At 46.5% G+C, this 576716-nt stretch overlaps 1 protein-coding gene across 2 annotated transcripts; it reads left to right on the forward strand.

Moving 5' to 3' along the window:
- The first annotated feature begins 7953 nt into the window (after positions 1-7953).
- On the forward strand, positions 7954-375718 carry LOC144808646 (adenosine deaminase 2-like). 2 transcript variants are annotated; one of them, XM_078673651.1, is made up of 9 exons: positions 7954-8127; positions 36300-36525; positions 56210-56420; positions 69204-69331; positions 168063-168153; positions 267404-267512; positions 306938-307095; positions 351338-351540; positions 374830-375718. In XM_078673651.1, exons 3-9 carry the CDS (start codon positions 56223-56225, stop codon positions 374966-374968), a joined length of 1026 nt encoding a protein of 341 aa, XP_078529777.1. In that variant the 5' UTR covers positions 7954-8127; positions 36300-36525; positions 56210-56222; the 3' UTR covers positions 374969-375718. The 2 variants fall into 2 exon arrangements, with proteins under 2 accessions (XP_078529777.1, XP_078529778.1); XM_078673652.1 differs by lacking the exon at positions 36300-36525.
- Positions 375719-576716: the final 200998 nt, after the last annotated feature.

The following is a 576716-nucleotide window of genomic DNA, read 5'->3' on the forward strand; positions in this document are numbered from 1 at the left end:
ATAATTGCCGTTCCGCCATTCCGCCACCCTCCACACGACTACCTTCCTTTAGGTCTAACATATGTGCCCCGAGCTGAGACAATTCCTTAGACCTACGCCTACACTAGCTGACACAAAAACCTATATCAATCACCTTTAACGTGGGCTTCATGGCCTCACAAAGTGTCAAAGGAGAAGTATTCTGACATGGTACGATATAAAAGCACCCTGTAGGACAGGTTTCTCAAGTGCTAAGGTGACAGCCACAATCTAAAGGGAGGGGGCACCGCTGACCCATATGGAGCCATAAAGCTATTGGGAAATGATGAGAGAGCCCTCTAGGCAGAAGGTTGACCCCCAGGCACACGATGTATTAAGCTAGCAGGCACCAGCTTTCCTTTCGTTCGTCTCCGCGTCTTCATGTCGTCCCTTTTGCCGACAGCGTTGTCGGCAAAAGAGACGACACGAAGAAAACCTGATCCACATGTTTTAAGAGGAATTCTGACAACACAAAAGAAGAGAAACCTACTGATCCCAAAGAGGTCTCAAAAGTCAAAGAACAAGAATCCAGTTCCAGATAAACTGATGACATGTACCAAAGTCCTACACTGAATATCCCAGCCCTGAGGAAGACCTTCTGAAAATCCTCGCACGAAGGTCGAAACGCGTCGGCACCCACCACTCAGAGGTCAAGGGACTCTCCTTGTTGAAATGTTAAAGATATCAATATTGATCTTTCACAGGCTCTCCCTGACCTCTCCACTTTGGACCCAGAAATATGTTTGTATAGGGTCTTAGAAATTCAAGAGACCCTATACTTTACGATTACAGTAGGACTGTTCAATCGATCATGAATAATATGAATGAATTATATGTTTTACATGTTTTGTTCCCGCATAACTGAGTGGGATCGGTGCCAACATTTCCTTGCAGGCTTAGTGTGTTGCGAGCATCTGTCGCTCGAAGATGCATCAGAGTCATAGCGTGGCAGGGTGTGGGGTTTGACAGACACAGTCTCATCCGTCCACACAAAGTTCTCTTCCGCGGTGTCAAAAAATATGGTTTGAGATTTGAAAACCAATTGCATGCAAGCAGGGAAGAGTAGCAAATATGGTATAGTTAGGTCTTGCAGGCTTTTTTTGAGACGACGAACCACTTTAGTATAGTCCAGAAATATAATGATCTGGATTTCGAAAAGAAGATCGTCTTGACTCTGTGCAAATTTCAAGATAGCATCTTTATCAAGAAAATAAACAATTCTGGCAATAACTGATCGCAGCCGAGCACCTGGCGGGAGGCAGTTTTGCTAGTGTATTATGAGCATGTTCTATTATAAAACAGGAAGAAAGGGACTCCAGGGGTACAAGTACTTGGATCCATTGGGCAATAAATTTGTCCATTGACTCACCCTTCCAGCCCCTGGAAAATCCCAAAAACTGTAGATTGTTGTAGCCGGCTATTCCCTTCGCATCCTCGACCCGCACCGCCAACTCCTTGGTCATGGCTGTGAGAGTGGTGACCTTCTGCTGAAGAGATGTCATAGCATCTTCGACATTGGATACCCTGGTCTCAGCCTGTGTGAATCCTCTCAACAGATTTACATAGGTCCTGATGCAGCAGGTTCATATCCAAGCCAAACTGCGCCGGTATTTGCGGCTGATACGTCTCTCGATTAGGTAATGGCTGCCAGGAGCGCCGCATTATCAGGGCCGGCCCATGGAGCCCCTTGGTGTGGATCGTCAAAGCCACGGTAAATGTATCCACAGTACTCTGTTTAGCTGTGGAGCTTGGTAGCTTATCTTTCGTCATTGTGAATCCTATACAGCCGCCTCCGTGATCAGGCTTCCTTCCACCGGTATGGCCTCCTAAGAATGTGTGTGAGTCAATGTGATGTATGGGTTTCAGGCCAAACACCCGCATACAAATGTAGGTAAATACAGCCCTGCAGCAGCCCCAGCAGCAGCCAGCTCCCAAAGATAGGGCACCCCCAGGCCCAACAGTTGAAATCAAACAAGTCAATTCAGCATAGTTCATGGCATGGAGGATGTTGCTGAGTCATGCAGGTCGCTTCAGGATCTAAAGGGGCCAACTGCAAAATCCTCCGCTGCCTTGTCTGGGGTATTTATCTCTACAGGCCAATTAGTAGTGTCCTCCGTGAAGTATATGGCCTGTAATCGCCAGGGGCCCGGGTCCGCCGACGGAAGTGACCACCGCAAGCATCCGCAGCCAAGGACTAATCCGCAGCATGGTCAACAAAGCTGCAGCTCTGCAACCGGCGGGCAGAGGCGGGCACCAGATCGTCTCAGTAGACTGCCCTGAACACGGCCCGCATTACCACTCACCGCAAATCAATCGCTGCCCTCACAGTTTGCCCAGGGCCCAGGCTTTGTTAGCCACCAGCAGGTCAGAAGATCAAAAAGCATCACAATCACATCCTCATCTACCAATGCGGCCCTACAAGGCTGCTGAGTCCAATGCCACCACCAACCCCAGGGCAGGACTAGATAGCCCACGGCCGTAACTCTAGGCATAGGAACGCAGCTCTGAGGCCTGCCCTGCCATGCACAACACGCACAGGGCACCCCATATCATCTTTCTTGGCAGACATCTTGGGGCAGTTAGCAGTCCAGCTTTGGAGTGCTCATTGCTGGGTATCTATTTAATGTGTGTTGCTACGCCATTGCGCAGTGGTGTTAGGCACGGTACGAGTCATTACTGATACCTTGTTTTTATTGTATGTGCAGCTATTGGAGGCGCTCACTGCTGTGTGTTGCAGGTGAGCCTGGTCTCCTTTTAGGAAGGGGGGCTCGTTATTTTACTTTGTTCTGTGTTCTGTATGATTTTTAAAACTCACTATGTATTTTTAAAACAAACCCACTAACTTTATTAAGCGCTGCTGCTGCACTTGCACTTTCACTCCCGATCTCTGAGCAGAGCGCCATCTTTACTCCCTTCGGTTGGGCCATATCTTGGGAGACATCTTGGGGCAGTTTGCAGTCCAGCTTTGGAGTGTTCATTGCTGGGTATCTATTTAATGCGCACCGCTGCGCTTCGCAGTGGGCCGCCGTAGGTGCGCCAAAGGCAAGCCCGTATGCCCCCGTCCGGGCCTAGATCAAGCCCATTGCCAGTCATGCTGCCCGTTTGGGTCGCGAAGGGGGCACGGTCCTGGTCGCTTGATTTGCTCCCTATTCTAGGCAGTAATTCATGCATTGGATCCCATGGGGATCTATAAGAGAACTTTGATTCCTCCTACCACGTTAAGATCTGCAATTTTAAGCAGGGAATTCCAGAAGGGCTATGTAGCAGCTCAGGTAAACCTCCCATGATACTGAGATCATCGGGAGGAGGGGTAAGTGCTGGTCTGATTAACTGTAGATTGCTGCCTAGGCACTCTGATGATATTTGGCTCTTACTAACAGATCAAGGCTGGGATATAGTGTTCTTTACGGAAACTTGGTTGAAAGCGGACACTCTCCTGACACTAACACTGGCAATCCCCCCTGGCCTCAGGATAGTCTGCATCAATAGGCCAGGTGAGAAGCGAGGGGGTGGTGTGGCAATCATTTGTAAGGAGTCATGGGACATTACTTTCTCTGAATTGAACGGTCTTGGCTCCATTGAGGGCATGAATTTTTGCACTAAGCTCTCCCCTATCCTTTCCCTTGCAGGGCTATTAATATATAGACCTCTAGACTGCCCGAATTCTCATCTTTGGAAGTTGAGCAATCTGATTGTGCAGAAATCTTTACAATACACTAATTTCTTAGCCCTAGGGGATTTCAATTCCCACGTGGATGACAACTCTTGCCCCCTTGCCTCACAGCTAGTCCAATCCTTGAAGGGAGCGAATCTTACCCAGCACGTGTCCGCACCCACTCACAAAGCAGGTCATACGCTTGACCCTATTTTCTTTAATATCCACTCTATTAGAGTTGAGAACCACAGCGAATGACATGGTCAGACCACCATCTAATCCCTTTTTCATTCAGTATAGTTAAACCACAGCGGTTGAGCCATAAACAATCTACGGCAGGGAGGAAGTGGAAAAGAGTGAATGCGGACATTGTGGGCCCATTGATTCTTCACGGGGACCAACCTTGCTCAGGGGATCCTAATGCGGATGCTGCGCTGTTTAATGCTAGAATCTCGGCCTCACTTGATGAAGTTGCGCCACTAACAATTCCTAAATCCCAAAGAGAATCCCTCTCAGCCCCATGGATCTCGGATGATCTCAGGAGGGAAAAAAGTAGTTGCAAGCGATTGAAATGGCTATGTAGGAAAGATTAAGACTCTGAAGCGAAGCTGGAATATAAGGGAGCTTTAAAAAATCTACGTAAAATGATATGAATGGCCAGAAAAGAGTACTTTGCTAAACAGATTGAGGGTGCTGTGCACTCAAGCAAAAAAAATGTTTAAGATTGTTAGATCCTACACTAACTCTTCTGTGGCCGAAGGAAAAGGCATGCCCTCCGCAGCACTATGCTCCAGCTTATCTAACTTCTTTGAGAAGAAGATTCAGATCGTATACTTTGCTTTCACATCTGAAGAGCCATTAGTGACTCCTCAGGCTTCAATAATGTGTAAGACTGTGGGCACCTTCTCAGAGTTTGCCCATATAACAAGCTGAAATCATGAGTTCTCCCGCTGACCCTTGTCCCCCGAAGCACTTCAGATCACTTGCTCACTGGATTAATCCAGTACTAAATTACATCTGGAGTATGTCTCTGTCTACAGGCATTTTTCCTGAGATCTGGAAGCATGCTTTCCGATTACCTCTTCTGAAAAAATCCAATGCAGACCCCATGGAGCTTGGGAACTACCGTCCTATTTCTTTGCTACCAGCACCGGCAAAAATGCTAGAATAATTAGCACAACGCCAACTCTCCACGTATGTCTACTCTCATGACATCCTGCATGTTACTCAATCAGGCTTTCGAACTGGATACATCACTGAAACCGCTTTGGTGGAGGTGGGTGAATCTATTAGAATGTCAATGGATGCAGGAGTATCGACTATGTTGATCCTGCTGGATTTATCCGCGGCTTTCTACACGGTGGCTCACCCCATACTGTTTAACAGACTTGAACAGTTTGGTGTCCAGGGCACTGCCCTGGCGTGGATTTACGACCGCACTCAAAGTGTTTTTCTCCCTCCACATCAATCAGCAGCTAAGCCTGTGAGGTTCAGTGTTCCACAGGGTTCGGCACTAAGCCCCCTGCTTTTTAACATTTACTTGGTTCCACTTTTTAATGTGATTGACACCTGGGAGTTAGCGGATGTGTCGTATGCTGACGGTACCCAGCTGATATTCTCCTTTAAGGATCAGTCAATGGACCCATTTGCCGGATTAAGGAGTTGTCTGATAGACATCACTAGCTGGATGAACAATAACAAATTGAAATTAAATGCGGACAAGACGAAGATCATGTTTTTTGGTCAGCTCTCCCCCCCCCATCCGCAGGACTTTGGTGGCCTTCTGAGTTGGGTATCCCGCCTTGCCTGGTAAAGTCAGCTAGAAATCTGGGCGTCAAGGTGGATTCAAACCTATCTTTTGAAAACCACATACGCCATGTATCGTCCATTTGCAAATTCCTGCACCTCCTGCCAGAGGAGAGCAGGAGGACGGTCATTCATGCAGCGGTACAATCCTATCTGGATTATGCTAATGGTCTATTCCTTGGACTGCCTAAGGCAACACACAATAAAACCCCACCACCAATTCATATAAATAGTACATATTTTTAGCTTTAAAATGACACCAAAACAAAAAAGATCCAATGTAGAGAACAGAAGATATGAATTTCTAAAGGTTTAGCAGTATTTAGCACGTAGCTGTATTGCTCATATTGGGACATCTGGTCGCCATATACTGAAACAAAGTAAAAGTTTCAGGCCGACCGCGATGGAGCCCCGCACGGCTACCCCTCGTGGTAGGTCTGAGTCAAAGTTTTTACCTTCTGACTTAGAAACTTTTCTGGAACTTTTCTTCCTAGGGCTCCTCGATGCTCTTCACCACGCCGGATTCAGTGAGGGTTTGCTGGCTTGGGTTTCGGCCAACTCCGGGTCAAACTCTGGAAGTCGAACTTCACAGACTCCTGGTGGATACAATAGCCTAACAACAGCCTAGTAAGCCTTCTTAAACTGTTATTTCTGTTGGTTTCACTGTGTTGTGTTTCTCCTGCACTGCTGCGTGTTGCAGGGTGCAGGAGTCATTCATTTTAACGGGGCACTTCTTCTGGGGCATATTTTTAAAACAAAAGCAAATGAACATTATTTTAAAACGTATGCTGCGTTACCTGATCTGCTGGGCAGACTTGTGGTCAACAACTGTGCCTGGGTGTGCCTCACTTCCATTTGCACACGCACAGCCACCATCTTGGAAGGGTCAGCATTTTTACGCCACCCTACCTGATCTGCCGGGTGGACTTTGCATGTCCCCTAAACGACTGCATGCAATTTATACTATACCAGCCCCGTGATGTTTGAAATGTTCGCCCTCAAAGGCTGATTTCTTACATAAGATCTGGCACTGCTCTTTGGTGGCAGCGTAATTGGCCGAGGTTGTAGAGCAGTTTAAACATGCCACTGACAATTAATAAGTGTCTCTTAGCCCTATTGCCCAGAGATCCAAAACGAAAGCTCAGCAGACAATTAATGGTGTTGGGACTCACAGTAGCAAAAAGATACAAAGCGATTAATTGGATGAGCAGTAAACCCCCAACCAGAGAGAAGTGGGAAGGGGATTTGGGAGAATGGGCAAGTGCAGAGGAAAAACAGAGAAGGACGATGAAAGATAACAAATTGCCTGATGTGCTACTCACCTGGGGGGTAATGCTGCGTGACTTGATGGACCCTGCTCTGCACTCGCAGCTTGAGGGCGGCAAATCAAGAGGGGTGCCCAGGGCGGGAAGGTGGGCTGGAGGAGGTAAACGAATCACAAAGTACCCCAGTCTGATAACAACAATATTGATTGACCTATAGCCTCATTGTTGTAATATATAACATTCCTATATCGCATATGGACTAACCCTGGGCGTAGTTTGTGTAGTAGCGCTATGCATTTTTGCACTTTGCTACGTGCAATTCGAGTAGTGCGTAGTACCACAAACTACGCACGCTCCACAAGAGTAGCATAGTCCTATGCCCCGGGTTAATATGGAACAAAAATTTTTTACTACATGGAAGCGGTACGAGAAGGGTGTGGCTGAGTAAGGGGTGTTACAATATTGTTATATGGTTTGAAAGTTGTTAACATGCCCTATTTGTTATAGTATATGTCGATATGTTAAACTGAAAATATCCTGAATGTGAATGCTATAAAAAAACTCAATAAAAATATATACCTAAAAAAAAAGCATGCAATAGTTTACGATCAATGCATTTTGTGCCAAGAAACAAATCAGGAAAAACTCAAGGCAGCAGCACATGGACAGACTAAGATACCTACTGATATAATAGAACACTCAAAGTAATTGTCTTGTCTCCAGAGTCACTCTGTCAGCTTGTCATCATGTCTTGTTTCATCTGCCTTCTTGCTTGCATGTCTCTCTGTTATCCAGCTTGCATGCCTGGGTGCCTGCCGTACCAATGAGCAAGTTCATATTTGGTGAAACACCTTGACTGCCTAAATGCAGCCGCGTAGCTAGGGGGGCACTGTTTTGGGGGTGGCACTGGTGGCCCATTGCGGCCACGGCCCCGTGGCCACATGATTTGCGCGCGCGTCCCAGTTATGTACAGTGCTGCTGCCAAAATTGCCGCCGCGGCCGCGATGACATCCCGCATAACCGCATTAGTGTTTGGTTTCCTGCTGCCTTGACTGGTGGTGGTGGTCCGTCCCAGCCTCCAGGGCCGTCAATCTTGAAGCGCGCGAGCGCTACCAATGACGGCCCTGGGCAACATGATTTTGGCCAGCTCTCGCGACGCGAGAACGTAGCAGTGACGCATCACGCGCATCACCACTACGCGCTCGAGTTGTGAGGATTCAATTGGGGCCTGGGGCAGTAAGTGGCTGGGCGATTTGCTGGCTCTGGAGTTTGGCTGCAGTCAGAGCAGCAGAACTTGAAGTAATTAGGTGAATGAAGTTCGAACTTCAATTTCGAACCAACCACCCCTGCCTGCCACAGAGTCAGAGACCCTCAGCGAGTGAGGTAAGAGGGGAGCAACAGGAGCTCAGCTACCTAAACGTTTTCAGAGGGGTGGGCGGCTGAGTGGCTCATCATGTATAACTGCCAAGGTTTCAGATTATAATGAATGACATTTTAATAATTTTTTTCAGTGTAATTATGAGTGACATTTCTATGGCAATGAGTTGTAGAATTGCGAAGGGCCCTAGGCCCGCATGGTGGACAGCAGCAATAATGTGTACACGGACACCAGTTAGGGGTAGTGGGAATGGCCACGAGCACGTGCGCTCGGCCCCTTTTATTGGCAGCGTCATGTGACACCATGACGTCTGTGGTGGGTGGGTGTAAAGTATGATACAACACTCCTGAACACTAGAACGTGTCCATGCTAGGACACTACATCCCTCCCATTTTTTTATCGCAAAAACCCACGTACAGAAATCAACCTGTGGGAAAAACAAACTGTATCAGGATGCAGTAAAGTGTTCAACTTCCGCTGAGTCCTTTTATCCGCCGCTGCTTGGAATCACAGATGATGTTCAAATCTGCTGCGGGGAACATCAGTTCACAGTGGCACCGGTTTGGGGTGCTCGATGGAACCAGTCTATTGACGACTCTGCGACAAAATTGTCCTCACAGTCCTTCTTTTGCTAACTTCCATGGCGACGGGTGCAGTTAGAGTTCTTGTCGTTCGCCGGGGAATGATGCACGATTTCCGGTCTCGGCCTTAGCTTCACTTGTAGTCTGTGTCCTACTTGGCAAAAAGCAGATCCGTTGCAAGGCATCCCTCTCACCAGGATGGCCCCTCTCGTCGGTGTTCCCCTGCCACGGGATATCCTTGAAGTCCTCTTTTCTCGGATTTGCGCTGGGCTGGATGTGCCACATCAGTTGTTCCTACGCCGCCGTCAGTGGGGGTATGGAAGAGACGATGTGCCTCACCTCAGATTCCGCAGCCTCGTCCCAAGGTAGCTGTTGGTTTCTGTCTTTGCTTGCGATGTCTTCGCCCTCCCCGGACCTTTCGGATGGGCGTCGGAGGACCGTCTCTCGTCGCGGGGACTTGCGTCCCGGAGGCCTCTGCCCCTGAGTCACCACGGCTGGCATGTGTCCAGTGTCCGTGTGACCCCAAAGGTGGATGTCACAAACGGTCTCGCTTGCTCCTCTCCGCAGATCCTGGGTGTGCGGAAACATCGTCTATCAGCTGGTCTTCTTTGCCACTGGTGTTCTTCCGGCCTCGTGTTCCTCGCACCGTTGTCCTGGCACTTGTCGCCTTCCTTCTCTTCGGGAGTGTGAGTGGTCTTCCTGCACTCCTCTCTCTTTCCTTAGTTGGTTCCCTGTGGGGATGTTGCTTCGCACTGACTTCTCCTTCTACTCTTAACTGTGGCAACAGGCCACATGGATATACTTCCTTCCTTTTCACGGTGGCAGACGTGCCACTCAGATCTCTCCTTTTCTTCCTTCCTTTTCACAGTGGCAGACGTGCCACTCGGATCTCTCCTTTTCTTCCTTCCTTTTCGCGGTGGCAGACGTGCCACTCGGATCTCTCCTTTTCTTCCTTCCTTTTCGCAGTGGCAGATGTGCCACTCAGATCTCTCCTTTTCTTCCTCCTGCATCGCGACATCACTTGGACCGATCTTGTGTCTTCTCTCCTGACCTGGGTCCTCCATGCAGTGCGCGCACTCTGCATGTGTACCCCTGGTCTTGTCCCAGTCGGGGACACTTTCTCCTTCTTCCTCAGCAGACAGAGTTGGTGTCGCGAACCTTCTTTTCTTGATGCTTTCTTTTCTTGATGCTTGTTGGTGACGTTCGTGGGTCCACGTCCGTAGACCTTTTCATGGTTGAACGTCCTGGACCGTTTGGCGGTCCACTTCTGCCGATGCCTGGCAGGTTGCCTTCGGTCGGCCTGTCGGACTTTGCGCTACAACAGTTTTGGGGACCCGTTGTGGGTCAGCACTTGATGGGCGATCATTCTGCGGATCGGCTCCTGGGAGGCGCCATGTCGTGTGGTCGTGCACGATAATTGTCCTGCGCGATGGCGCTGCCTGCGCTCTTCTTTCTGCTTGCGGTGGCTGTGCGTCGCCACGTGGCGCGTTGTTTGCGCACTTACTGTTCAGGGTTCTGGGACGCCTGTTGTGTGACGTTGGGTACTTGCTGCTTTGGCTGTCGTCGGGTACTTGATGCTTTGGACCGTTGGCGGGAGTAGTTGATGCTGCGGTGAGCGCCTGTGGCCACAAGGCGTCGCTGCTCTCTCCGTCGTCTGATCGCGGCAGTCTTTTCCCTGGACGTTCTTCCAGTGCTTGGCAGTCGTTTCCTCCAGACGTTCTGTCAGTGCTTGGATGTTTAGTGAGGCATTGGTGCCTCTTCCCACGTCGCGCTGGAAGTGGCAGCTGCCGACTCCTTGCTGGTATGTGTGGGTGTCTTACTGGACTGGCACTACTTAGTGCGCTGCTGCGTACTTGCTTGCTGAGGGAGTTTAGATGCTTTCCCTGGGGGCGCTACTCAGTCTGTTGCCCCTTGCTGCTGCTGATTGAGCTTGTGTTGTGCAATGCTTGTTTTTTTTTTTTTGTCTTGTTGATGCATGTGCGCTTCTGCTTTTGGCCACTGGGTGGCAGTGTTGCTGGATCTGGTAGCAGCCTATCTTGTGGCTCTTGTCTTCCCCTGATGTGCACTCTACTGTCTCAGTGCACAGGGGGCTGGAGCTGCTGCTGTGAATCGGCCCCAGGGACTGGACGCCAGGGGCTGGAGCTGCTGTTGGTCACCTGGCCTCATGCTGCCTTCCAGGTGAGTCCCTTCCCAGTTATAGTTTACTTTTTGGGGTGGGAGGGCGCAGGCATGATGGCGAGGCGGTTCTGTGGGTATGTGCTGTGCAGGGGGTAACAGTCTGTGAAGTTTTGGTTCGCACAGCTTATCTTTGGCGGCGCTGGCCGCTTACAGGCACTTTATTCCACACATGGAGCCCACGAGATGGATGCACATTAGCTCCTGGCGGCGCTGGCTGCATGCCGGCGCTTCGTTACTCTTCTGCTTTCCCCTCCCGGCCCGCAGTAGCATCGGCAGTCCTCACGCGGGCGGGGGGGGGGGGCAGGGTGTTGATGCTTCAACTGTTGAGGCTTCCCTCAGGCGGGGGAGTGCGTCGCTCCTCCTTGGGTGGGGGCGCTTGAGGCAGGCCGCGGGTAGGCTCCGCCGGCTCTGCCTATTCAACCGCTGGTACTTCTCCGGCCCTGCAGACTCTGCTCTCCGGTCTCCCGCCGCAGCAGCTTCTACTTGCACACGCTGGAGACCTGCCACGGACGTCGCAGGCCGCGGGTAGGCTCCGTTGGCTCTGCAGTGTCTTTCCTCGCGGGGGTGCCGTCGGCAGGCCGCGGGTGGGCTCCGCTGGCACGGCTTGTTCTTTCTTTGTTGGGGAGCCACCGGCGGGCCGCGGGTGGGCTCCGCAGGCGCTGCTGAGTCTTCCTTTGGGGGGGCGCTACCGGCGGGCCGCGGGTGAGCTCCGCTGGCCCGGATCACGTTGCGAGGGGGGTCGGGAGGCGGTTAGCTACTCCGCTCCCTCCCCCTCGTTGTTGATGGTTGTTGCGGGTCCGGCCGCACTTCCCCACGCCATCTTTAGTCTCTGTGCCCCACCGCTTCTAGGCACACACGCGGCGGGGGCAGGGGACGACTCGGGCAGGCCGCGGGTGGGCTCCGCTGGTCCTGCTCATACATTGGCATTGTTCATGGCGGGCACTTCGCCCCTGGAGCTCACCTTCGGCCGGCCGGCCAGATACTCCGTCGCGGTCGTGGCGGGTGGGCTCCGCCCGGCCCATGCACCTCTCCGGTGGGGGTTTCAGCCTCGCGGCCGTCGCAGGTGGGCACTGGGCGGTCCGCTCGTTCTTGGTGGCACTCGTTGGTGGCGGTCGACGCGGGTGGGCTCCGGTCGGCTTGCTGTTGGGCTCCCGGTCGCTGCGGGGCTCCGACGTGCCCATCGGCTTTTCGGCGCGTTGCACCTCGCTGCAGGGGATGCCCTTCAGGCGGGCAGCTCTCTTCCCCTTTTTCTTCTTGTTGAGCTTGGGGTAGTGGCACGCGAGGGCTGCACTACCGGCCTCGTCGCCAGTGTAGAATTGGGAAGGGCCCTAGGCCCGCATGATGGACAGCAGCAATAATGTGTACACGGACACCAGTTAGGGGTGCGTGCGCTCGGCCCCTTTTATTGGCAGCGTCATGTGACACCATGACGTCTGTGGTGGGTGGGTGTAAAGTATGATACAACACTCCTGAACACTAGAACGTGTCCATGCTAGGACACTACATGAGTGACACTTTTTGGCGAGCAAAATCAAGGAACAAAGCTGAGGGAAACATAAATATCAGACATTGCACGTTTTGTTATTATACATACATATATTTATCAATATTAACAGACTGCAACAGATGCAGACAACTACAAAAAAAAGTGTTCCTGTTAACACCCCCACTCAAATGTACATATCGACATCACAAGCATGATGAAGTGGGCGACCCTCCCAGTGGCCTGCTGTTGGAACAGATTTTGAAGGCACGCGTAGTGAACTCCTTGGCTGCTTCTGTGTCAACATGTATGTATATTTTATTTATTTCACTGATTGAGTGGCAATGTATTTGCAAATATGCTTTTTGCATCTTAATTAAACACTGTTAAGCAGTTAGTATCTGGTGGCAGAGGGAGTGTGAGAGAAAACTGTGCTTCCCCATAAAGACCTGACCCTATTATGTAACTAACTGACTGACTGATCTTTGGCAGCTACCTTATGGGATAAGCTGGTTGGGTGAAGAAACACTGTGAGGGGGAGGGGTAAGCAACCAGTGCTGGTAGGTGAAGCAATACAGGGGGAAGAAGAAGCAAGGATCAGGGGGCAACACCGAGGGGAGGAAGTAACAGGATGAGTGGGTACGGAAAAAAGGAGGCCTACCGGAGAGAGAAAATAACGATGGGAGAAGAAACCAACAAAAGAGTGCACAACATGGGGGGGGAGACGCGCTAAGGCAAAAAAAGAACGGGATAAGCACACAGACAGTAAGCACTACTCGGGGGGAGGGAGACTAACACAAGGTAGACAGTAGAAAATGAGGAATATGGAGAAGGAGGGGGTAAGAGATCGCAGTATGAGTGCGGGTGGGCATTTCACAGAATCACACAGCAGCACTGAGAGGGAAAAGAGGCGACATGGACAGGATATGGGAGACGGCCTGAAAACACAAGCACTCAAATGGAGTTCTTGAACACAAAGAAAAAGCAGCTCTAAAAACCGGAGCAATGAATGGACACAAGTTCTTCATCCATGCTCCAAGGAAGGGCCTAACACAAGAAGAGGACTTGAATCCTCGATGCCTTGACAAATGGGGACGAAGGAAATGAGGGCTGGAGCTAACAAATGGTAAGCTAAAGGGGAGGGGGTGTAAGACCACTGACTGTAAACAAAGTGTTTCAGAGAGACAGTGCATGTGCCGTCAGCTGGGTCTGGTGGCTCAGTGGACTAATGTGACCACTTGAGGGGCATATGTTCAATCTCATAGTCACAGGTTCAAATCCTGGCAGGTCCATTCAGCCTTTTATCCATCTGAGGTCGATAAAATAGTACCATTGAGTTGGGTAACAATAAACATCTGTTATTCAGTGCCAAGATGCCTACGGGTGAACGTGTGCTTTACAAATACACGTCATGGTATGTATGTGATACCTAAAAAGTACTAAGAAATGACAGTGGGTTTAGAGCCCACCCATTGCTTTGCTATTTCCTTTCTTGCCACTCTAACATAACATGTGTATTCATAAAGCGTACGTTCACCAGGAGGCATCTTGGCGCTGAATAACAGATGTTTATTGTTACCCAACTCAATGATACTCATTTTATCGACCTCAGATGGATGAAAGGCTTAGTGGACCTGCTGGGATTTGAACCTGTGACCATGAGGTCAAACGCTGGCACCTGCAGTGGGCGCATTAGTCCACTGAGCCACCAGACCACTCACGGTCGCTTGCTTCTTACTCTATGGCTTTTCTTCTTCTTGTGTTTGGCCCTCCCAGGGGGCATATGTCTTTATCATCATTTTGATTGGCTCACTCGTATCCTTTCAATGTTCCCATTCAGGGAACTTTTTTCAAACTTTTCTTTTCAGGACTCCATTAGAATGCACATTTTTTAGCTCACTCCCATGTGTGCTGCTTCCCTCCTAAACACTGCTTCATTCACACCAACTCCTTGTTGCTCCATCCCATCACCCCCTCCCCAAACTTGCCCAATGCTTTCTGCACTCCTTCTGGCGAGCAAAATCAAGGAGCGAAGCTGAGGGAAACATATAAATATCAGACATTGCACCCATTTGTGCAACAAGACTGTCTGAATCACACTGTGTGTGCTACCCAATACCGTTCATTAAAGGGCCATCTAGTGAATGAAGTCACAATAGGTATCAATATCCAAGCAGACGTCGCAGTCATCAAATAAACAGCATTCTGGAATGCTTACTGGTGGTGCCCGTTAGTGGTGCAGGAGAGGCCTGTTGCTTTTTCTTCAGATGATGCCCCTTTAAGAGAGAGGCAGCAGCTCGAAGAAAGCGATTTATGATATGATAAAATTATTAAAAGATAATTTCACTGTGGGGGGAAGGCGGTTCCATCCTCACCTCATTTATCACTGGTAGTTGGGACATAGCTGGCATCATAGGTTGAAAACTTGAATGAAACACTGGTTTCCATCAAGCCTCTCCATTCTTCTCTCTCTCATCTTTTTCGTCCTCTTCCCCTTTTGTCCCTAATAATTTTTACATCTGGTCTTTTTAGGGGCACACGTCCTCTTTCTCTCTACTTTCTTTTTCTTGCCTCAGTTTGTTTCCTTTCACCACTTCCTTCTCTTTCCTTTCTCCCTCTTTTCTTCCCCCTCCTTCCTCTTGCCTTTCTCTCCTCTTTCCAAACCTTTCTTTCTGCCCACTCTTTACTATGCCAGTGTCTCCCTTCCTCCATCTCTCTGCAACTTATATAGCAGAATTATAAATTCAGCTGACACAATGCTTTAATGTGCCCGTGAAAAGAAAATGCTTTTAATTTTCAGAAATGCTCATCAGCAGGCACATTCCAAACCACTTGCCAGGCAGCTGACTCTATTCTAGTGGTTTTAAGGAGCACGAGACCGAACAGTTACCTGGGACCTTAATGGTGATCAGTCAGGTCATGGTATTGCAGAGTAACCCGCTACTCTTCGAAAACGAAGTGTTGAGTTTCCCAGCCAGCTGCCAGTTCCTCTCAGCAATTAATTGTTCACCAGCTCTCTGATGGATGTCACATGCGGTTTTTCTGAGTCGCCAGATAGATCATGCAGTCTGTGTGTTCTCGTTTGTACTGCCTGTCACTTGTGTATTCAACTGTGAAGCCTTGGACCGTGATCGAGGTAACCATTAGCGGCGATACTACATTTCTCTCGGACCTCTTTCAAGTGCTCGTCATCTTTTTCCCCCAGTACCCCTCCCCCCCCTTCCAGGGGCGGCAATCTGAGGGATAGCCCCGGGCGCCACAAGCTCTAGCTACGCCTCTGCCTAAATGTATGCTTGCTTTCGTTCAACAAGCATTGCCAAAGTCCTTAGAGCTAAATTAATTCCATTTCACTCGTAGAGCATGAAAACAGCATGGAAAGTGTGGTTATTTACAAAAAGGCCTATGACGTATTTACAACTGTATGATGCCACGTAGTGATGTGTGTGTGTACAGCCAATGAGATGGTACCTTTTCTTTTTGCAGTCAACCGAGACTTTTCTACGACCAAACAAATAAATAATACGGTCGTCGCGCCCCTCAGCTGAAACGTTGATGTCCGAAGAACATATTTATGATATGTTGTTATGTTATGTTAAAAAGAACTTGTTGGAGAGCTATATGTCACCAATTGGTAGGCTCTTAGTGTTGAACAAAAATTACGCTGATGGCCAAGCCAGATCATTGGTAGTTATTAAATTCATTAAGCCAGGAGCAGCAATGTTTTCAGGGCATTCCAGGACTTAAAATGTTAATTTTCTTTTAGCTCTATCGGGTGTCTTGGTGGCCAATCCTGTTGTGATAAAAGGTAACAACAATGTTGATGTACATGTATAGCTACATGTAAAGAACTTGCCCTTTTTGTCTTATCCTGGTCTCTCCCCGGACAGTCACATTTTACTTGCATGCCTGGCCTGGACCAGGTGGGAAGTTAATGCAGGATCCCTGGCCTCACAGGCCATGGTATGAAACGGTTAAGTATCCCAAGTGATAGCTAAAATATATAAATATCCATGTGTATGCACTTTATAGATATGATACTTAGTTCTTGTTTTTACTCACACTATCCCACTTCTCTCGGTAACATGCTGCTCGGACTTCAAAGGCTTCTAATCTGACCTGGCCTGGAAACGCTTCAACAGCTGTTCAGAACCAACTTAGAAGTTACTTTGCTTTTCCTGACTTCCATGTCATCAGGTTGTTCATTTCTGCTTACACTGTATGTCAGCATTATCATTGGCAGGAGCCGATCTTGCATTTCTCTGTTGCCCATGTTTGGCACCTTGTCCTTTTTCAGTTCTGCTGAAGTTGCATTAAAATTGCATGTATGGCCCAAAGAACAGTCAGACAGGGAAGAAGCAGACTGAGAACAACCATTGTGTGCACGGACTTCTTCCTTGCTGGCCAGCAAGCACGGGTACCAGCAAATACATTTAATGTTGTTCCTGAGCAACCTGCTGTGTCTGGTGTATTTCTTTCGTTGCTCCTGGGAGGGTGCATAAGTATTTCCATAACACCAAGCCTTGGAGATTGGCACAGGAGGAATCTTTTTGCACACACATTGCTCCTTTGCTATCTTGCCTAGGAACCAGAATTTGGTTTTCTTACTTACGCAGCCTTGCCCAAAGGCTGACGATGTGGAAATAAAGCTTGCATCCTGCTATCTTGTAAAGTGTTAAAGAGTAAATGTTGTAGCTGCACTGATCAGCTAAACCCTACCCAGTGCCACTGCACATTCTCCTCCTTGTCTCAAGGCTGGGAATGGTTGTAGTATCCTCAAACCCCCCATATTACCCAACTGTGAACGGAGGGAGTCATATCTACACTGCCATATGTAAGGGTGGGGGATAATTTGGTAAAAATAAAATACTGTCAGCCCCTTGGAGGCTAAGGTGTTTATGGGCGAGTTGCCAGACCGCAAGATTTCACGCATTTACCAGACACTAGTTCATCACTGTTCTACTGATTTGCAGTGCCTTAGAGCGGCGAAGGTGGGCGATGTCGGCGATCTTGAGGAGGAGGACTGGGCAGAGGCCCTGGAGAGTCCGCGCCGAGCTGCTATTTCCACACGCCTGCGTTTAGTACAATTGCAATCTGCACCGTGTGTACTTCACCAGAGTACGATTGTGGAGGGCGGGAATGATAGGCTCCCCAGAGTGTCTCCGATGTGGGACACACGAGGGCACGCTGCTACACACAGTCTGGGATTGTTCTGCACTGCGTAGATTTTGGAGAGGTGTGTTCTCCTGCTTGTTGGAGGTGTTGGCCTGGGAGCTTCCGTACACGCCGAGACTGGCATTGTTGCATGTGTTGGAGAGTGTTGGGGGCAATAGGTATAAGCGCCACCTGCTTCTGTTGGGCCTCATGTTGGCGAAGAGGGATACAGCCAGGGCTTGGAAGGCGGCGCAGGCTCCGCCGCTGGCTGCCTGGCGATCTGGGATGGACTTCTGCATGGGGCTTGAGTTGCCAATATTTCTAGCTAGGGGATGCCCCCGTAAACATTTCAACATTTGGAAACGATGGGCGGACTACAGGGGACTGGAGCTGGACCCGCCGCCGGACAAGGTATCCACTGTGCCTCTTTGATCAGGGATGATGATGGCAATCTGTGGGGTGCTTGACGGACTCAGTGTGATATTTTGCTCATGTAACTTCTCATGTGCGACGGCATATATGCAATCGGGGTGTGGTGGGGAGGGGGGTTGTTTGGTCATATAAAAGTTTACGTCAATACTGTAATTTCATTGCTGTGTGCTGCAGTCTCCGGGGTACAGAGCTATGCGAAATATGTGACCTGTGACAAATAAAATCTTATTAAAAAAAAATAATAATACTGTCTGGTTCCAATAGAATCTTTGTATAATACTCCCAAAAAATAATACCACAGACATCGTTCTGGATACATTACAAGAAGAATTTCTATACATCAATAAACTGTACTATACTTGAAACAAATGCCTCAAAAGGTATATGATGCAACTCATGATCAACAATTGGAAATAAAATAAAGAAATACAACAATATATATAAATGGGAAAGCATGTCAAATTCATGTGTTCAATAATTTTGCAGCATGTGGCATACTCCATAATTGTGGTACTTAAAACAGTGCCTACTTTTCAATACTGCATATGAACTCTTGGGAAAAATACACGCAACATTTCCTTAAATTACTTTATATTGTATCATCTATATTTCTGTGCCCTCCATGGTCTCCTTTTCCCGCTTGCAAAGGAATAAAATTATGTTGCAATTTTCCTTGGCTCCCATCAAGCTGTACAGACTTAGGGCCTTATTACAATGGCGGTCGTACGAGCGTCCAATCGATATCGCAGCGGCAGTGGGCCCACCTGATAAGTAGTTGAAGGTCCCACCCGCCAGATTAGTATGTTACTGCCATGTAGGCATTCGGAAGCATCACTTTTTCTATTGCCACTTGTGCTGCAGCCCAGAAAAGGGCCGCAGCACAAGCTGCAATAGAGTTAGGGATATTTTTAAACATTCATGCACCGTGTGCCAGGCACCATGTGTTGCCTGGCACATAGGGCACGGATGTTTTGGGGGGGACTGCATGTGCCTCCCCATGCCTCATAGTGGAGGCTGTGGGGGTAGGGGCCCCAAAAGTCACTGTCTGACAGCCTTTCCACGTCAGAAAAGCTGACATGGAAAGACTGTGGAAATGCCAAATGGTTGTGGCATACGAGGGCCCTGCTCAGGGGCCTCCAAAGTCAGATACTCGCAGCCTTTTCATGGCGGTCGAACCACCATGAAAAGGCTCTCAGAAACTGACATCCTAATCCCTACGGCGGTGCCTCCACAGACACAGCCTCATTGGAGGGAATAGGCTCCGACCAGAGCCGACAGGCTCCTTGAGCCTGTCCGAGGTGGTGGTTTTTCCCCTCGCCCGCTGTGCTCTGACTACTGGTATTGTAATTCAGCGTTCGGACCACTGCTCTAGATGTTGGGCGGACCGCCACCGATGGCCTGTCGGTGGAGGTTCGCCCGACATTATAATCGGGCCCTTAATGTTTCTTTCATAAGTCCTCGGGCAAGGTTCAATAATTTTGGTACATCTCAAGATAAAAGGAATTGGTTTGCCCTGCATTCGTTTTTTTTAATTGCAGACCTTCACATGTGAACTTGTGTGCTATCACCAGTATCTATGCTATATGTATGTTTCTCAGCAAGCAAACTGATCAAGTCTGCAAACTGTCAAACCTCAAGACATTATTGCAACTTCCCTGAATTTAACATCTGCTGAGGGCAGGGTTTTCATTTGTTCACTAGCCTGAGTATCCTTTTCCTTTGACTGAAATATTGTATCCCAGATCTGTAGGGTATTTTCTGTTGTTTTTACAAAGCATAAAACTAGCTTCTTGTGTCACCACGCCAGAAAATCTAAATACTATCTCAAGTTAAAGTAATGCATTTCTTTGATTGCAGGTGAATTCATTGTTTTGGTTTGTCCGCGTAATGAGAAAAGCGCAAGCGTTCTAGCATGGTGAAGATACATCTGCTTTTGAAGCCGTAGGCTCCTTAATGTTTGCTACATGCTCACTAAAAGCATTCATCCTGCCCTTTGCCCCTACTGATCAGTAGTCTGGCTGCTCTTAACCAGCTGTACAGCTGTTTGTGTCAAATTAAGAGGGGATCTGGGGTTTGTGTTTATGTGACTTAGAAGAATCCTATGCGAGTATTCAGTATTTATTTCAGCCTTCCTTCGCTATTGTACTCTGTTATGTTATTTTACTTAGTTAATGTATATCACAGTGTAAGCAAGCAGGGGAGCCCCCTGATGCAGCAAGAGTAGACTCTCGAGAGGATCCACAGGCCGAAGGCACAGGAATCGCAAGAGGACCACGAGCAGCTCACCTAAGAAGAAAATCCGCGGTGCAGAGGACACAGTGAGGACAAAGATCTTGGCATAAAGAGATGCTAGAGGCTGGAGCTTTTTGTAGACCGAAGATCTCTGGAGTGCAGAGACAACAAGGCGTGGCAACGGCAAGTCGAGAAGGGGCACAGGGTTTCAGTCCCCACTGTTCTGACGAGGGATACTGGCCACAAAATTTCAGAGGGAACAGGTCAGGCCTCAAGGGAGTTGCATAACCATCACCTGTGCTGCTGAGACTTTCGAAGTATGTTGGGTGTCAGGAGCAGCAGACCGGTCAGTTTTGTTGCAGTGCCTGCAGACACAGGGGAGTGACTCCTTCATTCCAAAGGAGATTACTTCGGGCGTCCTTAATGCCCACAGGTCTGTGACAAAGATGATGAGGACTTGCAGAACAGCAAGACCAGAAGCAGCAAGAGCCTTTCGTGATGCAGTGTCGGTTCCAGGCGAAGTCCAAGTGTCTAGACAGGTCAAGAGTGACGCGTTTTCAGGCTTGAGTCTTGTCCCACAATGAATCTGAGGCCCGGCCCACAGGTAAGCCTTTTTATACCCTAAGAAAGGTGTTAATATGACTCAGGGGTCCCTCCCAGAGGAGGGGCTGGACAAAGTGGAGGATACTCCCATGTTCTTTGTCCAGGTTCGCACCACAGAGAGAGCCAAGGGCACCCAGGATTGGTTCTAACTAGGGTATGCAAGCAAGGGAACCAAACGTGCCCTTCAAAGCAGTCTGGTGGTGCTGGCAAGCACCCTCCACCCCAGTCCAATACACTAAGTCCTGTCTGGTAGGTGGTCACACATCCCTGTGACAGGAAACCTAGTGTTCTGCCTTCCCCTGCTTGAGCTAAGCTTAGCAGCAGGAGGCAGAATTGTGTTTCCAGTCACTAGAAGTGCTAGCTTGCTATCAGACCCTGAAAGGCTGTTGCCAGGAGTACTAGGGGCTTCCCAGAGGAGCACCCCCTATCACAAATGCATGGAATCATACCCCAACAACGGTAATGGTGTTGGGGTAGAATTCCAACATGTTTGATACCAAACACGTCCGGGTTCAGCACAGCAAATATATAGTTAGCTATCGCGTAATGACGCAGGGCCAATATATGTATAAAAATGGCTGGTCGCACTTACATGACCTGGAGAATCGATTCCGGGGTTTTTAGGGGATGTCTTGCTCAGGCAGGGCACATTCACAATTGTAACCCAGTACCCTTCCTTCATGATTGAAAGGCCTGCCTTAGGGGTGACTTAAAGGTTTTAAGTGTTGAGACCTCAGATATAAAAAAACGTATATCTGTCATAAGTAGCGCTAGCACCAGCTTACACAGGCTGCAATGGCAGGCCTGTAGTCACAGTTTGAGTGGTCTCTCATGGGTGGCATAATACATACTGCAGCCCAAGGGATACCCGTGGTATACCTATGCCCTGTGTACCTTAGTACCGTCTACTAAGGACTTACAGGGTACACCAGAAGCTAATTGTGGAGGTACCAAAGTAAGTACCATATCAAATTCAGGGAGGAAGCTCAGGTGCTGTGCGGTGGGGGCGGTCTGCCTCAGGCTGCACTATTTTCGGGGTGGCGGCCACACGGCACTGATGGCCCATGATGGCGTCCTTTATCATTTATTTGGGAACACTGACACAGTGTCCCCAAATAAATTATAAAGGCCGCCATGGGCCATCAGTGCTGCACGGCCGCTGCGTATGTGGGTCCCAGAGCCATCATTGGTAGCGCGGGAAAACGCTACCAATGATGGCTCTGGGAATCATTTTTGTCCACCACGCGCTCTCGAGTCTGGAGAGTGCAGGGAGATGCCGACAGGCCTTTGATTTTTTCCGAACATCCTGAGAGCCCGGGCTGGACGGGCAGACAGGATGCCACTGGGTGATGGAAGGAGAGTACGTGCTGCGTCATGCACTCAAGAGACCGACCGTGGTGAGAGGTTTAGGGCTGATCATCACTGGTAGAGTCACGCTGCCTCTTTGACCAGGTCATATGCGTTTTTTAATGTGTACCAGGGATTAACTGCAGTTTTAAATGTAAATGATAACAACAATATAAGAGCGTGAAACTTCTTACAGTTTCTTCGTTTTTCAATTTGTGATTAGTCATTATGTGTAAGAAATCCCCAGAGGCATGGGAAAGCTGCTTGCTATCCAGGCTGCAAAGATATTTTACCAGTAAGAGCTATGAAGTCTGCATGTACTGTGCAAAATGCATTGTTGCTCATGAATCTAGTTAAAGGGGCAATATATATGGTGCGTAATATAACGTTCACTTGCTTGTGGCTAGGTGTGGGTGGGTTTAGGAAAGAGGAAAGTGTGACAAGACATAACTGGGTATTTTTAGTTAGGACAACAATAACTCCAGGTTCAGACCTGGATGTTAGGGCAACATGTCTGGGGGCATCAGACTGGTAAGAGACCCTTCAAAGTTCTGTGTGGTCGTTCTCCAGTTCTTTGTAGTATAAAAATGTGTTCCAATTCGCTTTTCATACTGCTGTCCTCATATGAAACTCGGATATGCTTTTTAATAAAAAACATCTAGTGCCCACTCATTCAGCAGCGTGCTGAAGAGAATAGTTTGTTTTGCTCTCTGGCTGAACTTGCACTGTGACCACGGCCACGGCAGTGCACCTGTTTGTAAGCGTTTAGTGCATCCGGAAACAGTGGGAACCCCATGGCTGCATGTTTTCTTCATGGCGTTAATTAGCGTTAACCTTCATTCCAACTACCGAGACAGCCCTGGTCAAAAATTCCTTGATAGTGGCAACTTACGGGAATATTTAGTGGCGTAGATGCTTTAACAGCAGTAGTTTACCTTGTACTCCTAGTTAGCAATCATTGGGCACCTACTCAAACCAGATAACAACCAGGGAGCTAAACAAGCCTGCAATGCAAAATATTATAAATTAAACCCATTTGAGTAACAAGAAACTATAAGAAGAACTTAAAACTGCTGGAAAGCATCAGAAATTGATGGGCACACACATAGGTAGGTGTCACAACTCAGGCTGGAAGGTACTGAATGTGGTAATGAGCAATAAGGTTAAAAATACATGGTAACGGGATGAAATAATGGAGTATGTCTAACGTTATGACGTAAAGCATGCCAAGAATGTCAGAACACAAAAGCAGTGTGCGATTTCTCTAAGTCACTAGGCCTTGTGTGAAATGAACTTCTATATATCAATAACAAGCTGGAGGTTTTTGGCGCGAAAGAGCCAAGCTACACGGTTGTCTTCATTGGGGGCTCCGTAGCAAATACGTCCTTTTTTCCGCAGTCCCCCCCTCTGCCTCCCGCTATCGGCCATGGGCGGCAATCTTGAGGGATAGCCCCGGGCGCCAGAAGCTCTAGCTACGCCCCTGGGGGCTGGGGTCCTGATTAGCAGGATCACAGCTAGACTAGTAAAACAAAAAACATACTGAGTCAAAAGGGGGATAACCATGCTAGAAGGAGCCTACCATCCTACAATCAACATGACATTTAGAATGCAATTACAATCTAAGGCATCCACCTGCAATGGGAAATGTTGCCGCCTTAGATGATGTTATCCATTAAAAATTAATAACACGACGAGGAATATACATTCTGAGGTTTGCCAAAGATATGACCCAAAACGTGGTTATTTACCCCATATATAAGGCTGTATGCAGGTCCATCAATGTTTTGTGGTCCAATATCTGTACATTTTCATCCATTGTTCAAGGAAAAAGTGAAAATATAAACTTTGATAAAGAATTACTGTAATGACAAATTTTAAAAGAATTGTGAAATACAGTTTCTGTTATGTAATCATGAAGGAAAAGCTAATAACCATGAATGCAATACATGCTTTTGATATTTTTCCAAATAACTGTGTCACATGAATTAACAAGCATTGACAAAGCCAATAGGTGGTTCTTTTTTTATCTGTTAACTTTTCTAACGTTTTTGCTGATGCTGTGACTCATCAGCAAAGATATGAACCAAAACGTGGTTATTTACCCCATATATAAGGCTGTATGCAGGTCCATCTATGTTTTGTGTTCCAATATCTGTACATTTTCATCCATTGTTGAAAGACAAAGTGCAAAAATAAACTATGATAAAGGAGTACTGTAATGACAGATTTTAAAAGAATTGTGAGATACAGTTTCTGTTATGTAATCATGAAGGAAAAGCTAATGACCATCAATGCAATGCATGCTTTTGATATTTTTTCAAATAACTGCGTCACATGAATTAACAAGCATTGACAAAGCCAATAGATGGTTCTTTTTTTATCTGTTGACTTTTCTAACGTTTTTGCTGATGCTGTGACTCATCAGCAAAATAAAAATGCTTTTTGCTGAAGCTCTGCAGCATCTATACAAAAAATATTAAAAAGAGCGCTATGAGATTTACGCATGCATATACATCATGATTCTATGATGCTATACCTTACAGACGAGCCCTAATCAGGGCAAAACCAGTCTTGGGTTGCTTGTGTTGTAGTTCAAGGAGGAACCAGTCTGGCAGTTTGGACTTGTCTATAGTCAAGACCGATTTGCATATTGCTAGGTCCAAACTGAAAGGCCATTCTGAGTAAAAGAAGGATGGGTTTGAATACTATCCAGAGCAAGTGTTTATATCTAGCTTAATGACATATGTGAATGTGTGATGACACATACATTTACAAGTACACAGCATGATGTGGCTGTCATTTTGTTATATTACCTGTTCCAAGATACGGAACACGACCTGGTGAAGTAAATAAAACAGTAATATTAAAACATAACCAAAAGTGCTTTTTGAAAACAGAGTTGACTGCCAGCAAATGGCAGCTGCTGGCCCACCAAACATTGAAACTGGGTATTTAAAGGGCCGGGAGGGGTTGGGTAGCAATAGAAGAGTGCATGGTGGGGAAGAAGTCAGTGTGGGAGTGGCAGCAACGTGGGCACTCAAAGCAGGAAAGGTAGTACAAAAACAAGCATTTGTAATGCAATCGGTCTCGCCTTTGGGACTTTATAAGTATTGAGCCATGCAGCACATTATGCTGGGAGCTGTAATATCTACTGCTGTTTAACATGGAGGCTTCAACACTAATAGGCACATTATCGCATTATACAACGTGTATGATAATATTTCCAAAATGGTTGCCACAGCTCTGTTAGAGTGGAAGCGACCTAGTTAAACACATCACCACTTAGGCCCTTCATTTAAAGTTTACGCTAGCAGCCGACATTTATATCAAGTTAGTTTCAAATGCCATAGTCCTTTGGTGATTTGTCTATGCATACAATAGTAAAACAATTAAACCAAATAGTGGGGCCTTTGTTTTTGGTTTATAGCCAACAAACAGGCTACCAGCCAAGACTAACATAACAGGATGGCTCAGACTTCATTTTTACAAAACTCGACTTTTCTAGGTAGTGTGCAAAATAATTATGAAGATGTTGCTGCACATGATTCCATTTCAAATCTTTTGATATGTAACAAATCTGAGCATACAAAGTCGAAACAAACACGGCACAATATAGGCCTGCTGGAAACAATCTAGACCAAAGCCTCTGGCGCCAGTGACCAGGCTGCGCTGCAGGCAGCCCTGCACAGAATGAAAGATGAAGCTGTGCAGTTTTGCATTCTGGGCGGAAAAGAAAACTGTTCATCTTCCTCTTTGTTCGCTAAATATAAGCAGCCTGGGGTCTCCAGTTGCACTGGTTCTATCTGCGGTGCAATCCCAGGAGGCTTTGATGCACTGTGGCATCCACAACTCAGATACACACTGCCCTCACAAGATGTAGACTCGGGGTCAGCATTTGTCTTTAGACAGGCAGCCCGGTACAGAGCTCTCTACACAGACAGTCTGTTGTATCGTAGAAAGGAGTCCCAGTAGACGTAGTAAGGTTAAAGATGAATGGTTTTATTGTTCTTAGATATAAAGGTATTCTTGAAATATGTTCAGAGGTATAGATGTAATTAACCCCACCATGGGCAGCCTCCCTGCAGCTTAGCCCAGGATCCAACTGACACTCCACCTCACAGCAAACGACACATTACATGACATCACCATCCACACCAACATTTTACCCAACACATTCTCACTGGCTGATCAGCAGAGGCTGAGAAACAGGGAAGATGCATGGTATAAAAACCCAAGATATTACACACCTTCGCCCTTTACAGAATGCACAAAACAAAGGTGAATATAAGTAGGAACACTACAGTAATACAAAAGAAACGTGCAAGAGAAAGAAGGGCAAATGCAAATAGTAAACAACAATACATAAGAACATAAAGCACTGAAAAGTAATTTTGCAAACGCATGCTAAGTTAGGCAAGGTGGAAATATAATACCAGAGAGAACCAATATAGAAAAAGAAAACATGTAGTAAAATGTTTACAGCATTGCAATATGAAAACACAAACGCACTAAATGGAGACTAAGCATAAACATACAGAAATGTGCAAGAGGAAATGAGCTACATAAGAAGCATTACTAAGTAAAACACGAAAATAGAAAGGTAGAATGCGTAAACCAGAAAAGACACACATCTCCATCCTTAGCAGAGCAAAAATGAAACAAGAAAAGAGTGCTCCAAATTACCACCACAACCACACCGGCAAGACAGGTGGGCGAAGAAAATAGGGAACAAAGACCACAGTAAAAGAAGAAAAAAAAAGGATACCATGTGAAACTGGAAAACAGGGAGAAGACACAACTAGAAAAAACAGGTACTCCCATAACAAAACACAGACAGAACTCCAACAGTAAAAACAAGAAAACAACGGAACCAGAAAATAAGCAACAGGTGAGAGTACACCCAACCAGAAAACAAGCAAAAGGGTGGCTTACACCCAACCAGAAAATAAGCAAACGTCATGGCGGTACTAGGTGGGACTAACAAGCCTATTATGGAATCACACACCAGCATTGACGATGGACAAAGACAGAAGCTAATGGAAAATACTACCACAGTCCAAACAAGCATAGCTACCAAGGTTTCAGATTGCTTATGTGTGACATTTTCTTAAAATCAGTGTAATTAAGAGTGACATTCAACAACTATGAGCGACACTTTAGCGCTAGCGAAAATAAGCAATGAAGATGAGGGAAACATATAAATATTAGAAATTACACCCATTTGAGCAAAAAGAAACTGTAAGAAGATCTTAAAACTGCTGCTTAGCACCTGAAATGGAAGAGCACTAACCGGAAACAGACTGCGTGACAGCAATTTGGCATAATAGAGGGCAGGCAGGCAGGCACCACCGTGTTGACAAAATGATCTCGTTGATCTGATCATTCATGACCACACGCTAGCCTATGAAGACGATTTTATAGCATAGCTGCCAAATTTTCAGATTGCTTGTTTGGGATTTCCATGGTTTTAGTGTACTTGTGAGTGGCAGTCTACTGCCCAATGTGTGGCAAACTGAGTGCCACTTTGTCACCAGTAGAAATGAGCAATGAAGTCCATATTGCGAGTTAAATATCACAAATTACCACATTTTGGGCAATGAGGAGCACTAACCAGACAAAATTGTCCTTTTTAACAACATTAACAGCCAATCAGAAGTTACCTGACCCACTCAGTGCATCCTAACTCCATTGCCAGGATCAGAAATAGCCAGTCCAGCCCAGTGTGTTGGAACCCTGCACACTTCCATCAAATCTACCCCAGCTCAATGCACTCTAACCCCCTTATCTCCAACAGAGCCATCCCAGCCAGCTGAATTTCATTATTGCTCCATTCGTATCCACCAGTACCAGTGTGACCCTGCCCAGTCCTTTGTAAACCATTTAACCCTCAACAGAACCATCGTGGCCCTGGCCCTGGCTGTTTTTAATCTGCCTGAGTAGTATTTTAATGTCTCAGCACACAAATCACCGAAAGCTGGCATTTTTCCCTCTTATCAGTGTACATGTAAAACAGCAAACATACGAGTAAAAGCACTTTAAAATGTGTGGAGGAGCTGCTTTGATGGTCTGAGACTGATAAAGTAATAAAAGGCAGAAAATCAGTGTTAAAAAGGAATACGGACTATTTGTATCGAGTCCTGTTTATCATATCTAGGCTTTTGGAGAATCTTCAAACATTAGTGCTGGTATCATTCCCTGGGAAAGATGGCAGCCGTACTGGCCTATCCCTCGCCGCCGTATCCCATCCACAGCACAACTCACCTGTGACAAGTGCACCTCTGTGCCTAGCTGCCAGGATGAGCGCGCCAGCCTATCCTCTTTGGGCCGGGCTGGGGGCGACCGGGCGGTGCACTTCTGTGCTGACTATTGCACCGAGAGTAAGTCCAGGCGTGGTGTGCCCTGCCTTGCTTTAGAGCCTACAGGCTAAAACAAGGCTGCCACCCACCACCTCAGGCCTCACACTGAGTGGGAGACCTGGGACCAATCACCACCCGCCTCCTGCCAGAATGTGACTGCTGGAATATAACAAAGGCAATGAGTGCATATTGTTATAGCCAGAAAATTCGTCAAGTACTTAGGCTTAGACTATTGTTATATCTTTTTTTGTTTTTTTTGTTTTTGTCCTCATTTGCCTGTACCTCTTGCCCGCAGACTATATGACCAACCACCTGTTCGTGCGACTCAGAGTGGAACGCACTCACTATCGCCACATCTTTGGGGACCGACCTGGCGGGAGACCAAATCTGGGTTTACTGAGGATTTAGTGACGAGTGACGACCAGCCAAACCCGACACAGACTCCATCGAGGTAGGGACTACCGCGAGGTCCTTTTCTTGTCTAACGGAACCGCCACAGTGGACTCTGAAGTTTGGAGGCATAATCATAGGACCGGGGGAAAAAAAAAAAAAACCCCGGCACACTAACACCAAGAAGATAGTAGATTCCAAAAAGAGAGGTTTTTACTGCTACAAGATCTAGCCAGATCTACCTTTGATGTTTCAATTAAAGATGATAGCCAGCTGGCATGTGTTGGCGCCTTGGAGTTAACCCAAAATTTACATATCTGACGCCTGGCAAGTAAAATTGCATAAAACAGTAGCGGCCTTGCTGTACCAGTCACATTATCAACCATTCCAGAGATTATCAGTGTTAATGAACAGGTTAAGGATACTTTAAGTATCGAGCCCAGTGTATCCAGGACTTCCGCCCAGAAAGTCTTGATTGGAGGGCAGTCCATAAACATATGAACGTCTGATGCGCCCTGAAGACTGCACTTATTACAACATTTGCCAGCTTGGAACTTTGCCAGCTTTTGTGGTGACCAATAGGCTCTGTGCAGTGTGAAGAGATGGTTTCACCTCAACCATGCCGGTTTGACAGTTTTATATAAAATAGTGAATGATCTTATCCACCAGTCTTCTCCTTGAGGGAGTGTATTTTCCGCCCATATTTCATCAGGAAGGTCGAAGTCTCCGTCCACCTCTTCCGATATTGCCCAGTACCAATGTGCCACTTCTTTGCTTCCCTGAGATTTCTCCACCAGCTGTTGTTCTAACATGCTACACCTCCCCACCGTGGCATTCTTTTTAAGGAGCTCTCTAGACCAGCTTACTAGTTGTAAATATTTGAACCTTGATAACCCAGGGCCTACCTTTTCGAACAGATTGTCCCATGATATTAATGCCCCACAAGTTAACAGGTCTCCCCATCTAGTAATCCCCCCTTCTCTTAGTGGCATCGAGAGGTTGTCACCCAGACACGGCGGGAGCCCCGGGGAATTCCAGATTGGGGCCAAATTTGAGTAGTAGGCCAGCCTTGTTGACCTCTTAATCCTTGTCCAGGCTCTGGCCAGCGACTGCAAGACCTTCAACCTCACCTTCTTGAAAAACTTCTGTTCTCCGAATTTAAATAAAAACCCGTCCATTGGCAGGCCCGTTCCAGTTAACATGGCCTTGAACATTCTCCCTACTGATGAATCTGTTGGTGTTTTCAGTAGCATTCTTGAGAATGACAACTGAAAGGCCCAAGCGTAGTATTGTATGTCTGGAAGGGAGAGCCCACCCTTTTCCCTCCTCCTCCTCAGTTTCTTCCATGCTATCCGAGTTGCCTTATAATTCCAAACAAACGAGTTAATGTCCTGTTGACATTTCATGATTTGTTTTGGGTCAAAGGCTAGTGGAATGCTATTAAATATAAATGTAAGCTTCGGTATAATTGACATTTTTATAAGGCTTACCCTCCCATAGATCGTCAGTGGGAGAAAGGTCCATGTCTTTAGAAGCACTCGACATTCTCGGGAAACCCGGTCCAAATTTACTTGCGATATATTCCTAACTTCCCGGGTGATCGTAATTCCCAGATAGCGCATTGAGGAAGTTATGTCCAGTTGTGTGTTATTAATATTCCACTCCATTATTTCGGTTTTCCCCGCATTTATCTCATACCCCGATATCTGACCAAATTCTTCTGCTCTCCTGACAACTGTTGGGTAGGCCTGAATGGGGTCTGACGTGTATATAAGAATGTCGTCTGCATACATACCCAGACGTTTCACCCATCCGCTGAACTCGAAGGGAATAATACTCTGTTCTTCTCTTATTATCTGCGCAAAAGGCTCTAGATAAAGATTAAACAGGAGCGGGGAACGGGGACAGCCCTGCCTAGTTCCTCGTGAAATCTTAAATGACTCAGTAAGTGTGTTGTTTACTAATAACTTAGCGGTAGGAGCTCTATATAGGAGCTGGATAGTTCGGCAAAACTTCTCGCCTAGTTGGAATTTCCTTAATACTGCCGTCAGATAGGACCAATTGACCCTATCAAAGGCCTTTGTGGCATCTAATGTTAGGGTGGCCAGAGGTAAGGAAAAAGTTGTGGCGATGTCTATTGCCGCAACCAAGTCCCTAGTTAGGTCCGCCATCTGACGTCCCCTGATAAAGCCCTTTTGATCTTCATGGATTATCGAGCCGATCTCGCTTGCCAAACGTGCTGATAGAACTGCTGCGAAGATCTTATAGTCTATGTTCAGCAGCGAGATCGGCCTGTAGGACCCGCAGTCAGTTGGATCTTTACCTGGTTTCGGTATAAGGACTGGTTGCTTCACTCCATGATTCAGGAGGCACTAACCCTTTTGTAAAGATGTTATTGAATAACTGAGTCAATGTTGTTACTAGCTCTGAACGCAAGACCCGGTATAATTCCCCTGGGAGGCCATCTGGCCCAGCCGCCTTCCCCTGCTTTAGTTTACCTATCACCTTACTCACTTCCTCCTCCGATATCTCCCTATCGAGGCGGTCGATCTGATCTCCTGAAAGGGTGGGTAGCTGAATCCTACCTAGCCATAGATTTCTTGCCTGGGGGTCATCTTCAATATCTTCGGTATATATGTTTTGAAAGAACTCCTGAAAAGCCCTACCAATCTCAATGTTGGTGCTCCTAACAGTAGTGTCTCCCTCCTTACAGATGCCCTTTATAAACTTTTTGGATTTGTCTGTTTTGGCTTTCCAAGCTAAAACCTTACCGGCTGCCTCTCCATATTCGAAATTCGAGATCTTACTTGCCTCCCACCTCCTCTCTACTCTTTCCTGTAGTAATTTATTCAATTCCCACTTCACTTTATTTCGCTCTTCCTGCTCCGCAGAGGTACCCCCAGAAGAACCACAGCTCCTATCTAGGCTAACCAGTTCCCGTTCTAGGTTCTTGATTTTTTCCCTATAGACTTTTCCTCTGAATGATGCACGGTTTGTAATATGCCCTCTTAAAAAAGCTTTGAGGGTTTCCCATACAATGCTTATTTCCACTGAGTCCAGATTTATTTCCAAGAAGTTTGACACTTCTTCTGCCAACAGGTCGGTCTCCACCTGATCCAGGAGTATCGTCCGATCGAAAGACCATGACGGAAATATTTTTTGTTGCGTGAGTGTCAGAGAAAAAATTATCGCTGAGTGGTCTGAGAGGTGGGGAGGTAAATACCATAAACCCTTCACCATCTCTTGGATGCTGTAACTAAAAAGAGCATAATCGATCCTTGAACTGTGTTTATATTATGGCTTAGACTATTGTTATATCTTGGTTGTAATTTTTAATGGCATAAACACTTTAAGAGTGTTTAGTAACTATTAGAACGGGGCAATGAGGGGAGTTGTGATAGCGATCCAATTAGTAAAATTAATATTTGAATAAAGTTATTATCACTGATGAGGCACACAGCATGGGTGAATTGCTCCATTGTTAATAATTGTTGTGTAGCACAGAGCAATTTGTTGAACATCAAATTAAGAAAAAACACATATAAAAATGAATCAAAACGTATGTGTCCAGTTCCAACATTATTTAAAATACACTGCTTATGCTAATTGGAAAAAAAATATATGAACGGAGAGTGTAGTGGAGTACGTTTTCCTGTTCAACTGTACATTTTGAAAAGTCTCTACTGCAGCATTAACCACTGGCAACTCAGGGCCTCATTTATGAGGTTTCGCCGTAGGGCAGCGCCTGCTGTGCGTCCCTACGGCAAAAGAAAAGGGCAGGAATGCTCCGTATCTATAAGATACAACGCATTCCTGTTCTTTTCCCCTGCACCGATGCACAATGGGCTGCCTGCGCCAACGCAGGCACCCTTGTGGCATGGTGCAAGGGTGCCGGCCTTGCGGGGAGGATTATTTTTGTATAGGAAGGGAAACCTCTCTTTACAAAAATAATCACAAGAGGAAAAACGAGGACAAATAAAGATATTTCTCCCCCTTGCGCCTCCCTTACGCCTCCCCTGTGGAGGCGTAAGCTTTTGGCACTGCCTTAGATTTACGATTTCTCGTAAATCTGGGGCAGTGTCAAAAGGCTATGGATGTTGCTGAGAACGCCCCCCAGCAACACCCATTGCACGTTCCTTTAACGCAGAACACTGCGTTAAAGGGACTATATTTATCAGGCTGCATTAAGCCAAAAAAGTGGCTTAGTGCAGCCTGATAAATATTCACACAGGCTTCAGCGCCACCGACCTTCACAAAAAGTGAATTTCCGATGGCGCAAGGGGCCTCATAAATGAGGACTCGAGTTTTTGTCAACTCTCTTCCCACAAATGATATGCCACCCAAAAGCATCCATAACTCAGCCTAACCTGGACGTGTGTGAGGGAGGGATGATGGAGCAGGGCGAAGGTCTCATCTGTTGTGAAGACCTGTAGTAGGTTGAGATCGCCGCATGCACGCAGCGGTTCAGACCGTGAAATAAAGATTTTTTTTTTAAATGTATATGATGCATGCTGGACAATTAATTGTGTGGAAAATCAGTGGCATTAGTAGAAGACGTGCCAGTGAGTGCGTTTAGGCCAGCTGCAGTGCAGTCAAATGTTATCAACTGATCAATTCTCAGCCCGAGTAAGACAGGTATCCTGACGTCTAAAGTGAAGTGTGTGGCTCCGACTCGAGGGCACATGTGCCATGTGCGCCTGTAAGGAGGAAAGCAAGACAAGCTGAGGCACGACATTTGGAGCTTTAATACCCGCTATTTTCACTGAATGCTTTTCATTAATGCCCCGACCCCAAAGGACTACTTGGGCATACTTGCTTACTTGTATTAAGATTAATTTGCAGAGACGGCCATCGGCAGCCAGAGAGAGCTGCATTTCCGGACAGGGCCGGCTGTGGGATTTACCGCAGCGCCCAAAGCTCATCATAGCAGTCTGGCATGGCCTGGCGCTGCAACACTGGTCACTTCTCTTGGGAAACTTGCACAGTATCGAGCTCAGCAGCAGGTGCCACTGCTGCACAGCGGTTCTGCATGTGCTGCAGTCCCGTGGGGTTGGGTCTGGTGGTCGCAGGTTCATGGCTGATTTTAATTTGCCACCATATGGCGGTGCCAACAGCGCTGCTATAATTTGCTATAGCCTAGGCCAGCTTCCCACAGACTTAACTGCAGCCCGAGCCGGCAGCAGTACGGACGTTGCGCGGGTCCGCCACTATGAAGTTGGTAAAAACGTAATGCCCCGCCCAGGGGAATTATAGTTTCTCCATTGATACATTGTACAAGCAGACCCCACAACCCCAGCGTGGACCCAGAAAGCAGCAGGATAAAGAAAACAAGCATTTGCAATGCTATAGGACTCGCATTTACGCGAGACCTATTGCATTGGAAACGAGAGTGCAGGCAGGCGAGAAGGCAAGAACAGGAGTGGTGGGGGGCGCGTGGCTGAGAAGTCAAAGAAACTGTGGGGGTGAGGCACAGGACGAAAATAGTGTTTGAAGTAAAGGGGCCAGTAGCCATGGACGGATACAAATGACGACATGGCCGTCATGAGGAGGGACTAACAAGCCTAAAACCAATCGGAAGGCAGCATTTTGGGCCTAAGCCAATGAAAATGATGGGCCGAGCTTCCAATGAGCTACCACGCCACACTGAACACTTCATGCCTCGCAAAGCAAGCAGCACATGCACGCTGCCGCTATAGGCTCAACCTAATGAATAAAAAGCTGAGCCAGAGAAGCAATGGTCGAGGAAAAAACAACATGGAGAGCACTTTATTTGCAGGGGAAGCATCACACTAGGCGGAGAGAAAGAAAACACATGCATTATCATGGCGTGCTGAAAGCAAAAGAAACAAGCATTTGCAAAGTCACTAGATCTAGTGTTGGCCACCAGACTTTGGGCTTTTTCGATGCTTCATTTTTTGGCTTTGTGGATGCTTGTTTTGTTTTATCATGGTTTTTGCAAAACATTATTGTTGAGGATGCTGTTGGTTCCTCATCAATCTTAAAAGTATTGCTAAAGGCAAAAAAAAAATGTTTTTGGTCCCAAAATCCACACATTGCCATAGTAGTCCGTAGCACTTAAATGTACTATTTTGTGAGTGGATGTGTTCCTGTGAAAGGGAAGTGTGCCAAAACTAACAGTGAAGTTAACCAAAGGCTAATGTGGGCGGGCCCGTTGTCCCCTACTCTATGCTTCAGTGGGCTCAAGAAAATTGTGAATGACCCAGTAACCGACCAATTAATGAAGAGGTCTGACTGAAAACCCCAATGAGTAGGCATATCATACATATACTTTTGGTAAAATCAAATAGTTTTGGCTAATGCTAGACCTTAAAAGTAGTTCCGTGAATGTGAGCAGTGGAAGGATACAAATCATCCAATCAAAAGAAAGGAAAAGAAGATATGGGTCAGGGGAGAGACAAACACAAGGCATAAAAGGAAAGCCATTGAATGAGAAGCCAGCAAATGAGACTGACATGAAAGCCAATCAATGGTAAGCACTGGGTTATCCCAAAACCCACTATAAATGTTGGGTTGTCCACAATATGTCTTTTCGACAACTGACAGCTAAAACCTAACTGCAGGCAGGACCTAAAAAGTATAAGAATTTAAATTGGAATTCAGGTATGGGTTATAAATAGGATAAAGCCTGGGGTTAAAATAAAAATAGGAATAGGGTTAGAGTAAGGCTAACTGTTCCGTTGAGCATAAGGAATAGCCTTTAGATAAAGGTTAAGGTAAGTGTAAGAGTAAACATTGTCTTCATTATGGATTGATCATTATTGAAAACCTAAAGTGAAATAAAACAAATTATCAATATCATTTCTTCTTTTTGTGTTCATTATTCTGTTTTGTCATTTTGTCATATGTCCCGTGTTACTATTCTATTACCATTGCAGTCCTTCATATTTCAGTCGCGGGGAGGGACGGACTGGAATGCTCATTCCTGACAAACATGCGCACAGCTTTGCTTAGCGTGAGGTTGGGGTAGTTTCAGAACCATGCAGACATACTCATTGAGAGCTCTTGTGCTTAGATTCCAACAGTCCAACAAAAGTCTGATCTCAAAAACCTACACACCTTTCAAGTGGATACTACAAATATTCTGTAAGGCTACGAAAATCCATACGGAGGGCTGGGAGAAAATGAGCCTTTTATCAGTTTCTGGTCAAAGCTACACTTGTATATCTCTAACAAAGATCCTCGTGCCACTGAAAAATACCTTTTTTTATGGATTAGCAAGGACTACCTATTGCATTTCTAACATGGATCAGGAGCAATTATTTTGTGTCATATGTTAAAATGTAATAAAGTTGAGTAATACAAATATTGTACCATTGCAGATTTAGGATTTACTTCTTGCGACCTCAGGTTTTGGGCTGTAGGCATCATCTCATTCCATATCTGCCTTTTTGTTTCACTTGCAGGAGCAGCTTTGCACTTGCATAGTTCTGCCATTCTGAATGTCGACTGGCTGGTGAAGGAGGCATCATACTTTCCCAATTGTTACATTTGCTTCAGAAATGAGGGTGTGGTCCAGTTCAAGTTTTCCAATCCTCACTCAGTGGGCCCACCACCGCCTAACTGTTCAGACTGGGTGTTGCTTGAGAGCTACCGGAATAAGCTGAGTGATGTTGAGGCGTTCGACAACAGGTGGGCAGTTAAGGGGACATTTCTCTGGAAATTGGTGTTGGCTTTGCAATTAAATTATCTCTGAGGAGTAACTGAGGCTTAGTAATCAGTCTGTAATGTGAGTTATGTTTATGGGACTCCTGGTATACTTCTCTACTTCTGGTTGTATCTGTGAGTCTTTTTCTGCTTCATTTGTCTCAGGAGTGGGGTTTAAAACTTCTGCAGGACACAGAATACCATAGCTAAATATATGATTTGCCTCATCTGTAGTTTTCATGAGACAGCATCTTTGTGCAACAGGACAATATGGGTAATAGCGTTGTAGCCTTGAGGGTTTTATAAAGCATACCAGACCTTTAGTGCTCAGTGTCTTATTCAAGACAATATTTATTTACTAAATGCTTAAAAGTGCTATAATATAACCCCTTACCTAAGAGCTCTTTCAGAGCCAGACCTTTTATAATTTGCATATTGGAGTCCTGAGTATTCAGCAGTCAGTGAGTATGCAGTAAATGGAGGTCCATAGTTTTTTGGGTCTCTCTTTGCTGATGACATCACAGTTGTGCATTTTGCTAATCTCTCTACACTGTGAATGAGAATACTATTTGTTGAAGGATGTTTAACTTCTGTGTCAGAGTAACATTTTCTCTCTCCTAGAAATTGGGTCATATCAAATAATTTCAATGGCCTGGACTCAGCCCGCACCCCAACCCCACCCCCATACTACAAGTGAACAGGGCAGCCTTTTTGAGAACAAGTGCTTGTCACTGCTATTTACAAGTTCCTCAGCTACATGATGGCTCTAATGAAGCTAAAACCAGAGATGTTTGGTATCAAACATCTGGTATTATTAAACCCCAAATGATATAAGTGATGGGTTTATTAATATATGTGTCCAGTGAGCACCTTAGAAGTTCCCTGAAAACCTATTGACCACTAGTAAACTGGCTGACTTGTGCAGACAGCTTGCCAGCACAGACAGGTTTCTGGCCCCCTGCTGTTGAGAGGCTGCACTTGCAGACTGCCTCTAAAAGTAAATTCTCACACTTGGTATGTGCAGAACCTATAAATCCTTAGGGGCATATTTATAAGTCCCTTGCGCGACTTTTGCATCACTTTCCCCATGTTAAAAGTGACGAAAAAGTGGTGCAAGGGGCTTGTAAATCTGCCCCTTAGTATATAATAGGGCTAGGGATTCAAACTACCTATAAGACCCTAATATGTAATAGGGTGTGGAGGTTTAGAAGTACAGCAGATTTCCTGCTCTTGCATGTGTGCAATGCTGACTGCTTACTGTCATTTTGAAGGCAGCCTGGCTTTGTAGACTGCCTTTAAATGTAAATTGTGTTCAAACTCGACGTTGGTAGTATGGGCACTTAAAAAGCTATAATCTACCTTGTTTTTACATATTAGGTACCCCACAGTCTCCCCTAGGTGTCCCGGGGTGGGTCATGTAACTATAAGCACAGGCCTTATACAAATCTTAACTTTACAACTTTCGGTGTTCACAAAAGGCATTTAGTAGTAGTAAAGTTAGGATCCCTAACTTTACTACAACTAAATGTCTTTTGTCAATACTGAACGTTGTAAAGTTAGTATTTTGTCTCAGTTTAGTAGTAGTAAAGTTAGGAGTCCTAACTTCACTACTACTAAATGCCTTCTGTGAATACCAAAAGTAGTAAGTTTAGGATTTTATCTCAGATTAGTTCAGTGAATTGGCCCCTTAGGGTTGAGCATGAGGCTAATTTACTGAGACCTTTACTGGACCCTATACCGTGTTAGTGGACTTATTACTAGTGGTAGGTGCATTCTTACCACTACCAATAAACCACTTTCTTACAGTTATGCCTACTTTCCACATGAAATGGTCCTATAGAGAGTGTAGACACCCTAAAGGTAGATAGCCCATTGGCTACTACCTGTCACTCCCCTTAAGGCACTTATATTGAGTATTTAGGAGGCTACCCTGATGCCAGGAACTCATATTTGATGGAACTAGAAGAAGAAGACAAAGAGGAGCTGGGAGACAACAAGGACTGAAGTCTGCTGTGGATTTTTGTCTCATAACCCTGCCTGCTTTCACCAGTCCCGAAAGTTGTGATGGAGTGACTCGTACTGCAGCTGAGCAACTATCAACAACCCCTGTAGACCCCCAGACCTATGCACATTTCCAACAATCTCACTTGGAGTAGAGGAGCTACTCTCTTCAAGTCCACAGGTACCGAAGTAGCAAAGTTCGGTTCACCGAGTTACCACTCCCCGGCCAACCCGATGCAGAAGCCTCCCCCCAGAAAGAAGCACCTGTGCTCCTGAAGGTCAAATCTGTCCCCACCCCCCATCAAGTGAAAAGGCACCAGGACCAACCGGAGCTGTACAGGACCAATACCCGGGGTACCAGACCATTTGCAGCAGCCAAGGCCTGTTTAAGTCCAGGTGGGACTCTAACAGCATCAATACTGCACAGCCTTTAAGGGATGTCAGCACTGTAAAGACCCACCTCCAGAGTGGCTCAGCAGTTCTGATTTTTGCACCTTCATCCAAAGAGACCAATGACTGTAAGGCCCTAGAATGCACAGAGCCCAGCTGACCTTTCCACTCTGCACCTTAGCGTCCCAGCCCAGTTATCGATGAACCGGCTGTACCCTCTTGTTTCCAGGTCAGTGTGGGACTTGACACCCCTGTTGGGGGCTCCTGGACCTGTCCCCAAGTTCCCCTCTTCAGCCTTTTTCTAGGTGCCCGCCCTTCTTTCCACCGGCGTAGCGATCACAGTTACCAACCCAACCAGCATCCTCTGCACCCCGATGCACCAGGGCAGGTAACGAGTAACTGTTGGTGGTACTTTCAACCTTGGCCACCTACGACCCTAAGTTCCAAAGGACTTCCCTAGAAACCAACCATAAATAACTGTATTCAGCATATGCCTTTTCTCTTAGAGGGAAGCATTGCTGCACAAAGTAAGCATTTTACTTACCTGTAAAAATCAATACTGAAAAAGGACTTACTTGATAACAAAGCTCTTGGTATCAAAATGTACATATTTACATTATTTTTCTAAATAGGTCTCCGGTTTATTTTTGTGTATGTGTCTCGTTTATTGCCTCTGTGAGTACAACAAATGCTTACAGTACTCTCTGATAAGCCTAAACTGCTCACCCACACAACCGCAAAAGAGAGCATTTAGTGTCATCATTTTTGCCTTTAAACTAATAAGGGATGCCTGGACTCTTTACATAGTGTACTTCCTACAGGCTGTAAAACTCATTGAATGCCCTCTTTTATGTTAAGGGTTACCCTCCCTAATTACAGATGAACAAGGTGGTTGAGGCAGATTCATTGGGTTTGGAAGATACAGCTAAAGTGCCAGTTGATACATCTAGTTCTTGGTAGCTTGCATTCCTGTTGTATTGTAGCAATATCTAAAACTTATAAGATACTACCATTTAGATCTATGAGGTTCAAAGAAAGCTATTGAAAATTCATGGTGTACTTATTTGTAGAAAAGCCTCTCTGACCGCACCCTCTTTCATTTGATTTTGCTAGTAGTTTGTTATTAGTCTTTCTAAAACACTACATGCCACTGAAAAGCAACTAGGACACCTCTTTATGTGTGCTTCAGCACAGAGAACAAGCAAGGTACACAAGATGCTATCAGCAACACGCAGGGAGGCCTGTCACAATTCTCCCTACTTGATGAGAATATGGTGGCAGATCTGCTGTTAAAAACCAAGTCCGGATCACCTATGGATCCATGCCCACCCCACGTACTTCATTTGGCTCCAATAGAGACCAGTGCATTACTACTGCCGGTTCTGAACCAGGCCCTGACTTCAGGAGTTTTTCCGTTAGTATGGAAAAAGGCATGCATCCGGCCACTGCTAAAAAAGATAAAGTTAGATCCCTCTGATGAAAAAAACTACTGCCCTATCTCCTGCCTCCCTTTGCCAGCCAAACTATTGGAGAAAGCCATAAATTTGGAGTTATCTTCTTATCTTGAGACAAACAACGTTCTCGATAACACCCAACATGGCTTCCGTACAAAACACTCTACGGAAACAGCCTTAATAATGGCTGCAGAGGAGATACGAAAAGGCATGGACGAGGCAAGTAGAGTCACCTTGGTCCTGTTGGACCTAACAGCGGCCTTTGACACTGTAAATCACAAGGTACTCATCCAAAGGCTCGGGGATTCTGGCGTTAAGGGCATAGCATTGGATCTTCTCACCTCTTTCCTGTCAGACAGAGAACAAGTGATCCTTTGGCTTGGCTATCAATCAAAAAAAATTCACCCTTCCTGGAGGAGTCCCTCAGGGATCTGCTCTGTCACCCACGCTGTTTAATATCTATGTCGCCCCCCTGGCAAAATTAATTAAAAATCAAGGACTTAAGCTAGTGTCATATGCTGATGACACTCAGCTGATAGTCTCAGTCTCACACTCAGTGGAAACCAAGGCAGCTGACTTTTCCCTCTGTATGTCAGAGGTTATGACCTGGATGAATCAGAACTTTCTAAAGTTGAATACTGAAAAGACAGAAGTCCTGGAATTTGGCCAAAAAGCTACTATTTGGAAGCAGCTCTGGTGGCCTATAGCAGCAGGGGCCTGCCCGGTCCCAGTGACTAAAGTTAGGAACCTCGGCATACTGTTTGATAAAGACATGTCCTGGAGGCCACAGATCAATCAAGTGACCTCAGCATGCTTTTTCATGTTAAAAGGGCTGAGAAAGATACTCCCGTTTATCCCTTTCGACCTTAGAAAAACAGTTATAATTGCCACCATCTTGTCAAGAATCGATTATGGCAATGCCCTCTATCTGGGAGCTGGCACTGCTCAACTGGCTAAGCTGCAATCAGTCCAAAATGCAGCAGCGAGAGTACTTTTTAACTTGCCTAAACACCATCCTACCTCCCGTTGTATCAGGCAACTACATTGGCTTCCAGTACAACGGCGGGTGGACTTTAACCGCAACGCTGCGGCGGCTTTTGCCGCTGTGTGCGGCAATTTACGATTTACCGCGTTACATGACGAGCTCAGCTCGTCATCCGCGTACGGCAGGTAGCGCTGATGACGAGCTGAGCTCATCATCAGCATGGAAGGGGTTAAAGCATTATGCTTGGTCCATAAGGCACTGTCTGGAGAGGGGGCTTTCGATCTGCAATACGTATTCTCCCGGTACCAGTCAACTCGCTCTCTGAGGTCCGCTGCGCAGGGCTTGGTCAATGTCCCTAAGATCAAAAGACTATGATGGGGAGGTAAGGGTTTCTCCCATCTGGCCTCAAGGCTATGGAACTCTATCCCGCTACACCTAAGACAGATCATTAACCGGAGGCTGTTCAGGAAGGAAATCAAGACATGGCTTTTCACCCAATAATGTATCGGTCAGCACTTGTTTAGTTACTTTACATAGCGCCAAGACGCCTTGGCAGTAGTGCGCTTTAGAAATACCGTCAGTCAGTCTTTGTTGATTTTAGGTTTAAAGCATTTTATTGATTCATCCACTGACAAAACAAAAATTACAATGGTCGCATCAAAGTCAAGACATAATATCGCCACCCCAGGGCGCGTGGCATGGAAAATCTTTGCAAAGAAAGCGATTAGTCAGCATTGGTGTCGGTGCTCATACCGCGACCTGAACACACTAATGAACAATCCCACACCAACTCCCCGAACCCTCCCACCTTCCCCATCCCTCCCCCCTCCCTCGTCCAGTGCCTGATTAAGTCACTTACTACTCCTCAACTCCTGCCCCACTCCCCGGCACCCCCACCCCCAATCCTTCAAGTAGATGAGCCCACAGGTGATGACAGCCTCAAGAGTCTAAGATACCTTGGGCATGTAAGTTCTCTGAATTCCTTAACCAACAGCGAGTGGAACGGTTGCCATAAGTCATCAAATTGGTCCACGTCACCCGCTACTGCGAGCGACAACTTCTCCATGCCCAAGACATGCCATAATCTATGTAGCCAACTTGTGAGCGAGGGGAGTGTAGTTCAAGTTCAAGTTCTGGTATTTGTATAGCGCACTGCTCACCCAGAGGGTCTCAAGGCGCTTGGGTAAGGGGCTTCATTATTTGTCGAATAGCCAGGTTTTAAGTTCTTTTCTGAAGGAGATGTGGTTTTGAGTAATGCAGAGGTAAGTGGGGAGTGAGTTCCAGGTCTTGGCAGCAAGGAAGGAGAAGGATCTGCCACCCATGGTGGATTTTCGGATGCGCGGGACAGCGGCGAGGGCTTGATTGGACGATCTTAGTTGGCGGGTGGGTTTGTAGAAGGACAGTCGAGTGTTGAGGCATTCGGGTCCTAGATTGTAGAGGGCCTTGTGTGCGTGGGTGAGAAGGCGGAATGTAATTCTTTTGTTGACGGGAAGCCAGTGGAGGTCTTTTAGGTGTCCGGTGATGTGATCTTGGTGAGGGATGTCTAATATGAGTCTCGCTGATGCGTTTTATATGCGTTGGAGTTTTTTCTGTAATTTTGCTGTGATTCCGGCGTATAGTGTGTTACCATAATCCAGTTGACTCGTGACCAGTGCGTGGGTGACAGTCTTTCTTGTCTCGAGGGGGATCCAACGGAAGATCTTTTTGAGAATGCGAAGTACGTTGAAGCAGGAGGATGAGACTGCGTTGACTTGTCTGGACATCGAGAGAGAGGAGTCTAGGATGAAGCCATGGTTACGTGCATGGTCTGTGGGTGTGGGTGCTGTGCCCAGAGCGGAAGGCCACCAAGAGTCGTCCCAGGCAGAGGGGGAAGATCCTAGGATGAGCACCTCCGTTTTGTCTGAGTTGAGTTTTAGGCGGCTATGTTTCATCCATTCGGCTACTTCTTTCATGCCTTCGTGAAGATTGGTTTTGGCGGTGTTAGGGTCTTTGGTGAGGGAAAGGATTAGCTGGGTGTCGTCGGCTTAAGAGATGATGTTAAGGTTGTGTTGACGCGCGATGGAGGCGAGTGGACTCATGTAAACGTTGAAGAGGGTGGGACTGAGTGACGATCCTTGTGGTACGCCACAGATGACTTCAGTGGCCTCAGAGTTGAATGGGGGAAGTCGGACTCTTTGAGTTCTTCCAGCGAGGAATGAGGTGATCCAGTCCAAGGCTTTTCCTTGTATTCCGATGTTGCTGAGGCGTTGTATAAGGGTGCTGTGGCAGACTGTGTCGAAAGCGGCGGAGAGGTCAAGTAGAATGAGGGCCACTGTTTCACCGTTGTCCAGTAGTGTTCGGATGTCGTCAGTCGCTGCAATGAGGGCGGTTTCGGTGCTGTGTTTGGCTCGGAACCCAGATTGAGATGGATCGAGGGAGTTGTTGGATTCAAGGAAGGCGGCGACCTGGTTGTTGACGGCTTTCTCGATGACTTTGGCCGGGAATGGGAGGAGGGATATGGGTCGGTAGTTTTTAAGTTCAGAGGGGTCTGCTGTGGGTTTCTTCAGAAGGGCGCTGAGTTCGGCGTGTTTCCAGCTTTCTGGAAAGGTGGCAGAGTTGAACGAGCAGTTGATGACATCACGGAGATGGGGTGCGATGATGGAGTCCGCTTTGTTGAAGATGTGGTGGGGGCAGGGGTCAGTAGGCGAGCCAGAGTGGATGGAGTTCATTAGGCGGATGGTGTCTTCAGTGGTGATTGGGTTCCAGGTGGTAAGGTTGTTAGTTGGCGGAGTAGGATTTGAGGGGGGTGGGGAGGGTTGAGCGCAGGGAGTATTCTCGAAGCTGTTGTGGATGTCGGCAATTTTGTTGTAGAAGAAGGAGGATAACGCATCGCAGAGGTCTTGGGAGGGAGTGATGTCGTTAGATGCTGCGGTGGGGTTGGTGAATTCTTTGACGATGTTGAAAAGTTCCTTGCTGTTGTGAGTGTTGTTGTCGAGACGATCCTTGAATGCTGATTTCTTGGCGGATCGAATCAGTTGGTGGTGTTTGCGGGTGGCTGCCTTGAGGGTGGACATGTTGTCGGTGGTTGGGTTTTTTCTCCATGTTTTCTCCAGGGTGTGGCATAGCTTCTTGGATTTTTTAAGGTCATCATTGAACCAGGGAGCCTTTTTGCTGGCTGATTTGATCTGGTGTTTTTTCAGGGGTGCTAATTCGTCAGCACTGTGGGTGATCCATTGCTTGAGATTGGTGGCCGCTTGGTTTGGGTCCAATGAGAGGGTGGGAGGGTTTTGGTTGAGTGATGTGAGGAGTTGGTTGGAGGTGATTTTGTTCCAGTTTCTCTGAGGAACAGGTTGTTGGCGGTTGTGGGTCAGGGTGGTTTTGTAGCTGAAGTGAACACAGCTGTGGTCCGTCCAGTGGAGAGCTGTGGTGCGATCGAAGGAGATGTGCTTGCAGGAGGTGAAGATAGGGTCGAGCGTGTGTCCGGCTACATGGGTGGGGGTGTCCACAAGTTGCTTGAGTCCGAGATTGGCCAGGTTGTCCAGAAGGGTGGTGGTGTTGCTGTCGTGTTTTTTTTCAAGGTGGTAGTTGAAGTCTCCTAAAAGAATGTAGTTATCGGAGGCGAGGGCATGTGGGCTGACGAAGTCGGTGATGTCATCGCTGAATTGACTGCGGGTACCTGGAGGCCTGTAGATGAGGGTGCCTCTAAGTGTGGTCCTAGGGTCGGTGTGGATCTGAAAGTGGAGATGTTCAGCGGTTGCAAGATTGTCATCAGAGCTGGTCGTGATTTTGATGGTGTTCTTATGGATGATGGCGATGCCTCCTCCTGTTTGATTGGTGCGGTCTTTACGGGTAATCTTGTAGGCGTCCGGTATGGCTATGGCGATGTCGGGTGCTGATGATGTGTTCATCCATGTTTCTGTAAGTAAGGCGATGTCCGGTGACGCAGTGTCGAGTAGGTCCCAGAGTTCCGTTGAGTGTCTGTGGACCGAGCGGGTGTTGAGCAGGATGCACTTCAGGCGGTTAGAGTCGGAGCTGTGTGTGGATGAAGTGGATTTGGTGGGGGTCCTGAAGCAGTTGAACTTGCAGGAGAGGCAGGCGAATGGGCCGTGGGTACGTCCTGGGGTGGCTTCGCAGCATTGCGGTGCGCGTCCGGCGTTGAGGGCGAGGAGAGTTGCGGCATCATATGTGACTCTAGTGGGCTGGGTACGGCGGCGGCCAGGGGGTCTAGCGCTGGGCGTGGTCCAGGCGCGGACGGGCGTAGACGGGCTTACCGTTGGCGCACCTTCGGCGCGACCGCTGCGCGTGGACGCTGCGCGTTGAGTCATCTGTCTCAAATGGGTATTGGAGGGGGGCGGAGCGTGGGAGGGTCAGCTGGGAGGCGGTAGCGGGGAGGCAGGCCAGGGGAAAGCACAACAACAAGATGGTGGGCGAAATAGAAAGCGAAACAGGGCACAGTACAGTACTTGTAATCACAGGGAATGCACAAAAATGAACAGCGTGCTATTTCAGAGTATCCGGGTGAGAGCGCAATCAAATAAATAATGCTGCGATCCCAGAGCGCGATTAAATAAATAATAATACGATCTCAAAGCGCTATTAATTAAATAATGCTATGATACCAGAAACTGCAAGGCGATTATGAGCAACAATGTGCTTCAGCTGTGGGCGCTATAGTGAGGATCACGAGCTGGATCCAGGGAGCGTGGGGGAGCGACCGTTAAGGAAGAGGTCCAGGCGGTCAGTGTAGTGGTGCGCCAGTGTATGAGAATGTTTTGCACGGCTGAGCCCAGTGCAATCGCAATTTGCCGGCCTCTTCGGGACTTCAGCGGGTACATTAACCGTTGGGGAAGCCCAGCAGCACATAGGCAGGGAAGCGCAGGAGTTCAATGTCAAAGTGTGCGTCTATTTCATCTAATACCTCCGTCCAGTTGGAGCACAGCAAAGGGCAATCCCATAACACGTGTAAGTGTACCCACCTGCCCACAAGCCCTCCAACACGTGTTCTCAATATTACGATTCATTTCGTGCAACCTTTCCGGAGTGTAGTACCAGTAAGTTGTCACCTTAGTGAATGTTTCTGTAAGGCCTGTGTGGTATGCAGAGTGCCGTGCCCGGTATGAGATCTGGTCCCACTCTTTATGATCCAGTGTCCTCCCCAGTTCCCGTTCCCACCGTTCCCTACCCGGGTTATGAATATGATAGGAGGGAGGTTGCAGTAATCGGTAAATATCCGAGATTAGCTTCGTGTCCGAGGTACGTGTCACTAGCCATTTCTCGTAGAATGTAAGCTGCCTATCTGCCGAGTCACGCACCTGTGGTTGCAGCGCCCAGTGTCGCACCTGCAAATATCGCAACCTCTCCGATTCAGGCATATGGTGTTCGCGCTTAAAATCCTCAAACGGGATAATGCCCTCTGGAGTATACATGTGGTACAGTGCTGTACACCTCTCCTCTCGTCAACGCCGAAAGGCACCAAGGTCCATCCCGGGGGTGAAATCCGGGTTCCAAACCAGTGGCGTAAACGGGAGGGGAAGGAGGTGAGACCATGAGCAACGCTAGTGGCGTCCCATGTTTGCAGCGGGAGTCGCGTGATAAAAGACGCGTACAAGTTGGGTGGGCGGTGAGGTCTGTGCAAGAAGGGTATCTCCTGTAATGGCCTGCCCGCTACTGCCTGGTCCTGAAAAAGCCAGTGTTTATCTGACTCCTGCCTGCTCCATTCAACTAGATAGCGCAATTGCGCCGCCTGGAAATACTTGTGTAAGTCCGGCATACCTAGACCTCCCGCTTCTGGGGCCAGTGTAATGAGTGCTCTCTTTATCTGGGGTTTGGGCCCCTGCCAGATGAATTGAGCAAGGTCCGCTTGCGTCTGGTGAAGCCACCCTTTAGGAGGGTGGAGCGGTAGGGCTCGGAATAGATACAGGACTTGTGGTAAGATTGTCATTTTAACTGCCGCTACTCTGCCCAGCCAGGACAGGGTGCCTTTGTCCCAGCGGCGCAGTTCTTCCTTAATTTTCTTACCCAATGCCGTGTAGTTAGCAGTAACCATGGCAGGCAGGGTGGGCGCCAAAAGAATGCCTAGGTAGGGCACCACATCTGAAGATCAGTGCATGGGGAAGAGCCTCTGGAGATCAGTTCTAGTGGCCGCGGTCAGTGAGACATCAAGGGCCGCGGACTTCCCCATGTTCATTTTTAACCCTGCTACGGACGAGAAGGCCTCCAATTCCGCTATACACGCCGGAAGTGCCCCTCTCGGGTTAGTTAACGCCAATATCACATCGTCCGCATAGAGCCTGATTGTGTGAACAAACCCCCCCATTTTCACCCCTGTCACGGCTGGGTTTAGGCATATCCTCTGAGCTAGAGGCTCCATATAGAGGGCAAAGAGCAGCGGTGACAGAGGGCACCCTTGCCTGGTGCCCCTCTCTATGGTGAACCTCTGGGAGCTGTCACCATTCACCCGTACCACCGCTGATGGGAGTTTATAGCAGTTGAACACCAATGTGCGGAACTTCTCCCCAATACCTATTTTTGCCAGGACACGTTCTAAATAAGGCCAGTGCACCCGGTCAAACGCCTTCTCCGCGTCGACGGCCAACAGCATTGTTTCACCGGAGGTCCGGGAGGCCTACTCAAGTAGGTGTACCACCCTCTTGGTGTTGTCCACCGTCTGTCTCCCGGGGACGAATCCAGCCTGGTCCGGGTCAATCAGCCCGGGTAGATGGAGTGCCAGTCTCGTCGCAAGGATCCCGGTGTACAGCTTGAGATCTATGTTCAGGAGGGAGATCGGTCTATACGAGCTGCAGTGAGTACGATGCTTACCCGGTTTGGGAATGACCGAAACGGTCGCTCGAAGCAGATCCGGGGGGATAGCTCCCGGAGTAAAGAATGAATTGAAGAGCCGGGTGAGAATAGGAGCCAGTATAGAGCAGAACGTCTTATAGAAAAGGGAAGTATAGCCATCCGGGCCAGGGGCCTTCCCGTGCTTAAGCTTAGAGATGGCTGTAATCACTTCTTCGACCCGAATGTCCCTTTCCAGGTATTCCGCCCGCTCCTGAGTCAAGGCAGGGAGGGCGACCGAGTCCAGGTAACTCGCCTCGGTCCACGGGGATGGGGGCTCACCCGCATAGAGCTCCGCATAGTATGTACGGAAGGTCTCGGCTATCTGAGCGTCGTCCGAGACCGTCTCCTCGCCGGAGGTCCGCAGCTCTTTCACGCGATGCTGTTGGTGCGCGACACGGAGTTTGTTCGCCAACAGCCGGCCACACTTGTCCCCGCCCGTGTAGTACGCATGCTTCAAGCGCAGCGCAGCATACTCTGCCCTATCCTTTTCTAGAGCAGATAAGAGTTTCCTCGCCGCCTTAAGTTGTCTCCACACCCTAGGGGCTCCGGTGCGTTGGTGCACCTGTTCTAGCTCCTTAAATGCACGCGTGAGCTCGTCTCGCTTGAGTTGTCGTTTCTTATTTTCCGCAGAAGAGATCGCTATGTACTCCCCTCTGAGCACCATTTTAAGGGCCGCCCATTGCGTCGCCAAGAAGGTATCCGTGTTATCATTGTGGGTCTGGTATTCGCGGATGGAGTCAGTGATGTGCTTCACCACCGGCTTTTTATGCAGTAGTGTGTCCCTGAGGCGCCAAACCCCTCGTGACGAAGACACCGGAGGGAGGCGAAAGGTGCCCGCGACGGGTGCATGATCAGACAGGGTGAGAACCCCCATCTCAGACGACGTGGCAAGGGCACAGACCACTCCCGTGACCAAGAGGTGGTCCAATCTCGCATACGTCTTATGCGCATGTGAGTAAAAGGAGTAGTCCCTATCGGTGGGGTGAAAGCGGCGCCAAAGATCGTGTAAGTCTAGGTCTTTCAAGTGGGATTTACCCCCTTGGGAAAGTTCTCCTGTTTGTGGGAATCTCTGCGTTGACCTATCCAAGGACGAGTCAAATACCATGTTCAGGTCTCCCCCTATGATGATGTGCCGGTCTGCGGTGGCTGTGACATCCACTACGGCGGAGTATAAAAACCGCTCCTGCTGCTCGTTGGGGCTATATATGGATCCTATAGTGAACACCAGCCCCCCCAATTTCACCCTGTACGCTAAAAGCCTCCTTTTGTGTTCAGCAAATTTATGTAAAACCTCCCCCTTAAATGTTCGGGAGAGCAAGATTGCCACCCCGGCTGTCTTGGTAGCGTTGGAGGAAAAGAATTGCGTGGGAAAATTGCGAGACCGCATCCTATGGCAATCCCGGGCTAGCAGGTGAGTCTCCTGTAGGAGACAAATGTCTGCTTGGGTGTTTTCAAGTAGGGAGAGTACCGCCCTCCTTTTGACTGGATTATTTAGCCCCTTCACATTAAGGGACACTACTTTAAGAGTGGCCATGATCATGGGTCAGTGGCATCGCAAGCAATGATTCAGAGCCTGGGCAGGGCAGCACCGTGGCAATCAGTGTACCGGAGCATCGTCTGGCTAGCGTGTGTGGCCTTAGGGCACTGGACGGCCTCTCCCCCTCTCCCTCAACATCCCCTGAACAGTCTCGAACCCAACACCCCAAACTACAGAAACAAAAAACCCCAACAACCCCCCCCCCCCCCCCCCACCCCCCACCCCCACCCTGCAATGAGCCCCTTGGTCCTTTAGTCCAAGTCCAGTCCATCCAGAACAAGATTGTGGTTGGTTACGATAATGGACGTCCAGCCACCGCATCCCCTCCCGCCCCTCACCCCCAAACCTGCATTAGTAAAGGCGATGTCCATCTCCCCCCGGGGTCATCTCACGCTGTTCGCGCGGCAGTGTTAGTGGTTGTGCTTCTGGCCGCCTCCTGTATTGCCCTATCCATTCCTGACCGGGCAGTGGGCGAGTCTGGGCGGCTGGAGGTGGCAGATGGTCGTCGATCTGGGATGCGCTGCCAGCCGTCCCTAGTGGCGCGTCTGCGATGCGGTGTGGATGGGCGCTCGTCCGACGCCGTGATTCCCAGTACTTCACACGTGTCCTGAAGGGAGCGGAGTTGGTGCAGGGTGCCGTTCCAGCGAAAGATAAGCCGGAAAGGGTGTCCCCAGGCGTACTGCGTTTCATGGCTTCTCAGAACGTCAGTTGCAATCTTAAGTGTCCTACGTTTTTAGAGCGTAATCGCTGATAAGTCTTGGAAAAGTGCGATTGCGTGACCACGGAAGTTTAGCGATTGTCGTCTCCTTGCTTCACGGAGGATCCGCTCTTTAAGTGAGTAATCCGGCAGGAAGGCCAGGATGTCCGGCGGCGGTGCTGAGGTCCGGCGTGTCAAGCCCACTCTGTGCGCCCTGTCTATCCTGATGGGGAAGTCTTCCGATTCTCCCAGTACGTCCCTGAACAGAGACTGCAGATAAGCGGCAACGTCCTCCCCTTCTTCTTTGGATGGCACCCCGCGGACTCTGATATTGTTGCGGCGGGACCGGTTCTCAAGGTCCTCGTTGTGTGCTTGCAAGTCCAGTTGTTGATCCCGGAGGCGGAGCACTTCCTGCTGCAAGTGTTCGATCTCCTCATCCCTAGAGTGACAAGCTTCCTCCACTGTGGCCACCCTCTCACCGAGGTTATCCACTTCCCTACGTACTTCCCTGACTTCTCCGGCCACCTCCTGCTTTAATATCTGGAAGTCGTCTCTCAGGGAGCTGAATAGGGATTCCAGAAAGGATCTGGTGACTGGCGGCTCCTTGTCTTCCGTATCCGGCGGGGTTCTCGAGGGGCCTGGTGAGTGCTGCCCCGTGTCAGGTTTCGAAGGCCCCTTGGTCAGCATCTCGGGCAGAGTCCGTTCACCCTTCTTGAGTCCTCTATTGCCAGCCATCGTCGTGGTCAATGGCGCGTAGTCAAGCCGCCGAATGTCCAGGCCGGTTCGAGGGGCTGCCGCGCGTCAGTGAAAGTCTGTCCGGGGTGGGTGCTATTTCAGGATCTGTGCTGTAGCCCCCGTGCCTCGGCTAAGGATGCAGAGCTCCTTCCAGTCCCCTCTCCTGCGCAGGGCGAGACCTCCGGTCAGTGCTGCGCGGTCCGCTCGGTTCTCGCTACGGCACATGATGTGGTCTTCCGCAGTGCCAAAGCCATCAGTCTCAGCACGTCGACGCCTCCATAGGCCTTACAGGATGCAGATAGGGACCCCCCAGGTGTGCCACGAGGCGTGTCCAGTGCAGAGCGTCAGGCCGGCTCCGTGTGTGAGGGCGCCGGTCAGGGCCTGAGTCCGTGTCTCGCGGTAATCGTCGCGGGCCCAAGCTCTCACGGGGCAAGTCCCCGGCTTCCCGCCTCCGTCGTCGGTTCGGTGCTCGCCATCCCCCGGCTTGAGGGGAGCCGGTCACGCTAGATGGGGTAGGGGGAGGGGGCGCCCGCCGCGACTTTAGAGGCCGCCTGCGATTCCCCCCAGGGGGGTCAAGTCCCGCTAGCTGCTTGGTGGTCAGGTGTCCGCAGGCCCTTCTTCAAGTTTAGGGTAGGGGGAACGTCCTCCCTATCCTCGGCAGTAGGCTGCGTCCCCGGCTTCACGTGTGAGCCTCGCCCAGGGTCGCGTCTCGGGCGGTTCTCCACAGGGGTCCCTGGGGCCCGGGGTCCGTAGCTCGCTGTATCCTGCTGTCCCCGGGTCCGGGACTGAGAGGCAGAGGCCCCGACGTCGTATAGTTCGCGCAGCGCTGGGCCCGGTCACTCTACCACGGGACTCCTGGCGCCGCTCTGGCTGCTGTTCGGGCCCGCTCTCTCCGGCGTTGTTGCAGCCGGGCTGTCCCCCGTGAGTCCTCTGGGGTCGGGTGTACTCCGTGTCTCACCCCCGGAGTTGGTGTTTGATGCGGTCTGTCCGTGCCCGTGTGGGTCACGACAGAGAGCCGGGGCGCTCCGTTAGTAGGCCGCGACCCCGGCCTCGCTTGAAGATTTCCGGTGATGTGGGTCTTCGAGGTGGTGCCGTCGTCCGCTGCCTCCGGACGCCACCCGATCACCAGGTCCGGCTGGGCGACCAACGGCGCCCGTCGCTGTGCGCCCGGCAGCGCACCGTCCTCCCTGCGGCCACCCGGCACTGAAGCCGTTGATCCTTGCTTCTCAGGCGCCTCGCCGTGCGGAGCCTCGCACAGGCCGCCATCTGTAGGCCGCCAATCTCGGGGCTCCCCGGTCGTAGGTTGCTGGTTGAGAGAACGTTTCTTGGCAGAGTGCGATGATGGTGCTTCGCCGCTACAGCTGTGACGCAGTCCGGGGGGAGGTCTGCGCTAATTCACGGTCATAGGGGCCCGAGGTCGGAGGAGCCGCGGAGAGTGCATCCGCTCAGCTCGCCATCTTGGCCACGCCCCTCTTTGTTGATTTTAAGGCATCTTTTGATTGTGTCTCTCGGAATAAATTATGGGTCAAACTTCAGCGATGGTGTATCCCGCCCAACATCTTACGAGAAATTAGGCTGGTATACTAGGACACATGGGCGAAGATCAAAATTGGAGATGGTTCATGTGTATCCAAGAAGGTGCACACAACAACCGGCGTGAAACAGGGCTTTTTTTAAATTAGGTGATTATGAAACTGTATCTATTAGAACTCCAGTAGCTGGAGGACGGATCCTCATGCTTTTAATGTTATAAATTGTCATTTTTAATAAACTAACCGTTTTTATATGCGCTATAACTTAATCTCAGTAAGCTTCTTTGGTTGGACCAGTCTTGTAGACTCAGAGTGGGTGTCTTTTGAAGTTGTATTATATCCCACAGATTGTGTACATGAGGGATTGTATGACTGTTGTTGGGTGTATGCAAGTAATATGCAGTGGTAAATAAGACCCTAGGGCAGTGGTTCCCAAACTTTTTTGACCTGTTGCTCCCCTGACCTAATCGGCAGTGGCCGTGGCTCCACACCATTTTTTTACCGGTGGGTGGGTGGGTGGTCTGTACCTCCTGTTATCTTCCTTAAAGTATTTGGGATGCAATGAAGGTATTATATTGGTTGGAATGCTTGAATTATTAATCTCATCCACTGGCAATCACTTTGGCTGCATCCCAATCCATCGTTTTTTTCCCCAACAGAGTGCCTGGTCCCAAACCCTTATTTATGCCAGCTGCTGCTTTCAGTACCTTTTGGTACTGAGACCCGCTCTGAGAAAAATGGAAGATTGAGTTTGGTCTGTCGTAATCAGTATCCCCAGCCTTATTTTTACACTAAAAAGGTCTGTCCTTCCATCTGTGTGCCCATCTATATCCAAACATATTCATCCTTCTGCACACCTATCCACCATATATCCTTCCGTCCATCATTTCATTCATCCATCCCTCCATCCACCCTTTCACTCATCCATCCATTATTCATCTACCCACCCTTTCACCCCATCCATCTGTACAATCATCCATGCATCCACTCTTCCACCCAGCCATCCATTCACTTACTCATCCATCCACCCATTCACTTACTCATCCATTCACCCAGTCATTTATCCTTCCATCCATTCACCCTTTCAGTCATTCATCCTCCCTTTCTCTCTCCATCCCCCTTTCACTTATCCATCCATCTACCCACCCATTTACTCATCCATTCATGAATCCATCCATTGATCCTATTACTCATCCATTATTTCACTCATCCAACCATCCGTTCACTCATCCAGTCATCCATTCTCTCATCCATCCACACTTTCACTTCACTCATCTATCCATCCTTTTGTCCATCTACCCCCTTTCACTAACTCATCAATCCTTACATCCACCCTTTCACTCATCCATCCATTCACTATTTCACTTATCAATGTATCCATCCACCCATTCACTTGCCCATCATCTACCCTTTCATTCATCCACCCATCCATCCTTTCACACACCCATCCACCAATTCACTCGCCCATCAGCTGCCCTTTCACTCATGCATCCATCCTTTCACACACCCATCCATCTACCCTTCCACCCATACATCTACCCTTCCACCCATACATCCATCTATTTATCTTTTCTCTCTTCCATACTTCCATTCATTCACTCATCCATCCATCCTTTCTTTTCATTATCTATCCATTCCCCCTTTCATTCATGCATTCATCCTTTCAGTAATCCATCCAGCCATTCAGACATTCCTTCACTTATTTATTCACCCACCTTTTCACATTATGAGCTGAGCCTTTGTTTGCAGAGTTGCAGGCAGAAGAGTCCCATCAAGAATGAACTACAGCAAGGGGTGGGCTGGTGAAGAGTTCACTATGCCCCTGCACATAGGCAGACTGAAAACGTAGAAGTCATGCATGATGCACAGTGCCAGGATGTGAGGTTACTGTAACATGGTGTTGTTTCCAGTGCTTTAAGCGGTGTAAAAAACTGGGGGGTCTCTTCAAAGGGGGTGTTTGACGTAATTAAGAGCGCAGCTTAAAACACCTTGGCTAAAAATCTGCGCTTAGCATAGTGTTCCGCCTCACTGGTATTATGTTGTTTCTGTCATTGCATCCAGATATATAATACAGCAAGTATCATTACACCTCAACAAGCCAGGACTATTGGCTTTGTCAATGGTTGCTAGTTCCTTAAAAAAAAAAAAAGGAGCAACCATGGCTTTGTTGAATACAATATTGAAAATATTTCAGTTCTGAAATGACAGGACAGTGAGAGAACGATAACCGTTCTTTTTAACTTGTTTTACAGGCTTCTTTGAATGAAGTGTTTTCTACCGTTGCAGCGTGGGCGTTTTACTTTTTATCGTACAGAATGCCCTTCTGTACACTGTCTGAGGCAGGAGGAGGCCGCCACATGGTGTCACACCCCCAGACTGCCCCATTGTCATTCAGTAAGTGGCAATCAGCGGCATACTGAATGACAATGGGCGGGAGGGGCTGCTCTTGTGCTCCTGGAGGAGTGCGAGGCGCCTACAGCAGCAGGGGTGAGGCCTCTCACAGGGGAGGAGCGCTGCTCCCTGTGATGGCAAAAAGACTGATAAAAGGCCCGTGGAAGTTACGGACGGTTGGTCACCCTAGTGTGCGCGGCGCCCCTGGCACCTCATTACGGCGCACCGGGCGCCGCGGCGCAGTTTGGGAACCACAGCCCTAGGGGAATATTGTGTTTACACTGTTATTTAGTGCTCGGTCCCCTAGGACAGTTGAGCCTCCTCTCTATTTTTTCTGCTAAAGTAAAGTTATGACAAATATTTTTGTTTTTCTTGTATGCATCTTTTTAACCTTGTTGAATTGTATGTTTGATTATGTTTATGGCTTTAATTGGTTAATAAACTATATATATAAAAAAATATAAAAAAATAAATATATATATATATATATATATATATATATATATATATATATATATATATATATATATATATATATATACACATGCTACTGAATAAGCCACTGCAGAATGCAACAGGGACAGGGACAAAGAAGTTATAACTATTTTAGGATTCGGATTCAGTGTGGCAAAGCCCGTTTTTGAGCCTTCTGGGTGTGCTAAGGGGATGATAACGTTTGGAAGAGTTGAAGCCATTGGCCATTCCATATCACCTGCTGTAGAAAACGTTAAGCTTGGTGTAAGGCGTATGACCGCAAGTAATGTAGACAGTCATGAACCTCCTCCTAGTGATAAATGAAACATACGTGGGTATGTCTTTACTTCTCTGAATCCTGTGCATCCCTCATTGATTGCCTCTCATGTCAGGGTAGTAATAATATGGATAACAATCACAACCACACGAATAGCACAGTAGTATGACAAAGGAAGGCTAAAGCTGGAGGCAAAGAAACGCGTGTGTACTTTAGAGTTGACTAAAATTTGGATAGAGCATAAAGCTGAAGCTTTCATCATCTGCATTCTATTTCAGTATTTCTGATGAAGTGCTTATAGAAATGTTTGTTGCTCTTTATACATGTACTGTCAATCTTCTCCTCCTGACTGCTCTCATCCTGTTGTTTTTCATCAGTTTGGTGAGTAACATGTCCCTGGTGACTGAGAATCCCGAGCAGGCCTATCCAACCCAGAGCTCGGTTTGGAGTAGGTTTGAGGGTTGCTTCAGTGCTATAAGCGGCCTCATATCCTACGCCCCGGTCTTCAAGAAGCACTTTTATGAAGGTTTAAAGGAGCTCTATGAGGACAATATCCAATACATCGAAATTCGGGCATCACTGCGCAAGGTAAAGTCAGTTTTCATGTTGGTATGTTTGTGGTCGGTTTCTGCGCATTTAGGAAATCTTGCAAATTGTTTTACCTTGTATCAGTGGATATTTAACATTTATGAGGGTTTAATTGGATTTTCTAAAGATTCAGATGCATCACTGTGGATAGTCACTTAGGGTCTGATTATGAATGTGCAGTTCTGTGGACCATCAAACCCAGCGGTGATGCAGCGGTTTTGGGGTGGTCCAACGTTCGTATTACAACTCTGGCGGTCGAACCGCCATGAGACCGCTGCAACCGTGGGGGATCAGCGATCACTAACTGTGACACAGCGATCTGAGGCAGCAATATGCTTGATGGTGCTGCTACAGTACCACCAAGCATACTACAAGTTTCCTCCGCTCTCACAGCAGTGCTCACAACATGAAAATGCTGGTGGTGAGGAAACTACGGTGGTCCTACAGGGCCCCTTGTTGCCTCTGGGCCTGGGGATACATGCAGGAGGGCATGTGGTGTTCCCCCCTGTGTGAATGCTCCCCCTATCCTGCACAGCATGGACTGCACATTGCATGCTATGCAGGAACAGGCTTTGGCGCTCCCATTGCAGTGCCTTTCTAATAGGTACCGCTGTGGGACCGCTAAAGTACCACCCGCCAGACCACGAGGAAAGTCGTAATCTGGCGGGAGGCGGGCGGTCAAGTTTGGAGGTGTTGGCCCACAACACCAAACTCGTAATCAGGCCCTTAGGTAAGGTAAGATCTAAAGGTCTGCAAAAATACTTTGCACCACCCTTAAACATTTTGCTGTTTCATATTGCCCATTTTTAAAATTACCCTGACGAAAGACCTTACCCATCACTCCTGGCAGACATGCAAGACTCGCACAATGACATATCATGTAAAAGGTATGCTGATTTACCATGTGTACAAAAGGGGGTGGTGATGGACGGAGCATCTGAACCAATCAAACACTCACACCCAGTCAAAAGATCTGGGTTTGATCCATCACCGTTCTTTAGCCCACTCTGCCACCCCAGTTCTGACATGGCTATATGCAAATCAGTCTGACCCTGTGCCTCATGGGAACAGTCCAGCCCGAACTGCCAAGCCATGCCTTCCCTGGATCGGAAACAAGCTTCCGAGGACCGGTAGCTGGCATTACAGCCGTCTTCAGCCCGTCTTGCTTGAATCCAGTGGCAAAGTGAGCAAGGGACTCACGTCTGACAATCCTTTGTTTCCTGTCTCCAAGCCAGACGATTCATATCGTCTAGTTTTGGACTACAGACACCTTAACTCATGTTGCAAGACATTTGCAGTACAAAACTCACACAGTGCAGCACTAATGAATAACATCGTGCGCAAAAAATACAAAACAACATTAGACATCTCTAATGGATTCTTTTGTCAAAACATAGCACCTGAAAGCAGGTATTTGACCGCTTTCTCAATAATGGGCTTGCAGAAAAAAATTCTGTCGACTCCCACAGGGGTTCAAGAACAGCCCAGGATTATTCTCAGCAAGAGTAACAGAGTTACTACAAATGTATGATGATGAGGCATTATCTTATGTCGATGACATCTATCTAACAGATGATGACTTGGATACTCACTTTAAAAGAGTGAACACCATAATACTTGGGTTCGCAGCAGAGGGTTACAAATTCAACTTTAAAAAGTCACGAATTGCCCATCTAACTGTCCTGTTTTTAGGATATGAATTATCAAGTGAAGGCAAAAGCCTGGCAGACAATTTCTTAGAGAAATGTGCTGTAATCCAAGCACCAAGAACGCTGAACAACTTACAATCAATTCTAGGTTTCCTGAATTTCGGAAGAACTTACATTCTAAATTATGCAGAGAGGGTTAAACCTCTCTATGAACTAATAAAACCAGATTTTAAAACAATCAGACATGTTAGCTAAAACAAAATTGCAAACACGCGATAACACACGCAACCTTGTGATCCAGGTCATCCCAGGAAGATGCGGATTCACATACCTAACCTCTAATGAGGGAGAAACGGTACCAATAGCATACAAATCACATTTGTACACAGAAGCTGAAAAAACATTCAGTATTAAGGAAAACATTGTACATGCGGTTCAAACAGCTGTAGCAAAAGAAAGAGACCAAGCCGAAGGCAGACTGATTACTGTTATAACAGCAGAATCAGCCTTTGAGGCATTAACAAGCCCATGTAATTTAACTACCGTGGCATTAAATCCAAAATGGAAACAATGGGAAAATTCTCTTGCTACTGACAAAGTGAAATACTATTTTGGCCCAAACCTGAAAAGATTAAAAAATCTAGAATCTGAAAGAGAATATCCTCTGCCAATCGACATTCTGCCCATACAACAGTACGCCTGTGTAATATATACAGACGGAAATGCACAACCCTCGGTTTGGGGAAAACAAGCCTATAACGCCACATGCGAGATTGTTAAATACGTGTGGCGCGGAGGTAAATTGAGACCTCTGGTAACAAAATCACACTCTGTAGAAAATAATTCAGAACAACAAACTGAAGTAATAGCGTTAAAAATGGCGCTAGATAATGCCGATCGCGAATTCCCGACACTAATAGTGTGCGATTCATATTACTGCGTCAAATCATACAATAACGACTTGCAGAAATGGGTTCAAAACGGTTACAAAGATAACACAAAGATAACACAGGTGCCACAATAAAGCAAAAATCGCTTTGGGAACAAGTAGTTCTTTTACAGAAAGAACTACCAAAGACTCACGTGATACATACACTGAGTCATGAACGTGATGGCGTTCACGTTTTAGGGAATTCATTGGCTGAGACAGCCACAGCGGAAGCAACTAAGCAGGCTTCCGTAGCTACAAAAAAGCATTCAGGAAAATACGTAGATGGGGAAACGATGCTGGCGGTAAAAACGTCATCAAAAGGCGACTTTGCAGCGCTACCCGTCAACTATCCACTCAATTATACATACATAATCGATGCAAACTCCGTTCCTTTTGCTCAAATCCCTGGAGTGGGGGATAGGGTAATTCCAAACACGAACAGGAGAAACTTATTAATAGCAGACGCACATATGGGTGAGGGTCTAAGACACCTTAAGATTAAGGAATCTCTGAAAGAATTACAATCAATATACTGGTGGCCGGGAATGAGCCTGCAAAACTACAAATTTGCATTTTACTGTCAAAACTGCAACAGAGATCGCAGTGGCGAACTGCCCGGAGTATTACCATTGCCTTTCTTTTAGATATCACAAGAATATTCATACGAAATACCCAGAAAAAATGCGTCCCTTTAATAATTATTTAAGACTAGTTTCACTTAAAATGTAGACCCCAGCTCTCGGCTGACGTCTGAACTGTTACAAAAGATTTGCGAGTCTATAGCGGCATAAACGCAATTGGCATGCTACACTCTGACCAGGGTCCTGCTTTTAGCTCACAAGCTTATAAGGAGGCCATGACCAGCATGGGCATTGCATTGCGGTAATCTTATCACTTCCTTCCTGAGGGAAACGGGATTGTGGAAAGAAATGAGCCCTACATCAGAGATGTTCTGGATCTTTCTTTTTCAACTGGCACAGTACCCAAAAAATGGAAACAAGCGATTGTGCTCCCACTCCAAAAAAAACCTAATCTAAGTTGGGAGCGGTTAGACAATCTCCGGCCCATCTCCCTTCTTCCATACTTGGCCAAGGTGGCAGAAAAGGTGGCCAATCGCCAACTTATGACTTTTGTGGAGGAAGCCAACCTTCTTCATCCCACCCAATTTGGTTTTCGGGCACGACACTCTACGGAGTCTGCGATGCTCCTAGCCACCGAAACCATTAGGCAAGGGGTAGATGAGGGGCATACTATGGCTCTTGTCCTACTCGACCTAAGTGCCGCATTCGACACTGTAGCACATTCCACCTTGCTACAGTGTCTCAACAGTGGTGGAGTGAAGGGGATGGCACTCAGTTGGATGCAGTCCTTTCTGACTGAGAGGGGTTTTCAGGTTAAACAGGGAGAACACTACTCTTGGGTGTTCAATCTCGATCAAGGGGTCCCTCAGGGCTCAGCCCTCAGCCCCACCCTGTTTAACCTTTACGCCTCCCCTGTAGCCACCATTGTTGAAAGATACGGCATCCAACTGGTATCTTACGCCGACGACACACAACTGGTCATCTCTCTATCACGGGCACCCGAAATTGCGGCACTCAACTTCAGTGCTTGCATGCAGGAGCTTGCCTCCTGGATGTCTAACAACTGCCTGAAGTTGAACGGCTCCAAAACGGAAGTGCTTGTGATGGGGGGGGGCCCTTCTGTGTGGACCTCGGCATGGTGGCCGGACTGCCTCGGACCTAATCCCGTACCAGGTCAACAGGCTAAATACCTGGGGGTTCTATTTGATTCTGACCTGTCTTTTACTCCTCAAGTAAACAGAGTGGTTGGAATCTGTTTCGGGATACTTAAAAGCCTACGCAAAGTGCTTGATATGCTTCCAGTGGATGCCAGACAAACGCTTGTGCATGCCTTGGTCACATCGAGACTTGATTATGCCAACCTACTTTAACTGGGTATCACAGCCAAAAATCTCAATCGTCTCCAGGTACTGCAAAATGCCACAGCCCGCCTGGTGCTGAGGCTTTCCAGGAGAGCACCCTCCAAAGCTGCGCTAAGGTCCCTTCACTGGCTTCCAATCCGTGAAAGGATTACTTTCAAAGCTCTATGCACGTGCCATCGCATCTTTGGAGGTAGGGCACCCAGTCCTCTGAACAGCCTTATCACCCCTTACAGACCAGAGCGGATGCTCAGATCCTCTGGCACGGGTCTGGCTGTTGTCCCCAAAATACACAAAGCTCGAATGGGGGGCAGATCATTCCGGCTTCTTGCAGCCAAGAATTGGAATATGCTACCCTCCGAACTACGGCTTGAACCCTCTGAGACCAAATTCCGTAGAGCCCTTAAGACCCATCTCTTCCGTCAAGCATTGATGTAAACTCTTGTCTTCTCTTCTCATCTGTATACTCTCAGCGCGGGGACACGCCGGTGCGCGTAACCATGCGCTTTATAAATCTCCTAAATAAATAAATAAAAAATAAATAAAAAACCGAGACATAAAGCAATCTATAACGGCAAAGGTATTAGGTTCGGGGGTTGGGTGGGTCAAACGTTTAATAAGTGTCCAACGTAGTCTTAACAATCTGCCAAGAAATTCTCTAAAAGGTTTCAGTCCGTACGAACTATTGTTCGGGACTAGAATGCATATCCAGGATCTCGATAGTCAGACTTCAGTGGTAGAAAGAAAATGCTTTGATATCAAAGATCGTTTGGCTATTTTGCAGGACTTAAATGAAACAAGAAAAGACCTGAGCAACATAAAGTTGAAACCACAGCCAACAGCCACTGAAGAGAAACCACCTGTCCCAGCAAGGCCTGTCTGGATTCCAAAGATTGGGGATCTGGTCAGAGAGAAAATCGCGGTGAAGAAGGAATTTGGGCCTTCTTACAGAAAAGCAGCACCTGTCTTAGCTGTCAACGGAACAATATCAGTTGTACTACCGCCCCTTGCTGGTAAAAAGGAGAACCGAGTTGTATCCATCGACCTGGTTAAACCACAATCATGTGGCCAATAATAAGTAGTAGGCCAAGTGGACTCCCAAGAAATAGCAGAACACTAAAGTTTGCTACAAATCAAGAGGTTCAAACTGAGAGACTAATCACATTTGATAAACCTACAGTGAATCAACAAGGACTATGCAACAAAGCCATGGAACTTATGCCTCTTGAAACCCAAATTGCAACAATTCGTCAAGAAACACCTGTCTACAACGATGTAGACACAGACTATGCTAATGAAACAAAGAAAAATCCAGAAGCAATTCCAATAATTGACAGAACTGCATCAGGCTACTTCATCAATTTCGATGACTTTTCTGAGGATCCGAGCGAACCTGAGGAACAGCCAACAACAACAAAAACTTTTAAAGACAAAACTAAAGAACTCTTTCATCAACTACAAGAAACCTATCTGATTTCCCCATGGATTGAATTTTGGGTGGTGCTAGGTGTACTTTTCCTCCTGCTTTGGCTCATCATGGTGCTATGCTTGGGACACTTCATTGAGGGAAAATATGTTACAATGGACACAGCAAGCCAGAATATCAACCTGGTCCTAAAGCCACACAAGTCTTCACACATCGAGAAAAAAGAACTTTCTTCAGTAAAATTCAAAGCCAATCCGATACCCGGTGGGGTAGCATGGGACAAAACAGATTACAATATATATGGCCCGGTCGAGCTCTTGAAGTATCCTCATCAATTTAAGGTTTCATTAAGTGACTTTGTAAAACAGAGTACATTCTCTGATGATTGGGACTTTGAAAGTATTAATGATATGATGTCAGACTTAGTTATGTCAGCAAAATTTACAGAACATGATTATTTACAAGGTTCATCGAATTATGATCAGCTGTACTGCTACAACCACTAAGCTAACCATTATTTGCATAAATCTGCTCAACCTAGAAATGTTTTAAATTATAATCAATGGGAACATTGTGCAACTCCACCAAAAGGTAGTTCAAAAACATTTTACGAGAAATTCCCATACTTCTCAGGGTTTAACACAAGTGAAGCAGAAACATTTTATTTCAAACTAATAAATAAGACAGGAATGAAAACCATGCTGACAAATACAAAATTAATCTATTCAGAAACATTTTTTGAAAAAATTAATACATTTGTTTTTGATTTTTGGAAAAATAACATTGAAAAAAAAACATCTGGGGTACTAAAGATTGGCAAGTGCAAGGTATAGATTCATTATTCAGAGCCTGCATGATCCCAGAACAAATTATATTTTTGAATGACAATTCAACAAACAACCTGTCTTGGCCTAGCCAAAATTAAAGACTTAAACAAACCGTCTATTCCAAAGCCAACACCTGACAGTAATAGCACTACAGATGTTGAGATAGACGTATCCCATATTTTAAACCAAATCAGAACACATCCTGATTGGAAAAAATGGTTGATCTGGCCCACAGACACAAATAACTGTCAAGATAGATTCCTGAACAAATTACAGGGGTTCAAATTGACCAGGCCAGACCCTAGATACTCCCAGAGACAACATCCAGGGATAGTAACAACATACAGTGTAGGAAAACTCTGCCTTGAATGGCTACAGACATCCACACTGGCAGAAATTAAGCAACACTTAACTTTACTTAAAGAAGGTGCTGACTTGCGTGATTTCATTATGGGACCACGCAAACAGCGTCAAAAACGTTTCATAGCGGCCTCTATATATGCAGCTTATAACGAAGCTTGGAAAGAAACTCAAATTGAAACAGCAGAGAAAATACGGGAAATTGACCGTATTAATTTGGAAAAATCACTTTCTGTTGTGGACAATGGGTTAATGACTCTGTCTTCCAGAATATATTCACTGGACAGTATTGTATCATCTGCAATTGATATAATAGAACAGGACTTATTAATGTTACAACATGGTCAGTCCCAATTACGTTCTATTGTACAGCTTGGCTGGACGTTACAAAATCTGCGTTCAGGCTAGGTGCCTTGGCGTTTAATCAACACAACGTCACTGTTCTCTATCTTTAACCTTACTGATATACAAATCAGCTTGGCACAAAAAGGAGCAGAGTATACAATTCTGAGCATTGAAAAACTTGAGAGATTACCATTGACAATGTCAGAACGACCTGTCATTGAATGGATAATACACGGAATAATAACTATTCCGATAACAACTTTCCAATTTCGATACTGCCAAAAGTATATACAGGCAGGCCAGTATGAAAGGTTGGGTAAAGGATACATTAAGTCATCATGGAAATTACCTTACACACACACATGTTATAGTGAAAAAGGACAGAATGTATTTCTTAGTGGTGATAATTGTGAAAAATCACTAAGTGGTATACTTCTGTGTCAGGGTATAAATCTACATGGGGCCTGTGAGGGGACTTCAAATAACCTTTCATGTCACCAGCTTGGCACACCTGCAACTCGAATTGAGCCATTCTTTAGACTGCTTTCGAACGGGAGCTACATTCTAATAGTGGACCACAGATGTTGTGGCTTGGTGCCAGGAAAAGCTTATCTAGTAAGCGTTTCTTCCATGGTCACTTGCTGTATGCAAGTATTGTATCCGAACAACACTCCAGACAGGGAGGGAAAAATTTTGCCCAGTTTGAAAATCTCTTCTATTCGAATTGATAATGAAGTCTGTTCTTCTACAGATGCCTGTGCCCTTGACGTCATCAAAAGAAACGTATGATCTCCAGGTTGCAAGGACGACAACGGAGATACATGCACTATTATGAACAAATTGCCCGTTACATTTCGCAGAAATGCTAAACCAAATCTTAAACATTTCAGATACGAATGGTATCGCGAGTGTATTTAAGACAATTTTTTCGGGACTGTTGACACCTTTCAAAGCAGTCCTGGGCATCTGTCCAAATTTTGTCCATTCGATCTTTGGCGGCCTTCCACTCCTGTTGGGACTCGTAGCAGGCATTTTATTTTTGATGCTGCTGCTTCGTTATGGCAAGCCATGTCACAGACAAGACTCCAGCAACAATGGAAGAAACGATCCTAGCTATATGCTATCGGGACCGCATAACTAAAGTCCTTGGATTAGCCCGGCTAAGAGATCTAAATATGACCTGGTTTCTTTCATTCAGACCCATCTGGCAGAATTGTATCTTACCTGTGCTAAGATGTATGCTGTGCGGAGAAGAATGCGTGTTAGACGTCTGTCTCACACTACAATCAGAAGTACCATTGGATACAGATACCAGTAACGGCTCATGCATCGTGTTGTCCCCAGCGGTTACCCATCCTGATGACGGCATTCGTGGAAACTTCACCACTGCGATTAAAGGGTAGTGAAGTGCAAGATGAGAGCAGCATCAACCAGGTACGACCTTCTGTGAGCATTGCTGATCCTGTCATCGATGATAGCAATCACTCTCACGACTGCACAGTTGCGGCATTTTCCAACTTGGTCGAACTTTCACCTGAAGCGGTGAACTGCTTTTTTGAAAGTCTGTCTGAAATGATGTTCTCCCCTGAAAAAAAAGAATAACTTTTAAGCAAACGAGCCCTCAGCGTTCCCTGAACTCTGAATTTGGCCTTCAGCTTTGAAAAACAAAATCTTCTGAAAATATTTGGAACTGTTTTGACTTCTTCCCTTGAAAAATGAAATAAATGTTTTCCCGGATTCCAAAATATTTACTTTTTTTTTGGCACTCATCCTCTGCTTAAAGTAGAACTATTCTTAGAGAACAGAGCTTCTATTTTTAGGAACTCTAGAAACAATATATTACCTGAGCCTCTAGCATATTTACAAATAACTGTATTTATATGTGATGAAATGGTCTTGCACTTTTCTTTTCTGTATTAAGAGCCATTTCATGTGTAATTTTCGCAAAATCATTCCGCTGATATATATGCATCCTTTTTAATGAATGATTACACTGCTTGAAATACTGTACCTATACTCATTTTTCGTGTATTTCGCATACGCCATTTCAGATGCAAAAAATGTATTTTGGGGTGGATCGGTATACATATGTTTACTATTGCTTAGTTTAGTAATTATGGACATGAATTCGTGGAGTGGGTGTAGTGTGTTTATCTAGGTACCTGAATTGATATTCCTATTCTTTGCCCTTGTCCGGTTATAAATCAATAATATCCCTACAACGGCATAGAAACCCTTTTCATAATTCAGTCATAGCGCATGCTGTCACATTAAGCAAGCCTATTCCTCCAGCCCCCTAGAAAGCACACCAAGTTCTTAAACAAATCCAAGCCTCCAGCAACCTGGGAAATCCCCGCTGCTTTGTTTTGATTTCGTCCGAGAACTCCTGTAAAGCACTGTAAGAACGACCAGTTCTTAGTGACATCTTTATTGACGTCTTATGTCCAGCCTTACGTCAAACCCGGCACCTTTCAGGTATAAATATACCAATGTTGCCTTAAGCAAACACACAGTGGTAATCCTGGAGCAGAGCAGCTATCTACTTCCGAAGAGCCCAGCTGATGCGAGAGCCCACGGACGCCGCCCCTCCCTTTTGACGCGCTGAGAAAGACGCTGTCTTTTATCTTGCCGAGAAATCCAGCCTCCGGCGTTTCCAGCTTACCCTTGCGGGTGACTGGGATACCGAGTCCTAAGAGAGAGGTACCAGACCTCCTGCCTTCTAATACCCAGGTACTGAACTGACTAAACCCTTACAGAGAATTCTTGAGTCAGATTCTTGGCAAAACAAACTTAACTTAAACTGCTACTTACTTACTCCCTCCCACGTATTAGGCTTAGGTCAGGTACACCGGGGTAGGCGTAGTTAGAAGCACCAGTGGAGTACGATTAGTCAATGTATATATGTATGTATCTATTTTATCCATTTTAAAGTATCATATGGCTAAGAAACCATATCAATGCTTTTACAGTATTATTTCATAATCCTGCTTTTACTGTATTCACTTTACTTAACTATAAGTATTGCAATTGTAGCAATTCATTTCTCTTGTATGAGGAAAGAGACTGCTCAATAAATAACACCTTTTATTGAAAACGCCCGTCTCTCTTTTTCTCTGCAAACTGGTGAAACTAAGTACGCATTGACTGAGTGAAATAGCTGTCTTTTGTTTTCACACAACTCTAGAGATATACTCTTAATCAGGGAGAGCAAAATTGTCATGTTTTATGGTTGTCAGAAACTAAATCCCTTCTTGTCTATCCAGGGAGGTTAAACTCCTCCTCGCTTATTCGAGAAAGTTTCTAGTGAACTCTGAGCTAGCTGGCAAACACTTAGGTCTAATATAGTCAGTAGAGACCTAGTTAACCTCAGTCCTACGTGTACACTACTGAAGATATTATTCCAATGCGCAGAGCCTATTGGGACTATAGGAACTTCACTACACTTTTGTACCGATTTACCATGTGTAGGCAGCAATGAAAGGGCACACAGTGCCCTGGATGAAACCAGGCTTTATTTTGTGTTTTTGCAGATTTATATAGCCCAAACTCAGCTTAAGGGCCTAGGAGCGTTTTACATGATCACCAGATTGCATTACACAAGGTCAGATTTTTTATTTTTTGGCATAGAGAGATAAAGTGATTTGCTCAAAATCAGAGGATGAGCTAAAGCTGGGTCGAGAACCTGGTTGCCTAGTTCCAAACTTGCCAGCTCTGGCCATTAGGCTAAATCTCATTTAACTGGTCTCGCCTTGTGGGGGGAAATGACAGATCTGGCCCTCATTCTAACACATCACAGGGGCCACAGAAAAAACAGGCATTAGCCCTGCAGGAGTGAGGTTGCTGTTATAGATTCTGTTTTTTGTTTGCTGTTGAAAGATGATGCCTAGATGTTTGCTAACGTTTTATGGGGCTTTTTTGACAGAGCTTTCCCAGTGAGTTATTCTTCTTTTCACAGAGAGCATTTTGCCCTTCAGTATTTTGTCACTTTTTTGGCTAGTTTAAGGTTTTTTTCGCAACTTTCAACAATTTTACTTCAAAGGGCTGTAAAAAAGAAACCCAGACAAGTAAAAGTCATAAAAAGGCACTGTGTCTTGATAATAAGAAGGAACTAAACAGCTGATTGCTGACAGCCAGACATGTGCCATCTCTGTTTACCTCTGGAGCAGGATTTGAGGAATCTTCTTTGTCTGTATCCAGGCATTTCTCATGAAAGTTTAAATTCTCTTGTGGTTGTGTCCTCCTCCAGTTCAAAGGCACTATAATTAAATTACCACCTTTTATGTGATAATCTACTCATGTTACCTACATATACCATTTCACACGTGCGTGCCCTTCATCATGTTACTTATGTGTTCCTTTCCCTAGTTTTCATGTGAAGACATTCAGTGATAAAATTCAAGGCCTGATTTAGAATTAAGGGTTAATGGAAAATCCTGTGATTGTTAGAGGAAGTGTTAAATCATCTGATGGAGGAGTCACAAACGGTGCGGAATCCCCAGCAGAATTTCCTCTTCCTTAAGGATAGTATAAAAAAAATAATTTAACCAGATGTGCAGCAGCATTTCTACCATTTTGGTACCTACTCGCTGGACTCTTGGTTATTTGCTCCTTCACCAGAAGACATACTGGGGCTCTGCACAATACAGAACAAATCATATAAACAAGGGGAATCCCAAGTCGCGGCTTGGATGGCTCGCGGGTGGGGGGGGGGGGGGGGGGGGGGCGGGTGGTCGTGCTGGTGGTTGCGCGGAGAGGCGGGTCGCACGGGGGGAGGTTTAATTTAAAATAAAAATGTTACTTTTGCCGGGTCCCTTGTTGTCCTCTGCAACAGGAAGCAGGCAGCCTCCCTCCCCTAAGCCAATCACAATGCTGCAATAGCAGCATTGTGATTGGTTGGGACGCCGACCTCACAGGCGTCAATGGAAAGGCCATTTTCTCCATGTAGCATGGAGAAAATGGAGAGTGCAAATGACTGGTTTGGTTGGCCCCAGAGAGCCGACCAAACAGTCAGTGCCCACAACAGTGGACAAGACGCTCCTCCCCTTTCCGTAGAGCAGGCCAGCCTGCCCGCCCCCAACCAAACCCTTCTGCTTATACCATTTTATGTTTCTGCTTCTCGCGGTGCGAGAAGCAGAAACATAAAATGGTATTATAATACCATTTTATGTTTCTGCTTCTCGCACTGCGAGAAAGCAGTGGGGCAACGCTCCTCCGCCCACCTGGAGGAGCCACCTCGGGAAATTCTTATTTACATTTTTTTTCTTGCAGGCGAAGTTTTTCCCAACTAATTTCTGTTAATATTGCAGATCTATGAACTGAACGGAACAGTGCATAGCAGTGCGTGGGCCCTTCAAGTATACAAAGATGTGGCTGAGCAGTTCGTCAGGGAGCACCCAGACTTCGTGGGAGTCAAAATTATTTACACTGTGTACAGGTAGGAAGCACAGTAGCAACACAAACAGCTTTTGTTTTGTGTTTGTAACCGAACATTCAAAATAGCTAAATGTATTTATGTGGTTGCTTCGTAAATGCAGTGCTTAATTTGAGCCGGTGGAGCCCACCCACCGTCATTTTTGGGGATCAGTGCTTATTTTTCCTCATCCGACATTTACTAAAAGCAAAAAGAGGATAAAACATACAATGGAGGAAAAGTTAGAGAAATACAGAAAAACAGTCAGAAAGGGAGAGGCAGGAACCTGCAAGAGTGAGATAATGGGACAGGGAGTGTCTCGAAGTGTATTACGGAGACATGAGGTTGTTTCAAGACTATGCAGCCTTCGTATTCAGCACCTTGACATTTAATAGTGCTGGATACGGGCTTCTGAGCAAAGATTTGGGTACTGGCACTCATTATTTTACAAATCAAGAACTAGGTACAGGTGTGTGAATCCTGCAAGTAAAAGATTGAACCCTTCAGGGCCCTCCGAGACTCGCCCACCTATCAAGGGTGTCAAAATGAGCTCCAATGTTCCTGACATTTTCATTCAACTACAAACTTTGTACCAGTTTACTAGCCAGGAAGGAGGCAGACAGGAAACATCTGGAATTATAGCGTTACAGAAGAAAAGAATCTATTCATGTGGTGAGGGCAGTAACAAGGAAGAGGGACATGGAGGTAACGTATTGCAAAACCTGAAGGCTGAGGATTGGTGCTTTTTAGCACAACATACGTTGTTGTGTAAGTCATACATTGGTGGGTCAGAAAAGTATTTGCCTCGCTGCAGGGTTTTGTGGATTTATGTCTCCAAAGTGGCAAGGACTTATGTGCAATGTATAGGGATGCTATTGTAGGTACTTGGAAGTCTGGTGGCAGAGCAACTTTGTCCTGGGTGCAAGACAAGGACTGGAGTGATGGATACGATTTAGGAGCCGAGTCTACAGCACAAGGTTCACTCTCAAAACAACATAATGGTCATTTTGTTTCAGACAAAGTACGCATTCAGAATAGCAAAAACGGGAAATTAGCATTGTAGTCAGTAGTAAATTAGTACACTGAAAATATTACCAATATAATACAAAAAAGTTTAAGACCTACGACTATGAATGGGTGACTCTTATGGTAGTGCCAATAAACCTATAACTCCAGTTTCTCTTTTCTTTTCTCACTTCTACATACCCTAAATGAATAAATCAGTTCTATTACAGATCAACAGGTGTCTTACTAGGGGTAAGTGGGCCGCCACTCCAAATACCGCCTGTTGTTCACTTTTTCTATCCCCGTACCAATACACACCATAACTTTCATAATTACTCTTTTTGAGTAAAAAGTTTTTGAGACTGGTCTCTTTCACGTGGCTGTATGTGTCTTCGAAAAATACAATGCATAGAATTCTGGCCCGAAAGTGACAACATGGCGGCTCCCGGTGCACTCTCCTGCTGCAGGGTTTCCTGACAGTACTGCTACGCGGCTTGATGGCGTTCTCTGCACATGCCTATGCTGTTCCAATATTAACGCAACTTCTGGCCCCCATGTAGCCTGGCACTTGCAGAACTGGCCTTGGCCACCGGCTTGTGCCCAGATCTGCATCCCTCCCACGCTGCAGCAAAATTGGCAGTAGTATCGGCTATTCGCCACACATACCTAATTTTAAGATGGATCTTCCCGCCGCGGCAGCGCCCTATCTGTTCGCTCAGACCACCCAGATAATACAGCTGGAACCGACATGTTGCAGCACTGACACCGCCTGACGGAATGCCGTGCACCAAGCAAGGCTCCAAGGGCCAGATGTATCAACATTATCTTTTGCGAGTCCATAATAGAGAATTTTACCAATTCGCTATTATGGATTCACAAAAGGCAATGTATTTAGTTTTCGCAAAATATATTGCGTTTCCTACCCATTCCTTATTTGCGAGTCGCAAATAGGGAATGGCTTCCCATTCATACATATGGGCCTAGAGGCCCATAGGAATAAATGGTAATTGCATGGGCAATTTGCGAGTACCCAATAGGTACTTGCAAATTGCGCATGCTATTTCAAGGGTGCCAAATGGACACCCTGTTGCACTCCTGAAATATGCATGTGTGCACATGTGGCGCACACACATGCCAATGTATGTATGCCACATGGCACCTAGAAAAATGCAAAAAAGTAACAAAATGGCTGTGTGGCCCAGCTTGCACCAGGCACCTTAAGTAGCCTTGCAGCTGGGGGGAAAGTCGCTGAGCATCAGGACTGGTGGGCAATCCATCCAAGTAAGAAGTGACCTGCCCAGAGGCATGTAATTACCGCACAACAATCAACACACAAGCACAGCAGCAGCCTTTGTCCAGTTGACCCTGTGGCCTGAATGCCAAACTGACGCCGTAGGTGACAGAACATTGGTGCACACCTCGCCCGCCCCCGGCGAGTTGCTGAGTGACTATGCGGATTAGCGTGCACACTCCATCTTATGAGGCCTTGCAGCTGAGGGAACAAAGCTATACGCAACGACTATGGCAGCAATCTCTGCAGCAAAATAAGGAAGCAAAATAACAAAGCAGCAATCTCTGTACAGTCTGCAACCAGCCATTAAAGCAAATGCCCGGCTCAGCGACATAGAGCACTGCAATCAGGAGAGTGCTTACTCTCGGACAGTTCTGGGTTTGGCCTACTTGTGCCTCAAAACACGCCATTTAGAACATGGGTGGGGGAATGCGTTTCCTACGCATTCCAGGGGTGGGGGGTTTTGTGGGCGGGTCTTGGTTTTGTTAATGTTGTTATAATGTTGCCAACATCTTTTGTCCTGGCTCTTCTGCTCCCCGCTGTCTCTTTCCTCTCTCCTTACCTTCTCATCTTCGTCCGACATGCTTACCCACGATCTTGGCTAAATGAGCAATGAGTTTGAGTTGGGATTTATAAAGCGCGTAGCTACCCTCGGGCATCCCAGCGCTGACAAGACCTTGTATCCAGGGGAGAAGAGAGAAAGTGAAATGGGATGAATTAAGGGAAGAGCCAGGTTTTCAATTGTTTCCGAAAGATGAGGAGGTTATGTTCTCTCCTCATGGCCAATGGGAGGGTGTTCCAGAGTCTTGGGGCATTGTAGGAAAACAAGCGGCCTCCGGATCTGGACTTTCTTATCCTTGGGATGCTGGCAAGGGCGAGGGAGTCAGATCTTAGTTGTCTGTAGGACTGATGGGGTTTCATCAGAGGTCTGAGAATTGGGGGACCTTTATCGTGCATTATCTTGTGGGAGATGCATAGGGTCTTGAAGGTAATTCGCTCCTTCACTGGGAGCCAGTGAAGGCTTTTGAGAGCTGGTTTCGCCGAGCATCTTGCTTTAGTTCCTGTTAGGATTCTGGCCGCCGCGTTCTGAGCCACCTGTAGTCTATGAACAACTGAAGCGGGGGCCCCCAGGTACAAGATGTTGCCATAGTCCAATCTGGAGTTGACCAACCCCTGCATCAGTAGCTTCCTCGACTGGAAGGGGATTAGGTGGAGAATCTTTCGGGACATGCGGAAAACAGGTGCCTGATGTTTTTCTGGCCTGGGTTTTAAAATTCAGGTCCTGGTCCTACCAAATGCCAAGACTTTTGACCTCGGTTTTGGGTGTTGGGGGAGTTCCCATACAAGATGGCCAGGAGAGGTTGGTGGGAAGCTTGTTAGGGTTACCCAGGAGAAGAATCTCCGATTTGTCTCCATTAGGTTTTAATCGAGATTCACACATCCATTGGAAGACCCTATCTAGGCACCTGGCAAAGTTGTCTAAGCTGTTACTCGACTGGTTGATGGAGACCACCAGCTGGGTGTCGTCGGCGTACATTACTGAATGCCTTCAATTAATGGATCCCCTGCCTTTACCTTTGATTATTATTCTTCCAGAATTTGTAAGGTGCACAGCTACCCCTGAGGGGTTTTCTGGCGCTGGGCGAGGGTAGAGCGAGAATGAGGGAAAACATGAAGAGCTTGATTAAAACAACCAGGTATTTCAACCCTTGCCGAAAGCGAGAAGAGAGGTCTCATCGCTCAAGGAGGATGGCAGGGAATTCCATTAAGTCGTCCCAAGATAGGAGAAAGACCGGCCTTTAATGCGGGCCAGTCTGTTTTTAGGAACCACAAACCAGATCTGTTGAGCTGAACGCAAGGGGCGGAATGGGTGATATAGCTGGACCAGATCCTTCAAGTATTTAGGATTTGCTTTGATTTTCATATAACACAGAGCTTTGAACCTAACCCGATTCAACACCGTAAACCAGTGTAAGTCTCGTAGAATCCCTGAGACAGAGGCAAACTTAGGTGTTGATTTAGAAGCCTTGCAGCTGCTTTCTGCACAATCCACAGTCTAGAAATTACAAGAGCCTGGATCACAGTTCTCTGTGCTGGGAAGGGAATCAGCCATAGAATCTTCTTTAACCATTTCAGGACAACAAAGCAGTTAGATGACACCTTGGCTTACTTATTGTTTCATAGACAGAGATTCATCCACAATGAATCCCAAATTCTTAAACGCTATGTACAGGGCAGGCAGAGCTTCCAGTTCGGGGTGCCAGTGGGTGGACCCCAAAGATCATATCTTTTGCCTAAGATCTTAAATTCAGTCTTATCTCCATTTAGTTTGAGCAGGTTGTTCTGCATCCAAAGGGCAACTTTGCTCAGTCCCAAGTTGAGGTCTCAAGGCTTGTGTCCTTGTGACGTAGAGAGGGAGAACACAATCTGTGCGTCGTCAGCATAAAAGAAGAGTGACAATGCCACAATTTCGTCCACCTCCGTTAGAGGGCGGACATATAGATTAAATCAGAGAGGACTCAGCACTGAGCCCTCTAGGACTACAAAGGGGAAGGCTTGGGAGTTGGAGCTAGCCATAGCATAAGAGACCTGGAAGGTCTGGTCGTTGAGAAAAGAGAGAAAAACTTTCCAAGGCCATTTCGTCCAGGCCTAGGATGGGTGCTGCAGTTTTGCCTTCATCTAAAACCACAAAACTCAGATTAGCAGAACTGGAGATATGCAGTTTTAAAGATTAAGTAAAGATAGTGCTTAAAAGCAGAAAGTGTCAGCAGTGGTAATCTAATCACACCAGGTTAGGTCAAAGTAACAAGTGCAGACCAACAGCATTAAAGCGTGGAGTGGATCCAGGGACCAGGTTAGCCCAGCTGAGAAATGTACCTACTTTAAATCCTGGTTGTGGAGCAATGCACCACTCAGCAGCGGTCCAGAGAAGTGATGTAAGGTCCACGTCGCAGATGCGTTGCGCAGCTGTGATTCCGAAGAGACCTCAGCTGGGCAGGCAGAGCTACATTTGCCCCACTTCCAAGGGTCCAAGACTGGAGGGGCTCGACTCTGGGAGGGGGGAGTTAGACTCACAGCAGGCTCAGGGTTCAAATGGTTGGAGCATTTTCAGTCCCTGAGACCAGCTAACTAACACTTAGAGTCTCTCTCAGGTGGTCCTTGGTTCCAGATGCAGGTCCAGTCCTTCACACCCAAGCAGAAGGGCAGCAGAGTAGCAGGGCAGTCCTTGCTGCAGCACAGCAGCCCTTCTTCTGTGTCTTCCACAGGTCCAGAAGTGTATTGAAGAGTTTGGTCTGAGAGTCCAATATTCATACCTGGTGTCCACTTTGAAGTGGGAGAAGCTTCTAGAGTCCTCCCCCCTACAGGGGTGTCTGGAATTTCCTGCCTCCCTACCCTGGCCCCAGCTCCTCTAAGGGCGCAAAAGACCGGTGTGAAAACTTTAGTGAGTATGTAGGACCCTGACCTCCTGTCTAGTGCAAACTCTCTCCTCAGCAGCTCCGCAGTGCTGTCGCCATAGTGGCAGTAGCGAGACCTCCTCCCTTGAGGGTTTGCACCTCGTACCAGTCTCCTGCCATGCGCTGTTCCAGCCTCAGCCAGCCAGCCAGATGGGACACGGTATTCCCTGCCCCGCTTGGTGACTCTGCTCCGATTACTTAATTATTTGTATTGTACCATGACTGCATTTTTGGTCTGCACTTCCCACCGCTGCTGCCCCTGCGCCCCCCAGACAGCCCCCGCTCCCGCCTCCCAGCACCTCGTCCCGACCCTCCCCCATTTTATGGCGGCCGGTTGCGCAGTGGACACGCACAGCTGGCGTGTCGCTGGCGCAGTGAAGGCGCGCCTAAGGCAAGCCCGTCTGTGCCCGACCGCGACCAGTGCCACGCACACTGCATCTTGGACTACCCAACGCTACAACACAGCCACCCTCCACACACTCAACCCCGGAAGACTCATAGACTGCCAACAGGCCATGCCAAACATGACCAACGGCCAGTTCTCCTGCCGCCAGTCCTTCACCACCAACTCTGCATCCAACACCACAGAAGCAAAGACCGGTGACGCCCTAAGATGCATCCTCCTCAACATGCGCTCCGTGCACAAACACGCCGCGTAGATCTGGAACCTATTTGACTTCATCTCGCCAGACATTGCCTTCTTCACGGAGACCTGGACCAACGCCTCCTCCAGCCGTCATCATCACCGCCATCCCAGAAGGATACAAGATCAGAGGAAGGACCGCCCCAACCACTCGGGAGGGGTCTCGCCATCACCCACAAGAGCAACCTCTGCCGAACACCTGCACTTCCAGATCCAGACCAACCCCAACTCCACGCTCCGTGGAACTCTCGTCTACAGACCCCCGGGCCTCTTTCGCCGCCACTATCACCCACCTCATCACACCCCACGCCATAGCCTCAATGAACTACATACTCATCGGAGACCTGAACTTCCACCTCGACAACCCGAGTGGCCCGACTCCACCGCCCTTTGTGACAACCTCGCCAACATCGGACTCCAACAACTCTGCACAACACCGACCCACAGAGCAGGTCACACCCTTGACCCCATCTTCTCAGTAGGAAACAGCATCCACTTCAGCCACACAACAGAATCAATCAATCAATCAATCAATCAATCAATCAGGACACTTGTAAAGCGCACTACATACCCTTGAGGGTCTCAAGGCCCTGGGGGGGAGGGGACGCTGCTACTGACCAAAGAGCCAGGTCTTGAGTAGTCTTCTGAAGGCCAGTAGGTCTTGGGTCTGCCGTAGGTTGGTGGGGAGGGGGTTCCAGGTCTTAGCGGCGAAGTGGGAGAAGGATCTGCCTCCGGCTGTCATTCTTCAGATGCGGGGGACAGCGGAGAGGGCGAGATCTGCAGAGCAGAGCTTGCGGGTGGGGTGTAGAAGCTGAGTCGTCTGTTGAGGTACGCTGGGCCGTTGTCGTGGAGGGCTTTGTGTGCGTGGATGAGGAGCTTGAAGGTTATCCTCTTGTTGACGGGGAGCCAGTGTAGGTCTCTCGGGTGGGGGGTGATGTGGATGCGGCGGGGGATGTCGAGGATCAGACGTGGGGAGGCGTTTTGGATGCATTGCAGCCGTCTTAGAAGGTTGGCCGATGCTCCTGCATAGAGGGAGTTACCATAGTCCAGCCTGTTGGTGAGGAGGGCCTGGGTAACTGTTCTTCTTGTTTCAGTGGGGATCCATTTGAAGATCCTGCGTAGCATTCAGAGAGTGTTGAAGCAGGAGGAGGAGATGGCGTTGACCTGCTTAGTCATGGTGAGGGTGGAGTCGAGGACGACCCCCAGGTTGCGTGCGTGGTCTGTGGGAGTCGGAGCGGTTCCCAGTGTGGTCGGCCACTAGGAGTGGTCCCAGGCCGAAGGGGTGGACCCAAGGATGAGGACCTCCATCTTGTCCGAGTTCAACTTCAGTTGACTGATCCTCATGCAGTCAGCGAGGGCCTTCATTCCTTCGTGGAGGTTGGTTTTGGCTGTGTGAGGGTCTTTGGTGAGGAAGATGATCAGCTGGGTGTTGTCGGCATAGGAGATGATGTTGAGGTCGTGTTGACGGGCGACGTGGGCGAGGGGTGCAATGTAGATGTTGAACAGCGTTGGACTGAGGGACGAGCCCAGGGGTACGCCGCAGGTGATCTTGGTGGCATTGGAGTGGAAGGGGGGGAGACGGACGCCCATTGACCGACCACCACTGCGTACACTTCACCGTTGACAAACCCAAAGCACCCAGACCAACCCCACGCCCACCACGAAGGAACTGGAGCAAGGTCACCGATGAGCAACTCATCTCTACCCTCACCCAGTACAACCACACCTCGGCAACTGACGCCAACGTCGCAGCCAGAGAACTCCACACTTGAATCTCCAACTGCGCTTGCCCCGCTACGCAACACTGACAAATAGCGCCCCAGGAAAGCGGCCTGGCTCACCACCGATCTCAAAGAAGCGTGACGCACCTGCTGGTGCCTGGAGAAAAACTGGAGATACACCAAGACACCTGAAAACTACACCACCTACAAAGAAACAACGACTGACTACCACAACCAAATCAGAACCATCAAAAGGACCTTCATCCACAACAAAATCCTCACCAACTCCAAGGAACTCTTCACGGTCACAAGAATTCACCAACATCCGCAGCGAAGCCGCACACATCACCCCGTCCAATGAACTCTGCGACAAGCTTGGAACCTACTTCCACCTCAAGATCAAAATCCTCTACGACAACTTCGTCGACCAGACGCCACAACCGGCCTGCCTCCCAGACACACCAGCCAGCCCCCCATCTACACCTGGACACCAATCACGGCCGAAGACACCGCCTAGACCATGAAAGGCATCCACTCAGTGGCCCCCACAGACCCCTGCCCCCACACATCTACTACAGAGCTGCCACCACCATCGCACCCGAACTACAACGCACCATCAACACCACCTTCAAAACTGGCACCTTCACAGATGACGGAAATGTGCAGAAGTCAGGCCCCTGCTCAAGACACCCACAGCTGACCCCACCGATGTCAAGAACTACCGGCCCATCTCGCTCCTCCCCTTCACGGCCAAAGCCACACGGGAAATAGTCAACAGGGAACTGACATGATTCATCGAAGACCACGCCATCCTCGACCCATCCCAATCTGGATTTCGAAGCACCCATAGCACTGAGACCGCCCTACTGGCCGCTACAGATGACATCCGCACCCTCCTAGACCAAGGCCACTCCAGAGCCCTCATCCTACTCGAACTATCAGCAGCCTTCAACACCGTCTCCCTCCGCACACTTGTCGCCAGACTACACAACTCTGGCATACAAGGAACAGACCTAGACTGGATCCGATCATACCTCACCTGAAGAAGCCAAAGAATCAGAATGCCACCCTTCCTATCTGAACCCACGGATATCACCTGTGAAGTCCCACAGGGGTCTTCACTGAGCCCGACCTTCTTCAACATCTACATGGCCTCCCTCGCCGCCATCGTGCAACAACACGGCCTCAACATCGTATCATACGCTGACAACATCCAACTCATCCTCTCCGTCACCAAAGACCCCACCACCGCCAGACTCAACTTCCAGAAAGGGATGCAGGATGTCACACTCTGGATGACCAACAGCTGCCTAAAACTCAAAGCAGTGAAAACAGAAGTCCTTGTCCTTCGAACCACACCCTCAGCAGGGGACGTCACCTGGTGGCCGACCGCCCTCAGAAGCCCATGACCCCTGCGGACCACGCCAAAAACCTCAGCATCGTACTCAACTCATCCCTCACCATGAACAGGCAGGTCAACGCCATCACCTCCAGCTGCTTCAACATCGTCTGCACCCTCCGAAAGACTTTCAAGTGAATCCCCCCTGAATCAAAGAAGACAGTCACCCATGCACTCATCACCAGCAGACTGGACTATGGAAACGTGCTCTATGCCGGCGTAAACAAGTTCCTACTCTGCAAACTCCAGATGATACAGAACACCGCGGCTAGACTCATCCTCGGCATTCCCCGGCACAAACCCATCAGCCAACACCTGTGAAGACTCTATTGGCACCCCGTGGAGAAAAGAATCACCTTCAAAATCTTCATCCATGCCTACAAATGCCTGTACAACAACCGGACCCGAATACCTCAACAACAGAATCAACTTCCACGTAGCCAAAAGGAACCTTAGATCAACCTCGCACTGGCTGAAACCCCTCGCATCCACAGAGCCAAAGCTGAGATTGATCTAAACAGTGTCCTGGCATTTCTGTAACTCCCAAAAGGGTGGATTAAGTAGAAAAACCAGCACTGAAACCTGACTACCTTCCCATATGACTGCCACCCCCACCAAGAAATGTCTGGGACAAACTAAAACATACATTTTGTCATCTGCTAGCTTTCTTGGCTTTAACCCTCTCATACTGTCATCATCTGCATACGAAGATCCCAAGCCCCGTGATGGTGCATGCTTTGAACCTACTCTCATTATACAGAAATCGACTCAACCATCCAGTCCAACGGAAAGTAGTTGCTGATTACTGAAACAAACTTGCAGGGTATGTTATCGTCCTACAAAAGACCCACTTAAAATCCATCCATGACGCAATATTTTACAGCCCTTAGATTTCAATGTTGGTATTTCTACAGCCCCACATAGAATGAATGGTGTAGTAGCTCTAGATTCGAAACAATCTGACACATCCATTATCTCACACACCCACGATCAAGCGGGCAGAAGGCTCATCTCCAAAATGAAAAAGCAGGATTTAGAATTCTATATATAAACGACAATGCCTAGGACTTCTGGAGGGACCTCGACAGACAACCTGCAGACCTCCCAGACAACTTTTCTAGGTGGGGACTTTGATTTACCCATGGATGGTAATCTAGATCAGCTCACAAGTTTTTTGCTGACAGAGCACACAAACAAATGGTATCCTGCAGTAAAAATAAGAATCTAGTGGACATCTGGAAACTTCATAACCCCACTGGGAGCTATTATACCTTTTACTCCTCACCTCATCACTCCTTTACGCGAATAGACTCCATCATGGTAAGTAGCTCATTACTTCACATCATGCACTCCCCGAAGATTGAGCCCATAGTAACCCTACACCACCTCCTCGCCATTGGCGCCTGAACAACAACCTTTTGGATAATCCTAACAATATAACACAGATAGAGACATCCATTGCCAACTTCCTCAAAGAAAACACTCCAAATTAGGCAACACCAACGGCTTGCTGTGACGCCCTCAAGGCCACACTTAGGGGGATACTGATACAGCTAATAAGAATAAGGTCATCTCAAACTGGCTCAAAAAGCTTGATCTGTCTATCCAAAACCTAAGAACTCAACTCAAACAATCCAAAAGGTAGGCCCTTCTTTCTAAACTGTGTGCAGAACAGTATGAATATAATGAAATCTTGAGTCAGAGAGCCCAGAAATGGATGGACGTATCAAAGCAGGTAGACTATGTAACAATAACAAAACAGGCAAATCCCTTTCTAACTATATAAAATACACCAAAATCTCTTATATCGCCCATGAGAAATTCAGACAGGGCGGTCACCACATCCAACTCAGACATACTTGAGGGCTTTAAAAAGTTCTATGTGGATTTTTACAATTCAAACAATCCCACCTCCTAGGCCAAAATAAATGAATATCTCAACTCGTACCATTCCCAAAATCTCAAAGCATGACTAATTGGCAATTACTAAGCCTAACACAAATAAAAAAAATCAACCTTGCGATACACTCCCTTAAAACAGGGTAGGCCCCTGACCTAGATGGCTACTCAGCAAATTTCTATCAAAGATTTGCTGATATGGATTCCGGTCAATTACACACAGTCTTTAAGGAATTTACACATGCTGCATCTCAGGTGCGCCTTTGTTGGACCCGGCCTCATGGCGTGGTCCTACCCCTCCCGCATGGCGGGCCCAGGACGATATCCGCCCTCCACCAGACCTCGGGCGGCCCCTTCGGCCCGATCCTGCACGCCCCAACCCCACAGGGCCGGCTACCATCCCGGTCCACCAGCGCAGGCCTGACCCCAGCGGAGGCCCATCACGGCCTCAGCACGAGGCCGTGCCCGACTCCATCTTGGACCCGCCACGTCACAACCACGTGGCCTCGGCCCCAGCCCCGGCCCCAGCGAAGCCCCGACATCGAGGCACCAAGATCCACCCAGGTGGTCGAGTAGCCACTCGACAGATCCCGGAGGAAGGGGAGTTTCGATGGGCCTCCAGCCGTCCCCGGACGCCTGGTATCGATCGCCCTCCGGCCTCCCTGGGCGCTGGCTCCACCCCCCTGCTGGGTGTCTGGACACCATCATCCCGGCCCCTCTGACCCCCAGGCGCGAGGGTCCGGACTTCAAAGACCTCCAGACCTATATCTGGGGCAACCCTGGATTAAGACTTCAGTTGTATCCTGGACTGGAAGCCCTGCTGACGCTGTCACGGCCGACACCAGACGAACTCATCCGTAACCCGACGACCTTCTGAGAGCCTGCTGGCACTGCCGCGGCCTACCTTGCTGAACCTTCCGAGAGCCTGCTGGCGCTGCCGCGGCCTATCTTGCTGAACCATCTGAGAGCCTGCTGGCGCTGCCGCGGCCTACCTTGCTGAACCTTCCGAGAGCCGGCTGGCGCTGCCGCGGCCTATCTTGCTGAACCATCTGAGAGCCTGCTGGCGCTGCCGCGGCCTACCTTGCTGAACCTTCCGAGAGCCTGCTGGCGCTGCCGCGGCCTATCTTGCTGAACCATCTGAGAGCCTGCTGGCGCTGCCGCGGCCTACCTTGCTGAACCTTCCGAGAGCCTGCTGGCGCTGCCGCGGCCTATCCTGTCGAACCATCTGAGAGCCTGCTGGCGCTGCCGCGGCTCGAGCATCTCGGAACCCCCCAGCTCGAGGATTGAGAGCTGTGCGTAGGGTATCCCTTCCTCCGCCCAGAGTAAGACTGTCCCGCTACCTTACCCCCCTTTAAGAGACTTTCCAGATCCCTCGATCTGCTTGTACATACTGCCAAGAACCAGCAACCGTTTATTCCCTATAAAAGCTTGAGAACGTAACTTCTTGTGTGGTGTCCATCTGTAGTGTTGTGATTACTCTGCTGTACGATCCTAGGAGAGGACCCTCATTCAGGAGGCCTCTCAGCAACCGCTCGGCTACTCCTCGACGGAGAGGTGGACCTAGGGGTGGTCAGTCAGACATCTTCTGCCTCGCCCGGGGACGCCTTTCTAACATTGGTGGCAAGCGCTGGGATCCGAGCCCACGCAGATCGTACAGAGAGTAATTCGCTCACTACCAAGAAAAAACCACTGCAACCATGAGCACAGAATTCCAGAAAGAGAAAATGGAAGACTACAGTCACAAGGAGCTAAAGCAATTCTGCAAGGACGTAGGCATCGCTACCACTGGCTTAAGTACTAAAGAAGACTTTAAATCGGCCCTGCAGGCCTGGGTGGACGCCGGCGAGGCGCCACCACCGAGGGAAGATAACCTGGGCCCAAACGGAGGCACGGAGGCTGCGACGAACCCAGCGGGAGGGAGACCCGCAAACCCAGACACGGGCCTCTCCCACGAAGATGCCAGAGAACGAGAGAAGAACCGGCTCCACGAATTGGAGCTCGTTCGACTCAGGCAAGAAGGAGAGATCCAACTGGCAGAAAGGAAGTTAGCCCTCGAGCAGCTACGGCTAGAAGGAGACCTAGAAGAAAGGCGAAGACAAAGAGACCTAGAGGAGAAGAAACTCCTGCTCGAGCACGAGCGCGTCCTCAAAGAAATGGAATTTAAAGCCAAGGCAAACGAGACTGATCGCTCCGGGGGGAAGACCTCACCTCCCCCGGGGGACACAAAGGTGCACATACCTAAGGATGTTGTCAAAGAGTACTATAAGAACGACGACATCCAACAGTGGTTCAAAGCCTACGAGGTCGCCATGACCGCCCATCGAGTACCCCTCAAGGACTGGGGCGCCGGCCTGTGGGGGAAGTTTATCAACGAAGGAAGAGACGCCCTGCTAGAGCTCCCCGACGCCGAGATGACCTCGTACGAGCACATGAAGACTGCCCTCCTCACTCGCTACGGACTCACCCCCGAGATGTACCGGCAGCGATTCCGAGACTGCAAAAAAATCCCCGGTACCACGTGGGTGGAGTACGTGAACTATTACAGCAGAGCCTTCGAGGGGTGGACTCGGGGCTGTCAGGTCACCACCTACCAGCAGTTGGTCGACCTCATTCTGTGGGAACATCTATCCAATAACTGCTTCATCGAACTCCGGCAACACCTCCTCGACAGCAAACTGACTGAGCCACGAAAACTCGCTGTCGAGGCGGATAGATGGGCGAGCACCCGAGTCGGCCGGGTTCCGACGGAAGACTCCGGCCGGGGATCTCCGGGAAACCACCGACCCCGAGGCGGCAGAGTAGGCCAGAGCCGGGGACGAGACGCCCCCCAGGGGTCTTCCCCTGCCTCCACGTCGCCACGCTGGGGCCAGAGAGGGGGCCCCCCAGCCAGACTAGGGCCCCGCCCGAATGTTACGTGCCACAGATGCCAGCGACAGGGTCATTACGCGAATGACCCCCTCTGCCCGATGAATCAGCGACCCGGCACCACCGGGCCCCCAGCCCGCCAGATAATGGCCGCGGCCCTGGGTGAAGAAGGTAGTGAGGAAGAGGACAACGGCCCCGAGCAGGCCGAGTGGGAGCCCGCCGCCATGACCTTAGCCTGCCTGGGGACTCATGACCTAATCCCCCGAGGCCCGATCCCCGACAACACCCAGAAGTACCGCCAGTGGGTCACCATCAATGGTCGCCGAACCGAAGCCCTCCGTGACACTGGAGCCAGCGTAACAGCAGTCAGCTGCCATTTGGTGACCGCCGAACAGATCCTTCCTAACGTCCTGTGCCCAGTCCGGTCCGCAGATAACTCAGAGACTTTGTGCCAGATGGCCCGCATCCACTTCAAGTGGGGGGGAGTGTCGGGCATGCTAAAAGTGACTGTCCGCGACGACGCCCCCGTGGACTGCCTCCTTGGGAACGACCTGGAAAGTTCCCCCTGGGCAGGCGTCGAAAGAAGAGAGCACCTAGGGATGCTAGGCCTTCCCGAGTGGGTCTGCGCGACCACCCGCTCCATGTCCGCCCGAGCCTCCACCCCAGCGGGGGAAGCTTCGACTGAAGAGCCGGAGTGGCCCGCACCGCCGCCACCCGTTATCCCCGAAGACCCTGGCCTGGAACACGGCTCCCAAGAGCCCGACCAAGAAAACCTCCCCGAGCTCCAACACCTCCCCGGACTCGCGCAATGGCGCCAAGAAGGGGGTCCCACTCGCGAACAGTTCCGGCAGGAGCAGAAAACCTGCCCCTCCCTTGAGGGGGTCCGACAGCAAGCCGCTACTCAAGCCGCGGGAGACCCCGCGGGGTCCCACTGGGTCTATTGGGACAACGACCTTCTCTACAGTGAACAGAAGATTGCCGAACTAGGGGCCAGCCGGGTGCTGGTCGTGCCCCTCCGATTCAGAGACTTCCTCCTAAACTTAGCACATGATGTGCCCCTCGCCGGGCACCTGGGGCAGGACAAAACTGACAGCCGCCTGGTGACCCATTTCTACTGGCCGAAAATGCGGAACGATGTGCATAACCACTGCAGGACCTGCCCGACCTGTCAAGCCAGCGGAAAGAGCGGGGGGAAGGTGAAGGCCCCGCTCCAACCTTTTCCCGTGGTCACCACCCCCTTCGAGCGAGTGGGGATCGACATCGTAGGGCCCCTGGATCCTCGCACCTCGCAGGGGCACCGCTTCATCCTCGTCCCGGTGGATCATGCTACCCGCTATCCCGATGCCATCCCCCTCCGAACCATCACGGCCCCCGTGGTGGGCCGAGCCCTCATGAGCATCTTCTCCCGAGTCGGCTTCCCTCGGGAAGTCGTGAGTGATCGGGGCTCCAACTTTATCTCGAAGCATATGCGGTCCCTCTGGCAGCAGTGCGGGGTCGCCTATAAGTTCACCACTCCGTATCATCCCCAAGGAAATGGGCTAGTCGAACGATTCAACAGGACACTGAAGGGGATGATCAAGGGCCTAGAGGAGCCCCTCCGGCGCAAATGGGATGTCCTACTGCCTTGCCTCCTGTTCGCCTACCGAGAGGAACCCCAGAAGTCCCTGGGGTTCAGCCCTTTCGAACTCTTGTACGGGCACCCGGTCCGAGGCCCCCTCAGCCTGGTCAAGGAAGGCTGGGAGACGGCAGTCCGAGATGCCCCACCTGATGTCTACCGGTACCTCCTGACCCTACGCAATCAGACTCGGAAGTTTCGGGAACTTGCCGAGGCCAACCTGGAGGCTAGTCAGGAGGAGACGAAACGCTGGTATGACCAGAACGCCTCGTCCATCGAATTCGAGCCGGGCCAGCAGGTCTGGGTCATGTCCCCGGTCGAACCTTGTGCCCTCCAGGACAAGTGGACGGGGCCCTTCAAGGTGGTGGAGCGCAAGAGCCCCGTCACCTACTTAGTGGACATGGAATCCCCCAGGAACCCCCTCCGGGTTCTCCACGCTAACCGACTCAAGCCGCACTTTGCACGCACTGAACTAAGTCTGCTGCTGACGACCGATGACGGAGCGGAAGACGACTCCGACCCACTACCAGACCTCCTCAGCACCTCCGAGAAAGACGGCTCCTTCGAAGGGGTCCGGCTCTCCTCTACCCTGACCCCAGAGCAGCAACAAGACTGCCGGAAGCTGCTGGGGCAGTTTGCGGATCTGTTTTCCCTCACTCCGGGGGTCACCCGGTGGTGTATCCACGATGTGGACACCGGAGACAGCCCGCCCGTGAAACACCGAGCTTTCCGAGTACCCGACCGGGTTCGGGCCTGCATCCAAACAGAAGTGGCCAAGATGTTAGCTCTGGGGGTAGTCGAACCCTCCAACAGTCCCTGGGCCAGTCCCGTTGTCCTGGTCCCTAAAGCCGCCGCCCCCGGGACAGCTCCGGAGCTCCGGTTTTGTGTTGATTACCGGGGGCTGAATGCAGTCACCAGAACCGACGCCCATCCTATCCCCAGGGCAGATGAACTAATCGATCGCTTAGGAGCTGCCAAATTCCTCAGCACCTTCGATCTCACGGCGGGGTATTGGCAGATCGGCCTCACCCCGGGGGCACAAGAACGATCAGCCTTCTCGACCCCGATGGCCACTATCACTTCAAGGTGATGCCCTTCGGCATGAAGAACGCACCAGCAACCTTCCAGAGACTCGTGAACCAGGTGCTGGCCGGACTAGAGGAGTACAGCGCTGCCTATCTCGATGACATTGCTGTGTACAGCCTTCACTGGGGTGAGCACCTGACCCACCTCTGGATGGTCCTGACGGCCCTTCGGCGGGCCGGACTCACCATCAAAGCCAGTAAGTGCCAGATAGGCCAAGGGACTGTGACCTATCTGGGACACCAAGTGGGGAGCGGCCACGTGGCGCCCCTCCAACCAAAGATCGACGCCATCCGGGACTGGGAACCCCCAGTCACCCAGACCGCCGTCCGAGCCTTCCTGGGGCTCACTGGATATTATCGGCGGTTTATAAAAGACTACGGGAGCATTGTGGTGCCCCTGACCGAACTGACCTCCAAGAAGCTACCAAAGAGGGTGCACTGGACCCCTGCATGCCAAACGGCCTTTGAGACTCTAAAGACTGCCATGTGCACCGCCCCTGTGCTCCAGGCCCCCGACTACAGCAGAGAGTTTGTGGTCCAGACCGACGCCTCGGAGCACGGCATCGGGGCGGTCCTGTCCCAAGTCAACCCCGAAGGAATCGACTAACCTGTGGCCTTCATCAGCCGACGCCTGCTGGCGAGAGAGCAACGCTGGAGCACCATCGAGAGGGAAGCCTTCGCCGTGGTGTGGGCCCTCAAGAAGCTCCGGCCCTACCTCTTCGGCACCCACTTCCGAGTCCAGACCGACCACCAGCCCCTGCGTTGGTTGATGCAGATGCGGGGAGAAAACCCGAAGCTGCTGCGCTGGTCCATCTCGCTGCAGGGAATGGATTTCACCGTGGAGCATCGGCCCGGCAACGACCACGCCAATGCTGACGGCCTGTCCAGATTCTTCCGCCTTGGCGAGGAGAATCCCCAAGAAGATGGGTGACTCTCCCCTGCCTTCAGCTGGGGGGGACGCGTGTTGGACCCGGCCTCATGGCGTGGTCCTACCCCTCCCGCATGGCGGGCCCAGGACGATATCCACCCTCCACCAGACCTCGGGCGGCCCCTTCGGCCCGATCCTGCACGCCCCAACCCCACAGGGCCGGCTACCATCCCGGTCCACCAGCGCAGGCCTGACCCCAGCGTAGGCCCATCACGGCCTCAGCACGAGGCCGTGCCCGACTCCATCTTGGACCCGCCACGTCACAACCACGTGGCCTCGGCCCCAGCCCCGGCCCAGCGAAGCCCCGACATCGAGGCACCAAGATCCACCCAGGTGGTCGAGTAGCCACTCGACAGATCCCGGAGGAAGGGGAGTTTCGATGGGCCTCCAGCCGTCCCCGGACGCCTGGTATCGATCGCCCTCCGGCCTCCCTGGGCGCTGGCTCCACCCCCCTGCTGGGTGTCTGGACACCATCATCCCGGCCCCTCTGACCCCCAGGCGCGAGGGTCCGGACTTCAAAGACCTCCAGACCTATATCTGGGGCAACCCTGGATTAAGACTTCAGTTGTATCCTGGACTGGAAGCCCTGCTGACGATGTCACGGCCGACACCAGACGAACTCATCCGTAACCCGACGACCTTCTGAGAGCCTGCTGGCGCTGCCGCGGCCTACCTTGCTGAACCTTCCGAGAGCCTGCTGGCGCTGCCGCGGCCTATCTTGCTGAACCATCTGAGAGCCTGCTGGCGCTGCCGCGGCCTACCTTGCTGAACCTTCCGAGAGCCTGCTGGCGCTGCCGCTGCCGCGGCCTATCTTGCTGAACCATCTGAGAGCCTGCTGGCGCTGCCGCGGCCTACCTTGCTGAACCTTCCGAGAGCCTGCTGGCGCTGCCGCGGCCTATCTTGCTGAACCATCTGAGAGCCTGCTGGCGCTGCCGCGGCCTACCTTGCTGAACCTTCCGAGAGCCTGCTGGCGCTGCCGCGGCCTATCTTGCTGAACCATCTGAGAGCCTGCTGGCGCTGCCGCGGCCTACCTTGCTGACCCTTCCGAGAGCCTGCTGGCGCTGCCGCGGCCTATCCTGTCGAACCATCTGAGAGCCTGCTGGCGCTGGCGCTGCCGCGGCTCGAGCATCTCGGAACCCCCCAGCTCGAGGATTGAGAGCTGTGCGTAGGGTATCCCTTCCTCCGCCCAGAGTAAGACTGTCCCGCTACCTTACCCCCCTTTAAGAGACTTTCCAGATCCCTCGATCTGCTTGTACATACTGCCAAGAACCAGCAACCGTTTATTCCCTATAAAAGCTTGAGAACGTAACTTCTTGTGTGGTGTCCATCTGTAGTGTTGTGATTACTCTGCTGTACGATCCTAGGAGAGGACCCTCATTCAGGAGGCCTCTCAGCAACCGCTCGGCTACTCCTCGACGGAGAGGTGGACCTAGGGGTGGTCAGTCAGACATCTTCTGCCTCGCCCGGGGACGCCTTTCTAACAGCCTTCAGAAGCTACCTTTGTTGTGATCCCTAAAGAAGGGGAGGACCATCTGAACGTCAGAAATTATAGACCGATCTCTCTTATAATTTTGACTGCAAGATCTACGAAAAAATTGCAGCCTGCCATCTTGAGTTTATTATCCAATGTCTGATCCCGAACTATCGAACTGGCTTTCTTAAAGGCAAACTATCTGCAGATATTATTAGGACTTTCTACCATGTCCTAGAAAGAGCTAAACTATCCTCCTCTCCAACAGAGACTTCAGCTTTTGACGCAGAAAATGCCTTTGATAAGGTCTCCTGGCCTCTTCTATAGGCCATCTTTCACAAATACCACCTAGGTGACGACTTTATACCCATGACCATGGCTGTTTATGCATACCTGATAGCTAAGGTGGGCATCAGTGCTCACCTATCCCATTCCATCACTCTCTCCCAATTTACCTGCCAAGGATGCCCCCCGTTACTCTTCCTATTGGTCATTGATACATTTATAGCTGCCTTTAGGGACAACCTAAGGATTCCAGGTATCAACTTCGCCTCTGGCAGACAAGTTTGGCTGCCTACGTGGGCAATGTACTACTGTTTACTGATGTTGCCCTCCTTAGCCATTGCAATCATCATGGAAGAAATAAATAGGTACTCACAAGTTGCAGGCTACTCCCTAAACAGGGACAAAATGGAGGTATTCTGCTAAACGTCCATTGCATAGCCGATGAACTTGGTAAATCTGACCTGAAGTGGCAACCGACAGCCATTAAATACTAAGAATATGGTTCTCTCTAGACCTAGGACTTGCAGGCATTTGTTCCTCAAATTGATTTCAAGCCAATATTGCTTTTCCAATTATCATAACCCTTAAGGGTGAATTGTTTGACAAATAAAGCAGCATATATCAATTTTGTCTGGCTAAGCATATACTTTTTCGACTGGGTTAGAACCAATTTAAAATAGTATGTTTGAAAGGTAAAAACTTGTGAAATATATACACTTGCTGGAATGCTTCTTTGAACTACCTTGTTGTGGGCTTAACCAATGTTCCCACTGTGTCTAGTTATGATTGGGACACTGTCCACTTGCCATATAAAGAAAATAATGTCCATAATGATTAGCCTAACTAAAATATAAATCTTCAGATTCAAACACAGTATAATATTGGCATTCATAAAGCATTGGATTTATAGTATCAACAGCCCAATTGTAGGAGGCTGGCTTAGTATATGGTGCTCACTTACATAAGTGTAGCACCCTGCACTAATCCAGACAACCCAGATAGTGATTTTAGTGGTTTTAGAAAACCTTAGAAATCTCTCTAAGTGGTAGCTGTGGAGAGTGGCCTTCAGGCAGGCTGAAGGAGTGTTAAGCAGCTTGCTTTACCAGTACTTAATCTTATGGTATGGGTTACGTGAATAAGAACCACACAGTGTACCTAATAAAATATGTATTTATTATAATCATTCACTAACAAATTGCAATATCTCCTGCCTGGAGATATGACCATAATAAACACAAATATATTTGGAAATAGAACACGTAAGTAGAAAAAAAAAACACAGTGGTCTCCAGGGGGAGACCAAACCATATACTCAAATTGTGGAATGGGAACCATGACCTAAGTGGAGAATGGACACAGAAGACATAGAAGAACCGGGGACCCAAGGAAACACCCAAGGTGAGTATCTAGGAACACCAGGGAGACCATGGGCAGAGAGGAAACATGACCACATTCTCAATGCAAGTCAATGAGTAAGTTGTGGTTTCAGTTTTAAAGAAAAATGACCCTTTCTAGCAGACCCTGAAGACCCCCGTGGAAGATGGAAGGTTGGAGAGTCACCCCACCCATGGATACCCCTGGAACCAGGATACCTACACCAGGGAAGCCGGGAGCATCGGTGAGAAGTGACGTCAGAAACCACCGTAGACCACAATGGAGGACTTTAACAAGGATGCAGCTAGCGAAAAAGGTGAAAGAGTCCAGTGTAACCCAAAGGTGGAGTCAAGATGAGAGGTACCTGCGAGTAGAGGGGACAGAGTCTATGCCACTCAGGAGTGACAAAGAGGCCTGGTTCCCGAATGCCCACCGATGTCGTGGATGCAGAAGAGTTGATGGTGCCATTGAAGTTGCAGCTGTGTGGACCAGGCAACGCTGTAGAAGACCAGGAGCTGTTCATGAGATATTCCATTTCAGATGTCAATAGCCAAGGGGTCAGGGTCCGGCAGGGGCACCAACAAGCCTTGGCAATGGCAACCAACCTAGTCATCAAAGAAGGTGCAGTGTCGGGACCAGCAAGGTCCAAGTGACTCACCACAATCAGGTAAGTCAAAGCATTCCCTGAGCAAACGGGAGCTCACTGAAGCCAAAGAAGACCCTCGAGAGCACCCACAGGGCGAAGGCACAGGAGTCACAAGAGGACCTCAAGCAGCTCACCAAGGGTTGTAGGTCAATGGTGCAAAGGATGCAGTGCAGGCAAAGATTTTGGCTGCAGGAGATGCTTGAGGATGGAGCTTCTTGGAGCCCGAAGTATCTAGAGAAGAGAATGAACAAGTCCTGTCAACATCAAGTTGATGTGGTGCACAGTACTGCTCCAGCGGTTCCGACAAAGGATACTGGTTTCAAACTTGCTGTGAAGACAGTGCAGGCCTTGAGGGAGTTGCAGAACCACCACCCATATTGCTGAACCTTACAGAGTTCTTAGGAGCTTAGGAACAGCAGACCAGGCAGCTTTGTTGCGGTGTGTGTGATGCAAGGGAATGACTCATTCACTCCAGGGGAGATACCTTCAGGTGCCTTTTATGTCCACAGGCCTTGTGAAGAACCTATATGGAGCACAGGCATAGACGCTGCAGAAGACTGGCAGGATGACGAGACCAGGAGCAGCAGGAGTCTTCCCAGTTGCAGTTTCTGTTCCCAAAGCGAAGTCCAAAGTCCCAAGACGGTTGAAGTTGAAGTGGTTTCGGATCTGAATCTTGTCCCACAACGAATCTAGGGACCCACCTACAGATAAGCCCTTAAGTTCTCTAAGCAGAGGGTTGGGACGATTCAGGGGTCCCTACCAGAGGAGTGGCTGGACAGTGGTTGTCCAGATTCATACCAGTGCAGCCTGAACTGGTTTCAACAGGAGTATGCATGGAGGGCACCAAATGTGACTTTCAAAGCAGTCTAGTGGCTCTAGCATGCACCCTTACCCTGTCCCAATACACTAAGTCCTGTTTAGGAGGTGGTCCCACCTCTCTGTGACAGGAAACCTATTGTCCTGCCTTCCCCTGCTCGAGCTTGGCTCAGCAGCAAAAGGGCATAATCGTGTTTTTTGTTGGCAGCGGCCATAATTTGCTGTCCGGGCCTAGAAGACTGGTCCTGGGAGTACTGAGGGCCCCCGGAGAAGCTTTGCAGTGCATGGAATAATATCTCCCACTGCTTACGGTGTGGGGGTATGAGGCCAACATGTTTTATACCAAAAAGTACAGGGTTCGTTACAGCCAGTTTAGAGAAAGCCATCGGGTAATGACGCATGGCCACTGTATATATCGTAATGGTTGATGCACTTACAACCCGGGAGAATGGACTACGAAGATTGTAGGGGTGTCCTGCTTGTGTAGAGGCCCTCCCACTTATAACCGAGCACCCTGCCATCAGGATTCTAGGCCTGCGTTAGGGGTGCAATGGCAGCCTGTAATCACAATTTGAGTGATCTATCATGGGTGGCATAAAACATGCTTTAGCCCATGGGGGACCCATGGTGTACCTATGCCCTGGCTACCTTAATAAGCATATACTAGGGACTTGCAAGGTTACATCAGTAGCTAATCTGGGGTGTACCTAAGTACTCACCATGCCCAATTTAGGGAAAAAGCACAGAGACTGGGGCCCTGATTAGCAGAATCTCAGTCCGAATATTCAGGAAAACATAGCAACACCATGCAAAAAGTCGGAGTTACCATGCCGAAGGATCTACCTTCCTACACCACTCATCCGATTGTAACACCGGTACAACTACATCACCCATAGAAACTTTGAACACATATGCAATCTGTAGGGTCTTTGTAGGACCATATATATTGAATAGAACTTTATTCCAAACTATTCCATCAGCTACTGTACTTGCTGAAATGCTGACAAGGGAAAAGGCTCATTTAATGTTATGTGAGGAGGAATGAGGAGCCATCACTCCACCGACCAATTCTGTAACAGAATGTTCTGGGAGGTAATGGTGGTTGATCAGGAGAAAAAAGACAGTAACAAATCCAATTTAAATGAATAAGAGAACCAAAGAAAAGATAATCCAAATGTACATTAAAGAAGGGACTAAATAAGTGTGTTTAAACCAAGAAATTAAAACACAAATCTGCGCCGGAGGTAGATGCAGAACCAAAGACACTAAAGAACTGTCAGATGAGAAATGATCTTGATCCATATAGTACCCGGAGGAACTCAAATGGAAAAGAGGTGGTTTCAATTCAGCAGCGGGATTAAAAAAATTGAACACAGAAGGAGTATCCAATGGCGCCTCAGTATAAACAACATCCATTGTAGAAGATGGAGAAGTAGAAACAGGTACCAGATCGCCAGAGGGTTCGACCTTCTCCCCACTCCACCCCACCCCGGCAGCTGGGGTGAAGCAGCAACAGTGGTGCTCACGGCCTACAAAGGAAAATCTTGTGAGGGGTTACTCCCGGGGCATACTATGGGGAATTGGCCATATGGTGTAACTTGACATGTTCAATGGAACCAAAGTTATTTTCTCTATTACCTAGAGCAATGGCAGAATCACAGTCTGTGTACCTTTTGTACCAGTTTATACCAGTTTGTACCAGTTTATACATTATCATCATAAAGACACGCGCATTCAGACATTGCTCACAGCGCGACCTGGATGCTGACTGCGCTCCTGTGTGGATTGATTTACTAATTGCACTAAGCGCGACCAAGCTACTTTTTAAAAACTGTATGTGAATTTATGCACTTTGCCTTTTAAAACCTTATTGCTCTTTTAAAAACCTATTGCACTCTACTAACCTCTCTGTGGCGATCCTTGCCGCCCCTGCTACCCCGGTCCACCGCAAGCGTTAGGCTTGTTTGTTGTGGAGGGTGCAGGGTGCTACCTATTTCCGGGTTCCTTCCCGGTGCCGGGCAGTGATTGGTTTAGAGTGTGGGGAGGCGGTGCTGATCGCTAGCACAGCCCCTACAAAGCCCCAGTGAATCAGGCGTTCTTTCTAAAGACACGCGCATTCAGACATTGCTCACAGCGCGACCTGGATGCTGACTGCGCTCCTGTGTGGATTGATTTACTAATTGCACTAAGCGCAACTAAGCTACTTTTTAAAAAACTGTATGCGAGTTTATGCACTTTGCCTTTTAAAACCTTATTGCTCTTTTAAAAACCTATTGCACTCTACTAACCTCTCTGTGGCGATCCTTGCCGCCCCTGCTACCCCGGTCCACCGCAAGCGTTAGGCTTGTTTGTTGTGGAGGGTGCAGGGCGCTACCTACTTCCGGGTTCCTTCCCGGTGCCGGGCAGTGATTGGTTTAGAGTGTGGGGAGGCGGTGCTGATCGCTAGCACAGCCCCTACAAAGCCCCAGTGAATCAGGCGTTCTTTCTAAAGACACGCGCTTTCAGACATTGCTCACAGCGCGACCTGGATGCTGACTGCGCTCCTGTGTGGATTGATTTACTAATTGAACTAAGCGCGACCAAGCTACTTTTTAAAAACTGTATGTGAATTTATGCACTTTGCCTTTTAAAACCTTATTGCTCTTTTAAAAACCTATTGCACTCTACTTACCTCTCTGTGGCGATCCTTGCCGCCCCTGCTACCCCGGTCCACCGCAAGCGTTAGACTTGTTTGTTGTGGAGGGTGCAGGGCGCTACCTACTTCCGGGTTCCTTCCCGGTGCCGGGCAGTGATTGGTTTAGAGTGTGGGGAGGCGGTGCTGATCGCTAGCACAGCCCCTACAAAATACTGACGATGCCTAACACGCGCAGCGGGGACGCGCAGCGCCCGCGCCGACCCCGTGCCGAAGACACGCCTAAGACTAGCCCGTCTGTCCCCGTCCGTGCCAGGACGGGGCACAGGGCAGATGGCCATTCCCCCCAAGCTAGGCCTATACAGGTAATATCACCTGACCAAATTAAAGCACTGCGCCCTATTCCAAATGACAACTGCACTTTACTCGAAATCCCACACACTGGAACAGCCACTTGCTCTAATTGCAGCTGTACTATTTCATCCTTCCAACCCTATCCCCCTCGTAGAACTAGACGTAGGAAGCAACTCAAGCAGCCCCTTCCTACCGACGAATTTTTTTTGTTCTATAGCATAAATTGTCGTTCCTTGCCCATGTACAGGCTTGATATTTTTGACCTGTTAATGGATGACAAACCTAGCGCATTATTCCTCACAGAAACCTGGCTACATGCAGGCTCTGGTCCGGACGTAGCTATGGCCCTTCCTCCCAATTACGCGATTGTCAGGATGGATAGAATCCGCAAAACCGGGGGTGGAATTGCTATTCTTTATAACAAAAAATTTACCTGCACACTCGACCCACTAGTAATCCCTGAGTGTGAAGCTGCATTTTTTTTAAATCTGTTTGAATCCTAACTTCACATTGTCTGGCATTCTTATGTACCGGCCTCCTGGAAACGGCACTAAATGGGCTGCTGAATTGGCCAATCATATCACCCCTTTTCTTTTAGCATCAAAAAACGTCTCTATTATTGGAGACCTAAATCTTCATCTAGAAGATAAATCAAATACGACATGTGCCAATTGTTAGAAGACCTTACAGCACTAAATATCCATCTCCTCAACTCAGGACCTACCCATAAGGCAGGACATTTACTTGACCCCGTATTTTCGAACCTCTCTCAACTCACCTGGAAGGACACTTTCCCAGTGTGTTGGTCTGACCATTTTTTAATTAAATTTAATCTCAAATCACTCATTACTTCCACTGTCCAAGCTATGTTACCGGCCTCACTAAGGAAAAACTGGAAATCCTTAGATATTTCTAAACTTAACATAGAACTCAGTATAAACCCGCCCAATAAGAACCAAACTATGGAAAGTATTGCTACTGCTACCCAGAAATGGCTTACCAATTCGGCTGAATCCTGTCTACCCACCCCTAATACCAAGGGTAATATACATCGTCCCCCCGCCCCATGGTTTAATGTCTCACTTAAAGAAGAAAAAAACAAATGTAAGACACTTGAAAGAGTATGGCGAAAAGATTTCGACCCTGACAAAAAAACTAGGTATCATACAGCGAGAAATCTTTACCATACCGCATGTAAAAAAGCACGTGCCGCGTATGTAGCCAATACCATCACGGGAGCTGTAAATAAAGCTAGGACACTGTTCAACACGGTCAAAGATCTTGCTGGGGCTCAAACTACAGCCCCATCGCGCCCATTAAATGAGAAGCAATGTCAGGACCTAGCCCAATTTTTCTCCGATAAAATCGACAAACTAATTACTGAGATAGACAAGAACAATCTTGACACTGCTTCTAAGGAAGAGTGGGAGTATACTCCGACCGTTAATCAAACCCTGCAGAAATGGCCACCCATTACAATCGACACTCTTATTTCCATCATGAAGACGATTAAATCTGGCTCTCCACAGGATCCCATTCCCATTAATATAATAAAATTATTGGACACGCCCGCCCTTGAAATTATTGTAGACACTTTAAACTCGTCTCTTGAGCTTGCCACAGTACCTACCCTATGGAAACATGCCATAGTGACCCCACTGTTGAAAAAACCCACAGCAGATCCGGAAAAATTAGCCAATTATAGGACCATCTCACTCCTCCCAGCCTTTTCCAAATGTTTAGAAAGACATGTGCACTCAGCCCTAACTCTTTTCTCAGAAGAAAACGCTCTTCTTCACCCTACCCAGTCAGGGTTCCGAGCGGGTTTCTCTACGGAAACTGCTTTATTGGGAGTCTCTGAAACCATTAGGAAACTCCTTGACGACGGTCATACGGTTGTGCTTATTTTACTTGACTTAAGCGCAGCCTTTGACACTGTGTCGCATAAAAGGCTACTCACCACGCTTGGAAAAAACGGAATCTGTGGAACTGCCCTGCAATGGATTAGATCCTTCTTGAGCCAACGGACATACCAAATAGCATCTGCTGTGGCATGCTCTGGGCATTTCAACTCCCCCCATGGAGTGCCACAGGGCTCCATCCTCAGCCCGCTTTTTTTCAATCTCTATCTCAGACCCCTAGCAGACCTAGTGGAAAAAACGGGACTCACCTTCATGACGTATGCAGACGATTCACAAATTGTCTTTTCATTATCTGATTCCCAATCGTCATCTTCGTCCCTTCTCAAAAATGGTCTCCTGAACATCTTCAACTGGATGACAACTAACCAGTTGAAATTAAATGCAGACAAGACGGAGATTCTCCTGCTGGGCAAGCAGCCAGATCTCTGGAGTACATCACACTGGCCTGCCCAGATGGGGAATCTTCCTACACCAGTGCCTCATGCAAGAAATTTGGGAATAATTCTGGACAATGCATTGTCCATGAAGCAACAGGCTAGCAAAGTAGTGGGTCTATGCTTTACTATCATAAAATGGCTCAAGAAGATCCTTTGGATGCTGCCTATCCCCATGCAAAAAACAGTAGTCAATGCCTTAATTACATCCCGGCTTGACTACGGGAACATCCTGTATTTGGGTGCGAACAAGGCAGTTACAAAGAGACTGCAGCTTGTACAAAATGCGGCTGCCCGACTCCTTTGCTATATACCTAAAAACACCGCGTGTCCCCCTATTTGCGTGAACTGCACTGGTTGAGGGTGGAAAATTGTATTAGATTTAAGGCCCTAAACTATATGTTTAAAATCAAAGCAGGTACCGCTCCCAAATACCTTCAGGCACTTGCCCATCCCTACATTCCAAAAAGAAACCTACGGTCTTAATCAGCTGAAAAATTCTGTGTACCCAGATTTAAGCTCTCCAGGATGGGAGGAAGATCTTTTACCCATCTGGGTCCTTCTATCTGGAACACACTACCACTCCATATACGAAAGGAGGGAAGTCATTCCAGGTTCCGTAAAGAGATAAAGACCTGGTTGTTCGATCAGTGATCTTGAACGACCTCTGTTGTACTATTTCATCCATTGTGCTGTGCTCTTAGGCGCCGGGAAACCCTTTTTGGGTAGCTGTTTGTGCCATATAAGTTTAAAAAATAAATAAATAAAATAAATAGTCATGAACCACGATAAAACGTAAACAAGTTGAATCCTCCCCGTTGCACTAACACACACCTACATTTTGGTTGCTACCACATCACCCATCCCAACAAATCAATTACCTCATCACAGATCTGATCCCTTACACCAGAGACCCGTATATCAACGTAGATACAGATGTATCCACCAGGGTCACCGGGTCCAAGTCTAGACCTTGTTGATCCGCCCACCTTTTCCAAATTTTAGGGTGCTTTTGCGGGCATCCCCTGGCCTTGAATATCGGGATCTCTAACCCCATGCTAAATTCCAGCCCATTTTTCCACGCTGAAAGAGAAGGCCTCTTGTATATGTTACCTCCTATACGCTCCATGATATGCAATTGCCAATCTTGGTGAGGAGGGGAGCTCCCATCCCAACACCCCCGCTAAGCAGGCCAATACCCCTCTCCAAAAGTTTGTGAGTGCTGTACAGTGCCAAATGGTATGAATTAGTAAAGTAAAGTAAAGTAAAGTCCACATTTGTAAAGCGCACAATCACCCGTAAGGGTCTCTAGGCGCTGGGGGCCGTCGGGAAGATTAAGCGAGCTATTGCCCAGAGTCACATGGTGCTGGGCTAACCTGCCGCCGGAGCCGGGGATCGAACCGTGGTCCCCAGATTCCAGTGTCAGTCGCCCTGGCCGCGGCACCACACCTCTTCCAGGGACCCCTCCACTCGACTACAATGTAGGCATATCGGGGATGTCACCAGGCCCGCCCTCCATAGCCTGAGCCTGGTATAATAAACCCAGTGAAGGTATTTAAATTAATAAGATGCAACCGCATTGGATTCAATGCTCCCCTAGGAGAGGACAGTGCGTCCATCCAATCGTCTTCATCTAAGTGGCAAATGTCCCCATTCCATGCCTCTCGGAGTTTATCTAGTGTAGTGGAGCTATAGGTAACCAGTGATTGATAGATCTTTAATATTTTATGGTCCTGCAGATCCCTCATGGCACTTTTGGCCTCAATCAGACTGAATTCAGGAAGAGCCTTTAACCCCGAGATACTAGGATACATAGCATGCCGAAATTGAAGGTATTTATAGAACTGGGTTCTTGGCATCTGGTACTCCAGTTGCAGGTCTTGAAATGATTTCAGCACTGAACCCTGAATCACATCTCCTAAAGTGGAAATTCCTATATTATCCCACCCTCGAAAGCCAGATAACGCAGCCAGCTGCGGCAGATGGCCATTATACTACAGTGGGGTTTCCCTGGTCAGCTTATTCCACCATCTCATCTTATGGTGGGACTGTTTCAACACCTGAAATACCACCCGAGTGGCCGGCAGTGGAGAGTTACATAGAGACGACGAGTACAAGATGGTATGTAGGGTGGACTCCCCCATGCGCCTTTGTTCCACTGCATAATATGGGTCATCTCGGTCCCCTTACCACAATTCATTCAGCACCAGGAGATGCAAAGGCGTGTAATACAATTGAACATCTGACGTGGCCAGCCCCCCACAATACGTTGGCTGAAAGCAAGCCGCAACGTCTCTCTGGAAGCCCCTCTGCCCACAGAAATTGTCCCAGTGTCGCATTGACCTGACGAAACCATGAAGGAGGCACCGGATATGGATGGTTCTGCAATTGATAGAGTAGACGTGGCAGAGATACAATTTTAAAAATTGCCGATCTGCCGTAGATAGAAAAAGGCAGGTGTGAACAAGTTTTCATTTCCTGCCTAACTTGTGTCCATATTGGTACAATATTTTTATCCCATGCTACTCTCGGCTGATCCTATAGGAATACACCCAGATATTTCACACCCTCTGTCGTCACCCGTACTGCTGAGGCCCAAGACCCCAGTCCCACAGTTCCCCCAGCACCCACAAGGTAGATTTACGTGGGTTCATAAAAAAACCAGATGATTCACCAAAAATTAGCATAATGCGAAGCAGCCTTGGCCCGTCCTATTCATGTCCATTAATAATAAGAACAGGACATCATCTGCATACAAAGCAATGTGGCCCAAGAGCCCATGGTCCCACTCAAATCCCAACACATGTGCATTCATCGCTAGAGTAAAGAGATATGGCAACAGGGGGCACCCCTGGCGAGTGCCTCTGCCAATTGAAAACATAAAGGATATGGATCCCACAACCCGTACCAATGCCGTGAGATCCGTATATAACAGTTTTAGAAATTACACGAATCGCGGTCCAATATTAAGGTGGTCTAAGAGTGCCAACAAGAACACTCAGCTGAAGGAGTCAAACGCCCAATCTATATCAGTCAGTAAAAGAGCTGCCAGCACTCCCCTTCCCTGGATTGTGGCTATGGCGTTGAGTGCAGGTCGAATATTGTGACGTGTAGCCCGCTGGGGCATTAAGCCCGCCTGGTCAGGATGAATCATGGTAGGTATGTGAGATTGAAGGCGATTAGCCAACACTTTGGCCATAATTTTGGCCTCCGCATTCAGCAATGAGATGGGGCGATATGAGGCATGTTGGTCCGGAGGCTGGCCTGGATTATGGATTAAAACCACTTCTGTGTGTCTCCAATCCCATGGCAGACAGCCCTGATAGCTAGCCTCATCGACCAATTGGAGATAGTGCGGCCCTAGCTTGGAAAAATATTTCTTAAAGAATTCCCATGAGAACCCATTCGGACCCGGCGTCTTTCCCGAGTTCGATTCTCAGCACGCAGTGCAAATCTCCTTGGTGAATGCGAGTTCAAGGTCAGCTTGTGCCTCATCCGAAAGGGCGCGAGGCGGTAAATCGGTGATGAAACTACGTATCACATCTTCCTGCAGGAATTCCCTAAGGGTGTATAGTTCTGCAAAGTAATGAGCGAATATCTCACTATAAGGGATGGGTCGGTCAAGACCCGTCCATCTGGACCCGGTATATTTGGGAGTACCTGGGGCTGCAAGGCCCCTTGGCACAGTCTATGCAGTAATTTACTGGACTTGTTGCCCCATTGGTAAATTCTGCTACGGGACGGTAGCCACGCAAGGCAGGCCTCATCCATTAGGGTATCTGCATGGGATTGTCGCTCTAACACCAGCTGTCGGCACATCAGACTCCCTGCCTCTCCCCTACTGCTCTGCTCTAGCAAACGGGCCTCGAACCGGAGAAGAGATTCCCGCCGGGTGCGATGTTCCGCCCTGCAGAATAAATGTACACCCCTCTCAAGGTGGGCTTCATGGCCTCCCACAAAGTTGCAGTCTCCGCTACCGTTCCCACATTCGTATCTAGGTATTGCTCGGGTGCCTGCCCTATGTGCTTCCGATATTTCTCGTCCTCCAGATGCCATGGGGAGAGAAGCCAATGAAAGAGCGGTTTCTCAGGACCCAGCTGTGCCATCAGAACCACTGGGGAGTGATCGGACAGACCCCTTGGGAGAATCTCCGCTGCCCTCACCCATCAGACAGCTCCCGGTGGTACAAAAATATAGTGAAGTACGTATATCCCAGTTCCGTTCCATGTCCATGAATCCACCCACCCCAGTCCCGTCGCCAAGGAGTTCAATTTAGTATTTTGGTGGACAGTGGAATATCCCCCTGCTCTCCATCTATCTATGACCAAGTCCATTACGTCATTCCAATCTCCCCTTATTATTGCCAACCCCTCCGGTATATCGGCCCACAGGGTCGTGAGACGCTCAACTAATGCCCATTGTAACGGCGGGGGGCATAAACACAGCCCAACACCACCCGTTCCTCATACATGATACCCTCAACAAGTATGTACCTCCCCTGAATACCTGTCCATGTTTTGATATCCTTGTAAGGGACCCTACGGTGAATCAAAATTGCTATTCCTCTGGACCCCCTGGTGAAGCCCGAATGAAACACTTGAATATAACCATAACGGAGGAGGCATAGAGCTTTAGTGCCCATTAAATGTGTCTCCTGAAGCATCAGGACATCGGCTCAGTATTGTTTGGCCTGGTGGAGTATGGTCCCTCTTTTGTCCTTGTCCAGTGCCCCTCTGACATTCCAGCTCACTATTTGAAGGTCTCCCGCCTGGAGACATGCCCTATCTGTGGGGAGTGCCATCGAAAGGTTTCTGGACCTAGGTGTGTGGGACAACTATTAGCCAGTGTGTGAATGGAGACCATGTGTGGCAAAGGTGCATTGCAAACATATAACGTGTGTACCCCAATTTCCCCCATCTCCCCCTATACCTCAAAACATCTGAAGTATCTGTTGCAGCGGAGGTGGCTTGCGGACCCCAATGGGGGTCCCCCACCATCCCCCAATGGATCCCCAATATTCCCGTGGACTATTGAGAGTCGAATGGAGGTACAAACCCCTGCTCATGTTTTGTCAGGCTGAACAAATGACATTATCAGTCCCCCACCTGGGAGCTTCTGGACACGGCTATGATGCCGAAGACCCTAACCAGGGCACCAACGTCTATCTGTAGTGATCATTGCAGGATTTAGAGCGGCAGATCTCGACCTCCTGGAACCTTTGATCTTGAGCATGAGTGGCCTGTGGACAACGTCACTGGGTGAGGAGTCGGACTCCAACCTGGGCGGCGTGCGGGGCTCAAGCTTCACCGTTTCATCAATCCAGTTGAAGACATTCTCTTGCGATTCAAAGAAGAGTGTACGGGATTGGTACACCACCCGCAGCAAGCAACAGTACAGCGACTCCGGAGGAAGCCAACTCACCAGCCACCTAGTTAGGAACTGTTCCATGTCTCCCCCTTCATATCCTTTGGGGAAACCAACGAAGCGTAGATTGTTTCTTCTGGCCCTGCCCTCTGCCTATTCCACCTACGAGGCCAGACCTCTGGTGACTGTCTCCAGCGACGCAACCTTTTTCTGCAATGTAGTGACAGAGTTTCTACCTCAGTAATGCGCTCCACAGCATTTCGAAGATCTTGTCGTAGGAGCATAACGTCTGAAGCTACCTCTCCAATCTTTGCTCCCAAGGCGGCCCTAGACTGTGTGATGGCTGCCAGAAGTGCAGCATTGTCTGGAATGCCTCCCTGTGCACCTCCCTGATCGGCGGTGGAGGCCCCCGCTCCAGCAAAGCGGTCCTGCGTGCTCTGCTTGGCAGTTCTTTCCGCTGTTTTATCTTTCGTCATAGTGCCGTTTGGGCGCCTATCCCTCAATGTAGCGGTTCAACTGCCCCCAATTCAGGCCTTCCGCACAAAGCCAAGTTTCACAGTCAGTAGCAGGTCAATCTTCACCCTCACAGTCGCGGCCGGCAATATCTTTCTCCGCTTCGAGCCTCTGGTATTGCAGGACACGGGTGGAAACCTCCTGCCCACAAGCCGCACCGGGCACTAACCCGGCCCCCTCCGCGGACAGTCATGTCTCCCCCCCTCTTGGGTGTCCCCTCGTCCTCTGAGGCGCAGCCTCCGGGCAACCAAGAAAGTATATCTGACCCACGCATAGGGCTCCACTGTGTATATGTGGCCTGGGCCCAGCTCCTCACAGAAGAAAAAACAGCAGCATTAGATAGGTCCAGTATTCTCTGGCCAGCCTCCACTCCACAGATCCACTGGTTGTCACCGACAAGTGAGCTGCCCACGGCTGTACAAAACTGCTTACCGCTACACAGGGCTCTCTGCTGTCCCTCAGACTTCCATCCGCCAAGGGCCCATGCTCGGCTCCGCCTCCCAGTAACTTCAATGTTGCACTACTCCTGCAATCAGAGACAATCCTGAACTGGGCTCAGGTCACACCGCTATAGAGCAACAGAGGAGACACAGAATCTTTTCACCATAAGATTACTCAAGGCTCATGCCACCCAGCGGTCTACTTCCAGTGTGAAAACCAGAGGCCCCAGCACTGCTGCAGCCCGGGAGACAGGGCCTCCTGCGCCGATACCCGGACCGCCAATCAGGCTTCAGCGCCGCTCCTATATTCCCGTAGCCAGACGACTGGGCTCTAGCAGGTATCACACTCGTCTCCAATTCCCGGTGGGCTCCCACGGCGCCTCCTCTACTCGGCCCGATCCGGCCACCATTGACCATGCAGGAGGTGGGGGGACGAGCTAGAACACTCAACGGGTCTCTTTGAGCCCCCAATCACACAGATACTGCCGCCCTCACAGCCCGCACTCCAGGCCGACCACCAGGGATCGACCTCGTCCGCAGCCAGCTCCTGCAATCCTCAGGTCAATCCGGCACTACCACGTGAGTTGTCCCTCGCTCTCGCCGCCGTCCGGAAAGCTCCGCCTCAGGTCCACCCACAAGGCCTCTCGATCCGCACCCCAGGACTCCTGCTACAATAGCTGCGGTCCTGACTCGTCTCCGGGTCGGAACACAACCACTCGAATCCCCACCACTCCGAGGCACTTTGAAGAAGAATTAGTCCGACGAAACAGGATATTAACGATGGGCTGAGCGGAGGTCGCCTAACTCGCGTCCACCATGCTGGATCACTAGGCCACGTCCCCTGTTATTAATATTATTTTAATTAACTTTTGCGTTTTTAGTTCAGTACAAGTTGTTGGATTATAGGGGAATAGGGTAGGAGGCAATTGAATTATAATTTAATGAATATTTTTTTGTATTAATATTTATTTAATTGAGAATGTAAAGTGTTAATTGTGTTTTACATTTTTGGGGGTGCATTTTATGTGTGTTGCGGAGTTTATAGGGGTAAAAGATGGGTAGTAATTTATCTTTTATTAATTATTCATTCCTTGTTAATTAATATTAATTAATAATTAATTGTGGTAATTGTGTAAAACAAAATAGGTGCGGGTTGTGGGGTTTATGTGGTAAAGGGTTGGAAGTTTTTTATTTTAAAGTAAGCAGCAATAATTGGTTGAGAATTAATAAGAAAACATTGATATATTTTTTTTATTATTTAATTATATTTTAGGTGGTGTGGGTTTTTGGTTTATGGGGTAAAAGGTGGGAAGGAATTTATTTAATTAATAATTAGTTAATATTAATTAATTGACAAATAAATATGGAAATTGTGTAATTAATTTTAGGTGCAGGTTGTGCGGTTTATAGGGGCAAAGGGTGGGAAGTAATTTATTTTTAATTAATTACTAATTAGTTGATAATTAATATTAATTCATTAATTGATCATTAATTAGGCTAACTGTCTAATTATTGTTTTTGTGTGTAGGTTTTCGGTTTATTGGGGTAAAGGTGGTAGAGTAAATTAATTTTACTTACTTTATAGTAGTAAATTTATTCGATCAAAGAAAAAGTTGATCATTTACAGAAATAAAAACCATCATAATACAATGTAAAAACAATTGAATAAAATTAGATAAGAACATTATATTCCAAGTAACAGCAATTACAATTAAAAGGTAATAACAGTTCATTTCAGTCAATACTGTTTTACATGTACTAAGGTTAAGTTGATAAAAACTTCGAACGTTTCCGCCATGCATACAAGAGATACCTAGTTAGTGCAAATACAAGCCACCTAGTATTATCAGACGTAAATATCCTAATGGCATCAGAGGTACGAATACAAGATAAAATGCGACACACAGGGATGATCCATTTTTTCTGGTGATCATTATATGCAGGACAGAAAAAAAGAAAGTGCTCTATAGTCTCTGATTGATCCAGACACACAGGGCATATAGATGAAACAAGTGCGTTGGCCCAGGAACTTCTTCTAGTGTGTAATGGTAAAATCCCACATCTGAACTTCAAATATAAAGCTCTTGCCTGAAGCGCTCAATGTCATCTAAAAACTGTTCAAAGGCAAGCTCGCATTTAAAATTAAGAAAATTTATTGTAAGCGAGCCGTTGGTATTTTTTATCAAAAATTCATGGTCCATAAAAGCCCAGAACTTTTTTTGAAAAATTGGGATAGTCGCCTTCTGGATACACCCTGGATCATCCCATAAGTAACTCATACTATGCTTGGTGAACCAGTCCCTCAGTTGTTTGAGCCATTTGATGCGCCCCGTTTCTTTCTGTAAATCAAAAAGTTTGCCCATAGCACACCTTAGTGGTACCTTAGTGCTGCTCACCCAAATTCCTAACCAAAAGGTAAGAGCCCTTAAGATAGCATAATGTCCTATACATCTTACCCCTAAATCAGATCTGAGGGGTATTAAAGGTGTGCACCCTGGGAGGTTAGCAATTGCCCTTGCAAACTTATTTTCAGCCCTGGTCAACTCTTTTACATTATCCAGACCCCACAACTCTGCCCCGTAGAGGGCCGCTCTTAAACCCTTTGCCTTATGAATTTCTAATATAGGAGCTAATGGTCTATAGGGGGAAGTTCTACTCTTACACAATAACGCTCTATCAACATGTTGAAGAGTCAAAATACTCTTTCTGATCTGATTTGACCAGGATACATCTTCACTTATCCTGATTCTCAAATAATCGAAGGCTTTAACCTTCTCTAAAGCCTGGGAATCCAGAAACAAAGACCCTGTGCTTTTCTTATAAGGGTTGAAAGCCATGTAATTAGTTTTACCACAGTTTATCATTAGTCCTCTGCTCTGGCAAGCCTTTTCAAATCTATTTAGCAAATTTTGAATGCCACTAGGAGTTTTTGCAATAAATAGCGTGTCGTCAGCGAATAATAAACAAGGGATATGTTGTCCAGCTAATTTTGGGGGGGTCCCCACCACAATTAAAAAGCTCCCCTATAATACTATTTATGAAGAGGGTAAAAAGAGTGGGTGCCAGGACGCACCCCTGTCGTACTCCTTTCTGTATAGATATTTTCCCAGAAAGGGCGGCCTCACTGCTCCATCTCACCTTTGCATAGGTTTCATAATGCATACGGATCAAGATGTTAACCAGATAAAGCGGCATCCCCATGTCCCTCAGAGTAGCCCACCGCTGTTCCCGATTTATAGAATCAAAAGCGGTCTTCAGGTCCACTTACTTTATAATTAGTTGGTAAATACTATTAGTTATTTAACTGAAAAAAAAGAGTAAAGGGAAGGAAGTTAATTAATTTTTATGTGTTTTAATTTGTTTTTTAAACAATAATATTTAATTGATAATTAATTATATTAACTAAGCAAATAACTTTAAAAAATTTTAAAAGTGGGTTGTGAGTTGTGTGGTGTTATAGGGTAGGAAGTAAATAAGCGAAATTTATGTTAATAATTTCTAAATAAAATACGTATTTGAATTTTTATTTTTATTTTATTGAAAATGTTTGTAAGTATTTCTGATATGTATTTAACATTACAATGTACATATATATATATATATACACACATATATATATATATATTCATTTTTAATATTAAATAGATTTTCATTGGAATTTTTAACATAATTATATATCTTTTTTCATTACTTAGTTTTTAAAATATTTTTATTTTGTTGATGATATTTTGTTCATTTTTAATTTTGAAGTGACTGGAGTGGGAATAGTAAATTTGACCCCTCTGCCAGCCAATACTGTCCCTATTGTTGCACTCACTGGAGTCGGAATATTAAACGTTATCCCTCTGCTATTCAACACTTTCTCTACTGTTGCACTCACTGTAGTGGGAATAGTAATTTTTACCCCTAAGCAGTACAGCAGTGTGTCCACTGTTGTATTGAGTGGAGTGGGAATCGTACATTTTATCTCTCCTCTATCCAACACTTTCCCTACTGTTGCACGCACTAGAGTGGGTGGGAATAGTAATTCTTACCCCTCCGCAATCCAACACTTTCCCCACTGCTAAACTGACTGGAGTGGGAATATTACATTTTACCCCTCTGCTCTTTAAGAGTTACCTTGGTGTTTTATTGGCTGTAATGGGTGCAGTAAACATTTTCTATGTGTAATTTGTCACTTTTATTACTGTTGCATTTATTGGAGGGAGATTTGTAAATGTTATTTTTATCCAGTCTTAATATTTTTGTGTTGTGCTAAATGGAAGTGGTAAATTGTTTATATATTTACTTTAATAGTTTGCGTAGTTTTGTTCACATTGTAGTGTCAGTCAGTCAAAGCATACTTTATTCGATTACTTAAAATCATAAAAGCATATTACATCACATATGTAAAAAGACAGTTCATATATTAAAAAAACAATTCTTACATTTTTAAAAAACAGTTTCATATATCTACATAGGCTGGAGCATTTCATCTTTAGAGGTAATACTATACAATTAAAAATACGTTTTAGGCTTTTGGCGTCAATTTTTTAGATTTAATACGCATAGCTGCGACCAAGAAGCTTGCGACACCATATATTACTCTAGTGCTCCCAGAAGTTGTAGGTAGCGGAGTGCGGGCCGGACTTGTATAAAGCCTGTATAAGACTGTTTCCTACAGTCTTCATAGTGGCCACAAACCATAATAAAGTGCAACAGTGTTTGATCTGAAAAATTATCACAGTTACAGGGGGTAGATGAATCTAATTTTCCCCAGACTGTATAGTTCCCCAGGGAATACTGGATGATGTTAAGTCTAAATCTCACAAGGAGGTTACGATGGAAGGGTCGTGTAACGATGTTCAAATAGGGTTCCATTTTTGGGGTAGTCTGCAAGATGTAATTAGCTCTGACTCTTGGCCCACAAAGTTTTCATTGTAGTGGAAATGGTATGTGTATTAAATGTTATAATTAATTTTGTATTGTAATAATTTATAGTATTATGTCTTGTTTATTTTAAATTTTATACTTTTAAAAATTATTAATATTTGTTTATTGAAAAAATATTTTTACTAAGTGTAAAGATTTTCCGACTGTTAGATTTTATGTTATTGGTATATATATATATATATATATATATATATATATATATACATATATATACCAATAACATAAAATGTAACAGCCGGAAAATTATATATATATATATATATATATATATATATATATATATATATATATATATATATATATATATATATATATATATATATATATGTATATATATATATATATATATATATATATATATTCAATCAATCACACTCAAGTCCGCTCAATCCTGGGACAGTATGAGGCACGAACACGGATTGCGTGTTTAAAGAATTTTAATCAGCCGAGATAGCAGAAAGCATCAACAAACTCGACGCGTTTCGGGGCTCCTCCCCCTTGGTCACGAGTAGTAAACAGGGTAATAGGAAACTGATACATATACTCCCAGTCACATGGTCCGTGTAAAAATAAACATAAACAAAATACTGTGCGCTTAAGTCAGCGCTGTGATGAAATAATATTATTGCATTTGCAAATATTTCGAAATCAGGGTTAAGGGTAAATTTGCACAGAGTCAAAAGATGAAGACCCAATCCATTATTGGACAATAGGAAAAAGGGGATGATTATTGCTGGTTTGACAATAAAATGCCTGAGAGGGCTTTACATTATGTACCTATATTTCATGTCGTTTCCCATTTTATAAAGCAAACTGAAGGTTGCATTCTGCCCCAGTGGGCTAATCAAATATAATGGAAAGCAAATCTAAAGAATACATGATTTGTCAAAGAAAATGCCCATGTGGCCACCAAACATTATTGTATGTCGAGTTCCCAGTTCCAATGTCGTCTCATTGTAAATTTCTCAAAGGGTCGATAAGTTGCTCAACACAGTTTAACTCAATCAAACCCTGAAAAAATAAAAATAAAAAAGTGATCAGTGATAAAGAAAAAAGGGACCAGTGAATCAAAACAAATAAAACTAGTAAGCTGCCACAGTGAATCCTACCAAACTAGATTACAAAACAAATAGAGGTTAAAAACAAACAAGGGCCTAAAATCTTGAACTATACGACATGTTTTCATACTGAATCTCCGATAGGAATACTACAGGTCAAAACTACAGAGCGCTCAATGAAGTCAGAATCATAATATAAAAAACAATTAACCCAAATGTACTTCGATGCCTGCATGCATTTTCTTTCCACAAGATCCGTGTCTTATCTTCATCACACTAGAATGCTCATCATGATGATGGAACTTTGTCTCAAGCAAAATTATTTTTTGTTTGACAACAAAATCTTTAGACAGACTCTTGGGACCTCAATGGGGACTTGCTTTGCTCCTAGCTTTGCGGGTCTCCATATGGGGTTTTGGGAGGAGAGTGTAGCATACAAGTCACCCATGTACCGCAGCCACGTCATTAAGTGGCTGCGGTACATAGATGATATACTGATTGTGTGGAAGGGGACCCAGGAGGAGGCTAATACTTTTGTGCACAAACTTAACCTAAACAACTTCAATCTCAAATTCACAAGTAATTGGTCTAAAGAAAGCCTTGAATTCCTGGATTTGAATGTTAAAGTTGAGAATGACAAATTGCAAACAGTTCTCTTTAGAAAAATGACAGCGGGTAACAGCATACTCCACGCACGCAGCTGTCACCCCAATTCATTGATCAGAAGTATCCCGGTAGGGGAACTGTTACGAGCTAAACGCAACTGCAGTACAGAAGAAGCATTTTTAGTGGAACAATGCAATATGGCTAAAAGATTTTCGGAACATGGTTATTCCACCAAAGCCATTACAGATGCAACAAAAGCTGTAGAAAAACGATCTAGAGAATCACTTTTACAGCCGAAACCTAGGGAACCTGTAGATAAAGAGGAGAACAACACACAGTTTATAACTACTTATAGCAGCCAAGCAGGGACACTTAGGAAAAGTCTGAATACATTTTGGCCAGTATTACTAAACGACTCAGATGTGGCCAAATTTGTCCACGAAGTTCCACAAATCTCGTTCAGGAAAGTGAGGTCCTTGAAGGACCAATTGTGTACAGCAGTGATTCCTAAGAAAACCACGATTACTGGAGTGAGAGGCTTTTTCACCTGCAGAAGTTGCAAGGCCTGCAAGAACAGTCGTAACTTGAAAAAAGTAAGACTGTCACCTGCATCCAAAATTCTGATTATCCAGGAACACACTTCATGCACCAGCGATCATGCAGTCTATGCCTTATTCTGTCCCTGTAACAAAACCTATATAGGGAGCACGATTAAACCTGCCAAATTGAGAGTGCTAGAGCACATGCGTGCAATCAACAACATGGATAAATCTTATCCAATAGCGCGCCACTTTTTCACTCATCATAACCAAAATGCCAATCTATTGAGTTTCTGTGTTTTATGTACAGTTAAATTTGATGAGAGAGGTGGGAACCGCGTACAGAAATTAAGGAGACTTGAATCACGCATGATTATTCAATACAAAACACTGGTTCCTAATGGCCATAACTGTGATGAAGAGATGGAAGTACATTTGGGTTAATTGTTTTTTATATTATGATTCTGACTTCATTGAGCGCTCTGTAGTTTTGACCTGTAGTATTCCTATCGGAGATTCAGTATGAAAACATGTCGTATAGTTCAAGATTTTAGGCCCTTGTTTGTTTTTAACCTCTTTTTGTTTTGTAATCTAGTTTGGTAGGATTCACTGTGGCAGCTTACTAGTTTTATTTGTTTTGATTCACTGGTCCCTTTTTTCTTTATCACTGATCACTTTTTTATTTTTATTTTTTCAGGGTTTGATTGAGTTAAACTGTGTTGAGCAACTTATCGACCCTTTGAGAAATTTACAATGAGACGACATTGGAACTGGGAACTCGACATACAATAATGTTTGGTGGCCACATGGGCATTTTCTTTGACAAATCATGTATTCTTTAGATTTGCTTTCCATTATATTTGATTAGCCCACTGGGGCAGAATGCAACCTTCAGTTTGCTTTATAAAATGGGAAACGACATGAAATATAGGTACATAATGTAAAGCCCTCTCAGGCATTTTATTGTCAAACCAGCAATAATCATCCCCTTTTTCCTATTGTCCAATAATGGATTGGGTCTTCATCTTTTGACTCTGTGCAAATTTACCCTTAACCCTGATTTCGAAATATTTGCAAATGCAATAATATTATTTCATCACAGCGCTGACTTAAGCGCACAGTATTTTGTTTATGTTTATTTTTACACGGACCATGTGACTGGGAGTATATGTATCAGTTTCCTATTACCCTGTTTACTACTCGTGACCAAGGGGGAGGAGCCCCGAAACGCGTCGAGTTTGTTGATGCTTTCTGCTATCTCGGCTGATTAAAATTCTTTAAACACGCAATCCGTGTTCGTGCCTCATACTGTCCCAGGATTGAGCGGACTTGAGTGTGATTGATTGAATTGTTGGGCTCGCTGCCCGGCACGAACCACTGTTGCTGCGGGAGGGTCCAAGCGGAGCACGGCGTCTTGCAGTGCAGTTTCTTGATATATATATATATATATATATATATATATATATATATATATATACATATATATATATATATCAAACAGGGTTACCCCCAAAGAAAAAGCCCGCACAAGTGGATAACCTTCCTTTATTGGAGAATGCAAATGTGGGTAACAGAGAACCGCCAGTCCATTTCATAGCCGACGCGTTTCGGGATAGACTCTTTTTGTCACAGGCATTTGCTTGAAGTAAAAGGCAGAACAGCGCACCTGGGTTGTTTCTTCAAGTACCTGCCCCAGTGGGCGTGGCCGTCCGCACGGCCTTCTGGTACTTGTGGTGCCGCCGGGTATTACTCAAGTGAGTTGTCTTTTAATTTTCAAGAATAATAAAGTTTTTAAGATCCCAAGTGGGTTGGAGGACCTCTCAGCTCGATTCACACTTGCCAAAGTGATTACTCCAATGATCGAAACCACTGTCCCAAACGGTGCACGCCGGGTGACGTCCCTCGGGTCCGCTGTGAGGCAGCGGGGCTCTTTCACGGCTGGGCCAGCCGTAAACAATCCAACAAACAGAGTTGCCCCCAAAGAAAGAGCCCGCACAAGTGGATAACCTTCTTCCTTTATTGGAGAATGCAAATGTGGGGAACAGAGAACCGCCAGTCCATTTCATAGCCGACGCGTTTCGGGATAGACTCCCTTTGTCACAGGCATTTGCTTGAAGTAAAAGGCAGAACAGCGCACCTGGGTTGTTTCTTCAAGTACCTGCCCCAGTGGGCGTGGCCGTCCGCACGGCCTTCTGGTACTTGTTGTGCCGCCAGGTATTACCCAAGTGAGTTGTCTTTTAATTTTCAAGAATAATAAAGTTTTTAAGATCCCAAGTGGGTTGGAGGACCTCTCAGCTCGATTCACACTTGCCAAAGTGATTACTCCAATGATCGAAACTACTGTCCCAAACGGTGCACGCCGGGTGGCGTCCCTCGGGTCCGCTGTGAGGCAGCGGGGCTCTTTCACGGCTGGGCCAGCCGTAAACAATCCAACAAACAGAGTTGCCCCCAAAGAAAGAGCCCGCACAAGTGGATAACCTTCTTCCTTTATCGGAGAATGCAAATGTGGGGAACAGAGAACCGCCAGTCCATTTCATAGCCGATGCGTTTCGGGATAGACTCCCTTAGTCACAGGCATTTGCTTGAAGTAAAAGGCAGAACAGCGCACCTGGGTTGTTTCTTCAAGTACCTGCCCCAGTGGGCGTGGTCGTCCGCACGGCCTTCTGGTACTTGTGGTGCCGCCGGGTATTACTCAAGTGAGTTGTCTTTTAATTTTCAAGAATAATAAAGTTTTTAAGATCCCAAGTGGGTTGGAGGACCTCTCAGCTCGATTCACACTTGCCAAAGTGATTACTCCAATGATCGAAACCACTGTCCCAAACGGTGCACGCCGGGTGGCGTCCCTCGGGTCCGCTGTGAGGCAGCGGGGCTCTTTCACGGCTGGGCCAGCCGTAAACAATCCAACAAACAGAGTTGCCCCCAAAGAAAGAGCCCGCACAAGTGGATAACCTTCTTCCTTTATTGGAGAATGCAAATGTGGGGAACAGAGAACCGCCAGTCCATTTCATAGCCGACGCGTTTCGGGATAGACTCCCTTTGTCACAGGCATTTGCTTGAAGTAAAAGGCAGAACAGCGCACCTGGGTTGTTTCTTCAAGTACCTGCCCCAGTGGGCGTGGCCGTCCGCACGGCCTTCTGGTACTTGTGGTGCCGCCGGGTATTACCCAAGTGAGTTGTCTTTTAATTTTCAAGAATAATAAAGTTTTTAAGATCCCAAGTGGGTTGGAGGACCTCTCAGCTCGATTCACACTTGCCAAAGTGATTACTCCAATGATCGAAACCACTGTCCCAAACGGTGCATGCCGGGTGGCGTCCCTCGGGTCCGCTGTGAGGCAGCGGGGCTCTTTCACGGCTGGGCCAGCCGTAAACAATCCAACAAACAAAGTTGCCCCCAAAGAAAGAGCCCGCACAAGTGGATAACCTTCTTCCTTTATTGGAGAATGCAAATGTGGAGAACAGAGAACCGCCAGTCCATTTCATAGCCGACGCGTTTCGGGATAGACTCCCTTTGTCACAGGCATTTGCTTGAAGTAAAAGGCAGAACAGCGCACCTGGGTTGTTTCTTCAAGTACCTGCCCCAGTGGGCGTGGTCGTCCGCACGGCCTTCTGGTACTTGTGGTGCCGCCGGGTATTACTCAAGTGAGTTGTCTTTTAATTTTCAAGAATAATAAAGTTTTTAAGATCCCAAGTGGGTTGGAGGACCTCTCAGCTCGATTCACACTTGCCAAAGTGATTACTCCAATGATCGAAACCACTGTCCCAAACGGTGCACGCCGGGTGGCGTCCCTCGGGTCCGCTGTGAGGCAGCGGGGCTCTTTCACGGCTGGGCCAGCCGTAAACAATCCAACAAACAGAGTTGCCCCCAAAGAAAGAGCCCGCACAAGTGGATAACCTTCTTCCTTTATTGGAGAATGCAAATGTGGGGAACAGAGAACCGCCAGTCCATTTCATAGCCGACGCGTTTCGGGATAGACTCCCTTTGTCACAGGCATTTGCTTGAAGTAAAAGGCAGAACAGCGCACCTGGGTTGTTTCTTCAAGTACCTGCCCCAGTGGGCGTGGCCGTCCGCACGGCCTTCTGGTACTTGTGGTGCCGCCAGGTATTACCCAAGTGAGTTGTCTTTTAATTTTCAAGAATAATAACGTTTTTAAGATCCCAAGTGGGTTGGAGGACCTCTCAGCTCGATTCACACTTGCCAAAGTGATTACTCCAATAATCGAAACTACTGTCCCAAACGGTGCACGCCGGGTGGCGTCCCTCGGGTCCGCTGTGAGGCAGCGGGGCTCTTTCACGGCTGGGCCAGCCGTAAACAATCCAACAAACAGAGTTGCCCCCAAAGAAAGAGCCCGCACAAGTGGATAACCTTCTTCCTTTATCGGAGAATGCAAATGTGGGGAACAGAGAACCGCCAGTCCATTTCATAGCCGATGCGTTTCGGGATAGACTCCCTTAGTCACAGGCATTTGCTTGAAGTAAAAGGCAGAACAGCGCACCTGGGTTGTTTCTTCAAGTACCTGCCCCAGTGGGCGTGGTCGTCCGCACGGCCTTCTGGTACTTGTGGTGCCGCCGGGTATTACTCAAGTGAGTTGTCTTTTAATTTTCAAGAATAATAAAGTTTTTAAGATCCCAAGTGGGTTGGAGGACCTCTCAGCTCGATTCACACTTGCCAAAGTGATTACTCCAATGATCGAAACCACTGTCCCAAACGGTGCACGCCGGGTGGCGTCCCTCGGGTCCGCTGTGAGGCAGCGGTGCTCTTTCACGGCTGGGCCAGCCGTAAACAATCCAACAAACAAAGTTGCCCCCAAAGAAAGAGCCCGCACAAGTGGATAACCTTCTTCCTTTATTGGAGAATGCAAATGTGGAGAACAGAGAACCGCCAGTCCATTTCATAGCCGACGCGTTTCGGGATAGACTCCCTTTGTCACAGGCATTTGCTTGAAGTAAAAGGCAGAACAGCGCACCTGGGTTGTTTCTTCAAGTACCTGCCCCAGTGGGCGTGGTCGTCCGCACGGCCTTCTGGTACTTGTGGTGCCGCCGGGTATTACTCAAGTGAGTTGTCTTTTAATTTTCAAGAATAATAAAGTTTTTAAGATCCCAAGTGGGTTGGAGGACCTCTCAGCTCGATTCACACTTGCCAAAGTGATTACTCCAATGATCGAAACCACTGTCCCAAACGGTGCACGCCGGGTGGCGTCCCTCGGGTCCGCTGTGAGGCAGCGGGGCTCTTTCACGGCTGGGCCAGCCGTAAACAATCCAACAAACAGAGTTGCCCCCAAAGAAAGAGCCCGCACAAGTGGATAACCTTCTTCCTTTATTGGAGAATGCAAATGTGGGGAACAGAGAACCGCCAGTCCATTTCATAGCCGACGCGTTTCGGGATAGACTCCCTTTGTCACAGGCATTTGCTTGAAGTAAAAGGCAGAACAGCGCACCTGGGTTGTTTCTTCAAGTACCTGCCCCAGTGGGCGTGGCCGTCCGCACGGCCTTCTGGTACTTGTGGTGCCGCCGGGTATTACTCAAGTGAGTTGTCTTTTAATTTTCAAGAATAATAAAGTTTTTAAGATCCCAAGTGGGTTGGAGGACCTCTCAGCTCGATTCACACTTGCCAAAGTGATTACTCCAATGATCGAAACCACTGTCCCAAACGGTGCACGCCGGGTGGCGTCCCTCGGGTCCGCTGTGAGGCAGCGGGGCTCTTTCACGGCTGGGCCAGCCGTAAACAATCCAACAAACAGAGTTGCCCCCAAAGAAAGAGCCCGCACAAGTGGATAACCTTCTTCCTTTATTGGAGAATGCAAATGTGAGGAACAGAGAACCGCCAGTCCATTTCATAGCCGACGCGTTTCGGGATAGACTCCCTTTGTCACAGGCATTTGCTTGAAGTAAAAGGCAGAACAGCGCACCTGGGTTGTTTCTTCAAGTACCTGCCCCAGTGGGCGTGGCCGTCCGCACGGCCTTCTGGTACTTGTGGTGCCGCCGGATATTACTCAAGTGAGTTGTCTTTTAATTTTCAAGAATAATAAAGTTTTTAAGATCCCAAGTGGGTTGGAGGACCTCTCAGCTCGATTCACACTTGCCAAAGTGATTACTCGAATGATCGAAACCACTGTCCCAAACGGTGCACGCCGGGTGGCGTCCCTCGGGTCCGCTGTGAGGCTGCGGGGCTCTTCCACGGCTGGGCCAGCCGTAAACAATCCAACAAACAGAGTTGCCCCCAAAGAAAGAGCCCGCACAAGTGGATAACCTTCTTCCTTTATTGGAGAATGCAAATGTGGGGAACAGAGAACCGCCAGTCCATTTCATAGCCGACGCGTTTCGGGATAGACTCCCTTTGTCACAGGCATTTGCTTGAAGTAAAAGGCAGAACAGCGCACCTGGGTTGTTTCTTCAAGTACCTGCCCCAGTGGGCGTGGCCGTCCGCACGGCCTTCTGGTACTTGTGGTGCCGCCGGGTATTACTCAAGTGAGTTGTCTTTTAATTTTCAAGAATAATAAAGTTTTTAAGATCCCAAGTGGGTTGGAGGACCTCTCAGCTCGATTCACACTTGCCAAAGTGATTACTTCAATGATCGAAACCACTGTCCCAAACGGTGCACGCCGGGTGGCGTCCCTCGGGTCCGCTGTGAGGCAGCGGGGCTCTTTCACGGCTGGGCCAGCCGTAAACAATCCAACAAACAGAGTTGCCCCCAAAGAAAGAGCCCGCACAAGTGGATAACCTTCTTCCTTTATTGGAGAATGCAAATGTGGGGAACAGAGAACCGCCAGTCCATTTCATAGCCGACGCGTTTCGGGATAGACTCCCTTTGTCACAGGCATTTGCTTGAAGTAAAAGGCAGAACAGCGCACCTGGGTTGTTTCTTCAAGTACCTGCCCCAGTGGGCGTGGCCGCCCGCACGGCCTTCTGGTACTTGTGGTGCCGCCGGGTATTACTCAAGTGAGTTGTCTTTTAATTTTCAAGAATAATAAAGTTTTTAAGATCCCAAGTGGGTTGGAGGACCTCTCAGCTCGATTCACACTTGCCAAATGTGAGCGGACCTGCGGCACCTGGAGGTTCAGTGGCTGCGTGGGCACGGAGGTCCAATGATGTGGGATTAATATTGCCAGTGAAATGGATGTCTCTCCCCTGAAGTAACCCACTTGGGTAAGACATTTCAATATGCCAAAATATAAAGACCGGACAGCACCCACTATGGCGAATACGAAAAGGAACTACTTTGACCATGATGCAATGCAGCACCACGCCCATGGGGGAGGGTCTAACAGTATATTAAGGTTTCTTATGGCTGCCGGGACTTTTGTGCATAGCCAGTGATCAAGGGCAGAGTGCTGCCCGAAACGCGTTTGGCGCTACATTTTCTACTGAAGGAGTGAGCACGCTTTTACTGCAGCCCACATCAATTAAAGGAGAAAAACATCTGTGTGTGTTGGCGTTCTTACTTGGGCAACCTTTGTTTGATGGATTTTGTGCGGCGCGCCTCGTCGCAAGAACGCCCCTCCGCATGTGAGCGGACCTGCGGCACCTGGAGGTTCAGTGGCTGCGTGGGCACGGAGGTCCAATGATATGGGATTAATATTGCCAGTGAAATGGATGTCTCTCCCCTGAAGTAACCCACTTGGGTAAGACATTTCAATATGCCAAAATATAAAGACCGGACAGCACCCACTATGGCAAATACGAAAAGGAACTACTTTGACCATGATGCAATGCAGCACCACGCCCACGGGGGCGGGTCTAACAGTATATTAAGGTTTCTTATGGCTGCCGGGACTTTTGTGCATAGCCAGTGATCAAGGGCAGAGTGCTGCCCGAAACGCGTTTGGCGCTACATTTTCTACTGAAGGAGTGAGCACACTTTTACTGCAGCCCACATCAATTAAAGGAGAAAAACATCTGTGTGTGTTGGCGTTCTTACTTGGGCAACCTTTGTTTGATGGATTTTGTGCGGCGCGCCTCGTCGCAAGAACGCCCCTCCGCATGTGAGCGGACCTGCGGCACCTGGAGCTTCAGTGGCTGCGTGGGCACGGAGGTCCAATGATGTGGGATTAATATTGCCAGTGAAATGGATGTCTCTCCCCTGAAGTAACCCACTTGGGTAAGACATTTCAATATGCCAAAATATAAAGACCGGACAGCACCCACTATGGCAAATACGAAAAGGAACTACTTTGACCATGATGCAATGCAGCACCACGCCCACGGGGGCGGGTCTAACAGTATATTAAGGTTTCTTATGGCTGCCGGGACTTTTGTGCATAGCCAGTGATCAAGGGCAGAGTGCTGCCCGAAACGCGTTTGGCGCTACATTTTCTACTGAAGGAGTGAGCACACTTTTACTGCAGCCCACATCAATTAAAGGAGAAAAACATCTGTGTGTGTTGGCGTTCTTACTTGGGCAACCTTTGTTTGATGGATTTTGTGCGGCGCGCCTCGTCGCAAGAACGCCCCTCCGCATGTAAGCGGACCTGCGGCACCTGGAGCTTCAGTGGCTGCGTGGGCACGGAGGTCCAATGATGTGGGATTAATATTGCCAGTGAAATGGATGTCTCCCCCCTGAAGTAACCCACTTGGGTAAGACATTTCAATATGCCAAAATATAAAGACCGGACAGCACCCACTATGGCGAATACGAAAAGGAACTACTTTGACCATGATGCAATGAGCACCACGCCCACGGGGGCGGGTCTAACAGTATATTAAGGTTTCTTATTGCTGCCGGGACTTTTGTGCATAGCCAGTGATCAAGGGCAGAGTGCTGCCCGAAACGCGTTTAGCGCTACATTTTCTACTGAAGGAGTGAGCACGCTTTTACTGCAGCCCACATCAATTAAAGGAGAAAAACATCTGTGTGTGTTGGCGTTCTTACTTGGGCAACCTTTGTTTGATGGATATATATATATATATATATATATATATATATATATACCCAGACGAAGGCATCTGGACGAAACGCGTAGGTCATTTTGTTTGTTCCTGATGCACTGGAATTCTTTGCTGAGGACGAGTGCTGCCTTGCCTGTGATCCTCTAGGATTGTATGGTAGTATGGACTGAGGAGTAAAACACAGCAAATCCCTTCCATATATATATATATATGTAGATCAAACAACACAAGTTTGCCTGCTGTAAGAGGACCAAACACCAGGTGAGTTTCAGTATGCCATCATTTATTCATGCGAGGACAGGCACAGCAGCAAACAGCATGGCACCAAAAATCGTCCCTTCATTGTCCTTTCCTGACGCGTTTCGTGCGTGGAACGCACTTCTTCAGAGGATGGCGGACATCACGGCAATGAAACCGGCATTTTCTGCATCACTATTTCACCGCTTTCTTCCCCGCCCCAGTGGGCGTGGCCATGACTCTGGCCTGCTGGGTGATGTAGTCCAATTATTACTCCAGTGAGTAGCCGAGTTTCAAACCGTGTTCAAAATAGTTGAAAACCCAAGTGGGGTGTGCACAGGTATGTCCATTACTGGCTTGCCTCTTCATCTCGCACAAACGACACTCCCTGTCTCATGGCCAGAGTGCCGGGTGGCACTTCAGCGAGACTGCAGAACGCAGCAGGGTCCTCTCGCGGCTCAGGCGAGGCCGCTATCAATCAAACAACACAAGTTTGCCTGCTGTAAGAGGACCAAACACCAGGTGAGTTTCAGTATGCCATCATTTATTCATGCGAGGACAGGCACAGCAGCAAACAGCATGGCACCAAAAATCGTCCCTTCATTGTCCTTTCCTGACGCGTTTCGTGCGTGGAACGCACTTCTTCAGAGGATGGCGGACATCACGGCAATGAAACCGGCATTTTCTGCATCACTATTTCACCGCTTTCTTCCCCGCCCCAGTGGGCGTGGCCATGACTCTGGCCTGCTGGGTGATGTAGTCCAATTATTACTCCAGTGAGTAGCCGAGTTTCAAACCGTGTTCAAAATAGTTGAAAACCCAAGTGGGGTGTGCACAGGTATGTCCATTACTGGCTTGCCTCTTCATCTCGCACAAACGACACTCCCTGTCTCATGGCCAGAGTGCCGGGTGGCACTTCAGCGAGACTGCAGAACGCAGCAGGGTCCTCTCGCGGCTCAGGCGAGGCCGCTATCAATCAAACAACACAAGTTTGCCTGCTGTAAGAGGACCAAACACCAGGTGAGTTTCAGTATGCCATCATTTATTCATGCGAGGACAGGCACAGCAGCAAACAGCATGGCACCAAAAATCGTCCCTTCATTGTCCTTTCCTGACGCGTTTCGTGCGTGGAACGCACTTCTTCAGAGGATGGCGGACATCACGGCAATGAAACCGGCATTTTCTGCATCACTATTTCACCGCTTTCAGCAGGCAAACTTGTGTTGTTTGATTGATAGCGGCCTCGCCTGAGCCGCGAGAGGACCCTGCTGCGTTCTGCAGTCTCGCTGAAGTGCCACCGGCACTCTGGCCATGAGACAGGGAGTGTCGTTTGTGCGAGATGAAGAGGCAAGCCAGTAATGGACATACCTGTGCACACCCCACTTGGGTTTTCAACTATTTTGAACACGGTTTGAAACTCGGCTACTCACTGGAGTAATAATTGGACTACATCACCCAGCAGGCCAGAGTCAGGGCCACGCCCACTGGGGCGGGGAAGAAAGCGGTGAAATAGTGATGCAGAAAATGCCGGTTTCATTGCCGTGATGTCCGCCATCCTCTGAAGAAGTGCGTTCCACGCACGAAACGCGTCAGGAAAGGACAATGAAGGGACGATTTTTGGTGCCATGCTGTTTGCTGCTGTGCCTGTCCTCGCATGAATAAATGATGGCATACTGAAACTCACCTGGTGTTTGGTCCTCTTACAGCAGGCAAACTTGTGTTGTTTGATATATATGTAGATATATAAATATATATATCCAGAAAAACATCCTCCGTTTTACTGGGGGCCACCGACTCTGCAGGGCGGGCTCTCAATTGCAGGAGCGGAGAATCCTGCATGCATAAGATTCCAAAGAAACAGAGCCCAACTCCGACTTCCGTACAAAACAAAAGACTTTATTCGTCTGAGGCAGCATTTAAATAACTCATAGTCCTGACCGGTTTCGGCGTCACCACGCCTTGCTCACAGGTGAGTTACATTTCCATCCATGTGGTCACGAGGCCTTGAAACTCAACTACAGGCCTCAGCATGCACCATGGTTGTTTCATTTTCAAGAGGCATGGCACAGTGTTAATTTTTTGCCCAAGTGGCGTTATATAAGCAATGTCCCGACAATCATCCAAGGCGTAGGGTGCACACTATAACATTTCACCACAAGTGCACAATAATGCTGCCCCCATCCATGATAAGCGTTTGTACTGCAGAGCTTACAAGAGGAGAAACGTCTCCCCTATTCCCTTTCTCTCGGTAGCGCTACCAATACCTGTGGCAGTCCTTCGTATGGTGCGCACCAGAGCGTGTCATGCCCCCTCCATCAAATTCAGAAAAACATCCTCCGTTTTACTGAGGGCCACCGACTCTGCATGGCGGGCTCTCAATTGCAGGAGCGGAGAATCCTGCATGCATAAAATTCCAAAGAAACAGAGCCCCCCTCCGACTTCCGTACAAAACAAAAGACTTTATTCGTCTGAGGCAGTATTTAAATAACTCATAGTCCTGACCGGTTTCGGCGTCACCACGCCTTGCTCACAGGTGAGTTACATTTCCATCCATGTGGTCACGAGGCCTTGAAACTCAACTACAGGCCCCAGCATGCACCATGGTTGTTTCATTTTCAAGAGGCATTGCACAGTGCATTTTTTGCCCAAGTGGCGTTATATCAGCAATGTCCCAACAATCATCCAAGGCGTAGGGTGCACACTATAACATTTCACCGCAAGTGCACAATAATGCTGCTCCCATCCATGATAAGCGTTTGTACTGCAGAGCTTACAAGAGGAGAAACGTCTCCCCTATTCCCTTTCTCTCGGTAGCGCTACCAATACCTGTGGCAGTCCTTCGTATGGTGCGCACCAGAGTGTGTCATGCCCCCTCCATCAAATTCAGAAATACATCCTCCGTTTTACTGGGGGCCACCGACTCTGCAGGGCGGGCTCTCAATTGCAGGAGCGGAGAATCCTGCATGCATAAGATTCCAAAGAAACAGAGCCCCACTCTGACTTCCGTACAAACCAAAAGACTTTATTCGTCTGAGGCAGCATTTAAATAACTCGTAGTCCTGACCGGTTTCGGCGTCACCACGCCTTGCTCACAGGTGAGTTACATTTCCATCCATGTGGTCACGAGGCCTTGAAACTCAACTACAGGCCCCAGCATGCACCATGGTTGTTTCATTTTGAAGAGGCATTGCACAGTGTTCATTTTTTGCCCAAGTGGCGTTATATAAGCAATGTCCCAACAATCATCCAAGGCGTAGGGTGCACACTATAACATTTCACCGCAAGAGCACAATAATGCTGCCCCCATCCATGATAAGTGTTTGTACTGCAGAGCTTACAAGAGGAGTAACGTATCCCCTATTCCCTTTCTCTCGGTAGCGCTACCAATACCTGTGGCAGTCCTTCGTATGGTGTGCACCAGAGTGTGTCATGCCCCCTCCATCAAATTCAGAAAAACATCCTCCGTTTTACTGGGGGCCACCGACTCTGTAGGGCGGGCTCTCAATTGCAGGAGCGGAGAATCCTGCATGCATAAGATTCCAAAGAAACAGAGCCCCACTCTGACTTCCGTACAAACCAAAAGACTTTATTCGTCTGAGGCAGCATTTAAATAACTCATAGTCCTGACCGGTTTCGGCGTCACCACGCCTTGCTCACAGGTGAGTTACATTTCCATCCATGTGGTCACGAGGCCTTGAAACTCAACTACAGGCCCCAGCATGCACCATGGTTGTTTCATTTTCAAGAGGCATTGCACAGTGTTCATTTTTTGCCCAAGTGGTGTTATATAAGCAATGTCCCAACAATCATCCAAGGCGTAGGGTGCACACTATAACATTTCACCGCTAGTGCACAATAATGCTGCCCCCATCCATGATAAGCGTTTGTACTGCAGAGCTTACAAGAGGAGCAACGTCTCCCCTATTCCCTTTCTCTCGGTAGCGCTACCAATACCTGTGGCAGTCCTTCGTATGGTGCGCACCAGAGTGTGTCATGCCCCCTCCATCAAATTCAGAAAAACATCCTCCGTTTTACTGGGGGCCACCGACTCTGCAGGGCGGGCTCTCAATTGCAGGAGCAGAGAATCCTGCATGCATAAGATTCCAAAGAAACAGAGCCCCACTCCGACTTCCGTACAAAACAAAAGACTTTATTCGTCTGAGGCAGCATTTAAATAACTCATAGTCCTGACCGGTTTCGGCGTCACCACGCCTTGCTCACAGGTGAGTTACATTTCCATCCATGTGGTCACGAGGCCTTGAAACTCAACTACAGGCCCCAGCATGCACCATGGTTGTTTCATTTTCAAGAGGCATTGCACAGTGTTCATTTTTTGTCCAAGTGGCGTTATATAAGCAATGTCCCAACAATCATCCAAGGCGTAGGGTGCACACTATAACATTTCACCGCAAGTGCACAATAATGCTGCCCCCATCCATGATAAGCGTTTGTACTGCAGAGCTTACAAGAGGAGAAACGTCTCCCCTATTCCCTTTCTCTCGGTAGCGCTACCAATACCTGTGGCAGTCCTTCGTATGGTGCGCACCAGAGCGTGTCATTTCCCCTCCATCAAATTCAGAAAAACATCCTCCGTTTTACTGGGGGCCACCGACTCTCCAGGGCGGGCTCTCATATATATTTGACAAAGGCTACACACCAAAACGCATGATCTTTGAATTGGTGCACAATACATTATTGTGCTGTCTCCTGGTTTGCCACCTCTTATCTTTTTGCTATTGGGGCAAAACTCAAGGACTCTTTTCTAAAATATATATATATATATATATATATATATATATATATATTCCAAGGATTATCCGATCTCTTCACAGAATCACGAAGGCTGCAGAAACGGATACGGACCCAGAGTAAGTGCAAAATAAAGTTTTATTGTTGGTGCTTCAGATCGCCATGACGCGTTTCGCGCTGCCCAGAGCGCTTGATCACATGACACAGTCAATACTCAGGTCATTGGTTTAAATAGTCACATTAGATAGTCACATGTTTCAGCCTACAATTCATATAGAAATAGTAGAGTTCTGCAGTTAAAAAACTACAAACAGTTACTTATGTGCAAATTACATTTAACACATTATTAACATTCCGGCCGAAGCATATAACAGGGACACCTACTTACTTATTTTTGAAGCGGAAGGCATCACTCACGCTGTAACCTATCAGCCCAGCAGCGCACCGGCCTCCCAGCCCACCTCTCGCTGCACCCGCTTCGCGGGTGCCGCTTCGCTGGTGGGTGCTGGTAGAGGCAGCATCTCCAAGGACCAACGCGAGGACGCCGGCAGCAAGGCGGTAAGGGGCGCGAGGAACCAGCGGGGCTGCGAGCGTGCGGGGACTTCATTTCCCAGAAGTCCCTGCAAGACCAAGGAAGAGCTTCCGGTCCGCTCTCCCTGCTGGCCCGCCCCCCGCCCGTCAAAGCCAGTTAAAAGCGCTCCTCCTCCTCTACCCTGTGGGACACCTACTTACTTATTTTTGAAGCGGAAGGCATCACTCACGCTGTAACCTATCAGCCCAGCAGCGCACCGGCCTCCCAGCCCACCTCTCGCCGCACCCGCTTCGCGGGTGCCGCTTCGCTGGTGGGTGCTGGTAGAGGCAGCATCTCCAAGGACCAACGCGAGGACGCCGGCAGCAAGGCGGTAAGGGGCGCGAGGAACCAGCGGGGCTGCGAGCGTGCGGGGACTTCATTTCCCAGAAGTCCCTGCAAGACCAAGGAAGAGCTTCCGGTCCGCTCTCCCTGCTGGCCCGCCCCCCGCCCTTTACGCTCCCTACTTAATAACATCTCACTCCCGCAGCGCGGGACGCAGCACGGGCGAAGACTGGGCAAAGACAGGGCCGTTTGAGGCCGTTCGAGGACGGCAGAGGACGGCCCCGGCCCTGTCACCCTGTACTTTACTTCGTTTCCGCAGGCCCCCACGACTTCTGAAGCACATCACCGAGAATCACGATGCGTCCCAAAACTAGAAGCACGTCTAAGAAAGCTACACTGGTGACACAAGTGACCGGTCCTATAGACCTTTTCATATCCAGGGTAAACGACACCATTGATAAGAGTATCATCCTACTGGAGAAAAGAGTCTCCTTGGACCTCATGCAGGCCAAACGATCTTCGCTCGGCTCACTTGCTACCGCAATTTCCCCAGCTCACCAGGTTGCTAATAATTGCTCTTTACCACTGCCACTAACCATCGTTCCTACGATGACTGTTCCAAATTCTGTAGACTTATCCGTAACCCAAACTGACTCTGATCAATCATATGTCGACTTTGAAGCAACCCCAGACTTAGAAGCCTGCCAATCACCGACTGAAAAATTAGACCAGAGTGCCATCAGTAATCCCGTACTACCTGATCCAGTAACGATCCTAGAACTAACAAAATCAAGGAAAAACACCTCCACCCTCCCTAAGGCTACGCCAATTATCAAGGAAAAACCTAAAACAAAAACAAAGAATCATAACCTGATCACGCCCACCCCAAACTCCTCGGCAGGTATCCCCTGTTGGGTGGAAAACATGGTTATGGACCTAAAATCAGACCTCGAAGCCAAAATTACAGCACAGATCAAACCCCTAATATCAAAGTTGGACAGACTTACGTCACTAATCAATACCAAATGCAGTTGTAAGCCAAGCGGGAATGGTCCCGCCCCAACGCAGGGGGCAAAGGAAACACTCCCAAAAAAACCATCTAGTCCCAAACAAATAACAGGTATAACAAACAAGCCTCACACTTCACCAACCGGAAAAGCGGCAGTAACACAACCCCTAGCTAAAAAAGGGACTAATCTAGATGCCTCCCAAGTTATTCCGGTGGCGGTAGATCTCCCCTCTGCCACACAAATAGGTCCAGCAGGCCAAATTAAAACAAGCACCCGACAAAAACAAGGAAATACCACCATTCCAGCATAGACCCCCTCCCAAGAAAAACCTCCGGAACTGAAGACCAAGCAGTCTCAGCCCAAAATAATCAATTTACCCCCGGAAGCTTCTCCCTTCGTGGTGGTGCTAACAGCTGTTCCCCCACTGAAGGAGGGCGTAAGAGAAACCTTCGTAGAGCTGAGGAACAAATGCGCACAGTGGCTCCAACTCCATAAACCCTTACCCGCTCACATCAGGGGTGACATCTTCTCTGCACGCAGAGGAGACTGGGTTGGTAGAAGCACGAAGGCAATAGCGGGGGATGTCATCAGCATCAAATTTAGGGAGATAGGGGCATCAAATTATATCTGCAACTCACCCAACAGAGGACCAGCCACCCAAATAAATCCCCTACCCTTGTCCTATTTCCTACCCCCATCCTCAAGGCAAAATTTCCCCTTTCCCGTACTCCCATTAAACACTGGGCCTATAAACTCCTCTGAATACAATATGTATCAACACCAGCAGCACCCACACATGCCACGATTCCCACAAAATTCACAACAATCAGTTTTCCAGTGGCAACCCCCCATCCAACTTCCTCAACCCATACACCTTGCTAATCATCCACCTGCGCATCCTCCTCAATACCCATATCATACCACCCAACAGTGGTGGCAACCCCAGCAATCCACGCAATACAATACTCACCCATGGCAGCAGCCGCGGCAAGGACGGTTTCCCCCGTTCAACCCACTAGGCCTTAACTATCAAGGCAGAGACAGGGACGAATGGAGTGGACAGGAACACTGGAGAAAGTACAGCGACCCCACACGCTGGGATAGCTGGAATGGCCTTCAATTAGCAAACAGGTATAGCGCTTTGGAGTGCGTCGATTGACTACCACAACCACAAGAACACTCCCAAGTCCACACAGACCTATTGGAACCCACGGTCTCCCTATCTGTCCCTCCAGACCTAGAGATTCCTCCAGTCCCAGAGATCCTTAATGAATCAAAAAGAGTAAAAAGCTCAAGGGACAGTCCAACAATCCTGAGTCTGATCTCGTGGAACATCGCCGGTTTAAGGACAAAAATAGAGGATGGGACAATTATGCACTACATGCATAATCACCAAGTAATATGCATACAGGAGACATGGTCATTACAAGAACATCACCTGCAGGGGTACAAAACGTACTCCTCTCTCGCGCAGTCGGGACACATAGGCAGACCAAAGGGAGGTCTGTGCATATACGTAGCCAACACTATCCAAAACGCTAAAATAAAGGTTATAGAACTGGCATCTAATTTGCAGATCCTTGGTCTTTTCCTTCAGAAAAAAGAGTCAATGGTTATCATTAATTTTTATAATAACCTGGATGAACTGGACTTTGAGGGAGTCCTGGCCCATCTTCACGAAAAATTAATTACTCTCAGAATGAAACAAGGAGAAAGAGGCCCGGCCGCAATAATATGGGCAGGCGACTTCAATCTTCACGCCTGTACCCAACCAAAAAGAAAATGTCCTGGCATGGTGACAGAAGATGGCCTCTCACTCACCCATTTCTTGCATAATAAAATGGGCAGACAAATGAATGATCTCCTATCCGACCTGGATCTCCAGATAGTAAACACCTGGGACTATGGGGATAATTCACTTGCACCCACTTATATAGGAAGAGGCTATAAAACCACGGTAGACTTCATAATTATATCAACATCCTTACAACTAAGAATAAAAAACTTTGAAGTCAAACCAAATCCTCAAAGTGACCATGCAATATTAACCTTGGAAGTCTCACTAAACTATCAACAATGTTCTCCAGTAACAATAGCCAATGCATTGACCCAGGAAAATATCAATATGGATAAAGTAAACGGGTACTCAATAAAATGGGGAGTGATAAACCCAGAGGAACTAACCAAAGAGTTAATAAGATCAGTCTATTCCCAAATTAAAATTTGTTTGGACATTGCAACTAATGACGCGGAGCTTCTAAATAACTTTGCCCAAATTATGGACAAATTAAAGGTTTTACTTACAAAAAAACAAAAACCTGGTCCATCTCGGGCCAAAGGCTGGTTTAACCAAGAGTGCACTAAGGCTCATACAAAATTGAAGCTAGCCTTAAACAAAAACGAAAGGGATTCCCGCACAATAGCCACCCTCAGAAGTGAATATCATAAAATAAGGAAAAAGAGGAAAGAGGAACTGAAGCAAGCGCTGTGGCATGAACTCCACACCAGTGCCCAAGAAAAAAACTCTCAAGCCTTCTGGAGAATTATAAGAACTCCTTTCTTGGCAGACGACATTTGCCCAAAAATCGAAGCTGCTATAGACGCTGCAACTTGGGTATCACACTTCACCAGCATCTTCCAAAAACCAACCTCTGACCAAGAGACGGAAGAAGAGGAAAAAATATTCCTACCATACCCTATAGATATAAATTTTGAAATTTCCGAGATTCTTGTGGCATTGAACTCAACCAAAAAAGGAAAAGCTCCAGGGCCGGACGGAGTCCCGGCAGACTTTTTTAAACATCAAACAGAACTTTGGGCACCGATTTTAACAAGGGTCTGCACTGCCACGGCAAAATTAGGAATTCTGGAGTCATGGACAAGGTCCATTATGGTGCCGATATTTAAAAAAGGTAACCGTATGGACCCTGCCTGCTATCGCCCAATTTCTTTGCTGGACTCACTGGGAAAAATAGCAGGAAGAGTGATTTTAGAAAGACTTCAGGACTGGGCAGAAGAGAGAGGCATCCTATCCGATCTTCAATTTGGATTTAGAAAAGGACTAGGTACTGTGGAACAAGCCCTAAATTTATCGATAATCTTTGGAAAATATGTGCATGCAAAGAAAGCAAAACTTTATATGACCTATGTAGATTTGTCCGCGGCCTTCGACTGCGTCTCCCATACAAAATTGTGGTCCCTTTTAGCACAGATGGGGGTAGATCCATCACTCCTGAACTTTTTAAGGGAACTCTATTCCAACCCATCCGCAAGAGTCCGCTACGGGACAAAGGGGGAACTGACGGCGTCTTTTAGAGTGGAGCGTGGGGTCAGACAAGGATGTGTCCTGGCACCCTTCCTTTTCTCCCTCTACACTAACAACTTGGAGGTCGAGCTCCTGAAGGGTGCCCGTGACCTTCCACTGGCTAAACATCGCCCGATCCCCGCCCTACTCTACGCGGACGACGCCGTCCTCCTTGCACAAACCCCCCGTGAACTCCAAAGGTCCCTTAATAGATATTCGCAGTTTATGAGAACCCTTGACCTTCACATAAACGTAAAAAAGACTTTCGTAATGAAGGCTGGGGTTGGGAGGAAACAGCAAAACTCCATCTACCTTGACAGCCAAAGAATAGATTCGACAAACGAATACTGCTATCTGGGAGTCATGATAGATAATAAACTCTCCTGGAAACCAGCAGTAGAAGCCAGAAAACATTGTTTTAAAAGAGCATTAGCCGCATTGGTGTCGTTTACACAAAAACTAGGAAAACGTCCGCCCAGGGAATTGATAACCATATATAAAGCCAAGTGTCAATCTACAGCTTTATATGGAGCAGGACTATGGATGTCACCTCTCTGCAAATTGCAGAAAACAAGTTTTTCAGATTCCTCATATCCGCCCCCAAAAGTTCCTCGACTTACGCCTGCCACTTAGAATTGGGGGCACCATACATCGAAGATCTTGCCAAAATTCAACCACTCCTCCTTTGGCGACGTATCTGGGCGTCAGATAAAAACGACATCACAAAAACAATACTGGCGGATGCAATGTCTCTGGACTACGTCTTAAAAATTAAATGGCTGGCCTATATCCGGACCTTTCTCTTTGATCTTGGAATAGAAAAATATTATTTAAACCCCGAAAAAATTGGAGAACTCTCAAAAAATAACTTAAAAAAACGAGCCTTGGACCATCTGGGCAATCTGAGACTACAAATAGAAGCTGGGAAACAGTCGGTGCAGCACGCAATAATGGTTCAATCTACCCTTTTAATGCAGCCCTATTTAAACCTTGACATTGGTACCTTCGAACGATTTCTCCTGATAAGATTCAGACTGAACATATTTCACAAACTGGTAGCTTTCCCAACGCCAAACGTTTGGGACCCAAATCCACTTCCATGTCCATGCGATGGGATATCAGGTCAAACCACCCTTCATACTGTTCTGTTCTGCAAATTTTATCAGGAACATCGCAAACTCTGGTTACTAACTCTTTTAAAATCTTGGGGTCTTAGACAATGTCGAGTAGCCATGTTGAGCTTGCAGCTTTTGGATACCGAAGCCACATGTTACCATGTCCTTAACTTTCTGAAATGTATATACGGACACAGGAAAAACCTTTAATTATAATAGTACCGTATACATTTCCAAAACTTTATTTCCCTGTTCTTAAGTAATCTGTAAATTTATATTTCATTGAAGATTTTTTACCTGTACTGCTTTTATGGATTTGTAAAATCCGAATAAAGTTTATTATTATTATTATAATATTTAAAACTACTTTTCGTATAAAACCAATGATCCTGAAAAAATAAGTATATAGTAGTGCAAAAAAAGCAAGTGTTTAAAATCAATTCTTTCATATTTTTCTGAAAAGCAGCTTCATAAGTTACAATGTTTCTGTTTATATGTTCTTTTGTTTTTTTTAATTTTTAAGACTTCTAGAAGCTTTTTTATCTTTTGTCATTTATTGGTGAACAAAAGCAAAACCAGTTGAGTAACATTGGAGCCCCAATGTTATTTTTGCCATCTTAATAGGAGTAAAGTGCATCGTGCTTTTACAAATGCAGATAGTCCGAAACGGTCTTATATCAGTGTAAATACCCACTGAATCAAAGTAGATGGATGTTGGGCTAGGGATGTCTGTAAGATCTGCAATTATATTTGTGAAATGAGCCCAATAGATCTTCTCTCATATATCTCATCATTCCATTTATCATAAATACACTGTAAATGATTCATAAATATGCCACAATATATATAAAAACCTTAAAATGGTTAAATATTGGCTAAAAATGAATTCATTATTATAACAAATTGACAAAGAAATATACATATGAGAAGTTCTGTGGTAAAATGTAGATTATAAATAAATATTTATTAATAAATATTTAAAACCCATAAAAAATTATTAAATTAGATGTGCCTACATATCCCTAAAATTCAAATTCCATCAGTGTATGACTCATAGGGTTGTACCCTTAAAGACATGTACATAGATCCTCTGTGATATTAAGACCCGAAGGATGTTTTGTATTTAACTCTAATATATAGCGGGTCTCGAGGCGGCGTAACTTTTCCTCTCTGTTGCCGCCTCGTCTGCTCGCAAGGACACAGTCTATTACAAAGTATTTTAGTTCACTGCTTTTGGAATCATGTTTGGCTTTAAAGTGTCTTGCCACTGGGTAAGTATTGTCTTGGTTGCAGATTGCTCTAATGTGTTGTAGGATCTTTTTATGAACGGGGAGCAGGACAAGACATAGACTGCATACTCCGTTGTACACGTGAGTAGCTTGTTAATCTTGTGCTCCTTCAAATCAAATGGTGAAAGGTAACTAGTTTTGTTCACCGCTTGTAAACAGGCTTTGCATACTTTACAATTGAAGAAGCCACCATGCGTCTGAAGCCAATTGTTAGATTCCAAGACTTCTGGACTGGTTTTAACAAGCTCATCCTTCATAGATTGGCCTCTACTATAAGTTATAGAGGGTCTTTTGGGGAGATCTTTCCCTATTACTGGGTCACTTAAAACTAAGGGCCAATTTCTATTGATAATGGTTTCAATCTGTTTGTGTTGGGAGCTGTATTGAACAATGATCTTGAACTCAGGTGTGGTTTCTAAAGTTTCCACCCCTATTGTTGTTACATTAGACCCTCCCGTTAGGAGTTCCAGCCTGCTTTTCTGCATTGATTTAGAGATGGCAGCATCAATTATTTTCTCTGAGTAGCCCCTCTCTATAAATCTTAGTTTGCTAGCATTCTGGGCTTGTATCAGATCATACTCCCTGCTGTGGATACGCTTTAATCTCAACATCTCCCCGTATGGGATGCTATTAATAAGATGTTTGACATGTGAGCTTTTAGCGTGTAGGGTGGAGTTCCCAGCAGTTAGTTTACGATGGAGTCTGGTCTCAATTTTGTTTTGTTCAATAAATACCTCTGTATCCAGAAAAGTAATTGATGTCTTACTGATGGTGGCAGTAAATTGCAGGTTAAGGTTGTTCCTATTGATATCTTGCACAAATCTTTCTGCTGACTCTAAATTCCCGTCCCATATTACGAACAAGTCGTCTATGAAACGTAGCCAGGTCCTTACATGAGATTTCATAGGCTCCCGGTGCTCAGTCATGAGGACCAGCTCCTCCCACCAGCCCATGTGAAGACATGCGTAGCTGGGAGAGAAGCTGGCCCCCATGGCAACACCCTGCAATTGTCTGTACATTGAGTTATTAAACATGAACACATTGTTATTTAGACAAAAGTCCACCATCTCCAACAACATATGTCTGTGTTTTTACATGTTACTCAAGGATTTCTGTAGATAAAAGTCAAGTGCATTCAAGCCATCAGAATGCACAATGCTCGTATATAATGAGCTTACGTCCAACACTATCAGTAGATATTTATCCTCCCTTTTGATATCTTTTATCTTGTAGAGGAAACTACTGGTGTCACTCACATACGATGGTAAGTTTTTTACGTGACTTTGTAAAAAGAAATCCACATATTGGGACATATGTTCAAGACATCCATTTCTGGCGGATATAATCGGTCGACCTGGGGGGTTCTTTGCATCTTTATGTAACTTCGGTACGATGTATATTGTTGGTACTACTGGGTACTATTTTTTTAGGAATTTGTGTTCTTGTCCCGTGAGTAGACCCTCTGATTTCCATTTGGATAATTTTTTGTAAAAATTGGCATACATTGTCTTCAATTCTGTTCCAGTGTATTTAGTGTAGCAACGTTTGTCACTCAGTTGTGCATGGGCTTCTTTGATGTACAAATCCCTGTGCATTAAAACAATATTTCCTCCTTTATCACTTTGTTGTTTTTCTGCAGTTTTGTTACCAGGGTATTGAAATTCGCTGTTTCTTTATTGTATTTGAGTTTGCCCCTGTACACCTTGATGTTTAAATCCTTTAGTTGCTTTGAAACTTGATCATGAAAAAGATCGATGGCATCTTTTAACATCACTGGGTTGAATGTGGACTTTGCTCGAAAACCAGTTAGCGGTTGCTTGGTCTGAGTTGTTGGGATATTGGTTGCTGCAGAAGTTAGTCTAAGCTGATTTTGTCACTTATCGACTCCGTCTCCCACATTTCATTTATTTCTTCCATCAGCATTTTCGTAGTTTGTGAAAGCTCATTATCCATTGTGTTGATGTTACTCTGTTTTGGCATTCGATCTTTTGTATGTTTATTCAAAATGTAGTATTTTCAATTTGTGCGTACTTTTGAAGATATCCAATCTTGTATTCACATAGTTAAAGTCCCTTCTGGGGCAGTACGTCAGACCCAAACTCAATATTTCTTTTTCCTTTTGATTCAGATTTATACCCGACAAGTTGACAGTGGTTTTATACAAATCTGCAGCAGTTATTATTTCCCTCTTCCCCAACCTCCTCTCTTTTTGCGTGTCATTCCGGCGTTTGTTTGCTTACCTTCGTTGTCGCCGCTTCCAGTTTTTGCTGTGGTGTAATTTGCTCGTTGCGTCCGAGGATGGAGAGTTTGTCTTCGGTACTTGCAAAAAAGGGCTAGTTCTTCGTCCAGAGTATGTTTTTGGACCGACTTCGCGAGCTTGCCCTTCTCTTTCTGAGTCACTATCAGGATTGGATATATACATATATATATATACATTTATTTGTTATAGTCATATGATTTTAAAATTATAAAATACATTAAAATTATTAGTTTTCAAGTAAATATATTCATATATATAATAATCCATACTAATATTATAAAGAGAGAGCCCAAACCTTTGAGGCGGGTAATCTCAGTAACCACAGCACCAATCACAACACCCAAGGGCAGTTGCAGCAGAAGGACATAGGCTATGCAGACGGCCACCATATTATTATTTTATTTTTTTTGCAGAGTTTTATATAGCGCGCACTTGTCCCGAACTGAATCAGGTATCAGAGCGCATTACATAGCACCAGTTACGTTACATTAGGACACACATTCATTTTTGTTAGCCACGGGGAGATTAAGTGATTTGCCCAGAATCACAGGATGTTTGGCGTCGTTACCAAGACTCGAACCCAGATCCCCAGGTCCGAGGTCGAGCGCCTTAGCCGTTAGGCCAACTCCTCTATACATTTAAAAGGTAAAAGAACCGTGCCAAAAAAGTAGTCCCTTGTGGGCGTGTCTGTGTTGTGCTTTGGGCTGGGGGCGTGACTAACGCTGGGGTCGTGTGGTACGGCCATCACATCGTGGGCTGTGGGCGTGTGCTGGGGGCGTGACAAACGCTGGGGGCGTGTGTCTGCCCTTCATGCCATGTGAGTCGTACATACAAGCGCCAATTACGTTGCTGCGCAGCATTAAGGGGCACGCTGGGCGCGTGACACACTGGGGGCATGAGAAACGCTGGGGCGTGTGTCGGGCCTTCATGCCATGTGAACGCAATTGCGCCGCATCAAGGGGCACGCTGGGGGCGTGTGCTACGTTCCGCCCTTCATGCCATGTGGGTCGTACATTAATCAGAAGATCGTCTGCTGTGGCCGTGTGCTGGGGGCGTGACAAACACGTTCACCTGGAGGCCTGGTAAGTAACGTTACTGCAGCCCCTCCTTCGCGCTGTTACTGAACTCTCTCATTCAACGAAATTACACGTGCCTGCTACCATCAACCAGGGCTCTAGCCGGGCTCAGGTGGCGGATCAGTACACTAATTACACGCGCCTGAAAACATCAACCAGGGCTGCAGCTGGGCCTCAAGCGGGGGAACACGCACCTGCTAACATCAAACAGGCCTGCATCTGGGCCTCAAGCGGGGGACCACGCAAATGAGCGTGTCTGCGGGGACAATTACTGCAGCCTCTCCTACTCGCTGTCACTCAACTCTCTCATTAAATGGATTTACCCGCGGCTGATAACTCTCTCATTCAACGACATTACACGCGCCTGCTAACATCAACCAGGGCTGTAGCCGGGCTCAGGCAGCGGATCACTACACCAATTACACGCGCCTGCTAAAATCAACCAGGGCTGCAGCTGGGCCTTCTCCGTCCCTATTCTAATGAAACAAAAATGTTGTCTACCGCGAGATTTTAAAATAAATTGCCCTTGTCAAATACACACATTACACACATTCTATTTCATACCCGGACAACGTCAGGACGGGCTGCTTGTTATATATATATATATGTGTTTAACTTTTTAAAATTACGTTTATTTGTTAAAATATATATTAAATCTAATTATTTTTTTGAAAAGTATTCAATATATTTAATATTAATTTTAATTATTTTATTTTACATATAAAAACAATATTTTGTACAACTATATTGATGACCGATATTTTTCCCCAAAATTTTTTTACTTACCTTTAGCAATATAGGATGTTGATATTTTTGACATCAATATTTATAACTCGATATTGTGGTATGGGGATATTTTAGGTGTCAATATTCTGTCAGTGAACCGTACTCAATGAGTTAGCTGGGGCCAAGTGTTCCCGAGCCAGAGTGTCACAGCACTTTTGTAGATCCTGCAAAGGTTGCGGCCACCGCCACAACATCTGTACCATCAAGGTCTGGAAAATACATCCTGATGCCAAAGATCATTTCGTAAGGGGTCTGCCCACCCACAGATCTTTTAGGGAGATTATTTAATGCTCGTTAAACCCCATAGAGATCATTCAACCAACAATGCCCTGTATCTAATACCCTCGCTGTTAAGGATTGCTTTAAGACATGGTTCATTCTCTCCCCAACAGAATTGCCCTCAGGCCTATATGGACAAGAAAAATGCACTTGCACACCCATGCACAATCACTGTACACCATAGAGACAAAAGCCAGACCTTGGTCGGAGTGGAATGTGCGACAGGCTTAAGTCCCGTTGAAGACTTGCACATTTTTACTAACAATTCAAGCATCCACTGAGCACTGTGGCCAATTCCAGAGGAACCTGGAGCAAGAATCAACTGCAACCAAAATACATTTGAAAGCAGAATCTGAAACTAAAGGACCGCAATGAACAAGATAAATACAGTGACAAAGGTTTCAGTTGCTCTTACCTCCAGAAGCCGGTGGAGTGTCTTGTACACTTTGGTGACTTCTGGCGCGCTGTCGAGGATAGTCACTACTCAGCTCCTGTACAGGAGAAGGGTCTATCCGCCTGGGGCATATTTAGCTGTAACGTTCTTTTTCTGTAAAGGGGGCTTATCAGTAGATGGTTGATCCTCCTTGATTTTCACATCAAAATAGCATTATTGCTCCCGTTTAGGTTCCACGTACTCTCCTTGCCTACGATCAGAACGCCCTGCTCCGTAGTACTGTTGATCAGACGAGTCCTAAAAGGAATAAGGAGAATGAGTATCTGGGACCTAAAATCGATCAGGAGTCTTAATTTTATAGCAATCACGAAAATCATAATGTCGCTCAGAGTATTCTGGGGACCGCCACAAGATGTACCATTTTGCTATGATTGTTTAGATTTATCCCGGGGGGCGTGGCTACGGAGCCGAGGGGAATGGCGGCGTGAGCTTAGAGGTCTGAGCCTGGACCCCGCAATTCTCCTGTAAACTGATGCGGTGACGCCCGCGGGACCCTCCGCTTGCGAACCGGAGGCTGTGGGAACCCAAACTGCACCCTCGGTGAGACCGGCGGAGTGAGGTGTCGGCCCGCCGCGGAGAAAGTGGCGATTGGAAGTCGGCGCTCGGTGATGGGCAAAATGGCGGACGTCCCGGATGCCGGGAGAAACTGAGGGGCGCATCCAGCTGAGAGGCAATTCCCCAGAGAGAAGTCGGACGGGGAGTAGCGACCCCCCTGCAGAGTGAGGGGTCCGGCGGCGCTGCAGCGGGCTCGTGAGCCCTGGGGGACCCGCCGGCGATCAGCCCGAACCAGGCTGTGATCCGAGAGCCAAGATGGCGGCAGGTGGATCGGAGAGCGCTTGAGGGGCGAACGCAGCGGCTGCCTGACTGGAGCCTGGCCCGCTTGTGACGCGGCTGGGGCGCCGCCTATCCCCGTGAGGCTGTGAGGTGGGGACTGCGGAGGGAGGCGACCAGTGAGCACCGCGGTGCCCGACCCGCTCCGGGACCGAGGAGAAGACTACCGGCCGCACCCGGCCGCTGGGAGCGCCCGTCGGCCCCGCTGCAGCGCGTGAGGGCGGAGAACTTGCCCGGAGCCGCGGGAGCAGGGAGGGACAAGGAAGTAAGTGGTGCTGCTCCCCCCCACCGAGCGCTGCTGACACGGGCCGGCGAGGAATACTGAGGGGCAGCCGGAGACCTGCTACCGCCCCGCGGGGCAGACTGACCGCGGATGGCCCTGCGCCCGAGCTGAACAGTAGGAAACAGCGGGCACGGAACGGTGGATGCTCTCGAGGGGGCGCTGCACCGTGCCCTAACTGGTGGGGTTTGCTGCCTGGGCGGCGACTAGCGGACCCTATTCGGTACTTGCGGGCAATGCGAGAGCCTGGGGCCCCGGGCGATAGTACCCTGAGAGTACTCAGAAGACACCGCGCTGGGGATTGGATCTGAGCAGCTGGCTTGGGCTGGGGTTGATGGCGGCGTGGCCCGCTGGATGGCCCTAGGGCAGAGCGGACCGGGCCGCTGAGAAGGCCCCACCAGCACGGATAGAGCAAGGCCTAAGCCCGGGATTCCTCCCCCAACACAGACGGCCGGGTCCATAGTCCCGTGCGAGCGCGTGAGCGAACCACCCACTCCTGAAGGAACTGCAGCCAATGTGGCCACAGGAACGGGGGAATCGCGGACCAAGGATAGGAGGGAGCCTGCGGAGCCCTGTCTGGGACCAAGCCTGAACACGACCCCCCTGAGTGGGGGACTGGCTGCGGTGCGGGTGCACGACAGTGGCCGTGTCACACGATAGTGTGCCTGGAAGAACGACGTTACAGATTGCGGTTGCTGGTGCGGGACCTGCCCTCCCGCCATGGGGAAAACTAAAGGTAAAACCGAGGGAGCTGCGTCCCTGGAGTCGTCTGAAGGCGGCCCTGCGGGACCCTCGGACCTGCAGCAGCTTCAGGACCGCATCCTGGAGGCTATCGCGGATACGAGAGACGCTTTGCAACACGATATTGCGCAGGTGGTATCAGGATTGGGACTCCTGAGGGCGGACCACGACAAACTTAAAGATAGAGTCAAAGAGGTGGAAGACACTATGGAGGTGCTGGCCCCAGCCCATAAAACTATGGAAGAAAGGCTCACGGACGCCCTGGGTAGAATACAGACGATGGAACGGAGAGCCGAGGATGCCGAAAATAGAAGTCGGAGAAGCAACATTCGCATAGTAGGTTTGCCCGAAAAAAACAGAGGAGGAAGACATGCTTGGGTACCTGGACAATTGGCTAAAGACCACGGTGGCGCCGGAAGGTCTGTCACCGTTCTTCACTCTGGAGCGAGCTCATCGTGTTCCGGCTCGGCCCCCCAAGCCTGGTCTGCCCCCGAGGCCAATCGTAGCCAAACTGCTGCACTACAAGCACAGGGACCTTTTGCTTCAGAAGGCCCGCGATATGGGGCCTTTCCAAGTAGCAAATAGCAAAGTGACCCTATTCCCAGACTACACGTTCGAGACGCAGAAACTGCGAGCCTCCTTCTTATCCATTAAACGCAAACTGCGTACAGAGGGCATTCGATACTCCCTGCTCTTCCCAGCTAAATTAAGAGTTGCCCTGGACGACAAGACACACTTCTTCTCCACGTCAGCCGATGCCTGGGACTAGTGGGAAACATATAAAGCGGGCACGGACGGAGCCAGAGTCCAAGAAGAGAGGGAAAAATCAAGAACGCAGCCGCGGAAATCACAGAGGCTGCGCTGGCGACGACAAGGATCGAGGAAACCGTCGGTGTCCCAGACAGAGGCGGAGCGGCAAGCGGCGCTACAAGCGGTGGTGTCGTTGTCGGGATCGGGCGCCTCCCCATCGCAGCAGGACTCGAACTCAGAGGCCAAAAACTCGGGGTCGGAGTCGGAAAACTCCGAGACACGCAGCATCAAGGGTCCGCTGGTGACACCACAAACGTCGGAGGGGATTCTGAACATTTGATAAGCACGGAGAGCTAAGGGGACAGTCCTGCGGGGTTGAGAACTCACAGAATGTAAGGTATTGCGGTGGAGGGTCGATTGGCGGGGGGTCCATCCGCTGCTAACAAATGGGAGCGGGGAGGGTGGCTGTCTCTACCTTTGGACCTAGTCCACACCCCGATTGCCCTTAAGGCACTCACGGTTACGACCGTGAATTAGGGCCTCCGCAGATCAGACTGCGGAATAGGTAGTTTGGGAGCACGTTTGCACATATACAGTTTGGTTGGGAGCAACTCTCTTGAAGTTAGGTCCTGTTCTGGGGGGGGTGGGGGCCTGGAGAAGTTGGGGACGCTCAAGGCGATGTGTTCGGAGGGGAGGAAGGGAACGTTTGGGGGTGGGGCGGGAACAGCGTCATGCCTGCAGCCTGGGAACAACACATAATTGAACTGAACCGAACACTGTGGGACAATGGCTAACGCAGGAGCGATAAAATGTGTGTCTTGGAATGTGAGGGGATTGCATACCATGGCGAGGAGACACAAGATTCATGCTTATCTGGTCCACCGAAGGGTACATATAGCGTTCCTGCAGGAAACTCACCTGACAAAGAAAGAGGGACTAGCGCTACAGCGTAGGTGGAGGGGACACCTATTCAACACTATGTATTCCGCTTTTGCTAGAGGGGTGCTAATATGGATAAGAGCGGGTACCCCTTTCCAAGCGACTAGGCACATAGTGGACCCTGAAGGGAGGTTTGTGGCAGTTGAGGGCCTACTCAGAGGCCGGCACATCGTACTTAGTAGTGTCTACACACCTAATATAGACCAAGTAGCCTTTGCAAAGCTCTCCGGGGAATTGGCGGGTTACCTTGCAGGTCCAGTCCTGATGGGAGGGGACTTTAACTCTATAGCAGATACTGCACTAGATAGGTCACATCCACCACTGCCTACATCCCCAATACACAGGCTAGCGAGATGCAGATCGGAGTGGCAGAGACAGTGGGAACTCGTAGACGCTTGGCGCACACAACACCCGGGGGAGCGGGATTACTCATTTTATTCCAGCCTGCACGACCTCCATGTCCGCCTTGACACCTTCCTGAGCTCCCAGACAGTGCTTACTGCGGTGGCCCGGACTGAATACCTGACGCGCACACTGTCCGATCATAACCCTCTACTCCTGACATTAGCCTGGATGACTGAAGTGTCGCGGATCCCGACGTGGAGGCTACGGCCGGACACGCTAGATGACTCACCTTTCCGAGAGGCGCTGGGAGACAAGGTCTCGCAATACTTCACGGAGAATGAGGGCTCCGCTTCTACCAGAGCAGTGGAGTGGGACGCTTTCAAAACTGTGGTGTGAGGGCACTGCATAGGGAAATACGAAGGGGCGCGCAGAACTCTGCTAGATGACCTGGAAAAGGCTGAGCGCAAACTGAGGGAGGCTGAACTAGCGCGCCCTAACCGGCCCGAACTGCAGGAGACGGTCTGTGTCGCGCGGGAGGCTGTGGCAGTGGAGACAGAACGCCTTCGTAGTTTTGATTATAGAACGTACCTGACAAAATCACATGCTGAGGGGGACAAAACTGGAACACTTCTAGCTTGGCTAGCGAATCCCACTAGGAACAGCCACCCGATCCTGGCTTTAGCGGGGGAAGGGGGCCACGTCCACAACACACAACCGGAGATCTTAGACTGCTTCAGGTCGTATTATGAGGAATTGTATAAGAGTGCGCTGGGGGACCAAGGGGAGGCAATAGACGCTTTTCTGAGCGAATTGCAGTTACCACGCCTGGAACAAGAACAGGCAGACGCCCTAGGTGGCCAAATAGAGATGGCGGAAATAAGGGGCGCGATTAAGCGAATGGCGCGTAACAAAACCCCAGGTATGGACGGACTGCCCATCGAGTTTTACGGCCGTTACCTAGACCAATTAGCCCCAAGGCTCCAAGTAATGTACAATGAAGCCAAGGATAGGGGCCGACTCCCCCACTCTCTGTGGGAGGCTATAATGATCCCTCTACTCAAACCAAGAAGGGAAAGCACAGACCCGGCATCCTATCGTCCACTGTCTATGCTAACGACAGATTACAAGATTCTGAGTACGGTGCTAGCTTCCAGGTTACTGACTCACATGCAGGACCTGGTCCACAAGGACCAGTCCGGATATATTCCCACCCTGAACACGACGCACAACATCTGACGGCTGCTCAGACTGGTAGGCGACCCGCCGCCAGAGGCAAGGACTCCCCTAGTACTGGCTGTCGACATAGAGAAAGCCTTCGATAGCTTAGAATGGGAGTACCTTTATAGGGCGATGCGGTGCTTTGGGCTGGGTTAGGGCTACATTAACTGGACGAAAGTACTATACACATCGGCGAGGGCAAGAGCGAGAGTCGGAACTCTGGTGTCGCACCAATACGAGGTGCGGCGGGGCACCAGACAGGGATGTGCGCTCTCTCCCCTGCTATTTGCGCTGGCGGTGGAACCTCTGGCAGCAATGGCTAGGTGAGGCGGCTATTACAAAGGCTTAGAATTCAGAGGGGCCCAACACTTCATCTCGTTATATGCGGACGACATACTCCTTTTTTTAGAGGATGCCGAGGGGGCCGTGGATGGCGCAGAGAGGCTGTTGGCGCGATTCGGCGACTTGTCAGGCCTGAGAGTTAATTGGACAAAAAACAGTCTCTTCCCCCTACGAAAGGAGGAGGCGCAGCCCCCGACCCGCCCACTGCTTAGATGGGAACCTAGCTGCCTGACCTACCTGGGTGTACATGTACACCATGAGACCGTGGATATGCTGGATGGAAACATAGGTTGCTGTATCCGCGCGCTGCAGTGCAGTATGTCCTTTTGGGCAACCCTGCCTCTGTTGGTGGCGGGTCGGATCTCTCTTCTGAAAATGGTAGCCCTGCCGCGATTGTTATACTACTTCAGGACACTCCCCATTTGGGTACCTGGGACGATCTTCCGGCAGTTGATATAGATGATTACATCCTTCTTATGGGGAAAGGGTAGACGTAGAATTGCGTTGGCAACGCTGACCCGCCCACAAGACGAGGGTGGCCTAGCGGTCCCAGACTTCGAGCTCTATTATCTGGCTGCCCAACTGCAGACCTTTACGCAAGAAATTGCGAGAGTTTACCGCGGGCCGGACCAGGAGAGGGACAACGGTACCCCTTGTCATGTGCTGGCTTACATCGCCCTGCAGCAAAGATTAGTGCTTAGGGATCTATCTCAAGAGTAACGGACGTTCCGATTATGCTGGAACCGCTCGCAAAAGAAAGCGGGAGTCAAGCACCCGTACGCGCCCGAAATCCCACTGGGCATGGTGACAGCACTCCCACACGGCGGGGATTGGTCGAGGCTACAGGTATGGAAGAACCTAGGGCTGCAGATGGTGGGAGACTGATACGATGACGGGGTTATGACCCCCATATCAGACTCTGCAAGAGCGCTACAACCTTCCGAGGGGGGACTACCTGCTGCACGCGGCGGTGGTGAGAGCCATTCAGGCGTACTGGGGAGGCGGACTGACAGAACCAGCGACTACACTGGCTTGTCAGTATACTATGATGGCGGCGGGCACCTTTAAAGCAGTGTCGTGCCTCTACTCACGGATGCTGAGCGAGGCCCTGCAGCCTTTGGTGACACTGAAAGCCAAATGGGAATCGGACCTGCAGACGGACATCCCGGACACAACGTGGTCCCAACTGGTACGGAGGGCTAGAAAGAGCACTAGAAATGCACGTTTCCAATTGATTCACTTCTACATTCTCCACAGGGCCTACCTCACCCCGAGCAAGATAGTAATATATTTCGGAGTAGAGGACGCAGCGTGCCCCAGGTGCAATAAGATAGGAGCGGATCTTGTGCATATGTTGAGGGACTGCCCACACCTACAAATATATTGAAGAGAAATAGGCGAAACATTAAATGAAGTGACGGATAGGGACTTGCAGTACGACACGGCGGTCAGTATATTACACTGGTTCCCGCACACGCCCAAAAATAAATTATCAAGCAAATTCATTGACATGGGCCTACTCTTAGCTAAGAGGGAACTAACTAAGGGATGGAAATCTAAAACGAGCCCGACGCACCGGAGATGGCTGAACGAATTTCTAAAATGGGTGGCGGGCGAGAGTGCGGTCAGGTACCAACTAGCTCGTCGCAGGTCGGACGAGCGGGTCCATGAGGCGGCGATGGCTTCGGAGATGCTTGTGCAGGCACTACGGGATAGCTCAGTGGAGGAGGAGGACGAGGAGGAGACAGGAGAACCGGAGGGCCTCACTGGGGCTGCTACGGTGCTGACACCCCCACCAGACACACACATCCAATAAGTAGCAAGATGCTTCTGTCCATCACCACACGGCTTTATCTCTCAGCGATAGGCGCAGGCGTTGACACTGGGGGGAGGGGGGGATTTCTTTACCTGATATTTCCAGGCATACCGGAAGTATATTGCTCAGCTGTGAACAAGGACGGGGAGGGGAAAAACTTGAAAAGCAGACAGCGGATTGCCTTATGTACTGACTATAACTGATGGATAATGTAACGATGCACCTCGGAAACAGTGTTTAGATTTATCCCATATCTTCTTTGGAAAATCATGGGCAGGGCGAGCATTTTTGTCAGAAGCCGGTCTGACAACGGTGGAAACAGAATTTCAGGTCCCCAAACTATTATGTCCTAAGGATGTATGAACATGTGAAATGCTCAGCAACTGCCACCATGCCAAGTTGCTGGCGTATAGCCAAAGAAGCTGCTTCACCTTTAACATTAGAAAGAATAATTTCGGAGACAACCAGAAAATTACCAACCAATTTCCTCCCCAAATCTAGGGAAGGACCTGCCCCATGTTCATTCTGAATTTGTTTGAGGTTGTTCTGCAGAACGCCCAACGAGAGAGTGCCATAGCAAGGATTATATATTGTGGCAAACACAGTCTCATTGTGTTGCAGTTGGCTAAAGAAGTAACTAAACCATTAGGTAAACACATGGTAAAAATTCCAAGTGTTTTAGTGTGGACGCGTAAGGAGAGACACAGCATCAAGTTGGTCAATTTTCTGTGCAATCTAAAATGGAATGTCCTCACTATTAGGGAGGCGTTTGCCATAACTGAATTCACAATCACTGGACTAATCACAATTCCCGGAGCCTGGTGTGCATGAGTAGGTGCACCAGCTCTAGCTGAACCCACCAAACATATTATATCAAGTGTCTGTATAAAAGACCAACCTGGTTATATAACACACTGCCAAATTTAGAGCAGCTGAATTTGGGTAAGGTGTAAAGCCTGCAAGAATAGGCCGCCTTGCCCCCTCAGTACTTGAGGGGACCATACGAACAATGCCATGGACATTGAGAAGGGCGCCATTAAACCAAGTTTGGTGTTCCCAAACAGTAAGAGGAATTTCAAGAAGTGCATAAAGATGATATGCATTAGGTGCGGCAGCAGCAGTATACGTATGAAACATATCATTCGCATCCACAGAAGGAAGGTGACCAGGAATAAAAAACTTCAACGTAGTATGCTGCGTCTGCCTCAATCAAAAAAACTGAAGGAGCTCCTGCAATAGGGACACCATGCTGAAGTAAGTGTTGAGTAACTGCTGGGTGGCAATTAGCTTCAATGACAACGGCCCTAACACAGAAGCAAAGGATAAAAAAGGTAGCACAAAAGAGGGTAGAAACCGTTTAATATTCAAGCTTGAAAAACCAACAGAACTAGGTGGTCTCTAAAAACTGTGGAGGATAAGTCCCAAGCACCACAGACGTCTCTACAGAATAGTGCGAGGGTAAGGTGAAAAAGTTTTTATTGTTTCAGTTAATTAAAACCACAACAATACATTTTAAAAAAATCGACTAATGTGTTTAAAATTTCTTAATATATAAGTGCAATCTCTGTTAGTATATTCTATAACATTCGCCGTCTAATACCGAGTTTGTAAATCAAATGAAGTATAATTAAAATGCAGTCTGTATAGCTTAGTTCTAAAGTTCTTGATTTTTTCCTCTTTTAATGTTCCGGAAAGCTCTCTCCCCGAGCTACCACAGTTGTATTATCCCTTTGTTGACAGGGTGCCGCGGTGTATTTTAGCGCTTGAGAGTGGGCTGCAAGGAACTTTAGTAGTAGGCAGTTCAATCGCGTGTCTACTGGGTTCAAGGTTGCCATAATTGCAGATCTGCACGGTCTTATACCCCGCTCGTTCATAGACTTTTTTAAAAGAGAGCTTCGAGCTTGAGCTAGATTCGGGCAGATACAGACAAGGTGAATGAAGTCCTCGTTGTTCCTCCCGCGTAGTCTGCAGATTTTCGGTCCATCGTGCACCCAGATTGGTTGGTCCATAATCGATGGAAATTTCCCAAAACGGAGTCCCATTAGTTTCTGTTTTCTGTGAGCTGGAAATGTGATTGTTAGGTATGGGGCTGCCACGAGTGTTTTGTAATTTGATATAACCATCCATGCGTGTTTTCTGGTACTAAACGTGGCTTTATCAAGTACGAGGGAATGGAATTTTGTTAACTTGTTTATAGCCTGTTTGAACGCTGGGTAAGGCAGGTTAAGTTCCCAAAGTTTTCTTGTTCCAGTCTCAGTTATGGACTTTTCAAGATACTGATTGTATGGGGACTTAGCGTCAGATCTTATTTCTTCCCATAGTGCTTGGTGCAATTCCGAGGCTGACATGTTCTGTTTCAGTGTGTACCAGTACTTAATACTTGCGTACTTTCTTCCCACTGATTTATTTACTGTTCCAAATTCTAACCTCGTCTGAGCTGGCGAGGCTCCCTGTTGTATTTGGAAGGTGGATTTGAAGATGGCTGTCTGCATTTTGTTAAGCAGGTCCGCATCTTTCCCATGCAGTCCTACACTGCCGTATGACAGGGTTGGAAAAACTTTTGCTTTTATTGTTGCCAGTAGAGGTTTATATGATGGCCCCGTGGCCAAAGATCTAAAAGCAAATGAGAGTGAATTTGATCTCTGGGTGATGTACGACATTTGCTGCTGAAGGCTGTGTCGATTATCAAAGTAGAAGCCCAAGTACTTGAAGTTGGACACAGCCTCTAGCTTTGTTCCCTCCAGATAGATGCATGTGCTGGCTGGCCGCCGCCTGGTGATAAGCATTGTTTTTGTTTTTGTTGTGTTTATCTCCAGGTTGTTGTTTGTTATGAATTCTGCCAGCCCTACTAGTAACCTTTGGATGCCAGTCTTCGTTAGGTTCAACAGTACCACGTCGTCCGCATAGGATAAATGAGTTAGCGGAATGGAGCCAAGTTTAGGTGGATGGGATGGGATCTTATTTAGACTTGATGTTAGGTCCGCCATAAAAAGGTTAAAAAGATGAGGGGCTAGAACACAGCCCTGCTTGAGACCTTTGCTGGTATTGATTTTTCTTGAGAGCCGTGTTCCGTTCCCCAATTTAACTTCCATCCAGGTATTGGAATAAAGGAGTAAGATCCCCTCAGGATTTTATCCGGGATGTTCCAACTGTGCAATTTCCTCCATAAGATGTTTCGATCCACACTATCGAATGCTGCCTTTAAGTCAATAAAACATAGGTGAAGGGGCTGTTTTCTTCGGAGATATTTGTCAGCTAGTACTGAGAGCGACATAATATTAGTTAGTGTCCCAGTTCCTTTCCTGAAGCCTGTTTGGTTCAGCGGTATTCTCTTTGTGTCGTCGGACCAATTTGTTAGATCTTCCAGGACGAGGGATGCAAAGTACTTCGCCTCCACATCTAGGAGGGCGATCAGTCTGTAATTAGCTGGGGATGTTCTGTCTCCTCCTTTAAAGATGGGTGAGATTATGGAGCCCTGCCAGCTAGATGGTATTTGGTTTTCGCTTATTATTTCTTCAAATAATATTTTTAATTTTCTGCACCAAAAATCCGGATCGGTTTTGTAGACTATTGGAGTGATCCCATTCGGCCCTGGTGCTCCGTTGCCACGTGACTTCCTTATGATTCTTCTTATGTCCTCCTCGCTATACCATGTTTGTTTGACCTTATTTGTTGCGTCCTTCTTCTCCCATAGGTTAACCGCGTCGCGGGGAAGCCTGGGAGTAATGCTTCCCTTTATTTTTTGGGACACTCCGTTGGTAGTTTGTTGGATTGCTCCTGGGTTGGGCTGATCTAATGTTATCTCTGCGAACCTCTCTGTTAGTAACGTAACCCAGTCCACTTCTTGGACATTGGATGATGTTGGATTTGAAGGGTGATTTAAGCTGTTAATAATCCTCCAAAATGCATTTGAGTTGGTGTTCTTGGCGGAGCAGAGTAGTTTTGCCCAGAAGTCATCTTTCAGAGATCTTTTGTATTCCCACATTTTCTTTTTATATTCTTTCTTGAGGTTTTGTCTTTGGATCCAGTCTTTGGACGACGTAGTTGTCTTTTTTAGTACTCTGGCGTTTCTCCTTATCTCTATTTTGAGCTTTGCCAAGTTCTTAGGCAGAGAATTTTTGTTAGTGGGAGGATGTAATTTATTTGGAACGGACGTCGTTGCTACTAATTTTCCCGTAAAGCTCTCCCATTTTTGTATTTGGGTACCTGTTGTAACCTCACTTTCTATTTTTAGTCTCTGCACATTTGCCTGCAGCTCATCGATGTTAGACGTTGTCCAGTTAAGTCGTTTCATGTTAGTGGTCGGCATGTTATCTCCCAGTATGTTACAACTGCGGTATTTAGTCAGTTTTAAATTGAAGTAAATGTTCTGATATGAATGATCGCTTTTTGAAGTATATTCTATTGAAAATTGCTCGACGAATGGCAATAGAGGAAGAGAGACTGCTGTGTAATAAAGCCTTGAGGCCGTCAAGGTTCCTAGGTGGGTATACTGCGGTGGATTGTCACCTTTGATTCTCCCGTTAAGGAACCGCAGCCCGAGGAATTCCAGGCTTGTTACCAGTTTGCGCCCAATTGGATCGAATCGCTCTGTTTGCAGCTGAGTTTGTGGTTTGACATTCCAAAATTCTTATCAGTTGCTATAATCTCATCATCCTCAGGCGTATAGATTAGATTTGAATTAAAATCACCTGTTACGATGATTTCCCAGGATGGGTTATTGTTTCGAGTATCCATGATTATGGATACTAGCTGATCCAATGCAACTTGTTTCTCTTTCACTTTTGGGGGTGTGTAGAAGTTTACAAGTAGTACCGGAGTTGGTCTGCCTGGCATTGATAGTTTTATTAGTTGCATGTTTGGTCCATATGGGGCTATTTGTTCTGAGTTAATCTTGATATCCGATGCAATATAAACTGATAAACCCCCTTTTGGTCGACCATAGTTGAAATTTTTCCTTGCTGGTATGTTATAGTGAGTGTACCCAACAAGAGGTAGCTCCTCTAATGCCCATGTTTCTTGGAGTGCAATGATGTCGCATGTTGTTCAGTTGTAGGGGGGGGGAGCCGTTTTCCATCCATTTCGGGGATCCGGCTATGTTCCAGGACAATAGGTGGAAAATTTCTTGGGTACTATCCTTTTGAGGTTTTTTCGGAGGTCAATTATTTTTCTGTTTATTTAATGTGTCTGTTAGCCAGCGCCAATAGGCTGCGTCATCCTTGTTGTTTATTTGATTACCTGTTGTGGTTAGGGGATGGATTGTCGGTGATGGGCTGTTCCCTCTAGCATTCCATAGTACTGAAATTGCCTGATCCGTTTTTTCTGTCCGCTTTTCTTTTTTCTCTTTTGTCACCGGACGAGCTTCAAGAGGGCCTGGGTAGCGTGGTTTTACCGGCCTGGAAAGTCTTATGCCCCATGATTCGGACCTCTCTCTAAAGGATAGTATTAACTGGGCGGTGTCTGCTGTTCGCCATGTAGTTAATGTTTGTTCCAATGAATTATTTGTACCTTGCTTGCAGAATTTGACTGAGAGTAGATCCGTGTTAGTTAGGTGTTGAAGCCCTTCAATGTTGGCGTAAAGTTTAAACAAATTTCCCCTGTTGAGGATGTCATGTTGCCCCTGAGTTTCGTATTCCGGGGTAAAAAAGAGTTGTTTGAGATGTAAATTATCATTACTAGACCAGTTCTCAGGGCCTTTCCCTAGTTCTGGTGTGTTATCTGGGCTGATTTTACTATGAGGCCCGGTCCCAGTGGATGTTTGTATTCCATGCGTATCGATTACCTGTACGGGCTGGGATATCGTAGTCATTATGGTCTGGATACTCTCTTTTGTTGAGTCTCCGTTCGTGGCTATGTTAGTCTGGGGGGCTCTGATGTACTCAGACTCTGTTCCCCTCCCTGGAGTGGCGTCCTCGTTGCAGGTCAAGTTTATATGACGGACTCCGTGCCTTAGTAGTATTTTTATACCCGCTGTGGGGGGTAGACTTTTTCCATCCCAGACCCTGCTTTTCCAGTTTACAGTTCTTTCATTTATTATTGATGGTTCCCCCTGGTTGTTAGTAGGTATATCCTCTATTGTAGAATCTCGTGACGTACCTTGAGACCTGCTTTGTCTTAGTATTGTTTCTTCTCTGCCTTATGGGCAGTTTTTGGTTCCTTCCTGACTTTTTTCTTGGGTGACGTCCCGTCTTTGTCTGGCTGGTGTTAGTTTATTATTCCCGACCGCCTCTTGGTATTTTTCGGTGATCTCCGAGGTTATAAGTAGGCCTGGGGGAACGGTTGGTTTTGATGTGCTGCTGGTTTCTATGCGGCTTCCTTTTTCCACTGTATCAATTTTCTGTGTTCCGTTGCCCAAGACCAACCTCGGCTGTGCGTCTCTGCTGTTTGTTTCGCCTATGGCCGTTAATAATGTGCATATGCCAGTGTTGCTTATCGTCTCTGCGCGAAGGGCCTCCCTTTCTTTTTTTGTTCGGAGCTGTTGTCCTGATGAGTTGTACATTTGATCAAATGAGTCGTCAGATTGTAATGTCTTATTTGATGTTTCCTCCTTGTTTATAGCTGAGGTGAATATGGGGAATATTTTGATACCTTCTTCCGCGTGTCCTGGTGGTTGTATATTCCTTGCTTTTCTTTCCCGGTTTTTTTGTCGTCTTGTTAAGCAGGTTTTTTTATTTGGCGTTGTTATGTTTACTGCTTGACTTATTTCTGCCCTGTTCTTTCCTTTAGATGTATCTGTTTCTGAGTTCTTTACGGTATTATGGTCAGTAATTTTTTTGGTCAAATTTACTGTTTCCGGACTGTTAGCGTGGTTGTGATCAGTAATTTTCCTGGTTGAGTTTCCATTCGAGAGATGTTGGTCTGATTTTCTTACAGCCAGTATTTGTTCTATTAGGTTGGGAAGGAGGTTTAGTTTGTCTATAATAGGACCGCAGGTGCAGGGACTCTGTTCCAGTGTGTACTTTGATTGAGCAGTTATTATCAGGTTATTTAGTTTGTCCAGTTTATTGTCGATCCCCGCAATGTAGTGGGCTATAGTGTTCATTAAGTCGACTTGGATATCCATTTTGTCGGATTGCCAGTTTAAAGCCTTTACTGTTGATTGAAGTGTTTCTATTGTAGAGAGTAACAACCCTGAGTTGCTTACACTAGCACTCTGTTCGTAGTTCGAATTGAGTGACAAATCAGCACGTTCTTGGGGAAGTGAGGAGTTACCCAGTTTTGGAGTAACAGTTCTTCCATCTCTGGGGTATTCCACTGATTTTCCTTTGCTTTGCAGTTGAGTAGATTGCCCATCCTCGTTTGTGTTACCTGATTTTTTATCTGAGATTTCTTCCCTTTTGTGATTGGTTATGCTTGTATTTTGCCGCATTTCCTTGTTTATTGTTGGTCTTGATGCGAGGCTTACTGTGGGGCTTGATGATTTTATTCCCCCCATGTTTTTTCCCCCTTTATTTTTGCTTATGTCTTGCATTAATTCATTGTTTGATGTTGGGCTTGATGTAAAATTTAATAGCTTCAGCCATGACGTTTCTGAAGTGTTCTGACTAGTCAATTCCATTTGGGTTGTGTTTTGTTCCCTGTGTATCTGGACTTTGAGTATCTGGGGCTCTTTATTGAGTAATTTCTGTATTTGCGGTACTATTGGGGGGTTTTGTGTATTGGTTTCTGAGAATTTTTTTAAAAAGGTTAGTGCTGCTGTTGGTGTTTTAAGTTCTGTATTGAATGCTGATTTTCCTGTGCACGTCGATACTTCCTTCGTCCTTTTACTATCCATGGTGGCCTCTGTTGTAGTTCCAGTTGCCTGTATTTTACTCAGATCCAGGACAAAAATATCTCCTGTACTGCGTTTTTGCGGCGGGGAGGTTTCCTGGTCAAGACCCTCTCCCAGTACATCCTGCGTGTGGGCCATTGCTATAAATTCATCCTGGTACCTGTTTTGGCGAGGAGGGCTTGATGAATTCGCCCAGGGTAACTGGGGAGTTAGTTGCGTGAATATTGATGTTAGGCCTTTGTTGCAGGAGACCTTCTCGGGAGTTGAAGGCGTAGGTAGGCCCGGAAGAGATTGTTGGGTCGTAAGGAGAGTGGCTCCTGGATTTTTCAGAAAGAAGAAAGCTTTGTTTGCTTCTAGTTTCTCCCTCTCGCCCTATTTTTTTCTGAACATTGATGCAATTGGAGAGATAAGTTGGGTGGGTAGCACTTTTGTTAGACCTTTTTTTATATTTGTTTTGTTTGGTGGTGTTTTTTCCTGATTTGCTTTGCACTGGTCAACTGGTAGGGATTTCTTTGCCTTTGATGTCCGTTTATTTTGCTTTGGTGTCCTCCTTATTCTGCCTGATCTCATCCTTTAGGGGCTGTGTGGATGATTTCCTAGTATCCTTGCGGCCCGTTGTCTATACCCCCTGTGCCGCCTGCACCGCACCGGCCTTTGCCTCCCTCTCCGCTCCACTCCACTCCCTCCCAAGCCCGTCTGCCCCGACTGAGCAGGAGCAGCTGCCGTCAGGGAGGATGGTGAGGTGTAACTGCAGTACGAGGCGTGCTAGGAGCGGCTATGCTAGAGCCTGGCGGAACACAGTGCCTCTACGATGGCGATGGCATAGAGATTTTGATGAGGCAGGGGTGGTGCGAAGAACCGTGCAAGATACAGCAGCTAATAGTTAGTAGTCATTTGGAGGTTGCGGCGTCGCTTTAAGTAATTTATCGCAGTTGGTGCGAGTTAATTACCCCCTTTGATCTCACTGTGAAGCGCTATGCCTCACTCCTGGCAAGTGGTATCCGCATACAATGGGCAGCAGTGTAGGCTGACCTGGCAGTGCGAGAAGTAGGGGCTTGGCTTGGATCCTTGACACCTGCCTCCAGCCTCTGCCCTTATAGCCTCAGTTCTCCCACTGCCACTACTGCCTCTCTCTGCTGCCAGCGCCTGCAACCAGCAGCCCCCCAATGCCCTAGACCTGCCTGCAGTCCGGGGGTCTCCAATGCGGCACCCACCTGCCAAGGAGCTGTCAGTCAATCAGATGCCGATCCAATGCGGGCTCTCTCCGACCTGAACCTCTGTCCTCTGTCCTCTGTCCGCAGCCGCCACCACACGCTGCCTTGATGGGGAGTCGGACCTCGCAGCTCCTCCCTCTGCACTCCGCACTCCACACGACCTTCCGGGGGCGAGGCAGAAGCAAGGCAGGAGCGGGTGCAGGGATCCGGGGCCGGCCGGCGTCCGGTGCAGCAGTATCTCGGGAGAAAGCGGAGCCTTTTAATACACCAATAGGCTTTCGGTTTTCGGTTTTCGGCTTCTTTGCAGACCCGACATGTCGGCTTCTCTGCAGATCCGACCTTTCGTCTTGCCGCCCCGCACCAGGGGCCAAGGACCAGGGGGCCGGGGGAGCGGGCAAGCTTTTTGGCAGGTATGAATATGGCGACTGGCGGCTGGTAGCTGGCGTTCTGCTTGCTCACTCCTGCTTCGCTTCTGCCGCTGTGACTCTCTGCTGTCAGATGCTCTCTGCTGCTCTTTATAGACCTGTTTTCATGCAACTCTCATTCGGAAGTTCCTCAGTTCGTTAGTGCGAGGGTATCGTGGACAAGCACAAGTGCTACTCAGGGATCCGGCAAATAAGTACAATACCTAACATTGGTGGCCATGTTGCAGGGATTCTGCTCAGAAACATAACTATGTTTGGGACCATAGAACGTCAGTAGATAGGGATTGAGTCTCAATATAACCTCAATAGCATAAACCCAAGTTTGTCTAGCTATAGTGTCTCACTTGCCCTCCTACTCATATCAAGAGAGACAAGTGAATTGACACCCCAGAGCACAACACTCATCGAGAGTAAGATATGACAGAGACATGAAGGAAGTTGGAAATGTTTATTTAAACTATCGTGCTCTAGAATTCTGTGTACGTGCCACAACCAGAAAACAACTGCCTAGCAAAAATACCATCAGCATTGTCAATAAACCGACTATTATGAAAAACCATGTCATATTAAAGGCAGAATAGCCTAGCCCCCATCCATTCTCCAGAAGCAAACTGAAAATACTGCAAAAATCTCTGGCTTTAGCAACGTACCCCATTCCTTAGCAAGCACGGATGGATGCTCTACATCTCCAATACAGCTGTCATCTTCTCTCCAAAAATATTGGTCTCTTTTGCTCTGTGTTACATGGTTGTGCATACTTATATGACAAGGATCAGATGTTCATAATCAACAGCTGCATTTCTGTGTTGTGTCTAGGTGTGAGTGCCTGACCAGAAGACAATATTAAGGGACATGGTTATGTGACCTTGTCTGCTGTTCAGACTAAATCCCAGGAAAGACCAGAACGAGAAAACAACTACAGTGTGTGAAAATATAAAGTGGCACTAAAGCAAACATGTTTATATAGTAACGTGTGCAAAGCTAATGAGTCATGTGTCGCGCACAGTTAGGCTAACATACGGAAAACCACAATGGGCCCTGTATAGAACACATTAAAAGGTCTACATGCCCAACCCTGTGTAGAGGAATTTGACCCCTACGCCTCCTCACTTGTAGATCTTCTCCTCTCCTCAGGCACAAAAACTGTTCTCTCTGACCGTAAATCCACCACCCCCAGCGTCTTTGACAAATGGTGGAATTTACAATGTTCAATTAGAGGGACTGATAACATACTACCCTCCAAACACTTTGGCCCCATGAAACCTCAAGACTGTATAATGCTCTTAACGAGTACCTACAGAAGAACAAACCAACATAATATCTTCTTATACTACCGCATCCCCCTTCTTGTGGGGTGATATTGACTCCGGTCCTTGCCTATAATCTGAACTACTCTAGACCCAGCCCAACACTGCTCTGTGTAGCCGTACATTCTCCTCTCTTCTCCTTCCATAGCCACCCCCCTTCTCTCACTCTCTCTCTCTCTCTCTCTCCCACCTATTTCTCTCTCTCTCTCTTTTCCTTTCTTGAGACAGAGGACTTGGTTTGTGGTACATTGCGAGCAGGCAGACAGCCTTAACTTAAGAGACAGGTGTGTAAAGCAAATAACACTCCAATACATTGAAGATATAAGACACAAAACCCAATGAAAATGCAACCCCAATTAATTTATAAAAAATAGAGTATATTTTCATGAACAAATAGACACTAAAATGACAAAACTCCAATATGGGGAACCAGATATATGATTTTTTAAATACTAAAAGTAAAACTAGAGCTTAGAAGCAAATAGCACTGAAAGGGTTAAAAAGGGTCCTGCTGGACTGGGACAAAGTCATGAGTAATTTACACTAACTTCCAGGAATGTTTCTTGATGCAGGAAAGTGGTCCCCAGCAGAAGCCAAGGGCTCACTGCTCTTTTTTGCCTCTTTATGTCTGAGACTAAATTGCCCACAATGCACCCAGTCAACTGATGGAGCTACTGACAAAAGCCAGAAGGTCTCCTTGAGTGTTCAAAGTGTCCAAACACCTATCCATGGGCCTGGAATCTCCTAGATGGCACGTGGGGTGTCTGAACTACAATTCCAGCAATGCACCTTGCCAAATCATAAAAAATCCACTAGGCCCACTCCAGGATGGGGACTCTTGTGGAGATGATGTAGGTGGGCTTTGTTAACCACTCCTTAATCCTTCTTGAAGCAAGGCAAAATCTTTAGGGCTGTAGTACCAGATTGTGTAGTAGGTGTAGTTCTTCCGAGTGCAACACCTTGGGTGCAGATCCAGATTCCAGCAAGATAGTTATTTGTAGTATCCTGGATTGCTATTATTTATGCTGTGCCAGTGGAACCCTGCTTGAGTGATGTAAGATGGATTGTTGGGAGTGGGAACTCAAAGTTGGAGAAGGGCTGAGCGCCTAGCTGGGTGCTCCTGGTGGGGCTAATTTCTACTGTACTACTATGCTGTAACCAACCTGAATAAATCCTCGTGAAATACTACTACCAGCGTGGACTTGGTTACAACATTTTTATGGCGACAATTTAAAGAAAGAACCTGCTATTACTACCTCTCAAGTTCTAGTGGAAGTGTCTGGGAACCTCAAGCTTTCTGCACTGCTGTCATCCAACTGTCAAGTTAGCCCCACCAGTGACCTCTGCACCGGTCGCCCTCATCAAACTTCAAGTTTGTTCCCGTGCTGTGCCCTCAGCGTGGGTAAGCAAGACACTCTACAACCCTTGGTTTTGGATGTGGTTTCTGTGAGGTTTCTTCTGTGAAGGGAAGCCTGCCAACGTCTGCGTTTTGTGTGGTCAGTCTGCCATCAACATGCCAACACAGTGTCTGGTGAAGGAGTGTGTCTTCCGATGTTTACACCTGTTACAGTCTCCTTACACCTCAAGTCTTGGCCAGCTGTTCCTACAGCGTGTGTAAAAGTTTATCCTTTCAACGCAAGCAGCACCTCAAGTGATTTACAAGTCACTGTCTTTCCAAAGCAGTTCCAGTTGTGTTTGTAGAGTTCAATTTTCGGCATTTTCAAGAAATGGGCACTTCCTGAAACTGGTACATCGCCTTCATGCTAAAAGTGGGGAGTCTATGTTTTTTTGTGAGGCGCAGCAGTTCACTCTTTGCCCATCTTCGTGTGACATGTGACTGCATTTCACACTCAACACCCTCACGCTTACGCAGCCATTGCATGTCGCATTTTTGAGTTGTGGGTCTCTCTCGTTTGTTTTTTTAACGATATTACTACTTTGACTATGACAGCATTTTTCTTTGGTTTTTCAACTTCGTGGCAACAGCGGCAGTTCAACCGCAACTGGACATTTTAAAATATGGGCGCGTGCACACTCACCTTCGTGTGTCTTTGCCTGCGTTCTTCTTCACGTTCTCGAAGCATTCAGGACTGCTAGTTTTCTTCTGTTCTGTTGGTGCATGGGAGCACTGTGAGCCACCCGGGCCAGGCGTCCCTGGACGTGCCTCCATCTTGGAATTGGCGGAGCAGGCAGTCAAGATTCCTTTCAGTGCTCTGAGACTGTTAGTTCATGTGGGATGCTGCCAATCATCCTGTTCATTTAATAAAGTGTTGTGGAAAGCTGGATCTCGCCACGATCTTTCCGATCTCTCCTCAGCTCATGTGGTGAGTTCTCATGGTGCTCATTTGCTTGTCTACCTTCGGTGGACATGATGTCAGCTGCACATTACTTTCATCTGCTTCAAATTTTCATTGATCCACAACCACGTACAGTCATTTACTGCCTTTTATGGTATATCTCCATATTGTTACGAACTATCCCACGCCTGTCCATCTTCCGGTGATAGGCACACCAGTGACTTTAACATCATTCTTAATTTAAACGGTCTTCTTTTCAACTTGGACAAATAATTCTGTGTTTTCTAAACGCTTCATGGTATTGTTCAACTGTTTATCGACGTTCCGTTTTATGCAGCTGCGATTTGGTATATCCTCTGCCTTGTATCATACTGCCATCTAGCGTCAAGTTTTGAAATTGAATGTAATTTATTCTTCTCTTCCAGGGGATCCTCATCAATAGTCATAAGCATTAGAATATTCCCGCCCATGCGCGGGACCCCGGAAACAATATATTATATGTGCCCCACATATATTATAGACATATATATAAATATATATATATATATAAAAATAAGCAATTGCAGCCAAATAAACAATAGAGCTGGAATATGCAGTGAAGAATTTCCACAATACAGTGAATTCTGTATTAGAAACATGAGAAACAACACCAATGCTTGTTTAGAAACTGTTTTAATGTACAGAAAACAGTAGAAATTCTCATAACACACTGTAAGCATATACAGCTCCCAGGCTGCATTGCAAAATCCCAGTCTAAAAAGACTGAAAAGCTAACCTGTAGCTGAATGCACTAAAACTGACGCTGTGCCTTTAAGGCACCTCTGCCCCTAGCTTCCCATCATGCCTCAGGGGTTACAGTTAGGTCAGTTGTTCTTTCCGGCTCCTTCAGGAAGGACCCTGGATACACAGCTCCACACTTTTCTGCCTTTTTCAGTCAGAAAATCTTCTAAAGAACAATTTTTTTGATTTACTTTGACTTTTCACATCATAGTCAAGTAAATAACTGCTTAGCAGTCAATTTTTTGTGAGGTTTTTCCTTTCAGGATGCCCTCACTTTTTGATGATTGCCCTTCTTGTGGCCACAAGAAGGCAAAAACAGACTCTCATGAGGTCTGTATTTTATGCTTGCCAGAGGATCATGATCCTAAAGACTGTTCTCATTGTAAAAAGCTGTCTGACAGAACACTTAAAGACAGAGAGAGGAACAGACTCTATAGTCTGGCCCAGAAATCCATGAGAGGAAGATCTGCGGAGAGAAAGAGTTCAAAGAGACCCAGAACTCCCTCCAAAGGCAAGTCAGAACGTCCATCAACCTCAGCACCGGGCTCGGCGCTGAAAAAACGACATCTGATGGACAGTTCAAGAGAAAAAGCTCCGTCGGCGTCGAGATCGGCGTCGATGAGGAAATCGTCGTCGAAAAGAGGTTCGCCGTCGTCGAGGAAAGCTCCGCCGTCGTCAACTAGGCGACGATCGGCGTCGAGAGAAGCCACGAGATCGCCGTCGACGAGAGGTTCGGCTTCAAGACATGAGTCAACTCCGCCGCCGTCAACCAGGCGACGGTCGGCGTCGAGAGACAGATCACACTCGCCGTCGTCTCGACGTCGACAGGCTTCGAAGAGTGTAACACCTCCGTCGACGTCTCCACGGAGGCGCTCGGCGTCGAGGAGCAAGAGCCCCCTCGGACGATCGTCGTCAAGGAAGGGATCATCTAAGGCACGTCGGCGCTCGTCGTCGAGGATGTCCGATCCTCCGCCGTCGCCACATGCCAGGTCGATGACATCTCCGTCGCCGACAGATCAACGTCGGCCGACGTCGAGAGCTCCGTCGACGGCAGGACTAGACCGTTCGACGTCGAGACCTCCGTCGACGGCAGGACTAGGCCGTTCGACGTCGAGACCTCCGTCGACGGCAGGACAACGCCGGTCGACGTCGAGACCTCCGTCGACGGCAGGACAACGCCGTTCGACGTCGAAGGAGAGGACTCTGTCGTCGGCACATCATCACCGATCGACGTCGAGGGACCACAGATCATCGTCGAGGCATTCAACGCCGAAAGTTATCGCCCCGTCGACGCCACAGAGGCGTTCGACGTCGAGGGAAAGGCTTTTGAGACGTCCTCCAACACCGGTGAGGCGGAGATCACCTTCAGTGCCTTCGACAGTCCTGGTGACACAATCTGCTTCACTCCATTCCTCCTCAAGTGCCTCGGGTCAACCGGGTCATCTTCGAGGAGTAGGAGTCCGGTTCAGAAGAATCCCCATCGGGGTTACACTTCACATATAAGACTTTCGCCAAGATGGTACGCTCCTTTGAGTACTTGGAAGGATTCTAAGGCACCAGAGAGACTTCAAAGGTACTTGAGTCCAATCCACAGGTCTCCTCTTCAGCAAGCAGAAGAGACAGAGCGATCACGCTCACGAGAGAGAAGAGTGGACAGGTCACATGCCCCTAGGGTCTCCCGATCACCAAGGAGGGAGCAACCCAAATCTCGAACACCGAGAAAGGAGGTACGAGATGTGAGATCGAGATCTCCAATACATCAGAGGGTATCACGTTCTCCTCGAAGGGAGGAACGACCTAGGAGATCTCCGGTGAGGAAGGAGCATTCTCACCACAGGAGAAGAAGAACTCCTTCATCCTCTCCTCCAGCTTCGCCTAGATCTTCTAAAGGGGACTACTCTCCGACGCTGGCAGACAGCCCTCGCTCAAGAGCTTCCCCTCTGGACGACGTCAACACGTATTTGGACGTTTTGCAAAGGGGTGCTTACAAGCTGAATATAGAAATGACCACTCCAGAGGTGTCCACTACTGTGATTTTTGAGACTCTTCATCACAAATCATATGCACGGCCGTTGCTTCCATTAGTCCCAGGAATAATGGACCCAATCAAAGAGGTTTTCCTCACGCCAGCAACGATCAGAGCAGTTCCGGCACGTATCCAGAAAAAATATAGGCCGGCTGACTCAGATCCTATCTTCGTTAAAGGTGAGCCTGCAGCGGACTCAGTTATTGTAGCCTCAGCTAGGAAGAATCACACGGTCGCTCCTTCTTCGTCAGTTCCTCCTGACAAAGACAGCAAGACGCAAGATTCTTGGGGACGCAAGGTGTGCGACACAGCAGCTTCATCCCTAAAAGTCTCTAGTGCATCAGCCCTTCTGGGAAGGTACGATAGAGCCCTATGGGACTCCATGGATCGATTCAAAGAGAAATTGCCCAAGGAGGACCAGAAGGACTTTGAGGAGACCGTGACGGAGGGCTGTTTGGTGACAAACCAAATGATTAGTTCATCAGCAGATAACGCCCTTCTAGCTGGACATAACTACTCACATGGAGTATGTGCGAGGAGATCCTCTTGGCTGCGTTTAACTGGGCTCAAGCCAGATGCCCAGCAGCGCATACTCAATCTGCCTTTTTCCGGATCTTCACTCTTCGGGGAGCATGCCGATCAGGAAATGGCCCGGATGAAGACCGAGTTAGACACAGTAAAGGCAGTAGGTCTGGAGAAACAGAAAGCACCGTTCAAACGACGCTTCAAGACCAACAAGAACCGGGGAGGCCAACAGAGGGTTCAAACCCCTCAATGGTCTCAAAACAAGCCGCAAGGAAAGCCACAATACAGAGGAGGAAGGTCAAGCAGAGGTAGAGGCGGACATAATCAATCCTCTACCACACCTAGAGGAGGCAAGGCCTGAGCAGTGGCTTCCTCTGTCGCCGTTACCCACTCCAGTGGGAGGAAGTGCTGCACAACATCTGGCAGAGTGGGTCAGCATCACGAAAGATCGGTGGGTGCTGAATATACTGCGCAATGGATATGCGCTACGTTTCAGGAAGAAACCACAACCGGCTCCTCCAAAAAAGTCTCGCTCGTACCATCTGGAGCTCCTCAAAAAGGAGGTGAGCGTCCTCTTAAAGAAAAACGCAATCGAAGTGGTACCCCTCTCCCAAAGGGGGAAAGGAGTGTACTCAAGATATTTCCTTGTTCCCAAAAAGGACCAAGAAGGCAAATTCAGACCAATTTTGGATCTTCGACTCCTCAACAAAGTGGTGGTCAAAGAGAAGTTTCGCATGTTGGCACTCCATCAAATATGTCCTCATCTACAGATCGGAGATTGGATGTGTTCGGTGGATTTACAAGACGCGTACTTCCACATTCCTATTACACCAGGTCATCGAAAGTACTTGAGGTTCCTGGTAGGGTCCAGGCATTACCAGTTCAAAGTGCTCCCTTTCGGACTCAAATCCGCACCAAGGGTCTTCACCAAGTGCATGGCAGTGGTAGCGGCGTGTCTACACAAAAAAGGTCTCTTTGTGTACCCATATCTAGACGACTGGCTCCTGAAGAGTCCGTCGCCTCGGCAAGCCACCAAAGACTGTCACCTGTGTCTCCAACAGCTACACAGGCTCGGCCTCCATGTAAACTCAGAAAAATCGATCCTGCAGCCCACACAAACTATCCACTATCTGGGAGCAGTTCTAGACACAAAGTTAGGAAGAGCGTTTCCTTCGCAAGAGAGACTTTCTTCCATGGGACAAAAATGCAAAAAGTTACTTCAGATTCCTCGTCCAAAGGTGCGAGACGTAGCGTCTCTGTTGGGCTCCATGGCGTCCTGCATCTTCCTAATACCGAACGCCAGGTTGAGAATGCGGCCTCTTCAAGAGTCGGTGGAGGATCAGTGGGACCAAGCGTCTGGAGATTGGGAGGATCGAATCATCCTGTCTCAAGCAGCGCTGACCTCAATACAGTGGTGGACTCGCCCTCGGAATGTCCTGCAGGGAGTCCCTTTTCAGCAACCTCTGCCTTCTCTGTCTGTGGTAACGGACGCATCTCTAGAAGGCTGGGGTGCTCACATGGGTCATCTTCAGATTCAGGGTCGCTGGTCGACCAACCTTCAGACATACCACATCAACATGCTGGAACTTCGAGCGGTTCATCTGGCGCTCAAGGCGTTCCTTCCAGCAATAACAACGGACAAAGTCCTGGTTCAGACGGACAACACTACAACTATGTTCTATCTGAACAAGCAGGGAGGAACTCGATCTCGCCCTCTGTCTCTGGAAGCCCAGGCGATCTGGCACTGGCTTCTGGCTCGGAGACTGTCGGTGGTGGCAGTACACCTTCCATGCGAGTTAAACACAAAAGCAGACGCACTCAGCAGGCACTTCGAAGATCAGCCAGACTGGGTGCTAAACGACGAAGTGGTCGAAGAACTCTTCCGTTGCTGGGGTCGTCCAGACATAGACTTATTTGCGGACGACGAAAACGCCAAATGCCACGCCTTCGCGTCCAGGTTCCACCGGCCAGGGACGCAAGGGAACGCTCTCCTGCTGGAGTGGACAGGAATGTTCGCTTATGCTTTTCCCCCTCTGGCACTGATTCCGAAGGTGGTGGCCAAGCTCATCAGATCGAGCATGGACATGATCCTAATTGCTCCGGATTGGCCGCGACAATGGTGGTATCCAGATCTGTTACATCTGTCGCGGTGTCCACACAGACGGCTGCCGTGCAAGCCAGACCTGCTGAGCAAAATGGACGGGAGGATCCTGCATCCCAACCTCCAGTCGCTGAACCTGACTGCATGGCTCCTGAGGTCTTGCAATATGGACACTTAAATCTGCCTCCGGAATGTATGAATATTTTAAGAGAGGCGAAGAGACCTTCCACAAGGACGTCTTATGCGTTCAAGTGGAAAAGATTTTTCATTTGGTGTAAGGACCATGGCTTTGATCCCACCAAAGGGCAAGAAGAAGTAGTCCTACCATACCTCCTATACTTAGCGACATCAGGGTTGAAATACGCTTCTATTAGGGTTCATCTATCTGCCATAGTAGCGTACAGAAAATCACCTACACAAACATCGTTTTTTCAGGTCCCGGTGGTGAAAGATTTCCTTCAGGGATTAAAGAAGGTCTATCCCCCTGTGAGAAATCCTTCTCCTCCCTGGGAGTTGAACCTGGTTCTCTCCAGACTGATGTCTACACCGTTTGAGCCTATACACAAGGCCTCCTTGCAGCATCTCACTTGGAAGGCGGCCTTCTTGGTGGCAATAACCTCTGCGCGCAGGGTTAGCGAGATTCAAGCACTCTGCACCAAGGAACCTTACACTGTGTTTCACCACAACAGAGTAGTAATGAGGGCTCACCCTTCTTTTCTTCCAAAAGTGGTATCGGATTTTCATATAAATCAAACGATTACCCTTCCTTCGTTCTTTCCTAATCCATCGACCCCAGCTGAGAGGTCGTTGCACTCGTTAGATCTTAAACGGGTGCTAAAGTTTTACCTAGAAAGAACAAAGGACACCAGAAAGACAGACCAACTCTTTGTCAATTATGGTGCAATGAGGTCCGGGTTTGCAGCAGCCAAAAGATCCATCTCCAGATGGATTGTCTCTTGTATCAAACTAGCATACCAGCTGGCTGGCAAACCTTTGTTGCAATCACCCAAAGCTCATTCCACTAGAGGGAAAGCAGCCACAATAGCTTTTTTGCATGACATTCCTATGTCAGAAATATGCAAGGCTGCGACATGGAAATCAGTCCATACCTTTACAAGGCATTATTGCCTAGAGTCTGATTCCAGAGCGGATTCTCAAGTAGGGCAAGCCTCCTTGAGAAACCTATTTGGGTAGAAAAAAGGCCTATTTTTGGGCCTACGGATATAAATGTTATCTGTTGATTCCTTTGCCCGCAGGGATGAGGTGAGGCTCGCTACTCTATTCTAATGCTTATGACTATTGATGAGGATCCCCTGGAAGAGAAGGATTAGTTACTTACCTGTAATCCTAGTTCTCTTCCAGGGGTATCCTCATCAAAGTCATAAGCAACCCTCCCGCCTCCCCGGGCAAAGGACTTTGTTTATTTAATAGGAGATGTTTTTTAACCTGTTATTACCATGGTTTGGTTTTCAGTCTCCGAAAAGAACAACTGACCTAACTGTAACCCCTGAGGCATGATGGGAAGCTAGGGGCAGAGGTGCCTTAAAGGCACAGCGTCAGTTTTAGTGCATTCAGCTACAGGTTAGCTTTTCAGTCTTTTTAGACTGGGATTTTGCAATGCAGCCTGGGAGCTGTATATGCTTACAGTGTGTTATGAGAATTTCTACTGTTTTCTGTACATTAAAACAGTTTCTAAACAAGCATTGGTGTTGTTTCTCATGTTTCTAATACAGAATTCACTGTATTGTGGAAATTCTTCACTGCATATTCCAGCTCTATTGTTTATTTGGCTGCAATTGCTTATTTTTATATATATATATATTTATATATATGTCTATAATATATGTGGGGCACATATAATATATTGTTTCCGGGGTCCCGCGCATGGGCGGGAATATTCTAATGCTTATGACTTTGATGAGGATACCCCTGGAAGAGAACTAGGATTACAGGTAAGTAACTAATCCTTACTCTGTTTCAAGCATCGACTTCTATGTGGGAAATCTGTATCTGCAGAGCTTATGTTTATTGCTTCTCAATTCTGTATGCTTGTGAAAACTGTAATTATCCTTACTTTATGTTGGTTTGGGGATTAATGGTGCTCAATAGTATTTTTTTTATGGTGTACATTGCACAATATTTTTTTTTTGGTATGGTACAGTGCACAATAGTTTAATCCTCACATTTCACATGTTTTCACAGTATTGTGCAGTACACTACAGTGTTTTGTTTTTTCTCGTGAACAATCTTTAGTTTCACATTTATACCCTACTTAGGGTGCCGTGAGGATTTCGTTCTATGGATGGAGTACTTCATACCTATTGCTTGCATTTACTCCATTCTTTTACTTGTCTCACATGTGCACAACGCTACTACCTCTACTGTGGTGTGTTTTTGTTTTTTTCAGTCTATTGTCATGACACATATTGTCTTCCTCAAGTTCACGAGGTGTTGTGTGGACTAGCGTCCCACTCTCATTGACACAACTTTGTCACCTCTCCCCGAGGTGTGTTGTGGGGTCTTCCCCTATTTAATGTGTCTCATGTTGCGAGGTTTTTCCCGCATTTATTATGCAGATAGTATCTGGCCTCCCCGCGAGGTGTGTTTTCCCTAGTGAGGTATATTTGGGGTCTTCCCCAATTTCATGTGCATTTCAGTTGACCTCTACTCGAGGTGCGTTGCGTGGACGTGTGTCCCGTGCCTTCTAAGTACTTTATCTTGATCTCTCCGGAGGGATAGATTCATGGCATACGTTGAGTTATCTACTAAACTCTTGTTTCTTTTTCAGGTACTTAGGTTCCCATGCAGTGCACGAGTTCCCCATCTCCACATGGGGTGTGTTTCCTGCGTGTCGTCCCTTCTCTACAGTGCACAACATTTATCCATGTATACATAATATTACCCTAGTGGGTGTATGGTTTTAATTACCATAGTACATGGGCTGTTTTACTCTGGGCGTTCTTCTTTATGATATTGGTTCAGTTTTCTACACTGTAGCCTAGTTGTATTTTCAACTTGTTATGTATTCTTTAATTTTGATGGGGAAGTTTGAGTATTTTCACTCCTCTTCTTCTCTGTCGTCTTGTTTTCTCCTGATGTGAGTTGTCCTTTTGCTTACTTATCTGGCCAGTGGGTGTGCGGAGGGCTGCCGTTGATGGTTTCTCTTTCTATTCTTTGCTCTTTCTGTTTTTTTTTTGCCTTGGAAAGGATGATGTGTGTTGTTCTGTTATTCTATTTCTTTTCCTTACTTCTTTTCGGTCCTCTTGCATTCTTGTTCTAGTCACACCTTCACTTGTGTTCTACTTTTATCTTTCCTTGTTCCTCTAGCCTGCGTCCACTTCTTCTTCTTTTAACTTTGTATTGTTCCTAATATGGGCGCTCCTTTTTGTTTTCTTTTTGGAACGATAGGAGGATATGTCATATCCTGGGTTGCTATTATTTATGCTGTGCCAGTGGAACCCTGCCTGAGTGATTTAAGATGGAATGTTGGGAGTGAGAACTCACAGTTGGAGAAGGGCTGAGCGCCTAGCTGGGTGCTCCTGGTGGGGCTAATTTCTACTGTACTACTATGCTTTAACCAACCTGAATAAATCCTCATGAAATACTACTACCAGCGTGGACTTGGTCACTACATTTTTCTTGTAGTTTCAGGCAGAAGATCTGAGCAGCTCCTCCATATTTATCCACTTTTCCTGGGCATCAAGCAGGGGGGCACCCCTGACCAATGGGATGTAGGGTAACACCCAGGTGTATGGCCACTTCCTCCAAAGTGTGGCATATTCTTACCACAGAAAGCACTACTCTCCCAAAATCCAAAATGAAGAAAGTTTCTCAATAAGAGCTGGATTAGGCTAAGCCAGCCTACTGGTGTGGCAAGTTTTCCTTATTACTTCCCATCTAACCCTCTCCCTAATTACAGGGGCTTCTGTGTGGCTGGAGTGGCAGGATGTGGGTGTCAGCCTGTGCTGTGCTAAAGTGTCATCCTCCCTTTGAACACCAGTTTGGCTACCCCTCACCCCCTTCCTGCCATCTGCTCTACAGCTTGCACTTCTCTGCCCGCATGAAAATCCATTGTCTCTCTTGCAGGGTTTTTCACACCTCATTAGAGCAGCCTGAGCGGCATGTGCAGAGGTTGGCCAATCAGGAGAGCAGCTGAAAAGCTGGATGTTGGCTAACAGAAAAGAAAGTTTAATAACTTATTTTCTGACATAGTTATTATAAATCGAACAGTGGCAAGTTGTTGGATTCTGGATTCATCTTAACCATCAATGTGATACCTTGAAGTACATTTTGTCCAGCTCATATGAATATTTATACTTAAGTGAAACATTACAATGTAAGCCTATGGAGTCATTCACTATAATGGGGAACATCGAAATTGGCAGTTTTTCCCTCGCCAGGGCTTATAAAACATTTTGCATAATGGCCCTGCTTATAGCTACAAGGCATCATACTCCTGGACACCTAGAGAAGACTTTAGGGGTGACTTATATGTGAAAATAAGGTAGATTAATACTTTGGAAGTACCTTCAAATCCAAAGTCGATTTTGCATATCATTTTAATATAAAAGCAGCCTGCAAAGTAGGGCTGGATTATAAAATGACATCAGGCACCACCGTTGTGCACACTCCAGTGCAGGGAACGTACTGGGCTTCTAAACCTCCCTGCCCTATTATATACTAGGGACTTATAAGTAGTTTGAATCCCCATTGCCTTATTATATACGGGAGACTTACATGAGTCTGTCATTGCCAATTGTAATTATACCAAATTACTAAGTACTTTTTACACAGAACACAGGCTCTGGGTCTGCACAGCAGAGCCCAGGGCACAGTCAGAGTCGTCAGAACACCAGCACCTGGTAGTCAAGATAGGTCCAAAAAGTGGGGGGACACCGCAAACAGGTCCTTATTTCTCACAAAATGTATATCATTTTGCTGTCAACATCACACAAACTATTTTTAACCACTAAAGGAGTCCTTTTAAGTAGAATTCACTGTTGAGGCAAGCTATTTTGAACTGTTCCCATGTTAGATGGCAGAGAAGCTTGTCTGAACATAAGGTTATGTAGGATGGATCTGGAGTATTTCTTAGTAGAGAACTATCCACTGAGCTGGTTAAGAGTGACTGGACATATCTCACTCTTGAGTCAGGGAATGGTAGGCTTATTTTCTGCTATGCAAGTAGTAGACCCACATTACTGATCCCAGAGACAGCATTTATGATGGGCACCCCTTTATACCAGATGCAGGGATCCTAGGTCTTTGCCTTGCTGAGATTTGGTAACGATATTCTGCTGCACTGTGGAAAGGGGCCCAACTTCTCTTTGAGCATCATTTATCTCCTCCCCATTTCTTCTCAGCAGCCATGGGTACCTACTCGTGAAAAAAGGAATGTATTTATTACAAATAGCACCATGTGTGAATCAATTAAATCTTTGCACATCTTTTGTTTCTTAAGGGGCATTAAAGAGACCATTGCTAAAGCCGCAATCCAGGATGCCATCCGACTAAAAGCCCGATTTCCAGAGACCCTGGCTGGCTTTGACATGGTAACTATCAAGAACATTGAGTCATTTTAACCTGCTTTCCTCAGCATAGCCTCTAGTAAAGCTTCATCACTCCCATCACCACACAGCACCACCCTTAATCCTCCGTCCTGTGCCCTGGATGGTATTATCCCATCACCCTGCCCCAGAAACCACAGTCTACTTTGATTGCCAACTGTGGCTCTCATAATTTGCCACTGCCACTGCAATAGCTGCCCACCTCATCCACGTTTGCAAACTCCGTCCGCCTCTCACTCCACTCTGTTACAAATCGAATCATCTCCCTAGTCCAAATGAAACTGGACTGCAGTGAAAGCCTCTTTCTACCCAGATTTCCAAACTTTGTAACCCAAATCCTCTTTAACCTGCTTGCTACTCGCTCACCCAGATGGCTGTCCATAAGAACGTTGCTGATCTTAATGCACTAGCCCATGCCTAATGCTCCCTGTCTCAATCAGTTGCTCTGTACACTACATCTTGGAGGATCGCCACACAATTATTTCAACACCTAGCTGCACCCAGATTCTTGTGCACCATGACTAGGCTCTAGTCATTCCCTGTTTTAGCCCCAACAGTGCATACCCAACCACAGGAACTAAAGGCATCTCCATCGCTATCTGCATGTAAAGTTGTCAGCTGAAGCCATCTCATTACAAGAAGATCATCCATAAGCCTAATCCTCCAAAACAAAAAATCATCCATATCCACTGATCACCAATGACATCCATGTTTTGTTCAACACTGTGCATCTCACTCTCATGCTTCTGATCTCTCTATTCTGACTGACCATGATTTCTGTTCCCCTGGGCTATATTTTTCTGGGTACTATATTCCATGTGCTCAAGTGATTCTTGAGATATCTTGATGTTGATAAAAACGTACTCTCTAGAGATGCCACATATTTTGTCCTTTTTTGTCTGAAGTGTAATTATATATGTCAAATGAAAATAGTTACAACCTTTGTTTTTGTGCCATCGACTCCATTTGGTGAGCTTTGTCACAGAATAGAATTATGTTCTTCCTCAGAGTATTGGTCTACATTTTAAAGGCTTGTTTACTTCCACTTACTTCTATGCAGTATATTACCTGATTCATCTTGCTAATCCTATTGAGTGAAACACAGGCAAGTCTCTAGTTAAAGTCTCTACCCATATCTGCAACAGTTAATGATATTTGGTAAAGTACACATACTGTGATGGATATGCTGTAGGGCAGTGATTGAAAGGTTTTCAAATTGTTGATCATCATCTGTGATGCTTCAGATTAGCTTCACAGCAGAATGGAAACAGTGTCTGAGGCAGCCACCGTGATTTTGACAAAAATGTGATTGTTATTCCTTGTTCCCTGCTTATTTCTACACTGCTTTTCCTTAGAGTTTGTTTTTAGATGGGAAACATCTGGCACATTCCAGAAATTCTACCTGAGCACCTTTGGCTTACCACTTCTACTCCTGTTACTTTTTTTGTGATGCTACATTACAAAAAAGTAAAGTGCATGAATGCTAGAGGCATAGTTACTGGCTACAGTTTCTGGTGGGAAAAAAGAATAGCATGCCTTCCAATCCAGGTGGAAATGGCTTCCAAAGACAGGCTCCTGCACAGACAGTGATTATTCTACATTATTCATGTGAAAAGAGATGCCACAGCGAATACTTGAAGGCTTGTCATAAACCATGTTTGTTTCAGCTACAATATTTGTAGTATACATAGGAGCTTTGCCTGAAACTGACAATGGACTGATGCCTCCACACATGTGCTCTTAGAATTCCGCAGTCTCTGCATCCACGATTTTAGAAGAGGAGCTAATGGCAGAGTCCTCTTTCCATGGCGCACTAACCTGTTCATGATGGGTGTCAGGCGTCGGGCTCCCTGCAGGTAATTGGAACTCAGAGCACGTTGTGACCTGGGTCTCTCCCCCGCTGCTGATGGTTAAAGTTGCAGCAGAAGATCTGCTTTGTCGATATCTGGGAGGAAGAGTTTAATGAAGAGAGACCACCTCTGGGGTTTCTCTCCAGGTATTTCCATTGAAGTGATTCGCACTGCGCATCTGCTCCCAGCATCATTTAAGGAAACTCTGTTCCTTGTCAGTGCCATTATAGAGGCAGGACATGGACATTCAGCCCATTGAAGATGGCAGTCTACATGATGTTGTGTTTATATTGCCCGACTCAGGAAGGCATTATTACCTTCTGAGTTCTGCATTTTCACGTACTTACTTACTTCTGGTATAAAAAGATTCAGTTTGGATGTTATAGTTCGTCACCATGCTTCTTTAAAATTTTTGCCAGTATGACAGACCCTGCCCCTCCCCAGCTCACTTCTCTTTTTGTCTCTGTGATCTTTACTCTCCCATGTCCCATTTTTTATTAGGTTTCAGTTTTTTCCTGACTCTCAGTTTCGTTTTTTCTTTCTTTCTTTTTCCCTTCCTGCCTTGTTGCTGCTCTATGGTCATTGGTTTTCATGTTGTCTTTTTTTCATCCTTAGCTGGCCTACCACTTCCGTAGAGTTTTTTTTAATTCAATTGGCTTTTTCCTCAAACTTCTTCTTGGGGCCACTTTTCTATTAGTGTGATCATTATTCGGTAACTATAACTAACATTCTTGATGACCTCGCTCCTCCAAAACAAAAAAGAATGCAAACCAAAGACAGAAATCCCTGGTTCAATGGGTCCCTTAACAGTGAGAGGAGATCCCTTCGGCAGTCAGAAAGAATCTGGAGACAGCACCCCGCTGCCACACATCTAAAACTTCTCCGCCAGGCCAGTAATACTTACAACAAAAACATCCTCAATTCAAAAAAAGAATTCTTCAGATCTGACTTGGGGAACGCCAAGAACAGACCCCGCAAGCTATTTGCATTGGTCAAACACCAATCAAACAAGCTGGCCAAAATATCGAAAGAAATCCCCAAATCACTAATATCCTCCGAGGAGTTTTCCTACTTTTTCTCTGACAAAATCACAGCCTTAGGAAACGATTCAGATCCACCCTTTACTCTCAACCCCGTCTGGATCTGCCTCCCCCCTCCGTGCCGCCTCCACAGGCTTCTCCCAAAAACCAAGCACACTGGACCGACTTCAAAAGCTATGACGAACACGTCGTCTCAGAAACCCTTCCCACCTTAAACCCGAACAACCACTTCAATGACCCACTCCTTGCTAATTGCCTAACTGCCGCTGCCCAGTCTTTCATTCCTAGCTGGACTGCAATAATAAACGCCTCCCTTCTTCAGGGATCGGTACCTAATTCACTTGAAAGACGGCCAAGTCCTCCCCATCCTAAAAAAAACGTAGCTGGATCCTGCCTCCCCTGACAACTTTAGACCCATCTCCAACATCCCACTCTTAGCTAAAGTTCAGGAAAAGTGTGTGCAACAGAAGTTGAGCCAACACCTCCCCAATTTCCACCTACTAGATGACCTCCAATCTGGATTCAGGCCCGGACACCGCACGGAAACCACCATTCTCCGCATTGTGGATGATTCCCTCCAAGCCCTGGACCAAGGCAAAACCTGTCTCCTAATCCTCCTAGATCTGTCCTCTGCCATCGACACGGTTGTAGGAGAGTGGGATCTGCAATCCTATGGTCACCCCAGATTTTTGCTTTTTGCTTCACTGGTTTACGACTTTCCCTGGCTGTGGGCCTGCTAATCAGACCCACAGCCTAGCTGTTCTCTCTCTAAATTGACAACCATGTACTTTAGGTGCATTTACCAATTGGTACTGGACCACCGTATCTGTCCCTGTACAGTATACCTTAGGTATCCAGGGCATAGGTGTACCCAGGGCCTACCAGGGGCTGAAGCATGTATTATGCCACCCCTGGCTGGCCATCTAAAACTGACACAACTGGCTGCACTACAGCTGGGGCAAGGTGGTGTAATCACCCTTTGCTATAGATATAGTATACCTTTATCTAACCCTAAAATGGACACATATCCTCCTATCAGTCACTCCTATGGCAGGCCTTAACAATCCTGAAGGCAGAGTGCTTGGAATTATGTGAGATGGTGCTCTGGCATGAGCTGAGCCCGTCTGCAGCTTGCGGAACCAAGTCCTAATAGCTGTTCTATGATAACGCTATACCATATACTCTTAAGTGCATTATCAACCTCGCGGTTAAATGCTAACTCTGGTATAACATTATCAAACATGTCGAGTAAGGTGTCATACGAATTGTAATACTACCCCCTCGCCAATTCTGGCGACGGGGGTAGCATTCCGCCCTTCTAGAGGGGCACGACATGTATGTAACTGTGAACCCCGGTTAAAACTAACTCGAGCCTTGGCATCACAAAATGGATGCTGCCACCACAGACACAAGTCTGACCTCCTGCTGCTGGGAGTCCTTCCAGCACGGGTGGCTTGGACAAAGGGTTTCCTGCCTTGGGAGGTGCTAGCACCACCCCAGACAGGACTTTGTGTATTGGGTAGGATAGGCCTGAAAGGAATGAGACATGCCTGGGGCACACAAGGTGCCCTGTGCATACACCGGTTCAAACCAGTTGCTGGGGCACTCCAGCCCCAGCTCTGGCGGGAAACCGGACAAAGGATAGGGGGTGTAACCACCCCCCTTCCTGGTCCCACCCAGGGGTGGGACCTAGTCAGTAGTGCAGCCCCCTTTAGCAGGATAAAGGTAGGAGCTGGTCCCATTCCAAATTAGATTATCCTGAACAACTTTGTAAGAAGAAACTCTGGACTTCGACGTTCTGCTCCACAGAAGACTGAAGAATCTCCCTTGTGGGCAAGGAGTGTCCACCCTGCACCTGCAGGCCCCATCAAGCGTCCAGCGGCTTCACTTTGTCGTCTTCCCTCGAGGATCCAGACTTCAGAGCCCGACGAGATCCGGATTCCCAGACCTCTCCGACCTCAACTCACATCTGCAGCAAAGCTGAGACCCGTGGGTGCGACGAGACACGTGGGACCGGCCATCTTGAACGAACCTGCACTTTGCTTCCAGCACGACTCCCGAGGTAAACTCGACCAAGTGCTTTGGGGACTGAGAAGCCCCAGCCCCGAGCAGCCCCTGCACCGAAGATCAGCCCCCCAGCATCCACGAGATCTGCGTGGGGCCCTTCTGCTTGTTTGCTGCTCGATGTGTTGTCTGGTCACTTGCTGGCTGGCTAGTGGCCTCCTAGACAATGAATCTTGAAATCTTTGCTGCTGGTCTGGTTGCTCCAGACAAGCCCTTGCTCCCTTCCAAAAGAGGGGCATCCCGGACTCTCCTAGTCCGCACCAGACGCTTTCTCCACTCACCGCGTGGGTTGCCTTTGCCAAGGCCTGTTGACGCCTGTAGGAAGGGGGAGTCTCTGGTTGGCGCAGTGCAGCACTGGCGACAAGCAGGGCCTCTCTCTTCCCCGTGAGGGCTGAGGGTTACCTTCAAGACAACCTCTGCTTACCCTCTAGGTAGTGTGGCTTAAGCAGTCTTAGACTAATCTCTGGGGCATGTAGGGTTAAACATTTGCAATATTACACCATCACAACCAACCCACCACACAATGACACCAAACTGTATTTGTAAAAATATATATCTTTTATATAAGTTTCAAGCAGGCTTGTAAATACAGTCTTGGTTACTTTCTTGTAGGCAGGTTCCAGTTATCTTTATCAGTAGTCACAGTTCTTAAATAAACGCACTCTTTTGGGCCTTCTGCCCAGCTTTAAGAAGGTTCAAGTGTCTTAGAGCGCTTCAAGGCGCTTTCCGCTGTCTCTGCTCCAGAAATGAGTCACCCGGCGGGGCTCGACTCGGGGAGAGGGGGCCGCGGGCCTCAGAGAGCGTCAGGCGGGGCCTCGGGGGCCAAGAGCAGAGCGAGCCTCTGATTCAAGGGTGGCTCGCGCTGCCAGCAGACAGCCGCTGCGAGGCTCCCGGGGTGCCGGAGATCAGTCAGCGCGGTGCGAGCTCGGGTTGCAGGACGCTCGCACCGTGGAGGGCAAAAGACAGTACCTTGAACTTCTTGTGGTGATCTTCGAAGAGGACGGCTGCAGGGGGAAGCTGTCCCACGTCGCGTTGCTTCCTTGACGGGCGAGGCGAGCTGCGGCTCGAGGCAGCAGGTCACGGGTCACCCGGGGGCGGCGGTGCTCGATGGGGTCTCAGGTCCTTCACTCAGTCTCCTCTTCAGTCCTGACGGCGGCGGCTGGGTGTGGCGCAGTGGCAGTACGGTCCCCAAGTGCGGGACGTACCCAGCCAAAGTGCCGGTCGCGGTGATGCCCTTTCAGCGTGGCAGTCGGACAGGACGCTGATAGCGGGGGAGGACAGAAGGGCGGCAGTCCGTCTTTGCGGGGGAGTCTACGGCGCTTGCCCAGTAGACCTTGATGCTTGGACCGGACGGGTCCTCCGTTACTTTGTTCTCGTGGGGCGAAAGGCAGACGCCGTCGCGGTGCTCGGGCCAGCGGCGGCTGGGCCTCACGATGCTGGGGCGGCTGGCTGAACTCACGGTCACGGTGTGCAGGGGGGTAGATGCCCTCGTCCTCCTCAATCAGCGCTGCAGCGATAAGCAGCACACACAGCAGATGCCTTAGTCAGGGGGTAGCGCTCACTGTTCCTGGAGCGCTGGTCAGGGGGCAAGTTCCACAGCAAGCCCTTGGAGATCTTTTCAGCAGAGTTTGGCACAAAGTCAAAATAAAAAGCAAAAGTCTCTTGTAGTCTTTTCTCTTCCTCTCCTTTGGCAGCAAGGCACCAGACACAGGCCAGAGTCAGCACTCCTCCTTGTAGTCCTTCCAGGTCCTTCTCTTCGGGCAGAGTTTCTCTTGTAGCACAAACAGGATCTAATTTACAAGGAGCAGGGCTCCTTCTTTTATACCCAGTTTCTTTTGTTCTAGCAAGCCAGGGGGGCCTCTGCATAACTGCTCCAGTCTCTGAGCACTTGTTGTGGGTACTTCTGGCTTCTGCATTCAGTGTGAGGGCAGGCACATCAGCCGCTCCCCAGGGGGGCGGAGCCGGCATTGTGAAGGCAGGGGCAGCTTGAGCACCTTGTTGACAGGCTTCGGTCCTTCCTGGGCCAGGTGCAGGCTGAGTCATCAGTCGCTCCCCAGGAGGGCGGAGCCAGCATTGTGGAGGCAGGGGCACAGCCTGATGCATCATTCAGGGGAAACTCCCACCACCCACTAAGGGGTCATCCTGCTAATCACTACCTGTCAACTCCCAGCCCTGTCACTCACACACACCAGACAGTCAGGTCCACATCCAAGCAGAGGCGGGCTGAAATGGTTAGGCCAGCAAATGCTAACTTTCTAAAAGTAGCATTTGCAAACACAGGATATTAAAATAAACTTTACTAAAAGAAGTATTTTATTATTCTGAGTTCAGGCATACTAAACATTAATTTCTACCATGTTCCCTGAGCCTGCTGGGATTATAGAGTGTAATAATTCCAGCAGCCCAACTGGCCTAGAAGGGAACTGGTAGCCTTACAATAGTGAAAAACGAATTTGGCAGTAATTCACTATTAGAACATGCCACACACATCAGGGCATGTTCTACCTTATGCTTACAATGCACCCTGCCCTCAGGCCTACCATAGGGGTGACTAATATGAAGTTAAGGGAAGGTTTTGGGGCCGGCAAGTGTGTGCACTTGCCCAGCCAGGGTGACAGTACCAGACTGCACGCAGGTTCTGCAATGGCAGACCCTAGACACATTTTAAGGCTGCTTCTGTGGGTGGCGCAACCAGCGCTGCAGGCCCACTAGCAGTATTGGTATTCACAAGCCCTGGCACTCCTGGTGCACTTTACTAGGGACTAACAGTAAATCCAATGAACCAATCATGGACATCAATCACATGTACACTTTACAGTAGGGAGCACTTGCACTGCGGCACGGGTTGGCCGTGGCGCAGTGCCCTGAGTAGCAGACACCAGCAAAACATTTGAGGCACAACAGCAAAAAGTGGAAGGGAAACTCACGCCAAGGTGCCAGGTCTAACACGTGTCCCCTCCAGCTGAAATGTGGGGGGAACTACCCTTCCCCAGGGAGTTCCTCATCACTAAGGCGGAAAAATCTGGACAGACCATCAGCGTTGGCGTGATCTGTGCCAGGGCGGTGTTCCACCGTGAAGTCCATACCCTGTAGGGAGATGGACCACCTCAACAGTTTTGGGTTCTCACCCCTCATTTGCATCAACCATCTGAGGGGCCTGTGGTCTGTCTGAACCCGGAAGTGAGACCCAAACAAGTAGGGTCTTAGCTTCTTCAGCGCCCAGACCACAGCAAATGCTTCTCGCTCTATTGCACTCCACCTACTTTCCCGTGGAAGTAACCTCCTACTGATGAAGGCTACGGGTTGGTCCCAGCCCTCCTCAGTCATCTGTGAGAGAACAGCCCCTACACCATGCTCTGAAGCGTCTGTTTGCACTATGAATTCCTTGGAGAAATCAGGAGCCAGGAGCACGGGCGCCGTGCACATGGCAGTCTTCAGGGTGTCAAAAGCCTTCTGACAGGTGTCAGTCCAAATCACATTCCTGGGCTGCTTCTTAGAAGTCAGCTCTGTCAAGGGGGTCACAATAGTGCCATAGCCCTTGACAAACCTCCTGTAATACCCAGTGAGCCCCAGGAAGGCTCTCACTGCAGTCTGGGTCTTGGGGGGTTCCCAAGCCAGGATGGTCTCAATTTTGGGTTGCAAGGGTGCCACCTTGCCACTCCCCACTTGGTGTCCCAAGTACACCACTGAACCCTGCCCAATCTGGCACTTGCTTGCCTTGATTGTGAGGCCTGCCTTGCGCAGCGCCATCAACACTTCCCAGAGGTGTAGCAGGTGTTCTGGCCAGGTGCCACTGAACACTGCGATGTCATCCAGGTAGGCGGCACTGAACTCATCCAGCCCAACCAACACCTGGTTGACCAACCTCTGAAAGGTGGCAGGGGCATTCTTCATCCCAAATGGCATAACCCGGAACTGGAAATGCCCATCTGGTGTGGAGAATGCTGACCTCTCCTTTGCCCCATCGGTCAAGGCGATCTGCCAGTACCCAGACGTTAAATCAAACGTGCTGAGGAACCGGGCAGCCCCTAGCCGATCAATGAGCTCATCAGCTCTGGGGATAGGGTGCGCGTCAGTCTTGGTGACTGAATTGAGTCCTCTGTAGTCCACACAGAACCGGAGTTCAGGTGTGGCTCCCGGCGCAGCAGCCTTTGGGACCAAGACCACGGGGCTGGACCAAGGACTGCTGGAAGACTCAACCACCCTAAGAGCAAGCATCTTGGAGACCTCCTCCTTGATGCAGGCCCTGACCCTGTCAGTCACCCTGTAAGCCTTATGCTTCACAGGTAAGCTGTCTCCTGTGTCCACATCATGGACGCACCAATCTGTGACACTAGGAACCAGGGAGAACAGATCTGGAAACTGCCCAAGCAATTGGCGGCAGTCTTCCTGTTGCTCAGGGGTCAGGGTGGGTGAGAGGTTAACTCCATCCACTGACCCATCTTTCTCACAGGCCACTAAGAGGTCAGGAAGAGGCTCAGACTCCTCTTCCATTCCATCATCAGTGGCCAACAGCATGCCCACTTCGGACCTTTTCAAGTGGGGCTTGAGGCGGTTGACATGTAAGACCCTTAAAGGATTCCTGGGCGCCTTCATGTCCACCAAGTATGTCACTGAGCTCTTGCGCTCCACAACCTCAAATGGGCCTGTCCACTTATCCTGAAGTGCACAGGGTTCCACTGGGGCCAAGACATACACCTCTTGACCAGGCTGAAGCTCTACCAGAGTGGCATTCTGGTCGTACCACCGCTTCATCTCCTCCTGGCTAGCTTCCAGATTTGCCTCAGCAAGTTGTCTGAAGCGCCTGGTTTGGTTTCTGAAGGCCAGCATGTAGCTATATACATTCTGGGGAGGTTTCCTGGGAGATTGCTCCCAGCCTTCCCTTACCAAACTCAGTGGTCCTCTCACGGGGTGACCATACAGCAGCTCAAAGGGGCTGAACCCTAGAGACTTCTGTGGCACCTCGCGGTATGCAAAGAGCAGGCATGGTAAGAGGACGTCCCACTTACGCCTCATTGGACCTTCCAGGCCCATGATCATGCCCTTCAGGGTTCGGTTGAATCTTTCAACCAACCCATTTCCTTGGGGATGGTAAGGTGTGGTGAACTTGTAGGTTACACCACACTCTTGCCAAAGGGACTTCATATACTTGGATATGAAGTTGGTCCCCCTGTCGCTCACCACCTCTAGAGGGAATCCCACTCTGGAGAAAATTCCCATCAGTGCACGCCCCACCACGGGGGCCGTCACTGTCCTCAGAGGGATGGCTTCAGGGTACCGGGTGGCATGATCCACCAAGACCAGGATGAACCTGTTGCCCATGGCTGTCTTGGGGTCCAGAGGCCCAACAATGTCAATACCCACTCGTTGGAATGGAGTACTGACCACAGGGAAGGGTTGGAGGGGAGCCTTGATCTTCCCCCCGCTCTTCCCACTTGCCTGGCAAGTTGGACAGGTCCTACAATGAGCATCTGAGCTCTTGTGCATTTGGGGCCAGTAGAAGTGGGTGACAAGCCTGTCATAGGTCTTGTCCATCCCCAAATGTCCTGCTAAAGGCACATCATGAGCCAGTCCCAGTAGGAAGGCTCTGAACTTCTGGGGTACCACCAGCACATGGGCTGACCCAGGTTCAGCAGCCTTAGGCTCTGAGTACAGGAGGTCATTCTCCCAGTACACAATGTGTTTTGGCCTGAACACCATTGGCCTGGTCTGCAGCCTGCTGCCGCATACCCACGAGAGAAGGGCATTCTTTCTGCTCCCTGCAGAATTCCTCCCTGGAGGGGCCTCCTTCTTGCTGCCAATGGGTCAGCTCAGGCAGGTCCCCCAGTTCGGCAATCTGTTCCCCAGTAGGCTCCAGGGCATCCCCCTCAAGGTCTGCTTCCTCCTGGACCGTGGGAACTTCAGGGGCCGGTTTCCCGCGCACCCTGCGCCTTCTCCCTAAGGCCGGTTCCTGGGCCTCTCCTTCAGGCCCCAGGACCTCTTGATCACCCCTACTGGCTGCCATTGACCGGGTGGTCACGCACGCCCAGTCAGGTAGACCCACCATCTTCAGGTGAGTCGTTTTCTCCACCTTTTCCCAAGGGGAGTCCTCCAAGTCATTCCCTAGCAAACAGTCAACAGGCATGGCTTTCCTCACACAGACCTGCAGAGTACCAGAGACCCCCCCCCACTCGAAGGGAACTTGAGCCATCGGACACTGACTCTCTGAATTGTCAGCGTTGACAACCCTACAGTAGGCATGGGGTACAACCTGCTCTTGAGACACCAGGTGATGCCTCACTGCAGTCACACTGGCTCCTGTGTCTCTAAGAGCCTCAGCTTTCTTACCATTGATGGTAACCACCTGCCCATATTTTTTAGTGTTAGAGGGCAGGTAGTTTGTAGGGACCATCTCACTGTCTCCTAGTGAGACTAGGGTCATCTGAACAGGATCTCCACCCCCCGGGACCATTACTTCTTCTCCTAAGTGAACACTGGTCACTTGTCGGGGCGGAGCACCAGTGGGTGCTGGTTTTCCAAACAGGCGACACTTGGGGTCACTGGCTATGTGCCCCGGGTCACCACATTTGTAACAATTGAAGGGCCCCTTTGGAACAGGTCTACCTGTTGGGGCCCCATTCTGCTTTGGGGGTGGGGGAGGCTGAGAACCTTTCTGCTGGTCCCCTTGGGGATTACTTTGGGGGCCTTTTTGGAACCCTTTCTGTTTTCCCTTGTCCCCCCCACTCTTCTGCTGGGGACCCTGCCCACCCTTGGCGGAGTCTCCCACTGGACCCTTGTGGACCCTGGTGCTGAGCCAGCGGTCCGCCTCCTCAGCAAGTTTCCTCGGGTTGGACAACTTGCTATCAATCAGGTGCTGGCGTAACTCAGGAAAACATTGATCAGACAAGTGCTCCCATGCAATTAAATCAAAGAGACCTTGAAAATCATTCACTTTGTTACCCTTCACCCAACCATCCAGTGCTCTGCAAAAAAAAGTCACAAACTCCACATACGTACTCCCAGGCCGCTTATTACACCCCCTAAACTTCTGCCTATACATTTCAGGGGTAAGCCCATACCTGGTCATTAAAGCTTCTTTCAAATGGGGATAGGATCTCTGGTCTTCAGTGGGCAAATCTAGCAGGGTGTCCCGCCCTTCGCTAAGGAACCTTCCCCATAACCCCGCTCCCCAATCCTTCTCAGGGACCCGGTGGGAAAGCATGGCTACCTCATATGCCCTAAACCACTGTCCTATGTCATCCCCCTTAAAGAACTCTTTAACTACATCTTTGGGGATGTGCACTCTTGACTCTACCTGCACCGGCATTGCGCTGCCACCAGAGGGAGGATGATCCAAGGTTTTCTCTTTTAGACTCATCTCCCTCATCTTCACATCATACTCCAATTGGAGTTTTCTTTCCTCCAGAGCCATTCTTTTGCTTTCAAGCTCCATTTGGCCCTTTAAATTCAATTCTGCCAACTTTATCTCATGATCCCTGGTTGCCTGTCTGTCTGCCAGCTCCTCTGGCGACAGGCCTCTGCCAAAGCTAATGACGCTGTCTGGTTTTTCCAGACCCACAGGATCCACAGGTGCACCCTGATCCTCAGGTGCCTTCCTAGATTCCATCCAGGCCTTCAGGGCTTTGTAGAACTCAGGTTTGTTTTTGCACCCTGCATGTGGAACTTTGAGTTTCCTGCAAAAAAAACTCAGTTGCTTCTTTGTGTAGTCATCCAGCTTTGATGCATCCCATTCTAGCTCCTGCGCACCAGAGGCTATGGACTCTCCTCCATCAACGCTGTTTGTGCCAGGCATGCTTGCAACACTAGGGATCTTCTTCTTTTTAGCAAAATTAAGAACCAAAAAGTCTGTGGCTAAGATACTGGACTGTAATCACTATGCGATGGTCAGTAGCTAAGGTAAAACACTGCAAATGTAAATTCGCGAATCCTCACCGCTGCGTCCAATGTAGGAAGGGGGAGTCTCTGGTTGGCGCAGTGCAGCACTGGCGACAAGCAGGGCCTCTCTCTTCCCCGTCAGGGCTGAGGGTTACCTTCAAGACAACCTCTGCTTACCCTCTAGGTAGTGTGGCTTAAGCAGTCTTAGGCTAATCTCTGGGGCATGTAGGGTTAAACATTTGCAATATTACACCATCACAACCAACCCACCACACAATGACACCAAACTGTATTTGTAAAAATATATATCTTTTATATAAGTTTCAAGCAGGCTTGTAAATACAGTCTTGGTTACTTTCTTGTAGGCAGGTTCCAGTTATCTTTATCAGTAGTCACAGTTCTTAAATAAACGCACTCTTTTGGGCCTTCTGCCCAGCTTTAAGAAGGTTCAAGTGTCTTAGAGCGCTTCAAGGCGCTTTCCGCTGTCTCTGCTCCAGAAATGAGTCACCCGGCGGGGCTCGACTCGGGGAGAGGGGGCCGCGGGCCTCAGAGAGCGTCAGGCGGGGCCTCGGGGGCCAAGAGCAGAGCGAGCCTCTGATTCAAGGGTGGCTCGCGCTGCCAGCAGACAGCCGCTGCGAGGCTCCCGGGGTGCCGGAGATCAGTCAGCGCGGTGCGAGCTCGGGTTGCAGGACGCTCGCACCGTGGAGGGCAAAAGACAGTACCTTGAACTTCTTGTGGTGATCTTCGAAGAGGACGGCTGCAGGGGGAAGCTGTCCCATGTCGCGTTGCTTCCTTGACGGGCGAGGCGAGCTGCGGCTCGAGGCAGCAGGTCACGGGTCACCCGGGGGCGGCGGTGCTCGATGGGGTCTCAGGTCCTTCACTCAGTCTCCTCTTCAGTCCTGACGGCGGCGGCTGGGTGTGGCGCAGTGGCAGTACGGTCCCCAAGTGCGGGACGTACCCAGCCAAAGTGCCGGTCGCGGTGATGCCCTTTCAGCGGGGCAGTCGGACAGGACGCTGATAGCGGGGGAGGACAGAAGGGCGGCAGTCCGTCTTTGCGGGGGAGTCTACGGCGCTTGCCCAGTAGACCTTGATGCTTGGACCGGACGGGTCCTCCGTTACTTTGTTCTCGTGGGGCGAAAGGCAGACGCCGTCGCGGTGCTCGGGCCAGCGGCGGCTGGGCCTCACGATGCTGGGGCGGCTGGCTGAACTCACGGTCACGGTGTGCAGGGGGGTAGATGCCCTCGTCCTCCTCAATCAGCGCTGCAGCGATAAGCAGCACACACAGCAGATGCCTTAGTCAGGGGGTAGCGCTCACTGTTCCTGGAGCGCTGGTCAGGGGGCAAGTTCCACAGCAAGCCCTTGGAGATCTTTTCAGCAGAGTTTGGCACAAAGTCAAAATAAAAAGCAAAAGTCTCTTGTAGTCTTTTCTCTTCCTCTCCTTTGGCAGCAAGGCACCAGACACAGGCCAGAGTCAGCACTCCTCCTTGTAGTCCTTCCAGGTCCTTCTCTTCGGGCAGAGTTTCTCTTGTAGCACAAACAGGATCTAATTTACAAGGAGCAGGGCTCCTTCTTTTATACCCAGTTTCTTTTGTTCTAGCAAGCCAGGGGGGCCTCTGCATAACTGCTCCAGTCTCTGAGCACTTGTTGTGGGTACTTCTGGCTTCTGCATTCAGTGTGAGGGCAGGCACATCAGCCGCTCCCCAGGGGGGCGGAGCCGGCATTGTGAAGGCAGGGGCAGCTTGAGCACCTTGTTGACAGGCTTCGGTCCTTCCTGGGCCAGGTGCAGGCTGAGTCATCAGTCGCTCCCCAGGAGGGCGGAGCCAGCATTGTGGAGGCAGGGGCACAGCCTGATGCATCATTCAGGGGAAACTCCCACCACCCACTAAGGGGTCATCCTGCTAATCACTACCTGTCAACTCCCAGCCCTGTCACTCACACACACCAGACAGTCAGGTCCACATCCAAGCAGAGGCGGGCTGAAATGGTTAGGCCAGCAAATGCTAACTTTCTAAAAGTAGCATTTGCAAACACAGGATATTAAAATAAACTTTACTAAAAGAAGTATTTTATTATTCTGAGTTCAGGCATACTAAACATTAATTTCTACCATGTTCCCTGAGCCTGCTGGGATTATAGAGTGTAATAATTCCAGCAGCCCAACTGGCCTAGAAGGGAACTGGTAGCCTTACAATAGTGAAAAACGAATTTGGCAGTAATTCACTATTAGAACATGCCACACACATCAGGGCATGTTCTACCTTATGCTTACAATGCACCCTGCCCTCAGGCCTACCATAGGGGTGACTAATATGAAGTTATGGGAAGGTTTTGGGGCCGGCAAGTGTGTGCACTTGCCCAGCCAGGGTGACAGTACCAGACTGCACGCAGGTTCTGCAATGGCAGACCCTAGACACATTTTAAGGCTGCTTCTGTGGGTGGCGCAACCAGCGCTGCAGGCCCACTAGCAGTATTGGTATTCACAAGCCCTGGCACTCCTGGTGCACTTTACTAGGGACTAACAGTAAATCCAATGAACCAATCATGGACATCAATCACATGTACACTTTACAGTAGGGAGCACTTGCACTGCGGCACGGGTTGGCCGTGGCGCAGTGCCCTGAGTAGCAGACACCAGCAAAACATTTGAGGCACAACAGCAAAAAGTGGAAGGGAAACTCACGCCAAGGTGCCAGGTCTAACAACGCCGATTCCGGATCCAACACCGCCGACAGCGAGAGCCTGCGTGGGACAGCTTGTGCCTCCATCCTGGTCGTCGAAGACACCTCCTGGTCCACGTGGCTGCAGAGTCAAGCGTCCACTCTTCACCTGATCACGACGACGACATCTGGTTCCTTCTTGGTTCCACTCCAGTCACTGGCTAGTGACTTTGAACATTGTCCCCTCTGCTTTCAGGTCTTCAGCTCTACGGATCCACCCTTGGATCCCACCGGACATCTTCCTCCTGGTCGCCTGCAGCATCTTTTCTTTCAGGCTCCATTGACTTCAACGCGAGAACCTGACGCACTTTGACACCTATGCACCCGCAGCCCGTGGGTGAGGTAACAAGAGCATTTCGGTGCTCAAGGGTAGTTTAACTGTCCTAGTGTCCAGTTCCACAGTCGTTTTAGTTCTAACTAGTCAGGATTGTCCGTACTTACCGTTTACTTGAACTGTACTGTCCATAGACGTTGTTACGCATCTCGCGTGTGAGTTCACACTCTGCTCACGCGTTCCGTGGGCCTCCTATTACTTACCTAGAGTTAGTGTAGAGTGGTCCCATCGATCCTACAACCTCTGGACAGCTCCATTCCTTTTATCGACTTTCACATTCCACTTACTTAGTATATGGTTTGTCGTGCCCCTAGGGCACCATTGTAATTTTGTGCAACTTGTCGTATTTTTCTTAAGAGATTGTCATGTGCTTAGCCCTCTGACCTCATAAAGAGTTCAGAGGTGTTGTTATTAATAAATATACTGTTTATTTTCATAACAACCTGTGTGGTGTCCTTTCATCTGGTATTCAAGGGGTTATATTGTGGTAAAACAGCTGGCTTCACATGCCAAAAGAGTTTAGCCTAAGACTGCTTTGTCCATGCTACCATTAGGATAGCTGGTCTATAAGGTTGACTTACAACCAATCACCATAAGGGCTATTTGGACTGATACAAGGTGATCACTAGAACTAGTGAGCATCATATATCAGGCCAACTTCTCACATTGGTGTGCAGCGGTTGGGATTTGAGCTTGCTGTTGTTTTTACCACGTATAATCTTGAAATATCATTTGAAAGATCACATAAGGTACTATAGGTACATATAACAAGCTTAGAAATACTCTGAGTTCTACTGAACCAGCTGTTGTAGTAGAAAGGGCCTAGCACACCCTGACTACAACTCTTAGCAAGGGATCAGTAGGAAAACCCATAGTGTAGGTAGGTGCATCACTTACACCTCACTAGAAAGCATGTCTACCCATGGAGAGACTTCAGAGACTCCCCTAGTGGTTAGTGACCCTCCACAGGTCCCTTCCAGATATGCAGCTCTCAGTTTCCAGGAGATGAGACAATTGTGTATCTCCAGGAAATTGAAACAGGGTTCTAACCCTACCACTCCTTTTCTGTTAGGTCTCTTAGAGACATATGATGCCAGAAGGGCTGCTGACACAGACCCCTCTAATCCAGATAGGAGCATGCCCCCCTTAGAAGGTACTCGTGGTGATCCAGATCTCCCTGAAACAGAAGATGTAGATGAGGAGGAGGAGGATAAGGAACCCTCTGGGGATGAGGCAGACAAAGGTTCGGTAGTGGTCAGCAGACTAACCAGGGCCAACTTAGACATGCATAGGGAAGGAACTGGGGGACCCCAGTGCTGACCCTTAGCAGGCCTAACTTTGGGGTTAGGAGAAATAGATCTCCTTCTGGGGACTCCAATAGATCTGTGCACTCTCATGCATCTGCTCAGAGGAGAATGACTTCCCCTCAGAGGAGAGAGCATGAAGCAAAGATGAAGGAAGCTAATCTGAGGATCCAAAGGGAAGAACTTGCCCTTGCCAAAGAGAAGCTTGCCTTTGCTAGAGAGCAACAGTTGAGTGGGGTAGTTCCCACTGGTGGCAGCAATATCCCTAGGGATAGAGGCAGGAGTTTTGATAATAGACACCTGAGTACAATAGTGCCCTCCTATCAGACAGGAGATGATATCTTCAAGTGGATACCTGCTTTGGAGAGAGCCTGCAAAGTACAGCAGGTACCCCAGAGTCAGTGGGCAGCTATATTGTGGCTCTCCTTTGAAGGTAAAGGTAGAGACAAGCTCCTCGCTGTTAGAGATGAGGATGCTAATGATTACCAAGTCTTGAAAACTGCACTGATTGATGGGTTTGGCTTAACAACTGAACAGTACAGGTTGATGTTCAGAGACACCCAGAAAACTCAGGCTCAAGATTGGACTGACTTTGTTGATTGTGCCACTAAGGCTTTGGAAGGCTGGTTACTGGGAAGTAAAGTTACTGATTACACAGGATTGTATAATCTAATTATGAGAGAGCAAATCTTAAATAATTGTCAGAACCAGTTGTTGCATCAGCACTTGATTGACTCAGATCTGACCTCTCCCCAAGAATTGGGAAAGGGTCAGGACAAGGGTCAATCAGCAGAACCAGAACCAGGGTGGTGGCCAGAAGAAAGCAGACCAGAAGGGTAATGAGAATAAGCAAAATGACCAGAAGTCTTCAACAGGGCCCCAACAACCTAAGGAGGGTGGGTCCCAAAATTCCCAAAAGAAGAAGAATGATGGTCCTAAGAAACCATGGTGCAAATACTGTAAAGGTAAGACTCACTGGTTTAGTGAGTGCACCAAGAAAGGCCAAACTCCTACCACTACTGTCCCTAAGACACCTGCACCCCCTAGTACAGTTAGTAGTGGTAGTGTACCTCCCAAGGCTATAGTTGGGTTAACCCTGGGAACTGAGGTGGGTTCTGACTTAGTCAGAATACCTACTCAGGCAGTTCTTGTTTGTACTGGGGACATGGATATGGCCCCTACTGTAAGTCCTAGTACTCTGGGCAAATACAGACAAACGCCTTTAATTATTGGAAAAATGGCTCAGGCCTACAGGGACACATGTGCCAGTGTCACTATGGTAACACCAACATTTGTGGACCCTGACCAGATCATGCTAGGTTCAGATTACCTAGTGACCAATGCTAGCAATGTCACTACCAATCACAGTATGGCAGTTGTTAATTTCTCCTGGGGAGGGGTAACTGGCCTCAAAAGGGTTGTAGTTAGTTCAGACCTCCCAGTAGATTGTCTTTTGGGCAATGATTTGGAATCCTCACTGTGGTCAGATGTGGAGTACAGGACTCATGTAGAAATGCTAGGTCTCTCCTCACATGTCCTTGCTGTGACTAGGTCACAGGCCAAGAAATGCCCAGCTGAACAAGTGCTGGATCCTGGAAGAATGGACCAGACACTACCCAAGAGAAGGAATGGTAGGGTTAAGGCAGAGCCTTCCCCCCTGCCTCAGGTTGAGGATCAGCCCTCTCAGGAGGCTGACCTAGAGACCCCAGAAGGAACTGTCCTAGAAGAGCTTGAACTTGATCAGGTTGAGTTTCTTGGGACAGGGGGACCTTCCAGGGCAGACTTGAGACAGGCCCAATTAGACTGTTCCTCTCTTGAACCCCTCAGACAGCAGGCTGCTGCTGCTGAGGCTGCAGGGAATGCTACAGGTGCCCATAAGGTATATTGGGAAGATGGACTCCTATACTCTGAGGCAAGAGACCCCAAGCCTGGTGCTACCAGGAGGCTGGTCATCCCCTTGTCTCTTAGAGGTTTCCTTCTCACCTTAGCCCATGAAATTCCCCTTGCAGGTCACTTAGGCCAGAACAAGACTTGGGACAGGCTTGCCCCACACTTTCACTGGCCTCATATGTCTGAAGACACTAAAGAGTTTTGTCGCTCATGTGTCACCTGCCAAGCCAGTGGCAAATCAGGTGGCACAACAAAGGCCCCCCTCATACCACTACCTGTGGTGGGGGTACCCTTTGAAAGAGTGGGGATAGACATTGTTGGACCAATGGACCCCCCAACAGCCTCTGGGCACAGATTTATACTGGTGGTAGTGGATCATGCCACCAGGTATCCAGAAGCTATTCCCCTTAGGACCACCACAGCTCCTGTTGTGGCCAGGGCCCTACTTGGAGTTTTCTCCAGAGTGGGGTTTCCTAAGGAGGTTGTCTCTGACAGAGGTGCAAACTTTATGTCAGGATACTTGACTGCAATGTGGAAGGAGTGTGGTGTCAGTTATAAATTCACCACACCCTATCACCCACAGTGCAATGGGCTTGTTGAGATATTCAACAAGACCCTCAAAGGGATGATAAAAGGGTTACCTGAAAAGCTTAGGCGAAGATGGAACACCCCTTTACCCTGCCTCCTGTTTGCTTACAGAGAGGTCCCACAGAAGGGGGTTGGCTACAGCCCTTTTGAGATTCTGTTTGGGCATCCTGTAAGAGGACCCCTATGTCTGGTGAAGGAAGGATGGGAGTTACCTCTCAAAAAGCCTAAACTTGACATAGTGGACTATGTACTTGGTCTCCGCTCCAGGATGGCAGAGTACATGGAGAAAGCATCTAAAAACCTTGAGGCCAGCCAAGAACTCCAAAAAGCTTGGCATGACCAAAAGGCTGTCCTAACTGTGTATCATGCAGGACAGAAGGTGTGGGTGTTGGAGACAGTGGCCCCAGCAGCTCTCCAAGACAAATGATCTGGACCCCATACCATCATTGAGCAAAAGGGAGAGGTCACCTACTTGGTGGACATGGGAACTCCCAGGAGCCCCCACAGGGTGCTTCATGTAAACAGGCTCAAGGCATTTGTCGACAGGGAGGACATGGGCTTGCTCATGGCCACAGATGAGGGGCAGGAGGAAGAGAGTGACCCTCTCCCAGACCTGCTCACTCAGAACCCTGATGATGGGTCAGTAGATGGTGTAGTCTTTTCTGACAGCCTCTCTGAACATCAACAAGAGGATTGTAAACAGGTTCTTCAATCCTTCAGGCAAATGTTTTCACTGACCCCCAGTCAGACAAACTGGTGCACCCATGAGGTGGACACTGGTGACAGTCTGCCTGTCAAGAGTAAAATCTACAGGCAACCTGACCACGTCAGGGACTGCATTAAGAAAGAAGTTCAAAAGATGTTGGAATTGGGAGTCATTGAACCCCCAGAGAGCCCTTGGGCTAGTCCTGTAGTTCTAGTGCCTAAACCTCACACCCAGGAATGGTAAGAGAGAGATGAGGTTTTGTGCAGACTACAGGGGTCTCAATGCTGTCACTAAGACAGATGCCCATCCAATACCTAGGGCAGATGAACTGATAGACAAGTTGGCTTCTGCAACTTTCTTAAGTACATTTGACCTAACAGCTGGTTATTGGCAGATCAGGTGAGCTGAGGATGCCAAGGCCAAAACAGCATTTTCTACCCCAGGAGGTCATTACCAATTTGTGGTGATGCCCTTTGGTTTGAAAAATGCACCTGCCACTTTTCAAAGGTTGGTGAACCAAGTTTTCACTGGGTTGGATGACTTCTGTACAGCATATCTAGATGATATTGCTGTCTTTAGCTCCACCTGGGAGGATCACCTGATCCACCTGAGGAAAGTTTTGGAGGCCCTGCAAAAGGCAGCCCTCACTATCAAGGCTACTAAGTGCCAGATAGGGCAGAGTCAGGTTGTGTACCTGGGCGACCTTGTGGGTGGAGGCCAGGTTCAACCATTGGAAAGCAAGATACAGGCCATAAAGGACTGGGCTCCTCCAACCACCCAGACACAGGTCAGAGCTTTCTTGGGCCTGTCTGGTTACTATAGGAAGTTTGTCAAACATTATGGGTCCATTGTGACACCACTTAATGACTTGACAAGCAAGAAAATGCCAAAGAAAGTTCAGTGGACAGTTAGCTGTCAGAAGGCATTCGATGACCTAAAGCAGGCCATGTGTACTGCACCTATTCTCAAGAGTCCTGACTACTCCAAAACCTTCATTGTCCAAACAGATGCATCTGAGTTGGGTGTGGGAGCTGTTCTATCTCAACTGAATATTGATGGTCATGACCAGCCCATTGCTTTTATAAGCAGAAGGCTGACCGCTAGAGAGAAACGTTGGTCAGCTATTGAGAGGGAGGCCTTTGCTGTGGTTTGGGCCCTGAAGAAGTTGAGGCCATACTTGTTTGGAACTCACTTCAAGATTCAGACCGACCATAAGCCCCTCTTATGGCTAAATCAGATGAAGGGTGAAAACCCCAAACTTCTTAGGTGGTCCATTTCCCTACAGGGGATGGACTTTACAGTGGAGCACAGACCAGGGACTGACCATGGCAATGCAGATGGTCTCTCCAGGTATTTCCACTTAGAACAGGAAGACTCACCTGATCAAGGTTAGTTTAATGTCCCTAAGTTTGGGCGGGGGGGGTTATGTAGGAGAGTGGGGTCTGCAATCCTATGGTCACCCCAGATTTTTGCTTTTTGCTTAACTGGTTTACGACTTTCCCTGGCTGTGGGCCTGCTAATCAGACCCACAGCCTAGCTGTTCTCTCTCTAAATTGACAACCATGTACTTTAGGTGCATTTACCAATTGGTACTGGACCACCTTATCAGTCCCTGTACAGTATACCTTAGGTATCCAGGGCATAGGTGTACCCAGGGCCTACCAGGGGCTGAAGCATGTATTATGCCACCCCTGGCTGGCCATCTAAAACTGACACAACTGGCTGCACGACAGCTGGGGCAAGGTGGTGTAATCACCCTTTGCTATAGATATAGTATACCTATATCTAACCCTAAAATGGACACATATCCTCCTATCAGTCACTCCTATGGCAGGCCTTAACAATCCTGAAGGCAGAGTGCTTGGAATTATATGAGATGGTGCTCTGGCATGAGCTGAGCCCGACTGCAGCTTGCGGAACCAAGTCCTAATAGCTGTTCCATGATAACGCTATACCATATACTCTTAAGTGCATTATCAACCTCGCGGTTAAATGCTAACTCTGGTATAACATTATCAAAACATGTCGAGTAAGTTGTCATACGAATTGGAATGCTACCCCCTCGCCAATTCTGGCGACGGGGGTAGCATTCCACCCTTCTAGAGGGGCACGACATGTATGTAACTGTGAACCCCGGTTAAAACTAACTCGAGCCTTGGCATCACAAAATGGATGCTGCCACCACAGACACAAGTCTGACCTCCTGCTGCTGGGAGTCCTTCCAGCGAGGGCGGCTTGGACAAAGGGTTTCCTGCCTTGGGAGGTGCTAGCACCACCCCAGACAGGACTTTGTGTATTGGGTAGGATAGGCCTGAAAGGAATGAGACATGCCTGGGGCACACAAGGTGCCCTGTGCATACACCGGTTCAAACCAGTTGCTGGGGCACTCCAGCCCCAGCTCTGGCGGGAAACCGGACAAAGGATAGGGGGTGTAACCACCCCCCTTCCTGGTCCCACCCAGGGGAGGGACCTAGTCAGTAGTGCAGCCCCCTTTAGCAGGATAAAGGTAGGAGCTGGTCCCATTCCAAATTAGATTATCCTGAACAACTTTGTAAGAAGAAACTCTGGACTTCGACGTTCTGCTCCACAGAAGACTGAAGAATCTCCCTTGTGGGCAAGGAGTGTCCACCCTGCACCTGCAGGCACCATCAAGCGTCCAGCGGCTTCACTTTGTCGTCTTCCCTCGAGGATCCAGACCTCAGAGCCCGACGAGACCCGGATTCCCAGACCTCTCCGACCTCAACTCACATCTGCAGCAAAGCTGAGACCCGTGGGTGCGACGAGACACGTGGGACCGGCCATCTTGAACGAACCTGCACTTTGCTTCCAGCACGACTCCCGAGGTAAACTCGACCAAGTGCTTTGGGGACTGAGAAGCCCCAGCCCCGAGCAGCCCCTGAACCGAAGATCAGCCCTCCAGCATCCACGAGATCTGCGTGGGGCCCTTCTGCTTGTTTGCTGCTCAACGCGTTGTCTGGTCACTTGCTGGCTGGCTAGTGGCCTCCTAGACAATGAATCTTGAAATCTTTGCTGCTGGTCTGGTTGCTCCAGACAAGCCCTTGCTCCCTTCCAAAAGAGGGGCATCCCGGACTCTCCCAGTCCGCACCAGACGCTTTCTCCACTCACCGCGTGGGTTGCCTTTGCCAAGGCCTGTTGACGCCGATTCCGGATCCAACACTGCCGACAGCGAGAGCCTACGTGGGACAGCTCGTGCCTCCATCCTGGTTGTCGAAGACACCTCCTGGTCCACGTGGCTGCAGAGTCAAGCGTCCACTCTGCACCTGATCGCGACGACAACATCTGGTTCCTTCCTGGTTCCACTCCAGTCACTGGCTAGTGACTTTGAACATTGTCCCCTCTGCTTTCAGGTCTTCAGCTCTACGGATCCACCCTTGGATCCCACCGGACATCTTCCTCCTGGTCGCCTGCAGCATCTTTTCTTTCAGGCTCCATTGACTTCAACGCGAGAACCCGACGCACTTTGACACCTATGCACCCGCAGCCCGTGGGTGAGGTAACAAGAGCATTTCGGTGCTCAAGGGTAGTTTAACTGTCCTAGTGTCCAGTTCCACAGTCGTTTTAGTTCTAACTAGTCAGGATTGTCCATACTTACCGTTTACTTGAACTGTACTGTCCATAGACGTTGTTACGCATCTCGCGTGTGAGTTCACACTCTGCACACGCGTTCCGTGGGCCTCCTATTACTTACCTAGAGTTAGTGTAGCGTGGTCCCATCGATCCTACAGCCTCTGGACAGCTCCATTCCTTTTATCGACTTTCACATTCCACTTACTTAGTATATGGTTTGTCGTGCCCCTAGGGCACCATTGTAATTTTGTGCAACTTGTCGTATTTTTCTTAAGAGATTGTCATGTGCTTAGCCCCCTGACCTCATAAAGAGTTCAGAGGTGTTGTTATTAATAAATATACTGTTTATTTTCATAACAACCTGTGTGGTGTCCTTTCATCTGGTATTCAAGGGGTTATATTGTGGTAAAACAGCTGGCTTCACATGCCAAAAGAGTTTAGCCTAAGACTGCTTTGTCCATGCTACCATTAGGATAGCTGGTCTATAAGGTTGACTTACAACCAATCACCATAAGGGTTGTTTGGACTGATACAAGGTGATCACTAGAACTAGTGAGCATCATATATCAGGCCAACTTCTCACAACGGTCAGCCATGAGAAACTTCTCCAACACCTCAAACTCAGGATGGGAATTGGTGGCTCTATCCTGGAATGGTTTAGGTCCTTCCTCCACAACCGATCACAGAGATTCCTGATTAACGGAAATTTGTCTGACCCTGCCCCTGCCGGTCACTGTTGGAGTCCCCCAAGGTTCAACCCTGTCCCCCACCCTCTTCAACCTTTACCTAGAACCGCTTGCCAAAGTACTACGCACCACAAACATCTCGTACCACATGTACGCAGACGACACCCAGATTTACATCAAGAACTGAATTAAGCCTTGAAACTGACTGTCCAACGGCTCTCATCCAACCAACTCAAACTCAACTCAAAGAAGACAGAATTTCTTCTAATATCCCCACCTAAAACCAACCCTGAGCTTCAGATATGAATCAAGTCCATCACAGCCTTGAACTGCCCTCCAACCATTGTGGACTTGGCCCAATCCCTCGGAATAACCCATGACGGCAGCTTGAACATGGGGGACCACATCAACTCGATCGCTAAATCAGCCAGATTCCACCTGAGCTATCTAAGGAAACTGAAACCCTTCCTCGACACTCCCGATTTGAAGATGGCTGTTCAGGCATTAGTCATCTCAAGACTGGAATATGGCTGCTCTACCCTCTTGGGTTTACCCAATATCTCGCTGGCAACTGCTAAAAGCTGGCCTCAACGCGGCCGCCAGGGTTCAAACAGGCTCAAGGAAGTTCAACCATATCTCACCACATTTGAAAGTGCTGAACTGCCTCCCTCTACAGGTCAGAATCGAACTCAAGGCATTATACACAAACTCCCCTGCATATCTTACCCAGAAACTCGTGCTATCCAGAGGGACTAGAAACTCACGGTCCTCCAGAGACCTCCTGCTCCAACCTGCACGTTTTAGGAAAAAGAAAACTCACAAACGGGCCTTCTCTGGAACCGCACCATGAATATGGAACTTACTCCCGTCCCCCATCAGAAGAATCCCGTCACTGGTGCTCTTCAAAAAAGATACCAAAACCTTCATAATTGGCAAATTCCTCGTCTAAACTCTGCCTGTTATCTCACCCAGAGATGAGGTCTTGCCCCATCTCCTTGCTATGCATCCCCGGGAGTGCACAGGCGCTATGCTCCCGGCTCCTCTGGGCTTCCTACAATTGACTTTGAACCCTTGCTTCCCTGTGAACTGTAAATATAACTGTTACTTTGTCCCCTTTTTTCTCCCTTTGTCCCCCCCCCCTCCTCTCCAAGTCCTTGTATACTGCTGCAGATTACTGTAAAGCGCTCTGATACCCTAACAGGTCAAGTTTGTGCCCTATCAAACTCAAAAATAAATAAATACATGTATTCATCAACCTGTACAGCTGCTACTGAAAGGGACCTGTGGGTGAAGAAATCCTGAATAGAGGAGACACCATCATGACCTGCCATGGAAAGTTCCTTTGATTATGAGCCCCACTTTACTACCAGTGCAACACCTTAATTGTAAGGAAGATCTGTTCTCCTTTTGGCACACTGTACATGCACAGCTACACAAGTGAAAATTAGTGAAATTCAAAGTTTTTTTTCTCTTTAATTGTGCTTACATTAAGGCTATTTATTCTTTAGCACTTTTAAAAAAATGTTTGCCTAAACTGAGTCTTATTTTTTTACCAGCTGTGTTTTTGCAGGCCGTTCTTCCTTAGTAATATTCATCATGTTTTGGTAAATCTCAGTCAGGTTTTTTTTTTTTTATTAATCTTTTAATTGGCATGTTTATATTTACGTTGCATAAACAAAGAACACATACTTTAAAAATGTCATTAATCAGCACAAGTACATGCTTTTCTGTACATGTATTCGTATTAACACATTTCAGCTGTAACTTTCTAAATGCTTAAGAATTTCTTGGCTTAACATGAATGTAATTGTTTTTCCTAATGAATGGAAAAATGCTTCAAGCCCACCATAGCACAGTTAGCTCTGATGACCACCACTGAAGAGCTCAGACAAACCTTGGATAAAGGGGGTAGGTAGGAGGGTGTTGTGGAGGGGAGGTGGGTGGCTGCGTTGCCTTGATCCTTTTCGACCTATCAGCTGCTTTTGATGCAGTCAGCCATAAAATGTTGCTAGACCGTTTAGCCTCACTTGGGATCAGGGATAAAGCACTCTCCCTGTTAGGCTCCTTTCTATCAGAGCGTTCCCAATCGATATCTCTTGGAGAACATGTCTCTCCCTCTTTTTCACTGCCTTGCGGAGTCCCTCAGGGATCCTCTTTGAGCCCCACTGTATTTAACCTTTATGTCAACCCTTTGGCTAAATTAATTAAGAGTTATGGTTTTGCTCTGGTGTCTTACGCTGACAGCACGCAGATAATTGTTTCAGTAAATAGCCCATCAAACTCAGAGGTTCGTTTTCATGAGTGTCATATAGGCAACTGGATGCTAGACAATTGCCTAAAGCTTAACTCATCCAAAACCGAAGTGCAGCTTTTTGGCAACAGTTCCTTATTCTGCACAGATAGCTGGTGGCCCTCGCAACTTGGCCCTCTGCCAACCCCAACAAATAAAGCACAACATTTAGGAGTACTGTTCGACACTAAATTGTCATTTGAAAATCAAATCAATCATACTACCTCCTCTTGCTTTTTCATCCTCAAAGTCTTGAGGAAAATACTTCTTTTTTTCCCTTCTGATTAAAAACAGTGGTCACCGCATTCATATCATACAGGCTGGACTATTGCAATGCTTTGTTCACCAGTGCACAAAAGCACTGTATTAACAAACTTCAGATGGCACAAAATGCAGCAGCATGACTACTCTTGGGGATTGCAAGACCTGAATCCACCTCTAAGGCCCTGATACAACTACATTGGTTGCCAATTGCAAAACGCATTCAGTTTAAAGCACTGTGCATAGCTTTAAAATCTCTGCATGGACTAGGGCCAAAGCAGATTTCACTATATCTTAAACCATACACTCCCATAAGATCCCTTAGATCAGCTGAAAGCCGCAACCTTATCCTTCACTGGGCTAGAAAGGCCAGGTGGGGTGGCAGGAGTTTCACAACCACCATGACTAGGCTCTGGAACTCCATGCCAATAACACTTAAGAAAGAAACCAATCTGCTAAGATTTAGAAAGGGTTTAAAATCCTGGCTTTTTTGATGCTGTTAACTTGGCTATTTTATATAATCCTCTCTGTCTGAAGGTAGCGCATACACACCTCTGGGTGTATGTAGCGCTATAAATTCTTCATTTCATCAGTTATTGACATTTTTTGCTGTTAGTTCCATTGACAGTCCCTAGACTACCCAGTAGGGACAAATGATCCTACACGACCAGATCGTATAAAGGATTGGCATCTGACACATGTTGGGCCTGAACTTCTCTGAATTCGCCATATTTGGTTCAGTGTAAAGTAAATCATTTGCAGATACTTAATTTGTATCTTGTGTTATACCATCGATATTGCAGATTCTCTGGGTGCCATCAGCGCAAATCGCCTTTTCTAACTTTCGAAAGGGCATGTACCCACTTTACATGTTTCTCTCTGCTTGGTAAGTGTGCCTGGTGTGTTAATGATGAATGAAAGATTTGTATATTGAAGATTTTTGGCCCCTTGTGGTAATTTAGACATAGTAATATATGCCTCAAGTGGGCTAAAAGTGAGGATCTCCTCAATCTTGGCAAAGTAAGGGGTTGTAGCATGTCCGATTTGTAGGTTGCAAGAGAGCTGAGAGTGCAATATTCCAGCTCTGTAAGGTTTGATTTCTTTTTATTTTGTTCAAAGTATTTTATTGAAATTTAATCCACAGGGATATACAAATTGGTAAATGGAATAAGTGATTCAGGCTGAAAAAAACAGTACAAGTCTGAAAAATATAAAAGATCATTTGAAGGCAGATATAAACAAAAGTCTGATGGCAACAGTAAAAGGACACATAATACAAAAAACAAAAAAATGGCAAGGTGTGTAATCATACAAAATAACAATATATTCATATAATAAATAACACAATGGCACATAAGCAATTGTAGCCAGTATAATCCAAGAATATCCAAAGATATTGTATGGAGACCGAAAGGAATGAAGCCATGTATCACAAATAATACCGCAATTACTAGACAAGGGGTAAACAAGCAGAAAGGAGGATAAGGATAGGAAGGGAGGAGTTAGATAGTGGAACATCTGCCTCATAAATAAATAAAAACAAAAAGAAGAAAAAACTTAAATGGTTTGGGTATTAGTGGTGAAGGCCCCGGAGTCCTGAGAGCAATGTTGAACATAATTGTCTAATGAACTCCAGACTACGCTAGAGATAAGTGGAGTGGAGTGTCTATCGGAGTGCAACGTATGTGCACTGCGAAGAGAACACACCCAGGCCTACCATGTGTGAAATGATAGGTATTGAAAGGACTTCCATTCTGTGAGAATCACTTTAGTTTCAATAGTTAATAGTAAATCCAGTAGTGACATGCCAGTTTTATCTAGGGATAGAGGTGCATTTGAGGCCCAGGGACCCAATATTACCATAGCGAAGGACAGGGTAATATGGGTATTAAAGATATTTGATAAGTGTCTTTGTATAGAGGTCCAATATTCAGATAATAGCATACAATCAAAGAACATGAGCGGATGCGTGCCTAGTTCCAGATCACAACTCCAGCACCTATCATTATCCCTTAGCTTCAATTTGAATAGCCGAGCAGGTGTCCAATGTAGCAAATGCATTGTAAATAATTTGGATTGGATAAGGGCCGGACAAATTTTATTGCATAGGGAGAGATTACCAATCAGAAGCCAGTCATTTGGACAAATATGTTCATAAACCACTTTATCATAGTGTTTGGATCATGTGGTATAAATAGTCGACCATTGTGGGATTGCGTATTCAATAGAAATTTGTAAGCTTGGGACGCTACATGTCCCACCCGGAGCCAAAGGATTAGAAGTTTAAATAAAGAAAAATGTTTAGAAAATTGGGAGTTTGAGCGTTTAACCTTAACCTATAAAAATCCAGATTGGTGAGATCATATTTTGTAGCAAGAACGGCAAAAAGAAGCAGATCTCAATTAATATTGTAAAGGTCCTGAATAGTCATAATGCCTTTAGAAGGCCAAACATCTGAAAGATGGGGGTCGAGATCAAAGGCGAGTTTTGGATTAATCCAAAGAGATACCCTCCTAGAATTATTAAAGCGGATCTCGGGCGGCTTGTCACGGGTCTTTAAAGCAGCTGATGTGTCAGAAAGAATACGATGCGAATGTGAGGGGGCAAATTTTGTCATCGAAATGAAGAACGATGGACTATAGGGGTGACAAAGAGATCTTTCAATATGTACCCATGGAGGAGAGTAAAGTGAATCTGGGGTAAGCAAAACGCCCCTTGAGACACTAGGAAGGCCATTTGATAAACGTGCCAATTCAGGAAGTTACTACTACCCAATGAAGCCGGCTTCCTAAGAAAGAGATTCTTGCTTGTTTATCATCCAAAAGAAACTTAGAGATAAGCTTGTCAAGTTCTTTGGGAAAGCCTACTGAAAGCCTTATGGGAAGCATTGAAGATAAAAAATTAGCTATTGGGGTAATCCTAATTTTGAGGTAATGAATTTAGGAGACCAGTTATTAAGAAGATCTTTAACTTAGGAGAGTGTATGTGATTCATTGAAAGAAACTTTCTGTGAGATCGCTACAGAACCAGATACCCAAATATTTAAGGAGAGAAGACTGCCATTTCAGACCTGAGACATCCAGATGTGAGGGAAAACAAGGAATTTAGAGGGAATGCATTGGTTTAATCTTTATTCAGTGCATACCCAGAGACCATCAAAAAGTCCTGGATAGTATTAATTATCGAAGGGATAGCCAATTCTACATCCTCAGAGAATATAAGGATGTTGTCTGCATATGCAGCCCTCTTAAATGCAAGATGACCAAGTTGAAGACCCCTAATGTTAGGTTCAGAGTTAAGAAGTCTAAGTAGAGGATCAATAGTAAGTAAGAAAATTAGGGGGGACATGGGACACCCCTGACTCGTACCTTGAAAAAAGAAGAAGTAGAGCCATTAATTCTAATGTTTGCCTTAAGGTTCACATGCAAAGCCAAGATCATGTTAGTAAAAGAGGAAACTAGCTCATGAACTTCCAAAACGGCATATAGAAAAGGGTAATAAATCTTATCAAATGCCTTTTCCGCGTCAAGAGCAATTGCAGCTGAAGGAAGTGTTGATAAACAAGCCTTTTTTGTAATATGACAGAAGGTACGGATGTTATCCCATGCTAGACAGCCTTTGACAAAGCCAGTTTGTGCGATATTAATTAGTTTAGGGATATAGGCTTCCAATCTACTGGATAGGATCTTCGCATAGATTTGGGCTTCCATATTTAGAAGGGAAATTGGAAAGAAGTTTTTTGGATCAGAATGATCATTGCTCTCCTTCGGAATAACCACAATGGTGGCCTCAGCGGCTGTGACACTGCCCGACAAAGCATATTGATCGAAATGTAAAAGCGTTATAGAAGATGATTAAGAAGCCATCCGGGCCTAAAGCCTAGCCAGACTGCATGGCCTTAATAGCTTTAACAATTTCCTCAGATTCTATTGGTTTATTTAAATGCAACTTATCAGCGTCAGAACTGAGGGCAAGGAAAGGGAGGAAGAAACTCCAGACATTTGGATTTATTGCACGACAATTGAGGGGTGTATAACCTTTCATCGAAATCCATAAATACCTCAAGGATGTCTTGTTTGAGAACTTTTTGTGAACTGTCCCTGTCTGTGATTTGAGTCATTTGGGTGCGTAGATTGGTGGATTTAAGGGTAAGTGCTAACAGTTTACCAACTCTATTACGTAGTAGAAGTTGACAAGATTTTTGAGCATTAACCACCAGATCCTACTAACAAAAGAGTTAAAGGAGTATTTTAGCTGTCTAATTTCATGCAGAAGGGATTTCTTTTTGGAATATCTATATAAAACCTCTTTCTGTTTGATTTCCTCTCCAAGGGATTGAAGTGTATTTTTAATTTCACTATTTCTTTTGCACATTTTTTTGATGATCTGGCAGGCCTCTCATAACACATTTAAACACGTCCCATAGGACTATCGGGGAGGTGACAGAATGGTAACTGAAAAAAACCTCAATCCCTTGTTGGAGATCCAGAACATCAGACTAATTGTACAAGATTTCACTATTTAAGTGCACATCAGATTCCTACCCTTATTAGCGAGGCTAAGAATGGACACTGAAATTGCAGCATGGTCAGACACAACTATTGGATGGGTCCGAGCGTCAGATGTATCCTAGAGAAGAAAGGCATCTACAAGGTGATAGTCAATGCGGGAAAAACTAGAATGGGGAGAGGAGAAGAACATGTGGATTATGTGTTCTCCAAACATCTAACAACTGATGAGCCGAGCAAACATTAAGTAATTGCTTGTGTGCACTAGGGGCTCGGTCTAAGATAGGGTCCAGAAGAAGATTCAAATCCCCACCCACACTTGTTTTAGAATGTAGAGGAATATCAAAAAGTTTTTTATTGATTGTACACCAGAACTCAAGGTCATCCGAGTTGGGAGCATAAATATTTGTGACATATAAATCTTGTAACCCATTGTTTAGCCTAGTAAGAATCACTCTCTTATTAGTTTTTATGTTCAGATGTGACTATGGCTAATCCTGGGTGTTTAGAAATAAGGGTAAGAACCCCAGTACACTTCCCCAAGGCCTCAGAGCAGGCAATGTCCGCAATCCAACACTCCTCATGAGCAAAGCCTCTTTAAAACGTATCTTGGTCTCCTGTACAACATCCCCCTTCAGACCTTTGCAGTATTCCAAAATGTTGGCCATTCTCACGGGTGATTCAGCCCTTTAGTGTTTAAAGAAACAACTTTAAAGGCGGCATTTGTGCAATAACGGAGTACTGGACACACAATGGGTTGTTAGGGGCTCAATGTGAAACTTAGCAAAGAAGAATGCTAGAGGTAAATCAGACATCCCACTGGGAAAGGGAAAAAGTAGGGCTATACTAAAAAAGAAAAAACAAAAGTGGGGACCCCACCAGGAGATGTCTTTAATAGACATCTTGCATGGGCAAAAAGACGTGGACAATATACAGCGCGGCCTGACAAAGATAGCGCTGGAAGTAATACCAGGAAGAATAAATAGCACAGGTGGCGGGTCATATGAAATGCAAACCATTTTTACCTCTTCTACCCCATTGCTATCCTTCTCAATCCAAATAATTGGCTAACATATCCACCACTCAAATTGCTTTCATATTTCACTATACTAATTCATCACTAACACTGTATGGGTTCCAGAGTAGCGTGCTACTCACCAAAAAAAAGCACTTCAACACCCCATCAGGGGTAGCAAGCGCTATATAAATGCAAACCTTTTTCCCTTCTCTATGCCTCCACTATCCTTCTTATTTCAAGTAACTGACTGACATATCCACCACTCAAATCACTTTCATTCTTCCATGATACTAATTCACCTCTAACCCTTTATGGGTTCCGAAGTAGCGTGCTACTCACCGAAAAGAGCTTCCACACCCCATCAGGGGTAGCAAGCGCTATATAAATGCAAACCTTTTTACCTAATCTACCCCTTCGCTAACCTTCTTAATCCAAATAATTGACTAACATATCCACCACTCAAATTACTTTCATATTTCACTGTACTAATTCACCACTAACACTGTTTGGGTTCCAGAGTAGTGTGCTACTCGCCCCAAAAAAGCACTTCAATACCCCATCAGGGGTAGTAAGCGCTATATGAATTCAAACATTCCTCCCTTCTCTAGCCCTCCACTATCCTTCTCAATCCAAATAACTGACTAACATAGCCACCACTCGAATCACTTTCATACTTTCACTATACTAATTTACCACTAATCCTTTACGGGTTTCGGAGTAGTGTGCTACTCGCCTTAAAGTGCTTTTACGCCTCGTCAGAGGTAGTAAGCGCAATATAAATGCAATTACAATTACAATATGGAACAGTAAGTGCAATAAGAAACCACATATTACAAAAATAGCAATGCCAACATACGCACAGATGGTAACATGGAAAAACAAGGATGAGAACAAGCTTGACCATATACGTAATATGTAGAACAATATTTGATTCTAGGTAGAACTAACCAGTTTTAAACCATGACTGATGCAAAGTGAGCCATGAATAAGTGCACATGTGAAATAATAATAAAATCATCTATTCTAGGATGTAGGAGGAGACAGTACAGACGCCTAGATTATAACAAAATAAAGGGGTGTAATGAATAAAAAATGTATAGAAGCCCAGGAGATATACGAAAGCTGAAATACCTAAATCCTGGAGATAACGATGTGTAATGACAATGTGTAGTGTCAATAAATGCACTCTAATTAGGTAACAATAAAAGTAACAATGAGAGAGTCAACGTCAATATGTATTGACAATATATAGTGACAATGAGATGCAATGTAATGGCAATGAGTGCTGACAACAGAGATTAAATAGCATGGTAGAGATATGTGAGGTGATTGTGATCGTGGTTGTGAGATTGCGATTGTGATTGTGAGAGTGAGATCGAAAGGAATAAGACATCTGATGCAAGAGTGGCCACTGTAATACACAGGTATACACAGCTAAGAAGGAAAATATATGGGCCCAATAACATCAGAAATATAACAAGAGTAATAGCACCAAGACTTTCCAAAAGGATGTAACTATGACTCGTGAACCATAATAATTGGGCATGCAGCAGCTCAAGCATAGCGATGAGGAGAAGAAGCACCCGGCAGAGCGTCAGCTTCCATCCGCCTTTCAGATTGATTATCCAGGAACGTTACCAAGTCCAAAGGTATCTGATTGGCCTCTGAAAGTATTCAGGAATTTCAAAGAACCTGAAAAAGAGAAAGGAATACCCAAATCCAACAATCTTTTCCACAGGTTCAGAAAACCTTTGCGCGAATAACAGTGTCCCTGGCATACTCCTGCGAAATCGAGTTGTTTTGGTCATGCCACTGCAACGACTGTCTCTTCCTCATGTGTATTAAATTTGCTCAGTGTGTTGATGACGCAGGGGTTTAAAGATCAAGGGTCTCGGATATGACATGTTTTTGGGTTCGAACGTTGGAACCCTATGGGCTATTTCAATCTGAAAGTCCTTTTTAAAAGACAACTGAAGGGCTTCCGGTATTCAAGTAATCAGAACATCAGCAACCGAAGGGGCAGAAGATTCACTTCCTTCTGGTAACCCTAAGATACGTAAGTTACTCCTAGGGTTATGGTCCTCCTGATTGGTGAGATCTCTCCTGAGAGCTGAAATGGACAGTTCAAGACCTTGGATCTGCTTGGCTTGAGACTTTGTGAAGTCTTCCACCATACTAATTCTGGTCTCAGCATTGGACATTCTATTTGACATATCCTCAAAGTCCTTGTGGATGGCCGCCACTTCCATTTGAAGATGATCCAGGGGTGGACGGAGTTCCACTACGTGGAATTCAGCGAAGTATCTTAAAATCTCAGTGGAATTCCTCGTAGTTCCGCTCCGCCCTACTTACACGTTAACCACCCACCCTTTGTAAGTGGGAAGGTCAGGTGTGAGCATTAATGTAGGAGCATTGGACCAGTGCTTGTCACTCGCCATTCATAGTGTTGTATGGTGGCAGGGTGTAGCTTCCAGGTTATAGCCACTCATGGTGAAAGCAGAGCTCCTCTGGAACTTAAAAGGTTATGCCGCTGAGAATACAGAAACCAATAGTGCATCAGCTGAACCTGTTAGGACTGTCACGCTGCTGGAAGACAGGCAAATGTCGTAGACTGCCACACTGCCGGAAAACAAGAGATAAAGCCTGTTGTTAAATTTCACTCTTGCTCGACTAATGATGACTCTGTTTGTCAACTCAGAGGAGTTCATTTCTCCAGGTCTCACTGATTAATTGTCAATTAATTGTCAATTATGGAAAATTGTACCAACATGTATATGGAGATTAATGGTATTTGGAGGTGTGCAATGACGGAGGGTATGTAATATATTGGGTATGACAGGTTTGCTTGTTGTGGTCGTCCTGTGCCTAGCTGGGTTTTGCTTTCATCGTAAGAGGCTTCTGTTGCAATGTTATGCGTTGTTTATGGTTTGGGCCTACTTTTGCTGTTCATCATGACTCGATCGTCTTTTTCCAGTAGCCCTGATTCACCAGGAAGTAACTGGCACGTGAGTGAATTTCCCAAATTAAGAGGTGCTTCCAATGCATTTGTTCAATCATATTGGCTTCGATGGCCTTCGGGAAAAGGTATGGGGGTGGGTTTAGGACAGTTTGATCCTGGTTCTAAGTACCACTTGGGCCATTGTCTTCCCTTTAAGTATTCTGACCCCGCAGGTCTTTATGAGTTGGCCTGGGTTGTCCACCAGTCACGAATTACTCAGAGGAGATATTTTTGAGATCAGAGTAGAATGCATTCCGTTAACAGTAACATGGATCGTTAAGCAGATCTCAAAGCCTGTGCTGAGGCTGGTGACAATCCTGTTGTTATTAGTGATAAAAAAATGACTGCTGCTCCGCTTGACGAAGGATACTTCTCCTAAAACTAAGGCCTGGCTTAAAGATGCTGCGACAAGCAAAGAGAAAGCTGAAAACTTTGTAGAACTGCAGGTATAGCAGGCATGGCTTCGAGATACAGATTTGAGGCACGAGGAAGAAGACAATCCTCTAAGCAGAATGGTATCACAGAACTGAAATGAATTTGCTTGGTGTAAATAATTAGGTGTGGGCAGCGGGGGCAAGCTCTGCCACGCGGCGAAATCGGAGTTTCTTGCTGAACTACGCCCTCCCAGGGGAGTGCGGAGTTGGCAAAACTATGCAAACTCTGCTGGCGGAGCGGAGTTCACAGCCCAACCCTAAGTATTTGTTTTAGTGCTCTGAGCAATGTCATGTACAGTATTGAGTTTGAGCAAACTGGCCTCCAAGATAGATGCAGAGTCTGGGCTACCTTTGATTGGGGACTCTGGGAGGGCTGGGGATTGCTTTGACTGTTTCAGGGTCACTTTAGTATCTTTATCCTTCATGTTACCATTTGCACCCTCCTCCATGTGTCCCGCAGTGACTGAAACCGCTTGTTTTGGAAGAGTAATGAACAAAGTCAGCAGATGGATTATTGACTGTAGACCAAGAGCAAACTATTTGTCCTCTAGAATCAGGTTCCAGAAAACCCTCAATAAATCAAAAGGTAAAACAAACAATGCCACTTGTCAGGGGCAGATTAGATTCCCACAGTTGTATCACTTCCATTCTTGAGGACTAAAGAGCAAGTGAATGGAGGCCAGCATATCAGATTACTACCTTGTAGCCTATCAGTGAAATGATAACAGTGATATCCATGGGTGGCGAGAAAGTAAAAGGAACTTCTGCTGAGTTAAAGTTAGAGTTGCTTCTACTGACACACACTGGACCCCATTAGCCACACTGACTTACTCTGGATTTCAGTGGATACCACTGCATGCAACAATATCCAATAACCAATGAATTACACCGACAACCTGCTCCTCACTCAGTGAATAAGGCTAAGCACAGCTTGTTTCTATTTGACACAGCGTATACTAGGTTGTCTGCCACTTTATTTAATTATTTTTCTTATATATGTCTGTCAATTAATTATAGTACACTTCAAGACTCCTCAAATGTGCTTCAAGCCTGTGTCAAGGGCCCACCGCTTTCAGCTTCAATAGGAGGTTTAATAGGAGAGCCTGGCCGGTAGCATGACAGGCGTATAATGCAGCTGTGTAATTCCTATAAAACCTATACAGGATCTGAGCGCTGAGACAACATACACTGCGGGCTTGGTGATTGGGCTGATTCTAGACACCCCCACCGGGTAAGTTGGCCTGTATACCAGCTAGCTCACAGTGTCACTAAAAACTCCTCTTACCAATGAGAGAATGGTTCTTGGCAACTATCGAACATGAAAACCCTACACTGCGGGCTTGGTGATTGGGCTGATTCTAGACACCCCCACCGGGTAAGTTGGCCTGTATACCAGCTAGCTCACAGTGTCACTAAAAACTCCTCTTACCAATGAGAGAATGGTTCTTGGCAACTATCGAACATGAAAACCCTGATCCCTCAGAACTGTGGAAACAGTGCAATACTTTTCCCTCAGTCACTCACTCATGCTCACTAAGGGTCCGATGTAGGTAATAGCGAAATACCGAATTCTAAATACCGAATTTTACCACCAACTTGAAGTTGGTGGTAATTACCGATTCCTTAAGGCCCGAAAGCACTATTTTATGTGCTTTCCACATAGCATATAAGGAATCGGTATTTACCGATTCCTTAACCCCTTCCATGCTCATGTCGAGCTCAGCTCGTCATGCAGTACACTGCTCGTGTGCAAATGGAGTAAATGGAGAGTCAGCACAGAGGGGGAATTGCTGCAGCACTGATGGTGTTAATACCGAATCCTTCCCTACATCACGAATGCCTAAATACCGGTCGGTAACGGTGAAATTTACCGAATTTCACAGTTACCGACCGGTATTTGGGCCACCTACATTGGGCCCTAAGTCTCAGAGAGAAACACAGAATAAACTATATGGACGTTTTCAGTAAGTGTTTATTGAACATTCGTTATTCTAGTGTAAAATAGATGTGCTGAAACAACCACTAGACAGAAACAGATATAAATGATTAGAAGCACTAAGAAGGTAAAAGGATGGTAGGTTTCTGCCATCTTGCTATAACCATGAATACAGGGAAGTATATAAAATATATGACAATAAAAATGTGTACTCCATCGATGCTACCCTAACTAGATGTACCTAAGTGTACCTAGCATGTGTGTAGATGTTAAGCCAAGAATACCTCTAGGATAACGTCAACCCCCCTACCGGAAGTGAGAGACTATGGGACATCTTCTTGGTCTCAAGCTGGACACCCCACAAGGGATTTTAGATCGCTGAGAGCTGGAGTATCTGCATTAGGGGTGGGCGGACATCTCCGTTCCGCCCACGGAATGTGCGGAGATTTGCCCCTTCTGATTTTCGCAATGTAGGTGGAGAAACAAGGCGAATCTTCGCACACTCGGGGAGTAACGAAAGTTGGCTTCCTGCCCGTCTCCCTCCCGCCGCCCGCCTCCCACCCGTCTCCCGCCGCAGTATTAAATAACATTAAAAAGCCTTAAATTACATTTAAAATAAACTTACCTTATCGGCGGCGCATCCGTCTCCATCGCGCCTTCTTCTGGGAACTGGGAATATGCGGGAGCGCATTCCTGGCCAGGAATGCGCATGCGCGGGCTCCTGCACATGCCCAGCTTCCAGAAGAAGGTGCGATGGAGACGGATGCGCCGCTGTTAGAATCGGCTTTCTCTAGTTGGCAGAGGTATACACTTCTGACAAATAGGGACCCACTTTTTCTAGTCAGGGCAAGAGGATCACACACTCAGATAACCCCTTCTCACCCCCTTGGTAGCTTGGCAAAGCAGACAGGCTTATCTCAGAGGCAGTGCGTTAAGCATTTATGACCACATACAGTAATAAAGTGAATACACTACAAATGGACACGACACAGTAGTATTATAAAAATAAGGATGTTTATATAAGGCTTAGCACAAGACCAAATAACGACAAAAATATACCACAATCTTAATAAATACTCTTGGAAGGAAAAATAATAGTTCAAGTGTAGCTTCTTCTTAGCACAAAGTCTTTAGTAACAAAAGCGACTCTTCTTCTTTAAATCACAATTTTTGGCAACAATGTAACCCCTACAGGAGTCACACGACTTCGAGGCAAAGTTAATCCAAAGATTCGGCGTCGACCGCGAGGAGCGCTATGTCGAGCCCGGAGTCGAAACAGACCCCCACAACACAGAACCTTGGAAAACGAAGAAACGATGATCTACAGCGTCGAGGTGTCCTGGCGTCGAGTCTTCGGCGTCGATCGGGCCTCGGAGTCGGGGCGATCTGCAGCGGCATCGACAGATGTCAGACAGGAGCAGCGCTCACGAGGCGAAGCAGGATACGGCGGCGGCATCGATGTCGATGTTGGTGTTGCAAGAGTGAGCAGCGCTCACGGCGTCGAGAAGGCTCGGTGTCGAGGTGGTCGGTAGCGGCTTCGCTACTAGCGTCAATCGGGCCCGGCGGCCGGCGTCAAAGGTGCGGGACACTGGAGCTGCACTCACGATGTCGAGCTGTATTCGGCGGCATCCGTCGGCGTCGGGATTGCTGGATTCTTCAGAGGTGCTGGACTTTCAGGTTCCAGCAACAAGCACTTTCAGCAAATGGTGAAGTCCTTTAGCCCTGCGACTTCAACAGGAGGCTGGCACTCTTCCAGCCCTTGGAGATTTCCTTGGCAAAGCTTGAGAGTACACACTCAGTTCCTCTCTCTTGGTTCCTTGGCAAAAATAAAGAAGTGACTGCAGGATTCCCCCCAGCAAACAGCACACTGGCAGAAGGGGTAGGCAAGTCCTTGGATCAGCAGACTTCGTGTCCTTGGTTCAGGTTTCCTTGTCAGAATTGATCTAAATCTTTGGTTCAGGGGTCCTTCTCTTATACCCCTTTTCTGCTTTGATCCCTTTGTCCATGCAGGGGAATTCCCCCCATCCAGGGTTTGTTGTGGGTGTTGCCAGGCCGAGGCACCTGGCCTATTCACTGTGCAGGGCAGGGTCTTCAGCCGCCCAGCAGGAGGTGGAGCCAGCATTGTCACTGGCAGGGGCAAGGCCATCAGTCGCCCGGCAGGAGGTGGAGCCAGGATTGTCCCTGGCAGGCACAGAGCCATCAGTCGCCTGGCAGGAGGTGGAGCCAGCATTGTGTCAGGCAGGGCAGGCTATCAGGAGCTACTCTTCCTCTACTCTCAATGCAAATGCCCCACTCACCCCACAATGACTCATTCAGACCTCTGGAGCCACCCAGCTCCTGTCACACACACCAGAACCAGCAGAGACCGGTAGACAGTCGGACAAGAAAATAGCCACTTTCTAAAAGTGATATTTTCAAACTCAGAGTCCAAAAACCATCCACCCAAACGGATGCATTATTAAACTCTGAGTTCAGGGATACCAAACTCGATATTGTACCATGCTCCCCGAGCCCGCTAGGATTATACCGTTTAATAATCCTGGCAGCCCATTCTAACTTATGGAGAGCAGGTAACCTTACAATAGTGAAAAACGAAGATGGCTGTAATTCACTATTAGGACATGCCACACACATCAGGGCTTGTCCTACCTTATGCTTACAATGCACCCTGTCCTTGGGCCTACCATAGGGGTGACTAACATGAAGTTAAGGGAAGGTTTAGGGACTGGCAAGTAGGTGTACTTGCGCAGCCCGCGTGACAGTACCAGACTGCACGTAGGTCTAGCAATGGCAGACCTTTAGACATATTTTACCAGGCTGCTTCTGTGGGTGACTCAAAACGTGCTGCAAGCCCACTAGCAGCATTTGTATTCACAAGCCCTGACACTCCTGGTGCACTCCACTAGGGACTGACAGTAAACCAAATAAGCCAAACATGGAATCCAATCAATATCAATTTCACATAGGGAGCACTTGCACTATGGCACTGATCAGCAGTGGCACAGTGCCTAAAGCAATATTCCAGCAAAAACATCGTAAACAGAGGAGGCAAACAGAAAAAATGGAGGAGAGACTCATGCCAATGATGCCAGGTCTAACAGCCGCCAATAAGGTAAGTTTATTTTAAATATAATTTAAGGCTTTTTAAATTTATTTAATACTGTGGGCGGGAGGCGGGCGGGAGGCGGGCTTTGCATAATGGAACTATGCCGAGAGTGCGGAGATTGGTTCAATCTCCCTGCCTCTCCGCGTAAGTCCCTTACGCAATTTACGCCCACCCCTAATCTGCATGCGTCTCGTCAGTGTGTCAGAATGGAAGTCGTGATCTCCTCTGACTATCTCAGCAAGATGTGATGTTTATATACCTTAAGGTATCCCCAGGGGTTCTACCTTGCTGGATCCTCATTTGATTTGATTTATAATTTGTCGAGTGGAATATTTACTCTAAGGCATCAAGGCGCTAGAGACCGACCATCCAGAAGAGAGATGGGAAAACAAGACAAATGCAGATAGATTCTAGACCGAGAAAAGCCAGGTCTTAAGAGCCTTTCTGAACAGAAGCAGAAGAGGAATAGACCTAAGGGCAAGGGGAAGGTAGTTCCAAAGTTTACTCGCTGCCACCAAGAATGCTCTGTCCCCCACTTCCTTTTTTTGGTTCTTGCTACCACCAGTTGCATTTGGAGCGAACCACGCAGGCGTCTACTGGGGGAGTACCAACTGAACATTGTTTTTAATCTTGACAGGTAGGGAAGATGCAGTGCCATGTGTATCATACAAAGTGATTTGAAACTAATGCATTTTTAGATAGGGAGCCAGTGCAGGGATTCTAATCCCTTCCAGGTAGATTGTTTCCTGGATATGTCTTGCCAGTGCATTCTGTAGCACCTGGAGTTTATACTGCATCATTTTATTGGCGACCAGGTATAGTGAGTTGCAGTTGTCGAGTCTGGACATTACCAAGGCCAGTGCTACCTGTATTCGGGCTGGTCGTTGGATAAGAGGGAAGATTTTTTTTAACATCCTTATGAGGCAAGAGCACGTCGAGATGGCACGATTCATTTGGATTGAGTTCAATATCCATCAAAACTCCAAGGGTCGTAGCCTTCTATGCTCGGGGTAGGACAGCATCCCAAGGTTTGAGGCCAGCACTTACTGTTCCACTTAGATGTCCCTGATCCGAATATCATCACTTCTGTTTTCTCCCCATTGAGTTTCAGAAAGTTAGCAGACATCCATTCCGCCACTTTAGTCATGCATCCGAGAATATTTTCTGACGTTGAGCATAGACCTTTAGGGATAGTAACCATGATCTATGTGTCATCTGCATATGACACCACCTTTAGTCCAAATGAGTGAATCACGGTTGCTAGGGGTGCAACATACAAATTAAAAAGAGAAGGGCTCAGAGACGATCCTTGCGGAACTCCACAGGGTAGAACATAGGGATCTGAGTGAAAAGATTGTAATTTCACACTATGAGGACAGGAGCACTAGTGCTTGATACGAGAAACCAAGACTCTGGAGTCTGTCCTGCAGCTGACTAGGTGAGATGGTGTCTAATGCTGCTGAAAGATCCTTGAGAATCAGCACTACCCCTGTCCGTCATCCAGAGTACACCTGATATAATCAGTGGCCGATATTAAAGCAGTTTCCGTCCCATGATGCTTCCTGAATCCAATGTTGAGGCTATTGTTCAGGGAAAACCCCACGTTCTGTAAGCAGTACTGTTACTAGCTAAAGGGTCAGTCCTAGCAGTCCGTTATGTATTTAATGTAGGGATGAATATAGGTGAAAGGTTGGGATGTTACCCAAACCTATATTGAGATACCTATATGGAATATAACAATGCAGCAGGACTCCAGTCATTCTGAAAAGTGACGTGAGCACTGCACACCAGATTTCAAGGACCTACAAGTCCATGCGGGTTATAATAGAGCACTCGAGCACTTCGGCAAGTTCAGTGAGAGGGACCGCATTGATGAAAGTGATGTCAGCGGGAGTCGGGTCTGACTAGAAAAGTATGAGGCTTGCATTTTGAAATGCTGAGGAGCCGTGCTTTGGGATTGAGAGAGTCGCTAGCACACTTAATTTGAATAAAGATAAACGTACTGCTTCCAGTCCTTGGAATGACCTCTTCTGGCCAAAAGAACTCAGGCCTTTTCTTGAACCGGCAATGGCCGTCAAAAGCCTGGGAATTAAAGTTGATGCCAAACTCTCTAAGGCACAACAAGTCTCGGCAGTCTTAGGTACTTGTGTTGGCCTCCTGAGGCAACTGCGAAAACTGGCTCCACTCCTTACCTTGGCCACGCTCAGAAGGGCAGTCTCAGCAATGATCTTGTCGCGTCTGGACTATGGCAACTCTTTGTACGCTGGCCTCCCTCAACAACTGTTGGCCAGACTATAAACTGTCATGAACGACGCAGCAAGACTAATCCGCAGCCCGGCTCACGTCGGCAGACGCCCTATCGAGCAGCCGGGGCACCACAGGGCAGTAGGCAGTCTCCGGTAACCCGCTCACCAAGGTCCGCCGGGCTGCAGCCAGGTCGGGTCCGGGCTGTCCAGAAAGGGCGGAAAGCCATACAGCAGCGCAGAAATAGGCACACCGCCGGAGTCTGGAGTGTTAACATGGACAGCAGACCCCCGAGGCCAGCTCAGATGGGCATCAGAAGGGGTGATATCCAAAGTGTTCAGGCAGCGCCGGAAGGACAGAAAAGCACGTCCTACTCCGCTGACATCTTGGCCACAGCCCGAAATGTGCCTTTTAATGAGCACAGCGGTGCTGGAATCACCCTTCTCTGTCCACGGGTCCGTAGACCAACGAAATAGAGATTGCCACTGAAGCTGGAATTCTAAGAACAAGTTTATTAATCGCTCATAAAGAAACTTGGAATCTTTCCCCAATGAATGTAGAGGAAGTACAGGGTTTTGAGTTACTTGGTTTTTCACTCAAGGATAATAGTGGTCATTTACTTTCCGGAATACTTTGGTATAGACCCCCAGCAGGAGCTGCCCCTCATTATCAAGATCTGATTGATGTGATATATATATTCTTTCACATACTAACTCCAAACTAATGATCCTCAGAGACTTTAATCTCTGGGAGAACGGAGACCATGAGATTGCTCTTAAAGAATTATGCAAAAACCTGTGAAAACACCAACCTACAGCAGCTGGTGCTGCGTCCCACTCACCAGGAGGACATATGCTGGACCTAATCTTCACCAAAAAAACGGAGGTAGTTGTGGGGGAGATACTACCACTATGTTGGACAGACCATTTTCTGGCCCTTTTCGCATTAAGGTCAGCCATTACAAATAAACAAATTTCCAACCCTGTCAATACTCGACTGGGAAGGGAATGGTCTAACTTGTTAAAATCTAAAGAGCTGTATTGTTGTGCATACATAAGATATGAATGCATCCCTGAGGTTGGGCACACCGTAGGTTCTTTTCAAAAAGACTCCACTGTCGAGTTAGTTTGTATTTTTGTTTTATTCTTTGTCTCCAAATTCATGACTTGATATTTACATCATATCATATTTAATTTCATCATCTTGTTAGCATATCCACTGTGTTTCCACAAAGCTCCGATGCATTTCGGGCTCAAACGCCCTTTCTCAAGGAGCTCTAAAAATCAAAATAATCAAATATAGCCATCACTAATAAATACAAGCTAACATGTCACATTTTAAATAGTAAAACAATAATAATAAACCAAGCAGTCACTCTAGTTCATGCAAACGGCTAATAGGTGAACGCAACGATAGTTATAGATGAGGTGCAACGGATTCGTTGTGTGGTGAAGTGACAACGCATGCGTGGTAGGGTGAAGTGGCATACGGGAATGTATGCGGAACTTACGTATCTCGAAGTTAGTTTTCTTATAGGTGTGGCTATAAGTTGAAAAAATGCAAGGATTAATGGTCATACGAGGCTGCTATCTCGTAAAAGTTCATCGCATTATATAATGGCGGCATACTCCGACTGACTGGTTATAGGAACATGCTGGATCGCGTCCGGTCTGTTACCTCGATCAAACGGTAAGTCAGTGGGATGGTGACCACAATACTATATCCTGCATAGTGATTCCCTTCAGAGATACGTCAATGCGCGCTTGCGTTGTGTATAAACATAGAAAACTGGCTAATCCACGGCAACCATCTTAGGAGTGGATTATATATAAACGATCTCTTGTGTGCATCAATGTAACCGTGTCATGCATGGTAAATGTATGGTCGGATGATAAACCATAGACGATATATTAATACCAACGAAATTAACATAAATAAAAGTCATACTTTTACGTTATGTGACAAGTGCAGTATCATAGGCAATACAAATGAGTGAAAATGCATCAGGATTCCACTAAGCTAGTGGCTATATAAAGCAGCTAAATTCAGTTCTGTCATTGAGCCCAAATGGCTTCATGGCTTGCAAACGATAAATCCAGGATATTTCACGTTGCAGTAGAATTCTGTTGTTGTCAGTTCCCTCGTGTGAAAACAGCATACCAATTTATTTGGCAAAAGATGGAATAGGGAGAAGATTGGATAATGCAATCATACCATGGTCATCTCAGAGCAATAATGTATTCAACTGTTTGTGCAAATTACACGGTCCCTTTAGAAATTCAGAGTTCTCATGCTCCTCTGCTGAATGAAGGGCAGGCCTATGTATTCTTGCCAACAAGAGTGATTCTTGTCTGCTTTTCCTGCTGGACCTTTTAGCAGCCTTTGATTGTGGATTTTTATTTATTTATTTATAAATTTTATATAACGTGAACATGACCCATGAGGGTACCAGAGCGGTTTACAGATATAAATAAGAAAGCAAACAACAACATAATAAAACGAAGTATAGACTGTGTTAGCTCAAAAATTGAGGAAAGGTACCTCCACAGGACCAAGCGGACGAAACAGTAGACATAACCTAACATTCAAAAAATATTTATGGGTGTAGATACTGAGTCACATTGTGAGAACTAGAGTAGAAATGTGTTCAAAAGTAATATGTTAACTTCTTTTTTTAATGATGCAGCTGAGGTGATCAGGTGGTAGGGAATTCAAAATTCTCTGGGCAATACCCAAGAAGGCTCTGTTGCAAGTTTCATGTTAGTGGAATTTCTATGGTTTCAGCAACAAGGTGCTGGTGCTTATGGAGAATCTGCATCCACCAAATAATTCTAGTTGTTGTAGTAGTATAATCATAATGCTTTATGAGGCTGGCAATTTTTAACTGTATCCTTGCCTCATAAGGGAACCAGTTTACAGATTTTACATCCAGAGTAAAGTGTTTGCTTTTTCTGTTCCTGTGATGGACCTAGCAGAGAGGCCCTTAGAGGTGCCAACTTGGATCTAGGAAGGCTACATAGGGTTGCGTAGTTCAGTCTGGGAATAACTAGCACTTAAACCGCTGCCTTGAAGTCGTGTTATCACGTGTTATTCCCAGAGATCTTGTGGAATCTATAATGCATGGTCAGCAGTTAAGAGGAGTTAGATACGTCGTCCATAATTCAATCTTGGGAGAATGTTTGGGTAAAACGATTAGGAGGAAATCCGTTTTGAGGGCATTTAGTTTGAGGTAGATGCAGGTTAAACAAGTTTTGGGGTTTTTGTAGAGTTGTGTTGAGGGACCTAATATCTTCTGGGGAAAAGATTTTCATGTACAATTAGGTATCATCAGCATACATGTCATAAACGTGAGTGGATTTCAAAATTTCAGGTAGAGGCTCCGTTAATAGTTTGAAGAGAGAAGGTGAAAGAGAGGACCATGTGGAAAGCCGAACGTGACTGATGTGGTATTGGACAGGGACTGGTTAACTTTGATTCTTTAAATTCTGTTGTGGAGACACAAGGTGAGCCAATTTAGAACGGACCCCGATAGCCCTATTCTCTGTTTCAATAAGTCTAGGAGGCTCTCATGTTTAACCATATCAAAAGTAGACGATTAATATAGGGAGATTGGGAGACAGGATTAGTTCTGATCCAACATTTATAGCACATTGTCCACTATGTGCATGAGCTACAATTCAGTGCTGTGGTTTTTGCCGAAGCCGGATTGGAATTGGCTTGAAAGTTGGAATTGTTCTATGTGTTTGCACAGTTGGACCTAGTCAACTTTTTCAAGGAGCTTCACCAAAGTCAGAATGTTGGAGATTGGGTTGAATTTGTTTAGGTCTGAGCTATCGAACATGGGTTTTATCCGAAATGGGGTTACCTGCCGTACTTTTATGCAGTCCGGAATAGTGCCTTGACGAAGAGATGCATTTACTTTATTGATCCAAAGTGGAAGTATAGCAGACTTTATTTCCCTGAAGATATTCAAAGGTAATGGGTAATTCAAGTGGTCTGAGGGTTTCAAAGGTGTTTAAGAATGTTCTGAATGTTCCCTTCGTCGAAGGTTTTGAATGTGTTCCAAGAAGTTTTGTTGTTGGGGGTGTGCCCTGGGAGACCTGGAAGCTCAGCTAGCCGTGAAGGAGTGAAGCTGATATGCAGTATGATCGGAAGGAGCTCCCTTGCAGACCATAGATCATTTTCAATTATTTCCTTCTCGCTGGAAGTAGGAGTCGAATTCCACAAAGTTTGGCAGCAGATTGGACCCAGTTATTTAAGGCTTAGGTTGGTTATTCAATTGTTGTTTGACAAGTTCAAAACGTTTTTTAGCTCAGTTTCTGGCTTGATCTAGTTGTGTTGTAAAGAAATTTGCTTTTGAACTTCTGATGCGTTTGTTATAGGATTTCCTAATGCGTCCTAAGCATTTGAAATGTTCGAGGTACAGAGAGAATCTCCATGATCATTCAGGTAGTCTCAGATTATGCCTTCCTGCATTTAGGCTGTCATTGAACCATGGTTTAGAGTCTTTGGTGGCCATTCTTTTTAGTTGTAAGGGTGCAATTGAGTTTAGGATGTTCATCATGGAATTACTGTGATCATCTGTAGGGACTTGGACATCTAACATATCCACAGGAGGGGGCAGTATATTGTTGATGAGGGAAGTCAGTTCATTCAGGTTTATGTTCCGCATGCTCCTTTTCCATTGTTTGGGTTTCTTCAGTTGAGCCTTTTTTTGTGCTCAGCATGTGTGATCAGGAAGGTGGTCTGTCCAGTTGCAAGGTATGATAGATTTGAGTTGTATGTTGTCTACCTCCGCAAAAATGAGGTCCAACGTCGCACCCTTGTGTGCAGGGGTGTCACTTATTTGGGTCAGATCAAGGTCAGGTAGAAAGGCTTTAAAGTCGTTCACTGCAGGGACATTCAGGTCATTCTAGTGTAGGTTGAAGACTCCAGGAAAGATCTGGGTATCTTGATGTCAAGCGTTAGTTGTGATGATTTCAATGATTTGCTCAATGAATGGGTGGTTGTCTCCTTGTGGATGCTACATTGCATGAAGTTTGCAAATTGTTCTGTTGTTACTTGCAATATCAATGCATAGGTATTCACAAGCAGATAAAGCAACAGTTTGTGATTGTTTCACTTAGAGATTGTAATGGTTGATGCAGGCCTCCCCACCATCAGGTCTGTTAGCTCTATCTAATCTAATGATTGTGTGACTAGGGGTGACTAGTAGGTCCAGTATAGGTGCAGAGGAATTATTTAGTCATGTTTCGGTCAGGAATAAGAAGTCGAGCTCATGTGTAAGGATGAGGTCGGAGACGTCTGGTTCCTGTCTCACAGCTGATTCGTTGAGTAGTGTGCATTTCAGGAGAGTATTGGTGTCAGCTGAGGGAGTCTGTGTGATGGTAATAGGCTTAAGATTGGCTTTGTTTTTTTGTTGTTTTTTTCCCATTAAGAGAGGAGTTGATTGGTCTAATTGTATGTCCAATACTCTGCTGAAGTCACCCCCTATTAACAAATTGTCATGGGATAAACTTGCTATATGTATGGAAAGGGAGTAGAGGAAAGTGGTCTGATCCTGGTTGGGGGCATATATAGTTCCGAATGTAATCTCTTTACCACACAATCTGCCCTCTATTTTGACATATCTGCCTTCTTATTCGATGAGTGAGTGGATTAGTTCAAACGGTGTCCCGGCCCGTATCCATATTAAAGTACCCCTGGCGTACGCTGAGAAAGAGGTGGCATAGTGTAAGCCTCGCCATCTTTGCCTCATCTTTTCTATTTCAGGCTCAACTAGGTGAGTCTCTTGTAGCATAGCCACCTGAACCCCTGTCTGTCGAATATCTATGAATATTATGTCCTCTTAGAGGCTGATCCCATCCCCCTAATATTCCAGGACATGAATGTTATTGAATCTGGATTAGCCATGTGTGTCACTGTTGCACTCTAGTCCTCCCTCTCCTCCCGCGGTCACCCCTCAACACTCCAGCCCCGTGTTCAGTCTTGTACTACTCATGGGATCGTAAGCAAGATAGGAAGAGAAAGAAAAAGAAAGAAATGGAAGCATAAAAAATCCCCAACAACTTCCTGACCCCAGGGCAGTACAGCAACCGCTGATCGTCCAAACTGCAAAGTGCAACCACATGTTTAGTGAATTTCTTCTCTGGCCAGCCTATAAGGGTTTCCCAAGAAGGGGCTCGCCAGAAGGGGTGTATCAGAAAGAGACTCCGCACCATTCCATCTCTCGGTCACAAGGTTAAAGTGTTCCTGGCTAATATGTTCTTTTGTATACACTACAGGCCTCAAAAAGTCCTAAAAAATTAATACGACCTGCAGGTTTAGTGACTTAAATGATCTACTGGACCTAACTTTAATGCTCTTGACCCATAAACTGGTTTCAAATTATGTGATCCTGGGCAAGTATTTTAATTCACTGAGTCGCCATTTTCTTCTTTATCACATATGAGAGCACCTTTAAATACGTGAGTTCAGCATGTCTGCACTCTTGTTTAATGGAATAAACTTTCGCTCCATACGTAATACAAATCTAGCTACATATAGGCTATACTTGACCGCTGACATGCATCAGTTCATTACCTGCATTGTTATCATTGCAGGGACAGGAATGTTTCTGAACTCATGTGTAAAAACTGTCACTTATACATAACTAAAGCATAAAGTAGCAGCACACTGTCATTTGCAATTAGCAGATTTTTCATCCCCAAAGAATTTCCCTATGATGTGGTTTTAAAACTATATATTGTACAACGCCTGAAAATGTAGTTCCTGCAAACACTTATCATTTTCCCATCACATGTGTTGTCATTTGTTTTGCTCATGTGTAAATCTTTGTTTGCATCACACTTCAGAATTACAAAAAAAAGTTGTTTCTTAATTCCTGAAATTTCTTGGAATAACTGTACTATTTATTTATAAGCTGATAAATATTGTGTTAGAAAACAACCAGACATTTTACAGACTTTTATTTGACAATTGTTGATAAATAATTCACTGGACAATAAGCACTAAATAAGAGGAAAAAGTAAAAAACATTTTCCAGGAACAGATCCACAATTAGTAAAAACGACAAACTGACATTTGACCTCTGTTCTTGAACAGACTGCAAATGTGTCAAGACAAAAAAACAAGATTCAAATGCCTTTTTATTGCTCATTCAGTTTCTGAATGAACAGAACACCTGTTACTCCCAGTTTAAATGAACGGGCCAGCAAGGTCGAGTTAATACTAAAAATAGATCAACCTAATAAAATCTGACTAGATATTGCGAGTGGGTGAGTGGATTTTTCGAGGCCAGCATTAGAATGTAGGAAAGGGTCCTAACAGTTAGTATATAACTCTAAGGGAACCTGTTCTTCCCTTGTCCCCTCCCGCTCCTTTCTCCACAGTGTCAAAAGCATCTGAGAAGTATTTGATAAAGGATATCAGATTATACCATCTGCCGTCTGGGGTGTTACCACCGGTAGGCCAGTCTCATACCCTCGTGAGGAGACAGAGTCCAATGTTGCCGATTTCCGTTCAGAAGAAAAGTCTACCTCTGATGTCTTCTGCTTGGTGGACCCTATCTACGCCACTGCCTATAATACCGCCGCCACTCTCTCTATTTTGGTCTGAAGGAGACAGACCACTCCTGGCTCTGTTCTGTGTAGTTCCTCATCGGTGCCCACTCTTCCCTCTCCTGGAAGGGAGTGATCTTGGATGGGTCTTTGGGAGAGTCGGCCTGGTATTATGTGCTTCCTACCATATTCAGGCGGAGCCCGGGTCTTCGCAGAAGTATGTGGTACCATCGCATCGACTGCTATCCTCAGTCTGGAGGAAAACATCAGGGTGTATTATATTCCCTTAACCTGGAGTGCCCGCTTTACTTCCAGATAAGAGGCTCTTTTGGCCTGTACTCCCACTGAGTGGTCCGGGAATATGGACACCTTACTATTGGCAACAACAAAAGGGCCATACTAGAGAGCCAAAGGTAATTTTAGGGTTCAGGGCGTGTTTAGTTTTTGGGGTGCCAGGGTTAATTTTAGAGTTCAGGGTGTGTTTGGGTTTTGGGGTGACAGGGTTAATTTTAGGGTTCAGGGTGTGTTTGGGTTTTGGGGTGCCAGGGTTAATTTTACGGTTAAGGGTGTGTTGGGGTTTTGGGGTTCCAGGGTTAATTTTAGGGTTCAGGGTGTGTTTGGGTTTTGGGGTTCCAGGGTTACTTTTAGGGATCAGAGTGTGCTTTGGGGGTCAGGGGTAATTTTAGGGTTCAGGGTGAGTTCGAGTTTTAGGGTGCCAAGGGTAACTTTAGGGTTCAGGGTGTGTTTGGGTTTTGGGGTGCCAGGGTTAATTTTAGGTTTCAGGGTACGTTCGGGTTTTGGGGTGCCGGGGTTAATTTTGGGGTTTAGAGTGTTGGGCAGGTTCAGGGTGTGTTTTGGGGTATATGGGGTAATTTTAGGGTTTAGGGGGTATGGGTACAGGGGTACTAAGGGTAACTTAAAAAATCTATGGGGGTATGGATATCGGGGTAGTAGGGTAATTCAAGGGTTTTTGGGGGTAAAAAAAAATACTTTATATATATATATATATATATATATATATATATATATATATATATATATATATATATCTATCCATCAAAACAGGTTGCCCCAAATGAAGACGCCACAAACCAGGGAGTATAACACCTTTAATTGAGGATTTGCAGCACAGCGCGTCGCAGTCTTCCCTTCAATTATTTCATCAGCCCAACGCGTTTCAAGCACTCCTGTGCTCTTGTTCACGGGCAACATGGAGCAGGGAAATGGCAGTTCTTTAAAAGGGGAACACCTGATGACACACCGCAAGTCCCGCCCCAGTGGGCGTGCGCATGTCGAGCATGCTGGTACTTGAAGTTCCTCCTGTAATGGACCTCGGTGGGTCTCGCCATATCTCTCATATTAATCCTGAATAAAACCCCAGTGGGTATGGAGGGAGATGAAGCACTCCACTGTGCTGATTATTCAAATGTCCACCAACACGGCTCTCCCTGGTTCCAGCGCGTTTGAGTTTTCAAACACAGGATCCACCTTAGTAGCAGGGCGTCTTCGCGGCCGAGCCAGCCGCTTCAATCCATCAAAACAGGTTGCCCCAAATGAAGACGCCACTAACCAGGGAGTATAACACCTTTCATTGAGGATTTACAGCACAGCGCGTCGCAGTCTTCCCTTCAATTATTTCATCAGCCCAACGCGTTTCAAGCACTCCTGTGCTCTTGTTCACGGGCAACATGGAGCAGGGAAATGGCATTTCTTTAAAAGGGGAACACCTGATGACACACCGCAAGTCCCGCCCCAGTGGGCGTGCGCATGTCGAGCATGCTGGTACTTGAAGTTCCTCCTGTAATGGACCTCAGTGGGTCTCGCAATATCTCTAATATTAATCCTGAATAAAACCCCAGTTGGTATGGAGGGAGCTGAAGCACTCCACTGTGCTGATTATTCAAATGTCCACCAACACGGCTCTCCCTGGTTCCAGCGCGTTTGTAAGGATTGCAGGCTGGTTCCACAGGAGCGTCAGGAATCCGAAGAGTAGTCCGCAGCCTTCCCCTACGGTCTTCCGACTCTATCAAGCACTAGAGTACGAGAGACACGCCAGGGGAAAACAGGGAAACAAAACAAGGAAAGAAGGGGGGAGACAATGATGGCTGATGGAATTCTCCAGTAGTGAATATGGGGTACTTCAATGAAGGTAACAGGAAAACAGGAAGGCTGGAATGACAAGAGGAAACAAAACACTCTAGCTCTACTCCAATTAAACGGGATATTGATTATACATGTACATAAACATATCACGTACCCCAGGTTCTTAATATGACGCTGATTTAGCAGATGAAGGTGGAAGTAAGGTACAGCGTCTGGAGCTATAATAAGGATGACACAGTTATTGAAAGGAGTACTATAGTCTAGATGTTGTATGTTCGATAGCACTCTAATCAACCCCTCTCTTACTTCGACTATCTTGGAACTGCCTTTGAAGACCCCTTCAATACCGTCTGGTACACAAAGAACCTTCCATTCAATTCTTCTGCAGATGTCTTTATGAATTATCACCATCTATGAGAACCAAACAAAATCTATACAGTCTATTCACATGTAGCAATAATAAGGCAAAAGATTGGTAGCGCATGAACGCTCTTACCGTGATTCCCTGTAGTGAGGAATAGAGGCACCCACCCAGATCCACGCAAGAGTGCCACGAAATACAAAGGACGGGGTTTCCAGTATATAATGGAAAAAGATGGTGGAAGCTCCTGGAAACAGGGACCTTGCAGGTAAAGTGGGGACAGAACGGGGACAGGAAAATAATAAGGAGAAACCTAACTGACTAACTATGAAAAGGATAAATGGGGAAAACACCACACCGGACAGCGGAGCACAAACCCGGCTGTCAGGCGTAAAAAGAAATACTGGGATGCAAAAGGGAGACTAGTCCCACCGGATGGCGGAGCTAAGCCCAGCCGCCGGGTGGAACTGAGTGTCAGCGCAATACTTAGAAGTTCCCAAAATGAAGCCGTGAACGCGTTCTCCGCAAAGCAGAGAACGGAGCGGTGCCCGGCCGGATGGCGGAGCAAGGCCCGGCCGCCGGGCGAGGCACCAGGAGTAGGGGAGAGGAGAGCTAAGAGCACGTACGCACAGAGCAATGCCCGGCCGGATGGCGGAGCAAAGCCCGGCCGCCGGGCGGAGCACACAGCAGAGTACGCCAGAGGCAGAAAGGCGCTGTATAATCAAGAGCGTATGTGAGCCCAATAATAGTTGGTGAAGGGGAACTCTACACGCTGAACAGCGGACAACAGCAAAACAGAATCAAGAACAACGAATTCAGGGAAACAGGAACGGAACCGGAAACAAGGGAAGCTTGACGCAGGAACGTGAAGCGTCGTTCCCTGTTTCCTGGTTCCTTACATACCAGGTTTCTTAAAGGGACAGCGTAGGGGATTCCCAAAGCATGACAGTGTTTGAGTTTTCAAACACAGGATCCACCTTAGTAGCAGGGCGTCTTCGCGGCCGAGCCAGCCGCTTCAATCCATCAAAACAGGTTGCCCCAAATGAAGACGCCACTAACCTGGGAGTATAACACCTTTAATTGAGGATTTACAGCACAGCGCGTCGCAGTCTTCCCTTCAATTATTTCATCAGACCAACGCGTTTCAAGCACTCCTGTGCTCTTGTTCACGGGCAACATGGAGCAGGGAAATGGCAGTTCTTTAAAAGGGGAACACCTGATGACACACCGCAAGTCCGGCCCCAGTGGGCGTGCGCATGTCGAGCATGCTGGTACTTGAAGTTCCTCCTGTAATGGACCTCAGTGGGTCTCGCCATATCTCTCATATTAATCCTGAATAAAACCCCAGTGGGTATGGAGGGAGCTGAAGCACTCCACTGTGCTGATTATTCAAATGTCCACCAACACGGCTCTCCCTGGTTCCAGCGCGTTTGAGTTTTCAAACACAGGATCCACCTTAGTAGCAGGGCGTCTTCACGGCCGAGCCATCCTCTTCAATCCATCAAAACAGGTTGCCCCAAATGAAGACGCCACTAACCAGGGAGTATAACACCTTTAATTGAGGATTTACAGCACAGCGCGTCGCAGTCTTCCCTTCAATTATTTCATCAGCCCAACGCGTTTCAAGCACTCCTGTGCTCTTGTTCACGGGCAACATGGAGCAGGGAAATGGCAGTTCTTTAAAAGGGGACCACCTGATGACACACCGCAAGTCCCGCCCCAGTGGGGGTGCACATGTCGAGCATGCTGGTACTTGAAGTTCGTGCTGTAATGGACCTCAGTGGGTCTCGCCATATCTCTCATATTAATCCTGAATAAAACGCCCTGCTACTAAGGTGGATCCTGTGTTTGAAAACTCAAACGCTCTGGAACCAGGGAGAGCCGTGTTGGTGGACATTTGAATAATCAGCACAGTGGAGTGCTTCAGCTCCCTCCATACCCACTGGTGTTTTATTCAGGAATAATTGTTTCATTTGCTTTCCAATTGGAACTTCAAATCCCAACATGCATCACGTCTGCATTATACAATACGATTTCTTATCGTTTCTCCCCTCCCTATGCATTCTCCCCTCCCTATGCATTTCGGCGAGTTGCCTTCTTCGGGGCAACTCGCAAGGTGTCATATAAAAGGTATTATAGGTGGTGGTCGATGTGGATGAGCTGGAGACGGGTAGCGATCAGAGTGTGTCAAGGGCTTCCAGGGACACTACTAGATGTTCCTGTGAGATGCCTAATGGGCTAGGACCGCCTTGGGATGGGGAGGCTTTCTTACTGGTCTCATTGTACTTAATAATAGCGAAAATGTCATTAAATATATCCAGGATGCTGTTAGAAGATTGGAAGAGGATAAACCCATTGGAGCTACGGAGAGTTCAAATCCATGTGGAGTTTTCCTGGAGGTAGTGATCAAGAGCAGGGAGTATCGAGGGGCGTGGTCAAGACCGGGAGCGCAACGGCCATTTAATCGGCTAGCTCCGTAGCACCTTTTCCCCCTATCTGGCTGTGAAATCTGTGGCACCAAGGTGGGAAAGCGAGGCGCACAATAAGCGGGACGTCTTCCATCGACTCCCGGCATCGGAGACCACCGGGATCTGCACTTCTGGGTCCCAAAGGCGGCGGGCCTATTATCATACTGGAGCCAGGGACTCAATTTAGAGACCCAGCCACATTGAGAGCCAGCGGAAACGGCCGGCACCCGCGCACGTTGGTAACCTGTCGTGTGTAATGCGGTGGCCCTGAGAAGTCCTGCAATGCTGCGTACCCGGGTGCAGAGTGGCAGATGGCACCTGGGACATACAGTAAGCTGACGGTGGGAGCAAAGCTGCGAATTACTGTAGAAAAGGCAACAAGAGCAGCAGGCAAGGCACGGGACCTGAGGCGGCCAGAATCTTCAGTGAGCGCCCCGGGGGCGAGGTGGGGCGGCGGGGGCCCCCAAAGTCGCTAGGGAGGTGACAGGGCTCTCCCCCCATATTCTGAATTTGATTGGCTGGCAGGTGGGCACTTGCTGGCACTGTCCGCAATTCCATCAAACTGCAGTAGGCAAGCAGCGAGTGAAGGGGGCTACAAACTGCATGAAAGTACTGCACGCCCACTAGGGAGGCCTGGGATCGCCTGCACACCTGAGCCTCATCTCCCACCCATCTCTGAGTTGCGGAGCCAGCCCCGAAAGGCATTGAGCTCCACTCCATTTGCTCTGAGGTGGAGAACTATAAAAGCAATCGAGAGTTACTGGCCCCATTTGCAAATAACACTGACGCTTCGTGAGGAGGCAGTGTGGCGGGGTGTTGGTGAGTGAAGCCATATCACGCCACCTACAGAACAACCAAGCAACAACTTCACCACCCGAGGAACGTGTGGAAGGGCATCTGGTGGCAAACGGTTGAGACCTGGACCTTGCCTTCGCGACACGTGGAGGTGCGGCTGACACCGGAAATAGAAGCGCGCCACAGCGAGACGACAATGGAGAAGAATAAAGCTGCAGGTGCATGGGGTCGAGGTCTGTGCAATCTAACACACTTGGGGCCAGATGTAGGTAGGGTTTTACCGGTCGGTAACGGCCGAATTCGGCCGTTACCGACCGGTAAAAGGATTTTGAGATGTAGGGGGCAGAATCGGTAAATTTACCGTTCGGTAAATTTACCGATCGGTAATTTTACCGAATCTGTAAATATACCGGTCGGTAAATTTACCGACCGGTATTTTTACAGATTCGGTAAAATTGATATGTAGGTGGGACTCTTATGAGTCCCACAAGGCCTAAGAAATCGGTATTTTACCATCGAATTCAATTTGATGGTGAAATACCGATTCAGGTGTGCATGCACATGTGTGCATGCACACCTATGCCATGTGACAGGCAGACCTGCCCTTAGGGCAGGTATGCCTGCCATATGACCCCCGACCCTTTTTTGGGGGTGCTAGAGGGTGTCAAAGTGACACCCCCTGCACCCTTGTCAAAATCGGTATTTACCGATTCGGTAAATACCGACCGGTAATGCCCCATTCATTCCTATGGGCTTCAAAGCCCATAGGAATGAATGGGGCATTACCGGTCGGTATTTACCGAATCGGTAAATACCGACTTTTAAAGATTCGGTAAATCCACATCTGGATTTACCTACATCTCGGTACTTCATATTTACCGACTCTTAAATACCGAATCGGTATAATTCGGTATTTAAGAGTCGGTAAATATGATTTACCTACATCTGGCCCTAGATCGCTACACCGTCCCCAAAGACATGCTCCAAAGCCAACAGTCTGGGGGGGAGCACCCAACGACCAGGTGAAAGAAGATCAAGAGCTATCACTGAAGGATGTCATGACGGCAATCACTAATGTTCACACTTTCTTAGAACATAAAATGGACACCATCGCTATTGAGGTTAATCTGATCCAAGCCGACCTCACTAAACTTAATGAGAAAGTAAAAAAGGTGGATCTCACCACTTCTAACCTCGTGGGTGACGTCGCCCAGCTTCAAGGCAAAATCTAAGAAATGCAGGTCTTCCAAAAGAACACTGAACTCAAACTGGATGACTATGAAGGACGCCTACGTTGCAACAACCTGCGCATCTTGGGCATGCTGGAAAAGGCCAAGGGACAATCCCCAGATCTCTTTGTGGAGGACCTAATCCTACAACATCTACAACCAAAAGGCCTTAGCAAATTCTTTGTCATCAAGAGGGCTCACAGGGTTCCTGGAGGTCGCCCCAAACCAGGGGCCCCACCGCGCCCGATCTTGGCGAGAGTACTGAATTTCCGGGACAGGGATGTCATCCTTCAAAACGATAGAATGGGGGCCGCCCTCCGCTACGAAAACGCAGCCATCTCCTTCTTCCCGGACTTCACACAGCGAGTACAAAAGCAGAGACGATCATTCATTTGGGTGAAGCAAAGGCTACGAGAAAGAAGACTAAAATACTCAATGCTATTCCCGGCGCGTCTCCAAGTTGAAGCTGAAAGGAGGACCTGGTTCTTCGAGCATCCGGAGATAACGGCTGGCTGGCTTGAACACCGGACGGTACAGGCCCCACTCAAACACAATGAAGACAGAGCGGCTGCCTCGCCGGCTAATCACTGATGAGACCGGAGCGAACATGATGGCTTCACACTCAAAACCGCTTCCTACGATGACTGGGGACAGGTATTGAGATGCATGGCAGCCGAGTCGCAGGGGAGTCTTTTCCATCCTGATGGCTGATACTTAGGACTATGATGTGTGCCTCACCTTGGGGACTTTATAAACCTATCCTTCGGGGGGTGGAGGGACAGGGAAACGAGATGCCACGTCCTTAACTTTTCTGCATTTAGTTCTTCTATAGGGCGACAGGCACTCTGCAAGTTTAGTATGGGCAGTTCCACACCCAGAGTGCAGGGCAGCAGGGAGTGGGGTTGTTGGGTGGGGGAGTTGTAAGGTTTTATTGTTATGTTTCTGGCATCGGTATTTGAATTTGGCTTCATCACAGAGGACTCTGGCATTCACGAAATGTATAGTAGGTACAATGGGGGACAAAAATGTTAAAATATTGAGTTGGAATGTTAACGGTCTCGGGGACAAAATCAAACGTAGTGTTGTTCTCCAATATGTCAAGCGACAGGCCTCAGATGTTGTCCTGCTCCAGGAGACACACCTGATCAGAAACCTATGTAAGGCAATGCAAAGAGGGGGGTACAAGATGGTTGCACATGCAGGATTTACCTCAAGTTCCCGAGGTGTAGGCATCATGGTAAAGAACACATTCCCCCTTGCCATACGCTGCACATGAACAGACTTTTGGGGTAGATATGTTGGAGTTTCAGGCACTTGGGAGGGCCGACCCACCACATTCATGTCTGTATGTGTCACCCCAGGCCTACAGGGAACCACCTTTATGGGCCTGGGCTCGGTCCTGCTCACCATTCCGGATGGTCTCTTGGTCCTCGGGGCGATTTTAATTCGGTGGTCTCGGGCACCCTAGACTGCTAACCCCACAAGGGAGGTGGGATCATCTTCCCGATGGCTGCCTGACTTTCCCAAAACCATGGGACTGGTCAACGGGTGGAGAACATATCATCCAGATCAGATACAACAACCCTTTCAGTCTGGGGTGCACCATAGTCTTTCCCGCTTGGACTACTGTTTAGTACACGCAGCACAAGCAGCATACATTCACGAAATTAAGCTCCTAGCTATGGGCATTTCTGACCACTCACCAATATGGATACACATAGTCCTTAACCAGAACAAAGTGGGAAGGATAGCACAGATTAACCCTTGGTATCTACGAGATCCGGCAATCTGCAAAACCCAAATCAAAGCCACAGTCGATTACTTTGCGACAATGTGGGTACCGTGCCTTCATCCCAGTCCCTATGGGAAGCATATAAGACTGTATTCCGGGGGCCAAGCTTTATCCCTAATTTCTGGAAGGAAGAAAGATAAACAAAACAAACATTGGGATAGCCAATAGGTCTTGCGTTGGGGCCTTATAAGTATTTAGTTATGCAGCACAATATCCTTCCTGCAATAACATCATCTGTTGCATAGCTAAACACTTACAAGGTCCTAAAGGCGAGACCTATTGGCTATGCCATTGCTTGTTATTACTTGCTGACCAAATAACATTAAACCCACACAGGGAAGACGAGGGAGAAACAACGTCTGGTGTTAATGAACCCTAAAAAAACAAAAGCAACAGTTGTTTCTTGCACCTCCTTCATGACCTCAGCTGGAGCTGCCAATCATATGTCCCATATGTCTTTGAATAAGCAGTTTCCTGTTTCCGTTTCTGAGTGGAGGCGTTGCTCGAGTGCGAGAGCCGCGCCCGGAGGAGGACAAATCGAGCCGGTAATTCAAAGTATATACTTAGTCCTATGAGGGGCATCTGCATGGACATCAGCTCAGAGTGGCCGCGGCTGGCCCTGGAGCATTTGGCAGGTGGAGATGATTGAGGCCATCAGCTGCGACTCTCCATTGACCCAAGTGTGTGCAGCCAGAGGTCAGCAGTCACAGGGTGTGCCCTGAGGATTCCAGCGGAAGCGGCCTGGCTTGGCCAGGTGCAGCTTGTGGACAACCTGGCGCGTCATGCTAACACCAGCACCCTGCAGAAGCAGCGTGCATTAGCAGCTTGAATCTGCCATGGAAGCAGACCATCAGCCCTCAGTGCGCTGGCTTTTCCTGCCCAGCCCTCCGTGTCCCAAGTGCCCCTAAGTGTTCCCAGTGCTCCCGAAGCATGCATCCACACCAGTGAGAGGATAAAGGTGGGGGCTTTGTGTTGCGACCAGCAAGACTTCGCAGAAGAAGGTGTTGCACGTCAGGTCCATGACAGGTAGGTCTTTAGTGCAATCATTTACATCACCGCATACTGTGGAACCGTAGGACTGGAATTGGGGTGCCGTGATCCAGTAGACACTGATTGTTCCAACCTCGATATCATAACGTTTATTGGAACCTCAGATCGCCAATTCTCCCATTATCGACTACAAACCAGCAGATCTGGTACAGCGGTATCGGCCGTTTTCAACTTTTCCTACACAACACCTCGTTTTTGTTACTGATGTGCGCCGGTCCATCCCTTTAAGCTGTAAGCACCGGCGATACCAGAGGTATGAACAGTCGTAAAGGACCCAGCATCACTGTAGTGGTCTGACAATAAACCCAAGTGGCAAAGCAAAAGAAGTCAGCTGAGGGTTGCGCTGCGGTCCCCTCTATGTGTAGGCGGAAGCGGGCAGGGTCAGATGGACGCGGCTTGCCTCACTGGTGAAGTGTCCTTCCATAGGAAACAAGCAACAACAAGCACAAGCGAGCCTGGCAGCGAGGGGAGAGAGGAGGAGGCCTGTGCTATTCCCTTGCGGGAGAGAGCAGCAAGGTGTGATAATTGATAACATATGGTGCTCCCGCAAGGGAATCGCCAAACGTGCAAGCGTTGCCATTGAAGGCAATGGAAAGCGGGCACGTTTTTGGATGAAAAAAGGAACCGATGGCTTGCGGTCTCTTTTCTATGCGCACTGCGTACACCGAAGAGGACTCTCGGGAATTGTTGCGAGACATTAAGCTCCCCAGTCTCTCCCCAGAAGACCGAAAGTTCATGGATAGTGACTTAACAACAGAAGAGATAGCTCAAGCAATCCGTTACCTAAAGCCAGGGAATGCCCTCGGCCCTAATGGTATCCCCATTGATTTATACAAATTACGACCAGATAAACTTGCGCCTTACCTAAAAACCATGCTTGAGGAATCAAGAGAAACCGGAATTCTGCCCATGGAGCAGAGAATAGCCACCATAGTCACCATACATAAAGAGGGAAAACCCAGGACTGACTGCGCCTTATACAGGCCAATCTCTCGCCGAGTCTAAAATCCTGGATAAACTTCTCCCCAATCGCTTAGTTGAAATAATTAGTAACCTAGTCCACCCCGATCAATCCGGCTTCATGCCACACAGAAATACAGCTTTGAACCTGCGCAGAATCCACGAGGTTGTGGATAGAGCACTCACTATATAAGAATCAGCTGTGATTGTCTCCTTAGATGCAAGCATGGCGTTTGACACTATTGAATGGCCATAACTATTGGCGGTCCTGTCCAGGTTGGGGTTTGGCACTAAATACGTCCAATGGGTACGACTCTTATACCAGGAGCCCCTGGCCCAAGTGGCAGTCAACAATAAATTGTCAGGAGCACCCGTCAGGGTTTCCCGCTTTCACCCTTCCCTTCGCCCTGGCCCTGGAGCCGTTGGCAACCTGGATCCGACAAGATCCTATGTTGTGAGGACTGCAGTGGTCCCCTGACTTAGAAGATCGCATCTCACTTTATGCAGATGACATCCTGCTCTATTTGGCTTTCTCCACAAAGTACCTTATAATAGTATTGGATATCCTAGCAGTGTTTGGAAGATTCTCTAGATATAAGGTCAACTGGAGTAAGTCCCTATTGTTCGTTCTCCGGGGAGACCCACCGATCCCCCTGAGGGACTGTTTACAAATCAACACTACGGGCTTTAAATATTTGGGAATCTTTATCTCTCTTGACCCTACGATCCGTTATGCTCAAAATCTTCTTCCGCCCCTGAGTAAGCTTAGAACAAACATTGCCAGCTGGAAATTATTCCCCCTCTCACTCCTGGGCAGAGCGGCCCTCTTCGAAATGTCCTTGCCTAGGTTCCTCTATGTATTGCAGAACACGCTAGGCCCTGTACCAACACACTACTTTAAAGAAGTTGAAAGTCTCCAGAGGGACTTGCTGTGGGACAGCAAACCTTGCATCGCCCTTAATAAGTTGACACTAAACTGGTACGACGGGGGCATTAGCCTCACAGACATTAAAAAATATTACTGGCCTGCGCATTTAGCAGCCATCAATCATGGAACGTACAGCTGTATTGAGGACCACGGCTATGCCATGGATAGATGGCTCCTTCCCGGAGGCAACTATAACAGGGAATTATAATCACGACCCAAAAGGAACACCTTGATGGGCCCCACCAACCATGCCGTCTGGATTTTGCATGACGCCACTAATTCTCTCGAATGGGGACAGAAATTAACTTTGGCCATCCCACAATTCTGGGAAGCTGGTCAACCTTTGAAATCAAAGGGGTTCGATAGGTGGGACCTTACCGGCATTTCCCACATTAAAGACATTAGGGGAGAGGGAGGGGTCAAATCCTTCCACACACTACAGTCAGAATACGAGCTGGCAGGCACTGAATATTCCCTAAATACACCGATCACGCATTCATTCCAGTCCAATTTTCCAAAGGAGACCTCACCTCCCCACACCTCACCTTTAGAGGACAGAATTCTAGATGGTCATTTGCCCCAAAAAACGATCTCCCTAATATATAAGAAACTAATTAACAATATGGCGGACCCCCTCCATGCATTGGGGGAGAAATGGAGGCAAGACGGGGTTGAACTAGATGACAAAGACTGGCAAGAGGCAGTGTCCTCCCCTAGAGTAGTTGCCATTCCAGCGCGCCTTAGGTTGGTGCAGCTTAAAATCCTACATAGAATATATATCACTGGGCCCCGTTTGGTGCTATTGAGAAGATCCGATAACGGAGAATGAAAGCGACGCTTTGGCCATATGGGGACATTCATTCATACCATTTGGGAGTGTATCAGTTACAAATGGGGCAGGGTTCATGACATAATCAACGCTGTGTTACATATCCATCTTCGCCCATAGGTGCGTAGGTGCCTCCTGAATATATGGGAACCCACGGACCTGAACACTCATCAGACTCAGTGGGCTACGCCAGGGTTCATGCTTGCTAAAAGAAATATTGCACAATTATGGGGAGCTGCCCAATCGCCTACGCTTGAAGTCTGGGAAAGAGACCTAGATTGGTGTATGTATAGAGAGAAAACGGTATACTCGGCCAGGAGTTGCCCCAAAAAGTGGTCCTTCATATGGAGTCCCTGGAATACATACCGTGGCGAGATTTGTGTGTCGCCCGCTGTGCTGAACAAGAGGACTCCCTAACCCTGTAGCATTCCCCTCTTATACAATGCAATGATATGAAAATTTTCCTCCTTTGCCTCTCTATAATGTATAATTTGATTGATACCTCTGTATTGTTTATTGAAACCGATGAATGTTTAAATAAAAATATACTTTTTTTAAAAAGAGCAGGGAGTGTCGCGTTTTCCTCCACTGCGCTCTTCTTTTTGTGTAGAAGATAAGATCACTAATTATAGCTCCTTTTTTTAACAGAAGTATGGGTCAGGGATTCAGAGTTTCTGGGTGAGATTTGAGGAGTCTGTGTTTTAAGCTCTTAGATGCATTTCTAGCTGGATTTTATGAGGATCCTTTATTTTATAAGCATTACGGCCGGCCAGCTCTAGTTTGATGTCAAGTGCTCTTGGGAGTAAGTAACCATGCTTGGGCAAGCAACTAACGGCTGATGGAAAAAATGGGTTAACTGAAGGAAGGGGGTTCCAGATATGGTCGGCGCTCGGGCAAAGGGTTGAAGATTCAGACACTGACCTAGTGCGAGTCAGACAGGTAACTCACAGACGGTCCCAACACTAGTAGATATAGCTAAAGAGGGATGTGCCAAACAAAGGGCTGAAAGGTGAGTTGTGGTGATAGAGATGAGGCGGTAGATCATACCCTGAAAAATGAGGGTGATAAAGGAAGAAAAGACGGCATGAAGAAGATACAGGGTTAGAGTGGAGTCAGATTCAAGCCATTGCAAGCTGGCTTCTCCTAAAGTCTTGGGGGTAACAGTCAGAGGCTAGAGTCAAAGTCCACCTTTCCTTTCTGTGGAAAAGCAACTCAAGAGTCCTATTTCTGTTTCAATGCAAATCCTACTTTCCTTTCCGTTTTAAGTATTAAGGGTCATATATAATATATTTTTTTTATTGTTTTTATTGGCATTTTCAAATGTGAAAATATACAACCATGAGGTAAACAGAAAGAAAAACAAAGAAAGAAATAAAAAAAAACATCGACCGTTGCACCACAGCATTCGCCCTCCCACCAATATACAATTTCATTGTAGCCCCTGTCAGTATGTCGCACATTTAACAAAGCTTATACATGTTGGTCTGACGGCTGTGATTTCAGATAGTCAATCAGATATAACCAGTAGTCTTTGGGCCGTGATCTGGCTGGGAGTTCCTCCTCATATGTCGATAGGGTATCTTTGCAATATGTTAGGTCCACTATCCATTGCCTCAGCGTTGGACATCCCGAGCCATTCCAGTTTAGCGAGATTCTACGTTTTGCCAATAACAACGCTATAACACAGAATTTGCGCTTCCTTGCCCGTATATGAGGGACTAAGCCCAACAAACAGGTACGTATCGTACATTCAATAGGTACATCAAGCATAACACTTAAAGCCCCAGTCACCTGAACCCAGTAGTCCGCAACTTTTGGGCAGTTCCATGCCAGATGGATAAATCCAGCATCGTCCATTTGACATCTTTTACATCTAGAATTTGCACACAAACCATATCTATAGAGCCTCTGTGGTGTATAATACATTTGGTGTAAGTATTTGTAGTGAATTATTCTCAAATTGCCATTTGGCGTTAACATATAACATAACATGAGTATTTGTAAAGCGCACGTTCACCACTACGGGCATCTTGGTGCTGAAATAACAGATGTTTGTTGTTACCCAACTCAATGGTAACATATTAGTCAGCATACACGCTGTGGACCATTCTTCTTCAGATAGAGGTGTGGACAGGTTAGCGTTCCATTTATTCCTCATTTTCTCTGTGTTGCCTGCAATATCCTCCTGCAATCTAGTATATAGGTTAGAAACGATGTGAGTCGCAGTAGGTGTCGTTAGTATAAACTGCAGGGAGGACATTTGTTGTGGTTCTACAGGATATGACGGGTAGAGTTCTTTTACTGCCCTTTGTAGTCGGTAGTATGTGAAGTTAAACAGTACTGTTGGATTGCTAATATAACTCAGACTCTCTAAAGATTTGAATTGACACTCAGCATATAAATCGCCCATTGTATCTATCCCTGCCTGCCGAAGCAGATCCATGCCAACAGTTTCTTGGGTTACTGAGAGCGCCGGATGATGTGGTAATGGGAGGGCAGGTGCATATAATGGCAATTTGTCCGCTTTTTTACCCATCAGGTACCAGGCTTTATTAGTGGCGTCAATGGTGTTTATGTCACGTGCATGTAATGGAGGTCGCCTATATGGTAGTATGGCTGACATGGGTATAGGTAGCGCGTCTCCTGCTTCAATACCGACGTGTGTCATGAAGGGTATTTCATGATACCAATAGTGTGCAAATTGCGCTTGTGCACAATGATAATAGAGAAAAAATCTGGTACTTTAAATCCTCCCTGTGCATAAGGCAAAGTTAATGTCTGTAAGTCTAACCTGGCTTGCTTGCCCGCCCAAATAAGATTTAGTACTAATTTGTTTATGTTGCGGAAAACTTCAGTCGGCGGCTTGATGGGGATGTTGTTAAATAAATAAAGGAATTTGGGTAAAAGCACCATTTTTACTATGGCAGTTCTATCCGCTAGCGATAGTGGCAACTTGTTCCAGCGGTTAACTTTCTCTTCCAAGGCGGTAATAACCGTACCATAATTTGTACGGATGATCATTTCGGGATCTCTATGAAACCAGATGCCTAGATAATGTGTGGGCTCCTCTTGCCACTCCAACGGGTAATCCAGAGCAAAGGGAGTGGTGCTATCTGTTAGCGAAATAATCTGCGACTTGGACCAGTTAATTTGTAGACCTGAGTGCTGGCTGAATTTTATGTATTCGCGTAATAGGGGATTGAGGTTTTGTGCTGGGTCTCTAACATAAAGCACCATATCGTCTGCGTATAGGGATATGTGTAGGGGCCGCGTTGGAAACTGGAGCGCCGAGTAGTGATGATGCTGCCTGATCTTGCAGGCCAAGGGTTCCAACACTAACGCGAATAACCATGGGGCTAGGGGGCATCCCTGTCTGGTCCCCCTACCTATCATGATAGAGTCTGATATGTAGTTGTTGATTTTTATGCGGGCGGAGAGGTCAGTATAAAGCATCAATACCCACTGTAGGAATATAGCCGGGAAACACATACGCTGTAAAACAGCATGTAAATATGGCCATTCTATCGTGTCAAACGCCTTGGCTGCATCCAGTAGGACCGCCGCAGCTTTAGTTTCGGGTACCAAGTAATGAGATAGCGCAAAAAGTGTTCGCGTGTTATGCGTCGTGGATCGTTCTGGTATGAAGCCAGCTTGATCTGTCCGTACCAGCACAGGCATTAGTGGTTTGAGTCGTGAAGCAATTAAATTCGCAATGATCTTGGTATCTACGTTAATAAGTGATAAGGGCCTATATGAGTCACAGCTTTCTGGGTCCTTTGCCGGCTTCAACAGCGCTATAACCATCGCTACCCGCAGAAATGATGGGAGAATTTGCTTTTCATGTGCATCACCATACACTCTCAACAGGTGTGGGGCCAGTAAATCTGCAAATGCCTTATAAAATTCACCTGTGAACCCATCCAGCCCCGGCGCTTTCCCGTTAGGGAGAGTGTTGATGACGTCAGTGATTTCTTCGACCGTGATGGGACGTGACAGATATGACTTATGTGTGTCTGAAAGCCATGCAATTTCTACATCTGCCATATAATTCATTATGTCATCTACCGAGGCAGTAGGGCGCGATCTGTACAGTTGACCATAAGTAGTCTTAAATTCGTCTAGTAAACCCTTTATGTCATATTTGGGAGTGCCTGCGGGGTCCTTTATTGTCTGAATGAATTGCGGGGCATGTCCAGTGCAGATTTTGCGTGCCAGAGTCTTCCCAGGTCTGCCACCCTCCCCGTATGCCCGTGCCGCTGGACGTTTTGAGACGTAGTTAAGTTCGTCAGTGGCGTACGTTTGGTGTTCTAATAGAACCGTTTTTATGTCTCCCAGTAAGGTGGGGTTTCGTGTGCGTTCATATCGTTGTTCTAAATCACGCAGTTTAGTTTCCCGAATATTTAATTGCTGCCTGATATCTCTAAGAATGCCTGCAGTGGTGCCAATGCATTTACCTCTAATTGTCACTTTGATAGCTTCCCATAAGAGCGCTGGGTCTTCAGTCGTTGGTGTATTTAATTCGAAGTAATCCACTATGGCCGTGTGGATGGTGTCAGTATACACTGTGTCTAGGAGTGCCGTGGCATTGAATCTCCAGGTAAAGGAAGGGGGGGTATAATGTGGTATTTGCAGTGATAGCAATACCAGGCTATGATCGGACAGTGTGCGGGGCAAATGCTTAATTGAGGTGGTCCATAAGGAGACCTCTCCCGTCCCTAGCCAGTAGTCAATTCGTGACCAGCTATTTTGCGCTGCGGTTATGTGCGTGGCTTCAGAGTGATCCGGATGTCGTGTCCTCCATATATCGTTCAGATGTAAATCTAGCATAGCATTTCGTAAAGAGGTGAGAGCTCGTTTGTGTGGTTCTGTGGTATTGGGTGAGCGATCCAACCCATCTCGCAGAGCAATATTGAAATCACCTCCCCACAATAGATTCGCGATGTGTAACTCAGAAAGGATATGCCACACTTTAGTATAAAACCCAGGGTCATCTATATTTGGGCCATACGTGTTGATTAACGCTATGTTCTGATTGCGTATAATGCCGACCACAATTATATATCTGCCCTCCTCATCTTTCAGGACACGTGAAACCTTAAAGTGTACCCCTTTGCGTTTAAGAATGATAACACCCCGTGAATAGGAGGAGTAGTTTGAGCTGTGCACCAATGACCCAATGTCGGTGCATTAGCTGCTATGTGAGTCTCCTGGAGTAATGCTATATCTACCTGGAGTCTATCTAGATAAGCAAATATTTGGCGGATTTTTTGGGGGTTGTTCAGGCCCCGTACGTTCCAGGTGATCAAGTTCAGCTGTGCCGATTTTACAACATTAGCGAGCTATAAATCTGTGGTGTATCGGCTTGATGAACCATGTTGGAAGAGCTTTGTTATTTAGCGTGATGTCAGAAACAGGGTAAGCAGTAGTCACGCCTATGTTATGTGGTCTGGAGTTTGCAATGCGTCTCAGGTGCAGTGGCCTTTGAGTAACATCCCACCAAAGTCCCTCCCTCCCCCCATCCACTTCAGCAGCCCAACCTTGCCAAAGCCATAACCCTAAACCAAACAAACTGTAGAATAAACTTTTGTTGGGGAACACCCACGTGGGGGGTCCACCAGGTACGCACGTCTCCATCCACATTGTGGATGTGCACGGGTGCACAGTATTGTATGACATGTGAAGAAACAGTGCTGTAAACAATAGAACATTAAAATCTATGGAAATTTCGCAATGAGGCAATACATCATGCAGCATGTCATCACTGAGTTATGCGTAGAAATAGTACTGTGATGTGGACAATATTACACGACCCGCAACTAAAGTGTACCAATGTTGTGTTGTATCACATGCATTATATAGTGATGACCCCTGCTTATAACAACAAGCTATCACTGGGAAATAGACCAGCGTCCGAGTATCTGTGGTCATGCACATCTTGTCCGATCCAGCAGTTACGCGCTTTCCACTGGCAGTTCAAAAGTGGAGTTTGTGACAGTCAAATGGAGACCAGTAGTGGGTCTTGTCATCTGTGTAATTCGCCCGGCTATCTTAGACAAATATAAAGTTTTTAGCACTGGGTCATAAAGAAATGCAGGAAGTTACAACGTCCTTAAGTAATTGTATGTATTGGTGATAGTTCACATCTAGAGTGGGACATGGCCCTCAGAGGGATTGCAAGATCTTATCTTATCTTATCTTAGGTGCAATTTATAAAGCGCACTGACACCGAAGCTTCCTGGCGCTGATAGACAGAGCAAATGAGGGGGGAGCACAGAGGCGAAGTTCTAACTAAGGGTGGGGGAAAAGATGAGTTTTTAACAGTTTTCTGAAGTTCAGGAAGGAAGGGGAGGATTTGATTGAGAGAGGGAGGAGGTTCCAAAGTAGTGGAATAAAGTAGTAGATAAAGTGGAAGCCAAGATCCCTGGCACATCCCACCCGGGACGTGGACACAGTTTGTAGCATGACTTTTACCTTGGTGGAGCTGCTCAGTCGTCGTCGCTCTGTTGTTCCTCTCGACCAGCCACCCTACATTTGCGGCCTACCTTTTTTATGAACTCATGTGCAGCCTGCGGCGTGAGAAGGATCGTGGATCGGCCTGCGTGGATCACCTTGAGCTTTGCCGGGTAAAGCATGGCATATTCAATGCCTAAGTCTCGCAGCTTTTTCTTTGCTGGGTTATATTCCTTGCGGGCCAGTTGGACCGCCATGGTGTAATCCGGGTAGAACTCCAGCTTGTTGCCCTGATGAGTAATGTCACCCTTCTCGCGTGCTAGTCTGAGGACCGTATCTCTGTTTCTATAATTCAGTATGCGGGCGACTATTGGACGTGGAGGAGCCCCTGGTTTAGGACATGGAGCGAGGGAGCAGTGAGCGTGTTCCACTAAGAACACCGGCGATAATGCCTCAGCCCCGAACAGATCTTTGAACAGGTCTTCCACATACGTTTCCATTTTCCCAGTGTTCGTAGTTTCCGGAAGGCCTGCTATGCGGACATTATTACGTCGTGACCGAGCTTCTAAATCTTCTGTCTTGTTGCGTAGGGCATCCATTGTTTACTCCATTGCTGCGCAATTTTTTGCGGTGGATCTGGATTCATCCTCTACCGCCGATATTCTCGTTTACGCCTCTACAAGTCGCTCTCTGTGTTTGTCCAACTTGGCGGCCATGTTGTCTACTCTCTGCGTTAGGTTGTCCAGTTTCCCATTCATTTCCTGTAGGCTTTGTTGTTTAGCCCTAAGTACTTGTTCCATACCGCTACCTTCCTCTGTGTCGTTGTCCACCTCCGTCTCAGATAGGGCAGTAGCACCTTTGTTCTGTTTTTTGGATTCAAACTGCAGCTTTGTCTGCTGTTTCTCCGGCTTTCCCATCGTGCCCGTGCTATAGAGGAGCTCCAACCCTTGTGTGGCGTAACTTTGATGTTAGAAGGTGCTCCAGGCGCTTAAACTCCGGAGACAGCCGGTGAGGTTGCAGGTATCGCAAAGCAGCTATGGTTATGCAGGTGCGAAGCGGATACAGTGAACTGGGCTGACGCAAGGGGTGTGTCGTAGCGATCCTCACCGCAGGGATAACATAGGTATGGGCTGAAGGCGCATATGACGCGGAGTCTGGGCGGATAGCTAAGAGCAGTCAAAGTCCGGGTATGGTGATGAACGCCACAGTGTGCAATAGGCAGTACAGCCAGTCAGGCAGGCGCAGCACCTTGCTGGTTAGGATCGTGTGCCTTTCTCACCCCGCAATATGCCACAACCATCCCGCATTGATATGTCCAGCTCCGTAGTCTGCCATGTTATGTGCAGGCGTGCAGCGTCAGGTTTACCTGGATATCGCTCCTCCTGAATGGCAATGGTGCGTGATCCATATACGTTCTCTGGTTCCCACAGAAGCTCGTCAACCCGCCATTTTGTACCACATCCGTGGGGGCTCGTCGCTATGTGTCCGATATCATGGAGTATGCCGGCAGTTATCGCAGTACTCTACATGCAGTGGCAAATCGCAGATTGCTGCATGCCAGTTGTTCCGCAGTTCATGTGAGCGGTACTTTACCCCCCGCACATCAGCCATCAGCCCTCCAACGTCTTCGCTGCTCCGCGTTTTACAGGCGCCACCATTTTGACATCCAACAGCATACAGTGCAGCGCATCCCTCAATTTACTCACGAAAAGCGTTGTTAGAACTGGGATTTCTGGTTGGCTAAGGCTTACACCAAAGCCAGGCAGAAACCACCATTCTAGTCAGGGCAAGGGAGTCACACGACAAGATAACCCCTGCTCACCCCCTTGGTAGCTTGGCACGAGCAGACAGGCTTATCAGGGAGGCAATGTGTAAAGCATTTGCGCACGCACACAACAGCAACAACATCCTAGGCCCACCACAAAAAGGAACTCCATACAAGGTTATATAAAAATAACTTTTGTATTGTCAAAACACATCAGATAGTAATCACACAATATACATTGTGCCAACTGGCACGGGCAATATTCACAAGGGATTATTTACACCAGGACAGGGCCACGTGGGCCACTGTCAGAATCAGCACTTAGTAGAACTAGCACTTAGAATAACTGTCACACTAAATCACAATTATAGATCACAACCAGTAACCACTGGTAACAGGTAGGTAAACACTACGCAATACTAATAACCATAGGCATAGATCACGCATGGACACATAACCTCTCTAGTATAACATACTAGGCAAAGCAAACTTCTAAGCATGAGCACCTTTAGAAGTATAACACGCACTTCCACAATGCGGGGGACGATCTCCTTTTTGTACGGGCTGCTTCTGGCCACTGCGGTCTCCCCGCGCCCCCGCTATATGGAACAGTGGGAGGTCCTTTTGGGTCGTGACGTCTCTGATGACGAATGGAAACGCCTTTGGAGTGACATCGTGACGCACAATCACTCGGTGAACCTTAGGGAAGCCCACTTGAAGACCATGCACGATTGGTATCTTTACCCGTCCAAGCTCCACCGTATATTCCCAGCTTCTTCGGATAGATGCTGGAGGGGTTGTGGCCTATTGGGGGACTTTCACCACATCTGGTGGGACTGTCTGGTCATTCGCCCCTTCTGGGCTGAAATTCTTTCCCACATCAAGGATATCTTGGGATATCCGATCTCGGACTCTATAGCTCATGTCCTGTTGGGTCTCCGAGATCCGATGTTGGAGCATCAGACAAAAGCGGATAAACGAATCTGTGGCTTTGCTTAGGGGCAGCCAAGCTTACATTGGCGGCAGCATGGAAGAAACCTCATGCCCCAGCTACCTCATTGTGGCATGCGAGACTCTGGAGCTTACTGAGCATGGAGAGAATGGCGGATATCTTCATGGGCAATTTTAAAAACGTTCTGTTTCGTTGGGGTCCACTGGTCCGTTTCTTGTCACGTGGCCTGCCATCTGCGGTGTGCCCGCCTAGGCTCCGTGCACTCCACCTGTTCCAAGTTTAATCGGATTGCATGCCTGTGAAACTCAATATGGAGCGAGAATGTCTGTGTTGTCACCACTGGGGGGGTGGGAATGGGAGGGAAACAGTTGGGTTAGGGGTTTGTTAACTGTTGCGACGCTACTCAGCCTTTTGGGGATACAGGGCTTCTGTATTATTTACTGCACCCTCCTTCTACCGGCCCTCGGGCTGGTTTGGGTTTGAGCCTGGGAACTCCCAAGCATGCACTGGACTTGTATCTGGACTTGGATATCATGCTTGCCTTCTCATTTGGACATTCCACACTTATATCCACGAGTGCTTATTGAAGCTTCCCCTGTGAGGGTTTTTTGGCGGAATTGTCGCCTGTATGATTTTCTTTATTCTTTCCTCCTCCTCTTCCCTTTCCCCTTTCTGAAAAATTTTGAATAAAAATATATTTTACAAAAAAAGAAGTATAACACAAGCATAAAGGCAAAGCACATTACGCAGCAATCACATTTAGGCCTAACCAGTAAAAATACCGTAGGCAATCTCCTCACTAGTCTAAACACATTAGACTCTGCCTCCTAAGAATAAATCACATTTAGGGGCGTACCTCACAGTGAAGTAAACTCTCACTGACATAAACCCACATAGGTAAAATAACCTCATAATCATAGTAAATTCACATTGCGCAAAAATCACATTAGGCAATTACTATTATAAACATAGTAAAATCACATTGTGCAGAAATCACATTAGGCAATTACCATTATAAACATAGTAAAATCACATTGCGCAGAAATCACATTAGGGCCTTGCGCCCTACCCACATACCAGCCCCCTGGCCAACTGGCCATGTCAAGAAGGGGCTCAAATGCCCTGTGTCTTGAATGTCAGGGCGCGCTGCCATCGCAGCGCCAGTCAGGGGTGCGCGACCGGCGCAAACCTAAACGTTGCAGCTGCCCACTAATTGCTGGGCAGCTGAGGACAGTAACAGGGCCTAAACGTTGCAGCTGGCACTAAGTGCTGCACAGCTGTAGAAGGCCTGGCACCTCTGTGCCATCTCTGCCCCTCTCAAGGACTCTCACTCACGTTGCGCCTAAACGGTGCAGCTGACCACTACTTGCTGGGCAGCTGTGAAAGTCACAAGTATGCAATGGGCTCTCAGTAGCCCTTTCGATCATTGCACCCAAAACATTGGAGCCCTCTGGCTCTAAGAACAACTAGGCCCCATGGAGCACACTGGCTCCTTGAATAACTTCTCGCCACTAGGGAAAACTAGCCCGTGGGACAAATGTGCGCCTATTGGAGCCCCACGGGGCTCTGAAAATATATATTATGCAAACGGTGGAGCCCTCTAGGCTCTGCACACACATGTGCCCCCTGGAGCACTCTGGCTCCTCAAACAAAACATAATGCCCCCAAACGTAGGAGCGGCCCGCTGCCAAGCCGGGACCGCTCGAGGCGCAACAAGGGCCTGGGACCTCGACTGGCCCCAGGCAACATGGAGCCCCCACTCACCGGGATTCCACAAATGCGGGGGACAGTGTTGGGGCAGCCCTCTCCCAAGCGGGGCTGCCCTGACGAGAGGCACCAGCGTGGTGCTTCCCCGCAACCCCCTCCAGCCGATTTTACTTACCGGCTCGGAGGGGAGTCTCTCTTCGTTGCGCGGCGGGGCAGGCACCGGCAATGTGCCTCGAGCCCCGCTGCATCTCCGCAATCTCCGTGGCGCCTGCGGGGCTCTCACTCCTCGGGAGGGCCCCGCCTTTGCAGCGCCAACCTTCACCCGGTCCTCTCTCTCCTCGGGGACCGGGACTCGGAAACGGCGCCCGCGAGGCTCCGGACGTGCTCGCAAGCACTGGCCCCGCCCACCACCCTCACTTCCGGGTTGCGCTAGGCAGCGGCCGGCAACGTTTCGCCAGACAACTCGGGCAGCGGCTGTGAACTCTTTGGGGCAATAACGAGGGGTGGGCACCCTCGCAAGATAAAACAACAGTAGAAACGGGGTGGGCACCCATGAAATAATTAAATAAACGGGGTGTCACCCTCTATTTAAAAATAAAAAAATAGTGGCCACAAAGCAGCGAGGCGGGCTCTCACATAATAAAAAAATTGCAAATAAAAGGGGCAAGAGCGCTTCCCTCCAAGGGAAAACGACAGCGCTCTGCTCAGCAAGGAAAATAAAGCGCTCTCAAGGCGCTGGGGGCATAGATAGCACCAACAGGCCCCCAGAGATTACCCCTATAGCAAGAAGGGTCTCAGCAACACAGGATTCAAAGACAAAGGTCCTGGGGGCAAAGTGAAGCAAAGAGGACACCAAGAAAGAAAAGATCCTCCAGGCATCCAGGTCCATCAGGTATCCAGGGGCTGGGCAGGGCCCAGAGAGGCAAGCCTTCCCCTGGGCCCAAGCAACAGCACGCCCCTGGCAGGATTCAAGTAGCAAGACAAGAACACTTTACAAGAGGTCACAGCCTCTTTTTATATACAAAATCCTTTGTCTAGCAGGGTGCAGGCAATGTGAGAACCAGCTACAACTGGTTATGGGGAACTCCTTTCACTGGCCACGCTAGGGACATCAGACGCACCACAGGGGGTGGAGCCAGCATTGTGGAGGGAAAACCCAGCCCTATTCAGGTACCAGGTGTACCCCTCCCTCACATCAGCATGCTAATCTCTCCATTCACCACTGGGCAGACCCATCCTGACTCCTGGAGGCAGGCTCACCAGCCAGCTCCAGCCAATCACACGCCAGACACAAATTACACAAACATGCCCTCTTCTAGAAGTCGCACTTACACACTAGACACAATCATGCTCCACACATCATTGCGCAGCATTCAATCTCACGAGTTCGCACATACCAAACTCGACCCTGCACTCCCCACACATCTGGAACTACGATGGTCACACATTTCCCCATGCATTCCTATGGGAAGGCAGGTCACTCACCACACACACAGAGAGCGCACGCACTTTACACTGGACTACAGTGAAAAAGTGTGCAGAGACATAAAATCACCAACACCAGGTTACAGAAACAGGCTAGGAAAAAGCAAAAAGTTTCGGGGTGAACCTGCCACAAAGGGCCAGGTCCAACAAGCGTGTGTTGATGATCTGTTTAATCTGCCGCTTTTCTCGCCCTCTTGATTGGCTCAGATGCTCCGTCCATCACACCCCCCTTTTGTACTGCTTTGTTTGCCATAGGTTTGGCAGGGTATGCTTAGAAGTGAGTCCCTTGCTCACTTTGCCACTTGATTCAAGCAAGCCTGGCTGAAGACAGCTGGAATGCCAGAAACCGGTCCTAGGAAGCTTGTTTCCGGTCCAGGGAAGACATGGCTTGGCAGTTTGGCTGGACTGTTCCCATGAGGCACAGGGTCAGACTGATTTGCATATTGCCATGTCTGAACTGGGGTGGCAGAGTGGGCTAAAGAACGGTGATGGATTAAACCCAGATCTTTTGACTGGGTGTGAGCGTTTGATTGGTTCAGATGCTCCGTCCATCACCACCCCCTTTTGTACCGCTTTGTTCGCCATACGTTTGGCAGGGTATGCTCAGACATGAGTCCCTTGCTCACTTTGCCACTGGATTCAAGCAAGCCTGTCTGAAGACGGCTGTAATGCCAGAAACCGGTCCTAGGAAGCTTGTTTCCGGTCAAGGGAAGGCATGGCTTGGCAGTTCGGTCTGGACTGTTCCCATGAGGCACAGGGTCAGACTGATTTGCATATGGCCATGTCTGAACTGGGGTGGCAGAGTGGGCTAAAGAACAGTGATGGATGAAACCCAGATCTTTTGACTGGGGGTGGGTGTTTGATTGGTTCAGATGCTCCGTCCATCACCACCCCCTTTTGTACCGCTTTGTTCGCCATACGCTTGGCAGGGTATGCTCAGAGGTGAGTCCCTTGCTCACTTTGCCACTGGATTCAAGCAAGCCTGGCTGAAGATGGCAGGAATGCCAGAAACCGGTCCTAGGAAGCTTGTTTCCGGTCCAGGGAAGGCATTGCTTGGCAGTTCGGGCTGGACTGTTCCCATGAGGCACAGGGTCAGACTGATTTGCATATGGCCATGTCTGAACTGGGGTGGCAGAGTGGGCTAAAGAACGGTGATGGATGAAACCCAGATCTTTTGACTGGGTGTGAGTGTTTGATTGGTTCAGATGCTCCATCCATCACCACCCCCTTTTGTACCGTTTTGAGACAACTACACCGGAAGGAAGACCAGGAGTTTTGGAATGCACCCATAAAATTGTTAAATACCCACCAGAAAAAGAACCCATCTAGTCTGAAATGCACCTTGGCATGTTAAAAGGGCATAACAAAAAAGCCACAGATGGATTATGTCCAATATGAGTATAAGTTGCAATAAGGGAAGAGAAAGCATTGATACAAGGCTATAATTATCATGAAAAATAAAAATAACATTTCAAATTGAATAATTGGAGCACTGTTGTGAATATTGAAAACATTATGATGTTCTATTGACAGTCTGGCACTTAGTGACCTATAGGTTGCAACATGGTGCAGGGTGACACTATCCGCAAGTTGGAATGTGCAGTAAACATTTTGGAATTGAGGAAAGGGGTGTCCAGACCTATCCTTCTAGAGAGCTAAAATAAGAAGCAAAGACTGTAAGAAAGTACATTTTATAATACAGCAGTAGCACAGGTGGGAACCACTTATCCAAACAAATAAAGGGCATTCCTATTCTCTATTCTGGATCCTCTAAGGGCCGCAGCCACAGCATGATGATCTTCATTAAGAAAGAGCAGAATTAAGCATAGTCAGTTAAAAGACTGACATCAAAACTACAGCCAAAACCAAGGGCGTAAGTTTCAACCAGAAATCGATTTTTATGTCTATATTTTTTACAACAGTCACTAGTGAAGATCATGGACCCATTGCTGAAGTTTAATATATGGTGTTTCAATCACCCACACTTAACCTCTTCCATGCTCGTGATGGCCAGGAGCCGTCACGTGTCACAGTGGGCGTGTACGCAGGATGGCCCCCGGCTGTCCAAATCCCCGCCCACTAATGGAAATGCCCGCACAGCGTGGAAATTACGCGCACACGGAAGGGGTTAAAAGTCATCTAGCAATATTGCCATGTTGTTAAACTTATGCTTTACACAATGTTTTCACATCTATTCTCTTGCCTGTTTATGTCATGTTAACAGTTTGTAAAGCTCATTGCTGCCCTGGAAGGGGCTACCCAGTGCTATACCCCACAAACTGTGTGGCCAACGGCTGCCTACAGAGAGAAAAGAAAAAAAAATAAGGCTAGATGGAGAAGAGCCAGGTCTTCCGAAATCTCCTAAAGAGAAGGTGATTCTGGATTTTCCTAAAAGAAGGGGGAGAGAGTTCCAGAGAGAAGGGGACAAGGCGTGGAAAGAGCACCCACGCTCTCTGGCTCTCCTAACTCATAGAATGACAGTTAAATTGAGATCTACAGAATGCAGGGGTTGAGTGGGCGGGTAAGATGCAATGAGTTTAGACAAAATTGGTGCCCCATAGAATGCAAAATCTTTTGAGCAGTACAGAGGATCGTGAAACTGATACGTTTATCCACTAGGAGCCAATGCAACTTACAATGAAAAGGGGAGACAGAAGTGAATTTGGGAAGAGAAAATAACAGCCTGGCTGCAGAATTCTGAGCCAGCTGAAGTCTTCTGGTGACTTCTTCATTGACTCCCAAATACAGAACATTGCAGTAATCCAAACGGGAAATGATTACTGCATGGATTAGAGTTTGTCGAGTGGGGAAATAAGAAAAACCAGGATGGGCTTGAGGGATCCCAAGAGTCGAAAACAAGTTCTGGATAGAGTCTTAGCTTGACCCTCAAAAGACAGAATATTGTCCATCCATACACCTACATTTTTGATGGAGGACTTTGGCTTAGGGGAAGGCATGCCACCAGTGATTGCCCCAAGAATGAACGTGTTTACCTAACAGAAATATTTCAAGTTTCACTGGATTCAGGTGATGAGAGTTGTTATTCATACATTCCGCCACGGCAAGCATTCCTTTTTGAAAATTGTCCGCCATGCATATTGTTTTCAAAAATTGAAAAAATAAGCTCAATGTCATCAACATATGTCACCAGCGCAAGTCCCAGAGATTTATTAACCCGTGGCAGGGGTTGTACATATATATTAAACTGTTGTATGGCGTTTTAGGATCCGAGCGAAATTTCCCGATTCATGCCCTTATATAAGTACAATTCACATTGCCCTAATATAGGCATAGAAATCATACCCATATTTAGACATAGCCCATGCAGTCCAAATACAGGCATGGTTACTTCCACCCGTACCAGAAAGCCACAACGATTTCTTGGAAAATCGGCTTAAGCAGTCAGGGACATCCCCTTGCTTAAATATTGATTTGTCCAAGAACTCATGGAGTTTTCAAAGAACTACCATTCCCTTGGGGTTCTTTAAAGACGTTATTATGCCCGACTTTACGTCAAACTAGACACCTTCAAAGTATAAATATGCATACACTTGCCCTAGCAAAGACACAGTGGTTCGGAGCAGCTCGACTATTTTCTTGCCTGATGCTGCTCGCTACAGCAAGTGCGGAAGGAAGCTGACCCTCCAGCTGACTCACTGATTGAGAGGTTGCATTTCTCTTGCTGAGAATCCAGCTCCAGTGTTTTCAAGCTCCTCTCGCGGGGTGTTGGGAAATCGAGTCCTGAGACAAGAGATACCAGACCTCCTTCATTCTAAACTAAGGTATGGAGCTGATTAGACCCTAAAGAGAAATCTTGGATAGATTATTGGCAAAGAAACTAAACCTATGCTACACCACACTTACTTCTTCCCTCGTACTAGACTTAGGTTAGGCACATTGGGGTAGGCGTATTTTAGAAGCACCAGTTGAGTACTTTTAGCCTTTGTTATTTATGTATGTATTTATCTATGGTTTAGAAACCATACAATGCTTTTACAGTATTATTTTATAATACTCTACTCGCTGTACGCATTATACTTTACAGCCCGTATTACGATTGTAGCAGTTCACTTTACATGCATGAGAAAGAAGACTGTTCAATAAATCCTTTTATTGAAAACGCCCGTCTCTCTATTTCTCTGCACCTCTGATGAAACGAAGCATGCACGATTGACTGAGTAAAATATCTATCTATTGTTTCCACGACTCTGAAGATACGTTTATTCTTGGGGAAACAAAGTTGTCATGTTTATGCGGTTGTCAGAAACGAATCCCTTATTGTTTATTCGTGAAAGTTTCTAGTGATCTCTGAGCTAGCTGGCACACACAATTAAGTTTAATATATTTGATAGAGACCTAGTCGACATAAGTCCTACGTCAAATCTATAGGATATATTATTCCAATGCGCAGAGCCTATTGGGAATATAGGAACTACAGTACAAAACAGGACAGGGCTCAATGCAGAGCACTGGGCAACACCATGATGTATGGCATGGGATTGGGAGCCATATGGAGGGAAAATAACCTGAAATGAGCGATCCGAAAGAAAGGAGCCAGGTCAGAGTGGACCCTCCTATGCCAATGTTTTGCAGGCGCTGGAGCAAGATCTTATGAGACACAGTATCAAAAGATGTGCTCAGATCAAGCAAAATCAGGAATGAGGTGGTACCCTCATCTAAGGCGCCACAGAGATTCTTGGTGACCGCAACAAGGGCAGATTCAGTACTATGTGCAGACCTGAAGCAATTTTGGGTGGTGTCAATCTGGGTTATGCCTTCCCTCCTTTTTTCATGATTCAGAGGGTCCTTCAGAAAGTCAGGAGGGAAGAATGCCTTCTGATCCTAATAACTCCTTTTTGGCCGTCCCAAGCTTGGTTCCCGACAGCCCTGGAACTAGCATGCAACATTCCCTTTCTGATCCCAGCTTCTCCAGGCCTGGTCTCAAATTTATGTGATGAGAGGATTCCGTCAGGGTCCAAACCCCGCCAGTGTTCTGGTCTTGCAAACGTGCACCCCAGCCATGAAGGCTGGCATCTGACTCTAGGATAAAATCCGGGGATAAACTGAAAATAGCCTTGCCGTTCCAGGCATCTAAGTTCTCCAGCCACCAAAAGAGCTCTGCTCTGGCATCTGAGTCCAGAGTGACAAGATCTCCATACCAGAGACCTGAATTGAGCGCTTTCTTCTTTATTCTCTGAAGAGCGCGGTAATTGAGAGGACCAGGGAAGATGGCTTGGATGGAAGAAGAAAGAAGACCAAGAAGTCTGGCTAGTTCGCGGAGGGATAAAGATTCTTGTTTCAAGACGGACCTGATCTCCAGGGAGAGAGAATAGACTTCTCTCTGTTGATGATAAATCCCAGACTCTCTATTAAATTCATGGAAGTTTTTAGATCTCTTAGGAGGTCTGAATGGGATTGGGACATAATAAGAATATCGTCCAGGTAGATGATGAGACGGATACCCCTTTCCCTTGGAATTGTAACAATACACTTCATGATCTTGGTGAAACACCAAAGGGGCAGAAGAGAGGCCGAAGGGTAGAGCTTGAAACTGGAATAGACGTTCCTTCCAAGCAAATTGAAGGAAAGCTTGGTGGTCTCTGTACATAGGGATGGTGAAGTAGGCATCCTTCAAGTCCAACTTGACTAGCCAGTCTCCTTCGAGAAGGAGATCCCTTAGAAGGTGGATACCTTCCATTTTGAAATGATGATAAACCAGAAATTTGTTCACTTCTCGAAGGTTTATTACGGGTCTCCACCCTTTGTCCTTTTTCTGAACAAGAAACAGTGTGCTTATGAATCTTGCATCGGACCAGGGAACCTCCACTATTGCGCCCTTTTTGAGCATAGAAATAATTTCTTCCTCCACGATCTTTTCTTGTTCCTCTGAAAGGACAAAGGGTTGGGGTAAACGCGTTTGGAAGGGGACCTGTAAAAAGTCTATCTTGAAGCCCATAACGGTTTCTAGAACCCATGGATCCTGGGTGATTGAATCCCAAACATGGTAAAACTGTTTTAGTCTGCCCCCTAATATAGGAGGGAAAGAAGAAGGAGGAGTAGTACTTACTTGTAGAATTGGAGGTGTTGGGAGTACCACGACCTCTGGAACCTCGGTTTCTTGGACCTCTTCCTCTTTGGGGGAAGAAGGGTTGTCTAGGGGGGTAGAAGCCTCTTCCAGTTCCCCTGAATGACGAGTAGGGTCGTTGGTTGCCTCGGCCGGAAGAGCGACCCCTTCTCCCGGCCTGACCAAAAAGGTTGGTGTTAAACACCCGTCTTAGGTTGTTTTGTGCCCTGTCAAGAGCAGTGCAGGTAGACACATATTTTCCAATCTCCTTGATTATATCCTCCCCGAAAAGAAGGCCTTTAGGGTTTTGGGAGGGTTCCCTCTCTGCTATGTCTCCTAATTTAGGATTAATTTTGTTTAAAATGGATCTTCTCCTTTTAACGTTTAAACTAGAATTAGCGTTGCCAAGGAGAACGACGGCTCTTTGGCTCCACCCTCGAATGAGATCAACATTTAAAGGGGTAGAGGAGAGGTGAGACTGTTCAGCCATGTCCAAGATTCTAACAAGTGGTCCTAAGACATCTAAAAGGCGGTCTTGACAGCCTTTAAGAGCTCTTTCTAGGCCTTTCCTAGGATCTCGCCCTAACTTGAATAGGAATTTGATAAGGTCTGGATCTAGGTTCGGAGTCTGACAGACTTTGTCCTCAATAGTAGGTCTTGGAGATTCAGATCTCATGGTGTTTCTAGTATCTCTATCTAGAAGGTTCCTTAACCAACGTGTTACGAACTGGGAAACATGTTCCTGTGGGAACCACTTCGAACTATTAGGGCGTGAGATATTTAGGGGAGAGAACATCTCTTCTCCGATAGGGTTAAGAATAGTATTTTTAGAGGCTGGCTCCGGATCAGGTTGAGAGTTAAAGTCATGTTGGACCTCATCTAGGTCGAAGACGAATTCGTCGGAAGGATCTCTGGAGGAGTCGCCATCATAAGAAGAGGATGAGGAGTCAAAACCAATATTCTTATTTTGGTTAGCACTACTGCAAAGCGTGCCGCGAGGGACACCGTTCATATTTGTGCCGCCATGGGCACCGATCAAGGGAGTGTCCCGAGGGACATCATGTTCAAGTGAGGCGCAGTGGCCTCCCATCCAAACTGAGGTGCTAGGACCTCCCGTACTCTGAGAGGCGCTAGGGCCTGTAGTGCTTTGACAATGTTTCGTCTTTTTGGACCTCTTACCGTGTATAGAGAGAAGATCTTGGGAATCACACGGTCTCTTAGAGGACATGACTTCCTTCAGGGACGACATCATACAGGATTTAATCTCCTGTTGAAGGAATTTCTTAAGTGAATGGTCAATAGGCGCAGGTGAGCTAGCAGTAGCGTCATCTGAATCCATGTCGGACATGGTGTATTTAAAGATCCTAGAGGGTATTGTGTGATTTAAATCAAAGAATAATGAAACAATGTTATTAATAAAATGTAAATATTATGTACTCCTCCTCTCTCTTTTTTTTATTTTTATATTTAAATCAAGAATCTAAAAACTTCTTTTTTTTTATATTTTATATATGAAACAGGGGGAGGTAAGGTAAGTTTAGTAAAAAGGCAAGAAGTCTATGGACTGTAGATAGGGGATTATTATTCTTGTTATTATTGCTAATAAATTGGGATTTAAGGCAAAAGAAGGTTAAAATTGTGCAAATTGCGGAAAAGATAATGTGTGCCTCGAAGAAGGGAGAGCGGGACCTCGAAGAAGGCAGACAGAGTATCTCCGGCGGCTGAAGCAGAGCAACTGACAAGATATGAATGATCGCTCGAGCTCAGCCGCCGGAGAAAGAGGAAAGACGCTTGGGAAGCGAGGCACGCAACGCAGGTGTTGCTAATGCCCGTTCCTTCAATTTGAAGCGTACCTCACACCAAAGGAACAACGCGAGGCGGACGAAATGGATGAAATGGAAAGGGGAGAATATCGGCAGACGAAATTGAAAGCGGAGAATACCGGTAAAATAACTGCGCGATCGCGCGCTTAGCAGGGGTAAAAGGGGGGGGGACAACCATAAATTGGAAGTCCATAGGGAGAGGGGGGTGAGATGGGGAAGCCAACGCCACCCACGGAAAGAGGGTAAGGTTTTAAACCATGGCGAAAGACAAGGCAATAATGTTGTATGCTAGTGCTAACATTTGATGAAAGGGCTATAAATAGCGTTAAAAAACAGCAAGATAAAGGTAGAAAATCACAAGAAAATTATTTAAATTAGCATGAATACACAAAATATAAGCTTTAAGCCTAAAATAAAGCTGAAAGTATTGAGAAGTAAGAAGTAGTGACTTATCTGCTGGCGAGCCGCTTTTAAATGAGGCAGATCATCTCCTGGATACATCCTTTGTTGACTGTTGTGTAAACTCTAGAGCTTTATCCTTTATGATAAGAATCCATTTCAAAGGTCGTGAAACTGTTAGTAAGATTTATGTTGCTTACAGAGGAGACAATTTATTAGGATGGAGACATCAGAGGGATTTGGGGATTATTCTCAATCCTAATGCTCTCAAACCTTCTGACCAGGTCATGCTGATTGATCAGATCTCTTCTTCCAATACGTTTTTTGATGATTTCCCTCAGGTTTTTTCAGACAAATTAGGCTTATTGAAAGGTTTTGAGTATCGTATTATTTTTAAAAAAAAATGCCATCCCTTGTGTATATAAAGTAAAAAGGTTCCCAATATGATGTTAGCTCCATTCAAGCAAGAACTTACAAGACTCATCGAATTGAATGTTATTGAGGAAATCGAGTCCTCAGAGTGGTTGGCCCCAGTGGTTTTGGCCCCTAAGGATGGTGGGAATGTGTGTGGACCTCAGGGGGTTAAACAAATGCATATGGGTAGATCGCCAACCTCTCCCGAATATTGTTGAATCCATCACTATGTTGTCAGAGGCCAACATTTTTTCTGTACTAGACCTATCCTCAGCTTACCACCAGGTACCCCTCCATCATGATTCTAAGCATCTTACCTCTTTTGTTGCACCCCTTGGGGCGTTTCGTTTTGTTAGAATGCCTTTTGGGTTGGCATCAGCGGCGGCATGCTTTCAGAGAATCATGAAGTTGGTGGTTGGTGATGTCTCTAATGTCATTTTTTTTCAAGACGATATTCTTGTCTATGGCAAAAATGACAATGAGCATGACACTGTGTTGAGAACAGTTTTAAGTAAATTAGCTGAAAAGGGTTTGACTGTAAACAAAGCAAAATGTAAAATTGGTGTCACTTCAGTAACTTACCTTGGTCATGTGATCTCTGGCGAAGGTATACAACCTAAGTTAGAATTGGCTAAAAGTATTGTAGATGATCCTACCCCCATTGACAAAGATCAGGCTAGATCTTTCCTTGGGTTGGCTGAATTTTATGCCAAATTCATAAAGAATTTTGCGTCTGTTGTTGAGCCCATTAGGAATCTTTTAAAAAAAGGTGTTCATTCTGAGTGGAATGCTGGATGTAATGATGCCTTCTTGGTTGTTAAGAGGACGATCAGCCAATTACCTAGTTTGGGTCATTTTGATACGAAAAAGAAAACTTTTTTGACTATGGATGCAAGTCTGTCTGGATTGGGAGCTGTTCTTTCTCAGTATGATAATGGTCAAGAAAGGGTGGTAGCATTTGCCTCAAGGGCCTTGAAGAAAGCTGAGGGACAATATTCATGTATAGAAAGGGAGGCTCTTGCTATTGTTTGGGCTGTCAAACATTTCAAGTTTTATCTTTGGGGTATTCCGTTTATAGTAAAGTCAGATCATAGACCCCTAGACACCTGGTACAGGTGTTTTCTTGTATGGAAAGTGAGAGATTAACACCAAGACTTAAACGATGGAGTGAAGGATTGGAAGAATTCAATTTTCAAGTGCAATATTTACCTGGGTCTTTGAACAAGGCTGCCGATTGTCTTTCAAGATTACCTCTTCAAGATCAAACTGAACATTTGGAGGTTGGTTGTGTAAGTGTCTCGTGGGTGAGTGAAAGTGCTATTTCTCTTAATGAATGGGTTAGTGCTCAATCTGGTGATCAGGTTTTTCCCTTGGTAAAGAGCTTGGTTATTAATGGTTGGCCTAATAGTAGCAGAGGTATTGACTCTGATCTTTTGCCTTTTTGGTCTGTGAGGGATGAGTTGACCATTATTGATGATGTTCTGATGAGAGGTGAAAGGTTAAATCCTCCTTTGTTGATGAGATCAAAGTTGATCAATCTTGCCCATGATGGACATATGGGTAGGTGTCTTACTAAATCACGCTTAAGAGAGAGATAGTGGTGGCCTAATATGGATGGTGAGGTTGAAGGTGTGGTCAAGGACTGTTATCAGTGTTCCATTAATGACAAGTCTAAGGTAATTAGCAAGGCTCCACTGTCACCAGTTCACATTCCCAATCAACCGTGGTCTAAGTTAGGTCTGGACATAATGGGTCCATTTGATTTGTTATTACCGTCTGAGAGATTTGTAATTCTTCTGGTTGACTACACGTCTAAGTGGGTTTCTACCAAATGTGTGGGTTCTGTTAGCACTAAAGTGGTAGTAGATTTTTTGAAGGATCAGTTTGCTTATGAAGGAATTCCTAAGTGCATCATAACAGACAATGGTGTGCAATTTGTCTCCACTGAGATGGAGACCTTTTTGAAGGACCAGGGGATATTACATCTAAAAACTGCGCTGTATGCACCTCAAGCCAACGGTCTTGCGGAGCGCATGAATCGTGTTGTGAAGGGGTGTGTTCAAAGAGCTCTTGATATGAAAATCCCACTTAAGAAAGTGTTGAGAAATACTTAGTGGGCTCATCGCACCACAATTAATTATGTTTCAAAATCCTCCCCATTTTTTTTGTTACGAGGAAGACAAGCTTGTTCTAAATTGAATCCTGCATGGCTTCCTCCTCATACTGTTGTCTCTTTGGATAAGGGGGATGTGGAGGGTAGAATTCATTCTTATCAAAATAAATACAAAGAATATTATGATTTAAAGAATTCTACTAGGGACAAATTGTGGAGCATTGGTGAGTGGGTACTTGTGAAGAAACCCAGATTTTCCAAGAAGGGTGTCACTGAATTTATGAGTCCTTTTAAGATCATTTGTATATACAGGAATGTTGTTACCATGCATAATGGTTGTAAATGGAACATGTCTAGGCTGGCAAAATTCTCTGATGTCCAAGATCCATCTACCTCTAGTTTTGACTGTGCATCCTCTTCTTTTCCTTCTTCTAATTCAGGCGATGTTCAATCAAACAGGTTTCCACAGAGATCTCATCGTCCTCCTGTATGTTCAGAAATTTATATTTGATTTTCCTTTTTTTACCTTCATGTTCAGTTATCACATTGTGTAATGTGTTTTATTCATTTTCAAGTTCTATTCTTACAGTTTTGTTTCCTTAGTATAGGGGATGTGTTGTAATGTATATAACACTGGGCTTGCTCATCATCCTGTGACATACTTAATGTTCTATGTCCTGCATTCCATTCTCTGATGATTCCCTGGGCTCAGAGGAACATTGGAGCTTGGATGAGCAGGAGGCAGCTGTTGGTGGTGTAACCCATTAAACGTATCTTATGCTAATTGCCTGAAGAGTGTCTTTGTAACAAAAACCCAACCCTTTTGGGCAAGATGGGCATGGTACTCAAAAGGGCAGAGTACCTATTGCTGGTGGCGAAGCACAAAGCAAGAACATCCTATTTAGTGAAGCAAAAACATGTATACGAAGTGGGGAACAAAATGGATAAACTGTTAACATGACTGGAGAATAGGGAGAGGGAAAGAATAGAGGTAAGAGAAGTGAAAACAGAATGTGGAGAATAAGTGAGAGGTAGTGACATGTAAAATGTAAGGAAATTACATAAAAATCTGGAAGTTGCCAATAACTCACCGATAGGGAAAATAATTGTTTCTTTGGATGCACATAAGGCATTCCACTCAGTCGAATGGACCTACTTCTTCGAGGTACTTGCCAAAATCGGATTTGGCCCTAAAATTCTTAAATGGTTAGGCTGCTATATGACAGCGAGAGTGAGAATGAAGGGTCACATGTCGAGGGAATTCAACATATGCAAGGGCACTAGTCAGGGTTGCCCACTTTTCAATTTCATTTCAAGAAAGCTTTCTTCGGTTGTAAAAGTTAATCATAAAAGCATACAAATAATTCAGACAAGACAATTTCATAAAAGCCATAATAGTGACATTATACATAATGAGGCTAAAAGGTTAAATACAATGTGAATCCTAAAAATTTGACCACCATTACTGTGCAAAATGAGCATTCAAGTCACCATAAGTTTCCTTTTGTAAAGCACCTTTTTCAAAAAAGATAAAATTCTCAGGACACAATTTTCGTTAGCTAATAGCTGTAGAAGTAACAATGCCGGGCGACATTGTCGTAATCCAGATCTCTTCAAAAAAGGAACTAGAAACATCTGCCTTTCACTAGAGTAAAATTTACAAAATAAAATAACATGGATAGTGGATTGGGCGGAGATAGAGTCACAAGGACCGAGTTGAAGATCATGTGACCAATCGTTCATGACAGGGAAAGTAACTAAACTATGGAAAGTCCCCAGCCTAAAGCGGGTTAATAAGAATCTATCGAAGGCTCCTGGGACAAAAGACAAATAGGGTAGAATATTAAAAGTTGTTAAAATTAATTGGTGATGGAGGACAGAGGGCTTTAAAATCTCTACCATCATTCGCTGGGTATCAAGCAGCATTAAACACTCTCTTCTCAAGTCCTTTCTGGATACTACTTCAAAAGAAGAAGGATTCGTGTAATAATGCAACTGGCCCAAATCTTTAAAAATGTTATGGACATATCTCAGCCAAGGAATCTTCATGGCTCCTTCCAATTTCAATATGTCTAAGAGGATATCTCTATTTAGTTTAGTTTGGAGTTTCGTCCACAGCCTGTGCCATAATAACACAGGCTCTATCCTAATTGAATCGGAGATGAACTGAATACCCAGTTCAGCATGGCAGATACATCCTGAAGTACTTTTCGGTACGGCTAAAATTTATTTTAGAAAGGAGTTTTCAACTATGTGTAGGGTGGAAAGATCAGCAAACCCCCATATTCCACTCCCATAAAGTCCAGCAGAAGCACATTTAGCCTTATATACTTATAGATTAGTTCTTCTGGTGGTCACTAGCCAAGCTTCCTGGCGAAGATAATGAGTGCAGATGTAGAACGTAAGAGGACTAATTTTTTAGCAGCCACTGCTTGTACCCAGGAATCGTTCTGGGAAAAAAGGATACCCAGGTAGAAGAATTTATCAGTAGCCTCAAATCCTTTTACCTTCAATAAAAATATCTTTATTAATCCTAAAACCAGTGCCACAGTGCATAATTAAAGTTTTGGTGGAATTAACCCTTAATCCCAAGTCTTTCATAAAAAGGGTAAAGCTGTCCACGACTCGTTGCAATCCCACCTGAGTACATGACATTAAAACAGCGTCATCGGCATATAATAGGGCAGGTATTTGGGCGGCCATTTATCTGAGGGAAATCCTGATTATCTTTACATAAGGCTTCCTCAAGCCCCTTTATATACAAATTAAAAAGAAAAGGAGCCAGGACACAACCCTGCCTGACTCCACTCTTAATCGGGAATGCCGCTGTACACTCGCCCTTTACACCGTAACGTACGCGTGTCTTGGCGTCAGAATAAAAACTTTTAAGAAAATAAATAATATTTACATCAACCCCCAGATCTCCCAACAATTTCCATAATTTCGAGTGGACCACACAGTCAAACGCGGCTGTGATGTCCACGAAAGCCAAAAACAGATACCCTTTCTTGGCCCTCGTGTATTTGCCCAAAGATAAGGAGAGATTCAGACCCTGTTCTACTGTCCCTAGTCCAGCTCTGAATCCATATTGCAGGTCAGATAGGATCGAATTATCTTCGGCCCAGTCAAGTAAACGCTCTAATACAACCCGACCTGCAACCTTTGTGATGGAATCCAATAAGGAAATAGGTCTGTAACAACCCGGGTCGTTCCTGTCTCCTTTTTTGAAGATAGGAACGATTACAGACTCCACCCAGGTCGGTAGGAGTCCAGCGTTACAACTCGCATTGAGGACCTGCACAAGAAGAGGCCCCCATAAAGATATAATTGATTTAAACAGATCAATGGGGACCCCGTCTGGTCCAGGAGCCTTTCCGCCCTGACTAGCATGTAGAGCCCTCTCAACTTCCTCCAGGGTAAAAGCTAAGGACATAGAATGGGGAGAATCACTTAAAACTTGAATCCCTACTGGAGCTTCTACTCCTCCATACACCTGGGTAAAATGCTCTATCCACCGGTTTCCGGGATGGCTGACTCAATAGTAGGGCTAGTATCATTGGATAAAAAGGGTGTTCTGATTACCTTTCGGAAGCCTGCACTGTCGTTGGTTACTGAGGCTAATTGAAGGTCCTCCCAGGCCTCGTCCCTTAATATATTTTTCCTGTCCTTCAGCACTTGATTATAGGCTTGTTTAGCTCTCTTAATTTCAGAGGCCATCCTTGGTTTCCTATGAAGTTCTTTTTTTAACAACGAGTGTAATTTAGTACACTTTGAATCAAACCACTCTTGCTCTTATGTTGTCTACTAAGACATTCCCTAATTACCTTAGTTATCTTCTGGAATGACACTAATAATACCGCAGGAGTAATGTCTTTGTTAAGGCATGTCTCTATATCTGTAAAAGATTTAGTGATAATTTGTTTAAGCATCTCTGTCTGGTTCACCACTGCCCACCGTAGAGAGTAACCGTTAGTACTGGCAATGGATACATTCTCTAATAGTTGATCTCTGTTATTGGTAACTACAACATTCTTAGATGGCAGTGTGACTGTTAGACAGAGCGGAAAATGGTCGCTAAGTGAATTATCAGAGACATGAAAGGAATGAAGTCTAGAAGCATAACTACAAGAGGCCAACATAAAATCAATGGTGGACAACCCCGACCACTAAAAGTTGTTGTCATGGGGACGGGTGGTGAACATAATTCGTTGACAAAACCAAGATCAAAACTGTTAATAAGTTCATTCAGTTGGTCCCCTAAAACAGAGTGGTTAAAGTGTAGGGAACATGCACCATCTTCACATAAAGCCCCACAAAGATTAGATCTTGCATTAACACACAGCGTACAATTAAAATCCCCCACCAGAAATAACATGATATCTTTCCTTTTACTTTTGCTTAGCAGAGTCAGTGATTTATGCATATTCTTGAGTATGGGGGACTGTAAGCCTGAGGGAATATTATTATAGAAATTAACCAGAGCTATAGAAAATGTTGGATCAAAATCTAAGACGAGCGTTTGATGGTAAGAATCACTAGCAAGCTCAGTAATCAATTTCAAGCTTAGGATATTCGATATATACACGCACAGACCACCCTTTGCTCTACCGCTCTGACATTCAACAGCAGGAATGCGGTACGCCCTGTACCCATTTAAATGAATAGCTTCCTTAATCCAGGTCTCCTGGAAACAGAGGACTTTATAATGTCGGACAAAGTCCCACCATAATTGTACATTTAGTTTGGAACGAATACCAGCAGTGTTCCAGAATACGATTCGACAGACCTGACGCTCGTCAGCAAGAGAAAGGGGTAAAAGAGAGTCTAAATCCTCAGTTGGAACCATGGTAACATGTGCAAGTTGTGCTAAGTCATTAACACTGTCATGATTACTATATAAAAGCTCATTACCAGGGTCATGGGTCAATTTGACCTTCTTGTCATCCAGACTCTGTGAATCGCCACTTCCATTCCATTCCATTCCATGGAGTTTAAACAGGGCACATGGTCATTATCCTCCAGGCCACTGAAGACCTCAAAATGATTATAAGTGGATAAGTAGTGACTAGGCTGCCTTATATCCCAGTATCTCTCTGGAACACGTTTGAAACCTGAATTCAGTGCAGGTACTAAGGGTCGATAGAAATATCCTAAAGGTAGAATATTTATATTGTGTGGGGTAACCAGCCCATTCCGTCCCCTCTCTATAATGGTACGTACCAGATGTGGGGCCCTAAAGGTTATAACTATGCAATCTCCTCTTGACAATTTGGGGGAGGGGCCAACCCATCCAATCCTGCGAACCATTTCGAAATTCCGAGAAGAGGCATTCCTTCAGACCTGTCCTGGAGGTTAAAAAATGGAGAGCCTTATTCCTTAAGGTTGACCAGTGTTCAAACACATTGGTAGCCAATTGGGTGGAGAATCATTAGGATTCTTGTGATATCCCCGCTGATTTTTGTCGGTGATCGCAGCATCAGTGCTTCCCCCTTCCTTCCCCCCTGCTATTACCCTGCTTTCAAGGCGGTCAGGGTGATTGGTGGTTACAACAGGGTTCACAGCCCTATTCCTCGTTTGCTCTGGAATTGCCACATTAGAAGATGAGCCCGCAGTAGGCTCTTTCCCTATACCAGATGGTGTACATACTACTGGATCGGAGGAGGCAGACTGTGCCAGTTGGTGGGTGCCAACTCCTCTATATTTGATAACCGGGCTCTATGTTGGAGATTTTTGAATGGATGGGTTCCAAGGCAGTTAGCAAAAAAGACTTCAATTTACCCCAAAAAGCATTGTCCTGCAGTAAATGTTCAGAGTTGGCTGCTTCTCTCTGCTTAATTGAGCTGCCCGACTCACATACATCTTCTGCCAATTCCCTTTTCTTCCCCTTTGAGCAGATAACATTCTTACTCTGCTTAGGGGTATTTTTCCTTTTAACCTTAGCAGAAGTAGATGGAAGTTCCGGATTATGTATGTGTTGACGTTTACTTTTAGCCTTTTGGCCTCTCGTTGTAACAGTGGGTCTAATCAGGCTATGATCAGAAGATAATAGAGAAACAGAGTTCTCAGGTGAATATACTATAGTTTGTAATGGGGAGCAAGTAGTAGATGCGAGGGGTAAGGGAGACGCAATATTGGAGTCTATGCACGGTGCCACAAGATTAGGAGTTAGAGAGAGCCTGCTCTGAGGGCGTGGCGGTTCTAATGACAATCTACGTCCGGTAAGTTGGATTTCTCGAACAAGGACAGACTCAGCCCTCACCAAGAAGGCATCTAGGGTCCCCACCACGGACCTCCCTTTATCTTTGCTCATACTGGGAATGCTTCTTGCTAACACCCCAACCCTGTGACTGCAGAGTAACAACGTCTAGGTATCACAATCCACACTATATTAACTGCTGTGAAAAACGAGAAGACAGACCACAGGTAGAATAAAACATTCAAAGAATAACCGCAAAATCAATAGAAGTGACTACACTAAGCCAAAGTCCTTGGGAATAGTGTTTGGAATAGATTGACAAGTTCACTGAAATGTCCCACTGGCTAGTGCAACTTGATCTTTCTCGTTGTAGCACAATACAATATAAACGGTACCCTCTTTATGTCCAATATTAAAAGATAGTCAATCAGCTTACTTCGTGTCCAAGATGAAAATATTAGGGGGGTGGCCCAGCCCAGCCTCTTCCGGCCGCTGACGGGGACGGGCCCGCCCTTGGCCTGGGCTTTGCCTGGGCGAGCCCGCGCAGCGGGGGCTCCCAGCTACTTTTAAGTGCTGCAGGTGATCCTCTCGCGGCTCTTCCTGCGAGACCGCACTGCCTCCTGGGGGATGTAGTGCCCCGGCAGTCTGCGGTCCGCGAGAGCGGCGAGTTTGGCAAGGAGGCGGTGCAATCAATCAATCAATCAGGTCATTTGTAGAGCGCACTACTCACCCGTAGGGTCTCAAGGCGCTGGGAGGGGGGGGGGTGCCGCTACTGCTCGAACAGCCAGGTCTTGAGCTTCTTCCTGAAGGAGAGGTGGTCTTGGGTCAGGCGCAGATTGGTCGGAAGTGAGTTCCAGGTCTTGGCGGCCAGGTAGGAGAAGGATCTTCCTCCTGTTGTCGCTCTTCGGATTCGGGGGACGGCGGCGAGGGCGTGGTTGGTTGATCTGAGGAGGCGCTTGGGAGTGTAGAAGTTGATCCGGTTGTTGAGGTAGCTCGGGCCTTGGTCGTGTAGGGCTTTGTGCGCGTGGGTGAGGAGCCGGAAGGTGATTCTCTTGTTGACCGGGAGCCAGTGCAGATCTCTCAGGTGTCCGGAGATGTGGCTGCGTCGGGGGACGTCGAGGATGAGTCTCGCCGAGGCGTTCTGGATCCGCTGGAGTCTCTTCTGGAGTTTGGCAGTGGTTCCGGCGTAGAGGGCGTTGCCGTAGTCCAGTCGGCTGGTGACGAGGGCTTGGGTGACCGTCTTCCTCGTCTCGGTGGGGATCCACCGGAAGATCTTACGTAGCATGCGCAGGATGTTGAAGCATGACGAGGAGACGGCGTTGACTTGTCTGGTCATGGAGAGGGAGGAGTCCAGGATGAAGCCCAGGTTGCGTGCGTGGTCCGTCGGTTTGGGTGCGGTGCCCAGGGCGGGGGGCCACCAGGAGTCGTCCCAGGCGGAGGGCGTGGAGCCCAGGATGAGGACCTCCGTCTTGTCTGAGTTCAGTTTCAGGCGGCTGGTCGTCATCCATTCGGCTACGTCTCTCATCCCTTCGTGCAGGTTGGCTCTGGCGGTGGCGGGGTCGTTGGTCAGGGAGAGGATCAGCTGGGTGTCGTCGGCGTAGGAGATGATGTTCAGGTTGTGTTGGCGTGCGATGGCCGCGAGGGGGCTCATGTAGACGTTGAAGAGGGTTGGGCTCAGCGAGGATCCTTGGGGTACGCCGCAGATGACTTTGGTGGCCTCTGACTTGTACGGTGGTAGGCGGACTCTTTGTGTTCTTCCGTCGAGGAAGGAGGTGATCCATTCCAGTGCCTTCTCCTGGATTCCGATGTTGCTGAGGCGCTGTACTAGGGTGCGGTGGCAGACAGTGTCGAAAGCCGCGGAGAGGTCCAGGAGGATGAGGGCCGCTGTTTCTCCGTTGTCCATCAGTGTTCGAAGGTCGTCGGTGGCGGCGATGAGGGCGGTCTCGGTGCTGTGGTTCGCTCGGAAGCCGGACTGTGAGGGGTCGAGGGATCCATTCGTCTCGAGGAAGGCGGCCAGCTGTTTGTTGACGGTCTTCTCGATGACTTTGGCCGGGAACGGGAGGAGCGAGATGGGACGGTAGTTCTTGAGGTCGGTGGGGTCTGCTGTGGGCTTCTTGAGGAGAGCGCTGAGTTCGGCGTGCTTCCAGCTCTCAGGGAAGGTGGCGGAGTCGAAGGAGGTGTTGATGATGTCCCGCAGGTGGGGTGCGAGGACAGCGTCGGCCTTGTTGAAGACGTGGTGAGGGCAGGGGTCAGTCGGAGATCCGGAGTGGATGGAGTTCATGGTGCGGATGGTGTCTTCGGTGCTGATCGGGGTCCAGGTGCGGAGGGTGGTGGGTGGTGGCGTCGTTGCGGTTGTGGCTTGCGTTGGTTGGTTGTTGAAGCTGTTGTGTATGTCCGTGATCTTGTTGTGGAAGTAGGACGCGAGGGAGTTGCAGAGGTCTTGCGACGGTGTGATGTCGTTGTTTCCGGCGTTGGGGTTGGAGAGCTCTTTCACGATGTTGAAGAGTTCCTTGCAGTTGTGTGCGTTGTTGTCCAGCCGGTCCTTGTATGCATTTTTCTTGGTGGCGCGGATCAGTTGGTGGTGTTTCCGGGTGGCGAGCTTGAGGGTGGTCATGTTGTCCGTCGTTGGTTCCCTTCTCCAGGCTTTCTCGAGGGCTCGACAGTTCTTCTTGGAGCACTTGAGTTCGTCGGTGAACCATGGTGTTTTTCTGCTGCAGGATCTGCTGGGCGGGGTCCTTAGGGGGGCGAGTTCGTCCGCGCAGTTGCTGATCCACTTCGTGAGGTTGTCGGCGGCCTGGCTGGGGTTCGCTGAGTTGGCGGGAGGGTGCTGGCTCAGGGAGGCGGTGAGCTGGTCGGCTGTGATCTTGTTCCAGCTTCTTCGAGCAACCTGTTGCTGGAGGTGGTGGATCGTCGTTCTTCTGAAGGTGAAGTGGACGCAGCTGTGGTCCGTCCAGTGGAGTCCTGTTGCGTGGCTGAAGGTGACGTCTTTGCTGGATGAGAAGACGGCGTCGAGTGTGTGTCCGGCGAGGTGGGTGGGGGTGGTCACCAGTTGCTTGAGTCCGAGGTTGTCGAGGTTGTCGAGCAGGGTGGTGGTGTTGCGGTCGTTGTTGTTCTCCAGGTGGAAGTTGAGGTCCCCCAGGAGGATGTAGTCGGCGGAGGGGAGAGCGTGCGGGCTGACGAAGTCGGCGATGTCCTCGCTGAATCGTGTGCGCGGTCCCGGGGGTCGGTAGATCAGGGTGCCTCTGAGTCCCCCCTTCGCAGCAACAGCAAGGCAGAAGGTGAGGAGCTGGGCAAAATAAGGAAAGGCGGCAAAGCATTTAATACATCATTGTTGAAAAGACAAATCATAGAATCCTTGTCCTTAAAGCCTAGAATGTCCTAAATGTATTTCTTGCCAGCCTGACTGACTTTGAACTGCCCACTTTCGCCAATGCTGATGGCGCTCGCTTTAGAGATCCTGGCGGTGTGGCTATGTGTGGATGCTCAGGTGTGGGGATGGCCCGGATGTGGGCATGAAGACGAAATCATCTCACTAGACGCCAATGATATTCTTTTATATTTGACTAACATAGGCCACACCCTGGACGGACTGGGAGAGCTTTTCCATATATTTGGGGAGCACTCAAAATTTACCATCAACATGGATATTTAATTATTGTTCCAATTGGGGGGGTACTGGTTGGGAGGGTACACTTCGCCTACCATTAATTCTGGAGACAGTCCAATTCAAATACATGGGGCTTTGGATAACACACACTCCAGATCTATTCTATGAGGCAAACCATGAACCTCAACTTGGGAGACTAAAACAGAAAGTAAGGCATTAACAGTAGCTGCTAATCTCGTTGTTGGGCAAGGCAGCAATGTTCAAAATGGTAGCGATCCCAAGATTTTTATATATTCTTCAAAATTGCCCACACAAGATTCTGGAGGGATTCTTTGCAAGGCTAGACTCACTGGTTCATTTTTTGTTGTGGGCGGGAGGATAACCTCTTGTGGGCAACTCGAATGGTCAAAACACGAGGAGGGTTTTGCCATGCCCACCGTACTTAAATACTAAGAGGTGGCGCAAGTGAGTCTGGTAAATTACTGGGCATACGTAGACTGGGAGGACCTGGAGTTCAGATTCAACAGTGCACCAATTGGAGATAAGAGCTTCCCAAATGCATTACACGAAGATAACGTAACAACCACAATGTGCCCGGCAACTAGGACGCCAGTGAATGTGTAAAAAACTCTTTCTAGGGAAATAGGGTGGTAACATCGATTGACTCCCAAAACACCGCTATGGGAGGGCTCTAGACTTAAGCCAGTGACAACACTGCATGGGTTTTCGAGCTGGGATGCAATTGGCTTATCTAATTTGGCAGTTGTATGAGGCACAAATGGGGTGTCCCCCTTTTTCCACCTTAGGCAAGAATACCAAATGTTGGAAAAACAGTGGCTGAATTATGCAAGGCTGTGCTTTACGCCCTTAGAGACTACTGTATATCTAGAAAAACACAGGAGTCATCATCTTTGGATACTAGGCACTTTGGGGGTCATTACGATGGCAAAAGCACAGGCACCGCTAGCCATGCGGTGGCGGTCCTTCGGCAATAGGACCGCAAATTTTCCCCACCATATTACGATGGCGGTGGGTCCAGACTACGACTGTGGCGGATGCAAAGACCGTCGGCCATGAAACCGCCACAGGCAATCGATCCGATTGCCTGGCGGAGTAGTCTGCACTCATAAAATGGTGGCGGCACCGTCTGCCAAATTAGGATGCTGTCTTCAGCAAGCCGTTCCGTGACGGGTAAACAGCCATTGAAAGGCTAGCGGCGATTGGTTTTGGGTGCCTGTTGCGGGCCCCTTTGTGGGGGTGGTGTTTGTGCACTGGGGGGTATCCATGGTACCCTCCAAATTTCACTGCACTAAGTGGCAGGCACCATGTGCATCGAAATGCACAATATGCATTTTCAACATTGGGGTGGGTGCTGCAGTCAGCAGCACCCGCCGCAATGTTAAAGTGCAAAATGTGACGGCCATGGTGGTGTCGCATCATAATTGGGTGTGCGGGACCGCCGTATGTATTGCGGACGGTCCCGGTCACCACCATGATGGCGGACGGACTCCAGTCCATCCGCCATCGTAATCGGCCCCTTAGTCGGGTGGGATGGATAAAAAAGTGATTTAACTGACATATGGCACACTAACGAGGAACACCCAGCCCACCGTAATAACTCTGCAAGTTAAATGGGAGAGGGAACTGGAAGGCCTGGAGGAGGAAGATTGGTGGGAGGGGCAGGAATTTCTATCAAAGGAGGTAATAAAGGCCAGTTATAGGTTGATACAGATAAAAATCCCACACAGGTTATACTACACGCAAACTCTGTTACACAAGATGTGATGAACAGACAATGAGGATTACCTTAAAGGATGTGGTTTGTAGGGCGCCTTCCGGCACACACTCAGGAGCTGCCCCATATCCAAACATACTGGGAAGTGATAGCCGCACAATTGGAAGAAACCACAGGGGTTCTGTTGGAACTGACACCAAAACTGGTAACCTTTGGGGTGTGGGACCCAACTGATCACACAAGATACCAAAAACTACTAATGAACATGGGATGCATAGTGGCTAAACATGACATTGTGCAGAGGAGGGTGTTCAGAGACGATGCCGACACATGGTAACTGGGAGACAGGAATGTATAAAGCCTGAGGGTGAATGAAAAAAAATGGGGAATATATGGGGAGGATGGGAGGGAATTGAGGGATGATTGTAGTAGAATGGGTAGTAGAGGCATGAGGTTAACTGCTCCGGCCATCCTTAACTTCAGGAAGGGAGGTGATGGAACAATGATGATGGACATTTGTGGACAAATTATGAATCCGGAGCAGAGGGAGATCTAGGAGGGGATGTAAAATGAATGCATAATGGTGTGTTTTTCGTTCGTTTGTTGTCCGAGAATCTAAAACAAACAAAAAGACATAAAAAAGCCTTTTCAAGGGAAAGTGCTACTTAACCATAACTATAAAGTGGCGAGAGTCACTGTGTTATACTATATCTCTAAAAATCCAATAAAATACAAACATAAAACGTAATGCTTCATCTTCCATTTTTGCAGAGGAATGGTGATTTTCAAACTGTCGATCCTGTTTGCAGTATATTTGGATAAAAGTCACTATAAGATAATGAGATCTGGTCTAGTTGGTGTCCCCGTGTTAGCCTTTGGAGATGCCCATCTCCTGTTCATCCGGCTTCTGCTTCACTTCTCATTGTGGTTCACAGAGTGGTGTGCTCTTGGAATTGATAGTCACAGATAATGTGCTGTTTGTAGTGTACATGATGATGCTCCCCTTCTTCACAGGTTGGTGAGGAAGACAAGGGACACCCTCTGTGGTACTTTAAGGATGCTCTTCAAATGCCTGCCTCCCAAGGAGCAGACCTGCCTTACTTCTTCCATGCTGGTGAGACTAGTAAGTATTGGGGCGCCGTGCAACCTTTCACTCGTAGTGTACATTATCATGAAGCACCAGAGAAGAAGCAGTGGGTAAACGTTGGGCCACTAAGAGAGATGCATTGTGAGATGAAGCAAGTGTGAAGAGTGTCTGAATTGTGTGGACTCACAATTCAAGTATGTTCAAATATATGAATGAAGACATACCCCATGTAATTGTTCATTAATTTGTATCTTGTAAATTACAGCATATGCAATGTTCCACCTTGTGGTCAGAAAACATTTACGTCGACATCTTTATCTCTAGTATGAAACAGGCCTATCCTGGTGTTTTTATTTTGTTAGCTTATGTGAAATGAGTTGCTAGTCTCATTCAAGTTCTGCAATTGAATAGTTACCACTGGTACTATACCAGTCAAGTGCATTCTTCCTTGAACATGTTTGCAATATGGATCTCTTTACTTTTTAGGAACATACTTTCAATAACAGGGAGCCCCTCGTCCCCTTAACAGACCCAAGATCAATTGAAGGACGTGTACTGGTAGCCATGTGAGATAATATTTTGGCCATTACTGTAAAAGTTTTGTTTTTTAAACTTGTTTTAAATAATGAAGTGTACAGTATGTTACATTACATCATGGCGTATATGAGAACAATGTCACAACAAGGAGCACAGAGTGCCATGTAATCAGCTGTTTACCATGTAGTCACCTCACACCTCAGTAACTTGACAGGCAGTGCTCAGCACCAGGAAACCCATGGCTAACCACTGCACTTAAGAAATGTAACTAACATAACATAACATATCACAGGCAGATGGTACATGAGTCCTGTATCGCTGTCAGCGACTCTGGCCCAATAATATCTTAAATTAAACGGATGTCTGACGTTATAACGCATGCATTTACAACGCATGCCATCACAACGCAACTTTTACATCGCAGGTGCCATTACAACGCATGGCATTACAACGCAGGTATTTACAACGCAGGGGCTATTACAACGCATGCCATTACAACGTAAGTATAGGTAAGTATATAATTTAAATTACAAATGTAAATAATTCTAATTTAATTAATTTAATTTAATTTAATTTAATTTAATTAATTTAATTTAAATTTAATTTTACTTTATTTTTACCTTGTACCCTTTTACCCAAAAACCCAAAACTGACTCTGAACCCTAAAAATACCCCTTTACCCAAAAACCCAAAACTGACCCTGAACCCTAAAAATACCCCTTTACCCAAAAACCCATAACTGACCCTAAACCCTTAAAATACCCCTTTACCCAAAAACCCAAAACTGACCCTGAACCCTAAAAATACCCCTTTACCCAAAAACCCAAAACTGACCCTGAACCCTAAAAATGCCCCTTTACCCAAAAACCCAAAACTGACCCTGAACCCTAAAAATGCCCCTTTACCCAAAAACTGAAAACTGACCCTGAACCCTAAAAATACCCCTTTACCCAAAAACCCAAAACTGACCCTGAACCCTAAAAATGCCCCTTTACCCAAAAACTGAAAACTGACCCTGAACCCTAAAAATACCCCTTTACCCAAAAACCGAAAACTGACCCTGAACCCTAAAAATACACCTTTACCCAAAAACTGAAAACTGACCCTGAACCCTAAAAATACCCCTTTACCCAAAAACTGAAAACTGACCCTGAACCCTAAAAATACCCCTTTACCCAAAAACTGAAAACTGACCCTGAACCCTAAAAATACCCCTTTACCCAAAAACTGAAAACTGACCCTGAACCCTAAAAATACCCCTTTACCCAAAAACTGAAAACTGACCCTGAACCCTAAAAATACCCCTTTACCCAAAAACTGAAAACTGACCCTGAACCCTAAAAATACCCCTTTACCCAATAACTAAAAACAGACCCTGAACCCTAAAAATACCCCTTTGCCCAAAAACCCAAATCTCACCCTGAACCCTAAAAATGCCCCTTTACCCTAAAACCCAAAACTGACCCTTAACCCAAAAAATACCCCATTTAAAAAACAAACATATAACATTTTAAATATAATTATATACTTACCAGTACTTACGTTGTAATGGTATGCGTTGTAATAGCACCTGCGTTGTAAATACCTGCGTTGTAAATACCTGCGTTGTAATGGTTTTTGCGTTGTAAAAGTTTCGTTGTAATGGTAGTGCGTTGTAAAAGTTGCGATGTAATGGTTGTTTCCCCATAACATATCACAGGCAGATGGTACATGAGTCCTGTATCGCTGTCAGCGACTCTGGCCCAATAATATCTTAAATTAAACACTTCCACAGCAATATCATAAGTAAATAGTGCACCATCATTGTCGGATTCGGATCACAATTTGGGGCAGGTACTGCCAAAAAAAGTGCCCCACTTTAGCAGGGCATGATCTTTCATGAAACACCATTTGGTCACTCTCAGAGGTCTTCTTTGTAGAGAAATGGTTGGTAAATTAGGCATTTTAAAGCTTATAGAGCCAGTAACATTGGCAAAGGCTAGGAGCACTGTAGTTCTGAAAACGGAATACTTACTTGCAGTCTTAACGCCCTGCACAATGTAGTGAGGCACTCTTTCCCAAACAGATATGTCCTCAGTGCCGGCTTTAGGGCAGTGTGACCGGTACCACCGCACCGGGCACCACGTTTTGGGTGGGCGCCATTTGCGCTATTTCTGAAATGAGTGCCGTTGTCTGTGATTCGTTTTCATGACCTCAGCAGTTCTGGTAATCGAAGACGGACAACGGCGCTCACGCAGTCACAGGTGGCATCCAGTAGTTCACAAATTGTTATATGTTAGCTTCCGGCCATCAAGCTACATTTTATGTGAATTATGCACTGAAATGCGTGTTTTGGTGCTACTCGTATCTCTCTCACTCTCCCTCCTCCTGCGCAGACCTCCTCCAAGCAGGGGTGTTAGCTCCATGCTACCTACAATTTCCATCTCCTGGCAACTCTGCTTCGGACCACAGGTGAGCGCGGTACCCAGGACCCACACTAGCAGAGAGCACAGCACTGGCAGTAGAGCCAGCGAGGCAAATATGGCGTATATATCTCTTCTGTCCTTTGATATTCTCCTGGTAGCATTGATGGCACATATGAAACACACGAGTCTTTGTAATGTGCCTTACTGAACACAGCACTGGCAGAGCCAATAAGCCAAAGAACCATTACGCACAGATCCACTTGCACTACTCATTCACACAGGGGAGTCCTTCATGCATAGTGGTACTTCTTGATCTTGGGGATAGTCTGCCACAGATCAAAGTGGCAATTGAAGAAACAGCTGTACCGACCTGCATTTTGGTCTTTTTGAATATTGAAGTTGTGCAACGATGAACATTAAGGGAATACTGTGTTGACTGCCATTGGCATCTTTATTTGTTTCCAACTCTTCCCCACCCCCTTGCGAACCGCTCCATTTCCCTGCAGGGCAGCAATCTGCGCACTCTGCGCCAGTATGAGCTTGCAGTGCTGCTATCTTCCTGAGTAATATGTGCTGGGAATTATGGTTTATTGAGTGAAAGCAAGTGAAGTTAAAAATAAGTCCCTCCTGCGGGCCACTGCAGCAGATTTAATCCGTGTAAGGTTTAGCTGTAGCTCTTAGAATATCTGTTTATTATTTATTTATTTATTTATTATAAAGTTTTGTATAGCGCGAACAAGACCCGTGGGTATCAGAGCACTTAACATAGAAGGCATATGAGAAAGACATGTTTATTTGTGTTGTGCAGTTAGACAAAGGGAAATCCCTTTTGAAGATGTGTGGTTGAGTGTATTACGATGTGCCCTCATGTACACGTATTCCATCTTTCTTTGTGTGTGACTCAATGATTACGCAAATCAGTTTTTGTATGTTTGTGAGACACAATTCAATTCAAAGACTTTATTTCGGTTTTACGCAAACCATAAAAGTACATATACATTAAAAAACAATTAAAAACACATTCATTGTAAACACATATCAGATAAAGTGCCAAAGTGAAAAAGTGCAATATCATCTTTACAACGGGAAAAAAGTGACTAGTGCATTCATCTCAAAGAACCATTACATGTCCAAACAATTTCTTAGCCTAACAGTCAATTAAAAAAATTCAATAATATGGAGAATACTGTCATTATGCAAAAGTTGTAAGTACATTAAGGCCGGTCTGATCTGAGTAAAATTAAGTTTTTTTAAAAGAGTGACCAGATAGCGCCTGCGTGGATATTCATAAAATCTACATAAAAATATAAATTGCAGCATGTCCTGTGGAGACTCTCCGTCGCAGCCACAGGGTGCTGCCAGTTTGTTAAAAACATCAGTTTTTGGTCTATTCAGCAGGTGATGAAAAAGATTTAACCTGAACTTTGTTAACAGGAACTTTTCATGAGAGGTCAATGAGCCCAACAGATACGGCTGTGGAGTATCACATGTTTTCAACATGACAAATTTTCTCACACTTTGTTTCTGGAGTTCAACTTCTTCCCTCTGGGTCTTCCTATCCAGAAGGAAGTCCAGTTTAATTACCTCCAGATCACCCTTTACAATCTTACTAGGGTGTTCAAACAATTCCAAACGACCAAGCTTAGCAAAGCTAGATTTCACATATTTTATCCAAGGGGAACCCATTGCCTTGTCCTGGGTCATATAGTCGCTCACAATCAGATGTGTCAATGGTATATCCTGCTTTAACCACAGTTACGCCAACAGGTTAATGGGCGTAAGGAAACAATGGCACTTAAATATTGCGTCCCTAACTCTTCATGTACCAAGAGGTTAGGTGTGCCTGCAGGAACACACAAAATGCGCTTCAGAAAAAAGTTTTCAGCAATCTGCAACTGCTCACCGTCAGTGTACCCCCAAATTTCACTGCCATAAGTAGCAGTTACTACCGATTTTGCATTATTAAGTTTCAGCATGGCACTAGTAGGTTTTTTACCCAATTTCGATGCGAAATTAAAGATGGAGGCATTAATCCTGACCAGTTCCCCTTTCTTTTTTGCAAGATGAGGACCCCAATTAAGCTTAGAGTCAAAAAGGACCCCAAGGTACGAAAATGTTTTTGTTGTAGGAATCACTACATCATCAAGTTTAAATGAAAAGTTCCTTCTTGGTTGTTGGCCAACATGCATGACAAATGATTTTGAGTTGTTGACCATAAGGTCTCTATGCGTCATGAACAGTTTAAAAGCATTTAATAAAGCTTGAAGGCCCCTCTCAGTTCTGGAAATTAAAACCGCATCATCTGCATATAAAAGTACAGGAATCCCCCGCCTGCCAACTCTAGGGCAGTCGGACTGTACATTCTGCAACACACTATCAAGTTCGTTAATATAAAAATTAAAAAGGAAGGGGGCCAAGATACAACCTTGGCGAACACCCTTTCTGTTGTCAATTTTTTTTGTTGTGATCAGATCTTGGGAGTATCTCACATTTGCTCTAATATTACTATGTATTCCACTATCTACACCCTTCACCCTCATGGACTGCCAAAGCCTTCCCCTGTTTACACAATCGAAGGCTGAGGACAAGTCCATGAAGGCGAGGTGGATGGTGCCCCTATGAACCACAGTGTACTTGCTAAGTATTAAAAAAAGGTTGAGACACTGCGTCACTGTTGATCGGCCACTACAAAACCCATACTGCACGATGGACATGATATTATTTTCCAACGTCCAGTCAGAAAGTCTCTGCAGTAGGATTCTTCCTATGATTTTGACCATGGAGTCTATTAATGAAATAGGCCTATAACAATTTGGGCTGCTTTTGTCCCCTTTCTTGAAGACCGGGACAATCGTGGAGACCCCCCATGATTGTGGACAACCATATTTTACTGCTGCATTAAAGACAGACTCTAAAATAGATGCCCAAAAACTTGGCTCAGATTTAAATAGATCCGGGGGAATCCCATCGAGACCAGGAGCTTTCCCAGCTGTTAGACCCTCAATGCCCTCCATAACCTCCCCCCTAGAGAAACTAATCATTTGGCCATTGTCACTCGGGTCGGGGATGGGCCTTTCATCCACCGGGCTACAATACAATTGCTTGAAGTGTAATTCCCACTCCTCCTTCGAAATATAGCATTCCAGGCCATCACCCGGTACCTGGACCAGGAAAGGTTTCTTCATTACCGCCCAGAAACTAGAGCTACACCGCAAAGTAGAAGGGTCAAGTATATCTCTCCATGCCTCCTCTCTAAGGAATTCCTTGTGTTTAGTAATGGTAGATTTATAATGTTTACGACACAATTGAACTGTCTCCTTTATTCTCGGTTTAGCTGCTAGTGCCAACCTTAAATTTTTGGCTGCTTTAGAACAATCTCGATTAAACCACTTAGGTCCCACAGATTCTAATTTCTTTGCTGGGACTGACAATAGCTGTGTCACCTTAACCGACAAACTTTGGTAGGCTTCAAGAACCTTCCTCGGTTGTGGACCTTCTTGTGTGCAAACCAAAATTTCATCTGCACAAATGGTTTTAATATCTTTATACAACAAATCTGGGGTAGTTTTAGACCATTTAAGACGACGTCTCCCGTCAGTTGTGCTTACCCTTCCGGAAATGAGATTTGGGTCTGCGTTAGCTATCCAGGGACCCCTCAAGTGAACAGTGAGTGGGTTGTGATCACTGAATTCACTATGTTCAATAACAAAGGAATCCACAAAGGATTGCATTGGCGAAGTTATTAATACATAATCAATAAAAGTTCCCCTGCCATGCCCCTTAATGGATGGAATCTCAAAACACTTTGTAGGGTCCATCAGTCCCATGGTCAATGATAGATCTAAATCGTTAAGTAGATCATTAAAAAGTTCCCCCTCTGTCGTGTGTTCCAGATGCATACCCTCTAAACGCGGACAATGCAAATCCGAGATTATTATTATTATTAAGCGTTCTTATATAGTGCTCGATTACCCGTAGGCATCTCGGTGCTTGCCTTGGGAACCCGTCCTGGTTTTTCCCTGTGAGATACCCGTACTGGGCATGCCCAAGGTGAAAGCCAGGCATCCCGCCACAGGGGGGCCGTAGTGGAGATTAAGCAAGCTAATGCCCAGAGCTGCAGAGTGTGAACCTGTGACTCGAGTAGGCACCGAAACGAGAATTATCAAGTCTGTGGATATTTGGGCTCAAGACCCTGCCGCGTCGGGAATTGAACCCTGGTCCCGGGTCTGACCTCTGCTTCAGGGTCTGCCGCCTCTAACCAGTGAGCCACACTTCTCATACTTTTCAGAAGAAGATCCCCACAAGGGTGAACATTAAAATCTCCCATTATCATAAGATTATGGATACAATCCCACATTGCATTTCTAATAAAAACATTCAGTGCTGATATCTGACTGGTAACTGAGCATGGATTGACAGCATTATAAAAATTGACCATACCAGACATACAGTTTTCTCCCGTTAAAATTAGACCAATAATACCAGAACTGCTTGTTATGGCTCTGCGAATTTTACACGATAACGCAACAGAGATGAACGTACCATTCCCCCCTTTGGTCTTCCCCTAGTTGTTGCTATCGCAGGAACATAAATTGCTTTGTAACCTTCCAGAAAGTGGTTACATTCGACTGACCAAGTCTCCTGCAAACAGATAACCTGAAACTGCTTGATGTACCTAATCCAGTTGCAGTCCTCCATTTTAGCACCCAATCCAGCAATGTTCCAAGAAATTACATTGTTCCCATTCAGTTTTGCCCGTGTACTTTCCTCATGTCCCATTTAATTCAGAGTCTCTGTTACTTGTCCATCAGATTCCTCACGTCAATCGCACGCCTCCAGGCCTGAGAGTAAATCAAATCTATTCTGCGTTACAACATTGAACCCATTCATGCCAAGATTATCAACATTGTACCGATGTGCAGCTTCAGGAACCGGAGGCTGAGTAGGGATAAATGGACCAGTTTTCCCACGATAAGGAGGGGTTTTAATTAGATGGGTATAAAAGTAACCAAGGGGACGTACACACACACTGTTCGCATTATGAACTAGAGAGGCTGCTCTTAATAAAACTGTAGCCACGTGTTGGGGATGTTTAAAATTGACTACAATACAGTCCCCACTAGATGTTTTTAAGGACGGGCCAATCCAGTTCACCCTTCGAGTTGACAAAATGTGGTCAGCGTATGCAATTGGGAAGCCACATTTGTTACTCAACCATGATACTGTTTTATTTTTTAATGAATCATAGGATTCCTCATAGGGCTGAGTTGAGTGAAAATCAATTGGCGGAACATTTGTTAAAACAGCCACATAAGGTGCACAATCAGGAGGAAGATTGATGTAGCGACTTTTCTTTCCTTGTCTGATATCCGGGTTACCCTCAGGAGCTAGTACAGCTAGTTTATTCTGACCGGTTGTGGATGTAGAACTAGGTGGTTCAGATTCAATTACAGCAATTGTCTGACTAATCTGCTGTGAAGGCGTTCTACCAGTACCCTGCCCATCTCTAATATGACCCTTCTCCACATCCTTAGGTTTTACGGCTGGAGTAGAAGACAAATGTGTTGTTATCAAGGCACCTAGTCTATTAACTTCTATGGCCACACTATCCAATTTAGCTGTCAGGGGTTTCATTAACTCTACAAACTTTGCCTCTCATTTTTCTTCGAGGGTACTGATCAAAAAGGCAAATTGCTCCAGATTAATATTTATGCCAGCTACATTATTACCTGCATGTGAATCAGGTCCACTAGCATGGCTACTTGGCACCGGTTGTGCTATTTCAACTCTTTTCTTTCTATGCTTCCCCCCGCGTTTGGTCAGTGGCTTTCTCCATGATCTCACTGGTCTAGGGGAAGGGAAAGGCAAAGGCTGCTCTGATGCCTCAATAGATATGTTGGATACATTTTCCTGGAAGTCAGCATGCACCTGCGCTTCAACCGCTATAACAGACATATTGCTCACTTCAGGTATATCAACTATGGCTGAGTCTTCAGCTAATGACGACATATCATCGTCTGGCACCCGATCACTTCCATGTCCTAATGAGGCCCTACGCTCGCTATTGATCTGAGGTACCTTTTTTACCAAATACTTATCCATAGTACCTAGCCCAGATGTGGTCCTATCTTGTTTTGCTTTAAACATCGTCAATGTAGAGAAAAAAAACAACAAGCTACAAAAGCACTTTACCCCTTAACCAATGAAATATGATACAGGGCTCACTTGGGAGTGCAAGTCCTTACGTGGAGACTCAAAGTCCGTGGCCCTGCCCGGCCTCCTCTGGCCTCTGAGGGCCACAGAGGGCCCGCCCTTTGCCCGGGCTTAGCCCGGCGCTGCCCGTGCGCGTCCCGCGGGACGGGAGGCGTGCCCTTCTCTTAATGCGCCGCCGGGCACGTTGATGACGTTGCTCCCGCTGTTAGTGGGTCCGGCGTGCTCGCCTTGAAGCCGTTTCCCTCACGGCACGATGCGGGGAGAAGGAAGAGACGCCGTTGCCCTCAGGGCAGGAAAAGGAGAGCAGGTATGACAGCCGTTCCCCTAACGGCGCGAAAGTAATGTCCTGCTGCGAGCCCCCGAGCGCGTTTGGCGCGCCCTTCCCTTAATGCGCCGCAGGGCGCGTTGATGACGTTGCTCCCACTGCGCCAGACCCGGGGCTGCTGGGAGTTGTGGTTTAGCCCGCTGTTAGTTGGTCCGGCGTGCTCGCCTTGAAGCCGTTTCCCTCACGGCACGATGCGGGGAGAAGGAAGAGACGCCGTTGCCCTCACGGGAGGAAAAGGAGAGCAGGTATGACAGCCGTTCCCCTCACGGCGCAAAAGTAATGTCCTGCTGCGAGCCCCCGAGCGCGTTCGGCGCGCCCTTCTCTTAATGCGCCGCCGGGCGCATTGATGACGTTGCTCCCGCTGCGCCAGACCCGGGGCTGCTGGGAGTTGTGGTTTAGCCAGCTGTTAGTGGGTCCGGCGTGCTCGCCTTGAAGCCGTTTCCCTCATGGCACGATGCGGGGAGAAGGAAGAGATGCCGTTGCCCTCACAGCAGGAAAAGGAGAGCAGGTATGACAGCCGTTCCCCTCACGACGCGAAAGTAATGTCCTGCTGCGAGCCCCATATGTATGTAGAAATTATGGATGTATGACATTACAACGTATGCTTTTACCACGCATGCTTTTACATCACAGTTTTTACAACGCATACCATTACAACGCATAGCGCTTTGGGGTGCTGGATAGTGAATAGTTTAATTTACTATTCCAACTCCAGTCCCCGTGGATAGTAGGGAAGGTGTTGGATAGTAAATTAAATCTAATCCCTATTCTAGAGCGCCCCCCAGCGCAATGCGTTGTAATGGTTTGCGTTGTAAAAGTTGCGATGTAAAAGCACTGCGTGGTAAAAGTTGCGTTGTAAAGGATGTTTCCCAGAAATTATATCTGAGTGCATTGTATGCCTTTAAATCAGTATGCACTGCCAGTTCATTTGTTCAGAGGCATACAAAACTCATCCCGAGACGAAGATGTTTATGAAACACCATCCTTATTGGATTTGACAGAACACTTTAATCTGTAGTGCTTGAATGCTCGTTTGAAGGCTTAGGTGCTATACATGCTTAAGGTTACAGCTGATGGTGAAGCATATACTGAATACCTGGCTGTGTTTAAATACTGTGCCAGTGCATCAGAATAGGCTTCTGTGCAGTGCTTAATTTGTAAATAAGAATAAGTGCCAGCGCCCTTCTCCAGAGGCTACTGGAGCCTGCACCCACTATCGTCCCTTTTAGCTCTACCAATGACAGTGACAACACAACTACTAACTATTCCTACAAGTGTGACAATTACAACTTTTACAAGCCACCCAAGGCTATAAGAATCATGGAAGGGGCAGCTTGTGTTACTTTTGAATGTTTATTGACTTATTAAACACTGTTACTGTGCTCATCTCAAACTAAGGAAGACAGCACCACCATGTGGTAGACTGTCACTAGAGGCAGCGCTGACATGCTCCTGAGCACCGGAAACCACCGGCTCAAATTAAGCACTGCCTCTGCTTGTTCGTAAGTGCATGCCTCTGGGTGAGATTGCTGGTGTGAGTGCTTGCGTAGGCCATTGATTTTATTTTCAGTTTAATGTGTGTATACACATAATCATCCTGTTCAGTGCATACCATTGTGAGTAGAGAACTTTCCTAGATTACCTTCTTTACATTTCTTAATGCATAGATAATGAGGATTTTGGAAGTGATTTGCCTAGAAACTTTCCTAGATTACCTTCTTTACATTTCTTAATGCATAGATAATGAGGATTTTGGAAGTGATTTGCCACAGCTGCGGCATTCATTATTTCTTTATAATATGCGTGTGTGATATAATGCTTTGATACCCTACATTGCGGTGAGTAGCGATTCATTTTGAGAGGGTCTGGGAAGTGATAAGGGGCACTGCTGTGCTGAAGAGCGGCAGTGAGGGGATCCTTGGAGGAAAAGGTCATGGGGGCGCCAAGACAGATTGTTGCACTGGGAGCTACCAATGCTAAAGCCGGCCCTGTATGTTGTTGACTCTGAGTACAGTCAAGAGTATGAGGTTAGACTGGAATCTCTGGGAATGGAATATGTAATAACAAAAGTAAGAGGAAAACGAGCTCTGAACCTCTGCCTTGGAAAATAGAAGCTCTAATGTCAACCAGTAAAGAAATACATTTTGCAGATCAGCCATAAAAACATTTTGCAAAACACTAAAAGAAATGTATCTAGTTCCCTCATAAATGTTGCACTTTTCCCTGAACGCAAGTACCTTTTGCCTCCTTGTCCTACCGCCCCTTTTTCTTTGTTTGCACTACTCTAGTCAGACAGTGATCCCCACTTCTGCTGGGTAGTACCACCTGGGGGTTGGGGGAAAAGATGGGGGAAAAGATGGGGTAAACAGAGAGGTAAAGAGACAGTATATTGAAATAGGTGAATTAGAACTACAAATCAGGTAGTGAGTGCTAGGTGTGAAAGGTGGAGTTATAAGGTAAAGACGGAAGGATCAGATAGCCAGAAGAAAAGGTACATAGCTATAGAAAGAGGAAGAGGTAGGTAGATTATGATTGTAAGAGATATAGGTACTATTTTATGGTCATAGAAAAACACATGCAAACCTGCAAAGTGAACCTTATTCACTTTTCCAAAGAGAATATGTATCAAATGCCACACAGAATTCAGAAGAAGCAAAAACACCGAGGGGTATATTCATATGGACTTATTTCTGATTTATCCCCACCTTAACGCATCGAAAGTGGAGATAGATTTAACACCCCATTCACAAGCTGGTGCAAACTGCAGACATCGGCAGTATTCCCGCGATAACTGCCCCAAAATTTACCTCCACCGTAGACACCGCCAACTAACCCTAATGAGATGCAGAGTAGGCGTTCCCCTGACAAAACACACGAAAAAAACACAACACCAGTTTCACAACGAACTGCCAGATCTGTGATACCATTCAAAACCACGAGATAAACCACGGTAGCAGCTGGTATTTAACACCTGCCTCCTGCAGGAGTAAAGCCTGATGACTACCTGCAGTAGGCAACTGAACCCCGCACACAGCCATACCCGAAGAACAAACAACACCATGGAGCTCAGAGCCCCAACAGGACCACATCACATACCGCCACCACCCCCAGGACAGCTACCACCCTCAGGACCCGACATGCCCCCCCCCCCCCCCCGGACCACCACAGAGGCAACGCAGAGTAAGAAAGCGGACCTACGAAAAATGCACCAGTCTCACAGACCTAACGCCCGAGGAAGTCATTGCCCACTACAGGCTCTAAAGCACAACCATCAGCCGCATCAAGACCCACATCACCCTCCTGCTGACGGTCCCAACCCAGCGGACAACAAACATCCCACCGCAGACATAGTTGCCAGCTGCGCAGCACATGTCGGCCTCTGGTACCATCCAACCCACAACTGCCAGAGTTGGAGGAGTCACACAGCAACCCCATCCAAGGTCAGCACACCTGGCCTGTATGCCAACATCAGCCTGGCACCCCAGCACCCTCACATCACCCACACTGCGCAGCAGCAGCTGGAGACCAAGCAAGGCCCCTACACCATAGCTGGAGTCCCTCACGTTTCAGGAACATTAAACTGCACACATTTACCCCTAGTGCCCTCTGTCCACACTGCACACAACTGCCACAACAGAAAGTACACGCATACCATGAATGTGCAGGCAATAGTGGACCGCCCCGGACTCCTCAACAATGTTGTGGCCATCTCCCCAGGCAGAGTGCAGGAAACTCACATCCCCCGACAGTCCATCATCACCCAGCGCTCCCATAATGGCACACATGGAAATGCAGTACCCGTTGTTAAATCCAAAATAAACACACAACACACCTCCAGCCCACAGTCATGCAACTCACAACAGTGCCAATGGGCACGCAGCACAACTACATTCAACATGACACACAATATGCCAACCGACCCGCCACAACTCCATTGGGAATCCGGCCTTGCCATGACTAGCAACCCAGCCTCAGCGTGGCACCACAGAAACACAATAGCAGGATGTGAGAAGAGTTCTGGAGCAGGCATGTGCGAGAACGGCAAGTGACTAAGGAATGTGGACCTACCCAATGCCAGGTGTGGCGTGGAGGTGCCGGACAGACCACAGAGTGCAAACCAAGGAAATGGCCAAGTGGAGATCAACTGCTGGTGCATGGAGTTTAGTGGCCAGTGGATGCTACCATGTCCCCACAGGCTGTGGGGCAGAACGCGGAAATGTCGCACGTTACGTCCACCCCTGCATGTGCGTGCGTAGTTTGTTGGACCTGCGTACGCCAGGCCTGCGTAGGGGTGTGAACAAAAAGCCCGTCGTACTGGTCGTGGTTCTCTTTCGGAATGGATAACGAGTCTGCCAGGGTAGTGCCTCTCAGCCTGCCACGAGACCAGCGCCGAGCGTGGTGGGGCCTGCATCCCTGTGCGCCTTCTGCACCCCGGCCGCTGGTCCCCAGACCCGTCATGCCTGCCCCAGCACACCAACGAGGCTCCACTCACCTGTCTACACCGGCGTGTGTCAAAGAGGGCCCACACGTGCCTCTGCAAGCTCCAAGCACCAGTTGCGCGACCTCTGCAGCCTCTGCAGACCATCGCTGGCCCCCACAACGTTGGCCCACATTACTCCTTTCTCATTGACATACTCCACTGGCGTCCCCTTCGGCCCAGAATGTCCCACATGTGGAACTGTGTCCTGAGTCCTGAATAGCAGTGACTTCAAGTCCGTGGCAGCGGCCACAGCACCAGACTCCCTTCAACCAGTAAGGCATAGTTCCATATGGCAGGCCTGCGATAGGTGGTGCCACTAACCCTGTTCAATGCAAGCCTGCGACACGTGGTGCCACTAACCCTGTTCAATGCAAGCCGGCAACACGTGGATGAGGGCTCAGGCCTACCCTTCAGCCCAGTAGGTTCCACATGTGTAACTGTGTCCTGAGTCCTGAATGGCAGTGACCCCAAGTCCGTGGCAGCGGCCACAGCACCAGACTCCCTTCGATCAGTGAGGCATAGTTCGATATGGCAGGCCTGCGACATGTGGTGCCACTAACCCTGTTCAACGCAAGCCGGCGACACGTGGTGTCTCTAACCCTGTTCAACGCAAGCCGGCGACACATGGTGCCAATATCCCTGTTCAACGCAAGCCGGCGACACGTGGTGCCACTAACCCTGTTCAACGTAAGCCTGCAACACGTGGTGCCACTAACCCTGTTCAACACAAGCCGGCGACACGTAGATGAGGACCCAGGCCTACCCTGCGGACAAGTTGGTCCCAAATCCAGCACATAGTCGCGAATCATGAATGGCAGAGTCCACACCAGTGAATGCACGGAGAGGAAGGAGTAAGAGCAAGATGCAGCTCAGTCCGGACGTAAGCCGGAACAGAGTCACAGAGGTGATCTAACACTGACCAGGTGCCATCAACCGTGTTCACCGCAAGTCCGCGTCCCGTGGCGGTAAGCCTGTGCAGGCCTCTGTGCATCCGGGGCCACTAACTCTGTGCAGCACAAGTCATGGGGCCTTTACGGTTGAATGGGTGTGTCCTTTGCGATGTACAGTGTTGTCGATTTCTGACTGCACCATGCAGCCCTTGCCGGCTGGTGTGCACACACCCCACACACATCCAACACAGGTGTCACTCGGTATGTGTGCCTGCTAATAAATGTGGCCGTGCGCACGTGCCTGTAGCCATTCAAACCATCTGAGCAAGTGTGTCCGTGTGGTCATTGTGTCAGCCTGATGGGCATGGGCCCTGCAACACCACAGTGTGCTGTCTTCTGCGGACGTTACCATGTCACCTCAGCGCTGGCAGCGACCCTGGACATGCAGCCTAGCACACACCCCCCTGCATGCACAAGTGGCGTGTGCTGGTCCGGCGTACGTCAGGTCAGCGCAGGGGTGTGCTGATTCGGCAGGGGGAGCAGGGCGTGGCTTGGACCTGGCCTTGGGCAGGAAGTGCGGTAAGTGTGTCTCTGTGTTGGGTTGTAGTCGCTACCAGGGCCAAAGTAGTTGATGTTGCAATGTAGCATGCACCAGGAGGGCGGGTCCGCATGTACGGGGACATGTAGGGACACAAGACCGCTCGGGTTCTTAGCCCATGCATGCCAAGTGTTATGTGTATCAGTCCTGCGGATGCATGAGTCAGTAGCCTGGCCTCATTCGCAGTGCGATCACAGCCGGACATGGGCTCTACACGTGTGTCTGCCCTACCCGGACCCATTGGCCTAGACTCACGTGATCGCTGCTGGAATTATTACACTCTATAATCCCAGCAGGCTCAGGGAACATGGTAGAAAGTCAAGTTTAGTATGCCTGAACTCAGAAAAATAAAATACTTCTTTTAGCAAAGTTTATTTTAATATCCTGGGTTTGCAAATGCTACTTTTAGAACGTTAGCATTTGCTTGCCTGACTATTTCAGCCCGCCTCTGCTAGGATGTGTATCTGCTGTCTGGTTTATGTGACTGACAGGGCTGGGGAATTCCAGGAGACAGTCTGGGCTGCCAGGTGGTGAATAGAGGGATTACCCCAGGATAGATGGGAGGAGTGCCCCTTGACTTTGAATAAGGCTGTGCTCTGCCACCACAATGCTGGCTCCACCTCCTGCGGAGCGTCTGATGTCTCTGCCCTGCACCCTGAAAGAAGAAGGCAGCTTCATGTCAACAAAGTGCTCCAAAACTGGGTTGAACCAGGCTCCAGCCCCCTGGCCTGCAAAGACAAATGAAACTGTGTATAAAAGTAGGAGCCCTGCTCCTAAACATCAGATCCTGTTTACGCCAAGAAGAAACTCTGCCCGAAGAGAAGGACCTGGGAAAGCTGCATGGAGGACTACTGTCTCTAGCCTGAGAGACTGGCCTGTGGTGGGTGCCTTGCTACAAGAAGGAGAGAAGACAAAGACTGAGGAAGACTTCATTTCAACTTGTGCATTTGTGTGAACAATCTCCAAGGGCTTGCGTGTGAGCCTGCCCCCTGAACTGCGCCCCAGGAACATTGGGCACTACTCCCCTGAAGGAGAAGCTGCTGCTGGTGTTTGCCTGTCCCTGCAGTATTGCCCACGGAAAGCTGAGCGTGCTGTGCCCTGTCATCGCGCGCTCTGAAGAGCCTGCGCACCTCCCCGTCCTGCCAAGCAAAGTGACTTCTTGCCGCCGAGCGACAGCCCGCAAAGTAAAGGTCAGGCCCGCCTGACCCGAGCGCCGTGATTGTGCCCCTCCGAGCCGTAGCTCGTAATGCGAAGTAAAGGACCCGTTCGGTCCAAGCACTGCGACCCTGTGGCCCCCGAGCCGTAGCTTGCCCCGTAAAGAACAGACTCCTGCCCGTGTTCGCTTTCCCGTGAGGCGTCCTGTTAGAAGCGCCCCGAGTTGCGCTGTAGAGTATGGCTTGCACCCCCCTGTGGAAGTAACTGCACCTGATACGCATCGTGCTGTGCGTGGCGCCCTGGGCTGACGGGTCCGTAAGGCGCGCATCCTTGGAAAAAGCCTTTGTTTGTTGAAGCGCACAACCTGTTTCGAAAGACAACCAAAGAACTGAACATTGCATTTAAGAACTGTGGCCTCATCTTAAGAGTTACTGGAACCATACGAAGTCATTAAGTCTGTATCTAAAGCCTGCTTGAGAGTTTAAATATAAAGAGTATATTTTTACATAAGAACAGCCTTGTGTCTCTGTGTGGTGGGTTGATAAATTACTGTGTGTGTTATTACAAATACTTAACCATATATGCTCTGGGGATTAGCCTTGTCTGCTCGCGCCACGCCGCATAGAGGGTGAGCAGGGGTTATTTCTAGGAGTAGTCCTTTGCCCTGACTAGAGGAGAGGGTCCCTGCTTGTCACAAGTGTATACCTGTGCCAACCAGAGACCCCCAATTCTAACAGATACAATAGCATTTTTCTTGCGACTTCAAAACTACGCACTGCCTGACCTGAGACCAACTTGTACACATCCCACACGCAGAAGTCCTTGGTCGCAGTTGGCGTGCATGAAATGGCCTTCACACATACTCCCACCCCACCCCAGGCCAGCACCCGTTGCACACAGACACCGCTCATTGCACCGTACTGTGCCATTCCATCCATACTGATGCAGGGCAAGCCAGTGCCGCTTCAAGCCAAGCCACTGATGCAATGGCAGACCATCCCGGACACAAGCTCGACTCCAGTCACATGGACCAGTACCGCGCACGTTTGCTGCATGTAATGGGGACACTGCCGTTGGCAGTCTTGCGGATCAGTTACCGGCTGAGCTTCCGCCTTGCGGACACCACCTGCGTTCAGTCTGTGTTGCATGGTTGCTCGTGCATATTCGAGTGGTCCATGGATGTCTGCCTCTCCAATGTAACGGTAGCTGACCTGGATTAAGACATGTTTGTGTGCCCCCTGTTGGCCCATGACCTGGAGTGTCACTGTGATGCCCGTTTATGGCATGCATGGAGGATTTTGGCATGCAGACTGGACCTGGGAGATTGCACGGGTCCTCGTGTGCAGTGAGCACATTGAGCCACTACCCGATTGCACATTGGGTCCAGTGGTTGGAGTCAGCACATCTGTCCGGTTCAGCTGATGGATTACGTCGACCACATGTCAGATGTGGTGGATGACGATCACTCATTGAAGATGTTGGCCTACGCAGCTGCACTCGCATTCATTGACGAGTGACAAGGTACCTGCAGCCACAACTGGATGTGACCCATTGCATGTGTCCCGACGCCTGGTTGCATGTGTGGATCTGGTCACATGTCCCAAGATGACAGTGGACATGGCTGCATTGGCCTGGACTCATGATCCAGGTGAGGACAACCAACGCAGGTTGGCACTGACTTGTGTTGGTGATGAACTCCCCCGAGGTGGACATGGATGCTTTCCTACGTTCCTCATTCAGACATGCTGATGCATTGGTCTGCATTTCGTGGCACTTCTCTTGGCCATACTGACACGCACTTGTTGATAAAGTTTCTGCACTTTCACTTGTCTCCAACTGTGTTGTGTCTTGATTTGTATGCCAATGTTTGTGTCACAAACTCTCTGGCTCCCTGCCATGCGCGCATTGCTACCCCATCAGGACTGTGGGTATGTACTTGTACATTGTCTTGTCCCTTTTTCATGCTTGGCCAGATGTGTATAGCCGTTTACCGGCAACAGGCGGGTGCACTTGTGTCTTGTGTTCGGTTGTGCAAATGTTGGTGTTTGTACCACATTGTGTTCGGTGTTGGGGTGCTCTGCTTCCTATGTGTGTGTGCTTTGTGTGAGATGTCACTTCAGCTCTGATTTGGCTCAACCTTCTCCCTTTCAGGCAGTGTGGTTTTCACTTCTGTGCTTGTTCAGTGGTGTGATGTTGCCGGGTTGTGTGACCTGTGCTCTTGGTTGGTGTTGTTACTCTTTGGCATGGTTTGTCTGCAGTTGTGCTGTGCTCAATTGTACGTGTGCCATTGCGCCCATCTCCCCCCATTCACACAGTCCCTGCTGGTTCCTCTCCCTGTTGCTGTTGTGTCTGTTGTTTTTGGCATTTCCGATCCCCGAGTCCTGCCACCGTCTACAGCCTGAAGTGGTGGACACCATTTCCTCCATGTCATCCAGCTCCTGGCGTGGCACGGGACTCCCACCTCCGGTGTGCATTGCTGCCTTCTTGTTGTTGGCGTGTTTCTGGTTGTCCTGCTTTTCTTCCATTATACTCCTCCGCTCTAAGGCTGCGTTCACCTTATCCGAGATGACCTGCCATGTACAATGTTTTGTTGCCAATGGGGCTTGTGGGGTTGTGTACTGGCTAGGGTTGCCTCCATTGTGCTTGGCTGTTGTTTTCCGTTTGGTTTGTCTTTTTTTTTCAGGCTTTTGTTGTGCTTATTCCCATCTGCCGTGTGTGTCGCAGGCCTGGCGGTGCTTATACCTGTTTTCCTCATCGCGAATGGGCTCATCGCACTTTTTTGTGTGTTGTGGTTTGTGTTTTTATCTCCGTCGAGGTGGTTGTATCGTGGACATTGGTTGCGATATCTGCAGACTATTGCATGGTACCGCCATCTTGTGAATACCACATTGACACAGGGTTGTTTTCCCACGATGGGCTGTTATGTGTAAAGTTGTGTTAGCATTTTTTGGTGATGTTTAGCACACGTTCTTGTGAATATACCCCCTAATGTTCTCAGAATCATGGTTCACATGACATGCAGACAACGAGTGACATTGGTTTAAATATTCCATCTGAGTAACAATCCCTCATAATTTTTTCACATGCCCTTTATATGTAAGATACATTCTGTAGCACCAAATCTGAAGCACGTTCTGTGGGCCACAATTGCGGACCTTATAAAAAGCGCTTCACACTACATGTAATTTAATTATTTTTATTTACATATATATATATTTACTTTTTTATTCCACCCGTTCACCTCTTCTGCCTTCTCACTTCGGACGATTGCTCAGTGGGTTAAATGCACTTTGCGGAGGTTGAAACATGAAGTCCACTAAAATGTTCATCCTTTCCATGTGGATGAAATGCCACAGGTACAAAAGTACTACTTTCTTAGTACATTTCCCTTCATGGTATCCGTACAGATAGCACTGCAGCCAAGACTGGTGCACTCATGGGGTGCACCTGGATGGCGTCTTTGCACCCCTACAATACTTGGAGTGTATTTTAGCACCCAGAAGCACCATTTGTAGATGCATATTTTGCAGGATAGTACAACCATGTCTCCAGTCATGAGGTGCACATGTTTGATGTCACTGGTATAGGTCTGGATGAAAAAACATCAGGGCTGTACAGTACAACGCGACACAGTACAACAGCAAAGATGTGCAACTAAGAAAAAAAGATTACTTATCTACTATTAACTTCTAATCTTAGGTTCCGGAGTAGCTTGCTACTCATAACAATGCACTTCAACTCATAGTCAGGGGTAGGAAGCGCTATAAAAATACAATATGTTAATTAAGCATACATTTCTGTAGGATGAAAGGCAACCCTCAGTCCTATTTAGATTTTCACATTTTACAGCTGCTGTGCTGGTATCTGAAAGGCAACATGGATTTTAAGTTCATTTGATGCCACTTTGCAACAATAAACATAAATACGCTCCACATCATTCTAATAAGCATCATGTCACTCAACACCACACAGTTCCATGCAACACAATTCCACTCTGCACATTATCATTTCACACAATTCAGCAACACACCACATCATTCAACTCACAACATATTTACACAACACACCACATACATCCAATCCACACCTCACAATACGAAATCATGGCACAAAACTCAACAACACACCACATAATTAAACTGCACAACATACCACTACACAATACAAAATATGATTCCACATAATTACACTCCATGACACACAATCCCACTCTACATAATTCCAGTACACTCAAAATCACATAATTAGTATCCACATAACTCCACTGACCACCATGCCACATAATTCTACACCACACAATTCCACAACTAACAATTCCAATCCAGACCACATAATTCTACTCCACAGCACATACTTACACTCCATAACATATGGGTAAAACACATTGTCCTTTACAATGCCAATAGCTCAAACTCTCGCAAATGCGAGACCTATTGGCATTGTCAATGCTTGTGTTTTTATTGCTGTTCTTTCTTTTGACAGCTTTATATAGTGTGAACTGAGCCCAAGGCTATTTGAACGCTATTTATGAGCACCAATTACAGTGCACAGGATCAGATTTTTTTATTTAAAGACCTGGTAGATTAAGTGATTGGCCCAGAATCACAGGATGTTGAGAGGAGACACCAGGACTCAAACCTGATCCCCCATCTCTGCAACTCTGACCTTCAGGCCACATATGTCTATGCACACGCAAGGCATGGAAGTGAGAGGATATTGTTGTTGGGAAGGACACTTGGGCCAGGGTGACAACCTACACCCCGAGTGATGGAACAACAGCAAGGCCCCTTAGGGGGTCTACACCAAAGTGCCCAAGGGTCGACGGGTAATAAACCTGTTGTCTTGGAATGTAGCGGGGTTAAAAAGGAAGCTGGATATACCGGAATGGCACTCATTCATCGAGAAGTTCGATGTTTGCCTGTTTCAGGAAACCTGGAGCCTACTACCCATAAATAAATCGGGATATACCACCCATTTTTCGCCAGCAGTAAGTAGAGGGAAGGGTAGACCGGCGGGAGGACTCACGGTCTGGATAAAAATAGATCTGGACTGGGAGGTCACACGCCACGATTTGGAGTGTAGTGACATACTCCATCTCTCCTCCAGAGGACACGTAGAGGGATGCAGGCTTGATCTATTTAACGTGTATGCCAGAGGGGCACCCGGGGACACCGCCTCTTCAACTCTATCAGCTCTGGATTCAGCCTTAGCTAACTGCCCTCCAACAGCGAAAATCATTGTGGGGGGGGATTTCAACTGCACGTTTGAACCCCTCCTCGGAGATGATCCCTTGGGTATTGAAGATGAAGATTCAAAATGGTCCATTCCAACTCTGTCCCTGCCCCCTATTAGAAAATGGTCAGCTAGGGCAATCCAACTTAATGCACTAACTAGGGATCACAAGCTAAGAGCCCTCAACGGTAGGACTATGTCCGATCAGTCAGGTGCACTGACTTTCAATAGACTTACTGGGCCATCCCGAATTGACTACATCCTAATGGATGTTAGTTTGTGGGCAGACCTTATTGATATGGAGGTGCTCCCAAGTCAGGATAGCGACCATAACCCCCTGTGTAGCAAATTTAACTGGGGCATTTCTAAAGATAGGAGGGTGAATGCCCTTATAAAGACAACTAAAGAAATTATCCCTTACAATAACAACCGCAGATTGAAATGGGACAAGGCAAACCTGAAGGAGGACGATCTAGGGACCATTAAATCCCTGGTGGATGGCTTGTGCTCGGATCTGGAGGGCTGGGATCGAGAAAATCAGATGAGTATGAATCCGCACACTTCCCTTGACTCAGCTTATAAAGCTACAATTGAGCAAGTTGGTCACTTCTTTACCTCCAAGGGGAAAGGTTATAGGAAAATCACCATACCTCCCATCTCAAATAAACCTTGGTATTCAGACCAGTGTAAGGGCAAAAGGAAAAATCTGACAAAAGCCCTACTCTCTAGGGATCCTTTGCTAGTTAGAGCGGCTAGGAAGGATTACTGGAAAGTACTATCGCTGGCTAAACGTGAATGGGAGGAACAGCATTGGCAAGACTTAACTAATGCTGTCAGCAGGAGGAACCCGAACATCTTTTGGGATCTGATTAACAGAGCCAGGCAGGGGAGATCACAACCATTAGCAGCTCACATAACCAGCCAGCAATGGTTTAATCACTTTTTAGCCCTATATGGCGGTAACGAAGAGATAAATTGCCCCGGGGTTGCAAGTTTAGGTGGTGGGGATGCCACAGGGGTGGACGACCTCCCATTCACGGCCCCTGAAGTAGCAATGGCTATTAGACATTTAACCCCCAAGAAGGCGGCCGGTCCGGATGGGATCCCTGGGGACCTATTGATTGCGGATCCTCTGGCTTGGTCCAATTTAATCGCCACAATAATGAACTTGATTGCTAGGGGGCACCCGGTGCCAGAATCTTGGAAGGGGGCCGAGGTGGTAACAGTGTTCAAGAAGGGGGCAAGAGATGACCCTGCCAACTACAGACCTATTAGTCTGATAGATATAATTCAGAAAGTGGTTGGCAGGGTCATCATCTCAAGGGTTGGCGATTGGATGGAGGAGGCTAGTATACTTTCCCACCTCCAAGCGGGTTTCCGAAGAAAGGTAGGCACGATGGACCAGGTCTTTCGCTTTTTTGTTATCTATTGGAAAGCAGTTACCATCAAAAAAGGCAGTTTATATATGGCCTTCATAGATCTCAAAACAGCTTTTGACCTGGTCCCCCGGGCTAAATTGTGGGAGATCCTAGGAGGGATGGGATTTCCCAGTGGACTCCTGAGTTTAATCGTAAAGCTCCATGAAGGGAATTATGCGAGGGTCAGATGGGGCACCCAGGGCCAACTAACGGATAGGGTCCCTGTGAGGAGGGGAGTACGCCAGGGCTGTGTTATGGCTCCGACTCTTTTTTCCCTATTTGTGAATGGAGTGGTGGACCATCTGAAAGGGGAAGAGTCGGATGCCCCATCCCTGGCGGGGGAAAGAATCCCCACTTTACTCTTCGCCGATGACACCTTATTGATTTCTAAATCCCCAGTGGGGCTCCAAAAACTCTTGAATCGATTTAGTTCCTTCTGCACTAATAGAGACTTAATCATCAACACCTCGAAAACTAAACTGATGGCATTTTCCCCCTCTAAAAGATTTAAAAATAACTTTTTGCTAAATGGGGCTCCCCTGGAGATGGTCGACTCATTTGACTATCTTGGAGTTCGGATAAATAGTCGAATGACCTGGAAGGATCACCTGGCCAAAATGTTACTTAGCCACCAAAGAGTATCTGGGGTGACTCTGAGGGAGCTTCGGGAGTCAAGTAGCAAACCTGTCTCCCCGGCCATGTCGATTTATGAGGGCCAGATACTACCGGCGGCATTATATGGCTCTGAGCTCTGGGGGTTCGAAAATGTTTCAGACCTCTCCATAGCGGAAAATACCTTTTTGAGGAAGGTGGTGGCCCTCCCAGCTTCCACCCCGTTGATCCCCCTGAGATTAGATTTGGGCAGAAGAGCCCTTAAGGACTTGGTGAGGCTACGCCCATTGCTTTTCTGGACCCGCTTAAGAAGGACTGAGGAGCTTGCTAAGTATGCTGAAGGGCTGGATGACGTTTTACTGCTCGACACCGGGAAAAAAATTGGATGGCTGAATAATGTGAGAGACCTAGTCCTTAAACTAGGTCTAAGAGATGCATGGGAGTCTCAAATGCTGCCGCCCAAGGAAGTGATTAAAAGGCTATATTGGGACTGGGTACAGAGTGTGGCACTGAATGGTTTGGATGGAGGTTCACTCACGGATCGGTTCTTGGAATTTAAATGGGTGAAAAAACGGGAACCCTTCCTTGACCTGATAACCAAACCCTTAGATAGAGCGCTATATCTAAAACTGAGGTACGGGATGCTACCGGTGCATGATTTCACGATGAGGTGGTCCAAATCTGGTGCCTCCTTGCGTTCGTGCCCAGGTTGTGCAGCACCAAAGGAGACTGTGGCCCACCTATTCTTTGCCTGCCCCGCCTACAAAGCGGCACGGAAAATCTGGCTGAAACCTGTATGTAGGGAGCTGGGGCTGAGGTGTCATAGCCTGGCACTACGTGTACTTACTACCGATTCATCATCCACCACCACGATATGCGGGGTGGCAAAATTTTTGAGTAGTGTTTGGCTGACGCGCTCCCGGCTACTGAAAATGCATTCTAGGCTACCAATGGACTGATGCACGTAACCGAAGCTTTCCTTACTTAATTAATGACTGTGGAGCATTCCTTAGCCCAGGACACTTTTATGCTGTACATATTTTATTGTTTTAGTGGGGGAATTGAATATTCTTATGTACGTGTACTCTTTTATGGTGAACAAAATTGCCGAATAAAGATTATTACTACTACTACTACATAATTAGTATCCACATAACTCCACTGACCACCATGCCACATAATTCTACACCACACAATTCCACAACTAACAATTCCAATCCAGACCACATAATTCTACTCCACAGCACATACTTACACTCCATAACATATGGGTAAAACACATTGTCCTTTACAATGCCAATAGCTCAAACTCTCGCAAATGCGAGACCTATTGGCATTGTCAATGCTTGTGTTTTTATTGCTGTTCTTCCTTTTGACAGCTTTATATAGTGTGAACTGAGCCCAAGGCTATTTGAACGCTATTTATGAGCACCAATTACAGTGCACAGGATCAGATTTTTTTATTTAAAGACCTGGTAGATTAAGTGATTGGCCCAGAATCACAGGATGTTGAGAGAAGACACCAGGACTCAAACCTGATCCCCCATCTCTGCAACTCTGACCTTCAGGCCACATATATCTATGCACACGCAAGGCATGGAAGTGAGAGGATATTGTTGTTGGGAAGGACACTTGGGCCAGGGTGACAACCTACACCCCGAGTGATGGAACAACAGCAAGGCCCCTTAGTTTACTTAATTACTCAAGCCCTCCCGAGCCCTCCACTGCCTTAGGGCATAAAGCACAGCTGCTGGGCCGTCCATAGGGGAGGGGGCTTAGGTGAATCTGGCCAAGTCACAACATCACCACAGCGAGGCCCCAGCATAAACCCACCCTCCCCCGCCCACCATGCCCTGAATGAGAAGGGCTGTGGGCAAGGTGTCAAATACGAGCACTATTTCTGGGCTGCATGGGCGGGCCAGGTGAGAATGGCTCAAGGGCCTGAGCAACGCCCCCCAGGGAGGCCAATTCTCCCATGCATTCACTCGCTCTCCAGTCCACAATCAAGGTGATAGCTTGGCACGGCAGGGGGTCAATGAAAGGCTACACCTGATCATTGCCCGAAGGCCATATCCCCCTTTCTTCCACCCCAGCGAGGCTGTTTTACTCTCCCTGTAAAGTGCACTCTGTGGGCTGGAAGGAAAAAGAAAACAGGTCCACAGTGGGCACTGAGACACCGGCCCTCTGTGCCAATCCATCCCTGTTCACCATATCCATAAGTAAGCCATTTAAAAGAAACAGAATACAAAAGAACTGTGGTAAAAGCAGATCAGCATGGATATATATGCCCTTGGCAGTCAGGTAAGAGTAAACAAGGGAGAAGAATCCGGCGTCCCAGGTGCTCAAAGGGGATCTATCACCCTCTTCACAAGGAGGGCCATGCGGGGGGAGGGAAGAAGCAGGGGGCATGGTGCCACAGAGCCCACCGCGATTCAAAAAGGGGGGTGGTGATGGACAGAGTATCTGAATTAAGCAGAACCCTCCTACCCAGTCAAAAGATCATGGCTTGATCCATCGCCGTTTTTTAGCTCACTGCACCATCCCAGTTCAGAACCTGGCTACATGCAACTTAGTCTGTCCCTGGCCCAGTGCATCATGGGAACAGGGCAGACCAAACTACCAAGCCAAGTCTTTACTGGAAAGGAAACAAGCTTCCGGGGACCAGAGCCCACCGCGGCAACAGGTGGCTGCCTTTAAATATAAAGCTAGCAAACACAACAGTCACAGGAGACACATCCCTTACCACACAGTACACACCCAGCCACAGACAGTAACCGCAGCCAACCACACCCGCTCACCCCCATGCACCCACCCCCACCCTCAAGACATCCATGCTCACAGCCACCACCGCACAGCAGTAGGAGCCGGATGGGAAAATTGTTGGCACCACTTGGGGCGCACTGGACCCCGCAGTAACCGGATAGTCCAGTCGGCGCAGTGTCCAGAAAGTCATCTGCTGCCAGCCTCTCCAACATGTCCCCCCAGACCTCTAGGTCTTGTTCCGCATTTTCATCAGCGTGGACCACGTGTAGTTGCCACTCCTCGGCCACCCCATTAACCCAGATCCCACATCCATTTGTTTAATTTGAGAGTGACGGGGGGTATTCAATGGATGGCAATGCATGTTTTAGCCAATACAAGTCACAACAGGGCAAACTCATGCCGCATTTGCGTCTCCGGTCTCGGGAGTACATCCTAATATGCAAGACTTAACAAAAGGTTCGATCCGAATTCCCGTGACGCCTCGCAGCATCCACAGCACCCCCGTCCAATAAACCTGCAACTTTGCGGAGTCCCACGTCGTATGAATGAACATCGCCAGCAACAGTGTCCACATTTCGGCACTGTTCACCTCGGTCCGCCATACGTGTTTCGGACAATCTGTTAGTCCTTGATCAATGGCTGTTAGAAGCAGCTGGCTTTGTAGGACACCCTTGTTGTAGTCCAAAGTCCCGCCCCAATGAGCATTTTGACACAGATGTCTTCTGGATATTATAGTTTCAATTTGATCAAGGACTAACAGATTATTAGAAATATAATTAGAAAACATTTAGAAATATTTAGAAACAAAAACATTGATTATTACATACATTTACTTTTTTATTTCCTCCCTTAAAACACCACACAATTCAAAACCCTGAATTCTAAATTTAAAAGAAAATGTACTTCCTTAATTAGCATAAATAATTACCAATTAAAGGAATATTATTAATTAAAAAACAAATTAAAATTCATTAAACTCATAAAAATTGTTTATCTTCCCATACTTTACCCCTATAATCCCCACAACCCACAGCTAAAATTTAACTGTGAAAAAATGAATTACCTAATTAAAACCTATTTTCAATTAAAAAACTAATAGTATTTAACAACTAATTATAAAGTAAGTACAATCAATTTACTCCCCACACTGTAAGCCTTTAGCAATAAAACCCACACACACACAAATATTTAAAAATACCCTAATTAAATATAAATGAATTCATCAATATTAATGATCATCTAATTTATAATTAATTAAACATAAATTACTTCCCACCCTTTACCCTTATAAACCCCACAAGCCACACCTAAAATTATTTACACAAATTCCATATTTAATTTTCAATTAATTAATTAATATTACTGAATAACTAATTATTAATTAATTAATTAAACATACATTATTTCCCACCCTTTACCCCATAAACCCTATAATTCACACCTAAAACAAATCACACAATCACCATAATTATCAATTAATTCGTTAATAGAAATTAACTAAATATTAATTAATTAAACATAAATTACTTCCTACCCTTTCCCCATATGAACCCCACAACCTGCACCTAAAATTAATTATACAATTTTCATAATTAATTGTCTTTTTTTCATTGTTTTGTTATTTCTTAGAAAAAAACAATGGTTACAAAGAGAAATGGATCTACGTAACTAAAGAGTATAAATATTGCATATCAATGAGACAGGAAAAGAATAAAGAAAAAGGAAGGTAACAAAACAGAAAAAGGAGCAACACCAAAAGGAGGGACAGACGATTGAGCCAGCACAATATTAATTAAACATTTTATACTACACTGTAACACAATTAGAAAGATGAAGAGACAATTTATACATCGGACCTAGTCCATCAAAGGGCCCCAGATATTGCTAACGTTTCTCCTCACCCTCCATCCTTTGCATTTGTACAATGCCATCTCTAAGTTGTATAGATGGAGCAATCTGGCATACCAAGCTTGATACCTCGCAGGGTCAGCATCCTTTCATTTTGATGCAATCAGCAGTATGGCTACTGCCGTTGCCATAAAGCAAAAATATACCAGTGTCGATTCTAATTGTGCCTTCTCATCGAAACCTAGCAGCATCATAGTCGGTGAGATAAACACATCCTGTCTTAACACCTTATGCGAAAAGACTTCAATTTCTTTCTTCAGGGGATTTAGCCTACTGCAGTCAGAAAACATATGGGCCAGATCTGCAGGACCCTGCCCACATCTCGGGCATTTGTCATTGTCCCTTTTCCCCCAGCCAGTTTTGCTGTGGTAAAATACAAATTGAAAACTGTTTAGAAGTGTTGGGCCTTCACATTGGCAGAGAGAAACACTTTCTGGGATAGTGCTAGTGACCTGCTTAGATCCACATCTAGGTTCTCTAACTTGCCTACCCAAGCAGTTTCAGTTTGAACTAGGTCCTCTGGAGTGGCTTTAATCAAAAAACAGTATATATCCTTAATTTGAGTTTTTTTATATGGGATGGTATCTAACAGCGGGATCCTATCTGTAGAGGTGATCATTGATACAATGTGTCTGATGGTTCCCTAAATTGGACATACTTAAAGCATGATCTTGGATCGATTATTTTACTGCTCCTGTATCTTCTCAAAAGAAATTATTTTATTCATATCTATGATATCCCCTATTCTGCTACACCTGCCTGTTCCCAATATTTACTGATTCTGTTGTAGAGAGGGGCCGTAAATACGGTGAACGCCAGAGGGGTAGGTATCTCTGAAGCCTGGGAATTTCTAAAAGCTTGCAGACTTTCTGCCCTACATTCCAAGCTGCTCTAAGAGGCTTAAATCGTATTTTTTTTGTAGTAGTTGCCCTCTAATTACCTAAGTAAAACCCCATATTCTGCTCCACCTATTGCCAACTCAAATATTGAGGAGGGGGGGACTTAATGTTCCCATGCTACCAAGCCTGTTTCTGCCCCCATTTTTGATTTGAACAAGATGGCCGTTTGTTGTAATGTTATGGCCCAATAGTAATACAGTAGATTGGGAGCTGCCAACCCCCCACCCGATCTTGAGGTAGGGTCAGGAATTTCAGTGAGCGCCTGACCTTCTGATAATGCTAAATAAATTGGGAGAATATTCCATCCAGTTTTTTTATAGAAAACCAGCTCCAGCTCTAATGGGATACAGCGGAATAGGTATAATATTTTCGGGAACATAGTCATTTTGAGCACCTTCCTACTATAGACATGTGTAAACTATCAATTCTTTTTAAGTCTCTACTGATCTTCTCTATAGGAGGAGCTGAATTGATTGCCCAGATAGACCCTACATTCGCCGAGACGGCAATCCCTAGATAGGTAGCAACCTCAGACCTGCGGGGATCCTGATAGATAATACTCTCGGTGCAGACAATCTTGGTCTTAGAGTTCAAGCGACATCCCGACTTCAATCCTTGCGACTGCTCCCAGTGGGTCGGGGGTAACTATAGCTATGTCATCAGCATATGCTAAAGCCTTGGTGTTGTATGCCCTGACCACTATAGGTTTGATCAATTGATCTTGCATGATTGATCTAATAAATTGATCGATATATAACGCAAAGAGAATTGGTGAGAAAGGCATCCCTGCCTTGTCCCTTGAGCTACCACAATCCTTTCTGACTCCTTGCTCAAATTCAAAAGTAGCTTTATTCGGTTTCAATTTAAGAATCCATAAAAGCACAAGAAAAATACAATTAAAAACATTTCATTTTTACATTAAATCGTCATCGTATCCTTTATAAAAACGAAATCCAGAACCGAAATACAGTTACTTCCAAATGTAAGGTTAAGATTCAATTCAATGTCAACCTGAATCTCAACGCACTTTTTAAAAACATAGAAACAGTATACAAGGTAAACTCATCCTCTAGCATTTCTAGTCTTAATAAAGTTGTCCCATTGTCTCAAGCCCCATTTTTTAAATAGTGCAAATAGATACTTTCTCCTGATCCAGCTGTAGAATTTACAAAATAAAATACAGTGTAACAGTGATTGTTGAGATACGTCATCACAGGGGCACAGGATCAGCGGCTTTGACCAGGTATTAACCTCGGGGAAGGTCATGAGTCTGAAGAAGCTTCCACCCCTAAAACGGGTTAGCAACATCCGAGTAAAACTGCTTGATGTAAGTATTAAATATTGCTGTAAGCCATGACCATCTAGGATTAGTTGATTATGCATTACCGACGGCTTCTTGCCCTCCCGCTGCCATCTAATATCATCCAGGTGGGTAAGGCAGATTTCCTTCAGTTTTTTCCTCGAAAGTGTAGAGATACTCAACGGATTGTTAAAAAATTCCTGGTGGCCAATATCTGTTAAAAAGTGTTTCACATAGTTGAACCACTCTATGTGTGCACTACCCTAAAGATTCAAACAATCCCGAATTATATCCCTGTTCAATTCTGTCTCCTGGGAGACCCACACCTTATGCCACAACAGGATTGGGCTCACCTTAATAAGGTCTGATATATAAACTAGGCCCAACTCTTTGTGGCAGACGTATGTCGAGGTAGACTTGGGAGCCGCAAATAAATAGCGGAGGAAAGTGTTTTCACAAACCTGAGTCTCAGTGGTGTCCGCAATCCCCCAGATCCCTGCTCCATAAATCACAGTGGACACGCACTTTGCCTTATAAATGTCCAACAGGATTTTTACCGGTCGACCCCCAAGCTTAATAGCGAAATTACGCACAGCACCAATGGCACGGGAAAAAGCTAGTTTCCTCGTGTTAGCTGCTGTAGACCAGGTCCCTTTGCTATCAAAGTTTATCCCTAGGTAGGAGAAAGTTTTAGTGGAGTCAATTTTAGCACCAGACAAAAAGATGTTACAGTGGACCTTACTCTTTTTGGAACAAGACATGCTAAAGGTTTTACTGATGTTCATTTTTAGGCCTCTCGCACTCATATACTCTGCAAAGGAATTGAGAGATCTCTGGAGGCCAAAATGCGTCCACGCCATAATAACCGCGTCGTCCGCGTATAGCAGGATTGGTGCTGACCTTCCTTTAATTTGTGGGTAGTCCTGCCTATTTTGTATTAAATGAGATGCAACGCTATTACTATATAAATTAAATGAAAAAGGTGCAAGTATGCATCCCTGGCGGACTCCTTTTTTTATAGGAAATTTGGAGGTGCACTCTCCCTTCATTCCAAAGCGGCCCTTAGCACCCGCCCCCGATATAATTCCTTAATAAAGTTTAGTAGGGCCACATCTATACCTAACTCGAAAAGTGTTTCCCATAAAATGTCATGGCTTACGCAGTCAAAAGCAGTGCTTAAGTCCACGAAAGTCAGGAATAACTTGTCTCCTTTAGCTACCACATTTTTGCCAATAATAACAGCTAAATTTAGGCCTTGCTCTACGGTGCCTAACCCCTCTTTGAAACCATACTGATATTTCAAAAGCGCACCCGTGTCCTCCGCCCACCCCTGTAGTCTATTTAAAATGACCCTTCCGGCCACTTTCATTAATGAATCTAATAATGATATGGGCCTATAACATTTTGGGTCATTGCGATCCCCCTTTTTAAATATGGGGATCACAATTGCTTCCTGCCATGTTGGAATAAACCTTGTTTTATTTCAGAAGTTTGAAACATTGGTCAGAAGGGGTGCCCATAATTTGGTGTTTAATTTATAAATATCGACAGGTACCCCATCAGGGCCCGGGGCCTTTCCCCCTGAACTCTCTGAAATTGCCAGTTCGATCTCAGGTAAATCGAAGTTAATATCCAGTGGGAAAAAGGCCCAATGTACTGTTTTCCTCCTCACCCCCTAACTCAGCACGGGATCTCCCCGGTAAACAATCCTTCTTATATAGTCCGGTAAAATAATTAACCCAGGTAATTTCCTCTATTGCCAGTTCTAAGCTGTCTACTTTCCTATCTGCAAAAAAAGGGGCGTTCACCGCCTTCCAGAAGCTGATATTATCATTCCGGAGGGCAGCTTCCTGTAAGGTGTCCCATGCCTCCTGCTTTATGTCCCTCTTTCTTTTCTTTATAGCAGCATAGTAAAAACTTCTAGCATTTTTTATCTCAGCACTACTTTTAGGGACTCTTTTGAGTGCTAATTGTAGAGCTGGATGAGCTTTGCTACATTCCGAGTTGAACAATCCCTCAACTTTATCCCTTTGTCGTCTCCTTTCTGCTCCCTGCAGGGATTGATTGATCTCCTCAGTAATATTAATGAAGGGCGACATAATAGCATCCAAATTACTTGTTTCTGAGAGGCAGATCATGAAGTCATCAAACTTACTTGTTATTAATTTCTGTAGAAAAAGTGTAGGCTCAATTTTGTTCCATTTTATGGCGTAGCCGGTTCTTTTCGCTAGGTTTAAACTGTGGCAATACAAATTGTTTACCAATGCCTGGTTAGCATTTTTATGCTTCTTAAATTTCAGCGAAAAACTATTGGGATAATGGTCGCTAATTGCAATTTCCCCTGTTTTGAAGTCAAACAATAAATATTTGAAACCATGACAAAATCAATTAGCGAATTACACCCCCTGCCATTATATGTAGGTTTGAAGTCGACCTGTGGTGTACATAGTTCATTGCAGAAACCTAGGTCCATTTCAAACAGCAAGTTGTTTATAAGGTTCCCAATTGGTGTATGTGAGAAATGGGTACAGGGCTCTCCTTTGATATTAACTAGACAACATATACTAGTGTGGCCATTTGGGCACACAGAACAATTAAAATCCCCCACCCATAAAACACGATTCCCTGAAAAACAGTCCCTGCTATATTTCTTCATTACATGTTAGAGGCCCTCGAATACACTGGATATTTCACATTTGGGGATTTGGGGATTTGGGGATTGGGGACAACAATAAACGTCTCATTACCATCCACTGTGAGCTCCAGCATCTGGTAATATTTTGAGTCAGCAATGAATTTTTCAACCATAACATTAGAGGTGTTCGAAATGTAAGAACACACACCCCCTTTGTTTCTGCCCCTTATCGACAACTCAGCAGGAGAGTGGAAAGTGCGATATCCATTTAAATGAACTGCCTCCCTCTCCCAAGTCTCAGGTAGACACACAATAGAGAATTCCTTTACAAAGTACGTAAAGGATGGATCATTTAACTTATTCGATGGACCAGCAATGTTCCAAGATAGAAGGGATAATGATTTTCCCCTCACTCCTACATCCTGATCCATGACAGCGAGGGGTCGATTGCGGGCGCCATCAGGCCCTATGTGGAGTATAATGTGCTGTGTTGAAGGGTTTAATTCCAGATCTTCAAAACCCCCCGTTACAGGCTCTTCGTATAAGACAATATTTCCTTGTGCGATGCCTGCGTCTATAGGTAATGGGCTGTTTCCACTGGGATGGCACTCCAAGTTGTTATGATCTACTTGCATGAGGGGTTCCAAATGTTTTTCTGTACACCAACCCATGTTCCTATAAGTGGTCTTAATTGGGCCTATTTTATGTCAATCTACCATTTCTAGAGTACTAAACCTCCTTGCTCATCAATTGAATCCTAGTGTTTGGCTGTGAATACATAGCTCTTATAGCTGTTAGAATGCGTGGTCCAAACCCATTGGATCTTAAGTCATCCCAAAGGTATTTATTTATTTATTTATTTATGGGCTTGTAACGCGCCTGAATCACACCCGAAGGTGTATCTCCGCGCGGTGCTGTAGAGTGAACAGGTCAAGACTTGCGCTAGCTCTAAAATAGAGTTGTCTTGAGACATTTCCTGAATGCTTGATGGCTCGAACACTGTCTAAGTGAGAGGGGAAGGTTATTCCACAAACGAGGACCCATAACGGAGAGAGCGCGGCCTCCCTGTCTGGTCTTATTGTGTCGGGGAATCTGAAGTAGCAACTGATTGCTAGACCTTAGGTTACGAGAAGGGCGGTGGTGGACAAATTTTTCGGCCAGATAGTGCGGCCCTAGGTTGTGAAGGCTCTTATGTATCACACAACAGATCTTAAATTCCACCCGCTTCCGGATGGGGAGCCAGTGGAGCGCTTTAAGAAGGGGCAAGGATGGTGTTCTGGGGGGGGCATTGCTCACCAGGCGAGCAGCGGTGTTCTGTACCACCTGTAATTTGTTGAGCACTCCTTCATTGGCTGCTAAAAGTAGGCCATTGCAATAGTCCAGGCGGCTCAGAACGAGGGCCTGGACCAAGGTCTTCCTTGTGCAGTCAGGGAGAAGAGGAAATACTTTCCGAAGGAGGCTGATGACATGGAAGCAGGATCCCGCCGTGATGTTGGCATGATGAGCAAGCGAGAGGTCATGGTCAAGACGGACCCCCAGATTTTTCACCACCTGTTTGGGGGAAGGGGCCTTCCCCAGACTTGTGGGCCACCAGTCAGGGGTCCACAGGATTTTTGCCTCTCCAAACAACATGACTTCAGACTTTCCCACATTACACTGGAGAAAGTTCCTAGCCATCCAGCTGGCAATCGCAGTAATGCCGTTAGAGAAAGCTTGCCTTATCTCCAGGGTAAAGGTTTTAAAGGTAAACAGCAGCTGCGTGTCGTCAGCGTAAGAGATTGGCAGAAACCCAAAGGACCTCATGATGTTGGCCAGAGAGGAGACATACACATTAAACAGCGTAGGGCTGAGACAAGAGCCCTGCGGGACTCCTCTGGTAATGTTGGTAGAAGTGGAACTAAAGGAGCCAATATTAACCTTCTGGGTGCGCTCTGCAAGAAAGCTGGTGAACCAAGCCAGGGCGGATTTGTCTATGCCAATCTCCTTTAGTCTGGTTAGGAGAATGGTATGGGATATGGTGTCGAATGCTGCGGACAAGTCCAACAGCACCAACACCACAGACAAACCCCTGTCCAGAGACATGCGTATAGCATCCGTGACAGAAAGAAGAGCAGTCTCGGTACTATACCTAGGTCTGAACCCTGACTGAGAGTGGTCAAGACAGCCGGTCTGCTCAATGAAGCTGGAGAGGTGGTGGTTGACGTGTTTCTCCATCAATTTGCCGACAAACGGCAAAAGGGAAATTGGCCTCAAATTGGTCATGTCCGACCAAGGGATGGAGGTATTTTTCCTAATGGGCTTGACCATGGCCTTCTTCCACTCCAGAGGGACCGATCCTTCAGAAAGAGAGCGATTGATGACCGTCTGGATGGTGGGACTAAGGGCATTCCCTATAAGGTGCATGATACGGGCGGGTACAGGGTCCACCGGGCTACCTGATTTAATTGTCCCAATCAGGGAGTTGACTTGGTCAAGACTAATCTCAGGAATAGAGGACAGTAAGGAAGGGCAGGGACCGACAGTTCCAGGCTGAAGGCAGGGAGAGGGATCATTAATGCCAACCGAAGTGATGGATTGAGCAATATTATGGTAGATTGCATCGATCTTATTGGCAAAAAACCCGGCAGTTTCCTCACATAGTTTTTGGGACAACGTCTCTGGGCTGTCGCACGCAAGGGGCTTAGTGAAGGTACAGAGAACCTGGTACAGTGATTTAGAGTCATTGCCTGCCATAGATAGTTGGGAGACAATGTGGTTTTTGCGAGCCCATGCCCATTCGACTCTATCAAAAGCTTTTTTGGGTGTCTAGGAGAATCAAGGCTATCTTTTCTCCAAGGCATCTGCTATGTCAAACAGAGAAATTACCCTACGTACATGATCCGTGGTCCCCCTTCCTGGTTTAAAACCATGTTGCCATGGACTCACCAAAGGATCAATAACTTTGCCATGCCGAAGCGTGATGCTTTTAAAGTAGAATATCTCATCGGCATTAATCAGGGAGATGGGTCGATATGGGCTGGGTCTTCAGCAGGTTTTCCTGTCTTCAGGAATACGACTATGTTGGTACTTTGCCAGGATCGAGGTGGAAGCTCCTTCTGTTGTACAGCCAAGAACAAATCTAGGAGCAAGGGGGATAACTCTGACTCGAGTGCTTTGTGCAATTCAATCTGAATTCTATTTGGGGCCTGCCGCTTTCCCTGTAGCCATTGCCTGGAGTGCCTCAGTGACTTCATTTATCGAGATATCTGCCCCTAATTCCTGCAAGATAGGAGGATGCATATCATCTTCAACCTCAGAGCTTTCTGGAGATTCCTCCTTGGTCTGGTAAAGATCCCTGTAGAACTCCGCAAATGCACCAAGAATTTCTTGGGGATCTGTAGCCAGATTCCCGTCTTTCCTTTTTAACCGCGAGATGTTATTTGAGGCTGCCTTTTGTCTTAGGCGCAAGTGCTAAGTGTTTACCTGATGTCTCCCCGAACTCATAATTATCCCTGGGATAGGTTTGAAATGCTTCCACCACTGATTTATTATAAACGACATTGATTTTTGCCCTTATCCTTATAACCTCCAATTGCAGCTGAGTTTGTAGCTCTGCCTGTGTTTGCGTAATGGCAGCCATGTGCTTAAACTTTTTTCTATTTTCATATCTCTTTCCCGTCCGCTCACTTTTCCTGTTTCCTCATTATTTAGTGGACTGTTTCTTTGACACCTCTTTTCCTCCTTTCTCTTTCAATCCATGTTCGACAGCTCTTCCTACTTTTTCATTCTGTAGCCATCTTTGTTTTACTCATTCCTTTGTGCCCTATTCCATATTGCTTCATTGCACTTGTAGTCGCCTTTCTATTTCCCCCTCTGTGCTAATATGATTTCCTCTGCAGCTTTCGTTCTTCTTTCATTTTGTTGATACTGGGGGTACTCTGACCATGGCAGTACCTGGCAATATCTGCCTTTCTTGCCCCTTCACACATGGCATAGAAACCCTGCAAAGAATGGAGAGTTGCATCGGAGCTGTCCCTTGTGGGCAAGACAACAGGACTAATAGGCAGGACAATGAGTCAGCCACTTGCACAAAGGGAAGACCAAGATCCTCTCTATACACTGCCATCTGTATGAGCATCTGAGACCCACGTACCCTATGCTAGACAAACAGCAATTCTGTCAGCGGCACCCACAACTATGATGGACATAAGGCAGAGCAGGCAGATGAATCTCAAAGAAAGTACTTGGGGCAGATTACGATCTCGCTAGGAAAGCCCTCTGTATGACTGATCCAGAGAGCTTTCCTAGCAAATCGCGTTGTGCGAGTCCGACTGAACTAGTACGATGCAGCCGTATACTGATGGACTCGGGTCACTCGGACTCCCATTCAACTCTATGGGAGCCTGTGTACCGAAGCGTACACAGGCTCACATAGCAAAAAAGGGGTGGGTGAGAAAAAGCGTACACCCTGTGGCTGGCAACCCATGTTACCCGCCACACTGTGCATGCTTGGATAGGGGGAACCCACGCGAACCCCATCGTGACCGATTCGGAGGGCTTCAGGTGAAGAGGGGCCTGATACAGCCCAACAAAGTCCGATTCCAACAGCCGTTCCGGAATCCAGCTCCATTGAGAGGCACGATTCAGCTCCGAACGAGTCAGACGGACAGGATCTGGTTTGGAAACAATTAGGTCGACGTGGACAAAATCTTCGCATTGTACTTGGTAGTTCGGAGCGGGGGATGACTCGGTCGAAAAGATTGGCTCCGAATCAGATTTATTCATTCCGGAACCCGACTGGAGTCCTTCCTAGTGAGATCGTAATCGGTCCCTTAACTGTTATTAGGCATCCATGGGTATAACAGGAGAAAGTTTAAAACAGAAGTGAGGAGGCAAATTTCGTTTCCTCTGCATTCTACTGCTACCATAGGCAGGGTTTGGCTTATTTAGTGGGAAAGTTGGAAGATTTTTTTAGAAAGACAGAACTTCCCACCAATCAGATTTCAGCATTTCATAAGGAAGGTGGGAATTTCAAATCCTAAAACAGTTTGACACAAAGAGTGGGCTCAAGTGGCAGGCGGGATTTACGAACACACCCTATGTAGTTGACTGCATCCCATCAGTCATGGAGGACCTGATACACAGAAGGGATTATTGCTGATGGGATCTTCCATATTGCAGACAAGTTGGGAGGGGGCAGACTTGGTATTTGGTAGAGGATAAATGAGAGGTTTGCAGACTGAAGGGGCTGGATTTTCCGTATTGCTGTGTGGAACAGATCTAGGCTCCCAGGATACTAAGGGGCCTGTTAGGATGGTGGGCACACGCCATCCTAGCGGGAACGAGACCGCCCACCTGCCATGCCATGCGGCTGTCCCGTACCCCTGATCACTATGCGACCACCACCACGGCGGTCGCATCTGGCATTTTAACATTGCGGCGGGTGCTGCTGGCTGTAGCACCCACCGCAACGGTAAAATGACATGTTGTGCATTTTCATGCACAACGTGGTAGGCACTGCGTGGTGCCTGCTACCCTGTGCATGAACACGTAGGGAGGGTATCATAGATACCCCCCAAGTGTACCCCCGACCTTCCCACCCCACCAGGGCCCCCAACAGGCCCCCAAAGCAAATCCCACTAGCCTTTCCATGACAGCATTGCTGCAATGGAAAGGCCTTGAAATCTCGACATCATAATGTGGATGACGGCGCCTGCTAGGCACTGCCACCATATATGTGCCCCAGCTCCGCCCGGCTGGCAATCGTAATGATTTCCGACTGGCGGAAAAGCAGCAGACAGACTTTCCGTCCGCCACAATACCCACCGGCATCGCAATATGGTGGTGGATAATTCACGTTACAATGGCATGATGGTCGCCACCGCTTTTAAGCCATCGTAATCACCCCTTAATCTTCTATATCAGCAAAGAAAGATAGAAAATCCTTTAAAGTTTCACAGTTTTGTGAACTCTTCACATGAGGAAATGTACAAAATAATGGGTTTATTGAAAGAAGATGTAGTCTATCTGCTGCCATCTTTTCACAGAAAAATATGTATTACAATTTTCTTACAATTCTCAATGTTTGTATTTTTATTGCTTCTTCCAACAGACTGGCAAGGACTTGAGGTCGATGGGAACATCCTTGATGCAATAGTGCTGAACACCACTCGCATAGGCCATGGATTTGCCATCCTTAAACATCCAGTGGCATTGGAACTGTCAAGGAAGACGGCTATCCCAATAGAAGTCTGTCCAGTCTCCAACCAGGTATGGACAGTTTGAGCAATTAGGGGGGACAATAACGAGGCAATACAATAAGAACAGGTGAGTGGAGACGATCTAGGAGAAAAAGATCCAAATGCTGAGCTGAGGGTCAGCTTTTCTACTTTATAAAGTGTATGATTTGGGGCCGTGGGCTCCCACTGTCCAAGATATCCACATAAATGCTCTACGCCCTTAACCTATGATGCAACATTAGTCCTTTCCTCTCTCACGGATCCTGACATATGGAATTGCCGGAAGAAGGTGGTGCTGAAGTACAGCTTGCTGCTTCAAAAGCAGAGAACAGAAGGGCCTGTTTTGTGGGGTTACTGCTGAGTGCACCGTGTGCAGCATCGGAGCCCCAATGATGGCGGGAACCGCCAGTGAGCCTGGGTTCAGCCCTGTTCCGGCTCCGTGGAATTGAATGTGAACTGCTACCTGTGCAGTGTTACTGAAGAGCGGGAAGGTTATCGTCCTGATGTGGGAGGCGGTATAGAGCCATTGATGAAGCTGGGCGACTGAGCCCTGACAGCCATTCACCAGTACATTGGAGACTGGGAGCCGGATGTGAGACAACGATACTCTATCTGCTATTATACTGACAGAAAGACCCTCTGCCTGGGCAGACAATAATGGAGTCATAACACTTGCTGGTGGGTGTGAGTGGGTGAGAATTCACGGCAGGAGACTGGGAGGATGTGCCTCATTTTGCCAAATTTTGGTGGAGATAATTGGGACGTAAGAGCTGCACACCTCTGTGCTAACCTGAATGAGGGGCTGGTACATGCCCTGAGAGGTGCTAAATGGCACTAGATGAAAACAGCGATATGTGAACTACAAATCAATCTACATCTAAGAAAAGCACTAAAATCCGAACCTACAGAGATCACTGGCATTAGAGCATACTTACTGTGCCATGAAAAGCAGAGCAAACTTTTGAACAGAGGAATGTCCCAATAGCGCTCAGAGATACAGGATTGCTGCTGATAGGTCAGGGGCGGATAGACATGGTTGCCATTTTGAACTCTTAGATTAAAGCCTACTCCTGGAGATGAGCGAAAACCTGAAGGAGATAGATGGAGAAAATGATCTCTTAGCATTCTGCTCCTTAGGCCGAATAAAGGAGAAGCTTGATAAGCAGAGTGACTGAATCAACACCGCGGAAAGTCGAATTTCAGACCTATAAAATTGAGCTACTATCTGGTGTGGCACTGTGCAGTGCATGGAAAATATTATCATAGGAGCACAGAATGAAGGCCTTGAAGTACACGCATGTTGCAGCAATGTTTGCTGGAATGGACTGCCCCTTTCGACGGTGCTGGGACAACTGGAGAACTTTGTTGAAACAACAGTTGCTGGTATGTTAGACCAGTCACATTTCTCAGATTTGTTTTTGATGGAGCGAGCACATAGATGGTAATCGCTCTTTTTTAATTATTGGGATAAGGAAACAGCGCTACATCAGGCCAGAAAGAAGGGAGTACCTGGGATCATCCCTGTGTCTAGTCCCAGACTTCACCACAGCAGTATGGTAAGTGAGGTGGGCCATTCTAGAGCAGAAGAAGAAACTAAGGCCCATAAACATGAAATATGCCAGACTACACCTGTTAAAACTACAGTTGCATCATGATGGAGATACTCACATCTTCAGCAACGCCGAGGCAAATGGCAAGTTTGCCAAAACTCAATTAATGAAGCAGCACAAAGAGTGCTTAGCAACCCTGAGGTCAACATGGGAAGAAGGAATGGATTCACCAACTTTCGACTTGGAATGATAGATGAAGGACATTGCTGTATCTGGTCAACGTGAGAAGAAGGAATGGATTCACCAACGTTTGACTTGGAATAATAGATGAACGACATTGCTGTATCTGAGGGGATGATATGATAAACCCTTTATGACCCAAGTTAGTTTTTTTCTTACTGAAGGGGAACACTGTCTGCTTTCAAATGTTTCCTCACTCCTTGGTGCACTCTTTCTCTCCCAACCTTCTCTTCTCCTACCGCAGACCCTCAGGAATGCTATGTTACATTTTAAGATACCTGCTTTACAGTGCACTATGCTATAACCAAAAATTACATGACAGATACTAATAATAGACGAGGACAAGGTGAAAGGAGATGGCTGAGCATTCGAATATGTATCAGCTAAATGGTACCTTACAGTGCCAATTTTCATTTTGTGAGTTGGTGAGCTGAAGTAGTCAGTGTGGGAGGTGGATGGCAGGGAGTATTTCGGAAGTTGAGCGTCAGGAAGTGGTGTAGCTGTGACTGAAGTCACCATAACTTCTATAGAGTTCTGATGGGCTGGATAGGTGTAGTTTCAGACACTGATGTTGACTGTACAAGCATCTCAGAGTGACTACCCGTTGTAGATTATGACCCGAAACATTAAATTAATTACTTCAAATATTAAAGGGCAGAGTTATCCAATCAAAGAAACATTTAGCCATGGCATTACTAGAGGAATAAGGCATTGAAGTACTCTTGTACAAGAAACACACTTGGACCTTCATGCAGCAGCTACATCCGCATACAGGTAACTACAAACTTAGGGGCTCATTACGATGGCAGGCAGATTTGGTCCGCCCGCCACCGTAGCCACGATTGGGTCCGACCGCCATGCGTGCAGCGGTCCCACATATACAATTATGATGGAACCTCTGCAGTCGGATACCGCACCTTTAACATTGCCGCGGTGGCTGCTGACAACACTGCTGTGATGTTAAAAAGAGCATGTTGTGCATTTCACTGCACTACGTGGCAGGCACTACACTGTGCATGCCACTTGGTGCAGTGAAATGTAGGGGATCCCCAGTGCACCCACACCTCCCTCCAACACAAGGGAGGCCAACAACAGGACCCTGAAGACATTCTCCACCAGCCTTTTAATGGAGGCTCAACGGCCACGGAAAGGCTGGCTTACGCCAGCATCATAATTGTGGCGGCGGAGCCTGCTAGGCTCCGCCACCATTGTGAGCATGCTGACCGCACCGCCAGGCAATCGTGACAATTGCTACCGGCGGAAAAGCGGCGGACGGATTTTCTATCTGCCGCAATACCCACCACCATCATAAAGTGGTGGGGGTAAATCTCATCACGATGGCGGAACAATTGCCACCGCCGTCTAGGTGGTGGAGATTTTTCTCCCATCGTAATGAGTCCCTAAATACTTTACATTATACAGCATCAATGCTAAACAAGTACTGCTACTGATTCGTAAATCTGTCATTTTCAAGGAGAGATGAGTTTGGGTGATGGGGACACTACATGACATGCCTGTAGCATTGGTTAAATGTACGCTGCCAACACCAATTTCCCTGAGTTGGTTGAAGTGATTATATCCATTTGAAGAAAACAGAGCTATGGTAATATAATGTGGAGCAGTGATTGTAATATCGCATTGAACCATACCATAGTAGATGGAATGAACCCATGATGAACTAGCCCTTTGAGGGCTGCGAAGGTGCTGCAGTAGATACTAAGGGGTCCATTAGGATGTCGGGCGGTGGCACCACCGCGGTGCTGGCGGCGTTGAAAAACGCCTTTTTCGGCCCACAAGCAGCGGTACTCACGTCCGCCAAATTAGTATAGCAAAACATAGGTCATTTCCCGTCCACCGCAGAGCGACGCGCACCACCATCAAAGTGCGCCCGCCACCGCGGCGGTGGTAGCCAATCGAGACTCACCGCCGTGCAGAATGACGTCCGCCCCGCTGCAAAAATTAGGATGGCCCAAACAGGCAGATGCACCGCAGTGGAGACACCGCCCAACCAGACATGGCGGAAACTCGACAGCGGAGCGCAAGAGCAGAGACCCGGTCCTCTCCACCCGGCCATGAACGCCATGGACCCAGCCCTACATATGCATCCAGTGATTTACCTGCTACGGCACTATCATCAAATGGGCAGCCGCGGACGATGCCGCAGGTACGCAAATACACAAATACAACACACAACACACGGGCCGACACAGGGTCCAAAACTATAACAGACATCCTGCTGGGGGTTACAACACATCCACAAGGGCACCCGCACATCACCCACCTGCCACCAAGTCACCTCTCTGCATCCGGGACACACATCGACCGCGAACTAACAGCAACGTCCGTTCCCGGTCACGTCACCGCCACGCACAATGCAGAAGGCAGGGCCACTCCAAGGCATGGGCAGGGCACAAATACCACAGGGACACACCACCCCCAACAACACATCCACACACCCCATCAAGTCACAGGCCAGGTGGCCATCCTGCGCACCCCCATGCACAGCAACAAGCAACAAGCACAGCAACAAGCAAGCACAATCCACACCCTGCACCACACAAAAACACAACTAGGGAGACAGCCACTGCAGGAGTGGCTGACAAGGAACACACAATACCAGTGCCTCACACACTGTGGACTGCCAATACTTCCCAGCACATATACACACAAACAAACACACACCCTGGGTGTAGCCACAAATAGAACACACACACAGGGAAGCCTGAACAGATGCATGACCGAAAACAACACACAACCACCACAGGAACACACACATAACCCCAGCAGAAACAGACATACCCTGTCAGCCAAACTGTGGAAAGGCAATGGGAGCACAAACACAACATGAGTGCACAACATCAACACTCAAGAACAAAACACACGGAACATACCACAAATCACACAAGAACAGCACCAGCACAAAACCACACAGCCACATCAAACCAACCACACATAAACATGAAAGCCAAAATCTACAAACACCATAGGATATCAGGGGATGCACATCAGTCAATGCCACGCCCACATACACACAGCACTGTATGCACAACAAGCAGTCTGTGCACACCAAGCTCAACAGCTACACACAGACATGACTGATACAACCTCAACACACACACCACATATCAGTACTGCACAAATACAAGAGCACACACAGGAAGTCAAGCAATACCACATCCAACACACATACATCCAACACAACAACAACAACAGGATGCACCACTACAGGATAAAAGAGCAGAGCCATCTTCACCAGATCACTGGGTAGCACACACTGCTGAAGTGCACTTGAGCAATCCTCACTGATAAATACCACAAGAACATCACACATAAACCATTGGGGCAATGTCCAGAGTGGAACATCACTCTTGGCCCAAGAACTCCACCACAAGGCACAGTTTCACAAATGAAGTGAATGGAAGGCACACACCTATGTAAACCAAGGGGACAGTTGACATCCAAGTCAACTGACTAGCATGTCAGTAGTAGACATGTAAGGGGTGTACCATACACAAATAGAAGGAGTGCAGACCCACAATGCGTAGGCACAAGTGGCACACATAGGTGATGGCAATACACCACACACCATGCCATACAGGAGGAGAAAAGGCACCATGTGCCTGCAATGCATGACAAACACAAACACAAACACAATGCCAGTGAGGAGCAGCAGGACCACACAGTCTACACAAGCACACTCAAGACACATTGATGATCAAACAAACACAAAACTGATGCATAAGTCACACATTGCACACTCATAAGTGACCAAATCAACAAGGAAGAGTCACACAGAACTACATGGACACACCAACGCACTGCACAGTGCACAACAGACAACTCACACGAGTGCATACCATCATTTACACAGGGCAGGACAATCCAAACAACAGGTACACGACTCCTGGGTGACACATGTGTGTCTATCACAATCCAGGGGCACACACACATCTACAACCACTACAAAGTCACACCCTTCACAATGCACACCTCTTCACCACCCCCAACAATAGCAAACCACTAAAAAGAGAACTGCATCACAGGTAAAATAGCCATCACAGATAACACTAGTATCAGTGTCTGAATGGACTGAAGACCCTGTCACCCCTGTTTACAAATGTGATGTGGCCAAAGAGCTTGGCAATGTTGAAGTAACACATAGAGCATGGGGCACAGGCAAACAAATGCACACCAAAAGAACTTTAATAAGCAAGGACACTGATAATACAGACAACAGGAGTAACTGTCTTTATTTACATATTCCACAGATGTGACAGTAGAACAACTGTACAGAAGAGCAAGGCACAACATGCTGATCATATGCAAGATAATCTGCACAGGCAAAGTACAAACAGGAAGGCCAGTGTCCATGGCAGGTGGCACAGCAACTACATGAGAGGCTGCACAGGCGAGAGTACAACACACCAGAGCAACAGGGCCAGTGTCCATGGCAGGTGGCACAGCAACTACATGAGAGGCTGCACAGGTGAGAGTACAACACAGCAGAGCAACAGGGCCAGTGTCCATGGCACAGGGGAGAGTACAACACAGCAGATAAACAGGGCCAGTGTCCATGGCACAGGGAAGAGTACATCACAGCAGAGCAACAGGGCCAGTGTCCATGGCACAGGTGAGAGTACGACACAGCAGAGCAACAGGGCCAGTGTCCATGGCAGGTGGCACAGCAACTACATGAGAGGCTGCACAGGTGAGAGTACAACACAGCAGAGCAACAGGGCCAGTGTCCATAGCAGGTGGCACAGCAACTACATGAGAGGCTGCACAGGTGAGAGTACAACACAGCAGAGCAACAGGGCCAGTGTCCATAGCAGGTGGCACAGCAACTACATGAGAGGCTGCACAGGTGAGAGTACAACACAGCAGAGCAACAGGGCCAGTGTCCATAGCAGGTGGCACAGCAACTACATGAGAGGCTTCACAGGTGAGAGCACAACACAGCAGAGCAACAGGCCCAGTGTCCATGGCACAGGGGAGAGTACATCATAAATGGAGCGGTACTGCACTCCAATCCAGGCGCACAGCTATCGTGATTGTCACACGTTCCTTCTCAGTAGCTCTTTCATTTTAAACAATAATTACTCCATGTAGTCCAAATCTTTACTTCAAGCCGTTTTTTAAATTTTCTTTGTTCTTAACACACGTGATTTGCTTCTGTTTAAACAACTTCTGATGCAGGGGATATGCCCATCCAGGCCTTTTTCCGTGCACGACAAAAACATAAAACATCCTTGGTTGCAAGTTCCTGTATTACCCAATGCATTTCAGACTGTATAAAGTCCTTCCTCAGGGGTTCTCTGTAAAGTTGAACAAACGTGACTATTAAAATATAACTTCAAATCATTTAACACTTTACATTTTCATTCCAACAACGCCATGCTGTGTTACAAATGATCCTATTTACAGCGCTTTCCCTCTAATCCCGTAGACTAATGCTAAGGAAGGTTAAAAACACAGGTGAAAGTGGCATGTTAGATGATTCCCCGAGTTTAATCACGGGAGTATGCAGCTCCGTGATTAGAGGGAAAGCGCTGTAAATAGGATCACAGGAGTATGCAGCTCCGGGATTAGAGGGAAAGCGCTGTAAATAGGATAATTTGTAACACAGCATGGCGTTGTTGGAATGAAAATGTAAAGTGTTAAATGATTTGAAGTTAGATTTTAATAGTCATGTTTGTTTAACTTTGCAGAGAACCCCTGAGGAAGGACTTTATACAGTCTGAAATGCATTGGGTAATACAGGAACTTGCAACCAAGGATGTTTTATGTTTTTGTCGTGCACGGAAAAAGGCCTGGATGGGCATATCCGCTGCATCAGAAGTTGTTTAAACATAAGCAAATCACGTGTGTTAAGAACAAAGAAAATAAAATAAACGGCTTAAAGTAAAGATTTGGACTACATGGAGTAATTATTGTTTAAAATGAAAGAGCTACTGAGAAGGAACGTGTGACAATCACGATAGCTGTGCGCCTGATTTGGAGTGCAGTGCGCTCCATTTATGATGTTAAATTTACAGACGTGACAAGGGCAGATGACGTATTCCGGGGAGAACGCCTACAGTTTACAGTTTTGAAGAACTTGGTCAAAATAAGTGAAAACAGGAGTGCACGGCAATTTCTAACAGTGGACAGGTGAGAGTACAACACAGCAGAGCAGCAGGGCCAGTGTCCATGGCACAGGAGAGAGTACAACAAAGCAGTGAATGACAATTTAGGTTGCCAGGGACAAATGCGGAGTCAGGACATGAGAAGTTGCACAGTGAGTGTGTTTGACCGTACCCTTCCCTGACCAGCAACACACCCAGGTGGCAAACAATGTGCAGGACTAGCACACCTGTATGAGAGACAGGTATATGAGGGGGACTGCCACTCACAATTGGCTGACAGGCGGACTTGGAGCTGGCTGTGTGTCGGGGGCAGCAGGAACACTTGATTGGGGACACCGAGGCCCAGGTGATGTAGGGCTAGCAGTGGATTGGCAAGCTGGAGGGCTGTTTGGAACAGGTGGTATAGTGGCACGTGGAGGTGGAGTCATGCAGACCTGTGACAGTGTGGGTGGGAGAGGTTGGAGGAGTGCCCTTCCATTTCTTGGGAATACGAAATGGCTTCACTGTCTTGGGGTTAATGGGAACTGGGGATGAGACAACAGGCACACACACCAAATATCCCTCATCAGGTGCAGACACTGGCACTCCCTCTCGTGACGAGCTGGATCCTGCGGAATGCTTTGTCAGGCTATGCCTCTGGACCACCTTCCCCAGCTTGCCAGGTGTCCCACTTACAGTGCCCTCCTTTGCCTCTTTGCCAGGTGTCCCACTTACAGTGCCCTCCTTTGCCACTCTGTCAAGGCTATCCCCTACAGTGCCCTGCTCCACCTGCTTCACTGGGCTTGGAATTGGAGTTGATGTGGTGGGGGGATGTGGCACTGTGCCCTTCCTAGGTGTACCCTTGCCATACAACACCTCCTGAGTGGGCACAGACACTGTGCATGAAGTTTTTGGGACAGTCGAGTCCTTTGCTGGTGATGTCTCTGAGGCATGTGAGCCTGATGTCAGTCTCATTGCTTTTTCGCCCTTCTCTTGTCTTTGCATTCTGGGGTGGCTCTGCTCCTCTGTGGGGATGGTGTCTGTGGCCGTGACCGCTTGGGTTGTGTCTGCTGTGTGCTTCTTGTGCTGTATCGTGTCTGTGATGCATGCGAACCGTGGTCACTGTCATCTGATGTGGCCACTGACTAGGGGGTGGACAAAGGCACCTGAGCAGGAATGGGAGCATGTGCCTGTTGAAGGACAGACGTCACTGCGGATGACAAAGCCTGGACCGTACGGTGTAGCCCACCCACATCAGAGTGTATGCCCTCCATGTAGGCAACCACCTGGCCTAATTTCTTGTCATGGTCACTGAAGGCATTAAGCAGGGCTGTCTGGCCCACACAAAGCTGGCGCAGAAGCTCTACACACTCTGCACTGAGGGCAGCAGGGGGGACAGGTGCAGGCTCAGCGGTGCCAGGTGTGAATGTAACTCGTCCCCTCTTACTGACACGGACACGGGCAGCACCAGATGAAGTGGATGGGATGCTGGGCACTGGCCGCTGTGTGGTAGATGATGTTGCAGACTCCCTGTTAGACCTGTCTGGCCTTTTGCGTGGCTCCTCCAATTATTTATTTATTTTGTCCCCTTTTTGCCCCTCATCCCTTTATATCTTTTTGACCTCACCAGATTTTTATATGTTTGCCTGGGGGTTAGATGCTCTTTTGCCCTCATGATTTTTCACCTCAGGCCTAGGTGCCTTTCCTGACAGGAATTAATCCAGATCTACAAAATGGTGGCTTCTAACTGCCAAAACTGTCACACCTGAGATCTGTCCCATTGGATAGCATAGGGCATTCCAGAACCTTCTGGTCCCTTCTGGACCTCTGAGGGTCAGCCTATAAAAGGCGGAATGCTGGGCAACCATTTTGTCTTGCCAGAGTGAGTCAGCTGGAGGACAGGCAGTAGCATAAGGTGGGGGTAGGATAGCCAAAGGGTTGACCTCCCAGTCTAGGGACGCTTCCTTATTGATTCACCACCCTTCCTCCCTTGTGGTTTCTTGACCTGACCCCGCTGCGTGGGAATCCTGGAGACCCTGGGCGCCTGATCAACCCCTAGCCTAGAAGTAAGGGTTATGTGTGGTTGAGGGTGGCTGCAGTGCTGAGGAGTACAGCCTATTGCCCAGTTGGGAAGCCTCAGTGAGACTCTGACAGAGTTGGCCAAGAAGCGAGAAGGGTTAAGGCTGAAGGTTCGTTATTGTGATCCCTCCTCGTTTGACTCCTTAAATCAGCTAAGGACGTTCTTGCCTTCAACTCCCCACTGACATTCACCCAAGCGGAGCTTTCCCCTCATACCTAAGATGTCAGGCGGCTGGTGAGAATAGTGGCTCATTGAGGGAAAGAAGGCAGGGACTCTGCAACAAGTGGCGAGATCGAGCAGGAGAGGCTTTGGCTGAGGAGGGCATTCCCCAGCTCTGGTGCGACCGCCATTGATCCTGGAGTGGGCGGAGCGGAAGAGGAAGAGCCGTCGGGATAGAGCGGCTGTTGGACAGGCCACATGAAGGGCTCGCTCCCTCCCCGCAGGACAGGGCCCGGGCCACCGTCAGCACCATTGCCCGGCCCAGCCGCCATCTTGGACACGGCACCACGCGGCCGTGCGGCCTCAGCCCGACCCCAACCCTGGGCCTGGCCAGGCCCCGACATCCCGGCACCACCCTCCACCCAGGAGGTGAACGGCCCACTTGGCAGGTCAATGGGAGTACGAAGTGTCGATGGCTCTCCCCCGCCAGGTGCCGAGCACCCCCAGCCTCCTCGGGCGCTGGCTCCACCCCCCTGCTGGGTGTCTGGACTCCCTCATCCCAGACCTCCCGACCTCCAAGAGCGAGGGTCCGGACATCAAAGGGCGCCAGACCTATAACTGAGGCAGCCCCAGGACAGGAAGGCAGTTGTATCCTGGAGTCGAGAGACACCGCGACGAACTCATCCTTGACGGACTGTTGGCGCTGCCACAGCCCTGCCTTGTGAACTATTGTCCTGCCTGCTGGCGCTGCCGCGGCCCTCTGCAACCTTCATCCTCGTGGGACCTGCTGGCGCTGCCGCGGCCCTCTGCAACCTTCATCCTCGTGGGACCTGCTGGCGCTGCCGCGGCCCTCTGCAACCTGCATTCTCGTGGGACCTGCTGGCGCTGCCGCGGCCCGTTGTAACCTTCATCCTCGTGGGACCTGCTGGCGCTGCCGCGGCCCGTTGCAACCTGCATTCTCGTGGGACCTGCTGGCGCTGCCGCGGCCCGTTGTAACCTTCATCCTCGTTGGGACCTGCTGGCGCTGCCGCGGCCCGTGCCACCTACGACCTCTTCGGGACCTGCCGGCGCTGCCGCGGTCTGACCCATCCGAACACCGAGCTCGAGGATTGTGAGCTATCACCGTTACACACCCGTACCCGTGGGTACCAAGACTGTCCCGCTACCCCCTTCCCTTACTAGAGACTAGAATTGAGAGGATCATCGTGTCCTGATCGCCCTGTATCGTACCACTCTACTACCCGAAGTGCCTATAAAAGGTGTTACCATAAGCTTTGTGTGGTGTCCATCTGTGGGGGGGAAGTTACCTGTCTGTGCGATCACTGTGCTCGGCCGACCCTCCCGGTCCCCGTCTAACATTGGTGGCTAGCGGCGCGATCCGAACCAACGCGTACCGTACAGACAGTAACTCACCCTACGACTAAAACCACAATGACGACCAAAGAGAGCGGATCGGCGGAGAAGTTCCAGATGGAAAAGCTGGAAGAATACAACCACCGAGAGCTCAAACAATTTTGCATGGACTTAGGCATTGCTACCACCGGGCTAAGCACAAAAGAAGACTTCAAAAACGCCCTAGAGGCCTGGACAGAGACAAATACCGCAACCCCCCGGGACCCCGCAGCCCCGGAAGTCAACACCACCCGGACGGAGGAACGGAGACCAGGCCCCTCCCATGAAGAGATCCAGGAGCGGGAAAAAAATAGATTACACGAGTTAGACTTGGCACGACTCAGATTAGACGGAGAATTGAAACTGGCGGAACAAAAAATAAACTTAGAACACTTACGGCTCAGAGAAGAGCGAGAGGAAAAACAGAGACAGAGAGACCTCGAAGAAAAAAGACTGGCATACGAGCACGAGTGCAAACTAGCGGAGATAGAAATACGCAAACTGAACAAAAACCTAGGAGTGCCCGAGCAACCGCACTCCCCGGGTCCTACCGAGCAGAAGGTCCACATCCCCAAGGATGTGGTCCGAGAATATCACCGGAACGACGACATACAGCAGTGGTTCAAAGCCTATGAGATTGCCATGACCGCCCACCGGGTCGCTCGAAGTGACTGGGGAGCCGGTCTATGGGGGAGATTCGTCAACGAGGGTCGTGATGCCCTGCTGCAGCTTCCGGACCATCAAATGACGTCCTATGACCATATGAAGGCCGCCCTCCTCAGTCGATATGGACTTACACCCGAAATGTACCGCCAGAGGTTCCGCAACTGCACCCGGATCCCAGGTACGACGTGGTTGGAATACGTGAACTATTTCAGCCGAGCCTTCGAGGGGTGGATCAAGGGTAACAACGTAACCACTTACGAACAACTCTTCAATCTCATTGTATGGGAGCACCTCTCCAACAACTGCTTTGTCGAGCTCAGGCAGCACCTCCTCGACAGTAAATTGACTGAACCCCGGCAGCTCGCCACCGAGGCTGACCGGTGGGAGAGCACCCGAGTGGCCCGGAGTGGGCCGAATGAGCAGAACAGAACCAACCAAGGTCACCATCGTCCCCGAGGAGGAGGAGGAGGCCCGGGCCGGGGCAGAGACGCTGCCCCGGCCGCACCCACTAACGCCACCCCGGCTCCAGCAGGCCGGGGAAACCCCCCGATGCGCCCGGGGTTCCGAGCTAACGTGACGTGTCATCGATGCCAGCGAGTCGGCCACTATGCCAGTGACCCGACCTGCCCGAAGAACCAGGCCCCCGGGCCCCGCCAGATGGCGGCCGCCGCCCTGGGAGAAGAACAAGTCTCCGAAGACACGGAGACCTATGAGTCGGAGCAGTTCGAGTGGGAACCCGCCGCCATGACCCTGGCATGCCTAGGAGGAAGAGACATGGTCCCGCGGACTCCCCTGCCCGCCAACACTCGGAAGTACAGCCAATGGGTGAGCATCAATGGGCGCAAGGCCGAGGCCCTGCGTGACACCGGGGCCAGTGTGACGGCCGTCCGCTGTCACCTGGTGACCCCAGAACAAATCCTACCAAACGTACTTTGCCCCGTCCGATCGGCAGATAACTCGGAGAGCCTGTGTCGGATGGCCTGCGTCCCCTTCGAATGGGGAGGAGTGTCCGGCATGCTGAAAGTAACTGTCCGTGACGATGCCCCCGTAGACTGCCTCCTGGGGAACGATCTCGAGAGCTCCCCGTGGGCCGCTGTGGAAAGAAGAGAGCATCTGGGGATGTTGGGTCTCCCGGACTGGGCGTGCGTAACCACCCGGTCTATGGCCACCCGCACCATCCCTAGACCAGAAGAACCAGAATGGGCAGCACCTCCGCCCTCGATCACTCCAGAAGAAGACTTCCTCCAGACCGACCACCCGGACCCCACCCCAGAGGGGTCCACACAGCCCCCCGAGCTTCCCGACCTGGCTCAGTGGCGTCAAGAAGGGGGGCCCACCCAGGAACAATTCCGGCAGGAGCAAAAGACCTGCCCCTCCCTCGAGGGATTGCGACAGCAAGCGCTCGCCCAGAGCCAAGGAGACACCACCGGGGCCCACTGGGTTTATTGGGACAATGATCTCTTGTACAGCGAACAGAAAATCGCAGAACTGGGGGCCGGGCGAGTGCTGGTGGTGCCCCTCCACTTCAGAGACTTCCTGTTGAACCTAGCCCATGATGTCCCCCTGGCCGGGCACCTGGGCCAAGACAAGACCTACCACCGCCTGGTGACTCACTTTTTTTGGCCCAAAATGAGAAATGACGTATCCAACCATTGCCGGTCCTGCCCGACCTGCCAGGCCAGTGGGAAGAGCGGCCGCAAACTCAAGGCACCCCTACAACCATTCCCCGTGGTGACCACCCCGTTCGAAAGGGTGGGAATAGACATTGTGGGGCCCCTGGACCCCCGAACAGCACAGGGACATCGCTTCATCCTGGTCCTGGTGGATCACGCTACCCGCTATCCTGAGGCGGTCCCCCTTCGTACGATAACAGCCCCAGTAGTGGGTCGAGCCTTGATGGGGATCTTCTCTCGAGTGGGCTTCCCCCGGGAAGTCGTCAGCGACAGGGGTACGAACTTTATCTCAAAATACATGAAGTCCCTCTGGCAACAGTGTGGGGTCACCTACCGATTCACGACCCCCTATCACCCTCAAGGGAACGGACTGGTTGAGCGGTTCAACCGCACGCTCAAAGGGATGATTGGGGGGTTGGAAGAGCCCCTCCGTCGCCAGTGGGATGTGCTACTACCGTGCCTTCTCTTTGCCTACCGAGAAGTCCCCCAGAAGTCCCTCGGCTTCAGCCCTTTCGAACTCTTGTATGGACACCCGGTGCGAGGCCCGCTCAGCCTAGTCAAAGAAGGCTGGGAAATGCCCCCTCTAAAGAACCCTCCAGATGTTTTCAAGTACCTCCTAACCCTCCGCAACCAGACCAGAAGGTTCAGAGAGATGGCAAAAGCAAACCTGGAGGCCAGTCAGGAGGACATGAAAAGGTGGTACGATCAAAATGCATCCTCCATCGAATTTGAACCCGGCCAACAAGTGTGGGTAATGTCTCCCACCGAACCATGCGCCCTGCAAGACAAATGGACGGGGCCCTTCAAAGTAATCGAGCGCAAGAGCCCTGTCACCTATCTCATCGATATGGAATCTTCCCGAAACCCTCTCCGGGTCCTCCACGCTAATAGACTGAAACCCCACTTTGTACGCTCCGAACTCAGTCTCCTGATGGCAACCGACAATGGAACCGAGGAGGACTCCGAACCCCTTCCTGACCTCCTACGGTCACGGGAGAAGGACGGCTCCGTGGACGGGGTCCGACTCTCGGAGGCCCTCACCCTGGAACAGCGCCAAGGCTGCCGAGTCCTCCTGCTCCAGTTCTCCACCCTGTTCTCCCTCACCCCAGGGGTCACCCCCTGGTGCTTACACGACGTGGACACTGGAGACAGTCCCCCTATCCGCCATCGGGCCTACCGCGTACCAGATCGGGTACGGGCCTGCATCCAAGAGGAGGTGGCCAAGATGCTCACACTCGGGATCATCGAGCCCTCAGACAGCCCCTGGGCCAGCCCAGTGGTACTGGTCCCCAAAGCGGCCGCCCCCGGCGCCACGCCGGAGCTCCGGTTCTGCGTCGACTACCGGGGCTTGAATGCGGTCACCAGAACAGACGCACACCCCATCCCCCGAGCAGATGAATTAATCGACCGCATGGGAGCTGCCCGCTACCTCAGCATCTTCGACCTGACAGCGGGCTACTGGCAGATCGGTCTCACACCCCGGGCCCAAGAACGATCGGCATTCTCTACCCCTGATGGCCACTATCACTTCAAGGTCATGCCATTCGGCATGAAGAATGCGCCAGCAACATTTCAGCGGCTAGTAAACCAGGTCCTGGCAGGACTCGAAGGATTCAGCGCCGCCTACCTGGACGATATCGCTGTGTACAGCCACCACTGGTCCGACCACCTCCACCACCTCCGAGAGGTGCTACAGGCCCTCCAACGAGCTGGCCTCACGATCAAGGCCAGCAAATGCCAAATTGGCCAGGGGTCTGTGACCTATCTCGGGCACCAGGTGGGAAGCGGTCTGGTGGCCCCTCTGCAACTCAAGATCGCTGCCATCCAGTCGTGGCAGTCCCCCATCACCCAGACCGAGGTCCGCGCCTTCTTGGGACTCACAGGCTACTACCGACGGTTCGTGAGGGACTATGGCAGCATCGTAGGGCCCCTCACGGAACTCACCTCCAAAAACCAACCAAAGAAGGTCAACTGGACCCCAGACTGTCAAGCGGCCTTCGAGAGGCTGAAGGCCGCCATGTGCTCCGCCCCGGTGCTCCAGGCCCCCGACTACAGCCGGGAATTTATCGTCCAAACAGATGCCTCCGACCATGGCGTTGGGGCAGTCCTTTCCCAGCTGAACCCCGAAGGACTTGACCAGCCAGTGGCTTTCATCAGCAGACGGCTCCTGGCCCGAGAACGACGCTGGAGCACCATCGAGAGGGAGGCCTTCGCCGTGGTGTGGGCCCTCAAAAAGCTCCGGCCTTATCTCTTCGGCACCCACTTCCGGGTCCAGACCGATCATCGACCCCTGCAATGGCTCATGCAGATGCGGGGGGAAAACCCGAAACTTCTACGTTGGTCCATCTCCCTGCAGGGGATGGACTTCACTGTGGAACATCGACCCGGCCAAGACCACGCCAACGCGGATGGCCTGTCCCGCTTTTTCCGCCTCGACGAGGAAAGTCCCCAAGAAGATGGGTGACTCTCCCCGCCTTCAGCTGGGGGGGACGCATGTTGGACAGGCCACATGAAGGGCTCGCTCCCTCCCCGCAGGACAGGGCCCGGGCCACCGTCAGCACCATTGCCCGGCCCAGCCGCCATCTTGGACACGGCACCACGCGGCCGTGCGGCCTCAGCCCGACCCCAACCCTGGGCCTGGCCAGGCCCCGACATCCCGGCACCACCCTCCACCCAGGAGGTGAACGGCCCACTTGGCAGGTCAATGGGAGTACGAAGTGTCGATGGCTCTCCCCCGCCAGGTGCCGAGCACCCCCAGCCTCCTCGGGCGCTGGCTCCACCCCCCTGCTGGGTGTCTGGACTCCCTCATCCCAGACCTCCCGACCTCCAAGAGCGAGGGTCCGGACATCAAAGGGCGCCAGACCTATAACTGAGGCAGCCCCAGGACAGGAAGGCAGTTGTATCCTGGAGTCGAGAGACACCGCGACGAACTCATCCTTGACGGACTGTTGGCGCTGCCACAGCCCTGCCTTGTGAACTATTGTCCTGCCTGCTGGCGCTGCCGCGGCCCTCTGCAACCTTCATCCTCGTGGGACCTGCTGGCGCTGCCGCGGCCCTCTGCAACCTTCATCCTCGTGGGACCTGCTGGCGCTGCCGCGGCCCTCTGCAACCTGCATTCTCGTGGGACCTGCTGGCGCTGCCGCGGCCCGTTGTAACCTTCATCCTCGTGGGACCTGCTGGCGCTGCCGCGGCCCGTTGCAACCTGCATTCTCGTGGGACCTGCTGGCGCTGCCGCGGCCCGTTGTAACCTTCATCCTCGTTGGGACCTGCTGGCGCTGCCGCGGCCCGTGCCACCTACGACCTCTTCGGGACCTGCCGGCGCTGCCGCGGTCTGACCCATCCGAACACCGAGCTCGAGGATTGTGAGCTATCACCGTTACACACCCGTACCCGTGGGTACCAAGACTGTCCCGCTACCCCCTTCCCTTACTAGAGACTAGAATTGAGAGGATCATCGTGTCCTGATCGCCCTGTATCGTACCACTCTACTACCCGAAGTGCCTATAAAAGGTGTTACCATAAGCTTTGTGTGGTGTCCATCTGTGGGGGGGAAGTTACCTGTCTGTGCGATCACTGTGCTCGGCCGACCCTCCCGGTCCCCGTCTAACAGCGGCCTCGGGTGTAGAGACACTACACACCCGCGCATGCCCGGCTGAGTCGACTGACTGCGTGAGGCGGAGTCGACCGAAGGGAAGAAGGGAACGGAAGATCAGATTCGACTCTCAGCTGTGGTAAGCCTTTGCCCGCGCCAGCTCTGGAGTTGAGAGCCTGGTCAGGCGAGGGAGCGAGCAGTCGATCGCTGCACACGGAGAGATCCTCACCCCCACCCTCCCCGCGCCAGCGCTGACATCGAGCGGCTGGTCGGGCGGGAAGAAACAAAACGAGCGCCAGAGGTTACCGGCTGAGACTTCTGTCGAGGTCTCCCTTTCTGTTCAGTGATCGGAGATTCCGGCCTCGCGGGCCCCACTGTAAGTAAGGAGTGTGTGGTGGGTGAAGACTGAGACTCCGAGTTAACGCTAGGAGGGACTGAGGAGCGGTTCCTCCCAGAGGGACCCATTGTGTGGGAAAATTCAGACCTGGTTCTATTGGAACTTCCCTTGATACCCCATTCACTCCCCATACTGTTTCCTGGAAGGGAGTAAATTGACATGATGAAGTAAACCTTGTGTTTCAGGTCCAGAGGAGAGCGGCCACAGGGCCATGATCTGAGGGGCTAGTACAATCTGTTGAAATTTTGCTAAAAGTACCTTCTGATGGGGAAAAGTGCTAAGTTCTCATAAGAGGTAAAGGTGCATATGCTATTCTAGGATAATCACTGACATTCTTCTCTGGCTACATATATTGTTAGAAAGGTGGGGTGAGACTGGTAATGTACCTTAATGTAAATGTACTGAACAGAATAAGATGGAGATGTGAAGTGTAATACAGGACTTGGATTGAAACTGAATAAGGAGAAATACCGGTGTAAAAGTGATAAAGAAAAGCAAACCTATTTTTATAAAATCAAGCCGTATTTTTCCAAAACATTGGTGTAGCGTCATTCTTTTAAGTGGAATTGCATGGGGTTACTGCTGGGTAGTATGCAACCTTCGCACATGTGCCTCTATTAGAGATTGCCTTACCCTAGGCCAGTCTACCCTAGGTGACCTGACAACTTTAGGTTCCAACATATTGGTGTCTAGCGGTGGGATGGTGACTGTGGTTGCGACTACTCTGCAGTAACAAAGTGTAATCCACTAACCTACACCTGGAGTTTTCTCCTAGCGGCCCTCCTAATTTTTACTTTTGCTTTTTTCCAAATTTATTCCTGGTGGTGGGGTGGAGGTAGCTTCAGGTTGCCCTTGTAACTCTATTCTTTTTGTGTGTTTGACCCTGAATTGCCTCTTGCAAAATGGAATTTGCACTGGAAGAACTGGACACTTATTCTGTGGCCCAGCTAAAGGACTTCTGTCAACAAATGGTGGTGTTCTTTAAGCGTGGTGCCAAGAAGGGGGAACTCCAGACCAGTTTGAGGGCTTGGGTGGAAGCACACCGTGAAGGGAAGGAGGAGGATGAGGGGACAGACCGGGACACGGTCATAGAGGTAGAGGGATTATTCCACCCTGAGGTGGGAAACCTACTCCCAGGACCAATGACCTCCTCTAGGGGGGGCAGTAGTGTCTCCGGGGGAAGCTTGACCGAAGCGGAACTCACAGACAGGAGGGAAAAAAGGAAGCTGAAGTGGGAGTTAGCCAGGTTAGAACAGGAGAAGGAGGAACAGAGGATGACTCATGAGCTTAGACTAAAAGAGCTAGAACTCAAGGCTCTACAGTTAGGACTCGCCAACTCTCCAAATGGTGGCAGCGAAACCAGAGAACCAACCAGGGAGTCCAGACCCTACCTGCCTAAGGATATAGTTGCCAGCTATAGTCAGGGGGATGACATAGCCAAGTGGCTGGCTGCCTATGAGGTCTCCTTAAGAGCCCATGGGATCCAGGAGAAACACTGGGGGGGTGGGTTGTACAAGTACATGCCTCCTACTGGTCGGGACACCTTGTTAGCCTTAGAGCCAAAGGAGCAGACCAACTACCCCACTATGAAGTTAGCGTTGATCAGGAAGTTTGGGTTAACCCCAGAAAAGTATCGCCAGAAGTTCAGGGGGAGCCACAAGTTAAGCACCCAGAACTGGGTGGACTTCCTAGATTATGCAAGGAAGGCATTGGAGGGCTGGGTACAGGGCAGTGAGGTGAAGGATTATGAGGGGTTGTATGATCTTTTTTTGAAAGAGCATCTACTCGAGAAATGTTTTCCCGAGCTGCGCCAGCACCTGGTGGACAGCAAGCTGACCAACCCCCGGAAGCTTGCAGAGGAGGCGGACATCTGGGCAAGTACCCGGGTGTCCTCAAAGGGAACTGGAGGGGATTCCCAAAAGGCCGGACAGGGCGCCCCTCAGAAGAAGGAGGGGGGAGATAAAAAACGGGAGTTCTCTAAAGGTCCCCAAAACAGTTTCCAGGGAAAGGGAACAGGTTTCACCCCTAAGGCTAACCCGCCCAGAAACCCTCATCCTGGCCAAAGCCAGCAGCCAAGGGTTGTCCACTCTTTTGAGTGTGGTGGTGTTGGACATTAAAAGGGAGATGTCAGATGCCCAAAGAGACCACCCCCTCCCACCGGAGGAAAAGCCCAAAAGCCCCGGGAGTAGCTAGTGTAGCGCTCGGGGAGGAGTTGCCCTTAGATAAGGGGGGTGAGTGGGCGGGTGTCACCTTAGTGTCCCTGGGAGAACGGGAGATGGTTCCTAAGATCCAGGTGCCCCCAAATACTACCAAGTATGGGCAGTGGATCACCATCAATGGCCAGAGAGGGGAGGCTCTGAGAGATACAGGAGCCAGTATGACTATGGTGAGAAGTCATCTGGTGTCTCCAGAGCAGGTAATTCCCAATGTACTCCACCCCGCCGCGATGGCTGATGGCAGAATGGGCCACTACCCCGTGGCCGAGGTTCCCTTTGAGTGGGAAGGGGTTGCAGGTTCTCTTCGAGTTGCCGTAAGGCCTGCCGTGCCAGTTGATTGTCTGTTAGGGAATGACATGGAGCACAATGTTTGGAGAGAGGTGGAATACCGGACGCATTCAGCGATGCTAGGTACACCTGACTGGGCCTGTGTAAGCACAAGGTCTGCGACTGCCCGGAGAGGGAGTTCGCCTGGGTTGGAGCCTGGAACAATGACCCAACCCGCTGCCAAAAAGGGACAGACCCGAAGACAGGAGAAGCCTGCTTCGGCTTCCACACCTCATGTGACAGATCGGCCACCTGCGGTGGTGGACCAGGAGTCCGTGGAGGGGGAAGTAGTTTCTCTGGAGGACCTGCCCATCCCTGCTGAGTGGCATGTGGAGGGAGGGCCTACCAGAGAGGAGTTCTGTAAGGGCCAGAAGGAGTGCCCTACCCTTGAGGGACTGAGGTGACAGGCTGAAGCCCAGGTAGCAGGGGACGTTGCGGGACACCACCACATTTACTGGGAGGATGGACTCCTCTACAGTGAACCCAAGGTACCCTTACCTGGTTCATCAAGGGCCTTGGTAGTCCCGAAACGGTACCGAGCCTTTCTGCTGGAATTGGCTCATGCAATACCCTTGGCAGGACACTTAGGTCAGGACACGACCTTTGCTCGGCTTGTTCCCCACTTTTACTGGACTCAGATGAAAGTGGCGTCTAACACCTACTGTCGGACATGTGTATCCTGCCAGGCCAGTGGGAAAACAGGGGTGAAGCTGAAAGCTCCCCTGGAACCACTTCCAGTCGTTAGCACCCCCTTTGAAAGGGTGGGCATCGACATTGTAGGGCCATTGGATCCACCAACAACAGCTGGTCACAGGTTTATCCTGGTTCTGGTGGATCATGCCACACGGTACCCAGAGGCAATACCTCTGAGGACTGTCACTGCCCCTGTGGTGGCTAGGGCCCTAATGGGGATCTTTACCCGAGTGGGTTTCCCCAAAGAAGTTGTGTCCAACAGGGGGACCAACTTTATGTCAGCGTACATGCGGGCAATGTGGAAGGAGTGTGGAGTGACCTACCGGTTCACCACTCCCTATCACCCCCAGTCCAATGGACTGGTGGAAAGGTTCAACAAGACCTTGAAGGGCATGATCAGAAGTCTGCCCGAGAGCCTGCGGAGGAAGTGGGACGTCCTCCTACCCTGTTTGCTATTCTCCTACAGGGAAGTGCCACAGAAGGGAGTGGGCTTCAGCCCCTTCGAGCTTCTGTATGGGCACCCTGTACGCGGTCCTCTCAGCCTGGTGAAGGATGGATGGGAAAAGTCTCCCAGGAAACCCCCCCAGGATGTGGTGAGCTACATACTGGCCTTCAGGAGCCAAATGGCGAAGTTGTGGAAGCAAGCTTCTGACAACTTGGAGGCCAGCCAGGCAGTGATGAAGGAGTGGTATGACCACAACGCTCACCAGGTGGAATTGGATCCTGGCCAGAAAGTGTGGGTGATGGAGCCTGGAGAGCTAAGTGCCATCCAGGATCGCTGGACAGGCCCCTTTGAGGTGTTGGAGAAGAAGGGTAAGGCCACATACCTGGTGGACCTAAAGACCCCACGACAGCCCCTGCGGGTGCTTCATGCCAACCGACTCAAACCCCACCATGAGAGGCCCGAGGTCATCTTAATGATGGTGACTGATGGGGGAGAGGAAGCGGAAAGCGAACCTCTCCCGGACTTATTTTCGTCTCAGGAAAAGGATGGGTCGGTGGAGGGAGTGATTCTCTCTCCATCCCTAACTCCTGAACAGCGGGAGGACTGCCGCCAGATACTGGAGCAGTACTCTACGTTGTTCTCCCTTGTCCCGGGAAGGACTCACCTGTGTACCCATGATGTGGACACAGGGGACAGCCCACCAGTGAAGTCAAAGACCTACCGGCTGTCCGACAAGGTGAAGGCTAGCATCCATGGTGAGGTTGCCAAGATGCTAGAGCTAGGAGTTATAGAACCTTCCAACAGCCCCTGGTCCAGTCCGGTGGTTCTAGTGCCAAAAGCCGCTCCACCAGGCACCACTCCAGAACTGAGGTTCTGTGTGGATTACCGGGGACTGAATTCAGTCACAAAAACTGATGCTCATCCGATCCCTAGGGCGGATGAATTAATTGACCGGCTGGGAGCTGCCCAATATCTCAGTACCTTTGACCTCACTTCGGGGTACTGGCAGATCTCCCTGACAGATGGAGCAAAGGAAAGGTCAACCTTCTCCACGCCTGAGGGACACTTCCAATTTTGTGTGATGCCCTTTGGGCTCAAGAATGCCCCTGCCACTTTTCAGCGGCTGGTGAACCAGGTCCTCTCCGGAATGGAGAGTTTCTCCGCTGCTTATCTGGATGACATTGCTGTCTTCAGTAGCAGTTGGGAGGACCATTTGCAACATTTGCAAGCAGTTCTCCAGGCCCTGAAACAAGCTGGATTGACAATCAAGGCCAGCAAATGTCAGATTGGGCAGGGGTCGGTTGTGTACCTTGGACACTTGGTGGGTAGGGGAACAGTGCAGCCCCTTCAGGCAAAGATTGAGGCAATCATGGCCTGGGAACCCCCCAAGACCCAGACAGAGGTCCGAGCTTTCCTGGGCCTCACAGGCTACTACCGTCGCTTTGTGAAGGGGTATGGCACTATTGTAGCGCCCCTCACAGAGCTTACCTCAAAGAAACAACCTCGACGGGTAGTTTGGACAGAGGCTTGTCAGCAAGCCTTTGAAAAGTTGAAGCAGGCAATGTGTGCAGCACCGGTCCTGAGGGGCCCAGACTTCTCCAAGGAGTTCATTGTCCAGACAGATGCATCAGAACATGGCATTGGGGCAGTGTTATCGCAACTGAATGAAGAGGGCCTGGATCAGCCTGTAGTTTTCCTATCCAGGAGACTGCTTCCCAGGGAACAGAAGTGGAGTGCAATTGAGAGGGAAGCTTTTGCGGTGGTGTGGGCTCTGAAGAAGCTGCGGCCATACCTGTTTGGCTCGCACTTCCTGGTTCAGACTGACCACCGCCCCCTTCGTTGGCTGATGCAGATGAAGGGGGAGAATCCCAAGTTGCTGAGATGGTCCATCTCCCTACAGGGAATGGACTTCCGGGTGGAACATCGGCCTGGAGTGGACCACGCCAATGCAGACGGTCTTTCTAGGTATTTCCGCCTTAGTGATGAAGACTCCCAAGGGGTTGGGTAGCTCTCCCCACTTTCAGCTGGGGGGGACGCGTGTTAGACCTGTCTGGCCTTTTGCGTGGCTCCTCCAATTATTTATTTATTTTGTCCCCTTTTTGCCCCTCATACCTTTATATCTTTTTGACCTCACCAGATTTTTATATGTTGGCCTGGGGTTTAGATGATCTTTTGCCCTCATGATTTTTCACCTCAGGCCTAGGTGCCTTTCCTGACAGGAATTAATCCAGATCTACAAAATGGTGGCTTCTAACTGCCACAACTGTCACACCTGAGATCTGTCCCATAGGATAGCATAGGGCATTCCAGAACCTTCTGGTCCCTTCTGGACCTCTGAGGGTCAGCCTATAAAAGGCGGAATGCTGGGCAACCATTTTGTCTTGCCAGAGTGAGTCAGCTGGAGGACAGGCAGTAGCATAAGGTGGGGGTAGGATAGCCAAAGGGTTGACCTCCCAGTCTAGGGACGCTTCCTTATTGATTCACCACCCTTCCTCCCTTGTGGTTTCTTGACCTGACCCCGCTGCTTGGGAATCCTGGAGACCCTGGGCGCCTGATCAACCCCTAGCCTAGAAGTAAGGGTTATGTGTGGTTGAGGGTGGCTGCAGTGCTGAGGAGTACAGCCTATTGCCCAGTTGGGAAGCCTCAGTGAGACTCTGACAGAGTTGGCCAAGAAGCGAGAAGGGTTAAGGCTGAAGGTTCGTTATTGTGATCCCTCCTCGTTTGACACCTTAAATCAGCTAAGGACGTTCTTGCCTTCAACTCCCCACTGACATTCACCCAAGCGGAGCTTTCCCCTCATACCTAAGATGTCAGGCGGCTGGTGAGAATAGTGGCTCATTGAGGGAAAGAAGGCAGGGACTCTGCAACAAGTGGCGAGATCGAGCAGGAGAGGCTTTGGCTGAGGAGGGAATTCCCCAGCTCTGGTGCGACCGCCATTGATCCTGGAGTGGGCGAAGCGGAAGAGGAAGAGCCGTCGGGATAGAGCGGCCTCGGGTGTGGAGACACTACACACCCGCGCATGCCCGGTTGAGTCGACTGACTGCGTGAGGCGGAGTCGACCGAAGGGAAGAAGGGAACGGAAGATCAGATTCGACTCTCAGCTGTGGTAAGCCTTTGCCCGCGCCAGCTCTGGAGTTGAGAGCCTGGTCAGGCGAGGGAGCGAGCAGTCGATCGCTGCACACGGAGAGATCCTCACCCCCACCCTCCCTGCGCCAGCGCTGACATCGAGCGGCTGGTCGGGCGGGAAGAAACAAAACGAGCGCCAGAGGTTATCGGCTGAGACTTCTGTCGAGGTCTCCCTTTCTGTTCAGTGATCGGAGATTCTGGCCTCGCGGGCCCCACTGTAAGTAAGGAGTGTGTGGTGGGTGAAGACTGAGACTCCGAGTTAACGCTAGGAGGGACTGAGGAGCGGTTCCTCCCAGAGGGACCCATTGTGTGGGAAAATTCAGACCTGGTTCTATTGGAACTTCCCTTGATACCCCATTCACTCCCCATACTGTTTCCTGGAAGGGAGTAAATTGACATGATGAAGTAAACCTTGTGTTTCAGGTCCAGAGGAGAGCGGCCACAGGGCCATGATCTGAGGGGCTAGTACAATCTGTTGAAATTTTGCTAAAAGTACCTTCTGATGGGGAAAAGTGCTAAGTTCTCATAAGAGGTAAAGGTGCATATGCTATTCTAGGATAATCACTGACATTCTTCTCTGGCTACATATATTGTTAGAAAGGTGGGGTGAGACTGGTAATTTACCTTAATGTAAATGTACTGAACAGAATAAGATGGAGATGTGAAGTGTAATACAGTACTTGGATTGAAACTGAATAAGGAGAAATACCGGTGTAAAAGTGATAAAGAAAAGCAAACCTATTTTTATAAAATCAAGCCGTATTTTTCCAAAACATTGGTGTAGCGTCATTCTTTTAAGTGGAATTGCATGGGGTTACTGCTGGGTAGTATGCAACCTTCGCACATGTGCCTCTATTAGAGATTGCCTTACCCTAGGCCAGGCTACCCTAGGTGACCTGACAACTTTAGGTTCCAACACTCCCCATCCCGTGTGCCTGCCAACATGGAAGCATCACCACTGGCATCAGATGATGTAGTACTCTGTGTTTCAGCCACGGATTCCTCCTGCATACTACGGTCCCCCTCAGATGTGCTGGCGAGCTCTGTGTCACTGGCCTCCGGTGCAGCTGTGGTGCTACTCTTGCTACCACTGGTTTCTGGCTACCCATTCCTCCGTGTCCACTGGTGATTCTGCATGAGAGACAGATGCAGGGTTGTGTTAGTGTCATCATCAGGACAAAGCAATCATATCAATGCAGTACAGGAGATGCCCAAATCCACATGGGGACCACCACACCTTGCAATCACATTGCAGCAACACACTACATGGACCACAACAGTGCCTGTAACCCTGAATATCTGCCACGACTGAGCCGTTTTGAGGACACACAGCACAACACCCTGCCCGTGGATGAAGTGTAACAGACAGACAACTTGCCCTGCACACACCTAGGGACATGATGTGGGGACAACACTCATTGCCACTGACAAACCTTCAGGGAACAGGAGGGGACAACACACACACCTATTAGGACATGACAGTCCACAATGCCAAGTTGGCCATAACAAGCACCATGTGCTACTCTGGGGCACCTTGTTGTCAGATGTGTGGGCCTCACCGATCATGGTGCATGCAAAGTAGGCATGCATGATGTCACACTCAGATAGTGGACCCTGCTGTTCACCCCTAACACATTCTACACACTATCACAATGCTGAATGACCATGTAGATCCTAACACATCTGGCTATGATAAAGCACAGCAGGGATGATCAGCTTTGTAAGGGCAGTTTGTCCCAATGCCTGACACTGGCATACATCCCAGCAGCCACTCACATGACACAGCACAGCACCACCACATGAACATCACATGGGCAACCGCTGCCACAGGTCCTGTACACCTGCATCGGCTCCCAGCCAAAGTCACCCTCCCCAAATACTTACCCCTGCCTTGCTGGCGATGCTCCTTAAGAGGTGCATCCAGCTCCGGATGAGTCACTGCCAATATGCGGACCATCAGTGGTGTCATGTTTCGCCGTGCCAAACGTCCAGTGCGCGGTAGCATCCCCAATGTCATTTCTGCACGTTCTTTGCCAGCCGGCTGATGTCGTCCCACCTCTTGTGACATTGGGTGCGTCGTCAGTTGGATAACCCCAGGGCTCACACTTTTGCTGCAATGGCCCTCCACACGGCCTTATGCTGGTGTACCTTGAGCTGCAGGTATGGGAGAAAAGAAGGGAAAATGACCAGTTGCACAGTGTCATGTACCAACATCTATCAGTACAGTAGCAAGACACAGACTCAGGACCTATTGTAATCTCCCTCCATCCAAAACTGGGGGACACCTCACAAGGGCACTCTGCATGGGCCAAACAGATGTGATAGCATGCATACATGAGGGTGTAGAGGGTCCATGATAATATCACACACATGCAGGATGACTGCACTGAACCCCCTCAGTAGCTTGCAGACATCCCAAGTCCCATGCATGTCTGCTCACTACATACATCACATATCTACCTGTGTCTGTGTGTAGATGCACTGTGTGCATGACTGGGCAGCATTCAATGAGCATTTCCTGTGAACATATGTCTTGTAATGTGTATGGCTTCGGGGCACATGGACTCACCAATAACATAGCCATCTACATAAGTGTGTTTGTGTGCAAATATACAGGGCTGAGATGGTGCATATCTACTATTCATTGTGAATGAACAGGAGCAGGGACCATGTAAGTTTGGGAATGTGTTCTCATTTGGGTGGTCAGGCAGTGGGCCTAGTCTCTGGGTTCACACTGAGTCGGACAACATTGGCACACAGAAACATTCACCCGAGCAAATACTGTCCTGGCACCTACATGTCCAACATCCTGTCGCTCTTGATGGCTGATACTGTAACACATTCCACTCACACATATAACTGCAAGCAGGGAAAACAGTGACTTTGGGACACACACACTCCCTTGCCCTGGAGGCAGCTTGTTTGTCAGTGTATGACACAACCCCACACGGTCAGGCATTTAGTGCAGCAGCACAACTACATGTCTGACACCCCCCTGCCCTACAGCTCCCTTAATGCTGACTTACCACTACATTGGGGCCACCATACAACCTTGGGTACTGTGCCAGCACCTCGTCCACTAGGACCCCCAGCCCCTCGCTTGTGAATGGACTAGCATGGATCTTCTCTGTCCTTGCCATCATTGTGGACATGGAACACCTGTGGTAGAAGTGAGTGGTGAGGAGTCCCAGGCAGCAGGCACTTGAGGCAGCAGCAGGAGAGGGTCCCAGTCAGCAGGCTCTGTGAGCAGTGAAAATGTGAGGCTCACTCCCACAGATTTATAGCCCCCTGGGGTCGTTTGTAAGGTGCAAAGCTGCAACAATTGGTTTTCCAGGTCTGCCTCACTCAAAAGCATCTAATGACCGCCACCGCGGTGGCGGAGCGCGCCTTCTGCGATTTTCAAAACTGCATCATGCCACCGCAATCATCGCTCCTATTGGCTGTAGGCAATGCTCCATGGCGGTGATGCACCGCAGGGGCCCGGGGTGCGCTACCGCGATGGTGCATCGTTCAAAAGCATCCAATGACCGCGTCCGCGGTGGCGGAGCACGCCTTCTGCGATTTTCAAAACTGCCTCATGCCACCGCAATCATCGCTCCCATTGGCTGTCGGCAATGCTCCATGGCGGTGTCGCTTCCGCGATTTTGGTGGCGGAGCATGCCCACCGCCATCTAGCCATGTCTCCATGCCAATGGAGACATGGCCAGATGGCGAAGGGTATTAGTGGGTTCAAAAACTATTAGTGCGCTAAAAAAGTGTTTGTCATTATATGCTGTATAGCCCTGATGTAAAACTATAAAATCCCAGGATGTTTTCAGGCTATACTGATGAGAATATCAAAGGAAACATGCCATTTCTAATTTGTCGTTAAGATCATGTGGCATCATGGTCTGGAGTCTCTTAATCCAGAAGGCTTCTCTACGTAGAAGGATTTTGGTGTTATCCGTGCCAGGATTCTTCGGTACGTGTTCAATGATTTGAAATTTGAGTTTCGCAATGGTGTGGCGTTTTTCTTCCCAGTGTACAGCTAAACTGGAAGTGGTGCTTTTGGTTCTTATCTTGCTTTTGTGTTCTGTCAACCTTATTTTCATTTTCCTTTCAGTTTTTCCCACGTATAACAATCCACATGGGCATTTGATAGCATACACCACGTTTTCTGAATTGCAATCAGTGCTGCTCTAAAGTTTATTTTTTGCGCCAGTTCTTGGGTGTAACAAGAACTGGCGCAAAAATTATCGCAATGTACGCAATTCCAACATTTGAACGTACCAATTTTGGTGACTCCAGGTTGAATCTTGATTTGTTTTTTCTTCCTTGATAAAAGTTCCTTAAGATTGTGGGCTCTTGTATACGCAAACAGTGGTTTGTCGCAAAACAAATTGTTGAAATCTGATTCCGACTCCAATAGATCCCAACATTTGTTGATTATAGTTCTTATTTCAGAAGAGACAGTAGAATATTTGGACACGAATACTGTTCTGTTGGCCGACATTTTATCAACTTTGTTCAAAAGTTGATCCCTTGGTGTGAACAAAACTTTATTCATTAGTTGGTTCAAGAGATCTTCCGGATATCCTCTGTGTATGTAATTGGTTTTCTGGTGTAGTAGTGATTCTTTACAAGCCTTATTATTGGATGAGATACGTCGAATTCTTGAGAACTGAGATACAGGTAAGTTCTTAATCAAAGAAGGTGGGTGAAAACAGCTATACAGCCGAGCGTTATTTTTATCTGCTGGTTTTTTGTAAACACTCGTATGAATTTGACCAGATTCCAGCTCAATCCATACGTCCAGGAAAGACAGAGCTTTTTTGTGGACCGTATATGTAAATTGGATCCGTGGGCCAATCAGGTTCAATGTAAGTATGTTATTGAGGAGCATTGACTTCGATTTCTTCCAAATGAGGAAGATATCGTCAATATACGTGTGAAAAATTACTAGACCTTCTTGCCACATCATATCTGAAAGGATGTAATCATTTTCAAATTTGGCCATATACGTGTTAGCATAGGCTGGTGCTCCCGGAAAACCCATGGAAGTTCCATTTAACTGAATGAAAAACTTCTCATTCCAGGAAAAGTAACTATTTTGTAGACAGAATTCCAAGAGCTGTAGAACAAAGCTTTTAGGTGTATTTGAATCTTCTGAGCAGTGCCTATTCCACGGCCTCCAACCTGCTTGCATGGGGAATTGAGGTATACAATGCTACCACATCTATAGTGCAAAGAATCCAATCATTTGTTTCTTCCTTACTAATGGAGTTTAAACTTTGTAAAAAATCAGTGGTATCTTCCACATATGTTTTCCACCCTTGATCGAAGGGTTGTAGATGGGCATCAATGAATCTCCCAGGATTTTCAAAGATCGACTCGCACCCTGAGACAATTGGTCTGAATGGCGAATCTATGAGACTTTTGTGTATTTTAGGTAATAGGTATATTCTCGGTCTCCTCGGGAAATGATTGATAAGATATTTTTGGGTGGTTGTGTCAATGCAGTTGAGCTCTTCTGCTTTGTCCAGTATTTTACTTAAAGTATCAGCTATTTCCACTGTGGGATCCGTGGTTAAGCTTCTATATATATTCTTATTGTTGACATGTTCGAGCACTTTCCTTTTGTAATAATCTGTATCCATCATCACAAGTCCACCCCCCTTGTCTGCTTTTTAGAAAACTAAGCGTGGGTTCTTGGCTAGTGCGGTTAATGGACTGTATTCTGCTCTGCTTAAATTTTTTTGTTTTCTCGCGTATTGGATGTTTTTAAGATCTTTTTTGACAAGTAACTCGAAGGTATCACGTGTTTTGTGTGACACAGGAGCAATGAAGGTACTTTTGGGTCTAAAAATAGACGGTGACATTTCTTGACTAGATTCCTTGGGGCATATATTCATGAAAAAAAATTCCACAGTCTTAAGGTTCTCATAAACTTGTAAAATGCCACTTCAGTCTCCAATTCGGTTGTGAGGTAAGTGCTAACAAACGAGGTACCTTTATTTAACACTGCTTCTTGAAATGTTGTCAGTTGTGTACTTGAAATATTAATTATAAGGCTCTGTTTTGGCTCCTGAGGCCTTTCTTGCTTTTTTCTTTGTCTTTGTCCTCTCCTTGTTTTGTAGGAACAATGGATTGTTTTCTCTTGTGCTTTGTCTTGTGTTTGATCTGGTGGTCGGTCTTGATCCTTGCCCCCTTGTAAAAAAGACACACTCAGTGTTGTTGCCAAAGTATTTTCCTCTGTTGATTTGCTGGCATTTTTTACTGTTTCTATCCTTTTTAGAGGCACTCTCGATGTGTCAGTGTCATGTTCAGATAAAACACTTTCTTCAGATAAAGTTTGCGTATTCCTTTTTGAAAAATGTTGTTGTGCGTATACTTCCGCCCATGTATAGGCCTCATTTAGCTTGTAATCAATAGTGTCTCTCTTGAATTTTCTCAGTTTTGTCTCTTGAAGCTCCTTTCCATACTTGTCAAGTTTGAGATTGAGATCTTCTAAAAATTTGACCCATTGTTCCTCTTCCATCCGTTTGGAGAGGTCATTCTTCAAAGTGTAGATTTCTTCTTCTAAATCATGAATAGTTCTTGACAATTCTTTGGTCAGTAGCAGTATCAAATCCAACGAGCATTTATTTAGTATGGAATACCATTTTTCCATGAATTGTTGATTACTGTGAAGCCTGAAAACATAGGCCGAATGGCTAGTCTGAGACCATGCGGGATCCTTTTTACACGGTAATATTGTATGAGTGTAGACGCATATAGACGTTGGTTAAGTTCCCTCCTAGTAAGATACTCTAGTTGGCATGGTTGTTGAGAGACCGAGCCACTTTGTGCATCAAATGATTTTGTTTCCTTAATTAAATTGTAAATTTCATTTGCCTCATCGGCTGTGTAAGCTTTGGTGCAAGCACGATTTTCTGTAATATTAGCTATAGATTCAAAAGACATGATTGTTGGGGTGCTGCTGTTCACATACGCAGGAATAATATTGAAAATGATGTTGGTGAAGAGCGCACACTGTTACTCAGGTTAAACAGGGTGAGATTGATATGTGTGCTGTGTTGTGGAATATGCCTGCGAAGCATAAGCTGAGCTACAAGAAAAGTGGCCTAGTCCCAAAATGGCGGCTAGGACTACAACACGCACTACAGTTTATACAGTATAGACGTTAAACCAAACAATTTTAATGATTCTCTGTTCAATTCAAATAATATTCATTGCAGCATCAATTATGTGCTTATTACAAATTCACAAAATAATAAATTGTATTACAACCCATCGGCAGTACAGCAAACTTTTTTATGTGGCGATTGAAGAACCCAATGCATTTTGGGACGTTATTAGTCCCTTCATCAGGGGTATTCAATAAAAGAAGGAAAACAATTCAAATGTTGCACATTGTGCATAGTCCTATGTTTGTTAATGGAGCATTTCAATGGTCATACACATAGTGACATGCACCCTCCACCATGGTGCTCTTTAGGAAAATGTGAAAACACGCACTACTTACTTTCGTCGCACCGGCAGGTACTATCTAAAATCTAAACACGACGAAAAAAGGAAGGTAATTGGAAATAATTTTGAGAAAACAATGCTCATAAACTTAATCACGGTGTATATGTCAGATACGAAGAAATGCAACACCTACTTGATCAAAAAACACTGCTGCGGCTTTTAGAAGGTAAAAGCCGATTACGAATGGCGACACTGTGTGACACCTGTAGGAAAGACACAACCACAACTCACTGGCCTGCCCCCTTACAACCTTTGTAAAAGGCAGTTTGTACAAACAAATACTCGCTCACCTTTTTGGTAGGCGTGAGGTCATGTAAAAAGACAGTTACATGTGGTTGCCACGAATGCGCTGACACTGTAATCAATAAGCCGGTAATTAGACTCACTGTGTTCAATAGAGCTAAACACAACATTTCTACCATCTGTTTACACCCGTACCGGTGTGTAATCCTATCACTAACCTTGTCACTGCGCTTCCTCCGTGACACAGTTTCTCAATGTGTGCCACATAAAACTTTCTAGATGGAAAATACTCCGACCCAGAAGCCTACAAAGAGAGAGTCCAACTATCATAAATGTATTTCTATTATCGAAAAAGTCCTAGTGCGCATAGGTAAGATCATTCACTTCTATCTTACCGTGAATATGGACAACTGCTCCTATGTTCGGCGACCCGACTTCTAGGTTCACACGCAATTCTGAAACCTCGCTAGACGCTATTTACTTCCCCTGCTTAGGTTCAAAGCCTACGACGTCAGAAGTGACGTAATGTCGTTGATAGCAACACAGAAGAAGGACTCAACGATCGATGTTAGCCACCGAGCTTAGCAAGAATCAAAATAGATGACATACAATAGTTGTATAATCAGAGCACGTCGGCGACTAAAACAATAAATATATTCAAAGAATCTCATGATGTGAAGCACACGATTCGCCTATTAACAAATGCTCAAAGAAGCATGATAAAACGGTTGTGAACCCCTCGTGCAGTCAAATGCAGCTGTTAGTAAAGATATGCATGCCCCTTTAGTAGTTGTGCATTTTAAATACCGATGGACACCAAACATATATTAATGGTACACTGAGTCCAAATACCTTTACATGATAATGTGAACAAAGACATTTTTCTTCTCATATTGCATGAATGTCTTACAAACATGTTGTCTTAATGTATATTTAAATTCAGACAACCTATTACTAAAACCAAAACAGTCCAATTAGATTCACATAATGATGTGTACCATTGAATTCTCTTCATCCTATTATCTAAATGCCCTGTGCGCGTGTTATTTTAAAGTGTGTCTATTGCACCGCAATCATCGCTCCCATTGGCTGTAGGCAATGCTCCATGGCGGTGTTGCACTGCCGTCGCCAGGCGGTAGCTTCCACGATTTTGGTGGCGGAGCATGCCCACCGCCATCTAGCCATGTCTCCATGCCAATGGCTACCGCACTTGTGGAGGGGTGGTGCTGGTATCAGACCGCCATGGCCAGGTGTAGCTAGCGCGATTTTGGTGGCGGAGCATGCCCAACGCCATCTAGCCATGTCTCCATGCCAATGGCTACCCCACTTGTGGAGGGTGTGGTGCTGGTGTCACACCGCCGTGGCCAGGCAGTAGCTTCTGCGATTTGGGTGGCGGAGCATGCCCACCGCCATCTAGCCATGTCTCCAAGCCAATGGCTACCGCACTTGTGGAGGGGGTGATGCTGGTGTCACACCTCTGTCGCCGGGCAGTAGCTTCCGTGATTTGGGTGGCGGAGCATGCCCACCGCCATCTAGCCATGTCTCCATGCCAATGGCTACCGCACTTGTGGAGGGTGTGGTGCTGGTGTCACACCGCCGTGGCCAGTCAGTAGCTTCCGCGATGTGGGTGGCGGAGCATGCCCACCGCCATCTAGCCATGTCTCAATGCCAATGGCTACCGCACTTGTGGAGCGGGTGGTGCTGGTGTCACACCACCGCCGCCAGGCGGTAGCTTCCGCGATTTGGGTGGCGGAGCATGCCCACCGCCATGTAGCCATGTCTCCATGCCAATGGCTACCGCACTTGTGGAGGGGGTGGTGCTGGTGTCACACCACCGTCGCCAGGCGGTAGCTTCCACAATTTGGGTGGCGGAGAATGCCCACCGACATCTAGCCATGTCTCCATGCCAATGGTTACCGCACTTGTGGACGGGGTGGTGCTGGTGTCACACTGCTGTGGCCAGGCGGTAGCTTCCGCGATTTGGGTGGCGGAGCATGCCCACCGCCATCTAGCCATGTCTCCATGCCAATGGCTACCGCACATGTGGAGGGAGTGGTGCTGGTGTCACACCGCCGTGGCCAGGCAGTAGCTTCTGCGATTTGGGTGGTGAAGCATGCCCATCGCCATCTAGTCATGTCTACATACCAATGGCTACCGCACTTGTGGAGGGGGTGGTGCTGGTGTCACACCGCCGTCGCCAGGCAGTAGCTTCCAAGATTTGGGGCACAAACAATGGCAATGTCCATCGTGAACACTGCATCAGTACACAGCAGCAACATGGTTAAGGGCACATCATGTGCACACAATGCCATTATTCCATATAATCCACAGGTGGACGCACGTTATGTGTGACGCACATTGGTCTGTGTTCCCTGCCATGTCACTTATGCATTTGATGATGCTTCACAGTGTTAAGCTGGTGTCAATAATGTGTAAGAAATCAATGTGTTAGGGGTCAGTGCAGACCTTGGCAAGGCTTTTCTCACTGTATGGTGTTGTTACTTACTTGTGCTTTCATATCAGCTCATGCACACAAGTGACAGTTTTCCAGCTCCTGTGATCATTGGGTTGTGGATGTGTGCCAAGTTCACATGATGCATTGAGGTGCAACAGGTACAGCAGATGGGTACATGACAGTCATGGTCATTGTACACACATTTGTTGATGGTACGGTACAAGGCGTGCACATGTGAAATGTGGGGTTCAGTATGTGTGCATTCACATCCACCTATGTGTTGTTTACGGCACTTGTGTATTGAAAAATGGAGAGGTGTGCCCTCTGTGTGTCTCAAATGTCCACCCATGTAACCTGGTGTGCCACGCATCCATCATGGCAGTCTTTGCTATTCCGTGACATCCTTAACGGTATGTGCTGTGGCCATCTCATGATGGTTGTCTGTGACATGTGTCTATTTACATCTCAACTAGGAGGAGGCCTAGTCTCATACGTCACCTGACAGTGCTGGAGGACATGGAGGATATAGCGATCATTCGCAAATTCCGCCTCCACAGACCAACACTGAAGACCCTTTGTGATCTGTTGGAGCCCCGCCTGCAGTCTCATCGCCACTACCCAACAGCATTCACACCCACAATCAAAGTGATGGCAGCCCTCCACTTCTTTGCAACTGGTTCCTTCCAGGAGACCCAGCGTTGCAGGGATGTCGCAACCCATGTTCAGCCTGGTGCTGAGGGATGTTCTTGCAGCCATGATGTTATATAAGGATCGATATATACATTTCCCCAGGGGAGCAGAATTGGCAGTTGTGAAGGATGACTTGTATCCCCTTGGGCACATCCCCCATGTTGTTGGTGCCATCGATTGCACCCATGTAGGTCTGGTGCCACCACAGGCAAGTGAGCACATTTTTAGAAATCGTAAACATTATCATTCAATCAATGTGCAGGTGGTGTGCCTTGTGGACATGACCATATCACATGTGTGTGCAAGATTCCCCAGCTCAGCCCATGATTCGTACATCCTGAGGAACAGCATGGTGCCCTGGATGGTGGCAAATCTGCTTCCCGAGCGTGCTTGGATTGTGGGTGAGTATGCCTCGTGCTATGGTGTGCTGTGTGTGTGACCTGCTGCCCTCTGCCCGTGCAACATTGCAATGCGTGTTTGTCATTCACAGGTGACTCTGCATATCCCAGCCGTCCATGACTGCTGAGCCCACTACGGAATCCCAGGACCCCGGCTGACTTCAGGTACAATGAGGCCCATGGCAGGACCCGACGCGTCATTGAGTGGACTTTTGGCCTGCTCAAGTCAAGATTACGCTGCCTTGACAGGACTGGAGGTGCACTGTCATATTCGCCTGGGAAGGTCTGCAAGATCATTGTGGTATGCTGTATGCTGCACAACACGGCCATTCACAAGGGGATTCCCCAGCTCGTGGATGATGGTGAGGACCCAAGGCCCCCGCCTGTTCAGGGCCCTGAGTCCAGTGATGAGGACAGTGGAGAGGAGAAAGGAGTTGACATGCGTCAACAGCTCATCACCCGCTACTTCACTTGAAGGTGGGTGACGAGGTACGACTTGTTCATTGTGTGGTGTAATTGCAGTTGTTGGGAAGGGCTATTCGCGGATGTTACAGACAGGCACGTGTTGAGTAACCTGTGTGAGGAAATTTGGCAGTGACATTTCACATGTGGACGTATACAGAACTCTGTTTGTTGACACTTGCTGCACATTGTGTTGTCTGCCTGTAGACTAATGTGGATGTTTTGTGTAGTGTTATGTCTGTGATGCCACACTTACACCAATGACTGTTGTTCTGTTGTGTCTCTCTAGGTGCCTCTAAAATCTCCAAGCCTACCTACTGTACATCTTTTGGATACATCATGGAACTTTTCAAAACTGTAGATATTGCTGTAAAAACCAAACTGCACAAATTGAAGTGTGTGAGGTATTTTAGTTACAAAGCTCACATGTGAGGGGTGCGGGCATATTTACATAAAGGTGGTGATGGAGCGGTGAGTTGACAGTCATGGTAGATGAGATGCAAGAGTAGACACCACATGGATGTGGTGACCCAGTCCAACAGACAGGTGCCATTGACAAGGCAGTGTAGGGAAGGACAGTTAAAACAGTCAATGCAGTGGGGAAGAGGGTTGCCATCAGGGCTGGCTCTGTGACTGGCGTGTTGCTTTGCCTCCAGAGAATCCCAGGCTCGTCTTTGATGCCCCCTTGATCGCTTTGGCGGGGGGGCCTGCTGCATGGCCAGTGGAGTCTGAGGACTCACCCCTCTCTGTGGCCACAGGTGAGCATGGTGCATTGTCTTCCTGCAGCACAACAGAGGGGGGCAGAGGTGTTGTTTGGGACGCTGGCCTGTCTCTCAGTAACGCCACTTGCTGGGCCATGAGGTCCATCATTTGTCCCATGCGTGTGCCAATGGACCTCATCAGCCGGATGAACTCACGCAATAGTTTGTCAGACCGGCCACTTTGTCCCTCGAACAGTTCATATGCTTCGATGACTCTGGTGGAGGGATGGTGTGCCAACCTCCTGCTGTCTGGGGGTGACCCTGGCCCTCCCATATGTCCTGCTGTCATGGACCTGTTGCACCGCCACTGTGGGTCTACGCACACTCTCCCTGCCCTCCACAGTTGTTGTTGTGTCCTGGTCATTCCCTGGGACATTACCTGGGACATGGAGGGTGCTGCAGGTAGTACTGGTGGTGGTGGTGGTGGTGGCGGAGGTGGCAGCGGTGGAGGCACATGGAAAGAGGCACAGTGACATGAACATCTGACCTGAATTACACCTCCCCCTTCTCCATCTTCCATTGGACCCCTCACCACCAAATCATATATTATGGATATCTTTGTGGCAGAACAGGCTGAGATTCAGAAGCCCATCCACACACAACGTGGTAGAATAGAGATCATCCTTGACTGCTCGGGGGAGGCAATTTGAAAACAATCATAACTTCTAAATAGTTGGAATGGATACCACATCTCTCTAACTCTGGGTAAAGGTGAAATGGGAGATGTTCTCAGCAAGAGGAAAGTTTGCTAGTGGACATTTGAAGGAAATTGGTTAATTAATTTGCAGATTTGTACATAGTTAGACCTCACTCGAACGCTGTACACGTTGAAAGGTAAATGGACAGAGTAGCCCTGTCCTTGGTAGAAGAGGCTGTAAGAGACTTCCGATCCGAGAGCCACTGACTCTGACAGAGATTATAAATGCCATAAATACGTTTGGCGGGAGGGTTAAACCCCTGGCTCTGGTGGACTGAAAGTCTAGTTTTATAAAGAATACTGGTGACAGCAGCGTCTTGATTAGTTAGAGGAGTCTGGGAGCCTGTGTGCTTCCTGCTTCTGTGCATCGTGGACTGAAGAAGGATGGAGGAGAGGCGGTGGCCAGCAGGTAAGTGATTTTTTTCCCCTACTCACTACACTATAATTTAATATATTAAAATAAACATATATTAAATATTAACATTAATTTATAAAAAATAAAATATCTTTATTGTATATTTTAACAAATATAACAAATAAACTTATTTTTAAAAATTTAAACACACACACATATATATGTGTGTACATACATCTATATAAAAATATAAATAAAGGAATATTTTAAATAATAATATAATTTAAAAATTGTTATTAGTATAATATTATCAAAAATATATGTATACATATTTACCAAAAACATAACATTTAAAAAAAAACAATTTAATTTAAAAAAAGTAAACAACACATATTAATTACAATGTAATTATAATTTACAAGCAAAAAACATTACATTTTTAAATATCATCATTTTAATAAATCAAACATACAATTATATAAATTACAACACAAGTAAATCATTAAAAATTTAAATAAATACATTTACATTTCCCACTAAATTAAAAAAAATGCTAAATAAATATAAGCATTCTCACCTAACACACAACAATAAAGACATTCTTTATATCACACAAAAATAAGATTTACTATTTCAACTACAATAAATATAAAATGTATTAAAATATAATATTTGAAAATACTACAATTTTTTATTTCATGTACAATTAACACAACAATAAATATTATAATGAACAAAAAAACTATATGTTCCCACTCCAGTCAGTGCAACAGTAGGGAAAGTGTTGGATTGTGGAGGGGTAAAATGTACTATTCCCACTCCAGTCAGTGCAACAGTAGGGAAAGTGTTGGATTGCGGAGGGGTAACATTTATTATTCCCACTCCAGTCAGTGCAACCGTAGGAAAAGAGTTGGATGGTGGAGGAGTAAAACGTACTATTCCCACTCCAGTCAGTGCAACAGTTAGAAAAGTGTTAGATTGCAGAGGGATAACATTTACTATTCCCACTCCAGTCAGTGCAACAGTAGGGAAAGTGTTGGATTGCGGAGGGGTAACATTTACTACTCCCACTCCAGTCAGTGCAACATTAAAAACAAGTAAAATATCTTAAACAAAAAGAAAATAATAAAAAAAAGTAAATAAATTAAAAGGTATGTTGAATAAAAAACTACAAATATATTTAGTATTTAAAATGAAGAATCAATTTACTTCCCACCCCACACCACTATAAAACCCACAACAAGCATCTAAAACTTAAAACATTTAATTGCACAATTAACATAATTATTTATCAATTAAGCAATTATTATGATTGAAAAACTAAATTAAAATTCCTTAAAATTAATTAACGTACCACCCTTTAACCATATAAACCCTGAAACCCCAACCTAAAATTAAACTAAAGCAAATTAATAAAACAATTAAATTAATTAATTTACAATTAAATAATTATTAGTATTTCACAAGTAAATAATAAATAAAATAAAATAATTTACTTCCCACCCTTTACTCCTGTAAGTCACATAACCCACACCTAAAAACATAATTACAAAATTAACATTATCATTTAGCAATTAATTAAGTAATATTAATTAGCAACTAATTATTAATAAATTAAAAATAAATTACTTCCCACCCTTTACCTCTATAACCTCACATCCTGCACCTAAAAAACAAAACACTTACACAATTAACATAATTTATTATCAAATATTTAAATAATCGTAATTAAAACATAACCATTAATTTATTATAATTAAATTACTTCCCATCTTATACCCCTATAAACACACAACCCGCTACAGAACCAAAAAACTAAAAATTACACTTCATAACTACTAGAAATATAACTAATATAATAAGAAACATAAACACTATATAAATAAAAAAAATGACGTCATCTACATTTAAATATGTACTAAAAAACATAACAATAATTAAAAAACGAACAGAGTGATTACGATGGCGGAACACCTGCAACCGCCAGACGTGCGGTGGCCGGCCCTCCGCCATCGGAAAGCAATTTTCCTCCGCAACATTAAGATGGTGGGGGGAATCGCTTTCCAACCGCAGCGGTTGCAAAGACCGCCTGCCACGCTTCCACCACAGGCAATTGTACTGATTGCCTGGCAGAGCGGTCAGCATGCCTAAAATGGGGTGGTGCCTATCAGGCAACGTCCGCAAAATTACGATGCTGGCTGTAGCCAGCCTTTCCGTGGTGGGTAAACCGCCATTAAAAGGTTGCAGAGAATGCATTCGGGGGCCCATTACGGTCCCCCCTTGAGTTGGGGGGAGGTGGTGCACTGGAGGTGGTATTCATGGTACCACACTACATTTCAATGCACTATGTGGCAGGCACCACGTGGTGCCTGCCAAGTAGTGCAGGGAAACACACTTCATACACTTTTAAAATTGCAGCGGGTGCTGCAGCCAGCAGCACCCACCGCAATGAAAAAGATGCTAGATGCGACCGCCGCTGTGGCGACTGCATCGTGATTCTACGTGCGGGACCACCGCCATACAGGCGGGCGGTCCCATTCACCACAACGATGGCGGGCGGACTCAAGTTTGCACGCTATCGTAATGACCCCCTATATTTTTAACAACTATATTTATGCACATGATATTAATGACATATATTTAAAAAATCGATATCACTTACCTTCAAGTCGATATTCTTGACAACGATATTCTTGTACTCGATATTTCAATTGCATGATATTTTCACTCGATATTATGGTGAGTCAAAATGTTTTCCTCGATATTGTGTCACAAGCTAGCGCAGGTCTCCACATACAGAGCCCTGTTTCATTCTTACTGACTGTAGTCCCTGTAGTATCTTAGAGCAAAGGCTGTTCTCCCCCTGCATCCCACAGTGAGCTGCATGCAATATGGTCTCCCATGTTTAGCGGTGGCAGTCTTTATGAGGGGGATTGGAGACGGCAGTGGCCCCTAGGCACAGCAGCAGCTTCTTTGTGGGCCTCCTGGGCAATCGGACAAAGCAGCGACCTTCAGCAGATGGCTACTGGGTATATTTTTGAGTCTCTCCGTTGCTTGCATGGACTCCAGTAGCATTGCAACGTCCACTGTGGTCCTACCGGCCCCTAACGGCATTTGGGGGCACAGGCCAAAGCAAAGGTCCTGATCTGGTCGGATCCTCCATGCGACAACCCATGGAGTATTTGCTGCTCCCCTCAAGGCACACAAAGGGGAAAAGACCTAAACAATGGCCCAAAGTCTCAGTTTCCTCCAGGCAACTGCCCACACAATCTCAGTGGCAAAGGGCGATGACCCAGGCAAGCCTGATGATCCTCTCCTGGCATATGGCGGTCACAGACACAGTGACGGCTACAATGACATAACTGATGGAGCGGAACGGCCTGCAACATCACATCGCCCCAAATAGGTTTCTGACTTCCACCAGAAAGTGGACATCTTTCTCGCACTGATCCTGACTGAACTTGCACCTCACACTCTGCTCATGGGATCTATTTGCCAGGTTCCTCATTGGGCCACGTTAAGCACACAGCCACTGATCTTTACAGAGGTGAGTCAGTCTGCCCCACTCTTGTGACACAGGTAAAAAGGCATGAGGCCTGTTCACATTACTGAATCCACTTAGCACCATAACAGGTATGCTGCCACCACCATGTTTGTGTCACTTCAGGAAAGGGCAGTAGCCCTCTATTTTCATGGCAGTGGCACCTGAAGTGGCTATTCCAGTCTAAACAGACTGTATTACAATGAGAAAGGCCTAGGTCATTGTGGACACCCATGGACAATATTCGGTGCTAGGATCCATATATTCGTTGCAGTGGGACCATGCAGGGGATTTTTCCGTCCCAACACATAGCAATGGGTAAACATCACTTACAACGAAACTTTTACAACGCACTACCATTACAACGCGGTCATTACAACGCAAACCATTGCAACGCATTGCGCTGGGAGGCGCTCTAGGATAGGGAATATATTTAATTTACTATCCAACACCTTCCCTACTATCCACGGGGACTGGAGTTGGAATAGTAAATTAAATAAATCACTATCCAGCGCCTAAAAGCACTCTGCGTTGTAAAGGTTTGCGATGTAAAAACCGCGTTGTAAAGGCAAGCGTTGTAATAGCCTGCGTTGTAACGTCATACATCCATAGCAATGTTATGTTATGTTATGTTAATTAATTTTCTAACGTGCACAGCTACTCCAAGGAGTTTCCCGACACGAGCAATTTTTTAAAAGCCACAGGATCTTCAGTATTACGAAGCGCAGGCGGCAAATTGTTCCAGGCCTGGGCTGCCAAAACAGCAAGAGAACAGCCACCCAGCCTATGCCGATTCAAGCTGGGAACCTTTGCCAAGCGAAGAATGGAGGAGCGTAACAGTCTCCCCGGAACATAAAAGGAAAACCATTTCTGCAGGTAAGTTGGCCCTAGGCCATGCAGGGCGCGATGGGCAATAGTAATAGATTTAAATTTCACCTGGGCCTCCATGGGAAGCCAATGAAGGGAGTGGAGATAACCTTGCATGCTACGCCCTAGAGAAATCTCTCCCAAAAGCCGCCGCATTTTGCACCACTTGAAGTTTGTTAGGAGAGTACGTTGGAATCCCCACATAAAGAGCGTTAGCATAATCAAGGCGGGAGAGAATGAGCGCATGGACTACAGCCTCTTTTGCAGCTTGTGGGAAAAGTGTATTAAACAAATGCTAACTTTCTGGTGCTACATATAGGCAATAAAAACTGTGGGTGTCATTATATCTCTCCTGTTATGTAGTCATTCGATCTATAAGCTTATTTTGCATGAAATGCTAAAAGTCATGGATGACTAATAGCACGATTTGTGAATGATTCAATACAGTCTATCTCTGATGTTTGACTCTGTCTGCAGATATCTGCTATTGATACTGACAACAATTCAATAGAAAAGGTAAATAAATGACTATGTTGTAAATTAAATCACTTTATAATATTGGGCATACCTAGAAATTGAATTGTGTCCACCCAAATGACCAAATAAACAAACAGCCCTGCTGCTTTCGTGCTAAAAGTGGCTTCTGCACTTAATGTTATTTATCTTCCTTATAATGTGTTGTGCTCTGATGTGTATTTTACTTTATGATATGTGTAGTGTATCATTTGCCAATTACTTGTCTCTTTGCAATTTGTGCAAACATCACTGTGGCTGTCATTCATTCAGCTAATCTTCTTCACTGGGAGTTTCATTACTGATCAAGATTTGTTCATGGTAGAGATTTGGATCTTCAGTCCTCCCACCTAACCTTTGTCAGCTATAACATTGTTGTTGTGTAGGGACAGTGGATTGTTTGCCTTTGGTGCACATCAACTGTAGTTGTTTATAGTGTCTTTCTAGGACAGTGCTTGTGGATCTTCGGTTTCCCATCTGGGGTGGGTTGTTCCTGATCTATGGTTCTGATGGAGACATGCCGACTTTGGTTCTTGTTTCCCTGACGCTTTGTGACAAGTAATTGCTAGACGCCCTCATTCTCCCCATACCTCCATGTTGAGGGACATCTCATCTTGCATCTTCTGTGGCCCATATTTGAAAGGTCTTGAAGGAAGTGCCACTTGGCTTCATTGGTTGATGCTGGCATTTGCTAAGCAGTGCATTGTTTGTTTTTAGTATTGGACTACCAAACATAGCTGTCTCTTGCTGGAAGAAATCATGGATCCTGATCTGGTCTAGTTGTACAGTGTTCAGACAAGAGATTTGAAGTCAGATGGTGATATAGGGTGTGCCTTAAATAACCCTGACTGGCCTTATGAGGGAGACCATCCTTGAATGTTTTGTTATATACTGACGATGTGTCTTGACTTCTATCCCATTGTATACAGTCACGCTTAACATTATGTCTCTTGCATTGCAATTCACATTCTGAAAAACCTCACTTTTTGAACATTGAAGGGCATAAGTGCCTTGATTCCCTAAACACCAACATCTTTGCTGTATGTGCTGTGACCCCATTGTGCTGCCTGTGAAGTGAGCATCTGTTAAAAAAAAAAAAAACATATGCTCCCTCCTTGACAGGTGCTGATGCTAGTCTCGGATCTCAGGAACCACCCAGCGTCAGTTCTCATGGCTAGTGGGCATCCTCTTGTGATCAGCTCTGATGATCCACCCCTCTTTGGAGCGAAAGGATTGTCGTACGATTTCTATGAAGTCTTCATGGGTATTGGAGGGATGAATAGCGACCTGAAAACCCTAAAGCAACTGACCTTCAACTCTCTGAAGTAAGTATCAATCTCTGTTTCCATTTAACTCACTAGATCCCAGTGGAATTTAGCTTGTTACTTGGGGATACTGAGCCTCAGTTAGAGTTTTGTGGAGTAGTAGCCCTGCTATAACTTGCAAGTCATAAAAGATGCCGTGGCTGATGAGCCGCCAGCATTTACGCTTTAGATAACTCACCCTGTTTAAAGCAATATTTATAATACATATTGTCCTGCTTGGAACTGACATTCGAGGCATGGCGGATTGGGTAGGAAATATGACTGATTCTTCCAACATGCAGGGGGAATAGAGGTGTAGCTTTAGTATGGGTGTTTAGGGTGTAACACCCCCAATAAATGACTTTTTGGCTTTGTAATTGGGTCTGTGGGGGCAGAGTCAGAACTGCTATATCTGTGGCGGTTTCTTCCAAGAATAAATGACTTATGATGGCAAACAGGAGAGAGAGACAGATATATCTGATGGCTGAATTTCAAAACGTGAAACCAGATACCCAGGAATTAATACCTGCTTCCCTGCTTGTCCAAATTGTCTGAGCCCGGGCAAACATTATTTTTCACAGAACCTCCCTTCTCTTTATTTTCATATATTAGAGAACTTTAAAATACTTCAGTTCAGAATGTGCATTGTACAACCACCTGTGCATTTTGATATAATAGTACTTGCCTACTGACTTGCCCTTTAGTTCACTAATGGCATTGTCATGTATGAAAACTTTTAATAAATGTCTGTCAATCCAGGGGGGTGGAGCTTGCCTGAGCCGAAAATGGCCGCCTAAACCGAGAGCTCCGTAAAGCCATCTATTAGTTCGTCAAAGAATCCTGCATTAAGGTAACCAAGGTCGCTGAAACTACGCTGCCCTGTGTGTCGGACAGCCGGCTCCACTCATAGATAGTGTCTGCAACTGCAGAGGTGGCAAGGGTCGGAAGCTAAGCGGCGCCAGCTTCAGAAATGGGAGCTGCACCACAAGGCCTACAGAAACGTTGCAAATGGGGCCCCGCCTGGAGGCGCAGACTCGGAGCTGCTGGGACACAGACTATCGGCAGAGCACAGCTGAGAGCGCTGCTGGTTCCTGTGCCGGTGAAGGTTACGGAGCTGTGAAGCGCTCGGGAAGCGCTTGCGCCTGGCATCTCGAATTGGACTGAGCCGTTCCTCGGCGATACCAGCTGTGTCTTGGGCACATCGGCTCAGATGGGTGTGAGGATCCGGCAGGTTACACGGCGGCGTGACCCGGCTGCTAAAACCTCCAGAGACGTCATGGATCAGTGTCCCGGCAGTGCAGCGAATGCCGCGTTGCTCCCCATTGACTCAAGGTGCACCTGGGCGTGCACCGGCTTCAAAGACTGGCTACTGGACAAAACAAGGAGGAGGGACGGCGAGTACTCGGCCCATACTGAAGTGGTAACGTCCATGAGCGCGTCGCAAAGAGCCCCTGGACATTTCACAATGCACAACCCAATAGGGGGTCCCACGAGAGCCCAGTGCTTCACAGGAGCCTGCAGGACATTGGGGTGGAACTGGGGAGGCAAGGCGCCAGCTGTATTTCCCTCGTACCGGTTAATAGTCCGCCAGTGAGCAGGGAGACGCCCGGAGAACAGAAGCGGATTACACAAGCACGCTATAGCGTGAGAGCGCACTGGAATAAGGGAGCCTCTGGCCAGAATAAGCACGGCTGCGGAGCAAACCCACCAGCCTGACAATCGGCAGCGTATAGCAGGGGGAGTCAATAATTGCAGGTACATAGTGCGTAATGCCCAATTAGGCGCTGCATTGTTTGGGTAGTGGGACACCCTGCTTTTGGGGGAGCTGTGACGCAGGGTCTGCTGCTTCTCTGTGACAATAACTTAATTGGGAAGAAGTGCTTCTCAGAAGTCGGTGGAGGGGAGCCTTGACTGCTAACGTTCGCGCAGTAGCGAGATGTGTTTCTGTTGCAGACTTCACGCACTTATAATGGGTAAAGTCGATAAAACTCAGCCGAAGCTCACCTTTAAACAGAGGAAGTCTAGGACCAGAGAGAGCCCCCTCCCAGGGGGTCACAAGGGGCAAGAAGAGACCCCAGAGCAGGTGGAAGGAGATATCCGTGTCATGCTTGCAGCGATGCAGAAAAGTTTACAGGACAGTCTGTCTGCTATAGACTCTACATTGGACTCTGTCGTACAGGATGGATAGAATCACAGAACGTATGGACAAGCAGGTAGAGGATAGATATGGCGGAGCGCAGGGTAACTGAAGTGGAGGGAGTGCAGACCAAAATGGATACTACGCAAAAAACAGATGAGTAGAGCGTTGCAAACCCTGCAGGATAAGGCGGGAGACCTCGAAGCCCGTTCCCGAAAATGTAACATACGAATTACGGACTTAACAGAATCCACACAGGTAGGGAACATGGAACTCTTTGTGAATAAACTGCTGCATACCTTGCTGGGCTCTGACAAGTTTTCTACAATGTTTGTGGTGGAGAGAGCACATCGCTTGCTGGATCTGAGGCCTGCTCCGGGGGCTCCACCGCGACCCATCATCACTAAGCTTCTAAACTACAGGGATCGTGACACAGCCCTGAGGCTATCATGGGACAAACAGTCCTTTCAGTTTGAGGGGTCCGCAATCTCGCTTTACCCGGACTTTACAATCCAAGTGTAGGAGGCTCGCAAGCAATTTGCACCACTCAAGCGGCAGCTGCCGGATCAAAAAATTGACTATGCCATCTTATACCCAGCGAGGTTGAGGTGAACAGGCAGGGGCAAACCAGGATTTTTACAGACCCCAAACTGCTGCAGAAAGCCGTGAAGGTGTGGTCAAAGGAGCGGCGGAGAAGCCCGGAGCACACTAATTTGGAGAGTGCGGTTGAAAGCAGTCTAGATGATCAGGACTAGCACACGACCCTTCCTACCTGGCAGAAGAGATGGAGACATCTGGAAGGACGCTTGATAATGATTGTGATGTGACATAGCATGGGGCGGGCTGAGCACCTTATAGGGGGAACTATCGGAATAATTGAATTGATACCTAATGCAACCGATAGACTTGATGGCAGACGGTACTGGGCAGTTAAACTACCAAAGTTCAGCTACAGCGGGGGAAAGCAACATCCGTCCACTTGTGTGCACCACAACTTGGGTATAACCTCAGTTATTGCGGTAACAGCACTGTTAGATGTGAATTTGTTATGATGTCTTACGGTTTTGTGGGGGGATTTTGCCAATGCACAGTTGGGGGAAGCTTGGCGTGGGAGGGTGGAGGAGGGGAACTGGGACTGATACATTGCAGAGCTTTTAGTGTTGTTAGGTTTGGATGGACAGGAGTAACTTCCTTTCAGCCGTCTAGTCTACAGATAGATGCACAGATACAATGATGTCGGTCGATAGTGCACGTGATTCGGACACACATAGCGAGCTGAGGGTCTTGACTCAGAGGGCCCGATTCACAGACTTAAGATAGACTTAAGACAGAATCCTAACTTAAGTCTGTCTTAAGTCTGTCTTAAGTCTGTCTTAAGACAAAATCCTAACTTCTGTGAATACCAAAAGTAGTAAGTTTAGGATTTTGTCTTAAGTTAGTTCTGTGAATCGGGCCCAGAATGTCTGGGGACTCAACAATCCTAGAATATTAAGGAAGGTCATAGCATACTTGCTGAGACATAAGATAGACATTGCACTGTTACAGGAATCACACCTGCCCTTGAGTAGTAACATGTTCTGCAGCAGGAGTCTACAAGGGACCACACATGGGGCGGGCTTCACTACACATGCGAGAGGGGTGGTTACTTGGGTGAATCCTAAATCTCATCTTAAACTTGTGCCACTTGACTCGGATCAGGAGGGCAGATATGTTATATCACGATGCATAGGGAAGGGATTAGCTCTGATTCTGGTTAATGTCTATGGCCCTAATTATGATAACCCAAGCTTCTATACCTCTCTTACAGAAAGGATGCAAGGATATACAGGGAGACCTCAACTCTGGAGGGGCGATCTTAACTGTGAGCTAAACCCACCTCTAGACAGATCAGGAGGACCGGAACAACGTATTTCTGCGGCGGCCCGCGCTATTGCGGATGCGATGACACAATTAGAGCTAAATGATATTTAGGGACCCGAATCAGGGCGGGTACACACTACTCTGCCTTCCATGACTTGCACACTAGGATAGATTACTGTCTAGCTTCTCAGAATATATACGCACAAGTACATGACTGTATAGTACTCCCTCACACTTACTCAGACCACTCCCCTATACTTTTTGTCGTGGACACCCCAGAGAAACAGATTCCTCCTTTTATCTGGTGCTGCTCCCCATATTCATTGCTGGATACGGCCTTTAGGTCTGAGATTGCCGAGGCGATAGACACCTTCTCTACCTACAATATTGGCTCAGTGGACACTTTCGCAACTGTCTAGAAAGCGTTTAAAGTTTACATTCAGGGGATAGTCATGTCGAAGCACTCTGCGGTACTTCGAGCACTCCGAAAGAAACTATCTGATTTGGAGAGCTCCCTTAAAACACTAGAACGCCAATGGTTAGATGGCGTGAATGACACTGACACAACGACGTTCAAGACGTTTTTAGAAGAATACCATAAAACAGCGGACGCTGAGCTCAAGCACTTAGGTAAATATGCATCAGCATGCACGTACGGTGATGTAGAGCGCCCGGGCGCGGTCCTGGCCGCCCTCCTGAAAAAACGCAGGGAATCTACAGTGGTGTCGGAGATTAGGGGCGCGCAGGGGGAGGTCATAACGGAAGAGACAAAGATAGCTGAGCGGTTCCGACAGTCCTATTCAACATTATATCCCTCCCGAAAAGAGTACATGGAGTCTGAAATGTTAGATTATTTGACTCACTTAAAGTTGCCTTGGCTAACCAATGAACACCGTGAGTACCTAATGCGTCCATTGGAGAAGGAGGAAATAGTCTCAGCCTTAGCGGGGATGAAATCAGGCAGTGCTCCGGGTGTTGATGGGCTCACGGTCACTTTCGACAAGGAATTTAAAGATCTGTTGGTCCCACACTTGGTTACGCTGTTTGAGGAGATGGTTGTAGACGGCATTATGCCACCTTCGATGAGAGATGTGGTCATTGTGGGGATACTAAAGCCGGACAAATCTCCAGCTGACTGTGCTTCGTATCGACCCCTCTCGCTACTAAATGTGGACACCAAGCTTAATGCTAAAATCCTGGGTACTCGACCGACACCGCTTGACCCTTGCCTAGTCGCCCCAGAGCAAGCGGGATTTGTTCCTAGTAGGAACTTGACCTATAATTTGAGAATGGTATCCAGGTCGATACAGCACACCAGTCAGGACGTACAGGCAGTGGCAGTCTTTTTGGACATGGAAAAGGCTTTGATTCGGTTGATTGGCTGTTTATGAGGCACGTTTTGACGAGGATGGGATTGGGAAGTATGTTCCTACAAATAATGGGGGTCTTGTATGACTCACCAACTGCTAGAATAAAAGTCAGCACTTTAGTTACTGACCCAATACACATTACCGGAGGTACATGACAAGGAAGCCCTTTATCCCTGATCTTATACGCAATGGTGGCAAAACCGTTAGCTTGTGCCTTACGGGAATTCCATAACCATAGGGGTATATGTTTCCTGGACTATCAGCTGATAGTTTCCACGTATGCCTATGACACACTGCTCTGTGTTAGAGACCCTGAGAATAACTTGTCTCCTACACTAAGGGAGATAGTGACGTTCGGTGCGATCTCGGGCCAAAGAGTAAACTGGAAAAATCAATAATTTTTCGCCTTACTCCTGCTACTGGACCCTTCACGCTTGCTTATCCGCTGCAGTGGACAACGGACCCCTGTACGATATCTAGGAGTAAAAATACATACTGACTCTGAAGTGGTGTTCGGTGAGAACTATGGGGTGGCTATCAGTAAGCTGGGGGATGAGATAGAGAAATGGATCTGGCTGCCACTGTCACTAGTTGTTTGAATTTCGATCATGGTAATTCTCCCACATTTCTTGTTCCTATTCTCCAATATTCCTATGGTCCTCCCGGGGTCTTTTTTTCGCACACTTACTTCGCTTCTGATCAAACTGGCTTGGGCAAGGGAAAAGGCTAGGGTCAGATGGGATGTACTTTCACTCCCTTTCCGTCTAAGGGGATTGGGGGCCCGGACCTTGACATATATTATAGAGCGGCACAATGTGCACATGTTTCCCAATGGATGCATGGGCTACCAGAAACGCCCCATATCCAGATAGAAAAGGTGGCGGCCTCTCCACTCTCATTACCTGACTATGCCTCAGCTGTGAGAGCTGAGTGAGCATTGGTTTCTGTCTCTTAGACCGGTCTGACTAGACTGTATCCTGCCTGTGTTCAGTGGATTTGGCTGCGTGTTGGACCTGTGTCTGACACTTCCATCAGTTGCGCCGCCGGACATATAAGTGTTCCTTGAGCACTTGAAAGGCCCACGTGTACAGATGTCCACAGCGTATTCCCATGTTGATGACAGCATTTCTAGAGCCTCCAAGGGATGCTTTCGCTCCTGTTGGAAAGGAAATTGGCTCTACTCCAGACGTACATGCATCAGGTTCAGGTGTGCAGGATTCTAATTCTTTCACAGCAACTGCTGTGGGAACCAGAGATGACCATCTTTGCTCATGCAGCTTGATACTGGAAGTTCTGGAGGGATTGCCCCCTGCGGATACGATGTTCAACGATGTTGAGTCTTCAGCGCAGGATTCTTAAACAATCTGGCCTCTCCTGTGCTGGGAACCGTTTGGCAATTTTTTAAACATTTACTAAATTGAAGGTCAAAATTGACTTTATATTATGTTTTCCTTCTCTGCTCTAACTGAGTATAATGACTTTCAAGGTGCACAGTGTAATAGCAACCACATATACAAGTTTAGAGGACCTTTCTGAACGCTTTTTGGGGACAAATGTTTGCCCTTTTATGAACATTGTTTCAGGCTTTTAAAATGCTTTTAGTATGTTTTATTGTAAATGATTTGTATGCCTTTTTAATAGTGTTAGTGTTGTAAAGTGTAAATGAAGAAGACAATACGAGATAAGTGAAGAGTCTTCTTGAATCAGCCATCCACTCTCTGACTCCAACTGTCAACTCACAGCTTCATTCCATGGCAAGCTCCTTTGGAATGTTCAACAGGGTAAGGTTCCTTCTTTGCTGAAAGCATTTTTGAGGCATTCTAGAACAATATTAGTACTAGTTATTTGTACCAGTTTGTACATAATCCAGTGAGAGGTGTAATCAATCAAAACTAACATAGATTTCTTGCACATACCAATATTATTCATCGGTCCAATTATATCCATAGCTATTTTACTCCATGGCTTTTCGGGTACAATCACAGGAGATAAAAGAGACTTGTGTATGCATTTAGATTTGTCAATCTTAGCACAATATAACAGTCCTTTACAATTTGCTCCTCTAAAGAATCCATTCAAGGAAATCAGAAATGTACTCTATTTTCTTTGCAATGCTTCTACCAAGGGGCCCCTCATTAGCTAATTCCATTATTCTCTTTCTTAAATACTCTGGAGGAACTATCTTATAGTTACAACACACCTTGTCCTTCCCAAAAATCCCTGATCTCTTCTGCTACTTTACTACACTTGTTGGGTCAACTCTTGACAATCATTTTCTTGAGCATACTTAAACTAGTGTCCTTCTCCATGCACTGTTTCCATTCTTCTTCAGATAATGCAGGTACACGAATAGCTAATATGGGACTGTCCAACACAATTTTAAATGGAGCCCTGGACAGAAAATCTGCATTTTTATTCTCTCTACCTGGGACATACTCAACAATCAGGCAGAAATTCCCAAGACCCAATATCCATTTGCAAATGCGGGGGGTACTGTACCCATTCCTTTGACACAAAACATAAACTTGAGGGGTTTATGATCAGTGCGACTAGAGAATTTTAAACCCCAGAGGAAAAACTTAAAGTGTTTGACTGCCCAAAAACATGCCAGGGCCTCTTTCTCAACAACCGAGTAATTAGTATCTGCTTTAGTAAGGCATCTGGATGCAAAAGCGCTAATCTTCTCTTCCTTACCATCTTTTGGTAAAAGGGTAGCACCTATGCCTTTGTAAGAAGCATCCATTGTGAGAATGTTTTTTTTTCCTAGGGTCAAAAGTGCCTAAGGCTGGTGAATCAATATTTCTTCCTTTAAGGAATCAACAATCATTTTATGTTCATTTTGCCACAAGAATTATTTGCTATTTTTTAAAAGATCACATAAAAGCTCACATTTGCCAGAAAAATTCTAATGTATTTTGCCATGTATTCCAGCAATCCTAGCAGGAATTTTAATTTGTCTTTATTCTGAGGATAAAGGGCTTCCCTTACTGCGCACAGTAAGCTATATTTAGGTCTAAAACCCTCTTCTGAAATCGTGTGACGTGAATAATCTATTGACTTTACTTTGCTCTGGCACTTGCTACGCTGCACTGTTAACCCAGCATTCATCAATTTTTTGAAAACACACCTAAGGGTTTGGGTGTGAGATTCTACAGAAGGCCTGTATACCAAAATATCATCCTTGAAGCAAAGTGTTGTATTTACATCCTTTAGGATTTGGTTCATTATTTTCTAGAACAGGGCAGCAGCTTATTCCAGCCCTAACAGCATTCTTAGAAACATGTCTGCACCATGAGGTGTAATGAGCGCTGTTAGTGGTCTTGAATCAGGATGGAGGTCCCCTCCGTGGTATGCCATAGAGAGGTCAATTATACTGAAGACATTTGCCTGACCCTTCATACTAAGCATCTTGTTTATGTGTGAAAGAGAAACCTTTCAACCCAGATGTTCTCATTTAGGCTACACAAGTCCACACATAAACAAATGTCTTTTCCATTAGCTTTGGATGCAATAACAATCAGAGTCAACCACTCTGAAGAATCAATAGGTTAAATAATACCTGTGCTTCACAATCTGTTCAAATCCTTTTCCAATGGCTCCTTAATAAGATGTGGCACTGGGTGCGATTTATGCACCACAGACCTGGCTCCTGATTTTAACTTAATCTTGTGCTGGAAATCACGAAGTAGACCCATATTTTCTCCAAATAATTTAGGAAACTTATCACATATCCTTGCTCCATTATTGTCTTCGTCTATTATAAGAATGTGATCCTGGTTATTGGGATCTAGAAATATCCCTAATTCTTTTTGATGTTGCCATCCCAATACATTTTAACCAGATTCAGCAAATTAAATCTTCCCCACGGTTGATCTCTCTTTAAATTCAATGAGCATTCTCTTCATGTCAACCAGAAGAATGTGTTCTTTAGTATAATCTGTAGGAGAGATATCCAGTTTAACCAGCATTACATCATCCCTTACATTCATATTTGAAAAAGCTGAATAATTCAACACGGTGAAAGGCAAACACGAGTCTGCATACATAGTAACTGCATTTTTGTTGAGAAATACTTCACATTTAGGATAAATAAGATTCACATTGGCCACAGAGTCCTTTACTTCGAAAATACATTTCTTTTCATTAGATGCAGCCCAGCTAATTTCTTTAACTTCCCCATTCTCCTACTATCCCATTTCATTGCTGTTAAAATCTCTTTCTCTGCAAAATGTCCCCTTCTATTGTATTTCTTACATGTTACATTTTTTGCTGGACATTGTAAATTATTTGATAAGTGATTACTGCTGCCGCACGTGAAACACTTAAGCTTTCTTTCACCCAGGTTTAGTTTCCTAGGAATCATCTCCTTACTCTTGACTTTAAAGATTTCCCCCTCACCCACACTCTCTTGCACACTAGCAACAACATCTGCGGTACATTTAGGCTCCTTGATACACTTAGCTGTGTGCTCCACAGATTGTGCAATGGAAACTGCTTCTCTCAGGGTAGGATTTTTAGCTAAAAAAATTCTTGTATGCGTATGTTATTCGTGCAATGTATTAGCTGATCCCTGATAAATGAGTCAGTGAGGTTACCAAATTCACATAACTTACTCAAACCACTTCAAGCTGCAATATAATTGGTTATAGATTCTTGTTTCCATTCATTCTGAAAAAAACTTGTGACGTTCCAAAACCACATTTACCTTTTCACCAAAATGTAATTCTACCTTCAACAATGTGGTTGCATAAATATCCACTACTTATTGCTCCCCTTCTCCCTCATTATCTGGTTCTGGCATAGTCTCATAAATCGTACGACCCTGTACACCCAAATTATTTAGCAGGATTTGTTGTTTAAATAGGGCGGTGAATCTTTCACCTCCAATAGCAATTAAATAAGATTCAAACAGTTTTACCCAGTATTTCTAATGCACTTCTGGTTCACCTATCTCATTGAGAAATGATGAAGGCTGGCTCATGCACGCAGCAGCCATCATGATGATAACCAGGATGACAAAAGGATACTACTGAATAAATATGTAAACCACAAATACAAGGTAATATTCAAGTTCAACTATTATAGACTAGGTGGATGAGTATTGCCTCACAAACCTGCCAAAAGATAAAAAGATAAAGTAGCTGTAAATTTAATTGGGATTAACACCGAATGCTTGAAGAAAATCATTTTTTTTTTAAATATTAATATTACGAGTGTCTTTCTCAGTTCCAAGAGCTCTTTGCAGAAACTCTATTGGTAGTTCACTGTACTTGCATGCTGTGGTCCAAATAAATCATAGATTACAACAATAAAACAGCAGTTGCCTAAAGTCTTAGCAAGAGACTCCCAACTGCCAATTAGTTGAAATGCAATTACATTTGCCGAGCACCAGCTGGCACTCGCTGATGTAAACCCCAATAGGATTGAGATGCTGTCACATCTAGGATTTCCTATTGACAATAACTCGATGACTCACAAACACCACTTGCGCTCCAGTTATCTTCCATCGGTGGAAGCACTGAATAACAAGAGTACACAAGCACGAAGAAGATAGATCCATTAGAGATCATGTGCACTTTCGAGAACAAAAACTGAACGTTTTGAGTTCATGGGCACTGTCAGGAATGAAGCGGCTCCTTTATAGATCATGCGCACTGATAGTATGAAGCAGATCCGAAGAGGTACATTGCTCCGACTCCTATTGCACACAACTTAGCTGCATACCACTTCGAGTCACCTCACACATGCACAGCTGAGGCACATGGAAACGTACCAGGAGATAGACGTTCCGATTCCCCACCTAGCTCAGCAATTGCACCTCCAACACAGCCAAATGATAAGTGAGTCGATAATACTTGACTCAAGCTTCAACCAACTCTTCAAATGCGTGGGATCCTATTGTCACAAGTTGTATTTTACCGTATACTGAAGATTATCCACACAAAAATCCCATGCGTGCATCAAAGTCCTTCAAAGCATACATCTGACTTGTAAAAGTCACCAGAGGTATTCCTCAACCACTGTCCTTTGTAAATGGAGAGGCCACACAAAGAGAGATGGTTTAACTGCCCCCTCCACAGCTGATCGTCGCCAGTGTTGTAAAGTGTATATGAAGAAGGCAACACGAGGTAAGTGAAGAGTCTTCTTTAATCAGCCAACCATTCTCCGACTTCAATTGTCAACTGACAGCTTCAACATTCCATGGCAAGCGCCCTTGGAATGTTCAACAGGGTAAGGTTACAGGAGGAATACCAAGTGACAGAAACTAGCATTAATGCAGAGAGGCAAGTTACACAATTACCTACCTGACCCTGTTGACCTTTTGATGAGGAGTGGGTGTCAGGTCTTTTAGGAAAGTCCTGTCATGTATATCCTATTTTACATACATTGTCCCATCCACACGACAATAACGATTCTAAACAGGTGACCTTTTACCTAGTAGCTTGCTCATCTTCGACACGAGGCTCTCGGGATTGTATCATAATCCCTGTACCTGAAGTACACGAACATGTTCTCAGGCACTGTATAATTATTCTGTATAAGGGTCATCACTTTTTTCATCCTTGTCCAACAGCCAGCTGTGCATGATCACATTTGTTTGAAAAAACATTCCTGATTGTTCCCAAAACATTTATGGTTGTTTTCAAAACATATCCATTCTAGAAGAAACCCTGGACTGACCACGTTAGTATAAAAGACCCTCACTCCCCCCCCCTAAAAATTGGAGGAGAATTCCTTCCAAGCTGAAACGGGACCTGCATGCTCAATCTTCGACATGCAGCAGTCTGACATCCCTTGCGGAGTGTCATCCTCAAATCTGAGACGGGGTCCTTCGTTCTCAACCATCAGGCAAGGGGGCTTGTTCTTCCCTACGGGTTTCTTGGCTATCCACATATATACATATACCTGCACATATACAGATCTAGGCTAAGTACACTTAAGCAAATTACTTAGGGCGCACATTTTGGGATATGCAAGTGCTACTGTTTTAATCTGAACTGCTTCTTTTCATCTTATTAGCACTATGGTAGAAACGTATCTACTATTTACTATCTTGGTACTTGCAATCTCTTCGGTATGCTTCTGTCTTCTGATTGCCGCAGCCTGTATGTTTTACACAAGGCTGTCACTGGACTAAGACTTATTAAAACATTCTAATCGCCATCCTGTGTATGTAAATGTAAATGTCATGGTACTTATAGATGGCACTGTCACCAGACGGTCACCTTGCGGTGTCGCCTATTCGGCTTCCTGGCGCTAGTGGCCTGTCACTCAAATCCCAGAGTGCGGCTGCAGCACCGCCCCCACCCCAGCGCGCCTTGTTCTACTTCTCCGACGCAGAGACGCTAATTCCAATCAGGAGTCCTGATTGGAATTAGCGTCGGAGAAGTAGAACGAATAATTTGGGGCCGTGGCATTAGTGGGGCATAGCCCCAACGCCCCCAATGGACGCACCAACACTGTTGCCTAAAGGTTCAGCTTGGAATATACCTATTGGAAAGTGACAAAGAAAAACTTTCCTACGGGTAGTCTGCAGGGTCATAACACAGGCCCCCGCAGTGCGGGGGGACCCCCAGGTAATTTTACTCTGGAGGGGTCCCCATCCACTTCGGAAGCCTTCTCGCAAAGGCTTCAGGAAAAAACACAGCAGCTTCTGCCTGGCTGAAGCCTACTGTGCAGCACAGTGAAACACATAACAACTATGCAAAATGAAACAATGTTGGCAGAGGTGGCCCCCCAAGTAAACAGGCCTCCAAATCTCTTTATGCCAGTGAGGATGGAAATACCTGTAGAGGTCAAGGTGAGAGGGGCAAGACAGTGCAGGGAAGGAGAATGGGAAACAAGAAAAAGCGGGCACTTAAAAGGCACAGGTGAGCGGGAGAGAGAGCGAAGAGAGAGCGAGAGAAGTGCAAGAATGAGTGTGAGGTAGTATAGAACAGGCTCCAGAGAGAGGTGGAAAGGTGGGAGAGGTGAGAAAAAGACAGATGAGAGAAGAGACAGGTGTGAGACAGAAATAGACGCAAGACAGCTGCCAGAGAATTAGAGTAGAGGGGTGATAAAGAAGCAGGCAGGTGAGAAAGGAATAGGCTAGAGAGAAAGGGAAGAGACAGGTGTGTGAGCGATAGGCAGATGAAACACCATGACGAGCGATAGAGGGGTGGCCAGTTAAAAAGGTAAAAAAGAGACTGCGGGAAGAAAAGTAATAGCTGAGAGAGAGAAAGAGAGACAAAGTGAGAGGAATGGGGTTGGTAAAGAGACAGCCATGTTATAAAGGACAACTGAGGATAAATGTGTGGAGGAGACAGATGCGAGAGAGAGAGAGCAGACAAGCGAGAGACAGTTATTGAGATAAGGGGAGAGAAGTGATAGAGCTAGAACAGTAAGAAAGAAAGACAGTTGAGAAAGAGACAGTAGGTTGGAAGGGAGATAAATTAAACACAGATAAGAGGTATGGAAGGAGAGATTTGTGTGAGAAGTGAAAGACAGAGGCATATGGGAAAGAGACAGCTTAAAGGACAGACAGACGGGGGCATGGGCGAGGGAGAAGGGCTGGGAGGGGAAGACAGGTGAGCGAGATAAGTGAGTGATTAAGAGAGAAAAGTGAAAAAAAGGACTGAAGAGTAGAAGAGACAGAAAGAGATAGGGAGGAGACAGGCATTCGATAGAGAAGAAGAGAGGTGAAAGTCAACTGAGAGAGGTAAAAAGGGTTGCAGATGAGAGAGGTTATAGAGAGACAGCCAAGAAAGCAATAGCAATATCCTTGAGAGAGCATTAGTAGTCACAAAAGAGACGGATGATAAAGAGACGTACAGGTTAGAGAGAGCTATGTGAGAAACGGACAAGCTAAAAGAGGAAATTAAGTGACAGACAGGTGAGAATAGGGCAGCAGAGAGCGAGAAGGAGGGGTGAAGTGATGGTGGACATGAGCAACAGACATGTAACAAAGAGACAGTGGGGAGAGAGAGTAGGCTAAATTAAGAGACAGATATAGATGAGAAAGACCTAAGAGAGGGTGGGGAGATAGGAGAGAGCATGGCGATATAGAGACAGGTTAGGAAGAGAGCAGAAGGGGAAAGCAAGTTGATAAAGGGACAGACATGATATAAAGAGACAGGCATAGATAAAAGGTAGAAAATAAGTCATTAAATGATAATTATGTGAATGAGAGATAGCTGAGAAAGAGTGAAAGAGGTAATTAAGAGACATATATAATCAAGAAATAACTGAACGGAAAAGGTAGTGGTGATGTTAAAGAGACATGAGAAAGAGAGGGAGAGGTGAGAGAGGAAAACATGTGACACAGAAACAAGTAATGTGGAAGTAAGAAAAGACAAACAACCCAGTGGAAGAGAGATCACAAACAAAGCATGGAAGAGAGGGCAGAGGAGAGGGGTGTGATAAAAGACATAGAAAGGGAGTAAAGAACCATAGGACAGGGAAAATGTGAAGGAGAGAGTAAAAGGAGGAGGCCACATGAGGTAGAATATTAGTAGGAGAATATACAGATGGGTAGAATATCTATGGTAAGGGAAAACCTGCAGAGGAGTACAACGCAAAGGAGAAAAGTGAACATGTCCTATTACAATAGATTAACATTCTGGTGTTCTATTATGGAGAATGTGCATGTATGTATGTAGAGTGTTGGCCACTGTACAAAGAACAGCATTACCCGGTAGAGCAGTAACTCATCCTTAGGTATACATTTTCTAGAAATGGCTGGTTTTAAACAGGTTCTCAGTTTCCTAGTTTTCAGAAGGCAAAATGTAACATAGGAAAACCAAAAAGATGGCAAAGAAGGCTCCACTGGAATGACTTTTACAGTATCTCAGCAAAATAGGTCTCATTGAAGCTGAACATCGCAAATGTCTTACAAAATAAAATGTTAACCCTCATAAATGCAGCCTTTTTCGTTGAGCCCAAGAATGGAACAAGATTTCGAGTGCCGATAATTTTCGTTTTTTTAGTCTAAATTGTCGTTCTCTGCCAAAACACAAAATGGATATTTTTAACCTTCTCTGGGACGATCAGCCTGATGCTCTTTTCCTGACAGAAACGTGGCTACACGATAGTGCTGGCCCTGATATCGCCACTGCACTCCATACAAATTATGCCATTGTAAGGAAAGACAGAGCTATGAAAATAGGAGTTGGTATAGCTATCACCTTTAAAAATCACCTAAAATGTAGTTTTGACCCTGCAAACATCCCTGACTGTGAAGAAGCTATTTTCAAATTAACATTGACATCTAATTTCACCTTATCTGGTATGTTGATTTACAGGCCCCCAGGAAATTCTACACAATGGGCTGACACCCTAACAAATTATGTCACCCCATTCCACCTAGGTTCAAGAAACTTCTCTCTTATCGGGGATTTCAATCTTCATTTAGAAGACCTTTCAAATACTACTTGCACTAATTTGATTGATGATCTGTCTGCTATAAACATCAAGCTTTGTAATTCCGGTCCTACTCACAAAGCGGGACACTTATTGGACCCCATTTTTTCTAGTATAACAGAACTGGTATGTTACCCCGCAACTCCTTTATGCTGGTCCGATCATTTTCTAGTAAAATTCACTATTGAACTATCTGCCCCATCAGCGTCTCTTTCTTTGTCACAAACCACATCCAGGAAAAACTGGAAAAAGCTTGATCTTTCACACTTTAATAAAGCACTCTACTTTAATCCTCCCCCGAGGGGTTTAAATATGGAAAGTGCATCTAAGTCTACTCAAATCTGTCTTTCTGATGCCGCTGACTCATGCCTGCCTACACCACACATAAAACTTAAAAAGCATCGTCCTCCTGCCCCGTGGTTTAACGACGTACTAAAAATTGAAAAGTCAAAATGCAAAGCACTGGAGAGACAATGGTGAAAAAACTATGCACCTGAGAAGAAGGCTATATATACTAAAACAAGAAACATTTATCATACTTCTTGCATAAAATCTAAAGCCTTTTATGTCTGCGAATCTATGCAAGCAGCAACCAATAAATCCAAAACATTGTTTAATATGGTTAAGGAACTAGCAGGTTCCCAAACAGTTGCACCTCCCCAACCTCTTAACGAACAACAGTGCGATAATCTCGCTCAATTTTTCGTAGGTAAAATTGATAAACTAATCAAGGAAAGGTATATCTCAAATCCGCTAACCACGAACCATGAAGAAATGGAAAATGTCCTGCTCCTATTGTCACCTTAGATTGTTGGCCTCCCATTAAAATGGAGGAACTGAAGACTATTCTCAATAGTATTAAATCAGGATCACCCATGGATCCAGTACCAATTAATATCTTAAAACAATTGGATTCTTCGCATTGGGAAGTAATTCTTCGCATCCTTAACACTTACTTTTCACAATCCACGGTACCTGCTCTTTGGAAGCACGCAATGGTAAACCCTTTGCTAAAAAAAAACAACAGCCGACCCCGAAGTACCATCCAACTACAGACCCATCTCTCTTCTACCAGCGTTTTCTAAAATCTTAGAAAGACATGTCCATTCCTTGCTTACAGACTTTGCAGAAACCAACAACTGTCTTCACCCCTCTCAATCTGGTTTTAGAGCGGGCTACTCCAACGAAACAGCACTTCTAGGAGTTACCGAAAAGATCCGTAGACTCCTCGACGATGGTCAAACAGTTGCTCTTATCTTACTGGACCTGAGTGCGGCTTTTGATACCATCTCGCACAAAAAGCTGAAAAACACCCTGAAAAATATTGGTGTATGTGGCGCAGCCCTTAAATGGATTGGCTCGTTTTTGGAAAATCGCACTTTCCAAATTATGTCAACATCTGCCTGTTCTAAAAATTTTGCGGCACCACATGGAGTACCCCAAGGCTCGATTCTTAGTCCCTTGTTTTTTAATCTTTATGTTAAACCCTTAGCAGACACAGCAAACAAAGAAGATCTCACCCTCATGACCTATGCAGATGATTCTCAAATCATCTTCTCTCTCCGATTCCAGTTCATTTGCTCCCTCCAACCTCAAACTTGGTCTTATTGATATCTTTGATTGGATGACTGCTAACCAACTAAAACTAAACGGAGATAAGACAGAGGTTCTTGTCCTAGGACAAAAAAAAGAATTCTAGAATCCTTCCCATTGGCCTAACGAAATGGGAACTCTTCCAGTCCCGACTAGTCATGTTCGCAACCTTGGGGTGATTGTGGATAGTACCCTATCTATGAACCAACAAACTGGCAAAGTAGCAGCCCTGTGTTTTACTATTCTAAAATGGCTGAATAAAATTCTGTGGATGCTACCTGTTTCGACCCAAAAGACCTTAGTCAATGCGCTTATAACATCTCGACTTGACTACGGAAACATCTTATATCTTGGGTCAAACAAGGCCGTGGTACGCAGATTGCAGTTGATACAGAACTCTGCGGCCAGACTGCTTTGCAAGGTTCCCAAAACAGCTAGCATCTCTAGCCATCTACGAGACCTACATTGGCTCAGGGTGGAGAATCGCATCAAATTCAAAGCCCTGAGCTATATGTTTAAAATAAAAGCTGGTACCACTCCCAAATACCTCCAAGCACTAGTGCATCCTTATGTACCTACTCGTCTTTTAAGATCCCAAACTGCTGCTAAGTTATGTGTGCTGAGGTTTAACCTGTCCAGAGTAGGTGGAAGATCTTTTTCATACTTAGGTCCTTCCATCTGGAACACTCTTCCCACCTCTATGCGGAATGAAACTAACTATGTACGTTTCCGAAAAAACGTGAAGACCTGGCCATTTGACCAATAAAGTCTACGCTCAGGCTGATGCTTCTGCTGTTTTTGTTGCCCCGTCTTGGCGCCGGGAAACCCTTTTTGGTTACTGAACCAGAATGGACTACAAAGTCAATAGCATTTTTCATTAACTGAAGAGTGTAGAGGTGCTTTCAGCATACCGTCTAGCAAGTGACAAGGATCTCTTACAGGGAAGCACTTCAGCTCAGGTATCGATTTTGACAGTCCATCCTACAATTTTTTCACATACATAGCTGAATTATTGCAAATACAAACAATATCACTCCAATCTTTATTGAACTTGAAATAATAACACCACATATTTAGACCAAAGACCACAAAACTGAAAAAAGCAGAAGGAAGAAGAGACAATGTTTTAGTGACATCCCTGAACAACAAAACTCGAGCAGAATAATGTTAGCCCAGTCTTTCTTGATGCTACCTTGTATAACAAAGTTACATTGTATTGGCCCCTTCAGGAAGAAATAAAAATGTCTCTTTCACTCATCTTATTCTTTCTTTGAATGGCACTTAGTTTGTGGTTGCAAAGGTGTTTTGTCAGTGTTTATATGTTTAAACCAGTGAGGGCTATTTTCCTTTTGGTGGGGTTTTATCAGTTATTATAGGTTTAAACCTAAAACCAGATAGCCTAAGTATAATATAACTTTTGCCTTTACCTGTTCCTAAAGCGCTGCAGATGCTTCCTAGAGCAAGACCTGTTTGCCTCAAATTCTCTCTCCCTCCATCTTCTTTCTGCTGTTCTACACATCTGTCTTTGGTGATCAAGGGACAAACTAAACCAGGGTTTAGAATTATGCCTATCAGATAGACTGGCTGTCTCAGACAGAGGCACCAACATCTTCAAACACGTGATTATGGTTTAATAAAAAGCCTTAAGGTTTCTGGCTACCATGTCCCTAAATCCTGAAACAAAGTATTGAGCTTGTCAGTGCTTGGTGCTTAGTGCTTTGTGTGTGTGCACTACATAAGCTTCCTGATTGAATGATTTTCATTCTTGTATCAATTTGTTTGCTTGTCGTCTCTGCCAGTTCCTCACTTAAATAAAAGATCTTTTTAGATATGCTGATTTCCTCTCTGCCAGCACCAGCACTGCATACACTAAGAACATTAGTAATGTGTCTAAGATACCTCTCTGTCGTGTATTAGTGATATATATACTTCCCAGGTTACCAACCATCTGGTTGATGCCATTTAGTGTGTGCAGCCTATAGGCCTTTTTTCACTTGAGGTACATCACAGTCTCAATCCACAGCCTGAAAATGTGTGTAATCTGGGAATAGTTCTGCTGAAATTGTCTATAGGTTGTGAGGTTCTGAAAGTCCCTGCACAGGTGATAGGTGAGGGACATAGATTGCATGTAGTTGAGCAAGGCCCCTTCATCGCACCTTGCAAGCTTTCGTTACGCCACTGGTAGTCTGTAAATGCACAGTAAGCAAAAAAATGATGAGTAAGGAGGCATTCCAGAGTAAATACAAGTTATTGAGAATGATTCAATCATTCTATACATCACATTTTATTCCTCTCACTGGCCCATTGAGATCCAAGGAAAAATTGAGAACCCAGAACACTGCAGATATACTCAGCAGACCGTCAGGATACACACATAACTGGGTAGTAGATCTATCAGTGTTGGACAGCACTTAATGGCGTCATCCTACTATAGTTTTGTTGAAACAGAGAAATCAGAAAATACCTTAACTTTATCTCAAGGTACTCACAGCCTCAGGATAATGCTCTCTCTATCAGTTTTTTAGGGATATTTGCATCCACATTCCCATGACTCTAATGATATCAATGGTTGGTTCCGATAATACATTAGCCAGATAAGCATAGCTCCCACATAGGTACTCTGGTGGAACAGTTCTCATCTCATGAACATCCTAGTGATACCAACCTAAAATGCCTAGGCCAGTACACTTACCATTACAAGTTTCCTACATAGAAAGTGCCAACTATCCATAACTATTCTATATTCTACGTGACTTTTTAGATGGTGACAAACAAGTGTACCTATCACTTGCACCCTGTCTTCTGCTTGGATTGTGTATGGTCTTAACTCGGGTAATGCACCTGCCTTTTTAACCCTTTGCATACTACTTTTAAATATTTCACCCTCAAGGTCCCAGCTAGATTCAATCAATCAGGGGTTTATAAAGTGCACTACTCTCCTGTGAGGGTCCCAAGGAGCTGGGGGGGGGGCAGCTCTGGATCAGTCTTGAGGTCCTTCCTGAAGGTGTGCAAGGTTGGCGAGTGTCTGATATTCACAGGGAGCTTGTTCCAGGTCTTGGCTGCGATGTTGGAGAAAGCTATCCCGCCCTTTCTGTTTCTGCGGATGCGGGGGACCTCTGCCAGGGCGAGGTCGGCGGAGCGATGGCTTCTCTTGGGTACGTGGAAGGATACTCTCTCGTTGAGGTATTTGGGTCCGATGTTGTAGAGGGATTTGTAGGCATGGGTGAAGAGTTTGAACTTGACCCTTTTCTCGACGGGGAGCCAGTGGAGGTCGTGGAGGTGTTGGGTCATCATGTGTTCATGATGCAGACTTCCAAGGACGAGTCTGGCAGCAGCATTCTGGATGGTCTGGAGACTGCGTAGTAGGGTTTTATTGATTCCGGCATACAAGGTGTTGCCGTAGTCCAATCTGCTGCTTATGAGTGCGTGGGTGACGTTCTTTCTGCAGTCAGGGGGCTCCACTTGAAGGTTTGTAGAGGATGCATAGGCAGTAGAAGCTGGTGGAGGCAACGGCGTTGATCTGTCGGTTCATGGAGAGGGAGGAGTCAATGATGATGCTGAGGTTGCGTGTGTGTCCAGTAGGAGTGGGTGGATTTCCGAGGGCGGAGGGCCACCAGGTGTTGTGCCAGGTAGAGTTACAGGATCCAAGCTTGAGGACTTTGGTTTTTTCTGAGTTGAGCTTCAAGCAGCTGCCTTTCATCCAGGCTGCTATTTTCAATATTCCTTCCTGGAAGCAGAGTCTGGTGTCTTTGGGGTTCTTCGTGATTGAGAGTTTGCGCTGGGTGTCGTTGGCGTAGCATACAATGCTGAGCCCATGCTGTCTGGCGATGGCGGCGAGGGGGGCCATGTAGACGTTGAAGAGCGTGGGGCTGAGAGATGAGCCTTGGGGTACTCCGCAGTTGATATTGGTGGGTTCGGAGAGGAAGGGAGGGAGTCTGATCCTCTGGGTTCTGCCGGAGAGAAAGGATTGGATCCAGTCGAGGGAGGTTCCTTGTATCCCTGCGTCATGAAATCCGGCTGCAAGAGTGCGATGAGAAACGGTGTCAAAGCCTGCGGAGAGGTCTAGGAGGGAGAGGGCTGCGGTGTGTCCTTGGTCAAGTAGCAGGTGGATGTCGTCTGTGGCGGTGCGGAGAGCGGTCTTGGTGCTGTGGTTGCTGCAGAATCCAGACTGGGAGGCGTCTAGGATGGAGTTCTCTTCGATGAAGGTGGTCAGCTGGGCGTTCACTAGTCGCTCAGTGACTTTCGCCATGAAAGGGAGGAAAGAGATGGGCTGGTAGTTTTTCAGGTCAGTAGGGTCGGCCGTGAATTTCTTAAGGAGTGGTTTTACCTCTGCCCGTTTCCAGTCATCTGGGAAGGTGCAGGACATGAGGGAGGCAGTGATGGTCTGTCCTAGTTCGGGTGTGATGGCTGCGGCGGCCCTGTGGAATATGTGCAGAGGGAAGGGGTCCATAGGAGCTCCCGAGTGGGTCAGCGAAAAAAGAGTCTATCAGGGGATGACGTTTACATCCCTACTTTCATTTTACACTGTGTGGCCAACCCGAGAAGAAAGGAATTGTATTTGTAAGCCTGAAGAAGGTGGTGGATCACACTATACCACTGAAACACGTCGCTTTGTGTTGAGAACACACCCAAGCAATACTGGGTTTGATTAGGAGAAAAGAACACTGTTAAACATCGAACTAGGGTTATCAATTTTATCATTCTTTATGTATTTCGGCTGCTCACTGGAATTATCATGTTGTTTATGTCTTTGTTACTTGTCACATTCTCCCAGGTGTTTATGTATGACATGTTTTTAACCCATGTGTATTGATTATGCATATGTTTTTTAACCTTTTTTTATATATCTTGAATTTATATGGATCCTAATAATAAAAATATAATATAGTATTTACATAATTTGTTTGGTTTCTATTCAGTGTTGGTAATTGGGCCGTGAGTGGATGTTAGAAGTATGTTTCTGTATGCTTTAAAGGAGCCCATAGGAATCTTGTTTTTGACAGTAGTGGTTTTACCTCTGCCCGTTTCCAGTCATCTGGGAAGATGCCGGACATGAGGGAGGCGTTGATGGTCCATCCTAGCTCAGGTGCGATGGCGGCCCTGTGGAATATGTGCGGAGGGAAGGGGTCCATAGGGGCTCCCGAGTGGGTCTTCTGCATGATAGCTGTGGTGTGTCTTGGGTGGGTGGGTCTTGGAGGAGGGTGGTGATAAGGAGCTCTTCTGAGACCTTGCTCCAGTCTGTGGCTGTTGCGGCGGTGGGTTGGGTGCCGTGTTGGTGTTGAAAGTAAAATGGACGCAGTGGTGGTCAGTCCGTGGTGTGGCTGAACCGGCCTCCTGCTACCACTGTAGGCCTACTGCAGACTCCATACATGGTCAACGCTCATAAGGTTTATTTTCGGAGCCCAACTTCGTTTTGTGGTTCCTTTCAAAATACTGTTGACTTCAGTGGCATGCCAGCAGTTCAGCACAGCTTTTTGAGTCTGGGTCCTCAAGATTAGGAATGCGTACTTGAAAATAATCCAGTGCAGCTCTGTGTAGCATCCCCAACAACCAGCAAACCCAACAACATAACCAGCTTCATCCCCTCAACCTCAAGTCTTTCTTCCGCAGTCCCAGGTAAGCATAAAAAAACTTGATTAACACCTTAGAGTAACTTATCACCATCACTTCTTTAACCCAGATTGCCATTTAGTTAACAGATGCCGTTCCATATGAGGATGCCACCTATTTCTTCCTTATGCCTTAAATCCAACGTGTGTAAATTGGTTTTAAATACGATTAACTTTAACAAACAACAAGAATCTGTCTTTTTTGTCACTTTTAATAACTTTGTTTTTATTTAATAGAATGTTAACTCAAGATTTTAAACTAAAATGTCTTTTATTTGTGTTGCTGTCGAATGATCTTGTTTCTGCACGACTGGGGATAAGCAGTTTATCTCTCTCTTTGCAGGTACAGCGCCATGCCCGAAGGGATGAAGGTCAGAGCGTATGTAATCTGGCATAAAAAGTGGCAAGAGTTTGTGAAGGAGTTAAGCAATCACCACTTCAGGAAAGAAGCTGTAAAGTGCAATTCTCGACGCCAAGGATAGCTCTGATTCTGTTAATAAAAATAGGCAATTTTGAATGGACCTAACTTTTATATGTATCTCAAAAATATGTGTGGCACAATGCATTTCAGTGGGAAATTGAAGCTAGAATTTTTGATCCCAAAATGTTCCTGGTTTCATATTTCCACTGCTGACATCAGTTGTGGCTGCTGCCTGGAAGCTGCAGTGATGAATTCGTTTTTTTGTAAAAAACACACTTACCTCCCAGCTGACCGGCTGCTGCCGCCTCTCCTGCATCCTCTTCCTGGCTTCTTGTGAGAAACAGTAAGCAGGAAGCACCAGTGCTCCCACGCTTCCCGCAACCAATCACAACATTCAGCGTTGTGATTGGTCTGAACGCCGTGACACGGCGATCAGCCAGGGGCTGGAGGTGTGGGCATGTTCTCCATGAAAAACAGGGAAAGTGCACATGACTGTTTTGGGGGGCCCAAGAGGGCCGACCAACCAGTCATTGCAAAATTAGGCATGTTCTACCACTAGTCCACTGCTCTGCAGCCCACCCCACTACTCATGCAATTTGCCACAGCAGGAGGAAAAAATAGAATGCTAATAACATAACTTTATTATCATTTTATTTTTCCTTTCTTTTGCTGCTTCATGGCAGTGGGGCGATGCTCCTCAACTTTAGCAGTGGAGCCGCCACTGACTGACAAGTATGAGGCCTAGGACTAACCACCCCAAGAAGAATCCATGGCCTTGCTTCAATTCCATTAGCCATTGAAAGAACATAATCCCTGGTCAAAAATAATATAAAAAATACAATGTAAAAAAAAAGTTGTAATCAAAAGACCTATGAAAACAAGGAATCAATAATAAAATTATCAATGAGGAAAACGTGTTCGGTGCTAAAGCATGACAAACAGAGTAGCATATTCGTAGATTGGTGTATTACAATGTAATATTGGGTATACAACCCTATCAAACATTATCACAATTATTATGTTTCATAAAATTAACAAGAAGGTAGCATAAACCCATTTTGAACAACAGATTTCCAGCTCTTGCCGGCCCTGCTCCGACTGTGCCGGCCCTTGTTTTTTTAGTATTAATATGCTTAGACACATGGGGGCAGATTTACAAGCCCCTTATCACCACCACAATGTCACTTTCAGTGATTTTGTGGTGGCGATAGGGGCCTAGCCTTATTTACAAAGCAGCGTTAAGCCACTTAATGTGGCTTAACACTGCCTTGTAAATAAGGCACCCTTTCACACTGTATTTGGCGTGAAAGGGGAGGGTAATGGGTGTTGCGGGGCGTCTCAACTCAACACCCATTGATTTTGATGCTGTCCCCTGTTTACAAAGGCAGTGTAAATAGGAGGCAGTGCCAAAATTAAGACCAGGGAAAACCTGGTCTTAAACAGGCGAAACGAGGAGAAATGCTATATTTCTCCTCGTGTTTGCTGTTTCCATGTGTGCTGCCTTGTGCAGCACACTTAGAAACTGCAAATTGCCTATGATTGTTTATGTGCAGGAAGGACACCCTTCCTGCACATAAACAATCACTTCTAAAACATGCCGTTTTGCAATTTCTATGTTTTTCATTAAGCAGCACACATAGAAGTTACAAAACTGCATTTTAAGATTGTTTATGTGCAATGAGGAACTGTAATAAAAAAATGCCACATACATGTCTATTTCATCACCTTGCTCAGGAACTAATGCACAAACCTTGAAACAAGAAAAATATTGACTAAAGAAATGAGACAAATACTATAAGGATTACTCATGAAAATCATTTATCTAAAGCCTCAATTTGAATGGACAGAACATGAAATCGCATTTCATATCAGATTTAATACTAGATAATTAGTATAAATAGCCCCACAATACAATGCAGATGAACATTTTGCTGGTTGCCTAAAAAGAGAGAGAGAGAGAAACAATATAAATTTCCATCTCAGTTGTCAATTTATAAAAACCAAAAGGTTGTTGAGAGATATTGTCCGTCTTTGATAAAGATCTGGCCAAGTTCGAACTGCAGCACAGTGTGCCACAGAAGGAGTCAGTTAACCCTTCAGCCAAAAGGTTATTTCCTGCTCAGCTTTACCAGCTGGTAAAGAGCAGGTTCTGATTCACAGTGAGTAAAGTTTAGTTTAGAGGTTTAACACTGAGGGAAATCAAGAGTCAGCCACGAAAGCAAAATGAAACTTCACCATACTCACAGTTTGTCCATTCCCAAGCGCTCTCCATGGGTTTGCAATAATATTGATACATTACTGTCAAAAAAGTTGCTTAATCAAAAGTGAGTTCATTGTTGCCAAATACAGAAAAGAAACTTCATGAAAAGTTCTAACAGCATTTAAAGTGACTACTTCAACTTGATTTTACATCTTGAGCAAGAAAGAAAAAGAATCTGAGGCCTACATGAAATTTCGCTGAATCATTACCAATGCACGATTATTATAAATCACACATTAATAGTTGCATTTCAACTTCACTTAATTAATTCAATTACTATTCTTCTTAAGAAGTTACATGTCAATATTATGCACTACTAAAAAATGCACGTTTTTATCACATAACGTTAGAAAAAGCTGCAGATTTGCTTACTATCTATTATCACTAAATGAAACATTCTAGTCATTTTAGTAGCTTCACTATGCAGACATTATTTCATTCTGATACATTTTGGAAGTTCTTCATCACCATGTTAACTATGGTTTGTTTCTCAAAACACGTGATTACATACATGTGTAAATATCATTTTTTCTCTCTCTTTGATTATGTTTTCAAACACTCTGCATGCTTTTACGTTGCAGTATGAAACCTTAATTGTTTTTCGACTTAGCCAGTTTTCATCAATAATATATTATCGTAAATCTCTTTTGATAGGGAAAATTGATAGAGGCAAACGTCATTCAACATTTATGATTCATCAATTCCCCCTTTGATGATGAATCAAGCCATCACACAATCTTAACTTGTCATCTGATCATATTCTGATGTCATATTAGAATGCTGTTGTCTTCATTTATTTCAATCTAGCCTGTTCCAGATTTTACATGTCATCATAAAAACCACAATTTCTTTCTTCTAATTCAATTTCTGCTCTATTTCTTTTTCAACCTCTATTTTCTTTATAAATTATTCTATGTGTACAATATAGATGTACTAGTACTATGAATAATAAGCCAATAGCAATAATTATTAATGGTGTCAGTATTTTTCCCACTAGACTTCTTCCGAGTGCTGCAAACCAATTTCCTACAGATGAAAATCCTTTCCCAATTTTCTCCCAAGCACCATCTACTTTTAGTTTAGTTATCGGTTTTCCTAAATTAGTAAAATTGCTGATAAATCCCCTCAAATCCTCACTTTTATCAGGGATATAAGTGTAACATTGTTGAACTTTCAGCATGCGACAGACTCCGCCTTCTTTGGCTAAGAGTACATCTAAAGCAAGCTGATTCTGTAAAACCAAAGATCTGATGGCAACCATTTCTGTGTTGATTACTAAAAATCCACCAGCAGTATCTCTCAATAATCGATCTACTACTGTTGAACATTTTCGAATTTTGTGTGAATTTAATATTATACTGAGGGTATTATAGCTCCAAAATATCCCCACTAATTTCAGCAGCACTTATTCCTCTCCTTAGTGTGAAAGTTTCTTTTCATTGGTTCCACTGTTTTCATTCACATGATACATTTTTGGGAAAACTATTCCCATATAACAACTCCCATACCAGTGTCTAGGTCATTTATAATAGGCATTTTTCCCACAAAGTATACTCCTGGAAATGCAGGGTCTAATCCTGCTAAATATAGTCCGCAACCTCTCATTAGTAGGAAGGTATGTTTACATCCACTGGAACCAATTAATTTATTGTTATGGTCTGTTTTGCGTCTTAGGGCCTGAGTACAATCTCGCTAGGAAGGCCTCCAGACGGGTCCCGGAACAAGCAAATCCAATTTGGAGCCTTTGTTTCTGACCAAATCATCCCCCGTTCCAAATGACCAAGTACGATGCGAAGATCTCGTCTGTGTCAACCCAATCGTTTCCGAACCGTCAGTCCAACTCGTTTGCTGGCAAATCATGCTTCGCAATGGAGCCGGCTTCTGAACTAGCATGTACGAAGCAGGATTTGGACAGCCACATTGGTCTCAGCGAGATGAAACGGCTGTGGGAACAGGACTTCAGGGGGCGGTAGCAGGCCCCCCTTCACCCAGGGGCATCCGAATTGGTCCTGAGGAGGTACCCATGGGTCCCCATTTTCCATGCATGCACTGTATGGGGGGCACCATGGGGAGCCCACCACAGGGTGTACGCTTTTCCCCAACACCTCCTTTTTGCTATGGGAACCTGTGTACGCGTTTGGTATACAGGCTCCCATAGAGTTCAATGGGAGTGTAAGCAAATCGAGTCCGTCACCATACGGGCGCATCGTACTTGGTCGCTCGGACTCGCAGAGCACAATTCACTAGGAAATCCCTCTGGATCCGAGTCGTATAGAGGGCTTTTCTAGCGAGATCATACTCGTGCCCTTAGTAAGCAAAGCTTTCCTTTATGATGACATTCTCGAGTAATTGCAGCGTATTTCTCCCTTTTTATATTCACCATCCCTATGTGCCCATGGAGGTTTAATTTATTTTTCAGATTTGTTCTATATTTCCTTCCGCTTCTACTGAATTTATAAATTCATTTTCTACACTATACAAAGAACAAGTCAGGTTATGTCGATGCGCATATAGGGTATCTATAGATGATGTAGGATGGAAAAATGCCCCTATTACTTCAGCATCTAGTGCATCTGGTATTACATTAAAAATGTTGTTAACTGGTACTTCAAAATCAAATCATAATTTGAATGATAATATTAAAACTGCCCTTTACAAAAGAATATTCTAGTTAGTAAACTTCAAGATATACCATACGTTCAGGGTAGGTGATGATAAGTCACCCCTTCAGACACAGAAGTAGGTAGCTGCATGCCCACATAACAATCTCTTGCATCCATAGTGTCAACATAATTTAGCAAACACATTTAGTGAGAAATAGTTAATTGAACAATCATGGCGTAAGTCAGTACTTGTTGAATCATTAGTTATCACCATTCCTTTTTGCACTTTTGGCATCTCTGTCGTTGTGGTCACATGTAAATTAGTATGTGTGTTTGGATAAACATGATGAGGTAGATTTAGTATTATCAACAAGACAAGGATTAAAAAGCAAGCACACATAGGTTTACGCCTTAATGAAGACTAATTTGGATTTTCTATTTGTATCTAGAGGCACTAATTTTTTTTGTAGAATGCTCTGTCTCATAAGGCTTTGTGCTGTAACTTTTTAGCAGGATCTTATCATGCCATGATTATGCTAACGCCCTATATGTGGGAGCCCCACACCTTACCACCAAAAAATTGCAGATTGTGGAAAACTGCGCAGCACTCTGCTCACGAATACCACTAAATGCCTTTCAGCTATGCCTGCGCTCGCCTCGCTCCATTGGCTTCCTATCCAGGAGAGAATCCAGTTTAAGGCTCTGTGTATTACACATAAAGCTCTTTCAGGCAGAGCCCCGCCAATTATTAGTTCCATCATTCAACCCTATTGCTCAAATAGGTCCCTGAGGTCAGATAATAAACGATTCTTACCGCCAATAAACGATTGGTGGTAGTCCCAAAAATAAGAAAAACACCCAGTCGAGGGCGTTGCTTCTCGTATAATGCCCCTAGGTTGTGGAACCTCCTTCACCTGCATATCTGCATTGAGCCAAACCACCTGACTTTTCAAAAACAATAAAAAACAAAATTCTGCTTAAACTGTCCAGAGCTGAAGTTGCACCGTTGTTAGCACTGTTGGCGGAGGCAGGAGAAGCAAAGATGATATCCTATGCGGACAACACTCAGTTGTTGTTCACTTGTGTGAAAGGTGACGACTTTAATGGTCAGAAGATTAGAGACTGCCTGGCTGAAGTGTTTCTCTGGTGTCAATCCCTACCAACTCAAATGCAATCTGGAGAAATCAGAGATCATTATCTTTGGTTCCCCTCCGTTGGACAATTGGAAACATTGGTGGCCTGACAAAATATCGCCACCCCAGTCGTCTGTTAACATGGTTAAAAATCTGGGGGTGAAAATGGATGATATGTTATCAATGAAAACGCAAGTCCAGACTGTGACTGGTACTTGTTTTGGTTTATTAAAAATTATCAGGAAATGTCTCTATCTCCTGCCAATGACACATAGAAAGATGGTGGTGCAGGCCCTCATTACCCCTCAATTGGACTATGTTAACGTCCTGTATCTTGGCATACCAGAGGGCTTACTGAGCAGACTTCAGGTCGTGCAGAACTCTGCGGCCAGAGCGGTCCTGAAGTTAGGAGCCAGAGAACGGATTTCTCCCCATTTGAAGAAATTACACTGGCTCCCGGTTCGGTGCAGGATTCTTTTCAAAGCACTAACTCTTGTTTTTAAAGCTTTGTATGGGTTAGGGGCTCATTACTTGCGTAAAAGAATTCTTTATTACATCCCGCGCAGATCGCTCAGATCAGCCCATCAACATTTGATCTCGGCGCCAAGGTTCTCTAGAGCACGCTGTGGAGGCCGGTCTTTCCAGGTCCAAGTAGCCCGTGCTTGAATTACTCTGCCTCTCTCTTCCTGAGACAGACTCCCTCCCTTTTGGAGTTTAGAAAACAATTAAAAACCTGGATGTTTCAACAGCTAATCTAATCCGCTTCCTCTCACCCTAATTGTCTGGTTGCACACCCTTTGCATCTGTCTTTACTGTCATAGCGCCGGGACACTCTGTCGAGTAGCTGAGCACTCTATAAATCCCTGTTTAACATACCATAACATAACTGGGATGCCCTGGGTACCCACGTGCTTTAGAAATGCCTTTTCATTCATTCATATTGTCTTTATCCCTTCGCTTTCTTTTAGATTTTATTTCTCCAGCACTTTTTCACAATAGTTCTTTCATGGTGGTTTCTGTGTGAAGCAATCTTTGAGGCAAAACGTGTAATATTCTTTTTCCCAGTCGTTTGCAGCAGCTAATTATGTCCACTCTGGAGCTGCATCCCTTTGCTGTTCGTTCTCTCTTTGTTCTGCATACTGTTGATTCTTCTCCGTCTGTACCACTTTCCTCAGACTGACTGGAGACTTCAATCACAGTGTAAGGTATTTTTCCTTTGGTTAGTATGTTTCTCAGTCTTTCAAATGTTCTGGGCAAATGGTCTCCTCTTTGCATTTGTTTTTCTGGTACACTGTTCACATTATTTGAGTCAATATTTCTCTTAGCTGAATCCCCTTCACTTTGACCCTTGTTACCAACCAGGATCGACTCTCCTTGACACTCGTTTGAAGCTGTGTTTTGAGACCCAATAGCTTGCGCACCCTCTACTCCGTGCTCAGTCTGAATAGGACGTCTCTCTGTTACCACTGGTTCGTCCACCAAAAACCCTGCACTTTCAAGAGAACATGGGACTCGACGAGTGTGGGCTGCACCCAATCAGGTAGACCACCACATTTCACAGCAGTTGAAATAAGGCACACGCCAGCAAGGTTCCAAACAGGGTTTTTGCATGTGCTTCTTTACTAGTACCCAGTCACCTGGGCACAGGTCTGGACTGGTAATACCGGGCAATCCCCCAGGAAGCCAGAAGGGGTGGGGGCCGGTTTCTTAACAGGGGGCCAGTTTTGTTACTGGTGCCGCCGATTTTTTTTAAATCGGCCCCTAGCAACAAAATCAGAAGGCCGTCCTGCTTCCAGGCCTGTGTCTGACATCTGTTCTGCTCTGCACAGACAGCCATGCCAATCCCTTCGTGAAAAGCCTCGTCAGCTTTCTATGTCCTTGGAGGGCGCTCAACTCACACCCCAGAGGCCCGTCTGCGGAGTCTCATGCAGCTGCTTGGAGCACAGCCATAATCTACCACAGAGCGCCCTGGATCTTCACTTGAAAGGCTGTTTTGAATGAGAGAGGGGCCGGTATTGAGGGCTGATAGAGCCAGAAGTAAGAAGATGGCAGCTAGTTTGTGTGCAGCGTGGCAGCATATAAACATGGCAGCTTCCGGAGCTCCCACCGACCCAGGCCACCATGTGGCTGTGTGCTACCTGTTGTTATATTATCACTCCCCCCCCCATGAATTCAATATTTTACCGCAGCAGAGTCAGTGACACGGTGGCCACCAGGACAGACAGTCTATCACTGGACACCCCGCTAGGGACTTACAAGGGTGACAGTACTATCTCCTGGAGAGGGAGCCGGGAGGTAAAGTCGAATTGCAACGGCACCCACGGTGGCTCACGGCCCAAGCGGCTTGCAGATCAAAGGCGGGGGAAATGGAATAAAAGGCAGTGAGTGAGGAAAGGAAGGGTGAGAATAGGAAAGCGCGGCTTATGAACCAGCAGAGAAGCAGGGAGAAGGAGCAGAGGATGGGCACGACCAGCTGCTTCATGATGTAGGCCAGAAAAGGTAACATCTTTGCCCCATCTCCATCAGTCGAGCAGGCTGTGGTGCCCTTGCACCCCAAAACTCCACACCTAATTTCTTCTGCCCCTCAAATTCCCAAGTACAAGTTTCTCTTCTCGCTTCAGTAGCACCTGCCTTCCCCTGCCCTCTTTCCTCCCATTTGCTCCACCCTGCTTTCATTCTACCTCCACCGTGCCCCCTTTCCTCTCGCCCACAGTAAGTGACGGGGCTGCAATTATGGAGTGCCAGAATTTTCAACATTTGGGTATGGGGGTTATAGGAGCCCGGCGGCAATGGCAACCAATCTTCAGCCTCTGAAGGTGTCCACGGTCGTCAGTAGGCACTTGACATGCATACATACCTGCATGATGGTAAGACAATTGCTTCACAAGTAGTATATTGTGACGTGGATACTGAGATGTGCTAACCTCGAGCTTTATGAGGGAAAGGTTGGTGTTTTTCCTGCATAGGTCCCAAGTACAGGGGCTGCTTCCTAAATTAATTTAATGCAATATATGTATGTATTTGTATTAGCTTTTCTGCTTGTGAATTCACAACTCTGAATCACTATAGCACTAAAAGTGCTAATCTGCCTTAGTGTTATTAAGTAATATAATTAATTCTTGCTAAATAAATGTGCAAGAAATTATTTAAAACAGTACACGTTATATTTTATTGCCCGGGAAACAACTATATCCCAGCATCAGTCAGCAGACCTGCATGTACCTGAACTCACAGTTTTAAGATCTTATTAGAGTTTCTCGTTACTCAATGGTTGTAATTTCCATCGTTTTCACTGTTTAATTTGCTCGTGAGAAAAGTGACACTCATAGTCGTTGATATGTCGCTCATAATTACACTGAAATTAGGGGGGTGGGGCTTGCTCGCGACCGAAATGGCCGCTTGAGCCCTGAGCTCCGACTTGCCGATGAACTATCCTAAAGTTATCCTCCAGCATTCTACATTTAAGTGCCTGCGCGGAGCAAAATACGCAACCGGAGAACGACAGAAGTGGCCGGAGCTAACTTTGGTAGCTCTCTGACGCAGCATGCTTGAGGAAAGGCTGTCTGCGTGGATGCGGACTGCAGGCCTCTAATCCCCGGACCAGCGTGAGAGGAGGGGCGGCGCTGCGTCCTGCGGTGGTGGTGCCCCACGGAGTAGTTCGTGGACACCGACATTGCTGAGGGCTCTGATACGTGCGAAGTGCCGGGGAGTACTGCCTGTCGCTGAGAGGAGCTGTGGTTTGGCGGTAATAAACTGGCTTGCAGAGCAGCTTTTCTCAGCGGCGTTAGGACCCGACTCGGACTGCGGAGAAGTGCAGAGGGGGCCACACACAACGCAGTATCGGCGGTGGTAGCTGGAAGTTCAGCGGGCGGCAGGGGGAGAACCTGCGGACGCTCCACAGCAGCGCGGCCAGACTGGTGAGGCAAGTTGGGAGCTGAGGACACGCTGGCTCACGCTCGAGGCCGGGATGGCCTCACCTGGAACAAGGGACGCAGCGATAGCATATGTGCATGTGGGCCGGTGCCGGCACAGTGGGAGCCACGTTCTTTGCAGCTTAAAGACGCCAGTCAGAGGCACCCTTCCTGAAAGGGGAAAAACGCTGCAGTATAGACATGGCAGCACCAATATAGACTGAAGTGAGAAACTTTCATGCCAACACCTACAACTAGGAGTGTGAAGCCAGGTGGAGTGAGGGGATTGTATGGAATAGAGAATAAGAACGCGTTGAAGAGTTTATAGGACACCAGGCTTGCTGGATATTCTATGACAGACTGCACACATCTTAGGCACCGGCAGCACTGAACCAAGGGGAGTAGGCAGTGACAGCAGGCTGACTTAGGGGTTGTCAGAGTTCCCACAGTGACATGAGGAACTCCTACGACTGCACAGAGTTGGGAAATAAAACACTGGAGTGATATTGGTACTCCCCCCTCTCCAGAAGCATTTAAAGTTACCGACTAATGCGTGAGCGCGTAAAACTGGTGATAAGGTGTTGCTAATGCAGGAAGCTGGTGACAATCAGACTCGATCTGGATAGCGCGGCACACAGACCAGCGTGAAAAAGGAGGGGATTCGTAGTAGATATTCATCGAGGGCGCGCTAACAGCCTAGAACCCAGCAGGAGTATGTACTTAGCACACCGACTGTGAACCTGCCTGCAGGCGGCGCTGGCTCATAGCCATTATGGGCAGAGGGGACAAGACACAATCTAAGTTGTCATTCGAGCAGAAATGCTCTAAATCCCATGACGCCACCGGTTCTGAGTCCTTGAGAATGCAGGCGCCAATGGAGGAAGACTCGGGTGCGGACATACGTAGTATGCTACAATCCATGGAAAAAAGCTTGCAGTGCGAAATAGCCTCTCTGGGCACGAAGATGAACGCTCTCTCCGACAGAATGGATAGGATGGCGTAATGGATGGACAAGCATGCAGAGACACTGGGGGAAAGAAGACTCACGAAGGTGGACGAGGCGTATACAACTCTGGATTTGGACCACAAGCAGCTTGGTGCGGACATATAACTCTACCCGGAGTTTACAATACGGGTCCAGGAGGCCCGCAGACACTTTGTGTCCTTGAAAAGACAGCTCCGCAATTTGGGCATAGACTATGCAATGCTGTACCCAGGAAAACTCAGTGTTAACAGGCAAGGCAAATACCACATATTCACAGATACGAAGTCTCTGCAGCAAGCGTTAAAGGGGTGGTCTAAGGAGCAGCGCAAGAGCCTGGACTGTCAACTGCAGGCCGAAGCAGTCGGTGGCTCATTGGATGATCAAGACTGATGCAGAAGGACAATAGATGCATACAGAGTAAGATGGAGGGAGGAGGTTAGAGGAGGGGAGTGAGCGGAGTAACGTGAGTCAACTAGATGGGAGCAATGGATAATGTACCTGCATGCCAGATAGAATTGAGGGGAAGGCCCACGTTAGCGGAGACTAATGGAAGGTCACTGCCACAAGGGTGGAATCAGCAATAAGACAGTTGAGACACTTAAAACCAAGTGCGCAGTACTGACACAAAGTTGATGTGGTGGGGCACAGAGCCCGGACGGGGATGGTGAACAGTAGAAGATGTGGGCACGATGGCACACGTGCATAGAACATGGATAGTTAAGGGTAAAATGCTGTACATAAGCTGGATCGACAGTGTTGGGGCGGGGCTACAGAGGAAACACTGCTATCTAAACAATAGATATTGATTGAGCGACCTCTGCCCACGAGTGCTAACACCAAAGTTGTATATAGAGGAAGGGGGTTTTCAATGTATAGTTGCAGGGAGACGGGTGGGAGGTGCACAGGGTACTGCGTCACCGAGTTGGGGGAGGTCAGCTGTGGGAGGGGGGAGGGGCGTATGGGGGAGTGGTTATTGGGTAGTGGTTGTTGGGGGAAGTTGTTTGTTTGTTTTATGTATGCATTACAATCTATATACACACACAGTGTGCTGGATTCCGAAGTAAATGATACAATTGCAGATGGCGACCCACACTAAGACAGAAGTACCGAAAACGGCGACACCATGAGTACGATGACATGGAATGTTACTGGGCTTAATGACTTCCGAAAACTGCGCACAGTGTTGAGCTACTTGAACAGGCAGAGTGTGGATGTGGCCTTGCTGCAGGAGACACATCTCCCACAGACGAGTTTAATGTTACGCAGTTTAATGTTACGGCTTGATTGGGAATGTTAACTCAGCTGGATTCACAACACATGCAAGGGGGTGCTCACATGGGTAAACCCAAAATCGGATTTTTCAATTGAGCTACTGCATGCAGATAATGAGGGGCGTTATGTGATTTTGAGGTGTCGGGGAATCGACTTGATAATTGTCAACGTGTACGGGCCTAATTATGATTGCCTCGAGTTTTTTGAGACGATGTCGAGCATTCTGCAAAGATACCGCAATGCACAGTTTCTATGGGGTGGCAATTTAAATTTGATAAGAAACAAACCCTGAGTTGGACAGATCGGCGGGCCCGACAAGGAGACCGGTAGAGGCAGCGAGAATGCTGGAATGCGTAATGACTTGCCTGGACCTAAGTGACGTGTGGAGGGAGCGTAATTCCGACATGGGAGGGTACACACATTACTCGGCTTATCACAACACACATACCCGTATAGATTATTGGCTGGCCTCTGCGTCATTGATGGGTCAGATCCACACTTGCAAGGTACTGCCACGCACGCTCTCGGACCACTCGCCACTGCTGTTGGTCCTGGACACCCCCAAGAGAGCTTTGCCACCTTTCACATGGTGCTTTCCTCCAAATTCGTTGCTTGACCCTCTATTCAGGGGAGAACTCGCGGAGGCGATAGAAACATATTTCGAGACCAACGTAGGGTCGGTGGACAGCTTCCAGACAGTGTGGGAGGCATTCAAGGTGTATATATAAGAGGTATAGAAATGTCTAAACACTCAGGGGTACTTAAGGCAATTAGGCAAAGGTGAAAGACCTGGAGCAGAAATTGAAGGTCCTGGAAGAGCGGCTGTTGGCTGAGGGTGAGGCTGAACCAGAGGAGGAGATAAAGATCCTGCTGGGTGAATATCATGAAGCAGCGTATAGCGAGGTACAACATATGGGCAAGTACGCTAAGGCGCGCACATATTGAGAGGGGGACAGGCCGGGCTCGGTACTCGCCCAGATTCTGAAAAAGAAGCATGGGAAAACAATGATCACGGAGGTGAGATCAGCAGAGGGAGACACTCTAACTGAGGAAAAAGACATAGCTAAGTGGTTTAGGCAATTTTATTCAGACCTATACTCTTCCAGATCGGGAGACATGGAGGAGGAAATACTTGACTACCTAGAACACATCCAGCTGCCATTCTTAACGAACACTCACAGAGAATTTCTAATGCTCCCTATCGAAAAGGATGAAATTCTAGAAGCTCTGACGAGTATGAGATCTAATAGCGCCCCGGGGACAGATGGCCTCACAGTTAATTTTTATAAAACCTTTATTGACTTACTCCTTCCCCACCTTTCGGTGCTCTTTGACGACTTGTGTGTTTCGGGAAGTTTGCCCCGTCAGAGAGGCAATATTGGTTCCAATTCCTAAGCCGGGGAAACCTCCGGAGGAGTGCGGTTCTTACTGCCCCCTCTCGCTGTTGAATGTAGATACCTAGATATTTGCTAATCGCCTAGCCCCTCTCTATACTATACTGGTGGCCCTGGAACAGGCATGATTTATCCTTAGCAGAAATCTAACATATAATATCCGCACTGTGTTTGGCGCCATGCAACACATAAAACAGGACATTAGGGCAGTGGCGGTAGTTTTAGATATGGAGAAAGCCTTTGACTCGGTAGAATGGGCTTTCATGCGCCAAGTGCTGTCGAGGATGGGACTGGGGTCAGTATTCCTGCAGTTGATTGGGACTTTGTATAATAGGCCATCGGCGAGGATCCAAAGAGGGAATTTGGTCACGGATGCATTTCCCATTTTAAGAGGTACTAGGCAGGGCTGCCCATGTCCCAAATGTTATACGCACTAGTTGCCGAACCACTGGCGTGCGCACTCAGGGAATATCATGGGCGAGAAGGCATTGGATTCCCGACATATAGGATAGTGGTGTCAACCTATGCGGATGACACTTTGCTGTACGTGCAAGACCCCGAGAGTAACTTGTCAGCAGTTCTTAGAGAAGTAGTGCACTTTGGTGCTTTTTCCGGCTTGAGAGTGAATTGGGCGAAGTTCATTGTGTTTCCGCTCACCCCAGTTACTACAGAATTTTACATGGAATTCCCGTTGCAATGGTCACGGATTCAGTCGGATATCTAGGAATACGATTGCATATGGAGTCAGAGATAGTCTTCAGGGAGAACTACAGAACGGCAATTAGTAGGCAGGAGGACGACGTTGAGGCCTGGTGTAAACTCCCACTGTCACTGATGGGCTGTGTCTCCATCATGAAGATGGTGGTATTACCTAGGCTTTTATTCTTATTCACGAGCATACCTATAGTGCTGCCACATACACCAGAATAACTTTATTCGGCTTATTCAAAAGCCATACAAAGAAAGAAAAATAAAATACATTTCGTACAAAATAGAATTTTCCTATTTACACAAAAACAGTAAATGGATGGCAGTATAACAAGCAGTTAAAAAAAGTGTAACATTTGCACATAAGTTTAAATAAAAAAGGGGCTGTTACTCTAAAACTAATTTTGACAGGCGGCTTTCAACCTTGAAGCGGCTACCAAAAAGTTAGCAATGCAGAAAGTAATGTGGGGGTTAGGTAACAATTGTAAATAGAGCAAAGCCGGTCTCACCTGGGTGAAGCCGGCCTTTTTAAGTATAGGCAACAAATATTTTTTCCTTGGCTCTGAGTACAACCCACAGAACATAACAAAATGAATCGTATCTTGCACTGAGAACTGGTCGCAGCTACAGGGAAGAGCTAAATCTGGCTTCTGCCAATTTGTAAAAGAGCCTAAACAAAAATGTAACAAATTAAATCTAAATTTGGTTAAAAGAAACCTATGAAAGGGAATTGTTACAAAGCCAAGATAGGGTGCAAGTGATAGCGAGTTAACCAGTAGACTATGGTCTCTCACTGCCGGTTTTACCAATTCGCGTTCTTCGCGGCATGCTTCCTTCCTTTCCATAAAGGACTTTTTCACAAGATCAATGTCTTGGGTCTTAATATTCTCAGGGGATGTAAAAAGATCCGGACGGCCTAGATCTAAGAAAGCCCTGGACAAATAAGCCAACCAGGGGATCTTGTTGGATTTATCCAGGGACAGCACGTCAGACATGATCTTGTGGTTCAGTGGGAGTTCTTCATTAATCCACAATTTCAGCCAAAGGACCAGGGGGGCCATACTCAGCTTATCAGAGAGAAACTGTAGGCCCACTTCTTTATGAATGGAATAGGTTGGGGTCGACTGGGGTACAGAAAGTAGAGTTCTGATGAATCTATTCTCCGCTCTCTGGATTGGTTCTACGTTTACATATCCCCACAGTGCAGAACCATATAGTGCAATGGCCACAGATTTGCTGTTATAGATTTTTAGTATAGCTTCCATGGGTCTAGCCCCTAACCTGCCGGCAAAACCCAGGAGCGCTGATGATGATCTGATGACAGCCAACCTCTTGGCTCTAACCTGCGGACCCCAGGACCCTTTCTGGTCAAACAGTACGCCTAAATAGGGGAATGTGGATACCCTAGAGACCGTGTCTCCCCTGCATGTAAATGTTTTATTTCTCCTCTTGCGACACTCTTGACCCACCACCATTGTGTGAGACTTGGTTACGTTTATCTTAAGGTCCAGTTGCTCCATAAACGAACCAAAGGCGTTCAAAAGGCGCTGGAGGCCAACACCTGTGCGGGCGATCAGCACGGCGTCATCCGCGTATAGGAGCGCCGGAATCTTGGTTGCTCCTACCCGCGGGACGTCGGCTTCCTGCCCCCCCAGATGTGCGCCCAGGCCATTGATGTAGATGGTGAAGAGCAAGGGGGCTAAGATGCAGCCCTGGCGCACCCCCCTTAATGATCTAAAGGAAGTGGTGCACCTACCCTCGTTCGTTACGCGTACACTTGAGAAGAGTTGTTGGTGCAGGGTAGCTATAAAGGTAACCAATGCCTCATCAATGCCCATTTCCAACAAGATGGACCACAACTTTGTACGGTTGACTAGGTCAAAAGCCGAGGAGAGGTCCATGAATGCGAGATACACAGAACCCTCCTTGGCCACAGTATATTTGGATATGAGCAGATGTAAATTAACACATTGTTCAATGGTCCCCTTTCTTTCCCTGAAGCCGTATTGAATTTCAGACAACCCGCCACAGTTCTCAACATTCTCCCTCAACCTGGTTAAAAGAACTCTACCTAGAATTTTTACTGAGGAGTCCAGAAGGGATATAGGCCTGTAGCAGCCTGGATCATCCCGCCGGCCTTTTTTGAAAATAGGGACAATGATAGAAGTGTCCCATGAGGCAGGTGCAGGATTATCATTAACAGCGTTGAACACATTTGCCAAAACTTCAGCCCACAATTTTGGTGAGTACATGTAAAAATCGGCGGGAACTCCGTCAGGGCCAGGTGCCTTATGCTTTGTGGTGGCCAAGATGGCTTTCTCCACCTCATTTCGATTGAAGAAAATGGGGCCGGTAACTGAGGTTTTCAATGGGGCGTCATTAGTCGCGTCAGCAGTATCCCCGTAGACGTTTTTAAAATGTGTCAGCCATTTTTCATCGGAGACAACACAGTCCATAGATTCATTGCTGTCGTCAGAGAAAAAAGGCTGTTTAATGATCTCCCAGAATTTTTTACTATCTTTTAGGACTGCCACTGAAAGGAGGCTATCCCATCCTTCTTGTTTGATAGTATCCTTTCGTTTTTTGACAGCTAGCTTATAGATCTTCCTAAGTCTGGTAATCTCACTTTTTACCCTAGGGGTGTTTTTTAGGGCTACCAGCAAAGATCTATGGGCTTTTGAGCATGCTGAATCAAACCAGCGCTTATTTCCTGGAGTTCCTTTTTTTGTCTTTACTAAGAGATCCTGTGATACCTGCCCACATATTCCCTCAAATGCCTCAACAATTTCTTGGCCCTGGGCACAAGGATTCTTGCAAATCTCAACCTGGTCCTTGATTTTTACAAAGTTTACTGCATAGAATTTTTCCGGTACCACCTTTGCCCATTTCAAGCGTCTACCTTGGTCAGAAGTCGACAGGGGATGGACAGGCCTAACCATCAGTGGCGATGGTCCCATATGGCCTCCCCACGCTACTTCTAATTCTACCGGATTGTGATCGCTAAAGTGTGATTGTACTGTGCGATAAGAGGTAGCCTGGCTTAAAGTACCCAAGGATATGAATATGTAATCTATAATTGTACCTTGAGGGATGCCAGTGAAGGTTGGCAATCTAGTGCCACCGTCTGGTTCATACAGGTCAAAGTTGGCAAGGAGATCTTCCAACTCCTCACCCTCTACAGTATGTTCGAAGTGAGGTCCCTCAAGGCCATCATCCCCTTCAATGCTTCTTTTCCTACAAATTAAGTTACACGGATGGATATTAAAATCGCCTAATAAAATATATTCAATATCAAACTTAGTATTCTGACTGACCAAATTTAAAATATTATCTAAATCTCTAATATTTCGTCCTCTATGGTCGCTATTCCCTGAATTGTAGAAATTTATAAAAATGGTCCTGCTAGTATTATTGGTCACTCTTTCTACCATCAAAATGTTGGGCGAGTTGGTGCTAACCTGCCTGCAGCTTCCCTTCAGGTCTAGTGAAAACAAAATTAGAAGACCTCCCTTTGCCCTCCCCATGCGACTGGGAACAGCTGCTTTAGTAAAACTAATAAAGCCATCCCACCAAAGGTTGTCAGAGATATCCCAGGTTTCCTGAAGGGCGATAATATGGTGGCTTAAGACATACCTTTTTTCATCGACTTCACCAATTAATGATAAAGCTGGAATGGGCAGTTAAGCAGGCAAGGGTACGGCGGCAGGTCCTAACGTTGCCATATAATATGGGAGGTCTAGGTGCCCCAGACTTCGAATTAAATTAGCATGCAGCACAGGGCGCTCACATGCACTCATGGATCCATGGAGATTCAGACACCACTTTCCTTAGGATGGAAGCCTTGTTTACCAAACCACTCCCGCTGCCGGCCACAACACTTAGTGGAGGAGTGTGGCTCAATGGTTAGAGCTTAACAACAGTGATGGGTCTTGGCTCTAACTCAGCAAGGCTGAGCCATTAAGAGTATAGAACAAAACAATTGCCAATGCTGAGACTGACTACTCCTTAGTTTGTTAAATGATTTCATGAAACGAAACATGAAATTCAGCTTTAAAGATTGCTATTTATTCATACGCAGACTTTTCAATGTTCATTTATTTTTTCAAACAGCGTTATTTGTTGTGCATTTCAATACAAAACGAACATAAACACTACAATGGGAAAAAATATTTACACACCTTGTGAAAAATTTACAAAACTTTTTTTCGACATAAATTCCATACACTTGGCCAATTTAACATTCATATCACATTCACGCAAACATCCATCCTACAAAACAAAACAAAAAGGTTCCTTGCCACATTTAAAATGTATATTTTAGCATTTGAAGCAACACAATTCTTTAAAGGTTCAATAAATGAAAGAGAAGTTGTTTTCTTATATCTAATGTTGACTTCTAGATGACAAGGGACCAGGTCGGTCGACGCGTTTCGAACCACTATTGTTTTACGGGTTCTCCTCAGGACCAAAAACTTTCTAAAAACAAAACAACAAAACAACAGGTTTTAGACTAACTCAACTTCAGCAAGACCTTTGGCCTTCGGTCTAGCACATCACCCCTCACGGCGCTTCCCTACCTTCAGTTATCCACAACAAATTCGGGATCCTTGTATGCCATAATCCATACGTCACATATATAAACTCGCTGGAAAAGGAGAGTAAGTAACATTCAGATATAGACAGAAAAATATATATACTGCACTAATCCAATCTACTTCTCGATTGATTCGAGAGGCTTACCATGTGGTGTACGATTAATCCTGTCAATTGTATCACTCGCTGTGTGTAATCAATGTGCTGCCTTCCGATCTACTGCCCATGCAGATTCGAAAATGTTATCCACTCCTATAAGTTAAAAGTATGTCCCGTTTAATGCCAAACTCGTCATTCATTCGGCCAGTTGACTTGCTACCTAAAGGATGCTTACCCCGTAATACAGAGTTCGGGAGTGCAGACTCGACCGCAGCGTCCGCTGCTTAACTCGCGGGTCTTCTGTTTACCTAAAAGACAGCCCAAGACGTGCCGGGCATTATTTGTCTGTGCTGCTTAAATTTACATCGCTCGTTCTCGCAGGTTGCGCTATTAGTCTTACCAAGTGTTAAATGATTTCTTCTTCTAAATCGCGGCGATTACTCCCTGTTGTTCGAATGTCGGCGTTCAAATGGCAGTATTGTGTGGGACGGAGCTATTACTTCCTGCTTGGTCACATGCTTCGCGCACGGGATTGTGGACACTGTAGTCTTTTTTTGGTAGAAGTGAGTTCACGAGTGCGTGGAATCTCACGAGGCTCCCTATTTGGGGACACTTTACCAGATACCACTACCTACGGTTGCCTCAGGTTGCAAACGATAAGTCAACTGTCAAAGATTGTGTATACCAAAAAGTAACCACAAAAGAACACCCTAAAAAAGCATCAGTCACAGATGCAGGGTGGAGGCTCAGCTCATGGTTTATAAGTAGTTACAAAGGTTTAAATATTTCAGAAAACTCATTTAAGCCATTGGTGGCAGTGTTGAATTTCATAATGAGGAGAGCCTCTCTTTGGCTCAGGCGTGCCTCCAGATCCCCTCTGCGGGGGTCTTTGTCGATTTTTGATAGGACAGTCCATCTCAACTCATCTTCTTTATAGTCTTTGGTGATCCAATGATTCACTAGTGGCGCATTCTCAACTCGTCTCCGTAAACGAGATTTGTGTTGTGTAATGCGTTGTCTAATCTCCTGGGTCGTTTTTCCGATATTCAAACTCGGGCACGGGCACATGACTCCGTAGATAACATTTCTGGTTTTACAATTAGTAAACACCTCATGTTTCCAATGTATCTCATTAAATGAGAAAATAGAGTTCTCCATGGATTGGTCGCAACAAGTGCACGTTCCACATTTGTGATGTCCAATAACCGGGGCTAGGCCCAACATGCTCCTCAAAGTTGGAGTTTGTTCCGTAGGGAGTGATGCACGAACAATATGATTAGCAACACTTTTTTCTTTCCGAAATGCAAACAATGGCGGTGTCTCAAACTCCTCATGTAAATCTTTAATCAAATGCCAATTGGATATGATTAATTTCCTCAGTTGATGTGCATTGGGGCAAAAAGTGGTGACACAAACAGATCTGTTAAGTTCAGGTTTGACTTTTTTCTCCAGTAAAGTTTCCCGCGGTGTCCACCATGCTCTCTTGAGGGAATGTTTTAATAGCTTGTTTGGGTATCCTCGTTGTAGGAGACGGTCCTTCAGTTGATTGGCATGATAAAAGTAATTTTCTTTGTTTGAACAGTTTCTACGGATCCGTAGAAACTGTCCAAACGGTAGATTCTGTCTGAGGCTCCGAGGGTGATTGCTGCTAAAGTGGAGAGCTTTGTTTATATCAGTCTCCTTACGGAACAAGGTTGTGGCCAGTTGTCCCTCTGATGCCACCACCTTTACATCCAAAAAATTGATTGTTTTGTTGGAAGCGGAGCAACTAAATTTGATGTCATTAGTTCTTAAGTTTAACCACGTCACAAATTCATTGAGAAGTTCCTGAGTGCCTGTCCAAATTAAGAACACGTCATCAATGTAACGCATGTAGTTGGAAATATACTCAGTGTAAGGGTTGTTGTTATATATGAACTTATTTTCATATAGTCCCATAAAAAGGACTGCCAGTTCTGGTGCAAATGGGCAGCCCATAGCTACTCCTCGTATCTGATAAAAGAATTCAGAGTCGAATGAGAAGTAGTTTCTTTGTAATGCAAATTTTGCGAGTTCAAGGATGAATTCAGTGGGAACTCTCATCGGTTGGTCTCTTGTATCTAGGAAGAAGGTCAATGTTTCCAACGCCTGGTCTTAGGGAATCTGAGTATATAGAGACACGACATCTAGTGTCACTAAAAGTTGTTTGGTATCATCAAATTGGACTGATGCAATTCTATTGAGAAATGCCGTGGTATCCTTCAAGTGGGCTGGAATTTCTTCTATAAACGGTTTTAAGAAGAAATCAATATATTTGGCAACTGGCTCAATCAATGAATCACACCCCGACACTATGGGTCGGCCCGGGGGATCGATTTCACTTTTATGCAGTTTGGGCAATACATAAAAGACTGGTATCCTTGGGTTTTTATTCTGTAGAAATGTTAATTCTTTAGATCCTACAAATCCCTGTTCAAATCCTCGTTGGATAATACTAAAGAGATAGTTTTGAAGCTCATTTGTTGCATTCTTACCAATTCTTCTGTAGCAACTTGTGTCATCCAATTGTCGAAGAACTTCCTTTTTATATTTGTTGACATCCCAGACTACCACTGCCCCACCCTTGTCTGCCTGCTTGATGACCAAAGATTTGTCGTTTTTTAGCGTCAATAATGCGTCTTTTTCTTTTTTTGAAAGGTTGTAGTTCACATATTTTTTCTTTGATTCCATAGCTTTGACCCCTGATAAAATGGTTCTTTCAAACGTAACCACTTCCTTAGGAACTTTGTGTCCTGCTGGGCAAAAAGATGACTTATTTCTTAAGCCAGTGACTTCTCCTGACAATGATTCTTGAGACTCCATAAAAAAGGTTTTTAGTCGAATTTTTCGGCAAAGTCGGATAATTTCCAATTTCATTTTAATGAAGTTCAATGGTTAGAGCGGCAGACCCTGATGCAGAGTTCTGACCGGGACCAGGGTTCAATTCCCGCCTCGGCGGGTCTTGGGCTCAATTTCCTCGGACCTGACAATTCTCGCCTCGGTGCCTATTCTAATCATGGGCCCCACGCTGCAACTCTGGGCAATAGCTTGCTTAACCTCCACACCGGCCCCAACAGCGCTAGGATGCCTGGCTTCACCCTGGGGGTGCCCAGGAGTAGACACTTCACAGGGAAAGCCAGGAAGGGTTCCACAGCGGTATGAGTAATAGCGCCAGGAAACCGCTTGGTGGCAGTGCGCTCTACAAATACCTTGACATTTACATTTACTTGAGACAGTTGACCGTAGAACCAGGATTCTGGACTCCCTCAACTCTACACGCCACGCATGGCATTGTATCTTACAAAACCAGGCGGGAGTGTTGCTGTACTCCCCAGAGCTGCCGATAGAAATGACTCGCTGGTTGGCCCCTTGCAGGGATGGGGGTGTCATAAGAGCGCTACACGAATTAAACATCAAAGTGATGGGTGATCTATTTCAGGAGGGGGTGGCGAAAGTCTGGGAACAAGTAGTGGGACCATCAGGCGCAGGCACTATGTTGCAGCGCGTTCAGTTTTATAGAGTGCGCAGGGCTTTGTTGGAACTACTAGGAGAAGATCTAACTGAATCGCCGGATATCCCGGAACTCTCATATGTAATCAAAACTAAAAACCCCCGCAAGTTAGTCACCAATATATATGTAGAAAATTGCCATGACGCACAGGGCGAACTGATACACTGCCGCTAGGTCGACGTGGTAAGGAGATCTGCAGATTTTTTTTTTTTTGGCAGAGTTTTATATAGCGCGAACTAGACCCGAACCAAATCGGGTATCAGAGCGCTTTACATAGCACCAGTTACGTTACTTGAGAACACACATTCATTTTTTTTTTTTTTTTGTTAGGCACGGAGAGATTAAGTGATTTACCCAGAATCACAGGATGTTTGGCGTCGTTACTGAGACTCGAACCCAGTTCCTTCAGGTCCGAGGTCAAGCGCCCTAGCCGTTAGGCCAACTCCTCTCCCCAGATGACAATAGATGATGCAATGTGGCAGTATTGCAGCACAAACACTAGGCGTATTTCACTGAATGGCAAGCATAGACTTATCCACTTTAAGTTTGTTAATAGAACATACTACAAGCCAGAGCGGTTGTGCAGATATGGGAGGTGCGAGGAAGTGACATGTGAGAGGTGCCGCACCCCGTCAGCAGACTTCATGCACTTAGCTTGGCAATGCCCAGGAATATTTGCATATTGGGAAGACATATACAAAGAGTTGGGGAGAATAGCGGAGGTAGAGCTAATACCGGATCCGGCAGTGGCACTTTTGGGGTTGTCCAAAAACATACCAAAGGGTATACGCAGATTGGTGGATATGGGCCTATTAGTTGCAAAACGGGTAGTAGCATTGTGTTGGATGACGGGCCCGACACCAACGATTAAAAGATGGTCACACGATATGCTGTACTACTGCACGCAAACAGAGAATTATAGTGAACTACTCCCCCCACGTAGCCACCCGAAACTTTTGGGGGATATACATGACACACAGACTTAGTGGAGCTGGGGGGAAGGAGAGGGTGAGGTAGCGCAGCCTAATGAAAGTAGGTACATCCTGCACCGAAACAGCGTGTAGATAGTGAACTTTGGACAGTGGGCGTCTAGACAGGTGGGGAGGTTGGACCTCTTCCTCTCATAGTGGACATAGCAGGTATGGAGGGGAGGCAGACGGGATATGGGGCAAATGATCAGGAGCCAAGATGGATTATACCGGAGCTGCCACGAATATGGATGGGTAAAGCCGGAAGTGTGCAGAGATAGGAGTGGGGGAGACCCGACGATAGGTACACGAAGTTACGAGAATATGGAACATTGGTAATGTGTGTGAAAAGGTCGCTGCCTGCCCAGATTGGGTTGTTGGCATTAAAGCTGTGTAAACTGGTTGTTAATTGGGGACCTCCAACCCCTGCGCAATAGAGATGTACTGTTGTGTGACTGTATATTAATGTGTTTATATGCAATAAAAACCTTAAAAAAACAACCAAAAAATTACACTGAAATTATAAAAGTGTCACACATAGCAATCTGAAACCTTGGCAGCTATGAAGTAAGTGACCGATGTGAATAGGGTGTGACTATGAAAGAAGCTGGAGGTGTCCTAAAGTGCTGTGACTATGAAAGAAGAAGGTGTCGTAAAGTAGGGGGGCTCCACTGCTGAGACTGGATCAGAGGGAGGGGCAGTCAATGGAAGACAATTAAAACAAGAGAACTTGGGCAGCATACAGGCCTGTAGGGCTGAGGGGGAATCCCGAAGTGCTCAGTGGAAATGCACCAATAAATAGGCGTAACCGCCTAATGAGCACGCTAAAACTGTGTGGGGCCTGGGAGCACTGAAGCTGAAGCGTTCTGAGGGTGCCCATGCAAGGCATGTATATAAATTACCTGCAGTTTCGTGACAGCACCTTTCTCCATTTGTGTGTGTTAATTATCGTCTGTCTATGCTTTTATTATTAGGTTTAAATCCTTCACTTCTTCAAAGTGCTGTGGGCATATTCTGTTCTCTCTGAGGGTCTGTCACTGGGAAAGGGGTCGGGCGTAAGCCGCGTAAACACAAACCCCAGTGCCATCAGTTGCTGTTTGCTTTTTACCTGAACTTCTTGTATTGCCCTGCCTCACATTAATGTTTTATTCAGAATTAATATTTCCCAATGTGATTATGATACACTTTGTTGACTGTATTTATTTGTGAACTTTTTATAGGGCTGTGCTGGAAGCTAAAATGCATCTATGCACTTTTTAGTCCATTTCAGAAATGAAATCCTGGGAATTTGTCAAACTATTGGTCTGCATACAAAGGATTTTTAGGTAGTAGTGTTCACAAAGGAAACGTCCGCACCAATCACTCAGTTACAATGTAATTGCACATACATCTGAGGCGTATAGTATATCAGCAAAACAAAACAAAGTTAGAACAAGAATCGGGTGCTACAGAAGCTCAATGCACCTACTACCTCAAGGTGATATAGGTGTACACGAAGTATGCAACCACAATCGACTAATAAAGAAATGGGCTTCTCATTACGGCACACCTGATATCAAAATACAATTATGGTTTTGGCTTAAGTATAAGGCTTTCTGTAATGAATAAGATCTAACAATCGTAGACAATAAGATTAGAAAAATAATAATGTATAATGTCATCAGATAGGAACAAAATTATTCAAGATGAATTCAAAGAAAGTCCTCTTCAGATTTCATTTGTTTCCTTTATTGGTTTTCATATTTCATAAAAAAGATTCTCCCAGCATGTACATCGCCAACACGCGTTTCGTCTCACACAGAGACTTCATCAAGGCATCAATTTGATCGACGAAGATTGCTAATCCATCCAATCTTCATGAGCGAATATAATATGTGGGGAGACAGGGCACCATTCATTACAGAAAGCCTAATACTTAAGCCAAAACCATAATTGTATTTTGATATCAGGTGTGCTGTAATGAGAAGCCCATTTCTTTATTAGACTATTGGTCTGCATAGCTTTACAGTGCTCCACTAACTATAGCCGCTATCATACAAACTGTAATTGTCGGGATTTTCTGACCACTGCCATTTTGTTTATATTCTATCCTTTAGAGACCACTAGAGTAGTGGGTGGGTTGCTTGGTGCAATCGCAGTCTCATGCAGAGCCAGTTACACATGGAATTTCCCAGCAGAACTAGTGCAGCAGTTTAAGATCTTAGAATGTCTGGTTGCTCAAATAGGTGAAATAAGTTGGGCACAAGTCGTGACACTGCTCCTGTTGAACTGTAGATGTGACTTCTCCAACCTGGTGAGACACAGAATGCACCACATCAGCCAATGCTTTACAATAACAGAGTATCAAGTCATCAGAAATGTTAACACGCTGATTTGCTGGGACTGTAGGCTGCATCTTAGCCCTCCTCATTATTATTTCGTGAAGAGACAGTTCAGTTCTTCTGTCTGGGATGCTTCGCAAACTCATCAGCACCAAAGGTAGTGCATCAGGCCATTTCAGGGATGTGGTTGAACACACTCTTGCTAATCGGGTCTTTATAGTTCCGTTAAGCTGTTCAACAACACCAGATGCCTCTGGCTTATAGGCACAGTGCAGCCTTTGTTCAATTTGCAATGCAGCACAAAGCATTCGTACCAATTTATTGTTGAAGTGGGTACCTCTACCCAATTCCAACAAGACTGGAAATCCAAATCTAGGGATTAACTCTAAGAAGCAGTTTAGCTACTATTAGGCTATCATTGTGTCTTGTGGGGTAAGCTTCTACCCAATGAGAAAACAGACACACAATCACAAGGACATATTTCATTCCATTACAAGGGGCTTATCAATAAAGTCAAGCTTCATGCGGGTAAAATGACCTCCTGATTTTAAAATGTGACTCATATTGACTACTGTTTTTCTTCCTGCATTTTATTGTTGACATATCACACATCTTTGACACAGACTATCTGCAGTGGCTGTAATTCGCTAATTGAGCCAGGACTGGCGAAAGTGACATAAAGTAGCATCTCTTCCTACATGTGCAGGTCTATTCTTGCCATCGGAGATAGCAGGCTATCTGGCAACACAGGTCTCCCATCCGTGTATACCCACATCTCATCTTCCTGTCTACGATTACATCCTGCTTTAACCCACCACTCTTTCTTTGCTTGTGGAACTACATCTTGTAATTCTTTGTTCTCTTCCCAAGTTTCCACAACTGAAAACATCAATCTGCATCCTGTGTCATCAGACTGTTCCTTCAAAGATTCCCCATAAAATGTGTAAGAATTTTCGGCGCAATAATGCGCAGTCTCATCAGCGTAATGATTGCGACCATCACGTAATATGACCAGTCTAGAGGGCAGATCCGTTAACCACCACAATAAGAGCCAGCAGCTGTAGTGTCATCAGTAGGTTTTTCACGCACTCTCTGTTTCATATAGTTAAACCTGAAGAGGTGATGAACCCACGTTGAGACCACAACTTCCCAAAATCGTGTACCACCCCAAAACCACATTGACTGTCCATAGATATGGTTACTCTCACTTGCTCAGTAAGGCTGCAAGCCCTGGTTAGTGCAATCAATTCAGCCACCTGTGCTAAATACACTCCTTTCAGCCATGATGCTTTAACTACACCCACTATTGTGCAGATTACATACACAGCTCGCAAGGTATCTCCTGAATCTCTCTAGCATGATCCATCCACAAACAAACCATGATCAGTCACATCAAGACAATCATGATCAGCGTCATCCATTACAACTTCATGTCCTGGTAACTGCATCAAAGTTGATGGATTCAAATTTGTGCATCTCGTCACAGTTTCATTTTCCGTACCCAAGATCACTTGCTCATATTTTGTTAACCTACTACTCATGAGATGCTGTGTTCGAGTCAACAAAATCTCAACAGAATGTAGCACATACACTATCAAAGGATGACCTATCTCGATATTTTCACACTGCTCCAAACACACAGATGTCGCAGCGACAGCTTTCAAACATCTAGGTAAAGGGGCAACTACAGGATCTAATGTAACTGAGAAGTATGCAATATGTCTGCGAGCAGTTTCATCCATTTGCATTAGAAATGATAGTGCACAACATTCGCGCTCACTGCAAAACAGAGTAAAATTCTTGTTGAAGTCAGGCATTCCCAATGCTGGAGCTTGACACAAACTGTCTCATAACCTGAGAAAAGAGTGCAGTCATTCTTTATCCTGTGGAACAGGATCAGACACATCTTTGTGTGTCAGTCACTGAAGTGGCTGTGCTATCAGGGAAAAATGTGGTATCCACTGCCTTCAATAACCAACCATTCCCAAAAACAAGCAAACTTCCTTTTGAGTGTTTGGCGGATAGCAGTGATTCGATCTTGTGACACTTTTCTGACACCTTTCTCAATGGGGTGTCACAAATAAAGAACTTTTCTTTTACAAAACTGGAGTTTTGCTGGTGACACTTTTTGCCCACTCACTGCCAAATGATTCAGTAAGGTAACAGTATTGGAAACACAAGCTTCTTTAGTTCCTGATGGAACTAACAAATCATCAATGTACTGTACCAGCACAGACTGACTGCATTTCCAATGATTCCAAATTTCTCTTCAATATTTGATTGCATATTGAGGGACTTTCCGTATCCCTTCTGGAACTCGGCACCATGCCATAATACGGTTTCCAAACCAGAACACAAATAAATATTGACTATCCAGATGCAAGGGAATAGAGAAAAAAGCTTGACACAAATCAATCACCGTAAACCATTCAGCTTCAAATGGAATCTAATATAGAATCACAGCAGGATTTGGTACTAATGGGCAACAAAGTATCACAAGCTGGTTAATTTTCTGCAAATACAGAACAATTCTATATTTCCAATTAGGTTTTTGTTTTCCCATGAAAGTTGAATTACATGGACTGCCCAAAATCTCTCAGAATTCTAATGTTCGATCAAAGTCTCAATCAATGTGATTATTCCAGCAATAGTTTTGGGGTTCAAATTATATGTTAGAGTTCTTGGATATTCTGTATTTGGTTTTACTGTGATTCAAATTGGAGCTACTCCTTTTATCAACCCGATATCCTTTCCTGTAAACTCCCACACAGCAGGTAAGACTGCATCTCTTAACACAGGAGGTAAGTCACTCTCAGTAAGTAAGGGATACAAACCCTTTACTTCTGTCTTTTGTCTAGACATTTTAAACAACAAGTTCTCATCTTTCATATGAAATTCTATTTCTTCCGGAGTACAATAAATGGAGCAATTAATTTTACACAAGTACCACCCTAACACATTTTCTGGACTAGAATCACACACCACAAATTTATGGAAATCCTCAAAAGTTTCAATCTGTACTTACATAGGATCTGTCACTAGGGTTGAACTCAATTGATTCAATACTCCTACTACTTGGATTATTTCTCCCAAGAGGGGTAGGTTGGGAATGTCCACAGTTCTCAAAGTGGCTCAGGTAGCACCAGTATCTACAAAGAATGAAATAGGTGTTCCATTCACCTTGCCATCCACATTAGGGCAATCCTGATGTACTCCTAAGGATGCGCCAAGCAGGCATTCTTCCTCCCCTCTCAGGCACCATCATTTGGATGTATCTGAGGCACTGTCATCTATCTGCAACAAATATTGTGATGCCACTTGCACATTCGAATTTACTTCATCATTTGTATGGGAGCATTCTATTTCAGTACCTGTGCATTCAAATTTTGCATAGGAGCTTGAGGCATATTATGACTTTGACCCCTTATTCTCTGCAGTAACTGATTCACCATACCAATATTTACCTGTGGCTGTGCCATTCCATCTACACCTGTCAATCCTGTGTGTCCATTCATAGCCAAATTAGACTTACACTCGCGCTTCCAATGCCCAAACTTGATGCAACTGTGACGTGGAAACGTCTTTTTCAATGTCTCTACATTTGATTCTCTTCATTAAGGCATCAAATTGTGCATGGGATTTACCATCACACCTTTCATTCCAGTAGTAGTCTGACCATTTCCCGGTATGATGCCTGAAAAATCAGATTCAAATCCCACAAATCCTTTCCTAGCTGCTTTCATTTGTGCCAACGTCAATTTCTCCTTTAACTTCTCGTGACGTGAATCAATATCATCTCCATAGTATTTGGCAAAACAAAGTATCTCATCTATGAGCTTACTCTGTCAACAAATTAAATGCTGCTGTATAATGGCACTTATCTATGGTCCCAATCTGTACACAAACCGATACAAAAAATGTCCCATATCTTTTTCTGACACATTCCCAATTCCATTATATTGCTTAAATACTTGTAAGAGTCTCTCGTAATATACATGCACTGTCTCTTTCAATTCTTGAGTGGTCCTCTCAATTATTACCCAAGCTGTTCCTTTCAGCGAAATCTTCCCTTTCAAGTATGTAATGACCTGATTGTACTTTTTATTCACTTCCGCTGATGGTGCACCTGTTTGTGGATCCCTAGCAGGTTCTGTCTCTGGCCTATCTATAGCACTCTTACATTCTGCCCATACATCTTATGGAACTACAATATCAAACAAAGCATCCAAATCTTTTAGCAAGACCTTGGAAACTTTCACAAATCTTTCCACCTGTTTCTACCACTCACAGGCTTCTCTTTCAACCTTGGGAAATCATTGGTAAAAGACAATATATCCTGTCTATTCCAGGGGACATTGACATACCCTCCTCCTGGTACTTCTCTCATGGGATATGCCATTGCATCTGCCTCACCCTTTTCTTTTTCCATCATTGAGTTTAATGGCAGAACCATTGCTGCATCTTCTTTCTTTTTATCCCATCTGCTATCCAATCTCTCTACTTCTCTCCATCACTTTAAAGTAGTTAATAACTCTTTAATCTAGTCTTTTTCCAGAAGCATTCAAACTTCCCAAATCTGTATAACTGAAATCCAACCGATAAGTTTTCTGTAAGACTCTGGATTTTTCTACATCCACATCATATTTCTGTGCTACGTCAGCAAATTTCTCATGTGTATTTCTTGAATTTCATGTTATATCTTTGCACATAAATAGAAATTCCTCATCACGGTATTTCAATAGTATCTCTGGAATAATTGTTCCCAATATCATTTCTTCTAGTTCCACCTTTAATTTGCCTACTTCTATGCTCATGTCTCGATTTGCATTACCGTGTACACTCCCAATAGGAGCTATATCTCTAATCTTATCATCAAGTTCTTCTGGTGAGGGACCTACCCATCTCTTATCTCTCAGATCCTCCACTAGCTTCTCCTGCTCTTTGCATTACCTGTGGATTTGTTTTCTGATTCCCTGTTTGGAAATCCCTTCCAGCAATCATTCACTGACCTCTACTTGGTGTTTCAAAGCTTTTTTGTGTAATACATATTAATGGTTCCTTTCCCTCTTCCATGGTGGCGTTCATTTTATTATTCATTTCCACATCACTCTCACGGGTTTCAGATCTTCCTTGTGTAGATAATGCTCTGTCATCTCTCGCCTTCTGGCTTGTCTCATACAAGGAATTGTTATTGCATCAGTTACTGGGTCTGATAATGGATCTGCAAAGCCGGTGTAACTTTCACGGCTACAGGAACTCCTTCCCTAGTAGGAATAGGCTCATATTTGCTTATTAAAGCCATTAACATCGTCAAGTATTTTATGATTTCAATGCCACCATGGAAAGGCACTACTCTTCCTGAATTGTAATATGGATGGCGGTATCTTTTTTTTTTGGTCCTCATACGCCATGTTCTCGAAGTACATTCAATTACTACCATCCACTACGCAGCAGATGTACCCCAGTATATGTTATAGGCTCCGAAGATCTTATTGGAAGCGCTTTTTGCAGATACCCTGATAAGGGAAAGGTCAAATCAGTTGATCTAACTTGCCAGGCATGGAACTGATCCTAGGGTTTTTTATTCTGCAAAAAGGCATAATCATTGCACCTTGTTTTAAAGCTTATCCAACCAAGCAATGCACGGAATCCAAAAATACATGTTCCTCTTCCAATTTGCCCTGTCTAGATTCAATGTATGTTTAATTGCATTAATCCATTCTAGATAGGTGGGTGCGGTATCTTTTAACCAGGATTTGCAAATTTATCTGCGAGCAAGTATAATTAAGTACAACGACAACTTGTTAACATCTCGAGAAAGTGAAAGTGAAAATACCAAAAAATATTAGTGTTATACTAACCTGGATATTGAAATTAAACATATTTTCCATACCTTCAGATACAGCACGCCAGAAATTATACAAGACCGGACATGTTAAAAACATATGGAGATCATCTGCTTTTTCCTGCTTCCACTTTGGACAACAGGGGGTAATACCTTTCCAGAATTTAGAGAGCTTAGCAGGGGACCAGTAAACTCTGTGAAGAGAGAAGAAATGGTTGCGTTTTAAATTGGCGGGAGATACTGTAGTGTGTAATAAGTCAAAGGATACTTGCCATAGCTGCTCTAGATCTGCGTCCAAAATATGGTCTACCCATAAATGACAAAGTGAAATCGCCGTCCTCTGCTTCTAGGATAGACCAATACAAAGTTGCTGTCTTTATCTTCCTGCTCTTCCCTTGAAGCAGATTCTCCAAAACGTTTGTTATTCCCACTTGCGATCCCACAGCCTGACTCCAGCTCTTTATTTGAAGGTATTTAAACTTAGATAAGTTATTGTCAGTCAAGATAGAGATCTCATCCCAGGATAAGAGCGTCCCATCGGGCATTAGCTGGAACCAGCAACCAACACAGGTTTTGCGAGAATATCCTTAGCCCACTCTGGAGAACCCGGGGAGTCCCAAATAGGGGCCATAGCTGTATAGTATGTTAATTTCAGAGATTTCCTTACTCTAGCCCATGTAAGAGCCATATCGCTCAGCAACTTCAATTGAACCTTTTTGAAAAAACGCGGGTCCCCATACTTATATAAGAAACCATGTAATCCCCTTTGGATTCCTGTCAGCATTTCCTTAAACATTATGCCTGCTTCTGATCCATCTGGGCAATTGAAAAGCATAATCCCTGCTTTGAGTAATAGAGTCCACGCATAAAGCTTCAGATCTGGGGAACACAAGCCACCTTTGCTTTTTTTCCTTCGCAGTTTCCTCCATGAGATCCTGATACCCTTTGAGGCCCATACATAAAAATTAAATTTAGCTTGGATTTTTCTTAGCTTATCCTCCTTGAATGCTAGAGGAATATTCTGAGGCAGAAGCATCATTTTTATGATATTTACTCTTCCAATTAGTGTGAGAGGAAGAAGAGACCAGCCCATTAAAGAATCAACAATTTCTTTGTTTACTTTCTCAAGATTTCTGTCCGTTAATTGTTCAATATCCTGGGTAATTTGAATTCCTAGATATCTTATCTCTTGTTTTAAAATAGGGAGATGTACTTCTAAATTCCACACCATGCATTCCGATTTGGTCTGGTTAATCTGGTAGCCAGAAATCTGACCAAACTGGGTAGCTGCACTATATATAAACGGGATTGCCTGTATTGGATCCGAAGTATATATCAACATGTCGTCTGCATAAAGTGAGACTTTTTTTTTCCCAATTTCTAAATTTGAAGAGCACAATATTCATGTCTTGCCTGATTTTCTCCGCCAAAGGCTCAATATATAAATTAAAAAGCAGGGGCGAAAGGGGGCATCCCTGTCTCGTCCCTCTTTTAATAGTTATGGGTGCAGAAAGATTACCATTAACCAATACTCTAGCTATGGGATGTTGGTAAAAAGAAAAGATGACTCTACAGAAAGTTTTACCCAGATTACATCTCTCCAAAACTCTAGTTAGATAAGCCCAGTTTACGCGATCAAACGCCTCAGTGGCGTCAAGTGTAATAATAGCCATAGGCAACTTATAGAGAGATGCTAAATCAATTGCTCCCACTAGAGCTTGAGTCAGGTTTTGAATAGACCGACCTTTCACACATCCCTTCTGATCACAGTGCAATAGATTACCAGCAACACCATTCATTCTCTCTGCTAAAATCTTGGCAAGAATCTTATAGTCAATGTTTAGCAGAGAGATTGGCCTGTAGAAGTCGCATTGCGCCGCTGGTTTGGAAGGTTTAAGAATAAGGACTACAGTTGCTTCATTCCATGATGAAGGGATATTCCCTCCTTCCTCAAGGATAGAAGAGAAGAGCCTACAGAGGATTGGGGCAATAACTGGTGCCAGGATTCTATATAATTCTGCTGGCAACCCGTCCGGACCTGGCGCTTTAGCTCTCTTGCCCGAGTCAATTGCACTAACCACTTCCTTCAGACTTATGCTTCCATTTAAATTATTAGATGCCTCGTCCTCAATTCTCAAGACTGCATATTGTTCTAGCCAGGCTTGAATTGAGCTATCCTGCGGAGACAAGTCTTCATTATACACCTGCTCAAAATGATTAAAGAAAGCTTCCTCAATGTCAGAAGCATTATCTGAGATCTCACCCGTTGTGCCAGACAATACTCCTTTAATCATATTCCTAGATAGCTCTTTTTTTGTTTTCCAGGCTAGAAGCTTCCCGCTAGCTTCCCCATATTCAAAGTGAGCAAGAGAACTGGCCTGCCAACGTTTTCTAAGTCTAGCATCGAGCACCTCTATTAGTTGAGATTTACATATTGCAAGCTCTCGCAAGATACTCGGTTCAGAGTGATGATTCTGAGCTAGGAGATCAGCTTCTAGCTTAGCAATTTTTGCCTCTGTTTCGAATATTTTAGCTCTAAACTTTTTCTGCCTCGTGGATTGAATGGCAAAAATCACCCCCCTCAAATAGGTCTTATAAGAATCCAAAATGATTTCGATTGGGGCGGTTCCTAGATTTAACTCGAAGAACCCCTCTGAGTCCCCTAACAATTTCTTTACCACGTCATCCTCGAGCAGAATGCTTCAATCCAAAGTCCACCTCTTGGTACTTTGCTGGCCAGAGAGCTTTAAAGCTAGAGACACTGCCGAATAATCTGAGAGATGACCACCTAAATACTTAACCTCCTTGACCATTCCCCATAGCTCCTCTGCAATCATAAAAAAGTCTAGTCTCGATTTATGCCCTAGCTTCTTGTTATGGAAGGTATACTCCTTTTTTGCCCCCCATTTTTTCCTCCAAATATCTATCCAACCCAACTGATGCATAGCATTCACCAGGAGAGATCTTGTTTTAGAATTATATATGGATCTATCCCTATAAGTTTTATCCATTTGGGGATTGAGAACCAAATTAAAGTCTCCCGCTAAGATTAGAGGGTCTTTAAAATCTAAAAGTTCTTCCATCATTTCTCTAAGCGGGAGGGGATCGTCCAAATTTGGTCCGTAATACCCCACAACTGTGAATTTGTGAGAATTTAATTCTTGCTATGGCCCAGTTGCCCTTCTTATCAACTCTAGACTATTCTACTGCTAAAGCTGGATTCGTTTTAACCAAAATGGCAACGCCTCTTATAGTTAATTGCTGAGAGATACATAACACATCCTGAATCCATTTTTTCGTGTTACAACCCTCCTTCAGCACTTTCTCTGTAAGGTGGGTCTCTTGGAGTATAAAAATCTGCTCGGACGCGTCTTTCAAATATTGAAATATCCTCTCCCTTCTATGAGTTACCCTCAGACCATTTAGATTCCAAGTTAAGACCTTCAGGTATATATCCTGGGCTGGCCTATGCTGTGACATTGCTTTCTTGATGGATGGTATATTTGACTGAATAAGCAAAATTGGCGAATCGGACACTTTTTAAATTTAATTTTTTACCCACATGCTCCCCACCCTGTGCTCAGCCTCCATCCTCCCACTATCCCACTCCACCCACTGCCCCTCCCTAGTGCTCCCCTGGAGAACCCCCTTCTTCTTCTTGGCCCTACTCTGGCCTTGAGGCACCCAGTACTGACATCGGACGGCATATTTACATATTTACCTTACGAGATATATACACAATTAAATTTTGTTCTCTTTTATAGCCTTTTTTTCCTGCACTTCCTATGTGGTCTGTACATCCCAGACCAAAAAAAGAGGAGGAGAAAACAATAGAGAAATAATATAAAGGTACATGCAGGGGCATAAATGAAAATATAGGCAGAAACATAGGAGGGAATTAACCCACCTCTGCCTTTTGAGCAGATTCTGATATTAATTGCAAGTAAGCTTCTGCTTCCTCTACTCTTTTGAAGACCTTCATTTTGTTTTTAAACATAACCTTTAAAGATGCAGAGAATTGCAGCTGTGCAGTTGCGCCCAGCTGCCTTAAAGGGTCTAATAGTTTCCCTAGCTCCCAATGTCTGGATGCCGTGATTGAAGAAACATCTGACCTGATTTGAAAGGTAATCCCCTCTGCTGAAAGGGAGCTACTCTTTAAGGACCTATTGAGGATCTCATCCTTTAGAGTATATGTTAAGAAATGTATCAGAATCTTTCTTGGTCTGTTCTTATTCGGATTCAATCTGTATGGGTCTCTGTGCTCTCTCTGTATGTCTCAAATAAGGTCTTGCTCTGACGCTTCCACTGCTGTGGCTTGTTTAATAAGTTTAACTACAAACTCTGTAATATTGTCACCTTCCGCCTCTTCTGGCACTTTCAATCGACGAAGATTATTTCTTCTCTGAGCGTTTTCAATGGATTCCAATTTTTCCTGATATCCCTGCTCCCGTTGTCTTAGGTCATCGATTTTCTTTGTGTGTTGAGTAGCTAAGGTTTTCAGTTCTGTGACTGTGGATTCTAGAGCCGTGGTTCTGACAGCTAATGCATCAAACTTTTCCTCTAATTTTTCACAATAGAATTTAATTTCTTGTTGGATTTTCTGTGAGACCTTAAACCCATTCCTCATCTCATGACTTAGAGACTGTAACATTAGCAAGACCGATTGGTCGTTAGGGGCCTCGTCAACATCCTCGTCTAATGTCTCCGTACCCAAAATCCCCCTCCTTACAGAGGTATTCCCCTGGGTCTTAACCTCCATGTTATTCAGCAGGGAACCTTTAGCTTCCTTTAATAATAAATCTTCGTTGCTAGATGATGCTAATCCATTTTGCGGGCTATGTGTGTTATCACTCAATCCTGAGCTCTGCATATCTGCTATATCAGCTTGATCTTCCAGTGGCTGGTATCTATTCGGACTCAAAAAGCCTTCTAAGAAGTTAGAATCCAAGAAAGCGGAGCCACCAGATAAGGGTTTTAGCTCAAGAGTGGGAGGAATTACCTTGAAATAATGCTTGAGTGAAGGAGCGGGCTTAGTTTTATGTATAGATCCTTGAGGGGGTGAATTTTTAAGACCAGACTTCCTCTTCTTCGATCTTGACTTAGCTTTAGAGGAGAGGGGTGGTTTAGTTATAGAAAGCGGTACTTTATTTTTTTGTAGCGTAATATCTTTTTTCGCGGGTATTAAGATATTAGGCGTTGCCATCTCTTGCTTTTTATTCCTAAGAGTATACCTAGAGACTTGTGGTCTTTGGAAGTCACTCCTAGAATGAGGCAGAGTGTCTTCAGCTATTAATCCAGAAAGTGGAATGCAATCAGCATCTTTTTTAGTGCCTACCCTGATGGATTCTGGAGAAGAGAGTCCGTAAGTATACGTAAGCCCCCGACCTCTGCCCGCATGGGAAATCCTTGAGGCTGAGCTGCACCCCCTTCTCACCTCCCACACAGCTCTAGCCCACTGCGCTACCCCCCTTCAGTCCTACTATTTTGCAGCCCCCTCACCTCCTCCTCCTTCTCCGTAGTTGTAGTAGGATCCTCGTGGTTGATGGCGTCATCCGCCACGGTGCTTCTGACTGTTCCTGCCAGGTCTTCTCTCCCCAAAAACGCGAAGATGTTGAAATTCCAGCCAGGCGTGAGTCCGGCAGCCGCGTCATACAGAGGGCTGCGCTGTTCCGAGCTCACAGGGGTCACAGAAACTCCACGGAGCACTGACGTCACGCTAGTGAAGACGCCAGGTTACTCACGCTGAATTTTTACAGATTTTACAAATATCCGTAAGTTTACATTTCGATCACCACATCAGCCCGACTTGCACGGGCTGATTTCACTGAGAAAACACAAATGCATAACCTTTGAACGCCGGCCGATATCGCGGAGCTTCCCGACTAGCTACTGCTGCTAGCCGCCATGTTCTCCCTGGATGGCGGTATCTTGCAAACACTGCCACCATATCCAGTCCCTTTTCACCCCCGCTTGACTTGTTGACCGGCGGAAAAACGGCGGTTGGTCTTTCCGTCCGTCGGGGTCCCCTCCACCATCATAATATGGCGGGGGAAATGGAGGCAGGCGGTTAATAATGGCGGGCGGAGCGCCACCGCCATAAGGGCGGTGGCGTTCCGCCCGCCATCATAACAGACCTTTAAGTGTATGCAACACTAAGACACACCCGTAGGTGCATATCTTGGGATCTTAGGCCTTGATGGACTTAAACTCAGTTTCAATACAACATAAACATACAATTTCCACAACATGACATAGTACTTCTGTGATCATAAGTACATTTCAGTTTTTGTCAAGTCAAAATTTCACCAGCAGTAAGAACCTTACTACTTCTTCTAAGCTACTAGAAGCATCTTTTTAACCAGGCCTCCCCCTATTCGAGTTTAATTAGTCAAACTACCCATCCGACAGGCTACCAGAAAATTGATACAGCGGAAAGCTTACCAAATTTTATCTCTCTGCAGCATAATTCATCAACTCCAACTGGGCCCATAAACATATTATTTCTTTTTCACATGTCACCTCTCTGTTTACCAAACCTTGGTCCTCCAATGGATCTTTTTTTGAGCTAACAGGGACTTGGATATTTGGAGCGCGTAAGGCAACTTTCTAATGAGGACCTGGAACAAAGAAATGGCATCACCTTTCTCAGCAACTGAAGCCCTTTCTCGAGACAAGAATAATATTGACCAAAAAAATAAGACAAATACTATAACTATAAGGATTACTCATGAAAAACATCTAAAGCCTCAACTTGATCAGACAGAACATTAAATCACATTTCATATCAGATGATTTATTACAAGATAATTAGTACAAATACCCACACGATACAATGCAGATAACAATGAACATTTTGCTGGTTGCCTTGAAAGAGAGAAAAACAATAGAAATTCGAGTCTCAGTTGTCAATTAATAAAAACCAAAACGTTGTTTAGTGATAATGTCTATCTTTGATAAAGATCTGGCCAAGTTAGACCTGCAGCAGTGTTCCGCTGAAGGAGTCAGTTAACCCTTCAGCCGAAAGGGGTTTTCCTGCTTAGCTTTACCAGCCAGTAAAGTGCAGGTTCCAATTCACAGTCAGCAAAGTTCCATTCAGAGGATTAACATTGAGGGAGATCAAGAGTCGGCCCAACAGCATGCCAAGGCAGGGAAAATGGAAAATGACAGCCAGCCCGACTCCTTCTCCCAGGGGCAGCTCTACTTCCAAAAATTCATGGTTAACACCCCCAAGTATCTTTTCCATCAGTCCATATGGTTTCCATTGGTTGCTCACAGTGGGCTGCTCAGGGTGTGATCAATACCTCACTAAGAAATCCGGAAGCATCAAGTAATCCTTTTGCAAATTCATTAAGTTCCAATTGTATTACACTATCATCCTTTCCACGGAAGCAAAATGAAACTTCACCTGACTCACAGTCTGGTTGTTCCCTGGTGCTGTCCCTGGTTTTGCAATATTATTGATACATTTCCGTCAAAAGTGTTGCTGAATCAGAAGTGGATCCACTGTTGTCAAATACAGAAAAGAAACTACATAAAAAGTTCTCACAGCATATAAAGTGACTACTTAAGCTTGATTTCAAATCTTGAGCAAGAAAGAAAAAGCATCTGAGGCCTACATGAAATGTTGCTGAATCATTACCATGATATGATTATTATAAATCGTATATTAATAATTACATTTCAATTTCTTTTGATTAATTTAATTACTATTCTTCTTAAGAAGTTACATGGCACCTCAAAAAAATGTTATAATCTGCATGTTTATCATTTTCAAAACAAATCTTAACGTGTCACTCTGAAATGCACATTTTTATCACACAACGTTAGAAAGAGCGTACTTAATTTTGACACATTTTGGAAGTTATTCGTCACCACACTCTGTTAACTATGGTTTATTTCTCAAAACACGTGATTACATACATGTGTCAATATAATTTTTTCTCTCTTTTTGATTATGTTTTCATTTTATCCTTTTTCAAACACGCTGCATGCTTTTACGATGCAGTATAAAACCTTCATCGTTTTTCGACCTAGCCAGTTTTTATCAATAATGTATTATCGTAGATCTCTTTTGATAGGCAGAACTGATAGAAGAAAGCGTTATTTAACATTTACCATCATAATTAAGGGGCCTATTCCGATGTCGGACGGACCTGAGTCCGTCCGACATCGGTCAAAAGCCAAAACCGACCGACCTGCTGTTGACGGTTGCGGCCATGCTAGTACGATGTGACCAAACAGGGTTTAGTCACATTCGTATACTTCTCAATGCAAGCATGCATTCCGAGCAGAAAGCATACTTGCAATGTGAAAAGCAGGGTTGCAGTTCATCCCTGCACCCTGTGGCCGTCACCCCAAGGTGCCTGCCACCGGGTACAGGTATCCACGAGGCAGCCATTTGGTGGCCTTGTACCCATGGGGGCCCTACTGGGGCCCCCAAAGACAGTTTCTAACTGCCTTTTCATGCCCAAAAGACCGTCACGAAAAGGCAGTGAAAAACTGCCATCGTACTCCCTCAGTCGCAAAGAAGCGGCCGGGGGAGTACTGAGGGATTTCCGGACGGTGGACCTCCGCAATCCAGAAATCCAAGTCGGATTCCTTTCTGACCGAGCCCATCAGAATGGCTCAGTCAGAAATGAATCCGTGCGACACGTTCAGGTTCGGTCGGAAGGGCTCCGACCATCGTTCGAAGCCCTTCTGAAATCAGAATCGGCCCCTGAGTGTTCGATTTTGTGAAGATCAATGGTGCTATAGTGAGTTATACATTGTGTGCTCTTAGGATCAAAGACGTGACTGCAAATCAATATCACAAGTTGTGCTTATTCTGGCCTGGCCATTTCCTAATTCCTGAACGCACGCATTCACCCCACCCCTCACCCAACTATGGAGTTGATGCTTCCTTATTGCTGGCATCCTGTGGAACTCTTCCAGGCACCTTAAACAAACCACCAATATGATGGCAGGCTGAGACATTTGTTCAGTACCCTTTCAGTGCAACCCTTTGCCTCATTTGATAAGCTCTCTCTTGGCCAGCTACATTTCACCAATTTTTTACAACTGCTTCCTGCATTATAAACTTGTTGATAGATTGTAATGTTCTCTGCTGATGGCACCCCTACAATAACTCTTGTGGGTGCATTTAAGATGTTAGAGAAATCATCACACCACCCCTCCACAATACATCCTGCCCTACAGAATAGACTGTATTACTAGCACTCTTTCCTGCCTGACAGACTCCATCCCTAACCTAGTATACCTTCTTGGCACCCATCCTCAGGCTGTAGTGATAGTGCAAAGGTTATGTGTGCAGGAGTTTGTTATGTTTAAGTAGATCACTTCCATCTCACTACCTTGGCCTGTTTATCTGGTTATCCTTGCTCCAGTGAGACAGCAACCTCCTCTTCTTAAGGTATGCAACAATACATTCATTTATGCAGGATTCAATGTATTTTACCATTTGAGGTCAGGCATACTGGCATGTAGTTACCATTGACAGCTTTTCATGTCTGCTCCTGAGTCGTCAAAATCAGCCATACTCCAGATTCTACCCATTTGGAGCAAGACATTACAGATGGTTCCTATTGATGCCCATACTACCTCTGTAAACTCCTTATCTCCCTTGATATGTATTTCACCAGCCTAGTACCCCCTATATATTTTCAGATTTGCAGGCATAAGAAGAAACATTTATTTGTAAAAGGAACATCCATCAAGATCTGCTTTCCTTTCTCTGCTGCTTGTTTGTGACTACTGATCTTTGTATTCTGTTGATACTATCATACACTATTTCAACAGTTGTTGTTGTTTTATACATATCCATTCGACCTTGTAGTTTCACATCTCAATTTCCTTCTTGGATGACATACAAAAAGCCTTTGCCCTTATTACTTTACAGTTTCTGCATTATTTTCCTTGTTGTGAGCACATTCTTGACTATTTTTAATAGAGGTACAAAAGGGGGTGGTAATGGACAGAGCATCTGAACCAATCAAACACTCGCACCCAGTCAAAAGATCTGGGTTGAATCCATCACCGTTCTTTAGCCCACTCTGCCACCCCAGTTCAGACATGGCTATATGCAAATCAGTCTGACCCTATGCCTCATGGGAACAGTCCAGCCCGAACTGCCAAGCCATGCCTTCCCTGGACCGGAAACAAGCTTCCGAGGACCGGTTTCTGGCATTACAGCCGTCTTCAGCCCGGCTTGCTTGAATCCAGTGGCAAAGTGAGCAAGGGACTCACGTCTGAGCATACCCTGCCACACTTATGGCGGCCAAAAGCAGTACAAAAGGGGGTGGTAATGGACGGAGCATCTGAACCAATCAAACACTCACACCCAGTCAAAAGATCTGGGTTGAATCCATCACCGTTCTTTAGCCCACTCTGCCACCCCAGTTCAGACATGGCTATATGCAAATCAGTCTGACCCTGTGCCTCATGGGAACAGTCCAAGTTCAAGTTCAAGAATTTATATAGCGCACTACTCACCCAGAGGGTCTCAAGGCGCTTGAGGAGGGGGAATTATTATTCATCGAATAGCCAGGTTTTAAGTTCTTACCAGATGGAGGGTTGAGTGGAGCTGGGAGCAGCGTGAGGGAGCGGCCGCTTCTGATGGGAATCAGGGCGGAACTGCCAAGCCATGCCTTCCCTGGACCGGAAACAAGCTTCTGAGGACCGGTTTCTGGCATTACAGTTCGGGCTGGACTGTGTGTGAGTGTTTGATTGATTCAGATGCTCCGTCCATCACCACCCCCTTTTGTACCGCTTTTGGCCGCCATAAGTGTGGCGGGGTATGCTCAGACGTGAGTCCCTTGCTCACTTTGCCACTGGATTTAAGCAAGCCGGGCTGAAGACGGCTGGAATGCCAGAAACCGGTCCTCGGAAGCTTGTTTCCGGTCCAGGGAAGACATGGCTTGGCCGTTCGGGCTGGACTGTTCCCATGAGGCACAGGGTCAGACTGATTTGAATATAGCCATATCTGCACTGGGGTGGCAGAGTGGGCTTAAGAACGGTGATGGATTCAACCCAGATCTTTTGACTGGGTGTGAGTGCTTGATTGATTCAGATGCTCTGTCCATCACCACCCCCTTTTGTACTGCTTTTGGCCGCCACAAGTGTGGCAGGGTATGCTCAGACGTGAGCCCCTTACTCACTTTGCCACTGGATTCAAGCAAGCCGGGCTGAAGACGGCTGGCATGCCAGAAACCGGTCCTCGGAAGCTTGTTTCCGGTCCAGGGAAGACATGGCTTGGCAGTTCGGGCTGGACTGTTCCCATGAGGCACAGGGTCAGACTGATTTGCATATAGCCATGTCTGAACTGGGGTGGCAGAGTGGGCTAAAGAACGGTGATGGATTCAACCCAGATCTTTTGACTGGGTGTGAGTGTTTGATTGATTCAGATGCTCCGTCCATCCCCACCCCCTTTTGTACCGCTTTTGGCCGCCATAAGTGTGGCAGGGTATGCTCAGACGTGAGTCCCTTGCTCACTTTACCACTAGATTCAAGCAAGCCGGGCTGAAGCCGGCTGGAATGCCAGAAACCGGTCCTCGGAAGCTTGTTTCTGGTCCAGGGAAGACATGGCTTGGCAGTTCGGGCTGGACTGTTCCCATGAGGCACAGGGTCAGACTGATTTGCATATAGCCATGTCTGAACTGGGGTGACAGAGTGGGCTAAAGAACGGTGATGGATTCAACCCAGATCTTTTGACTGGGCGTGAGTGTTTGATTGATTCAGATGCTCCGTCCATCACCACCCCCTTTTGTACCGCTATTTTTAATAGAGGCATTTCTTCAATTGCTTTTCACAAAAGATTGGGTGGCAGAGACAGACACCGCACTTTCTACCAGTATAACTAATATATTTATCCAAGACTACTGTAGTAACTATTGCACACCTCTTAAAACCAGCCACCTAACATGGTTTTCAATAATACAATTTTTTAACACACATGTGGAGAGGCAACGTTAAATTCACAAATCCTGGCTAAAATGCCACACAATTTTGGAAGTAAAGACGACAGGAGTGATGGACGTTCACGCAGTTGTTACGAAGAAAATACTTTTATTCATTTCAGTGCATCCACAGCCAACGCGCTTCTCCCAAACACGGGCTTCTTCAGGGCTTTATTTTCACAAGTGTAAATAAGACCTTTGCAGCCAGGTTTTACAGGACACATCCTCCTGTGTGCAGTGTACCATATGATTAACTTTTTTTGGACAGCGAGGCCTTTTGCAACCTTGGGTACAGAGTTCCAATGTACGAAAATCTTTCATCAATTCCTATGAAGCAGGAGTTATCGTTTGAAGTGCCAATTAGAGCACTAGCGGTACCCTTTATTTTCACAAGTGTAAATAAGACCTTTGCAGCCAGGTTTTACAGGACACATCCTCCTGTGTGCAGTGTACCATCTGATTAACTTTTTTTGGACAGCGAGGCCTTTTGCAACCTTGGGTACAGAGTTCCAATGTACGAAAATCTTTCATCAATTCCTATGAAGCAGGAGTTATCGTTTGAAGTGCCAATTAGAGCACTAGCGGTACCCTTTATTTTCACAAGTGTAAATAAGACCTTTGCAATCAGGTTTTACAGGACAAATCCTCCTGTGTGCAGTGTACCATCTGATTAACTTTTTTTGGACAGCGAGGCCTTTTGCAACATTGGGTACAGAGTTCCAATGTACGAAAATCTTTCATCAATTCCTATGAAGCAGGAGTTATCGTTTGAAGTGCCAATTAGAGCACTAGCGGTATTCTCGCCGTTTCCGACGGTCCGACACGTACCTCGACCCGATTTCAAGTTATCGTGAACTTCAAACGATAACTCCTGCTTCATAGGAATTGACTGCAAAGGTCTTATTTACACTTGTGAAAATAAAGGGTACCGCTAGTGCTCTAATTGGCACTTCAAACGATAACTCCTACTTCATAGGAATTGATGAAAGATTTTCGTACATTGGAACTCTGTACCCAAGGTTGCAAAAGGCCTCGCTGTCCAAAAAAAGTTAATCAGATGGTACACTGCACACAGGAGGATTTGTCCTGTAAAACCTGACTGCAAAGGTCTTATTTACACTTGTGAAAATAATGCCCTGAAGAAGCCCGTGTTTGGGCGAAACGCGTTGGCTGTGGATGCACTGAAATTAATAAAAGTATTTTCTTCATAACAACTGCGTGAACGTCCATCACTCCTGTCGTCTTTACTTCCAAAATTGTGTGGCATTTTAGCCAGGAATTGTGAATTTAACGTTGCCTCTCCACATGTGTGTTAAAAAACTTCTTCAATTGCTGCTTATATCTTTCTGAAACACTTTGTGCACTTACCATTGTGCTCATTACCATTGTCAAAGTCTGTTTTTGTCTTGCTTAATATGAAATGCAAATGTTTCTAGTTAGCATGTTTATTTTTACCTATATGTTTTTCATATTAACCCCACTCCTAATCAGTGTTTTGAAAACACCCCATCTTCATATTTTCATTGTGTACAGCTATGTATTATGGTCCAGAGTTACAAATAAATAACGCAACACAGCATAGAAAGTGAAATTGCAGCGCTGCGTTGTGTGAACGGGAGAGATCTGAACAGTGTGATATCTACCAGGATGTGCTGCTGTTTTCCATGGCCAGTGCACTTTAGAATGTCATGCGCAAACAGACACTATTGCACGAAAGTGCAGGGGTGTAGGAGAGTGCCCCTTTTGGCATGGTTACCATACACTTTTTTCCTGATTGATTTTGATTGACACTTTGACTGAGTGTTCACTGGGCCCCTGCTAATCAGGTTCCAAGTGCCTGTGTTCTTTCCACAAACTGCACCTTTGATACCACATTTGGCACACTTCTGGCAGATACAAACATAAGCTCCTTGAAAAGGTACCAGTGGTACGAAAGGCCTTGTAACCAAAGAGGGACACTAAGGGCTGCAGCATGTATTGTGCCACCCTCAGGGACCCCTCACCAAACACATATTCACTGCCATTGCAGACTGTGTGTTCTGGTATAGCTAAATCTAAAGAGTCGACATGGCACTCATCCCTATGTGCCATGCCGACAAAACACTGCCTGTGGCATAGGTAAGTCAACTCTCTGGCAGGCCTTACAGCCCTAAGGCAGGGTACACTATAACACAGGTGAGGGCATAGTTGAATGAGCAATATATACCCCTACAGTATCTCAGTCCATCCATTCTCGAACACTGTGGGTGCAGTGAAGCCATATCGAGTACATGAGCTGGAAGTTTGTCATTAGAAACTCTACAGCTCCATGATGGCTTCACTGAATGCTATGAAGTTTGGCATAATAAACCCACACCGATGCCAGTGCTGGGTATATTACAAAATGCAGGCAGGGGGCATCTTAGGGATGCCCCCTGAAAAATGACAAACACTCTGATGTGCAACAGACTGGTCTGCGCCAGACTGCCACACTCAGACATGTTTCTGACCCCCTGAGGTGGGAGCTCTTGTGCTCTCGTGGGTCACAAACAAAGCCTGCTTGAGGTGGAGGTGCTTCTCACCTAATCCAAACAGGAACAGCATTCAGGGCGGTGAGCCTCAAAGGCTTCCTGCCCTTCCTTATGCTAGCCAGGGCCTCTCCATCTAGTGGAGATGGTCGCCCCACCTAACCAAGCCCCACTTTTGGCTGCACGGATGGTAGAAAAATTAGTAAGCAGGAGGGGTGTTTTCCCTCCCAGCAAGGAACACCCCTAAGGTGTCCTAAGGTGTCGTGAACTGAAGTGAGCCCCTCCTTAGAAAATCATCCATGTTGGATGGAAGGATTTTAGCCAATCAGGTTAGGGGATGCCCCACCCCCAACTGTAGGGGACATAAAAAGGGTGCAGTCACCCTAAAGGTAAATAACCCATTAGATACTACCTACCAGTACATGTTATGATACTAAATTCAGTATTTAGGGGCACCCCTGAAACTTGATCCTCAGATTCCTGGTGACCAAAAGAAGAAGGACAGAAGAGCCATGCAGCAGTAAACAATCAATACGACAACTGACTTGGCCCCAGCCCCACCAGCCTGTCTGCGTCTCTCGAAGAAACCTGCTCGAAGAAGACACTTGACCTGCAGGCCCAGATATCTCCGCAATACTGGGAGAACTGCCTGCCTTCCCTAAAGACCAAGAACTCCTGAGGACAGCGACCTGGTCGACAAAGAAACCAACACCAAGGACTCCCTTGCCTTCTGGATCACCGAGTCCTGTCCACTCTGCACCCGATTCCCACGGTCTGCCTCTGAGTGGCCCACCAGTCCAGTGAAATCTCCTCAGCGATCCCTACCTCAAAACCATCAGTGGCTGACCTCTCCTGGACTTCACGAAGAAACCTGCAGCCTCAGCACGAAGGGTCACCCTGGCTGCGTCCAGATCCGGTGAAGATTTTCCCACCTCTATAGGCACCCCCTCATTCTTAGGCCACAACCTTGGGGATCCCAACTGATGATACCTAGGCATACACCAACACCTTAACTTACCTGCCCAGTCATTGGTCATGCTCGTCCAGCCTCCTGGTCCGAGACTGCAGCCTTTATGTGAGACTGATGCTGATTTTGCACCTTGTGCCCTGAAACCGCGGGCACTTACCTACAACCCAGGCATCTCTGATCACTCCCAGTCTCCATAGACTAACATGAGCTCAGGGATTCACTTTTGACCTATGCACCTGTCTGCCCCTGTGCCGCTGATGGTGCAAACTTGGTGCCCTCCTGAACATTGCCCTGTGCTGGTCCAAACCCCTGAAGACTGGGAAAGTAAGTTGTGTACTTACCTGTAAATGTGCATAGCTGTTTTCCTCCCATAGTACTGCATTGCATTTGTTATTATTTGCACTGTGTGTATCTGTTACATTGTTAAGTTACTGCTACTGATTGACACCACAAAACATCTTCAGTATCACTCTAAATTATTATTACTTTTGCAAACATATTCCTACCGTATATAAAAAGTTTTGCTATTTTATTTCAAAATGTTTTTATTGGTTTCAGTTTTAAAACACATACAAGAGAAACAGTGGTGGGAGGCACCATCATAGCTTACAGATCTAGAGATATAGGAAACTCAAATGACATATTCATCTTGTGTACTAGATCTCCACCTGAAATAGCAACAACCTTTATGTACCCCAGCTAGTTGCATTTGGAGTTGACAAATATCATAGCATATTTTACTCCCAGTATGGGTCATGTTGTTCTTTGACATTTGCGTCTCCCACCCACACCCACTCTTCCCACATAACTCAAAAACAAAACTAAGCAAACAATAATATCACGGTAGTACAAATTCACTGTTGGTTAAAGGTGAGGACCAACTAACGTGGGCAGGGCCCGAAGCAATCCCCTCAAACCTCTCAGCCCGAGAGTCACAGTCATCTAGAAAGTTAGATATGACAGAGATAAAGAGCCCTCATTCTGGGGCCTAAAGCGAATAGGGGCAAACCTTCTGACAAGTATCTACCAGAGGGGACCAGGTGTAGTCAAATCCTGTTCTCGAGTCTTCTACTATGTCCGCTATTCTTTTCAGTGCCAGTGTTTGCCATAGCCTGGCATGCCACTGTGTAAGGGAGGGGGCCTCCACCTTCTTCCATGCTGCGGCTATTGCCATTTTGGCGGCCCCTAAGCACAGCTACATTACAGAGCGGTCCCCATGGGTTTGGCATTTCAAGCCAGGGTCCCGGATCCCCAAGAGAATGTGTTCCATTGTAGCGGAAATTGGATAACCCAGGATTGGTTTAATTTGGGACACGATTTCTTTCCAACAGGGCTGGATTGAGGGACAGTCCCACCAGATATGCCTGAAGTCTCCCAGGAGCCCGCAACCTCTCCAACGTCTATCCAAGTTGTTAGGGAATATTTTGTGCAACCTCTGGGGGTGTAAGTACCACTCGTACATAAACTTATAGTGGGCCTCTCTTATAAACATGGAACGATTGTATTTGGAAATATCCTTATACAGGGAGCCCCATTATTGTTTCCCCCAGAAGAGTAGCAAGAAGAGAATCCCAAAATCCTTAGTGTCCCGGGGTGGAGCAGGGACTCCGAGTCCGTATGAGTGAATAAAGGAAAGAGATGGTCCCCCTTAGGATGCCCCCGATTGAGAAATTTTTTCAATTGGGAGTAAGTCTCTGGTTGCTGCTAACCAGATTTTAGGTTGTTGTACCCAGTGTTTGAGTTGTATGCAGTAGAATTTTCAAGAGGACTGAAGCTTGAATGATTTGCCACAAAATTTCTTGAATGTCATTAACTTCCCGTTTTTAAAAAGACCAGAAATCATAAGGCAACCCCCCCTCCTGCCAAACTTCGAACGACACCTCCTGGTGAGCCGGTGGGAACTCGAGATGAAAATGAATGGGAGTGTAGGGAGAAGGGAAGGTGGTCCGGGGCACTGAACTGTTAAGGTCATCCCAAACCTGAAGGGTGGTAGTTGTGGGGGGGCTAATATAAGCATTTAATGGCCGGTTTTGTTTTGACTTCCAGAGAAGATCCCATATCGTCTTACCCACTGTTTGTTGGTCCATGTGTAGCCCCCAGAGTTTTTTATATTTACGAAGGGACCATTCTGTGATCACCCCGGGTTGCGCCACCCTATAGTATACCAAGAAGTCCTTCAGTGCCAATCCCCCCTCCACTCTTGTCTTAATTAGCAGACGGTAGGATAAGCGCGCCCTTAGACCCCTCCAAATAAACCATATAATCATCTTTTACAGGTCAGCAAAGAGAACCATTTCCACCGGTATCGGTAGGCCTGGAAAGAGGTAAAGCAGCCTGGGAAGAACACTCATTTTGATGCCATTAATGCGTCCTATACAGGAGGTATAGGAAGTTCTCTACCTGGCCAGATCCGCTTTAAGCTGCCACCACAAGGTAGGATGGTTAGCCCCGTGGAGATTTGATAGCTTAGGGATAAGTTTAACCCCCAGATAAGTGATGTCTTAATGTGTGCCTTGGAAAAGGGACAACTCTTCTATAGCCCTCATGGTTTCCCTGGGCAGTGTCAGATTGAGGAGATAGGACTTTGATAGATTGACTTTAAACCCCAAGGCTTTTTCAAAGGAGGTCATTTTGAATGACCGGGACAGAGGACAATGACCTTGTGATTGGGAGCAACACATCATCTGCAACCTTGTCTGGGTCCTTGGAGAGTCCAAAGGGTTCCGAAGCTATCCCATTCACCAGAACCCGCGATCTAGGAACGGAGTCGTTAGCCCGCACCATGCCTATGAAGATTTCATTGAACCCAAACTTCCTCATTGTTCGCGTCAGGAAGGCCCAATCAACGCCGATTAAAGGCCTTCTCCACATCTAGCAAGAGAAGAGCTGTACTTTTTCGATGACTTGTACCACCCTCCTCAAATTATCATGTGTTTGCCTCCCCTTAAAGAACCCTGCTTGGTCTGACTTAATGAGAAACGACATGACATTCTCTAGGCGCTTGGCTAGAATTTTTTTGTATAATTTGGCATCCAGGTTCAGGAGCGCAACAGACCTGTAGGAGGCACAACTAGTGCGATCCTTTCCTGATTTGGGGATAACTGAGATCAATGCTTCCCCCATTGAGGGGGTTATCTGTTGCATGGCTGCAATATCAATAAATAAGGTCACCAAACGGGGAACCAGCTTGGGGGCGAAAGTACGATAGAAATGAGCATTTAACCCATCAGAGCCAGGATATTTCTGCAATTTAAGTGTGTCTATTGCCTTCTGTACCTCCTCACTGGAAATAGCCCTACTTAGGTCCTCATTCGTGGAGACTGGGATCAATGACAGCACGAGCATTTCTAGGTATTTCTCTTGATCTCCAACAACCAATGGGTCCACGGTGTACAGGGTGTGGTAGAAATCCCCAAAGGCTCTGGCCTTCCCCATCTCACTTCTCTGAGATGTCCCATCTTTATGCACAATCTGTGCAATATACTCTTTTTCCTGTTTCGCTCTAAGTTGTTTTGCTTAAAGGGCTCCAACTTTTCGTAACTACAGGCTTGTAGTTGCAGGATAGTTTTTTCCGCCCCATTAGTGTAAACAGCTTGTAACTTCCCTTTTAGCTGTGTGACTTTCCTTAGGTTCTGGACCGAGGGGTTGGCCTAATGAGCCAGGTCAGCGTTTTGTAACTCCTCTTCTGGAAGTATTCCTACCCCCCTCTTTTTAAAAAAAATATCTTTATATGCATTTTTTATATAAACAGCAACAACATTCGCAGAGGAGGTAGAAGTCTATATACATATTTGTGGCCTTCTAGCTCTTTCATGTACACATTCGTATATAACCAAAATGTTCGTCGCCAGGGTCGTTAATGTCAACAAATTCTGTGATTGCCTTTCTTAATTCGTCCCTAATGAGACGATCCCTGCTGAGAAAGTTAGGGAAGTACCATCTGGCATGTTTAGCATGCGGGGGGCCAGTCTAGCACCAACTCTAGAGGGGCATGATCTGGGAGACAAATCGGGTGCAACCGGCATCCTGAGAGCGTGTGAAATAGGGACTGGCTATTGAATACATGGTCAATTCTGGAGTAGGTCCTGTGAGGGTGAGAGAAAAAGGAGAAGTTCTGTGTCAATGAATATCCCTCCAAGCGTCCCAATCCTTGTAGGTATGTTTTAAGTGTCTTGCTAAACACTCCCCCTGTAGTCCTATGTGGGTGGGTAGTGTCTAGGGACGGATCCCGTATAGAGTTCAAATCTCCCAGTAATAGAATGTCCCACATGGCAAATCCCTCCAGTGTGGTTAGAAATGTGCTCAGGAAATCTTGTTGCCCAACATTGGTCGCGTAGACCGTTGCAATAGCCCATGACCTTCCTCTCAGCCTTTATCTCAGCTCACCCCTGACCATCAGGAATCTCCCTGCCTTGTCTGATTTGGAATCTTGAAGGAGAAATGGGACAGAGGAGCGAAAGAGGATAACCCCATTGTGCTTCGTGTGTGCGGAGGAGTAATAAATCTGTGGGAAGGCCCTGTGTTTCAGCCACTGCTCAAGCAGAGGCTGAGTGTATCAGTGTCAACTGCAGATGGGGCTGAACCCCCTTTAACTCTGAGCATTACAGTTCTCCACTAGGCAGTATAAACAGTTAAAAATGTTACCGGACCAAAGTGTCTCTTCACGTTTCACCCCAACGTTTTCTTGCCGCCTCTTTTCTGCTGCAACCAGGGACCTCCTCCACGTCTCCCCATTTGCAAATCCGTTCCTGCACCTCCTGCTCCCGTCGTCTGCTTCTGAACGGATATCTCAATGCCCAAGATGGCCGCTGCTTCCTCAATTTTTGTGTAATGAAAGCTCTTGCTGTCTAACAAAAAGGCCAGGCCAAAGGGATACGTCCAGCAGTAATTTATTTTGTTCTCCCTCAGGGCTTGTGATCGGCCGGAACTGTTGGTAATCAGCAAGTGTAGCTTGGGCCACGTCTTTGAATAATGAGCAGGATACATTCTGGAATGTTACTTTCTCAAGGGCTCATGCTTTCTAAGGAATCAGTTCTTTGAATTTGAAGAAGCTGAATTTTGCCAGCACATCCCTGGGTTTCCTGGAGTCTCCTGGTAGTCGCAGCCCCACTCCATGGACCCTCTCCAGCAGGACCTACGGGCCTTTCTCTCACAGCACTGTCGCGAACAGCTTCACCATGAAGGCATCTATGTCGGGGCCCTCGCCGCCTTCCTCCAGGCCTCTCACCCGGATGTTGTCGGGTCGGGATCGGTTCTCTGAGGTCCTCGCACTTAAGTATCATGGCCCTAAGTTGGTTGCATAGGTCAGCAGAGCCATCTGCAAGAGGTTGTACGCGATCAGCCAGTTCCTGGCACTTTGCTTCCAGGTTCAGGGTGCGAGCCCCGAATGCACATCTGCTTGTAGGGCCATCAATTTTCCTCCTGTTTCTGCTTTAAAAGCATCGAGCGAGGCCCCCACAACTGCCTGGATATCTTCCCGGAGCTCCTTTTTTAACTCTCTCAGTGACGCCATGAAGTTGTCTCTTGTAAGCACCATGTCGCCACCGGTTTGGGCTATCCTCTCTTTATCCGCGCCTGAGGTGGCTGGGGTGAAGTAGTTGGAAACTTTGTCGGTCTGCGCTTTCTTCGGCGGCATATGGACCAGGGCGCTGTGTCAGCCCAGGGCCACCCCGTAGTACGGTGATAATAAGCTGTGTGGTAGCCTACTGAGTAGGCGCAGGGATCCTGCTGCGCAGCGCTGATGCTTGGGCCCCTATCTCATAGCACTCGGGGCACCCCGTGTCCTAACCACGCACAGTGAGCTTGCTGTGGACACCTCTCGGGGCACAGGATGGCTCCTCTAGGTTGGACCAGGTGAAGAGATGCAGGGAGGCTGCTCCGAGGCCCAGTCACAAGGCTGTATTCTAAGCCTGGAGCTGCCTGACCGATGCCATATTAGGGCCAGGCAGCTCAGTTCCAGGTCTCCTCTGCAGTTGTAAGCAGACCGAGGGCCCCCGTGCTCCTGGATGCAGTGTGGTAACTTCAGCTCCTCCCGGGGCCCACCTCCTCAAATTATGGGTCCCCACGTCTCACCTTGAGGACCAGGCAGGGATCCAATTCACTCAGTGGGGCTGCGGCAATGACAAAGCATGCAAAACCATCCGGTTGGGTCCGCATGCCGGGACTCCTTTACAAATGCTCGTCGCGGCCCCGGCTGCCGCTACCTGCTCGTCTCCACTTTGTGGCTCAGTTCCGCAACCCGCAGAGATTCCCGCCGCTGATCTCCCTTTCAGGCCAGGCCACCGTCTTTGTTTAAGCTTTGCGGCTCCAGGCTGTGCATCATGACCTCATAAGCATCTTTCGGTGACCTGGCAACACCAAGTAGGGGTACCCCTTTGCCTAGGAGAGTGGGGGTCTCAAGTGGCGGCTTTCTGAATGGCCTAATTCATCTGGGCCTGGCATGGAGCCAAGAGGAGTTACGTCCGTTCGGCCATGATGGTTGGCCACGCCAGTGTTGCTATTTTAAACTGATACTTACATGCAACTTAGCTCTGTTGGTCCTAAAATAAAGGTAAAAAAGTTATATTTTTATACAAACCAATTGGTCTTGGTTTCAATCTTCGAGTATGCGTAATCATTTCTTGTCTGAGTGTGTACAACAAATGCTTACGGCAGCCCTCTGATAAGCCTAACTTCTTAACCAAATTACCACAAAAAAGAGCATTTTTATTATCTACTTTAGCCACAGTAAAGCCTTTGGGGATCCACTGGACTCTGTGCATACTATATCTTACTTTGATATAGTATATACAGAGCCAGCTTCCTACTAAGGATACGTCCATTGTGGTCAGTACACAGATTTTAGGCAGAAAATGTGTCCCTTCCTGCACAAAAACTATACTGAACTGTAATTTCCTCTTTGTACGTGTGCTGCAGAATGCAGCACAGTTGCAAACAGGAAAAAACGAGGAAAAATACAAATATTTATCTTTGTTATGCCAGCCACAAACAGGCATTGAATTTTCGTGCATGAATCACTGACAGAATATCGACGTCAAAAATATCAGAGGCGAAATATCGATGTAAAAAATATCGAAGTCCTATCTACATTAGGATAAGTACAAAAATATCGGGAAAAAAATATCGTTAACAATATTGTTTTTTAAAAAATGTTTAAAAATAATGTCAAATAAAGTAAATAATACATATATTTAAAATAAACAGTTAAAAATATGTTTAAAATTATAAGTATTACATATAATATAAAACAATAAACACATACATAAAAAATAATAATCTATATACTTACTTAATAATATTTACAAAAATGATTGTAATAACTTATAAATTGTTAAAAAAACATTTTATAAATTATGAATACATACATACACATACAACCATAATATAAGTAAAAAAGTAAAAAATATATATTACAAATTTTAAAAAAATTATAAATTAAACACTACATTAACTAAAACAGTAAATATTGGATATCGTAGGGGTAAAAATTACTATTCCCACTCCAGAGAGTGCAACAGTAGGAAGAGTGTTGGATAGCGTAGGGGTAAAAAAATACTATTTCCACTCCAGAGAGTTCATTAAAAAAATATTTTTAATAATTTCATTATTAACTAACAATAAATTAATTAACAATACCAATAATTACTAATACAAAATAATTCCCAATTAATAAATAATTAACAATTAAACTATTCCAACTTCAGAGAGTGCAACAGTAGGGAAAGTGTTTGATAGCATAGCGGTAAAAATTACTATTCCAACTCCAGAGAGTGTAACAGTAGGGAAAGTGTTGGGTAGAGTAGGGGTAAAAATTACTATTCCCTTTCCACAGAGTGCAACAGTAGGGAAAGTGTTGGATAGCGTAGGGGTAAAAATTACTATTCCCACTCCACAGAGTGCAACAGTAGGGAAAGTGTTGGATAGCGTAGGGGTAAAAATGACTATTTCCACTCCAGAGAGTTCATTAAAAAAATATTTTTAATAATTTAATTATTAACTAACAATAAATTAATTAACAATACCAATAAATATTAATACAAAATAATTCCCAATTAATAAATAATTAACAATTAAATTATTGATTAATACAAATAAGTAATAATTATTCAAAATTAATTACCAAATGATAATAAAATAAAAAAGTAATTTTCAAAACTAAAACACAATAAAACAAAAATAATTAGCATTTATTAATTAATTTACAATACATTATTGATAAATACCATTGCATAATAATTAATACAAATCCATTACCAATTATTAATTAATGAACAATAAACTAGTTTTCAAAACAAAAAATACTAATTATTAAACATGTATTACCAATTAATAATTAATTAACAATACATTAATTATCAATACTCAACAATAAAATAAATAATTACTTAATTAAAATTAAAATACTGCCACCCTATTCCCCTATAATCACAACACACTATATTAAATTAATACACTTAATATAATTACTAATTAATCAATTAATACAAATTAATTACCACATAACAAAAATGAATTAACATTTAATTATTATTTAACATAAAATTAATTATCAATACCAATAAATAAATTAGAAAAAAGACTTAATTACAATTAAATTACTTCCCACCCTATTTCCCTATAAACCCACAACCTGCTACAGAACTAAAATGCTAAATTTACTTAAAAATAATAACTAGTTCATACATTTTTTAAATTAATTTACTATATTTAAATTACTTCCCACCCTATTCCCCTATAAACCCATAACCCGCTACGGTACTAAAACGCATAATTTACTTAAAAATAAATTACTAACTTCTAAAAATGTTATACATATATTCTGCAACTAGTACAATAATTAACAAAAAATATAAACACAAACATATAAAATACATAACACTAATATAAATATCGATATTAGTAACATCGATATTTTTGCTATCGATATTACTAACTTCGATATTAACAAAAACTATATTTCTTACCTTCACGTTGATATTCTGGTAGTCGATATTCTTGATTTCGATATTCTGTCCCTACAATATTTCCAACTCGATATTCTTGTAGGTCGAAATTAAAAAATCGATATTTAGGCTGAGCACCTTCGAGCATATCCATGTCTAGAAGTTTTGTAGATCTGGATTTGTGTCAGAATCCATGGATGTATGCACGTTAAAATTGGCTTTTGAGTAGGTCTGTAAATACCAATCTGGATTTTGCGTTGGGTCTGCATTACAAACAGTAAAGAAAAGCTAACACAAAATCTTTGTACACTTGGGCCTATGCTTTTAGCTACAGGCAAACATGTGCTCTATAATGTTAACTTACAGTGGATGTATTATTATGCACAAATCGACTTGTGCTCTCATGTGACAGCAGCAGCAACACAAGCTGTTGAGTGTACCCAAGACTCACTCGGGCACAACTGTGCTAAGCACATAGGGGCCCATTAGGATGGCGGGCAGACTTAGTCCACCCGCCATCCTATCGTAACTGGGGACTGCCCGCCATAAGGGCGGGGGTCCCATGACTGGTATTAGGATGTGCCCGCCACAGCGGCGGGCACATCCTGCATTGTTAGCATTGTGGCGGGCGGAGCACTCAGCACCACCCGCCACAATGCTAACAATGGAATGCAGCATTTGCACATACAAAGCGGCAGGCACTGCGCGGTGCCTGCCGCCTTGTATATGCACCCGTGTGCACCCCCCACATCACCTTCACTCTGGGGGGCGCGCAGGCATCGCCGCCGCCGCGGAAAGGCATTGCAAAATGCCCATCATAATATGGCTGGCGGTGTCTATTAGACACCGCCACCATATTAAACGTTTTCCGCCTCGGCCGCAAGGCAACCGGGGCGGAAAAGCGGCGGACGGTCTTTCCGTCCGCCGAGGTCCCCCCGCCATACTAATATGGCGGGGGGGAAAACTAGTGAGGATGTCGGGCGGATTGCCCCCGCCAGGCTGGCAGTGGCTACTGCCAGCTTGGCGGGGGCAATCCGCCCGACATCCTAATGGGCCCCATAGTGTGGGTCATTTGTTAGTAAATGTTCTTGTATTGAAAGTGAGATGACACAAAACTATCTTTACTTGTGCAGTGTACTGTCTAAATATAGAAGTGATTCCTGTATTTTACAGTGTGCACTTGTACAAATCATTTCTATACTGTGCTTTCATAATTCTAAATTCGCATAATTATAATGAATAATAATGTGAGCAAATTAGTTTTTCCATTTTTCCTACTTTCCGTTGTCTGTGCTGCCATTTCGCACACTGTCAAAAAATGGTGTATGCCTGTTAATAGGATGCATGCTTGCCAGGTTCAATTTGCTTTGTCTCTAACACAAGTAATGATTCTCTTTTAAAGACAAGTGTTAATTAAAACCAAATATGTTTGTTATAGTATATGATTGAAACATCAGATGAATAGTTACTGAATATTTGGCTTTGCAAATGAAGGAGAGCAAATAACTTTAGGTTTATGGAGCAGACTTTTAAACACTGATTGTAGACTGTTTCAGACTAATATATTATTATGAAGTACACATGTAACCGTTTTTTAGTCTTGAGATGGTACAGGATAGGAGAGAGATGGTGAGCAAGTGTGGCATAAAAAGAGCTAAATACCTTTGGCCTGTTTGCCTATGCTCTATTCTTAACTTAAACGATCACCTTATGTCATCAATGTCTATTTAGTGTATCCAGTGTACTTGTTTTAAACATACATTATTGCAGAAGTTCTTAAGAAAACAACATAAAATGCTCTTGACTATATATGCAATTTTATTTTGGAATAATATGTCCAACCATGCATTAGGAGAAAACAATTAATTACATAACTTTACTTTAATTATTAACTTTTATTTTGTCATGTTCATGGTGAATTCAGAATATAAACACATATACATTTATGAGCATTGCATGTCAGAATCCCCACACTTGAATAACATGGAGTGAATTTGAAATGGCAATGTTCAAGTTCACGCTATCAGAAGGACTGAGTTTTAAGCGAAAAATCAATGTTATTTCCACAACTTTCTGGTGCAAAAGAAGGACGCAGCCCTTAGTCCTATTTTGGAGCTTCGCCCTCTGGATAACTTCTTGGCCAAGAACATATTCAAGATGCTCACCCAGACCCAGGCCTGGTCTCTCCTCAACCCTGAAGACTAGATGGTAACACTGGACCTGCAGGATGCTTATTTTCACATCCCCGTCCTGCAGGCCCACTGGTGCTATACGCGGTACATGGTGGGGCCAGAGATTTCTAGTTCACTTTGTTCCCTTTTGTTATGTTATGTTATTTTATTTTGCAATGCGCACAGCTACCCAACAAGGGTTTCCCAGCGCAGGCCATAACAGAAGCTAGGAGATATCGGAATTAGCAATGTAGATTAAAAAAACAAGTTTTTAGTTTTTTTCGGAAAACGGAGAACCCTCCACATCCCATCAGGTAAGGAATTCCATAAGGTTGGCCCAAGAAGAGAGAAGGAGCGACCTCCCATTCTCGACAGTTTAAACCTTGGGATTTCGAACAGTTCTCCTGATGACGAGCGAAGCAGTCGTCGGGGGTAGTACTCATGAACCAGATCTTGTAAATATTTGGGGGCAGAGCCGATTTTTATTCTGAACATATAGCATAAGGCTTTAAATTTTATGCGTTGTTCCACCTTAAGCCAATGCAGTTCTCTCAGGGCATTTTTCCATGTTGGACATTCTGGGAAGACCACAGAGCAATCTGGCTGCAGAATTTTGCACCACCTGAAGCTTACGTAGTACCTCTCTGTTAGACCCCAGGAAGAGAATACCCCCCAGTGCCCGGCACAAGTTCTTGGAAGTGATGGTTACGGTTGCAGTGCATCTTCAGTGGTCAGGGATCCCTCTCTACCTATCACGAGGACTAACTTTTGAAGGTGGTGTGAGAAGTTGTTTTAGGAAGGAGAGGGGCTCCTTTAGACTCCCAGTGGGACTGGGGCACTTAAACAGTGTAAGGAAAAAATCCCAAAGGGTGAGTTTCTAATCAATAAGTAACATGTACTTAATTTATATCTAACAGTTTACACACCATTCATTCTCTTTCAACATTCCACCATAGCTAGGGCGATATATACCTGAAGGACCACTGAATTGAATTCAATTTACATGTAGTTTATTAATTTCGAATTACTTAAAATCACAAGGTTAAAAACTGCTGAAATACAGCTGTAAACAATGACAGTTGCATAAAATCAATACAAAATAATCATCATCACAAATTAACAAAATAACCACATTAAAAATTCATACAGAGAGTTTTTTACCAACCGACCAATACATTTAGTCTTGATAGACCACACATCCATTATTCAAAGATGTCACAATCATTGCTTGACAACATTAACATTTTCTATTGTTCGAGTAATGAGAGAAAGGGGATTGTGTATTTTATTGTGGGCGTTGACGCATTTGGATGGTTTCCAAAGGTTACTCAATCTTTATCAAGACCGATTAATCACTCTCTTATACAGTATATAGTTTTTTTTTAAATATATTTTTATTGCAAACTTGTATGTTGTATACACCATGTCTCCTCGCTTTCTTGCTGCCAGCATGCCTGTTGTATCAGCGTCCAATTATGATAACACGCGGCCATTTAGCCCACAACCCTGAGGTCAGGCGGCGTCAATCAGAAGTCTGCCAGGCGCCTTCCATTTTATCAGCGGGTGCAACCTAATAACAGGAAATTCTCGTGTCTGCATTTCTGTTTCTCCCTTCCAACCACCCCCCAACAAATCAACAATATTGAGCCCCAGGAATCAACATCAATTAACAGTCAACTACTGCGTGACATTCCTCACCCTGTCTCCTTTCTACCCCCTCCCCTCCCAGATCAGGTAACAGTCTCGTGGCGCTGAGTGCATTATATATCAATACCCAGCTAATAGTGGGCAGCCTCGTGAGCATAAAGAGAAGACAAAGGGCTGCATTCCACAATGATCCTAGTCGTATATTGCGCCCCTTGGTAATCCAATGCCACCAATGAGCCCCCCTTCTCCCAGCTCACATACTGATCCAATACTCTGCAGCCAACCACCAATAGCCATACCACTCAATCCAGTCCTTCCCGTCATCACTCCACACGATAAGTGCCACTCAGAGTCAGCCATTCCCCTCGTCCTTTGACTCCCCCCCAACACCCACCCTCCCCATGTCAGTGTGCCCTCCGCTACCCTCCCTGATGAGCTGTCAATCATCCTGTGCAGTCAGGTGCCAAGCTCCCGCCTCTCTATCCGCTTAACTCCGTCCACCATAAGGAATCAGCAATCCCATATCCTTAGTCAGCGCCCCCTGCATCCCTACGCTATGCCGCTGCATCACCTATTCTGAATAGTGAGTCCCCCTCCTTCCCGTCCACTTCTAAGGCGGACCCAGCTTCGAGGCGGTCTTGACAGACGCCTATTCCATTGTGCATTTGCTGTTGCTGGCGCTGCTGCTGGCGCTTCGTTTTTAACTTACCTGATTTTGTCTTTTGTGTTGATTTTACTTTGAAGCACTTATCCCCTGGTTTTAGCAGGGTCTTGCCCCCTCCTCATTCCGCACATAATTGGCTCCCGCACTGCCGTTTTGGTGGGCCTGGATCCCGGGGGTGGTTCACTGTGGGCGCCATTTTGGGTTGGGCTGTAACTTCAGCTTTAGGCGCCATCTTGGAGCGTCCTCGCGCTCGCGCCAGGATTGGTGAGCCTACTTAAGGCGGACCCAGCTTCGAGGCGGTCTTGACAGACGCCTATTCCATTGCGCATTTGCTGTTGCTGGCGCTGCTGCTGGCGCTTCGTTTTTAACTTACCTGATTTTGTCTTTTGTGTTGATTTTACTTTGAAGCACTTATCCCCTGGTTTTAGCAGGGTCTTGCCCCCTCCTCATTCCGCACATAATTGGCTCCCGCACTGCCGTTTTGGTGGGCCTGGATCCCGGGGGTGGTTCACTGTGGGCGCCATTTTGGGTTGGGCTGTAACTTCAGCTTTAGGCGCCATCTTGGAGCGTCCTCGCGCTCGCGCCAGGATTGGTGAGCCTACTTAAAGCTCCCCCCTCCCGCGCAGCGGGACGCGCAGGTGAGGACGCCGTCGCTTAGCCGGAGTCGTGCCTGAGTCCTGCCCGTCTGCGCTCGTCCGCGTCGAGGCAGCGCGAGGCGGGGCAGGCTCAGTTTTAAATCTTTCCTCAGCATTGTATTGCTGCTCCTGCCAGGTATGTTGTCTTACACACGGCCAGAGCTGCTGGCCATAGGTCATCTGTCCAAAGGTTGTGCGTGTAAGCCTGTGGACCCTTTAGTTGGCCCATATAGCTGCGCCTGCAAAGGCTGGTCTCTTAAGAGCCCTACCAAAATACGCTCCTTGGAAAATGCCGCTCCTGTCACACGGCCATGTGCTGTATCGCGAGATCTTCGTATCTGGTGCCTTAATGTGAGATCTCTTGTAAAGCATCACCTGTCCATTTATGATCTGATAGATAAAGAGGATCCCGATGTTTTCTTAATGACAGAAACCTGGCTTCAGGATTCTGACTCTGCCATATTGAACCTTGCATTCCCCCAGAATTATACCATCTTCACCTCTAATAGGACCACAAGAGGTGGTGGCATCGCTATGGCAGTCAAATCCTGCTTTCCGGCTGAATGGAAACCGTCAGGACTACCCGCTTGTGAAAGTGCTATCTTTAAAGTCGCCTTTTCCCATCAGTTCACCTTCAGTGGGCTGCTGGTCTACCGCCCCCCCGGCAACGATTCTGTCTTTAGATCCGCACTGGCCGACATGGTCAGTCCTATAGCGCTTGGCTGCGCCAATTTTAACATCCTGGGTGACCTCAACATCCATTTCGATAATGGGTCATCCACTACCGTGAGCTCCCTGTTGGCGGATTTGGAAGCTCTCCAACTTACTCAGCTCGTCACCCTTCCAACCCATGCTGGAGGCCATATCCTTGACCCCTTCTTTTCCACACTTGACGGGTTAAGGTTGTCAGATCCGAGGTTGATAGGGTGGACTGATCATCTGCTAGTAGAAGCTTTCTGTCCGGTCCACGATAAGCCTTTTATATCCATGGACAGGCCAATCCTTAAAAGGCCGTGGCGCAAGCTTACGCTGGAAGAGTTCTACGGTACATTAGAGCGGAAACCTTTGAGTAACTTCACGAATGTGGAACAAGGTTACCAACAGTTCTGCGCTTGGATCACCGACGCCCTGGATTCTCTTATACCTCTACGATGGGCGAAAGGCCGGACAAAAACACCTAGTCCCTGGTATAATGAGTCTCTTGCAGAATTGAAAAAATCTTGCCGAAAAACAGAGAGGGAATGGAGACGATCATATGACCCTGAGCTGAAAACCCGGTATTTCACTGAGCTGAAACTCTACCATAGAGCTATCTGCAGAGCTAGAGCTGCATTTTATGCTCATGAATTTGCTACCAGCCCCAACCCTTCAAAACTGGTTTTCAAGGTACTGAAGGACCTTATGAAAAACAGATCCTCATCAGAGGTGATTTGCACAGATTCTCACTGTGATAAATTGGCCTCCTTTTTTGTGGAGAAAGTGGAAAAAATATATCATGGGTTCGACACACTCCACCGGGATCGAGAAGCTACTGTCTCTGATACGTCAGATCATGAGCCCCTGGCTATTTTACCTGAACTGTCGGTTGAGGCCTTTGACAGGTTCAGCCTTAGGGTCAAGTCAGGCTCTCCTGCGGACCCGTTAAAACCAGCCTTCATTAACACACTTTCCCCGCTGTGCCGTAACCCCATATTGGATCTCATCAATATGTCTCTGTCTTGTGGAACGGTACCCGCGGCTTGGAAACAGGCAGTGGTCACTCCTATATTAAAAAAAGCCAACTCTGACCCCCGACTGCCAGAAAACTACCGACCCATCTCCCTGTTGCCCTGGATCGCTAAAGTAACAGAAGCCCACGTCAACTCTGTTCTGTCTGAGCATCTGGTTCGTAACCAGATTCTGGACCCCAGTCAGAACGGCTTCCGGTCAGGACACAGTACCGAGACGGCATTACTCTACATCATGGAACATCTTCGCCAGGTACTTGACTTAGGTCATACTGCAGCGCTTATATTATTAGATCTAAGCGCTGCCTTCGATACTGTGTCCCACCAAATACTTATCCAACGTTTACAGGAGGTGGGAGTGACGGATGTCGCTCTCCAGTGGTTTCGGTCCTTTCTGGCAGACCGTTCTTTTAAAGTGGCCATACCACCTGGCCAATCCGCCACTCATCCCCTGGAGCTGGGGGTACCACAGGGATCCTCGTTGAGCCCTACAATGTTCAACCTCTATGTGAAACCGTTGGCTGGTGTCGTCAAACAGTGGGGTCTTACGATGGCCTCATATGCGGACGACACACAGCTAGCGGTGACACTTAGTGGAGACCCTGAGGTGGCGGCCCCCAGATTCCGTGCGGGTCTCTTGGCAGTAGCTAGCTGGCTTCGCACCAACTGCCTCCAGTTGAATGCCACCAAAACGGAGGTGTTGGTTTTAGGGAAGCACGCTGAGCTATGGGGTAACCAGTGGTGGCCATCAGAGTTTGGTGTCACTCCTATTCCAGCTGCTGGAGTGAGAAATCTAGGAGTCTGGGTGGACTCTGCGCTCAACTTCAGGGACCACACCAAGAAGGTGGCGGCCACGTGCTATGGAATATTGCGTGGTATTAGGCCGGTTTTAAAGTACTTTGATCCCCCTACCAGACAGCTGGTAGTCCAGGCCTCGATACTATCTCGGCTGGACTACGGCAGTTCACTGTTGTTAGGGGTGAATCAAACGGAGGCCTTCAGGCTCCAAAGAGTACAAAATGACGCGGCACGAGCCATTGTGGGCCTTCCCAGACACTGCTCAGTGTCTGGTACCATCACGGCCTTGCATTGGCTCCCGGTCAGACAGCGAATTAAGTTCAAGGCGCTGTGTCTGGCCTTCAAAATTTTGAAATCTTCTTCGCCGCCGGCACTCGCCAATCTACTCACGCCCTATGTACCTTCGAGATCCTTGAGATCTGAGGGGCTTCATTTGGCTGTCTGTCCACGCTTTAAGTTGAGCAGAATGGGTGGCCGTTCCTTTAGGGTGTTAGCGGCAGGCCTATGGAATTCGCTCCCGGTACACATCCGAGCTCTTGAGGATTTGCTCGCATTCAGGCAAGCGATTAAAACTTTCCTGTTTCTAGTGTCTAGTTAATTTCTTTTTTTATTGTGTGTTATGTTACAGCGTCTGTCAAAGCGCCAGGACGCCCCTTTGCTGGGGCAGCTGTGCGCTATAAAAATACAAATAACATAACATAACATAATCGGTCCCCTCCGCAGCGCGCTCCCCTGAGCTCCCCTCCCCAGCGTCCAGCTCCTGGGCTACAGGGACCTCCTCCACATCCTCCCCGTCCTCCTCGGTTAGAGTTTGAAGCTCCACCACCAGCGCATTCCACGCCCTAGCCGCTTCCAATGTCTTTTCATTCGAAGTACGCCTGGCTAATTGCAATCGGAGCGTCCCTTCACTACCGGCCCAGGACAGAAGACTCCCACGCCACCTCTGAAAACTAAGCCCCGCTCTTGATTTCCAGTGCATGGTGAGCTCACGTTTCGCCAGGACCAGCCCCAGATCATAACATTTACTCGTAATTTTTGTGGCCGACGTGTGTGGGAACCAGAGTAGTAGACACCCCCCCAACCCCACTTCAATTTGGCGTTCCGTGATCCTAATCAGGCACTCCACCACGTCCGTCCAGTAAGAACCCAACCCCGTGCAGGACCAGAACATGTATCCGAAACCAGCATCTTCAGCCTTGCAGCGTGGGCATAACGAGTGGGCCCCCCCAAATGCTCGCTGGATAGTAACCGGTGTTGGATAGGCCCTGTGTAGCGTAGAATATTGCACTAGCTGAAACCGGGCATTACGCGTTCCCTTCCAGGCTCTCCGCACCAGCTGTGGCCACGTTGTTTCAGGTATGGAGGTGCCGAGGTCCTTCTCCCATTTATCCTGCAGTCTATCCAGGGGTCGGAGCCCCTCCGTGGACATCCTCCTGTGTAAACAGGTGATGGCCTTGAACGTGCCCTCTGCCATCGTGACGTATTGGCACCCCAGGGACGTAGGGGGTTCCGCCAATCCCATCCTCCACTGCTTCTGAAGTCCCGACACCAGGGCGGCATGTAACAAGAAGTCCCCACGCGGAAGATCCCAGATACCCTGCAGCTCTTGGAAGGGTAACAGGACTCCATCCCGATAAAGGTCCCCTACCACATGGAGTCCACATTCCTCCCAACCCGCCAGCGCCAACCAGTCCCCGTCGTGCAGCAAAGCAGTGCACATGCCCAGAGGAATCTCCGGCGCATACGGGACAGAAATGCCCGCTTGTCTCTGGCTGCGCAACCAGCACTGCCGGAGAGTGCGCTCCTCAAGCGCTAGTTGGTCCAACCTAAGCTTTTGCCGCAGTATGATGAAGGACAGCACATGGCGAGGGATCACCTTGCCTTGTGGTCCATCCGGACCTCTAAATTTGCGCGCCACCGCTTGTGTGAGCCATTGGAGCTGTGCCGCCAGGTAATACCACTCGAAATCCGGGACTGCCATCCCCCCCTCTTCTCGCGGTCGCAGCAAGGTGGCCAATACCACCCGTCGTCTACCTGAGCCCCATATAAATCCGGTCACCATCGAGCGTAACGTCCTAAAAAAGGACGCCGGCATCCACATCCCTGCAGAGTGCGGAAAAAATACAGCAACCGCGGTAAGAGCACCATCTTCAGGAGTGCTATCCTCCCCGTGACCGACAGCGGCAGGGTCCGCCAGAACCCATGCTGCCTCGTATGCCTCTCAGTGCTCCACCTATGTTCCCTTCCAGAAGGTCAGAATGGGCATGGTAGATGCGAACCCCTAAATACGGTAGGCACTCGGCCTCCCAGCGTAGGTCCTCCAACTCCAGAGGTCTCGGGCTGTTCGGAGCTAGGGGGAACAGGCAGGTTTTAGTCCAGTTAACCGGCAGCCCCGAGAGCCGGCCAAACACCCGCAGAAGGGCCCGAGCTTCCGACACTGAACCTTCCGCATCGGCCAAATACATCAAAAGGTCATCCGCATACAGAGAGATATAATGAACGTCACCTCGCATCTGTATCTCTTCATAGTGTCGTCCTTGGCTGGCCTGCGCCACCAACGGTTCAATCGCCAAGGCGAACAGCAGAGGCGATAAGGAGCAACCCTGCCGGGTACCCCTTTCCACCGGGTACGCCGCCGAAACGGAGCGCCCCGCGCGGACCCTGGCCGTCGCAGAGGTGTATAATAGCTGGGTCCAGCGAATAAAATCGTCTCCCAATCCGAAGCACCGTAATACCTGGAACAGGTATGGCCGTTCCACACTGTCAAACGCCTTTTCAATATCTACCGATAGCACCACCCTCCCAGGTGAGTCCCCTTTACTCTCCCCCATAATCCGTATCAGTCGCCTAATGCACGTAGTAGTGTTCCGGGTCGGGAAAAAACCGACTGATCGGGGTGTACAAGTGTTCTCATATGATCTGATAGCCGAGTGGCCAAGATCCTGCTCAGCACTTTATGATCGACCGTTAGCATGGAGAGTGGGCGGTACACCGTCACAGCCGTGGGTGTCCCACCCTTCTTCAGTAATGGTATTATGATCGCCTCTCTGGTGGACGTCGGTAATCTGCCCAGCCCCCAGGCCTCTCTGTACACCACGTGCAACTGTGGCACCAGGATGTCAATGTACGCCGCATAGAATTCCACCGGTAGGCCATCTCCCCCTGGTGATATCCTCTTAGCCATATGCTTAACCGCTGCCCTGATCTCTCCCAGCGTGATAGCAGCGCCCAGCGCGTCCCCCTGCTCTGGATCCCAGCGCGGTAAGCGCGCCCCCTCCAAAAAGGCGTCTAACCCTTCAGGTCTCTTCTTCATTCGGCTCTGATATAAGGATGTGTAATATTCCAGAAAGCGGTCATTGACCCCCGCCTGCGTGTATACCAGGCTCCCCGTCGGCATAGCCAGCGACAAGATAGGGGTGCCCCGAGCAGCCGGATTGGCCAGCCAGGCCAGTAGCGTGCCCACCTTGTCCCTCTCAGCGTGCGCGCGGACCATGTATTCCCGATAGTCAAAGCAGCGGAGCCGCTTCACCTGCAGCGCTACCTGCTCGCGCGCCTCCAGCATTCTCTCCTGTCCGTCCGCAGTCGCGTGGTTGTCCAATTCTGCCCGGCGTAAGCTAGCCTCCTCCCTTTCTATATCTTCCAGTAGCGTCCGACGTGTCCCCGCGACAGCCGCCATGCTCAAGCCCCTCACCACTACTTTGAAGGCATCCCATTCATAAGCCCTGGACGACGCCGTTCCCGCATTTTCGGCGAAATAATGCTCAATGCCCTCTTTGACCGCCGCGTGAAACACCAGGTCCTCCACTGCCATAGGGTTCAGTCGCCAAGTGGGTATCGCCTGACGCTGGCGTGACCAAAGGACCGTGAGCAGGCACGGGTTATGATCTGATATCGTTTTCGCCAGGTACTCGCTATGGAGCGTAAGCTCCTGCGCCCCCGGTGTACACAAAAAGTCATCAAGCCTCGCGTGAAGGTCATGCGGCGCGGAATAAAACAAAAAATCCCTATCGGGAGGATGATGCGTCTGCCAGGCGTCCACAAGGCCCCACTCAGCCTACCATTCCCGCCGTGCCTTGGCCAGTCTCCGCACCGCCGACTGTGCCAATGGCGGGTGTGACCTGTCCAGTTCCGCATCCTCGACGGAGTTGAAGTCCCCACCCATAATCACCGTGCCGACCAAGACGGCCGCCAATCTCCCAGATAGCCGTGAGAAGAAGGCCGCCTGGTCAATATTCGGAGCATAGAGACTGCAGAGCGTGATCTCCCGGCCATCCAGACTGCCCAACACCGCCACAAAGCGCCCCTCTGAATCTACTATCATGGACACAGGCTGAAAAGGGACCCCCGCGCGCACCCAGATCAGAGCCCCTCTTGCATATGCCGAATACGTGGTGTAAAATAGCTGACCCCTCCACCTCCCCTGCAACGCTTGCCCCTCTGCCTGCGTGATGTGAGTCTCTTGCAAGAATGCTACCTGATCCTTCTGCGGACTAAATAAGCATGCACCTTATATCGCTTTCTCATGGAGTTCAGCCCTCGCACATTCCAGGTTATACATTTTAGTTCAAGTCGGGTCACCATAAGCAAGCATACAACAACCTACGCCTTCACACAGCTGCACGGGCACACTGACATTCCCCCCAAATTCAAAACACCCCCAACAGACCCTCAACCCTCCCCTCCGCAGAACAGGTTCTAAACAGTCGTTACCAATCCAAACGCAAACACCCGCTGTCGGGTGAGCTCTGGTAACAACCAGAGACTCACAAGATATGTGAGGTAGAGGGGGTGACCCTACGCCAACTGGACTAGACCGCGAACCCCCCAGCTCGGCTTTTCGACCTGATCCCTGCCATGTACGCCTTCTCACCTCGGCGATCTCCACAGCCCCGCCCGCCCCCGTCTACAAGAGCCCCCCCCCTGGGGCCTCCCCTATCTCAGGCACACAACAGGCATTCCCCCCCCGCCATCTTATGTCAAGGCACCAATCCCAATAGGCTTTAGCAACCGCAGCTGTCCTGGTAGGCCCCCTTACTGTACACCTTGTGATGTCCAACAGAGTCACTCATCCAGCAGGCCATCGGCAGTCCGTGACGTGACCTGTGGCAGGCCGTCGGGGTTCACCTTCGATCCTCCCGATCCCCCTTCATCCGAGCCATGTTGTGAGCCCGAGTCCTCCACATACGTCGCTGCCACCGCTCCAGAAATGACAGATACCGGCTGCAGCTCCGCGTGCCTTTCCAACTCAGTATGTGAGTCTGTAAGGGACCGCCGACCCTGAGTACGTTTCCTGTTGCGGCAGCTCCGTAGAGGCTTCCGTTGGGCTTCTGCCGTCCCTCCCCATTTGCCGATGCCATCTGCGCCCGCCCGATAGCGTTCCAACCAATGCCAGGCCTCCTCCGGTGTGTCAAAGAAGGTCGCCACTCCGTCCACCATCACCTTCAGGCGAGCCAGGAACAGAAGGGAGTACTGCACCCCCTCCTCGCGAAGGGCCCTCTTGACTGTCAGGAATGAGAAGCGATTCGGTTGTGCCTCCTGGGAATAGTCCGGATAAAGAGAAATGGAGGCATTATCTACCTTATATGGTCCAGATGTCCAGGCCTGTCGCAGGATGAGGTCGCGGTCTCTAGAATGCAGCAAGCGTTCCACCACCGGACGAGGCGGGCGGCCCGGCGCTGGCGGGCGTGCTGGGACTCGATGTGCTCTCTCCAAAGTATAGAAGTGTGTCAGCCCCTCTGGGGCAACTACATCGCGCAACCAAGTTTCCAGGTAGTAGACCATGTCGTCCCCCTCGACTTTCTTGGGTAGGCCCACCACCCGTATATTGTTGCGCTGATTTCGTCCTTCCGCATCCTCGGCCCTCTTCTCCAGTTGTTGCACTCGGCGCCGAAGATCGTCCATCGCTGCATCCGTTGTTCGCTGTGCCGGCTCGAGCTTTTCTAACACCAGCTCCGCGCTCTTCATTCGGTCCGTCAATTTATCATGGTCCGCCCTGAGCAAGCCCAGGCTCGTCGACACCTGCGATATATCCTGATGCAGCGATTCCCTAGTGTCCGAAATAGCTTTAAGTATCTGGGCCATCTGTTGTTGTTGCCGACCAACAGCCGAGTTCCCGGTGGCGCCCTGCTCCTGGGTGTCAGGTAAATTCTCTCCGTGGTCCGTGTGTACTGCCCCAGGCACCTTGCGCGGCTTCCCCATTTCTCAAGTTTCCAGCGCCAGCAGTCGTGGCCCAGTATCACCAGTAGGGTAGAGCATGCACGCCAACACCGCGCCCCCGCTCCCCGATGTTGAACACCCCCGCAGGTGCTTGTCCAGGATGCCATAGGTGCCCCCGCCGCAATGACCACCAGGTTCCCCTGACGCCTCAGGGCCGGCAGAGAAGCTCCCTCAACGCGGTCCGTGTCCAGACGTAGTAGGGCCTCCAACCACTGGGCTCTCCGCACCCGTCTCCAGACTGTTCAGAGGTGACTGCAGCGTGAGTCCTGCCAGGCCTCCAGGGGCGGCTCCGCCACTCAGGCCAGGGGGAACCACCACCAGGACGTCACGCATGCTTGCCCCTACAATGCCAGCTCCACTCTCCACAGCGGTTCTCCCGCCGGCACGGGTCGTCCACCTCCAGGCCCGCTATGCCACGGCCACGCTCCAGGTCAAAGCCGCCGCAGCCCAGAGTCCCCTTCCTCGCTGGGCAAGAGAAAGCAGTAGGCAGCGGTCCGTGATGTGGTGCTCCACACTTTGTACTCTTCCCTGCCCTCGCCAGCAGCGCCTCGATGGGTCCCAGTGAGCCTCAGCTGCCACCAGGGGTCCTCAGTAGTCGGCCTCTCCCAGGGGCCGGGCTCACCTCCTCCTTCTCTCCGGGGAGCCCCGCGTAGAGCGCCCCCCTCAGGTTGTGGCCCTCGCTGGCGGGATGGTCACCAATCCACCCGGTGTTTCTCTCCCTTCTTCGCGCTCCTCACCGTGCTAGCCACCTTGTGTCTGCCCTTTCAATCCGGGCTATCGTTGCATGTAGCAGTGCAGGTCTGGCTGAGCCAATGCGTCGCCGGGCCGCCCTTCGCTCTGCCACAGCCCCGGGGGATCGGGTCCCCTCCCGGTCACAGGGCTCGCTATCCAGGCTTCGAGCCGGCACCGCACCGGCCGTGGCGTCCGCCACCACCAGAAGAGCGCTGTGGGGGCTGAGCTGCTATGCGTCCACACTCGGCACCGACCGAGTCCGTCCTCCGCTCCAGGGTAGTCGGCCTTCCCGCCACGCAAGGCCGGGGATCACAGGTCCGCACACAGCATGGCCGGCCCCTCAAGGCGGAGTCTCGTCTCTCTTCCCTTTCGCCACCGCCCAGGCCGTTATTTGTGCCCCAAAGACGTTCGGGGTGCCTTCCAATTGCCAGGGCCCCCGCGGTGTAGCGATCTCTGCCGGGTGAGTCCTCTTAGCAGGATAATAGCCGGGATCAGGGCCGGAGCTCAGAGCTCACGCGTCCATTCTCGGCGGCTCTCAAGCCACGCCCCCCTCTTATACAGTATATAGTTGTTTCAACAGTTCACCTATAAAAATATAAATTAAATTCAGAAACTGTAAACTACATTGCAGAATTATCAAATTATAGTGGTCCTAGTTAGGCTATATGTTACTCTGGTTATAAAGCACACCTGTTACTGAGACTATTGTCTATCAGAAAAACATCATGCTGATATCAGGTTAAACATAGTCCAAACTATCACATGGTTCTATCCAGATAATCTCTTTTACTTAACATCCTGCCCACTTGTGTGCTTTTCACTAAACTCACATACATCCATTCTAATTAAAAAAGGAAAGGACTGAAAACCTTCCGCAAATGCATTCACACTAATTATAGAAAGGGAGAAACTAAACTCTTCCATTCTACTTAACTATAATGTTGTTGTAAGCCACCTCACCTTTTGATATCGAGGTTAGCTCTTTCTTGAAGGCAATGTTCTTGTGGGCCAACTAGGCACGCCCCCTTCCTTTAACCGGGAGCTATTGTATCCCTTGCTAAAAAACAGGCTACAAACATAATAATAATATAAGAGGATAGTTTAAAGCTTTTCTTGTACCTCTATAAAGTTGTTATCTAAAGCATATGTTTCCAGAGGGTGTCTCACCTTAAAGACTCTTATTATGCTTAGTCCACTATTCTTGTTGCTGGGTGATATTCACAATAAAATCTCACCTAGAATGATATATTATAAATATACATTTTATCTCTAATCATATTCATTCTGAAAGAACATTGTTAGATGTCTCTATCGAATAACCTTGGTCCTCCAGAGTTTACCTTAAGTGAGGTAGATGATAAGATCCCTTCTGTTGGAGAAATCGTCTATTTCCTCCTCTTTTATTTTAGTATGACCTTAACAAGTTTGGCCCATCTGTTATTTAATATTTGGTCCAGTGCCTGTTTGAAAATGAGCATAGGAAAAGCATTTTACGACCATATTTATGTCCAAAACCTAGTCATAATATTAAGCTCAAGTAGAGATAACATATCACTTATTGTTCTACAGGGATTAAATGACTACTTACAAGTAATTAGATTTAGCCTGTATTATATCCCTTTTGACAATAAAGATAGCCTATTAGTGACATCAACCTTTCTGTCACGGCCCATTGTTGTTAAATATTACCCTTGATATGTCAAACCTTGTTATAAAGAACCAGTGGACCCTCTATTCACAAGTCGGGTCTAACGCACATAATGTATTTGTTATTGCGGCACGAATATCGTTCATGTGATACCTCAAGATCTAATTAGTGGGTCAAGATAGTTATTTGCCATTCATATGGAAAATACATGTCACAGGGGCAGGAAAATATAATTCTACCCATATTGATATCTATGGTGGTTCAAAAGGCAAAGTTAGATATGCGCCCTCATCGTACTTTGTATTGTCAAACTAAGGTTCTTCCAACGATATCCATTTTATAAACAGAGTCGAAGTTACACACGCGGCGCATTAATATAGGCGGCGCGTTTGTTTTTCAATGAGAGCCTAGGGGTCTGATTATAATACCGGGGCGTGTATGTACCATTCATTAAAAGACTCCCGACCGGAAAAAAACATTGTTTTACCTATCCTGATCTATGGGGTGATTTTACAGTTAGAACTTAACATCACCACCCCCCCTTGTTTTTATCCTAAATTCAGGACCTCATCTTACCGGAATGATATCCGACCACAGCGCCGTGGGTCAGCTCGGTTCCTGTATGGTAAGAAACTGTTCTCATGTTTCAGGCTATATATACATTTCCCGGGACTTTCACCCCTGATACTATTCCGGGTGCATGATGTACAACCTCTATGTGTGTGTTTTGTCAATCGAATACTTCTGGAGCATTCGTTTTTCTTGTCGTCCCCGTAAGTTCGTATCTAACTATCCTTTGACAAATGGGCGCCATCTTAAAGTGGAGCGATATGCTATATTTTTCTACAGATAGAACCCCAAATCGCTCTACATTTGTTAACCCATAATGGCGAAATACCATATTAATTTGGCGAAAACTATATTAGTTTGGCTTTATTCTTTTATATAACTAGGATCATAAAACGGCCTCAAATTTTTATAACGTTATAGAAAAAAGGGGGGTGTTTTGAGGATTACACTATAACTATCTTGTCCCCATAACAACAGTACCTCATTCTATGTTGGTTATGTAAGAGGAAAAGCGTTAGTTTCTAATCCGAATTGGTTTCTCAAATATAGGCCAAAATTTGAGCGCCATCTTGGAGTAGGATATTGTACTTGACTCTCATTTCATATTCATAATTAATGTTGCATAATCTCGCAGAATGGTCTAAATATGAAATCTACACATTCATGTACATTAAATCGAAACTCACATCGATATTGACCAATAGTAGTTATATGTCTGTGAGGAGAATGTTTTTCTTAGATTTTTTATATTTTATATAATCAGAAGAGGTGACCAACTATAGTATACAGCTTTATCTATTTTGTCTCTCTTCTGCCTTCTTAAACAATATTAATACAGGCATCTTAGAGCAGTCCATCCAAACAGGTTTTGGAATTAAATAATGAATGACATCCAATCCTCCCTGCTATTAAGTCCCTTATTAATGGTGTCTAACGAACAAATATACCACTGCTCTCTCATTTTTCTTGTTTTTCTGAGTTACCTCCTCTAATGCTGATCTTAATTCTTTCCAAAATAAACCATTTAAAATCATCGGATTTATGGTTTTTGGAAACAAAATGCTCTGTTAGAGGTGCATTTTCTTTTTTCACATGAATGGCAGATTTATGTTCAGTTAGTCTAAGGCGTAATTCTCTCCCTGTTTCACCCACGTAGCCTAGGCCACATGGGCAAATCAGGAGGTAGAACACGTTTTTAGTCCTGCAGTTTGTTAGATCTTTCGCGTTATAAGTTTTCTCACTGTATACAATGGTTTTGCTCACTATGCATTGTTCACAAATCGAACAGTTGCCACATCTATTATTACCTATGGCACGTGTCTGCATAAGCGTACTCTGATAGCTGACATTTTGATCAGGATATGTATGCACTAGAGAATCTCTCAAATTAGTATTCCGCCTAAATGCGAAGAGGGGTTTGTCAATTACTTTGTCTCTGTCGTCACTGATAATCTTCCAGTTCCTGTTAATAATGTTTTTAATTTGGTTGCTAACATTGGAATATTTACTTACAAAGACTATTTGACTTTGATTCACTTTCTCTTTTTTAGTCTTGTTCATCTCTAACATTGCTTCCCTATTGTAAAATATTGCTCTTTTATATGAGTGTCTGATTAGTTTTTTAGAATATCCTCGATCACTTAATTTCATTTTAAATTTTTCTTAATGGATATAAAAATCCTCAAGGGAGGTACAATTTCTCCGAAGCCGCAGAAATTCCCCAAACCATATATTAAGAAAGTGGTATAAGTACCACGTCACGAGAAAAGGAAAGGCCTAGGGCCTAGGGTATCGCTGGGGCTACACTATCTGAACCTTAGTTTAGAAGTAGGAGGCCCACGGGCGGCACGTGCAGTGTCTTTACACACACGCGTGAGTCAATGCAAAGTCAATGGGAACTTAGAAGTTAGATTTAGAAGGATATAGGACACTTCCGGTTTAGCTAGGAGGAAACAACTAAAGACTTAGACACTTGGATAGTCAATACCCTTCGGAGCACCGGAGTACTCGCGTTACCTCACCCACGGACGGCGGGTGCATAGGTGTGAAGATGTGTCGGGTTTCGTCGTTGAATCCTATGGAGCCTTGGAGAAAGATGCTGCAGGCGACCAGGAGGAAGATGTCTGGGTGGATCCAAGGGTGAATCGAAGATCAAGAGGACCTGAAAGCAGAGGGGACAGAGTCTGGGTCACTAGCCAGTTACCGGGTGGAACCAGGAAGGAACCAGACGACGTCGAGGAGCAATCAGGTGCTGTCTTGAAGCTTATCTTTGCAGCCACGTGGACCAGGAGGCGTCGACGACGACCAGGTGCTGGAGACAAGCTGTCCCATGAAGGTTCTCGCAGATGGAGGGGTCGACGTCCGGATTTGAGTCAACAAGCCTTGGCAAAGGCAACTCACGCAGGATACAACAAAGGCTTCTGGTGCAGACCAGCAAGTTCTGAGGTGCTTCACCTTTGCAGGGAAGCAAGGGCCAGAATGGAGCAACCAGACCAGCGAATTCATTCAAAAGGATTGTCGTCACAGAGGCTACTAGCCAACGGGCCAGCAACCGGACAATGCGTCGAGCAGAACACAAGCAGAAGGGCCCCACGCAGAACTCGTGGAGTGTGGAGGGCTGATCTTCGGTGCAGGTGGAGCTCGGGTTCGGGGTTTCTCAGTCCCCAGTGCACAGCTTCGAGGAGGCCTCAGGAGCTGCACAGTTAGCAAGTTGCAGGCTTTTCAAGATGTCCAGTCCCACGTGTCTCATCGCCTCCATGGATCTCAGCTATGCTACAGTTGTGAAGAGATGGTCAGAGAGGTCTGGAAGTCTGGGTCTTGTCAGGCTCTGTGCTCGGGTTCCGGCGGGAACGTCGACAAAGCAAGTCGTTGATTTGCTGGACGGTGCCTGGTTGCCCAGGGTGGTCACTCCTTGGCCACAAGGGAGATTCTTCAGTCTTCAGCTTCAGCAGAACGTCGAAGGTCCAGAGTTTCATGTCAAGTTTCGATTCAGGACTAATCTAAAGTCTCAGGACTCAGCTCCTACCTTTACACAACTAAAAGGGGCTGGATTACTTTCTAGGTCCCTCCTATGGGTGGGACCAGGAAGGAGGGCGGTTACACCCCCTTTCCTTTGTTCAGTTTTGCGCCAGAGCTGGGGCTGGAGTGCCCCAGCGACCGGTTTGATCTGGGGTATGCAAGGAGCCCCTAGTGTGCCCCAGGCAGTGTCTCAATCTATTCAGCCCTCCCTGTCCCAATACACAAAGTCCTGTCTGGGGTGGTGCTCGCACCTCCCCAGGCAGGAAACCTATTGTCCAAACCTCCGTGACTGGAAGGACTCCCAGCAGCAGGAGGTCAGACTTGTGTCTGTGGCAGCAGCGTCCATTTTGTGACGCTGGGGCTCTGGTTAACTTTAACCGGGATGGTCAGCAACAACATGTCTTCTCCCTCTAGAAGGGTGGAATGCTACCCCCGTCACCAGAATTGGCGAGAAGGTAGTATTCCAAAGCGTATGACACCTTACACGACATGTTTGGATAAAGCCAAACCAAAGTTAGCATTAACCGCAAGGATTATAATGCACTTAAGAGTATATGGTATGGCGATATCATAGAACAGCTATAAGGACATGGTTCCGAAAGCTGCAGACAGGCTCAGCTCATGCTAGAGCACCATCTCATACATAACCAAGCACTCTGCCCCCAGGATTGTTAAGGCCTGCCATAGGAGTGACTTACAGTTTACTATGTGTCTATATATAAGTAGGTATTGGAATACTACACCTAAGCAACGGGTGATTACACAACCTTGCCCCAGCTGAGTGATCAGCCAGTTGTGTCTATTTGAGTGGCCAGCCAGGGGTGGCATAATACATGCTGCAGCCCCTGGTAGGCCTTGGTTACACCTATGCCTGAGTACCTAGGGTACACTTCTACAGGGGCTGACAAAGTGAACCAATTCCCAATTGTGGATGTATAGAGTACATGGTGTGAATTTAGAGAGAGTGCATCTGTGCTGTGGGTCGGATTAGCAGGCCCACAGCCATATCTAACTCGAAAACCAGAGAAGCAAAAGCAAAAAATGGGGGTGACCATAGGAAGCAGACCCTACTCCCCTACACAACCCCCCAAACTTAGCGACATTAAACTAACCTTGACCAGTTGAGTCTTCATGTTCTAAGTGGAAATATCTGGAGAGTCCATCTGCATTTGCATGGTCAGTCCCAGGTCTATGTTCCAGTGTAAAGTCCATCCCCTGTAGGGAAATGGACCACCTAAGAAGTTTGGGGTTTTCACCCTTCATCTGATTTAACCATAGGAGGGGCTTGTGGTCGGTCTGAATCTTGAAGTGAGTGCCAAACAGCTTCTTCAGGGCCCAAACCACAGCAAAGGCCTCCCTCTCTATAGCTGACCAACATTTCTCTCTAGGGGTCAGCCTTCTGCTTATGAAAGCAATTGGCTGGTCTTGACCATCTATATTCAGTTGTGAAAGTACAGCTCCCACACCCAACTCAGAAGCATCTGTTTGGACTATGAACTCTTTGGAGTAATCTGGAATTTTCAGAATAGGTGCAGTACACATGACCTGCTTCAGGTCATCAAATGCCTTTTGACAGCTAACTGTCCACTGAACTTTCTTTGGCATCTTTTTGGAAGTTAAATCATTCATTGGTGTCACAATGGACCCATAGTTTTTAACAAACTTCCTGTAGTACCCAGACAGGCCCAAGAAAGCTCTGACCTGTGTCTGGGTGATTGGAGGAGTCCAGTCTCTGATGGTCTGGATCTTGCTCGCCAGTGGTTGAACCTGACCCCCACCTACCAGGTGGCCCAGGTACACAACCTTGCTCTGCCCTATCTGGCACTTAGTGGCCTTGATAGTGAGGCCTGCCTTCTGCAGGGCCTCTAAAACATTCTTCAGGTGGACCAGGTGATCCTCCCAGTTGGAGCTAAAGACAGCAATATCATCTAGATAAGCTGCACAAAAGTCATCCAGTCCTGTGAGAACTTGATTCACCAGCCTTTGGAAAGTGGCAGGTGCATTCTTCAAACCAAAGGGCATTACCACAAATTGACAATATCCTCCTGGGGTCGAAAATGCTGTCTTGGCTTTTGCATCCTCAGCTAATCAGATTTGCCAGTAGCCTGCTGTCAGGTCAAATGTGCTCAAGAACTTGGCAGAAGCCAATCTATCAATGAGCTCTTCTGCCCTGGGGATGGGATGGGCATCTGTCCTAATGACGGCATTGAGACCTCTGTAGTCCACAGAAAACCTCATCTCTCTCTTACATCTTGGGTGTGAGGTTTTGGCACCAGGACTACTGGACTGGCCCAAGGGCTCTCTGAGGACTCAATAACTCCCAGCTCCAACATCTTTTGGACCTCTGTCCTAATGCAGTCCCTGACATGGTCAGGTTCCTGTAGATTTTACTCTTGACAGGCAGACTGTCACCAGTGTCCACCTCATGGGTGCACCAGCTTGTCTGACTTGTGGTCAGGGAAAACAGATGTCTGAAGGACTGAAGAACTTGTCTGCAGTCCTGTTGCTGATGTTCAGAGAGGCTGTCAGCAAAGACTACACCATCTACTGGGCCATCATCAGGGTTCTGAGTAAGTAGGTCTGGGAGAGGGTCACTCTCTTCCTCCTGCCCCTCATCTGTAGCCATGAGCAAGCCCATGTCTGCCCTGTTGACAAATTCTGTGAGACTGTTGACATGAAGCACCCTGTGGGGGCTTCTGGGAGTGCCAAGGTCCACCAAGTAGGTGACTTATCCCTTCTGTTCAACTATTGTGTGGGGCCCAGACCATTTGTCCTGGAGTGCTGCTGTGGCCACTGGCTCCAAAACCCACACTTTCTGTCCTGGCTGGTACACAGTCAGAACAGCCTTTTGGTCATGCCAAGCTTTCTGAAGTTCTTGGCTAGCCTCAAGGTTTTTAGAAGCGTTCTCCATATACTTAGCCATCCTGGAGTGGAGACACTTGGATAGTCAATACCCTTCGGAGCACCGGAGTACTCGCGTTACCTCACCCACGGACGGCGGGTGCATAGGTGTGAAGATGTGTCGGGTTTCGTCGTTGAATCCTATGGAGCCTTGGAGAAAGATGCTGCAGGCGACCAGGAGGAAGATGTCTGGGTGGATCCAAGGGTGAATCGAAGATCAAGAGGACCTGAAAGCAGAGGGGACAGAGTCTGGGTCACTAGCCAGTTACCGGGTGGAACCAGGAAGGAACCAGACGACGTCGAGGAGCAATCAGGTGCTGTCTTGAAGCTTATCTTTGCAGCCACGTGGACCAGGAGGCGTCGACGACGACCAGGTGCTGGAGACAAGCTGTCCCATGAAGGTTCTCGCAGATGGAGGGGTCGACGTCCGGATTTGAGTCAACAAGCCTTGGCAAAGGCAACTCACGCAGGATACAACAAAGGCTTCTGGTGCAGACCAGCAAGTTCTGAGGTGCTTCACCTTTGCAGGGAAGCAAGGGCCAGAATGGAGCAACCAGACCAGCGAATTCATTCAAAAGGATTGTCGTCACAGAGGCTACTAGCCAACGGGCCAGCAACCGGACAATGCGTCGAGCAGAACACAAGCAGAAGGGCCCCACGCAGAACTCGTGGAGTGTGGAGGGCTGATCTTCGGTGCAGGTGGAGCTCGGGTTCGGGGTTTCTCAGTCCCCAGTGCACAGCTTCGAGGAGGCCTCAGGAGCTGCACAGTTAGCAAGTTGCAGGCTTTTCAAGATGTCCAGTCCCACGTGTCTCATCGCCTCCATGGATCTCAGCTATGCTACAGTTGTGAAGAGATGGTCAGAGAGGTCTGGAAGTCTGGGTCTTGTCAGGCTCTGTGCTCGGGTTCCGGCGGGAACGTCGACAAAGCAAGTCGTTGATTTGCTGGACGGTGCCTGGTTGCCCAGGGTGGTCACTCCTTGGCCACAAGGGAGATTCTTCAGTCTTCAGCTTCAGCAGAACGTCGAAGGTCCAGAGTTTCATGTCAAGTTTCGATTCAGGACTAATCTAAAGTCTCAGGACTCAGCTCCTACCTTTACACAACTAAAAGGGGCTGGATTACTTTCTAGGTCCCTCCTATGGGTGGGACCAGGAAGGAGGGCGGTTACACCCCCTTTCCTTTGTTCAGTTTTGCGCCAGAGCTGGGGCTGGAGTGCCCCAGCGACCGGTTTGATCTGGGGTATGCAAGGAGCCCCTAGTGTGCCCCAGGCAGTGTCTCAATCTATTCAGCCCTCCCTGTCCCAATACACAAAGTCCTGTCTGGGGTGGTGCTCGCACCTCCCCAGGCAGGAAACCTATTGTCCAAACCTCCGTGACTGGAAGGACTCCCAGCAGCAGGAGGTCAGACTTGTGTCTGTGGCAGCAGCGTCCATTTTGTGACGCTGGGGCTCTGGTTAACTTTAACCGGGATGGTCAGCAACAACATGTCTTCTCCCTCTAGAAGGGTGGAATGCTACCCCCGTCACCAGAATTGGCGAGAAGGTAGTATTCCAAAGCGTATGACACCTTACACGACATGTTTGGATAAAGCCAAACCAAAGTTAGCATTAACCGCAAGGATTATAATGCACTTAAGAGTATATGGTATGGCGATATCATAGAACAGCTATAAGGACATGGTTCCGAAAGCTGCAGACAGGCTCAGCTCATGCTAGAGCACCATCTCATACATAACCAAGCACTCTGCCCCCAGGATTGTTAAGGCCTGCCATAGGAGTGACTTACAGTTTACTATGTGTCTATATATAAGTAGGTATAGGAATACTACACCTAAGCAACGGGTGATTACACAACCTTGCCCCAGCTGAGTGATCAGCCAGTTGTGTCTATTTGAGTGGCCAGCCAGGGGTGGCATAATACATGCTGCAGCCCCTGGTAGGCCTTGGTTACACCTATGCCTGAGTACCTAGGGTACACTTCTACAGGGGCTGACAAAGTGAACCAATTCCCAATTGTGGATGTATAGAGTACATGGTGTGAATTTAGAGAGAGTGCATCTGTGCTGTGGGTCGGATTAGCAGGCCCACAGCCATATCTAACTCGAAAACCAGAGAAGCAAAAGCAAAAAATGGGGGTGACCATAGGAAGCAGACCCTACTCCCCTACACAACCCCCCAAACTTAGCGACATTAAACTAACCTTGACCAGTTGAGTCTTCATGTTCTAAGTGGAAATATCTGGAGAGTCCATCTGCATTTGCATGGTCAGTCCCAGGTCTATGTTCCAGTGTAAAGTCCATCCCCTGTAGGGAAATGGACCACCTAAGAAGTTTGGGGTTTTCACCCTTCATCTGATTTAACCATAGGAGGGGCTTGTGGTCGGTCTGAATCTTGAAGTGAGTGCCAAACAGCTTCTTCAGGGCCCAAACCACAGCAAAGGCCTCCCTCTCTATAGCTGACCAACATTTCTCTCTAGGGGTCAGCCTTCTGCTTATGAAAGCAATGGGCTGGTCTTGACCATCTATATTCAGTTGTGAAAGTACAGCTCCCACACCCAACTCAGAAGCATCTGTTTGGACTATGAACTCTTTGGAGTAATCTGGAATTTTCAGAATAGGTGCAGTACACATGACCTGCTTCAGGTCATCAAATGCCTTTTGACAGCTAACTGTCCACTGAACTTTCTTTGGCATCTTTTTGGAAGTTAAATCATTCATTGGTGTCACAATGGACCCATAGTTTTTAACAAACTTCCTGTAGTACCCAGACAGGCCAAAGAAAGCTCTGACCTGTGTCTGGGTGATTGGAGGAGTCCAGTCTCTGATGGTCTGGATCTTGCTCGCCAGTGGTTGAACCTGACCCCCACCTACCAGGTGGCCCAGGTACACAACCTTGCTCTGCCCTATCTGGCACTTAGTGGCCTTGATAGTGAGGCCTGCCTTCTGCAGGGCCTCTAAAACATTCTTCAGGTGGACCAGGTGATCCTCCCAGTTGGAGCTAAAGACAGCAATATCATCTAGATAAGCTGCACAAAAGTCATCCAGTCCTGTGAGAACTTGATTCACCAGCCTTTGGAAAGTGGCAGGTGCATTCTTCAAACCAAAGGGCATTACCACAAATTGACAATATCCTCCTGGGGTCGAAAATGCTGTCTTGGCTTTTGCATCCTCAGCTAATCAGATTTGCCAGTAGCCTGCTGTCAGGTCAAATGTGCTCAAGAACTTGGCAGAAGCCAATCTATCAATGAGCTCTTCTGCCCTGGGGATGGGATGGGCATCTGTCCTAATGACGGCATTGAGACCTCTGTAGTCCACAGAAAACCTCATCTCTCTCTTACATCTTGGGTGTGAGGTTTTGGCACCAGGACTACTGGACTGGCCCAAGGGCTCTCTGAGGACTCAATAACTCCCAGCTCCAACATCTTTTGGACCTCTGTCCTAATGCAGTCCCTGACATGGTCAGGTTCCTGTAGATTTTACTCTTGACAGGCAGACTGTCACCAGTGTCCACCTCATGGGTGCACCAGCTTGTCTGACTTGTGGTCAGGGAAAACAGATGTCTGAAGGACTGAAGAACTTGTCTGCAGTCCTGTTGCTGATGTTCAGAGAGGCTGTCAGCAAAGACTACACCATCTACTGGGCCATCATCAGGGTTCTGAGTAAGTAGGTCTGGGAGAGGGTCACTCTCTTCCTCCTGCCCCTCATCTGTAGCCATGAGCAAGCCCATGTCTGCCCTGTTGACAAATTCTGTGAGACTGTTGACATGAAGCACCCTGTGGGGGCTTCTGGGAGTGCCAAGGTCCACCAAGTAGGTGACTTATCCCTTCTGTTCAACTATTGTGTGGGGCCCAGACCATTTGTCCTGGAGTGCTGCTGGGGCCACTGGCTCCAAAACCCACACTTTCTGTCCTGGCTGGTACACAGTCAGAACAGCCTTTTGGTCATGCCAAGCTTTCTGAAGTTCTTGGCTAGCCTCAAGGTTTTTAGAAGCGTTCTCCATATACTTAGCCATCCTGGAGTGGAGACCAAGTACATAGTCCACTATGTCATGCTTGGGCTTTTTGAGAGGTAACTCCCATCCTTCCTTCACAAGACATAGGGGTCCCCTTACAGGATGCCCAAACAAAAGCTCAAAAGGGCTGTAGCCAACCCCCTTTTGTGGCACCTCTCTGTAAGCAAACAGAAGACAGGGTAAAAGGATGTCCCATCTTCTCCTCAGCTTTTCTGGTAAACCTTTTATCATCCCTTTGAGGGTCTTGTTGAATCTTTCCACAAGCCCATTGCACTGTGGGTGATAGGGGGTGGTGAACTTACAGTTGACACCACACTCCTTCTAGATTACAGTCAAATATCCTGACATGAAGTTTGCACCTCTGTCAGAGACAACCTCCTTTGGAAACCTCACTCTGGAGAAAACTCCAAGTAGGGCCCTTGCCACAACAGGAGCTGTTGTGGTCCTCAGGGGAATAGCTTCTGGATACCTGGTGGCATGATCCACTACCACCAGTATAAATCTGTGCCCAGATGCTGTTTGGGGGTCCATTGGTCCAACAGTGTCTATCCCCACTCTCTCAAAGGGTACCCCCACCACAGGTAGTGGTATGAGGGGGCCTTTGTTGTGCCACCTGATTTGCCACTGGCTTGGCAGGTAACACAGGAGCGACAAAACTCCTTTGTAACTTCTGACATGTGGGGCCAGTGAAAGTGAGGGACAAGCCTGTCCCAAGTCTTGTTCTGGTCCAGGTGTCCTGCTAAGGGAATATAATGGGCCAAGGTTAGAAGGAAGCCCCTAAATTGCAGAGGTATAACCAACCTCCTGGAAGTACCAGGCTTGGGGTCTCTAGCCTCTGAATAAAGGAGCCCATCATCCCAATACACTGTATGGGTACCTTGAGCATTCCCAGCAGCCTCAGCAGCAGCCTGCTGTCTGAGGGGTTCAAGAGAGGAACAATCTAATTGTGCCTGCCTCAGATCTGCCCTTGAAGGTCCCCCTGTCCCAAGAAACTCAACCTAATCAGGCTCAAGCTCTTCTAGGACAGTTCCCTCTTGGATTTCAGAATCATCCACCTGGGAGGGCTGATCCTCAACCTGAGGCAGGGGGGAAGGCACTGCCTTAACCCACTTGTTCTTTCTCTTGGGTGTTGTCTGGTCTATTGTTCCAAGATCCAGCACCTGTTCAGGTAAGTACTTTTTGGCCTGTGACCTGGTCACAGCAAGGACATGTGCTGATATTCCCAGCATTTCTGCATGGGTCCTATACTCCACCTCAGACCAAGCTGAGGTTTCAAGATCATTTCCTAACAGATACTCTACTGGAAGCTCTGAACTCACCACAACTCTTTTGAGGCCAGTTACCCCTCTCCAGGAGAAGTTAACAACTGCCATACTATGGGAGGTAGTGGCATTGCTAGCGTTGGTCACTAGGTAGGTCTCACCTAGTATGATCTGGTCAGGGTCCACAAAGTTAGGTGTCACCATGGTGACACTGGCACATGTGTCCCTGTAGGCCTGAGCCATCTTATCATTAATAAAAAGGTGTCTGTACTTGCTCAGATTACTGGGACTTACAGTAGAGGACATTGCTATGTCCCCGTCACAGACAGGAACAGCCTGAGTTGGTACTCTGACTAGGCCAGAGTCCACCTCAGTTCCCAGGGTCAACCCTACTACACCCTTTTGCTGGGAACCACCACTAACAGCTGGACTAGGGGGAACAGTTGCCTTAGGGGCAATGGTGGTTGGTGATGTGCCCTTCTTGGTGCACTCACTAAACCAGTGAGAGACTGATTTACAGTATCCACACCAGGGCTTCTTTGGGCCTTCTTGTTTCTGTTTGTTCTTTTTGGAGTGATCCATCTGTGGATGTCATCCCCTTCTTTGTAGGGGGCACAATCTTGCTTAGGTTTCTATTCTCATAGGACCTATATTTATCCTTAGGGATATTGCTGCCACCAGTGGGTTCTAACCCACTCTCTCTGTGCTCTCTAGCACGAGCAGGCTTCTCTTTGGCCAAGGCAACTTCAAGTTCTTGACTCTCAATCCTCAGAGCAGCCTCTCTCATTTTGGCCTCATGTTCCCTTCTCTGAGGGGAGGTCATCCCTCTCTGAGCAGGGTCATGAGAGCCATTTGGAGAATGAGATTGGAGAGATTCCCTGGAGTGGGATCTTCCTCTCCTCTGCCTCTGGTTAAGCCCACTTGGGGTCAGTATAGGGGCTGCCCATACTGACTCCCATGTATGCTTAGATTAGCCTGGCTAAGTCTTCTGACTAGGACCTGGCTGTTTACCTCAAGATCAGAATCTTCCTCTTCTACCCCCTCTTCTTCCTCATCTCGTACAATAGTATCAGCATTATCAGCATTATCATCTGAGGAGGGAAGTACTTCATCTGCACTACCTGAATCACCTGTCTTAGGTGGCTGTTGAGCATCATACTCTTCTAAGAGCTCAACCAGGAATCTGAGGGTAGGGTTTGAACCCTGTTTTAGCCTTCTAGAATTACACAATTGTCTCAAATCTTGGAAGGCTAAGGCTTCATATTTCGAAGCAGTCCTCAAGGGATCTACCTCTGCAGGCAGAGAACCACTGGGGATCACTGTCTGAGACATGGTTTCTAGTGAGGTGTGGTGTTGCACCTACCTACACTATTTGTTTTCCTACAGAACCTTTCTAGGAGTTGTAGTCAGGGTGTGCTAGGCCCAGGCTCTACAACAGCTAAGTTCAGTAGAACTTCAGTATACTAAGACTTGTTTTTATATGTACCTACAGGTACCTATGTGATCTTTCAAATGATAATTCAAGATAAAAAGGGGAAAAACAACAGTAAGCTCTAATCCCAACCGCTGCACACCAATGGGAGAAGTTGCCCTGGTATATGATGTTCACTATTCTAGTGAACACCTTGCACCAGTCCAAACAACCCTTATGGTGATGGTTGTAAGTCAACCTTATAGACCAGCTATCCTAGTGGTAGCATGGACAGAACAGTCTTAGGCTAAAAGACTCTTGAGGGCGTGTAAAGCCAGCAGTTTTACCATATGTAACCCCTTGAAAATCAAATGAAAGGACACCACAGCGGATATATATAAAATATATATGTATTTATTTGCAAACACACTCCTCTGAACTCTTTATGAGATCAGAGGCCAAAGCACATAACAAGATACTTAGTCAGAATACTCTAAGTTGCACAAATTACAGTTAGGCCCTAAGGGCGAAGCAAACCATATATTAAGAAAGTGGTATAAGTACCACATCACGAGAAAAGGAAAGGCCTAGTGCCTAGGGAATCGCTGGGGCTACATTATCTGAACCTTGATTTAGAAGTAGGAGGCCCACAGTCGGCGCGTGCAGTGTCTTTACACACATGCGTGAGTCAATGCAAAGTCAATGGGAACTTAGAAGTTAGATTTAGAAGGATTTAGGACACTTCCGGTTTAGCTAGGAGGAAACAACTAAAGAGTTAGACACTTGGATAGTCAATACCCTTGGGAGCCCCGGAGTACTCGCGTTACCTCACCCACGAACATAGGTGCATAGGTGTGAAGATGTGTCGGGTTTCGTCGTTGAATCCTATGGAGCCTTGGAGAAAGATGCTGCAGGCGAGCAGGAGGAAGATGTCAGGGTGGATCCAAGGGTGGATCAAAGATGAAAAGGACCTTAAAGCAGAGGGGACAGAGTCTGAGTCACTAGCCAGTGACCGGGTGGAACCAGGAAGGAACCAGACGACGTCAAGGAGCAATCAGGTGCTGTCTTGAAGCTTGTCTTTGCAGCCACGTGGACCAGGAGGCATCGACGACGACCAGGTGCTGGAGACAAGCTGTCCCATGAAGGTTCTCGCAGATGGAGGGGTCGACGTCCGGATTGGAGTCAACAAGCCTTGGCAAAGGCAACCCACGCAGGATACAACAAAGGCTTCTGGTGCAGACCAGCAAGGTCTGAGGTGCTTCACCTTTGCAGGGAAGCAAGGGCCTGTCTGGAGCAACCAGACCAGCGAGGTGATTTAAAAGGATTGTTGTCACAGAGGCTACTAGCCAACGGGCCCGCAACCGGACAATGTGTCGAGCAGAACACAAGCAGAAGGGCCCCACGCAGAACTCGTGGAGTGTGGAGGGCTGATCTTTGGTGCAGGTGGAGCTCGGGTTCGGGGTTTCTCAGTCCCCAGTGCACAGCTTCGAGGAGGCCTCAGGAGCTGCACAGTTAGTAAGTTGCAGGCTTTTCAAGATGTCCGGTCCCACGTGTCTCGTCGCCTCCACGGATCTCAGCTATGCTGCAGTCGTGAAGAGAGGGTCAGAGAGGTCTGGAAGTCTGGGTCTTGTCAGGCTCTGTGCTCGCGTTCCGGCAGGAAAGTCGACAAAGCAAGCCGTTGATTTGCTGGATGGTGCCTGGTTGCCCAGGGTGGTCACTCCTTGGCCACAAGGGAGATTCTTCAGTCTTCAGCTTCAGCAGAACGTCGAAGGTCCAGAGTTTCATGTCAAGTTTCGCTTCAGGATTAATCTAAAGTCTCAGGACTCAGCTCCTACCTTTATACAACTAAAAGGGACTGGATTACTTTCTAGGTCCCTCCTATGGGTGAGACCAGGAAGGGGGGTGGTTACACCCCCTTTCCTTTGTCCAGTTTCGCGCCAGAGCTGGGGCTGGAGTGCCCCAGCAACCGGTTTAAACTGGGGTATGCAAGGAGCACCTAGTGTGCTCCAGGCAGTGTCTCAATCTATTCAGCCCTCCCTGTCCCAATACACAAAGTCCTGTCTGGGGTGGTGCTCGCACCTCCCCAGGCAGGAAACCTATTGTCCAAACCTCCGTGACTGGAAGGACTCCCAGCAGCAGGAGTTCAGACTTGTGTCTGTGGCAGCAGCGTCCATTTTGTGACGCTGGGGCTCTGGTTAACTTTAACCGGGATGGTCAGCAACAACATGTCTTCTCCCTCTAGAAGGGTGGAATGCTACCCCCGTCGCCAGAATTGGCGAGGAGGTAGTATTCCAAAACGTATGACACCTTACACAACATGTTTGGATAAAGCCAAACCAAAGTTAGCATTAACCGCGAGGATTATAATGCACTAAAGAGTATATGGTATGGCGATATCATAGAACAGCTATAAGGACATGGTTCCGAAAGCTGCAGACAGGCTCAGCTCATGCTAGAGCACCATCTCACACATAACCAAGCACTCTGCCTCCAGGATTGTTAAGGCCTGCAATAGGAGTGACTTACAGGTTACTATGTGTCTATATATAAGTAGGTATAGGAATACTATACCTAAGCAAGGGGTGATTACATGACCTTGCCGCAGCTCAGTGATCAGCCAGTTGTGTCTATATGAGTGGCCAGCCAGGGGTGGCATAATACATGCTGCAACCCCTGGTAGGCCTTGGTTACACCTATGCCCTGAGTACCTAGGGTACACTTCTACAGGGGCTGGATGTGTGGATGTACCTAGAGTACATGGTGTAAATTTAGAGAGAGTGCATCTGTGCTGTGGGTCTGATTAGCAGGCCCACAGCCATATCTAAGTCGAAAACCAGAGAAGCAAAAGCAAAAAGTGGGGGTGACCATAGGAAGCAGACCCTACTCTCCTACAGGTGGGTTCACCCCGGCCAGTCGTTACCTACCTCCAGACTACAGCAAACCATCCCACATTGTTGGGGTTCACTATCATTATGCCAAAGTCCCTCCTTATTTCTTAACAGATGCTCCCCTTCTTCAGAGACATGCAGGCCACAGAGCAGTTTTATTCCTACCCTGCTCACTACCACTACTGGACCCCCAAGTGGATAGTCCAGGGCATTCGGGATATGATTGCAATTTTTTAGCCTTTGCGCTGGATCTCTGTGGAGATGACTCGGAATGACTCTGAGGCTGCTGGGACTGATCACCTCCTGCATACTATTGGTTAAGCACACCAACTGGCATATGCTGGCTTTGCATTAGAATCTGAAGTCCCAGTCAGCACAGCATCAGGACACGAGCCAGATTAAAATCTCTGTTGATATGAGAATACCGAATACTGCAATTGAGAGAGAGGCATCCTGGGCCTCATTTGAACACTATCCCCCAGATTAATCAAAGTCCCGTTTTGCGAGTCCTTAATAGCGATTATTAAGGAATCGCTATTAAAGACTCGCAAAACGGGATTCATGTAGAAATCGCAATAATTATAGCGATTTCTACTGCCTCCTTATTTGCGATTTGCTAATTGCTAAGGCCCATAGGAATGAATGGGGAGTCATTCCTTATTTGCGATTCGCAATTAGCGAATCGCAAATAAGGAAGCGATTTCAAGGGTGCCAGGGTCTCCAAAGGACACCCTGTAGCACCCCTGAAATGCTCATGTACCCTGGTGTTGTGCACACACATGTCCAGAGGACATGTGTGTGTGTAACATAAAACTTAGAAAAATGCACTAAAGTGCATTTTATTAAGTTTTCGCTATTTACCACGAAGTCAGACTTCGCGGTAAATAGTGGCCCCAGATTGCGAATTCGCAATTTTTAAATGGTTCATGAATTGCATTTAAGGAATCTCTAATTGAGATTCCTTAAATGCAAATATTCACAAATTTGCGATTTCTACAAATGCGATTTTTGCATTTGGGATGATGAATCCCAAATGCAAAAATAGCGCTCGCAAAGGGCCAGATTCTCAGAATCTGGCCCTTTGCGAGCCGTTTTCGGCTTGATGAATCTGGCTGTATGATTAGTATTTTGAATTGGGAGACATTTTTCTTGAAGTTAGATATCTGTAAGGGTTATCATCAATTGGAAATAAAGATATATTACAACTTTTTCAAATAATATGGGGTTGTTACGCTACAAAAGACTTAATTTTGGAATATGCTCGACTCCAGAGATTTTTCAAGAGAGTATAAAAAATTTCCTTAGAGCGGTAAGGAATTCAATGAATTATAGCAAAGATATTCTTGTTTTTGGAAAAACTGAAAACGAACATGATCAAGCATTAAGAGCAGTATGCTTGCTTTCTAACCTCTAATCTTGAGCAACTGACTAAACAAGAACTCTCCTACATTCAACGTGGCCATGGCTACACAGCCACAGTTCTATTAATGACATCACTACAGTTCTCATGACAGATTCTCGTCACGCTCCAAATCCTCTGCTAAGTCAAAGTTGAAGTGGAAGCACAAGAAGGCCAGGTAGGATTTGTCTCAATCCAGACACCATCGAGGAGTCAGTCCCACAACTAATCTTGATGCATTTCGATTTTCAGAATCCGTAGACAGGGAGACATGTCCAAGATGGGAGACAGCTGAGAAATCTTTCCTGGTCTCTCCGTGCTGCCACCACCATAGCACCTTTTTCCAGGCCCAGCAGCCCCCTTCCTATTGCTCACACAGGACCCCTATGCTTCGCAGGAGACAAAGCAGCAATTTCTGGCAGCATCCCGGCTGCACACAAGGGCTCTGCAGAGTGCCCTCTCGCCCTCTCAGGGAAAGCACTGCGTAGAAAGCACGGATGTGAGATGGCCCTGCCCGGATTGCAAGGATACAAGTGGCTGAGCTGGTGCCTGTCCCCACCCCGTACAGACGCATCGGCGGTCGAGATCGGAGGTGCAGGGCAATCTGACTGAGGGGCCCACCCGCGCTGTGAGGAGAAGACAGTTATGGGCCAAAATACAATCCCAACCAAAGGCCTTACAAAGCATTATGGGACTAGATTCTAGAGTGCAGTGAATATTATAGTATGCAATATCGAAACATTTCTAAAGCGGCAGCGGCTCTTCCGGCTCAGCTGAGAGCTAATACTATAATATTCACTGCACTCTAGAATCTCGCCTCATAATGCTTTGCTGAGCATTTGGTTGGTATATCTTTGCCCGTAACTTTGCTTGGGGTGGTCCTAGGAGGTTGGGACCATCACTGAATCGTTCAGCATGATATGCTCTTTGTGTGCAAGGCATCTGCTTGGTCCTCCCCCTAGGTTAGGGGGGCCCCAAAATCATGACCTCTATCATTGCCTGATATTTTTCAAAGCTCACTTTTGTGTATTGGTTATATGCTTTTTAGCATATAAAGGTAAAGTTGTTTATCAAAGGGTTGTGGGTGCAGTAGCTAACTCGGCTATGTGGCGGAGTCAGAGTTTTTGCATGACTTCTGTGTTTTTAATGTAATGCGTAGTTAGCAAATCTCTGCAACCTCCGCTAGCGGAGCGGAGTGGAGTTCATTGCCCATGGTTACTTCAGATCTACGTGAGGTTCACCGCGACCTGAATGACACAGGAGACAGAGTGGCAGCAACAGAGGACCGCAAATCGACCAAGGGAGAAGAGATGGAATGACTCCAACAAGAGGTTATCTGTCTTAAGGAACAGCACTTGGACCTACTGGCACACAACAAAGACCTGGAAAACTGGTCATGCAGGAACAATTTCTGCATAAGGGGGGTGACAGCACTGGCCGACGAGGCGAGTCTCCAATATGTCACAGCACTCTTCCTACATACTGGACCACCCGGAGGACTCATCACTGTAGATCGACTGTGTGCACAGAGTGAGACCCCCTAGATCAGAAAAGAATCCACCTGAGGACATCCTGTCGTGTGTCAACGATTTTCAAAACAAGGAGGCCATCCTGAAAAAAGCAAGAGAGTCCCTTCCCCTTCAGTTTTGAGGGCACTCTCCGGTGCTCTATCAGGACCTCTCCAGGATTAGCCTCCAAAAGCTCAAGGACTTCCGTCCAGTCACTGACCACCTGCGGAAGCTAGGAATAGCCTACTCCTGGGGCCACCCATTCAGGTTAATCTTCTGCCACAAGGGAGTCCTGCGCCAGCTGCGATCCTGCAAGGAAGTCTGTACCTTACTTCATATCGAAGGGTGTATCTCTTGTAGTAAACAAATGTGCCCCCGACTGCTCCAGGAAAGAGAGAACCACTGTGCACTTTACCGGATTGTTCAGGCCCTGTACATTTAAACTAATAATGCGGAGGTCATGCGTCATAAGTATTGGGTCTAGATTGCATGCGTACTGCTGCGCTGAAGGAAATGAAATGCCTATAAGGGTGGAACGCTTGTGCAACAGTAAAAAGGCATTGCTGGAGGCCTTTGCGGTGTCATTGGTGGCAGCAGAGGAGAGAGAGTAACGAGAGGACAGGAAAGCCCCAGGGAAAATAACATGTTAACAAAGAGAAGAACTGTGGATGACAAAAGTTTGTCAAATCATCAAGGTTGCCAGGGTCCCCAGGATCCAAGAGGGAGTTTCGGGGCCTACTTCGCTACTTCGGGCTTTGAGCTGGCGCCTGCAAGACGCAATGCTACAATACACCAGACAACAGAGGCAATTCCCAAGATGCTAAGAGACTATCTCCGACACAATGACATCACTGAGACCCGTCCTTCATACCTATGGGAGGCGATTAAGCTGGTACTTAGGGCCAAACTGATTTCTATTGTTACAGCCGAATATGGCCTTCGCCTAGAAAATCTATGACTTTTAGAGCAGGTGATCTCTGAACTCGAGACAATCCACAAATGCACAGGGGCCCACAGAGTGTGGAGGGAGCTTGAGAAGCAACAGCTTCTCGTCAGGTGCTTAGACCTGGATCGGGCAAAGTATGCCCTATTATGAATCAGGCATAAATTCTATCTCAGTGGATACAAGTGCAGCCGAATGCTGGCTCATAAGTTACGTTGCAAGACAATGGAGGGGACCGTGGCCTCGGTCTGCACCCGCAAGGGGACAGAAACCCACACAGATATCGCTGAGGCCTTCAAATATTATATATATAATATATGCAGGCCTAGATTCCCCAATCGGTGATGCAGAGTCCTATTATGTGGCAAACCTCCCTGACAGTCCTTCCACTGGATCAAAGGACACAGCTCGACCATCATACACGTCTTGACACGGTACTAGAAACTATTGCCCATCTTAAACCCTCTAAAGCACCGGGGCCCGACGAATACAACCCGCTATTTTACAAAACCTTCTTTCATGAACTGGCCCCCATATTGATCCGTTTGTTTAACTCCTTCCTAGAATCCAGCTCCCTTACCAACACTATGCTTGAAGCCTCCATCTCAGTAATCCTAAAACTACAAAAGGACTGTGGGGTCTATAGACCAATTTCTTTGCTTAACATTGACGCCAAGCTTTTTGCAGGCATTTTAGCAGCCCGATTGAGCCCCATTATGCTGGGACTGATAGACCCCGGCCAGACGGGCTTTATTCCGGCGCGACAGTGTGCGTACAACACCTCACTGATCTAATCCAGCAATACTAAAAGGAGACTATCCTGCTCTACGTAGATGCGGAAAAGGCTTTCGATCGTGTCCACTGGCCCTATTTAAACCACCCTCCGCGGGTTTGGTGACAGATTTATATCCCCCTCTCTTCGCTCTATACATGGAGCCCATGGCGCAGAGAGTTAGGGACAAGCCCCAAATCTGCGAGATTCGCCTGGGGGCTGACACACATAAGATCAACATCGACACTGACAATATCATCTTGTCTTTAATAGAACAATCCAGCTCGCTCCCGCCCCTAATGGAAGAGATGAAAGCATTCAGCAACATTTCTGTGTTCAGGGTCAACCTACAAATTTTTCTGATACTGAACCTCTTGGTTCCCCTGGAAAAGATAGCAACATTGCAAACGCAGCTTCCATTTTATTGGGCGGAGGAGTCGATATCGTATTTAGGCATCTCTTTAGCATCTACCCCAGCAAAGACGCTGGCAGCCAACTATGGCCAACTGTTTGCCCAGACTAACAAAACGCTTTCTTCCTGGAGTAGTTTGGGGTTATCCTGGTCTGGACGCCTGGCGGCGATTAAATTACAATACTACCTCGCATCCTCTTCATATTCGAAACTATACCGCTTAACCCATCACCGGTGATGCTGAACAACCTCCAAATCGCCATAAATCGGTTTGTGGGGATTGGCAAGAAACCTCGACTTGGTCAGCAACAACCGGCTCAAAGCAGAAGGGGGCCTGGTGATACACTGATTCCGAGATACATTTAGGCGGCACAACTACTGTACATTGTGGAATGGAATCTCCCGCTCTTGAGAAAGCATTGCTCCTTTATGGACCAGACGATCGCAGGGGCTAATATTTAGAGAGACGTGTGACTACCCCGTAAGCATAGGGCCTGGGGGCTTTACTCATCTCCGGGAGCAACCACAAACATGAAAGTATGGGACGAGACGGTCCTTATACACAAACTCATAACATTCCCCTCATCAATTACACTAATCAGTCACAATCCTCAATTCTATGGCAGGACCGGAGACTCAGATTATGCTTTTCTTTCTCCGCTATTTATTACAATACTAAAAACACAGCAGCCTCAGAAAAGCTTATAAAGGAAAAATGCTTATATCATGACATAACAAAGCATTATCCATAACACAATCCGCAAAAAACAATGTCTCTTGAACTACGACTCCCATCATTCCAACGAGGATGATCTCCAATGAGTCCTTCCATTATGTCCATAACCAATAGATAAGGAGTCCCTTCTCAGTGTTACTCCTCTTTCTTCGCTGCTCCGCAGCCAGTTAAGTGTTTTTTCTTCTCTCCCAGAGTTTGTGTGATACTACTTGGGGGTTGATTGTTGTTGATTTTGTGGGGTTGCTGGGTCTCTGCTGCATGTTTTTCTCCACAGAGCCCCAAGCGAGTCACGGAAGCGCTGTTTCGCTTCTTACGTGTCTCTCATTCCCGTTGTGGTGCGGTGCGCTGTTGACTGCTAGACGGCACTGTCGCGTCTCGTTGGTCCCCGGCACGGTGTCTTCCCCCGCAGAGGAGCCGCGCTGGAGATCAACGGATGCGGAGCCTTGCCCTTGAGCCTCCTCACTGAACGCCCGGTTCCGGGTCTGTAGCCCCTTTCTTCCCCTTTTGAACGCCCTGTGGGGTCTGTATTGTGGTTGGTACCGCGTTTCACACCGGTTGGCAAGGCCTGCACTCACTTCTAGCTGGTGTGGTAGCGCGCGGTGAGGTGGGCTGACCTGGTCCCTTGAGGTGGGTCGGCGCGCTGTGGGGGTTGAGTGCGCCCTATTGCGGCCAGGTTCTGGCGCGTGAAACCTAATTGCAGCCCTCTGGCCTGCCCAAATTTCTAAAACTCCTAAGTTGGTTGGGTAGTGTGTTGGGTTCCGGTGTTGGCATCATGGAACAGGGCGAGTATTACGAGGATGACTCGCAATCCTACTTGCAGGATGAGGAGTTCTATCAGGCAGTGGATAGCTCCATTTACCGTTGCGTTACTGAGGTAGTGGCCCCTATGGAGGAACGCCTCTCGGCGCGCATTGTGGAGGAGTGCGCCAAGCTCGCCCAAGCACAGGGAGGACAACAGCAATTTCCCCTCCCAGGTCCATCGGGAGAGGGCCCCCCTGCTCCTAAGAAACCCTGCAGAGAGGGGTTCCCGGAGGGTGCTCAGGGGGTGGATAAGGGAGCCTTTGAGCGTCTGAGGGACGCTTTCTTGGCGAAGGCGACCGCGTCCACGCCTGAGCAGCCTTCTGCCCCTGCTTAAGTGGTGGCTTCGGAGACAGCCCCTTCGTCCCCGGGGGAATCCCCGGGGGATTCCCCGGACTCGGATGAGGTGGGAGACTCGGTGCGTTCCTGGCGGCCGTCGAGCTCGACCGCCGAGTTGCCACGGGACAGCTCTGGTATGCTGAACCCGGACGTGATCATGCATCCGCGGTCCGCAGCCTGGGCCCCGGGTGACAAGGTGGCGAAGTTCGTGGCCAGCCGACTGCGCAAGCCTCTGGAGAAAGTGGCCAGGGGGTGCCGTCGTGGAGAGTGTCCTAGGCCCACGTTAGAGGGCATGGTGGCCATGACGCCGGATCTGGATACCAAGATGGCGACTTTTCTCGCCAAGTTTATGAAGGACCCGCGCAAGGGCATCGACTGCTCCTGGCGGTCGTGCCAGGATAAGTTACTTGACGCGGTAGGGCCCATTACCAAGATGCTTGATATGGCGGAAGAAGCTAAGGTCACTGGGACCGCCATTTTCCCCGACGTCTTGTCGAATTGGGCACAGAGGGTGGTTATCTTTTTGGGAAACGCCAACTGCGCCCTCTCGACCGAACGTCGAAGGTAGTTTCTGATCAAGCTAGACCCGAAGCTGGGGGACCTGGCCTCTTCGGAGGCGGGGGCGGTTGCCCAGGGTGGGCTCTTTGGGGAGCCGTTCATTAAGGAATTGGGCAAGTTCGTGTCGACGTTTACCTCGCTGGATAAGGCCCAAACAAGCATTAAGCGTGTTTTCCAGCAGCGTTTCCCAGGGGGCCGGTCGCGGTGGGGGCCGCGCGACCGGCCGCGGTGGCCATCCCACCGGTAATAGAGGGCAAGGCTCCGGGCGAGGGCAGTACAACACCTCAGCCAATTTCAACTCCTTCTATCCTACAAGAGGCCAGCGTGTCGGAGGTCGAGGCTTCAGAAAGAATTCCGGCGCCAATAATTCAACAGGTGAGTGTTATTCCTGCGCAGCAGGTTCGAATTGGTGGTCGATTAGCGGCATTTCAGGGGGCATGGGAGGAACTTACAGCGGATGCTTGGGTGTTGCAAACCGTCCGCGGGTTCCATATTGAGTTCTACGACCAACCCTCTCAGGTGAGTACCCCCCATCCTATAGCCTTTTCAGCGGCCGATGCTCAGTTGATAGACGAAGAGGTCGGGGAGCTCCTCCGCAAGGGGGCCGTTCGTCAGTCAACTCGGCACCCTTCAGGTTTCCTCAGCAATCTGTTTTTGGTCGACAAGCCCGGCGGTGGGCGCCGGCCGGTGATCAACCTGAAGGAATTCAACGGTTGGTTGATTTACCATCACTTCAAGATGGAGGGGATTCATCTTCTTCGAGACATCCTCCTCCCGTGAGATTGGTTGGTACGGTTGGGCCTCAAGGACGCTTATCTTGTGGTTCCGATCTATCCACCTCATCATCGCTTCCTACAGTTCCTCTGGAAGGGGCAGATGTTCGAGTTCACCGCCCTTCCCTTCGGTCTTTCCTCAGCCCCGTGGTGTTTCACAAAAGTGTTACATCCCGTGGTGGAGTACCTGCGAGGGCAGGGTATACGTCTGATCGTCTATTTGGACGATATTTTGCTAATGGCGCAGTGCCCGGACAGTTTACTTTCTCAGCTGCGCCAGACGGTGGCTCTACTTCAGGAGCTCGGTTTTATCATCAATGGGACCAAGTCGGTCCTCGTACCTTCCCAGAGAGTGGAATTCTTGGGGTTCGTCATGGACTCCGTTGACGCTTCTCTCATCCTCCCGTCGCGGAAGTTGTCCAAGATCAGACATGTCTTGCGTCAGACTGTGACCAAGTCTCACACATCCTTACGGCAAGTCGCCAGGGTGGTGGGCCTTCTGTCGTCCTCGATCCAGGCTGTCTTTCCGGGCCCGCTTCATTACAGGGCCCTTCAGCGTCTCAAGGCGTACCATCTACGCAGGGGCATGTCTTACGATCAGGTGGTTCCCCTCTCGGAGGAGATGAAGGCCGAAATGTCCTGGTGGCTGTCGCACATGGAGGCCTGGAATGGCCAGGTGATTTTCGGGTCCGTTCCGGACCTCATTATCGAGTCCGACGCCAGCAGAGTCGGTTGGAGAGCGCGCTGTGGGGATTTTTCCACAGGCGGCACCTGGTCATTAGAAGAACAGAAGTTGCATATCAACTGTCTGGAACTTCTGGCGGGTTTGTTCGCAGTGAGCTGCTGGACCGGAGACTTAGTGAGGTTGTGTGTTCTGTTGAAAATGGACAATGTGTCCGCAGTTCGATACGTGAACCATCTAGGAGGCTCGAGATCCCGTGCTCTGGCGAATTTGGCGAAAGAGTTCTGGGATTGCTGTCTGGCCCATCACGTTTCCGTAACGGCGGAATATCTGCCGGGTCAGGCCAATCAGATCGCGGACTGGCACTCCCGGCATCTTCGGGATTCCAGTCTGTGGATGTTGGATGTTCAAGTTTTTCGGTGGTTGAACGATCTGTGAGGTCCTTTCTCGGTGGACCTGTTCGCGTCCCGTTTGGACCATCAACTTCCGAGGTTCTTCAGCAGGAGGCCCGATCCACTGGCGGAAGCCACGGACGCTTTCCTCCAAGACTGGAGCCAGGAGAAGCCCTTTGCGTTTCCCCCCTTTTCAATGGTGATGCGGACGGCGGCTCAGGTTCACCGGCAGGTGGTGGAGCTGGTTCTGGTGACGCCGCTCTGGAGGTACCAAGTTTGGTTTCCGGTTCTTCTGGAACTTTCTTGGGATTCTCCAATCCTACTCCCCCGGTTTCCACACATGCTTCTCAATCCGGATCGGGAACCACATCATCTCATCGCTCAGGGTTCTCTACGTCTGATGGCATGGAGGATTTCCGGTGACGTTGGTCGCTCCCAGGCCTTTCGAGATCGGCTGAGGGACTTTTGTCCAAGCCCTGGGCAGTCAGTACGTCGAAGCTCTACTAGTCCGCTAGGACTAAGTGGGTAAGTTGGTGTCTTCGACGGGGTTTGGATCCCCTGGTCGCGGGAGTCGTTCCCGTCCTGAATTTTCTGGCAGAATTGGCCACGAATGGTTTTGCATACCGCACGACTAACGCTATGCATTCTGCTATCTCGGCAGCACACCAACCAGTGGACGGTTCGCCGATTGGGGTGCATCCTTTTGTGTGTTGCCTTCTGCGGGGAATCCGGTTGTCATTACCTCCGGAGCCGTGGTACTCCGTCCTCTGGGACGTCAATGTGGTGTTGAACCTTTTTCTATCCTGGCAGCCTAATAGGTACCTGTCTTTCAAAGAGCTCTCGGCTAAGTTGGCGAGGCTTTTATGCTTAGTGTCCTGTCGAAGAGTGTCCGATGTGCGGGCCTTGGATGTCTCGGCACGTGTTTTTTCGCCGGATGGTGTCACCTTTACGATTGGTCGCCGCACGAAGTCGGCTTCAAAAACAATTTCATACCCGGCTTTCGTGGATGTTCCGAAATTGTGTGTTGTTCAGTGTCTGACAGCCTATGAAGAGGTGACTTGGGACATTCGCCCTCCGGGCGAAAGACAATTGTTAATTGCCTTACGAAAACCACACCATGCGGTCTCTTCCCCCACTATAGCCAGGTGGGTGCGCTGGGTCATGCAGGAGGCAGGTATTGATACCAAGCGTTTTGGAGCTCACTCTGCCAGGGGGGCCATGGCCTCTAAGGCTTTCTCTGCAGGAGCTCGTTTGGAGGATTTAATGCGGGCCGCTGACTGGTCCTCAGATTCCACCTTTAAGAGGTTTTACTTTAAGCCTGTGGTGGATATTGCTCATTTGGTGATAAGTAAGCTTTGAACAAGCATAATCTGAGCCTCCGGTCCTGCCATAGAATCGAAATTTGCCTAGTTAATGTTACGGTAAGTTTCAATTCTATTAAGGACACGGAGGCGAGGATTATCCCACCCATGACGTCTGCGAATGACATCCCACCGTATGTCAGTAAGCAACTAGGTTTTTCATGGTTTTAACCTTGCATTGGGTCTTAGTCCATGTTGTTGTGTTAATGCGTTTGTACGAAGATTTGTCCTCCGTTACAACGCTTACGTTGTTTTGTTTTTTCCTGCTAGGAAATGATGGTTCCAAGACAGACCAATGAACTGAGAGCGGGATTCGCGCGAAGAAAGAGGAGGAACACTGAGAAGGGACTCCTTATCTATTGGTTATGGACATAATGGAAGGACTCATTGGAGATCATCCTCGTTGGAATGATGGGAGTCGTAGTTCAAGAGACATTGTTTTTTGCGGATTATGTTATGGATAATGCTTTGTTATGTCATGATATAAGCATTTTTCCTTTATAAGCTTTTCTGAGGCTGCTGTGTTTTTGGTATTGTAATAAATAGCGGAGAAAGAGAAGCATAATCCTCGCCTCCGTGTCCTTAATAGAATTGAAACTTACCGTTGCGTTAGCTAGGGAAATTTCGATTCCCCCTGGGAATGAGATCAGAGGTCTTACAGCACTGTAGTGAGCAGGGCTGAAAATGCATTGGCTCACTTTTTTGATGCACAGGGGATTATCCCTTTTGATCAGATGCAACAGGACTTTGACTTACTGGAGACCGACCGGTTTTACTACACTCAGGTTCGGCATTGGTTATCCTCCCAGGCCTTGAGCAGGGTGCCTCTTGCCCCCTAACTTGATTCGAGAAAGGGCTAATATCCAAAGACGGGGACAAACATCTTATTTCAGACATCTATGCTCTCCTTGCTGATGAGGCAGGTGCCCCTAAAAAGACCAGCTCCGTTGGGAAGAAGAAATCGGCACCCACTTACAAACAAAGAATAGCAGGATATATTCTATAGCGCACATCACATAGCACATGACACGTCAGGCACTGAAGCTGCATTTAAACTCACTTCGTATTGGTACCTAACCCCGCAAGACTCCACAGCTGGCAAAGAAGGTGAACTGAAAAGTGATGGCAAGGCTGTGGGCAAACAAGTTCACTTTTCCACCTGATGTGGCACTGTCCGTAATTGGCTCAATATTGTGACGCAATATTGTGACGGAGTCCTGTCCGAAATTGCCCATCGATTCGACACGTCCATTCCCCGCTTTCCCACATACACAATCCTAGGACATAGACCTGCCCAATCCCCTGGTATTCCCCCTGCATTCACTCAGAGGTAGACAAATGGTGCTAACCCTAAACGCCGCCTAGCAAGCAATCCTTGCCCAATGGGGAACGGAGCAGATCCCAGGCCAGGTCTTGTGGGTGCATAGATCATTGATGGCTGGCAATGGAACCTCTGTCTATGACAGCGGAGAATAGGGCATCACAATACCCGGAGCTGTGGGCCCTGTTTAATAAAATCTTAGTGACTGAATTTTGGGAACTAACATGTCCAAAATACTTACAAATTCTGTGGCTACTCCCGGAGGGGGGGTCACATTGTGGTCCTAGGGTGTTCCCTAGTCCTACGAGGCTGAACACCTTAGAATTTCACTTAACCTGCTCATGGGAACTGCTTAGCGGGAGCCCAGGTGCGGAGGAGACGCAAGAGGTGGGCGGGTGATCTTTCAGTAGTTTTGCTTTGTCCTTATTTATTTTCCTTCTCCTTCTTTCCTACTGTTGTTTTTCGGTTACTTAGCTGGTTCCCAATCCGCACAACGCTGCCGGCCTCCGGGTTGTAGGTGAAAAGCTGTGGATCATGATTTGCACTTTCATGCGCTGCCGGCCACTGGATGTAGGCAGCTAGCTGTGTTCAGTCTGGCGGAAATTAATAAAAAAGAATTGTTCCACAGAAGCTGTAGGTGACATCGCAAAAGATTGAGTCTTTTTGAGAGACCATGTTGCAAATCTTTGCCACTCTTCCAGCTCCCCCTGGAGTGCCTTTGTGTCCCAGGGATCTGTGGAGGCCTCCAGTAGAGTTTCTGCAAGCAGGTCCACCCTCAGTGCCATCTGTGCTTCCTTAACCCGCATTGGGTTCCACTCTGATGCTGGAGCTAACTTTCATTACCGCACCAAAATTCATTAAGATCCCTGTGACACTGACGCCAGCCCCGTGGGTGCTAGAGGACAATGCTGTTCCTATAGTGCTCTCCGACCACAATCTGAATCCATCTCAGCCCCGAACAAGGTCACCATACCGACGCAACTGGCCCCAGTTCAATCAGACTCAGTTGAAACTATGCGTTTGCCACAGAGCTGCACCCGAGAGCTCAAACACCTATTTCGTTCTGACTGATTAGAGTGAACTGGCTCTTGGAAATGACAGTGGAGGTGAGGGGTTTATTAACCCCAATACTATGATGATAACAACCTGTACTTGTACAAGTCCAGTGGGTTGGAGACTTCCCCGTGAACTGGATTGTATTCTCCCTCTGGGCCATCAATGGAAGAGATTTCCTCCTTCACTGTGATGATGAGAATGGCAGCATGTATGTAGAGCTGCCTACTATAGAAGTAAAAAAAAAAAAAATTGGCAGAGGTTTTTCGAACTGGACAGACCGTCTCTGAGGCCCTTTTACCATTTAACGAAGCCCTGACAGTCTGCCTGATGAGCACCTGGTTTAAGCCTCCTCCCTGTCCCCTAATGAATTCCTGGTATAAGCCTCTTCGCTGTCTGCTGGCGAACGGGCACTGTCAGGCAGGTTGCTACATGCTTCTAACTTCCGACCTGGACTTTCTAACACAGCTTCCTACAACAGCAACAATTTCTCCCTTTTTAAGGCTACTCTAGAGGACTGGCAGGTCGGCAATGCCAGAGCCCACTACCCCAGGCATCCCGGTCCTTTTAGGGTAAGGGATTTAGCAGACATAGTCCATGCCACCAGGGGCAGTGAACATCCCTGTGCCCAGCCCCCCCAACATCAGCCTCCAAGCCGCTTTAGGTTATCCATAGTGGCACATGACCACCCAGTGGGAGGAAGGATAAAACATTTCTTCCACGGGTAGGAAAAAAGTAACTTTGGGAAGATTCCTTGAGAATGAGCAATGCACTGACCTGCCTCATTTACAACTTCAGAGAGTCTTCCAGAGGAGCACCTGTACATCTTCTTATACAAGACGTGCAGGCTATTTTGGCCAAAGGAGCCATAGCAAGGATCGTGGCCCCAGACATAGGAACTGGTTGTTACTTCTGATATTTTCTCATGCTTAAGAAAGCCGGATGCCTTCATCCTGTTTCATATCTCCACCCTCTGAATGCCTTCTTGCGGAATGACAAATTCAAGATACAATGGCCAAGGTTCTGCCTGCCTTGGATCCAGGTTCTGCCTGCCTTGGATCCTTGGATGGTGGCTTTTGATTTTTAGGATACCTACTTTCATGTGCCCATCCTGTAGCCCCACAGGTGGGGTTCAAAATGTCCCATGGGGCATTTTCAGTTTGCTGTGCTTCCTTTTGGTCTCACTAGTGCCCCGAGGGTGTTCACAAAAGTGATGGCGGTGGTCCCTGCAGAACTTCAGAGGATGATAACCCAGTTTTTCGCCTACCATGATGAAAGGGTCTTGAAGGAGAGTTCGCCACTGTTAGTCGTAGACTATCTCCTGATGGCCACACACCTCTTCATTGGAGTTCACTATCGCTATGCCAATGTCACATCTGATCCTTCGCAGAGGCTCCCTTTCATTGTAGCAATCCTGCATATGGTGTTGTTTTGGGCTTTCTCTCCTCTTCCATGAGTCCAGAAAATTACAGCTATGATCCTGAGGTTTCAACCTTGGTCTAGATCTCAGTGAGAGCAGCTCCAAAGCTTCTTGGCCTGTTGGCCTCATGAATCATACTTGTCCACTTTTCTATGGATCATATGTGGGCTCTGCAGTGGAATCTGGAGTGGGCATAGCACCAACGAAACTTGTCAGATATCATCCAGGATTCAAAGAAGACTCGACAGGATCTGCAGCAGTGGCTGCACAATCACAACTTGACCAGCAGCAAACTGCCTGTCCTTCCCCACCCGAGCTGGCAATAGTGAGAGATCCATCACTGGTATTTTTGCCTTTTTCAGTAGTGTATTCTTTTTAATGTAAAACAAACAAGATGATGGATGGAATGTTGCACAATGGGAAAACATTCACCCCCAGTCACAGATCTGGGTTTAATCCATCGTTATTTTGCTCACCAACAGTCCAGCCCGAACTGCCAAGCCATGTCTTCCCTGGACCAGAATCAAGCATCCTAGGACCGGTTTCTGGCTATCAGCCGTCTTCAGCCAGAATAGCTTGACTCCAGTGGCCTAGTGAGCACGGGACCCACGTCTAGGCATACCCTTCCCACATAGGGTGAACAGCAAAACAAACAAGATGATGGACAGAATGTTGCACAATGGCAAAACATTCACCCCCAGTCACAGATCTGGGTTTAATCCATCGTTATTTTGCTCACCAAGCCACCCCAGTTAAGACATGGCCATATGCAAATCAGTCTTGACCCTGTGCCTCATGGGAACAGTCCAGCCCGAACTGCCAAACAATGTCTTCCCTGGACCGGAATCAAGGATCCTAGTACCGGTTTCTGGCTATCAGCCGTCTTCAGCCAGGATAGCTTGACTCCAGTGGCCTAGTGAGCACAGGACCCACGTCTGGGCATACCCTTCCACATAGGGTGAACAGCAAAACAAACAAGATGATGGACGGAATGTTGCACAATGGCAAAACATTCACCCCCAGTCACAGATCTGGGTTTAATCCATCGTTATTTTGCTCACCATTCCACCCCAGTTCAGACATGGCCATATGCAAATCAATCTTGACCCTGTGCCTCATGGGAACAGTCCAGCCATAAAGTTAACACAGACTTAAGAAAACTAACTTCATGGCAGAATGTACCAAAGACCCGCGAACCGATATCAGAAACTCCTACAGGGAAAGAAACAAGTCTTGGGGCTTTATTCACCAAGGTAATTTACATTTTTGAGTAAGTTTACTACTTTTTCATATTCACATACTGCACTTTTGTAGTAACAAACACTTTCATAGTAAGTCTAGCACTACACATGGCCAACCATTGGTACTACAACACCCTCCCATAGAACATAATGGAGGGAGGGACTTAAAACACCAAAGGAAATAATGTTATACTATATTCAATTAATTAAAGTAGTTAAAAATATAAATAAGTATAAATTAATGTAAAAGGATACATAAAAATAGCACATATTTCAATTAAAAAACAATATTTTTAAATTCAAAATTGTATGAAATATTTCATAATAAAATAATACATATTATGAGGAGAACTGGAGTATTAACAAAGAAAATTTTGACGAGAATCAAGGATCTTATGATATTGTTTTTATTATAATAATTTAAGCCGTTTTCCAACATTCATGCTAGAAATAAAATTTCATGATCCTTTTCATTAATTAATTAATTTAAGAAATGTAGAAAGAAACAAATAATTCAGTCTCAGATAATCTTCCTCCCTTTTACTTGCCCACTTGTATACTATATACGGTATTTCCCGTCTTCAGGGTTGTTACTAATCTTCAAAATGAGACAAAAAACTCAGGCTGCAGTAACTCTAAAGTTCAACACATTTCCATGACTGCTCATTACCAATGACATTCATATGGGCATATAAACACAGCTAACACCACAAATAAATGTTTTCGCTGTAAATATGATCTGCTTCCTGATTCATTGAGTACAATCACTGACGTATGAGGAAAGCCAGGCAACAAGGTGTACCTAAATCCCACTAGAGACCTGAAGGAGGATAAGAAATACCCCAGGGGTCAATAATATAAAAAGCTTCTGAGATCCAACTACATAGGCATAAGGTCACACTGGTGATATGACCACATGTCAATATAGAACTCCAATATGTGTTGATTTGTTTGGCCACATGCACAAAATGTATTGCACAGACCTGAAGTGAAAAATACAGCTCAGTAAAATTCATCTCTGTATTTTGATTGATAATTTCAGAGCTGACCAATTCACCTGCTGCTGGTGAGCTATGCAAAACCTTTGCCCACCTTATTGAAATAAAATACGATTGCTTGGTATACAACAGGGTCTCGAGAAAGTGTGGATTTGAAAATGATTACCTGTGTCTACTAGTCTAGTGTTAGACTTGTTGGAATTCTTGATATTGAAAAATGTTTTGCTATCTCTGCCATTACCTGTATGCCAGATAATTAAATTGTCCCTGGAATGCTTTATTACTTATTGGCAATCTTGCTACCTGCCCTGACTTGTGAGGAGTTTTCTCTTTGTAGATAGGAGCACATCCTTTCTAACAATCAAGCTGTGTAATCCAAAGCGCTGAAGTCGATGAAGAAGGGAGTTTTATAATGACTGTGATGAGATGACAGTAAATAATCCCACCACCTTGTGAAGCATACCAAATATTGTGGACATTCAGACATTCTTATAGGGAACACGCAGCTCTTGTTGTAAAGTCAGTGTTATTAAACGACATGTATCAAAATAATTTGCTGTGATCCTGCAGGGATTTAAAACCTGTAGGTTCTGGCTTTCTCCAGTAATGCTAAACAAATGAGCAAGAAGCAGTCCATTTTGCCAGTGTTACACTGTCAGGAGTGTATGACAATGAAATGGTGGATCTGACCCATCTAGTTAAGGTGATTGTCCAAGCCTTCCTGCCTTGGCCTGAAGACAAAAGTATCACAAACAGATTTCCTGAATCTATTTGTCTTTGTGAATAGTCAAGGCTCCACGTTTTCCATCCAGAGAATGTAACTGCATCACCCAATCCAACCCATGCTTTGCTCCCAGTGCCAGAATCACCACTTCCTGTTAACAGTGGTTGGATGATTATAATTTAGGATGGAAAGAAGGATGCATCTGAGAAATTAAAGCATAAATGTATTTGAGTACATGCACACACTTTCCATCATTGTTCTGTCCCCAGTAACCTAAACAAGAAATACTTAATAGGTTGGTTGCGTATAGAGGAAGTATGGTATCTGCTTTGTCAATGGCTCAAAGAGTGGGACTACAAAGCTATAAGTTCTGTTTTGAATGTCATTATGAGACTACTCTTCTTTCTAGAAACTGGCCAATAGAAAAACCTACTAAATACACTATCCATCACAGATTTCCCATGTATTATTTATTTACTGAAAAAAAGATAAAAATCCTTATTATAAATTATCCTATTGCCCTCCACTCACCAAATGCTCAGAGAAAATAGATTCACGCCCCGTGAGTCACCCTGAGGATACCATGTTTTCCTCAACTGCTCCTTCGAGGGACAAGTTCACTTTGCATTTTTCCAATATTGAACACCCCAAACCAGCACAGATCCCATGTCCTACATCTGTCTCAGTCCATGGGACAGAGAAATAACCAGGAAGGGTTGTCAGCTGGCTATGACATACCAGCTCTAAAATCTGGGTAGGCCAAGGTTCTATCTACCCTTACTTCCAGGTTTTAGACCTGTGGTGAGGTGGGATCACCAAATAAGGACATGGGTATAAACATATTTTTCTCTAATCTTCAGCTTTTCATTTTCAATCTTCCTTACACGGGTGTATGTCTATTCGTTATCCTCTATCAATAATAACCTTTGGTGCTTTTGATCATTGTGCACAAAGTTAAGGAGATGGCAGTGATGGGCATGTTGGAAACTAGCACTTCTGGGCAGGGTGACTGAGTGCCAGGAGTTGAAACTGGTGGGTATTGGGAGCTGACAATGGTGGGTAGGAGCTGAAAGTGCTGGGAATTGTGTGGAGCTGACACTGGCATGAAACACTTCAGGTCACAGCAGTCTTATTTGTGAACCATTGACAACTACCAAATACTTTCTGAAGTTCACACAAATGGGGTTAGACTCAAAACCAAAGAATGCACTGTCAAGATATTATACAAATGTAGGAGGCTCAATTTGGAAAGAACAAAATGCGGCTGACCACGGTTCAGCACCTCAGTTTCAAAGTAAACAAGTCAGTGAATTGTCTGTGCAACCACATCCGGAGTTCGCCGCACTTTCACTCCACTGAAAGCCAGATAGATCAGTTAACAAGGAGAAGTATGGTGCACCAGAATGAAGTCAGTGAGCTTCCAATGTATTCCAAAAATATATCCTTTATTGTTTTTTCATTTTGAAATTTGGACATCAGCCAATGCATTTCGTTCCGATTGGAACTTCGTCAGGGCGTAAATCGCAAGTTAAATGTGAAAGTACCACAGGCTTTCAAGCAGATACAAATAGACGTTGAGCCCAGTCCTCCGTATTCACCGGGAGGCTAGATCACAAAACACAAATCGCTCTGAATATTTCAAGGTCCAAAGGGCGAGATAGCGCTCAACAATCCTCCGTAATCACCAGGAGGCTAAATCCCAAAAGCACAAGTCACACAAGATAAAAAAGGTCCAAGGGCCGAAGTAGCGGCCAACAGTCCTGGTCAATGTCGACAGTCTCTGTGGGGGTCCCGTATCCGGACTTTAAAAAAAAAAAATCAGGATGCGGTGATTACAGAGGATTGTTGGCCGATATCTGAAATAACACTCCGGATAGAGGTTTGTTCAAGCTTGAAGGATTATAGTTCCCAGATTATGCAAAACCTTATCTCTTTTTCTTAATAGTTCGTCCAATAATGTCTCAGATTGGAGACACTGTTACAAGTTGTGCTAGTCAGAGGTAGCCGAGCAGGAAGGTGCTCTAAACATTTCAGTAAACTGTAGACAAGCAATCACTTTGAAATTATAGACTATGGCCTCCCAGAAATTGGTGGACATGTTACCTCCGTCAGTGATGCACACGAGGCATTCAAGACAGAGGTATTCTATTCATGGATCAACTTTTCACCTGCAGATGTACAAATAAGGTGTTTCAAACTTACATTCCAGATGAGACTCCAGATGAATACTCTCCATAAGAGGACATATAAATCCTTTTAACCCACCAAGAACATATTAATTGGTTTAAAGGTGCCCTCCCCCCACCACAACAAATGTGAGACTAAGGGCCCGATGTGGGTATTTTTTTTTTACCGGTTCATAAATACCGACTCATACCGAATCGGTATTTATGAACCGGAAACCCAAATGTAGGTAAAAATCCGGTAAAATCCGACTCGGTAACACCCATACAACCCTATGGCCTTCCAGTCCCATAGGAATGAATGGGAGACACCGAATCGGATTTTACCGAATCGGTAAATACCGATTCGGTAAATACCGATTCGGTGTTTTACCGACTGGTATTTACCGATTCGGTAAGCTTTTGGTGACATACATCTCGATGCACTAATACCGGTCGGTAATGGCCGAATTTACAGATTTTCGGACGTTACCGACCGGTATTTGGCTACCTACATCGGGCCCTAAGTCCGCTCAGCAGAGAAGGAGTGATCTGGCCGGTCTTAGCTGCTTACACACCGCATCCAGAGATTGATACATTGCCAGCATCAGAATTACATACACTTTACAAAGGGATAATAAAACTGTACCGAAAGCTTCCACAGTTCATAATGCGAACACTTACAATTCAACCGACAAGGTTCACTCAAGCTGGTCAACCCCAAGGGACTTCGAAAAAAATCACCCCCACCCCCACCAACGCTGAACACGATTATGGGAAGAATGTCCACTAAACTGAGAAAATGCCATTCTGGATAGCACCGAAAATAGGACAGCTTAAGGCCGTATTTCCCCATATGGACCCAGCTGAAAAAAACCTGAATATTAACAATGTGCTTGCCAATGGGAATATCTCCCCCGATAGAGGATTGTACAACTAGATGAACAGTTTTCGCTGCCACTTATACAAGAACTCATGGTATCCCCTCAATAGCAGTCATTCCAGAAGTATTGAAACAAATACAGAATGAGTACGGGGCAGAACCTGCCCTGGACTTTGGGATAAAATTGATAGGAAATTGTGCCCAGGTATCAATAAATATGTTAGTCAACATAAATGGAGAGGCAGCAGCGGTGGCTATACGTCACCGCCTGAGGGAATGCACTCCTGAAAACAGGAGCGTGAACTACCTAAGATTTTCAAAGATACCTATGCTTCACTGAGTAGAGATAATTTGGGAACTAGACCTGTAAAAACCACAACTAATGGGTAATCCTGAAAAAGCCAACTCAAATCATGCACCTGATTCCTCTAAAAAGAAATGGGACAACAAACAATCAAAAAATAATAAGCACACTTATCAGGATCACTAGGTGGATCTCCTCAACAGGAGCTCTCTGATAGAAAATATGATCTTAGAAACAGTGACAATATTGAAAAACCTGACAGATATCAGGATACTGATACACGTTCCTCTTGTCCCGTTCAGGGTTCATCAAAAAACTTGGGGAAAGAAGGACGGTCAGAACACAGATCAGAAGAGCTAGCCAAGCCAAGAGATACACATCGCACTTCAGACTATAGGATAAACCCAAAAGTAAACCTCAAACTAAGAAGAAGGTAGCTGGCCTTAAAATAAGAAATCCCCAGGCTACTGAGGACACTACTACTGAATGGGGAATGGTCTCTGTTAATGCTAGACAACGCAGCAGAAGTGCTAATAGCTCGCCAGAACCTGATGGAATTTCTGTTGACAGAAGCGTTGAATGAACATATCATGGAGGAGACACCGGATACTAGGGTACGTGTCCCACATCAGTTAAACGAAATTATGCTCCAAATGGAGGGGGACATACCTAGAAAAGTTAAAGGTCTCTTTTGGGACAACCTGACTTATGGATACGATATCCTTTCAACTGGAAAAAACTGGCTGCCCAAGTTCGTCATGGAATGCCCAAAGAGGGAAAATGTAATATTACCAGCTTTCTCTGACCTCGTTCCAGAGTCACTCAAACATACATACGCGCAGGAGTGGGTGTTAGTGCTGGCTCCTGCAGTTTACCTCAATCATGTAGGGTGGAATGCTGACTCACCTTACCATGAAATACCAGATAAAACTACTACTACACCACAGAGGCAGTACCCAATAAAACATGACACAAACAAAACAAGTCAGGGAGATCTTAGATTAACTTGAATCCCAAGTTGTGATTTAAAATTGCATCTCCTCTATGAATAATCCTTTGTTTCCCATAATGAAACCCAACAATTTATACAGTCTAGTCTTAGACTACAGGCATTTGAACACATGCACAAATATGTTTGCAGTACAAAATGCACACAGTGCCGCATTAATGAATAACATTGTGCGGATGAAATACAAAACAACCATCACTAGACATCTCAAATGGATTCTTCTGCCAATATATAGCACCTGAAAACAGACATTTGACACCATTTTCAGCACTCGGCCCTTAACGCCAATTCTGTAGACTGCCCGAAGGGCATAGGAATTGCCCAGGGTTGTTCTCAGCAAGAGTAACAGAGTTACTTCAAAATTGTGATGAGAAGGCATTGGCCTATGTAGATGGCATTTATCTGACAGGCAATTAATTATTGGATCACTTGCTCAAGGTAAACAACATCATTTTAGGGTTTGCCACTGAAGGCTACAAATTTAACTTGAAAAATTGCCCACGACAATGTTCTATTTTTGGGATATGAGCTATCAAGTGAAGGAAAAAGCCTGGCAGCTAAATCTTTTTGATAAATGTGTGCTGCTCCAAGCTCCAGAGACTCTGAAGGGTTTACAATCCATGTTAGGATTCCTAAATTTTGGCAAAACATACATTTTGAATTACGCAGAAAAGATAAAACCTTTCTATGACCTATATTAGACACAGGAACACAGAGAAATTCTCAGTTCCGTACATGCTGATATGATAGCTTTAAAACACTTCAACACATGTTTAAATACTACTAATTTGGTGATCTGCGTAGTCGCAGGTCAGTCAGGGAACACTTACCTCACCTTCAATGAATGCGAAACGGTACCCATTGCATACAAATCACATTTGTACACAAATGCTGAAATGCATTTCGCATCCACAGAAAAGATACTGACAGCAGAACAGATTGCTGCAATGAGAGGAAGAGAACTAGTTCAGAAGAAACGCATAATTGTTGTGACTCCAGTACCAACCTTAGAGGCCGTTACCAAAGCAAACTTTCCAAACGCAAATGCACTTCAACTTCGATGGATACAATGGGCTAATTTATCAGTGCAACAGATGTAGGCTTCAAATTTGACTCTAGAAAAATACAAGCATTTCTGCAGTACGAGCGTGAATATCCTCTCCCGAATGAAATAATGCCTCTAGATCAGTATGTATACATAATTTACATTGACGGATCTACCCAGCCTGCCATAGGAAGTAAACAGCAATACAGCGCAGCAAGTGCAATTGTGAAAGGATGTATGTGGGAATGCAAGTTCCGTCCTAGCAATACACAGACGCAGTCTCTAGGAGATTGCAAGGCACTGCTGGCAGAACTAAAAGCCCTGATACTGGCACTAAACAATACGGATCAGGAATTACCCACACTCATTGTGTGTGATTAGTTTTACTGTGTCCAGCCATATAATGAATATCTTCACTGTTGGGGTCAGAATGGGTTTCGAGATTCCAAAGGTTGCACAATAAAGCGAACATTGCTTTGGGAACAAGTGGCAGAGCTGAAAAAATGCTTGCCATAGGCTCATGTAATTCACACATTAAGCCATCAGTGTATTGGCATGCATGTTGAAGGGAATTCACTGGCTGATGAAGCCACCAAGGTGACAGTGCAAACTGCTGCCGTTGCTACAATCACTCGTTCTAGCACGAGGACAGACGGACAGATAATGATAGCTATGAACTTTATGCGCAACAACACCTCAACCTTGTCAAAAAAGTTTTCCTCTCAAGTACTCCTACAAGGTAGAAGTGCAAAACATTCTGTATGCTCAAATTCCAGGAGTGGGGGATAGAGTAAGACCAAACATGGATCGCAGATGGGAAACGGCCATTACAACGAAGCCTTTACAACGAAATAGTTAACCACGCATGCAGTACAACGCATGCGTGGTTAACACGTAAGCCTTTACCACGCATACCTTTACTACGAGGTTTGTAGTAAAGGTATATGCGGTAAAGGTAAAAAGAAAAAAAAGGGGGGCTTGGGGGGGTCTCCCCCCCAAAAAAGAAACTCACCTGAAGTCACGTCGGGTATCAGTGTCGTTTAAGAGAAAACGGAAAATAAACTTCCGCTTTCTCTTAACGACGTATGACGTCACCACGCTAGTAATTGTGGTAAATGTAATGCGTGGTAAACGAATTCCGTTGTAACGCATGCGTGGTAAAGGCATGCGTTGCAACGGAATTCGTTGTAACGTCATATATTCATCGCAGATTAGGTTTAATTCTAGCTGCACACAAGGGTCTGGGTTTAGCACACACAGGTATCACTGCAACTGTTTCACTACTGAAGCAGCGTTATTTGTGGCCAGGCCTCACTAAACAGTCCAAGGTTTCTGTCATTAAGTGCAACATCTTTCAGCAGATTAAAGGTTCCACCGTAGCAAGTCCACCACAAAAACCATTGCTGATATCAGACAGACCTCTTGCATGTGTCTATTTGGACGACTGCGGCCCCTTCCAATCAGATGGGGCTTACAGGTACATTCTGGTGGCAGTGGATTCATGCTCTAGATGCCTGTGGGTTTGGCCTCTGCGCTCGACTGCCCCCAAACTGTTAAAAAGGATTTGGAAGTCTTCATAGGGATTTACTCAATTGGCACATTACATTCCTACCGTGGCCCTGTGTTTAGCTCAGGGGCTTACAAAGAAGCCATTGGGAAGTTTTGGTGTGATTTTGCAGTACTTCTCTCCATATTATCCAAAGGGAAATTCGAGATTGTGGAGAAGAAAATCTGAGACTTAAAGCAATCCTTAACAGCTAGGGTATTAGACTCGGTGGCAGGTGGGTCAATCATCTATATGGGTTCTAGAGAGCACTTAACAACATGCCAAGAAGTTCTTTGGGAGGCCGTAGTCCATATAAAGTCCAGTTCAGGATTAGAATGTGGTACCTGACCTCAACTGTGGTAGCACAGTAGTAGATGAAAAACCATTTGACATCAATAATCGTTTGGCAGTTTTACAGGAACTCAATGAACTATGAGCATTACAAAGCACCACACCTGGAGAAGTGAAAGCTGTACTGGAAAGACCTGCCTGGGTCCTGAAGATTGGGGACCTGGTCAAAAAAAAGATTGTGGACAAAAAGGAATTTGGGCCATGTTACCTGTTCCCGCTGTCAAAGGAACAAGAACAGTACTTCTTACGCGCCTTGTTGGCAAAAAAGAATAGAGCATTGTCTCAATTGATCTGATCAAACCACTTTGTGGCCGATACTCAATAGTAGGCTGTGTGGGCTCCTAGGTAGCACCACATCTCCTCTCGCTCCCATACAGGAAGTTGAGATGAAAAGATTAATTACATTTAAAGCTTCTCCTCCAAGAAGTGAAGGAGTTATCAACCATGGAATGCAGCTTGTACCTGTTGGAATTGAACACATTCAATCTACAAATAAAACACGGAGCTCAATTCGGCCTTACACCGACATCCAAGTGAATATGTTACAAATTGAGGCATCTGCCAATTCCACAAAACCTGCAGAGTTACCAAAGATAGATCGCACTGCACTTGGCTACTTCATCGATTTTTATACTTTCTCATTCGATCCAAGTGAACCTGAGTTACCGACCATCACCGCCTGTTTCCCAAAAACAAAAATTCATGATTTCTATCTTTGGCGGAAAAAAACGTACTATTTTCTGCCTGACTACAGCTCTGGTTTGCAATTGGACTACTGTTACTAGTCCTGTGGATTTGTATAGTGAATGTCTTTTTCCTGCTCCTGAATGGACATTATCTCTCAAAACGCTCAGCAGCACAAAAAGTGAACTTTGTTCTGAAACCGCATGCATTATCAAACCACGAACAGAGAGACCTGCCCTTAGTGAACATTACAGCAGTTCTGGTTCCCGAAAGAAGGGTTTGGGACAGAGTTGTATATGATGTTTATGATCCAATTGAACTTTTAAAAATACCATACTTGTTTAAAATGTCATTACTGATATCATCACCTCCAGTACTTTCTCTGATCATTGGGACTTTGAAACCATAAATACTATGCTGTCTGATTTAGAACAATCTGCTGCATTTTCAACTAATGAATTGTATGATAGTACATCTAATTTTGACACCATGTTTTGTTACCAACACTATGGTCATAATTTCTTGCACAAATAAAGCATCCCACATAATATTTTCTCTTACCATCAATGGGAAAATTGCCCAACACTGCAGAAAGGTAGTTCAACCACATTTGCACAAAAGTTTGCTTATTTTTCTGGGTTTAACACTTTGGACCCAACCTCTTATTATGATAAACTTGCACCTACACCTGCAAAGAAAAATATGGTCACTATCACTAGGCTAATATAATCTGCTTCCTTTATTTCCCAACTGTCTTCACAGGGTTTTTACTTTTGGAGGGACACTAGAGACACAAAATCTGTCTGGAGGACTAAAGAATGGCAAGTACAGGTCACTGAGGCCTTATTTAGAGCATGCCTCATACCCCATCAGATGACCTTCCTGAACGACAGTGCAACAAACTTCCTTTCTTGGGCTAGCCAAGATCAAGGATTTGAACACACCTCGGTTTCCCTCGCTTACACACTTTGAGAGTTGGCAAAATTATACACAACACAGTGAGGATACATTAGATACCATTCTACATGAGGGTTCATACAATTTATCTGACCTCAATTGGAAGGAATGGTTGGTTTGGCCTATCGACACAAATAGGTATCAGTCAAAATTCAGGGGTATCACCAAGGGTTTAGTATCTGCAGGCCTGACCAACGCTATGCACAATCAGAACACACGGGGTGACATCTTACCGTGTTGGGAAGTTATGCCTAGAGTGGCTAAGAACCTCAACACTGTCCCACATGAAACAACACTTATCCTTACTCTCAGATGACATGCATATTAGGGATCTTTTGTTAGGTTCCCAGAAACCACGTCAAAAGCACTTCTTGTACGCTATTTACAACAAGGTTTTGAAAAACTCCCAGCAGGTGGCTGTTAAGAGATTGCTTGAGGTTGACAGGGTTAATCTAGAAAAGGCTTTTGCAGTGGTTGACAATGGCATGACCACACTGTCATCTAGAATGTATTCACTGGGTAACATTGTATCTTCTGCTATAGATATAATGGAACAGTATTTGTCTATTCTTCGACATGGACAATCGCAATTGTGATCCATTCTATTATTTAGCTGGACCCTGTAATAATTGTGTTCTGGCAAGTACCCTGGCACTACATCAACAGCATGACTTTGTTTTCTGCATACAATCTAACGGAAAGACAGATGCCATTGGCACAAAGAGATGCAAAATATACAATGCTGCCCTTTGAAAAATTGGACCAAATACCTTTCACCGTGGCTGAGTCACCCTCCACAGAATGGTTAATCCACGGCTATATTACACTACCAGTAACGGCATTCCAATTTCAATACTGTCTACAGTACCAGCAGGCAGGCAGGTGTGAAGCATTGGGAGAAGGATATATACATGAGTACTCTGAATTGCCATACAGATTTAGATACAGGAATAGGGACTCTTAAGTTTTGCTCAGCGGCTCAAACTTTGAAACTGCTTTAAGTGGGTACTAGTGTGCAAGGATATTTTGCTTCACTGCGCCTGTAATGTTTTGGTTGCCAACTTGTCCTGTCACTTGAAGGGTTTCCCAGCTGCTGTGATTCATCCGATGTTCAAGCTGCTTTCGAATGGAAGCTATTTGATGCTGAATGGTGCGACATTGCCGTGAATGCATGGTGCTCCATCTGGGCACACCTCGGCTTCGGGAGCTAAGTGAGCATTGGTTCCTCACCTTCAGACTAGTCTGGGCTGGCTGTGCTCCGATGCCTATTCCGCAGATACGAATGCATGTTGGACATTGTCTGACTATTCGATTGGTTGCCCTACCGATCACAGACACACTACTAGACCACTTAAAGGCCCACGTGTTACAGAGTCCTCAGCATATTCCCATGTTGATGACAGCATGTTTAGTGCCTCCACATGACGCTTCAGCTCCTGTTGGAATGGACAGCGGCTCTAAAACAAGCACACAGGTTCCGAGTGTTTCTTCAGTAGCTGCTATGGGAAATGAAGATGATCACCTTTGCTCCATTAGCATGATACAAGAGGTGTTACAGGGATCGTCATCAGTGAATGCAAGCAACAGTGATGCGTCTCGCACATAGTACACATAAAGTGATGGGAAAAATTCAGCTTTTTTTTCCAAAACAAGCTAAATTGAAATTCAAAAACATTCCTTTGTTTGACTTTTTCTGCTCTCACTGAGCAACATGGCTTTGGATGTGTTAAGTTGGTCTAACAGTATATATTATTGACTATTTAGCAGACTTAGGGCCAGATGTACGACCTGCCAATTAGCGAGTCACAAACTGCGTCGCATTTGCGACTCGCTATTTGCAACTCTCTAATTGGGATGCACAACAGTGTCTGAGACACTGTTTGCGATTCCCAATGGGGTCAAAAATTGCATGCCTCATGTACATTAATGGGGCTGTCGCAATTTGTGACCCCATTGGGAATGGCTGGCACTCCCAAGGATGGTGGCCTGTTGGGGTAAGTAGACCTCCTTGTCTGGGACCGCTTTTAAATAGAGCAGTTTTTTTTAAAATGCAGCCTGATTTCCTTAAAGGAAAAGGGGATGCAATTAAAAAATAAAAATGACATTTTTCAGTTTCATTTTTTAAGGCCAGGCAGTGGTCCCTGGGACCTCTGCCTGCCCTTAAAAAATATTTGTGCATGCATTCACAAACGGGAAGGGGTCCCTGGTGACCCCATCCTGTTTGCGAATGCTTTACCACTCTTCTGAGAAGGGTGGCGAGCTGCGAGTGTTATGCGACCTCAATTACGGTTGCAAAACATTCTTACATAGCTTAAGGAGTCGCTACTAGGAAGGGAGGCCCTCGGAACGCCCCTTCCTAATAGCGAGTCACTAATCCAATTTTGTGAGTCCCAAATTGATTTGCGACTTGCAAAATGGGAATAGTACATGGGCCACAGGTTTTTTTCAGGTGCAAACAGGTGTAACCCCATTTGCCCATGCAAAAAAACTTTCGTACATCTGGCACTTATAGTGATATGTTTCATATAGGTACCCCAATATAAGCTCAGGTAGTCATCTAACCTTTCCCCTATATTCTTCCCTACCATTACACTACATACACGGTTCTTGGGACTGACCTTTTACCTATTTACGATACTGCTTACAGGACGTAGGGTTTCCCTGAAAACCAGCCTCATCCATTATGCATGAGGATTCTTGGAAACTCAGCAAGACTACCATCTCCTGCATAATAACTTTTTAGACGGGTAATTCCTTCCGTCGTCCAGAGTCCCATATGACAAGCAAGGTAGATCCCCTGAGGGTACCACTTTGGGTATATAAACACCATATCTTGCTGAGGTAGTCAGAGAGAGAAAAGGACTTCCATGCCAACACACTGACGAGAGACGCTGAGGTTCCTGCATGCAGACACTCCAGCTCGCAGTGGTCAGACATCCCTTGTGGGGTGTCCATCTCAAGACCAAGACGGGGTCCCACAGTCTCTCACTTCAGGTAATGGGGTTGACTTTATCCTAGAGGGATTCTTGGCTTTCCACCCACATACATGCTAGGTACACTTAGGGGTATCTAGTTAGGGTTGCATCGTAGGAGTACGCTTTTATTAATGTCATGTATTTCATATACTTACCTGTATTTATTGTTTTAGTACAAGGATAGAAATCTACCATCCTTTTACTCTGTTAGTGCATCTAGTCATTTATATCTGTTTCTGTCTAATGGTTGTTTCAGCACAACTATTGTACACTAGAATGAAGCTAGTTCAATAAATGCTTATTGAAAAATGTCCACACCATTTATTCTGTGTATCTCTCTGAGACAAAGTGAGCATGAGTGACTCAGCAAAAAGTATCGCACTGTTTCCACGATCTTGAGGGATCAGAGTTGTCATGTTCGATAGTTGCCAATAAGTATTCTCTCCTTGGTAAGAGGGATGTCTAGTGGCACTATGAGCTAGCTGGTCCACCAGGATAACATAGCCGGTGGGGGTGTCTGGAATCAGTCTGAACACCAATCCTACAGTGAATGTTGTCTAAACGCGCAGATCCCATACAGGTTTATAGGAACTAACAACAACAGAGGTTTTTAGTTTTATAGCATCATTTTTTACATACACCATGTTTTTAGATGTTTTTATACTGGTTTTTATAAGAATGTTTTATACTTTTTAACAGGCATATTGACCTTCAGATGAGGAGGTGGTGTTATGTACCCCAATGTACCCAAATATAGGACTAGGTAGCTGCACAACATTTTATCTACATTTGTCTTACCCTGCTCTGCATAACGGTTCTAGCTCTGATCTTTTACCCAGTTATGTGCTGAATAAATGTCAATCAGTTCCCTGGAAACTAGCCTCAGTTATTATGCATGAGGATACTTAGAAAAGTCCCTGTACATGACGTACATAACAGAAGGAACATATTTTGTGTAAGAGTCATGGTCATCTTCATCCTAGGGCAAAAGAACTGCTTTGCATAATCGCAGGTATTGTTCTAGGCTCATTTGCATAATCATACTCACAACATATCGAATGTGTAAGGAACCCAAAGGCTATCTTTATGGTATGAAAGAATCATACCAAGTCTAGATAGGTAGAGGAAAAGCTTCACGCTGACATAAGACGCTGAAGTCCCTTAACTCAGATTCTTGGCTATACACCCACATACATGTATCGTAGACTTAGGTACACTTAGGTAGGGTTTGCATCTTAGGAGACCCTTGATTACTGTCATGTATCTATATGCCTGTGTGTATTCAGCTTTTTAGCACCATGGTAGGATTCTACCTTTTATTTACTCTGATGGTGCTTGTAATCTTATATATCTATTTCTATCTAATGATTGTCGCAGCAAACATGTTTTTATAGAAGAATGAAGCTGGTTTAATAAATGCTTCTTGAAAACGTTCCCATAGTTTATTCTGTGTATCTCTCTGAGACTAAGCGAGTACAATTGACTGAGCGAAAAGTACTGCACTGTTTCCATGATCCCTGAAGGATCGAGAGTTGTCATGTTTCATAGTTGCCAAAAACTATTCACCCTTTGGTACAGTTAGGGGACTTATAGTGGCACTGTGAGATAGCTGGTCTAAACGCTAACATATCCTATGAGGGTGTTTAGAATCTGTCTGGACACCAATCCCTGAGTTTATGTTGTCAACATTTGCAGATCCTATATAGATCTGTAGGAACTAAACAACAGTTTTATGCTTTATTGTACTACTGTAAAATAGTTTACACTCTACAAGGGTGGGTAATTCAGGATCAGCATATTCTAGAGCTAAAAGGAGAGCCCTCAATTCGGCCAGCTGCGGCGTACAGTCCTCAAGGGACTGTGTATTAACCAAGGCAGAGAGAAAAACTCCACCTTCGATTGAACCTACGACAATAGAGCAGGCTGCAGATTAAGCCTTTTTAAAACCAATGGCCAGTTGTTCCGAACCCTCAGTCAAAATGATACATTTGTACTGATCAAGAAGAAGAACAGAAAAAGGCAGAGAGTAAGCAAGTTCATATTGAAGAAACTCTTGCGTTTGCAAGGAAGGGTCAAAAACAAAGCTGACATCAATGTTAAGGACATAGCTCATTGAATCCAATGAGGATGCGGAGCTCTAGAATTAGGAACACTAGCTTTCGTGACCCCCTCTAAGGCCAGCACAGGTAAAACGCCAAAAATGCATTTACTTTGAGCAAGACGGCGTTCTTTCAGAATGGCCATTTGCACAGCAGTCAGACTTTTTTCAGTAGAAGAGCAATGTAGTTTTGCAGAAGTATACAGATGTGATTTATAAGCAATTGGGACAGTGTCACCCTCATTAAATGTCACGTACGTGAAGCCGATCGCACCAGGCAAAATCTGGATGACTAAATTGGTAGTATTCAATCTAGTCTGTAAGTATTGCGTGGCAAGCACATTAGATTGTAAAGCGCATAACACTGCGGTGTGTCCCGAAAGGCAGGAGGAAGCAGAAAAGTACTGGGGTATCAAAGCATAAAGTGGTTTGATACGTTGCGCATAGTCAGGAATGTAAAACCTGCCAAAGTTGAAAAAACAAGGAGAGATTGGAGTTTCTTAAGGGTAGATGGAGGATGCAGTTGTGCACAAAATGGGGAGCTAACCAACGACTTTCATTAGTTAATTCATAAACAAGAAAATGAAAGGCCAGAAATGCAAAATGAGACTTCGCAAACTTGAAGTTGTAGCCAAGAGCAGCGAACCCTGTGATGATGCAATCCACTCTCGCGAGATGGGGATTCAAGTAATCATCTGTGAGGTGTATGTCATTAACAAAACAGAAAGCGTCAGGATCAAAATCATGCAAAAGGGACACAATAAAGAGTGCAGCCGGGTCCTGCTTGGGTTGCAAGCACTTGCCCTGTCTGCGATCTTGCCACACTCCTCGGTCGTACTGTTGATCAGAAGATTCCTGAAAGGAATGAGGATCAGGAACCTGAAACCTCTCAGGAGTATGAATTTTAGAGCAATCACATAAATCATATCTACGTTCAGAAGCGTCCAGGGGTGGTGAGCCACCCCGAGACCTAAGCTTCTGCTGCTACTTAGTTTGGGCTGGACTGTTCCCATTGGGCACAGGGTCAAGACTGATTTGCATATGGCTGGGTCCAAACTGGAATGGCATGGTGAGCAAGAAAACGATGGATTTGGGCCCAGATCTCTGTACTGGGGTGAATGTATGACATTGTTCTACATTCTGTTCATCTACTGTTCTTTTTGCTATTTATATTTGTCTCATGTCAGACAACTCTCCTTCTCAAGATGAGGCTTACCTTTAGATTGATTAGAAGATCTAACCCCAAAGTTATTGAGCCCTAATGATGTATAAATGTTAGCAATAATAATCTGCAACTCACGTTCCCGGTCAATGTCAGCCACGGCCGAAAGGCGCTGACGAGCCATTAAGGACGCTGCATCACCTTTAATATTTGAAAGAATCATTTTGGAGACTACTGGAAAAATACCCATTAACTTCATCCCCAAATCTAGGGCATGCTCTGCCCCATGTTCGTTCTTGAGAACGGTCATTGCGGAAGGTGCCATAACTAGGGGGCCTATTAGGATGGCGGACGGACCTGCGTCCGTCCGCCACCCCAGAGGAGGAGGGACCGGCCTTAGGGGTAGCGGCGGTCCCTCTGTGCCAATTATTCTTTTTTTTTTTTGTCCTCATTTGCCGAAACCCTAGAGCAAGAAGAAAAAGCTCCGACCACCACTGTGTGCCTCCATATCCAGCCCTTAGATCTAAGGACGAGGCTCGAAAATAGGCACAAGAGATTTTATTGGCGGAAGAAGGCGATCAAAGCACTACAGGGAGACCTGCATCACTCCATCTAGGCTTATTATCACCACCTTTTGGACCAAGACGAAAACTAGAAGGCCCTTATTATAGGTGCATGGAGCAGGAAAAAGGCATAATCATGGGACTCGGGGGGAAAAAAAACCGGAAGTCCTACCTCCAATTTACTAGATAGTCCCAAAAGGCAAGCCTTTTCCTACTACAGGTTCTAGCCAGCTCAACTCTAGAAACTTCATATAGTGATGACAACCATACCTCATAGGTTGGTGGAGCTGCATCCACCCAGTACCTGCAAATCTGTCTCCTGGCCAAGAGAATTGCATAAAACAAGAAGGATCTGGCATGTCCGGAAATATAGTCCACTACTCCAAAAATGATCAAGGGAAGAGAAATGTGTAGTGTGATATTTAGAATGGAAGACAGAGCATCTATCACCTTCTCCCAGAAATCACTGATGGCAGGGCAGTCTTTAAACATATGGGTATCCGAGGCCTCAGGCAGATTACATTGTTGCATTTTTTCCCAGGCTGATACTTGGCTAGCTTCTGGGGGAGAGATATGCTCGATGTACCGTGAACAGATGGTTACGTCTCAGCCATGTTGGTTTCACAATGTTATATAGAAGACTAAATGAGTTCAGCCACATCTCCTCGCACTGATCTCCCACCTCTCCTCCCCATAGTAACTCCGCGAGTTTAAAGTCGCCATCTATCTCTTCTAACATCGCCCAGTACCAACAGGAGACTTCCTTTCCCCCCCCTGGCCTAGTAACAAGCAGATTTTCCAAGTTGCTATGTTTACCCAGGGGGACCCCCTTCCTTAACAGTGCCTGAGCCCAGCTGGTCAATTGTAAATATTTAAATCTAGAAAGACTCGGCCCAACTCTCTCCCGCAACTCCTCACAGGATATCAATGAGCCACCGGCCAGCAAATCTTCCCGGGTAAGAAATCCAGCATCCCTTATCGGACACGCCAGTCTGTCTAAAAGACATGATGGAGTACCTGGCGAGTCCCACAGGGGTGCTTTGTTGGAGAAGTAACTAAGCCCCAGTCTTTTCCTGATTATAGACCAGCTTCTGGCCAATGATTGACGAGTTTTTAGTTTTACTTTTTTTTAAACTTCTGATCTCCAAAATTAAGAAAACCAGTAAGCGGAAGACCAGCCCCCTCCAGCATAGCTCGAAACATCCTTCCCCTAGCATTATCAAAAGGTGTTTTTAATAGCATTCTGGAGTAGGATAGTTCAAACGCCCAGGCATAATATTGCAAATCTGGTAACGTTAGCCCTCCTTTTTGCATCCTCCTCCTCAGCTTTTTCCAAGCCAGGCTTGTAACTCCATACCTCCAATGAAGGAGTTGATATCTTGTTGACATTTGGCTATCTGCTTACTATCAAAGGCCATCGGGATGGAGTTGAACAGGAAAGTATATTTGGGCAGAATAGACATTTTGACCAAATTTGTCCTTCCAAAGATAGATAAAGGGAGGTGGTCCCATGCCTTCAGCTGTTTCCGGCATCCATTATGTACTTGCTCCAAGTTTTGAGCGGCGATCTTACTAACATCTTGGGTGATTTTAATACCTAAATACCTCATGGAAGAGACAGTCTCCACAGGAGAACTAGTGATGTTCCAGGCCATGATTTCCGTTTTATCCGAGTTTATCTCGTATCCGGAAAACTTGCCAAACTCCTCTGCTCTCTTAATCACTGTTGGAAGAGCTAGATCTAAGTTAGATGTCATGATGAGGATATCATCTGCATATAATGCTACCCGCTTATCCCATCCACCGAAGCTAAATGATGGTATATTGGCCTCCTCTCTGAGAATCTGGGCAAAAGGCTCGATATAAAGGATTGAAGAGGAGGGGGGAAAGCGGGCAGCCCTGCCTTGTACCTCTTGAGATGCTAAAGGGTTCTGTCAAAAAGTTATTTATAGAAAGCCTGGCCGTCGGTGCTTTATATATAAGTGATATCATGCGGCAAAAGTATAGAGGTAGATAAAATGTCCTCATAACTGCAGCCAAGAAGGCCCAATTGACCCAATCAAAGGCCTTAGTCGCATCCAGCGTAAAGGCGGCCGAAGGAAGAGAAAAGGTGGTAGCAATGTCAATTACCCCAACTAGGTCTTGCGTGAGGTCTGCTAACTGTCTACCTTTGACAAAGCCCTTTTGGTCTTGATGTAGTATTGAGCCTGCCACCGCCCCCAACCTAGCCGCCATGATGGCAGTAAAGATTTTATAGTCGCTGTTGAGAAGCGAGATGGGACGATATGACCCACATTCTCTCAGATCCTTGCCTGGTTTAGGAATTAAAACCACTGTTGCTTCATTCCAGGACTTTGGAGGGTCCAAGCCCCCCAGGAGAATACTATTAAAAACAGAGGCCAGAACTGGGGCAATCTCTCCGCTAAGGGCCCTGTAAAGCTCCCCTGGTAGCCCATCCGGGCCTGCTGCCTTGCCACGTTTTACTTGCCCCAATACACTGACAATCTCTTCAACAGAGATCTCTCTATCCAAAGTCGAGCTTTGCTCCATTGACAGCTTTGGGGTAGGAATAGAGTGCAGCCAGGCCTCCCTTGCTTCTATGTCTTCACAAATGTCCTCTTTGTATATGGCCCCAAAGAAGTCCTGAAAGGCACCCCCAATTTCTAGTTTAGTAAGCCGAGGGGCTACTTCCCCCTCCACTATGATCTCCCTGATGTAATTTCGTGCCTGGTTGGCCTTAGTTTTCCAGGCGAGAATTTTTCCAGACGCCTCTCCGAATTCAAAATGGGAGTTCTTGTTAACTTCCCACCGTCTAGCCACCCTAATCTGTAAAAGGCTTTCTAATTGAGATTTCAATGAGCCCAATCTTTCACGATCCGCCTCTGTCTTTAAGGCTGAAGCTGAACAGGGCGTAGTCTATTCTTGAAAGATGTTTATATTTGAGGTTTCGAAAAGAAACTCCCAACTTTAGCCCTGCCCTTTCCCTCCAAATATCTGCCAAACCTAACTGCGACATAATTATTAGGAGCTCTTGCCTAGACTTGGAAAAAGCACAAGCCTTGGAGTTTACAGATTTGTCTAGTTTTGGATCCAATACAATATCGAAATCCCCTAACCATATTATCGGGTCATTTAAGGAAACTAAGCGTTCGCGTATACTGTTTAAAAAAAGAAGGGTCGTCCTGATTAGGGCCATAATAGCCGACCAGGGTATATGGGTGGCCGTCCAGCGTTATTCTTAACACAAACCACCTACCACTTTTATCTTCCCAATGCTCCACTATCTGAGCTTTGGCCTGCTTCTTAAAGATAAAGAGAACTCCCCTGATATTGGCTGATTGGTCGGTACTCAGAAAGGTATCAATCCATTTTTCTTTTTTTAAGAGCTCAACTGTTTCAACTTTGAGGATTATTTTTGTCATTATATCAGGCTGTCACATCCTCTCATTACCTTCGCTGGATGCCCTATCTGACTTCTCTTGTGATCCCCAACTTTATGCTCAGAGCTGAAAATTATGGGTATACAATGGTGATCATAGTTAAATTGATTAAAAAAGTGCGCGGGCTCGGCCACATGAGGATTTTTTGTAATTTTATTCCTACCGCCCCGTGCAACACCCACCCTCCCTCCCCTGGAAAACCCCACCCTACCTACACTGGACTGATGTATCGCCAGTTTTACACCCTCTAGCACCCTCGCCCTCCTCCACACCCCCCTGCTACTATAAAATGCGAGATATGTGATACATGGGTGAATCTATTCTTTCCAATTTCCCCTTTTATATCAACTGTGCCCCTTTACAAGAAACCCCAACAACTTTGCAGGGCCCCCCCTTTTTATTTATCTATTTATTTATTTAATTCGTTTATTCGTGTTTTTTTTTTCAAAATCCTTTTTTTTTTAAAATAAATATAAGCTGTTTACAGTTTAGTTACATTCTATTCCAACTAAATTCCTGCTACTCATTCAGGGTACTATGGAGTACTATGGGCCATCTAAATTAGTTATGAAAACTATTCTAAATATCCAGTTGAACGGCTCCTACCCCCTAAAGGTTGCCAGTCTCCCCTCGTGCAAAATCTTTTAGTGACTCCAGCATCTCATCGGCCTCATGAGGGGATCTAAGGTTATGCATCCTATTATTAAACATAACTCTCAAGAAGGCAGGGAACCTCATCTGTACAGTCGCACCCAAGGTCCGGAACTTTTCCATCCTCTGTCCCAACTCCCACTGTCGGTCCAAAGTAGTTTTCGATAGGTCTGAACGAATTTCAAATGAAAAGTCCGAGCCTTTAAGGGTCTTATCTTTTAGGGCCAGATTTAAAATCTTCTCCTTAAGTGAGTAGGTTAAAAAGTTCACCAAATTTTTTCTAGGCTTTGTCCTACCGGGCTTTAGGCGGAAGGGGTCCCTATGTATCCTTTGGATATCTTTTTCCAGGGTATCCGGCATCTCCTCCAGCTTTAGTGTGTCCTTAAGTAGTTTTATTACAAAAGATTGGATGTCATTCCCCTCTTTACCCTCGGGGACTTTCAGGAGTCGGAGATTGTTTCTTCTGGAGTAATTCTCCAAGGATTCAACCCTCTCCCGAATCATGTCTCCCTCTTTCTGAAGGCTTTGAATTTTTGCTTGGGCAGAGCCCAGATTAGCCTTTAACACCTCCACAGAACCTTCAAGGGACTGAGTTCTTTCACTCAGCCGGTCTACCTTCCGTTCCAAAACCTCACAGGCGGCCCGGATCTCCGCTTGATTGTCTGTTGAGACCTTAAACCCCTCTTTTATATCTGTTTTAAGGGAGCTCAACAATGACTCAATTGAGGGCGCCCCGGATCCGCCCAAGTTGATTGGTAGAGACAATAGGTTTTCATCTGACTCTTGTGGGGTGACCTGGACCAAAGGCTGAGTTCCAACCGTATCCAATGGCACTGTAGTAATGGGGAGCTCAGTGAGTAAGGTGGCTTGCCTATCTTGTCCCTGATCGGCTGTCTCCACCATCGTGGCTGCCTCTGCCATCTGTGATATGCTCTCTACACTCTCTGCTCTTTTCGCTTCGCCTGCCTCAAGGGCTGAGCTGCTATTAGTTTGTGCCAAATGGCCACTATGCTGGATTTGGTGGACCAGTTGCAGTTGCTGAGGTTTCTGGATGTTTAAAACCTGAGGCAGCGCCTTAAAATATGAGCGCAGAGAGGGGGTAATACAAGGGGGTTTAGTGTCACCCAGCCCTTTCTTAACGGAGGCTCTTGTAAGCCTATTTAATCTTGCTGAGCCCTCTTTATGTTGAAATGGCAGTGACTCTTCGCTTGCTGTTGCTGTACCTACAGTTTCACAGTCTCTTTCTCGATCAGTCTGCTGAGCCTGAAAGCACTGACCGCCCTTAGGCCCCCCACCCCTGCCTTTTTTAGATTTAGTTTTGGCAGCTCCATTATAATTTTTTTTGGTAGAGTTAGAGCCCTTAGATTTGTTAACAGAGAACTCAGCCCACTCAAAACCGACCTTACTCACCACACCGCTGACCTCTCCTCCCCTTCCAGCTAGCTCCTTACTGCAGCACACACCGCTATCGAGAACAAGCTCTCCTGCAGCTGGAGCCACCGGGGGAGCCAGCGAGGTTACAAACACTGCAGCAGCCGGAGAAGCCGGTGAGGCTAATGGAGTTGGTAACACCGAGGCTGCTCGTATGGAGAAGAAAGTATTCACTTCCACCGTCTTGCCGTGTTTATTTCCGCGAACCTTGCCGCTTGTATCACTGCCGCCGACCCTCCCTCGCAAAAGATCGCGAGCAGCTGCCCTGCGGCCGCGCCTTAACTCCACGCCTGCAGCTTCCCACCGCCGAGGCAATGAGAGACCATAGGAGAAGGCGGAAACGGGAGACCTGTCCTCTTCTCCTGTATGCATCCGAGGCTGCGTTTCTTCAAAGAAAAAGCCGTATGTATCCGTGAGTAGCCGGGTTTTTCTCATTCATCACCCATGCCCTACGTTAGACGAGGAGGGAGGGAGGGAGGTAGAGAGCACTAACGAAGGTGCGCGCTACCGCTCAGCATGCGGGTGCCATGTTTTCCTCCCACGTGTGAAGTCTCTTCCCCCTTTTCCTCCCACGTGTGAAGTCTCTTCCCCCCACATCCTGTATTCTTAACAGAATGCATGTTTACCTTTGCATGCACGAAGCTGCAGGAACCGCGTGGTGCCTGCTGCTTCGTGCATGCAAAGGCAGGGGGGGACCATAGGTACCTACCATGTGCACCCTCCACCCCCCTTCACCCCTGGGGGCCCGCAACAGGCCCACGAACACAACACCGTATGCCTTTCCACTGCGGAAATGCCGCCGTGGAAAGGCATATGACCGCAGCTATCCTAATATGGCTGACGGTGTCTGATAGACACCGCCAGCCATGTTAGTGCTTTTCCGCCGCGGTCGGAAGGCCACCACGGCGGAAAAGCGGCAGACGGAAAATAGATCCCCCAGCCATGCTAATCTGACGGGGGGTCTTTTTCCAGTCCGCAGCGGATAATCCGCATCCTCCGGGCCGGCAGTGGATTCCGCCGGCCTGGAGGATGTGGATTATCCGCAATCATAATCGGCCCCTAAGTGTATAAACTGAGGCAAACACTGTCACCCAGGTGTTGCAAGCTGATCAATTTTCTGTGCAATCCAAAATGGAAAGTCTTCACGATTCTGATGATGTTTGCCCATCACCGAATGAATAATTATAGGACTAATAACAAGACACCCACCGTGCGCAGCCTGCACAGATGGCGCACCTCCAGGCAGAGCTGCGAGATCGGCACGGGCAACAAAATGGATCAGGCGTCTATAAAGGAGAACCATTTGAGCATACAACAAACATACTTCCACCAAATTATCGTTAAGATAATGAGGATACAGAGTAAAACTGGCCAACACAGGCCAAGTGGCCCATCAATATTTAAGAGGCTAATTCAAACTATGGGATAGGGCACTATTAAACCAAATCTAGTGCTCACAGGCCGTAAGAGCAGCTGCAGCAGTATAAACATGAAAAGAATTATCATTCGCACCCACAACGGGGAACGTAACCCAGGAGTAAAACACTTCAAAACGGTATGTAGGATCCGCCTCATCTACAAAAACAATGGGAGACCCCGCATTGGGGACTCAATTATGCAACAAATGTTAAGCAACAGCCAGTCTGCAATAAACTGGAATCGCAACCAATTGAGCCATTAAGCCATCATAACAGATTCACACGGTAGCACTAAAATGGGTCAAAAACCTTTTAAAATTAAAGCTGTAGAAACCTACAGCAATAGGTGATCCCTAAGGAGGCCGATCCCTCCCACCATGGACGTCTCCGGGAAATGATGCAAGGGTATTGTGGACATGTACAATCGCTACTCAGTGGTCCAGTGAATAAATACCAGACGAAACGGTAGCACCATGTTGCAGTAATTCTGTGGAGTCACACAAGTATGCTTGGGATCATAGAACCTTAGTAGGCAGGGACTGAGTGGTCCTACCACCTGAGTACCCATGAGCCCAGGACCAACTAGCTATTGTGTTGTAATATGGCTTTTTATTAGGTAATCTCTCTATTCCTTTTCCTTTCCTACCCCTTTTATCCCCCTCAGCTTTTCCCTTGGTATCGCCCTTTTAGAATGTTCACAGCGAAGCTCACGTTAGAATGTAGGGCACTCAGCTTGCAAGATGGTGCCAGAGAACCAGTGAATAAAGAATGTTACCTACTTTGTGGAGTCGTCATCATTCCAACTATTTTGGCGACAATTCTTCTTCCCCTGTACTGCACTGGGGGCAGTTTCTGGTTCTCTCCCCTGCTGTTTCCTGCTTCACCAACTGATCCTGCAAAGTCCTGTCTCAAGATTACACACGCAAGTCTTCTTTGTTTTTACTTTGGAAATTGCGGTGAGTCCTATGCTCTCAATTGGCGTTTTGTTGGACGCTGCATTTTGATTCTTTTGAACTCTTTACTTATCGCAGTAGCTCCTGGAACGTTGACTTTGCACTTTATTTTTTTTGTTCATGGAGGAGCGTTGTATACTTATTCACGGCGTGCAAGGCGTCTGATTTGAATCTGCCGTCAGCGCGGAATATTGATTTTGGACTTTGATTTTTATTCATCGGAGGAGCGTGTGTGTGTGTTCATAGCGTGTGAGGCGTCTGACTGATAATCCGCAGTCAGCGCACAAGTTGAACACTGGAGAATTTTCGATGGGGTGGTGCCTCCTTATGAATTTCTCCTCTTTGTGCCCGCTTTTAATCCTTTTCAATGTGGTGTGCTGGACGAGTGCTAGAGCTTGATTTGGGAGCTCTGACGCATTCATTCAGCTGATTACCGGCTTGTCAGCTGAGGAAAATTGTGGAGCCTTTTTCGCTCTTTCCCCACTAGGTGGCAGCGTGGCTCCGCTGGTTCTTTCCTGCCTTCTAGATTGCTACCAGACCCGAAAGAGCGGTGTTTAACTCTAATTTCCGCATATTTTTGTTCAGCTGTCAAACTTGTTTGTTCCTTATTTCCCAGATGTAGCTGAGTAACGTGGCACATTGATTTTCCCCTTAAAGCTTGGGAAGAGTTTTTGGCGCTGCTCCATCCTCAGTGAAGTAAAGCGCGTTCATCTGTGGTACACAAATCTACGAGTGTACTTTTCCTTGTGAGACCTTCAGTTGTGAAATTGTTCCTAAAGGAGAAGCTGCTTCTTTTCCTGCCTGACAACCTTCATTAAAGTTGACAGGCACAGCTTTCTATGGTACAAAAAGCACTCCATTTGTTTCTTCCTGCATGGTTTTCTTCAATTCTAATCAATCCAGCCTGCCAGCTTTATTCACCTCGTTGACGCTGAGAGGCACAGCTTGCCAACTGATTTCCTTTAATTCTAATCTATTCAGCCTGCCAGTTTTATTCACGTCGTTGACGCTGGCAGGCACAGCTTATCAATTACTAAAAATAAAAAAAATTGTCTGACTCTTCATCAGTACCTTCCTTCATAGATGGGCACAGCTTACCTACCCTTATGCAACTTGAGTCTGTTCTTTACTCCATGTAATAGGCATACTTGTCGTAGTTTAATGGGTCTTATTCACTCCTGCAATTCATTTTTCCCTATATCTACACTGTAATATTTATTTACTCTATTCTCACACTTATCTTACTTGTTTTTCTCTCTTGCCTCTATTTTCTTCTCTGTCTTTTCTCATCTTGATTTCTTTTGCAATGTCTCAACCTCCTTCTTTCCTTAATGAGGACGGTGAGCCACTGATTCCGTGGAAGAAGTGGGTAAATCTGTTTGAGTCATATTTAATGGCTATTGGTGGTGACGGTTTTTCTAATGTACGTAAACAACTTATTCCTTCGCATAATTTAGTCATAATTTAGGCAAACATGCAAGAGAAATTTATGATGATTTACCTGAACTTGCTGAGGAAAATTAAAGTTCTAATGAAGATGATATGGGAGATTCTCAACAAGATGTGTATCACAACACCCTTAAAAAAATAGAGATGCAAATTTGGGAAAAACTTAATGTAGTTCTTGAACATCACAAATTATTTTCCAGAACACAAGGAAAAAATTAGAGAGTTGTCAATTACATAGCAGTTTTAAGAGGGTTAGCTGCCACATGTGATTTTGGCACCTTAACGGAATCCCTTATTAGAGACCAGTTAGTGCGTTGTACGCGTGATAAACAAATACAGGAGAAATTATTGGCTGATGCACCTGATCGCAAACGGCTATAGACATTGCAAAGAGTATTGAACGAAGTGAGAGAAAATGTTGATGTAAAACAAGTTGTAGAAAAGAGTGTGTATAGAATTTCTGGAAAGGATAACATAAGTAAACCGGCCAGTGTTGAAACCCATAATCAAAGCGTGGAATCTACTGAATTGAAATCTTATAGGTGTGGCAATACTAACCATTTAGCTAATAACATCCGATGTCCTGCCAGAGGTGTGATCTGTAGGAAATGTAATAAAAGAGGGCATTTTTCGAAAGTTTGCAAAGACATAAAGAAGCAAAGTGACACATTTAATCAACTGTGAAGAAAATCCCAGTGAAGCTATAATTTTTCATATTGCAGATAATTAAGGTGTTTACAACAACAACTATCCAACTTGTGATATATTGTTGAATGAGGTCTCTTTTACTGTTTTTGCATTTTCTTGCTCTCCATTTACTTTGATTAATGAAAAGTCTTTCTTGGAAAAGTTTAAGGACATGAATTACAAATTGTTACCACCGGACGTAAACCCTGGTGGCTATAATAATGATCCAATACCATTAGTTGGAATGCTTGTTATTCAAGTAGTTTTCAAAAATACATCCACTGTGGGAAACGTGTACATAACTAAAAGTGGTTCAAACTTGCTAGGGTAGAAATACCAAAAGGATCTAAGGATCAAATTGGATCCCAATGCCCTTGAACCAGTCCATCTTGTTGATGAGTCCACAACTGATTATGACATTTGCAAAAAATTTCCTGAAGTTTTCTCCAACAAGTTGGGGTTACTTAAGGGCTATCTCCATAAAATTAAACTCAAAAATCATATCATAACTGTTGTTCATTAAGCAAGATCTGTCCCATTGCTTGTACGCGCTCTTTTGAAAGAAGAGTTGGATAAATTGGAAACAAATGGAATTATTGAAAGAATTGAGAGTTCAGATTGGCTTGCATCCATTGTTATAGCATCCAAAGAAGGGGGAAAGAGCATCAGGTTATGTGTCGACTTGAGAGATCTTAACGCTAATATTTGGGTTGATAGACATCCCCTCCCGAACATCAATGAGATGCTTAGTGTAATCCAAGGTGCAAAGAACTTTAGCGTTCTGGATCTTTCATTGGCATACCATCAGGCTGCTCTTCACCCTGACTCAAAGGCTCTCACATCTTTCATGACTCCATTCGGAGCATATCAGTATTGCAGGATGCCCTTTGGATTAGCATCTGCTGCAGCCGTATTCCAGCGTATCATGCAGCACATTTTACAGGGCGTTGAAAAAGTCCTATGCTTTCCTGGGGACATCCTTATGTATGGTGATTCTAAGGAAGAACACAACAATGTTCTTGAAAAATTTCTTAGGAAATTGAGCAGAGCAGGTTTTATCACACAGATCAGTAAATGCAAAATTGGTGTACAATCTGTTGTTTACCTTGGCCATACGATTACCAGCGAAGGGATAAGTTCCAAACCTAGCCTTGTTGACACAATTAGATTGGCCCCTGCACCCTCTAACAAAGAGGAACTAAAATCATTCTTAGGTTTAATTGAATATATGTCCAAATTTGTGAAGAATTTTGCTGCTGGTGTACATTCTCTAAGATCTTTGTTAAAGAAAGGTACCACTTTTGAATGGAATGTTGATTGCCAGAAAGAAGTTGCTCATATCAAACAAGCCATTTCTGATGCTCCTTTGCTAAGCATATTTAATCCCAATGCTAAAACATTTTTAAGCACAGATGCCAGCATGAAAGGACTTGGAGCATCACTCACTCAAAGTGTGGAGGGTGAAGAAAAGGTCATAGCCTTTGCCTCCAGAACTATCAGTGTCCCTGAATGCAACTATTCGACCATAGAAAAGGAAGTTCTTGCCTGTTTTTGGGCTGTTAATCATTTTAAATGTTTTCTGTGGGTCATTCCATGTTCTATAAAAACTGATCACAAACCCTTAATTCCTCTGTTCTCGACAAAATCTATTGAGAAGGCCACACCCCGTATCTCCAAATGGGTGTTAGGTTTACAAGGATTCAATTACAATATGACTTTCGTACCAGGTGAAAAGAATTGAGTTACAGACTGTCTATCCGGACTTGCTATGGAAGTAGAAGGTGGCCATGCCAAACTCTCGGACTGTGCCATACTTGCCATTGACATGTCCGCAATCTGCAAAGTTGAATGGATGGAATGTAGCCAAGATGATGACACTTTTGCCCCGCTCAAAGAGTTCATCTGTAAAGAGTGGCCTAAAGACATCTAAAATGTTCCAGAGAACCTAAAAACTTTTTGGATTGTTAGAGATGAACTATCCATAACTGGTGAAAACATACATAGATGTAGTAGAATCCTCCCACCTAAGGGCATGTATGAATGCATTATTCAAATTGCTCATGAAGGCCATCCTGACTGAAGTTTAACCAAAAGCAAGATCAGGAAAGACTACTGGTTTTCCAACATGGATTTTTTAGCAGAAAAAGTAGTAAAGGATTGCCTTCCGTGTGGCTCAAGTGATAAAACCAAAGTCATACACAAAGCTCCACTCCTCCCCATTCCTGTTCCTTCAAAACCATGGGACAAGTTAGGACTTGATATTATAGGTCCACTCAATACTCTAAATCCACAGCAGTGATTCATGTTTGTAATTATTGACTATCACTCACACTGGATTTGCAAAATGTGTCACATCTATCACCACTGCCACTCTTATTCAGTTCCTTATGAACACATTTTTCATTAAAGGAATTCCTAACGCCAGTGACAATGGTGTTCAATTCACTTCTGAAGATATGATACATTTTTTGAACACGTTGTCCATCACTCATATAAAATCTCCCCTCTGTCCCAAAGTGGACCGATTCATTGAAAGGACCAATAGAATGATAAAAGACACCATTCAATTGGCCTGTTTCTCCAAAGAACCAGTAGAGGAAGCCATAAAGAAGATGTTATGGTCTTACCATACCACCCCCAACAGCGTTTCTGGAATCTCATCTTTTACTTCTCTCAAGGGAAGGAATCCCGGTTCCAAGTTAACGCCTAACTGGCTTAATGGGGGTGCCCAGTTTGGGTTGACAGATCAGTTGTTTCGGACAAAGTTGCTGACCACCAATCTGAGTACAAATCCAAATATGATTGTAAATGGGGAACAAAGAACAGAGAGTGGTACACGGGTCAATGGGTGGTAATAAAAAGACCTTATGGTGCTCGTTCTAAAACCTCGTCTTTGTCCAAACCTTTGAGAATAAAAAAAGTTAACAAAAACTCGGTGCTACTGGAGGATGAAGAACTTGGAGCATGGACAATGTTGCGAATTGCCCCAAGAATTCATTCCTGATAGCAACAGTCCCAAAGGATCTGGGGACACTTTGCCTATGGTCAATCCACCGAAAGATGTCAGGAGCCGCCGTCCTCCTTGTTGGCAAAAAGACAATGAAATGTAATTTCTTCTACTGCAAATTACTATTGTATTCTTCTTGTTCCTTTGCATTCCCTATTGGGGGAGATGTGTTGTAAAATGGCTTTTTATTCGGTAATCTCTCTATTCCTTTTCCTCTCCTACCCCTTTTTTCCCCCCTCTGCTTTTCCCTTGGTATCGCCTTTTTAGAATATTCACAGCGAAGCTCACATTAGAATGTTGGGCACTCAGCTTGCGAGTTGGTGCCAGAGAACCAGTGAATAAAGAACGTTATTTACTTTGTGGAGTCTTCATCATTCCAACATATTGTGTCTTACTTGCCCTCCGAGGCGAGTAAGACAGAGGAACAAGTGATTAGATATCCCAGAACACAACACTTGCGACCCTCTGAGGAATCATGGTTGCAGGACACACTCTTTTGCTCTCACACTCCTACTCATCCACCATAAGATCTGACAGAGACACGAGAAAGTTTAAAATGTTTATTTTAACTATTGTGCTCCAATATGCAGTATGTGAGCCACAATGAGTAAAAAACATGCCTAACACAAATACGGTCAGCATAGTAAGTAGTCCATAAATCATAAAAGGACGGAGCTGGCATCATATAAGACAGGGTGACCTAACCCCTCGCAATCTATGGAAGCAAAGTGATTATATATTTGAAGATCTCTGGATGTTTGCATCAGACCCAGTACCTTATTATGCACAGATGAAAGTTCTACATCTCAGGTGCTGTCACAATCTCTTCCCTGGAAAGATCCTTCGCCAAGTGTGTTGTTACCTTTTCAGTACACAGCTATATGACAAAGTGTGTGTTCCTAAACAACAGCAGCATTTGTGTGTTTTGTCTAGGTGCTGAGGCCTGACCAAAACAAAATAACAAGGGGCATTGTTGTTTGACCTTGTCTATGGTGTGCAGACTAAATCCCAGGAAATAAAAGAACACGAAAACAACTGCAGGTTTTTTGTGAAAGTACAGTGTGGCACAACACAAAATACATTTGTAAAGTAACGTGTGCAAGGCAGAGGGCAGTCTGCAACGTGCTCATGCTAACATATGGAAAACAACAACGGCATGCACAGGACATATGATATTGGGATCCAAGGACCATCTTTGGGGTCTGTGAAAGTATTGCATGGTGGAGTCTAACTAGCAGCACCACATAATACTCCACCATTTCACTGTGGAGTTTAGGGGGTCATGAGTGTGTAGGAGGATGGCCTTTGCACTGAGTCCAGGCAAACCTTAGTGATAGCGTTTAGGTCAATGAAAACCAAAGCTCTCAAGGGGTAGCTGTGGAGAGCAGCTAAGGCTTATCCAGGAGGGTGTACAGCAGTTGCATGTACCACTATGTCAATCAATAAGCTTTTCATGCAAGAAAGAACCAAACCAGGTGAGTAGAAAAATACTTATAATTATTACTACACAATACACACTTACTGGGATATATCAATTACAAACAAAGAATACTTAGTAAAGAAGTTAGTAGCATGGAAAACACATAGGGCCCAATCAGGGTGCCAAACTATATACTAAAATAGTGGGATGTGAGGTGAGTACCAAAACAGGACGGGTACCCAAGGTTGGAGACCACAGGGGAAGCAGGAACCACCCAAGTGAGTAGCAAGGCACCCCAAGGAGCCAGGGTGCAGAATGGATACACTGGGTCAGACGTTCATAGGACACAAGGTAAGAAGCGGTTGAAAAATTTGAGTTCTAGGACCCTTTTCAAAGGACCCCGAAGGAGCCAATTGGATCATGGAAGGTTGGAGAGTCACCCCACCCATGGATACCCAGAAAATACAGATACCTGCACCAGGGAGTCCGGGTGCATGGGGGTGAAGTGGTGTCCTGAACCTCCATAGAGGCTAATGGAGGATTGTGGAAGTACATCAGCTACTGTGTCTCGTTGACAAGGCTAGTGGAACCAGGATAAAGAATCCAGACAAGAAGAACCTGAAAGCAGCGGGGACAGAGTGATCAGGAGGCACAGAGGCACAATACCAGCTCAGGTTGAAGGTTCTTGGTATAACACAGAGTAGAAGAAACAGCAGCTGTGGAGGCCAGGCAATGTTTTAGGAGACCAGGAGCCTTTCACAAGCTGCCGGCGCTGGTCGACAAGTGTAGGAAGGTCAGTGGCCGGCAGGGCCATCTACAAGCCTTGGCAAATGCAAACAAGCGTTCGGGAGAGAAGATGCTTAGTTGCAGACCCGCAAGGTCTCTGGGACTAACCCAGAAGGGATAAGTCAGGGCCAGCCCTCAGCATGCAGGAGAGCACACAGAAATTGATGGAGCCTCCATGAGGACCCCCTGGCAGCAGGCACAGGAGGTCACAAGGTAGCCCCAACAGCACACAGAAGACGAAGGCCCATGATGCAGAAGAGGCAGGCAGGACAACGTGCTTAAAGCTGTGCAGTGCTGGAGACACTGGTTGCTTGGAGCTTGAAGATCTTTGGTGGAAGGAGCCATCAAAACTTGGAAAAGCCTTAACAGACTCGGTGCACAAGGAGGCGGTCTACATTGGCTGTAGAAGGATTACAGTCTCCCAACTTGCAGGGAAGACTGGTCAGGCCTCTAGAAAAGCAACAAACCACCAACTGTGTTGCATGTCATGGGACAACAGGATCAGCAAACTGGCTGTCGACGTGGAGGTGTCTGCAGATACAGTGAAGTGACTCCTTCACTTCAAGGGAGATTTCTAGGAGTAGGATGCAGGCTGAGTCCTTGGTGACCCGGAGGTTGCACAGCCACGGAGTTGGAGATCTTTTGAAAAGCACAGTGACGAAGATGCAGCAGGATTCTTCCTAAGAGGAGCAGTCTTGTCATTGCTCCTGGCTTAAAGGACAGCAGTGTTCCAGTATCCATAAGCAGAAGAGTCTTTGAACAATCTTCAGCGACAGGTAGTCAGCTAAAAAAAGTATTGTTAGGATAAGTCTAAGGAGCCACCCTCAGGGGAGCCCTTAAGTAACTCCAAAAAGGGGAAAGCACTTTTATCCGGTGACCCACCTATCAGAGGGGGTCAGGAACGCTACACAGCTGTTCTAGCCAGCCAGATGCTCGCAGGTGCCAAGATGCAACATGGCAGAATCAAGTGGACACCTGGAGCTGCTCAGGGCACCTCCCTAGGGAGGAGCTGGACAGGAGGGTGGTCGTTCCCCTGTCCTTTGTGTAGTTTCACGCCAGAGTGGGATTCAAGGGCTCCTGAACTGGGCAGAACTCGTCTATGCATGGAGGGTACCAAATGTGCCCTTCAATGCAGTCTGGTGGTGCTGGGAAGCGTCCCCATCCTAATTCTTAAGGAGAAGGGGTCACACATCTCCTTCCCAGGAAATCCTTTGTTCAGCTCCTCCTTCCCGAGTGATGCTCATCAGCAATGGGGCAGAACACTGTCTAGGGTCGACAGCAGCAAGGGATGGCAGTCAGACCATGAAGGCTACACAGATAGGTATTGGGGGGTCCTCTATGGAGCCATCAGTGCATTGTATCATGTAACTAACACTGGAATTAGTATAGTTGCATGATTCCAACATGTTTGTTACCAAACATGACCAGGTTTGGGCAGCCGTTATGTAGTCAGATATCTTAACTTGCCAGTGTCCACTACGTACCTTATAATGGCTGCCCCAAACTCACAAAGCCCAAAAAAGGGAGTCCGGGCTTTGTAGAGGCACCTCTGCTCGTGCAGGGGTACCCACACACATAGAACCATGCACCCTGCCCTTAGACTGCAGGGCCTACCTTAGGAGTGACTTATAGATTTTAAGTGCAGTGACCAGGATATTAAGGAGACCTTATATCTGAAGTGAAAGGTGCATGCACCCTGTCACGCCGACTCCAATGGCAGTTCTGCAGACACAGTATGCATGGGTTCCTATGGGTGGCACAATACATGCTGCAGCCCATACAAGACCCTCAAGTGTAACAATGCCTTGGGTACCTCAGTACCGTATACTAGTGACATATAATGGAACCCCAGTATGCCAGTTGTGGGGTGTATGAAGTATTTACCATTAAATTTAGAGGAGAGAGCACTGTTACTGGCGTACTGGTTAGCAGGATCCCAGTAAATTACATTAAAAAAGTGGTGGCATCTATGCTAGAAAGATCCTACATTCCTGTAGGCCAGTTTTACAGCTTCAAGGATGGGTGGGATTTTAGGCATAGAAAGGGGTATTTAGGATTGTGGAATAAGGGGGCAGGGCTGGATGATATTTAGGGGGATGAAGGGTCAGCATGTTAAAAGAATCTGAGATAATTGATTGACAATGTAAAAGATATCAATCCAAAGTAATGTTACCTAAAGTAAAGCACTGAAATAAATACCTCAGACTAAATCAACTTCGGAAAGTAAGAAGTAAGACCTGCAACATTTACACTTACACCTTTAAGAAAATGAGCATTCAAAAGTTAATTAGAAAAAAAGACATTCTATGATTTGGTTTCTATGAAAAGGTAAATATTGTTAATTATGCAAATTTCCATTAAACCGTTTAGATTAAATGGTTTCTCAGTAATGGTATTCTATGAAATTATTTTCCTATGAACTCATATTCAATCCTGTTTGTGTTCATGCTTTCAAATTTTACACTTTTACTAAAGCAAATTTTTGCGTTCATTTGGGTGGAAGATCAGCGTTTGCAAACAACCCCCTGTCTGAAATAATATTTAAAACCAAACGTAGGGGAGGGAAAGTCTGAGGGAATATTTAAAGACTTAGGGGCCTATTAGGATGGCGGACGGACCTGCGTCCATCCGCCACCCCCGAGGTGGAGGGAATGTCCGCAGGGGCTGCGGCGTTCCCTCCATGCAGATTAGGATGTGACCGCCACCCTGGAATGTGACCGCGGCAGAAATGCGGCGGACGGTCTTCCTGACCCACCAGCCATCCTAATCTGGCGGTGGGTCTTTGGAGCCTCCGCAGCGGTGAATCCGCATCCTCCGGGCCAGCGGTGGCTTCCGCCGGCTCGGAGGATGCGGATTCACCGCGATCATAATCGGCCCCCAAGCGTGGACCTAAAAAAAGTGTAAAAGCAGTTTTAACAAAATGACTGCTAGAATAATCGGGTCAATATTATAGCAGTTATTTTGTTAAAACTGCTTTTGCACTGTTTTTAGTTTGGATATCAGGAGATACTCATTAAAATATTTTTTCTTTTGATATTCAATTTTATTCTGCACTTATCACCATTTAAAAAATGTTTGCACTGAACCCGTCACTCTGCTATTCCAGCTCTTTATTCGGGACAGGTACTGCATAGCTCTCTAAAAACATCCCTGTGCTTGCGCCCTTCTATTAGATAGAAGGTTGCAGCCCTTGGTTAACTTAATGTGTGACCAGGAGGAGATCCCAGATGATGAAGCATGTCACCTTGGTGAGTGATGGCAATCCGTCCTCCTTTTAGGATTTTTACACTATCCTAGTTCCTTGCTAATCATTAGTTTATGGGATCATCACTACTAGGCATCTGTTTTGTGTGAGGCTCCCTGGACCTCGTAGACCTGTGGATCTTGTTTAATGTTATATATGAAATAATATTTATGGATCAAGTTTCCCCTGACTATGCCGAGTAGGATTTTCCTGAATAAAATGGTTGTGCTTTCTGAATTACGGTGTATTGTTTTCAAATATTCCTACTTCCGTCACCATTAACATCTTCAGAAACGTGTTCAATGCGACACCTATTTGGGCTGGAGCACAATTCTGAGCGGAATTGAGTACCCTACAGTACGACAGGGTAGAGACTGCAGTGCCAGATGCAGAGTGATACTACCATCGAGAGAGAGCTGGCACTATTGTCTATGATTTCTATGACTATTGGAAAGTCAAGACACTGATTTTTGGATATTAATATCTGAATATTAGTTGGAATAGTCTGTAAGAGACTAGCTAATATGTCTGGATGGTACTGTCAATTGTACTTGCTTATAATGCGGGATGGGGCAGGCTTTCTGTGTCTTTCCACAAAATGGTAAATAAGTTTGACTGTAAGGTTTTTTTGCATTGGTTTTGGGAGAACTTATGTCTTAGTTTGTCATATGGTCCATCCATTATGCTTGTTCTTTTTTCTTGATTTAGAATGAAAGAAAAATGTGAGGCATATATAATGACTTTTTCAGATGACCCTGGTGGATTTATTGCAGTGCAATTTTCCTGCTTTTCTCCTTGCGGTGAAGTGGTTTAGTTTAAAGCATATTTGCCACAATGGAATCTAAGAACAGTCGTAAGTCTGAAGTGGTGAAGGCGAGATGGCAGGTGGCCTTAGTTATGGTGGACACTAATGAACAATGGTCTTCTACATGCATTCATAAAAAGCTGCAATGTGCTATAAGTACAAGTTGGTACGCCTCAAATTCTTTCTTCAGTTCTGCTACACCCTATATAGGTTTTATCCAGAGGTCTCAAAGCCCTGTCTCTGAGGTAGGTCAATACATATTACCTCCTATACTTTTTTAAACCATCTTCATTGATATGTTTCGCCATGCTTTACAGTGAGTATGGTAATCGGTACACGCTTTCAACAGTGTTACTACAGATACATTGCAACATGACCCAATTCTTTCAAAAGTTCATGCAAAATGCCATGGCAGTGTAAGCAACACAAAAGCAAACCAAACTGTGAGCCTTAAGAAAACACCTAAGTGTCATACAGTGCACGGAAGCCATGTATAGATTTCCTGCAGTCTTATCTGTGGCGTGGGGTGCTCGCACCATTGTAGAGTGTGCAACGCAATGACGCCATCTCTAAATCGTGATTGTGTGTTAGGGGAATTAGTGGGGAGAGGGGAGGCAGGTGGGGGGAGCGTGTGGGAGCCCAATTGCAAAGTGTCTCCGATGGCCAGTTGTGTGATGGGACTGGTTAGTCTGAAGTGGTGTCCTCTCTAAACCCAGATCTTTTGACTGGGTGTGAGTGTTTGATTGATTCAGATGCTCCGTCCATCACCACCCCCTTTTGTACCGGTCCTGTCTGGTGTGGCCTGGAAGGCAGATAGTAGGTTGTCCTATGCAGACTCAATGGAGCACTTCCCCATTCCACAGGCTTCTTCGCAACGGAGCGCAGTGACTTCAGCCCTGCCCCATTTGATAGTCACTGCCTGTCAGCTAACCACGCTTGGAATTGCGTTTGCTTTCCAGAGCATTGTAATTTATTTTTATTTTACGTAGTTTTATATAGCGCAAACTTGACACAGGGCATCCGGTATCAGAACTCTTTACATAGCACCAGTTGCGTTACATGAGGACACATTTATTTTTGATAGGCACAGGGAGATTAAGTGATTTGCCCAGAATCACAGGATGTTCAGCGTCATTGCCGAGACTCGAACCTGGTTCCCCAGAATCAAGGTCGATCGCCCTAGCCCTTAGGCCAACTCCTCTCCCATTCCGCCCAACTCCTCTAATCATTCATGGCACCATTAGTAACGTCAGGTTAATATAGCAGGTAGAGGCACTGACAGTCGTGCATTGATTATATAGGTCCAGGGCTTTAAGTGGGATAAAAAAAACTGAGGTTGTTCTAAAAGGGGCGGGGCAAACCTCTTAAACAGATGTGGCCAATTCAATCAGGGGAGTGGCCTGAATCATGAGAACTAACATTGTGTGCCGCTTCAATATAATGGTGCAAATGCTGAAGCACAGTTTGGCTAGCCCGAGAGGGTAAGGGTCCCCTTCCTCAAGACTGTAGTGTTTACCGCATGGTAACATAAGGACTTTTTTCATCTTTGCATTGACTGCAACCAACTAAAATGACAACAAATCAAATAAGCTAAAATATGTCTCCGTCATTAATAAACAATGCACACAGTAGGGATGGGGAGTTAAACAGTATTTATGCATGCCACTATTCCTCATCGCGCCAACTAGGATTACGTTTTGTAATTTTCTGGCAGGATCACTGAAATTATGCGATTCTGCTGTGCTTTCCGCATGATTATGGATTCGCTGCATTTGCTACTTAGTCATCTGCTGCATAATCTGTGAATTTTAACCACAAAAATTGTTTGTAGTTCAAAAGGATTTAAAGGTATTAAATATGTAGTTACAAATGTTGGCGTGCAGGGACAGCCCTTCACAAAAGGTGACTAGTCCCCTTTCTTGTTGGTGTATTTTGGTGGTAAACTAGATGAAGTGAAATCAGACAGTAATCACATGTGTAAAAATGGAAACATAATTAAATACTATCATAAAATGTGTCAAATTAAGCCATATTATCTGCCATTTCTTGCAAGAGAATTTATTCAACCCTGCCGCATAACTTTCGTCCTTTCCTGCTGCATAATTCTAGTGGTCCTGCTTTGTGGTCTGTTGTAAGGTGAATTCCTCCCTTCTTTCTGTGCATCAATATTCTCCCATCTGTTTAGCCTGAATAACTGGAAGAATGTTGAGTGATGTCATGGAATGTTGGTGTGAGGGCTTGGTGAGAGAGTCAGTTGAGGATGAGAGGCTGAGCAGAGGGAGGCTGCTCCTGGTGGGGCTAATCTACTATCTTACTTTAATCTTATGTACCATCCTTTTACCATCTTTCTACATTTATAACTGAAACTTAATAAAGGAACTACTTGGAACCTACAACTTCTCTGCATATGGATTTTCATACTACAACATGGTCCCACACAGTTATCTGCCTTCTTCGCATTAAATAACTGAGGTTTCATAATAAAATGGATTAGTTTAACCTCTCACCACGTCCCCTCCTCAATAGCTGACACCACGACGATGTTGCTGCTCCTGCGCTGGGGAAATCCAGGGAGAAATGACTCTCTTTGAAGGATTTCCCTTCCCATAACGTAACTTCTCCACTAGTGAGAAGTGAGCAAAATGAGCACGCACATGCTCTCACTGCCGTCTGGTAAAAAAATGGACCGCCTGTACCACGGAACCAAACAGAGCCCGATAGGGACCCGTTTCAAGTTCCCCTCTTAAAAACTGCTGGTGCTCAGCACTGGTGAGACCCGGCCCACTTAAAACCTTGTGTAGGTCTTGCTGCTGGCTGGCCTGTGCGGCCTGTAATTCTGGCAAGGGCATCTTCTGTCCAGAGGATGCAGGCAACCAGGCACCACCAAAACATATGTAGCATGTGCACATCAGGAGCGCAGCAGTGCAGACAGTCGGGTTATGTCGCAGGATAGATTTTGTGTAGTTTTCCCACATCCACCGTATCAATGCCAGTGCCTTCTGGGTTTTCTGTGAAAGGGTCCTACTTAGACAGGTGATCAGCCGACAGCCAGTAGCCATTTTATGTAGCTTGTGTGTCTGCGGCTGCAGGTCTGGTTATGTGTCTACTATGCCCCACAGTTGCATCCAGTTCTTCCGTAAATTTTCTATATGCCAGGAATTGGTCCACTGGGAAGTCCGTATGCTCTGTCAGCTGGTCGAAGGGAATGAGGACCCCATCGTGGAATAGATCTCCAAGAGTTCCCATCCGCTGATTCCAAAAGCTCCACTTCCTCCCAAGCTATTTGTTCCCTGAAGGACCGGAAGGAGCATAAGAGGATCCCCGGAGCCAATTGCTGCATTTCCGTCATGACCCGCAGTGCCCTTTAATGACTCGTGTGAGCCACTCGCAGGAGGCCACCAGAGGGCGCAGAGTAGACATTCCAGCATTGGGAGGTGGGAACGTTCTGGTATGTGTCCAAGTGCCCTCTCTCCTCAAGTTCCAAACCTATCTCCTCTAAATGGAGGCCCACCTGTCAACGGGTAGGGCACTGAAGCTGTGCTGCCAGGTAGTAGAGCTCAAACACCGGGGAGCCGAATCCCTGTGCTCTAATGGGAGCTGCAGCTTGGCCAGGGCCACTTTGCGTGTCCCCTTACTCCATATGAGGCTGATAAGCATTGCATTCAGTGATTTGAATGTGCTTCCGGGAATACCAACTGGTAAGTTTATGAAATAGTGAGTCTAGGGAGCATCACCATATTGGAGTGAGACACTCAGCCCGGTACTGTAGGAGAAAGGGATCCCAAAAGGAAATTTGGGGATGGAGGGAGAAAATCACCTTTGTGAGATTTCCATCAATTAGATCTGCGAGTGATACATGTTATAGATGTTAATACCCAAACAGCGGAAGGTGTGAGGCTCCCAGTAGATGGCGTGGGTACCCACCTCAATGTGCTGGGGGAGGTTGGGGGGGGAGGGGATTCTGGGTGGAGGGAAATAGGTAAAACTTGACCCAGTTGACTTCTAATTCTGAGGCTGGCCTAAAGGCATCCAGTATGAGCTCTGTATTTTCTATACCATCACAAATATCTTAAAAAAAGACTGGGACGTCATTAGCGTGCACGGCGATGGCGTAAACAGCGCCTCCCACGGATATACCCCATACACGGCCTGCCTGAAGGCACCACTTTACAAGTGGTTCCATCCCCAGGTTGTAGAGCAGGTGGAAGAGAGGTTACCCCTAATATGTGCCCCTACCGACTGGGAAGGAAGCTGATATTCGCTGCCCTATTTTGACCTTTGCTATGGGTATCATGTATAGGAGTTTTCTCATGCCATTGCGGCAAACATGAACTACCTGTCTACGGTGTTGAATTCCTTTTCAAGGTCCAGTATTAAGTAGGCGTTGCAGGGCCAGTGACGCTGAGTCTCTTCTCTTCCAATATTTCATGCAGCCTTTAAACATTGAAGACTGTGGATCTGTTTGGTAAGAATCTATTTTGATCCAGGTTGACCAGCGAGGATGTGCTCCAATCGCTACAGCGCTCTACCCTTGCTTAGGATCTTGTAATTACTGCACCACAGGGACAGCAGTCTGTAGAAGGTGCCACAAGGAGGTTGCTTTCTGGTTTCGGGAGTGCCTCCCAGAGGGTCGGGGCAGACGCCCAGCTGTGAAGCAAGGCTCTAGTAGTGTAACATAACAAACATAACATGTGTATTTGTAAAGAGCACGTTCACCCTAAGGCATCTTGGCGCTGAATAACAGATGTTTATTGTTACCCAACTCAATTGTACTCATTTTATCGGCCTCAGGTGGATGAAGGGCTGAGTGGACCTGCCGGGATTTAAACCTGTGACCATGAAGTCAAACACAGGCCCCTGCAGTGGATGCATTAGTCCACTGAGCCACCAGACCCGATGTAGGGACTAATACTGTTTTGTAGGCCTTCTAGAACTCAATCGGCAGGTTATTTAGGCCCAGGGTTTTGCACGTAGAGGAATCACGAATGACGCTTCATGTTTCTTGCTCCGTAAGGCGGTCGTTTAGGGTTTCCCCTTCCTCTGGCATCACTGCCCAACAGTGTGACCACACTGAGGAACTCTTCCTCGGGTGTCGGATTGTGTAGTACACACAAAAGTCTCTGTGAAGTTCATGCTGAGTCATGACATCCAGCGTTGGGGAACCCAGGATGGAGATTACCAGCTTGTTGTCCATCACAAATCTCAGTAACCACACCCAGAGGCGGCCCACCTTGTCACCCTCGCATGCCTGATATGCCTCATAATCTCTGAAAGAAAGTGGGAGGAGGGCACAGCAATCTGTCTGTGTGGTCAGTTTGACGCACGCAGAGGGGCCTTTTCCATGCAGCCCTATCAAGGTCTCCCAAGAATGACTCTATCTGGGCTAGTTCTCAGTTGAGGGTGCCTCACACACCTACCACAGTGTGATGGCAGTGCCCGCATAGTACCACTTTTAGGGCCTTCCATTCCACCAGGCACGAGGATGCTGCACCACTGATTTCAGTTATATAATTTGTCAGAATTCCACCACAAACAAACTGGGGTAATGCAAATAAGTTTCAGAAAGCTAAACTCTCTTATCATAAAATAACTACTTTAACCAATTACATTGAATTCAGAGCAGCATGCTGCTTTTCAGAAAGCTCTTCAGCGTCTCGTCAGGGATAGGTAGCGCTATATTAATTCAAACACAAAATGATACAGTACCATACAGCAGTGGAAAGTACCAATACAGCAACACCCACATTTTTGTGTACTTTTATGGTGGCTTATTCAATGGTCTTTTAGTTTTTTTTGCAAATAAGTGTTCTCTTTGCTTGTATGTAACGAATAATGTGCTTTATCTTAGTCGGTGCTGCCTAACATGTTCAAACATGGCGACGATGTAACAAAACTCCATCATCTGTTTTCCATCTGCCCAGTACAGCTTGATACATCAGTGGCGATGCAACCCCAAGGGGTTGCCATAATATGGGGAAAACAAAGCAACCACCTGCAGGTTGTAGAATGCTTACCCCTTCAGGGTGGGATGTTAGTCAGAGCAATGGTGCCCTCTCTTTCAACGTAATATTGGGGCAACCATATGGCCAAGTAAGACTCTGCACTCGCCAGTGAGGCCTGTCAATGACGAGTCGATTGGATTAGTAGGTGGTGAGGGGGAGTTACAGCACAATAACTGGTAATTTTCATTTTGGAGGTGTGCGACAATCATTGCTGGTCCCGGCCAATCGGGTTCATTTGCTAGGAAATGACGGTTTTGCTTATCCTTAGAACAAGAGAGTCGCCAGGATGTTTGGATGGGTCTGAACACAGTGCCACTTGGGTCAGTGTGGATTGATCCAGGAAGGCATCTGAATTAACTTTGGGGCACACAAGGCCTCATAAAAATCAGCAAAGCTGCTTGCTATCGCTGCCGGATCCATGAGCACTGTTCCATTAGTGTCACAGACCACTGGGAGTTGACTCTGTGTCACGACCTGTAGACAAAGTCAATATTAGAGTTTCCCTGACTTATCCCCCCCACTGATAAATTCTACTCTGGGAGGCCAACTACACGCATCACACATCCTCCAGCAATTCCCCCTGATACTGCTGCTGAGCAAAACAGAGTTGTCTATGTGCCCCACGAGCACCATCTTCCGCCTCTGACTTTCTAGTGCTATGATGCGGGCTTCTTCCAATTGTAGAGGGTTGCAGTAACCACGCTTTGGCTCCTCTCCGCAGTAACTGATATCCAAACCCTCGGATGGTGGGTTTCATCCGCTCCCATAATACTTCTGGAAAAGAAGCAGACTCTTTAAAGTATTCCGTCAGGGCCTTATGAATGTGGGTCCAATAGGAGCGATCCTGTATGTGCCATGGAAAAAGCCTCCACAGAAAGTGGGCTAAACTTGAGCCTATTAAAAGCTGTACAGTTATCTGGGAGTTTTTTTAATACGAATACCCCAGCACTCTGAAGTGAATTACGTTCTGTGCATTTAGTACAATCGGAAAAGTTCTCAATATTGACCCAAACACTACTGGCAACAAACAAGGTTTGATTCTCAAAATCAAATGAATGAGTTTTTAATTCATAAATGTTTTTAGATCAAAGTGATTCTTAAAATACACAGAGAATACAGTTTCAAAAAAGAGTTCAAATACATGGACCAAAAGAGGGCACACGTCCCTCAATTTAAAGAGCTAGTCAGGAGACTAAGACTGGTAATTAAGTCCTCTTCATCCAGGTCCACAATGAGGAACAGCCGACACGTATTTCGTCACGTCAGGTGACTTTCTCAAGGCTTTATCCCAAATTTCCAAGGGATATTGGATACGATGGTACAATACAGTTTCAAAAGCAATTCTAGCGGTTAAGACAGTGAACCATAAATTTATGATAATCTTTCGAGATCCTCCCAATTTTCAAAAAAACGCCTGTAGTACACGATCCGATGCGTTTCACACCAGAAAGTTCTTTCAGTATAAAGATTTGTCAAAAAGTGAGATGAGTGTAGTAGGCCCAAAGTATTAAAGATATGATACAATACGTCGCTGTAAGACCTATTTTGAACTAGTAAATCCGAAGGATATTGAGAGAATAATTATTTTACAAAAACATTTTCTTACGTGTGAGGCAACAGGAGAGGCTATGCCTCGTGTAGTCCGTTCGGCAAGAAGAGCAGCGTGGATAACACAGTCCACGTCCCATCGTGGGACACGGACTGTGTTATCCACGTGTTATCCACGCTGTTCTTCTTGCCGAACGGACTACACGAGGCATATCATAGCCTCTCCTGTTGCCTCACACGTAAGAAAATGTTTTTGTAAAATAATTATTCTCTCAATATCCTTCGGATTTACTAGTTCAAAATAGGACTTACGGCGACGTATTGTATCATATCTTTTATACTTTGGGCCTACTACACTCATCTCACTTTGTGACCAATCTTTATACTGAGAGAACTTTCTGGTGTGAAACGCATCGGATCGTGTACTACAGGCGGCTTTTTGAAAATTGGGAGGATCTCAAAAAATTATCATAAAATTATGGTTCACTGTCTTAACCGCTAGAATTGCTATTGAAAGAGTATTGTACCATCGTATCCAATATCCCTTGGAAATTTGGGATAAAGCCTTGAGAAAGTCACCGGACGTGACGAAACACGTGTCGGCTGTTGCTCATTGTGGACCAGGATGAAGAGGACATAATTACCAGTCTTAGTCTCCTGACTAGCTCTTTAAATTAAGGGACGTGTGCCCTCTTTTGGTCCATGTATTTGAACTCTTTTTTGGAACTGTATTCTCTGTGCATTTTAAGAATCACTTTGATCTAAAAACACTTATGAATTAAAAACTAATTTGATTTTGAGAATCAAACTTTGTTTGTTGCCAGTAGTGTTTGGGTCAATATACAGAACTTTTCCGATTGTACTAAATGCACAGAACGTAAATCACTTCAGAGTGCTGGGGTATTCGTATTCAAAAAGTTTGTGTTTCATAGTAACTGTTTGTCACTTACTATGAACTCCAGCATCTAGGTAGTAGGGTGCATATTTATCCTCAGTGGCACCAATTCCAAATGGTCATTTTTTAGTCACACTGAAATCACGATACATCCCATTTGCTTAACCCCATCTGTGATTACTTGTATGTGAGGTGTGTCTCCTTCACGTTGCTACCAAAACGTTTTTTACATAATAGTTATCTGGGAGTGGTCGGATCGCCCGCGGGGCATTATTATGGCTTCCGATACTCTATGTATGCGGCTGTTGTGGGAAGAAAATAGTCAATCGTAGAGAAGGATTCATGGACAGGGGGGTAGTAAGTATATCATGCATGGCGTGGTTGGTGAATCCTCCAGGTATCCTCCCAGCCCACTAGATGCAGCAGGGATTTCAGTAGGGACCCTCATGTGTCTCCAACGACTTAAGACATTCGCCATCTATCTCTGGTCGAGCAAAGCACATTGTTTCAATCACCTCATATGATTGCAAGCCCTTCGGTATTAACCCCCAGATCTCAACAAGGCGGTCAATAAAGCCTTGGCTAAGAGGAGGAGGGACATAGATGCTGCCTATCAACATGTGTTTCCCAGAAATGGTTGCATGCACCTGGACATATCTACCCTGTGTATCCACCCAGGATTAGACAAATATGAACGTAATTTTGTGATGTATCAGAACAGCAACGCCCCTTCAACCCCACATGAACCCAGCATGGTATGTGTACCCAAAACCAGCCAAACAGGGTGTTTTGTTGCCCATAAGGTGCATTTCTTGCCGTAGCAAAATATCTGAATTAATGAGTTTTGCCTGGCAGAGTATTGCACCTCGTTTAATTTATAAAGCATGCCTCTGATGTTCCAGCTCACCACCTGTAGCTGACCTTGGGAGGGGTCATCAGCCTGGACCGACATCTGTGTCTGGGGGCCATGAAATTGTTCTCGCCAGGGTATGGGGACATCCCTATAGGACAACACAGACTGCCCAGCAAAATGTAATAACTCAAACCCCCAAACAACTGCCTACCCCCCACCTGCATACCTCACAACAGTTGAAGTATCTGTCGTGGTCAGTGTCTCTTGCCAACCCCAATGGGGGGGGGGGTCAACAGAGTAACTGTCCAAAGGATCCTTAAACATTCAATTGACCCGGAGTCAGCAGACAGGGTCATGGCATAAACCCCTATCTTTGCAACCCACAACAAACACCAGGATACCACATCCTTCAGGAGACAAAAAGAAACCAGAGGTCATTACATATTGCTGCCACAGCCTCCAGAGCATCTGCCTGCTCCCCGTTGAGGTGATCAAACTGAGAGCCTCCCTCCTCAAGGCAACAGAAGGTACCGTAGGAGAAACGTGGCCGTAGGGAGGCAAGCAGATCCTACAGGGTGTAGCTGGAATCTGCGCCGCCAATCTTTCAGGTGGGAGAACAACACAGACACCCCCATCCCCAGATCACTTTCTGCCACCGGCCTTCTCTTCTCAGGCGCAGTTAGTCGATGTTAATGAAACTTGTTGAGCCCTCAAATACCCGAGGGTGTCTTGGCGCTATGAACGCAGTACGCCCAGTCCAGTGAATAATTTTGAAATAGCCCCGTTTTTAACTTCTTCCTGAAAATGGTGAGGGAGGTAGTGATAGAGATCGCAGGTCACCCGGCCAATAATTTCACCATACACGTACCGGGCCCATATATTTTTTCAATTTTAATATATACATTATTCAGGTGACCTTCCACTCTACTACCAGTAACCCTGGTTCCTTTCCTATTTATTTCTCGTGTACCCGACTTACCAATCCACCTTTACGGGTACCTATGACCACAAAGGATCAGGGAGCTAGCTGTGAAAGAAAGGCAGACAACCAAAATACCAACATATACTCTTATACTTTCATTAAATGACCACAGACTACTGGGAATTTTTAAAGATTTTATCTAGAATTCAGATTCGGAAAGCATACAGTTTACAACTAAAAGGCAATCAATAATCAAAATAACGAACAGCACATAGCCATAGAGAAAATAAATCAGGGCAACCATTTATGAGTCTATAGGAAAAAGGACATGAGAAATACTAAACAGATTTCAGGAATGGAACTTAAGAAAGTATAACTAAAAATGGGCAAATTTATGCATGTACTAGAGTTTTACTACGGGAAATACTCCAAGGTTTGGATAAGAAGTTGGGAAATCCTATACATCTGTAGGAAGGGTAAAAATTGGAACACGCTATAGTTCTAGAAACCCTACTTCAATCAATTCGAGAGGAGACAAATTATAAACCACATCTATATTTTCATAAACGGTATGAAGAATTGTAAATAAAGGAAGGGTAACGTAGGAACATGCAAAAAAAACAGCAATAACGTATGAGCTTTTATTCAGTAGCTTTGCGAAAGCATGGAAATTCAAATATGCGCAAAGGTGTGTCTTTATTAAAGCAAAAGACAGAAAATAGAAGGTGCAGTATAGAGTTTCAGCACTATATATTTACCTAGAATGGTGTGAAGACCAACCCTGGCCACGGATCAGTCAAGGACAGGAAAAACCCCCAAGGAAGGACAGTCATCAATGGGACAGCAGGTGCAGAATGGACACCCCAGGACAGGACAGGAAAATCAGATTAGGATCAGGACAGGACCACCAAGGCACGACCAGCACCCGCAGTTTGGAAGCAACGCCTGCGCTCCACCCTCTCTGCAGCTATCGGCCAGAACCCCGAATGGGTTTGCGAACTCCCCAGCAAAGTGCTCCGCCAGCACTTAAGGTTCAGTAAAACCTCTTGAGTCTATGCTATATTTCTGACAGAGTGCTCCGCAGCGCTCTGTATTCAGTCACCTATTGAGTGCGTTGAGTCAGTGACAGGTCAGCTATTCGGACAAGTCGGACAATTTCTCTAACTAAACCTAGGCTAGTTATACTGTTTTCGGGTCAGTGTACCACCCCCCAAATGTTGCAAGTGTCAGAATCCCCAATTTCAATTGGTCCCTAAGTAGGCTAGGTCAACACACCAATCAGAACAAACTTCTACAATACCACATTTGCATGTTTTTGGGACCGCCTAGCAAACTTGGGGTTCCCATGAGATATTCTACAGAATACAATAGAAGAAATACATTTGTTGCTAATACAGGACAGTTAGCCGCTTCGGCTGGGTGAAGGTGCATCTTCCCAGGCACATCTTGGCCGCCACCTCTGGTTGGCAGTCGTTCAATGTCACCGGCCGAAGACAGACATGCGCAGAAAAGCATTACAATATGGCTTCTCGGGTGCCCCTCAGACCCTCAATATTGCGGTACATGAAAAGTAAGCGAAAACAAATTAAAACATAGAAAATAAATGAATGCACTGTATACCATGAATAGCTACTCTATACCCCTTTAATTGTAATATGCTAATGCGTGAGTGTTTTAGTGCAGACAGACAACAACATAAAACATTTGCGCAAGCTTCACCATGTGAGAATACAGACAGCCATCTTAAAAGCAAGTGCGCAAGCGTAAAGTTTCCCACCAGAACTGCAAGTGCGTCACGTCACGTGAGTGTGACTAACGCATGCGCAGAAAGAAACCCGCCATTTTTAGGAACGAGAGTTATTGAATTAGTAAACACATACGCAAGCGTCACTAGGACACCCCAAATGTCAGAATAAAGGGAAATTAGTAAGACAAAGGTTGAATTATATTGTTATAAGTTATTTGAGGTTCATGAGTACGAGCAAGCCGCATAACGTGCGAATTCTTGCTCCATCAATCCCCTCTTTGATGATATTTACTATCATCACAAAAAAACTAATGGAATCAGATGCCAACTTTTTTACACTCTGTTCATTTCAATCTCTTCTAACCTTTTATTCAGTTTTTCTTTTGTTTCTTTGTTAGGGTGTGAATTATTCACCCTTTTATAAATCTGATTATTTAATTCCTCTAATTCAAGTTCATCCACACTCCGTTTCACACCTCTTCTATTCACAGTATACTTCTTTTGGTGTTTGCGACATTTGCAACAGACAAATATAAGGAATATAATAAACCCTATTACTCCAATTGGCATCAGTACCTTAAACAACAAACCTCTACCTAACTGTGCAAGCCAATGACCTACAGAGGAGAGACCATCAGTGAGTCTTTTCCAGGCACTGTCAACCTCCAGTGGTTTGAGTTCCTTTTCCAAATTTTTGATGTTCCTCACATACTTTTTTATTTGTACACTTTTATCCGGTATGTAAGTGCAACAATGTTGCGCTTTCAACATCCGGCAGACTCCGCCCTCTTTTGCTAATAAGGTATCAAGCGCAAGTCTGTTCTGTAAAACCATAGATCTGATTGCAACCATTTCGGTATTGACCATCAGAAATCCACTAGCAGTGTCAGTAGCTAACCGATCCACTACTGTAGACAATTTGCAAATTCTGTGTGTGTTCAGAACCACTCCCACTCCAGGTATCAGTGCACTAAAAATACTACCCATAATTTCACCTACGCTTTCTCTTTTACTACGCACTAAGCCATTAGTGTTTTCACTGCTTCCAGCAATTTCATTCACATGGTATATTTTCGGGAAGACAATGCCAAAGTAGCAGCTTCCATACCAGTGATCCGGCAATTTGAAATAAGCCTTGTTTCCACATATATAATAAATTCCGGGAAACACAGGTTCTGACCCATTTTTGAAACCCCAACCTCCAATTACCTTGTAATTGTGCTCACATTGACTGGAACCAATGAAAATGTTAATATAATAACTAGTCTTTTCACGGTGAAGACAGAGTTTCCCTTTTCTCTCGAAATCCAGCAACAAAGCAGGACCACTCCCACCATTTGAGGTGCTCTCCATATTTTCAGCCCATTTAGGAGTTTCTGCCTTTTGTCATTTGCCTTTCTTTGGAAACTTTCCCTTCTTTTCTCTGCCATGTTTAAAAACATTTCCTCTTGTTCATGTAATGAACAGGTCAAGTTATCTCTGTGTGCTTCACCTAAATCTATGGTACCTATAGTCAGGAAGTATTCTCCCATATAACGTGTAACGTCACTTTTAGTATGTACAGGATTTAGATTTCCACGTATAGGAAGTTCAGAAAATATTACGTCAGAGTTTGAGTAGTAGTACTGTAACGGTCCTCTTTTGTAAAATAAACTAGCTAAAATACTACAGGAAATTCCATAAGTCAAGGGCAGGTGATGATAGGTCACGCCTTCAGCCACAGAAGTAGGTAGCTTCATGCAGACATAGCAGTCTTCTATTTCCATAGTTTCTACGTAATGTGCTAAAAGGTTAGCGAATACATTTAGATGAGTCTGGTTCTTGATTCCGTGATAGTGTAATCCTTCCTCATCTGGTGCTTCTAAGTCTGGTTTTGTTTGTCTGAGGCTAAGTGTTTTCCCACGTCTTTCTACACTTCCTGTTGTCAGTTCTTCAGTGTCCATTGTCACAGTCTGTGTAGGGTCAATATTAGTGTTTTTGCTCACCATATAAGGAATAAAAACTGTTAGTCCTATCCATAATATTAACACTATAGCTACACTACATATACATACTTTGCAGCATGTCTTACAACAATTACGTCTAGGCCTTCCACTCACATTTGAATCAGACATTTTTGCTCAGAAGAAGTTCTCAACCCCTCTTTGTAACTTTGCACAGGTAGCTTACACTGAGCAACTTCAGGTTGGTTCGTCTTCTTCAGAAGACTGATCAGCTGTCTGTTCTTCGTCACTTTCGTCAGTTATATCAAGGTCCTCAAATTCCTCCAATATCAAATAAGTCCATTCAGGATCCTGATATTTTTCGTTTAGTCTTTTTATTCGGTCACTTCTTCTTTTGGAGCTTTCTCCAGCCTGCTCTGCTATACAAGAACTTTTTCTTCTTTGCTCAAGCTTTTCTTCTACTGTTTTTAGTCTCAGTCTCAGTCTCTTAATATATCTTGGTTCGATATGTTTCTTTTTCTTGAGTCTTTTAGCTGGCACTGTAGTTTGGCTTTCTTCTAATGCTCTCTTATTTTCGTTTGTTTGTGGCACTTCTTCTTCTGCTTCTTCCCTTCCTGGCTGACTAGTCCCAGGTCTTTCTTCAGTTTCTTCTGCCTGGTCACTAAGCTGGCCTTGTTCAGGTGTATACTGGATTTGGCTTTTGGGCGTTTCTATTTTTGTGTCCTGAACACGTTCTTCTAATTCTATCTGGTCCTGTTCAAGCACTTTGAACCTTTGATTTTCTTCCGCTTGAACTTTCGCCCTATTTTCTGTCTGTCCCTTTTCAATCTCAGGAGTTTGTGGAGGTGTGTCGATCACTTGTTCTGTCCCTATCTGATCTTCTTCTCCTTCAGATTTCACCTGGATTTCGATAATCTGATTGTCCTCTCCTATTCCTGTCTCGTCCTCACTATTCCACTCCCTGTCTGCGTAGGTTTGACTTCTTGTTCTGATTGGGTCATCGGTCAGGTCGATTATGGGTATCCACTCATCTTGACTGGTGCTCTGTTGTTCTTCATCAGCTACTTCGGAACCTGCGTCTGGAGGCTCCTCAGCTGGGCAACCTTCAGCGTCAGTCTTCTTTTCGTCTCTTATTACCTTCTTGGTATGGCTGGCATGGATCCACTTCGGGACGCCGGCACACTTCACCGCTGTCGTGGTCACCAGTATCACTTGGCGTTGTTGTCCCCACTTCGGTGCAAGGCAATTTGAACGAGTATGTTTCTTGAGTACAACCCAGTCACCTGGAACCAATTTATGGACTGGAGTTGTTGGACTGGCGACGGCGTCTTCCCCAATCTGGCGAGAGATAGAACGCACTTGGTCACCCAGTTGTTTGCAGTATTCAAGTACCAAATCATCAGAAATGCTTATCAGTTTGTGTCCTGGTACCCATGCCTGTCTCATCACTCTTCGCATCAGGATTTCATGGGGACTCAGGCCTGTTTTTCGATCTGGAATACTTCGGATTCCCATCAGAACAAGAGGTAAAGCCTCTATCCAGTTCATGCCAGTAGATTCACACATCTTTCCTAATCTCGACTTGATAGTGCCATTTACTTGTTCCACCACTCCAGAAGCCTCTGGACGGTATGCACAGTGCAGTTTTTTGGGTAATCTTGAAAGCTTTACAGAGCTGATCAATTACTTCATTCTGGAAATGCCCCCCTCTGACTGATTCAATTGTGACCGGGACCCCGTACCTAGGTATTAGTTCTCGTAGTAACAATTTTGCTACAGTGATGGCGTCATTCTTTTTGGCTGGGTAGGCTTCCACCCATTTTGAAAACAGGCAGACAATGACGAGGACATATCTCATTCCTTTACAAAGGGGCAACTGAATGAAGTCAATCTGCAATCTTACAAAGGGACCTCCTGACTTCCCAATTTTTCCCATTTCAACTACTGTTCTCTTCCCAGCGTTGAACTGCTGACATGTCAAACACCTCTGGCAGAGTGATTCTGCTACCTTCCTGAATTTCGGGTTGTACCATGTCTGTTGGAAAACACGAATCATGGCATCCCTACCAACGTGTGTATCTCCATGTATCAGTCTAGCCATAGAAGCAAGCAAGCGTCTAGGCAACACAGGCATACTGTCAGGGCCCACAATGATACCATCCTCGCTTCGCTGTCGACAACCAAGCTTTCTCCATTTTTCCTTTTCTTTTGATGGTGCAGCATACTGCCAATCTCTCAATTCCTCCCATGTAGGCACATCCTCAAACACCATAAGTTGGCAGCTGTTTCCATATCCCCCCAATTTGATATTCACCGACATTCGATGTCTGGCACAATGTTGGGCCACTTTGTCAGCATATCGATTTCCTACTGTCACATGATCAGTGCCAGATTTGTGAGCAGCACATTTGACCACTGCCAATTCTTTTGGTAATTGGATTGCATCCAGTAATTCTTGTACAACTTTCCCATTTCTTATAGGAGTACCTGAAGAAGTCAGAAACTCCCTTTGCAGCCACAATTGGCCGAAGTCATGCACAACCCCATAACCGTACTGACTGTCAGTATATACGGTTATTCTTTTGTTTTTCCCAATTTTACAGGCCCTTGTCAAAGCAATTAATTCGGCTACTTGTGCAGACTTCACTCCAAATAAACAGGATGCGTCTATAGTGCGTTTTACCGTGACTACAGTATAAGCAGCACTTAGGCCTACAAGTTCGTGTCTCAGACATGAGCCATCTACAAACAGCTCGCAATCTTCTACAGGCAGGGGCATTTCTTTGATATCTGGGCGTGGTTTAGTACTGAACTCAGTTAGGTCAATGCAATCATGCTCGACCTCTCCCTTTGCTTCCGCAATCAGTGACTCAGGCAACAAGGTTGCTGGGTTCAATATGTTACACAGAGTAATGACTACATTTGCAGCGCCCACTAGGATCCTTTCGTACTTAGTCAGCCGACTAGGTGTGAGATACTGGGTTTTTGTTCTGGTCAGTAGGATTACAACTGCATGTGGAACATACACGGTTACAGGATGTCCCATAATAATGGATTCACTTTGCTCAAGTCTCGTGCAGGTTGCAGCTACAGCTTTCAGACATCCAGGTAATCCAGCAGCCACTGGATCTAGAGTGGCAGAAAAATATGCCACTGGACGTCTAGTCAAACCATGGTCTTGGGTTAGGACTGACAACGCACAATTGTCTCGTGTGTCACAAAACAATGAAAATTCCTTAGAATAGTCAGGCATGCCTAAAGCAGGGGTTGTACACAGACATTCTCGTAATTTAGTAAATGCTGTCATGCTCTCCTCATCCCATTCCACTGGGTCCTTTGCTCCTTTCTTCGTCATTTTTATTAAAGGCTTTGCTAGGACTGCAAATCCCACAATCCATTGCCTACAGTAACCTACAACTCCAAGGAACATTCTGACTTCTTTCTGAGTATTGGGTAACTGCATGTTTCGAATTATCCTGATTCTTTCTGAAGTAACTTTCCTGATGCCTTTCTCTATCTGGTGCCCTAGATATTTTACCGATTTGGTACAGAACTGCAGTTTGTCAGGTGATACTTTATGTCCTCCTTCACCCAGATGGTTCAGTAGGGCAATGGTGTCAACAACACAGTCTTTCTGACTCTTAGACGCCACCAAGAGGTCGTCTATATATTGCACCAAAACTGAGTTTCCAGGTAAAGTTAAAGATTCAAGGCACTTTTTCAGAATCTGATTAAAGATCGAGGGGCTTTCTGTGTACCCCTGAGGGACGCGATTCCAAACGAACACGTGACTGTCGAAAGCAAATGAGAAAATAAATTTGCTGTCTGGATGCAAAGGGATCGAAAAGAATGCATGACATAGGTCAATCACGGTGAACCATTCAGCATCCCAGGGGATCTGATACAGAATCACTGCTGGGTTCGGAACAATGGGGCAGCAGGGAACGACAATTTTGTTCACCTTTCTCAGGTCCTGTACTACTCTGTACTTGCCACTAGGTTTCTTGATTCCAATTATGGGTGAGTTACACGGGCTACTCATCACTTCTTGTATGATGTTTGCTTCTAATAATCTTTTTATTTCAATAGCAACTCCTGCTCTTACTTCTGCAATCATTTTGTAAGGCTTGGTATTGGGGTAAACTGCATTTTCTTTCATGGCTATTTTGATTGGGTCAACGTTTGCCATCAAGCCTACATCCTTTCCAGTAAAGTCCCATACTTCTGGTTTTACTGTCTGTTGGAGTTCCTCAGGTAAGTCTTGTATAGTCAATTGTTTAATTTCTGAGTCAGGTCTGATTAACATTAACTTATATATTCCTTCTTCGTCTGGGGTCTGAATTTCGACGCCTTTTGGTGTGCAAAAGATGGTGCAGTTCATTTTACACAACAAATCACGACCCAGTAAGTTTACTGGACTGGTATCACAAACTACAAATCTATGCATTTCTTTGAAGTTTCCTATTGTAATATCCATGGGCTCAGTGACTGGGGTACTAATCAATTGATTAGATACACCCACTACTTGGATTGCTTCTCCCGAGAGGGGTAGGTTTGGAACGTCTGCTGTTCTCACAGTAGAACGGGTAGCACCAGTGTCCAACAGAAAGGTGACATCATTGCCTTCAACCTTTCCTTCAATGTATGGCCCAGACTGGTCTACCGGCAAGGAGGCGCCAAGCACGCACTCCTCGTCCTCCCCTCTCAGGCCCCGTCAGTAAGGTTCATCACAGAGAAAAGTGTCATTCAACAGAAATTGCGAAGTTGCTGCATTTCTATCCTCGTTTCCTCACCAGATCTCTATGTCATCACCCTGCGGTGTTTTCCCTTTATAATTCGGTTTAGGTGCACGGGGCAACTGACTCGCCTTTACCTGTTGCTGGGTCTTTCTTGGTCTTTCATTCTGCGTCTGTGGATTTAAATCAGTGTTTTGGAGGTTACCATTCTGTAAATATGGACACTCGTCTCTCCAGTGCCCGATTTCTCCGCACTGGTGACAGGGAAATTTCTTTTTGGCTTCCTCTCGACTCATTTTCACTCTGGGCTTCCCTCCTCCCCCAGAACCTTGATTTTGGCAATTTTTATTCAGTTTACCTAATTGTTTTTCCTGCTGTTCCGCTAGTTTTACTTGTGCCCATATAACCTTTTCCTTCAGAGCCTTTCGCTTGTCTGCCATCTCGTCCTCGCAATACTTTGCGTATGGCAAGACTTCATCTATTTTCTTAGACTGCCAACAGATTTTATTGTCTTTGATCCACTGACAAATTTCAGGTCTTAAACCGTTTACAAACCTGTAAATGAAATGGGTCATATCCTTCATCTCGATATTATCTATACCACTGTATGTTTTAAACACCTGTAACAGTCTTTCATAGAAGATGTGCACAGTCTCATCCCTTTCCTGCGTGGTTCTATCTATCTTGGTCCAATCAGTTTCCTTTGCAGGCACCTTTTTCTTTAGGTGTAACATGGCCTGGTCGTATTTTCTCATCACCTCATCAGAGGGAGCTCCTGTAGCAGGGTCCCTCGTGTATTCTTTATTAGGCCAATCAACGGCTATTTTACATTCGGTCCATAAATCCACAGGCACCACTATGTCGAAAAACCCATCCAGGTCTTTCCATAGGCATTTTTGCACCTTTACAAACCTTTCCACTTGCCTGTACCATTCCACAGGCTTCTCTCTCAATTTTGGAAAGTCATTTGTAAAGGACACAATATCCTGTCGGGACCATGGAACGTGCACATATTTTCCACCTGGCACTTCTCGCATGGGGTATAACTGTTCTGGCTTGTATGCTTCCCTTAATGCAAACTCAGAAGTCGTCTGTTTGGACCTAACCTCTTCCTTTTTCTTTGCCCACCTGGCTTTCCATTTGTCTACATCTCCCCATTTTTGCAACACGGTCAACAATTCTTTGATCTGAACCTTCTTTCCTGACACATTCATATTCTCCAGATCCTTGTCTAAGAAATCTGCTCTGTAGGGTTTTTGTAATGGCTTTGATTTGGAAATATCTATTCCCATACTAGCCGCAGTGTCCGTTAATTTCTCATGGAGCACTTTGGTATTACGGGTAAGACTCTTGCAGATAAACAGCAGCTCTTCCTCGGAAAAGGTATTTAATCTGTCTAACCCCACATTTCCAGCTGTCAGTTCTTCCATTTCAATTCTTAATTTATAAATATCCAATGGTTTGGTCTGTGGAGTTTGTCTTTCTAATTCTCGACTCCATATCTCAATCTCTTCAGGAGTTACCAATGTGACACTCTTGGTACCCGAAGTTGATTCCATTTGAATCTCTCTCGTATTGAAAGGATTATATCTCTTCTGCAAACTCCTTCCCGAGTTCCTAATTGGTAAATCCATTAAAGAAGCTTCAGATTCACATTCACTCATCTGATCATCTACAATTAAGGGCTCTCTTCGGGGCTGTACTACAGTTGGGGTAATAATTGGGGCTTGTGGACTCACTTGTCTATCTCCATACAAAGGAACAACGGGTCCAATAGTTACTGGGATTGTCAAGGCTTCGGGCTTGTATTTAACTGGGAGAGTTTCTGAATTATTTCGGTTCTCTGTTTGGCTAGAGCCTCTCGCTCTGTTTCCTCCAATAACCGTTCTAGGGATTTCTCATGCAATACTTGTGGAGTCAAAGTTGGAGCACAACTCGGGGCAGTGGGATGCGTCGTACTTGGTCCTTCACCATAATTAGGTTTTGGGAAACAGCTTCCTGTGTTTAAAGCTCTCGGTCCTCCCTCATAAGGAGGTCTTGAACCGAAATCTCTGTCACCTGAATATCTTGATTCCCCACTAAATGGTGGTCTTAGACAGGTGCCTCCGGTACCTATGAGTCCTAGGCCCTCGCTATAGGAAGATATTTGACAGCTATCTCTTGGGTTTCCAGATCCACTCCCTTCCTGACACGGGGGACGTTGGGAGGTATCCCCTACACTAGATGATCTGGGTCCTTCATTATAAGGAGGCGGACTTTTCATAAACATGTCATCTAATAATTCATCATCCGACTCCCCAGGGGGCACCCAATGTTTACACTTTTCTGTCCTTTTCTCTCCCCCAGGACCACCCATTGGCATCATTGGAAACAATCCTTCCACAATCATATTTTGCCTCCACTGTTTCATCTTTTTATCACGGGTCTCTTGTTTTAATTTCGGATAAAATTTTGTTAATCCTTTATTCATTCGGGGCTTGTCTCTCTCAAAAGCCTCGATTTCCCACTCCTCTAATGCTTCGTACTGCGTTAATCTAGGTCTGGGATGTAAGTCATTCATTCGGGTTCGCAAATTAAATGGAATTCTACCATTAAATGTACCAAAATTCCGTCGTCTTTTGTGTATTCCGCCCAATTTTCCAACCATACACATGAGTGGTACCCTTAATCAAACATCATGAAAGATGCAGGGGAATTTGGTGGCGGAATGACAACACCTTCTCTAGTTTTGATAGGTTTGTCCTTTTTGAAATAATTCACCTTATTTACAAGGGACAATTTTCTCCTATTTCCGTACATAATGTCGTATCTATTAGTCTTCCACTTATCTTTTCCAAACCCTAGGTATCTTGGATCAGGTCTAGTCTCCGGAGTATACGTGTGCCACATACGACTTCTGCGAGCGACCAAATCACTCCCAATCCAAAAGCGCCTTTTATTTTCGTGCAACCAATAGAATGCACGATTTCAAATAATCTCGACCAATGGGTGCGCGGCCTTTCGCGAGACAGGTTCTCACGCTTCGGCACTCACCCCTCCTTCACAATTCCAGCTCCGCTACACACCCGCTGTTTCGACCAATACCAGCGCGGCACAGAGTGACGTCAGAGCAGCTCCGCAACTGACTCCCTCCTTTACAAGGTAACGGAAACTTGATTTCTCTTTTATAGTGCAAGTGCTTTAGTTATTTAACAACATAAACACATTCGCCACTGTACTCGAGTGTCTAAAAAAAGAAAAGATTATGTTTTACTGCAAGTAAACCTCTTCTGTCTACTTTTCAATTACTACGAGTAGAACCCTTCTGCCTACCCTTCACTCAAGCATTAAGGAACCTGCTACTTCTTTGACTCATCCACTTCTTTTCGGGATATATACTAAGTCTAAAGTTTCACTAGCGAACCCCTTTGCTAACACTCAAGCTTCGATGAACCTGCTACTCCTTCCGGTGTGACCCTTTCTAGGTTATATCACAATAGAAGTTTTGCCAGCGAACTCGTTGCTATCATTTTTTCAAACATATATTCAGAAAACCCTAATTAGTGCTTCCAGCTCTGCCTAACCTGCACTAATTTTCCTCTAGTAAGTGACCTCACTACGGCGTGGATTCTTCTTACCACCCGCTTATTCAATTCCCCGGGGATTCCAGACAAACACTAAACAATTACTAACGAGTGGGTTAATACATAAATCAATATAACAATAAGAAAACCAATTTAAAACATTTCATAATTTTCAAAGCAAAACATTTCACGTGATCGATCAATTTATTATCATCAATATATTTATACTTTTAGCAGCAAACTCTTTATAGCAGCATCCGACCTATCTAACTACCTTAACTAGTCCTACCTAACTTTAACTAGTCCCTAACCATAGCTCTGCTACCAGAAAATTACTGATAGAGATCGCAGGTCACCCGGCCAATAATTTCACCATACACGTACCGGGCCCATATATTTTTCCAATTTTATTATATACATTAATCAGGTGACCTTACACTCTACTACCAGTAACCCTGGTTCCTTTCCTATTTATTTCTTGTGTACCCGACTTACCAATCCACCTTTACGGGTACCTATGACCACAATGGATCAGGGAGCTAGCTGTGAAAGAAAGGCAGACAACCAAAATACCAACATATACTCTTATACTTTCATTAAATGACCACAGACTACTGGGAAGTTTTAAAGATTTTATCTAGAATTCAGATTCGGAAAGCATACAGTTTACAACTAAAAGGCAATCAATAATCAAAATAACAAACAGCACATAGCCATAGAGAAAATAAATCAGGGCAACCATTTATGAGTCTATAGGAAAAAGGACATGAGAAATACTAAACAGATTTCAGGAATGGAACTTAAGAAAGTATAACTAAAAATGGGCAAATTTATGCATGTACTAGAGTTTTACTACGGGAAATACTCCAAGGTTTGGATAAGAATTTGGGAAATCCTATACATCTGTAGGAAGGGTAAAAATTGGAACACGCTATAGTTCTAGAAACCCTACTTCAATCAATTCGAGAGGAGACAAATTATAAACCACATCTATATTTTCATAAACGGTATGAAGAATTGTAAATAAAGGAAGGGTAACGTAGGAACATGCAAAAAAACCAGCAATAACGTATGAGCTTTTATTCAGTAGCTTTGCGAAAGCATGGAAATTCAAATATGCGCAAAGGTGTGTCTTTATTAAAGCAAAAGACAGAAAATAGAAGGTGCAGTATAGAGTTTCAGCACTATATATTTACCTAGAATGGTGTGAAGACCAACCCTGGCCACGGATCAGTCAAGGACAGGAAAAACCCCCAAGGAAGGACAGTCATCAATGGGACAGCAGGTGCAGAATGGACACCCCAGGACAGGACAGGAAAATCAGATTAGGATCAGGACAGGACCACCAAGGCACGACCAGCACCCGCAGTTTGGAAGCAACGCCTGTGCTCCACCCTCTCTGCAGCTATCGGCCAGAACCCCGAATGGGTTTGCGAACTCCCCAGCAAAGTGCTCCGCCAGCACTTAAGGTTCAGTAAAACCTCTTGAGTCTATGGTATATTTCGGACAGAGTGCTCCGCAGCGCTCTGTATTCAGTCACCTATTGAGTGCGTGGGGTCAGTGACAGGTCAGCTATTCGGACAAGTCGGACAATTTCTCTAACTAAACCTAGGCTAGTTATACTGTTTTCGGGTCAGTGTACCACCCCCCAAATGTTGCAAGTGTCAGAATCCCCAATTTCAATTGGTCCCTAAGTAGGCTAGGTCAACACACCAATCTGAACAAACTTCTACAATACCACATTTGCATGTTTTTGGTACCGCCTAGCAAACTTGGGGTTCCCATGAGATATTCTACAGAATACAATAGAAGAAATACATTTGTTGCTAATACAGGACAGTTAGCCGCTTCGGCTGGGTGAAGGTGCATCTTCCCAGGCACATCTTGGCCGCCACCTCTGGTTGGCAGTCGTTCAATGTCACCGGCCGAAGACAGGCATGCGCAGAAAAGCATTACAATATGGCTTCTCGGGTGCCCCTCAGACCCTCAATATTGCGGTACATGAAAAGTAAGCGAAATCATAGAAAATAAATGAATACACTGTATACCATGAATAGCTACTCTATACCCCTTTAATTTTAAGATGCTAATGCGTGAGTGTTTTAGTGCAGACAGACAACAACATAAAACATTTGCGCAAGCTTCACCATGTGAGAATACAGACAGCCATCTTAAAAGCAAGTGCGCAAGCACAAAGTTTCCCACCAGAACTGCAAGTGCGTCACGTCACGTGAGTGTGACTAACGCATGCGCAGAAAGAAACCCGCCATTTTTAGGAACGAGAGTTATTGAATTAGTAAACACATACGCAAGCGTCACTAGGACACCCCAAATGTCAGAATAAAGGGAAATTAGTAAGACAAACAGGTTGAATTATATTGTTATAAGTTATTTGAGGTTCATGAGTACGAGCAAGCCGCGTAACGTGCAAATTCTTGCTCCATCAGTAGCCCCTCCAAGCTTAACAGGTAGCGTGTTCCAAAGCTTTGCGGTGCCATGCGATAAACTTCGGCCTCCCCAACCTGTGGATCGTATTCTGAGCACTTACATCAGTCTCATGCCTGTAGAGTGCAGTTGTCTGGAAGGTTGGTACCAGGCAAAGAGATTTCTGAGAGAAAGAGGTCCTGTGTTGTTAAAAGCCTTATATGCTAAACAAAGAGATTAAATTTGATTCGCTGTGCCACCGGGAGCCAGTGGCGTCTACGAATCTCCTTGGACATTGAGTCATACTTAGGAATATTTTCCACCAGCCGGGCAGCTGTATTTTGAACCATGTGAACCTATTTTTGATATTGCTTTGGCATACCTAGGTAGAGTCCATTGCAATAATCCAGTTTTGACTGGGCTAGCGCTGTTACCACCCTCTTTCTAGAGTCCATAGGGATGTATGGCAGGATCTTCTTGGGTTTCTTTATCAGAAAGTGGGAGGCAGAGACAACAGCATTTGTCTGGTGTGATAGTGCTAATTTGTTGTCAATCCACACTCCTAAATTTCTGGCCTTTTGCACTGGTTTAGGTGCTTCGCCCATCTCTGCTGGCCACCAAAGATTGTCCCATCTAGGTTGCAACTTACCGAAGATTATAACCTCAGTTTTTTTCAGAGTTGAGCTTAAGACAACGAGTGCCCATCCATCTATTTATTTCTCTCATACAGTTCTGAAACTGTAGGATGGGTTAGGCTAGTTGCCTATATGCTGCCACGACTATCTGGGTGTCGTCAACATAGGAAGTCAGGCTGAAGCCAAATTCTCGGATCAAAGGGACGAGTTCTGAGACATATAGATTAAAAAGAGTTGGACTCAAAGAAGATCCTTGAGGGACTCTGCATGGTAAAACAGATGGCTCTGATTGGTACCTGTCCATTGTCTCTGTTTATCTCCTTTACTTCAGAAAGGAGGACAGTAGGGTCAATGCCAATTCCTTGACCCCCATCGATTCCATCCGCCTGTTGCAAAAGATTATGGTCAACAGTATCAAATGTGGCTGATAAATCGAGAAAAACTAGGGTGGCTGTACCCCCTCTGTCCATCACAGCCCTGATTCCCTCAGTGGCGTTGATCAGTGCCGTTTCTATACTGTGTTCCTGTCGGAAGCCGAACTGGGAATGATCAAGCAGATCATTATCCTGAATGAATTGGGATAGTTGTTTATTCATAATTTATTCAACTATTTTTGCCGGAAGAGGCAGGCGGGCTATAGGACGATAATTAGTTGGATTGGACACATTTAGATTAGGTTTCTTTAACAAAGGGGGAACAGAGCAATCTTTCCATATATATGTAAAGTTGCCTGAGCTGAACATGTGGTTGAAGATAACTGTAAGTTCAGAGTTCCCTACCTCCACTATCTCTTTAAGAGCTGCAGGTGGGCAGGAGTCAGCTGGCGACCCGGATTTGTTTCTTTTATGTGCTTTTCTACCACCTCAGGTGAGGTTGGGGATAAATAGCAAAAATGGTTCCTCTTAGGATGACAGTTCATTGGTCACTGTGATATTAGGATTGTAAACTATAATACCTCAAGTGATGTAAGTATCTCTGTGACAAAAGCAATAACCCACTGAGCTATCCACCTTAAATAAAGTTCAGTAATCTGCATTGTACAGTTCTTTGTAGCTGGAATATCCTCCTATCTTGAGACTCGCAAAAATAATCTTTAGGAAGCAAACTTTTATTGCCGTTTAGGAGCTCACATTTCTTGAAATGTTTTTGAAAACAAGAAAGGCAAAACTTGATGTCATTGTAACACGCCGTTCATCAAGACAGAAAAGTTAACATTTTAAGTTAGATTATGCAATTGCAATCTTCCTGTTCTGTGTGACTTTAATTCAAAGGTTTAACCTTTTACATTATACAGCAAACCGGAAACACAGCACAAGTAGAATGTTGCTTTCTATATAGCTTTTAAAACGGTACCAAGTAAAATGTTACTTACTATATGGCTTTTTACGAGCTGACTTTCAATTGCAAAATTTGAAATTAAACAGGTGGATGTTATGTAAAACACGCGGATAGGACAATTCATTTGACCAAATTGCCCTGACTGGGGAGTACGGAGCTCACTTTATGTGCCTCTGCTAATTCACGAAGAGGAACACAACTTTTTTTGTCTCCTGGGCGGCTCCACACAAATGTTCTGAGAATACAAGGTAGTACATGCGGACCGGACATTAACTCTATGCAATCTGCAATGGCGTGAACACGGGTGTCCTTCTTTTACTTTCATGACGACCCACGTGGAAATTAAAGAGGGACAACGTTGCGCACTGCAAGCTTTTGGACGATGCGATTGGTGCCAATTTATGAGCACGAATCACGTCTCCCTGAACCTGACGCAGTGGCACCGATCGCACCTCCCTTAAGCAGTCATAGCTGCCAAGGTTTCAGATTTCTATGTGTGACATTTTTATAATTTCAGTGTAATTATGAGTGACATCACAATGACTATGAATGACACGATCTCCGTCACCACTTACCGGAGTTACTGGACCGTCACCAGAGAGGCCCAAACATAGCTTCGAAGTTTTCAGTACGTACATGAGTTACGTTTGTATGTTTCGAAGGCATCTATGACTGACATTTACATCTCATGTGTGACACCTTAAGTGATACTTTATTGCGAGCAGTGGATTAAGAAAATGTATGGTACAAAACAAAAATCTTGTTTTAATAAATGCAGTGCAATACCTGGGTTAAATAAACAAATCACACCTGATATTCAGTTGGCATTGGGATGCCACTAGGCAGAAGGCCCTTTTGCAGGCAAGCTGTTTATCTGGATTTAATGGTAGATTTGGGGGCCTATCGCATATCCCACTATTAAAGGCCTATGAAGGGAAAATACCACCAATAGGCCTCTATGGAGGAGAGATATTTTCTCTCGACCCAACCTACGAATGGGACAGATTGGAAGGGGTAGTGCTTAAAAGACTTCTATCATTCCCACAAGGTATCATGGTCCAGGCTATAAGGAGAGAGTTCAGTCTGGTATCGTGTAACATGGCGGCTGCCACTCGGGCTCTAAGATACTTCAACACCCTGCTGGAGAATGATGAGGGGGCCAAAGTATCCAGATTGTGCTGGGAAGAGAGCCAAAGCAGCGAAAGGACGTGGGCAAAGGCCGTTAGAACAAGAATGACTGTAATGAAGAATCTCCATTTAGATAGTGGTACAGTCACAACCTGGCTCACTTTCCCAGGTAAACGAGTATTGAGAGAATCTGCTGCTATGGTGTCGCAAAAATGTGATTTATTATACTTAGAGAAGAAACCATCTATTAGCTTCTCGTTACCTTCACTTGGCCAAGATTGTATCTTCCCTTACCTATCACAGTTACCAGATCCAGGTTTGAGAAAAGAAATCTTAAGGGTTCGGGTGGGATGTAATCCAATCTATTCATTCCACCCATATAAGATAGGGGTGCAAAATAATAGTGGTCTTTGTCCCTACCCTTTGAAAGCCAAATGCACTATTACGCATATTCTTATGGACTGTGTTTTTTATCTTGCAAATCGGATTACGTTTTTAAGACCTTTGTTTTATAAATATGATGCTCTTCATAGGAACAACGGTACAAAAGGGGGTGGTGATGGACGAGCATCTGAATCAATCAAACACTCACACGCAGTCAAAGGGTCTGGGTTTAATCCATCACCGTTCTTTAGCCCACTCTGCCACCCCAGTTCAGACATGGCTATATGCAAATCAGTCTGACCCTGTGCCTCATGGGAACAGTCCAGCCCGAACTGCCAAGCCGTGTCTTCCCTGGACCAGAAACAAGCTTCCGAGGACCGGTTTCTGGCATTCCAGCCGTCTTCAGCCCGGCTTGCTTGAATCCAGTGGCAAAGTGAGCAAGGGACTCACGTCTGAGCATACCCTGCCACACTTATGGCCGCCAAAAGCGGTACAAAAGGGGGTGGTGATGGACGGAGCATCTGAATCAATCAAACACTCACACCCAGTCAAAGGGTCTGGGTTTAATCCATCACCGTTCTTTAGCCCACTTTGCCACCCCAGTTCAGACATGGCTATATGCAAATCAGTCTGACCTTGTGCCTCATGGGAACAGTCCAGCCCGAACTGACAAGCCGTGTCTTCCCTGGACCGGAAACAAGCTTCCGAGGACCGGTTTCTGGCGTTCCAGCCGTCTTCAGCCCGGCTTGCTTGAATCCAGTGGCAAAGTGAGCAAGGGACTCACGTCTGAGCATGCGCTGCCACACTTATGGCGGCCAAAAGCGGTACAAAAGGGGGTGGTGATGGACGGAGCATCTGAATCAAACAAACACTCACACCCTGTCAAAGGGTCTGGGTTTAATCCATCACCTTTCTTTAGCCCACTCTACCACCCCAGTTCAGACATGGCTATATGCAAATCAGTCTGACCCTGTGCCTCATATAGACATGTCTGAACTGGGATTCAGATGCTCCGTCCATCACCACCCCCTTTTGTACCGCTTTTGGCCGCCATAAGTGTGGCAGGGTATGCTCAGACGTGAGTCCCTTGCTCACTTTGCCACTGGATTCAAGCAAGCCGGGCTGAAGACGGCTGGAATGCCAGAAACCGGTCCTCGGAAGCTTGTTTCCGGTCCAGGGAAGGCATGGCTTGGCAGTTCGGGCTGGACTGTTCCCATGAGGCACACGGTCAGACTGATTTGCATATAGCCATGTCTGAACTGAGGTGGCAGAGTGGGCTAAAGAACGGTGATGGATTAAACCCAGATCTTTTGGCTGGGTGTGAGTGTTTGATTGATTCAGATGCTCCGTCCATCACCCCCCCCTTTTGTACCGCTTTTGGCCACCATAAGTGTGGCAGGGTATGCTCAGACGTGAGTCCCTTGCTCACTTTGCCACTGGATTCAAGCAAGCCGGGCTGAAGACGGCTGGAATGCCAGAAACCGGTCCTCGGAAGCTTGTTTCCGGTCCAGGGAAGGCATGGCTTGGCAGTTCGGGCTGGACTGTTCCCATGAGGCACAGGGTCAGACTGATTTGCATATAGCCATGTCTGGACTGGGGTGGCAAAGTGGGCTAAAGAACGGTGATGGATTAAACCCAGATCTTTTGACTGGGTGTGAGTGTTTGATTGATTCAGATGCTCCGTCCATCACCACCCCCTTTTATACCGCTTCATAGGAACAAGGCGGTAAAGTTACTGTCTGAGATGCGATACTTAGGCGTGGCAGTTGGGATTGCTCGGTTCCTACGATCTGTTAAACAGAATTTAAAAAAATGAAATGTAATGGGGATGGGGTGGTGAGGAGGGAGGTTCATTTAAACGTTTTAATTAATGTGTAATGTTTAGAATGTTTTATGGACAATTGTCTAAATAAACTTGTTTTTGAACTGAACTGATATTCAGTGAGACAGTCAATGAAGACCTTTAGGCCTGACTCTTTAAGTTCTCTGTACGATGACAGGCAGCTCTGCTGTCTATGGTCTTGCACCGTTACAGGTATATAACCTCAACGATAGCTCAGCTGTCAGAGATCTGACTTTTTAAGTTCTATGCAGAAAGCTGGATAGAAAGCTCTGCTTGCTTCTGTGCTGTCACATCATATGCAAACTCTCTTGTGGGACAGTTATGCCACCTAAACCAAGAACTCATACGATCTATGTAAATGTTGTGAAGATCTTCAAGTTAGCAGCAGGACACTTCTTAGTAGTTGCAGGATAGGTTTATTAAGATACAGCTGAGCAACACACCGCACCAGCTGACCAGACCATTAAATGACAAGTGTGGAACATTCAAGTACAACATGGAATGTACACAGGCATTCTGGGAGGCTTGGTAGGTAGGAACATAGAGAAAGGTGTAATGACAGCAGGTGGCCATGTTGGGAGGAGAACAAGTTTACAACACATCCTCCTCCTTTATCTAGAAAGGACAGATAGTGCTGCTACTAAGTCAACTTAAAGGATAACTCTGGTGTATGCTTGTGAGGAGTGCGAATCCTCCTAATGCTTTCTGTAATCTAATTCCTATTAGACTTGTTTAAGCTGAAGGGCATTTCTTTATGGTGAAATCAAACCCTAAATCAGCTGCCAAACCCTGTAATGGCTGTTTCATAGGGATAGCTCCGCTGTCTAAAGCCATAGCTTGCAGGTTTATCTAACCTCTGAGGTGATTTTGCCTAGACATTCTGAGTCTATAATTTCTGTTGATTTCATTTTAGGCGAGGGGTACATTTGTACCAGCCCAGCTCCACCCAGCGACCCCTTTCCTCTGTCCCTCATTGCGTCCTGTCAACCCCCCACTGACTTCAATCAATGGCACCTGCTAAATTTCTAGAATATTCAAATTCAGGACACACTGGAATATTACCAACAGCATCATGGACTGTTAGTCACGGATGAGGATCCCCCAGTCTTCTAATGAGCATGCACACTGTCTCAGACAACAGGAGTGGCAGCGGCGTCACCTGATCGCGCACGCCCATGAAAAAAGCACGATTTAGTCTGAATGAATGTACATATTAGCATTTCTATGGCAAAAATATATGGCTGGAGTAACTGAGAACAGCAAAGCGCTGAACAGTGGCTCGGAGCCCTGATCTGGGTCGGACTGGTGATACCGGCAACGAGCGATCCGCGGGAGGCTGGAAGGATGAGGGTGTTTTTTCACAGAGGGTTGGTTTTATTACTGAGGGGCGATATTTTTTTGGGGGGGTCAGGTGGGGGTAAAATCAGCTCATAGCAACCAAATCAGAAGGCCACTGTGACAGTCTGCACCAAGCCAATGTTGCCAGTCTCCCCATCTCCCTCCTGGCTACGACAGCACACTGTGCGCACGCTTCACACGTGACAAAAGCTGGAGCGTGTAGATGGTCGCACTCGGCCCTCGAGCGCTTCCGCCGGTTATTATCTAAAATGAACCCTCTGAAAGCCCTCTGTACCGAGGAATGAGAGGACGAACACAGGAATGTCTTCAATAAAGTTGAGACTTTATTTAAAAGTCTTTTAAAAGTATCTCAATACGGACCCACAGCAGAGCAGCGCCTCTTAGTCAAAGAGCAGCTAAGGAATGAAAGATCAGAATTCTAGAATAGAATAAGTAAAGTAGCAGAATAGAAATAGAAGAGAGAAAGAGATAGGATAGAGAGAATGTTACACATCTTCCCCTTTTCGGAGAAATAACAAATTATACATTACTTGATACATTAAATAAACAATGTAAAAGAATGCAACATTTAAAGAAATAAAATATTAAGATAAAACAAAATCTTTAAATCGAACAGGTAATTTACAAATCCTTTTTGATGGTAAAAAGGAAGTTAAAACAGAAATCACATCAGAAGCATCAACAATACTTTCAGTAGTTGGAATAGAGAACACACTTCCTCTTAAGGTAGAAGATGTGGAAGCAACAACATTACTATGCAAATTGGATGATGTTACATTTGAGGAAGAAGTAGAACCTTCAAACAAAATATAATCATCCAAATCATGATTAATAGCAGTTTTTTTTATAAATCGCAGCTTGCTCATCAGAAATAGGAACAAGTATATTCTTACTCCACCATCTCCCATCATGAAGTAAACAAGATTTGAGACCAACTTTTGTAATTTTAGAAGGAAAGGAAAAAGAAGATTCTCCCTTCTTGACAAGAAAAGGTTTCTTGATGAGGACATACGAGCCAGCAATAAAATCTGTTGATTTAGCATGTTTGCGAATATCAAAATGATACTTTTGCTTACTTTGTGTTAAAACAACATGATTGTTGCAAAACAGACTTGTTTTCATTGGTTACACCACTTGAGGAAGAGTTAGAAGAATGTCGCTCCAACCAAGATGGAAGAAGCGGAGTACGACATTTTCTACCTCTTAACAACTCAAAAGGTGTGAAATTAGTTGTCGAATGCGGAGAATTGTGATATGCATTGACCTTATTTTTAAGAAAAAGATTTACATCTAATCCAGAGGATAAAGCAGTCTGAACCCCTTCTTTGAGAAAACGGTTCGCTCTCTCAACAAGTCCATTGGCAGCAGGACTGTATAAAGCAACCTGAATGTGTTTAATGTCCATAGAGTTCAAGAAATCTTGCATTGCATTAGATACAAAATGAGTACCGTTATCCGTAACAAGCTCTCTTGGAGGACCTTCAGCAGAAAAAACATTTTAAAGAAATTGTAAAACAAAATTGGTCGAGGCTGATTCAACAAAAGAAAAATAAATCCATTTTGAGAAATAGTCAATCAAAACTAACAAAAATCTTGACGAGGTGGGTAATAAATTAAAAGGTCCAGCAAAATCTAGGGCACCTTTTTACCCATGGGCCTTCGGGTAAAGAGACTGGACGTAATGGGTTTTGTGTTGTCCTCCAATGTTTGTCCGATACGACACATTGAGAACACACATCAACAAAACTCGAAACTTGAGAATTTAAAGAAGGCCACCAATAATTCTCTCTGAGTTTTTTACAGGTAGCAGTGACACCTAAATGTCCTGAATGAGCAATTGAAATAAGTTTACTCCTAAGAGAAACAGGAGGAATAATGCAACCATTCCTCGTACAGATGCAATTTTCCAAAGACAATTCTGAGGAGACTTGAGCAAATGGTTTAAGATTATGTGAAATATTACGAATGGGAGGCCAACCTTTAACAATAAAATTTGAAATTCTATTCAAATCATGATCAGTGGAAGTAGCTTCAAGCCAATCTGTCTCAGAAATGGCACCATTAGATGAGGAAGATATATCAATGGAAGCCACTACACAATCAAATTCATCTAAGACATCATCAGTTGTAGTAGGTAAAGGAAGCCGAGAGAGGCAATCAGCCCTGAAATTTTTCCCACCTTGAATATATTTAATGGTAAAGTTGTATTCCTGCAACTTGTATAGAATAGGTACAAGACGAGCTGAAGCTTTACATAAACCATCTCCTTGCAAAAGATAAACCAGAGGTTTATGGTCATTTTACAAAGTAAACGAATTACCCCAATGATAAGTTTTAAATTTGGAGACGGCCCAAACACAGGCTAAGGCCTCTCTTTCAATTGTCGAGTATTTTGACTCAGCATGAGTCAAAGATCTCGATGCAAAAGAAATAGTGCGATCCTTACCCAAATTATGTTGTCCAAAAACTGCACCAAGTCCATTTAAACTGGCATCAACAGTAACTGTGCAATGATGACCATGAACAAACGGGCTGAGCGCAGGTGCATTGACCACCAATTGTTTGATATTTTGGAAGGCAGTATTAGCATCATCTGACCAAATAAAACTGGTACCCTTCTTGAGCAAATTTCTTAAAGGTTGAACATAGAAAGAATACTCATTTACAAAACGAGCATAGTACTCGCAAAGACCTAAAAAAGATCTAAGAGTACCTTTATCAGAAGGAGGAGGAGCTTTAAGAATGGCCTCAACATTGCAAAATTTGGGTTTAATACCTTCAGGGGTGATGGTATGACCTAGATAGTCAATTTGTTGTACCAAAAATGTACATTTGTCTGGTTGCACTGTAACTCCTCTTAATTTCAAAATGGAAAAAACTTTATGCAAAATACACACATTTTCCTCCTTGGTCTCTGTGAACACAAGAATATCATCTTGATAAGCCTGGACATTATCCATGTCCTTAAAAAGGACGTCCATAACCTTTTGAAAAACCGAGGCTGCCGAGGCCAAACCAAACGGCAGCCTCAAAAATTTGTAAGCTCCAAAAGGAGTAACAAACGTTGTAAGTTCTTGAGACTCGCTAGTAAGTAATATCTGGTGATATGCCGAACGGAGATCAATACTAGAAAAATATTTAGCATGACCAATGTTGGCAAGCATTTGTTGAATATGTGGGAGAGGATGACAATCAACAACGATATTGCGATTGAGAGACCTGAGGTCCAAACATAGACGAAGATCTCCATTTTTTTTTAGCAAGAACAATGGGAGATACCCACTGAGAGGAATCAGTTGGAGTGATGACTCCATCTACAGCGAATCTCTCCAATTGTTTTTTTAAATTATTCCTGACGCTAATCGGAACAGGTCTGACTTTATGAGTGACTGGTGTAGCATTAGGTTTTAGCTTAATAACATGTTCAAAACCTTTTATAGTACCAATTTTGTCATTAAAAACAAAAGAAAACTCTTTTTTGAATAAATCAATAGGAGAAGGATCACTATCAATAGACAAAATAGGGAGATCTCCTAGAACAAACGGGTTCTTGTGACCAGGTTTTAAATAAATCCCTAATTTGGCTAAGTCTCTCCAACCAACCAAATCTCTGCCTTTGAGTGCAATGTAAATCTTGGTTTCAGTGGATCTACCAAGGATTTTAAGCGAACCAATGAAGAAACCAAGAAGATCAATATCTTTGTCTCCGAACGCTTTAGGCGAAATATCAGGAGCTTGCAAAGATATAGAGTGACCCCAAACACTGAAAAAGGTGGTGTCAGCCAATACTGTAATGGGAGCACCCGAATCAGCTAAAACCTGTAAGGGTTTGTCATTAATAAGAGCTTGACATACAGGTTTTTCACAATCAGATGGTTCATCAATAGTTAACAGCATATTTGAAAACATATTGGAGCACTCAGGAACAGAAGCAGAAATTGAGTTGATAGAAGATTGCGAAGGAGACTCTAATTCAACATTATGTACTCTAACATTTTGATTCAGATATTGAAAAAAATGACGGGATTTGCAAAATTCCTGAAAATGACCTGACCTTTTACACTTCCCACATCTTTTACCTAAAGCAGGACATGAAGGAAAATTGGCAATGTGATTTTTTGAACCACACCTAAAACAAAAGGTACGTTTAACATCTTTATCCTTATTAACCTTAATAGCAGAAATAGAAAACTCAGCATTCTCTGAAATATACGAAATAGGCAAATGACCATCATGTCCAGCTAAAGCTTGTGAAGAAATTATTGAGCGCTCGATACTTTTACCAATATCAACAACCTCTGAACAAGATGTATTACGACAAGTTAATAACCGTTCTTGCATCTTTTTTGAAAAGCAATTAAAGACGAATTGATCTCTAATAACAGTGTCTGCATAATTGTCGAATTCGCAAGTTGAAGCAAGAACCCGAAGAGCAGCAACATATTCTTCGACAGATTCATCAGTTCCTTGTTTCCTCTTGAAGAAGCTGTGTCTTTCCAGCATGACATTTGGTTCATCCGAAAATTGTTTCTTAAGTTTAGCAATAGATTCAATGTATGTGTTCCATGTGATGTCGCCAGAAGGTCTTGGGAAAGGTGGTAAATTGTTAAAAAACTTCTGCGCTGCAACACCCAAATGATTGTAAAGTAGAGCATTTTTCTTTTGAGCAGAAAAATCAACTCCATCGATGGCAACCAAATAGTTCTCAAAAATATTGATCCATTGCTTCCAAACAATTTCAGGTTTACCTGGTTTCTGTAGGAAGGGCGGAGGATGTAAAGCACTTTCTGAAGAGGACAAGGCTAGTGAAACAGAAAGGCAATATTATGATGTCATAAAATAAAAGTAGGAGATAGCTGTAAAGAAATGCAATGGTTAAACAATGAAAAGAATTCTGAGTGTAAAATAGAAGTTTGGAATGAAAGAACTAATGCTTGGAATATGAAGAATTATGATGTTACCAAAATCTTAACCATTCCTTGAAACTTGCTGCTTTAATTATGACAGAGTAAAGTTCCACAACAGAGTTATATATGAATATTCCAAACTTGCTGCTTTGTAAGTTCTACAATACAATTAAAAGGAATGCTGCAATGAAATTCCAATGCAGTATAGTGTAGTTCTAAATCTGGAAGCTTGTTAAACTCAATCCCACAATGAAATGATGCAATATCCCGTTGCTAAGTGACAGAGGCAACAAAGCTATTCCACGAGCTGAAGAAAAGGTTTCTGAAAGGCTTTTTAAATGATGCTTGCAGGCTCGTGCTGTGTAAAATAAACGTTGGAGGACTTTCTGTGCCAGAAGAAAGCCTCATTAATCAAGCTGTCTGCAAGTTATTTATACAAGCGCTTTAAATTACAAAAGCATTAAAATCATCAGCGCTGCAGGAGTAAAATAAATTATGTTACTGATAGAGCAAGCATCGCATCGCGACTTGCTCGAGTCAAGAACCTCGCCCGTGTGTAATAAATTAATAAATTGTTCGTCTTACTAATCGTTTATTTCCATACTCGAACAAGGTAGAGGAAGCTTGCATACGTGTATTTCTAATACAACTAATCCATGTCTTTAAAAACATGGCCGCCGCTTGAAAAGTGCTTCTGCGCATGCGTCAGTCACACTCACGTGACCTGACGTAGTTATAAATTTTGGAGGGAAAGGGTGCGCATGCGTAATACACAGCTTTCGGGAATAACGTGCTAATGCTCTTGTGAGCGTGTATATGTTGCTAACATTTAAACTGCATAGTATATTTTTATAGTGATAAGTTTGAAGTACAAGACCAATGATGTGTTTACATACATTTATTTCTATGTATTAATTTGTTCTCGCTTACTTTTCATGTACTGCGGGAAATGGGGGTCCGAACCGGTTGGGAGCCATATTGAAGGTCTCTTCTGCGCAGACTCGTGGTGCGCTGAGAGGTGGCAACCTTGGACAGTGGAACTCAGCCAGCTGGCAGAGATGGGCAAGATGCTCCTGAGAAAACGACCTGCGACCCAGCAGGACGGAGTCATGTGTGCCCATATTGAAACAATTGTATTCTCTTCATTGTATTCCACTGGTCTTTCTCATGGGAACCCCAATCTTGCTAGGCGGTACCCAGAGATGCAAAGTAGGCCTCCAAATAGTCTGTTCTGATTGGTGTGTTACCCAAATCCTACCTTAGGACCAATCCAAATTGAGGGATTCTGACACTTTGCAACATTGGGGGGTGGTACACCGTCCCAAAACAGTATATCTACCCTGGGTTCACCTGGGGAAATTGTCCGACTTGTCTGGTTTAGCTGACCTGTCACTGACCCAACGCACTCAATAGGTGACTGAAGATACAGAGTACTGCGGAGCACTCTGTCCGAAATTGACCATAGACTAAGGTTTTACTAAACCTTAAAGTGCTGGCGGAGCACTTTGCTGGGAGTTCGCTGACCCAATCGGGGTCTTGATCGATAGCTGCAGAGAGGGTGGAGCGCAAGCGTTGCTTCCGAACTGCGGGTGCTGGTCCTGTCCTGAGGGTCCTGTCCAAGAGGTCCTGTCCTGATTCCTAATCTGAGGGTTTCCTGTCCTGTCCTGGGTGTCCATTCTGCACCTGCTGTCCTTTGAGGGGTATCCTTCCTTGAGGGTTTCCTGTCCTTAACTGACCCGTGGCCAGGGTTTGGTTTCCACACCAGTCTAGGTAAATATTGCTCTAAATCTCCTGAAACTGCACCTTCCTATATTTCTGTCCTTCGCTTTAATAAAGACACACCTTTGCATATGTTAATTTTCCTTGCTTTTCCGCAACCATTGAATCATAAAGTCATTTGCATTTATTTCACAAACGTGTTCCTATGTTGCCCTACCTGTTAGAAATTATATTTTGCATTTCAGTTTGTCATTTTTCTCATATGGTCTAGAACCTCCTTACTTAAACTGTCTAAAGAACTTTTGCCTTAAAGCATAGCGTGTCTCTCTTCATAGATTCTCCTATAGCTATATAAATGTCCCGAACTCCTGTCTCATTCCCTTGAAATAATTCTAGAATACTAGTCCTAATCAAAGCCTATCCCATCTTTAGTGATTCATCTTAAACGTTCTAATTCCTGATCCTGCATGTTAAGTGTGTCCAAATTCCATTAGTTTATAAATGGTTGCACTGACTTATTTTCTATTCAGCTATGTACTTTCTGTTATTCTGATTATCGATTGCTTAATTACTGTGAATTTGATTATTTCTGAAATTTACTAAATTAGATAAAGATTTTAAAACTTCCAGTTGTCCGTGGTCATTTTACAAAAGGTATTGAATATTAATTCGATTGGGTTTGTATTTTGCTGCCTTTCCTTTTACAGCTAGCTCCCTGATCCATTGTGGTCATAGGTGCCCGTGTCGGTGGATGGTAAGTCGGGTACGCTGAAGAATAACGAAGGGAACTCACAAATACCTGATAGCAGAGCGTGAGGTCATCTCATCAATGTATATGGTGATTTGAAATATATGGGCCCGAAGCCAGAAGTGGCGAAATTATTGGTCGGGTGACCCGCGCGCTCTATCAGTATTTTCTGGTAAGCAGAGGATGGTTAGGGAATAGTTAAAGGTTAGGTAGGACTAGTTAAATCTAAGTCAAGTCGGTAGCTGCTAGTATATTGATGCTGCTATAAGAGCGGCCATTTCGAGGGACCTGATCAATCTCTTGAGAATGCGCTGCTTTTGAAATTTATGAATTGTTTTAAAATTGTTATTCTTGTTCTTATATTGTTATATGTATTAATCCATGCGTACGTAAAACGTGTTGTTCAGTGTTGTCAGAACTCCCCGGGGAATTGAATAGGCAAGTGGTGAATAGAATCCATTGCCTTGAGGTCGCAGGCTCAAGGAAAGTTAGGTGCAGGTTAAGTAGAAAACCAGAAGCACTAACTAGGGTTTTTCTGAATACATGTGTGAATAAATGTTAGTAACGAGGTTCTTTGGCAAAAATCCAATAGTGGCGTAACCTAGCCAGGGTCACATCGGAAGAGTAGCAGGTTCATCGGAGCTAGAGTGAAAGCAAAGGGGTCCGCTGGGAAACCTTAGACTCGGATATATCCCGGAAAAGAGTGGATGGGTCTAGGGAAGTAACAGGTTCACTGATGCTAGAGTGAAGGGTAGGCGGAAGAGATCTACCCGCAGCGTGTGAAAAGTAAATGGAAGTAGTTTACTTGCAGTAAAAGAAATCTTTCCTGTCTAGACACTTGAGCACTGTGTACATGTGTATTCGTTGTAAAATAACCAAGCACTAGCACTTTAGAAAGAAAGAAAGTTTCCGTTACCTTGTGAAGGGAGGGAGTCAGTCGCGAAGCGTCTCTGACGTCACTCCGTGCCGCGCTGGGATTGGTAGAAGCAGCGGGCGGGTAGCGGGGCTGGAATTGTGAAGGAGGGGTGAGCGCCGAAGCGTGAGAACTGTCTCGCGAAAAGGCCGCGCACCCATTGGCCGAAAATATTTGAACGCGTGCACCCATTGGTCACACGGAATTGCAAGACGCATTCTGATTGGAGGTAATTTGTAAACAAAGTTAAGCGTATAAATCGTATGTGGCACTCGTATTCTCCAGAAACTAGACCCGATCCAAGAAACCAAGGGTTTGAAAGGGATCAGTGGAAAGCTAATAGATACGATATTATGTACGGAACTAAGAGAAAAATGTCCCTTGTAAAGAAGGTAAAGAATTACTTTAAAAAGGACAAGCCGATTAAAACTAGAGAGGGCATTGTTATTCCACCACCAAATACTCCCGCCTCTTTCATGATGTTTGACAGAGGGTACAATACGTGTGTGTGGTTAGAAAATTGGGTGAAGTACACAGAAGACGACGGAATAATGGCCTTTCCGTTAGAAGGTACCTTTAATGGTAGGATCTTGTTCAACTTAAGAACCCGAATGAATGAATTACATCCCAGACCGAGACTAACGCAGTATGAGGCATTAGAGGAATGGGAGATTAAGGCTTTCCAAAGAGAGAAGCCCCGAATGGACAAAGGGCTGACAAAGTATTACCCAAAACTGAGGCAAGAATCCCGAGATAAAAAGATGAAACAATGGAGACAGAGCATGATTGTTGAGGGACTGTTTCCCATGATGCCAGCAGAAGATCCTCCTGGGGGGGGGGAAAAGAACGGAAAATACTAAACATTGGGGGCCCCTGGGAGAGTCAGATGACGAATTGTTAGATGACATGTGCATGAGAAGTCCGCCTCCTTATAATGAGGGACACCGACCTTCGAGTGCAGGAGATATTCCCCGGAGACCTCTACAAAGGGAAGAGGTCAGGTCCGCAAGTGTAGGAGGGGATTATATAATTCCTCCTTATACTGAGAATCTAGGACCCATAGAACCCAGAAGTATTTACCCCAGGAGACCCGTAGGTGGAGAGACAGGATATTCACGTGAAGGAGAGTTTTTCCCTCGTCCCCCTTATGGAAGAGAGGTGAGGTCCGTAGGTTCAGGAATGCCGTTATTACAGCCCCAGAATGAGGAAGATCCAAGAATCCTAGGCACAGGAAGTCTGTTTCCGAAGCCTAACTATGGCGGAGGGCCGAGTGAGACTCATCCCACTGCCCCGAGTTATGCTCCCATTCTGACCCCGCAGGTGTTACATGGAAACTCCTTGGACAGGTTATTAGAAGAGAAAGAGCGAGAAGCGCTGGGGAATCAGCGAGCTGAAATAATACGGAAAATGTCACAGCTAAATGCAAGTCCTGAAGCATTGACGATCCCAGTAACAATCGGACCGGTGGTTCCGCTGTACAGGGACCGTCAAGGGACTCCAAAAACTCCCGTAATTACCCCTGTCATTGCACCGACCAGACCAGAACCCTTAATTATAGATGATCAGACCAGTGAGTGCGAGTCGGAGGTCTCGCTGCTACATCTGCCCATTAGAAGGACTGAGAAAAGGATCCGGAAGTCGCACACGTTTAGTACGAGGGCAATTCAGATGGAATCGACCTCGAGTACTAGGAGTGTAACATTGGTGACTCCTGAAGAAATCGAAAGATGGAGTAAGGAATTGGAAAAGCAAACGTCCCCAACGAAACCTTTAGATCTTTACAAGTTGAGAATAGAAATAGAGGAATTGATGGCAGGAAACGTAGGATTAGACAGATTAAATACCTACTCCGAAGACGAAATGCTGTTTATCAGCAAAAGTCTCACCCGAAATACCCGAGTACTTCATGAAAAACTGACAGACACTGCTGCTAGCATGGGTATAGATATTTCAAGATCAAAACCGCTGCAAAAACCATATAGAGCAGATTTCTCAGACAAAGATTTGGAAAACTTGAATGCTTCAGGAAAGAAAGCACAGGTCAAGGAACTATTGTCAGTATTGCAAAAATGGGGAGATGTGGAAAGGTGGAAAGCTAGATGGGTCAAGAAAAAGGATGAGGCCAGGTCTAGGCAGGCAACGCCCGAATTTTTGCTAAAAGAAGCTGAAAACCCAGAGCAGTTATGCCCTATGCGCGAAGTACCAGGTGGGAAGTATGTGCACGTTCCATGGTCCAGACAGGATATTGTGTCCTTTACTAACGATTTCCCAAAATTGCGCGAAAAACCAGTAGACTGGTACCGGCAGGTGGAAAGGTTCGTAAAGGTGCAAAAATGCCTGTGGAAAGACCTGGATGGGTTTTTCGACATTGTGGTCCCGGTAGATCTGTGGACCGAGTGTAAAATAGCGATAGCTTGGCCTAGTGAAGAATACCCGAGAGATGGCAACACAGGGGAACCATCGAAAGAAGTGATGAAAAAATATGAACAAGTAATTCAGCATTTGAAAGTAAAAGTGCCAGCAAAGGAAACTGATTGGACCAAGATAGATAGAACAACACAGGAAAGAGACGAGACAGTACACTCCTTTTATGAAAGGCTGTTGCAGGTGTTCAAAACATACAGCGGTATAGACAACATCGAGATGAAGGATATGACACATTTTATTTACAGGTTTGTAAATGGTTTGAGACCCGAAATTTGTCAGTGGATAAAAGATAACAAAATCTGTTGGCATACTAAAAAGATGGATGAGGTCCTGCGGTACGCAAAGTACTGCGAGGACGAGATGGCAGAAAAGAAAAAGGCTCTCAAGGAAAAGGTTATGTGGGCTCAAGTGAAGCTCGCAGAACAGCAGGAAAAACAATTGAGTAAAATGGCCAAAACTACTCAGAACCAAGGTCCTGGGGGTGGGGGAGGAGGAAAGCCCCGGCCCAAAATGAGCAGGGAGGAGGCAATGAAGAAATTTCCCTGCCACCAGTGCGGGGAAATTGGACACTGGCGAAACGAGTGTCCTTATCTGCAGGATGATAACGCCCAAACACCTGATTTAACTCCACAGACGCAGAAAGAAAGACCAAGAAAGACCCAACCACAGGTAAAAACGATTCAGTTGCCTCGAGCACCAAAGCAAGTATTTAAGGGAAAATCCACGCAGGGTGATGACGTAGAAGTCTGGGAAAGCAATGAGAACAGAAATACAGCAACTTCGCAGTATTTACTAAACGATACCTTCCTTTGTGATGACCAGTACTGACGGGGCCTGAGAGGGGAGGACGAGGAGTGCGTACTTGGCGCCTCCTTGCCGGTAGACCAGTCCGGACCATACATTGAAGGAAAGGTTGACGGAAATGATGTCACTTTTCTGTTGGACACTGGCGCTACCCGTTCTACTGTGAGAACAGTGGACGTTCCAAACCTACCCCTCTCGGGAGAAGCCATCCAAGTAGTGGGTGTATCTAATCAATTGATTAGTACTCCTGTTACCGAGCCCATGGAGATCTCAATTGGAAACTTTAAGGAAATGCATAGATTTGTCGTTTGTGACACCAGTCCAGTGAACTTACTGGGACGTGATTTGCTGTGCAAAATGAACTGTACCATCTTTTGCACACCAAAGGGTGTTGAAATTCAGACCCCAGATGAAGATGGCATTTATAAATTAATGTTAATCAGACCGGACTCAGAAATTAAACGAATGACTATGCAGGATTTGCCCAAAGAACTCCAAGAAACAGTGAAGACAGAGGTATGGGACTTTACCAGAAAAGATGTAGGATTAATGAAAAACGTAGACCCCATACAGATAGCCATCAAGGACAATGCAGTATACCCTAATACTAAACCCTACAGAATGAATGCAGAAGTGAGAGCTGGTGTGGCACTGGAAATACAAAAATTGCTAGAAGGAAACATCATACAGGAAGTAATGGGTAGCCCATGCAACTCACCGATTATGGGCATCAAAAAGCCTAGTGGCAAGTACAGAGTAGTGCAGGACCTAAGAAAGGTAAACAAGATAGTGATTCCTTGCTGCCCAATTGTCCCGAACCCAGCAGTGATTCTGTACCAGATTCCCTGGGATGCTGAGTGGTTCACTGTGATAGACCTATGTCATGCATTCTTTTCCATTCCCTTGCATCCAGACAGCAAATTTCTTTTCTCATTTGCCTTCAACAGTCACGTGTATGTCTGGAACAGGGTCCCCCAGGGGTACACAGAGAGCCCCTCTATCTTTAATCAGATCTTGAAAAAATGTTTGGAAACTTTGGTCTTACCTGGAAATTCTGTCTTGGTGCAATACATTGACGACCTCTTGGTGGCGTCCAAAAGTCATAGGGACTGTGTGATTGACACCATTGCCCTACTGAATCACCTGAGTGAGAAGGGACATAAAGTGGCCCCTGAAAAATTACAGTTCTGTGCAAAATCAGTGAAATATCTGGGGCACCAGATAGAAAAAGGCATCAGGAAAGTAACGTCAGAAAGAGTAAGAATAATTCAAAAGATGCAGTTACCCCGTACTCAGAAAGAAATCAGAATGTTCCTTGGAGTGATAGGATACTGCAGGCAATGGATTCTGGGATTTGCAGTCCTAGCTAGGCCCTTGATAAAAATGACCAAGAGAGGAACACCGGATATCGTAGAATGGGATGAGGAAAGCTTAACAGCCTTCACCAAATTGCGAGATTGTCTGTGTACAGCCCCTGCGTTGGGAATGCCAGACTATTCCAAGGAATTTGCCCTGTTCTGTGACACTCGCGATAATTGCGCGTTGTCAGTCCTAACACAAGAACATGGCACAACCAGAAGGCCTGTGGCATATTTCTCTGCCACCCTGGATCCAGTGGCTGCTGGATTACCAGGATGTCTGAAAGCAGTAGCTACTACTTGCACAAGTTTAGAGCAGAGTGAATCCATTGTCATGGGACATCCTGTAACTGTGTACGTTCCACATGGGGTGGTAATTTTGTTAACAAGAACGAAAACTCAGTATCTCACCCCTAGTCGGCTGACTAAATACGAGAGGATTCTCGTGGGTGCTGCAAATATAACAATTGTCAGGTGCAACATTCTGAACCCCGCCACTCTGCTTCCCAATTCAATGGATATGGAAGATGGGGAGGAAGATGAGCATAACTGCATTGATTTAACAGAATTTAGCACAAAGCCACGCCCAGACATTAAAGAAACACCTTTGCCTAAACATGACTTGGAATTTTTTGTGGATGGTTCATGCCTAAGACATGAACAAGGAGGCCTGAGTGCTGCCTATGCGGTAGTCTCCTTAACCAAAATTGAAGAGGCAGGTTATTTATTTGAAGTAAAGTCTGCACAAGTAGCCGAATTGATCGCGATGATAAAGGCTTGCAAATTGGGGAAAAACGTACGCCTAACAGTGTATACTGACAGTCAGTACTGTTTTGGGGTTGTGCATGACTTTGGCCAATTATGGCTACAAAGGGAGTTCCTGACCTCATCAGGTACCCCTATTCGAAATGGAAAAGTGGTTCAAGACCTTTTAGAGGCAATCCAGTTACCAAAGGAACTGGCAGTGGTCAAGTGTGTTGCCCATAAGAAGGACTTTGACCCTGTAACTTTGGGAAATGATTTCGCGGATCGAGTGGCAAAATTATGCGCCAGAGATCGATATATCATAAATCCAAAACGGGGGGGGGCCTGGAACCAGCTGCCAACTTCGAGTGTTTGAAGAAGTGCCTACATTGGATGAAGTGAGAGAATGGCAGCAGGCGGCACCCTGGCAAGAGAGAGAGAAGTGGAAGGAAGAAGGGTGTAGACCAAGACGAGAGGATGGTGTCATCTTGGGCCCAAATGGTATGCCTGTGTTACCCAGACACTTGCTTGGCACAATGGCGAGATTGATACATGAGGGATCACACATTGGTAGGGATGCCATGATTCTAGTATTCCAACAGACTTGGTGTAGCAGAAAGTTCAGGAAAGTAGCAGAGTCCCTCTGCCAGAGGTGCCTGTCATGTCAAAGGATGAATCCAGGCAAAAGAACAATGGTGGAACTAGGGAAAATTGGGAGGTCAGGGGGTCCCTTTGTGAAAATACAGATTGATTTCATCACCATGCCCCGTTGTGAGGGAAAACGTTATGTCCTTGTCATTGTCTGCCTATTTTCAAAGTGGGTGGAAGCTTACCCTACTCCCCAAAGTGACGCACTGACAGTAGCAAAGTGTTTACTGAAAGAACTGATACCTAGATTCGGGGTTCCAGTCACTATTGAATCAGATAGAGGCCGACATTTTCAGAATGATGTGATCGACCAACTCTGTAAGGCATTTGGGATCTCGCAAAAACTCCACTGTGCATATCATCCAGAAGCTTCTGGAGTGGTGGAACAAATAAACGGGACTATCAAAACAAGACTAGCGAAATTGTGTGATTCATCTGGCATGACCTGGGTAAAGGCCCTGCCTCTGGTTCTGATGGGACTCCGAAGTATTCCAGACCGAAAGACAGGCCTGAGCCCTCATGAAATCTTGATGGGAAGAGTGATGAGACAAGCATGGGTACCAGGAAGCAAACTGTTGAGTATTACTGATGATTTGGTGCTTGAATACTGCAAGAGATTAGGTGACCAAGTGCGTTATATCTCTCGCCAGATCGGAGAAGACGCCGTCGCCAATCCAACGACTCCTCTCCACAAACTGGTTCCCGGAGACTGGGTCAAAATAAAGAAGCATACTCGGTCGAGCTGCCTGGAACCGAGGTGGGGAGAGAAGCGCCAAGTGATCCTGGTAACGACCACAGCAGTGAAGTGTGCAGGTGTTCCCCATTGGATCCACGCCAGCCACACTCAGAAGGTACAACCCGACAAAGAGCCGGGAGAAGAAGACGGTCCAGCAGAGGGGCCTGCAGAAGCAAGACCAGAAGTAACTGACGACGTACAGCCCAGTACCAGTCAAGCTGAGGGGTCCGCAGACGTTGGTCCAGGAGTAGTTGATGACGAGCTACCAAGAGTCCAGCCTGCTGAAGGGTTCCCAAAGGTTGGTCCAGAAGAAGCTGATGACGAGCTGACAAGCATATGGCCAGATGAGTGGATACCATTGATTGACCTTACCGAAGACCCCATCAGAACAAGCGAACGAATTTGGAAAGGTAGAGAGTGGAATAGAGAGGAAAAGCAAGGCACAGGCGAAGAACCTCAGGGTATTGAGATTCACATCAAAACTGAGGAAGGAGAAGGTCAGACAGGGACAGAACAAGTGATCGATACTCCTCCACTAACTCCTGATATCGAAAAGGGACAGATCAGACCTAGTAAAGAGATTCGAGCGGAAGAAACACAAGAGAACGAAGTGCTCGAACAGGATCAGATAGGATTAGGAGAAAGTGTTCAGGAAACAGAAACAGAGACATTTGAAAAGCAAAAACAAAATTCTCCTGAACAAGGCCAGATTAGTAACCAGGCAGAAGAAAAAGATGCAAGTCCTGGAACTAGTAAGACAGGAAGGGAAATAGAAGAAGCTGAATTACAAACTAATGAAAATAAAAGGGCAAGAGAAGAGAACGAGGTCTCAGTGCCAACTAAGAGACTTAAGAAAAGAAAGCACATTGAGCCTGGATACATAAAGAAATTGAGACTGAGAATAAAAACAGTAGAAGAAAAACGTGCAGAAGAAAGGAGAAGTGCTCGCATAGCAGAACAACCAGAAGACACTTCCAAGAGAAGGAGTGATCGAATAAAAAGACAAAACAAAAAGTACAAGTTTCCTGAATGGACGCTCGTTTTAGAGGAATTTGAAGATCTTGATATAACTGACGAGAGCGACGGAGAACCAGTCGCTGAGTACTCTGCCGAAGAAGAAGACGAGCCACCGTGAATTTGCACAAAGTAAGCTACTGGTGTAAAGACACAAAGAGGGGTCGAGAAACTTCTTCTGAGCCAAAATGTCTGATTCAAACGTGAATGGTAGACCTAGTTGCAGTCGTTGCAAAACATGCTGCAAGGTATGTGTATGTAGTATAGTTATACTGATATTAATTTGGATAGGACTAACAGTTTTCATTCCTTTTGCGGTGAGCAAAAATACTAATATTGACCCTACTGAGATTGTAAATACTGACAATGAAGAACTGACAACACAGAGTGTAGCAAGACATGAGAGAGCACTCAGACAAACAAAACAAGACCTAGAAGCATCAGATGAGGGAGGACTACATTATCATGGAGTTAAGAATAAAACGCATTTAAATGTTTTCGCAAACTTGTTAATACACTATGTAGAGACTATGTAAATTGAAGATTGCTATGTCTGCATGAAGCTACCTACCTCTGTGGCTGAAGGCGTGACATACCATCACCTGCCCCTGACCTATGGAATATCCTGTAGCATTTTAGCTAGCTTATGTTACAAAAGAGGACCGTTACAGTACTATTACTCAAACAATGACGTGATCTTTTCTGAACTTCCTATACGTGGGAACTTGAATCCTGTACATACTAAAAGTGACGTTACTCGCTACATGGGCGAATACTTTCTGACTATAGGTAATATAGACATAGGTGACGCACACAGAGATAACTTGACCTGTTCTTTGCGTGAGCAGGAAAAGATGTTCCTGAACATGGCAGAGAAGAGGAGAATAAAAATAAAAAGAAAGGCAGATGACGAAACACAGAAAAGGCCAAAATGGGCTGAGAACATGGAAGGCACCTCAAATGGTGGGGCGGGTCCTGCTCTGTTGCTGGATTTTGAAAAGAAAGGAAAGCTATGTCTTCACCGCGAGAAGACTAGCTACTATAATAACATTTTCATTGGTTCCAGTGAATGTGAACATAATTATAAGGTAATTGGAGGATGGGGTTTCAAAAATGGGTCAGAGCCTGTGTTTCCTGGAATCTATTATATATGTGGAGACAAGGCTTATTTCAAATGGCCGGATCACTGGTATGGAAGCTGCTACTTTGGCATTGTCTTCCCGAAAATATACCATGTGAACAAAGTTGCTGGAAGCAGTGAAAATACTAATGGCTTAGTGCGTAGTAAAAGAGAAAGCGTAGGTGAAATAATGGGTAGTATTTTCAGTGCACTGATACCTGGAGTGGGAGTGGTTCTGAACACTCACAGAATTTGGAAATTGTCCACTATAGTGGATGTGTTGTCTACTAACACAGCTCATGGATTTCTGCTGGTCAATACCGAAATGGTTGCGATCAGATCAATGGTTTTGCAGAACAGACTTGCTCTTGATACCTTATTAGCAAAAGAGGGCGGAGTCTGCCGGATGTTGAAGGCGCAACATTGTTGCACTTATATTCCGGACAAAAGTGTGCAGCTCAAAAGATACGTGAAAAACATTACTAATTTGGAAAGGGAACTCAAACCACTCGAGGTTGACAGTGCCTGGAAGAGACTGGTAGATGGTCTCTCAAATGTAGGTCATTGGTTTGCTAGCTTAGGTAAAAGCTTATTGTTCAAGGTACTGATGCCAATTGGAATTATAGGTCTTATCCTATTTTTCATATTTGTCTGTTGCAAGTGTCGTAAACACACCGGAAAGCATCAAGAGAATGCAAGAGGAGTGAAACTAAGTGTGGATGAGCTTGAATTAGAGGAAATGAATAATCAGATCTACAAAAAGGTGAAAAATTCTCAATCTACTAAAAATGAAAAAGAGAAGCTGGATCGTTTGTTGGAAGAGATAGAGCTGTATAAAGTGTGAAGAAGTTGGCATCTGGTTCCATTATTTTAGTGATGATAGTAAATATCATCAAAGAGGGGATTGATAGAGCAAGCATCGCATCGCGACTTGCTCGAGTCAAGAACCTCGCCCGTGTGTAATAAATTAATAAATTGTTCGTCTTACTAATCGTTTATTTCCATACTCGAACAAGGTAGAGGAAGCTTGCATACGTGTATTTCTAATACAACTAATCCATGTCTTTAAAAACATGGCCGCCGCTTGAAAAGTGCTTCTGCGCATGCGTCAGTCACACTCACGTGACCTGACGTAGTTATAAATTTTGGAGGGAAAGGGTGCGCATGCGTAATACACAGCTTTCGGGAATAACGTGCTAATGCTCTTGTGAGCGTGTATATGTTGCTAACATTTAAACTGCATAGTATATTTTTATAGTGATAAGTTTGAAGTGCAAGACCAATGATGTGTTTACATACATTTATTTCTATGTATTAATTTGTTCTCGCTTACTTTTCATGTACTGCGGGAAATGGGGGTCCGAACCGGTTGGGAGCCATATTGAAGGTCTCTTCTGCGCAGACTCGTGGTGCGCTGAGAGGTGGCAACCTTGGACAGTGGAACTCAGCCAGCTGGCAGAGATGGGCAAGATGCTCCTGAGAAAACGACCTGCGACCCAGCAGGACGGAGTCATGTGTGCCAATATTGAAACAATTGTATTCTCTTCATTGTATTCCACTGGTCTTTCTCATGGGAACCCCAATCTTGCTAGGCGGTACCCAGAGATGCAAAGTAGGCCTCCAAATAGTCTGTTCTGATTGGTGTGTTACCCAAATCCTACCTTAGGACCAATCCAAATTGAGGGATTCTGACACTTTGCAACATTGGGGGGTGGTACACCGTCCCAAAACAGTATATCTACCCTGGGTTCACCTAGGGAAATTGTCCGACTTGTCTGGTTTAGCTGACCTGTCACTGACCCAACGCACTCAATAGGTGACTGAAGATACAGAGTACTGCGGAGCACTCTGTCCGAAATTGACCATAGACTAAGGTTTTACTAAACCTTAAAGTGCTGGCGGAGCACTTTGCTGGGAGTTCGCTGACCCAATCGGGGTCTTGATCGATAGCTGCAGAGAGGGTGGAGCGCAGGCGTTGCTTCCGAACTGCGGGTGCTGGTCCTGTCCTGAGGGTCCTGTCCAAGAGGTCCTGTCCTGATTCCTAATCTGAGGGTTTCCTGTCCTGTCCTGGGTGTCCATTCTGCACCTGCTGTCCTTTGAGGGGTATCCTTCCTTGAGGGTTTCCTGTCCTTAACTGACCTGTGGCCAGGGTTTGGTTTCCACACCAGTCTAGGTAAATATTGCTCTAAATCTCCTGAAACTGCACCTTCCTATATTTCTGTCCTTCGCTTTAATAAAGACACACCTTTGCATATGTTAATTTTCCATGCTTTTCCGCAACCATTGAATCATAAAGTCATTTGCATTTATTTCACAAACGTGTTCCTATGTTGCCCTACCTGTTAGAAATTATATTTTGCATTTCAGTTTGTCATTTTTCTCATATGGTCTAGAACCTCCTTACTTAAACTGTCTAAAGAACTTTTGCCTTAAAGCATAGCGTGTCTCTCTTCATAGATTCTCCTATAGCTATATAAATGTCCCGAACTCCTGTCTCATTCCTTTGAAATAATTCTAGAATACTAGTCCTAATCAAAGCCTATCCCATCTTTGTTGATTCATCTTAAACGTTCTAATTCCTGATCCTGCATGTTAAGTGTGTCCAAATTCCATTAGTTTATAAATGGTTGCACTGACTTATTTTCAATTCAGCTATGTACTTTCTGTTATTCTGATTATCGATTGCTTAATTACTGTGAATTTGATTATTTCTGAAATTTACTAAATTAGATAAAGATTTTAAAACTTCCAGTTGTCCGTGGTCATTTTACAAAAGGTATTGAATATTAATTCGATTGGGTTTGTATTTTGCTGCCTTTCCTTTTACAGCTAGCTCCCTGATCCATTGTGGTCATAGGTGCCCGTGTCGGTGGATGGTAAGTCGGGTACGCTGAAGAATAACGAAGGGAACTCACAAATACCTGATAGCAGAGCGTGAGGTCATCTCATCAATGTATATGGTGATTTGAAATATATGGGCCCGAAGCCAGAAGTGGCGAAATTATTGGTCGGGTGACCCGCGCGCTCTATCATTACCAACCTGCGCTGTTCGTAGACAATCCGCCTGCTGATCCCTGTGAATGCCGTGGGTCCGAAACAAAGTGTCAAGCAGTTAGCCGGAATGTGATTAACGCGTAGAGAAAAGGGAAGTTAAACGCGTTGATTTTCCATTTCAATGTCACACTTCCAACGTCGGCTTGCAGGAATCCTCGGTAGAAAGAAGAAAGAGAGTTGGCAGATTGCGTTATCTGCTTCTTTCACTCCTGGTACCAAATATGTACCGAGGAATGAGAGGACGAACACAGGAATGTCTTCAATAAAGTTGAGACTTTATTTAAAAGTCTTTTAAAAGTATCTCAATACGGACCCACAGCAGAGCAGCGCCTCTTAGTCAAAGAGCAGCTAAGGAATGAAAGATCAGAGTTCTAGAATAGAATAAGTAAAGTAGCAGAATAGAAATAGAAGAGAGAAAGAGATGGGATAGAGAGAATGTTACACCCTCCAACCCAGGCCCACAGCCTCTGGGAACCATGGAACAGGAATTCCAAGACATCGACTTGGATAACCTCTGGAATGCTGTTTATGAGGCGAGTGCACTGGACTTGCTGAAATAACCCTATCTTTTTCTCCCTGCATCATACTTATTCATCATAGCTACTTAGCAAGCAGTATGGGTGCTCATGCTGCGTGAACTGACAGGTGTATGGCCCCGGAGCAAAAGTGTCCGAACTGTAGCTCACATCGTAGTTTGGGCATGGCTTTGGGTAGTGAGATACTTGTAGAAAATAAATAAGGGCTTCAAGTGTTTTTACCTCGAGGGCTGGGGCCGTAACATCGTCAGGTCAGTAAAGTCTGCAGATAGCATTCTGAACAACCCTACCACAGTGATACCACAGGCAGCTATCAAAAAAGTTCAGACTTAAATATTAGGCCCTGGACCTTCATTTGCTCTTGTTTTTCCATCTATTTCCATAAAATATTAACCTTTTCCTTGTGACCGTCTAAAACAGCAATTATGTATAGTGTTGCAAAGAACAAAATAATACGCCTGTATTTTAAATATAACATTAAGGGGCATATTATCAAGAACGGCGTTAAAATTATCGTCGGTTTAGCGGCAGGAAACTGCAGCTAAAGCGGAGAAAATGGGTTTGATAATATGCCCTTGTGAATTCCCATAGAAGCCCATGTTCTGGTGTGAACATGGGCTTCTATAGGAATTCACAAGGGTATAAAGGTTTAAAAAGTTGGCGTCTTGGCACACCCACCAAAAGTAGCACCAGGTCTGGCACAGGGTCAGCAGGTCAGTACAAAAAGTTGTTATATCTGGGGTGTTGTAGCGCTTTGTCTGATATATTCGATAAACCTGTATTTAAATGTCTGTGTAGGTAGGCGAGGGGAAGCAGGGAAATTCCACCACATTGAATTCACCACATACCGGATGTAGTGTGTCTATGAGCTGCTGCAGACTCACGCTGCAGTCAAAATGAATTCTATGTCAGGACAGGAGGCTCCGATTATGCTTTCTCATTTCTTTAATGAAATGCTCAGCAGCCAAAAAAACAATCAAAAAACTACATTTCCCATCAACACTAGGGAATGACCATAGAGATTACACTATAAAAGGTCCAAACATTAGTCCTTCTTCCTCTTTCTTTGCTGCTCCGCAGCCAGTTAAGTCTCTTTATCTTATCTAATGCTTGTGCTGATTTGATACTGCTTTAGTACTGTTAACCTTGCACTTGCCTTGTGTTCCGCTGCTCTGCCTTGCTAGTGCGCGGTGTTTATGCATATTTAGTGCGCTCCGGCTCCATGCTGTTTGCCGGTTTTCTTTGTCTTTCCGTCCGTTGGCGGCGTTTTCTTGGGGGCGTGTGTACACCTCCCTGCGCCTGGCCGCTTGTGCCCGGTTGCCTTGGTGGAGCGGGAGTAGGGGTCGGCGGCTCGACAGGAGAGCGCGAGCGCTCTCGAGCCGGTGTTTGTACGGCAGCTGTCTCGCGCATGCGCGCTGCAGTATTTCCGGCTTGAGACTCTGTTTACCTCAAGCCGGTTGAGTGAAGGACCGTTTATACAACGCTCACGCCCACAGCCTACGAACTTTTGACCCCGTTCGACGCCGGAGCACAGGAAAGTGCTTCGGTTGTATTTTCATGTGCATAGGCTCTGCCTAGAGTGTTTGTTAATCGGCAGGCTTCACTCCCTCCACGTTTAATTGATTATTTAGAGTTTGGTTTGCGCCTACTCTATTTAGCCTGCTCTGGGGTTATCACTCCCCCTGCATTGTATCCTTGATACTGTATTTTGGTGCCAGTCATCTTGTGGGCTTTGTATTGTTGCACTGCAGTGCTATGGCTGACTACTATGACGCAGATGATGACTGCTTTTATGGGGATGAGTGTGATGATACCCTTGAATATGATTTGGTGGAGGAGCTGGATAGGGGTGTCCAGCACTCGGTGAATAAGGCGCTTGTTCGCGCCATTAATCCTTTGAAGCGTCATTTCAACCAGTATGCGCAGCAGCAGGGCTGGTTGCCTGCCTCGCAGAAATTCACCAAATCCCCTCTGAACCCTCATAAATCTGATTTCAAGAAGTTGGCGAAAGCTTTGAGCTCGGAGGCTTCAAAGTCTTCTGCGCCACAGTTTACTGATGACTCTGATGATGCTCACACTTTTTCTGATCATGGTTCTCCGCCCAAGAAGCGTGTCCGAAAGGAGCATTTTGTTGACGCGCCTGAGCGTCCGTCTCTGTTGACTTTTGAACCGGCGGACATTGTCCACCCAAATTCATCCTCCTGGCTGCCCTCCCCAACTGTGGCGGCTTATATAGAGGCGCACATTCGTCAGCCGTTTGACGCTTCTGTTCGGGCCAGGCTCCGTTCCGAGTGCCCGAGGCCTGATCTGGCTGACCATCTGGCAGATACTCCGGAGGTGGATCCTATGATGGTCACCTACCTAAAGAAGTATTCGAAGGATCCTAAGAAGGGCCTGGACCGTTCCTGGAGATCGTGCCAGGATAAGTTGCTGGACATGCTGGCTCCCCTTTCCAAGATGCTTGATCTGGGCTTTCGGGCTAAGGAGGCTTCGGCTCTCGTAGACCCTGACGAGCTCATTCAGTGGGCGCAGAGGGCTGTCTGCCAGCTGGGAAACGTTAATTGCGCCATTTCTGCGGAAAGGCGTAGATCCATTTTGCTCAAGTTGGATCCGAAATTGGCCGAATTGGCGACTTCAGAAGCTGGTCCAGAGGCGCAGGGCCTCTTATTTGGTCAACCATTCTTAAAGGAACTGACGAAATTTGTATCCACCTTCAGCGGGATTGATAAGGCGCAGGCATCCTTGCGCCGGGCCATGCGTCCGGTTTTTGCCAAGGCCGGACGACAACGGGGACGCTCGTTCGGCTGTGGGTCCCAGCAGCAGTCCCAGAGAGGTGCCTCACAGCAGCGTGGTGGACAGTATGATTCAGGATACTCCTCTCGTGCCAATTTCTACCCGTCCCGCAAAGGAAAGGGACAATACGGCAAAGGACGCTCTGGTGGTCAACAGGGCCATTACCAAGATTCCGGCGCTACAGGTGAGCCTCATTCAAGCATGCGATGTGATGTTGGGGGGCAGAGTGCAATTTTACCTAAACAATTGGCGTATGATCTCCACCGATGCTTGGGTGCTAGAGACCGTTCAGGGTTTCAAAATAGAGTTCTATCACCCAATACATCAGACCCGTCTTCCCCCTCCTTTGCTTTTTTCCCGTCACTCTCAAGCTTGTCTATCAGACGAAATCGAAGTTCTCCTCAAAAAAGGAGCGATTGTTCCTACCGAACGCCATCCGAAGGGCTTTGTCAGCTCAGTCTTTCTGGTCGAGAAGAAAGGGGGCGGGTCTCGCCTGGTTCTCAACCTGAAAGACTTCAACAGCGGGGTGGTGTACAGACTCTTCAAGATGGAGGGCATCCATCTGTTGCGGGATCTCCTTCGGGAGGGCGATTGGATGGTCCGTCTGGATCTGAAGGACGCATATCTGTCAATCCCGATTTTCAGGCCACATCGTCGTTTTCTCCAGTTCCAATGGCTGGGGCGTTGGTACGAGTATCAGGTTCTCCCATTCGGCCTTTCGTCGGCACCATGGTGCTTCACGAAATTACTGAGACCAGTTGTAGAACGTCTTCGTTCCAGGGGAGTCAGACTGATCATATATCTGGACGACATTCTCTTTATGGCGGATTGTCCTCTCCGAGTTCTGCAGCATCTGGAGTGGTCCATCACACTCTTGCAGTCTCTAGGTTTTCTAGTCAATGTTCCGAAATCGGTTTTGGTCCCCACTCAATCCATCGATTTTCTGGGCTTTCGGATAGATTCGGTGACTTGCCAACTTCTCTTGCCCAATCAGAAGCTGCGCTACATCAGGAGGGAATTGACGTCTGTTATTTCCAAACAGACTGTGTCGTTGAGGTCGTTGGCACGTGTGGTAGGTCTTCTAGCGTCCTCTATTCAGGCGATCTTTCCGGGTCCTCTACATTACAGGGCGATGCAACGCCTGAAAATTCAGCATCTCCGGAAAGGCCTCCGCTATTCGGATCAGATTCCTCTTTCGGAGGAAGTGCGGGAGGAGATGCAGTGGTGGCTGGACCACATGGAGGCCTGGAACGGTCGAGCCCTGTTCGGTTCCTCTCCGGAACTGGTGATCGAATCGGATGCCAGTCAGTGGGGTTGGGGAGCCCGTTGCGGGTCGGTCTCGACGGGGGGTCGTTGGTCACCCCAGGAGTTGTCTCTCCACATAAATTGTCTGGAACTCCTAGCGGGTTCCTTTGCGATACGGTGTTTTTCTCCCCTACAGGCGAGTTGTTGCATTCTTCTCCGAATGGACAATGTGTCCGCAGTCCGCTATGTCAACAAGCTGGGCGGGACTCGGTCCAAGGTCTTGGCGGAGATAGCCAAGGATTTTTGGCATTTTTGCCTACAACGGAAGATCACGGTTATTGCAGAGTATCTTCCGGGCCGCGACAATCTGGTGGCGGATTGGCACTCCCGACATCTTCAGGATTTCAGCGACTTGAGACTTCATCCTCGAGTCTTCCGTGCCATTCTTCGGCAGTGGGGCCAGTGTCACCTGGATCTGTTTGCCTCTCGCCTCAACGCGCAACTTCCCCGGTTTTACAGTTGGAGACCGGATCCCTTAGCTCTGGCCACGGATGCTTTTCTTCAACAGTGGCCATCGACTCTTTGTTATGCGTTTCCCCCATTCATGATGCTTCCCAGAGTGCTGGCTTACGCCAAGAGGTTTCGTGCGGAACTGATCCTGATTGCTCCTCTGTGGAGGGCTCAGGCGTGGTTCCCGGTTCTTCTAGAGATGTGTTGCGCACCTCCACTCCTTCTTCCCCAGAAGTGGAATCTGTTGCAGGATCCTCTCGGGAATCCGCATCCCCTCATTCTGTCCGGCTCTCTCCAGCTGCTGGCATGGCGAATCTCGGGGATCGTTGGTCGATCCCGGGCATTTCTAGCGACGCTGCCCAGTTCATTAGTAACGCCTGGTCTCCCAATACCCACAAGCGATATCGAGGGGCTTGGAAACGCTGGTGTGATTGGTGTGTTCAACGGGAAGTCGATCCCGTTTCAGCGGATGTCAGTCTAGTCATTAATTTTTTTACTTCTCTGGCCACCTCTGGTCTGGCCTATCGGACAGTTAATGGTTTTCGTTCGGCGATTTCTGCGGGCCACGTCCACATTGATGGTAAGCCTGTTGGTGAACATCATTTGCTTTCCAAACTGCTTAAGGGGATTCGTCTTGCGAAACCTCCCACTCCTAAATATGTTTCTTTGTGGGATGTTTCGGTTGTCCTGAGGTTTTTGGAGGCTTGGCCTTCTAATCTTTTATTATCCCGTAAACAGTTGTCTGCAAAATTGACCATGTTACTGTGTCTGGTATCCTGCAAGCGCGTTTCTGATGTTCGCGCTTTAGACCTTGCGGGTCGCAGTTTCACCCCTGAGGGTGTTACATTCACTCTCTCTAGGAGGACTAAATCCAACACTTCCTCCATAACATATCCTTCTTTTCGTGATCATCCCAATCTTTGTGTTGTCCAGTGTTTGAAGGATTATGAGGTGAGTACCGCTTCTTTGCGTGCGGACATGCAGGGTCAATTGTTGATTGCCTTGCAGAAGCCTTTCTGTCCTGTTGCACCGGCTACTCTGGCTCGCTGGGTGCGCTGGCTCATGTCTGAAGCGGGCATTGATGTTTCTGTGTTTGGGGCACATTCTGCAAGAGGGGCAATGGCCTCTAAAGCTTATTCTCTGGGTGTTACTTTATTTGACATTATGAAGGCTGCAGATTGGTCTTCCGACTCTGTTTTCAAGAAGTTTTATTATAAACCAATTGTTAGTGTTGCTTCTGTTGTGGTGGAAGAGCTTTAAACAAGCATAATCGGAGCCTCCTGTCCTGACATAGAATTAAAAATTTGCAAACATTCGTGACAAGAATTTTCAATTCTATTAAGGACTAGGAGGCGAGGATTATCCCACCCTGTTTCTAGCCTCTGATGCATTGTAATGTGCTGTATAATGCTTACATTCTGATACATGTATATATCTTCTTGTTCTTTCCCCCCCTGACTTGCTTTGAGTTTCTCCATTATTTGGATGTTACAGCTCTGTATCTTTTTTCAGGTTCAGACCAGAAATGATGATGATCATCTTCTTCAGGAGTCTTCTGTGTTTCCTTGTTCTCGGATCCAGGGTTCCTCGATTTTCTGCTTCAAGATCCTTTGGATTTCTGCGGCATGTTTGGAACTGTTTTTGTTGATTTACTTGGGATTGTTTTTCGATATGGAACTGTTTCCACAAAGAAAGAGGAAGAAGGACTAATGTTTGGACCTTCTATAGTGTAATCTCTATGGTCATTCCCTAGTGTTGATGGGAAATGTAGTTTTTTGATTGTTTTTATTGGCTGCTGAGCATTTCATTAAAGAAATGAGAAAGCATAATCCTCGCCTCCTAGTCCTTAATAGAATTGAAAATTCTTGTCACGAATGTTTGCAAATTTTTAAATACTTCCCTCGTGCCTTCTTGTATGAGGCAGTATCGTCCTACAAGCGAGTCCTCCGCTTCAGTTATTCACACAAGCCTGTGCCCTTTGTCTTCTAACATGCACATGTGCTGTTCTTCCCTTGTTCACACTCAGCGATGGCTGGAACATGGCGGCACGAGGAAAACGGCTGCGGACTGCCGGGAATGGGAGTTGAGCTGCCGGGGGTATGAGCACTAACCAGCCCTCCCCACCCCTCGGCTACCCCACCCATCCATGTCTAGAATGAAGGCCCGATCCTAAAATTGAAAAGTTGATACCTGCAGCTTCCTGCGGCATTGCGGATGCACCCGCGTCGAGCAACTCCGGGGAACAGGGGCGTTTCTGGTGTGGGAGGGGGCTGTTACGTCGCCTACGAACAGCACGAGCCTTGAGGGGCAGAGTCAGCACAAGCTCCCTGGAGGAGCCTACAGAGGAAACGAGCAGCAGGAGAGGGGGCTTTGCCAAAGCCTGCAGGGTCACGGGCTCCCAGCATGACAAAGAAGGCAGGACGGGCAGGACAGGGAGACCGCCAATGCTACATTCTCCCCCCATGGAGAAGGAGAGTTTACTCTTCAGAGAAAGTTGGTGCAATTCCTGATAGGATATCAAGGTACACTCTACACACTAGGACCCTAACTCTTGGGAAGTCGAATGGGGTAAGTCTGGATTTTAAATTACCCTCAGCCACGGTGGTCCCCTAGTAATAGTAAAGTTGGGGGCCTGTTCCCACCAAGGTAGTGAGGACGGGGAAATTCGCAAGGCAGATGGGGAAATTCGTAAGGCAGCCGGGGAAGAGCCCATGTAGAACGGGAAAAAAAACCTCACCCCTACAAGTTAAGGTAACCCTAACCCCCCCAGCCCGTGGCATTGTCAACCACCTTGTGCTTCGAGGCCTAGAACTTTAGTGGACCCAGGCCACATTAAACTCTGAGATGCTTTGCGCTTATATATAATTTTTTGGGGCCTAGCCTGGGCATTGGGAAGCGTTTGCTTTTTAGGAAGCATCGTCCCTCTAGAGGTGCCCCTTTTCTTACAGAGCCAGACTTCTACCCGTGTCGTGGGTTCCGACTTAAAGGATTAGTGAACTCTGACCTATTGTTAGTGATAGAGCAAGCTTCGCATCGCGACTTGCTCGAGTCATGAACCTCGCCCGTGTGTAATCAATTAATAAACTTGTACGTCTTACTAATCTTTTATTTTTTATATTCGAACGAAGTAGATGAAGCTTGCACATGTATTTCTAATACAACTAATCCATGTCCCTAAAACATGGCCGCCGCTTGGAAAATTGCTTCTGCGCATGCGTCAGTCACACTCACGTGACCTGACGTAGTTATAAGTTTGGTGGGAAAAGGTGCGCATGCGTAATACACAGCTTTCGTGAATAACGTGGTGAATGCTCTTGTGTTCGTGTATATGTTGCTAATGTTTAAACTGCATAGTATATTTTTATAATGATAAGTTTAAAGTACAAAACCAATGATGTGTTTTTCATACCGTCACTTTTATGTTTTAATTTGTTTTCGCTTACTTTTCATGTATCCTCGACTCGGAGGGGTGCTGGGGCTGGGGAGTCCATCTTGGAGGGTATTTCTGCGCAGAATCACTAGAGGCTGCCACGACATTGAACTCAGGCCAAAGAAGGTTGATGCCAGAGCCACCCTGGGAAAGTGCACCTTCACCCAGCAAAAGCATCATGATTATGTTCTATTGTATCGAAATGTATTCTTTCCATTGTATTCTCTGCGACTTCTCGTGGGAACCCCAATCTTGCTAGGCGGTACCCAGAGATGCAAAATAGGCCTCCAAATAGTCTGTTCTGATTGGTGTGTTACCCAAATCCTACCTTAGGACCAATCCAAATTGAGGGATTCTGACACTTTGCAACATTGGGGGGTGGTACACCGTCCCAAAACAGTATATCTACCCTGGGTTCACCTAGGGAAATTGTCCGACTTGTCTGGTTTAGCTGACCTGTCACTGACCCAACGCACTCAATAGGTGACTGAAGATACAGAGAGCTGCGGAGCACTCTGTCCGAAATTTGACCATAGACTAAGGTTTTACTAAACCTTAAAGTGCTGACGGAGCACTTTGCTGGGAGTTCGCTGACCCAATCGGGGTCTTGATCGATAGCTGCAGAGAGGGTGGAGCGCAGGCGTTGCTTCCGAACTGTGGGTGCTGGTCCTGTCCTGAGGGTCCTGTCCGAGAGGTCCTGTCCTGATTCCTAATCTGAGGGTTTCCTGTCCTGTCCTGGGTGTCCATTCTGCACCTGCTGTCCATTGAGGGGTATCCTTCCTTGAGGGTTTCCTGTCCTTAACTGACGCGTGGCCAGGGTTTGGTTTCCACACCAGTCTAGGTAAATATTCCTCTGAAAACTCTGAATCTTGCACCTTTCTAAATTTCCTGTCTTTTGCTTCAATAAAGACATACCTTTGCATATGTTATTTTTCCATGCTTTCCGCAACCATTTAATCATAAAGTCATTTGCATATTGGTTTTATAACGTGTTCCTATGCTACCTTATTTGTTAGAAATTATATTCTGCATTGCAG

The sequence above is a fragment of the Lissotriton helveticus genome, chromosome 1_1 (genome assembly GCF_964261635.1).
Source record: "Lissotriton helveticus chromosome 1_1, aLisHel1.1, whole genome shotgun sequence".
NCBI classification, from domain to species: Eukaryota; Metazoa; Chordata; class Amphibia; order Caudata; family Salamandridae; genus Lissotriton; species Lissotriton helveticus.

What these genes read in the sequence shown, in the direction of transcription:
- LOC144808646 (XM_078673651.1), top strand. Translation starts at nt 56,223, where the DNA reads ATGTCCCTGGTGACTGAGAATCCCGAGCAGGCCTATCCAACCCAGAGC. An exon ending in TCTGTCCAGTCTCCAACCAG is followed by an intron (nt 307,096 to 351,337) that starts GTATGGACAGTT and finishes CCTCCTTGACAG; the next exon opens with GTGCTGATGCTAGTCTCGGA. An exon ending in CTGACCTTCAACTCTCTGAA is followed by an intron (nt 351,541 to 374,829) that starts GTAAGTATCAAT and finishes CTCTCTTTGCAG; the next exon opens with GTACAGCGCCATGCCCGAAG.